General features: G+C 41.0%; 4 protein-coding genes across 21 annotated transcripts in view; 2 read left to right on the forward strand and 2 right to left on the reverse strand.

Annotated features, from left to right (window-relative positions):
* ranbp3b (RAN binding protein 3b) overlaps positions 1 to 9,505 on the forward strand; it is a 30,203-nt gene extending 20,698 nt beyond the window's left edge. For 2 of the 3 annotated variants that reach the window (XM_054764619.1, XM_054764632.1), the window contains exons 10-17: positions 1,904 to 1,992; positions 2,075 to 2,150; positions 2,251 to 2,347; positions 2,658 to 2,782; positions 2,872 to 2,992; positions 3,722 to 3,864; positions 4,379 to 4,568; positions 4,646 to 9,505. In XM_054764619.1, coding sequence (XP_054620594.1) covers positions 1,904 to 1,992; positions 2,075 to 2,150; positions 2,251 to 2,347; positions 2,658 to 2,782; positions 2,872 to 2,992; positions 3,722 to 3,864; positions 4,379 to 4,568; positions 4,646 to 4,689 — 885 coding nt within the window. In that variant the 3' untranslated portion in view covers positions 4,690 to 9,505. The remainder of the gene's footprint in view (positions 1 to 1,903; positions 1,993 to 2,074; positions 2,151 to 2,250; positions 2,348 to 2,657; positions 2,783 to 2,871; positions 2,993 to 3,721; positions 3,865 to 4,378; positions 4,569 to 4,645) is intronic. The other variant, XR_008567255.1, reaches the window with a different exon arrangement.
* A 7,947-nt stretch (positions 9,506 to 17,452) lies between these two features.
* LOC129173588 (neurturin) lies at positions 17,453 to 36,546 on the reverse strand. 3 transcript variants are annotated; one of them, XM_054764643.1, is made up of 4 exons: positions 36,054 to 36,546; positions 26,176 to 26,331; positions 24,637 to 24,946; positions 17,453 to 22,494 (listed from the first exon to the last, which is right to left on the reverse strand). In XM_054764643.1, exons 3-4 carry the CDS (start codon positions 24,917 to 24,919, stop codon positions 22,064 to 22,066), a joined length of 714 nt encoding a protein of 237 aa, XP_054620618.1. In that variant the 5' UTR covers positions 24,920 to 24,946; positions 26,176 to 26,331; positions 36,054 to 36,546; the 3' UTR covers positions 17,453 to 22,063. The 3 variants fall into 3 exon arrangements, with proteins under 3 accessions (XP_054620618.1, XP_054620629.1, XP_054620625.1); XM_054764654.1 differs by lacking the exon at positions 36,054 to 36,546 and adding an exon at positions 26,432 to 35,151; XM_054764650.1 differs by lacking the exon at positions 26,176 to 26,331.
* A 7,316-nt stretch (positions 36,547 to 43,862) lies between these two features.
* LOC129177840 (receptor-type tyrosine-protein phosphatase F) lies at positions 43,863 to 287,817 on the reverse strand. 14 transcript variants are annotated; one of them, XM_054769377.1, is made up of 35 exons: positions 287,415 to 287,817; positions 182,599 to 182,764; positions 161,077 to 161,222; positions 158,623 to 158,764; positions 132,564 to 132,752; positions 129,073 to 129,090; positions 124,658 to 124,768; positions 114,147 to 114,416; positions 112,485 to 113,066; positions 112,271 to 112,404; positions 110,957 to 111,101; positions 107,000 to 107,305; positions 106,095 to 106,288; positions 98,441 to 98,467; positions 92,777 to 92,894; positions 92,134 to 92,706; positions 90,792 to 90,892; positions 88,585 to 88,838; positions 87,061 to 87,139; positions 85,625 to 85,855; positions 74,125 to 74,282; positions 69,217 to 69,329; positions 65,935 to 65,967; positions 64,109 to 64,206; positions 59,478 to 59,601; positions 59,103 to 59,278; positions 53,593 to 53,712; positions 52,465 to 52,619; positions 51,009 to 51,294; positions 49,699 to 49,877; positions 46,167 to 46,293; positions 45,911 to 46,036; positions 45,621 to 45,775; positions 45,394 to 45,529; positions 43,863 to 44,354 (listed from the first exon to the last, which is right to left on the reverse strand). In XM_054769377.1, exons 2-35 carry the CDS (start codon positions 182,675 to 182,677, stop codon positions 44,286 to 44,288), a joined length of 5,754 nt encoding a protein of 1,917 aa, XP_054625352.1. In that variant the 5' UTR covers positions 182,678 to 182,764; positions 287,415 to 287,817; the 3' UTR covers positions 43,863 to 44,285. The 14 variants fall into 14 exon arrangements, with proteins under 14 accessions (XP_054625352.1, XP_054625353.1, XP_054625354.1 ...); XM_054769378.1 differs by lacking the exon at positions 287,415 to 287,817 and adding an exon at positions 212,992 to 213,370; XM_054769379.1 differs by lacking the exon at positions 129,073 to 129,090.
* A 274,881-nt stretch (positions 287,818 to 562,698) lies between these two features.
* The window catches only part of cdcp2 (CUB domain containing protein 2), a 19,878-nt gene continuing 5,860 nt past the window's right edge, over positions 562,699 to 576,716 (forward strand). The window contains exons 1-6 of the mRNA XM_054769020.1: positions 562,699 to 562,797; positions 562,915 to 563,048; positions 566,524 to 566,575; positions 566,646 to 566,721; positions 574,464 to 574,811; positions 574,877 to 575,218. Of these exons, the coding sequence (XP_054624995.1) occupies positions 562,699 to 562,797; positions 562,915 to 563,048; positions 566,524 to 566,575; positions 566,646 to 566,721; positions 574,464 to 574,811; positions 574,877 to 575,218 (1,051 nt within the window). The remainder of the gene's footprint in view (positions 562,798 to 562,914; positions 563,049 to 566,523; positions 566,576 to 566,645; positions 566,722 to 574,463; positions 574,812 to 574,876; positions 575,219 to 576,716) is intronic.

Here is a 576,716-nt window from a genome sequence, read left to right on the forward strand (position 1 = left end):
GAGTGTGTTGTGTGGGTTGAGAAGGTCCCTTGACTGTTGCTAATAGAGACATACTGTGCAAATAATTAAACTTGCCTAGCTATACCAGTAGCTCCCTTTTTTTTTTTTTATTTACACCGAGCTTCCACATCAGCTACCATCCTGAAACCCTGGGTTACATTGGCATGAGACAGACACAATTTATTGTTGGACTTCCCTGATTCTGACTGCTTAGAGAAAAGGATGGGTCCTTCGTCGTGATGATGCGCTTAACAGACATTGAACAGGATAACGTTGGGTGGTGGGTTTATGTTAAGTTTTGATTATGATGAGACCAAACGGGGAGAGCAAACATACTTTGCATGTGAAGTGATGGCAGATGGCGTGAAGCAGTGTAAGGAAACATGGTAATGCCAAAGAAGAATACATAAGAAACGCGAGTGTAAATGTGTGACAAAAGGAATAAACGGTCAACAAAAATTACAGTTTCCCAGCCTTTCCTCTCTCCTCCTTCCTCCTCGGCACAAGCAAGTGCGCACCATTTATTGCTTCCACGTACATAAGAATATGGTTTGACCTGGACACGCCACCCTGGATGATGACGTCTGTAAACTGTCTATAGGCGTGCAAAACGTCCTTACTTTGCATATTGTCCTCATAAATGTCACTTAAAAGGAGTTTCAAATAAGGACAGATGAGTTAAATATGAATATTGAATGAAGTGAATCAACTGATATGACCAAAAGAAGAAAAAGTGAATCAACTGCATTTCACAGGTCCACTACAACTTCCATGACCACCACATACCCGGAAGACAGTGATGTCACTGACAGGCAGACTGTGACGTTTAACGTCTTTATCATTAAAAGTGCTAAAAAAAAATTAAAAATCCAATGCTTCATTTCCTAATATCGATTCAATCGATATATTACCTTTTAAAGAAAGTTAGATTGATATTTATGTTGTCCTGAATGGAAACTTGAGAACCCAGACTGGTGTAGTTGAATCGTAGGAATATAAATCAATGTATCGATGATGATGATGAATGAATCGTTACACCCCTAGAATTTACGGTAATTGGTTCCAGACCCGACTGCGATAAGTGAATTTCCACCAAATAGGATTCCTAACTGGAATATTTTTGTAGTTGGAGCATTGTAACCCTGTTTAAGACCTTGTAAATATATTTTTTTAGCATTATTACAGCTATCTAGACATGAAATAACACTCATAGTCAATTTTACACTTGTATTACCCAATATAGTTGCCATAATAATAGAAAATAAGACATCTTAGACATAAATAGGACATTAAATACACTCACAAGTTAGCATTGACGTGATACTTGGTGGCTATTGCCTCATCAGTGTAATATTCCTTACACCCAGTGGCTGGTGTAGCAGAATACTACTGCGATGGTACAGTGAACATTTACACAGGACCTGCTGTCAGCCACAACTCTTGCCACTTGTCACTGGCATTCTCCACACTGCTAACCATGCCATACCAAACACTCAGCAACTCTTCAGTAGCTTGCTGACGTCGCGCATGTTACTTCGCAGGCACCTCCTCTTAAAGGCGCACACAACATCACAGATTTTATACTAGATTTAATCTTTTAAATGTCTTATTTGTATTTGTGTTCATTTAGTAATTTTTATGATTGAAAATTCTTCTTGCTTATACACTCCCATCAGGTGTTCCCAAACGTTTGGAGGGGAGTTTATGTGAATATGTTTTACTAATTATAGGCCATATTCAACCACAAAACAGTGATCATTTGTTAATTAATTTTTCGAAAAACCAGGAGAGTGAGGGAACAATGTTCAAACCACAATGTAGCAAGGGATAACCATGTGTCAGCTTCATCAAACATGGATTTGTAAAGATGTGGTGGTGCGTGATTGCTGAGTTTTCTCTCCAGTTGGACCAGAACAGTACAGAAGAGAAGACAAACGCTTCACTGGACTCAGAGGGCACTAATTATTTCCTACAGTACATCTCTACCCCAAGGTAATTTCACAGTGATGTTACTGTATGGCCTCTAGTGTTGCTACCTCTTGCTAACAGGAATTTGTTTCTCCTTTTCGGTCAGTTCAAAAAAGGCCACAAACAGTACAGACAGTGGGGCGAAATTTGTTTTTGGGCAGAACATGTCTGAACGTGTTTTGGTGAGTGCGGACATCTTTGTTTGCCTCAATGGCCATGTTGGACAAATGATCCCGTGTTTGAGGAAATTCCCATGTATGTGCCCTTATTTTTCTCTCCCAGAGTCCTCCCAAGGGCGAGACCTCCAGCGAAGACAGTAAAGAGGTTCCAGCTGCCCCTGCTTCAGAAACCCCTTCACAAGAGAACACCCCTGAGAAGGGTAACCACGCTGAAATATGTCTTTTCATAAGGGACAATTTATGTCTTAACCTGAAGATAAGATATTGAAAATGAAGATTTGTGGTTCCGCAAAATGCATGTGAAAAAGGAAAAACTCCATGACTGTCCCTTGAGGGGGCATTAAATTTACAAGCAATGTCTAGGGAATGTGTCCTGCAACTAGTCCAAATTTCCGTGCTTTTTGGTGCAAGACCTACTGCTGCCCCACCTCACCTAATGCTGCAAACACACAAGCTCACATGTGAACTTTGTCAATCACTGAAAAACTGATTTCTCTGTACTCTCATTAGTGAATAGCGTGTCAGAGTCTTTGGAGGAGTCTGCAGCAGCCTACACCAAAGCCACAGCCAAGAAGTGCATCTTAGAGAGAGTGGAAGTGAAAACTGGAGAAGAATCAGAAAGCAACGTTTTACAAGTAAGTGTAGAGGCTTTGTTAGTAGTTTGGAGGCCCGCCCAAAACGTGCAAGGGATCAGACGGAACGGTTCCTTTGTTTCCTGCTTCAGATGCAATGCAAGTTATACGTCTTTGAGAAGACGGCTCAGTCGTGGATAGAGAGGGGTCGGGGTCTACTGAGGCTCAATGACATGGCATCCACGGAAGACGGCACGCTACAGTCACGTCTAGGTAAATGTGCACAATCCCTTCTTCTAGACCAGGGGTAGGGAACCTATGGCTCGGGAGCCAGATGTGGCTCTTTTGATGCCTGCATCTGGCTCTCAAACATGTCTTAACACGATAAAAATGTATTTTTGTTTTTTTGTTCGCTGACCTTTTAATGTACATTACAGAAATCACAGTGTTAAAAATAACACTCAAAATATAAAACTTTGTTATGCATTTTAGTCCATCCATCCATTTTCTACCACAATGCGGGTGGCCAGAGCCAGTGCCAGCTGTCCTTCCAATATTTTCCGGGTCAAACACCAAAATTCAATTATCACTGGATAATGCGGTAGCCTATTCGCATGAACTTCCCTTCCTTAAATCAAATAGTCAGATCGCTAATTCTGGAAAAAGAAAAAGATACGGAGTACGGTGCAAAAGCACGCAGCACCAGAAGTCGTATTTATGGTAAGAAGTAATTTATTTATTATTGGATAGCTTCAGTGTAACAATGTTAATAAAAAGAATAACTTTAGAGGTCCTCCTTAAAAATGCCCACATTTACTTGTATTCAATGTTAAAAAATATTATATGGCTCTCAAGGAAATCCTTTTTAAAATATGTGGCTTTTATGGCTCTCTTAGCCAAAAAGGTTCCCGACCCCTGTTCTAGACTATTGCTTCACCACAATCAGACACTGAAGCCACCCACACATACAATGTTGATGTGCGATTGTTTTGCCTCCATCAGTGATGAGGACCCAGGGCAGCCTCCGGTTGATCCTCAACACTAAGCTATGGCCCCAGATGCAGGTGGACAAGGCCAGCGACAAGAGCGTACGCATCACTGCCATGGACACAGAGGACCAGGGGGTCAAGGTCTTCCTAATAGTGGTATGTTTTACCAAACACTTACTACTGCTTTGTAGACAAGGAAGCAATTTCTTTTACCTGGCGACAGGAGACAGGCTTTAGTGTTAGTTGTATTCAGTGCATTGTGGCTTGTGATTGATTAAAATCCCTAAAAATGCCTATTATTTGATTGCAGTTCTTGCTTGTAAGGGTGGCCCAGCCAGTTATTAGGTTTAGGGGGCAATCACTTATTCACACATGGCCATGCATGTTTGTTTGTTTGTTTTTTTTCTTCCTTAATAATAAACATTTTCATTTAAAACTGCAATTTGTGTTGAGTTGTCTTGCCGTTGAGTACTAATTAAATTTGTTTGATGACAAACATTTAATGATGACCTGAAACATTTAAGTGTGACAAACATGCAAAAAAAAAATCAGGAAAGGGGCAAACACTTTATCACACCAGGGGAACACTATTTGGACTGCTTTTACTACCAGGTATCATCTGTCAGTGGACTGTCGCACATTTGAAAGCCGTCCTGTCTGTGGTCCTCAGGGTAGCTCAAAGGACATTGGTCAGCTGGCGGCGGCATTGCATCACCGGATCTTGGCCCTCAAGAGCCGGGCAGATCAGGAGCCCGAAACCCCCACTACAACCATCCCCGAGGCCGAGGTGCCGCAGTCCAACGAGGACGACAGCGACGAGGACAACGCCTCTGCTTCGGCCACTGCCTCCACTCCTGCCAGTAAGTGCTTCTAATTTGTTGTTGACATTTTGTCACTACTACTCTTAAACTTTGCCGCCACGTTTGTCCACCTGCAGCTATCTCAGAAGGAGGAGACAACCAGGCCGCAGGAAGCACATAGCGCCACCCTGTGTGACAGCCTGCACAGATGCTGCTTTGAAGGCATTTTTTTCCTGCAGGCATCTTCACGGACACCCCTTGACCAACGTGGTCCTCCAGACCAGTACTTTTGGATATTAGAAGTCTAGCTCCAGGAAATAACATCCCCGCCCTCCGAACCCCCCACTCCCCAAAGTGCCGGAGTGTCGTCATCCCCTCCCAACCTGTGCAGTTCATTCTTCCTGCCATCCGTGTTGTTGATGGAGTCATTTCCTCTACTCCTCCTCCTCTTCCTTTTGTCTGTTGGTTTTTCTCCGCTTCGTTTTCCCACTCTCCCAAATAGCAAAAATAAAGACTTCAAAGCTTTGGTTTGGGACTTTTCTGCTCATCATATTGATGAGCGTAAGGGTGTTTTCCTCTACATTTTAAAGTAAGGCACATGTTAAGACTGCAGTTTCTACTTTGGGACCTTTCTACTCACTGTACAGTCGCTCCTCTGGACACCACACATCCAGAAAGGGGCTTCATCACACCGGTGTATTTGACCAGTCATCGACTTCAGCTGTTCAGCATCGAGTCCCACCCAACTCCTCACTCCCCGTGCCCTAAACACCTCAACCTTGTCGGTGCGTTAGGTTTTGGCAACTGTAATTTATTATTTTGGCCATCAAGAGGCATCTCGACACATTTGTGCTATTTGTAACGACTAGAAGAGACCACTCAACTTGTCATCAATAGCAGTTTCTCTGATTTCCTATTGATCTATATTCTAGTGAATAAAGGACTGAAACAATGGACATTCTGTTAATGTGAGTCAATGTGATGCCTTTTAAGAATTCTCAAGACTTTCCTCCAGATGACCCATACAGTTAATTTTCTTTTTTGTACTTTTAATTTGACATATTCAGCTCTCAGTCTTCATCTTGCATGTAAACATTTTTATTTCATTGAACATCCCAGGGCTTTCTAGTGTTTTTTTTGTTCTGTTTGAAAATATTTTTTTATTTGCATTGGAAAATGTGTTGCATTGACATTTTGTGTGTGGAAACATTGGAGTGATAACTGTTAATACGTTTTTGACCCACATGTACGTTTTTGAATATATCATTTAGTGGTGCACCGTCACCCAGCCCTCCACCTCCAGCTACCCCCTGCTCGCCACCCCCCCCCCCCCCCCCCCCTTACGAAATAAACTTCTGCCATAAATGTTGCTTTCACAATGTGAGTTAATGCAATGTAACGTGTGTGACACCAGTATCGCCTCTGATTTAATTACACAAGGAGTAATATTTGTATGCTTTCCATGTTTTCAGCTTGCTGAGCAATTTTTCACCTTGTGGCAACTACTGGCCCCTTTTACAGGGACAAGGGTAAGTGGGGTTGCGCATTTTGTACTTCACCACTTGCTTTGACCCTGGCAACTAATTCACCTACTGTTGACTGTGTTCAGCCTCTTGCTTGAGGACACTTCCACACGGCCACCAGGCCTCTGTGTCTCAAACCCGCAATCTTTCAGGATGAAACTTCACCATCTGAATGAAGGTACCCCTCCCTGCTGACACAGGTATGCACTCAACACTAACACAGACAGAAATGACGCTGTATTGTCAGACTAAGACACCCTTTGTTGATTTGATTTGGAACAGTCTACGCGCATGAACAATGTGATTGTGACGGGGCTCCACATAAGAAGTAGGTCTTTTCCCAGCATAGCTGTTAACTGGGAAGAACGAGATTATGTTTTTACAAAGCAACAGTTATAAAATCACTCAAGTCAAAGTTCACCAAAAAAACAAGGAGGCATTGCAGAGGCAAGCTGAAAGGTACAAATGTCTGTCTGCGATGACCATGTGACAGATCGCAACTTAAGGAAGTAGGGTAAAATTCAAGGCACTTGGAGCGCAAACTGCAAACTCTAAGTTAAATGGTGGAGCGGAGCAAGCCTAAGTACTTGATGTCATGAAGGATCTGGACAAGTATTGCAAATGACATCTTCAGTTAAAGACAGCTCACAAAGACTTGATGGAAGGCAACAAAACTATACAAAATTCAACAATATTAAATATTAAATTTTTTGATTATCCCAAATCAACTTGCCAAATTTATATACAGAAATTACTTAAATTGTTGGATTCAGACAACAGTTTTACTCTAGTATTCATATATTTACCCTCAATGTTTTTGATTTTTTTGTTTCATGTACGGTAATCATGTAAACATTTCTGTTTATTATTAAGAATGTATTCCTATTTTATCACTTATATTTCAATCTGATTTTATTCGTATTTTAACACTCTTCCCCATTATTTCTTCTTTTTCCTTTATATTTAACATCTTCCTTTCTTCTCACACAGGAAGAGGCCAAATGTGAATGGGAAAATGCATGCAAGTGAAATATTATGTCAGCATGTAAAAGAGATGGTGTGAATGATTGATCAGTAATAGACATTGAGAAGGGGAAGGATTAAATCAATCCAATGTAGGTCGATATAGCTGAGTGAGCAAAACATCCACATCACAAATTAGTGTCATATCCAATAATATATCATTAATAATGAATTCATTTTAGTTTTACATTATGCCAAGGGACAATAAAAAATAAGCTCTGAGCGACAATGCCCCCGGGGCTGCACTTTGGACCGTGCTGTTATACTGCACTTGCAAGTGAATCTCTTTGGATGACGCTGTAACACTTTGTGGCCGCTAGGTGCAAGTGTGGTGCATGAGATTCAGTACAAGAGAGCGCTGGCTGGCCACCAGGTGGATGTTGTAACATGAAGCCTTGAAGTTGCAGCAGCTCTTGAAAGTTCAGTAAACTTCAACCACATTCAAGTGTCTTCAGGTCATGATGTAATCGCGCCAAGCATATATATGGATCGGGGTCACAACGTGTTGCGCCGGCAGCACAGTTGGAACAAAAAGCAGCAATTACCACACGGCTCCTTCGTCTGAGTGCAGTGAGCTCTGATGAAGTTCACACGGGATAATACCTGAGATACGCTACCAAGTTTCTGTGGACACACGTCATTGACATGTCTCAGACAATAATTCCGAGGAAAAAGTACGGCAAGGCTGCCACAGAGAAGAAGGCGGGGGAGTATCGTGTTTGTGTTCGCAAGTCAGTCGCACTCCCGAGCGGTTTTACCAGCAGGTGCTGTGTAGGAATGGAAATGAAATAAAATGATGAAAAGTGGAACGTGAGCTCCCATAAAGACTACGAAGAGTCATTTTGCTTCCTTAAAAGGAGTCGAGACCTTTTCCTGACCACTGTCTCCGCTTTGGAGAAGCGCTGGGAATGTTGACTCCCACATTCCCGGAGAGTAAGTAAATCCGATGTCACCCATGAATATGGAGGAATACCATGATGTCACACATTAGACTGTCTAAACATCAATTAGCAGGTTTATCTTGAACCTATTTATCTGAACTTTTCCCCCAGTGATTGGAATTTAAGCATGATGTCTGAGATCAAAGGTAAAGCACTCACACTACTGATCTTCCTTCAAACCTTCAGCTTGACCATTAGTCAAACCTACATCACTATTGATCTTAAAGGTCAACTGGAGTCAAAGGCCAGAGCAGTCGTTTATTGCTCAGCTTCAGCCGTCTGCCAGGTGCCATTTCTGAAAATTTACAATGTCAGTGCTCATTGTTAAAAAATCAAATCAAGAACCCTGTTGATTTTTAGCATAACCAAGAGGCGGAGGTAGCCAGTACAGGGACACTTCGGTTTTTGTGACTGATGTTTTGAGCAGTCGCACTCAATAAAAAAATGCACGCACTGTGAGTCAGCAACGCGTAGGGTGCTTTGTTTGGGCACTTGATTTCACCGAGCCATACAGCACTTGTTTCGTGCAATGTTGTATGAACACTGAGACGGTGCATGATAGCCGGATCATATGAAAAGTGGGGTGTATGAAAACCAAAGTTTCAACTGGACCTTATTATTGTTGAGCTTCAACAGTGCAATTTTCAAACAACATTTTTGAAACTTCCACATCAAGTCAAGAAACATACTGTATTAAAGGGATAGTTCGGATTTTTTGACATGAAGTTGTATGACATCCCCATCAGCATTGTAGTCCAATAACAGTGACTTACCCCCCACTTGGTCTCCTAAGTCCAGTTGTGGTCAGCTTTCCATGATGAAGAATGTAATTCCACTTAATTGCTGGGGACAATTAAGTAAAGACTTTGGCTACTCAAAAGATTTGCATTTGCATCACAAAATGCCTTCTCAAAAACTCAAACCTCACAAAACGCTCGACATTATATCTGTCCCCCGCCGTGTCCCTGAGCACCGTCGCCTATGTGTTAATGTGAATGTGACGAAGACACTTGCATCTTCAAGTTTATTGATTTGAAATACTAAGTGCTTGCTCTGGTCATACTGGTAGCCAGGCTAGCGTTTCAGTTTCAGCGTTGTGCTGTGCTTTTACCTTAACTCTTCCAAAGCAAGAACCCTACTGATTCAGAACATATGTGGCCTATTGGTTTTGGATGTACAGGATATGTATCTTAGACTTAAGACAGGGGTGTCCAAATTGCGGCCCGGAGGCCATTAGCGAAAAGAGTCGCACTTTTATGAGAATAAACTCATAACATGAGGAAAAAATAATGTCATTTTAGCAGCATCAAGTTGAAATATTAAAGAAGTGGTAATATGAGAAACAAAACAAAATAAAGTTGGAATTGTAGCTTGGGGAAAGAGCTATAACGTTATGAGAATGAAGTCAAAATATTTTGAGAAGAACATTTACAAAGATTAAGAAGAAAGTTTAAATATTTTGAATATTTAAAAAAACAGCAAAAATTGGGAAACAAATAAGTTCATACTAATAAATGCTTTTTCACCTATATTACAAAGCTAAGAAGATGCAGTTTAGTCTTTGAAATATATATATATATATATATATATATATATATGTATGTATGTATATATATATATATATATATGTATGTATATATATGTATGTGTATATATGTATATATATATATATGTATGTGTATATAACTTGATAGCATATCAAATTACAAAATGAGGCACTTGCATCCTTTCATTTTTCACTATGTAGCCCTTGCTGGAAAGTTTGGATTTCAGAGGAAAGCTAAAATTGACTGTCTTGTCATTCCTTCATTATTACACAAGGGGGAGCTGTCATGTCAAAAACAGAACCAGTGTGCTAGATTGATTTAAGGCTTATCACGAGACACAATAGAAAAATCCAAATCATGTGTTTTTTATAATGATCATGTAGAAATGTACTGTGTGTGTGTTGTGTGTTTTTACTGAGGTCACGTACCTCAATTGTTCCCCATCAACTTGTCCCCAGTCCTCCTTACATTGACAGCAGCGATCTGGAACAAATTAGCACCAAAACCAACATTTGTTGTTTTTGCGATGTTCTGGAGACATTGCAGGACACAGTAGGGTGAGTAGAAGGACAGGAAATGGACGCGGACATGAAGCGGAACAATGAATGTTGACTGGCAGACGATGAACTCAAACAGTTGTTACAGTCCACAAAGTTTTACAAAGAGACGACTATCAACCACCGCATCCGTTTACTGGAAGGACCTCGAAGATGAGAGGACATCAAAACCAGAACACAGGCTGGTCTGTCCCTCTGGATCACGCAAGCCTGTCGCAGAATGGACGCCATTCTTTTCTACGAGCAACTCTGACCAGCAGCGCTATGGCTGTCATTGTGCAGCTGCTGTAGTAATGGAGTGTCAACGTCATGCTCAACCAACGAACCCCAATGATTTTAAAAGACAGCCAAACCCAAGGTGCTAAAGCAAGACACTTGTTAGCTCACTTGAGATGTTGGAGAGCTGGCATGCCACCATTTTTCCCAAGCGATCACGCTGTGCTTCACAATATCACTGTACATGTTGGAACTCATTGAGCCGCAGCCTCTCAGTGCCGACAGCACTCGTGCAGCCCCGGACTATGGTGCTACCACCACTTCTTCATCTTCATCTTGTGGCTCGTTGGCGTTGACTCATTTTCAGGGGATAGTAAATCTATATTGTTATAGAAGCTATACACTGACTACATACATTGGAACCTTTTTTTTTTATCTGTTCCAAAAGGACCCACCAATACTGAAAATCCAATACATTTTTCTGTACGAAATAATGCAAAGCCTATTTATCAGCTCCAGTACTTTATGGGAGGGAGAAAGGAGACAAAAATCAAGTTGTTCATCGTTCTGTGTGGGTTCTATGAACAAATAAACCACACACATATGAGAGGTGATTAAAGGATTTCCTGTTTGGAATCCTGCTATAGTGTCCCAACTCTAAAAGAACCACTATCCGTTCTTAAGACATTGAGTCACCAACACGTGAATGCTTTGTTTGGGCTCTCCATTCCGCTGACTAGTTTGTTAGGTGTGCTGTTTGGCCATAAGGTAACCGAGGCAGTACGAAAACCGAGTCATATTTTTTGCAAAATCTCTCGTTGAAAACCTAGGTACCACTATATTGTTCCCTGACAAGATGCTGTACTCAGATACTGTATCAGCCACATTTGTCAGGGTTTTTAAGTGTGTAGGTTGACAAGTGTGATGCACGAGCAGGAGATTGCAAGCTGTGTGGGGGGAGGGAGGACAAATTTGGGGAGTGACCGAGTAAAATGTCTCCCAAAGTGATGTGTTTGCAAAACGACGCCTTCTCCCTAAAAGTCAGGGCTATAAATCCCACATATGTAATTACGCACCAAAGCCGTGTGTGACACCACCCTGCCATTATTATTACTATTATTATAAAAGATTTTTATTATTATTTTAACAGTCATGCTTAGCAGAGCTGAGAAGGAACACCTGCTCATCACCACGGGACTGTGATCACCCCCTTGGTGAAGGATGAATGAGGTTCTGCAGTGTTTATTGTAGATCTTGTCAGCACCGTTTGTAACAAATGCCTTGTTTACACAGACGCCATTATGTCCCGTCCTCAATACCCAGCACCTTCCCTCTGCAATCTGCAACCCAATAAACCTTCTACAAATGCCCACAAAGTATACTATTAACTTCTTGTTTGGTTCTGCGCACGTGTTGTTTTCACATTTACGACACACAGTGGTAGCGGAAATATCTGTTTATCTCCCAAGCAAAAAAAACAAAAGAAAGTCACAGCTGTTATAAACATTTTATGCATTTTTGGGGTGCGCGGAGACCCACACAGAATCTGGAAATGACATCAAACACACACATTGAGTCCATACTTCCTGTAAGTCAAAGAAGGCGAAATTCTTCACATGCTTACATTTTATTGCATCCAAAAAGGCTGGCAGTGACGTGCTTGTTGACCCGCCAACATGTGTAAAAACAAAAAACAACAAACCCCCCCCCCGACCAAACACAGCTCACAATTCTGCGGCCCGTGTCACCGTTGACATGTTTGTAACACACTTGGTTCAGCCAGCCCCTCACTCAGCCCTGGGCTCAAAACCAAGGTCCACAGAATCAGAGTTGAGTGCGCTAGCCGTTGAGCTAAAACCCCAGACTGTCAACTTGACGTCCAGCACGAATCTTAAGGTGTCAGGTAGTGAGGTTTACCAACATACAGTACATCTGCACAGTCACACTGGCTGGCACCCGGACTAGTTTGTTACGTGCAATATTGTACGAAATCCCAGGCAAAATTTCTGTGAATTTTTTTTACAAAAATTGGGGCATACACTGTACAGTAATCCCGCGTTTATCACGGTTAATTGATTTCAGACCCAACAGCGATAAATGGATTTTCACAAAGCAGGATTTCCTATTTCTAATTCGAATACAGTTCTTCTTTTGTAGTTAAAGCATAGGAAAACCTGTTTACAACTGTCTAAATACTGTTTTAAACATTATTAGAGCCTCTAGTCATGATGTAACACCCCTTTAGTCAACTTTACACTCCTAATAGCCAATGTAGTACACATAATAAGAGTAAATAAGACTCATACTCGTGTGTGTGTGTGTTGCTGTAAATGTGTTACAGTGTTGGACAGGAAGTTACGTCGAGAGTTCAGAGTTGAGTTTTAGTTTGCCATGAGTTACAGCTCCAACAGTAGCCCGTGTTAGGGATTATTGTGCTTGATCATTCAAACCTGTAACATTACTGACGCCTAATGACCAGTGTAGAATACTGCATATCACGACGACTTTGAATGCCTCATCTGAATGCCTTATATGGATGCCTTTTATTTGTATTTTACTTAATGTAACTATTTTAATGTTTGCTTAATTAATAAACAAAAATAAAATAAACAAAATACATAACATTTGCATAAATATGCATATTTTTTGCTAATATGTCGCATTCAACCACGAAACAGCATGATTTATTCATTAATATATTTTTGAAAAAAAGTGAGAGTGAAACCGCAAAATTTGAAGTGCCAAAGGGGTGAATGTATTTTTGGGGGTACTTTTTTTACTCCTAAAATGGCTTCAGGTTTGGCAGGTCTGAGAGGGGCTGTAATTGTAGTTGAAGATTTGAAACCTGTTAAGAAGGCTAGGAAAAAGCGGCCCACATCTGTAGTGAGAACACGCCGTCGGTGGAACATGACAGATGGGCTCCACGTTGAGCCCCCGAGGGGATCATTTCTTCCCTCACCTGGAACAATCGATCAGACATGTCACCCAGCGTGATCCACCCTCCCTCCCGCTTCACCTGCACACGCTCAGGTAGAGCGAGCTGACCCATTTTGGTGCAAATCTGGATGAAAGTACAGCCACAGATTGCAGTTTACTTGTTAATAAACAACAATTTTATTTCCACTTTCTCATGCACTCTGCCTCATTAATAAAGTATGGAAACGGTGTTTTGTCAAATTTTGTAAATAACAGCATCTCTTCAGATATTGCTTGCTTCCTATTAATGTCCCGCCCTCTTTGCGCTTTCGGTAATTGAATGGTGCTTCTAATTGCAGCATTTGCAGTAATCAACATTACATTATTACCTATGGGGGAAAAAAATGAAAGTCTTCTAACGCATGCAAAAACAAACAAATGGTTTGTCGCCACGGTAACTGGAATGACAGCTCCTATCTTTCAGCATCTTAGGGATTTCTACATCAACAAGTCATGGGCACAGCACGTCACTTGCGATGACACACTTTCATGGACGCTTCCATGGAATGTGTCAGGAATTGTTGATTGTAATTACATTTGTGCTTTTCCTGTTATGACAAGTCCAAATATCTGCAGAGGGGAAAGTCAGGATGAGAGATTTTTGCTGCTTTCAGCACTGCTCGGCATTTGAACGCTCAACAACACGCAAAAGGTCGCTCTTGGAAGGTAGAAGTCTTTTATTTCAACAGCATCTTTTATCACACTGTTTTATTTGGTCATTGCATGTTTTATGTGTTTAGAAAAGCATTTGAACTCTCAACGTGGGCCAAAAATGTTATCTCTTTTTGTTCATTTTGACACATTTATGACAAAAAACAAAAAAACAAACATAAAACTATAATTTGCCAACTAGGTAGAGCAGCTTACCCTCTGTAATGAACTATGTGCTTGTTTGGGGAAAAAACTAATCCAAAATATGTTATGTAGGATACATGATGGTGATTCGTGCATCCGTGCATTTCATTGCATTTATTTGAACCCCTCATAGAAATGCTTGGATATTTTATATTTGACGAAAAAATAATAATTGTTGTATATTACAATACTAAATAAAATAATCTAAATTAAAATATATACACTTTTTGGGAAAAAATAATTATATTTAATATTAATATTACTATGATTTGGTCTTTCATATTGAAATATCTGTAAAAATGGAAGAATAGTATAGGACTGATTACTTTATTTCAATAGATTTCGATTTTTTTCCTATATTGAAATATTTTTGGAAGGGTTTTTTTAGACATTAATAGTATATGACCATGATTACTTAATTTTTTTTATTTGATTTGGATTTATTTTGTATATTACATTTTTTTAGTTACATTAGTTACCATCCATTTTCTATACCGCTTGTCCTCTTTTAGGGTCGCGGGGGCATGCGACCCCAAAAAGAGGTACACCCTGGACTGGTCGCCAGCCAATCGCCAGCCAATCGCAGGGCACATATAGACAAACAACCATTCACACTCACATTCATACCTATGGACAATTTAGAGTCTCCAATTAACCTAACATGCATGTTTTTGGAATGTGGGAGGAAACCGGATGAGGAGAACATGCAAACTCCACACAGAAATGCCCAACGGAGAATCGAACCCAAGTCTTCCCGATCTCCAGACTAGGGCAGGGGTCGGGAACCTTTTTAGCAAAGAGAGCCATCAAAGCCACATATTTTAAAATGTATTTCTGTGAGAGCCATATCATATTTTTTAACACTGAATACAACTAGATGTAAATGTAAATGTATAGATAGATTCAAATGCATGAGAATGTTTTATATTTTGAATGTTTTACTTTGAAATGTCAGTGGGAAAAAAATGTTTTAAAAATGGTATTGGGTTAAGAAATATCTGAGAGCCAGATGCCGTCTCAAAAGAACCATATCTGGTTTCCCATCCCTGTGATAGGGGTTTTATTAAAACATGACGAGATTTCTCATTTGGAGAAAAACTGTCTTGTGAGAACAGGGCAGCCAGAAGCCAATCAGACTGTGAACTATGGCATTGCTACTATGAATGATGATTAACCTAATATGAAAGTGGAAGTGTGCTAGCACATTAAGTGCTTTACACACACCTGCCTTGGTGTTCCCAGCGTCAGCGAGTGACGTGTGGATGTTGTGGAAGCTGTAGTAAGTCTAAATTTGATGAATGTTATTTAATATTTATCAGATCGAAACACCTAGATGTACAGACTTGTCTGCAACCTTAATCACCGTTCTCATTAATCACCATCAACATTAACAATGGCAGCACCGGGTCTGCATGTGTCCGACTGCAGTGCACCTTAGCGGTCACAGCAGGTGGTTCCCTGGTTCTCCTGACCTTTGGAGCGGCATCGGGGCAGCCAGAGAGTGTGTCTGACTTGACAGCGTACTGTGGTGACCATAACACACACATAGAGGAGATTCGCGCATTAAAAGTGAAAGACAGCAAGTGTTTCTTGCGTGATGCATTTATTTGGTAATTAAATACAAGCGGTCAACAAAGGTGAAGTATCCGCAGCGCAGGATCTCCACCTCTGATTGTGCAGCAGCCCCGAATGCCGGTCCGGAAGCTCTAAAACCACCACAATGCAACCTCACAGAGACAGACAGACACACTCTTTCACCTGGCAGCATCCGGCAAAACACATGGCCGTCCAAAGTGTGGCGCGGGGGCCATCTGTAGACTGTGGCTTTTTGCCTGTGAGAAAATAGACGTCACAAACACCAATTTCACATGTTTACAGAGTGAAAGAGGGCATATTAAATAACATATTGCATTATAATGATACACTGTACTGTGTGTGTCATATATTGTCATAACAGTGGTTTATTTGGTCTCAAAAAATGTAGACAACAAAATCGTTTAGCCTCAATTTGTGGGACAATAAACATTTCAAAACGCACCTGCATGGTTTTCTGACTCAATGAAATAATATTTTTTCATTGTACTTAACTTTAAAATCTCGTATATCGTCTCTTCTCGTGAGTCGGGTGTCTCCTGACACCCCTAGTACACTAAGCCCCCAACTTACGAACATCCAACATGCGAACATTCGGAGATATGAACGCAAGCTGACTGGTCTATATTTTCATGTATTTTGCCTTTTGGAACTCCATATTTATACTGCTACATGCTTGACCAGTAGAGGGCACTGTGACACTGCTAATGGGACCAACAGGTCGAGGAAAAAGAGGAAGAGGAGAGAGGAAGGCTAAGTTGTAGTTGTATGATACAACCCGGACAGAGCGTGTGATTAAAGTTTATGAAGAGTTAATAGGCCTGCTTAATTCTACACCACCCACAGAACACTACCTCTTTTAGAAGAGTCTAACGACCACGACGATTTGTCCTTTTTTTTAATAACTACTCCTCCACAACGACGTATGCTCAACCACTCCTCTTCAAAGGTAAATACATTTATCATTACGTATTATTATATCACTTTTATTATTGTTTTTTTCATTAATTATCCTCGTTTAATATTACTACTGCATCCAAACTCATATTTACATACATACACATATACTGTATATGTATACACGTACATCTAGTGCCCATATCATTGGTAATATTACCTTTTCCCCTACTTAAGAACAATTCGACTTAAGAACGGTCGTCTAGAACCAATTGTGTTCATAAGTTGGGGACTTAGTGTATTTGACTATGTTTACTTTATTTCAAAATATATCTATAATTGGATTTCTTACATGTGTATGAATTATGACTACTTTTTGTAGAATGCTTTGCTAGCATAAATCACTAGCTTTTGCCTTGTAGCACCGCATAAGTTTATGGCCTTATAAAAGACTACATATAGTTTGATTAATGCAACTTTACCGTCCTAAAATTGTTCACTCTGGGAGAAATGATGACCAATGGTACCTGTGAAATGGTGTTTATTCAGCAGTCGTTATAGAACGTTGACAGAATAATAAACATAGTTAACATAGTTCTTTGGCACAGTTGCTTAATGAAAACAAGCTGTCTGTGTGTAATGTCAACTAAATAAATATGCACAACCATAATTTACTTCCCAAATAAATACGATACAAACTACAATAACGATGCACTGCATCCTCACAACCCTCCCACCCCCCCCAAACACACACACACACACAAAATACACACAATGAGCGGCAGCCCACCCCACCCCACCCTGCCTGCCCCCCACTAAAAGGTCAAGCGCGACAGTGATGGGCCGTTGTATGCATGCAGGAATTTAGAGGATGATGAGTGCAAACGGCGGCTTCGAATTACCGCAAGAGCTCCGCGAGTGTAAACGTCCACAAATTACATCAGGTTTGTAATCAGGTGGAACTCGAGAAGTCAATTCATTATGTGTTTTGGCAATTGTGTGACTATTTGGGGAATTTTGTGGGTGTGGCTTGCTCCGTGTAGCAGGGTGGCCCCCCACTTAAACAAGACATCAGGTATTTCCATAATATGCAATTGCTATGATAAGTGGGTAAAATAGCATTGTGCTTCATTACCAATGGAGGTTGAAGTCATGTCTGCACAACATGGAGATACAGTACAATAAATAAAGGCGGACCTATAGAAATGGTTTCATCAATAATACATTTTTCTTGACTATGTAATAACACTGCAGTCAGTAACATGAATGAATGAATGCATGCATGCAACAAAGCCCTAAACAATACATTAAGCACAGTTAAGATGTTTGCATTCCTTGATATACAGCTTTAATTATATGTACTTTCGGGGGGGTTATTTGGTGTCCACCCTGTGATTATATAAGCTATGGGAAGTGAGGATGCGGAATGTGGACAATTAAAGAAAGAGAATGTGTGGCAAATTCAGACAACACAAACAACGTTGACGCTTGAATAAGTTTGCACACGGAAGCATTTCTTTCTGTTTTCTTTCCTGCACGTGACGTGACTCTTTAAAATGTTGCCAAGCAGAATGAGTCATGCGCTTAGCGGGGCGGCTTGAATTGTTTTAATTGTTTCTGCAGTGCATTCCTAGCCATTCCCGTCTGTGTCAAGCATCTCGTCTCACAAATTGCTCAAAATCCATAGGGTGCTTGCTGTGATGATGTAATAATTAGTGGAAGTTGAGGACGATTGTTTGGAAAACGTGACCATCAAAGGAAGGAGCATCTTGGAGCAGAAGTCATCTAAAAATCAATAGGGCGTATGCAATTAATGTAAGTACTTTACACAATACTCCATGAAGGCTTGGAGAAGCTTGCACATGCTACATTCATTTCATGCTACATGTAATGCATTTAAATCTTTGACCTTACACTATGATAATGTTTTGGTATCATTCAAAATAAATAGGGTTCACGCCGCCTTGACAGTGAGCAATGATTTGTGGTCGAAATGGGGGTCTTGAAATGGTCTTGAAAGTGAAACAGGAGTTGAGGTTTGAGCTCAGCTACTTGGGTAGCTTACATGATGTCAAGATATGCATAAAAAATCAATTGGATTCTGGGTTTGACAAAAAAAAAAAAAAAAAGTAGAATACCGGTTTAAAAGTTCTTGAACTTTAAACTCAACCACCGCAACTCATGTGGATAATGCTCAAAATATCCATGTCAGATAGCCATAAAAAAAACCCCAAAAAACAATAGGGTTCTTCTTAAAAAAAAAAAATCCTCAATGTTTTGAGAAGACTTGACGAAAATTGCTCATGATAGATTCACAGCATCATTGACCTTGATTAGGGTTCTTGCTCAGACATCAAAATATGTAAAGGTTTGTGTAAGATGGCTGGGAAGGAAAATGATGGAACATGATGTTTGGGGTCAGATACAGCGGGGTGAAAAAGTGTTTGCCCCCTTCCCGATTTTTTATTCTTTTGCATGTTTGTCACACTTCAATGTTTCAGATTATTAACCAAATTTAAATATGAGTCAATGACAACACAACTGAACACAAATGCAGTTTTTAAATGAGTCTCTTACAGCGCTGTGGAGGAATTGTGGCCCACTCATCTTTGCAGAATTGTTGTAATTCAGCCACATTGGAGGGTTTTCCAGCATGAAGCGCCTTTTTAAGGTCATGCCACAGCATCTCAATAGGATTCAGGTCAGGACTTTGACTAGGCCACTCCAAAGGCTTAATTTTGTTTTTCTTCAGCCATTCAGAGGTGGACTTGCTTGTTGTTTGGATCATTGTCCTGCTGCAGAACCCAAGTTTGTTTCAGCTTGAGGTCCCGAACAGATGGCCGGACATTCTCCTTTAGGATTTTTTGGTAGACAGCAGAATTCATGGTTCCATTCATCGCAGCACATCTTCCAGGTCCTGAAGCAACAAAACAGCTCCAGACCATCACACTACCACCACCATGTTTTACTGTTGGTATGATGTTTTTTTTCTGAAATGCAGCGTTACTTGTATACCAGATGTAATGGACACACGCCTTCCAAAAAGTTCAACTTTTGTCTTGTCAGACTACAGAGTACTTTCCCAAAGGTTTTGGCATCATCAAAAGGTTTTCTGGCATAACTGAGTCGAGCCTTAATGTTCTTTTTTTCAGCAGTGGTTTTCGTCTTGGAACTGTTCCATTCAGTCCATTTTTGCCCGGTGTCTTTCTTATGGTGGAGTCATGAACACTGACCTTAACTGAGGCAAGTGAGACCTGCAGTTCTTTGGATGTTATTGTGGGATCTGGATGAATCGTCGCTGCACTCTTGGGGTAATTTTGGGGCAATCACTTTTTCACACAGGGCTTGGATTTTTTTCTCTCCCTTAGTAATAAAAAGTTTCATTTAAAAACTGCATTTGTGTTCAGTTGTGTTGTCATTGACTAATATTTCAATTTGTTTCATGATCTGAAACATTTAAGTGTGTCAAACGTGAAAAAAAAAAAGAAATCAGGAGGGGGGGCAAACACTTTTTTGCACCATTGTCTATTAAAATCAATAGGACTCTTGCTTTGACCATTTTTGGGGGGAGAAGACTGGAGACAAATTTCTTATGGTAGAGAACAAATCTACAACTGAAAAGTACTGCAGTGAACTTGGACCTCATCTTTTACCATCCATCCATCCATCCATCCAGGGAAGCAGGGAAGCCCAGACGTCCCTCACCCTGGCTATGTCATCCAGCTCCTCCTGGTGGATCCCGAGGCGTTCCAAGGCCAGTTGACAGACATAGTCTCTCCAATGTGTCTTGGGTCTTCCCCAAGTCTTCATATCGGTCGGACATGCCCTGAACACTTCCCCAGGGAGGCGTCCGGGAGTCATACTGACCACATGCCTGACCCACCTCATCTGGCATCTGGTTTCTCTCAATGCGGAGGAGCAGCGGTTCTACTCTTGAGTTTTTTTGGGATGACAGTGCTTCTCACCTTATCTCGAAACGTATTTTGGCCACATTTACCCGCGATGTTGTCCTTTCGGTCAGCACCTAAAGCTCCAGACCATCTATTACAACCCTCAAAACACTCTCAGGGCAACTTGATCTGGATCGATTGAATGCCCTGAGGATAGAAAGACCTGGATGAATGAGAATACTCACAGGCACAACCCTCAAAATAAATAGTGTTCTTACTAAGACACCAAAATCTTTCAAGATTTACAGCAGATTTCTTGAACGTTGCAGAAAATTAAAGTGCTGAAAAGGGAGACTCTCTTCTAGACTACCTGAGCATTTTTAGGCATATCCATAAAAATAATGACGATTCTTCTTCTGATAAGTATAATAACACCTTTAAGTCTGGACTATAAACAGGGGCGTTGATATCACTCAAAACAAACAGGGAAATAAAGTTCTTGGTCTGACACAGTAATGTCTAAACCAGGAATATTAAACCCCATTTTTATCGGGGCCACATTTTCAGAAAGCTAAGGACCGACTTCTTCCTTGACTACTCTTATTTTGTACACAAGTAATGTAAGACCTTCATATTTTTACCTCAACTAACGGATAAAATACAGCAAAAACTTGGGTTTTGTCTCCCACAGTTTTGTATGATCGGTTTTCGCTCTAATTTTGTCTCGGGTTTTGTACAATATTACATACAACAAGCTAGTCTGTTTGCCCTGTACTGTATCACTCTGCTAGATCGAGTTTGGATTCATTGAATTTGGGACAAATGGAAAAAATTGCTTCAGTTTTTATACGATTTGGTTTTCGTCTGACCTTTTGGAACAAATTAATGGCAAAAACCAAGGTACCACTGTAGTCATTAAGTCATATTTTACGATTATCGAAGATTCTCTATGTGACAGGAGTGTTCTGATGTTTTTAAGGACCTACTGCAAAAAACACTAGTCAAAGATTGTCTATATGACAAGAGTGCACTGGGAATTTGCCGCAAAAATGTGAGCAAGTAAGATCTGAACTGCATTTGCGGGCCAAATTTGGCCAGTTGGGTATCCTGGTCTAAACGTTTGCATGGCATGTTGTCTGAATTTGCTTTGTTTTTTGTAGTCCAGTTGGCAATACATTTTGGTTGTGCTGTTGAAATGTTTAACGGATTTTTAGTCGTCTGTCCTCTGTAGAGATTTTTTGTCTTGAGCTCGGTGGCCATGACTCACTGGTGTTACTCATACAGTCACATGACACTACAAGAAGACACCACGCGTGTCATGTTGCTACATTGCTGTGACACCATCCTTTACAGTGTTACGACACAGATAGAAAAGATCATAGAAAAAGAACAGTCACTCTCTGCACGCAAATCCTTCTGATTCATTCCCACATGATGTCGGGCCGGGTCCAACATATTCCTGATCTGGAGCTGATATCCCGATTGTTCCATGTTGGGGAGCTTACAGCAGCACAAAGTAGCGAGTCGCCTCCATGGGTCATACACAGCCACAGTTCTTGGCTGAGATGTTCTGTATGGTGTGGTAGCGACTCCGGTTGTCCAGGAAGGAAAAGTCCTTCTCGAAGGCCGTGGGCCGGCAGCAGGGACCGTTGCTGACCTTGTCCTTGCGGCCCTTCTTCCTGAAGCCTGTCCGCATCATGTGCTCCATGGTGATGTCGTAGTTGCGGCGCTGCGCTGTGCACTTGCCGCTGCAGTAACGCAGCATGACGGTCTCGTCGCTGTCGTAGCCCAGGCCCAGCTCGCTCACCGTCAGCTCGAGTTCCCTCAGGGAGCACGGCTTGGCCCGGCGGGCTCTTTTAGTCCTTCGGGTCTGGCCTTGGCCTCGGCTCTTCTGCTGCTTCCCGTTCATCAGGGTTCCCACCACATGCTGAAGCTCGCCTTCTGTGAAGCTCTGGAACATCATGGACACTGGGAGAGGAAAAACAGGTTAGGGTTTGAGTTGGAACTAGATTAGAGTTAGGGTTAGGGTTTGATCTTGTGCTCGGGTTAGGGTTTGGATTACAACTGGGGTTAGGGGTAGAACTAGGGTTAGATTTAGGATTTTAACTCAGGTTTGGGTTACGGTTGTGGTGATGGTTTAATTTGTTTCAAACATGCATACAGGTTACATTGGAATACTTCATGTTCCGATTCATAGTTCTACATGTCCGAAAAGGAGTAGGAAGAAGCTGAGTTTATTTAATCCTACCCCCTCTCTTTCACATCAATTACTAATACATTTGTTCACTTCCTGTATTCAACATGCACTATTTACATTATTCTTCCATATAATAAAAGCAATAAAAAAAAACGGTTTCCTTTTTCTTTTGTTGTTGTCCAGATCTATACCATTCTTCAGCCCAATTGTTTGTAGTCCTTTCCTGCCGTCTTCTGTGTTGTACTGTGAGTGTCACTGAATGTAGATAGCTGGGTTCCTAATTCCAGTACTTCTTGATGAGCAGGCCCTTACAACGTGGTAGTGATGTCAAATGTTATTGTTATTGTTAAATGTTATGTTACTGGGGTTACAACTCTGCTTTGGGTTGGGGTGGGGATAGGGTTGGAATTAGGGTTTGGGTGAGAACTAGGGTTTAGGTTACATTTTGGGCTAGCATTAGAAGTAGGTTTTAGGTTAGGGTTTGAGTTTGGGCTAGGGTTTGGATTAGAACTGGGGTTAGATTTAGGGCTAAGGTCAGGATTTGGGTTTGGCTTGGAGCTAGGGTTGGAATTAGGGTTTGGGTTACAACTAGGGTTTCAGGAAGGGTTAGCATTAGGGTTTGGCCTTGGGCTAGGGTTATGGTTAAGAGGCGCGCCGGTCGATCGGCCACCGATCAGTATCGGCCGATTTCTGTGAAAAAGCATGCTATCGGCATATGCCGATACTTGCTTTTCAACACCGATCACCTTCACTAATCAGCTTCGCCCCCACTGCAGCACCCAGCCTATAGCGACCGTCTCCTGCCCACTTTCCCTTCACAAAGCCAAAACGAGCGTGGCTGCCATGTGGGACTTCCTGTCGTTGTGAGAGTGATATTTTTTTATTTTTTGCACCCTGCAAAACACGCCATGAAAAATACATCTTGCCGCAGTGGCGCCTTAAAAAGCTTTAGTTTGGTGTAGCATTTGGGGGACGAGCACCTGGCAGGGTGTGGTGAGTTTTCACGGCTCGCGATGTGATCATCGGGACACACGCTCTGAAGCGGGTCGCCCAAAAAGTCGTTGGATTCGTCGGACTGGATTGCTGGCCGTCACCGGCGGTGCAGGACACCAGGTTTGCCAACTTCCTGGGGTCCTGCTGGAGCGCCATCAAGCTGCTCTCGCGTCCAAAGAAGAAGGTACCTACTCCTCTAAATTTCACCAGTGATTTTGAAACAGTAAGTCAAAATATGTTTTTGTATACATTTTATGGTTCCCCTTTCATATCATATGGTTATGGTTATGGTTTAATTCATTTCGGACATGCATACAGTTTACATTGAATGCTTCATGTTACAATTCACAATTGCACATGTCCGAAAAAGAGTAGGAAGAAGCAGAGCTTATTGAGAGCTACTTCATTTTATCAAAGTAGCTCTCACAAGAAAAAACGTTGGTGACCCCTAGCCAGTAGTAAATAAAAAAATGTACACTTAATCTGTGTGATCGGTATCGGTCGATTTCACTCATGAACGATCAGCATCGGCTGCATAAAAACCTGATCGGAGCGTTCGTAGTGAAGACCACTACACTGCCGTTCGGGTGGAATAACACCATTGTTGAAGATGATTTTATTTTTCACCCTGGAGTGAGGGAAATGTAATTAAATAAAACACTTTGGTGCAAGTGAGGCTAACATAAGAAGAGAAGCATGAGGCGGTAATTGCCTGCAGATGATTGGAAGACATTAAAACCGGCTCTAACGTGCTGCTAGCATGATGTCATGCTGCATCTTTTACACTTGAGACTCACACCTCACACACCTGTTCTAGGAGTAATCATCCTGTGGACAGTTGGGGTAGGGGTAGGGAATAGGGGCTCAGGTTCGGGTTAAGAGGGACAGGGTTAGGGGTTCGGGCATGCTGTAAAACTTACGCTCAGACAGGAGAGAGTTCATGTTGTCGGCCGAGCGCGTCCGCCGATGAAGACCAATGCTCCAGGTGGATGAAGAAGACGATGATGATGATGACGATGAGGACTCTGATACTGAGGTCGAAGGATACCACGAGGAGGAGGTGGATGTTGGCAATGAAGAGGAAGCGTGTTTAGTCTTTGCTTTGGGTTGTCCCACGGTGGTGGCCATGTTTCTAACGAGGATGACTGACAGGGCAGCGCCACAGAGCACGAAGGCAAAAGTAGCACTTTTCCATAACTTCATCTTAGAACGTGGAGGAGCATTGAAACTCTGGCAAGGAGGAGAAGAAGAAGAAATGTTCAAACTGTCCATTCTCACTTCTACTTCTGCAGCGAGAGCATCTCACAGCATTTGAGGAGAAAGATTGACGTGAAGGAGGGCTTTGGCAGACTGAGATTTTGCAGCCCTTCTTCAAGCCCTGAGGCTGACTGTAGTTCATACGTAAATATGGAAATGAGATTTTTTTTGTCTTATTTTCTACTCCAGGATTTTTTGTTTTTGTATGTGGTTTGACAAAAATGTGCCCTAAAGCGGCACACGTTTGAGTGCACATGCAGACCCTCCCTTTTATAAAAAGGTGGAAAAGGTTGCTGGATGCCTCCTGGACACTTCCCTGGTAAAATGTGTCGGGCATGCCTAGCCGGGAGGAGGCCCAGGGGGCAGACCGAGGACACACTGGAGAGATCATGTCTTATAGCTGGCCTAGGAACATTTGATGTCCTCCCGGTGGAACTAGAAGAGGGGGCCGCAGACTGGGAAGTTTAGACGGACTTCCCTACTGAGGTGGCTGCCCCCACGGCCCAGATCCGGAAAAGCAGAAGAAGATAGATGGATGGAATATGTTGCCTTGTTTCATTAATGTCCCACCCTTAACCCTATACCTATACCAACCCTTAAAGGAAAACTGCACTTTTTAAAAACATCATCCACAATCCTTTTGTGAAACATGAACACATTTCTTTCCCTTTTCTGTGCATTCCAAAGACAGAAAACGAGTTAGTATGAGTGAGCTAACAATGGACGTCATGGGACACAACTATGTCGATGACAAAGCTCTAAAAAAACAAAAACAGCAACAGTGTTCCATTTACATAACTGACCTGTATATTAACCAAGCTAAGCGATGTTGTTATTGTAGCAGCTAACGCTAGGTGATAAATCATGCCTCGCATGTGTATTGTAGAAGGTTGTGGCAATAAGCCGAAAAGTTGGTCAACTTTGAGGGTCCACATGCTACCAACTAAACCCCAAGACAGACTGCAGAGTGGATACTACTGGCTCTCAACCTTGCTACGGAGACTCGACAACATGCTAGGTCGCTCTCAGCATTTTTACCTGAGGACTATTTTGTGTTTACAAGCTCTACGGGGACCACAAGGCTTGTGCTGAAAGACACAGCCATCCCAGTGAGAGCGGACATTGTAAGTGACTGTTTCCATTATGCTGTTGTCCATGGAACGTTTAGCACTCGCACTACGAGGGGTAAGGGGGAGTCTTACCTGATAACCTGTAGCTCATCCTGCATGTATTCAGGCTTAAAAGATAAGGTTCTGCTTCCTCATATGTCCAAAAGTAGTCATCCATCATTAGTAATAGCACAGACACGCTGTTTGTACGCTGCGGTTGTTGATGGAAGTAGCTTTAGTTCCTGTTGGCTGTGTGAAATCAATACACATAGGAAAGAAGTTAGGGTAATGGTTAAATGATCAAAATAAGGCAAAATACTGTAAGTATTACATGTTATCATGGATGTACCTGTTAATGCAGGATCACAGCATGCATATAAAACCATAAAATGTTGTTAGAGGGTTTTTTTTCGCTCGTACTAACTCGTTTTCTGTCTTTAGAACGCACAGAAAAGGGAAAGAAGTATGTGTTCATGTTTCACATAAGGATTGTGGATAATTTTCCTTTAACCCTAACCCTAAACCCACAGCCTAATCCCAGTCCTAACCGTTAAGTGCCTTAAAGCACTACATGTTTGCGTGCATATGCAGACTCTCCCGCTCTAAAAGGAGGAAGGAAGGTTGCTTATTTTATCCCTCCTTTCATGATTGCCCAAGCCCATACCCTAACCCCTACCCTAAGCCCTAACCCTTAAGTGCTACAAAGCACTGCATGTTTGAGTGCACATGCAGACCCTCCCTTTTTAAAACGGGGAGGCGGTTGCTTCATTTATTCCTCGTTTCATTATCATCATGCTGCACATACTTTTCAAGCACTCTTGATCCTCCTGCATCTCTTATGTCACTTGCAAAAAAATATGTATATAATAATTTTTTTTCCCCCCCTGAGCCGGAAATAAGTAAGTGTCTGCCAGTGTCTAACAGCAAATCCAGACTGGCCTTAAAGTGTTTTGCCAGACTGGATTGTGTTCACACACGTCTGTGGAGCTCACACTGAAACATACATAAAGCTACACTATGTGATAATCACATAGACTCAAAGTCACAATAATGATAAAAATGCTATACTGGCTTGTAATAAGGCATGTCAGTTAGGATCCCCAGGTCACCAAGTTTAACATTCTATAACAATGGTGGACCAGCCAGGACACTTCTTGTGGTATGTTAGCACTAGCATAGATGCTAAAGTTACTGTTCAGGCATGTATGTAGTGTTTTTGTTATCACTTCAGTTGGCCTTTTATCTTTTATGGGCTTTTTTTCATGTATTCTTTGTACAATCTCCTTGAGTATGCAGGGAGATGTTGATAAATAATTGTTTAAATGTAAATATTAACTGGCAAATGTATTACAATTATTTCAAATGATAACATTTTATATTTATTTAATTATTTTTATGTTAAATTTGATAAAATTGTTGTAAATTTAAAAAGTAAATATAAGAAAAAAAAAGTAAAAAGTAAAAAAAGTAAATTGGCAGCTATTTTCATGAGCTTAGCTACTAGCGTGAACATAAATTACACTTTTCACCTGTAGGGGGTGCTTGGGAGCTGTTATTTGCAGATTGCGCTGCACCCCAGATGGTAAACATATGGGCGCTGCACACATGACATCCAAACGCAACATAAACAGGAACAAGTGGTCCTGTTAGCCAAACAAAGCTGGACCTGCTGGACTCGTGGACTCGCTATTCCTCGCTATTGTGTTGTTGAAGCAGAATGTCATGCTTCATGTACCGTGTTTGCCTCTGCAGCCAGCCGCCATGACTGTCCACCCCTTCCTGCAAACATTCTGTTGCTCCTGACACGGTAAATGTGACAAATGCCTGGTTTTCACTGTTTGTTTAGCCACTATTGTTAGCTCAGTGCAACGTATGTATAAAGGTACTGTATGGGTTGCTGGTACCAGCATCGTTCAAGCATGAACAAATACATTAACAGACCACAACCTTGAAGAAATTTTATGATTAGGCCTCTCATGCCCCCTCCTCAGACACCTCACCGCATCCCCCCAAAGGGGGACTCGCCCCACCATTTGCACTGGATGAAATGATGAAACATTCATTATGTTATGCTACTTCTCTTGAACATAAATGACACTGTCCACCTATAGGGGGCACTAGGGAACCACAATTCTGCATGCGGTTGCAGTTTTGCCTTAATATATATTTTTTTATTGAATTATTTAATTTTGTGATTGCAGTTGTACTTTGCAATCATCTCGGGCTGTTGTTAATATTTTGGTTACCCCCAAGCCTCCCCTATTGCAGGTGTACCTAATAAATAAAATGAATATAACCACATCAGTCATCATTGCTCCACATTAGGCCAATCTGCAGCCAATAAGGAGCGTCCTGCCACTCGTTGGGGTCGTCGCAGGCGAGTAATTGGCCTCCATTAAACATCGAGCGAGGAAGAAGCGCGACACGGATGAGCGCTTGGCTTCGTGAGAGGACAAACGCTTATGTTTGCCAGCAAACACCGGCGAGGACGGAGGAGGATGAGGAGGACGGAGGAAGACGAGGGGAGACAAAGTCCCGGGAGAAGGAGAGGAAGCAGCAGGAAAAGTCATAATCAGAGAGGCCCAAAAACAAACACAGGAAAACGTGAAGAAAAGGAGAAGATACGTGAGGTAAACACGATGTTCACACATGTGTCGCCCCCAACCAGAAAACCAAATTCTCTGAGGATGGTTAGCATGTTTGAGGGCAGCCGTGGAAACCCATCAAGAATCATCAGAATGCTGACAGACTCCAACTTCTTTTTTTTTTTTTTTTTACCATGGACTGTAACGGCAAATCATTCCAAGACAGCGGACATTTTACAGGCAATGCCTGTAACATAAAGTTACGAGTTTTTTTCTCATAAATTTGCGACTTTATTGTCATAATATTATACGTTTTTCTCGTAAATTTACGACTTTATTCTTAAAATCTCAGAATATTTCAATACCGCTTTGTAACGTGCATTGCCTGAGACAGCTGTGGAAAGGTGGGACTTATGTGACCTTCGGCCATCGACAAAGTTAATATTCTGACTTTTTTTCTCTGAAATGTATGACTTTATTCTCGGAAATTTACAACTTTTTTTCTTGTAAATTTAAGACTTTTTTCTCGGAAATGTATGACTTTATTCCCGTAAATTAACAACCTTTATTCTCGTCAATTAAACTCTTTTATTCTCGGAAATTTTTTTCTCAAAAATGTTTATTCTGCAAAGCATTCAGGAAATGTCCAATCCCCTATGCTACACACAGCCACTAGGGGGCATATTTACACTTTACACTCAGGGGATCACACTCAGGGCATTGGGACGTCATAGTGTCGTAGTTCTGTATTCATGCATCATCTCTGAGGAAAATTACAATTTAGAGTGTGATTCGGTGACACAAAAGATGCTCATGCTAACATTTAAGAAAAGAAAGATCAAAACAGTCAGTAAGCATCCAAACACACACAGCCACTAGGGGCAGATTTGCATTAGCATCTAGGGAGCTTGTACTTTGACCTCACGCTGTTTTCAAACACCACAGTTTACGTATGCCTCGGTTTTCTTACACTACCTTGGTTTTCGTACAATATTGCACCTAACAAACTAGTCTGTTAGCCCTCTACTGGGTCGGTCCGCGGAATCGAGTGTCCAAACAAAGCACCCTACATGTTACTGCCTCACCGACCGTGCTACTAAATAAAGAGGCCAAAGAAAGTTGCGAGTGCCAGCAATTGGATGAAGAAGGTGAGAAACACGATTGAATCTGAGACCGAACTCATTGCAAAACAAAAAAGTGGCGTCCGTTTTCTTTGGAAAAATTGCTTTGTTTTTTTTGTACGTTTCACTTTTTGTCATACCTTTTGGAAGGAATTAATAATGAAAACTGAGCTATCACCGCATTTAAGTACTTTTTTTTGCAAGTAGATCAAAGCACTCACATGCAATTTTTGAGGAAACAATCATTTTGCCATTGAACGTTTTAATGCCAATAATGACATTCAAAGGCATAAACGTTTGGGATTTTTGTGTCATTCAAAATCCCCAAAATAGGTAACTTTCCAATTGGATATGCCCCCAAAAAGTTATTTTTTGCATTAAAATCATAGCACTAACTCAGGGTCTAATCCTTACTCACAGGGGTGTTCAAAGTGTGGCCCGGGGGTCATTTGCATCCGGCAGCACATAGCAGAAATGAAATTAAACAAACTCAAACGGGGAAAAAAATGGTAAAAAGACAGCAGAAAACGTAAAGAGGAAAAACTGAAATGTTGACCATAATAACTAATACCAACAGGCTTTGTCTTGAAATATCTATATAACATTTTTTCGGCTTTTTACAAAATAAATTGTTGTGGCCCACTGCACCTTTTGAGTTTTCAGTATGTGGCCCTGTGTGGGAAAGTTTGGACCCCCCTTGGCAAAGTATCTGGGGATTGCTATGATGAGAAGTCACATGTCATTTTTGAGGGAACCACAATTCTATTCCTTCATCCATCTTCTATGCCGCTTATCCTCACTAGGGTCATGGGTACGCTGGAGCCTATCCCAGCTGACTTTGGGCAAGAGGCGGGGTACACCCCCTGCATACCTATGGACAATTTAGAGTCACCAATTAACTTAACATGCATGTTTTCGGAATGTGGGAGGAGTACCCCTCCTTGTCCATCAAAATGCACTGAAGTGTATACAAGTGAGTCATTTCCAAACGTAAATAGTTCTTTCCTCACTATTTTGGCTCTGCGACAGCATCTCCGCACTCACACGCGATTCCCTCGATAGTTTACGATTTGTCGCTGCCGCCCTGAAAGCCATTCCTGACTCATGAAGTGTTTGCGGGAGCGTCCTCCACTAACTGGCCTCTTGTTGCCTCGCTCAAAGATGCTTTTATCTGCCTGGATACAATACGAGGAATAATGGGGTCAGTGGCGATCCGCCTGGAGGAAGGATGGAGGAAGAAGACACTGTGTGAAATCGTCACGCTGTGACAGAAGATCACAGAAAGGTCGTGCATGAAGCGCGTCTTTGTCGGAAGGATATTTTATGACTCACTCATCATGTAATGTGCGCACGGATCTTGTAGGGCACACTCATCACATCACATAACACCTGATAATCCGCTTTACATAACGCTGCTTGATATCTTCTACCAGAAGCCTTTGTGCACTTTGAGCGTGGCCCATAAAGACAAAGATGGAGATAGCACCGCGAGCACACAAGACAGTAAAAGGCACCTACTGTGTCGCTGCTCTTTAAAAAAATGAAAGAAAAAGGGGTAGCTGGAGAGGTGGTCCTGGGCCTGGTCTTGTCTTTGCCCAACCTGAGTGAGCGCCAGGCGGGCCCAGGGCCAGAACCAGGGTGCTCGGAGAGGTAACAGGGACATATTCCAAAGATCAGGGCGGGATTACCACTAATTCCTGCAGTCAGCTTTATCTGCTGTCACGTGGGTTAACACCTGGTTGCACTGCCTTTCCTTTATGTGCCCTATATACACTACCGGGCAAAAGTTTTAGAACCCTCCAATTTCTCTGGAGGAAAAACCTACATTGTTAAGTGTTAAGATGGTCTGTCTGTCTTCCATTGTTAATTCCCTTTTTTCTTGCCATTTTTGTAGCAACAAATGACTTTCTCCAGTTCAAGGCTGTTCAACTGATGTTCATGAGGGTATACTGTAATACCACAGTGTGTTCTGAACACTGTTTTTATGCAGACAGAGGAGGTAGTAAGTACTCCAGAACTTGGAACACCTGTAGGAATTAGTTGCACCAACTGCTGAGGCTTTATCAACCTCCATTTCTGCAGAACACCTTTAAATTACACTTAAATTGTTGACCCATTTTGTGGTCCTTGAAACAGGCCTTTTTCTATCATACTGAAATACAAACAATATACATTTTTTAACCTCTGGAACTTCACCACTTACCTTTGTACCATTTCAAGCTAGTCATTGGACTTGAGTGACTTGAATTTCAATAAATAACTGAAAAAAGTGGCGTGTGTGTGTGTTCATCCATAATTCCTTAAACTCCAGGGTTAGTCTGGCGAACTACGGCTCATCACCTTCCTTCTATTAAGAAGAACACAAGGAATCAAACGCCTCGCTGGGTCTGGAGGCGCTAGCTTGAACTGTGGATATTCCCAGCCGGGATTGGCCGCTCTAAATTAAGCCTCGCTTTCCAAACCAAGCACTCCAGTCAGCTCAGCTCAGACAATAATTAGAACAAGGCTGGTGCTCGTTAGCGGGGGAAAGTGCCTACCGTTAAGAGACCAAACGAGGGGGAACTTGTGTTTTTATTGCCAAACCGAAAAGGAAAAGTGCATTTGACACAAATCCTGCAGACACTTACTGTCCTTGTTTGAATCTAGTCGATTTCTGAAACCTGCCAGTGTGCTGTTGGGAGGTGGCATGCACTCATACGGGCCTGATGACACCTAAGGGGTCTCAAATTCTTAATGTTGTGGCCCCTTTCCTGATGTGAATGTCCCACAAGCGATGGTCAGAGGCACTTTAGTTTGGTGAAGAATTGACGCACATCACCCAACTGTAGCGATATCGTGTCGCTGTGTTGCTCAATACTGACACCTGCTGGATATTAAAGGGTGCGCATCGCTGCCGTGACACATCAGACATTGAATTTGTTGACAGTCTCTGCTGGTGTAATGGTACAGTACATGTACCAGGGGGGGCGGACTTTCAATTCCAACCCTGGCCATCTCCTTTATAAAAATCAAAGGAGGTTTGTAATCGGGGATGGGGCGGACCCAGTCTGAACCACCATGTCCGTAGTCCAATTTTTGTCCCAGTCCAACCCTGATTGCAGGTAATAAGGTTGACAGACTCAACTGACACATTGATTCATTGACTATACACAATAATATTGAAATTATTGCATTATTTTATATTTTAATCCAAGTTAATTTGATATCTTTTAAAAAATTATATAGTCAATAAATAATGAGAAGGCGTGTCATAACATGGAGCTCAAAATGAAAGTGTTGTGAATGTGATGTCGCCTATTGTCTTTAATGCAGGAAAGTTGTTTTTATATGTCAGGTTTTTATTCAAGAAAATAAGTTTTTCCAGTGTCTTGGCATTCAAACCAAGTAAAACCAAAAGCAAACCGATACTGTAAGGTGAAATCAAGTATTAAATGGATTTAATACCAGCTATTTCTGAGGAAGTAGGACAATCCAGTAAAACAAACACATTGTTAAATACATTTAACCTGCCCAAAATAAAAGAAATGTTTTCAACTAAGAGTCACTGAAATGCAGATGAATTCTGATAGCTCAAGGGAAGAACTGCTTCAGAGGAACAGGATGAAAAAAGTAAATAAATGGCTTATTTGCCGGTATAAATTCAAAATGGTCCTACACGGAAATCTTTATTTTCTTTCAGTGTCCATGTCACACAGGATTAAGGGGAAGAATTGTGCTTCAAAAGATTTGTTCTTATTGCACAGAGGTGGCACCCGGATGACAGACGTCAGACTCGCTTTTTTATAAACACAGTTTGGTGCCTCAGTGACAGGCGAAACAGCGACTACATCGATCACGTGACTTTTCTTAAAGCGATAAGCGCACCGACACGGGGCTTCGCCCTATGAGCTCGGCATGTTCCCGGACCCATCACCCATCACATAGGCAACGGTGACAGAACACTAACTTCAAATCCCGGTGTAAACACGGTGGCAGCACAACATGTAACAGGGAAGTAAGGGAACTACTTCTACTAGGGGGAATGTTAAGCAACAACTATGTGAACACAAAACACGGAACTTTTGCAACTTTTTACACGACAAGCAACTGTTTGCAAAAAGTTGCCGCAAGGCATGCTTTTATGCTTCCCAGCATGCCATGCGGCACTTTTTGGTAACTATTTGCTCAGGATACGTGTTTAGAGTTAACGTACAGTATGTTAAAGTTATCGACCTACTTCTATTTTAAAGAGTAAGCTTTTTGTACATTTATGTATATTTTTGACCTGCTCTTGCCCAGGCTGGTGACAGCTTCCGGACGTGTTTGTTGACAACTTGGTTGGAATGTGATTCTGGAGTGAATACTTGATGTGGGGCAGCCTCATCCAGACTCTACCCCCAATGATCCCCAGGTAAGTTGAGGTTGAGACCCCTGGTTGAGAGGAAGTGCCCAAAACTTCCCACTGTGTCCCAAGTGTCCCACTTCTGTGTTCTTTATCACTAGTTTAGTCAGGCACAACATGGGGTGTCCAAAATACGGCACAGGTGTGTGTGTTATTTGCTTTGTCACCTATGGTGCAAAGTTGTAGGCTTGTTAAAGGGACTGAAAAACATCTCCTGCAAAGATGAGCAAACACTTCCGTTTCGCTATGCACGTCTTCTTCTTCTGTGCTAACACATAAGGGGCGGGCTCACCTGTCCACACCCCCGTTTTTTTTTTGCATTTTATAAGCGACTGCCGCTCAAGCAGTTGAACGTGTTGCCACTGCAACACCTCCATCTGGCACGCGGCGCTGTATGCCGCTTCCAAACAACGTGTGCAAGCACAGGCAAGTGCAAGCATTGAAAATATGATGACATTTTGCCACTGTTGGTTGGTTTAGAGAGCTTTCAACCGGCAGGCAGAGAGGGTAGAATTCACAGGAGGTCACACTGACGACACCTCCTCTGGGGTTTTCATCAGCAGTGTCAACTTTTGGCGGGTTGTCACACTCGATCTTGTCAAAATGGCCTAAGGTGTAATTTACTGTAAGTGTCCAATTAGTCAGGATGAGTGATGGCAAACTATTGAGACGCTTGAAAATGTCAACCCTGTGTGATTAGAGCAAGTTTACGCCACTTGTTTTATTTTAATTCAATTGAATTGAATTTAATTAACTTACTGTATTTGATTTCATTTCCTCATTTTCCAGTATTGCAAAATGTCCTTTTTTGTGGTGCTGGCAGACTCCTTTTATTCAAATGAGTTAAATTTGTGTCGTGGGTTTTCTCCGGGTACTCCGGTTTCCTCCCACATTCCAAAAACATGCATGTTAGGTTAATTGGAGACTCTAAATTGTCCATAGGTATGAATGTGAGTGTGAATGGTTGTTTGTCTATATGTGCCCTGCGATTGGCTGGCGACCAGTCCAGGGTGTACCCCGCCTGTCGCCCGAAATCAGCTGGGATAGGCTCCAGCATACCCGTGACCGTAGTGGGGATAAGCGTAAAGAAGATGGATGGATAATTTCTTCATTTTTTAGATATGTACTTCATTTACTGTAAAAAAGATATTATTCATTATAACTATTTTTACATTGAATTCATTGATTGTATTTCATGAAATAAATGAAATAATTTTATTCTTATTTTAGATTTATTTTACAATATTTATGTTTTAATTATATTTACTAAAAATATATATAATTCATGTACCTATTTTTACATTGAATTAATTAGCTGCATATCACGAAATAACTGTCAGAATTTGTATTTTTATTTTAGATGTATTTTTATTGTAATACTGTATATTTATTTTTTAGATCCATTTTAAATATTTATTTAATTATTTTATGTATTTAAAAATATATTAGTAATATTAATAATAATATATTTATTGTTTAGTTTTATTTTATATTTTTTGAATTGATAATTTATTTTTGTGGCTACACATACAGGATGTCGTTGAGGTCCACTTGCGTTACCAAAAATGGTTCCGCGATGAAGAACTAAGCAATGTTTTTTTTAAGCATGACAATATCTTGGCTGCAGGAGCTAAAATTCAATGGGATGCACCAAAGAGGAAGTCAAGTTTCGGCGGGGGACATTAGAAAGCGGAGAAAAAAATCGAGAGCGTTTGATGTGCAAACATTCCGTGACAGGCGGTGGTCCGTGCGCTGACATGAGCTTCCAGGGAGGCCTCGCTTGCTGAATTAATCCGCCGTGCGCTGCGTGGCGAGGCGGCACACCTAACGCCTCGGCCATAAGCTGAGGGCTTAGAGCAACAAAAGGAGATGTGTTGTCCTTACCGTTCGGGCCGGCTAATCCTGACTTAGCTGTGTGGCGTTTGTCTTCTGCTGACCTCCACGAGGCAAGTCCACGGCGACCATCATCGTTCCCAAGAAGACGTGCGCCCTCCAGTGAGGGAGCTACCCTGACTTGATTCAGGTCCTCAAACCTTCTAGTCTGCACTCACATGTGCTCCTTCCTCCTTCATGTGAAGCTCAGAGTTGACATTCCTGCCCGCATCAGCTCCACGGCTCTCTCGAGTGGATCCATCCAAGAAAGGGAAAAGAAAAACAAGGAGGAAAAGTTTGCAGCTCAGAAAGCTCCTGTCACTGTCAATACGTTCTCCACTGCAGCTCCTCTCACAGAAGATGAGGTGAGGGCGAGGAAAGTAGGGAGAGCTTCTCCGCCTGCTCGCCTGCCTTCCCCCACTCCAACTGTTGCTCCTCCTCCGTGGTTCCCGAGTCGGATTACCCCTGACATGATAATCTCCCCGAGGGCTGTGGCTGCTAAAGGATGCTTTGGGCTTTGCATTCACCTTCTGCTGTCATCTTAAGGAGAGGGACATGGGCCTGGGGGGGTCTGTGGCTGCGAGCACCCTCCAATCTTTTAAGGGGGAATTAAGAAAGTTGACAATTGGTTTAAACGCCGCTAAGACACTTAAATGAAATTATCACAGCGGAGGTATTCCCTGATAATGGAATCTACGGATGAAAGCGGCATTTTGGGCTCCTGCGGCAAACGAGGAGCAGATGGTTGTGTGTTTTTGGGCTATCAAGTAGGCCTGGAGACAGCAATTGAAATAAACAGGCCATCAGGCGTCAGGTGCAGAAGGCCAAATGAAAATAAAGAAGATCCAGAAAGCTGGCAGGTGTTTTGAGGAAGCACGTAAACAACATGCGTGATGATCCGTGTAGCCTCCGGCCAAGCCGTCACCGCAACTCTGGCAGCATCACACTCTTGGAATTCCTCGCAAAAACTGAAAAGGTTACGAGAGTCTCACCAAAAAATGTGCGCTGGCAGACGTTTTGTTACGTTTCAGCCTGCAGCCCTTGTAAATCACCGCATGACAAAGTCAAGATGGGAATGTTTGGCTGGCGCTCATTAAGCAGGTCTACTGCTCAAGAGAAGCGAATAGACGGGTATGATCCTATGGACAGTCACACTTCCTGGATGGACTACGTGGAATATGAACAATGAATCCATTCACAAAAATCACATTCCCCCATATCCCCCCCCCCAGTTAGATGCATGCTTTGAAGTAATACAAATACATGGGAAACAAACTGTTCAATAAATTATTTAGATTTATATTTATTTTTAGTAATATATTATTATATATATACAATATATATTATTTTAATATTTGTTTTTTAATTTTTATTTTAATAATGATTTTAGTGCAAAATTAGAATAAAAAAAAAAGCTATGATATGTGATGTTACACACATCGGTATTGGTTGATATCGGAATCGCAAAGTGCGAGTTGGACATTGGTTATCGGCAAAAAAGCCAATATCAGGCATCCCTAATAAATATAAATACAACAACAAATAGTATACTTAACATGTAATACAATGTAATAAAATAATACAAAATATGTCATAATCCATCCATCCATCTTCTTCCGCTTGTCCGAGGTCAGGTTGTGGGGGCAGCAGCCTCAGCTGGGAAGCCCAGACTTCCCTCTCCCCAGCTACTTCGTCCAGTTCCTCCTGGCGGATCCTGAGGCGTTCCCAGTCCAATTGAGAGACATAGTCTCTCCAACGTGTCCTGGGTCTTCCCCGAGGCCTCCTACCAGTTGGACGTGCCCTGAACACCTCCCCTGGGAGGCATCCGGGAGGTATCCTGACCAGATGCCCGAACCACCTCATCCTGCTCCTCTCAATGCGGAGGAGCAGTGGTTCTCCTCGGAGTTTCTCCTGGATGACACTGCTTCTCACCTTATCTCTTAGGGAGAGTCCAGCCACCCTATGGAGAAAACTCTTTTTGGCCGCTTGTACCTGTGATCTTGTCTTTTTGGTCACTACCCAAAGGTCATGACCACAGGTGAGGGTAGGAACATAGATCCACCAGTAAATTGAGAGCTTTGCCTTTTGGCTCAGCTCCTTCTTCACCACAACGGACCGATGCAGTGTCCGTATCACTGCAGACGCCGCACCAATCCGCTCGTCGTTCTCGCATTCCATCCTTCCCTCACTTGTGAACAAGACCCCGAGGTACTTAAACTCCTCCACTTGGGGAAGGAACTCACTCCCGACCTGGAGGTGGCACACTACCCTTTTCCGGGTGAGAACCATGGACTCGGACTTGGAGGTGCTGATTCTCATCCCAGCTGCTTCACACTCAAACCGATCCAGCGAGGCTGAGAAGTGTGATTCCACGATAGTTGGAACACACCCTCCAGTCCCCCTTCTTTTCTGCCAGTCCAGAGGCACCACCCCTATGTTCACGCGATGCTGCAATAATATAATGACAATATAATAAAATAATACAAAATATGTCATAAATGTAAATTAATTATATGTACACGCCACAAAAAAGAATGCAGACTCACCAAAACCCAATTTTTGGATGTTGCTAAATGCATGAGCACATAAAAAAGAATGAAAGAGAATGATTTGCATGTAATGTCCATGCAAGTCCTGAAAATAAACTAGAAAAATGAACGTGGAAATTTTTATGGGCCTGCAACCTGTTGCTAAGCTAAAAAATGCTAACAATGTACAGTATGTGTCTATGTATCTGCACCGATCCTTGCAAAATGCAACTGTGTTGCGGACGGAGTGTCCCATGGTGGGGGTGGGACTATGGTATGGGCAGGCGTATATTATTGATGGCATTTTCAATGCACAGAGATACAGTGGCGAGATCCTGAGGCCACTTGTTGTTGCGTTCATCCTCATGTTGCAGCACGATAATGCACGGGCCCGTGTTGTAAAAATCTGTACACAATTATGAAGTTCCCGGATGCTGAAAACAGCCCAGTTCTTGCATGGCCAACATACTCACCGGACATGTCAGTCATTGAGCATGTTTGGGCTGCTCTGGATCGACGATATTTGAGACAAATGGTGGTCAACCCAGACACTGACTACTTTTCAAGAATTTTTTTTTTTTAACTTAGGGCCCACAAGCTTCATAATGTGAACATTACATAACATGTGTGACGTGAGGCTCAGTTCCAGGCAGCGGATTGGCGATACCTGTCAACTGGGCCTTCTCCGCCCTTGAAATGTTTCCTGACATCGGACATGAATGTGTCTGCTCTAATCCTGCGTTCGTACTGTTCACAGATGTCCCAGTTGTTTTTTGTTTGCTGGTCAAAAAAAGAGCAGCTGCTGCTAATCCTTTAATCAAGTGGGAGCCAATAATGAGCATGATAGGCCTGATGTGTGTAAACGGCCAGCAGCTTGGGTTACACCAGTGTGACACGCTGCATATACAAAGAGAGGAACAACAACAAAGTGGGAAACCTATGCAAGTGAAATACTTTTTTTGTTTAGGTCTGGGCTGGGTAGTTCAAGGAAGCCCTCAATCAAAGCGCACGTAAACATTCCAGCGGAGGTGTCATTAAAGCAGCCGTATGATGATGCGGGACGAACAATGAGGCCTTTTTTCTTGAACTGTGCAGCTTTTCAAGGTAAAACCAAAAGATAAATACACAAGGCAATTTGAAGCGAGACGGGCCTGATTCAAAGAGGTTCTAATGTTGCTCAAGCTTAAAAAAGAGTTAAGCTCCAGAAATGGTTTCAATAGGAAAAAAGCACCGACACAATTGTTGAACAAGTTAGTTTGACATGCATAAACATGAATGGGCTTCCTTTGTATCGACTTTCAAATAACAGCTAAATGGCTCCCTCTACTGTCTAAACCTGCAATTACGTGCACTGTAAAATCCATCAGCTGACCTTACTTAAAAAAACATGCAAAAGATAGCCTTGAAAAAAACAAGTAAATAGAACTTCGTAGTTATAGCTGACCACAATAGATGTTTACGTTTTACTTGGTACACTCAAGTGAGATGAATTAAAAAAAAAAGAAGCACTTATTTAGCTGAGTTGAGAGTGCTATTTTACGGATTTGCGGATTTTACACAGTGTGGTAGCATTCTTTAAACTTTAAGGAATGATTTCTTTATACAACAGAAGGTTTCACTAATCCAAAGTGGCAGATCAAATTATAAATATGTAAAAAAAATATATGTATTTTCATTTTCATTTTGGCCATCCACTTACATGACATCCCATTGTTAGCACCTAACTGACATGTTTCTAGTCTAGTGGCACATGCAGCATAGTAGAACACATGAAAACAACATGGCAGCAAGCTTTTTATAAATGCATGTTTTATCATGGGGCCGCACGGTGACCGAGTGGTTAGCATGTTGGCCACACAGCCAGGAGATCGGGAAGATGCTGGGGCATTTCTGTGTTTGCATGTTCTCCCCGTGCGTGCGTGGGTTTTCTCCGGGTACTCCGGTTTCCTCCCACATTCCAAAAACATGCATGTTAGGTTAATTGGAGACTCTAAATTGTCCATAGGTATGAATGTGAGTGGGAATGGTTGTTTGTCTATATGTGCCCTGCCATTGGCTGGCGACCAGTCCAGGGTGTACCCCACCTCTCGCTCAGTCAGCCAGGATAGGCTCCAGCATACCCCCGTGACCCTAATGAGGATAAGCGGAATAAAAAATAGATGCATGAATGTTTCATCATGTGTGCTTCTCATCAGGTCCTAATCAATAAGTGACAATATTAAGTTTACTGTAGTGATTCACAGCAAGATCTCCACGGCAACAAGTCAGAGTTAAACTTTATAATTCATTATATTTTTGCATTTAATGTGTATATCCATAAATTTGATAAAAACGTATATGTATTTTGCATATTTTCAATATTTATATATATATTTTTACAAGCTATAAATAATTAACTTTAATGAGAAATAAATAACGGTCGGCATGACCTAGCACAATTAGAGCCTGAGCAAACCTTGTTCGGAATTCCGCATTTTACATATATGTTGTATTTCTGAAACATAATAAAATCGATGTCATTTTTTTTTTGTAGTCATGAAACCAACCTACTTTCCCCCAACCTGGAAGATGAGCATGATCTTTTGCAACATGTAATTTTGGATGAATGAAATTGTGTACAAGTAAAAAAAAAAAATTAAAAATGTATTAATGCAATTTATTAATCTATGCTGCACTTTTTTAGAGCTTTTTTTCCAGTAATATTTTTTTCCCCAACCAATTAACTCTGGTGGGAAATAATGAAAAAAAAAACTTGTTTGAATAAAATTAATAAAATATTTACATGTATTTTTTTCAAGGAGAATTCCCCCCAAAGATATTCTAATTTAATGAGCGCTGACATAATATAAATATATAAATAAAAGAATTAGATTAGCAATTTATGTCTTAAAAATATGAAAGCTACTGCATGCATTCATGAAATTAATTTAAAATATATACTACCGGTGAAAAGTTCTACAACACTTCAATTTCTCTGGAGGAAAGACCTACATTGTTAAGTGTTAAGATGGTCTGTCTCTCTTCCATTGTTAATTCCCTTTTTTCTTGCCATTTTTGGAGCAACAAATGACTTTCTCCAGTACAATGCTGTTCAACTGATGTTCATGAGGGTATACTGTAATACCACAGTGTGTTCTGAACACTGTTTTTATGCAGACAGAGGAGGTAGTAAGTACTCCAGAACTTGGAACACCTGTAGGAATTAGTTGCACCAACTGCCAAGGATTGATCAACCTCCATTTCTGCAGAACACCTTTAAATTGTTGACCCATTTTGTGGTCCCTGAAACAGGCCTTTTTCTATCATTCTGAAGTACACATTATTTTTCAGTTTTGGGTAACCTTACCTTTTTTTTAACCTCTGGAACTTCACCACTTACCTTTGTACCATTTCAAGCTATTCATTGGACTTAAACGACTTGATTTTCTATAAATAAATGGCAAAACCTTTGACTGGTAGTGTATGTAATGCTAAACCCTAAAGATTAGCATTAGATTTCTCATCCATTAGAGAAAATGTACTCAGAGTGTCATAGAACTACTCACCATCAGGAAATAAATCATTTTGCTATCTGGTTGTGATCTTTTTTTTTTTTTAAATATCATCAGAAAACGATGAAAACAATCTCTTGTATTTGATAGTAACAGTTAAATATCCACATTGATCAAAAGTAAACTTCCATATTGACTGAGCACCCCCCTATGTACAGCAGCTACATGAAATGGTTTGGTCCACTGCTGCCTTCCTCTTGCTTCTTAGCTGCAGGTGTTGCCTATCAGCCTGCACTTGCTCAGAGCAGAGTGAAACTACGCAAGTTTCCGTTAGTATATTTCTAACCACTCAATAACTAACGCTACTGAGAAATAAACTAAATAATGGACGGGAATTGTGGAACATAAAGAATATTTTTAATGTATACTGTAGATACAGTATATTTTTTAATTAAACATACTGTATTAATAAAATCACTTAAAAGCTAGAATTGTAATTAGATTTTAAATTAATCAATTTAATTCCCTCCCCAAACCTGTAAACTGAGCGCTATTTTGTTGTCGTTGTTGCTCCCACTGACGAAATGTAACTGTCGTGACTAATAAATGACAACATTTGAGTACTGTATGAATTGCATATTTGAGCTTGAGCAAAAGTATTGATCTCTTTGGGGAAACCCGCTCAAGGACAGAAATAACAAGGTGGGCTGCTGAGGCGTGTATATAAAAATAAAAAGTATAAAAATGGACATATGGAGAGTTTGTACAAAAAACCCCAATTATGTATCTTTATTAACATCAAGGTTTTTTTTTTGTTGTTTTTTTTTGTCAACAGTTCTTTTTGAAACTCCAGTTCTTTATCAACAAATAGAAAACAGACGTGTGCGTACAACAGGTGGAACCCCTACAGCACGAAGCATTCACAAGGTCAACATGGACATGTAATGTAACCCCCCCCCCCCTCCCCCGCCCCCTCCTTGTGGAATCCTCACCTCAACTTGTGTGTGATTTGGGGGGGGTCGGGTGTGCTTGCGTGGGGAGGAGGGCGGGGTGATCGGTGGCGATGACGTGGTATCGGGGGTGGGCTTGTGCTGAGTTTCCTCCCGTGTCAACGATGGTGGGACAGTAGATACGTTGTCATGACTACGCTGGACGACGGCGTCGTCATGGGAACAATATAGAGAAGCCGCGTATACATCTATGTGTCATTGTACATATATATATAATCAATCATATATATATATATATTTATATATATTTATACTTCTATTTCTGTAGAAAATAACATCAGGTGTCAAGTCCAAAAGGGGTGGAGTCTCTCACTCTCGCTGGCTCGCTCTAGGCCCCCTCAGGGAGGAATGGTTGATTCTGTACAGACGCCAGCAGAGGCCCCCACGTGGGCGCTGCTGATGGCTGATGGCTGATGGGCGGGGCTGCTTTGAAAGATGTTCAGAGAGGAGGGTGGGGCTACAGAAGTACAGCCCGCCCCCCTGCTGCTGTGGAGTATGAAAGGCCTCAATGCCGTCGCTGAACACAAAAAGTCGTCTGCTTTGCTCTTCCTGTACACGCGCTCTGCTAGCTAACCGCCGCTAGCTTTGTGCTCTCAAGGTCCTCAAAGTCTTCAAGGAAATAGTTGAGTGAAAAAAGGCAGTTTTTAAACTTTTTTTTGCTTTTTTTTTTTTGCTTTTTAAACTAAATCCCGAGTGTTTAGGACTACAACGCAAACCGGGAGATTAGAATCTAGGATCATGTTCGAAAACGACACGTCCGCTGTGCTAAAGTACCCAAACGAAAGGATGGTGATGAGAATAATAATAATTAAAAAAAGAATAAAACAATTCAAAGTAAAGTGGTTATGAAAAGAAAGAAGACCCATAGCAGTGGGGGCCACATTAAGACACAAGCTGTGTTAAAAAGATGATTCAAAAGCAAAAAAAAAAAGTACACTAAAGGATAACATTAAAAATGGTTCTATGGACTGTCGACTGTACAAGTCCGCTCTGCAGCGCTTTAAAGCAAAATAAAAAAAATGCTTGTATCTCTTGTGTGATATTGGCTCCAACCCGGGGGGGTCCACCGGGCCCTGCAAGCGGCGCACTTCCCCCTTGTCTAGGGGGTCTAGTGTTTTCATATTTTGTTTTCGGGGTAAATGGATGGTGGCTGCGATGGGACACTTGGCACGCTCCTGAGAGGGTCCCATTGGGCAGGTGGCTCGGTCCCTGCGGTTACGTTGCATAGTGGTCGAAGCTCCCCAGGTATTCCAGAGCCGCCCGGTAGCACAGCTGGTACTGGTCCTGAAGGAGACACGGAGAGGGGCGGGACATATTGAGATGTTTTTTCTTTTTATGCTTTTTTTTCTCAACAGGGCCTGACGTAGGGGGAATTAAGATCATAGCGCTTCCATTGTAGACTAAAGCATTTTTGTCTTATTCATGCAAAATATTCTAATATTGTTCAACATCTGAAAAAAACATATTTTAACATTTCTTAAGTTTCGGTAGACTAAATTTACTTATTAATTGTAGTCAACTAAAATATGACAAACTAAAGTACATTTTAGTTTGAACTAATGACAGTTCAGTGCGGTTAACATGACTGTAATACCTCGTGTAACCAGCAGGTGTACTCGTTTCCCCAGTGATGTTGCTGAGGCAGACTGTACCAAGAAGAGACACTTGCCTTCCACTATTAGTGTGTTTGCAGACGCATGGAAATAACGAGCTGCAGACCAATTGTCGTCACTTATGGATGAACAACACACCTATTTACACTTCATATTTGATTTCTCGTTTTTATCCATCTCATCATTTTTGTTATCTTGTTTTTGGACGGGTGAAAAAAAGGTCCTTGACGAAAACTACCACAAAAATTCTTTGGAATTGATTTGGTTTCTGCCACACCACTGGCTCTATAATCTCAGTAAATTAGCTTCATGTAACTTGCCATGGTTTAAAAACGTGACAGTACCTTTCAGTGCGGACAAACTCAAAACCAAACGATCTTTTCGTTGTAACGCATGCTAATCTGACAAGTCATCCATTTTAGCTAAGCAGCTAAACAATAATAAAAAGAAAAAGACAAATGGCATAATTAGTAAAAGAAAAGACATCAACATGATCTTAACTTTCCACTAATAATAATAGAAATAAGTAACGTGCAAAAACATAAGCAGGAAAAACGCACATGTAAATACAAACTATCTTCGTGAAATGGTCAAAGGCCATCAGCTAGCCTTAGCATTAGCATTTCTAGCTCCCCTTACTTCACATAAAAGCCGAGCACTCCCTGCAGTTGAGTAAATAAACGTACAACAAGCGCTATGGTGTCTCTTACCTCGGTCTGCACCATGGCGGGCCGCTGGGTGCGAAGTGTCTTGACCGTCTGGAAGAGGTCGACCACGCCCTCGTACCGCATCCTCTCCAGCACGATGCTGAGCGTGATGAAGACGCCGGTCCGGCCCACCCCGGCACTGAAGGGTTCACACGAAGAAGCGTTCAAGCTCCCCAATGGTAACACCTCAACCGTGATGAGTACATGTTGGATGTGTTGGCCCCGCCTACCTGCAGTGTACAGTGATTGGTCCGTCCTGTCCAAACTGCTCCTTAGTTTTGTGCACTTGTCCAATGAAGTCGATGAAGCCCTCCCCGGTTTTTGGCACTCCCTGCTCGGGCCAGTCGGTAAACTGGAATTGGCGGATGGTTCTGGACTGGCCATCCTGGGGGGGGGGGAGATGAAGGAAAGGCCTTACCGACTGCGTCACCAGCGCTTCTGCTGCCTGCAGCCGAGTACTGTACGCCATTTGGCCTCATGGCTGCAAAATGAATCAACAAAGTGAGTGATTGGGACTGACCCTGGCATCTGTGACCTTGAACTCTCTCAGGATGTACTGAGGCATGTTGTACTCTGCCATGGGGTCCACCACAAAGTACTGGTACCTGGCCGAGCGCTCGGCCGGCCAGTACTGGTGACACTTCTCCTGCAAGACCACCACAACAACTTCATTTAGTGCACACTGACGCAAATTCTGCCTGTACAAGCATCTCTACATCCATAAACATATAGCGGTATTGTATATTTATGATGTGGTGTTCTTCTTTGTTTCTTACCCGTCCCATCTCTCTTAGCTTGGTGAGCATGACCACGATGGTGGAGTTGTGCTCCCACAACATTCTCCAGAAGTCCTCGGTGGTCTCGGCCAGCGGGCCCTGCGTGGCCAGGTAGGCCTTCTGCTGTCTGCACACAAAAACATGAAAATACATTTTCTATGTAATACACATTTGGCTTTTGTGTTCATTCTAAGCATGTGTTGAACCTCCTTATACTGTACAGGTGGTCCTTGGGTTACAAATGCACTCCCATGAATTCATCAAATCAATTTTGGTCAGAAAACACTAGACTCGCTGGAGAACTAGAATATTGAATGCAGCGTGTGCTACTGTGCTTTCCCCTCATTGGCAGAGTGGATATCATCGCTTATTAGTTAACTTACTCTACTTCGTTATGTCTCCAAAGCATAAGGAAGGCTCTTCTGGTGGAAGCGCGCCAAGGAAAAGGAAAGTGAAAATGAACATCAAAGGAGAAACACCCACCAATAGACTGTGGTGACCAAGGATAACGGTGGTATCCTTGAGCATGTTAACATCTGCTCCTATGAAAGCAATAGTGATAACTAAGCAGCGCAATGGTCTTTTATTGGTTGGAACACCAGAATCAATAACCCAGTGAGCTTTGTTGATTCAGGAAAATGTTAAAATATTCTGAAATTTGCGGATGACACTACAGTCATCGGCCTGATCACTGGTGGTGTTGAAACATCATACAGAAGAGAGGTGGCGGACCTCATAGCTTGGTGTCGTGATAACAATCTCCTTCTCAATACAGATAAGACTAAAGAGATGATCATTGACCCAAGAACAAGGGAAAAGGAGCCGCATAGACCCCTGTTTATTGATGAGATTGAGGTGGAGAGGGTGAAAACCTTCAAGTTCCTTGGCACACACATCAGCGAGGACCTCACCTGGTCTCACAACACCCAACAAATTCTGAAGAAGTCCCAAAGGAGACTGTACTTCCTGAGAAGACTGAGGAAATTTGGCATGTCCACCACAATCCTGAGTTGCTTCTACAGATGCTCCATCGAAAGTGTCCTTACCGCCTCCATCACTGTTTGGTACGGTAACTGTACAACACGTGATAGGAAGGCACTCCAGCGGGTGATCAAGACCTCACAGAACATTGTTGGGGCAGCCCTCCCCTCACTGCAAGACATTTATAAATCTAGAGTCCTACGCAGAACACACAACCTCATCAAGGACAGCACACATCCACAACACTCATTATTCACACTCCTACCGTCAGGCAGACGCTACAGGAGTTTGAAGTCCAGGACCACAAGGCTGGCAAACAGCTTTTACCCACAGGCCATCAGGCTTCTCAACGAAGCACTCACACACGCCGCACGCAACACACGCACACACTCATAGCACTTTTATTTATTTATTTATTTATTTATTTATTTGTATTAATTGCTTGTATTAATGTCTCTTCTGTTGTTGTTGCTTAATTTATTGGTATATATGTTTATGTGTTTATGTTTCTTATGTTCTTATTCTTTCTTGTGTTTTCTTTCTTTTCTTGGGAGTATGAACAGAATAAGATTTTCATTGCATAGTATAACTGCTGTTTTACCATGCACATGACAATAAAACTCTTGAATCTTGAATCTTGAATATTACCCACACACCAAATGAACCTCATTGGATTATTAGGCTAAATGATTTGTTCTCCTGCCTCTTTTACTTCCTCCTCCCAATAAGCCACAGAATACAATTTACACCAAAACTCCACTTACATCACAGTGTAGGACCGAAACATGTACTTAACCCCAGCACCACCTGTAGAAGTGTCCTATAATTGCTTGGTGTAAATATGTACGTACAGTAGTAGATTTTTTTAAACAAGTTTTTATTCCTGTGCACTGTTTCTGTCCACTTTGCTGCTGTAAAACTTGAATTTCCACCGTATTGAATTTGTATTCTAACCAGTGAAATGTGTCTCCTGTAATGTTATTAAAAGAACACACAAAAAAAACAACGCAAATAATGGATATGCGCATTTAACCACATATTTATCAATGTAATTTCTGCGTAACTGAACTAAACAAATGATGGAATCCTCCATGGGGGAGGTAATAATAAGCTCCAGCAGCAGTCTGTCAACCCAACGTGTCAGTGGCACGAGCCCAAGACTAAATGATGGGCGTCATTGACATTTCCCGCCCATCCATCCTGACGATGGGTGCACGCAGCACTCGCTGGCACAGTTGGAGATGAGCTCACGCTGCCGACGCTGATGCTGCGATGCTACGTGACCGCGGCGTGCAGTCGCCTGCTCGGTCAGTGGGTGGCAGCAGTGCTCCGGTCAAGATGGAGGACGCACTGCTGCTGTTGCAGGAGCACATGGATGGAGGCTCCACATGCATGTGCACGTGGTGCGTGTTGGGGTCTTGCATGTATATGCGCACACAACACCACACTAGAATAGAATACAACACAGGCAGAGCAGCTAATGAAGGCCCTGCAGGCAAAGCAGTAATGTGGAACCTGGAGATTAGAAGTTGCTGAGGGCCACATAAAATACAACACAAGAGGAGAGGAGACATAAAATACAACACAAGAGGAGAGGAGACTACGTGCAGGCAACAACATGGAGGAGGTGGTGAAAAATGTGAGCACTGGAGGAAAGGATGAATGAGAAGAAGTGATGAGGAGAGGAGGGAAGGCAAGGAGACAAATGAAGACGATGAATAACGTGGGAAGGAGGCGATGAGAAAAGCAAAGCAAAGAAAGATGAAGAGAGGAGATGAGGACGGATGAAGAGTAGAGGACGAAAGGAGCTGGAAAAGAAGATGGTGGAAGAAATGGGGAGATAGAGAGAGGATGCGAGGAAGGAGGACAGAGGAAAAGAATGTTCGGCAGAGGAAAGAAAGAGGAGAGATGATGAGAGGAGGAGATGAAGGGGATGAGGAAAGAAGTGGAGTGAATGAAGGAGGCAGAGATGGAGGGGGTTGACGGAGAGAAGGGATGAAGAGGAGGAAAGAAAGGGAAAAAATAGAGGGGAGGCTACAAGAGAGAAGGCGATGAGGAGAATACAGCAAAGAATGATGAGATGGAAATGAAGGGGAAGGAGACTCGAAGAGGAGGAGGAAAAAAGGTGGCGAGACAAGATCAGAGGGAAGAGGAGGAGGAGGAGGAGAAATGAAAAAATGAGGAGCCAGATGAAGACATCTGAGATGAAGAAATATTCTATCATAGCTTGTTAGCTTAGTATGACGTTGTGGAGGAAGGGCATTGAGGAAGAGTGTGAGGGAAGGATGAAGGAGGTAAGCAAGAGGACAGTGTGAGACAGGAGGGAGGGATGACTGGAAGACATGATGATCTCCTGGTGCAATTATGTTATTTACACAGCAGTGTTGAAAGGGGGCGTTGGCCTCTGTGGAGGCTGCTCATTAAAACCAAGAGCTGAGGGGGCAAGTCAGAACCCCCTTGAGGACTTGATGCCATTTGCTGCTCGGTTTAGACTGGTACGGACGTAAAAACCACAGGGCAGGGAGTCCAGAGGAGGAGGAGGCGTGCTCACCTGTAGCCGTCGATGCAGCTGGCGTTGATGTAGTCGGAACCCTCCACGCCGCGGATGGGCTGCAGGCAGACACGCGTGGACTCGAAAGGCATGATGTTGACCAGGCGGTTCTTGAACTTGTTGCACGGCAAGTTGGCACTGATGAAGCGAGACGTGTGGGCCTTGGAGTTGGCCAGGCGCTGTGGACAAAGGACGATTCGCGTGAAGACGAGCAAAAATGTGAGCTTCAAACGTAAGTGACGAACAAAGTTGAAAACGGGCCACTTGATTAGGACCCCCCACTTCAGCCCATACCGTGCAAAGAAAGAACACCAACACGTTCAGTTCATCACTGGATAGGTCTCAATGAGGGGACGTGTGCTATTTATAGTTTGTAACATTTTGTTACAAACAGGCAGACACCTCCAAATATGACAATTAAATAGACAACTCCACTTGCAGCTGCAATGCAAAAATACTTATAAAAACTAACTTCAAAGGTTCAACCAGAGACAGGACTAGCACATTCAACATCTTAATGGCAGTAGCCTTCTAACAAACATTATTTTCCTTCGTATACGACATGTTTTTGCACAAAACTCAAACAAAAAACAAAGCGACAATGAGCTGGCATGCACATCATGTCTTGCGTGTAAGTCAGTAAGCCTCCAGGCCAACAAGTGGCGGTAGTCTGCACTTTAAATATACATTTACCACTCACTAAAACATTAGAAATAAAAACACACCTCTGCGTTTTCTTTGGGTGCAATTAACCTTTGTGTATTTTAATTAACGCATCTTAAGTCCAATGCACGGCAATGGATGGCTTTGTATTGTCAGCAAAGAGCAAGCGTTAGAAGAACGTTGGCACTTGTTAGACAGCAGATGGACAAGCAGGAGTGTATTTGCACAGTCCAACTATGCCAGCCATGTGTGCGGTCAGGCTGCGCAGGCACGAGGGTTACGACCCTCACACACACTCATTCTCACCATCTTTCTTTGACCGAGGCTATTATCGCTTCAAACACGATGCATCATGGTTACAGGAGGGCGCTGGGAGGGAAAGTGTGTAATGACATCACACTCCATGACTGTGGATATCAGGTGTGTGTGTGTGTGTATGTGTGTGTCACCTTGAACACCAGTCGTGTCTATGTACTGTGTTTTTTGTTGTCATTTCTATGCAATGCCTGAATACATTACAATGCTCCACTCTTACGTACATTACTGTATATCATGTCCCATTATAGCAACACCCCGCCCATTAGGTGACAATGTGCAACTGCAGTTTTGGCGTATTAGATACACAAATCAACGTGTCTTTCCCTCACCTTGAACTCCAGCTCCATGGCAGTGACCGTCTCGCCGGGTGGCGGCTGTGTCAGTTTCTGGATGTGGGCGTAGAGGTTGCGTGCCGGCACCTCCGTGTTCCCGCAGGTGGCTGCCTCCAACAGGGCCTCGTGGATGAAGATGTACTGGTCCTCTGTCTGCACCATGTAGTTGCGCTGGGCCCGCATGCACGTCACGTGGCCGTAGATGTCCACCGACTTCTCGTGCTTCATGCGCTCCAGCATGGCATCGATGACGATGAAGCAACCAGTCCTGCCCACACCGGCGCTGCGCGGAGGATGCAAATATCAATATTGTGTTTTTTTGCTAACTACATCTTTGACCTGATAGTCTTTATGTCTTGCAGGGACAATACAGTGCCCTCCAGAAGTATTGGGACAGTGAGGCCAATTGCATTTGGGTTTGACATCAAAAGATGAATACAAGATCAGAGAGCAATATTTCAGCTTTTATTTCCACGTATTTACATCTGGAACGGTTTGAACCTACACCATTTTTCATGTGTATAGGAACATGGAACTGACAGGTGTGTCCTGAATTGGGTACAGTTGGTTTTGCCTGTGTAGACTGCATTTAGAGGTGAAAAAACAAGAAAACCAGAGTGCTGTAGTGGCTATGGGTGAAAAACAAGCAATATTTCTGGCGGGAACTGTACATGTAGGGCTAGTATCAAGAGCACAACCTCAGATGCAATCACTCTACGGTAATACATGTACACGAGCACCTGACCTGGACGTGTTTTATTATCTATTTAACTGTTTCTCTCGCCAGTTATTAATGATAACCACCACTTTGCATAACAGAAATAGGTAGAATGACTCAAAATAAGCCACAAATGTAGGAAAGTTGTATCATAAATGTGTTAAAAAGTGGATGACTGCAGTGTGAGGAATAAAATGGGTGCCGACATTAGCACAGGAAATGACAACCTGTCTGCCAATAATAATGTCCCTTATTATCACATGACAACAATTAGAACATTTTTAGTCCATATTGTTCATCCGTATCAGAACCAGATAAATGTTATGATTAAGATAAAATTATTATCAATTATATCAAGATAAAATTTGACTTAAAAATGTATTTTTAAAGAATTTTTTTTTTAAAGCTTAAACATTAATTAAAAAAAATAAAGACAAAATAAAGCAACTAAAAACATTTATTATAAACAAAAGTAGCATTTAAAACATTTTTTTGATCATTATTATTTTAGTTTTACATTATTTTAATGACTGGGGATTTGTACCAGTTTTTTGTGTTTTTCAATTTTAATGTCAAAACTGTAACTAGGAAGTTGCACACAGGCTGTCACTTCATTGGTGAAGGTCCAACAGTGCAAATGTCTCCAGACTACTTCAGTTTTATTTTTTCTCCAATATCTGATGTTAGAAAGGGGGTGCATTCTGGTTTTTGTGTGTAGTTTGTTGTGACTCCCACCTGCAGTGAACTACCATGGGCCCAGCATCCGGAGGATTGCAGGCCTTGACGCGCCTCAGGAAGGCCAGGATGGGAGTGGGATACTCAGGCACTCCGTGGTCGGGCCAGGCCATGAATTGGAACTGCCGCATCTCTCGCTTCTCGCTGGAGCCGTTCTGGAAGAGATTTCCTTGGAGTCACTACACGCTGCGTGAAGTGTAATTGCTTGAAAGAGAGATGAATCGTGCTGAACTAATATATTCAAATAGTTAAAGGTCAGAGTGTTTTGATGACACTCGAGCCGTCGTTCATTTGAAAAGCAGCAGTCATTTAATTGTCAGACCTTCTCGCTAATCCGAGCAAAAGGTCTTAATTGGAGTCACGGCCATGAAGCTGTAGGTGGAGATAAGGTGGGCAACATTGGAATGAAAACCCCCGTGCAGTTTCTCAGGGAAAAGGTTTGGCGACATTGTCTTTGTCACTGATTGAATTGGAGAAACTCTCCAGCTCTGGATTGGATTTAATTAGCAAAGTTAATAGCATTTGGAAAGCAGGAATGAAAGGGACATGATCCCTGCACTAAAATACTGTACAGAATTCAAAAAACAAAGAACGGGGCAAACTCTTGGAAGCATCCAATGACCAAAGAAAAGATGAAACACAAACCAAAAAAACCCATCAGCGCCGTTAAAAATATCAATGAATGCATGAAGAGGCTTGATATTTGTGTTGAAAAGTTAAGAGGGGTACCTTGTAGAGCGCAAACGTGTTACATTTCTGTAAATTGCTAAAACGACGAGATTGCACACATTTCTTTGGGACGTTTTCCCTAAATGAATTGAAATCCTGCGATGTACAGTGGAACCTATAAAGGTGAACAACATAACCTACAGGTCGTACAATTTGGATTTTGATAGAAATTTTCATGAAAAACACGCCTCTAAAGTCGCAAAAACATTTGAACAGTTTGTCATTCAAGTAGGTGTCATCATCACTTATTTGTTTCATGTGTCTGGAGCTTTTAATATCACCTAACAGTGGTCGGTGAACAAGTTGAAAGTTAAAAAATATCAATTTGTGCAATAAAACATACTCATAATGAAGGACGATGAGCTTTGATATTTCAAGCTGAAAAGTTCAGTGCAGTACCTTGTAGAGCGCGAAAGTGCGCACGCTGTAAGTGGCCAACTCCACCGTGTCCAGCATGGTGACCTGGATCATCCCGTAGGTCTCGGTTCCTCGCACCGGCCAGTACTGGTCACACTTCACCTGGTGGGTCAACACAAAGAGGAGGCCAGCTGTCAGAGCCAAGCGGAGCTTGCAGAAAGCATGGCGCTGATTAACAAGGAGGGCACGTCGGAAGGGTCGGAGTGGGGTCTCATTAAAAGATGACGAGTCTCTTCACTTCTATGTGAAGCACACTCCAAAAAGGCCACTTTGTCTTCTTGCAACCGCTGAGCATTCCCAACCAGCTCTTTGCCAGGTGGCTCGATAGGAACACCTGGTAATTACTACACAGGAAGTGAAATTGAGCGATTAAAAATACGGACTGGAACTGGGGCTTCTTCGACACCAAACTCATCCAAACATGCCTTATGGACCTTACTTGGAAGCATACAATTGGTCAAAATGTTTTGTTTATATGAAGAATTGTGTCAAATTCATGGGAAACTAAGAGGTTTAGTCCAACCACTCTTACTTAACTAGCAATGCATGTTACAGTAAGTACCCTACCGTGTATCCTGCATTGTTTATGCCAAAAGTAGACACTTAAGTACTGCTACAAACACACAATGAACATGGAGTTATGTACTTTTTTTTTTTTTTACATTTTACAACTCCATGTTCTTTGTATGTTTGTAGCAGTAAACTAAAACACACAAATAAAAATATAACAAATGGCACAAAATCAAATCAATTATATACTGTAAATGTATTAATTATATGAATTTCGTATTCATCTGTCATTATCAATTAATTAAAATGTGAAACATGCATTGAACCTATTGACTTATTTCAGGATCCACTGATTTTTGTATTACCTTTCATGTCTTTATTTATTTTAAAATAAGCTAAATATAATAATTTCAGATTTTTATGAATTCAACAAACAATTTAACAGATTAATTTGCATTTTAAACTATTCATTAAAATGCAATTACTTATTTCAATGACTTTAAATTTGGACAAGTGCAATGCATCTCCCAGTTGGACAGTTAAGAAGTCTTAAAGGGATAGTTTGGATTTTTTGACATGAAGTTGTATGACATCCCTATCAGCAGTGGACGATATCAACAGTGACTTACCCCCTCCCCATTTGGTCCCGCAAGTCCAGCTCTGGTCGTATTTCCGTGGCGAGGAACGTAGTACTGACTAGTTGCTGGGTCATTTAAGTAAAGAGTTTGGCTTCTGAAGACATTTGTATCATAGAAATGCCTCTTTAAAAAAAATCAGACCTCAAAAACTGCTTGGCGTAATTGTCTCCTGCCGTGTCCCTGCGCCTCTTCATTCGTGTGTATGTGATGAAGATGCTCGTATCTTCCTCCGCTGTAGAACACACGTAAACAAGATGGCCGCGGCGCTCCGTTGCGGATGAAGATTGCAAGCGTCTTCATCAAATACACACGAATGGAGAGGCGACAGTGCGCAGGGACTTAAATGACCCAGCAACTAAGCAGAACTACGTTCCTTTGATGGGGATGTCATCCAACTTCATGTCAAAAAATCCAAACTATCCCTGTAAGAATTTTGTCCATACTATTACATTCAAGCTATGTATAAATGAAATGCATATTATCCACGGAACACCTCCAACTGCAAGGAGTCTTGCATCGCTTCCTGCTATCGATTCAGTGAACCTGAGTGGTAAGCGTGGCCTCGCGGGTGGGTCAGCCATATTGATACTGCGGCGCTGAGCTGACATTTGGATGCTCTCTGTTTCTGTCTATCAGTCTCTGCGTTCTGCCCACAAATGGACAAACAACAACATGCAGTGAAATTCTAAACGCCCTTAGATGATTTCATGTTGTCCCTCGGTGACAGGACAGGAAAAAGTCCACACTGAGCGATGGTGACCTGCTCACAGTGCAAACATATGGATTAGCAGTCAGGACTGGAATGAATATCTGCTGTCGGAGCTCGGCCGGCATATGTTGCCGGCATATGCACACACACACACACGCACAGCAGGTTCTAGCATCATCTGTTTCCGCGTCAAACTGGACTGTGACAGTAAACTAAATATAAATATAAATTCCTACATCTAAATATATCACTGTTTACGCCACAATGTTCCAACTTTCCAAATATGTCCTCAAGGTCAAAGTGCAGGCATCAAGTGATGCTGCAGCACCAGTCACGACATTAGGTAAACCTGCACTAATTTACTAATAAATGCAGAACCAGTGAATGAATCACAAATTCTTCTTTTGGAAATATAATAATGCCTCTTTTCGATTGTCTAGTGTTCATTTCACAGTATGTGAACTACAGTTTATTGCATAGAACCGCACTGTATCACACTAATGGTATACTGAGTTGTGCAATTTGGAGGTTCATCTAATTTCTCTGAAAAAATACTCTTCAAAAGTCCGCGAGTCTCGCGAGATGTAACAAAATCTCGTGATATTTCAGTTTAGTGCGCTTCTAAAAAAAGGTTTACTGGTAGAGTTTTGTTCTGTGTTTTTTGGCTTTTTAGCTTGTTTTGTGATGATAAACATAGCACCAGAACTTGCAGTACTAATACCAACAACAACTACATAAACAAATGTATTTTTACCAGAAGAAGAAGAAGCGGGACCAAGGGAAACATAATGATGAAGAAGAAGATGGAAAAGAGGGAACAAGATGAAGGACAAGAAGGAAGAAGAAAAAGAAGAAGACTGAAGAAGGAATAGGAGCATGGAGAATAAGGAAGAAGAAGGGTGAAAAGAAAGAAGGAAGAAAAAGGAAAGAAGAAGAAATAAGGAAGAAAAAGAACAAAAAGGAAGATGGAAAAAGGAAGAAGAAGGACCAAGGAAAAAGGGAGGAAGAAGAAAAAGGAGGAGATCAAGGAAAGAAGAAGGAAGATAAAAAAAGGAGGAAAAGAGTTACGACAGAGTGAGCTGTGCTTGTCATTAATAATTCTAAATGACTAACTTTAGCTGACAGTCCGAAATTAAAACATAGATGTTATGTTATGTTTACACCTCCAAAATACGCTGATGGATGAACGCAACCTTTGCTAATTATTCTTACTTCACTCAAGTTGAGACTTTTACAAAAGAACGTTTGTTACTTCCACTGCGACGGCTCATTTATTGTTTTTTGCGATGATTACATTTAAGAAAAAGAAAACTTTTCCGATATTCTGTATTTTTAGAAGTGCACAAATGTTAGGTGACAATCCTCTTAAGTCAGATTTGTATGTATTTTTTTGTGAAAGCACGGCGTCGTCTCAAGGGCCAAAGGCAGGGAAGCGTAAAGATGAGGTAGCTCGTGGAAGAAATAAATAAATGTATTAGAAGTTGTGGGGCTGAGTGTATCATGTGGTAATGAATGAAATGCAATTCTCGTTATTATGGAAATCCAGCAGACAGGTGCGGCTCAAGTGTAAATATCCCCACCACACATACTTGAGAGTTGAGAGGAAGTTTGCTGAGGAGAAGGGACACCGTCTGCAAGCTTGACTTTGATCAGGATGACAAATCCTGCTTGAGTGGAAGCAGGTGATTAATTGATATATAATAAATAAGTACAGTGGACCCCCGCATTCACAACGCCACAAATTCACTGATTTTGGTAAAAAAAAAAAAAAAATACTGTACAGTATATATATTTTAAATGTATGCATTAAAAAATACCATGCAATAAAAAATAATGAATTATTAAAGATTATTATTAATATTTTGTAAAAATAATGTATCCGAAAATAGGCCACATCTCATTCACCATGAGTGGGTAATAATTGACAAATAGGTGATAACACAGGTAAAATGTACGGCAAACAAGTACCACTGTTTAAAAATAGCCCACAATTTGTATAACTTTATGCTTCACTGACAATGTTTTTTTCTCAAGCGTTGATATATTACACCTTGTTTGGTGGCTCTTGAATGCACCATAGTCGCTGTAAGACACAAAACTGAAACTTATATACAACTTCTACACCGTGAATCTGATGTACACGTGTGTGACAAGTAAAAACTTTAACAAATGTAGCATGAATCACCCTTGCCTTGACCTTTTAGCATTACATTGTATTGTATTGTTGCAATTGTTTACTATTAATAACAATGCTAACCTTCTATTTACACTCAGAATAGCAATTTTAGAGTGTTTGAGTGCTAATAATGTGACAAAAGAATATTGAATATTCTATGCCTTTATTGGTCATTGTTTAAGTGTATCCATAATGTGATGTTCTAATAGTAACAGTTAAACTTCTTTTTACACTTGTAAGACAATTAAGTTAAAAATGTTAGCCAAAACCTTGCATATGCAGCAAATAAATGTTTTAAACTGCTCATGACACCAAAACACATAATCTTATTTTTTCTGGGAAAAATCTCAAAGGCATATTTCCGAGGTTACGTGTGTGCTCGAATGTTGACTTTTCCATTACTAAAAACAGTCTCTTTCCAGAGTCTGTGGCAGAATGTGGAAGTGACGTCACACTCGGAAGTCCCCTACATTGTTTCAATTGTGTTGTGGTGGCGCATTTTTTGTTGAATTTCTGTTGTTATACATATTTTTGATATTATGCCTGAGCATTGTTTGGCAGGCTTTTGCTCAAACACTCGAGCAGAAGGGGTAAGCTTGTTCACCTTTCCACAAGACCTAATTTGCAGCGATAAATGGACCAGGCTAGTGCAACGAACACGAGCAAAACTGACACCGTCAGATTCATTGGCATTGTGCTCGGCACACTTTGAGGACGATTGTTTTGATGCTATTCCTCAGTTAAAGGAAAGTTTCGGACTGAGTGTGTTTTGCCAGAGGGTGCTTCTACCATCAGCTGTCCCGACTCTCTTCCCTTGACCCAGACCGGGTGCGAGTGAAAACACAAGCACCGACGCAGACAGCAATAGAAAAAGTCAGAAGACGCTTGACCGTGGAAAAGCATGCCAAGGTGACAGTGAGTAAATCCACATTTTTGTGCTAGATGTATTCTACCAATCTTAGAATAATATGTGTTTTCATGCCAAATTTCAATGCTAGCATACAAGCTAAACAGTCATCAGTTTTCCTGAATGACTGCTCACTGGGCTTGTAACAACAAAACAACATTCCCATTTATTATTATTATTATTTACCTGTTTGTGCTTTTGTGTGTTATATCAGATGACAGTCTCCCACTGTCAACTGGTGTATACATTCACATTGCCTTGATGATCGTTATTGGCTGCCTGGTCTGCCGTGTCAAAATAACCACTTCACTTCACTACTATTTCAATGTTGTTTATTTATATTGTATATTTATGTTTTATTAAGTGAGTACTTTCATTTTGTGATTGTTTTTTCTGCTAACTTTTTTTGGTTTCATGATCACTTTAAGTGACATTTTGACCCTGAAAAAGATAATTTCCATGTTTTTTTAATGGGGAAAACAGCTAGCACTGTACTCGAGTATCTACTTTGTATTGTATTTAAGCGCCATTCAGAGTGGCAGAGTTTCTTACCCGAGACTTCTCCTCTAATCGCGTCATCATGACGATAGTGCTGGACCTCTGCTCCCACACCATCCTCCAGAAGTCGCTGAGTGTCTCGGGCAGGGGGCCCTGGGTGGCGATGTAGGCGTTCTGCTTCCTGTAGCCGTCAATGTAGTTGCCGTTGAGGTAGTCGCTGCCGGGGACAGCTGAGGCAAGAGCGGGGATGTTACTCTTTGACAACTCATGTTAAAAAAAAACGAGCGCTTGACTTTTTTCTGTGATCATAGTTAGAGTGATGTATAACACGGTGGAAGGCCATGCCGGCTGTGTAGTGTGAAGCAGCTGCAGCTGCAAAGTATGACCATCTCAGAGGAGGAGTGAGTGCAAAAGGAGGCGTTCTCTTACCGTCGACGGAGGTGAGTACCACTCTGGAATGGTCATAGGCGATGACGTTGGCATAGCGGTTCTTTGGTTTGTTCACTTCCATGTTGGAGTTTTCCCAGGTAAACTGCTGGCCCGGATCGATGGACTGTGAGAGGACATGGCAGACACATAAAGAGTTAAAGCAGGAGCAGTGTGGCTTAAGAATGAAAGAGCGGTGCATTCCCTACAATGGCTAACCTTAAAGGACACTTTGATGAGAATGTTCATTTTGTCCAAGCAACGGATGAGTAACGGATTCTCGGAAGCCTACAGGCTCTCCAAACTTCCCTTTATAAGAGCTTTAAATTGAATTATCTTGAGAAGTCTCATGAAGGACAAATAAGCACCAGTCCTCCTTTCATTTCTTCTGTTTTTCGTCTGCCTCACCCCCACACCCTCACAGTGTCATTTGTCTCCAAGATGGCGGCAGACTGCATACGTATTGATCGACCGGGGATGTGCGACGGCGGATCCTCTGTCCCCAGTCCCCTCAGCTCGATAATGTCAGAGAGTCTCTTGTTATTCGATATCGATCGGGCTCACTGCAGAAGCATGTTAGCTAATTCCCCACACCTTGCACCCCTCTCTGCAAAACTCCCTCAAAATTCCTCTGCTTCCTGTTGGGAGCACTTATTTAATCATTTCAGCGAGACATGCATGCAAAGTGAGCTTTCTGGACATGTGATGGACAATAAATGAAGTATTGCGTGAAGCGACACGCGTCTTTAAAGCAATCAATCTCTATTTGTCAAGTCATACACACGGGCAAAGCGCTTTGTTTGCATCTGTTAATCTTCATTTAGTCCCATTACTTGGTGGCACACGTCTTTATCTTATCATTTCCCGGGAAACATCCTGCACGGTACAAGGTCAGAAAACTGCTCACATATACAAGAATCTAACTACCCAGGGTGCCTTTTATGCCAAATTTGCAGTCAAAACATGTCTTACCCTTTTAGGCGACCACAGTAGGGGTGCTTTCAAGCTGTCTTTGTCTGTATAGCGTTTACACTTGAGCTAAGAGGAACCAAACAGCACCTGACATCACCTGTAAGCGGGCTGAGACTACCTCTTCAAGCGGTCTCGTTCTGTTTCTGTTGGGTAGTTAACAACGTGGAAGAAGGAAGGGAAGAAGCTCTTTCATTGGGCAAGCAATTGCCAACACTGAACTCGCAGTGAGCTTATGACATAGTGAAATGAACATGGCGGACACAAGACAGAACACTAACCACAATCAGTGTGTAAAAAATGACAGCAAACATGTAATAGGTAAGTAAACATACTGAGGGCCACTACTGCTATGGGGAATAATAAACAACAACTACGTTAACTCTGACCACATAACTTCAGTAACTTTTTACAAAACAAGACATGCTGGGAAGATGGAAGCACTCCCAGCGACACTACAATATATTATATTTTTATATATTCATGTTTTTTTATTTAGTTTGAGGCTTGAAACCCTTTCTTTGTGGAATACTTGATGCGGCCCAGCCTCACCCAGACTCTCACACCCAGCGGATCTAGAACATCTACGTCTGCAAAGTCTGAGGGCACTGTGAATACTTTCAATCTCCAAACTTGAAAAGTAAGGTTGGGCGATAATTTTTTTTTCCCGTTATAAATTCTTCCAATGATAAGAAATGACTTATGCCGGTATAAATGATAGTTGATGACGTGTATTTCCTGCGAGTGTGCAGCGCAGCGCACTGTATTTGAGCATGGCTGAAGGCAAGGCTGAATGCGGAGGAGAAGCGAAGACGGGGAGGTACCACTGTAATATGGAAGTGGTTTGGTTTCGATAGAGCACACAAGAGACAATAATATGCAAATTTTGCTAAGCAATGGTGACGGCAAAGGTAGCAACACGGCAAATTTGTTCTACCATCTCAAGCACAAACACATAGAATTGTCATGAAGCGTGAGACAGAGTCAGCTAGTCAGCACTTACACAGTCAAAAATACAAAATGCTTTTGCTCATGGCCTTCCTTAAGAGAGCATGAACTGACAGATGCAGTGTCATATTATTTAGCCAAAGACATGATGCCTTTTTACTCTGTTTTGCAGTTGCTACTAAACTGTATTCTTGAATTGTGAATACTTTGCACTGATCTAGTTTGGTAGACACTAAATGCACTTGCTGTATTGCACAGTTTGTCACCAATAAATCAATAAATGTGCTTTACAATTTTAGACAAATGTATTTAATGATATGGGTTAAGGTTTGTAGTTTGTACAAGACTCCACTGAATTTTATTATATCGTGATATATCCCGAAAATATCGGGATACATGCTAAGGTCCACATCGCCCAACCCTATTGAAAAGTCAGGCAGTTAATTGAATGGAGGCAGTAACTGGAGCATTTATAGTATGTTTACACGCTAACACGTACAAGAGCTGCAAAAACACTGTAATATGCCACCGGGCCACTAGTTGGCGATGTAAACAAAACACCAAAACAACGCTTTTTAAAGCCAATTCTGAGTACAAATCGTTCTAAATGGCCCCTGAGGTGTGACGCAAGCGAAGGGCAAATGTGGCGGTGACAAAGTGCCACAAGCTGGTGCAATTGGGCGACCATCTGTTGGGCCTTGGAGGTGGCCGTGAATGACTCGCAGTGGAGGAAGGAAACGGAGCTGGGCCGCTTGCCACATGGTCGTTTATGATAACACCGCATGCCAGGAGGGCACATGATGCAGTCAGTGCAACATCCATCCATCCATTTTCTATACCGCTTCTTCCTCATTAGGGTCGCGGGGGCATGCTGGAGCCTATCCCAGCTGACTTCGGGCGACAGGCGGGGTACACCCTGGACTGGTCGCCAGCCAATCGCAGGGCACATATAGACAAACAACCATTCACACTCACATTCATACCTATGGGCAATTTAGAGTCGCCAATGAACCTCACCTGCATGTTTTTTTGGGAATGTGGGAGGAAGCCGGAGTACCCGGAGAAAACCCACGCGCACACGGGGAGAACATGCAAACTCCACACAGAAATGCCCAGGGGAGAATCGAACCCAGGTCTTCCCGATCTCCAAGCTGTTACTGTGTTGGCCAACGTGCTAACCACTAGACCACCGTGCGGCCCGTCAGTGCAACAATTGCTATTTATTTACTGCTACTACCACCACTACTGGGTAAGGTTTGTTATCGTTTACATATCATCCGATACAACTGCCAAATTGGTACTTTTAAAACAGTGCCTGTGCTTACACGGGGCTCGAACTTGTACTTAAAAAAAGGGAAATAAATTAATTTTGTCCAAAAACAATATCTTTTTCTTTTCAAGGAATTTTGTGACATGCATAGCAACCTTAATATTTAAAAAGACTTTACCTGCACTTTGGTTCTCATCTCTCGCATCCTGGGGTCGTGCCATAACACCAAAATTCCAAGACGTGACACGTGTGAGTCTATCTTACCCTATTTATGTCTAAGATGGTTTATTTTCGATTATTATGTCTCCTATATTTGGTAATGCAAGTGTAAACGTGACTATAGGGGTGTTATTTCATGTCCGCAGGGCTCTAATAATGGTAAATCATGTATTTAGAAGGTCATAAACAAGTTTTCTATGCTCCAACTCCGAAAATATTCAATTTATTAATATTAAATCTTACTTTGCGGAAATTCACTATTCGTGATCGGGTCTGGAACCCATTGACCGCGATAAACTGCATATAGTATACAGTAGCAAACAGCAGCAATACGGAAAAACACGGAAAATGCCAAAACGCTGTTGGGTCTCTGTAATATATAAGGAGTATGGTTCTAAATGGGTGCCATACAAAATATGTCTTGTGACAACCTATGCTGTGATTTGGAACTATGGCAGTGCAGTGCGGTCCGGCTCTTGACCAAAAATGTGCTTGAGCAATTATGTAAAATTGCGAAGTTAAACTGCAGTACGACTCACCTTTGCATTACGCCTTCATTTGTGTCTTTTTAAAAAATGTTTTCCCACGCGCTTAACTTATTTTGACACTTGTATAACCATTAAACATGTTTATGATGGCAACAGTTTGACCCTGGAACACATTATTTTATTCTTGTGGGTTTCCAAATCTGAACAATGGGACACAAATCTTGCCATGGATTGTGTTGGATTTTAACTGTATGCAAATAGCAAGGCATTCAATTAAATTGCACACCAGGTTGTTTATCTGTATTATTATTTCATTCCATCAATCAATTCTACCTGAAACAGCATCCAAACAACCAGTGAATAAATGTTTTTGTCTCGTTTTCCACAGGCTGACATCTGGCCTTGCTTAACTCTACAAACCAATGTGCCACTTTAAATGCTAATTTGCCTTGCTGCTTTTTTTTTTATTGAGGAGGAGCACGATGAGAGGTAAATCCCTTGCTGTGTTGCATCACAGGAAGAGTAGAACATCATGCCACTTGCCTCTGCATCTTCGCGCCACCTGCTAGCACGCTGCTTTCATGTAAGTGATGTTTTCCATGTATCTGATAGCAGTGTTGGTGGGGAAACAAGTCTTGTGTTGAACTGGCATCGAAGGCGGGATTAGAGTCGCGTAAAAACACATATATAGTGGTGGAAGGGGGTCAAAAAGTAAAAGGACATTAGCGGCGGGTTCTTACCTCGTACTCCTGGGAGAAGCGCAGGCCGTCGTTGGCCTTGAGTCGCTCTATGTGGTCGGCCAGGTCCAGAACGGGGATGGGCGGGTGCTCTCGCATTCCTGGGAGAAGCAACAGGAGAAGAAGTCAGGCAGGCCACTGAGTGTCACAAAATTAAAAACAACAGCAATCACGACCATGCACGATGAGTGACACTGGGCGGGACCATGACGTGGCACTGCCTGACATTTGGTGATGCGTTCATGCCGTGTGAGGTGACGGAGGTGTGGTGTGGGGTGGGGGGGGGCATGCTCCTGTGGAAGTAGGCTGGAGGCAGACATTGCTCCCCCGAGTGACGCTCTGGCGAGAGAGGTGGGATCACAGCGAGAACTCACAAGTCTCAACGACACAATCTCATTTCGCAAGGAGGGTGTGTGTTGGGTGGAGGCGTAGTGACTGGTCAACCACCAGAAGTAATGTCTTTGAAAATAGCTGTCCTTACGATGGACTATGCTTACCAACAGCCTGCAGCGCTTGGCCTGGATTACTTTCAAACAACCCTGCAGCCCCCCCGAGCCCTCCCCATCCTGTTTTCTCATTCCTGGGTTATCGGCTGATTTATTGCTAATCTGTTGCACATATTCCCACCCTTGTGCCTTTAATCTTGTTTTAAAACAGACAGCAGAGGAATTGCAGCCCTAAAGTGCATCCTTCTGTCTGTGCCTTTTACACAGGCTGTTCAAGCAAGGATGTAGCTGCCTCTTTTCCACAGAGATCCCACAAAAGTGACGAATCACAGCCCTAACAGCGGATGCGACATTTACCCGCTTGTTCCTTACACAGAACCCAGTAAAGACAAGATATTGCCGTTGCTGTTTGCGCTTCAACACAGCAACAAGGCAGCCCGCAGTCAAACAATGAGATATGTGATGTCAAAAATACTTGTTGGACAATGAACGCATTTCATGTCTTTGATGCTACAATGCTACGGTGGAATATTGCCGGGACGACTGTTAAAACAATGATCTGGAAAAATGGTGGAAAAATCCTCTTCCTGGTAAAACGACACAGAAATGGAATAGTGAGACCACACCGTCCAGCCAATATTCTGCCTAAGCTTTAGCATTAGACTGGGATGGTGCCTGTGTAGAAGGAATTGCCAGAATGGCGGGACAATGCTTTGTGCTGATATTGCCACACATGTCATTGCAGGATGCTGTCTATCTCTGGTTCTGTGTAAAAAGCAAAGATGTCTTAAGTCCAGATCTTTTCCTGTGGCAATTTTGCACAATTCCTGTGTAAAAGGGGCTAAAGAGGCACCAAATGACTTCCGCAGTTTCACCCCTGCGATGATCAGGCTCCTCGTGAGACCAAAGCAATTACCCCGATTAAGAGCCCCACATTAACATGAGTGTTTAAGCACGTGGTCAGACAGCTCTTTTAACGTTACAACAGGTGAGGAAGAAATGGAGGGTGAAGACAGATAGAAAATGCAGCAATGTAGAGCATATGGAACAGTATACATTGCTCAACGAGCCATGAAGTCCAGATAGGACCTTGCTGCACCCTGGGAACGCCGGGTGGGATTGTGATGCCACAGAATGGGATCGAGTGAGTAGGCGGGGGGAAGAGTGTGTGTGGGATACACACGGTAAAAAGCCTGTTTCCACCAAGCAGTACAGTTCGGTTCAGTTCAGTACAGTTTTTTTTCTGCTCTCATGTTGGACCATGTTATATTCTGAATGACGCTTTTTACGCAAGCTTTACCGTTTCAATCTGTGGCAATCTGAGCTAAACTGTACTGCTTTGGTGGGGGGCGTGGCTTTAGTCAGGCGATGCAGTGGACTAACTTGGCGTGTTGGGGCAGCGGTGAGAGCTGGGACCTGTGGAGAGGCAGGAAGCAAGGAAGAAGACTGGATCAATGGCGATGGCTGAAGATCAGAACCACCTTTTCATTTGGAGTGAACAAGTGTGTTTTCTCAAGCTACGTACGTACAAGTGCACTAAAGAGAAATGACTGAGTCAAATTCTTAACATGGGATATTTGCGATGAATGTTTCCGACTAACAAGTTGGCTTATGATTTCAATCAAGCAGCATTTCAACCAGATCTCTTGGTGTGTGTTCACACTAGAGCACTTTCATTCACTGTAATCAAACTCTAGTTCACTTTCCCTCCATCGGCATTGTTTGTTTGCTCAGGTGTGAAATCAGTGGTACTGTACTTGTGGTACTAACAGAATGGATGGACTACTCCCAGCACTGCCTTTTTATTCAGCCATCCACACCACATCATTGTTTTCTGCATGTAAAACTATGATTATTCTTTGTAAAACATATTTTGGGTGTCTGGAATGGATTAATTGGATTTACACTAAGGAAAAAAATGCTTGGATTTTCGTACGTTTTGGTTTGCATCAGACCTTCTGGAGCCAATTAATACCGAAAACTGAGGTACCACTATAGATGAGCCATGTCGTTGATGAGCATGTTGTCATACAGTCAGGGCTGGCTGTACGCTGGGGCAAGGAGGGGCAGCGCCCCACTAAATAAATAGCCAAAACAACACAATTTTGATTAGTTTGTTGTGTAAACAGCTTCTAAAAGACCTCCTAGAGAGAGAGAGCCTCCAGGTGGCTGTGGATCAGGAGGAGCGATCTGTGGGCCCATGCTACTGGGACACAAGCCGGGGAATGATCAACCCTAGGCTGGGTCACCTGAGTGAGGGCGTATGATGTTGAAAGACCCGAAACGCCCGATGAACTCAGGAACATCACTGATGATGTGTCCCAGTGCATCTCACAATGTATCTTTCATTCATTCTGTGTGTGTTTTTGTGCACCTCTTGCCAATTTTTGGCCATATGAAAAGAAAGCAAACCCATCAACTAATTCCATTTGAAAGCACCCTCAAGCCACAGAAGCACTTTGTTGGAGTAGCGGGCATACAACCAAGACAAAACAAACCAACTTGTTGAGCAACGCGGTGCTGCAATTGCACCGCACCACTTAACCACAATCACAATCAGCGCAGGAACGTTCACCTGCTGCTGGACAATCAACAGAAAGAAAGAAGAGAGGGAAGGAGGCGAGTAAATGCTGTCTTACAGAGTTCGGCCTTGTTAGGCACTTCATGCCTTTGCATCAGTGTCTGTGAATATTTCATTGTTAGAGGCAAAGATAAATGAAAGAAAGGGGGCGTCAGAGAGCAAAAAGAGAGATTATTCTACAAGGGAAATGCAAGACAGAAGGGAAAAAGAGGTGGAGAGGGAGGAAGGTAGAACAGGGATCTTTTAGAGCAGCAGCACTGCTTAATTCCTCTGCAGGGGTTCAAAGAGAATGTGCATGTGTTCACTCTAATAACCTGTGAAAGGAATGTGTACACACACACACACACACACACACACACACACACACAGACACACACACACACACACACACATACACAAACGCGCATGTGCGTTCCTGTTCTAGTGTTGACATTTTCTCTCAGCTCCATTGTTCCCTGTACCGACCTCACCTTGACATCAGAGGCAGCAGGACTCATTACCAGTTGGTGGGGGGATGAAAGGAGCTGATGGGGGGGGTGGAAGCAGGCTCACACTACTAGCCCAGTGGTTCTCAATTATTTCCACTCTTACAGGATGTTCACATGGAAATGTTTTCAGGTGAAAATGGCAAAGTATTTTATCATTTCAGCCTTTCATCCACACTGAAATGCCGTTCTGGGTGCGCTGAAAACCATATTTTTTTAAAACAACTTCCAGAGTGAGAAAATCTGAAAACGCCGGCTTGTCGTTACCATGTAGACAAGCAAGTCGCTGCTTTCTAAAAACAATGATGTCAACACCCCGTCGCCGTCACGTGACCAGAAGTGACAAGCCGACAAAATATCTCAATACTTCGACTGGCATGACTCACCCCAGTCGACATTCTCCTGATATTTTTTGTCTTACACTCCAAAGTGACTTGCAGAAGTAATTCCACTTTGTCGCTAGTCTAGACGAGCTTTGGGAAGTGGAAGATGACGGACATGCGTGCATGCGTTTTTCCTTTTTTCTTCTTCTTCTATAGTTTTGGTGTCATGTGGTTCTGTGTGTGTGTCTGTTCACAGCGCCACAGGTAGGTGTACCTTATGTATTACATTGTTTTCACCCATTGATCCGTTTCTGTCTGGATGAAACTATTAATCCGACACAGTGTGGACGCAAATTTATTTCAACCCGTCAAAAAAAAAAACAAAAAAACCCAGGAACGTTTCCGTGTGGATAGGACACAGGCTATTTATTTCGTTGGTTGCAGCTGTCATTGATTGCTTGCGAGATGAGTGATCACATTCATTCAACGGCACACTGTTACTCGGGTCTCGGTTGAGCAAGCGTGCATTGGGTTATGACTTTTGGATCACATCGTTACCTCGGTTTTCAAAAAAAATGTATGCCAAAAATGTCTACATTTTCGTACGGCCAAACATTGCGCTGAACAAACTAGTCTGTTTGCTCCCATATCTTTCCGTGGAATCGAGTGCCCAAACAAAGAGTCCCATGTGGTGATGACTTAGTCCTGTGGTGTTATTAATACACGGTGTGAGTCCAACTGTGTTCATAATTACTGAGTCTTTATTACAAAATGTGCCTGTTAGCATGCGCTAACTTTGCTAGCATGCGCTAAGCCGCTCAATGTCACCCAGGTCTGTCGCCCTTCTAAGATGTCATCACCAGTTCAGTGTGTGAAAAATGTTTTTTGTGCTCTTATTTTTTGAGTGTCTAGAATGATTTGTTTGGGGAAAAATGATTTATTTTTTGTGCGATTCGGTTATCCACGGACCCTTTGGAATAGATTAGTAACAAAAACTGAGGTACGACTGTATTTTCAGTCCTTCTATTTTAGTTCTATTATGAAATGTGTCAGTTTTCATTAAGAACCTGCGATCGCATTACAATGATTCAATGTTGACATCCACATGTACAACTGACATGCACACAATCATACATCCTACTGTGAGTACACCCTTACTTTGCTAGCCTAAGTCAATTGAACACAATGATCCACTGTGTAATGAAAACGTCCACATTTACAGTTGACACCTCCACGTGACCATATGTCGACTACAGAGCACTGCTGTGTTTACTACCTGGCGTCTGGTAGTTGAGTCGTCTCATCTCCACAGGGTCGGAGGAGTTGGCCAGCAGGGAGTCTTTCACCCCGCCAGACTGCTCGTCCTTGGGCAGCGGTGACGCCCGCTTCCTGATGAGATAAACACAAACAACAACATCAACAACATGGCGTTATTGGGGTCCCGCTGTTAGCATGACACACTGATTCATCAAATTAACTGGAAGTGACAAAATGATTACGAGAAACGCTGACATTTTCTCTGAAATGGTAGGAAAACTGGGTTACAAGACCAATCTGGGATCACTTCTTGACTGAATTATCTGCACAGATATTGGTTTGATATGACTTCATATAAGAATCTGTGCTAGGTGATGAGACCTCCTGGATAGATTTAAGTACCAACCTGTTCTGTTCTTTACTGAACTTTCAGGTTGGTTTGATTTATGACGTTGGAAGAATCTGTTCTTTACTATACATCCAAGAGGAATCAAGATTTGACTGGATTTCCTGGTTGGGCAGTGGTTTGATTGAACTTCCTGTAAGGGTCTATTCTTGACTGCATTTCCTGGCTAGATACTGTAAATCTTCGACTGAACTTTCTGTGAGGATCTGTTAGTGATTGGTCTACCTGGATGGATTATACATAATTTGATTGAACTTCCTTCAAGGATCTGCTCTTAACTAAACTTTTAGCGTCTTTGTTGTATTTAACTTCTGAGAACAACCTGTTCTTGACAGATCTTCATGGATGGATTATATTTTCACTGAACTTCCTAAGAGAACCTGCTTTTGACTGCACCTCCAGGATAGATCTGTTTTTGACGTAACTTGGGGGTCACTGTCCAATTGCACCCTCTGGATAGATTAGTGTTTGAACTTCCTAGAAGAATCTGTAATTGACTGTTCTTCCTGGATTAATTTTAGTTTAAAGATCTGTTTTTGACTGAACTTCCCATCTTGACCTCTGTTCTTCAATTTCAGGATGGATTGGTGTTTGAACTAACTCCCTGAAATTGCCTGTTCGTGGGTGATCTTGGTTTGATTAAACGTCCAAGTGTAATCTGTTCTTTGACTCAGTTTCTTTCTTTTCTCCTTTGATGGACTAGTGTTTGGTGTTATCTGTTATTGACTGATCTTCCTGGATGGACTCTAAGGGTTTCTTCCCCAACTCCTAGACTACAAGGAGATGTCTGTTCAAGACTCCTCGTTACAATTACCAGTTGTAAGTTCCAGGACATCACCCTTATTAGTCCCACAAGTGTTGAATTGCTATAAAGTCCATAATTTTCCTGGAGTGGACTAAGGCTTGGTTTGTTTGTTGCTGGATATATGACAGCTGCTGTGTGGGTATGTGTGTGCATATGTATGTGTTTGGATGTTTGTGTACAGGGATTCAATGTGTGATTTTGTCAGTTGTGTGTTTGTGCATGCCAACAACACGTTTGTGTATACAGGCTTTCCAGATTGAGAGGAAAACAGGCGGCTGCTGTAATTAGCTCATCAGCTGGGTGGCACAACACCGGGTAATTAAGACTGGTTCTGTAGCACCTGTGCCGCCTAGCCCATCCCAGTGAATCTTAGCTCAGCACAACGCAGCTCAGTTCAGTCAAGCGTAACTTTGTCCGTTTGGTGGACAGAGGAGACAGGCCGCGTGTATTACAAAGTTCAGGCAGCCGGCATCTGTTGGCATGCACACTCATACGAGCCCTCTGACTGCAAATGGAGACAGGAAGGAGGGCAGCATGAGGGGGTGCGCTGTGGAAATTTCACATCTCATTGCGCTCCATTTGCAAGTGGCAAGCCCTGGCTTTTAGGCCTTCTGCTGCCGCCTGATGTGCAGAGAAGATGTGCAGCTGGTGGTGGCATGAACTCCGTCCATGACTTCAGGCCTTTGCGCCACCTGTTATGTTATATGACAGGGGTTTAAGATAATGCTAGCGGCGTGACGGCTAATGTATGACAAGAATCTCTTCCTCTCCGGCCGTGATTTGAGCCAGACCAGGTCCGGCTTTCTCTTGAGGGAAGAGGAGTGCAGTTGGTGACTTGGGCATGTGTGCTCTGCAGCTGTCAATCAGGATCCAAGCTACATGACACTTAAAGAAAACCTTCACTTTTTTTTTATTTTGCCCATCTTTGACAATCCTTATGTGAGACATAAACACGTCTTTCTCTTTTCTGTGCATTCTAAAGATATAAAAACAGATAAAAAGACACAGCTAAGAATGCAGCACTTATTGCACCTATAAAGCCTTCTGACAAAAAAGTGCCAACAACACAACAGTGATATGAAAAGGTGTTTGTCACACTAAAATGTTTCAGATCATCAAGCAAATTGAAATATTATTCAATGACAACACAACTGAACACAAAATGCAGTTTTTAAATGAAACTTTCTATTATTAAGTGAGAAAAAAATCAAAACCTACATGGCCTGTGTGAAGAAGTCGTTTCCCCCTTAACCTAATAACTGGTTGGGCCACCCATACCAGCGACAACTACAATCAAGCGTTTGCGATAACTTGCAATTAATCTCTTACAGCGCTGTGGAGGAATTTTGGCCCACTAATCTTTGCAGAATTGTTGTAATTCAGCCACATTGGAGGGTTTTCAAGCATGAACCGCCTTTTTAAGGTCATGCCACAGCATCTCAATAGGATTCAGGTCAGGACTTTGACTAGGCCACTCCAAAGTTTTTATTTTGTTTTTCTTCAGCCATTCAGAGGTGGACTTGCTGGTGTGTTTTGGATCATTGTCCTGCTGCAGAACCCAAGTTTGATTCAGCTTAAAGTCACAAACAGATGGCTGGACGTTCTCCTTCCCGATTTTTTCGTAGACAGCAGAATTTATAATTTAGATTTATTTAACTGAGGCAAGTGAGGCCTGCAGTTCTTTGGATGTTGTTGTGGGGTCTTTTGTTACCTCTTGGATGAGTCGTTGCTGCGCTCTTGGGGTAATTTTGGTTGGCCGGCCACTCCTGGGAAGGTTCACCACTGTTCCATGTTGTCACCATTTGTGGATAATGGCTCTCACTGTAGTTTGCTGGAGTCCCAAACTTTATAAATGGCTTTAGAACCCTTTCCAGACTGATAGATCTCAATTAATCTCAGTTATGTTTTAACAGGAGGGGGGGGGGCAATCACTTTTTCACACAGGGCCATGTAGGTTTGTATTTATTATGGGTTTATATTTATTTTATTAGATTTATTTGTCCCTTAAATATAAAAAGTTTCATCAAAAACTGCATTTTGTGTTCAGTTGTGTTGCCATTGACTAATGTTTAAATTTGTTTGATGATCTGAAACATTTAAGTGTGAAAAACAAATCAGGAAGGGTGCAAACACTTTTTCAAATCACGGTATATATAAAATATATATTAAAAAAACAATCTAAAGAATATACTGTAAGTGCATGTTGGTGTGTATATGTGTGTGCAGTAGGTGGCATGCTTAATGAGGTGCCCTTTGTTAAGAATCCTGCCAGGTGAAAGCTAAAAGCGGAGGAACGGAGGTCTATGTGGAAAATGTCAGCTTCAAAGATGGGAACATTTCTTTCTCCTGCCTGGCCTGGCCTTTACTTCACAATGGGTCATTCTGCTGCATGTGCTGCCTTGGCATATAGTCACACAGGAGGGAGGGCGGTCATGAGGTTGCATGCTGACACTGGACGGATAATGAAACACAGCACGGCGAACATGACGATGTGATGAGAAACACGGTCACCATGTGGAACATGCAAAAGGTAACCCACTCTCCCAGAAATCCCACCAATACCTCCCCGTGACCCGAGACTTCCTTTGACCTGTGGTGGGAGTCTGCTGCTTCTCGATTCTGAGCAAATATGACTTGACACACCAATTTGTTCTCTCCTAGAGGAGGTTTGGTTGCATTTTGTACAAGGGGGAGAGGAAGCAGACTCTCTAAGCACAGTGAATATTGGGTTAATGTCACAATACGAATGGGAAGGACATGACCGAGGATGAGTGACAGTACCCACCTTTCCTGTTTGCTGCGTTCATATTAAGCAAAAAAAAGAGGCGATTATTTTAACCACCTCATATGGAATCACAGCACACAAGAACCTCATCAGCGTTTTGCAAATGCGCCAGGTACCAATCACTACAATTGCCCATCTAGAATGCAATTATTCTTTTCGCATGCTTATTGGCAGCACACCGTAGGAAATAAAAAAGATCACAGCTTCCTGCCCGCACTCCCTCCTGTCAATCTGTCTACATGGAAGGGGAAAAAAATGCTTCAGAGGTGCTCAACAGTGGGTCGTCATAAGACCTGGAGAGGGCAGCCATGCAGCGTTCTGCTTTAAAATAGCACTACTGAGCAAAAATGACCATATGAATGTTCTACAGAGCTGGTAGAAAGTCAGTGCTTTGCGAGTCTCAAGTCTTTATTCTCAAGTCTTCATTGAAGTCTCAAGTAAAGACGTGCAAGTCCAAGTAAAGTCTCTAGTCAAGACAAGATAGGTCAAGTCAATGCTGAAGTCATATGCTTACAAGCCATAAGTACTGTTTAGTGTTTAACACATAAAATGACATTTTAATAATGTAACACTCGATTAAATTTAACATTTAGTACATTTAGAATTGTTTTATTTTTTAAATAAGACCAGTGTGAGAATACTTAAGTCACAGAAAAAGAGTGCTGACATAGAATTCAGGATTTCGTCAGTGTACAGAAATGTAATCCACACACTCGTTTATTCTTAAACCTGATTGGACGTTAATAGATGCATTCAAGGAGGCAGATTCTGTGACAAAATTTGTTGTCATGCTGGAAAAAAGTCCCGTACAAAGGCAAGTTTTGATCTATACTGTGCTTAGCAGTTTCACTCACTAGCCTTCTTCCTGTTCACATTCTTGGGACCAATACGGGACGAGAAGCAAAAAAAAATAAAGAAACACAGAACTTACTTCTTGAAGAGCAGGATGGCAATGACGATGCTTATGATGAGGACGACAGCAAATACTGGGCCCATCACCCACAGCATTTCAGTTTGCTCCGGTCCCTGAGCCAGAGACTGCGTGGTGACCTGGATCAGGTCTGAATAGGGACTAGCCGAATACGTCATCTGTGTGTGGGGCGAGGAAAAAAAACATGAATTATGAACAGTTGGACAACAGTGGCTATTCAGAAGTGATTTTAAAAAGTATTGGAACATGTGACTGACAGGTGTGGTTTGTTGCCCAGGTGTGTCCTGTTGCATGGCTTCTTCAATCACTAAATAGCACTGAATGTCTATGCTCACTTTCATATTGGCTAGACTGCATTTAGAGGTAAAAACAATATCAAAACCAGAGCGCTGTCTATAAGTGAAAAAAAAGGAATTGTGAATCTGAGAGAAGATAGAAAATCAATCAGAACCATTGCACAAACATTGACCATAGCCAGTACGACCATTTGGAACATCCTGAAGAAGAAGGTGTACGAAGTAACAGATGTTCAACAGGTAGGCCGAGGAAAACATCAGCAGGTGATGACAGAAACATTGTGAGAGATGTAAAGAAAGACCACGTGGTCGTTTTGTATATTATATTTTGTATAGTATATTATACAACACAACAGTAACTGAACCAGTGTTGTAACGGCAGTATGGAGCAAACTGCTCAGTCAGCATTAATAACGCTGATGAGTGACTATAGGGGTGTTAGTTCATGTCTAGAGGGCTCTAATAATGTTAAAAAGCGTATTTGGAAGGTTGTAAACAGGTTTTCCATGCTCTAACTACCAAAATATGCCATTTATAAGGAGGAATCCTATTTTCATTTATCACAGTCGGGTCTGGAAATAATTAACTGCAATAAACGAGGGATTGCAGTACAGTGCAATACATTTGTATGTATTATACTATACAGCGATGTTCTGCTTTTCCATAGTGGGTCTAAGAACTGTTTCGAGGCTTTCATCATGTATTTCTTTTTTTAACGAATCCATCCACCAAATCTGTCACAGCTGTTTGTTTTTATCGAAGCCCTGCATCACGTCAGTCAGGGTCAAAGCATCTGATGAGACTGAGAAAGGTGAGGTAGCAAAGGATGGGGAAGGGGGGGTGGGGGGATGTGCTTGGCAGACAACTCATCTCTTCTTCATTAATGTGCATGCCGTGACGGACGAGGAGGGTGGGTGCGGAGTGTGGGGTGACGGCGAGGGTGTGCCTCCACCTTGGTTGTAAATGAGACATCTCCCCTGCTGCTTCATCTTCAAATGAAGGTGAAGAAGAAGAAAGAGGAGGAGGTGTGAGTCTGAGGGGAGCCAGTTATGGGGTCTGGGAAAAAAAAGAAAAGAAATGGAACCGAGGGAGAGCAAGGTGACAGATGAAGAAGAGGAAGAGAGAACAGCAAAGCGTGTTGTCATTAGAGCTCAGCGTGCTCCTCGCTGCACAATGATGCAGTTTGGAGGAGAGGAGAGGGAGGTCCATGGGTGACAGATCGCAGTCCTCGTGGGGAATTGGGGTCCCAGCATGCGACAAAAGGGGGCGGGCGGACGGGCGGGTTGGCGGTAATCCGGATCATTAGTGGCATAGCTGCCCGCTCTTGGGCACAAAGACAGATATTAATTGGAAAGATAAACGGAGATGAGCTCAGAGAGTGCGGCTGCTGCTTTTCTCCGTCTTCCATACTTCTCTTATCTTGGCTCCTTCTTCGGGAACTGGCAGGGAAAATGTGCATGGCTGGGTGTGTGAGCGTTATACTGTGTGTATGTGTGTGTGTGTGTGTGTGTGTGTGTGTATTGTGAGAGAGTGCTTGTGGACACACACCAGGTAAGTCAAGTAGGAATGCTGACAAAATGATGATTCCACGTTGTCCAAGTCAACAAGTACATTGCGATTGTTGCAGTTCCACTCAAGTCCAGCAGATGGTGGTAATGTGTGCCAAAAGCATTGAAAGCAAGTGATTACCTTTACTATCTGATACCAACATGTGGCATCTGTCAGCCTTTTATAATTATTAGACAAATGGTCAATGACTTATAAACAATGAGCTGCAACAAAGTCCCACCCGTGTCTAGTTTTACTTCATGTTTTTCAATCTATCTTTCAAAAATTTGATCTCAAAGGTAGACCAAATCCAGTGCACACAACGTACTGTAAATGTTCATGAATTCCAAAAAAGGACAAAGAAGCCACTATGGTAAACAAAAATGGACTACCATAGGTGTGTACGTGCTGATTGGAAGGTCACTTCTCTGGGGTGTCACGAGACACCCAACTCACAAGAGACTCACACAAGTTTGGGTCCATGAAAACGAGACGAGATTTTAAGAAAAGTACAATGAAAAAATATGATGGGACAAAATTTTTTTATTTAACCGAGTCACAAAATCATGCAGGTGTCCCACAAATTGGCGCCAAACGATATCGTCTATATTTTTTGAGACCAAATAGACCACTTTTATGGTAATATAATAATAATAAGAAATAATAATATATCATAATAATGCAATATTTCCTTTAATAAGTCATCGTTCACTCGGTCAAGTTGCGGAATTGGCATTTGTGACATGTATTTTCCCACAGGCAATTCGTCTGTTATTATGATTTTATTTTAGTTCTGCTATGAGCCATGTTCCACAGATGGCGTTTGCGCCATGCTTTGGACACCCATGCGTGTTTTGCCAGCAAGGCGAGGTGCTGCGAGTCGAGTCGAGTCTGTCGGGTGGCACTGTGGAGGTTTTAAAGCTTTCAGACTGGCACTGCGGTGCTACTGCACAATCAGAGGTGGAGATCCTGCGCACCGGATACTTCACCTTGGCTGACTGCCTGTATTTAATTACCAAATAAATGCACGACACAAGAAGCAATTCCTTTCTTTCACTTTTAATGCGCACCCCTACTCCCTAAATACTGTATAGCGACCATTCTGCTAAATTGTCAACACAGGACTCCTCTATGTGATGTGATATGAAGCAGAGGTCGCCACAGTACGCCCTCATATCGGACACACGCTCCAATATGAGGAGGATAAAGCGGAGGGAGCCACCTGATGTGGCTGCCATGGTGACACCTGCTCCGAGCAGACCTTATTAATGTTCATGGTGATTATGGTAACAGTGATTGACAGTGATCGTGTTTTGATCTGATAAATATTAAGTAACTTTGATCTAATGTAGAATTACTACAGCTTCTGCTTGGATATTAACGCACGCCACAGCTGCTCAACTCCGATGGAAAAAACATCCACATATCACTCGCTGACGCTGATGTTGGCATCACGAAGGTAGGTTGGATTGCAGGGTTTAAAGTGTGTGTAAAGCACTTAATGTGCTCTTCCAATAATGCCTCACACACTGCTACTTCCATATTACGTTTATAGTCATTCATACTTGTAGTAGCAATGCCATAGCTCACAGTCAGATGGGTTTCCGGCTGTCCTGTTCTCGCGAGACAGCTTTTCTCCAAATGAGAAATCTTGTCACTTGTAATCTCAAGAGATGAGATCTCGTGACACCTCTTCAGTTCTCTATGGGGTTCTACCACAGACCAATCAACAGACTGCAGCGTCTTGTTGGCACATAAGGTACCATGACAACCATTTTTCTAAGCATCGACTCTCTTTCAAACGACAGCAGAATGAGAGGTAAAGCAAGTTCATCTTTCAAGTAGTTTCCACACACTCAAAGATACTGTACGTTGTCAAGGTCCAGTGGTGTGCCTGGATGCAGAGACAACAGATGCATGAGAGAATTCTGTGTCCTGTCTGGAGGTAGCCATTATCTAAGACACAGCGGTGGGACAATACCAACATGGGGCTTCCTTTTCCTACTGTAGGGGGCTAAACAGGCTGCAGGATGTGTCCCTGCAGGGGATCCTGGGAAAAACTTGTCTTCCTTCCCCGTGGCGTAACAAATGACTGCAGCTGGGGAGAAGAAGGGCCGTGCGGAAAAAAGGGAGCTTTTTGTCTGTTGGTCACGGCGAAGGACTCGGCCCATCCATTTGAATGGCACTAAAATCTGATAAAAAGCTCAGTCACGCAGCTCCACTGACACCGCCCCGCCTTCTCGGACCTCGCTGGCAGATTTCCTTATCATTCTCTACGCATTCTACATCATCACGGCTTGTAAACAACAAGGCTGCAGCAGGGTCGACTAAACTTTTCTATCGGAGTCAGTCGCACAAATCCAATCAACATGTCGCGGCCATTAAGTGCTCTGATCTAATTAAACTGTATGGTTAGAATTGCAAATGCCTGATGGCAATTACGCTGCCACTCAACACGCTAAAGTGCCTTTTCAATCACATTCCTACATTTTTTTTCTTCTATAGAATAGCACATTTCCTCATACTAGGGGCATTTTTTTACCGTATTTTCACGATCATAGGGTGCACTTAAAAGTCTTACACTTTCTCCAAAATGGACAGGACGCCTTATGTGTGCACCGAGTTCCAAAATCTGTAAATGTTGTTGTGTGACTTTGATGAGTGCTCCGCTTGATATACTATAGGTATATCGTGCCGGTTTGGCTAAGGACCCCCGAAAATGGCACCTACAAAGAGACACGCTTACGAAGCACAGTTTAAACTGCAACCTATCAGTTACACACACGAACATGGGAATCGATCAGCCGCAAGGGAATTCAAGATCAACGAATCCATGGTTCGCAAGTGGAGGAAGCAGGAAAACGAGCTTCGCCAAGTCAAGAAGACGAAGCTGGAGCACGGCAACGCCGTGTTTGATGGAGAGCTTGCCCAGCTGTTAATTTCGGATACAGAAAATGAGGACTTTGATGGATTTGAGGACGAGGATCGATTAAAAAAATAACGTGCGTACATTGTTAAATACTTCAATAAAGTACAACTGAACAAATTTTTTTTTTAAACATATGTTTTAGCGGGCATGCATGCTACGGTATGTTTTAAGCTAGCATATGCTTTACCACGCCTGTGCCCAATAATACAGTGCACCTTATGTATGTCTTAAATTACAAAAATATCACTCATCAACTGAGACTGCGCCTTTTAATACGGTGCGCCTTATGGTCGCAAAAATACGGTAGTCAACTGTAGGGAAGCGTGTATTAGGGGCAAGGCATTTAGTATGGAGAAGCTGCAATTTTTTTCCCCCATAATAATTAACAATGCTTAATATCAAAATCAATTTTTGAAGTTTAATTATTAAATATTATATTATATATCGTTTTACATTTTTTTGCAATATAGTTTTATTTTGAAATGGAATACATATATTTTCCTGGAAAACAAATCTTTAAAAAAAATGTACATGTATTTAAAAAATAAAATTAAGAAATCAAATGTACATATGTATTCACACCCTTTGCCATGAAACTCAAAAATAAAGGAAAACTGCTTTTTTGGGGGAATTTTGCCCATCATCCACAATCCTTATGTGAGACACGAACACATACGTTTTTCTCGTTTCTGAGTGTTCTAACTATATAAAAAAAAGATAAAAAAAGACATAGCTCATTACTGCACGTACAGGACAAACTTATTCCACTTATAAATCATCTGAAAAAGTCTCCAAAAAGCACCAACAATGAGCCATTTACATATAATGTGACGTGCATATTAACAAATGCAATGTAATGCATGTAGCCTTGGCAGCGACGTGTGTGTAAGAGCATGTGTGCAACATCGGATTTATCAACCTTTCCTGGCGCTCCCGTGAGCCTCCCTAAGAGTTTGCAGCCGCGGAGTGTTTGCGAACAAGCAGGTGATGAGAGATGGCAGAGAGCAAAAGGAGATGACGAGAGCAAGAGACTGAGGCAGAGTTGTTCTCCTCGTCGCACTATATCCAGTCTGCTATCTGGCCCGTGGGCTACACATCCCTCCCCAATCAGCAGCCTCCGCCGCCACTGCACCACCGTCCCCCGAGCTCTTAATACGCTGCGCGCAGCAAAAATAAGGCATATTTGTTTCGACTCGCTGTTGAACCTTCAAGCATCTTGTCTCTCCCAAAATGGTTGAAATAAGCCGCAGGGGAGTGCATGCTACGGACAAAAACAAACACACATGCAAAGACAGCCATTGTCTACTTGCTGCCCCCGGGAAGGAAGCCAACACTCTCGTCCTCATCTGAGCATCATGGAATAAGGAGATGCAGCCAAGAGCGAGGCCAGAGCAAGTCATCAAAAACTGGAAGGTGGGAATGGGTGTTACAGTATGTAAATTAGTCGCGAAGCCCGCCTGTGCCCCTGCAGACTTTTTGCTTGGCATGGCAAAAAAAATATGGCAGCCATGTTTTTCAACTAATCTTTCTCAAAGTTTGCACACGTGTTTGTCAGTCCCCTATAAGTGCGGACCAAATTCGGTGGCGATTCGGCTGAAGTCAATCAGACTTATTGGGTTTAATAACTGTGCCATCATGTGGTGTATTTGTCGGAAAAATAAAATAGTGGGGTACGTGCTTTGTCACATTTTCAGCCTTTTGGGTGCATCGGTTCAAAAGCAGAAGGGCGACACCTTAGTGTGACCTCATTTTTCCACATGACTGTAGGTGCATATACAGTACTGGTCAAAAGCTCATGCTACTGAATGAGAAAGTGTCTCCAAACTTTTGACACACTTTTCAAAACTGACTCCTTCATTTTCTCTTGTTATTCCCCACTCATTTTCCACTTTTTTACAACACCAAGCATCCCAATTTCTGGAGGGGCCGCTGGAGGTTGGAAGCCTCCAGGAAGGGGGGTTGTGACGTCACCGTTATTGCCTCAATTTCTAGCGCTCCTATTGAAAATCTTGAACAAAGGCAAAAAAAAGAAAGACGCCCCCTTGTGGCTCATCATTCCCTCCTGATACAGTTTTGTCAAAGCATTTTCTGGCGTTCAAACGCGCATTCAAACGTCATTCAGAGGTTAATTGATCACCACAAAGACGATTCTTGTTAGGAAGGGATACCCTAAATTGAGGGAACATTTTTCTCACCTTTCCCAACAATCTTCCACCAAATCGCCTTCCCCTTCTCATCTGAGGAAGACAGGCCGGGCAGGACACCCCACCCCCTTTGTGTGTGCGGCACATCACACTCTATTTCATGCTCGCTCCCTCCCTCGCTTTAAATAATACTGTTTATACACAGCGGCATCTATCATCCCATTTCACACTTCCCCCGGCTTGTTTATCCGCCTCGGGTTGTGGGGCGACGTCAAGGCACATTCACCCTTCCTTCCTTCCTTCCCTTGCCTCTGAGCGTTTCTGGTTGAAAGACGGTGGTTTATTAAAGTGTTTGATCTGCGTGCCGTGAAGTCGCTTAATGTCCAGCAGGACTTGTTTGCTGTCTCTCCACAGGGCCGTGGCGAGGATCCCGCTTGAAGCGTCATGGTGCCAACTTGCTAATATAGTCAAACCTTGGTTTTCAATTCAATTCAATTGAATTTACTTATATAGCGCCATATTACAACAAGTTATCTCATGGCACTTTACACATAAAGGTCACACTCAGAAATGAAAACAGAGAACCAACTGAAACGCCACATGAGCAAGCACTTGGCGACGGAGGCAAGGAAAAAACTCTCTCTGGGGAAGAAACCTTCAACAGAATCCAGGCTTTGTGGGGCGGCTGTCTGTCTCGAACGGTTAGGTTGAGATAGAAAAATAGAGTAGAGAGATAGGTAGTAGACTAAGCCAGAAAACAGGAGAACATTTATCTTAGTCCAAGGAACATAGAGTCTGTGATACATATCAGCATATCAGGGGTCAGTTCTAACTATACGCTTTAGAAAAAAGGTGGGTTTTAAGTTTACTTTTAAATAGAGAGAGGGTGTCTACCCCCTAGATTGAGTGGGGGATATGGTTCCATAACAGAAGAGCCTGATAACTAAATGCTCTACCTGCCATTCTATTTCTAAAAATTCTAGGAGTGGCAAGTACGTGTAAATTCTGGGAGCGCAGTGTTTTACTGGGTTGATAGGGTACCAGCGTTCCAACACCCCCGTTTTCATATAATTTGGTTTTCGCAAAAACTTTGCCTTGGTTCTTGTACATTGTCTAGGTTATTGTACAATATTGTTCGTAAGAAACTTGTATTTTACCTTTGGTACATTGAATCACGTGGTATTAAAATAAAAAAAAACTATAAAAAATCTATATATTAAAAATAAATAAATACAAACCTATTTTTTATTTTATATGATTATTATATTTATACTATTATTTATACTGTATATATTATTTATCTTATTATTATTTATTTTATATAACAATTTTATTTACATTTTTGTTTCTGAGGTGAAAAACTTCGGTTCGGTTTTTGCACATTTTTGTTTTCGTCTGACCTTTTGGAACAAGTCAAAAAACAAGGTACGAAAGTAAATGTCTGCGGCACATCACGGTGAGGAAAACAAATGCACCTTGAGGGCTTGAAATCGTCACAATGTCAGAGCAGACCGACATTAGCAAAATTACCACCAGGGCAGGTTATAAGATTCCGTTCACATGTCCTTCCACTCTCTCCAAGAAACCAAGAAAAGCAAATTCCATGTGAATTTTGGCGCAGTATGATGCGGCTGCAACCCTGGAGAGGATTTTTTTGGACTGATGGTTCAGTGAGAGGACAAGTGCTGTAGTTTTTTTCCCCTTCTCTTCTTGCAGGAAAAAATAATCAAATTTTCAATGCCAGTTCCAGTCCGACTTGAGATATAATTAACTTAAACATGGAGCTGCTATGAGTAATGACTATTTCCCTAATCTCAAGACACGGTGTTGCAAGAGCCGTGTGCACTCATATGTGGAAACTGGCGGCGGGATTTGCAGAGTAACAAGCCCCTTTCACACCTGGATCACTTTTTCCTTCTCCTTGTTCTGTGTGAACAGCACCAAACGGGTCCTTCAAGTTATATCATAGAGGCGGACAGCGGCTGCGTCAAAGCAAGAAGTCTGGTGGTTAGCATGTTGGCCACACAGTCAGATCTGACTCCTGGAGATGTGACTTCTGGAAAATTGTGGGTTCGTGTCTCCAGTTCTCTCCGTGCGTGCACAGGTTTTCCCCAGGTACACCAAGCACTTCCTCCTACATTCCAAAAATATGCACCGAGATGAACCGAGGCAACATGGTGGCAAAAATGTTCGTCGAAAATCGAATCATACAAAAACTGGGGCTTGACTGTATCACAATATCGACATTCTGTCCCGCACCATGTTTAAACTGCAGGGGTTTCTATGTGACAAAAAAACCCTGCTTGCTTTGTGATTGAACACATAAGTTAAGTGCAAAAAGGCTGTCAATAAACAGTCTGCTGGATTTGTGCCTGTGAGTGAAGCCTGATTAAAGCCAGCATTTAGATCGGAAAGGTGGAAAGATGCTGCAACGTTTAGGAGAGTCCACACAGAAAGAGACAAAAATTGAATCCCATTAAATCCAGCCAAGTGTGTCTGACAGGTGCGGGGAGAGTGTTTTGCAGTGAGAGTGAGCGTCTCCTTCCAAGTGAAGTGTATCGCAGCTGCCCACTATACCCTTGATCATGCCTCTCTCCCCTTCTCACAGTGGTGGGATTATAGGGCAGGAGGGCCTTAGGGATATTTAAAGCAGCATTTCAAGGGAATCAGGCCTGCCTTACAGCCGTCCCTACGCTCTGTGACTGGGCCCTAGTCTCCTTCTTAACGCCGGCTGCGCTAATCAATCTCTGCTCTCTTCATGCTGGAGAAAGAAAGCGAGGAAGAGGAGATAAAAGAGAAAGAGCCCCAGAAGAGAAAGGAATAGGTGAAAAGTCTGGGATTTTCTTTTTGCACGCTGAATATGCATGCGTGGGGTCGTGCGGGGAGCCCAAAGCAATCGCCGACTCTCGTTCTTTGAGTGAAGTTTACTCCTAACCGTCACGTCGGCTGGAGAGTCAGGCCCCGTGTGTTTAGCGCTCTTGTGTCCAAGTGTCCACTTAAAAAGCCAAGAGTCTTGTACAAAGACGGCCGCCGCAGATGCGAGCAAAGCCGCATCTCAGGAGGGCTCGGCGGCGGCCTGATGGGGGGACTTAGCAGGGACAAGCGGCAATGACTTTTAAAGGCGGCTGTATTAAAGGCTAAGTGGCAATAAAAACAAGCGCGATTTGGCTCACCAGCCGCCATTCTGGACACGCTTTAGCAGCAGCGTAGTTAGAGCCTGGGGATGGGCGATAAACTTAAATAGTTTGTCAGACAAAGAAATGGGAATGGGAACGCCGAGCGGGGGCTGAGGATGATTCACTTTTAATTTGGCAAGTTCAGGAGAGGCTTTAGGTTTGAAATTGAAAAACTATTTCTTGTTGCACCGTTAGAAATGTCATCAACAGCTCGTGTTTGCGTGGATGGAGCCTCGCCACAAAGCATTTGGAGTGAGGATTTATTTGTTGCGGCGTCATGGTTCTGCATTTCCTTCCCTTCCTGTACCAAAAATACACCCAATAGTGACCTTGGAATAGAGCTACTCACTAAACCGTGATTATGGCATAGCTTTATACCGCTCCACTTTATCATCAAGGTACAGTAATCCCTTGTTTATCACGATTATTGGTTCCAGATCTGACTGTGATAAGTGAATGTCTGTAAAGTAGGATTCATTTTTTATAAATGGAATATTTTCGTAGGTAGCGCATAGAAAACCTGTTTATGACCTTCTAAATATGTTTTTTAACATTATTAGAGCCCTCTAGACATGAAATAACACCCCTAGTCACTTTTACACTCATGTTACCCAATATAGTAGACATAATAGAAAATAAGACATCTTAGACATACTGTAAATAAGAGTCACACGTTAGCAGTTACAGCATACTTCCTGCGGTGGTACAGACACCTAGTGACCAGTGTAGAATACTACTGTAAGGCCGCTGTTTGTGGTTAAGGGGAGACTCACGATGCACTTCAATTGCTTTATTAACAAGCAGAGAACACATATGCAGTGAACATGCAAACAGGAGCTGCTGTCGGCCACAACACATGCCAGTCACGCACATTTTCCACTCTGCTAACACTCAGCCAAACACAGCTCTAGCTAGCTGACACATAATTTCCCAGGCACCGCTGCTTAAAGGCACCGACGAGTCACCGATATTACACTAAATATCACGTCTTGCCTTATACATGCTTTTTGTTCTTTTACCTATTTTTATGCTTGAAAATGCTTAATTTTTAGGGCAAAAATGAAGAGAATTTGCTAAAATGTGCATATTTTGCTTTCCTAATAACAGGCCATATTCAACTACAAAACAGTGATCATTTATTAACTGATTAATTTTTGACAAACCGCGATAGAGTGAGGGTGTGAAGTTTGAACAGTGATGTAGCGAGGGTTGACTGTATTATACAGTAAGTCAAACCTCTGTCTTAGTATGATCACGTTTTTTGTAAAAAATGGTAACCAAAAATTGCCTTGTTTTTCACACATTTCCGTTTTTGTCATAACTTTTGGAATAAATTAATAACACGAGTCAAGGTACCACTGTACTTGATAATCTACAAGTTTTTGAACGTGTGTGTGTATGTCTTACATAATTTGCAGCGCTGTCGTCCCCATCGTCTCGCAGCTCAGCCACGACGAAGCACACATACTCCTGCTGGCTGGTGAGCGGCTTGTTGTAGAAGCCGTCGTACCACTTCTCGTCGCCAAGGGTGAAGGTGGGCGGCAGTGAGGGCAGCTTGGCGGCTATGTAAGGCTTGGACGAGTCCAGGTGGCTGCGCCGCCGCCGCCTCAGGGCGGGACCCTTGCTTGACTTCACCAGCTATGGATGACATCGTCGTTTGGTTAGTACAGAAAAAAAGTGTCTGAGGAATTTTTTTTTTGTCCAATAATTCAGAGGAACATTTGTTAGAAAACCAATACGACGCCTTTGAATATTAATATCAATACGATGGCTCCAGATAAAAAGGTTTCTTCTGCTCTTGTGATATTATAAGATAACGATAAGGGGTGGTAATGTGATGATGTATCGCCTCTATTCATGTTCTCTAATTATCGTCGGGTCAAAAAAAATTACATACAGCATTAACAACTGTGGCTGTAGGCACCCTCCCGATGTAGTAGATGGCAGTGGCTGCATTTGAAGTAATTTTCCCTGGAATATTAAGGGATTTATTTATTTTTTAAAACATTTAATTTCACATTTAGTTAACATTTTAACATTTAATCACATTTTATTTTTTTTTTATTTAGATAGAATGTAATTGTAATTAATGCAGAAGCTTTACAACTATACAAGACTACTTCCCAGTATATTTATGCCTTACATAGCATAGCAAAGCCTTTATCGCTGACTGAGTCGCTCCACAGAAAGCACCATATGTTACACCAAACGAGAGCAGATGACGCCACAAAGAAAGATGTGTGTAAACAAAGTGGCCGAGCAAAGAAAAGAGAGACAATTAGCTCCAGCGTGGCTGCAGCCTGGCTAATAAACGAGCGGCGGCAGCGTGTCTTCAGTGGCATTTTGTTGGCTGTCAAGCGACGTCTCCTGCTCCGCTCCAGACGTGGCTTTATTAAATCATTATGTCAAGAGTATGTGTGTGTGGGGGGAGAAGAGGGGCAATAGCCTGCTGCTTGGTACTGAATGGCTCGGGAAGGCCTGTCTCTTTGCCTCTCTGGTGTCTTCTTCCTACCAGGAGGCTGAAGGATAGCATGCTGACACAGCCTGGTGCTATCTTTAAAAAGACTGCTATTATTAATATTATGCGTGTCATCATGCATAAATTCCCTCGTAGGATGGGAATATCTTTACTAAAGAGTGGTAAAGTAATCATCTGGGCACTTGATGTTAAACTATTTGGCATTTCTGAATAAACATCCAAGATTTTGGATGATTCAGCAGATGGCGGCCGTCAAATTAGTAACCCTGCCTACCCCGTTCCCGTGAGAGTGGAGATAATTGGTAACTAGGAGGCACTTTCTGCCCCATCGCTCTTTCACTCGGCACGTGAATCACGTAGTCACCTCATCCAGGTCCATCTCGTCTGGATTCTTCCAGCGCCGGCTCGACTGGGACACAGGCAACACCCCGATGTAGTACCAGCTGCCAAAATCACACACACACGCACACACACACACACACACACACACAGTGATGCTGAGATGAAATCACACTGAGGCAGGCTGAATGCAAAACTAGTAGACTGACTGGCAGAGTATCCTCAAATTTTTTTGTTCATATTTTTGGCTGTCTGGAATGGATGAAATGGATTTACATTATTTCCTAGGGGAAAAAATGTTTCTCGGTTTTCATAAGTTTCCGTTGTTGTCCTTTTGGAAAAAAATAATAAGGATATCGAGGTTCCACTGTAGTATGTAGTAGGGGATTTTTCACCTTTAATCCAAAAGGCTTCTTCTTTTGTCACAATGACAATATTAACATTTTGCCAATTATAATCACAATACAGCGACAATGCAACATATTGCATCTATGACACACTGGAATATCTATGTAATTTCAGCAGCAAAAAACTCTTGCACTTGAAAATGCACATATATTTTTTTCAGTGGCAAGGAAACCGATTCAATAATGACATGCAAATCCACAATAATGCAGAATGAATAAAGTGAAATGTATCCCATTGGGTAATGGGTTTATGTACTGTAAATGCTTCAGTTAAAGCCTCTACCCAAGTTGTATTGTCACCTGGTGCGTGGTCTACAAAATAACCCCCGGGCTGTAATTTGCCCACCCCTGTTTTAGACTCACACATGTTAGCACTGAGGGTTTGTTGCTGTTGTTCTTTTTTTACTTTGTGTTCTGTACAGTACTTCCAGCGGTGGCTATTGTCTCATCAATGTAACATTACTGACATCTAGTGACCATCATCATGTCTTTTAATGCATCTTCTGAATGTCTTATATTTGTATTTTACTTCATTTAGCCATTTTTATGCTTAAAAATACTTAATTTAGGCCCAAAATACATACAATTAGCTTAAATATGCATATTTTGCAATTACTAATAGGCCGTATTAAACCACAAAACGGCAATGATTTATTAATATACTGTATTTTTGAAAACTCGTGATCTAGTGAAGCCATGGAATTTGAAGTGCAAAATGGCGAGGGATTACTGTAATTGGATTTACATTATTTCCAAAAATTGCTTTGGTTTTTGTACGTTTCAGTTAATTTATACGGAAAAGCGAGGTATGACTGTATTTGGGTTCTGGACTGTAATGATTGCTACCAGTATATTAGAGTCTGTAAGCTTTGTGTAAAGTGCTGGGCTGTCTTGTCTCGTCTTATTTTCTCAGCAACATCAAAGTTCTTCCTCGCCCCCCCGCTGTGGCGTTCAAGCACTTTTAGTGCTGTCAGCTGCTGACAGCGAAGGCGTTTGCTTCCCCCTCTCGCTATTTGTGATCCAACAGTCAGTCAAGTCTAGGAGAGCTGAAGTATAACAAGACCTCCTCATCACTCCCTCACAAACACCGTCCCCTCTGCCGTCTAGCAGCTGTCAAGTCGGGTCTGGTCCTGTCTACTGACCTGACGCGCGTGGTGGTGAGCACTTTGGGCAGGTCAATGGTCATTTTGCCACCCTGCGCCTGATGCGTGGTGTAGACAGGCTTGGTCTTGATGAGGTCGGGGGCGGTGCGGATGGACACTTGCTGCTGCAAACCCCCTGCGATGTTGCCCCGGCTGGTTAGCACAAAGGAGTAATCGGTGTCAGGCTGCAGCTGTGTGATCAGCTTCCGCTTCAGGTTGCCCTGCACCTCCACGCTTTGCTGGTTGTACAGGATCTGGAAGGCGGAGATACGCGTTAACAAGTTGCTAATGGTAAAGACAACAAGTCCAATATATACACCGCCAATTCCTTCTCGTCACACCAGCCCCCATGTGTGCAATGCTCATCCAATAACACTCGGCCTCAAAAGGTCGACACAAGATGATTATTACACCTTGTAATTTCATCGCAACCTGCTGTTAGTGTTGCACACAGGTATAATTACTGTTTCAATTGTACCGTTTTTACACTAAAACACCTTAAAAATAAGCCAGTGGTATTTCTCGCCTTTTTTTACCTCCAAGTGTGTGTGTTTGCATATACATATGTGTGTGTGTGTGTGTGTGTGTGTGTGAATGTGTATACTGTATATATATGTGTGTGTGTGAATATATATATATGTATATATAAATATGCATATGCATATACTGTATATGCATATATATATAGGTATATATATATATATATATATATATATATATACATACACACACACACACAAACATATATGTACTGTATATATACATATACAAACACACACATATACAGTATAAACATTATATATATCAAACAAATTTAAATATTAGTCAATGACAACACAACTGAACAATTATTTAGGGAGAAAAAAAATCCAAACCTAAACGGCCCTGTGTGGAAAAGTGATTGCCCCCAAACCTAATAACTGGTTGGGCCCCCCTTAGCAACAACAACTGCAATCAAGCATTTGCGATAACTTGCAATGAGTCTCTTACAACGCTGTGGAGGAATTTTGGCCCACTCATTTTTGCAGAATTGTTGTACTTGAGCCACATTGGAGGGTTTTCGAGCATGAATCACCTTTTTAAAGGTCATGCCACAGCATCTCAATAGGATTCAGGTCAGGACTTTGACTAGACCACTCCAAAGTCTTCATTTTTTCAGTTTTTCTTCAGCCATTCGGAGGTGGACTTGCTGGTGTGTTTTGGATCATTGTCCTGCTGCAGAACCTAAGTTGGTTTCAGCTTGAGGTCACAAACAGATGGACGGACATTCTCCTTCAGGTTTTTTTGGTAGACAGCAGAATTCATGGTTCCATTTATCAGAGCAAGTCTTCCAGGTCCTGAAGCAGCAAAGCAGCCCCAGACCATCACACTACCACCACCATATTGTACTGTTGGTATGGTGTTCTTTTTCTGAAATGCGGCTTTACTTTTATGCCGGATGTAATGGGACACACACCTTCCAATAAGTTCAACTTTTTGATTTTCCTAAAGGTCTTGCGGATCATCAAGATGTTTTCTGGCAAAACTGAGATGGGCCTTAATGTTCTTTTTGTTCAGCAGTGGTTTTCGTCTTGGAGCTCTGCCATGCAGGCCGTTTTTGCCAGTGTCTTTTTATGGTGGAGTTATGAACACTGACCTTAACTGAGGCAAGTGAGGCCTGCAGTTGCTGCTTTATAACCTTTTCCAGACTGATAGATCTGGATTTTTTTCCTCCCTTAATAATAAAAAGTTTCATTTAAAAACTGCATTGTTGTCATTGATTAATATCTAAATTAGTTTGATGACCTGAAACATTTCAGTGTGACAAACATGCAAAAAAAAAAAAGAAATCAGGAAGGGGGAAAACAATTTTTCATATCACTGTGCATATATAATTATTAAATAATAACAATAACAGTAATAATAGTTTTATAAACATATAAATATAACAAACAATATGTTGTACACATATACATAAAATAATAATATAATATTGGTATAAATATTAATAAAATATGTATTCTTATTATTACAAAATATTAAATACTAATATTACTACTATAATAATTATAATTATTATAATTACGGGTTATTTTTGGCTTTTTTTGCGCATGTTGTGTCATAACAAAAATATAAGGTTTGTAATAAAACTGAGCCATGTATTACAGATGGAAAAATAATCAGTGATAGCAGATCAATGCTTTTGCTACATGGTTAATGGCACTCACCTTGAAAGGCACTTGGGACTTGTAATTCGGAGGCAAATCCCATGTGAGGAGGACCGACGTCTTCATGACGGCTTTCACGCCAAAGTTCAAGGTGGGAAAATCTGCGTGCAAGGAAAAAAATACTTGGATTTACATGTGGAGTGAGACATCTGCAGTGATAAATGTACTGTAATGTGTGGTGTGTAGTGTCATTTCACAGCGCTGTACAGCAACTACACTTTGAAAGCATTCTGCGGTGGAACCAAACATGACAAGCCACGGGGGGTGGAAGAAGAATAGGCGCCCTCACATTCACGCTTTGTTCTTTAGATAACATAAAAATAACCATGATTACCCTAGAAAAGAAGGCGCTCGCTGCCTATGTGACAAGGTGAAGGATGGAGGATGATGATGGTGGTGGTGGTGATGATGAGGAGGCACGGTGAGTGTGCCTGCAGCGTGTAATGAGATTAGTCCTCCATAAATCAATAAACACACACAGAGAATGTACAGCGCATTCGCTGATAACGACGGCAGAGGACGTGTGGTGGCATTCCAAACACAAACAGGTGACACGCTATTCAGGCGCCGCCTGAGTGCTTTTAGATGGGGAGGGGCCCCTTAATGTCAATTTGTTAAAATGTTTATTTACATTTTGTTTTCATACATTAATATTAGTAATAGAATGTATATTATATTTTAATTCAATTTCGATTAAAAAAATACATTAATTATATTCATGTCGGTATATTTTCATTAAAATTGTGTGTTTATTTAATATGCATTAATAATGATCATGCCCATCGCTACGAAAATATACAGTTGCACAAATATTATAAAAAATAATAATTTAATATTGAAATTAATAAATTTCTGCCCCATTACTTTTAAAAACATATATCACATTTTAAAGTAAATATTTTGAATTAATTTTGTATATATTATTAAATATATTATTACTAATATTATTGCTGATCTCTACTAAAGCAGGTGAGCGAATATACTCCCCATCAGGAACAGAACAGCAGCACCCGATGCTTGTTGAGAAGAGCGACGCGTGCGTTCATGTCAGACGACTAAATCTGTTGCTAATCGCTTTTTTGAAAATGGAGATTTAGAGGGGTCTTAATACTCGCTAAATATACAGTTGCCAACACTGATTCGTTGTGATACACCTTCATATTCCGTGGCAGACCAAATGCGTATGAGATGTGCTAAGAAGCAGAGTTGTGACAAAAAGCCACATTCACAGACCAGTCCCGTTATAATGTGTTCATGAGTGAGGGAGCGGTGAGTAGCACCAAATATATTTATGGCTGTCCAACTTTCTCCCAACTTTTGACTGGTACTGTAGGTCACGTACCATTAGACATGGTCCTGCTCTGGATGCTGGGACTAAGGGGTCCCCCGCCCTTGCTGGTGAAGGCCTGCACCCTGATGTCATAGGTGGTGTCAGGGTTGAGGCCCTGGATGGTCATGCGGGTGTCGCCCGTGCGGTTGGTGCTGTTCTGCTGGCTGTTGATGTCCCTGTAGACCACCATGTAGGACACGATCTTGCCGTTCCTTTCGGCCAGCAGCGGAGGGTCCCACGTCAACTGGGTGCTGGACTGGGTCAAGCCCGTGACCTGGAGGTTCAGCGGGAATCCGGACGGCGTGTCTTCGGGGGTGCTGATCTCTTTGGTGTAGGGCTCGCCAATTCCGGCGCGGTTGCGGGCGCTGAGGTGGAAGACATAGGTGGCGCCCTTGTGCAGCCCTGTGGCCGTGAAGTGGTCGTCGGTCTTCCTTAGCTCACGCGAGGTATACGAGTCATCGTCGATGCGCTTGTACTGCAGGTGGTAGCCCACCAGCTCCCCCACCATGTCCTTGGGCGGCTGCCACTGGATGAGAGCAGTGTTGCCCATAGTGGTGCTGATCATCATGGTGGGCTTGCCTGGCACTGGAAAACATGACATCATTAGCTTCAACTCATGTGGCTAACACTCAAAAACTGTCAACGTGTCTTTTACCTGCACCGGGGGTGGTGAAAACTTTAGCTTTGCTACGGGGGCCATCTCCCTTAGTAGTGTACGCCGCCACAGTGACAGAGTAGGTGGTCTCAGAATGCAGACTGCTAATAATGGCCTCCTGCATCATGGTGACACGACAGAGCCCAAATTAAACAACTATTCTTGCTAAGCAACACCAAGTTCCAAGCTCCCATGCCATCAACACCCTCAGCTCCATGGTCCGTCTGATTACAACCAAAAAAAAAACATTTTCAATCAAAAAAGGCACACAGCATTTTGGCAAAACCCCAACAAACCAACCAAATTAGCGAGAATGTCACCAGTGTGTCAGTGCTCGTGTCTGCAGCAGGGGAGAAGAACCTAGCATGCATTTGCGTCCACTTCAGTATCGGGATGAGCATTTTGTTATACAAAAAAGTAGAATTCTGTGGAATTTCTTATGATTTAAGGAGACGAAATGGAGTGTACAACTTGGCTGTCACCACCGAAGGTGCTGCTAATGTCTGTCTTGACTGGTTTGCTGTCTGAAGAACATAAACTGTGAGATTCTCTGGGCAGCGATATTCTGCTCAATACAATACTGAAACAGGAGCTCAGAACATTCAGAGAGTCTCCCATCTTATTAAAAATGTTTTGATTTAAAATTCATAATTCAATTATTTGTAAATGTATTTTCATTTTGTTTTCCTACAGTAACTTTAATAACAGATATTTCAATAAAATGTGGATGTTTTAAAATGTATTATTCATTATATTAATGTAAATCTCTTCTAAAGTACATATATGCAGTTGTAAAAAAAAGTAATTAAAAATAACAAAAATAATAATTGATTAAGTAATGACAATGTCTTTACATTTTAATTTTTATCATTTTTATCTTTATCATGGCAATTATTTTGTATATGTATTTTAATTTTGTTTTCATACATAAATAATATTGATAAAAATTTACATTATATTTTAATTTTAAAAATATTACTTATATTATGGTCCATCTCTACTAAAGCACATAAAGTACATTTATGTACGCCAATTTACGTTAATTTTTTTAAATATAATATTTGAATTTAATGAGAATATTTATTTAATATATATCATTAATAATAGTAATGTCCATCTCTACTAAAGTACAGGCAGGTGTACATTTTTTAATATAAAACAACCCCATCACTTTAGGGAAAATTATTTTTCTGAATGTATTACTTTTTAATTATTTTGTTAAAAAAACATTTTAAATATAATATTACTAATATTAACTCATTCTACTACAATACACAATTAGTTGTAAAAATACATTAAATCAATTAATTATCAGTGAATTCATGGTAAATAATTAAAATGTATATTTACATTTTATATTTCATTATTATGCATTAATACTTTTTATTATACATTTTAATTTTTAGTTAAATAAACATACATATTACTACTAATATCAATGCCCATCTCTAAGTATGTACAGTCAATTAAAAAAAAACATTATTTAAAAAATAAAACTAATGAATCTATTTATTTTATGGTAAATATATATATATTTCTCTATGATTTGTAGGTAGCAGCAATACTATGAATGCCCATCCCCACTAAAGCACACAGTCAGTTGTAGGATGTGTTGTATAACATCGATGCATGTTCCCATGTGACAAGAACACAGACACACTCAGGTGAGCAAATACACTTACGAACAGGAACAGGACAGAAACACTGCACACACACACAATATTTGCTAACAGTGCCGGCGCTCACTTCACCAGCGTAGGGAAAAGAAAGAGCACTCAGAAAAAATAAAAATAAAAAAAATATGTATACTGTACATAATCACACATAAACACACATGAATACTCACCAGTTGCTCACATATTTTATACTACGTGTTGCGTATAAACACAAGCATGCATGCACACACAAACACTAAGAGCAAACCAATGCCCGCGGGTTGTTCACACACGTACACACACGCACAAACACACACGCATGCAGAAAAAGTGGTCTTGTGACTGGAGCCATCGAGAGGACAAACACACTCCTGCCTGCAGGCTTCCCTGCTGGGCCTCCTTACACTCTTGGAAGGATGCCCTACTTTTTCTGCCACACTCTGCCCTTCCTCATAGCGCTTCTCCAACTAACAGACTTTTAATTACATTATCATAGCAAGGAAAAAGAAAATGTTCCCAGTATATAGGCCAACTTCCCTTTAATGGCAGCCTTTTTAAGGCACATTTGCTGCTCCTGTACTTTGTCATTAGAGAGCTAGGATAGGATGGTAAATGACTATATCATAAACACGTTTTAACTTTATGGAGGGCATTCAATTACTTTAATCACATAAAATGGCTTTAACAGGCTCAGTGGTGGCAGTCACTCTGGAGATTTTCCCCCCGCTTATTCCAACAAGGTCAAATTAGCTCTGCTGACACTTTACTCCATTTTTTACCCCTCAGAGCGCATGAAGAAGAACAGATAATGGCAGGATGGAGGGATGGATTCTTCTAAACAAGGTGTCCATTGCACTGTTGCAAGGGTAGAAACGTGCATTGAAAGCACATTATTTATCATTGTTATTATTATTTGTTATTATTATTCTAATTTCTATTGCTATTATAGTTATTTTTGCCGGGGAATTTTGGAAATATTGTTCTTTTAAAAATAATCAACGCTAATATAACAAATTCACACATACTACTACTTACAGTAGTAGTAATCATGATAATTTAATGGAAATATAATTTCAAAAGACAACTGGAAATACAGTTAACATTGGACAATTATATATTCATAAATATTATGACAATAACTGGTCATTTGGAGTAATAAATACTAACAAATTACATTTTTATTTGATTGAAGACATATGTACGCAAATGGTTATAAATCACGGGTCATTGTATCAACCACTGTTTTGCACCGCAGGACGACAAAAATGACAGTTGTTAAACTACAATGTGGTGCAAATGACAGTCGTTAAGGTCTCATTTTGCAGCACAATACTGTTCCTGTTTGATCTATGTGGTATTGTGGTCACTAGGCGTCAGTAATGACTAACCGTCACACTGCATGAAGTCAGCCATGGAATGCCCAACATGATGGAGTAAAAAGACATTCTCTTCCCATTCAGTGTGGAAGTGGTAGGTTTTTGGCTTTTTTTGTCCTTCCTCCCACTCCATTTTAAACTCTTTCTAAGTTTAGAATACAGTAAATAAATTGGAGGCTAACTAGTTAGCTCGCAAGCTTGCTAATGGTTAAAGCCATGGCCGCCTCTTGTGTCCCTACAGTGATTCCATAGCCTGCATACTACAGTTGGACAATGTGGTGTAAACAAAGAATAATAGGAGTGTAAAGGTGACTATATTGGTGTCATTTCATGTCTGCATGGCTCTTATTATGGGAAAGATTGTAGAAAAATGATTTTTAAAAACTTAAAAGTCATAAACAGGTTTTCTATGCTCTGACTACAAACATTTCCCCTTTATCAATGTTGAATACTACTTTGCAAAAATTCACTTATTGCTGTCGTGTCTGGAGTCAATTAAACGCGATAAACGGGGGTGACTGTAGTAACATCTTAGTAATAAAAAAAGTCATTAATTTAAATCAGGATCTATTTATATAAATGTACTTAATAAAAATTCTGAAATATAATCAGAAAAAATACTGTATTTATGACACTTTTGATGCATTTATGTATTCATTTATTATAGCTCCGTTGCACCATGTGGTATATTATCAGACAATTCAATTCTATTCGCATCTCGCTGAGTCATTCCTTTGTCATAATCATGTCAGGGACGGTCAGTGCAGGTGGTTCAAACATGTTTCCTGTCAACATCAACGCAGAAAGGTGCAAATTAATTCTTCATCTGATTTTTGTTTTTTTGTTTTTTTTTTTTAAACAAAAGTCTTTTCCTCAGTTTGATGGCTGAACACTCTATTCGTGATTGTGACAGCTTCCTATTGAATTTCTGACATGGAACAGTAAAGTGGATGCTAATGTGCGGTGATGACAGAGCGGTAGTAAAGCATAACAGAGCCGTGTGACAGCAGTCAGCTGCCATCCAGGCGGGCGAAGTCGCGGTCGACATGAAAGCTGGTGGCATTCTTGGAAGATGCGCTGATAAAAACACTGCGCCAACGGCACCCTGATAGACACACCATATGGAACAGCGTGTTGAGGTGGGCCAACAGGTTAGCCTAGCTTAATTTATGTCTTGCAGCTTTAAACAGTCCACGCTCTGTGCAGTTAATGCCATACATCACTCCAAATGCTCACTGAGAAGTATTAGACAGGCAATCATCAAAGAGCTTTATCTTCACGCTTCAAGGCTCCGCCGGCGATAAATATTTAGACCTCAGGGAGGGTTCTCCAGCATGAGAAATGGAATTGATGTCGATAAATCAATCTAATGCTTGAACTAATGAGCTTTTGTTGTCTCGTTGGTGATTATCAGTCGATCATTGGCAGCGACCAGCAGCAGAGGGTGCTGTCAGTTTAGTCAGGTCAGGCCGGAAAAAAGCGAAAAAAAGTTTGGCGTAAATATCACTGTATATACAGTATTTTGATTGGTTGAATGGCTGTAGTTCATGTTTTTTGAGTGTATTCATCATTTTGGGCTTAAATTTAGCCACAACTGCTGGGAACTGAATGGAGCGATGTTCCCCAAGAGGACAAAGTTACACTTTACTTAAATTTCGATACTTTTGGAGCGGATGTTGTAGTCTGACGGACTGACTGTCACGACATGTTACATTTTAGCACCAACCCAGTGGAGTGAGGTTCCCAAGGAGGACAAATTTAGTGCATCAGCACATTCACTTACCATAGTTCCTAAATTGCAATACAATCGTTTCAGACTGGTTGCCAAGGAAATATTCAAACTTTATTTTTTTTTAAGTGTATGAATTATTTTGGGCTTAACTCCAGTGAGTGACGTTCCCCTAAAGGCTAAAGTCAACACATTTACCTAAATTTCTCTACTTTTGGAGAGGGTGTTGTCTTCTGCTGGACTGCCAGTCTCGACAATTTTAGTGGCAACCGAATGGAGTGAGGTTCCACAGGAGAGCAAACTTGGTGCATCAACACGTTTATAAATGATCCTAAATTTAAATGCAACTATGCAGAGCTGGTGAACAAGAAAATACTACAACTTAACTTGATTTTTTTGGAGCATATCAATAATGTTGAGCTTTACTTTAGCTATAACTGGTGGGACGTGAAAGGAGTGAGGTCCCCCAGGAGGGCATAGTTAGCGCATGAACACATTTACCTAATTTCTCTACTTTTGGAGCGTGTGTTGTCATCTACTTGACTGACTGACTTTCATGTCCTCAAATGTGTCGACAATTGTTTTAGCTCTGAGCCTCAAGCTGTGTTTACCTTTCTGTTTTCTTTTTCCTTAAGCAGTTAATGTTTGAAACGTTCTCCAAGCTTCTTTAGTGTTTCTGACCACCATAAAATATCATTAAGAATAAAAATACAAATTGATTGAAGGGAAATATGTCTCTGGCTGTGGCTATAATGTGTTATTGAACGCATTCAAGGCATGGCACGCACACACAATCATACATTTAATCCAAACTCACACACAAACACAACAGAACACACCCCAAACTGTGAATCGGGACACTGTAATAAGACAAAACCCAGCAGCACACATGAGGACTACTCACATGCTCGGTGGACTCCTGAATATTCCACTGATGGAGACAAGACAGACACAGGACAGGGCGTGGTGGATGAGGAGGGGGAGAATGAGTCAGAGGCAAAACAACAGGCATGGAAAAAAAGCACAGAGACTTTTTTTCACTGTGAGACAGATGGATGTAGGTGTCATGCAGTAGAGGAGCGTGATGGAAGCGAGGCAGTAAAAAGTTGAATGAACAAAGTGTGTCGTCAAGGTCAGGAGTGCTCGCAAAACTTTGTGTTGTGATGATGCACTGCCTTGTTTCCACGTCAGCTGATCAATCTTAAACATGTCCATTAGGGAGACATTTCCTCTCCCTTTGCCTCACCCTTTTATTCATTACATTTCAATATGTTTTCCAAATGCTTGCCTCTTGCTTTTGCCCCAAAGATTCCCGGAGGACGCGAAAGCCCATTTCCCGCCGCCGGCTCCGACGTGGAGCATGAAATCTTATTACTGAGAGCCTGCACTGTACTAGCGCCGGGACATCAAACCTGTCCATGCGGAATGCCACCGCTGCCATTTACCGGCAACTAGCTGCATAGTTCAGCAACTGCGGCTGAGAAGACCACTGATGGGGTGGTCACGCAGAGGACTCACGGGAGAGAGAATGTTGCCTTAACAAGGTTGAGTGGAGCACTAAGAAGGAGGCCAAGACATGACTGGACATCACAAGGAACGCCATCATTCCTTCATTTTGTACCACTTAGCCTACCTGTGAATATTTTCTTTCAACCAGAGCATTGTATTGTCAGGGCATTCAATCCATCGCAACTGGACTCTTATCCATCTTCATCAGTTCATGCTCAAAGACTAGACAGAATGGCTCTAGTCTGAGAGGATGGTGCAGGACCCATAGTATTTATTCTCTACAGCAGAGGCACACCCAAGCAAGAATAGTATTGTGGTGCAAAACTAACAACTGTCATTTTTGTCATTCTGCGGCGCAAAACAGCAGTTGATACAATGACCCATCGCACCGTAACTGTCGTTTTGTACCACACAATGACAAAACGGCAGTTGTTAAGACACAATGGTCATCTGGTGGTCATCTGGTGGTCAACGACTGTCTTTTTGTACCACAAAAGATAGAGACATACACCAAAAAAGAATGGCATTGTTCTTCTGTAGTGCAAAACAAAAGTCGTTGACGCAAGATACTACATTACATCTTAACGACTGCCGTTTTGCGCCACACAAGAGTTATACCATTCTTTTTTGGGCATGCCTCTACCTTAGAGGATAAATACTGTTGATCTGGCACCATTCTATAATGAAAATAATAAATTAGAAGAAAAAAATCAGTGTTACAAGAAGAAAATAATAATAATAATAATAATAATAATAATAATAATATAATGATAATAGTACATTAAATTAAAAATAAAAACATCAAAACAAAAAGTTACAATATAATGAGTTTTTTCTTGTAATGTTTTATACTTTTTTTCTTCATAGTATTATGACTTTATTCCTGTGGTATTCCGATGTTTCCTTTACATTTTTTTTCTTTAATCACATGACTATATCTTGTATTATTTGGTTTTTCCCTTTATACTTTCGACTGCTATACTTTTTATGAATAAATTGCCTTTGCAAAATAATTATGCTCACTTTTTTATTTTCTATGAATTTAAAAGTATGACGATTATTGTGGTTGCAATGTTGTACAACTGCACTGCATCACACAGAGCTACTTGCAATGCTCCTGTTGCTAAATAGGCAAAAAAAAAAAACTATTTGCAGAGACTTCAAATCAGTGTGGATCAACATGGGTAATTACTTCATTTATCTACGCTTGGCTTCCACTTATGCTTCATCTTGAATCTCTTTCACTCAGAAACTCTCTCTCGCCTAAACTGGAGGTAGACCTACAAGTATAAATGACCCACACCCAAATTTATATTCCAAAAGCCACCGCAAGCCGATAAGCGTCATGGCTGCAAACCGAGCGGTATAATTTGTTGCAGCCGCTATGCAATGTGACGACATGGGCAGAGATTTGTGCCGATCAAAAATGAGAAGGAGCTGGAGGAGAAGGAGCCATCACGATTGATGGAGTGAAACGGGCTGAGGTGCTCTTTTCTTTCCATTTCTATTCATGCCCGCTATCAGAGGCAGTGAAGCATCAGCTCGCTTGCTCACGTACACAAACACACACACACACAAGCATGAGAGCCAGCGCCGATACGCATGAATTGTGAAACGAATCAGCGGTCAAACAAAATAAACCTAAGAAAGTGGTTGTGAATGTGCGCAAACATGGGCAGACAATATACTGACTGTATAGAAGCACAGACACTCGCTGATATGTTCAACTACACCACCGATAACACCCCTTTCTGATGCCTGCTGATGATAAATGTACAAGTCTTCATCAGCATATTTGATCAAAATTTCATAGAATATTAAGTATATTGTAGAAAAATAACCTATTCGACCTGCAATCCTGGCACTGAAACAACACTTAATGTTTTTTTCCTTGGCCCAGAGCCCACCTGAGACCTAAAATGTGGGAAACAGTCCAAATCCTGTTTGTCGTTTATCAATTTGTCACATTTGTGGGTAGCTACTTTAGAAGTGCAAGCAATAAATACATTTTTTTAATCAGACACTTGGGCTGAATCCCAATTCTACCCCTTACCAATCACTTGCTACTCCATGTAAATATTCGCCATGTTTTTAATTGTTGGTTGTCGCTAGTCATAACTAGCTGGTTAACACCGATATCTAACTTCACTGCAGTCTTTATAAATGATTAGACAAGGATTAGATAGCGACCACATTAGCCCTTAATTGGAAGTTGTATTTTAACTTATTCAATCCCAGCCATTTTTCAAAAGACAACACGTTCAGTACCGGTCATTTTAGACAATTTTGACAGATCTTTCAAGCCACACAGAATATTGTGTTCTATGGCTATATAAACATGGAACCTGCCAAAAGAAAGATTAGACTCCCTTCTTATATCAGGAAAAAAAAAAAAATTTTTTTTCTGTTCTTTAGTAATTAGAAGAACATAGGTAAGTTTCACGAAAATATCTGTTCCCGACTAAAAAAGGGAACATATATTTCCTAAACTAAAAACAACTTCTAATGAAAAGATACATTTCAAGTATAACTTTCACTTTGACACAAATATTTTTTGCTTTTGTGACAGCTGAAATATCTAAACAACTACACCAACATAAACAACACAAAAAGGGGTTGTTTTACATCAAAATAACAATTTATTTACAAATATAACACCATGAACTAGTGCATTAGTGCAGAGTTGCATCATTACCTCTTTTTGCCTCTCACGCAAATAAGCGTAAAATACGTATAAATACGTTGTTGGGATCGGGCGTTTGGGATTATAAAAACATATGAATACATCTTTGGTATTGAAAGAGTTAAAATCGCTCGCTAGCGAGGTGAATCTACATTACTGAAGTGTACTGCGATGTTCGCATTTTACATTATCACTCATGTAACACAGCACGTCATAGTGAAGTCTGTGCTAATAGTTGTAGCCCATCAATCATGCATATGTGTCATTCCTGCAGAAGACGCTGAGCCAACTGAAGTCAGCCCTCTGCTACACCACACAGCATTCCAGGACCATTCAAAAGCTGCAATCCCAGTATGGAAAAGTCAAATGCAACAAAATGCCATTCGGCACTTTCTTACAAAAGAATCCGAGGAAGAACATCAACGACAGGAGGAGAGCGAGACCAAAACAGGGAGGTTTTAAACCTTAAAATAATAGTCAAGATGTTCATAACATTTGTTATATTGTTATTTCTATTTCATATGTATATTTGATACATTTTACAAATGTTGCTACTGTGCTGGTTGTAAGCTGTTATTTATCAGAGTTGTTTTGCAATAAATGTCAGTGTTTGTAAAAATGTGTGCCTTTGGTGTTCTGAGGTATGCTATACAACATTAAAATAATGTAGAAATGTATGCACCTTACTTTATCGTAGCAAACATTTATTATGAACAGTGTAATTAATTAATTATCTCGTCTGCCTGTGTCACAGCCAGAAAGCACTGAAGGGTGATGATGTAATGAGAATGCCCATTTCGTAGTGGCTTCTTCACTGAAGAAGCATTTGAGACTGAAGTTGCATTTGTTTTAACATTCATTTACAATGGATAATCTCAACGACTGTCGTTTTGCACCACAAAAGGTAGAGGCACGCTCAAACAAGAACGGTATCATTCTTTTGTGGTGCAAAAAGTCAGTTATGTACATTTTAAAGACCTTTCACGATTGTAACTGGCTCTTAGTACTGGATTTTCTCAGTAGTGAGTCAAGCTGTGCTGTGGTAATAATGTCCTAAAGGTTACCAGAAGTGCAAAGCGGCAAAAGTGGTGGATGTGCTCGCTGAAGTTTCGCCTTGTTATGCAAAATGCTTCAAAAAAACAGGGGTTGATAACATTGCGCAGTTGGTACTGGACTGGAGTTTAAAATTAGCACAGAAAATGAGGGTGTTGTGTGAGCTCGGGCTGGAAAAGAGGTGCTTGAAGCGCCCACACACAGGCGCCCTGCTCTACTTGTAGCATTGCGGCTAACCCTGGGAGAATGTGAGGAGGCGAGCAGCAGCTGAAGCTGAGAGAAGTTCGATGGGGGAGGAGGTGATAGCAACACAGACACAATCCACCGTCCAATCAGTCGGCTCTGATAAGTCGGAATGTTTTTAACATTGTTGGTGTGGCAGGAATTTAGCCTATGAATGAGGAACTGATTTGTGCAGAGATAATTGCTTTTTAATTCATTACTAATTACAGTTGTGTGAGTTCGGGCTGCGTCATGAGCTGACACTTGAGGGGAAAGACATGTCGGAGACAACAACAAAAAAGTCCAGTGACTGTGTGGTCCTTGCCGACGTCCCGGGCAGGCCCATGCAGGTTGCAGACTCTCTGAGAAAGTAATCTGTTGAGATGACTCAATCAAGGGTAACCGACTTGCACGCAAGCCTCCTGGAATTACTCAACCGGCGTCCCGGGGCTGCGGGAGCGCAAAGCCAGGGAAGAAAAACAGACGGTGGTTAGCCAGAGGCGGGAACGACAAACAGGTTTTTGAGAGGCGTCATGGAGACTGGCTCCGGCGCCAGTTTTTGCGAGATGTGTTAATTGGGTTGTGCTGTCAGGGAGGGCTGTTTGCACGACAGGTTCGGGTCACGGCGAGTTCAACGAGGCAGAGTCCGGCTGGTTCTGTCAACATGGAGCTGAATTCAAGTCTTGCAAGATTTGAAAAGGGGTAGATATTACCAGATTTACTTTTGGTTGCATTCCAAGTTTTTAAGGGTACCCGGTCATGTAAAAAACCGTCAGTTAACTCAAAAGATGAAAAGATGCAGTCAGCGAGGCAAAGTTGTGCTTGTTGCACCAACATGAAAACAACACCTGACTGAGGACAAAATCCACCATGTTTGTTATTATGTTCTGTGCACATAGCCTGCTAACAATGAACGGCAGGTGAAAACAGCTAATGTAACAGGAATAGGCCAAAATATGCAAATCTCAATGTATCATATTGATTATTCTTACAACACAGTGTCAATACACAAGCATCAAATACCAATAAAGTGGAGCCTTCAAAGAAAAACACCACAGAAGTTGTTTTTATGGTGATGCTTCTGCAGGAGGCTACCAGTGATGCCTAAGAGGACAAGCGAGATGCTAACCATTAAACATTAATTCTTTCAAAGGACTAGTAGTTTTACTTCATTTGAGTTTTTTATACTGTGACTGACTTCTGGTATTAAATCCATCTAATTAGGTAGTTTTGTGCTAAGATATTAAACTTTTGAGGCTTTCCTCCCCATAAAACTATTATTGTCAATAATTACCTTGATTTATCAAGAAGACTGTTTGCACTGTTTTGTCGAAATGCTGTGTATGTAATTATAATTGGCAATCATTGTGGAGAGAAACTGAAAAAACATTATATACTGTATATATAAAAATGAACAACAAATAATGATTTGGAGTGCATGAAAAAGTGGAAAAAACTGCTCTCTTTAGGAACATGTATATTTGCACATCACAGCAGCAACAGAAACAACGTTAGCGGTAATAGCGGTAAGGAACATACTGCTCAGCCCGCATTAATCGCACTGATGAGTTCATTGTAAACAACAGTATAAAAAGTGTATTACCAACATTTTAAAGCACATGCACAGGTAGATAAGGCTGCTAGATGCTGTCTACTTGTGATACTGCAAATGCAGCTACAGCCATTGTGTGTAGATGATTAAAAAAATGACAGCATGAGGATACCTACAGCCACAGTGCTGATATGAGACCCTGGAGGTTAGTTGCTTACGTAGATGGGCAACTATGGGAAACTTGCTTTATGGTAATATTATTGGTATCGTTCCTTCAAGGTGATACCAGCCAGGTGGTTTATTGCGAAAATTCATGATAATTTGATGCTTTCAGCTGTTGTGTGTAGGAGTTGACATCCACACAAACAATCCTCATTATGCTTTGAGAAGAACAGGACGTCCTGTGACCACAGCAGCAGGAAGATTCTATTCGGAGTTGGGCACACAGTGACCTTGACAGTGTACTTGCCATCGAAATGATAAAGAGTGAAGACGCGGGATATTTACAAATGCTAATGCGGGTTAATAGCCCAGCACTCGAGGGCAGAGATGTGTGTATTTGTAAGTGGAAGTAGACCAGGAGCCTGCTGCTGGACGCTCCTCCAACAGACAAATGGAGCTGATATGAAAAATGAGATGTTTTTCCAGAGGCGGTCAAGGGCGGCTGGTGAATGCGTGTTTCCATTAATGTTACTGCTGTTTTGATTTTTGTTTGTATGATACGGTGGGGTGACCAAGTTTTCATTACCACAAACCAGGACACACATGCCCGGCAACAAGAAACTCAAATGATAAACAAAGTTTACTCAATGACGCCATATCATTTCAATACATTAAAGTATGCCTTCTCTATATGGATAGAACACTGTTATGCTGTATTACAAAATACTATCTACAACCAAAGACACACTTTCCAAAGAAAGAATGTTCAAAAACGTTTAAAACGACACAGGAACCTGAGGTCTAATGCTTCCTAAGGTTTGGAATGTGAGCAATATTTCTGTGAAAAACGTGCCCTCTAAAGCCGCAAAAACTTGGGCATTTGAACCGATGCTGTGCATGATGTCACCAATTTTACAACACTTTAACTCGGCAAGCATCAGGGGATTAACTGTGTATATAATTTGCCTTTTCTTTGGCTTTTTGGCAACACTAATTCAAAATATTGCCCATACATATATTTATATATATGTATGTACTGTATATCATCCACTCTTCCCTTAATTTTGAACGTGGTAACAGCGCAGTGCATGTGAAGAACTTGTGTAAGAACCCAACTAATCCACAACAGAATGTAACATGGATTGTGTCTGCAGACTGGATCCAATTTCCAGTCCAATGTCACATGTGTGGGGAGATAAAATGAAGACAAAGTGATGAAGGCAGTTGACTGCAGTGGTTGGGGGGGAAGTGTGAACTCATACAGTGTGTGGACAAGGAGGAGTGGAGATTGAACACAAGAGGGAAATGGACATCACACAGCTGGAGATGTATGAAGAGAGATAAATAAAGAGTTGGAGAATACACATCTCTCCGTACCTGCGCCTCCGGCAAGGTCACGTCCAGCATGTCGGGCTGTCCCCGCGGCTCGCCGTTCTCCAGGCGGGAGAAGATGACCTGGTAACCTCTAATTTGGCCGTGCTGCTTGCCCTGCAGGGGTGGCTTCCAGGTGACCCGGATGGTGGTGGAGTTCACCACATCCACCTCCAGCTTCCTAGGGGGCGCTCCCGGCACTGGGAGGCAGAAGGGAGGGAGGGAGGGTGGAAAGTCAAGAAAAAAATAAAATGCTGATCTTACGGTTTTCTTCTGTGCTTTGATGAGAGATGACTACTGTGTTATTTATGGACCTGGCTGGTCTTGATAAAAAGAAGTGCGCTCAATTGCGGCGCTGGCAATGAATCAACATGCCAACTCGCTCTGGGGCGGCCATGTCAGTTAAAGAGGGCCTTATGTGGGGTAGCATGTGGTCTAGTGATGTCTGTAATGGCCTTCATTTCGCCGTGAAATTAGCTACGTTGTGGCAAACTTAAAAAAAAAAAAAACATTAATTAGAGGCTAATTTCTCTGAGGAGTAGCTGCTCTCTTTCACACGGCAAACAAACCAACACGAGAGGGGAGGGAAGAGAGGGAGGAGAGCTCCACTTCTCGAAGACCTGGATGCTGTGCAAACAGTGAAAGCAGGGAGGAAAGCCACACACACACACACACACACACACACACACACACACACACACACACACACACACACACACACATACAGAGGGAAGTCCCGAGGTGATGAGACATAACCTGCAATAGTCAAAGCCAAGTTGAAAGAAAAAAGATGACATCCCTTGTGGCTACAAGGGAGCCTCATTAGCTTGTTATTGATCAATAAAGACAACAAAGGAGAGAGGACAAAGAGACACAATTGACGAGTCTTGCGGCTTTTTGCGTCAACCTACCATCCTCTTTGGTTTTCATCCTCACCGGAGCACTCTCGGGGCCCGGCCCTACGTCCGTGTGAGCCCTCACCCACACCTGATACTCAGTCCACTTCTCCAGGTCCTCCATGATATAGTCGGTGGCTCCGGAGCCGATACCCGTGGCCTCGTGACGCTCCGTGTCGTCGCCGGCCAGTGCTTGGTAGCTGACCGTGTAGCGCACGATGGCGCCGTGACGGCTGGCGGCGGGCGGGGCTGCCCAACTCACCTTGAGGCTGGTGGAACTCAGGCTGTACAGGCGGACCTCCTGGGGGGGTGCGGAGGGGGCTGCACAACCACACGGGAGGGGGAGGGGGGAGCACGGATCAAGCAAACATAAAAATAAAACTACAACACAAGCAAACTGAAAGCAAGGATGGAAGCTTTTTGTTGCATGTTTATATAATTAAAAGGGGTGTAATCACTTTTTACGGTAGGCAATATCTGGTACGGTACATATACACATTCATTGAGGGACAGGAAGTGCAAATGTCCACTGTCACGCGTCTACACCATAAAGAAAGACTTTGGCTAGTGGGAGTAGGGATCCATATTGGTGCGTCATTTGGGTGCTAAATGAATGCATGCTCAGCCACCTGCAACAAGTGCTTGGAGGTGATGTTGTATAAATATTGTCTTGTAAGTAATGTAGCGTCCTGACATACACACACAGAATCTGACGTGCTTTAAAACTTTACTGCCAACCTGAAAGTGCTCATGACACAAAAATACATGTTAATCTTGGTATTTCCGCCATGAAAAATAACATTGAAATGCATATATCCTGTGTTACAGGTGGTCTTGAATGTTTAACTTCTGTTTCATAACAACACATTCTCTGATGCATGCTCCACCCAATTTTATTCACTTTACCTATTTTATTGCCGAATTACCTGCTAGCAGTTTACAGTTTTTTGTTTCATCACCACAAAAGCCAAGCAGTTTTATGTTTTGCATTTTACTGCCTTACTGTACCCAAAATAAACTCAAGTGTGACCTTAAAACCGAGGTACGTACCGAACCGTGATCACAGCATAGTTACACCCCCATTTTATTCATGCTTGGCTCCAAAAGTCTGCCAGATTCCAATTCTGTACCAGTGTGCTGGCAAAAGTTCCAAGAAGGAAGACGGAGAATGTTTCCATCAAACATAATGTTCAAATGGACAAAAGTAATGCGGTACATAGTCGTACGGGAAAATATAGTGTCCCATTTATAAGGTTCTAGCTTATGGTTATCGTTTAGTTTATGTGGAAGATGACAGTGGAATAAAAGTGTTACACATTTGCTCTTGTACAATTCAGCATGTCCGAAAAGGAGTAGGAAGAAGCAGATCTTATTTAATCCTACCCCTTCTCCATGTGTCAGCAAGAAGATTAAGGGCTCTAGTCATGAATTAAGAGGTGTTCCCCAAGACTTGTATCCATGTATGTTCAGTAAGTATGTCAATTTCATCAATTTACCGCAAAAAGCTTCCACAGAAAACAAAAAGATGCTACCTTTGGACTGAGAGTTTAGCTGTGTTGGTGTCGTGATTGGCACTCTAATATAAAGGGTTCCAAGAATTTTACAGGTGAGTGTTTTCATAAAGACCCTTAACTGCAATCCCCACTGCGCCTCACGAGAGAGTAATAAACGGCACGCGGGTGTGAACAAACGCTTAGCGGCCCTCAGTGATGTTCACACGATGTTGCAGAAACTCTGGCTATCATAAGAGACGAGCGCCAGGTGCCTGTCACTGCGTTTTTGCAGCCACGAAGACGCAAAGCTTTACTTACGGCTGGAAACACAATTAAATGTGCCCAGACGGTGCTGATACTACTATCATAATTAACATCATCACAAGTAATTAGTAAACTTTGTTTTATTTACATTACATTAATTACAATTATTATTTTATCTTTGTTTGTAAATGTAAATCTAGGATAGTTTTTTAAATATTATTATATTTTATGTTTATAATGTCTTCATAACCATTATTATATAATATTATATATAATAATAATAATTATTATTATTATAAAAAATACTAAACACTTCAAATATGTCAATTAAAATAGCATTATCAACTAAATAATACATAATAATAATAATAATCAAGTGTGAAATAAGTATACAATTGCCAATCAGTACAGTAAATTAATAGTCACATACACACATACAATACATTCCAAGACCACTTGGGCCTATTTTTAGAGAAAAAAAAATATACAATAATTTTTAAAGCAAAAATCTGCAAATTTGCAGGGACGCGAATGCTGAATTGTGAATGTGCGGGGGTCCAGTGTACGTTAAATTACTAAAATACTTTGTTTGAATGTTTGTTTGTTTTTTCACAAAGCTATTTTGTTTTTAACTAATCCATTGGTAAGGTATATCCATTCTGAGCACTCTTACTTCACTTTCATTTTGTTTGATGTAATCTTTTCGTTTTTGTAATAGGTTTTGTTTTTGATAACTGTGAAGCACTTTGAGTTCTCCTATTCTTATTTGGAAGGTGCTATAAATAAAGTCTGACTCAATTTATAAAACTCTCCAGTCCAGCGGTACACATCCAAACAACTACAAATGATCACACCAAACAAAACACAAAAGCATTCTTGCACTGCATGCATCTGTCTTCATCACAAATGTGTTAAACACCACAAAGGGAAAATAAAATAGAATTGAAAGCGAGGCGCTTGCACGCAGCATGCTTATTAAATGTCTTTCATAGGAAGCGTGGAAATGACCTCAAATGGGAATCCAAAAAACACTAACACGCAGAAGCTACTTTCATGTCTGTTTGACAAAAGAGACGTCGGTCTCATCAGGTGACGCGGTGGAGAGAGTGGCCACACGGCCCTGATATCAGCCGACTAAATCAAAGCAGATAGATTTTCAAATTCTGCTGAAATACTGTATCTGCTTGCGTCTGTGTAGGCTCTCAGTCGTACAGGAGTTGTCCATCGAGGGAAAGGCTTCCTGAGACGTCATCTGTACTTCTGTGAAGAATGTGTTGGACGTTTCGCTCCTCATCCGAAGAGCCTCGTCAGCAAACTAATAAGTGCTGGTAGCCTAGGCCTTAAACACAGCACCTCGGAGGTGCTTATGGCAGGAGAGGATTAGACCACAACTCCGCCCAGGCTTAGTGTAAGGAACCAATAGGAGGAGGGTGTTGGCACACCAATTCCGCCCACTCTTACTGTATTTAAGGCCTAGGCTACCAGCACTTATTAGTTCGCTGACGAAGCTCTTCGCATGAGGAGAGAAACGTCCGACACCTTCTTCACAGAAGTACAGATGACGTCTCAAGAAGCCTTTCCCTCGATTTATCTGCTTGATTAAAGCCAAATTTCTACAGTGGAAACAGCATTTGAGACAAAACGCAGGAGCTGTCACAGCTGTAGCGTCAAGTTAAAATCCATCCTCGGCATTATTCTCTTTACAAAGTCAAAGTGGAACACAGCAAATACATGCGCCTCGGGCCAGAACGACAGCCAGATAAAGATTAGGCATAAAAGTGAGATCAAATTAAAGATAAAGTAGCTCTTTTCTCTTTCAAATGTAAAAAGCCTAATACATTTTTCACACATTTAAGCGCACATATTATTCAGTTTCTTAACTTAAAAGGTATGTAAGAGACGCATGCCATCCATGCATGGCGAGGACTCCAAATGAGTGGAGGGGTGGGGGGTGGGATGATGACATAAAACCTACCTTTTACATTGAACACGGCGCCTGTCCTCAGTGTTAGTGTTGACTGACAACAGTTTGATGCCGTGCTGAAATTGACTTGACACCCAGGTAACCCGCACCCTCTCAAACTTAAGTAACTTTGGATGGTAAAATGACGACCTCGGCCCGGCTGGCGGTTGATGTTTATTTATTTGATTAGCAAGGAGTGTGAGAGAGCAAGAAGACAAAACGGATCAAAAAGGAGAAAGATGATTGACTTACTGGACTGGGCAGTGCGAGCTTCGATGGGCTGGGTGTAGACGCCTAAACCGTTTTCAGAGCGGGCCGCCAGTGAGAAGCGGTACAGCGTGTTGGGCTTCAGACCATCCACGGCGTACGAGCCCGCTGGGTCGAAAGTGACGTGTATCTGCAAGGTTCACAATTGGGAATGATACACACAATTACACACACACACACACACACACTGTTTATTCACGTAGTGGAACTGCTGCTGTCAAACACAATCTGGTTTCAACGCAGGAATGAATGAAAACTGTAAAAGTAATCAGTTCCAGGGTCCAAATGCCGCCTTGCCACTGTCACACAAGTGTAAAAATAAGCTAACCACTGCTATATAAACAACAAAACTAAACTTTAATAAGCTAAATCGTAATGAGGCATGTTGACAATAATCCATTGATTACATTCTTGCAATACAAGTGTAAAAATAGGTTAAATAAAAACTTAACTGAATATTAGGGGTGTCCTGATCCGACATTGATATCGGGTAGCAGCAAAAAATCAGATCGGATTATATCAGCCTGCATCTAAAATCTCAGATATTGGCACTCCGATACAAGGAGACAATTCCAGACTCCGCCCCAGCACGTCTATCCGGCCGCCCACGTGATCACAACAGTGTGTGCTAATGTGTTGATGTTGATGTGTTATAATGAGTAGCAGAGGAGTAGGAGTGTGTATTTTTCATTAATACAACCAAACTCATTGCCTATTTAAAGCAACGTCAAACAGGAAACTCCCACGGGCCGATATGAGGTCATTAGCTATAATGGAAAAGATGACCAGGCCCTGTCCGTGGTGAAAATAGGGTTTAAACACTTAATTCTGCACCTCAAATCTTGCTATATTATGCCTAGCTGCCACTACATTGTGGATACAACTATACCCCAGATGTTTAAAGTCTCATACCTACTGTTGCTGATTATTGTTCTCTCTTTGAGAAATATCACGTCATAAAGCCTTTTCCAACATTCCAAAATAAGTATCATTCATACAAGAATGAATGATTCGTGGCTGCTATATCAGTATGGGATCTGATGTGAGAATGTTGCATAAGCAATCCTACTGAATACCTTCTTGGTTGAAGAATTGAAGAAGCTAACAAGCTAGCTAGACAGAAACAATGGAAATAGAAACAATGTGTTCCAGGATGAAGTTGTACCATCCAAGTGTAAAAAGAAGATAACCATCCATCCATCCATCCATTTAGAAGATAACCACTGCTATATAAATCGGTAATCTAAGTTGGTAGCAAGCTAGCTAGAATGCAGGCAGGTAGTGTGATGTGATGCTAACCTTGTTGTCCGCGTCGGCTTCCCAGTATTGCAGCTCATACTTTATAATGGGATCCTGCACGGGCCACAGCCATGACAGTGCAATGCGGGTGTCCAATTCTGCTTCAGCCTCAAAGCTGGATGGCTGGGAAGGCACTGACGACATCAAGACAAAAGTTAATAGAATTTTACCAAGATACTGCAAAGTGATAATAACTGGCTGGTTGGATACTCACCTCCTTGCTGAGTCTTGACTTGAAGGATTTCTGAGGGCGGACCGTCACCCACGGAGGTAAACCCTAACACCCTGAGGCTGTAGGTGATATCGGGCGTCAGGCCAGAGATGGTGGTCAGGCTGCTGTCATCTGTGTTGTGTTTCTGCCAGGCGCTGAGTGGAGCGCTGTGATCTGAGCTGTAGTACACCCGGAAGCCGCGGATATGCCCGTTGGGCTCCTCAGGCGGCTCCCACTGGACCAGCATGGTAGTGGCACTCAGCATTCGAGCTTGGACGTGCAGGGGCGGTGAGGAGGGGGCCTGTTCACCGGTACGCGTCTCCACAGTTTCACTGGGTGGTCCGCGGCCGATGTTGTTGACGGCCATCACACGGAACTCGTATTCTGAGTAGGGGCTAAGTCCACCGATGCTGTAGCGGGTGGTGGCGACGCCTTCCACTTCCTGGAAGCCATTGTCTGACGTCTTGGCTCGGTACTGGATCATGTAGTAGGACACGGGTTCTGGGTTGCCTGAGTCCCAAGTCAGTGTTACACTGGTGGCTGTGGTCTCAGTCACAATGAGAGAAGTGGGGGGCTTTGGCAGGGCTGAAGGAGGAGACTGCTGTTAGCTTTAATTCCAAGAGCTGAAAAATGTTTTTAGTCCATCTTGAAAGGTTCTTTCATGAGATCACCCTTGAAGTGATGTGAGAAGCCATTATCCCCCAATGCACACAACATAAAAAAATCTGACTCTCATAACAGAGCTGGGTATTACTACTAAATTGCAAGAGTGCTCTCCTTTTGTACTTAAATACCAGCAGAAGAGACCTTCAGCAGGGGTTTCTTGGCCAACTATGAGCATTCATCAGACAGGGGTAAGCTAATATTTAGCTTTGCTCGGACAAGGGGCCTTTTGGCTGTGACTTTCTTAGCATTGATTTGGACATTTTTGGACTACACAGTACCAAGTGGTATTCACCTGGTCAGTTTGAACTTAAAATAGTACCACAGGCCTGTAAAAGCAATTTAGTAAGTAAAGTAAAGTAAGTCAGAGCGAGACGTGCAAACAAACAAGAGCAGCGGTCTCTTGCATTGGAGAGGAGACTGAGGGCAACAAGAAAACGGGCTGCTGCAGCAAAGTGGAGATTGTGGAGTACAAAGATAGGGATTCCAGTTGGATAAGTTGGAATGAAAAATGCTAACAAACAAAACCAACGGAAGATGGTCTCTTGTATTGGAGAGAAGAATGAGTGCAACAAGAAAACGGGATGCTGCAGCAAAGTGGAGACTGTGGAGTATAAGACTGCAAATACCAGTCGTATAAGTTGAATTGTGACAAACTAACATAGCAACAATGGACGAGGGTCTCTTGTGTTCGAGAGGAAACTGAGGGCAGCAATAAAACGGAGAGCTGCGGCAAAGTGGAAACTCTGGAACAAAATACTGCAGCAGGGATGAGGCAATGTTAGCGTGTGTGCTTATTTTTGTTGTTTTTAGCTTTGTATTGTCAAATTTACCCAATTTATCAGAGGTTCACGTCTGATGAGGTTTACGCTTGGAATTCTGGCTAACCAGGTAGGAGAAAGTAACTCTAGTACCTGTTTTTGCCTGTGGAAAATCAGGAGTAGGGCCATGTACTGTATATTCAAATGCAGTTGAAGAGAAACAATCAGGTAGAACCCTTACCTTTGACGGTGACCTGAGCTGTGGCTTCAATCAAGCCCAGCGAGGACATGGCCACGCAGGTGTAGTTTCCCGACTCTCGGATGTTGGTCACCTCCAGCACGTTGCGCCCCATTGGCATCTCCTCCTCCTTAGTCAGCTCCGTCAGGCCCATCATCCACTTGACGTAGGGCATCGGCGAGCCCACCGCGACGCACGTCAGGTTGACGCTGCCACCTGGCATCACTTCCTGGTTGGTGGGCGGGATGGAGAATCTGGGCGGGACTCTTCGTACTAATTGAGCAGGGACGGGACAAGGACATAAGTAGTTAGGGTTTGATCTGTTAAATCAATAGCTTAAGGAGGGCTTTTGTCAACCTGTGTACACAATGGGGATCTGTCACAAGATGGCCTGAGAAGGGGGGTATTTGATTCTCTCATCCACAAAAGGGAATGGAATCAAAAAAATTGTTTTGCGAAAGACTGCAACTGGACCTCTTTTGTCAGCATGTCAAACGGTGGCAAGAGTTGCATCACTGAGGGACCCTACGGAGAAGGCATTGTTGAATTTCTCCTCCCTCTCTCTCTTGCTCTCTGGCTTTCTCTTTCTGGCTTTCTCGCTCCGGCTTTGTGCAGTTGTGATATGCAGATGGGCTGACATTAAAAAAGGGGTTCCCATGGAGACGAGAAGGCCCGCTGATGTCGCCAAGGGACAAGGCAAACACTGATGCATAATGCTCAATGTGCCATCCTGAGAAAAGCTAACCCCAGAATAAACAGACAGGCAGCATTTTCCTTTTTTGGATAACAATAAATTCCCTGTGTTTTCAATACCTCCAAGTAAGTTTGTGGCACGCGTAACATTGGAAAATCAAATTTGGAGTCTATAACATAATGAACATCACCATATGAGTTGAATACAAAGAGGCGGACTTCTTTGATTATGAAGAAAAGGAAGCCAAGCCAAACGTTTGGCTCCCCAGTGGGAGGCCATTACTGCTATCCCAACACTGCTAGGTTGAATGTATTCAAAAGACGCTGGCATTAGGCTATGCCTGCAGACTTTACACTGCTATACCACTGCAGCATCTGCTTTTCTCTGGGAAAAAGCCCTTGACTGTAATTGCTCTTTTTTGCACAGGGGTCCATGAAAATGCAATTTCAAATTCAAAGCCCCCTCCCAACCTTTCACACACCCTCCCTCCATATCTAATTCAAACTGGAATGTTGTTACACCCATGCTTATCATTGTGTTTGGTGAATAACAGGAAAGTAGTTATTTAGATTCTAGTCAGCTTCTTATATAAAAAAAAATAATGAGGTCTGGTTCTCTGGTCCATCTGAAATTTACCCAAGTAATAGAGGTGACACATATAAAAAACTGCAGTCGGGAAAAAAATAGGGCACTGTTTGTGTAAGCTAACGCTTCTAGTCCTGAACTGCTGCTGCAAAAAAAGAGTGAAAACTAGTACAAACAATTTGTCCTTTCCTGACAAATACACCACATGGCAGCGCTGTTATTAAAAACGCCATTGGTCGAATTGACTTCCTCACACAGCTCAATACAACACCCTCTGCGACTTCAAGGTGTTTAGCCGAATCGTCACAAAATTTGGCACACGTCTTTAGGGAACTGACAAGAATATATAAGTAAAATTTGAGCAAGGTTGTTTGTAAAACATGGCCGCCATCAGGCAAACATCTTTGCAGGGGCAGAGCCTTGGATGTAGCAAGTAATTGTCGATAAGCCATTGAGCATGTGTCTAATGATTATACAACTTTTAGGATATCTGTATCATATGTATGCTATCATGTCTAGCGTTTTGACGACAACACATAAAGGGCACCACAAATGTCATCCACCCCATGAGCTATCCTAATTTTGTTCACATGACAGGTGTTTTTGGTCATAAACCACCTGTCAAAACAGAGGTCAAAGTAGGAATTTTGTCCTTTAAAAAGGACAGCGACAAACTCAATATTGAACAAACAAAGACAGACATAAGGGGAAGATTCATGGCATGAGGCTGATTCTGACATGCAAGGACTGGAAAGACTAAGACTTGCTAAGTCTGGGAAGGAGATGGGAATGACATTCTCAGGCATAGCATGCATAGAAGCTGAGGAAAAGACACGTAAAGGATTCACAATTACACTCGGGGAAATTTTCTCATCTAAATGCCCACATCCAAAACTGCAGGCACGCATGACGAGCTGGTCCTGTGACAGTTCACTGTGAGTTTTCACAACATGCACTTAGGAATGAGGCTGTAGAGGAGAGGGCCCTAACGTTAGAACATTATGCTCAAAAGTGTCTGTTATTCCTCCATGATAGCGCAGACTTAACAGCGCTAAGAGTAGACAGTCAATGGGGCCCTGCGTATTTTCAACACTTAATGTCATGAATAATTCATGGCGTACGGTTAAGTTTGGAGAGCTGTTGCGGAACAACATGACTAGAGGGCAGGTAATTGTTATCGATCCCCCCCAACCGCCGAGGCCTCTATCCTGTTGAGATGCAAGGTGGGAGAGACAGGGCTGTGGGGCTATCAAAAATAAGCCTGCTTGCCTTGCTGCCGGATATCAAATAAATGTAACAGCCTCGACAAAGTGTCTGAGGATAGCGGAATGCGTTCAGTCAATCTACAATCTGAGAGAACTGGCACAGTCAGTGGGCTCCCAAGGAATCCTGGCAGAAAGGCCAGCCATGATGGCCAATCAACCAACTGTTGGCAACAATGCCAGCTCAATCTTAAATATTCTAACGGCTGGCAGTGTTTCGCAGCGGAAAAGATGACTTCCCAAGCTTTAGTTGTCAGTAAAGTATATTTCCGTTAGTTTGCTTCTTTTGCGTGAATGTCAAGCTTCTCAATAGGCCAGCGAGTGCTGATGATGGCTGCCTTTTATCTCTCCACAGAGGACGCTCATGGCTGGAAGACTGATGCAAACCCATGCGAGGAGTTTCTGATAATGACGTCGCTCTGTGGAGGAGCACCAGAGTTACCGCCTGAATACCTGACCAACTGGTTGTCCCCCAGAATACTGAGGTAATCCATCATACACAGTAAGCGTATCTTTTTAATATTTTAATATCATATTTATTATTTTTTTAACGTGTGAATGTTCTAAGGCTTCAGATGGGAATGGGCAGGATGTTGTTGACAAGTGACAATAACAGTGTTGCTAACGAGGAACAGTACAGCACATATCTAACAATGCCTTAAGCAAACTGCACAAAAGCTCATTGTGTGTTCTGGCAAGGCCGACAAAAACCTGGTTTTAAGGGAGTGACTTTGGACAGCATGCAAGAACTCTGCAGGGACTCATGCAAATGAGGAGATAATCAATAAAAAAAACAGCAATTACAGACCAAGATTTCCATTTATTGCAGGGAAGGGATTTCGGGGGAGTACTCATCGGGATCTCACCTACAATCTGCGTCAAATTAAAAGAGGTGGAGCTGAAGGGGTAGGGTTAAAAGTGAAAACGACCAACCTTCGCGCTGATCTGTGCGCGGATGAAGTGATTTGGATGGAGGTGAGCAATGGAATGGCAGAGTGGAGAGGAACACACCACAGTGAAAGACAACAGTGTTCTGGAAACAGGTGACATGGCATGCACGCGCACACACACACAAACACACACACACGCACACATGCACGCATACACACACGCACACATGTGCACACACGTGCACACAAACACACATACATACTGTACATACAGTGCAATGCGTACATATAATGTCAGGAAAGACAAGGTTATTATCTCAGATTAGGGGTAATTTTTCCACATTTTACCTATTTTCCCACTGAATAATGCATCAATATAGGCATACACAAGAGGATCTATAAGTGGGACAATCATTTGGTGCTGAATTCAATTAAAAATCCTGTGGACAGTTATCAGTCTAATCTGTTTGCTGTTTACTTCCGAGTGACTAATACGTGATATCTCTGTGTTTAAATTTACAAAACACCTGACACTACAAATACGACGATATCTGTTTCCAAGCCTTTGTTTTCCTGCCACGAACCATCTATGACAGTGGATCCTAAACTTTTTACAGTCGCGTACCCCTTCAGACTTTTCACCTGACGCCATGTAACCCCACTCCTACACACTTAAAAAACAAAAACCTTTTTATCTGACCTAACCCTAACCCTAATTAACTTGAAATATTGAACATATTTAATTGGTTAATTAATTTGATAGTAATTCCAGGTCAAAAATGTGGATTTTGCATGGTTACATTTTGATAAAAGTTTCACATGAGTACTGATAAATAGATAAGTAATCATCCTACACATCTTTTATTCCAGTCTGATGTTGGCATCCTTCTGTTTGAATGGGTTGAATTTGAGCTTCACTTTTTTGTCCACTCACGATGGCTATGGTGTAAGTCTGCTTTTTAATTTAATACCAAATTGAAGGGGAATGTTTAACAATCACGATAAAGCAGTTTCCGAAGTACAAAAACACACACTGTGCCATGCGGGGATTGGAACATCAATTTAAATGAAACTCGAAATTGTGAGTGTTCAGCGCTAATTGTTTTTCATTTTTATTCACGTGACAATTGGTGTACCCCTGGGGGTATGTGTACTCCACTTTGGGAACCTAGCCTCTATGACAAATGACAATCAGTGAATCTCAACTAAAGTGTCGCAGACCTAGTATGAGTGTTGTTGCAAAAAATGTAGGACTGTCAAAAGTAAGGTGTTAATGGCGGTAATGAAATTATTGAAATAATTAATTACATTCTTGTATAACTTCATTCCAACCTCAGCACATCAACAGCAATGCCACTCCAAGACCATACAGTATACTGTATGCAACTCCAACTCGCAACACGTCTCTCCGTACAGCCTCGGAATAACGCTTCGTCATTATTTACCACACTCACATGTGGTGCATTCACAGACACTCTGAACATCACAACAACATCTTTATTATGGGTGTGTATGTGGTCTAAATAAACAGAACACATAATGATGACAATATTCTTATCAGCATTTAAGTGTGCTCGCAGATCCCGGAAAGTACACTCACATACAAATGTGAATTCAAGTTAAATAGCACAGTGTCTTTGAATGCAACCCCTCATTGCTAATAATAACACGGTTAGTGTGATTCAAATGTTCAGCTACTTTTTAAGGAGATAGATTTTCAGATGTGTGGCATCTTTTAGCTTGATTTACATTTTCAGTTAATTTGGAGCTCTTAATACACACAAATAAATATAATCCTGTATTCTCATTTATCTTTCTGTTAAAAAAAATACAGTAAAAATGGGCATATTTCAGACATGCAAATGAATTTTACAAACGGTGACTAATTATATTTAATTAATTTGAAAACTTGTGATTAATCCGATTAAAATTTGTAATCAATTGACAATGCATATGAATCTTTTTCATTTTTCACCCACCACTCTGAAATATCTGCCATAACGTATTTCTCAGAAATACTGTATTCAGCATTGAAGCCATATTGAATAGAAATAATTTAGGATTCTAAGTCTCTTTGTAAGATGTTTATGGACCTCAGGGTCAAACACCAGCACCTTTCCCCACCCCCACATAAAAAAACCCAAATTCATGTTTTTGTTACATTTTCCATCCTGACACACAGGCACACATAAAAACGACATTTTGAGTGGGAGGGAAAGCGTGACAGCAGCACTTCATCCCTGTGACATATGGACACGTCACATGGATATATGAAGCAGCGCCAGCAGACAGAAGCTATATTCCACAGCGGACAAATGAAGCCCACAGTGAACGATTCCGTGAGCGCTTGTCATTCTGCCCACGCTGATAAAGTCCTCCGCTGGAAGAGGGTCACTGGGAGTGACACACCTGCACACCTACAAAATCTACCATGCTCTTCACGGACAAAGGAGTGCAAGGACAGGAGTGAGGCGAGCAGCAAAAAAAAAATCCGACGCCTCCTTTCCTTCCCTCCCTGCACTGAAATATGAAGACATCATTCTGCGTTGGCTGTAAAATGTAAAGACAAGGGTGGCAGCAGCTCTGCGGGCAGTAGAACCCCAATCCAGCCAGCTGCCGAATCAGGTAGCGGTGCTGAGTGATGGTGAATAAACACGTTGGCAGACGATAACAAGCACATTTAACACGTCGGACAAAGGGGAGGAGGAGAGGTGTTGGGACCAATCTCGGCCAAGAATAATAACATTAATCATTCTCACATTGTTGGATGTCGCTTTGGAGAAAGCGGCAACGTTATTGATGATTCACGGAGACAAATTCCTGCTATACTCAGACAACGGATTTTCATCATGACGGAGAAAATATATAACAGCATTACTTCTGTCAATAATAGCGGTACCTATAAAGCCTAACACCCCTGAGTTTAAATACAATTGGACTTTAAACAACGTTTTAGGGAAAGAGATACCTCTGAAGACACAAATGTCATCAGAGGACAGCTTTGCACATATATCTGTTTAACCCCACAAGTGTTCTTTTTGTGGTACAAAAAGTGGTGCACGTGTCTCTGGCTGCTCCTGGCTGCTAAGTCGACAATAATAATACAAATAAGAAAAGAAAGAAATGTGACATAATCGCCTTTTGTGCATTTGCCACTGTGTGTCACTCATCATTTTCAAAGTTTTATAAGAGCGGTTAACGAACGAGTGGACAACCACACTAATGAACTAACCAACAAACAACTGAAGGTGCGAATGAATGAAGGAGCGATGGTAAATGGTCTTTCACTTGTATAGTGCTTTTCCAACTCCTCATCAAAAGCTGTGACATTGAGAAGACATTCTGTCGTTTTTATTTCATCAGTGGTTAACTTTATTTTATGCTTACTATGCCAAATGTTTACAGTTTTTAGTACAGATATGCTAATCCCCTAAATCTTCCCTTTGGAATGCCCCCACAGAAAAAGCAAAAGGACAGACTAGACTTAACGTCATACCTCATGTTTTGGACCCAATCAAACCACACAGAAAGCTGAGCCCGCGGGTCCTCTCCCCCGTTCTTGCCACGGTAACAAAGATGAAGTGAAAACAAGACTAATGTTTTTGTTCGCCGACGCAGACAACTACACTTTTAAAAGGTTACGCTCAGTTTGATTTCTATCTCTACCGCTGGTGTGTGGCGGATGGGGGGGGTGCAAAGGGTTGACAGCTACCTGGGTGGTGTTAGAGACCCGCCGAGCCCGGGGGCCCTGCTGGTGCCACGCCACACAACTACTGTAATTACCCGGGAAGAGGAAGAAAAGGTGGCGTCTGCACCTGTGACAGACGCGCTCTGATTAATAGGCGAGCCCTCCTTGCGACTGCCCTCGTTTGATTGAAGATTGAAGAGCAAAACCTTCTGGAGCCTTTTGCAGTGTTCAATCTACGTAACTGATGGCACTACTGTCCTTGAAAAGATCCAGGAGGGTATTTTTTTGTTGCTATTCCACTTTTCTTCGACAGTATCCCACATTTCAGCAAGCACTTTTTAAAATATATCTTCTACTGGGCCGATACTACAGAACGCAAACTTGGATGTACCTTAGACTGGCCATCACCAAATGGCGGACCTCAGTCTGAATACAAACCAAGTGATGGCACTTTATGGACCTGTGACCAATTAAAGTAATAGGAAATATAATAATGACATATAGTTCTCGCGAACCGCTTGCAGCGGCAGTTTGCAGGTGTAATTACTTCAGTTATTACAGTGACAGCCAACGGGGTGACGTCTCTCAAAATACGCCAGTGAAATCGTTTGTGTACTTGCCGAGAAGTGAATGAGAGAACAAAGGCTTACTCAAAAGTAGGAAAAGTTGATAAAGAAAACCGGACATTTACAAGTGAATGGGCGGACCAATATAGGTTCATTCTTCCAGAATCCTGTGTCTATATGCTCTGAAACTGTAGCGTTGGTCAAAAGTGCAAAAGTGTGATGGCACATTATCAGCCAAAGACACAGATCATTCGAGCGGAAGTATCCACCTGAGTCTGTTGTGAGAGCGCGGAAAATAACGCTGCTTAGAGCCCAGTATGAAAAATGTAGTCATAACACATTCATTAAAAGCACAGCCATGTGCAAATGACGGTTCACTAAAGACTGTTTGGATTTTGAAGCAAAACAAAGGTTAAAAGGTTAAAAAAAAGGTAAGGTTACCCAAAATTGAAAAATTGTGTGTACTTCAGAATGATAGAAAAAGCCCTGTTTCAGGGACCACAAAATGGGTCAACAATTTAAAGGTGTTCTGCAGAAATGGAGGTTGATAAAGCCTCAGCAGTTGGTGCAACTAATTCCTACAGGTGTTCCAAGTTCTGGAGTACTTACTACCTCCTCTGTCTGCATAAAAACAGTGTTCGGAACACACTGTGGTATTACAGTATACCCTCATGAACATCAGTTGAACAGCATTGTACTGGAGAAACTAATTTGTTGCTACAAAAATGGCAAGAAAAAAGGGAATTAACAATGGAAGAGAGACAGACCGTCTTAACACTTAACAATGTAGGATTTTCCTCCAGAGAAATTGGAGTGTTTTAACCGGTAGTGTAAGCTAGTCTGTTTGATGCAATTTAAGGCAAAATAAGGTTAAAATGCGTAAACTGACCTTACTCAATTTTAATTGAAGACGCCTGCTTTAGACGGAGCTATATAGAGTTGCCCTATCTAGCCTTTGAGCATCAACGCCTGATTGGATACATGTCTTCTAAGAACCTGAACAGTCCAGTTGCGATCGATTCAATGCCCTGAGAGTATATGGCCTGGATGAATGACAATATTCATATTGCGCTGCCGAGCTGTGGTTCATGGAGGCAAACATGAATTCAACATTTACTGTGGTGGATGTTAGACACCTCGCGCTCCTCCACTTCCAACCGCTTCAGAATGCTCCACTGGTACCCAGTTGGATTCAGGTCTGATGGAGACATACTTCATCACCTTCATCTTCATCTTCCTCAGCTCGGCACGTGTCATCTTGCATGTGTGTGTGGGATCCGTATGTTGGAACACTGCCATGCAGCTGAGTTTTTGCTTCACACAGTACATGCTGGAATTCATCTCGCCCCTCAATGAACCACAGCTCCCCAGTGCAGGCGTCACTCGTGCAGCCCCACACTGTGTCGCTTCCACCGCCATGCTTGACTGTATAAGACACAAGTATCTTTCAATTCACTTTTGCTGCCAGATATTTAGAAAAACAATAGCTGTGTGTTGTCCCATCTTCAGTAGACAGTAAATATATACTGCTATACAAGCTGTACACTGACTACTCTAAAGTTATACATACTGTGATAAAAAATTAGGGATGTCCAATAATATTGGACGACTGATATTATCGGACGATACTGCCATGAAAATTAGATATCGGTTCATATTCGTGCAGATTTTTCTGCCGATAATGATATCAATGTCTTTCTTTAATACTTTGAATCTAAGTTTAGTGATTGTATTAGTCCAGAGTTTCATATTTTGCACTTTACTTTGTTCTTCTACAGATGTTTGTGCCACATAGAAATGTACAGCTTTTGAAAGTGTGCCGTTGGCAGCATTGTTTTATTAGATTCTTATTTGTTAATGAACTAACTTGTCTTACTTGTTGTTTTAATTGACTATTGCTCATCATTTTTAATGACTATTTTGTTGAGACAAAATGATTTAAATAAATATGGCACTTTTTCTACATGTATTGCATATTGCAGTATTTGTCTTATTTTGTGTTTATTTGTAACATGCATTCGGTGGCATCACTGTAAAGCAAGCATCATGTGCTCATTTGACGACAGATTGAGGGAAGAGCTGCTGCCTATATCGGTATTGGAAATGAAGTGCTGGACAATATCGGTATCTCCGATATCAGTAAGAAAGCCAATATCGAGCATCTCTAATAAAAATGCTTGCTGAAATGTGAGGAGTGTGCTCACTTTACCTGTGATGCAGCTAATTTGCAGCAAAAAACCGCCGCATGACACTGGGAATACATTTACTTCAGGGTAGGGCATGCTTTTATATTTGCTTTTAACAAAGTTTTGAAATGTTAAAAGCATGCATCTCCCCTCTCCTTCTCCCCCTCAACACTAACAACTCGAGCTGGTATTCCGTTTCATGTACATCAGACATGGTGGTGTATCCACTGGGGCTGACCTACACGACTCTCTCTGCTGTACCAGCTTTTTTTTTTTCTTCTTTCCTCTACAGCGTTGCCCTTGCCTGCCCTGCATTAGTCTGCTCACGGAGGCGCCAGGAACCCCCCCAAAAAACAACAAAACCCCCGAAACGTCACAAGCTGCCATGCCTATCAGAGCTAAAGGGAATAATGGAGCTTTGCCACACCGTCAAAACAAGGAGTGTAAGAAGCCTTTCAGTGTCAGCTGAGGAAATGTTTGCCATGCAGCTTTGCATTCGGTCCAGTTCTCATCCCAACAGGAAGCCGAAAAGTCAGAAAGAGGTTGAAAAAAGCACAATTGCAATTTAGACATCATGAATAGGAGAAAAGATGGATGGTGACTTCAGTGGAAAACATAAAAAGTTGTGATCTTTTGACTTTACCTCGAACATAGAGGTTGGCAGGAGCCGAGTAGCGGGTTCCAGCGCTGTTGGTGGCGACGCATTCGTATTTCCCCTGGTCTGACTCCTCGCTGTTCTCAATTTGCAGAGCTCCTGCATGGGAGAAGGGATGAATAACTTTAGCTGCAAATAAAACTTGGCATGGCAGCAGATATCTATTCAGTAACCAGCAAGGAAAGACCTGTGACTAAAATGTGTGAGTTTAGCTGAGCTTTCGCATAATAGTGCTAAGAAAGCCTTCTAGAAACAACAGACACATGTTCAGTTGTCTCAAAGGGCTGCGTTGCCAGGTATTAGCATCAATTTACGCTAAACACAGACGTGACATTGCGGAGAAGGAATGCCACACCAAAACTACAAGCTGCCATATGGCCTTCATTTCAGGTGTTAGCAGTAGCGAGAGAGCTAGTGTGTTGTTCCTAACAGTGGATGAAAAGCCTCAGAGACATGTGACTCATGCTGTGGTCATTTTGACACATGTGCAAACAGTACATGGCAATCATGGAGAGGAAGTAAATCTCAAATGACGAGAGACAACATCATCCAAAATAAAAACAAACTGACAAGAGCAAACTTACCTGCTAAACGTGAAAAAAAAAGTTTGGACATTTGTGTTTTGCTGGATTATTTTTCAGTTGTCAGTACGTTTTAAGACAAATCAAAGCCAAATCTTCACTTCCGATGACAAACTGCTTATTCTGCTGTTGCTACCGACACTCGTTTTTGCTGTGTTGAATATTCAACATTTTGGAGTCTGAGTAGCACCCGGTAGGCCGCATATACAAACAAAACAGCGTGGTCACACACTGCTGTGGGAGTTCCCCTCCTCAACCTGGTTATGTTGGTCATTCCAGCACAAACAGGAAAGACGCGTAAGCTGATCCAACAACCGTTCAACTGGATTGGCAAGCCGATGCATTCTTTCTACTCCAAGCTTCAGGTAAACACCACCCTGTGGGGTGAGCGCTATTACTCTAGAAGATAGAGCAAACACTTCAATTCACACCTCTATTCAATTATACACCAGATGCATAGTCTACAAAAGGAAATATAACGACCGGAGTCTAATTAGCATGGGTAAAAAAAAAACGTTAACATCAACAGTGGTGGCTGTAGGCCAGGTGTGTCCAAAGTGCAGCCCGGGGGCCATTTGTGGCCCACAACACATTCTAAAAATATAATTTAACAAGAAAACTAAAAAAACAAAACAGAAAAAAAACCTAAAAATCAGCAGAACAAAGTCAAAATATTAGAGAAAAAAACGTTATTTTTTCAAGAATAACTAAATGTTATGAGGAAAAATAATGTCATTTTAGTAGCATAAAGTTGAAATATTAATGAAAGACTTTTTAGCTGTAATATTATAACTATTTAAAACAACAAATAAAATTGTAATTTTTTTGAAAAATTAGGTCGTGGAAAAAGTTATAATATTATGAGAATAACGTCAAAATATTATGGGAATAAAGTCATAATTACGAGAATAATTTGACTTTATGACTTTTGAAATTAGTCCAAATATCATGGGCTATTATATTATTTAATTATTTAATTATTTAAATATTTGGAATTTAAACAAAGCTGAGATGCAGTTTTTGTTTTTTAAATATATATCACTTCTTAGCATATCTGCATGTGTTGCTTTACAAAATATCAAAGTGGCCCTTGCATCCTTTCATTTTTCACAGTGTGGCCCTTGCTGGAAAGGGTTTGGACACCCCTTCTGTAGGCAACCTGATGATGTACTTTTTGGCTACATTTGAAGTATTATGAGTGGTAGGCATCGAGTAGCTTTATCTAGCTCTGCGTGTGCTTTAAAATGTTGGTTGCGCTACTCACAGTCATGATGTTCACGTGCCTTATTGTTATTTAAAATCAACTCATCAGCGCTATTAACGCTGACTCCGCAGTTTGCTCCTTACTGCCATTACAACAGTGGTTCTGTTGCTGCTGTGTTGTGCAATAAGCTTATCAATACATGATCATGTGGTCAAACACAGCTATGTTTTCCTTTCCATGTTTTCATGCTCTCCAAATCACTAACAAGTAAACAAATGAGTTGTCAAATTTGAGAAAAGAGGCTCTCTCTTATTATTGCCAGCTTCTAATCATCGCTCCGTCCTCTTTGCAGTTTAGGTAAATAACGCACAGACTATAAATTACAGCGCCAAATGACCGCTTTCTAAAGTCCATGCTCACAGGTGCTGCTACCTGGGGGTACCTGAAGTTGAAAACAGCAGAATAAGTTGTTTGGCACATCCTCAGTTGTGCTGCAAGGAAACAACGTCACACATTTCCAAACTTTAAGTTTCATGGTTATGTTTAAAAACTTGTGTGTTTGAGCGGTACATATGTTGGTGACAAGCGAGGGAGAACAAACATGACGCCTCGGAAAACAGCATGGCACTAGCGTGAAGTCAGCCAGCTGCCATGCGGTTGCAACATGACAGAATACTCCAGGTGTAAGATGACGTTGGGGTACATTTTTCCACACCATGCAGCATGAGATGAATGCGACAAACAAGGCTCACCACCGACCCGACTGACTCCACACCAAGGCGAAGGTAAAAAAAAATCCAAATAAAACGCGAGGGGTGGGGACACTCCGATCACCTCAGATCTCATGACAGCACTTCCTTTTCTGAGGTGTTTGCTCTGCACGCTGAACTCATTGCCGTGTGATTCAGCACTCGCACGCACCTGCATGCTAATGCGGCTGTCACCAAGCTGTCAATCTGCCCGCGCTCACCCCGGAGAAAACAGTGTGAGCCCTGCAGGAATGCAGGTGGTTAAGTTGACAGACCTGCGACACTTAAAAAAAAAAAAACGCCGTCACTTCCTTCCAACTCTTTGAACACAGGTGGATACGCTGCAAGGTCACTGTTTTTTTTTTTTGTTGCACAGGAAGAAAAAATCAAATTAGCTGAGTTGTGCTAGGAGCCTGCCTCGACTGCCAAAGATCTCATTTAATACGATGCACATCGGGACAGCTGCCCCTGCAGACGTCCACTATTTACCGCCACATTCTTTCAAAGGAAGTAAAGTCAACAATCTTCACAAGGCATTTGCATTGGGGTGGGTGTGGGGGGAGCTGGCTCGCTGTACAGGGTTTCTATGCTAATACATTTTGTCTGCGTGGAGGAAAGCAGGTAGGAGCCTCCTGAGGCAGAGCTGACCCTCAGTTACAAATGCAACTCCTCACCGCTTGGCCCCCAGAGTGGGAGGTCGAGACACGGACGCGCAAAGTGGGTGTGGTATACCGTGGAGCCTCTACAGTCTAATGCCATCTGAGGCAGCACGATTTTGCAAAATATTTCCTGTGTACATGCGAGACCACGGCAAGTCTGGTGAGATTTGTGATTCCACCACAGTCATGGCAGTAGCAAGGGAAAGTGTAACGATAACCATAGAGCCAGCAAGAGCGCTTACGCGACAAAAACGACAAAAAATAAAGTTACACGTCTTTGTGCTAGCTGCTCAGTACAATATGGTAAGTGGTCAGTAGGGTTGTCACGAGACACCCAACTCACAAGACGAGATGACAAGATTGGGTGCACCAGCACAAAACAAGACGAGGTTTTAACTTTAATCTTCAGAAAAATACAATGAAAAAAGATGACTTTTATTTGATCTTGTCACCAAACAATGCAGGTGCGTTTTGAAATGTTTATTTCTAAACAATATTGTCAACAATTTTGGAGATCAAATAAACCACTGTTATGATAATATATAAAAATAATAATAATAATAATGCAATTTTTCCTTTAATACGACATCTTTCACTATGTCAAGTTGTGGAACTGGTGTTGGTGAAATGTATTTTCTCACAGACGAATACTGTCTGTCAAATGTTTGCAGCATGTCTTGAAATGCTGGCTTTCAACTGTACTGAAGAGCAGCATTTCTTTTGCAATTACTTTTTGTGAGCATTGCTGCAAATAAGCCCCACTATCTCCGTACAGTAGGGCTGAGTCAAAACACAATGTACACTGGAAAATAAGCAATGTTTTTACACTGTAAGGGATGTGCAGACGTAAACTGGACCGCCCGCCTCGGTCATCTCGGTACAGCTGTCTCAGTCCAGGTTAAGTACATACAGCAATTAAAATGTTGATGAAAACGTAGCCTGTACTGTTAATAAAGTTTATATGGTGGTGACTGTCCACACTGGAGGTTCCGGTGTTTCTGACGTACATCGTCAGAGTAGCACCTAATGACAAGCAGACCATGGGTTTGCTCCACAACAGAACAACGAGGAAAAGTGGAACAGGCGTAGATGAACCTGGAGATGTGGCGGGGGGAAAGGCTTGTGCAGGGGGTGGGGTCTGGATTGATTGTGTGAGAAGATGGTATAGATGTGGATGTTTGCCCAACACATTTTTCATCACGGTGCTTACCTCTAATTGGTGTACCACCTAGGTAGGAGTCATTTTAATGCAAGAGAGATTTAGTTAGTAATCCACTTCATCATCAGTGGGAGTGAAAAACAAAATTAAAAAAAACACATCTTCTGATATGAACGTGACAAAGATTAGAAGTGATAAAGTGCAATCGAGCATTTCCAGAAAGTGTGAAAGTTGGTTAGTAGCCTGGCTTCACGGATCACTCGTCATGCATGCAGGTTGTTTTTCCTGCAGACTCACAATGCGGCCACATCCGCCTTTGCTTGACAGTGCCATTATAACTAATGGTGGCTATTTCGCTTGCCTTTTTTTGAACTGCATCTTTTGCGTACGGGTAGCAGCAAAGTAAATAGATTGCAATTGACAGGAAGTTAGTACCGCAGCACAATGGGGGGTTTGGATGGTGGGAATACAGTTCATGGCTGTGAATTCATATTTTCTGGGACAATTTTCCCATTGAAAATTAATGGGCAATTTATTTACGTTTAACATTACATGCAACATTCGGCTTATTCTGTCCATGTGGCATTGCTCAGGTCGTAAAGCGGTCATCTCCCAGCCTGGCGGTTGATGGTTCAATCCTCAGTCGCTGACAACACATTGCTAGGATATTTTAACATTTCAGCTTGAGCATTCACACGCAGTTTCTACTGAAATTGCTTCAGCTAGCAAGATTGCTTTGTCACCTGAAACACATGTTTTCCTCAAATAGCTTAGCATATCCTGACCTACATTGGATTTGCTTTTATGTATTCGATGCAAAACAGTTGAAGAATATTAACGTGCCGCCACACATCTTTCAAATGTCTATATGCTGCCCTTTGTAAAGAAAGCCATTTTAATAGTCACACTTTTCAGTTTTGAAAAATGAGGCTACACCTTTTACCCCTACGCCCCAAAACGGTTTTCTCGTAAAAAGTGTACTACAACTCATATATCTCATATATCGATATATATATCGATATATATTTTCAGTTACACTGCCTCAAATGTTTTTAACAACTTCAGACCTAACCATAGCTATAGATTGTTTTAAATGAATTATTTATTGTTTTTTTTTAAATAACACACTTATTCCGGACATCTTATTCACTTTGTAATCAGCTATTTTTTTTTTGTTTTTTTTTTATCCATTTTTGTACTGCTGCTATTGGTTCTTATTTCTTGTTTGTATGATGTCCTTGAGTGCCCAGGAAGGTGACTATAAATAAAAGGAATTGTTATTATTTAAGAAACCCAGGTTTTTTTCCCCAACGGGAAAAACACAAAAACACATCTAAAATCTGTTTTCCCCACCATTTTGAAGAAATATATTTTTAAATATAAAGTATTTATTCGGTATTCAGGGAGGATTAGAGTATATGAAAAAAAAATGTGGTTATAATGGGAGTCAATGGAACCAGATCGGTCCAGAGGGTAAACAATGTAGGCATTTATGGAAATCTCATTTTCTCTCCAAGAAGGCATCTTGGAATATTACAATAATAAAAACAAATATTTATTTCCTACATTTAGCCTTAAAACCAGTATATTGAGAATCAAAACACATTTCATCCACCTAAGAAATGTGACTTCTAAATGTGACTGTAAAGTGTTTCCCCCCCCCCATTTTTCTGGTGTCAAGAGTTTAAAGTCATATGCAGTAATGTAAACCCTGATGCAACAGCAGATGTCGCGAAAAAGTGGGGGCGGGGGCGGATAAAAAGAGCTGTTAGTCCGAGGGCAACACATGCATATCAGTGCTTTTCCAGGCTCCCCCTCACGACTATAACACGGAAAGAAAACTAATTAAAAGTTTTGTTTGGTGACCTAATAGTTAAAAAAAAAAAACTTTCACACAAAATCATAGCAATTTTTCCATTTGCAAATAAATAAAAAACACTAGCATGCTGTTTGATTGTCTTACTTTGCTACTTTGGTTTTGTTTGTGCTGCCGACCTGCTTTTGACAGCAGCAGACAGCACTCTGCCTGACATCCTCCGAATTAAAGCTAATCTTTAATCTCTGCGTGGGATTAATTCACTCAGGATAAAAGAAGGAAAAAGAAAAAAGTAAAGGAAATCAAAGAAAAAAAACGGAAAAAAGAAGACAAAGGAGAGTAAACCTGGCCACGTGACACACTTTCTTCCATCTCATTTAGCTTATTATGGGCTTTTGTTGCCTCCGCCAAAGAGGATGTTTCTGTTGCATCGTTAGAGAACAGGGTTTTGCAAGAAGGTTTCAACGAAATAAATAGGGATGGTCACAATAATAGACTAGATCAGGGGTCGGCAACCCCCAGCTCTGGAGCTGCATGCGGCTCTTCATCTCCTCGTTGCAGCGCCCTTTGCTAAGCTCTGTGATTTTTTTTAACACTGAAGTAGGGGAAAGTGCATTTTGGGAAATAATTTGAAACATCTGACTCACCGCAAGTCTGTGAATGCATCTAGACTGCGTTCTGACTGCTGATTGGATGATCAAGGGAAGGGGAGGTAGGCTAGTGTATGGGGTGAGTCTCACTGGAGAGAAAAAAGTTGACCGCGTTTGGAGTTGAGTCTGAAGCAAAGTTATTGCACAGTGAAATAAAACTGTGCATCTATTACAGCATCTATTCTTCGAATTAAAAAATAAACAAGAAATGATTCAGAAAATGAAAGAATGCCCCCCTCTGCAAAAACAGTCAAGGACAGGCTCAATAGAAAGGTTATTAATAGCAATTCAGCACAGGCATAAACGCTACTGAGCAAACGACACTCATATGCAAAAATGTGAACTCTGATGAGCTTTTTTACGTTAAAGCTGTCTACATTTTGTTTTCATTTTAAAACAAATACGGGAACAACTGAAAAAGGCGTTTAAATGATTTCAGAGTAGGCCTGCACATGCTTGCAGCACTTTTATTTGTTGGATTTTGTTCCTGAAACATGTAACAATTAAAAAAGATTACAACTTTGACATGTTTATAAGCTGCGTAATGTTTTGCAACTACAGACTATGTTTTTTTTATTGGAAGAGGAGGCAAAATGGTTCTTTTGATGCTGAAGGTTGCCGACCCCCGGACTCGTTCTTATGTGAAAAGATGACTGGATTGGTGACTAATAAAAAAAAAAAAAAAACAGAAGAAGTTTAAAACCTTGCTAAACTCCTTCAAATAAATATGAATGCATACAACATTTTGAATTTAATATAAACATTAAATAAACATGTAAAAAAACTCATTTTCATCTTAAATCATGGGAATTTTTGTCAAATGCCCATCCCTCGTTTTCAGGCGGAAATAAATTGGTTCAATCAGTCCAAACGTTGTAGCATACTTTTTTTCAGAAATTTTTAATATACTGTATATTTCCTTAAATTCCCTAATTAATTATGCATGACTTTTAAAGACACAAGAGATTGGTATCACTATTTTAGGAGGACTATTATTATTTTTATGATCATTCACTATTATCATTATCGTATCAGTGTTATTAATAATAATAATAACAGCCATGGTCAAAGTGTACCTGAGTGAAGCTGTCTGATGCGTCCATTACTACTGCTGATGTCCACGGGAAGCATGTCCTTGAACCAAGAGATCTCCGGGTCGGGGTTTCCGCTGGCCGCGCACAACATAATGGCGGTTCTGGTCCGTTCCACCACTTTCAGCTGGGGGCCCATGTCAATGGTGGGGAAGCCGTGGGGGATCTGGTTCTCTGCAAATGAAAATATATACATACTTTTCAGCACAATTAGTGAAACATGTCGTTAACAAAAGGACACATTGTGTGCTTAGAAGAGGACTAAAGTTGAGCGCCTTCTGGAGCATCGAGGTTGGAGGGTGAGGAGCAATTCACAGTACATGAATAAAAACATATCTGCACACAAACAGAACATGTGATCTTATTTCTGTGTCTCATGCTGTTGAGTCACACATATTGTACAAGGTAGTGGTTATCATGAATAACTAGCAGGAGGAAACAATTGCAGTGATGCACAAATACATTGCACACATGCTCGTGCATGAGCAAGTGCCCCTTGGGCTTTGACTTGTGGATCATTTTGAGTCTCTCCTGTTGTTTCTGTTAAGGAAGGTGGTGGTTATCATGAATACCTGGCAGGAGGAAACAATTACAATTATAATTATAATTATAATTATAATTATAATTATAATTATAATTATATGGCAGGTGGTTAGCATGTTGGCCACACAGTCAGGGGATCTGGAACATATGGGTTCGAATCTCTGTTTGGGCATCTCTCTGTGGCTTCCTCCCACTTTCCAAAAATATGCATTAGGGTTTAATTTGACACTCTAAGTTGTCTACAGGTAATGTTTATGGTAATGGTTTAATTTATTTTAAAAATGTATACAAGTTACATTGGAATACATCACATAGTATAATTTACAGTTCCACATGTCCAAAAAGGAGTCGGAAGAAGCACATTTTATTTAATCCTACCCCTTCTCTGTTTCACATCAATTACAATATGATTTGTTCACTTCCTGTATTCCAAATGTACTCTTTGCCAATTTTAAATACATGGGAAAATAATGAGGCAGTGTAACAATGTGGTACAATAGGAGTCAAGGTATATAATCACTGTAAATAAATTATATAACATCATAATACACAATAATAAATACTGTATAATATTAACTGATGAAAAGGTTAGCAGTTGACAGAAACATAGTGGGATGATGAGTGAGTACAGATAATGTACTCACAAGAAATGAAGAGTTAGTAGGCATAGAAAATGAATGAATGATTATATTGCACAAATACATTCCACATAAGTGTCCCTTGGGGTTCGACTTTTTGAATCATTTTGACTCTTGTTGTTACTGTTAGGGAAGGCCGAGGTTATCATGTATAACTGGCATGAGGAAACAACTGCATTGACTATATTGAACACATTCCTTAGGCTTTGACTGTATGTATAATTTTGAATCTCTCCTGTTACTTCTATTAGGGAAGGTGGTGGTTATCATCAATAACTATATTGCACAAATATACATATATTGTATACATTGCTCCTGTAACCAGCCTGGTTCAGCCAGCCCCGCGTTCCGCCTGGGTTCAAACCACGGTCGGCTGGATGAGAGTCCGGAGCGTTAGCCATTGAGCAAAAAGCCCAGCAGGACTCTTAAGTTTTCAGGGAGCGAGGTTTACATTTGCACAGCTGCACTGGCTGACATCCGTTACCACTTGTGCACGAGCACGAGCAAACGTCCCTTGGGCTTTGACTTTGTGGATCGTTTTGAGTATCTGCTATTGTTTCTGTGATGCAATGTGACAAAATTATCAAAGATAACTAATGGAAAGAGCAATTGCATTGATGATACCACACATCCATTTTGGGCCCATGCACATGTGCTCCAGCCTGAGCCCTTAAATATATCATTAATGACTTCCTCTCTAACTTGTGGTAGCTTTAATTTCTCCTTACCCTCCTTGGCATCCTTCCTCTTCTTTTTGCGCGCCATGTTTTATTCACTCGGCAGACAATATTGACATTAAGATTAAAGGAAATCAATACAAACTGAGGCAAGCACATATTCTAAGACATTATTCCCCTGCCCTTTTCCCTTGTCTAAATCTAGATTTAAACTGCTTGCAATGAAGTGTTGGGCCGATGTGGAGTTTAATAGTTTATTTCTTTCCAGAGCCCAAATTTTCTCGTTTCCCACAGCTGATGTCGGCAAACTAGTAGAGCCTGAATCAACAGCACCTCTGCTGGCTGCAGGCAAGTACTACACTCCATTTTGCTTCTATTCAAGATGCAATTAATTCCACAAAACTGACCAAATTTTCACATGTGATGCGAGGCCAACATCCCATGGACCAGTGACTGAATTACAGATGGAAAGCAATTTTCTCAGTATTCATGCTGCACCGTTTGCCAAACAACAAAGTGCGTTGCTGCAGTGTCAAATGGGGATATTTTACAGCAAACATTTTTGAATGGGTGCCCATAGAATATTTATGGTTAGGATTATTAGCAAGTGTGTATCCAGGCTTGTGGGAAAAAAAAGCAACACAGACGGTGAATGAAAAAGCCCAAAAGAGAGATAATATTACATGAGTCAGCGGTTCAGTCCCATGGAGAGAGCACAAACAAGGACTAAATCAAATGCCGAGCGGCGTGGACTACAAAGATTATACATGAACGTCCAATTCTTTTACATGGCAGGTGAGGTGTGAAATCTGGGGGTTTTGTTTTGCAACCCACTAGAGCAGGGGTCACCAACGTTTTTCCTTGTCAGAGCTACTTTTACAAACTGAAAATGGCCAAGAGCTACTCATTTTTGTAACATTTATTTTCAGAGCTTATTTTAAACCCAAACAAAGCGAATATGCTTGTTTTACCAGAACATTAACAAAATGCTGGTGTCCACAACTCACATTTTGTATTTCAGAATGCATTTCTTTCTACTGTTCTTTCATTATTAACTGAAAACCTGAATGAAAAGCAGGCTTGCGGGCACCTCATGTGGTCGTGGGGGGCTACCTGGTGCCCGCGGGCACCATGTTGGTGACCCCTGCACTAGAGTTTAGTGGGTTTGGGAATATGCAAAGGTGAAAGTGCATGACAGACTATGGTAGCAAGTGTCGCTCAATGTAACATTGCTATTCAGCCAATACATGTTCAGTTTCATTATATTCTAACAAGTTTTTATGTAGATTAGATTAGTGATTCTAAAAATGGTGGGTCGTGGCCCAAAAGTAGGTGGCGAAGCGGGAGGGAAAGGACATGAAAGATACGAAGTGGGGGACGTGCCATCCGTCCGACACACAGCTGCAGATATCTCAGGAGACAAATAAAAAAAAAAAAAGATTATTCCATCTGTGCCCTCCCCTCCCGGATAATGACCAACAAGCGCCATTTTGACCACTGAGCACGTCCATACGCGTCACAAGGCATGCAACACACAAGCTCCCGCCAGGAGCCCAGTCCCCAAATCCCGACCGGAGGTATCAGCGTGTATATTATGTGTATATACTGTTGCTGTGATTGGAATTGTCACGGGCTACGTCGTCAACTTGCCAGAGAGAAGCGGGAAAGTACTGAAGCGCTGACGGTATTTTTTAAATTGACATTCATACAGTGGTACGGCATACGAGTGTCCCAACTTAAGAGTGTTTTTTTTTTTTTTTTTTAGAAGCAATCCGTCTATGGGCTTATTTTTTGCTTAGAACTGTGAGCTAAAATTTGGGTACGAGTTGCGAGGTGCCGGCAGGCATAGCTGAGGACAGCTATGTTGGGCTTCTGCTAGTGCTGATTATGCTGGGGGGAGTAAGGCGTCTTCCTTTAATACTTCTAAGCTAATATGTTTCCTTCATGCTGCGTTCATGCGTGACGTGCTGAATGAGGCCAGTTTATAGTTTCACTGACTGTATTAGTCCAGGGTTTCATGCTTCACAATTTGTTCTTATATAGATGTTTGTGCACATAGAAATGGGTAGCTTTCCAAACGGTATTGTTGCCATTGTGAATTTATTAAGACTAACCTGTCTTAGTTGTAATACTATTAAGTGAACATGTTATTTTACTTGATGATTACTCATGATTTTTTTAATGACTATTTTGTTGGGACAAATTGTTTCAAATAAATATGCCACCTTTTCTATAACTTACATTGAATAGTGTAGCATTTGTCTTATTTTGCACAAACGCTGTTTATTTGTGAAACAGTAATCTATGTTATTATTGTGATTATGATTATTGTGTTATTACCTGCAATAAAAGCCTGTTTTTCAGGTGAACAAGTCTGGTGCTTGTCTCACCAAACATTAAAGTAACATTACTGACACATAGTGACCAGTATAGATTACTACATAGGGGGGCTCAGGTGGTAGAGTGGTCGTCTCCCAACCTGAAGATTGTGGGTTTGATCCTCCGTCCTGCCGCTAGCAGTGTCAAAGCGCTTTGAGTGCCTTGCAGGTGGAAAAGCACTATACAAGTGAAAGACCATTTACAATTTCCATCCACAATTTGAATGTGTCTTCTTGATATATAATTTGTATTTATAGTCATTTAGGGCCATTTTTATGCTTGAAAATGCTTAATTTGTCACGCTTTGCTTGTCGCTCTGCTGCCGCCTGTCTGCCATTTGTCCGCAGTGCACCTCAGCCGGCGTGGGCGGAGACGCCGGAGCGCACCTGCTGGCAATCAGCAATCTGGACTCCTCTTAAGCAAGGCAGCAGCATCTGATCCTTGCCAGATTGTACTCCCTGACCTCCTGTCCCTTGCTCCCGCTCAGTCCGGCTCCACTACCCTTGCCCTGCTCTCTGGCTCATTACCTTTGCTTGCATTTACCTGCTCTGTACTATCTTAGTGTTTTCCTGTTGGTTTGCCTTCAGTGTTTTTTGTTGTTACGTCTAGTTTTTTCCTGACAGCCTTCTGCTGTCAGTGTTTTGTGTTTCTTACCCGTAGTGGATTTTCCTTTGTTTGTACTTTGCCTGTTTGGACACCTTTAGTTATTAAAACTTATTTTTTTGTTAAGAAGTTGCCCTCGTCTTGCGTTGGGATCCTATTTTTCTTGTTGTGGCATCCGCCACTCCTGACATAATTTAGGCAAAAACAATGCAAAATGTGCTTAAATATGCAATTTTTTGACCGTACTCAACCACAAAACAGTATGATTTATTAATTAGTTTATTTTTGAAAAACCGTGATAGATTGAAGCCGCAAAATGCAACGAGGGACAACTGTATATCGGATATGATTAAAAGAGCCAATGTGGATCACCTCTTGTTAAAAGAATGATTCATTCCAGCTAGATGATAATTGCAATATCGTACACATCTTGTCTTCACATTTGCATACCCTCCCTCATTTTGTTGTAAAAAGTTATCTCAATGCGAAGCACTTGACAAAGCTTTTGTGGAAGATGTCGACACCTGCCTGGTGATTCTTGCTGCTGGTTGTGTCTGCCGAATCAATTGGTGAAGACAAAGACGAGCCATTGGCGAAGAGAGACAAGGAAGAGAACGTTAGGAGGGAACCCTTTGAATGAATGAATAAATTGGCATCAGGCAGGCATTTCTTAATGAAAAATTGAAAAAAACGTCATCAGCAAAGATGTGTCCATCTGTCAAAAGGAGACACAATCTAGCTATCAAAGTGTAATTTATGTCTGTGTGTGCTACTGATGCAATAAAGCACAGCAGATGTCTATTAATCCAACAATGCCTGATACCAGTGACACTGAGCAGAAGAGGACCAGAGCGGCGCCCGAGAACATTGGACGCAGATATAACAACATTTGAAGTGCTTGTGCGATATGAGCAGCGTTAATGTGCTTTTGTGGTAGTACTGCATTCAAAAAACAACATTGGGGGAGGGGTGAGGGGCAATAAAAAAGAAGCCTTTTATGGTAATTAGTCCAATTAAGAAGGCATGATGCAGTGCTAAACGACTGCGGCAAAAAGGTGACCAGGCAGGTGCAAGGAGATGAGCGAGGAAAGAAGTAAGAAAGGAGAAGCAGAGGAGAGCAGGGGAATGGAGGGTAAGCACTGGGGAGGGGTTGCATGCCAACCTCCTGCCAGCTCCAATTACCAGTGTGAGTGGAGCGTGGCAGCAAGGGCGATGGCTCTAATCAGAGCCCCGCTGAAATAGACCCGTCCTCGTCCTACTGTCCCACTGGGAGGCGGCTGGATCTCAATACTGCGCTAATGTCACCCCCCCTCCCCCACAAACCCCTCCACACAAAACCCAAACATCTCCACGGGGGGAAACACTTGAGGCAACCCGGTTCCTCCTCATAACAAGGCAGGCCTGACACGCGCCGCCCTCAAGACGCAAGACACTTCTTGCCACGTTCTCAATTTGCCGGCTTTCTCATTACTGTCTTCAATCTGGAGAGTGCGGGGGGACAAAAATGACATGTGCTGCTATGAATGTCTAAAGCACCAGACGCCTCCTATGGAGAGTATGTACACTTATGAAACGTATGGCATATGCCAGGGAATATTCATGAGGATAATTTGCTGCAGCATGGCCAGCGGTTATGTGTGTGTGTGTGTGTGTGTGCTTGTGTGTGTTTACCTTACCTTCAACATATACACTCCTCTAACACTAACTGCCTGCAAATCATCTTCTACAATCCTTATGTGAAACATGAACACGTCTTTCCTTTTTCTGTGAGTTCTAATGAGAGAAAAAAACTCTAGCATGTACGTAATGGGACAAACCACCTATAAAGCCTTCTAAAAAAAAAAAAAAGTGTTCCATTTACATTACATAATGTGACCTGCATATTAACCAAGCTATGGTGACATTGTACATTGTAGGAGATAACACCAAAGAACTACTTTTCTGGGGTAGTGACACAGCACCTCTTGTCCCTGCGCACTGTCGCCTCTCCATTTGTGTGTATGTGATGAAGACGCTCGTACTTTCTTCCGCTGTGCACTCTGTGTACGTGTGTCAGGATGCTAAGTTACTTACAAGACGTGGTTTGCGCAAGTCTGCATTTATCCATCCATCCATCTTCGATACCGCTTATCCTCCCTAGGGTTGCAGGTATGCTGGAGCCTATCCCAGCTGACTTCGGGCAAGAGGCGGGGTACACCCTGGACTGGTCGCCAGCCAATGGCAGGGCACATATAGACAAACAACCATTCACACTCACATTCATACCTATGGACAATTTAGAGTCTCCAATTAACCTAACATGCATGTTTTTGGAATGTGGGAGAAAACCCACGCAAATGTCTCCACTGTGAGATATTCCAGTCTTGTGAAAACAGCCGCAGGCATCGCAGGCATTTGTGGAGGACTTGTGACGATCACTGAAATGAATAAATAAATTAGAATTCTCCCAAATGACACATTGCCCTGATGTATGTTTATATGCGGTTTTGTATAGTAAGACATATGGCAATTGGTTGGCGCCTAGGTGGTCCTTTGCCCCAGTCACCGCTACCCCCAAGGCCCCCTTGCTATCAAAGGAGACATCATCTTTAATTGTCGTCATCCGTCACTTGGCAACAAGTGCAGGTATTCACACTGCCTTTTTATTCTTCCACAACACTCAGTAGTAGAACAATGAGGCTCCCTCGACTTCTAATGGTAGTAGTATTTCCTCATATAATGGCTCCGGGGCGTTTATTTACTCAACTGCTGCTTACTAGAAAGGAGGCCTTTTTAAAATAAATGTGTAGTTCTTGTCTGAGCAAAGTGACATCGCCATTGGCTGGCCTGGCTCGCATATTACTGCATGTTTTGTATTTATTTACCCAAACAAAGCATCAACAGGCATTTATTAGAGAGGAGGCCTGGTTATAATAAATGGAACACATTATTATTTGACATCCTTACAAAGTGACATCGTCATTTGCGTGTTTGTAGTTGTATAAAAACACAATGGCAGTCGTGGGAGGGTGGAGCAGCATAACATGCGTTTATTAGAGAGGAGGCCTTGCTATAACACATAACAAACATATTTATCTGACATCATAACAAAGTGAAATCACCAACAACTGGCCTGTCTGGCATATTACTGCGTTTTTGTCGTAGTATAAAATGCACCGGGACGTGGGGGGCGGGGTCTTTATTTATTCAACTGCAGCAAAAACATGCGTTTATTAGAGAGGAGGACTTATAATAAATGGGACACATTTTTATTTGACATCATAACAAAGTGAAATCACCAACCACTGAACTGTGGGGTATATTACTGCTTTTTGTCGTAGTATAAAGTACAGGGGTGGAGGTGTGTGTGTGTGTGTGTTTACTCAACTGCAGCAAAACAGGTGTTTATCAGAGAAGAGGCTTTGTTACGATAAATGGAACACATTTTTAATGGATGAATAACAACTGTGAATAACCAGTGAACTCCTGGCCGAGCATGGATTTGCTGGTTGTGAATGGGAATTGCGTTAACAAAGTTGTCGCCTGCTTGCGAGACATTTGGAAAATAAATGCAAACAACCGAACTTTCCTGTTTTTAGTATGTTGCTGCAGCCCGCAGACTCTGCACATTTCACACGCAAAACGTTGTATGGTATACGCACACGTTCCGCCACGAAGGCCATGTGCAATTTGGAGAACAAAGGTCTTCCCTTTGTGAGCGCAGAACCATTCATGTAGCGAATCTCCATGGAGGGAAAAAAAGGTGATGAAAAAGATAAACAACATCCAAATTCTTCCCCACCTCCTTTGGCATGAAAGCCCCCATTCACCACGTTCTATGAGGCAGATAAAGTGTGTTTACAACGGGTCGGGATGGGGGTGGTAATGGATGTAAGTAGGGCACTATACGTGACTCCTGAGCGTCCTGGCAAGCCCTGCGACGATATCGCCGGGTGTTGTGAAAGTCGCTATGGCGATGGAAGAACATCAAACAAAACATTCCGTGCACGCAGTCGACACACCTCGACGCAATGGAGCGTCACGAAAACAAAGTCACTGCAAAAAAAAAACGCAACAAGACAGGACAAGACATGGTGGATGTTTGTCTGCTGTTTATCCCACTACTCTTGGAGTAAAACGGGTGTAATGAATGCTATGACCTTTGTAACAATCTACTTTTTTGTCTGGCTGAGCAGAACATTCGCTCTTATTTCCTCGCCAACAGGCCCATAATCAATAACGGTCATCTAATTCTCCAACCCTCCCCTCGACGTCCAAGTCCTTCCTCCTTTTTCTTTCAGTTTTATCAACTCCATCTCTCCACTTTCCTTTTTCTCTCTTTCGGGCAATCTGATATCATACTTCCACTGTCAGGGGTATGATGTACGGCCCTGCCACAATCCACGCGTCTCTTATTTATGCCTCTTTAGTACGTAACCCCGGCCTCTGACCTGCCGCAGCAACCCCCCCAAGGGTGGTTCTCTGAATGCACCTGCTGACCAAGTCACCTTGCCTGGTGACGAGCTCAGCTGCACAGCTTCCTGTCCCCCATTAAGCGAGACGCACTACAGCGGGATGCAACTGTACATTTCTGTGGTCCTGCATTCATTCATACATCACACAATCAAAGTTTTTTAAGCAGGCATGTATTTTAATAAGATTTTATACACTTTAGATAATTTTACTTATTACTAATTACTACTTATTTATTTATACATTTACATTTATATACATTACATTTATTTATAATTTATTTATTATGATTTTAAAATTAGAAGAACTGATTAAATTTTGGGGGTGATCCAAATTTTCCCCAAATTCACCCTTTTCCCTACAAGTAATTACTACCTGCTACTGCTGCCACTTTTCTCAACCGATTCAAGCCATTCCAACATCAAACTGTTCAACATTCAGTCTACCTATATTTATACTGAAAACATTTTCAAAATGTTCCCAAAATTCACACTTTTCTGTAAAACTGCTATTATCTACTACAGCTACTTCCACATTTCTCAACCGATCCACATAACCTCATTCAACAAAGTCAGGACATTCATGCTATTAGCCCTAGCACAAAAATTCACACATTTTTTTCTAACAGGATGCAAAGTGCCTTTGATCTAAAGAGTTCTATCTACTTCCACATTTCTCAACCGAGTCAGACCGTTCCAAAGTCAAAATTCTCAACTCATTCGGGACATTTAGCCTTCCCGGTACATTGTGCTATCATGCTAGGTGTTAGAATGCTAGCGTTAGCATTACTAGCATGTTAACATTAGCATTTTTAGCCATTTTCATAGCCAGACACATATATAAACACTTAGCAATACTATGCTACATGTTAGCATGCAAATATTAGCATGTTAGCATTGCTAGCATGCCAACATTAGCATAGTAGCCTTTTTAGCCATTTTCATAGCTAGACACTTATAGAAACACCACTATTATGCTAGGCGTTAACATGCTAACATTAGCATGTTATTAGCAATCTAAATATGTAGCTAAAATACATGTAGGACTAATATTTATGGTGCAAATCACAATATGAGGGGAACTATGGCGCTTGGCGGAGGTCTGTGCTCTCCCAGTGCTTTTCTAGTTTTATTTATTTAACTTAATTTTCAGTTTATTTATTTTTATGATTTTTTTTTAATAATTAAGTTTTCGTAACAGTTTCATAACTGTTGAGACACGGAGAAGGGGTAGGATTCAATAAGCTCTGCTTCTTCATTCTCCCTGTTGTACATGCTGAATCGTGCATGTGTAATCATGTGATGTTCCTTGACATAACTTTAAGCATGTCTGACACAACTGCAGGACTTTGATGGAAGACCGTTATGTTTATGGTGTACACAGTTTGTGGTTTAGTTTTCACTTTAATGCCATCGCCTCGGAGATAGAAGTTAAAAAAAACAAAACAAAACAAAGCAAAACACAAGTCTCCGGGTGAATTCCTGTAGTAACGCGATGCGGCTAATAAGACAGATTGTTCCTCCTGGAGACGCCGGATAAAAAGAACATGGATGGGGTCCAAAATCAGGAGAGCATACAGATGTTTTAACTGTAATTTTTCCCTGAGGTCCTATTTCTCCTGTCTTGCTGAAAAACACTGTTGTACTTTAGCGAGGAGCAGGTTATTTGCTTTGTGCGTGTTTTAGCTCTTTGAAAATGTTGGTGAAAGAAGTACAGGACATATGACATACAGTATATATCCTAAACCATACAAAACAATACCTTGTCAACACTATATCAGACCTTTTTCATTGAATTATGTCTTTCGCTCTAGTGTTCACATTTTTGTTGTCAATTGTTTATTTGGTTACTTTAATTGTTTCATTTTATTTCGACATTGTGCCGCAGGCCAGTGAAAAACCAGGCATGGGCCACAAAGGCCCCTTGGGCCACACTTTGAACATCCCTGCTTTTAGACCTCCTCATCAGGGGTGAGGGTGCGAAAATAATGCACTACAAGCCGATGAATCACAGCCTTCACGGTCATTGTCGCCTCAACTCATGGATTTTTTTGGATGGTGCACATCACGCTAAACGCAGAGACTGAACCGGGAAACTGAAACTGGTGAATACAAGTGTATTCAAAGGGGGGTGTGTAAACAAACGTGTTCAATTGAAATGTTCTCCAAAAAGAAGCAGAGCGTCAAGTTTGTAAATAAAAGTATTAATTATTCACCGCCACACCTCGAATGAATCGCCGGTGCTTTAGGGTGTCATGCTTCGTGTAATTAGGGCCCGATTGGAACAGCTTTTATGAGTTTCCTGGAGTGGATGGTGGCAGGTCGGCTTAATTAAAATCCCCATTTCCTTGACAGTTTTGATTCTTTCCCTCTGTCAGAAATCGTTAACAACACACAGAGGCAACGTCAACAACTTTGGTGGTATGTGGGCACCAGTGGGGCATAACCTGCCAAAGCGGTTGTTTCATCAAAGCTGGACACGGCAGCTCACAGGGGGCTGCGGGGGGAAGGTGAAAACATGACCTTCAAAGTAAAAGGCTCAGCTGCAGAGAGGTATTTTGTCTGAAGGAATGATGATATCAGATGTGAGTAAATAACAGATATGGCATGACATAAGTGACAGTGTGGAAGATATCTTGCTTATCTCCTCAGTAAGTAGACAAAAAAGGGTTAGGATTAGGATTGGGGTTGAGGTTAGCGTGTGGGTGTGTGCGTGGCGGTTAGGGCTGGGGTTAGAGTGTGGGTGTAAAGCAGGTCCAACTTGACAAAGCTCATGTTTGTTTGCTTAGTCATCCATCCTTGTAGGACTGAAAATATTGATGCAATGCATGCAAAAGAAACAGTGCCTTTATCACAGTTGAAAAAAAAAACAAAAAACAAACAAGAGCAAACGTCAACCTGTTCCATCTTAGGAGGTCCGAGCTCGCATACGTGCATGCTTGGCCTGTAAACGTGCGAGGAAAGAGGGGTGAAAGCCTGGCGCCCCTCCATTAGCCAGGTCATTGAGAGCAGGCATGAGAATCCCCCGACGTGCGCCGGACCCATCCATCCATAGCAAGTCAGGGCCTGGGGAGCCGTTGACTCATTGGCCCGCAAAGCCGTAAGGTGGACCTTGCTCTTTACTGCCGGCTTACGGGCTCAGGGTGCCATTATTAACAAATTGGAAAAGTGAAACATGGTCCGGCTATGTTCTATCATAATGTAACTTGACCACATGTAAGTCAAATGTTTCCAGTTGCTCACATTTCAGCCACCATTTTTGCTGTAGTCTATCTTGTCAGTACTAGAGAAAGTCATCTTGGATGTACTTTTGAGTAGACAGCTTGTATTGTATGTTTATTGTGTTTGTATCCAAAATATCCACACCGTCCTACTTTTCATAGTCCTTCTTTGGGGTCACCATCCCGCCTACAGGAAGACAATCTAGTCAGGGTGCACCTGATTTGAACCATACCATGAAGAAGTGAACAGTACCACTTGGTGGAAACATAGTTACCCTTCACATTGTTGAACTACAAGAAGAGAAGACAAAGCATAGTCAAAGCTGCCAAATCTGGCCCCAAACAACAGCTGACAGTCATGTTCTCCAGTCACAGAGGAGGAAAAAACCTCCACAAAGTGCAAACTTGCAACATATCCGATGACTCCGCAGAAGAGCCTCATGTCCACCGTCTTAATTATCACAAAGAACGCCTCGCAAAGGACCCTCCTTTAAATTAAGTGGCAAAAATCATTTAGGCTTTGATTTGGTTTGCATGACTCGCCCCCCTAAAAAAATCCCCTGAGCAGAGGTGCTAAAGTTCAAAGCCAGCACAAGTGAGAAGAGAGTCGCGTTATTGAAGAACAACAACAGGCCACGATAACCTGCATCTAATTTTCAATAAAGTCACATCTGCACGGCAAAGCGCTCCCAATAATGAAATCAGTCACGCTCTCACAAGCCTTCAATACATTTCTTATTAATAATAACCAAAAGCTGGTTGCTATGGCCTCTGTGGAGGATATTTAACAGCCCACGTCAATTTGCGGATGTCCCCCTGTCTTGTTCGCTGACAATTGGCAGATATGAAGCAATGTGCATGTCTTGTCACATCTTCAATATCTTCTGCAGGCCCCGGTCGACAACATCCAGACAAGGTGTTCAATATATCCCGAGAATGAGCTGTGGCAACAACCAATAAGTGCAATTGCCCTGCACTCTCAATCAAAGTATGGTAGCAACACTTTGACGTGCACACCATGCACTATGATACAATGACATGCTTGAAGACTGATGATACTGTTTGCGTTCAATCCTCTATTTGGATCCGCTAAGCACCTGGTCCAGAGTATGTTCACAGCTGCGCTGAATTTTAGCATGAATACCAGTTTCAGTTAGATCAGCTGTCTTACCGATATCTGACATACCGTTACTGTCCAGCACTTCATTCAACCCCCCGTAAGTCAATTATTTAATAAGGTTAAAAGCATGGGATCATGCCACATATTTCTTATGACACAAGCCAAAAAGCTTCATTTTACCCTGTAACCCCCGGAACCCACTGTTACAATTAAACAGCTGACCTGCGGGAAACACTGTTGGGCCTCTGCCAACTATCTAAGTCATACGTAAACTACAGCATCAAAGTGATAAGTGGGATGGCTGTGCTCTGTCAATAAATGGTAGCAAGGTGTTGACATAGTTAAAGACTGATGATTTTACAATATTGTTTGTGTTTGGTCCTCTTTTCGCATTAAATAAGCAGCTGGTCCAAAGTCTAAGTAATTGTCCACAGCTGCACTGAATTTTAGTGGGAATAAAGAGCTTCAATGCCTCCCCCAAAATAATGTAAATTGCCTAAAATTTTCGAGGCTTGTACACACAAAAAATGACTTTTCATGTGTCTTTGCAAAGACCACTTGGCATCTGAGCATGAGCCGTTTCCGAAACGCCTCTCAGGCTTTTTCAGGGATTTGTCCAAAACGAAATGGGAAATCCGTTCTTGAAGCTGCAGATGTTTTTCGGGGTGGATTCTAATACCCCAAAATTACACGGAATCTTATGAGAGAGAGAGCACTATAATCTCATTCACCACACATACTAAAAACAAAACAAGATTTCTCAGCTCCAAACTCCAAATTGCATGTCTGCCGTGTGGTTTTGCTCATGCTGGCTCGCTCCGCAACTTTCTTTTATTTTTAGTCATTGATTGAGGTTTCTACTCCTTTTCTGCCCATTTTCTCCCTCCCGTCCTTCCTCGGCTCCCCGAGGCCATAGACGTGATGATCATCGCTGACAGTGCAGCGTTTGCTCTTTACAGATACAGCTCGCCAAAAGCACACAGCAAATTGATGGACAAGCAGAGATGATAAAAATGTTGCCTGAGAGCATCCGTGTGTCTGAAATATGACACTAGAAAACCCAATTTAAACTTTTGGAAGACATTTATCAGTCACTTCTTTTAAACGCACTTTGTCACGTGAGGTAGAAGTATCATTGACCGAACGTACGCAGGAAGATGAGAGGGAAAAAAAAGGTCATAGGCAAATGAATTTGGCAGGGATTCTATTGAAGGACACCTCAAGGTTGCCCCCTGCAAACATTCAATTTTTTAAGATACCACATCCTCAAGTCTAGTCGATTGAAAGCAGAAAGTAGGCGTAAGTAAGTGTTTAAAGGAATTTAGTCTTCACTATGGTACAGTAAATGGTCTTTCACTTGTATAGAGCTTTTCCACTTCCAAGGTACTCAAAGTGCTTTGACACTGCTAGCACATTTACTTACTGATGTAGCATCATCAGGAGCAACTGGGGATTCAGTATCTGCCCAAGGACACTTTGACACAATCACGGGAGGACGGAGGATCGAACCCGCAACCGTCAGACGACCACTCTACCACCTGAGCCAGGCCGCCCCATTATCAACCAAATGCACTGACAGAAAAGGAATGACGTGCCAAATATACCCCGACATTGCTTCAAATAACTTTGGGAACATACCCTATTCTGCTCACAAACACTAAGAAGCATAACTCCATCCCAGGATTGTCATGTAACGCTGTGGTGTATTAACCAGTGTTATAACACGTGGTCTTGATATTGTTTGAGGTTTTTCCTAACATCTGTCGCTTACCCTTGTGGGGCGCTATGTCAATCAAACTGACTTGACTTAAACCTTCAGTTATTTCAGCAACAGTGTTATTTTAGCTTTTTTATGAGGGAACCGTCTTAAAGGTGTCCTATTTGGCAAAAGTGACTTTTTAATGATGTTCTAACCGTAATGTGTATCGCTACACTCGCTTTTGAAGTTGCGTCTTTTTATTATGTCATGAAGAAAAATGATACTGCCTCTCACCCGCCCCTAGCTGTATACGACCAGCACTTAGTGCAATAAAAAGCAGGCTTCGCAACACATCTTAAAATGCAGCAGGAGCTTTGCCAACTATCTATCAGTCAGCAACAGACGTGCGTTGTAAGTTTGATTTTTCTTCTGCGAACATGGCATGAAGTTGCTGTTAAAATCTGAGTGTAATGTTAGTACTTTAGCAAACATAGCTATGCTAGTGTCGCTAACATTTGTGTCCTTATGTCTGTAATGTTAAATTGTTGTATGCTATATATGGCATCTGTTGGGTTGGACAAGTGCAGAGTTACAGGGTATATGTTAAAAGTGAATAAAAGAATAGTGGGCGTGGACAAACACAGATCGTTAGCATTAAAGCTACACACACAAAACGGCGGAAGTGCTTATTAAAAACACCTTTAAGCTGTCTACATTCCAGCATCAAGGCTGACACACTTCTTATACACTATTGTGGCATCTTTTGAGACTTAATTGGTGAAAAATACTCAAATATGGGGCGGTTAAGTGATTAAGTGGGACAACAATACAGCAAACAAAAGACGTCCTCCCGTCCTTGGTAGTATGAGGATGCAGACCGAGCCGTCCACCCTGCCATATTGTCTAAGTCTTTGGGAGAGGCACGCAAAGACAGATGCAGTTTGTAACTGTCAGCCTGGATATGATCTACGACGCCGGGCCTCCAGCCAGCAGATGGTGGGCGATATTAAATCTCGGACACAGAGGAGCTCGCAAACACACCTGAAGACGTAAAAGCCTGAGTGCGTGTGTGTGTGTGTGCGTGTGTGTGTGTACGCACACATGTTGTGACAACAAACACCAGCACAACCTGCTCTGACCGACCGTTTAACGACAAGCCCGCCAACACGCCAGGCCATTCAGTTTGCATTTAAACACACAAAGACACGGGGAGCCTACTGTGGGAGACTATCTGTTACACAACATACCTTATTTTTGCTCATTGTCACCCATTTGAATAGCGGCGAGCAAAGGAAGGGATTAAGTTGTCGGAGGAGCGCGGCTGGGTGTTAAATCATTCCACTATAGCTCGTGTACGTATTCATCTTCGCCCGTTGAAGAGGCGCAATGAGATTTCCCAGCTATTTATCCCGCCAGTTGTGTTGTCCACACTCGCCAGGCTGCTCAGATATTTATTACGGCATTGTGCTGCAGTGCTTCCCTGCCTCTGCACCCTGGGACTGCGATGGCGGACGAGCAAATAAAGGAAGCGGCAAGGCTGTAATTTGTTTACTGCCACCAAACACAGCGCCGCTAAATACAGTCAAGCTGCAAATTGAGTCCAAAAACCAGTGAGGGTTTCACAAAGCTATACATCTCTTTTTAGAGCCCAAATTGCACATATGTCAGCGCTATTAATATTCCGAGGAGCAGCATCGTCCCGATGTTTTTTGTGTTTTCTTTTTTCTTCTTCAATAAGAGAGGAGAGCTGGGGGTACTCGCTTGGTGCTTTGCGTGACCTTTACAAACACCAAAACTTTCTGAGATTACAAGTTCAAAGTAAGTTGACAGGCGGGTTCACTTCAAAAAGTTTGTGCAGCCGCCGTCTGGGGGGGAAAAAAAATCTAATTTACACTCTGGCAGGGGAGGACTTTGGTAATGATGGGGCTTTTGATCTGTTAGCATTAGATAACGTTTCGCCTTTCGAGAGATACGTCTGCAGTCTTCCTGAGGACGAGACAACGCTCTCCAAAAAGAAAGCACCTCTACTTTATAAATACTGAAGATATTAGAGTAGAGAAGATAGCTGCTTTTTGTTTCAGTTGTCCATTTATGGCACTTTTCAACTGCATGGTAACTAGTCGGGTACTTGGCTCTACTGTATAGTGAAGGTTTCCAACCAAGTACTGGCAGGTACAGTACTGTTTCTAGTACCTCTTTACCTGGCGTCCCAACATTACTCTGTCTCCTATAGCTGCTGAGTGCATGGTCTACGAAAGCAAATAACCACCAAGGTTTCTAATCAGCACCTTTGGCATTAACAGCTGTGGCTGTAGGCAACCTCCCGATGTAGTTTTTTTTTTTTTAACTCCACAAAATCACAAGTAATCAGCATCCAGCAGCATTATCTATCTCTGTGTGCACTTTACAATACTGTTGCGCTACCCAGCTGTTAAAATTACCTCATCAGCAGCAATAATCTAAAAATAATAATACTTTTTAACTGTCATGCAATTGTAAAAAGAAGTTAGCCACTGTATAAATGAACACAATTCAATTATGATGAAATAAAATGAATTAAAAGATAAACAATCTTAACTCTCATAACAATGTAAAAAGCATTAGCCACTGTATAAATGATACAATTATATTATGATTAATAACAGATTAAAAAGAAGTTAATCACATTCAATAAGTATAAGAAAATAAGTATATACAAAATAAAACAATAACATTTAATGTAAATAAGTCAATTATGAATTGCCATAGAAGTGTAAAAAGAAGCCAACCACTGGATGAATTAGACATAATGACACTATAATTAACAATAAATAAATACAAACTGTAATTTAAAACAAATGTTATTCTTAAGTCATACAATTTGAAAAAGAAGTGCATGTGGTCTCATGTGATGTTGTGCATGTTGCCGCTTTGACTTTAGAGGCTTTGGTTAAAACTTAAGATTTCTGTACTTTGACTTTCTGTCGGGACGTTCATATTCCCACAGGCTAACGGGTGAAAGGTCAAATAAGGAAGTTGGGGGATGATGAACGGAGGTTTGTGGGGACGGAGGGAGGCTGTTAAAGCAGGTTAGCAACCTCCAGCTGAGTTGTACTTTAGCAGTCATGAGTCTCAAGTCACTCTGTAGTTCTGTCACGCTGTCAAAGTCCCACTTGTGGACGTTCATATGCCCCCCCAATATTATTGGCAAAATGGCAATATTATCATCAGTTTTATAAGCTCCATCCTTTGAAAGTGTCTGTGTTGGATACAGTGGAAACTCTGGGCAATGACCAGAGGGAACAATGAGTCGTTAAACGGGTAACGATGCCTGTGCTCTGACCTGCAGCACCCCCACTTGAATTGAAGCGCCTCAGTAAATGTCCTGCTAAATGATGCTTGTCTGGCCAATGTATGAAATAGGCTGCCTGCCCGCCTTCCAGACAACACAATCACAGGCTGCATAACACCGGCTTTAAATGTGGCGCACTCGGTACTCGTTTTGAGGATTTTCCATCCTTTCATTGTTCATTTACATGAAAATACAAAAACTTGCATTCAAGTGGTTGCTTTGTTAGGATGATATTGCTGCCGAGGTGACTGAAGCTAGAAGCAAACAGCAACTGTTTGGCTGTCAAGTAGTTTGAATCTTATTATCTGATCTCATTATTGTTAATTAAATGTATTATTTTATTATTGTATTATTATCCATCCATCTTCCTCCTCTTATCTAAGATCGGTTCGCAGGGGCAGCAGCCTAAGCAGGGAGGCCCAGACTTCCCCTCTCTGGCCACTTCGTCCAGCTCCTCCCGACGGATTCCTAGGCGTTCCCAGGCCAGTTGAGAGACATTGTCTCTCCAACGTTTCCTGGGTCTTCCCCGAGGCCTTCTACCGGTTGGACTTGCCCTGAACACCTCCCTCGGGAGGCATCTTGACCAGATGCCCAAGCCACCTCATCTGGCTCCTCTCAATGCGGAGGAGTAGCGGTTCTACTCCCAAGTTTCTCCCGGATGACAGTGCTTCTCACCTTATCTCTAAGGGAGAGCCCAGCCATCCTACCGCGAAAACTCATTTCGGCCGCTTGTACCCGCAATCTTGTCCTTTCAGTCACTACCCAAAGCTCATGACCATAGGTGAGGGTAGGAACGTAGATTGGCCAGTAAATTGAGAGCTTTGCCTTATTATTTGTACTACTATTATTTAATTAGTTTTTTAAATGTAATTTTATGTATTTTTTATTATATGTATTTTCATGTCATTATAATTATTTAGTTATCACAATGCTTCGAGATTCAAGAGTTTTATTGTCATATGCATAGTAAAACAGCAGTTACACTATGCAATGAAATTCTTATTCTGTTCATTCTCCCAAGAAAAGAAAGAAAACACAAGAAAGAATAAGAACATAAGAAACATAAACATATATACCAATAAATTAAGCAACAACAACAGAAGAGACATTAATACAAATAAATAAATCAATAAATCAATAAATAAATAAAAGTGCTATGAGTGTGTGCGTGTGTTGCGTGCGGCGTGTGTGAGTGCTTCGTTGAGAAGCCTGATGGCCTGTGGGTAAAAGCTGTTTGCCAGCCTTGTGGTCCTGGACTTCAAACTCCTGTAGCGTCTGCCTGACGGTAGGAGTGTGAATAATGAGTGTTGTGGATGTGTGCTGTCCTTGATGAGGTTGTGTGTTCTGCGTAGGACTCTAGTTTTATAAATGTCTTGCAGTGAGGGGAGGGCTGCCCCAACAATGTTCTGTGAGGTCTTCATACTATGCACATGACAATGAAACTCTCTTGTATCTTGTATCTTGTATCACCCGCTGGAGTGCCTTCCTATCACGTGTTGTACAGTTACCGTACCAAACAGTGATGGAGGCGGTAAGGACACTTTCCATAGTGCATCTGTAGAAGCAACTCAAGATTGTGGTGGACATGCCAAATTTCCTCAGTCTTCTCAGGAAGTACAGTCTCCTTTGGGACTTCTTCATAATTTGTTGGGTGTTGAGACCAGGTGAGGTCCTCGCTGATGTGTGTGCCAAGGAACTTGAAGGTTTTCACCCTCTCCACCTCAGTCTCATCAATAAACAGGGGTCTATGCGGCTCCTTTTCCCTTGTTCTTGGGTCGATGATCATCTCTTTAGTCTTATCTGTATTGAGAAGGAGATTGTTATCACGACACCAAGCTATGAGGTCCGCCACCTCTCTTCTGTATGATGTTTCAACACCACCAGTGATCAGGCCGATGACTGTAGTGTCATCCGCAAATTTAATGATGCTGGTGTTGTTCTGGGAGGCCACGCAATCGTAGGTGAAGAGCGTGTAGAGGAGCGGACTCGGCACACACCCCTGTGGGGTCCCAGTGCTCACAATTCTTGAGCTGGATATGCGATTGTGGACTCTGACTGACTGGGGCCTGCCTGTTAGAAAGTTAAACACCCAGTTACAGAGGGAGGGTGACAGGCCAAGTGTGAGGAGCTTATTTGTGAGTTTGTGGGGGCTGACTGTGTTAAAAGCAGAGCTATAGTCTATAAATAGCATTCTGACATATGTGTCCTGGCCCTGTAGGTGAGAAAGGGCTGTGTGGATGGCAGTGTTGACTGCATCATCCGTGGACCGGTTCTGGCGATATGCAAACTGTAGAGGGTCCACAGTTACCGCCGGGATGCTCTTTTTGATGTGGGTCATGACTAATCTTTCAAAGCACTTCATAACAATAGGAGTGAGTGCTATAGGGCGATAGTCATTCAAGCAGGTCACGTTGCTGTTCTTGGGTACGGGCACTATGGTGGTGGACTTAAAGCAGGTCGGTACAGATGCTTGTGCAAGCGACAGGTTAAATATGTCAGCAAGCACATCAGCTAGCTCTGATGAGCAAACCCAAAGTGCACGTCCTGAGATGTTGTCTGGGCCTGCTGCTTTTCGTGGGTTTGTTTTGGTCAGAACCCTGCGCACATCAGCTGATGTCACCATTAGAGGTGAGTCCTGTGTGCTCCTCAAGTCCAGCCACCCTCTCTGCTCATCAGGAGTTTGGGTGTCAAAGCGGGCATAGAACTCATTCAGCTCATCTGGAAGTGTGGTTTGGCTGGACGTGGCTACGCTACTCTGCTGTCGATAGTCTGTGATGTGCTGGAGCCCCGCCCACATGCGCCGAGGGTCTGAGGTGGAATAGTAGCCCTCCAGCTTCTGTCTGTACTGTCTTTTGGCCTCTCGTATGGACCTCCTCAGGTCATATCTGGCCTTTTTGTAGTCATCAGCGGTGCCCATGACAAATGCAGTCGAACGAGCACGTAGCTTAGCCCTTACATCACAGTTCATCCACGTTTTTTTATTTACGGGTTGCTTGTATTAGCAGTTAAACTTAACATTTGATTTCTTTCAATTTGTATTTTTATTCAATTATAATTTCATGATACACAATTCACAGAGTGGTTAACTTGCCGTCACAGTTAAGAATGTTAAAATGCTACAGTACTAAAAACATTGCCTGGATAGTTCATAAAGCTTTTATAATGGCAACTAATTGACCCTAGAATGGATTCATTCAATTTCCATATTATATTTTATTAAAAATATATTTTAATTTTATTTTAAATCCAAACAAATCGTCACTCAACCAGCTTGTAAAAACACCCTAAGCACAAACCACAAACATGACATTATACTATTAGTTGCAACCTCAAAAGACCCCTGAAAGGGCTGTCTCAAAGTCTCTTTGAGCGTACAAAACGCCACGTCAAGACTGATGCAAAGGCACAGCGGTCTAATTAGGTTGGCCAGCACAAATCAGGCGACCCAAAGAGTGCAATGCACTCGGACACAGTTCCCTTTTATGCATAGTCGCCTTTGAGCCCTGTGGAAAAGCACGTGTCATTCAGCTGAACTGGAATGACGTCCATAAAGCATAATCCATATTTCTGAAGATTGTCCTGAGAAAAATATAAGAGCTGGTGTGGGAAATAATTAATGGTCGACCTTCCTTTGCTGTAATCCACATGGACTTAGCGGTGGAATGACTCACTGACTCTATTCATGATGAATTATGAATTGGAATGCAAAATCACATGGACTTACAGGACTGTAAATGCACGTTTATTTACTCCACTAAAAGTCTATCACTGCTCACCTTGTCTTTGTTGTTCAAGGTCACTACAGTTACTGTTTACTGCCTTTTTTTTTACCCATTAGTTTTCATCAAAGCTGCTATAATACTCTGTTGTCGCGACACCAACTCCTCAAAGCTTCAGGCTAGCGGCGGTCCATTAAGGCACCTGATCATTAATCTCCGTCTGCTTGGAGCTGCCCCCTTGTTTTTCGCACCCGGTTTCACCACTGTGAACTTGATGCATTGCTCGGCCACAAAACAATAGCCTAAATATAGTCGGGTCCAGATGAGGGAGTCGTTCTTTTGAAGTGTGTTACGCACTGTTTTGGTTATGTTTTTATGTAATCTATGATGCATGCTCTATACAGTGCAATTGTTTCAAGTTATTTTGACCAAGTTGTCACTTGTGTTAAGGCTGCAAGGTTAGTTTTCAGTAAATAGTACAGGAATCTGTAAGCCCCTTAAACTGTTAATACATACGCACTGTCATTTATCTGTCTTTCAATAAAATACAGTAAAAATGGGCAGAAAATGGCCAATGGCATATGATAATGCCATTGGTAATGGTTTAATTCATTTTGAACATGCATACATGTTACATTGGAATACATCACATAGTACGATTCACTGTTCTACATGTCCAAGAACTGAATTGTGACATTGTGATTAATCATGATTAATTAATTTGAAAACTGTGATTAATCTGATGAAAACATTTAATCATTTGATAGCCCTACAAAATATCAAAGTGACCCCCCCCCCATATCCTTTGATTTTTCAGTATATGCCATCCGGTGGAAAGTGTTCGGAAACCTTTGCGTGATGAGAGAGGATTTCCAATGCAAATCACTGGTCTGTGCATTTCGTTTGTGCATACATTTGTTAGCATATTGGCCAGAAATGTTGCGAGAAAGCTACACAAAGGCAAGTAAATCCCTGTTGTGCAGGCTAAATTGCATGCGTTTTTGCACGTAGAGTATAATCTAATAATAGACTGGAATATATATAAGAAAAGCATGTTGCCATGTAGTGTATTTACCGCAGACAAAAAACAATGTGTCCATTGTGAAATATTTGTCTTCTTTCAAACAAAAACATCTGTCTATCTTTGCTTCAGACGCTCAATGAAGTCTTCACCTTCACTAAGCGCCAGTTTGCTTTGGCCGTGTGCCATTGTGCTTGAGGCAGGTAGAGCAGGACGGGCTTGCTTGCCTGCCTCGGCTTGTGGGCTGAGAGCAAAGCTTTCCATGAAGATTCATGAGCTTGCCTTGTTTTGCTTTGTGACATCAAAAACAGCATCTTATTCATCGCTATGCTGCTTAAATTGATGATGGAAGACAGCAAGAAATGTCTTCTGAAACTTATTTGGATCAATCCCCACGGCAAACAATGCTACCATTCACTAAAGATATGTCTCGCCTTTGCTTGTGACTGCAGGGCTGCATGCCCACAAAAGTGCTGCAAAAAGCTCTGTACAAACATTACAGCACTGACACACAACAACGCAGGAACATCCTACCAGCCATTACATTGGAAAGAACAGCAAAGCACCCCGGTCATGCAGACCATTTTTTTTGCAGTAGGTTCTTAAATACAGCAAAGTCATATAGTTGATTTTTTTGTTTTCAATTTTGCAGTAAGTTCTTGAGAGCAGCAAAGCACTCCTGTCATACAAAGGGGATCTGTGACAAGCGTTTTTGCAGTAAGTCGCTAAAAGCAGCGCAGAGCTTCTGTCATATCGACAATCTTTGACTAGCTTTTTTCCAGTAGGTTCACAAAAACAGCAGAGCTTTCCTGTTATATTGAGGATCTTTGACTTGTGTTTTTGCCGTAGGTCCCTACAAACGGCAGAGTGCTCCTTTCATACAGAAGATCCTTAAATAGTGCTTTTGCAGTAGGTTCTTAAAAACAGCAAAGCGTGCCTAGAAGATCTTTGATTAGTGTTTTTGCAGTACATTCTTAAAAAACAGCAGAGCTCTCCTGTCATAGAGACATTCTTTGATTAGCCTTTTTGCAGTAGGTGCTTAAAAACAGCAGAGCACTCCTGACATATAGGCAATCTTTGACTGGTGTTTTTGCAGTAGGTTCTTAAAAATAGCAGAGTGCTTTCATCATATAGAGGATCTTTGACAAGCATTTTTGCAGTAGGTCGTCATTAACAGCAGAGCATTCCTGTCATATAGACAATCTTTGAGTGATGTTTTTGCAGTAGGTTCTTATAAATAGCAAAGCGCTCCTGTTAATTACATGATCTTTGAATAGCATAAACAAATTGCTTCTGATTTAATTTATGATGTTCTAACTTTCCTCATAGCTACAATGTATAATAGCTGTGCAAGTGTTAAGGTACAGGATAAGAATATGATTAAGAGAGAAATAACCTTCACCTGGCCCTTCACTTTCCGAAATGTGGCCTCCAGAATTTATTTGCAAAGCTCTGAACTAGAACATCAACATCATCATCCCAGAGACACGCTCCAAAGTTTTGTGGAGCGTCTTCTCAGTACAGTGGAGGATGCGGTCCACAATAACTTCCATAATAACTAGGGGGACGGTACACTCATATCCCCGCCCTAATCTTATCTGACTCATGTGCACCTCATGCCACGTTAGCGCTGCTGCTACACCGGCAAAGCACAATCCCTCACAATGCCAAAAGACGAGGGGAGAGAGGAAACATTTCTTTGCGTAGCAGGAAAAAGTCCCTTTGGGAAGATTACGCAAGCCTCGGCCGATGATATCATCAAATCAGCGTGGACGGAAGCGAGAACCAAGGAGTGGGCGTTAAGAGAGATGGGAAGGCTGAGTTTGAACAAGCGAGAGGGGGGATCTTCTGTAAGTCCAGTGTAATGGCGGGGGATGACCCTAATCCTCCCACTGGCAAGCTCTCAGGCTGTTTTTGTCCCCCGCTTTGGAAGTTTCTATCATGAAATAAACCCCTGCAGTGACAAGCATCAGCATGACAAAATTACAATCAATTAGGGAGGAAATGCATGCTCACGACCCACTGATATGGAAGGCTGAGCAGGGGAGGTGCAGAACCTCTGTCCACATAAATCATGTACATTAATGCTACCGATGAGGAGTGGGTGGGAAGGGGAGGGCGGCGGAGGTCAAGCTCGGCCTGCAATATGTGGAAAACACTCCAAATGCTGTTTATTTGACAATGCAAACGCTTCCGTTGGGTTCATTTGCATATTCAGGAAACCTAGCTACTTGTCGCTAAACTATTCGCAGGGTTATCATTTTATTCAGAGATGCGCCATATTGGCTACTTACTGCAAAGCAACTTAACAGGGTTGTGGTGGCGTTATTTACAACAAAAGAAAGAATTTGAGTGCCTCTTCTTTCAAAAGTGGAGCAGAAAAACCAGAAAGATCATAGATTTTTTTTCAAATTTGTCGCTCATAAACAACCTCTGGTTATGCAAATTACTGTTAGAACATCATGAAAGCAGGAGACCTTTGCCTTTGTGGTTGTCCCGTTAATTTAAAATATCACCACTGCCAATACCAGCAAACATCAGAGTTTATGAAAATGAATAATGAATGTTGTGTGGGAATAAAAGCAAGATGGCAACAGAAAGGAGAGGTTTTTCAGATAAGCGTGTGGAGGTGCTCATCTTACCTTCAAACACAGTCAGCTTGGCGCTGGTGTTGATCTCACCCGCGCTGTTGGCGGCCGTGCACTCATAAATGGCCTCATCTCGGTGTGTACGCAGGGGCTGGATGCGCAGAACCGATCCCGAACCGTCGTCAAACTCAATCACCTGGGAAAAAAGAAAAAGGTCAGCTGAGTTTTTTTTTTTTTTTTCCTTCATTTCCAGGGTATTTCACTTGATTGCACCATGCAAACAACGCCATTCCTCTTTTCAGCTTTTTTGAATGTTGTACTTTCTGATATGCGTATTCATTCAGTCGGCATGAAAGGACTCGGCGGGCGCTTTCACACTAGCAGCCGTCAAGTCTGTTTTAACCTAAGATTTGTTTGTTTGTTTCTCTTCTGTCTGCAGCCATCCAGTTCTGGGTTGTCCATAGAATGATTCACGTTAAAGGCAGTTGATTATGTTGTGTTTTTAAAAATATTATTTTCATTTGAAATGAACAAAGGGCATAAAATTTTGGTAAATGAAATATAATTTATTACAGCTCTTAATTTCTACAGTAACATTGTTGCATGTAATTGTCATACACTCATTTATTATTATTATTATTATTATGATTATTATTATTATTATTATTATTATTATTATTATTATTATTCGTATGATTATTACTATTTAATATATTATTATTATTAAATATTTGGATGAAGTATTCTGAAAAGTGAAGTGTTTTTACATCATTTCCCATCAATTAGACGTGATAATACATAAAATTAAATGGTCTGTTTTACAGAAGATGCTTTTACTCTGAATAGCCGATGAAAAGCCTTTTCTCTAATTACATACATGTGTACAAGAGGTTCATAGTAATAATATTTCAATGAAATATGTAAAAGGGTCATGTATGGAAGATACTGTACAGCAGTGGTCCCCAACCTTTTTTGACCCACGGACCGGCTTGTGTTCCCACAAATCACCTGCCTGGAGTTTTTCCATAGAGATGATTACATCGCTGTTTGACATGTATGGTAAAAGGCAGTGTGCTAGCATGAATGAACAATGAGACAAATGTGTACATTAGCACTCAATAAGTCATCAAAACTTACCTTTATGCATTCCCACATAGTATCAGCATTTGACACCAAATATGAGGTGAAAGAAAAATGGTAAAAATACAGTAGTAGTCTATCTGTGCAGCATGAGATAAAGTTAGCACACGCACAATGGACATGCGCCAAGTGAGACGGATGTGACAGAGAGAATCCGGCCACTCATCAAAATAAAACATCATGGAAATTATTTTTTCTTTCTGTGCCGCCCGGTACCAAATGACCCGGGGGTTGGGGATCACTGCTGTAAAGCATGACACTCTGGAATACATTCATCCATCCATCCATTTTCTATGCCGTTTCTCCTCATTAGGGTCACGGGGGCATGCTTGAGCCTATACTAGCTGACTTCGGGCGAGAGGCGGGGTACACCCTGGACTGGTCGCCAGCCAATGGCAGGGCACATATAGACAAACAACCATTCACACTCACATTCATACCTATGGACAATTTAGAGTCTCCAATTAACCTAACATGCATGTTTTTGGAATGTGGGAGGAAACCGGAGTACGCACGGGGAGAACATGCAAACTCCACACAGAGATGCCCAACGGAGATTCGAACCCAGGCCTTCCCGAACTCTGGAACACACCAAAATTTAATGTCATGGAATTTCAATTCTACTTCCATCAATTCAAATATGAATTGCAATTCTACTTCCTGTTTGCCACCTCAGTTCAAAATCAGGGAAACTGAATTGGAATTTGGGAGACATTCTCAATTGCATTCGGAATTTTACACAAGCCTGTTACTAATACATGTACTGTTCCGTAGTGTCACTCATATGGTAGCACCTGATAGTTCTCGATCATGCCAATTTAATAGCGAGTTAATTTGCTTATTATTTTCTGCTTGTACAGGATCAGGACTAGGAAAACCCCATCATCCATAAAGTTTAAAGGACATTATTGTGAGAGGTTCTTTCCACCAGTACGACAGGACTGAACATACGTTATTAGAAAACGCCAGCCCAGAGCATAACCCAATAGAACCCCTGTCAGTATAGCTGTATTAGGTTACAGGATGGTCAGAAAACAGTGTGTGTTCACATCTTTTTGTTCATGTGTTCAAAGAAGCAGGGAGAGAGTAAGTAATACATCAACGGGGGGGGTATATAGGTGGAGATGATAGGCGAGGAACAGCGTGCGAGAGATGCGGGTGTGAGAAGACAGAAAGATGAAGTGGACTATATAAACCAAGATGGAGGAAGATTAAAGCCAAGGCAAGCCTGCCTGGGCTTGCGGGGGGAAAGCGAGTGAGAAGATGTGCTTTGTTTCCGAGGGAATTATTGCTAATGGGAGATGCCACACGTTCACGTTATGCTGTTTGTCTGCACAAATGAGTCACATTCATTGCGTGCGTGCTCACCTCAAAGCGCTGCGAGCTGACTTTTTTGCCCTTTTTCATCCAGGTGATTCGGGGCTTTGGCTCCCCAGTGGCCTGACACACAAACGACGCAACCCCGCCCGAGATGCCCGTCTGGTCCTCGGGGGATTTGATGAAAGTTGGCAGGCCTGAGGAGGACAGAGCATACGTGGTGTTAGATGAGAAGAGGAACCTGGGTCCTGAATGCTCACAAAGATAACAATACGCATTGTGCAGCGCACACCTGCAGACCCGTCATGGCAGCGGCACCAAAACACTGCATTTCACATGTTCTGTCTTAACCACTTATTGTCACTCACAGGCCAATAAAACTGGAGTTGTGACGTTTTAAAACGAGGAATTGATCAGGATAAGAAAAGGAAGTCTTAAATATCTCCGTACATACGTGAATATTTGTCATAAAAACAATCATTTCCCATTGTGGAGTCAAATTAAAAGGTATTAGCGGGTGTGCCCTTGTAGGGTGTGGTCTCTTGCCGGTCTCGGGTGTTGGCTGTCGTCCGGCCTGCCGGTGCCCTGTTGCTAGTCGGGGTTGCCTCTCTGCGGCACCTTCCCGGCAAAGCGGGGGGGGGCTTTGTAGGCTGGCTCTTGGGGGGCTGGTCTTGGTTCTGTCTGGCTCTGGTGGTGGGGGCCCGGGCTGGCTGTGTGGGGCGGGGCTTACTGAAAGGTGGGAGGCAGCCCCTCTCCTTTCATGCATTCTCAGTGACAATTACACAGACACACATATGTGCATATTTACATACATGTAGACATGCACACGTACACGCGCACATGTACATACGTACTTCCTCATAATAATAACCAGGGTGTTATTATGTTGGTTTTAGTACAGTAATGGTGATGCCGGCAATATGATTATAATTATTAGAATTGTGTGCATTACATTGTATTTGTATTGCACCTTATTGTATTTTGTATTGTATTGTATGATGTGAGGACTGCAGATGGAAATTAGCTCTGAGCTAAATCTGGTGCAGACATCTTTTTAATGAAACTGCACATTGTCCTTAATAAACTAAACTAAACTAAACAGTTATCGTCATTCTGTTCACTATCATGGTTAATAATTACATTACTACTATTACTACTAATATATATTATGTATGATGGTTCCAATGCAGTATTATCACTGCGGTTGTTAATTTGTCCTTTCCATCATGGTCTTTATGGCCGTCACAAACATTTGCTGATGTTGTCCTGCTTGTTTCTGTTGTTTTGTTATTGTCGTTGCAATTGTTGTTGTTGCTGTTGTCCTTTTCTCTCACTGTGTGTCCCCCTCTCGTCCCTGCACTCCCCACTTTGTTTTCTTTTCTCTTGTCTATCCCCTCCCGCTCCGGTCCGGCCGCTCCAAATTTGCATAACAACAAAACATCAAATAAGGTCAAATAAATTCTGTATAACGGGGGAAGAGTATTTCACATTTTTCCCTGGCAGAGCAAATCTGCTGAGCACGTAAGGGCATTTAGATCAACAATACTATCTGCCCTAATGGCTGGACAGGACAAAAAAAAAAAAGGTATTAGCGGGTTCCAAGTGCATGCCAAAGCAACAGGATGAGCTATAAACCTGGATAGATAACGGGATACAAGAAAGTCACTTCTGGAAAAAGCACAATCATCACAATGTTGAAAACAAAAACAAAAACATTTAATGACAAAAAATAATAAATACATGTATTGTATTAAATAATACATTAATCAATACAAATATTTAATTCAATACAGAAAACAATACAATACTAAATAAAGTTAGCTTACATAAGGAGTTATATAGTTAGATATAGTTAACAAAAGTATTTGTATAAATATATTTCAAAATATGTCAATATAAAACAATAAAAAAACACACATTATGTAAAATACCAAAAACAAATAACAAAACAAACACTAAAAATAATACAATTAAAAAATATTCCATAAATGTAGCTTACATAAGGACATAAAAACAGCTCAAAGAGTTCAAACAAAAAAGTTGTTTTCCCCTCTGATGTTAAGTTTTGGGAAAGTCCCTGGCTGGCAGTCTGCTTGCGGACGATAGGCCAAAACAAACAGAAAAAACATATGTTTTTAAAAATACCTGTGTTGGTGTAAACGTCCCACCCTGTTGTCATTGCAGAGGGTGCCAGTGTTTACAACAACACTCAACTCTTGCTTTGGCCTTGTTTACCTTCATTGAGCACCACGCCCGTCACCATCGCGTGCGTTTCTAAGTTGGCACAACAATGTGACACACCTCGCCTTTATTTATAGCCATAGTAATACGACTCTGGCTTCAATAACTCTCGCTACCTGCTCGCTTTACATCTCCAGAGTCATTACAGAGAGAGGGTGGGGAACACTTAAAGCACAGTGGCAAGGACAAGACCGCCATGTGGAGAGACACACACACGGGGGTAGAATTATTGCGCTGTGTACACAGAGGAGACGCCAGCTTTCCAGCACTGGTTGGACACCAGGGAAAACTCTGGCAATGGCTGCCACCACTTTGTTCTCTGACGACACTGGTGAGAGTCATTGGGGTGAGGAAGAGAATGACTAATTAGCTTAGTCATCCATTTTGCAATACTGCGATACCTTTGCAAACCTATTAATGTAAATTCCAATGTATAAACCGCACCCACTAAATTTAGAGGAAAACCAGATTTGTTCTAATATAAGCCGCACCAGTGTATAAGCCGTGGGTATTGAACGTCATAAAATGGGATATTTAGTACACAAAGTCGTTACATGGAAAGGTCTTTTAAACGTTTAATAAAATTTTTTTAAAAATCCAAACAGTGCCTCCCAGACAGTACAGAACAATACTAGCTAGCTAAACAGTGCCAAATAGTGCATGATGTAACTAGATACATAGATAGATACATACTTTACTTATCTCCAAGAGAAATTCAGATAACATTAGCCTACCAGAAAAGTCGTTAATCACTGTCCTCTTGGGAACTAAAACCACTAAAGTCTTCCTCTTTTGTGTCAGAAATGAACAGCGTTATAATTCCTTCATCACACACTTTGTCTGTCTCTCTCTTTCGGTGTGGTCTCTGTGTACTCCTGGCATTAGTGTTTTTTTCTGGAAGGAACTATGTGCAAGACTTGTGCAAAAGTCGCGCATAGTTCCTTCTCTGACAGCCAAATCCATCGCCTTTAACTTGAACGTACCCATTTCTTTGCATCCGTTCTATGATGGAAGATTGGGACTACCAGGCATATGTGCACAATGCGTCTACATTCCGGTACAGTAGGTGGTGGTAGGCGCCTAAACGTTGGTTGCGACCCGTCATAATCAAAAAGAAGAAGAACGCGTCTATATTCAGGCACCACGCCTACATTCTGATACAGTAGGTGGTGGTATACGCCTAAACGTTGGTTGCGACCCGCCATGAACACAAAGAAGAGGTCTACATCCGGTTGTCAGAATAGCTACTTGAAGCTATCCAAGTGCCACTGTCACTGACATCACAAAACTGCCACCTGAGGAACTGGCAAAACACCAAGAGGGAAACATTTGGTTGGTCATGTGGGTGCAGTGGATGTCAGAAAGCAACAGTTTGAAACCGTAAAAAAGACTTTCATTAACTATTTGAGAGTCTTGTTAAAGTGGCAATACCAATGTTCGTCAGTGGACCTCTCACAAATATTGACAGGAGGATGAACAAATTCATCTGGCTGCTTCAGTTGAACACATGGCTGTCCAAAGTCTGAGTGCAGAGGAATGCACTTCATTGAGAATTTCAATCTCTTCTGGAAAGAGAGGATCTGTTTAAAGGAAAAGGCTCACACCTGAACAGAGGTGGAGTGAGACGACTACGGATAACCTCTCCACGCTTTGAAGCATCACAATGGGCCTGGATCAGATCCTGTGCTGCCACCAAGAGATGAGAAGAAGAGAAGAAGAAGAGCGAGAGAAGAACTCCTGCCTTGCCACCCAAGGACCCAGCAAAGGATTCAGCCTACTCCACCAACCAAAGCTCCCCCAGCTTGGCCTCCACCATTGGCACCCTTAGCTGTTATTCCCAACAGCATCAATGCTGTTGTGTAGGACATGAAGGGCCTCTGCATTGCTAAATCTCATATCAACCAGAGGCCAAGGGAGGGGGTGTTGTCGCCTAAAACAATAACTACTGTCAAACCACATCGATTAGTTAAGAGACAGAAAGTTAGACTGTCCGATCACAGCAATATGATCCACATCCCTTGCAAGAACACAACACCCAGTTCAACATTCGCTAATCTTGGACATGCTGCACTCAATGTCAGGTCTTTAAGTAATACATCATTTTTTATTAATAATTTTATTTTCTTTTACAGTCTTGATTGTATGTTTTTAACTGAGACATGGCTCGACAGACACAGAGCTAATGATGCCCTCATTGAGTCTAGTCCTCCTCATTTCACCTTTGTTTCTGAAACGCAACAAAACCAGACGGGTGGGGGTGTTTGTGCCATATTCAGGGACAATATACTCACCCAAAAAGAGTCATTTGGGCCTTTTTCTTTTGAGTATGTGTCATTCAAAATGGTGTTAAAACTGACTTTCATTGCTGATTTAACTGAAGTTGTGTGCACTGATTTTGACCGTTTGGTCACTGAGGGGACTTGAATGTGTACGTAGAAACCTAACCATAGCAGAGGGCACACTCTTGGTTTGATCATCGCTACAGGTGTTGCTATTTCAAATGTGAATGTTGTGGATGTTGCTTTATCTGATCACTTTTGTGTTTTCTTTACAGTCCGTTACACCCAAACCAGCAGTTGGCTCCGCAGCTGTTCAGGGAAGACTCAAACATGCACAACATAACACAACAGGACACAACACAATATAATAATAATAAATGAATAAATAAATATTATTATTATTACCGTAAATTCCGGTGTAGAAGGCACTACTTTTTTTCTAAAACGTTGAACCCTGCAGCTTATATGGCTAAAAACTACATTTCCCATGATGCTTGGTGTGGTGATGTTCTAATCTCGTGACATCTCCTATACTTCACAACTACTACTAATTGTTTAAATATGTATTTCAGAAAACGCCATTACGAACAGTCCATCATAAAAAAAAAGTTCAGGAAACAAAAACGCTGAGAAGCCTGGCATTTGCGAATGTCGGTCTAGTTGAGCGGAGCCGGGTATGCACACGCGACAGTGAGCAACGTCAAGCCTGATCATTTTCCTATGTGTCTTGGCAAAGAGTACATTTAAAGTACTGCAGCTGTTTTGCTGCACGTTTAGAGAGCCCAATGAGCCCCGTATTACCTTAATTTTGGCAATGTGTTTTAGGTGGTAAAAAGCTGATGATGTCATTGATTTAATGTGGCTGTTAAAGTTCAGATCTGAGTCCTTTAATACCCCTAGATTCCTAACCTGATGTTTAGTTTTAAAGAAAGCGTCTTGAGGTGACTGATAACACTTTCTCTTTGTTTCTGTGTGCCAAAAACAAAGATTTTTGCCTACTTTTAACCATTGTAACCTTCACAGGAACAATGGTATCCAAAACATTTACAACACTTGATGTATAAGAGCTCAACAGATCATCAACGTTAGAACACGGAGTGTTTTCAAACCTAATCCTTGCCATAAACTGTATCGCGGTGCTGTCATTACTTTTTACTTTTTTTTTTTTTTTACTTTTTCTTTTGTATTTTGTATATATATCTTTTATATTTTGTACAAAATGAAAAATTGCTCTCAGCACAATGCAATATATAAGTCACTGCAACCTACAGCCACTATAATAAACATATTGTTATATAAATATTAGCATTATTAGTTTTGTAAAGGCAGACTTTTTCATCCTGGATTAAAATGTGCACTCAACATACAAACGTAAGTATGTATGAATGCCAAAATATATTATATATATATATACATATATAAAAGTCTTGTAAGCTTGCAAGATGCAAATCCAAGTTGTTCGAGGCGCCGGAATAAATGTGACAACTTTTCTGCTTAAAAGTCCAAGCGGGATAATCCGCCATAAACGGGATGTCACTTAGCGTAAATTGCTATGAGGTGTTTTACTTTGGTGTGTGTAATAATAAAAACGCCAACTGGAATTAAACACGGGCTGTTTTCCACAACACTTGCACAGCAATTTAAAGTAAGTAAGAAGAAGTGTCATCGCGCTCGGGTTGTTATGCGTGCTTGACGATACATAAACCCCCCCCCACCATCCGCACTTTTGTGACCTGTGCCTCCCTTTCATTGTTCCCAAACCTGGCTGACATTTGGGTGATATTTTGGTCCTGGCAGTCACAGTGAAAATATTTACAGTGCAAGCACACAATCACTCAATCCTTTTCTGCGGCATCCGACTGTGACTGCAGCGCTAATGATTCTAACCTGATAAGCTCTTAAGAACGTATGCAAGAGCATGCATCCGTGCGTGCGAAGGGTGCTGGCTCGGCATCCTAAAGACCTGATTATCACTGTTCTAACCTGACTTGGAGAGTCCGTCCGCTAACATCTGTGTGTGGCGGTTCCGGTGAAGATAATGCATGCTAGGCTTTTTGCTTTGTTGCTATGACAGTGGATCAGACGGCATTAAACAAGAGTCCTCTGCCTCAAATTAAAGAAGCAGCCTCGTTTCCATTGTGTTTAAAAATGTTTAGAAGCTGAATCTTAGAAATGACAAGAGTTTGGAGGATAAGTAGATGAGCTTTAACACTCCTAAGCCCTGGGCCATGTTTCTGGAAAATGACCAAAATACAGTGCTACCTCGGTTTTCAACAAAAACCAAAAACATGTTTCTAATAGGAAATACATAGGAAATAATGTAAATCCCATTAATCTGTTCCTGGCACACAAAAACGTGAACAAAACTATATTTTACACAGAACAGGTATAGTTTTATATGCAGAACAGTAGACCACATACTTACTAATACCACAAGATTCAACGTACCAAAGAGAGAAATCACACACTCTGGCATCAATAGGCTTAGACTGTTACAAGCTGTCGTCGATTGACTACACACTTTATAGACTATTTTTCCCACAGTAGTAAGGGATATAGTGCGTCCTTTGTCCATGGGCATACTTTTATCTGGTCACAGATGCACGAGTAAATGAAAAATTTACTTGCGATGTCTCATATTTTAGTCGCAAAGTGCGACCATTTAGTTGCAGTCTGGAGCCCTGACTTGGAACCAAAAACTTTGGGCTCTCAACGGATAAAGGCTGATCCAGATCATTCACGAAATGTCAAAACTGTGTGTGGTCAACCCAAACACACACACATACAAACACAATGTAAAGAGGGTGATAGCGCTCTAACAAAAGGCTAGAAGGTTCTATTTGGACAAGAACTGGGTGTTCCTCCATCAGCGACAGTTGATGTTATTGCACGGTTAGGTTTTGTCACTTCTTTTCTTAAAGTCTTTTTGCCACTGCCTTGTGTCCCATTTCCCCGGCTGTCAGACACTTGTCACATGAAAACAACGGCAGGGATGAGGTGAAGAACACACAAGCCTACCTATGCAAATCCTTCCGAGATGTGCACTCTCTCTCTTTCTTGCTTTCCGGGGTTTTTTTTCCACATCTAAATAATGCTCCAAAGTCACTATCTTGACACACGTGTCTTTAACACATGCACTTTTCCAGGTGGTGTTTGCCAGAACTGTCAGCACAGGTGCTTGCCAGACATGTCAGGATGCGGAGGCTGAGGTTACAGAGATGGGAATATATTGCTTGTGTTCGTCAAGAGACAAAATGACGGATTAGATGATGAGATTAGATCAACTTGCTGGAGAAATACTCTTAGATATCCAAACTTCCTGTCTGGTCTGACAGTAGCATCATTAGGTAGACTTTCCAGTCACTGTTTGTACGTTCATTGGCTGCTCTAACATGCCATTGCTATATGACCAATGATGAGGCATGATTGTGATTAAGTAATAAAGTAACAAAAAAATAGAAAGTGGTCCACGCAAATATGGATATTTGTAATAAAAACATATTTCTCACTGCGGGGTCAAATGAAAATGCAGTAGCAGGTGTCAAGTAGCATGCCAAAGCAACAGGTAGCGCTTTAACCCTAACTGTACGGCTATGTGGAAGAAAGTCAATTCCGGAAAAGGCTCAATAACTCAATAAAATAGAAAAATACTAACTAAAATTAGCCTACAAAAGGAGGCAAAGTGAAGTTATACAAAGCAGTTGTTAGCATGTCAAAGCAGCAGGTGGCTCTTGAACCCTGGAAGAGAGTCACTTCCGGAAAAGGCTCAATAACTACAATGTTGGGGAAAAAATGCTCCTCTCCAAAACAAAATCATGCTTTAAACATTGCCAACCAATTAATATAAAAAATAAACAAATAATTGTAATAATACATTTTTTTAATTAAATATTTATAAAATTAGCCTACATAAGGAGATACGTAGCGGTGCAAATTGAAATTGCACAAAAGTGTTTTTAGCATTAAAATACATAAGCGAGCGTCAAGTAGCATGCCAAAGCAACAAGTGGTGCGTTAACCCTAATTAACTACCATGTGACACAAATGTGTCTGCAGCAAATTTGCTGGATTTATATTCTTTCCTATGGGAAAAATTGCTTCGGTTTAGTATGTTTCAGTTTTCTTCTGAGATTATGTAATTTAGGTATATCTTTTGTGACAGCAATCCTGCAACTTTTCTGACAAACCTCACACATCAGGTTGTGCAAAGTTGCCTATTAAACGTGGCCCTGACAATTACCACAACGAGTATTTAACACTTCCTCAGGGTTCCTTCGCTGTCAATGCAAGAGCTCGTCAACCGAAGCAAAGAGGCTTTAACTGTCAAAATAAGAGCAGCGAACAGCTATTTTATGTGGTTTTGAATGTGCCAAATTGCTGAACGCAGAGAAAGCAGGAAGGCTCTCATAAATGGCACAGACAATTAGCACATTTCCAAACCTGCTCCTCTCTGCGGTGTCGAGTATCAGGGATCGATGTGCGTGCGGTAGAGTGAAAACCATTAATTCTTATGAATAATAGATTAGCAAGTTATCATTTTGCGAGGCGACACTTAGTGGGGGATACATCTGATGCCATCAGAGCGCTTCGTTTTAATGGAACGCTTCCATTTATGCCTTTGCCGACAATTAGCGGGCGGCTTGTTTGCAATGAAGTACAAATAAAGCTGCCCCCCCCCCCCTTAAGTTATTTACCTCAATGAGATTGAGGCACTCTGGGCTGTTTAAGCCAATAAACATTATGTCTGCATTTGTGTTTTGGAGCTGAAAATTGAGAAGTATTGTGGTGATTTTGGTATTACTGTCAATGACTTATAAAAACACGATGCTGTGGTAGACTCCTCTCTTTTGGGTGTCTAAAATAAATAACTGATAATGTGATGGAAAGAACAACATAATTATCAATTTTGTGGAATTAGTAATTGTTGGTTACCATAATTGCTGTAATTATAGTGTATAGTTTATAGTGTATTCAACAAAAGAGCAAAGACGAGGGGACTTTAACTTTCGTTAATTGTTATTTGGGTAACTTCAAAATAGACAGCATACAACAAGTTGATTTTTTTTAACTTTTAGAATGATCTGGAGTGCCTGAGAGAGTGGAAAGGGAAACCTAGCTCTCTTTGACCATGTGGTCATTTATGAATAAATATGTCAGCACAACACAGACGCAACAGAACCACTGTTGTAGTAGCAGTAAGGAGCACATTGCTCAGTCAGCATTCATAGCACTGGTGAGTTGATTGTCAACAACAATGTGAAGAGTGCAACACACAGGACTTTCACACCAGCAGAGTAACAACATTTTAAAGTGCATGCAGAGCTGGATAAAGCTGCTGGATGCTGACTAGAGCTGCAACTGTCAATTCACTGATCTTTGATTGTGACCATGGAATCAATCATCATAATCAAAGAAAAGTCATTCCCAGTCAAACCAGACTAAATTCACCCATGACAACACAACACGACACAACACCAATCTTCTTTTTCAAGTCACGGCGTGCAAGTGATGTGACTCATCACTGCTGTCCGAACAGAAATGCTGTCTAAAGCTATAGCGGCCAGAGAGAAAAAAAACATCAAACTTTCAATACCCCAGTGTCCCATGAAGGGGCGATGGTGGGGGCTGGGGCGCGGGTAGATGGTTCTATCAAAGCCTTGCAGCTTTCTGTGAATTATTCAAGACAGCACAGAAAGAACAAGAACTCTAAGTGCAATTACCCTTCGCTCCTCTCCTTCCCAGTGTGAGCCTTGGTTATGTAGCAGCTTTCATCTTCTCCAGCTCCGATTATGACTTAGGGAGGCTAACGTCTACGCACACTCTTCTCCTCTCTTTAGATGGCCAATAAGCACCATGTGACATTTGGGAAAGGAAGACAAATCGCACCGTGATTTGAGCAGAGAGCGACGCCTGGAGTGGGCATTTAAAACAAATGTTTTAAGAATAACCACTTTACTTTTTAATAGAGACCATGTGGGATGGGTTGTACTTTATTCAGACAGACATCAAACCTACATTTAGGTGAACATGACTCACTCCCCCTTCATGGATCACGGATGAAATCAGGAGTACACTTCACTCGCTAAATGTACTGCAAAAAAGATGAGTTAGGATAATCCATAACGCCGCGGATGGAGAACATACAAACCCTCTGTTTCTAAAATTACAATTATTAAAATTTGATGATCTGGCAAATTTTCAAACGGCTAAAATTATGCATAAAGCAAACCATAACCTGCTGAGGAAAATACGATCTCAGGGAAAAACTCAACTTAAAACGCTGACAGTATATGCGAGAACAACGCTAACACTTTTCAGCATTTCAGTATGTGGACTCACATTATGGAACGGATTGAGCAAGGAACTCAAACAATGCACAAATATGAGCGATTTCAAGAAACAGTATAAGAAGTTGATGTTTGCAAAATACAAGGAAGAAGAGTCCTGAACCATTGTGTACAAAATGCTATGTCTAACCACTACAACACTATGTTCTGTTGTGTCTATTTTATACTTAGTATTTATTGTTACTGTTATATGAATTATTTACGGTGACAATATCTTTGACAGCTATTTTACCACTTTGTTACAGTACCTTATCCTTTTGCGATGTGGCGAAGAGTGCATTTGGAATACAGGAAGTGAACAAATGTATTGCAATTGATGTGAAACGGATGGGGGGTTGGACTAAGCTTTGCTTCTTTCGACTCCTTTTGGACATGTGGAACTGCGAATTGTATGACGTGATGCATTCCAGCGTAACTTGTATGCATTTTTAATTAATCAAACCATTACCATTATGGATGTCACATGGCAGAGTTTTAGCCTGCGTTAGAACAACACAAAGAGCTCACCTATTTCTCGAAAACCCTGTATCTCCACTTCATAATGAGCATGTGCTGTTAAATGTGTAAAGGTAAGCACACAATAAAAATGTGTCATTTATGTTATGTTTTTTTAACAAGTATCTCAACTCGCTGCCAGAACTGTCCTGTCAGCCTATTAGTGTGCTAACAAAATGGAAACCGGAACCAGAAGTCACTGCCTCCGTTGCCCGTCTATGATGCCATCAGAGGTTGACTCTGTAGTTCTTTGCTAACTGACACAGTTACGCCACAAGTCTCTGCTTTGTTTTGATCACGGCTGCGAAATAACCCAAAACAGAGCCAAAGAAAGCTGCAAGTGCCAGCATTTTGATAAAGAAGTTGAGACACACTGTTGGATTCCAGGAAATAAGTCATAACAAAACACAAAGGTGGATCTCGCTGTGTCATAGCCGTCTTTATCAACAACCACATTTTCAATGATGGAAAAAGTGACATTAAAGGAAAACTGCACTTTTTGGGGAATTTTGCCCATCATGTGACATGTCTTTCTCTTATATGTGCGTTCTAAAGATCAAAAAACAGAAAAAAATAGTAAGTTGCAAGTAATGGGACACACCTATGCCGGCAACAAAGGCCGCGATCAAAACACCTCTAAAAACCTCCAACCAGGTTTTACGGTTTTATATACATGCTGCAACCATGTAGGCACATTCATGATCACATGTAATACTTACAGTATTTTGCCGTATTTTGGTCCTTTAGCGGATAGTAGCGAGCCGGTGTGGTGAGGCGAGGTGTCAATACGCCAGTAACGTAGTTTGATCGGCGTAACAACTTCAATAATAATATATTAACATAATAATTAATAACATAATACCAATGTTTCTGTAGCTTGGTTAATATGCACGTCACATTATATGTCAATGGAGCGTTGTTGTTTTTTTGTAGGCGGTGTTTCCGATTATGTGCATTCTTAGCTAAGTCTCTTTAGCTGCTTTTATATCTTCAGAACTTCACAGAAAGACATGTGTTCATGTCTCACATAAGGATTGTAGATGATGGACAAAATAAAAATTTAAAAATGCAGTTTTCCCTTCAATATTCATTTATCTCTTTCACTCATTTATATATTTTTATATGCATTTCAAATTGTTTTCTGCATGTAAAACTATAAAAAAAGGGTCTTGTGTTAATATTTTTGAGCCTCCAGAATGGATTAATTGGATTTTATTATTTCTTATAGGAAAAACTGATTTGTTTAGGGTATGTTTCAGTTAGAGTCGGCCCTTCTGAAAGGGATTAATGGCCCAAACCGAGGTTCCACTGTATAATCATTAGACAAATGCTCAATGACTTACGGACATTAGTTGCTAAGTCCCACCTGTGCCCTTGCAGAGATGTTTTGCTGGATGACGCCCATGTTTTTCAACCAATCTTGCTCAACTTTTAAACGCGTGTGCTTGTTAGCCCCCTAAAGCTGTATACCAAATTTTGTGGTGATTCAGCTAAACATACTAAAGTTGCAGTGTGTTTTGTAGCTCTCTGAGACGTCAATCCAACCTGTGGGGGAGCTCAAACTTTAAGGATTAGTAAAAGTACCACCAAGTGGTGTATATTCCGAACAATAGTACCACAGGCAACACAGTAGGCATGCGTATTTTGACACATTTTCACCCTATTTCATATTTCGATACTGGGGGCTGAAAAAAGCTGATAACCGTTATATAGGCCAATATATGAAAAAAGAGCATTGATCTACACAGGATATGCACCATACAAAACTAGAATGTTCTCCTTGACGGGCCCAGACAGCATCACACTAAAGTGTAGTGTTATATTGGTTTACAAAGTGGTGTAGAGAAAATGCAGTTTCTTTTCGCGTTTCAATTGTCTCTTCCTACTGCGGACTGCGTGAGACAGAGCGGCAGAGGAAGAGCGCTGCTCGGTGTGTGAGGAGGAGGGGACAAGTACAGGGAGCAGGCAAACAGACGCTGGGAGGGAGTGACTGAATCATTTCGACTTAAGAACGGTCGTCTGGAACCAATTGTGTTCATTAGTTGGGGACTTAGTGTGTTACCAATGATATAGGTACAACATGTACGTGTATATATATACAGTATATGTGTATGTATGTAAATATGAGTTTGGATGCAGTAGTAATATTAAACGAGGATAATTAATGAAAAAAACAATAATAAAAGTGATATAATAATACGTAATGATAAATGTTATTTACCTTTGAAGAGGAGTGGTCGAGCATACGTCGTTGTGGTGGAGGAGGAGGAAGAGTTATTGAAAAAAAGGACAAATCGTCGTCGTCGTTAGACTCTTCTAAAAGAGGTAGTGTTCTGTGGGTGATGTAGAATTAAGCAGGCCTATTAACTCTTCATAAACTTTAATCACACGCTCTGTCCGGGTTGTATAATTTAGCTTTCCATTTAGCTTTATCTCCCCAGCCTAACTCTTCCTCTGTTGGTCCCATTAGCTCTAAGGCTGCATTAGCAGTGTCACAGTGCCCTCTACTGGTCAAGCATGTACAGTAGCAGTATAAATACTGAATGAGCGACTACAAGGCAAAATAAAATAAAATATAGACCAGTCGGATTGTGTTCGTATCCGCGAGTGTTCACTAGTCGGGTGTTCGTAAGTTGGGGACCTAGTGTACTTGAAATTGATGCCATACATATTTGTTCTATGTATATGTTTACTTTTGTCTAAATTAAAAAAAAGGAATAAAAAATTGGCTTTGCGACACATTTTTCAGAGCAGCCGTTTCTCATTCAAAAAAGAAAAAATGGCACCCAGATTCACCTCTTCCAGTCCACATTAAAAGAACTGCTTCGGCTTGGTGTGTGAATGTGGTACTGCTTGTTTATGTCGCCATAACACGGGTTAGCAAGCAGCCCGCAGCTTTCTTAACTTGGCTGCCTCATTAGCTATACGCTAAGCTGGAAAACAGCAGCATATACTACGCAACGAGCTGTTAATGCATTGATGGGCTGCGTAAGTAAAAATTAATCTTATCATTGGCTGGACAGTGTTCGTCGTTGTGTTATACGTTGTTACCGCTTGTTGTCGCCTGTCACTCACAGAGTTGCACTGCAAAATGGTACAGGATAAATTATGTGTTTATTTTATTTCCAGTTCATGTTGGATTTTATTTGTGCACTGCATAAATTTGCTGTGTGCTGACAACGCTGGAGCGGTGCACGACTGCACAGGCACGCAGCTTAAAGGGAACAAAAACACAAGCATAAACTAACAACTAACAGCAAACTGAAAAGATGCAAGTCTGTGGTGCTGAAAGCAGTTTAGCTTTGGTATCAGGAAGACATAGAATGTGTACAATGCTGGCACACTGGTTTATGGCTCTTTGCATGCAACAACTTCTGTGCAAATGAAAAATTCAAAGTGGGACATTTTGAATAACATGTGACACCATTGTGATGGAAATGCAAACTACTCTGCTAAGTGGATACTGGGAGGAAGGGGGGATTGCCTTAGCACTAAAAATTAATAGATCAATGTGGGCTAAATGTTAAGTGTATTAAATGATCCCGAGAGGTGCTGGGGCTCAGCTGGCGAGAGGACTCCCAACTTTTTCAGCGATCCCATTTTGAGGTTAGGTCATCATCCATAAACCCCCCCACGCCCCCGCCCACTCAACCCCACTCACCTAATTAATGTGCCTCCTCTGGATTAGCCCTCCCTTGGAGACCACAAAGCCATGCTACCATTGTTCCGATGGTCTTGACCGACCACACCACTCTCCAGTCTTTAGCTAATTTAACTCCCCGCTAGCTCCAGTTGCATGAGTGCAGTAATAAAAAACAAGAAAGACATTCAGGTTTTCACAAGCTTTCTTTCTTGACTTGTGAAGAAGCCAGCATTGAACATTTCACCAGTAAGCGCTCCAACAAGTTGCGTCATGTTCACATAATCTTTGGGTTGAGACTTGCCTACTGTACATCCACAACAACAATTATTTTTGGTCCTTAAAAAGTGAACTTTTGAAACACTTCGGCCATGGTGAAGACTTCCCAAAACTGTATCATCTGTGTTTGTGTGTAGACATGGAAAAGGGCTTGTGTAACATAATCTCAGGCGTCTGATTGGCCCTCGTAGGCGGATTCACACCAGGATGTGCTGGACTTGGGGGGTGAAGTAGGCCGTGCTTGGGTGCACGAGCCAAACGTGTTGGACGTGGGCCCAAGCACAGTACGATTTGTCTCATGGGTAGGACTGGGTATTGTTTACATGTTATCAGATCCCGATGCTAAAGTCTACTGTGATAGAATTGAGTACTGCTGTTGGTGTGTCAAGGACGGCAATAGAGTTTAAAAAGAGCGTCAGACTGTGTGTGTTTTACTCACACAACGTTACTAGCACAATAGTGCCTTCGAGCACTTGCTTCAGGTGGCATTCATTTAGCACCCAAATGAGGCACTGATAGCCACTTAGTTTTTCGGTCCAGTTAGTACTACTTACATTGGCACTGGTGCCAATGTAAATGGCGTCCCCACAGACCATGGAGGTAGGAAACCGTTAGACACACCTAAGGAATTGCTAAAGATCAAACATTTCCCCGGTGTGTAGCAACATACCTATCCAATTAGCCTTCCCTGGAGTGGGAGAGTAAAGAATCCCAAAAGACAAGCAGACAGGGGGTGTCCATTGTCAACAAAGCTATTGATATAAGCGCAAGTTAAAATGCTCTTTTCTGGAAGGACACTGGCGGCGGATCTTGTCGTCCTGTGGCACTGATGAATCTAGGGCACAGCTGAGGGTTTGTGTGACTGCTTACAGCCCTGCTATCGAGCTCCCTAATTAAACTATTCATCTCACATCATTAACCTCCGCAGACCCTGTCCACCCTCCACTCTGACATTGCTGCACTGTCTTATGAAAAAACTCTGCTTCAAATGTGTCCACCCTCTAAACTGCGCTCTTCAGCAAATAAGGTGTATTAGTTTTTTTTTCCTGGATGGTTTTCCTCCGTCGAAGCGGTGCTCCGGCTGCCGGGGTGATGCGCATGGAGCGCAGCTGCGCGCTAACCACATTACTCTCTCAGAAGTGGCTCTCCAAGGTGGATATGGTTACCTTTAATTAAAAGATAATCAGTTTCTGTCACTGTTTGATTTTGAACAGGGCGACCACATGGACAGTTAAAAACACAATCCAATTTGCAGCTGCCCAGCTGCCCGTCTGGCCACCCCTGCGCAAAGCACTTTGGCACATTCATTACATCACCGCATTGTGAGAGCTTCTTGAGTTTGCCAATTTAATCTAAGCCTGTTCGTCTAACATGGCGGGGTGCAGGAACTCTGGAGCTGTTGCTCTGCTCGTGAAGTTAGCGTCGTAAACTGCAGGCTCCTTGGCGAAATTGACATCTTTGCCATTTGTCCACTTGAAACTGTTTAAAGGGCCCCTTTTATGTATACACACAGCTTGGCCGAGGACAGTTTTGTAAGAAAACGCCCCCAACACAGGCTTCGCTACAAATCTTAAAATAAAGCCTGCCAACTACCCATCAGACGTGGGACCTGTAAATTTAGTTACTTTGTTTTTCTTCAGTGAATATGCTAACCCAGCATAATGTTGCCATCAACAATTTTTAATGTACATATTGCTGCTATGTTAATTTAGTCCTTTGTGGTATTTTCTATTTGTGTATATGTAAATACTAGCTAATGCCGAAACAAAAACAGAAGCGGGACATACATGGTTATCGGACAGTCAAATCGGGGGTTTCATATGATTCCGAAAATTTTTGCCAAAATTTTGCCTTGGTTTTCTGCATGGAAAACTATCATTATTCTCTCAAAAATGTGTTTTGTGTTAACATTTGTGGGTGTCTGGAACAAATTCATTGAATTTACATTTCTTATAGAAAAATCGGTTTTAGTCTGATTTTTGGAACCAATCAATAACAAAAACAACGGTACGACTGTATTCGTATTTGTACAAACTAGTGAACTATTTGTTTGTTATATGTTATAGATATGAGCACATGACACTATTCAAAATGATGGTTTGGTGTAAAAAGAGTCACTTTAAAAGATACTCAGTTCATTAAGGTGGCATTGTCATCCTCCTGTTAATGTGATTGAACAGGGGGTGCACCCAAAGGAGGCCTTTGTGGTCCTGGCACGGAAAGATGATAACATGAGAGGCGCGGCCACAGCGACACATACATCAAAAGCTTATTAAAGCCGGAGGTATAACTCACGACGACACCATGGCAAAAAGATAGCTTGAACACAGGAGCTGGCTATGTGCGACTTTGAGGCTGACCTTGCAGGCCCCGGTGGCCTATTGTGTACAAGTATGGTGGAGGTGGTGGTGCAGAGCCGCTTGATTAGGCTCAGCTCCCGGGGGTGCGGGGGGGGTTGCTGGGGGGGGATCGATGGGATGTCTGCGATCAGCACTTGCTGTAATAACACTACATTGTGCTTGCCTATTCAATGACAAAACAAGACGCAACAATGTCACAGACCTGATAGCACTGCCGCAGGACTTATTTGAGCTGCGACATCACAACCAGCCTTAATTGCGCATCAGCGTGAACACAATGACACAATGAATCGGCGCATAGGTAAACAAACACACGCAAATGTCTGCATCTTTTGGTGGAGGACACTCAACGCACTCTTCCATGCTCCTTGCCATCGTGCATCTGCTTCAACGCATTTAGGGCCAAGCTAGCAACAAACAACATAGCAACAAAACAACATTTCTGCATCTCTTGTATAATTATATTTGGATTTTAGGTCACTGACGTTTTGGAAAGCTCATTTTTAGTTTTATATGCTTCTCCATGTGAGTTTTAGGTCAGTGGCATTTTGGAAAACCGTCCACAGGGGAATTTTTTCCATTATTTGAACCATCAATTCATTGTTTAATGGTTAAATAAAGGTTTATATATTGATATTATAATAGCAATTGTTGTAACCCTAAATAACCTTAGATTCTACATTAAGGATGGGATTTAGCTACCTTTTTTCCCCAAATAATATTTCTATATTAATCTCAACACCAAGAAAATATTACAGAAAGAATTATAACAATCCATAACTTTTCCGTAAATTACCTTCTTCCATCGGTAAATCATCGGATTTGGCACAAAAACCTGACATTAAGGTTTATATAGTGCCACTTGTTGTTTCTGCATGTGGTTTGGCTCCCAATGCTACTGGAAACGGGAGAAAACATGTTTTTGACTTGTTAATGCGCAAATGTACGCCCCTGTTACACAGCCATGATTTATCTGAATTTTTTCCATGTTGCCATTCTACAAGGCAGTGATGCAGAATGCTGGGGAAACAAGTCACCCCGGCAATCGTCAGCCTTCAAAGGTAGTTTCCAATCCGTAATACAGCCAGGATGACACCTGCGTAAAAGGGGAATGTCAAAATGGCAGTTTGTACATGTGAAACTCACTGCTCGCTGCCTGTTGTGCTGAAAGCAATGGTCGCTGTCCTACAAGGTGACATTGTCACATATACAATTATATGATTACAGGACGTTAGTATGGAAAAGCTGAAGAAATAGCCCTCCTTTTATGGTTTCTGTGTGAAAAGCTAACGCTAAATTGTGTATTACGTTCTCATGCTGTAACTTTGTGGGATCTCTGTGTAAAAGGGGCTGTAGTCATGCTGCTACTTGTGTTTAAATGTACAGCCAAACCTTGGTTTTTGAAGGTACCAGTTTTCGTATGATTTGATTTTTGTTGAAAATCTCGGTTGTCAAACATACAAACTGTTGTATTTTACCATTCAGCACGTACAATCACACATGATGTTGCCGTCAATGATTAGAATTTTGAATTCACATGTTTCCGGTATGTAATTTAGTCGTTTATGCATGTTTTGTACAAAATACTTGCTAAACAGAAGCGGGACATACAGTACAGTACAGTACATGGTTATTGGAAAGTACCGATGCACGTGCAGTCAAACGCCCCAGTTTTTGAACGCCCCAGTTTTCACCAAAATTTTGCCTGTGTTCTCATATACATGTCTTGGTTATCATTCATTCCTCATTTAGAATTATTTCACATTGTTTTCTGAATGTAAAACGATAATTATTCTCTATAAAATGTATTCTTTATATTTTCGGATGTCTGGAACAGATTTGCTGGATTTACATGATTTTCTATGGAAAAAAACGGCTTTACTTTTCGCACATTTCGGGGTTTTTTTATTGCACCTTTTCGAATGAATAACGAAAACAGAGTTTCTCTGTTTGTTTTTATGTTGTTTCTGAGCTCCTCACTTGGATAACTTTCTATCACAAAGTGACAGACAATTGATGTGTTTTTTCTTTTTGTTTGTTTTTTTCCGAAGACTAAACCTGGGAATCTTGACAAGACAAACTCAGGCCATTCAATTGTAAATCTGTCATGCATTCTCCTGATCAGATCTGTCTGGTGTCTGCGTTACAACAGGAAATCCAAAGCGGCGCTATCAAGTTCACATAACTAAGTTGCAGCAAAATTACAGGCACCAAATTTACACAACCCTGCTATTAGTGGTAGCTGTTATTTTCGCCCCCCAACAGTCTTATTTTAATTCTACGTCTGCGCTGCACTCAGGGTAATAACAGGTCTCAGCCTTTACTTTTTGTCCCTGAGCATGCATGCACACTAAAATACTAAAATACAAGCAATGTTTAACCTCAGACCAGAAGCACGCCTTTACTGAGTTCCTTCTGTTTTTTTTCCAGTGGGAAGTCTTCCTTGTCCACATATCACTTATTCACTACTAACATCTGAGACAAGGAAAACATTGATAAAGATATATCTGGAGCCTAAATTGGTTGAATTCTACTATGCAAAGACCACAAACGCAGAAGAGAAATTTTCCTGTAAGGTCACAAAAGAATCACAACATGCCACAAGAGACAGTAAGTGAGTTTGAGGAGGCAAAGAGTTCACAACAACAAATCCTGCTGGAGCCGAACATGATAGAATGGGCCAACTGTCATGGCTGGCTGGGGGGGGAGTGATGTTGGGGGTATAATTGAATTACAGTGACCCTCTGACAGCACTATAGGTGAGGTCATGTGCTGAATTAATTCTGTCCCTGACCCTTTTCTTGGCGTCAGGGCAGAGGCTCACAGTCCCCCTCACCCGCCCACCCCAAGCCCCAAAAGGTGAAGCAACAGTGCCTCAGCGTCTCTTGCTCCATTTTGCAGCCTGTCATTCACAGTCACCGCCGACGGAGCAGAAACGAACAGATGGATGTTCGACATTGCAACCTCCTAAGGCCGAGTCACATTTGGAAAACATGTAAAATCTTGATATAGTCGTATACACTAAAATACAAGTAATATGTTTACATTGGTCAAAAATCCTTTATATCACAGGAGCACCTTGCTTTTTGAGGACTTATTGCAAATCCTTGGGATATTTTTGTTGTTGTTGCAATAACAAGTAGTTTTGCAGTAGGTCCTCAAAAACAGCAGAGCTATCCTGTCATATAGAGGATCGTTGACTTGGAATTTTTTTTGTTCAACGGGCGGCATTTTTTCCAATAGATCCTCAAAAACAGCAGTGCTATTCTGTCATATAGACTATCTTTGACTACAATTTTTGCAGTTTTTGAGGACTTACTGCAAGAGAAAACACAAGTCAGTGATCTCTATTTGACAACAGGATCTTTGACTTGGAATTTGTTGTTTTACAATGACCAGCATTTTTGCAATAGATCCTCAAAAACAGCAGAGATATGCTCTCATATTGAGGATCTTGGACTTGAGTTTTCTTTTTGTTGCAATGACCAACAATTTTGCAATACTGTAGATCCTCAAAAACAGCATAGCTATCCTGTCATGCACAGGATCTTTGACCAGTGTAAAAATGTATTGTGTTTTAATGTATGATTATATTAGCCATTTGGTGACGATAGTAAGTGGAATATTATTTGTTGTTTTTATTTTAGTAGTAAGAAATGATTACGTGTGACATTTAAACTTTAAATTCCCAGTGTAGTTTTATTTCTAAAGCTTTCATCCTTGCAGAAAACCGACGGCAGTTATTTAAAGACTATCACTTCTTTCACAAGAAGATCAAGACTGCACAGCTTGAGAGCGTTTTCTTGATGTGCGACAACAGTGACGCTCCAGCTCGGCATAATAATGTCAGCGTAGTCTCCAAAAGTACACAATCCATCATTAGATGACCATTATTAACATTTTTTTGAGACTGAGTGAATGTAGCGTCTTACTGTCTGCCGCTGAGAACATCACCACGCAGCTGAGCAGAGGCAGGACGAGCCACGCCCCTCTGGGTGAGTGGGGCGCCATGTCTCGAGTCCGCACTGCTGCCTCGTCCTCCTCCTCCTTGGTCCCCTGCTAGACGCGTCCCACTCTGACACAATCAAAGGCTAAAACCTGCCAGAGAGACACAACATTAGTATTCACACTTCAAGCACACATTTGCATGCACTTGAATGAGCACAGTCGTCATAATAAGGAGGCAAAGGAGGAATATAAAAAGTCAGACATCAAGTGAGTGGGGAACGCATGGAGGATATCTCTGGGATCAACAAGGCATCCCATACCCGCCACAAAATCCTGCTCCGGGGCAGGCGACAATGAACAAGCAAAACACCACGGCATAGCAGAGCAGTCAGGAAAAACAAATGTGGCTCAGTGTCGCAGTTATAATTCATGGGGAGAAGTGGCAGCAACAAAAGGAAGGTCACAGCGGAGATGACTTGAAAGCTCCCTGAGGAACGAAGGCCACTTTGTGCTCCTCATTAAGAGATTGCGGCCCCAGGTGACCTCAAATCAACAAAGGTGCCATGATCTCATTTAACAACAGCACATATGCATACATAAACATTCAACAGGCACACACACACACACAAAAACACACACACACCCTGAGGGGACACCTCAAGCAGCAGGTTAGACACAAATCAAACAGAATTGAGCAAACTATAAAAGAGAGCGAGAGCGTTGTTCTGTGGGGTTACAGTGAGAGGGAAAGTACGAGAACACCAAGGTCTATATGGATATGACTGCTGATTTGAAGAACTTACCGCCACAATTGTTAGTTAAAGATCCTCTGTATGACAGGACCGCTCCTTTTAAGAAGCTACTGCCAAAAATGCTTGTCAAAGATCCTTTATGCGGCATCGGTGTCTGTTTTATTTAAGTAACTACTGCAAAAAACACCAAAGATCATTTATATGCCAAGAGCAACTGCTGTTTATAAGGACATACCGCAAAAACACGAGGCAGAGTGCCCCTGTCAAGTACAGCAGCTTTGACAAGCATTTTTGCAGTAGGTCCTTAAAAACAGCAAAGCGCTCGTGTCATACAGATGATCTTTGACTAGCGGTTTCCCCCCTCCCCCTATATCAGTGGTTCCCAAACATTTTACAGTTGCGTACCCCTTCAGATATTTGACCTGAAGCCATGTACCCCCTACTCCTGCACACTTAAAAACATAAACATTTTTATCTGAATGAACTTGAATACTGAACAGAATTAATTGTTTCATTATTTTATAGTAATTTCGGGTCAAAAATGTGCATTTTGCATGGCCACATGTTGATAAAGTTTCACGTGAGCACTGAGAAATAGATAAATAATCATCCTACATACCTTTTATCCCAGTCTGATATTGGCATCCTTCCATTTGAATGGGTTGAATTTGAATTGTTTTTTTTTTTTTTCCCATTCGCGATGGCTATGGTTTAAGTCTGCATATTAATTTAATACCAAATTGAAGGGAAAAGTCTAACAGTCACGATAAAGTATTATCCGAAGTACAAAAAATACATACAACCAACAATAAAGCCTCATTTTCGGGGGAATTCCGACTCACCTCTGCGCCGTGCGGGGACTGGAACACCAATATAAATGAAATTGCCAAGATTAAACACTCTTAATGCACAAAATAATCATCAAATTGACTTATTAGTTCATATAATGCACACACCACAATGAACAACTTCATGAATTGTCTACTTTCTGCTCCGTTCTCCTCGCCCCGTGAGGTGCTCAGGCGCATTCGTAATTGTGAGTGTTACGCGCTAATTCTTTTTCTTTTTTGTTTTTTTATTCACGTACCCCCAGTCACAATTGGTGTACCCCTAGGGGTACGCATACCCCGCTTTGGGAGCATATGCTCTATATTAATCTATGTTTTTGCTGTTTCTTTTTTAGTTAATTGCTCGGCCGTTTAGCAGCGCTACATACTTTTTTTCCTCGCGTCGTAGTTTCTACGAAGCCAGAGTGGGGTGTAAATAAGCAGCAGAAATAAATAATGATAAAACATCACTTCAGGAATTTGTCTCATTGAAGATGAAGAGCATCTGCCCGACTCTGGCATCTGCTGCGAAAGATATCCCGTGCAGCGCCAAGGGTTTGGATCACGGCGAGCAGCCAACTCTATCAGCCTTGCTCACATGAAGCTACATTAAAAACCAAATAAATAAAAAAAGGTGAACGTCAAAACAAATTTGTCAGCCAGCAAACTTGATGGGAGCTAGCTTTTTTTTTCTTTGGAAAGCTGGCTGCAGGCATTGGAAAAAAAATTGGGTTCAAATGTGTTGATTGCAGAGTAGGGCGAGCCTTCTTCTCTGGCATCCATACTTTTAGGCTCCTTTTTTTTTTCCATCACACTAAAGTTAACAATGAGCTGCTTTCTCGTGATTAGCAAAAGTGAAAGCAGTGATGGTTCCCTTCTGGCTTCTCAATCATTTAAGCTGCCCTTGAAGATGATTGACTTCTTCCTCAGTCGGAAAGTCTTATTTTACTTTGAGTTGGCACGAAAGACCCGGAAGCGCTCAAACTTTATCGCTATGTTTTCACTGGCACAATTTGTGTTGGGTAAACCGTGTCAGCTATGTAAACACTTTAGTATAATTGATGTCGCTAATTGTTACCACATTATTGTGATATTGTCTTTATCACTGGCTAAATATCGTGATAATATTGCATGGTGACTTACTTACTTTGCAATTCCCACCCCTAGCATGAACTCCATCCATCCATCTTCTTTCGCTTATCTGAGTTCGGGTAACGGGGGCAGCAGCCTCAGCTGGGAAGCCCAGACTTCCCTCTCCCCAGCTACTTCGTCCAGCTCCTCCTGGCAGATCCTGAGGCATTCCCAGGCCAGTTGAGAGACATAGTCTCTCCAACGTGTCCTGGGTCTTCCCCGAGGCCTTCTACCAGTCGGACATGCCCTGAACACCTACCCAGGAAGGCGTCCGAGAGGCATCCTGACCAGATGCCCAAGCCACCTCATCTGGCTCCTCTCAATGCGGAGGAGCAGCGGTTCTATTCCGAGTTTCTCCTGCATAACAGTGCTTGTCATTTTATCTCTAAGGGAGAGCCAAGCCACGCTATGGAGAAAACTCTTTTTGGCCGCTTGTACCCATGACCTTTTCTTTTCGGTCACTACCCAAAGCTCATGACCACAGGTGAGGGTAGGAACTTACGCATACCGGTAAATTGAGAGCTTCGCGTCTTGGCTCAGCTCCCTCTTCACTACAACGGGCCGATGCATAGTCCGCATCACTACAGACGCCTCACCGATCCACTTGTCACTCTCGCGTTCCATCCTTCCCTCACTCGTGAACAAGACCTTGAGGTACTTAAACTCCTCCACTTGGGGTCTGGATTTCCTCCCTGATCCCAGATATGGCACTCCAGCCTTTTCCAGGCGAGAACCATGGACTCGGAGCATGAAATAGAATACTATAGTAGCACAACGCCTGTAGCGCACCCAAAAATGCTAACACAGTCGTGCTAAATAGCTAAATAAAGTTAAATAAACAGAGGTCTGTTGTAATTCAAAGTACTACTACTACTACTACTACTACTACTACTACTACTACTACTACATGCAACCAGCAGAGGCACCCTTAGTTTCTTACCGAGCTTGCTGTCTAAAGACGTAAACATCTGATTACCATCCATGCTGTTGCAACATTATTCTGCCCAGTACAACACAGGCATTGAAACAGGAGTTTAGAACATTCCGATTATCCTTTCAGATTATCCTTTAAAAAAAAAATCAACGCTTGTAAATTTTCAAAGGATTTTTTTGTCAAATGTCCATTCCAGATGAAATGTGCACCGTACCGAACAGTACCGCTTGGTGTAAACGAGGCTAACAGTGGCACCTGCTAGCAGTATTCCTTGGCATTTCAAACAGTTCCAACTGAACAAGCAGGAACTCTTGACACTCGTCTTTTGTCCCCTTGTCATTGCAAATATGCGGAAGCCCCTTAACACCTTAATACGCCACTCAACACCTTCCGACGCTAAGGAATGGAAGGTTTTTCACTGCAGGCTTTGTGTGTTGCTAACGTATTTATCTGAAATGAAGCGACAAAAGCTGACTGGCCACCCAGTGAGTGTGAAGATAGTCCTCATTGTGAGCCGTCCTCCTTTCAAAGCTTTTTGTCATCAAGACACATGTAAGCTGACTTGAAAACTTTGCAAACTTTTCTCATTTAATTTGAGCTGTAATTCCATGAAAAGAGAGATATCTATCCCAACCACATTGTGGGCCGCTTCATAGCGTTGCTGTTGCTCATCAAAGATGGCCGTGGGCGAGAGTGTAAGGATAAGAAATTTTGTTAGTGCAATTTATGACGTTGTTTGTAATCGTGTTTGGCACAAACTGCAGGCTATATGAGGGGAAAGAAGTTAAGGTCATATATCTTCTTGATCTCGGTCTTTTCCTGCACTTTAAATCTAATTCCTAAAAAGACATAAGAATCCCTGCAGACTTTGCTCTTCTTCTACATATCTGCTGACTCTTTTAGAAACAGCACAGTGGTCCTGTTAGATAGGAGATCTTTGACTATTGTGTTTGCAGTAGGTGCCGAAAAACAGCTGGGAAAACGTATCTTTGACTAGTGGTTTCACAGTAGGTCATCAATAGGCATGTGCGTCGAGGTGAGTCCGACTATATCTAGCCGGAACTTCTCCACCTCACGCATCAGCTCAGGCTCCTTCCCCACCAGAGAGGTGACATTCCACGTAGCAAGAGCTTTACCCCTCTGCTGTTTTTAGGGACCTACTGCAAAAACACGAGTAAAATATCATCTAGCTAACATGGGTGTGCCACTGTTTTTGGAGGACTTACTACAAAAAGTCAAAGTCAGTCAAATCAGTGGTCCTCGACTGTGGGACCCATCATCACTCCCCAATGACAAGTGGTGACCCTAACTCAAATTTGTCAAATATCTTATATTTAAAAGGACTGTAACACACATGAGCTGCTTGTCTGTTTAGGGCCGGCCCTTTTTCAGCATATATCGGCAGCTGTGTGTCGGACAGCTGACACGTTCAGCCCCCACTCGATGTCCTTCCCCTCCTGCCAGGTGCCTTCACGGACAGCGGGTCATTACGTTATTATAATTTTTTTGCCCAGGCCAAGACCCGTGACCCACTGAAAACGGCTCTCACACCCACCCTTGCTGTTTTTAAGAACCTACTGCAAAACACTAGTCAAAGATCCTCTATAAGACATGGGCATCTGCTGTTTTTGGGGCCCTATTGCAAAACACAATCAAATCAAAGATTCCCTACACCAGGGGTCACCGTGAACTGTCGGGGGGCGTGAGGCAGGGAGGACTTTCAATATTAGTGCAGACCTGCCAACATGTCTGAATTTGTTGTACTCAGCATGCAATTTCAGTATGCTTGTACTGTATGCTTCACTGCTCTCCATTTTGTGGCATTTTGCTGGTTTCAGTCTGTACAGTGCAGATAAATAAATAGATATTATCAGTTTCTCAATGCTATTTCAAATTGGGTGCGTGCGAATATAATATTTCTGTCCCCGAGTGGGGGCATGACAGAAAATAATCGAGAACCACTGTCCTACAACACACTTATTTTGGCACCTAAATTGCATTTAAAAGAAAACAGGACCCGATTTCACATAAATAATAAAAAGTTTGACTGTGCAAACAATGCATGAACACAAGAGGCTTATTTTTAAGTTAAACAAAACTGGAGCGGTTTCGCTGAAAAAATAATATTAAATAATTATTTAATAAGTGTCTCACAGAAAAGCTGCAACAGTACATTGTTTACCCTTGACCAAGATCTCTGCAGCAGAAGCACTCCACCACTCTCCCGTCAGTGAAAGATGTTGTTGTTTTGCTCCAATATCCATGTTATTATAGTTCCCGTTCACATTAATTGGTCACGGGTCCGTAACGGGCCATCACTGGGTCCGAATACGGATAAAGCATTACGTTGTGATATAGAGTGAGGACTGCATGTTTATATCTTGAATGACCATGTAGATCATGCCTCCAGTAATAAAAAGAAAAATGTATCAGGTCAGGAAAAGCTGGATTTATGAGCAAAATTAATTTAGTTTTGTAAACTATCCAAACTACAAGAGAGTCAAAGTCTAATAAGGACTACATCAGGCTGACTAAGGATAACCTGACCTTTTTAAATCACATGTAGAAGGTCATTGCAATTTTTCATGGTGCAGAACTATTTGTTTTGTATTTATTATTATTGACATCCACATGCACACACAAACAAAAAGCATCTATTAGGACATGCAGCAGCCTTGCATAAAGACTTCTTTAGGAAGGAGCTTTTAGGAAGTGTGTGGAGTTCCCCCGTAATGCAGCTAGCGTGACATATGTGCTACACGTAAACAGTGCGACAGACACAAGACCACTAAGAGGTTTAGGGAAGTAATTAGCCGGGCCTACAATGGGACGGGAAAATCTCAAACTGTCGCCAGAGGAGGACAAAAGAGCAAGGGGAAGCAAATGCGTTATGTGTGTGGTTGTAATGGTCCTCCTATCAAGATTATATTCAACAGGCAAGATAATGGTGCTAAAATGGATTGACTGACATGACAATCACATAAATTACAGGCAGCATTTACTGTAAATCATCCCATGGTTTGTCCCGAAGGATGCTCTTTGTTAATCTCCCTTAAATGGTCCATCGCTCTACTTCGAACCTCTACTTGCACCTGAAGATGCAACAGGGTAAAATGTAAATTCTTGCAATTTTCCAACTGGTCTTAAAATGAAACAGGAAACAGGAATTCAGAGTATTCAAAAGAGAGATTGCCCTATCCCCCCTGCAAAAATGGACAGTTAATCGATTAATCGACCATTTTCCCGATAGTCAATCAAAGATATTAAGTCAAATGGCCACCCCGAGCGTAAAGTTCCCAAAAGATATGCAGCGCTAACAGCATGTGCTGCTATTGATGGCCTTCTGTGGAGGTGATAAGAGGTTTGTGTTGGCACAGCCTGCAACAGCTCCACAAACAAGCACAGTTTCAACATGGCCGTTGTGTTTGTTTTCCCCGCCCTCTCAAAAAGACCTCCAGAGAATTACAGTCAGTCGCACGGCTCCTCTGTGTTGTGAAATACAAAGTAATCATATTACTATTTTTTTTTAAGTGGGCTTGCCGCAAGCACAGAGTTGGTGGTGCATTTCTTTTACGCACACACTGCTGCAACAAAGGAGGGCTAACGTCCTGTGACCTATCAAGTGTTGCAGCATTCTGTTTACAAGCCAATTCTGGGGTTAATTGTTAACAAAGACGACTGAAAGACACCACGGAAAGCCAGCTGACCCACATGCAAGGCTCTTGTCATAAACCACACCGGTCAGATGTGCGGATGACGCAAGCCAACCCTATCAGGTGTGGACTTTCACAGCAGACGCTGAGAAATTAACATTTACGACGCACAGCGCTCATTTCCGTGACGCCTCGTGAAACAAAGTGTGACGCACGAGGATGGGATTTAAAGGGTGCCGATAAAGTGGGGACACAAGGCGGTAACTTGTCCTGTCGCGGGATGCAAAAGACTACCGCAGGTTGGCTTCGATGTCGTTTGGCGTTTAGTGTGGATGAGTGAGCGTTTAACTAAACTCCAGGACCTCCATAAATTGCTACTAAACAGGGGGGGATTTACAATCACCTCTGGGGAGGTTGTAGAAGGGGGTGGGGTGTACCAATCGTTCCTTGCTGCAAATCAATCTGGGAATGAGAGGTGATGGCTATTATGCTGATGTGTATTACATGCAGGAGAAGATACACGGCAGGGCCAATTGGATTTATTGGACAGTGATTATTGGTTGTTGTCACCAGTGAAAATGGCTTGCACTGCAAAGCACGGTGCAAAAGGCCAGCAATAAATCAAAAGGCAGGCTCCGTGTAAAACACGCATTCATCAACTAAAAGCCACGGTTGTACTGCACATACTGTAGCGTATAAGTATCATTGTAAACACTTACTGGAATACAAACTGCTTTAATGTTAGAATGTCAGTGCATTTTCCAATTCAGCACCTGTAGGGATTTTGTAGCTATATGTATACTCAAGTTTTTGATCTTCAATTTCCGTTTGATACCCTTATTGTTATTTTTACCTTTACTGACATTTGTGTGCAGTAAATCCCGTCTCTGCTGTAAACATGCACATTAGGGTTGTCCATAATAATCACTTTTTCAGGATTTGGTCGATCGAGTGGAATTAATTGTCGCATCTTGAAGCTGTTGCGGCACAACGGATTGCAGTACTTGGTTGCAACCAGAAGGGGCACTGCAGTGGTAAGTCAAATTGAAGTGTCCTATTTTTTTCAGCAGGATTGTATGTATTTCTATAAGGTTCCTTTTCTACTCTTGAACCGCAGCACAAAAAGGGGTGAACATTTGTCAAAACATGTACCCCCACTGTGCTATTATTTTTCACACAAACACACCACATCGAGGCGCTGTTATTATAACTCAATTTGACGCCTCATAAACTGGACTGCTCGATGCACTCTACAAAACACCTACCATCAGCGTTAGGGTGTTTTTAGGGTGCCTGATTGCCACGAAATTTGATACACACCTTTAGAGGACTGACAAGCACGTGTGTAAAATTTGAGGAAGATTGGTTGAAAAACATGGCCGCCATCAAGAGAACAATCTTTGCAGGGGTACGAGCAGGACGTAGTAAGTAATTGCCCATAAGACATTGACTATTTGTCTAATGATTATACCATTTTTAGGACATCTGGATTACATTTATCTGAGCATGTCGTCCAAAGCATTTTGATCACAACCCATAGGGGGTGCCACATTTTTGCACATGTTTACATTAGAATGCTTGTTCATACTTTTGCATTCCAGCTAGTGTGCAACAAATTGTCAGAGCAGCGCATACGTCTTTAAAAAACATTCTGACAAAAATATGTACCTAAAATGATAACCTATGACATATTTCTGACACCAGATGTGCATAAACATCAACAATGAATCCACCCTGTTGAGCAAAAACAGTCTGAATCCTCGCCACTTGACACTTTGGTTGAGGACAGATGGCACCATAAAATGACTAAGCAGGCAGCACAGAAGGAAAAGACACACAGACACACACACATGCACACACCCCTCCCACCTCACACACACTGTGCAAAGGACTCGGCTCCGACCCCCCTAGCTACCACCACCACCCTGGACGGTAAGCCTCTTCTGCACCAGTTAAAGACAAACAGTGTGAAGGCATGTGAGCACAGGCACGGGGCACAAATACATTCAGAGATCAATAGCTGGCTAAAAAAGACAAGCAGCTGTTGAGGCTGAGCTCCATCAACATATTCAACAGCAGGGAGGGGGAGGATTTTAATCTTAAAACATGTGCATGGCTTGCAATGCAGTGTAAAAGTATGTTTACTCACCACCATGGATCCTCTCACTGTGCGTCCTTTCTCAGGTGACAGCATTACTACGTATAGTCCCAGCTATGCATAATTGCATAGAAGGGGGTATTTGAGGGCTTCATACTATTCAGCAGGTGTCTCCACTGTTCTAAATCAATTACCTCCAGTCAGCCAGCGCTTAGGGTTTGGGGGGGGGTAATGTAAATCAGCTTGGTGTCAGGCCAGATTAGCGACTGTAACGGCCTGGGAGCGAGGCTCTTTGGCCAGCGGGGACCCTCCCGACGCGCAACGTGACAGCCAAGCAGCACTCTGTGAAACTGCGAGTTTTCTAATTGTTTGGCAAGACTTGCGGAACGAAAATGAAGATGTAAACCACGGGGACGGATAATGATTGTACTGTACAATTTCCAGGCTCTGAGAGTCATATTGGTGAAATGAATAAGCAAAGTTAGAGCCCCTGCCGTATGCAAGCTGCTACTTCTGCTGTTCTCCAATATTGTTTCTGTATCTTTAAAATGTCAGAACGTTTGGAAAATGATGCAAGATCAATTAAAGGGAATGCTGGAGGGCAATATTGGATTTGAGGAGTTTTGAGAAATCGTGGTGTGCAACTATTATCAATTTCTGTCTGATTCTTTGGCGATGCAATGCATTCAAAGCATTAATGACATACTGTACAGTCATGTAAAACAATTAGGAGACCCCGCAGTGGTGTCATTTTTTAACTGTATGACTTATGGGCATTTAGTCCCGCCCCCCGTGCCCCTGCACTAACATTTTGCTTTAATGGCGGCTGTGGTTTTCAACCAATCTTACTCAAATTTTACATGCATGTGCTTGTCAGTCCCCTAAAGGTGTGTATCAACTTTCCCAGTGATTGGCATCCTAACATTACCGTGGGTGTTTCGTAGAGCTCCACTGAGCCGTGTGAGGAGTCAACCTGACTTATGGGGTCAAACGTTAGAGTTTAATAATGTGGTGTATTTGTCAGAAAAATAATAACACAGGCAACACACTTGGAGTGCATGTTTGGACAAGTTTTCACCCTTTTGTGTGTGGAGGTTCAGGAGTAGAAGAGTCAATTTTGTTCATTTTTTGCAATTTTTTTTCACATAAATGACAGTTGGGTCCTATTGGTTGCGGTCAAAATGCTTTGGAAGACATGTTAGCATACATGTAATACAGATACCCTCAAAGTTTAGCATTACAAAGATGCTCAATGACATATGGACAATCAGTAGCTCAGTCCCGCCCGTGCCCCTGGAAAGACACGCTTGATGGCGGCCATGTTTTTTAATCCATCTTGCTCAAATTTTACACACGTGCTTCTTCAGGTCCCTAAAGAGTTGTGCCAAATTTCGCAATGATTCGACTAAACACCCTAAAGTTACAGTGGGTGATTTGTTGAGTCAATCTGACTTTTGCGGGTCACACCTTGGAGTTTAATAACAGCGCCACCATGTGGTCTATTTGTCAGAATAATAACAGCCCAGGCAACACAGTAGGGGAGAATGTTTTGACAAACTGTCCCTCTTTTGTGTGTTCACATGGGGTTTTTCTACTGCCAGATGCCACTTAGAGGAATTTTGTCATTCCAACACAATTCAACTCTAAAATTACATTTGCTGACAATAAAGACAAGGACATGAAATTGTAGCTTAGAATACGCACATTCTTTCACATTGTGCTTACTTGGTTCAAAGCCTGATTGTCTTCAGTCTTGTTATTTGAACTTACAAGAGATATTATATACAAGATCATATGTGGTCAAGGGCAGGGTCCAAGAAAAGTGGAAGACTAAACCCTCGTTTACACTAAGTGTGATTACTTGGTTCGATGTGAACAGGCTCATTGCCGCATCAGTCCTTTGGCAAATGTAAGTGGACTTTTATTCTTGCGCTTTTGTACTTTCAAGGTACTCCAAACGCTTTGTCACTGTCACCACATTTACCTACTGATGACGAAGCATCAGGAGCAACTGGGGGCTCAGTATCTTGCCCAAGGATACCTTAACATGGTCACAGAAGGGTTGAGGATTGAACCAGCAATTTTCAGGTTGAGAGACAACCATCACCTGTAACTATCCCCTGAGTGATAGGGTGCCGATTGAGGGCAGTAGAGCTAGAGCACTACTGTCCTTTGATGTGATGTCCGCTATGACTGCCTTCCTCCGTTCACACTATTTACCGTACATCGTCTCTCAGTGGAAATGCCAGCTTGAGCAAGACTGACTTGACCTGAACTGGACTGTGGCCAACCAGTTGCTGTTCTGGGACAAACAAGGACCCCATTAGACTACCTGAAACTGCAAACAGTCAACCATTTCAACAATGGGTAAGGGTCTTTTTTTTCTCTGGTGAAGAGAGTGAAGAGAGGCATATTCCTAACAAGCACTTCTGTCTTTCTGTCAGTGGTTGTTACTCTCCAACCCCCCCGTTCCACTCTCTAGGGCAATGTCTCCCATCCCGCGCTTGTCTTTTTCTGTCTGTCTGAGCCCTGAAGCCAGCCTGCTGGAGCAGATGGGGCCATATATCCACATCGCTCTCCAGAGGGACCTGCGGATTTAAAATGTAAAAAGGGACCAGTGTGGTAGGATGGCGGGGCCGGTGATAAAGGGCAAGAGATGTAGAGCCTCAAACAAGGTCTAGTTCAGTGTGCCTTCAAAGTATTAATGTGACACGGATCAATTACCTTCAAAGAGGACAACTTTATTCCTAATCCGAATCAATTTAGAAGGGGAAAAACTCACTTAAGTGTAAACCACTCGACATACAGATTTCATTCATTTCCGGTATAAGTTTAATTAAGGAAAGTTTCTTCATGTTTAATTACTGTATTGACACATAAGAGGCATTTTTTCCCTCTGGAAGTCGGCTGACCCAGACTTGTCTTATAATATTAGAAAAAGGTTGTCTTATAATATCCATATCAATCCATTTTCTATAGCGCTTCTCCTCTTTAGGGTTGCGGGGGTATGCTGGCGCCTATCCCAGCTGATTTCGGCCGACAGGCGGGGTACACCCTGGACTGGTCGCCAGCCAATGGCAGGGCACATATAGACAAACAACCATTCACACTCACATTCATACCTATGGACAATTTAGAGTCTCCAATTAACCTCACATGCATGTTTTTGGAATGTGGGAGGAAACCGGAGTACCCGGAGAAAACTCTGCACGGGGAGAACATGCAAACTCCACACAGAAATGCCCAGGGGAGAATCGAACCCAGGTCGTCCCGATCTCCAGACTGGCCAACATGCTAACCACTAGACCACCGTTCGGCCCATCTTATAATATTAGCATGAAAATGAGATACCCTTTATATTGGTATAGTTTTTTCTGCAGATAATGATCACTCTGTTTATACATGCAAACTAACAGGCCTACAGTGCTTGTGGCACCAGTGTTCTTTAAAAGTACATTTAAGAAGCTTTTGGTCGTGTTCACGCTTGACCAAATGAATCGCACTTGCAGAGCAAATGCACCAGAGTTCATTAAACTGAATTAACACACTCACGTTGGGGTCTGTTACTTCTCCCGTCCAGAATTGTGCCTTGCATTCCGCCACACATCACCTCAGTCCACCTCTCAGATAATGACGACACAGAGCCTGCCGTCCGGGAGCAGATTACACTTCATCCTCCCCTCTCTTGGTGGCAGCCTGACAGACAGGAACAGTGAAGAACAACCAGGTCGCGTGCGCGCCAATCGATTGCCAGCTGACTAGCAAGGTCCATTATAGTGACAAGCCGGAGCCTCAGCGAGATGACCCACACGCTGCCGATTGCCTCGTTACAACCTCCAGATCTCTCACTGGGACCAGTCGTTCTTGCTCTCCCTTCGCATTCTGTCTTAGGACTTTTTCTATATAATCTCCCTGCGTAAAATCACTAGACTGGATTGAACTCCCAAGTCTCTCAAAAGCAGCAGAACAACACCTAAATCACAGGCGATGGACGCAGGCCTTAAATGCAAACCAAATGTTACATTTAAGTGTGTGCTATCAGTTGTGATAAAGTAAACAGACGGGGGGGGGGGGGTTTCACATCTGCCACGTGAAATATTGCCCACGCTTCACCCCCATCTATCAACAGATATGCTATCTGCTCCGCTTACCCCCTACTTTCTACAGGCTATTTTCAGATCCTCAGACCTTAGAGAACTTATTTATACCCCTCACCCGGATACAGCAGCAGATAGGATTTTACCTGCAGCTGAGACCACTTCCAGACTATCAATTACCAGCCCCACCGTTGTTAAGAATCACTGTTGTGCAGCTCATCTAACAAGAAACAGGAGACAGGCACAACTGCAGCTCTCAAAACATTCCTTCCTAGATCAATTATTAGGGGGGTAACGATTGAACCACTACATCGATGCATCAACTTATATTCCTATAATCCAATTACATCGATCTGTGTTCAGCAAGTTTCCATTCCGGACGACATATATCGATTGTTTAAAAGGTAATCAATCGATTGAATCGATACTAGGAAATATAGGGTTGGCATTGGGTTTAAGCACGGCAGGTTATATATGGATGTGTGTTTGTTTAGCACTATTAATGATAAAGATGCTAAACGTTACTCGATTTAGTCTACCTTTCTGTGACGTCATCGTCTTCCGGGTATGTGGGGGTCATGGGAGTTGTAGTGGACCTGTGAAATATAGTTGGTTTGCTTCTTCTACTTTTGGTCAGTTGATTCACTTCATTCAGTATCCATATTTAACTCATCTGTCCTTATTTGAAACTCCTTTTAAGTGACATTTACGGGGACAATATGCAAAGTAAGGACGTTTTGTACACTTCTAGAAGGTAGTTTACGGTCCAGTAGCAGTGATGCATAGTGACCTCATCATCCAGCGCGGCAAATCCAGATCAAAACGCATATGTGCGTTGCAAAACGTTTGTCATTTGTGTATTCTTGCTAGTTGCTGCACCGTTCTTTAAAATGGCAAATCAGCACAAAAAAGCCCCTGCTGCTTTATTTCACAGTCAGAGTGGTTGCATTTTTGGCTAAAAAGTAACTGAATCGTTTCGGATGGTATCCTTCTAAATGAACCAATATCGTCCTTAAATCGTATCGGCAACCACAAATCGTGATACGAACCGAATCGTTATTAAAAGGAATTGTTACACCCATATTCATTATGCATTGGTGGCCAGACTAACTGAATCTGAATTGTGTTCAAATCCGACACCAATTACAATAGTTTGTTATCAAAGACATTTAAAGTCACTAGGCATTTTTGGGACCATTTTTTAATTAATTGTATGGCACAATCATGAAAGTACATCATATAAAAAGCAATAAACTTGAATTTCTCAAGAGTATTTAACATTGTAATTGGAATGTCAAGAGCTTTTAAATAAATTAAACAAAAAATGACCAAAAAAACTCAATGAAAATAAAATGGACTCTCAGTCACTTAGCACAAATTGACCGTGTCTCTGTTAAACAAAAACATTCCAATAAAACCTACACACACGCAGTTATGTAGTGTATTGTTAAACTAATGTAGAATGTAGAGGGTCATATTTGAGCTGGACCACATATCTGTGGTGGCGGAATAAAATGCAATGTTTCTGGTGTCGTTCAACACGTCTTCTTTCAACCGGTTATACAGTTGCTGTTTCTGACATGTGTGTGTACAGTACGTTCTCCCAGGCAGTTCGTACTGTCCGTCAAACATTTCTAATATTGCCCAAAATGTTGGCTTTTCAACCGTATTGAAAGGTTGCATTTCTTTTGTATGTAGCGAGCGACACTGTCTGTGAGCACGCACCATTTTGTGCTGTTTGTTTATATTTACTTTGCCGACCAAACGCCTCAGTAAGTGTTGGTCGTTTCGCCCTTCTTCCTCGTCACTACTTTTGAACAAATGCGACATATCGGTTCATCTGTGTTCATGTGCTCACCTTGTTCATTCTGTTTAAAAACGAAATATTCCCAGACTGGGGCATTCGCCTTAGAAACCATCGCTTCTGTGCTTTCATTCATGTTAGCGCATGCTGGCTCACAAGGCTAACTTGCTGTTAGCACTCACGAACATGTGTATCCACTCACTAGTGGCCCGCCTCCACGTAAAGTCTGAGATGAGGGTTCACTCTGTCCGTTCATTCTAATGGGGCACCAACGCGCACAGACCGATGCAGAGTGAACCCTCATACAGCCTGTGTGGTAAAGCGAGACAAAACAAACACGCATGCATGCACATGTCAATTTATCAAGGCCGGCAAAATTATTGACTTTATCATTTGTTTATAGTTCAATTTACTGATGGATGTGACAGGCCTAGTAATCACTGAATCGAAGCCAAACTGAAATTAGCTAAAAAAAAAAACAAAAAAACTGCTCGGACGGTTGGTGAGGTGCTAAAACGATACGCCATCTCACCAAATCCTTCCTGACAAGTCATCTTCGCTCTCTTGACAATTATTGGCCCAAATGCCACGCACATAATCACGCGGGGCGAATAAGAACCCGTCATTCACATCCGGCAGATCCACCCTGACACCTAAAGTGCCTCTTGCCGGGTCAGCAAACCAAACACCATCACAGTCAATGCTGCAGTCATCAAGCTGGAGTCGTTCCAGCGACTGGTTAAACGCCTGTTGGAGGTATTTGGGTTGAAGGTTTCGCTTTTGATTCTTGAGTTTAGCTCTGCTTTGTAAAAGCCACACAGCAGACAGACATCAGACACTAAACCCACTCGCAGTGGATGTGGGGTACATACGTATGGGACATATAAAAGTACACTAACCGTGCTACAAAAAAGATCAGTTAAGATAATCCATAATGCTGCCTATTGAGAACACAAACACATTTGGTGATCTGGTAAACCTTCAAACAGCTAAAATTACAGTATGCATGAAGCAAACAATAACCTGCTACCCAAAAAACTTAATTCATTGGAAGCAGGCGATAATTGGGGAGGGGCTTCTATATGTGACATTTTTAAAAGTCATTATATATATATATATATATATATATATATATATATATATATATATATATATATATATATATATATATATATATATATATATATATATATAACAAGTCTGTGGGCCGCGGTCGTCACATTCTTGAGGCTGATTCAGCAGTGCCTCAGCTGTGGCTGCAGCCAAGTCGTGCAGTTGTTTTTGCATCAGTCGCTTCAATATGTGATTAATCATCACTTCCACACAATTACTGTCATTCTCATGCTTTTATTTATTTATTTTTACTTATTATTTGTCTATTTATTTATTTGTACATATGTATTTGTACCATACTGTATATTCTTCTTAATCATTTATCTATTGATTTTTTTTTAATGGTGGGGGGGGGGGGGGGGGGGTACACAGGGGCCGGCTACGTGGGGGTAGGGGCTGGGTGTTCCACTCTTTATTTCTTGTGAGTTCATTGTCTGTACGCGCTCATCATCCAACAACGTTTCTGTCAACTTTTCATCAGTTATTATTATATATTTATTCTTATTTATTATGACTGTTATATAATGTATTTACTGATTGCTCTGCTTCTTCCTTCTGCTTTGTGGAAATGTGGAACTGAATTGTACTACGTGATGTATTCCAATGTAACTTGTATGCATGATCAAAATAAATTAAACCTTTACCTTGACATGTTTCAACTGCCATCTGCCGAATACAGTCAAACTTCATTTTTTGTACATACCAGTTTTCGTATGATTCAGTTTTCATCCAAATTTTGCCTCTGTTTTTGTACACCGTATCCGTTTTTTGTACAATATTGCAAACTAGTCGGTTTCCCTGTACTATATCTGTTTGTCCAAAACACAATTCTTTTTTTCTTTTTACAGAATTTTCCGACACACAAGTTGAACAAAATTGTATTTTATTAAAATACTTCAATAATATAAATAAATGATAACTAAGTCATAATACAGTATATATGAAATAACGAATTGTCATAATACCCACAGAAAACTCAGCAGTACAGATCACAGATATTGCACAAAAAATTGCAAGATTTTACAATAGAGTCAAACTTTGGTTTGTGTATGCCCCAGTTTTCTACGATTCATTTTTTTGTCGAAAATCTTTGCCAAGATTTCACCTTAGTTGTCGTACACTGTCTCCGTTTTTGCACAATATTTCATAAAACAAACTTGTCTATCTGCCCTGGACTGTATTGTTCCAGCAAATCGAGTGTCCAAACATCCATCCATCCATTTTCTATGCCACTCATCCTAATTGGGGTCGCTGGGGTATGCTGGAGCCTATCCCAGGCGGGGTACTCCCTGGACTGGTCGCCAGCCAATCACAGGGCACATATAGACAAATAATCATTCACACTCACATTCATACCTATGGACAATTTAGTCGCCAATCATCCATGTTTTTTTTGGAATGCGGGAGATGCCCAAGCAGAGATTCGAACCCAAGTCTTCCCAATCTCCTGGCCAACATGCTAACCACTCAGAAAGATGAATGGCTCAAACTCTTCACCTGAGCTCATGAATGGATGGACAGAGGAATCACACTGATGAATGCCTTGCCACCTCCCTGAATACCAACCATGACTATGAGTGAAGTAGGGGAAGTGCAAAGCACTGATGAAAAAATGCAACTCCTACACAGAAGACAAATGTAGCTGTGGAGCAGTACCGACCATGACCCACATACTGGATTGTGACAACACCCCTTAGTGTGAGCCCCAAGAACAGGCCGAAACGACTCCATCAACTGTGACCTGCACTGAATACTGGATAGGATTGCAAAGCACTTGACCATGACACTTTTCTGTTCTAAAGAACTCAGCAACAAAAGTGTTTTTACGTGACTGCAATCGATAACATCAAAATGTTCCATCTTGAGCTCATGTATAAGCAATAAACAGTTCGACCACATGCACAACAAGGAAATGGAGATTCTAACCCAGGTCTTCCCGATCTCCTGACTGAGTGACTGTGTGACTGTGTGCTAACCACTCAGCCACCGTGCGGCCGAGTGTGCAAACAAAGCACCCTAAAGCGCTGCTCACTGTTTTTTTTTTTTATTGCGGCTGCTCAATAACCTGTCATATTCAGATAAACAATACATTCCATCCATCCATCTATCCATCTTCTATGCCGCTTAAACTCACTAGGGTCACGGGTACGCTGAAGCCTATCCCTGCTGACTTCGGGCGAGAGGCGGGGTACACCCTGGCCTGGTTGCCAGCCAATGGCAGGGCACATATAGACAAACAACCATTCACTCTCACATTCATACCTATGGACAATTTCGCCAATTAACCTAACCTAGTGTTTTGAATGTGGGAGGAAACCGGAGTACCCGTAGAAAACCAGGCACAGGGAGAAAATGCAAAATCCTTCACAGAGATGCCCAACAGAGATTTGAACCGAGGTCTTCCCAATCTGCTGATTGTGTGGCCAACATGCTAACTGCTAGGTCACCGTGCGGCCCACGTTCCATCCCTTTTATTATATGTTATTATCCATTTATAATTATTTTGTATTGTTTTTTGCATGTAAAACTATAATTATTCTCCATAAAATGTAATTTGAGAAAATATTTTTGGGTGTCTGGAATGGATTCATTGGATTGACATTGTTTCCTATTGGAAAAATTGACTCGCTATTGCCTTCCGGTTTTTGTCTGACCTTCTAGAACAAATTAATTATGATCAAGGTATCAAGGTACCACTGGATATACTTTTATGTGAGTCACTGATGTCCTGAGATGCGGTAATGGTCAAAAAGCCATGGCCTGATGTTAACATGCATTACAAATGCAAATATGGGAATTGCAAAGCAATTACAACCACTTAAATCAAGAATTCCTTAAGCATTCACCAACACACTAACAAGACATAATGCATAATTTAAAACATATATACAATGAGACTCCCGTGCCAGCAGAGCTTGAATGCATCGCTTCGGTTTGAATGTACATGTTTGACCCTTTCGATGAGTTTCCTTGCACACCATGCAAATGATGGAGGCGCGAGTTATCCCTCTATTTCCTAGCAGTGCTTGTTAGCACTGCCAGAGCAGCCCCGTCTCCCATGTTTACTAATGTAGAAGAAACGCCTTTATCAGGGAAGAGATTTGTAGGGAAGAGGCAAGGGGATTAGCCGTCAAATTGCCAGGCAGACTGCATCCCTCCTTCCGGGGTTGTGAAGCTCTAATCTCTGGGGCTGCAAGGGGTGGTGGGGGGGAGATCCCCATAAAGATTTGATGCTAGGTTTGGAGTGTTTAAATAAAACTCAAATTTTTGTACTGGAGTTCTTGGGTCCTGTGTGTTTTTAAGAAACAAATGACTGAAAATGATGATTTAGGACCAGAAACAATGCTGAGTGCATGTTGGACTGTACAATACGTCCCCAAAGTGAGTGCAACTCTCACATTTTTAACATTTACATCATAGTACATCATGTTTTCTTTGTATGGTATTGTCTCTTGACGTGGATATACTTTAGAGTAGTCAGTGTACACTTTGTATAGCAGTATATTTGAGCTGCAACAATTAATCAATGAAACTATGATTAATTCCTTATCCAATTAATCAACAACTATTTTGGTATTCGAGCAATCGTTTTTGATTTCGCAATGTTTTGGTTTGGTTTAATTTTATTTGAACATGCATGAAGGTTACAATGGAGTACATCTCAGGAATCATTTCACAGTTCCACGTGTCCAAAAGGAGTAGGAAGAAGCAAATCTTATTTAATCCTACCCCCCATCCATTCCACATCTTGTGCAGTACATGTTATTCACTTGCTGCATTCCATGTAATATTTTCATGTAAATATCCTCTGAATTTAGCCTCTCAAATGTGAATATTTTTAATTTCCTTCATTATTCATGAAATCAGACATATTAACTTTGTGTTTTAAACAAAACAAGATATTCACACACATCAGCCTTGACTTTGGAAAACAGTGATCACTAATTTTGCCTATATTTGATATGTCGCACACCAAACCACTAACTATTTGTGTTTGGTTCATATTGATTTGGTCCATGTAGGGCCTAAATGATTATTCCATGAATCGAAACAACAAGCTTCAGATTAATCTACGAAGAAAAGAACCGTTAGTTATAGCCCTACAGTATATACTTGCTATCCACTGAAAATGACACACAGCACACGTTATGGTTGAAAAAGCTGGCACTGTTAGTAAGTAGCAAGATAATTGTACATGGTGGTGTTAGCATCATGGTCTGGGGGCTGCATGAGTGCTGCCGACAACTGTGGAGTTATAACATTGTTAGGCAGAGTATGATCTTCTTTATTGTCAATTGTATGCCGACAACATTACATGGATTATTCAAGGTTGTTGGAAAAGTCCAAACGGCCGTAGAGTGGACATAAATGGTTTTCATCTAAACAGCTTTCAGACTAGAATTCCGCAGGTTGTCAGAACCATGGTTTCCTGCAATGTCGCCTCCGTAGAGAATAGCTCCAGGACACAGGAATGTCTCATCAACCTCCAGCACCCTTACAGGGCCAAAGCCCCCCCCAAAAAAAAACCCAACACATACACACCAGGCTATAAATAAGTCAGGCGCTATAATGAAACCAACATCCATCCATCTTGCCAAAACAAGCAAGGGACCTCATAGTGGAGCAGAAAAGGGAGCCCACACTGAGAGATGGAAAAAAGCAAAACATCTCACATGCTACTACAAATGACTTCCCATATGCAAGCCTGAAAATGGGGTCGCTATTATATACAGTAACATTTTAATGATAGCCAGACTGTCATTTTGTCTGCGGCATGAAATGAGCAGCAGTGGGCTGTTGAAAATGAGGTCGTAACTTCTTGCCAGCGCTGACAAGCGAGGGCTGATAAAGTAATCAAGCAGAACGCCGAGTCCACACCCGGCATTTGAAGAAATTGGGAGGCCGAGGCAAACAAGGGATGGTGTCGGAAGTGGCGGAATAGATAAATCTGTCAAAAAAAAAAGAAAATGACTCTTCTGGAACCAAAACACAGAATAAATCAAGCTTGCGTTCAATTTATGTTTTTGGTTTGCTGCAGTTTAGCAACATAGTTATGCCTTCTACTTTTGAGCAAGGTCAGTCTGCACCAAGTATCTAAACTAATCTCACTATGAAAAACACCACACATGTAACAGTAATTCATAGGGATCAATATTATCGGGCAATATGCTTGCTAGCTCAGTATGTCCACGGGTCTGAAATTAATTTCAATTTTGGATTGTAAATATGAAAGTAAAAGAAGCATCATGCGTTTTAGTTTGAGGGAAGAGCTGCTGCCTATATTGGTATTGGTTGGTATCGGTAATGAAATGCTGACCAATACCAGTATAGGGGATCAGTAAAAAAAAAACAATATTGAACATCTCTTATGATCTATCATAACAAAAGTATTTATTAGACCGACTTTGGATAAAATTAACAATCAATGTTAAATCTCTTGGAATGTTCTGAATTCCTTTTTTCACACCAGGAGTAGTTCGCCATTGCGGAGCTCAACTTCCCATTGCTAACATCTTTCAAGGAGTTAATAAGTCTATTAACCAGTAACAAGATAACTATGTCAAGCATGATGGTGGTAGCGGCATGACTGCACGAGTGCGGCCGGCAACTGGGGAGCTGCGGTGCACTGAGAGGGAAACATGAATTCCAAAATTTACTGAGCATGAGCCCCTTTATTGTCAATTACAATATCTTCTCTAAATATTATTCAAGGTTTTGGGAATGGTTATTATAACAAATACAAATTTCTTGTTATGAAGGTCTTAGGTCATACTACTTGAGCATGAATCAACAGCCTCAATCTTTCAACCTCTGTATGCATGGAACTTATTCAACCACAATCTCAAACGATCAATTCATCAATGACCAGTATGAACAATCACTATGTCCATCCATGATGAAATTGTGAAAGAAATGGGACACTCATGCAACACCAACGCTTGCAAGTCGCATAAAGATGGCTCTTTCAGTCTCCAACTTACGTCAATCCTCGTTTCACATAGCGAGTCCAAGAAAAACCTACGATGAATGCAAGCTGAAAATGCCCCTGAAAATGGGAGGCAGTTTCAATCGACATGGCAGCGTAATGGGATGATGCGGAATTGAAATGAGTTCTGTGCAAAAGGAAGGCAAATGTCCACACTGACAAAGTGGATTTGTGTTCCTAGCGAGAAAAATCCAACAGCTCTGCACTGGCACAAAGCAAAGGTTTGGATTAGGAAAGGTGCAAGGCTGGACGCACAAAACAGGTGAGCGGGAAGAAATGCAAAGATTTGACGTCAAATTGCTGAAAAATAATAGCTCATGGCCATAGTCTTATTTGTTGAGAACATGCTTATTAACAAGCTACATTAACTCTTTCACTGCCAAAGATGTCCATTGACGTCTTTTCAAAAGGTAATGTTGACTGCCAAAGACGTCTATTGATGTCTTTTTCTTTTTTTTGCGGGAGCTACAGATCAAAGTCTTATTCATCTTGTGTGTGAATTTCTGACTTGTAGGCAATGTATTTCTGTACCAGTAAGGGGCAACAGTTCTCTTCTCCTCCAACCGGCAGCGACAGATTGTCTATGAAGAAGACGGATTGTGGGTTGAAAGAGGAAAATGGCGGAACACATGCAAAAATTGAGCAGAGACAAAAAAAACAGGCAGCTAACACTGTCACAGAGCTTGTCTGGCGGTGGATGTGCCTTTAGTAGTGACGCGATCGCGAAAAAGAGAGGTGACCTGGGTGATGTAGGTGACGTAGACACAAATGCAGTTGACAATGGCAGCTGAAGCAACAAGCTAGTGGTTAGCGTTGCTGAGCCACATGGCGCAACACCGGAGCCTGACACTGGAAGTAGTTGAGAGTCGGGTGACTCAGAACCCGACCCTGATTCTTCTGACGAGTGGCTGCCGTCTGTATCGGCCAGCAGCAGGGATTCAGCCCCACATCCAGCAGACCCCACCATCACTCTGCTTGAATTTGCTTCTCTGCAGAAAAAGCTAGTTTTCTCTGTTATTTGGTCAAAATCAGGTGTTTTTGCTGAAACTACCTTATGTTCTACCGCCAATATCTAAAGACCCAAAAAGGCTACAAACAAACTTGATGAAATAAGAGAGTCTAATGTTTCTTCAGATAGTTTAAATGTTTATGTAGTCCTAAAACTCAATATTCTGTGAGTCCTGAAAGTTCAGCAAAAATGCCCAAAAACTGCCGTATGGAGCTCTCTGCTCTGAACATGGCTGGCAGTCAATGAGTTAAGGACGACACTTGCACAAAACTGTTACACGCTCAAGTTCGGCACGATTGGAAGAGGTGGGTCAGGGCACGGCACGACTGCGTGCACATAACCGAGTCAGTGAATCACTGCCATGCAACAGCAGTTTTTAAATGAAAACTGACACTTTTTGTAATGGAAATAAAATACAAAGACTCAAAATAATCCACAAGTCAAAATCCTGGACACTCGCTACGACAATAAAAATGTTTAATTTAATGAATACAATCACTCCTTTTAGATGTAATTAATGATAGCCACTAAAATAAAACCAAAAATAATCCACATGGAAATTGCAGTAACATAACAGAAGTGATGGCACAAGCAAAGCAACTAAAGGTTTGTTTGGACAAATATAATGATGATAACAAATATAGCTCATAAGAGTTGAATTTAAGAGCTGATATCTAGCAACTTGCATGGTTTAATAACCAAAATAATAACCAAAATCACTTAAGTTCTTACATGAATAGCTATAGCATTGTACTGCCAAAAAATGTAACTCTTATGGGCTATTTTTGTTGTCATTGTTATATTTGTCCAAACAAAGGTACCTTTAGTTGTATCAGGCATTAAAATGAACAAGAAACTGAAGAAACAAAGGTAATCATTTTTTCCATGACTGTATGTTATAATATAACATGCGATCTAATTGGAGAGCAAAGAGCCAGAGTGTACATTTATCCAGCTCTCTGATTGGCTGTGCCTACCTGAACCCGAACAGAGTAGGTATCTGAGGGGTGTAGAAAAAAAAACTTGAGCAAGCAGAATGTACTGGTTGAGCGAGAGATTGAGAGCGTGCAACATTAATTATTGCACGTTAATATGGATAATTACAAGCACACAAATACATTTATTGAGCACAAAATATATTTATATTCGCTCAAAAATTGTATTTTTCACTTCAGTTTCATTTCTGTGCTGAAAATGTTCCTTTGCTACCTTAAAATTATGGCACAAATATAACGCCATAGTTTACTACATCGGGTAATAGGAGTGTAATGTTTCATGTCAAGACGGCTCTAACAATGTTAAAAACCATATTTAGAATGTTTGGAAACAGGTTTTCTATGCTCTAACTACAAAAATATTCAATGTACTGTATAAATAAGGATTCCTACTTTGTGGAAATTCACTGATCACAGTCGGTTCTGGAAGCAATTAACCACATTTAATGAGAGATTACTGTAATATTATATTTTGTATATAAAGTTTATCTGGTGGGATATAATGAACAGAAGCCCTGAGTGCTTCTTTGCAGGGAATCCTCAAGTCTTCATGTGCAGTACAGTTCGGAGTGCACTGTGCTCCTACAGTAAAGTTCCTATAAGCTGTCAAAAACACTCTTTGCCTTGCTTTAAATAAATCTGTCTCATTATTTTCCTGTCAAACGTACATTTCTCCCAGCAAATGCCTAGATGTCAAAGCCTATAGGAACAGACCTCCATTGGTCTGTGCTATTGTACTGCTGGGGGCTGCTGAAAGGTTGTTAAAAAAAGTTGTGATTTTTGCAGCGAGGAAGCACCCCCCCCCCCCCATATAGTACATATCCTCAGCACCTGTCACAAAGAATGAGAGGCTACACACTAGAAAGAAGTGTCACAAGCGTGCCCAGAAAGTGACTATCAGCAGCACAACTAACACATCGCACAGTTGGTGGCGGCTGACTGAAGACGCATATTATGCGTGACTATCTCGCCCGTTTCAGCCCTTGCCGCATAAACATGTTATTTAGCGCAGCACAGAGACTGACAATTACGCCTTGTCATCACAAAGCAGCTTCGCCTCTGACCTTATCACCACCGGGCTGCTATTCCTCGCACACAAAGACCAAAGTAGGACAGTTGGCTTTTTGAAGGCGGATCACAAAACAAATCTGTTCAACATCAGAGCTTTGGACTTTATTAGCCTTATGAAAAAAAAAAACAAAGGGAGGACACAGCAGGTCAACTGGACCGTGCTTGGGCCCACTTCACAGCTAGTGCGAGCACTCTGATCCACGCTCAAGTTCGGCACGATTGGAAGAGGTGGGTCAGGGCACGGCACTACTGCGTGCACATGACCGAGTCATAGAATCACTGCCATGCAACCGCAGTTTTTTTTAATGATAACTGACACTTTTCGGAATGGAAATGAAATACAAAGGCTCAAAATAAGTCAAAACTCTGGGCGCTCGCGACTACAATATAATGTTTCATTTAATGAATACAATCACTACTTTCAGAAGTAATTAATGACAGCCACCAAAATAAAACCAAAGAAATTGCAATAACACGGTAGTATCAATGTGACAGCACAAGCAAACAGGCCCGAGCACCAATGCCAAGACACAAAGGAGGGAATCGTGCCTGAGTCCAGCACGGTACTTGCGCAAAAAATCATCGGAACGACTCAAAACAAGAACAGAAATAATCCACAAAGTTAAGGAGCTTGCAATAATACAGCAGTATAGAAGTGACAGCACAAGTGTAGCTAACTTGATTACGGATCAGTGCGCTCACACAAGCTAAATGTGCCGGACTTTTGGTCCGACTGACTAAAAGGGTTTCGGTCTACTGTATACTACATAACATCATGCATCTGCATGGACATGTTGGCCTTCACAAACATCGATCTGTGATTCAAAGCAAGCGCTTTCATATCCCAACTGGGATGAGAGCATTTAGGTAAATCCATCATGCCTTAATAGGCCATTAAACATCACCCATGATGAGAAATCAAGTCCTATGGAAAAATCCATGGGCTCCATCCATAATTACTTAGTAGGAATCCTAAGGGGGTGGGAGAGCGGGGGGCTGATAGATTGACTTGTATGGAGGATGATTCTTTAAAAAGGAGGGATCTTCTAAAAGAAAAGGATATTTTTCTAATAAAAGATAAGAAGTCACTTCCTCAGGTCCCATCCTGGACGTCTAAATGGTGCTGGGCAACATGACTAACGACCTTAGGTATAGTCGTAAATGTGACCAGCATGGTAAAAAAGGGGGAAGTGAGGGGATGACCTCCGTGTCACCCAGGGCGGACAGGAATTGGCTTGTTGAAATGAAAATGAATGACCGTGGCTTTTTGTCTTCTTTGTTGAAGCCAAACTGTGGCGGCTCCACAGAATTCTAACGGACATCTCAGGGTGGGGGTGGGGGTGGGGAGTGGGGGGTGGGGGGGGTTGCCTCAAGGTCACATCAGAGCAACAGAACAGGACTGTGTTGTTTGTTGCTGCCGAGAATTGCACTCTTGAATAATTGACTGAGAGGAAAGAATATGAAAAATAAATAAAGCTTACGATTTGGCGGCGAGGCAGATCCGAGGGGAAGCGGAACATTTTCAAATGCCAAAACAAGGGAGCGTCTACATTGCGAGGCTTGTCGAACCACAACACAGCATTTCAGATGCACCGTGTCCCATCAACACATGCACTTCAACCTGAAATTATTTTTCAATTATTTCAAACGACAAGGCTTACGCCATACAAAATATTCTGATGCAAATATGTTATGCTTTAACTTGTTGGGGACGTTCTTAACAAGTAACATAAAAGAACATCACATGCTTACATTTGCACAATAAAACATGCCAAAAAAGAAACAGGAAGAAGCAGAGTTGATTTAATCCTATTACTTCTCCATATCTCAGCAAATACTGATAGTTTGTTTACTTCCTGGGTTTAAATGTTACCGTTTTGTCTCAAAAATATGCAACAACAAGTAGCTTTTTCAACCAAAAGCTTCATAAAAGAGTGGGGTGGCCATCTGTCTTGACCGGTTGGGTTAACATAGAAAATACTGTAGAGTAGAGGGGTAGATGGTAGATCAAGCCGGAAGTCTTAGTCTTAGCTCAAGGCGTGTCTGTGATACATATCAGCGTATCAGGGTTCAGTTGTAACTATATGCTTTAGCAAAGAGGTAAGTTTTGAGTTGACTTTTAAATAGAGAGAGGGTGTGTGGACCCCGGATTGAGTGGGGGAGATGGTTCCACAACAGAGGAGCCTGATAACTAAATGCTCTGCCTCCCATTCTACTTCTAAAAATTCTTGGAGTGGCAAGTAATTGTAAATTCTGGGAGCGCAGTGTTCTTCTGGGTTGATAGGGTTCTAGGAGCTCTTTAAGATATACTGGTGCCTGACCATGTAGTGCTTCATATGTAAAGAAGGACAATTTTAAACTCAATTCTAAATTTGACAAGTAACCAGTGCAGTGAAGCTAATACGGTTGAGATATGATCTCTTCAGGTTCCGGTTAAGAAAAAGACAGTGTTAAAAATATTTTTTAATTAAAACTAAAATTACAAATATATATAATTAGAAATGAAAAAATATAAAGAAATAAATAAAAGACGGAACAAAATTAAAGATACATTAATAAATTAATGTGTACAAAAGTAAAAAAAAACATTGTATAATGTATACATAAATGCGGGCCGCACGGTGGCCTAGTGGTTAGCATGTTGGCCACACAGTCAGGAGATCGGGAAGACCATGGTTCAAATCTGCGTTGGGCATCTCTGTGTGGAGTGTGTGTGTGGGTTTTCTCCGGTTTCCTCCCACATTCCAAAAACATGCATGTTAGGTTAACTGGACACTCTAAATTGTCCATAGGTATGAATGTGAGTGTGAATGGTTGTTTGTCTGATGTACCCCACCTCTCACCCGAAGTCAGCTGGGATGGGCTCCAGCATACCCCTGCGACCCTAATGAGGATAAGCGGCATAGAAAATGGATGGATAAATAAATGCAGGATACACTGTAAATAAGGGGTCTTCAATTAAAAATGAGTATGTTTATGCAATGTTTTTCACACCTTATTTTGCTTAAATTGCATCAACCAGCTTCAATGAATATCAAAAGTAATGAAACCCTGCACACCACGTTGCAATACAACACAGTTATCTTGGCATCTACATTACATTTAAAAGAAAACAAGACCAAATTTTACATAATAAATAATCAAAGGCTTACACTGTACAAACAATAGGTGAACACCAGAGGCTTAATTTTTAAGTTAAATAAAACTGCACTGGTTTCTCTGAAAAATTATATCAAATAATAACAACGTAATACGTGTCTGTTTAACAGAAAAGCTACATCCTCTTAAACTTTCAGATGTTCTTATTGCTGTAGCTGACATTGGGATTTTCCTGAATTTGTCACACAATTCCTCTTTTTGTTTACCTTTGAGTAAGATCTCTGCAGCAGAAGCACAACTCTCCTGTCAGTGAAAAAGGTTTTGTTTTGCTCCAATATCCATACAATCTTTAATGAACCGTCATTTGCACGTTCCTGTACTAGAAATGGATGTTGTGACTCGTAGTTTTATTCATACTGGGCTCTAAGCAAAGTTATTTTCCGCGCTCTCACATCAGACTTCGGTGAATACTTCTCCTCGAATGATCTGCGTTTCATCAAGTAATGTTTCAGAGCATGACGGCGAATAACATAAACTGGTCCATCCATTGACTTTTAAATGTTTAGTTTTCTCTATCAACTTTTCTTACTTTTAAGCAAGCCTCGGCTCTCTCTCACCTCGGCAAGTAAACAAGCTATTTCATTGGCTCATTTTGAGCGACGTCCCCGCATTTTCTGTTATGTAACCGTAATAACTGAAGTAATTACACCCGCAAACTTCCGCTGCGATCGGTCCACGAGCATGATTATATGTTATATGTTATTATATGTTTTCCCGTTCACTTTAATTGTCCATGGGTCCGTAAAGTGCCATCACTGGGTCCGTATCCGGACCGAGGTCCACCATTTGGTGATGGCTGCTGTAGATGTAGCAATAACTTAGTAAATAATGATAATAGAATAAAATCAGGATAAATGATATCAGACACTGTGGTTTTCAGCATTGTTCTTCCTCCATACACCTTGTAAACACAATATTCTTAAACACTCATACTAATACATTGTTTGACTTTCTTGTAAAGGTTCAAAGGAAAGTTTGAAAAAAATTCCCATGTTTTGAGCAGGTTATTAGATCTCATTGTGCTTAAAATATAATAAAAAGAGACGTAAAGGAAAAGGTTTAAGAACAAGTTCATAAAAAGAGGTGTAAGGGACAAAGGTTTCAGCAAAAGTTTGGGAATGTTCTAGTTTGAGTCTCCCAAAAGAACACAAATCATAATTTGTGGCTTTCAAGCATCTACCCTCTACAATTATCTGTCATTTCAAAGACTTCCAGTGTCTCCCCTCTGCCTGGAATTCTTGCCGTTGAAATTCTACCCTCCAGATTGCCCAGGGTGATAAAGACAACTAGAAAAACAGGTTGTTTGGCCCCAGCGTAGGCCGGCGCAGTCGGAACGGCAGGGTGCCTCACCTTAGCAGCGGTAGCTAAGGGACATTCTATGGCCCTTCTATTCAAAGTCTTCTGAATAAGTTGGGGAGGGCTCACGGCAGACAGGGCAATTTGCCAGAGAGCCGGCCAATAGAGCTAAACCAGGACGAGGTTAAACTATTGTTTTGGCGTAACAAGCAAGAGTGAGCAAGGACAAAAAGAGGAAGAGCACAAAAGATGGGGTAAGAAAATACCTGACCGCTGGAGTGCGACACATAGACTTATTTTTATGATACAAAGATGTCATCAAGAAAATAACTTTTCCGATCCCGGAGACAGTGGTGGAAAAGTAAACCACTCAGCAACATTTTCTTTCAATTCACCTGCACCCCATCTTTTACCTCAGTGACAGAGATATATCATGGCACAGTCACACTTACCCATCCATGTCCATAAGGAATAAATCTCTCTTAATTCCTTTCCACCTTTTAGGCACTTATTCCAAACAAAGTCCAAATCCTGGGAAAGGCAATCCAAATTGTATCCAGGAAAGATTATCCCTTAAATGAAGAAAATAATCATTAAGGGGCTCTTCTGGTATTCCATTTGTTCAGAAAGGCATAAAAAAATAGTAGCTTTCGGATCCCCTGTGTTAAAATTCCAGCAGAGAGAGCAGAGATCCTTCAGGAGCAGCCCTTGTTCACACACTAAAGGGTGTTCGGCAACGAGCATGTTGAAGCCAAACCCACTGCGTGATGTCACTGGTGTCAAATTTCACTCTGGAGAAAGGAGGAGGAGGATGCTGCAGCCTTACCTTCTTCATCCTCCGCCAATGGGAGATAGTGGTCCTGTACTGTACTGTATGGACCAACACATTAAAAAAAAAAAAAGTTAATTTGTGTGCACTTTGGTTTTCTGTCATGGAACCTGGGCAGTATAGAACTGTGGTGTGTGTTACTGGACCAAGGTGAGCAAATCAGGTGCTCCTTTTCTATGACGTGCTACAGCTGCAAGCGGCCTGTCGTAACTTCCCCACCTCCACAATCCAAAACGTCAATGGTGTGGAACTCCTTTACCGTTTCAGAGAAAGACATTATGCGTGCTATTTACATCAAAGGTTCTGCACACATTCCGCAAAGAGGAAAACAAACTTCAACCTTCAACACATCAAACTTTATCAAGCCACCTGAAACGCCAGCGTCGATGCAACAGTGTTTTGAAAGCCTACAAAGACACCTGCGCTGCTAAAGAAGCGGCCACAAAGTTAACCACAAAGAAAGGGCTCAGGCTTCTTCTGGAGTTTGAAAAGTGCAAAAATTTTGCCAGAGATGACCCAAGGGCTAAAGCTACCTGTGATTTAATCGTGGATATGATGCCACTGGACGACCAACCCTTTATCATCGTTGAAGACACCGGCTTTTGTTACTTACTAAACTACTTAGAGCCACGGTTTGTACTTCTTTTGTTTGGAAAAAAATAAATGTCAATTTCTAGAAACAGAACTGTTCTCCATTTTTGTTACTGTTATATTTTGTTTAATAGTAGTGATGTCATATTTGGTTCGGACTGTGGTTCCCAATCTTTTTACAGTGGTGTACCACTTACTCCTGTGCACTTAAAAACACACATCTTTTGATATTAATTAATTTGAAATATTGAACACAACTAATTTGTATGAATTTTATAGTAAATTCGTATCTTTGCAAATTTTGTATTTTGCATGGTCACATTTTGGATAACGTTTCACATGAGCACCAATAAATAGATAAGTCATTTTTACAAATATTGAACATAGTTAATGGGTTAATTAATTTTAAAGAAATCCTGGGTCAAAATGTGTATTTTGTTCATGGTTACATATTGATGAAGCTTGAATACTGATAAATAGATCAGTAATCATCCTACATACTGTATCTTTCATTCCAGTTTGATGTTGGCATTCTTCTGTTTGAATGGCTTGAATTTAACCATCACTTTTTGTGTCCATTGACGACGGCTATGGTTTAAATCTGCATAATAATTTATTACCAAATTGAAGAGGAAAGTTTTACAATCACGATAAAGCAGTAGCTGAAGTACAAAAATACATACAACCAACGATAAAGCCCGACTCACAGTGACAGGTTTTCACCGATGCACCGTGCGGGGTGTTGTTGTTTTTATTGTTTTTAATTGTTTTTCATTTTTATTGACGTATCCCATATTACATTATGCGTACCCCTGGGGGTACGTGAACCCCACTTTGGGAACATAGGCATTAGGACAAATCTACAGGAACAGTTTGTCTAATCCATTCCTTTGATGCACACCAAGGTTAATGCAGGAACGCATCCTAAAACACAGGCTATGGAATGATGACACATGCTAGTTTTTGTTCTGTTTTGTTTTTTTTTTTAAATTCATTTTACTCGTGAGAAACTGTTCCGTCTTATCTCTTGGCCTGCTTCCAGGGAGAAAAACTGATAAAATCTCTCCAATACACAGGCTTGAGATGATAAAAGTGACCATAAAAATACCTTTTTGTGCGCCACAAGCCATCTCAGTATGTTGTTACTGCGACAAAGTATGACCTTGACAGTCCTACTGGGCATGTGCCAATTTGACACAATAGTAACTGCAATCTCTCTGGCTTTCAAAAAAAATATGCAAAATAATATTAATAAGTAATTCAGCAGTGTGTTGAGTGCGCTTGCGCGCGTGCGTGCGTACACACACACACACACACACACACACACACACACACACACACACACGCACACACACACACTCCCTGTGGTCAAACTCTCCTAGCCATGGAGCTAATCATCCACAACAGATGTTCAAAAATGTTCAGTCGGATTTATGACGGGGCTCAAAGGAACAGCCAAGTCAGCCTCTGGTGCTCGTTTTTTCCTTGCTTCGGTCCGACAAGGACGAGGGATTGCACTGAGAGAGGATGTCAGCACAACCCCCCTCCCCGAAAAAAAAAACCCCTCGCTCTGTGAGCTTCGCCATCCGAGACGACAGCGCCTTAATAGATCACAGGGCCTCGGGACCTTGGGGAAGTTTGCTCATTTATCCCGCTAATACTGTGTAGACTGGAACTTGGGCTCATCCAGCAATGCTTCAACTATGTTCTGCCGTCCATGTAATGATTTTTTTTTTTTTTTTTTTAATCAGTGACATTGCTGACGCTGCAAGCCACCCCCAAGACAAATGCTTTTAGATGATGCCATTCATAATATCACGCAGCACAGGGGAATTAAATTATGCATTAAAAGACTATAATCACACAATTTGAGGACTTCATAAAAGGGGAAATACAGTGGACTACCACAGTTGAATGAGCGCAATGTTATTTAGAATAGACACACATTTTCGCAGGAAAAATACACCTCTAAAGTTGCAAAGAATCAAAATGACTAAATCAGCAAGTTTCTCCATTTTGGCTTTGTTTCTGATGCTAACAGTGATGACAACCATAGAACAGGGAATGGAGATTGTTGCAGCTTAGACATCTTAGACACAAGTCTCTGTCTTGGCAGTTCATAAACATAACGTGATGAGACTCTATCTCAAAAGAGGTACACATCTCTGTCCTGGCTGCCCAGTACAACATGGCTCACGCAGCAACGCAACATGACGCCACAGAAGGGCAAAAAGTGTGATGAAGAACCACAAATTTAGCTTTTTCATGTAAAAGTGGTACAATTGTCTCTGTCCCGGCTGCTCAGTATAGTACGGCTAATACAACAATAAACCAACATCAATAAGATAAGATAATAAGCTCTCTCTTTCTTTTCAAACAGACCTTAACACGCCAACAGCAGTGCTCGCTTCCAACATCGTGTTCTTAAACTCGCACACACACGTTTCTCTGTTGCCCTCCACACTAGTGACGCAACAATTCCTCATTATCCACCAATCACAGTCACAGCGAGGTGCATTCGCAAGCACCGGAATTCTGAACATCAATGTGTCATCAAAACGAAGCATGTCGTCAATTTTTTTGTATTTTTTAAAACGTTTTTACGCGACTATTCTGATCAACTTGCCCGTCAAAATTATGGAAAAAATATAAAGGCATTGTTTTTGGACAAAATGTGTATGTTTTTCTTCTTTAAAGTATTTATTTGTCACCAGTATGGAACAACATGTAAACATTACCCAACCCTAAATCCCACGTTAGTGCTGCTACCATGAAACGGTGCACATCCGTGGTAAAAGCACCTGTTGATGTGCTTTAAGTCTGCCTCTCACAGGTGGGATTGGTTCACTGATTTGATTGCGAGCGAATGTGACATTTGACTTCAGTTGGCACGCCTACGCTGTTTACATCCACAGCAGACGTTCTTTTTTCGTCTTTCCTCGGGGAGGGGTGTGTGTGTGGGTGTAATTGTTCTACAGAAGATTCCTTTTTTTCTAAGCCATGACAGCTTTCCCAAAATTCTGCACGGGTTGTCTTTGCGGATAGCTGTGATGTATGATTTGGGCATTTAAATGAGCAGGATTATTGCGGCTCCTCTGCATAGGAACAGAATTATACTTTAATCAGATGACCCACATCCCGTTTGAGTAAAAGTTTGAGATAAAACAATTGCTGCTCTTGCTGCATGCACACATCCCAGCCTCCAGTGGAATGAAGCTGTCTCTCATTGTTAGCCACAAAGACAAATGTAGAACACGTTGCACTTCGCCATTTCCTGCAGTGGAGTTTAAGCCTGCGAGACATCTCAACATGACTGCTGAGTGGAATGCACCATAAGCACTTTCAAGCGTTTTACTTTTTTTTTTTTTTAACGCTGTATTTTGTCAGGAGTACTATACTGCTACCGCCATTGATAGGCAACAAGCAACAATGGCGGCCTGTCCTGGCTATTCAGTGCAATATGCATATTTAAGCACATTTTACGTATTTTTTGTCTAATTAAACTTTTTCAAGCATAAAATACATAAAATACAAAATAGAAAGCATTCAGAAGACATACTGTACTCACACATTCAAAGACAAAAGCCTGTGTGTGTGTATCTCGCGAGTTAAACAAGCGACAGGCTCTCTGAAAACAAGCACAAAACAACGGGGAACTTGGGACCAAAGTCGCTTACAATAAGCAGTAACACTGGCAACACTGGTGTGTGTGTGTGTGTTCTCTTATTATGTCTACTATATATAATGGTGACTATAGGGGTGTTATTTCATGTCTAGAAGGCTCTAATAATGTTAAAAACATATTTAGAAGGTCGTAAACAGGTTTTCGACGCTCTAACTACAAAAATATTCCATTTATAAATAAGGAATCCTTCTTGCGGAAGTTCACTCAGCGTGGTTAGTTCTGGAACTAATATATTATATATAATTATTTATTTATTTATTTATTTATTTTTATTGAAATTCAAGTCGTTCAAGTCCAATGAATAGCTTGAAATGGTACAAAGGTAAGTGGTGAAGGGTATAGAAATTTGGTCCACACCTTTAGGCGAGTGACAAACCCATAGGGGACGCCACCATTGTCATTTACATAACGGAATGTGTTGCATTTTATTGCAAAAGTAAAACTCAAAACATAGATGGACATCAATCACTTCTAATGCTAAATCAAAACAGTTGCCTCGGGTGAGAACGTTTTAGCACTTCCCCCGCCTCCCCACAAATGTGAATGGGCTTGCAAAGACCACCACCACCAACACCCCCCCTCTTCAAAGTGTGTGAATTTATAACATAGTGACAAGCACCCATCCCCCTCTGTTCATTTGACTGAAAAAGGGGTGACAACCTCTTCGGTGTGAAGGAGCTGGGCCTCAGTGTGATTCAGGCAACAATGCCGCATTTGAAGGATTGCCTTTGCGGAGTCGGCCGTGCTTGATGAACACCTGGATGCTGGCAGACAGCTCGGCTCTGTGGTGGAAGCTCCAGTTATCATCTGATGAAGAAGAGTGCGCTGGAGGCAGATATAGTACGGGGTGAATCTTTATCAATATCGCTGTCTGCACAAACTTAACAAGTCCAGTCTGCAGACACGCTCGCGTTTCAAACAATAAAGCTCCAACTGTCTGCTAGGTGGGGTCAGACAAGGACGCGGCTGACAGAAGGAGAGCTTTACATCATTCATTTGATACTGCTTTGAAACATCTGCACTTCATCCATCACCTCTCTGTTGGAACAATAACATTACAACTCCTCCTGTAAACACACAACTGTGGCTGCGTGCCAGGAGCAAAAAAAATATAAAAATGCTGACCTGTCATAAACAAGGAACTGTGAAAATTAGTGTTGTGCTGCTGAGAGCCTCCAAAGACCAGTCATGCCATCGTGGCCAAAGTGCACAGCTGGGCAACACCTGTTAGCTCCTGACTCACTATTTACCGACACTTAGCTACTGCTCTTGTCAAGTTGCTTCCTAATTTCCCCCTCTCCTTCTGACTGCCACAGAAGCAGCATGTAGCTCACATATTGGCATTTATAACAAGTGTCAGGGGGAGTGTACAAGTTAGAGGAATGTACCAATTCACAATTACCTTGAGTATTCACGGTGGTGTTTTTATGATGGGCAATTAAAGATGGGCATATTATCGTACTGACCCGAACATGAGATGACCCCGAATTTACAATAACCCCTTAATTACCCCTCAATGTATCAGCTCAACAATATGAATGTAAAGTAAATGCTTCAATTAGCACCTCACTTCAATTAAATGCAGAGTCTTCTATTGTCGCTGGAGGCATGGTTAACAAAAGCAAATAACCATCAGGGTGTCTAATTAGCCCCAGGTCAAAAACTCTAGATGGCCATGGCTGCGTTTGACTATTATGAGTGGTCAGCGTGCACAATCTTTTTTCAGACCTGTTTATTTGGAAAAATACATTTCAAGAGTTCTTTTCCATGAGAGTGTGAGAGCAATAATGTCAAATTGATCATACCTGCTCCCCAATCACACCTGAGATCTTGTCACACTAACGAGTCACATCACCCCGGGGAGAAAAAATGTTTTAAATGAGGATGTCCTCACTTTTGTTGCTAGCGGTGTAGACATTAATGAGCGTGTGTTGCTGCTTTACATTGTATCAAAGTGCCGTTTCTTTAGTGTTGTCCGATGAAAAGATATAAACCAGGCTATGTTCACACTTATTTTGCTCATGTGGACTGTATCTGATTTTTGCATGTCAGTGTGAACAGCACAGTTCAGATTTTTTCAAATGCGACTCAGGCCTCATTCTTATGTTGATATAAATCCAATATGTATGCGATGCGACTATATCCGACCTACACGTCATCGAGAGGCGTGTATTGCCGTGCTTACAGAGACTTTAAAGGTACTCCATGTAGGCAGTCAACAAAAGGCAGGGTTTATCATGCAAGACTACTCAACGATGTCAACCACACACACCTTGGAAGAGACGTGGCAGCAGGATCGTTTACAAACGGCCATAGCCAAAATCCTTGCCCTCTTTCTTCTTAATCTCCTACACAGAATCATTTGGTTGAAGAAATCTTGACTCCCGTTGCACAAAATCCTTGAAATTGCCACAAACGTGTTACGGACAATATACTAGTAATGTGAGGCTCGATACTGAAATATCAATACTTCATGCGCTAAAATTGATTCTGATATCAAAATATTTTGATATTTTGATACTTCAGCTATATGATTTTGTCCTTTGTTTTTTCTGATGTTGCTATATTGTATTTGGGGGGGTTGCTATATTATATTGGGGGAGGGTTGCAGGGTTTACAGGGGTTTGCTCCGTGGGGTCGGGTGCTGGGTGATACATCTCTGCCGCCCGTGCCTCCACCGGGTGGGTGGAGGGTGTGCCTCCTGCATCCCTGGGTGGGGCGGTCCTGTGTCGGGGGTTGAGCGGGGGCTGGCCCAGGGTGGGCCGGGCTCCGCTCCCTGGGGGTGGGGGTGGCGGGGGATTGGCGGTTCCGGCGTGGGCGGGCTTCTTTCCGGTTGTGGGGGCGTCTCTGGGCCTGCCGGTGTGTGGCCCCCGGTACTCGTCTGCCTTTGTGGGGTGTGATCTCTCGCTGGTCTCAGGGGTTGGCTCTCCTCCGACCCGCCGGCGCGCTGTCTTTGGCTGGGATTACCTCTCTGCGGCCCCTTGCTGGTCTTCCCGGGGGGAGGGCTCTCTGGGCTGGCTCTGGGGGCCTTCTGGCGGCGGGGGCTCGGCCTGGCTATTTGGGGCGGGGCTCTTTGGGAGGTGGAGGGCGGCCCCTTTCCTTTCATGCATTCTCAGTGACAATTACACGCCCACACATTCTTGCACCTTTATATATATGAAGTCTTCCCCACATACAGAGATACCTGTACATATGCACACTCACAGTACATACGTACTTCCCCACATTACTCATACTTATGTTGTTGGTTTTATTACAGCGACGGTGATGTAGTTCTGTATGTTTCTGTTGTTCTGTTCTTGTTGTCACAATTGTTGTTGTTGCTGCTGTTGTCTTTGTCTCTTGGCTCTCTTTTTTTTTTGTTCCCCTCTCACCCCCCCGGTCCGGTCTCTCCAATTGCTTAATAACAAGCATCTAAGTCAAATAAATTCTGTTTAACAGGGAAAGTGTATATCACACTTCTCCCTGGCAGAGTAAATCTGTTGAGCACTTAACGGCATTTAGATCTACAATTCTATCTGCTTTAAAGGCTGACCAGCCTGAATTTTACCAGGTATCCACTCAGAAAGGAAATCAGTGGCATCACACATCACTTGAGCACACACTGCACCGATCTTTACTTTCGTAAACACAGGGAAATGCGAGTGATGTCGTGCTTTTTTCCATGCATGTCACTTTCCAGGCGCTTTGCGTTCACATTAACAAGTTGCATCGGTTTGCATTTTTTTGGCTAGCTAACTATACTCTACAACACTGAATATATATTGCCTATCAGCTGAACAATTATGGATAAAAAACAGTAAACACACAGTCCCAAAAGACCAATGGTGCACTTTGAACCCAAAATTTTCCTGTGGACTGTTTGCTGATAACACCGTCCCTGGCGTCATGCGGGGGGTTGAGGGGACAGGAAGTGAGAAAGACAAGGACAGCTGTTTAAAAAAAGAAGAAAAACCTGATAACTCTGGCTTTACTGTGCTGACCTTCAAGCCAGTACAAAAATGCATATGTATGTGGAGGGAGGCTGTGAATTTGTGCATGTGTCAATGTCACCCACCACCCACTGCGAGGTGGGCGTGCCTCGTTTGCTTATGTTGACTCATGGGTTACAGGCAGAAATGAGACAAGGAGAGGGGACGGAGGGGCGAACCTCTTTACCCCGCTACTCATTGAAAATCAAACGCAACGAGCACTCTAAATTACACTCTGCCGCTGACAACCGGCTGGGTGGTGGGTTGTGGGGTCTCAGGGCTCTCCGAGGGGAACAGCAGAAGCATGCCACCGAATGCGTGAGACAAATCATTTTTATCAGGCACCCAAGCGGCTATTGACAAACTGGGGATGCATTTAAATAGCCCAATTAAACGGAGGAAATGAAGCACTGTCGAGTCGCTCGGCAACCATCATGCCCCCCTTCCTGCCCTCTGGACCCTCTGCTCCTCCGGTCCTTTCCTGGGAGAGAGGCTGGCTCGCATTCACCACACAGAAGCAGTCCACAACGGCACATGGCGCGACGGTACGGTATGTATACACACCTCGACGTTTGCACAGCTGCATTGCTGAGATAATGGCTGCTCTGGCTTTAAGGACGCTCCCGACGGGTGGCGAGACATTCAGCCAGCGTGCAAGACAAAGGCTCTGGACAAAACACGATACAACTTCAAAGGCTAAGTTAGCGATCGATGGTATGGATGGCAGGTGCATTTATCCAAACATGTCTTAGCAGGTGACCTTCAGTGGCATCTACCTTCTATTCCCAACACTAGCGGAGTTCAATTTCTTTCTTGTGCTCAACGTCACGACTTGGTCTCAATTACAGACCATACGGTGTGCAACCTTAGCACTGATACACAACAGTCATTGCTACACGGACAATAACTAATTAAGTGCCTATGTCTCATTTACAGCTACAACGACAACACAGAAGTAGCATAACATAAAAACAACAGAAGTAGCATAAGTAGTTTCAATGCTAGTGTAGCATTGAGCAGAATAATGCTACCCAGAGGAGTAGGGACGTAGAGTGGGTGTACAGTTGTTAAACTTTTCATAGTTGACTTTAGGCCTGTCACGATAATCAAAAAATCGATTAATCAAACAAAAACAAAAAAAAAAATGAAGCTGATCATTTTTGCCATGACATGTACATGCATGCGTGTTGGTTTTCGTCATCTCTCTTTCAGGCTGGATGACAAAAGGGTTCACTCTGCAGCTGTCTGGGCACATTGGTGCTACAGTGGAATGAACGGAGAGAGTGAACCCTCCTCTCGTTCAGTCTCTTTTTCCCAGTACGTGGAGGCAGGGCTACCTTGGCTAGCAGCAAGTTAGCCTCAAGCATACACTAACATGAATGATGGCACAAAAGCGATGTTTTCAAAGGTGAATGCCACAGCCCCAGTTAGCAGAGCCTCTCAACAGTCACTGTCGCTCACTACATTGCAAAAGAAATGCAACATTTTTGGGAAAAAGCTAGAAATGTTTGACAGACAGTATGAATTGCCTGGGAGAACGTACATGTCACAAACAGCAATTCCATAACTATATAACTGAGTGAAAGAAGAAAGAAGACAGACAAGACAGATCAGAAACATTGCATTTTATTCAGCCACCACAGATATGTGGTCCAACTCAAATATGACCCCCTACAATAGTTTAACAATACACTACATACTGCGTGTGTGTGTTTTTACTGGAGTTTTTTTTTCTTAACAGAGATAAAGCTTTTTTGTCTTTTTTTGTTTGTCTAATGTATTACCGTAAATCACGGTGTATAAACCGCACTTTTTTTCCACCTCTAAGAAGCAAAAAATCAGGGTGCGGTTTATACACGATGACAGGTCTGTGACCAGACTCGGACTGAAAAATAATATCAGACAACGCTTCTACAACGCCTCAGCGGAAGATCACTCGTACTACAAGCCCGGTCACACCGCCTGAACTTTGCTGTAGCATTCCTGGAGCGGTGAAAAAAATTCATCACTGCTCGTTCACCACCGTTTAACAGAAGTTGGCCCCCGTTAAGGCAACGCCGTATCCGCTCGGCCACCGCTGATGGTCCCTCCTACCGCTCCAAAAGCTTTGAGCTGCACAAAATATTACGAGCGGACAATTTTCCACCACGGCAAAGTTCATCACCGCTCCAACAACGCCCAGTCAAAGTTTGGCGCCGCTAGACGCAAGTTCGTGGACACTTGGGTCCGCTAGGCTAGAATTTGGCTATAAATACGGGGAGAAATTGACCAGAAGCCCATTTGGGAATAGCCGTCTGTGGGTCAGACAGTTGCTTTGACTTTAGCGCTCTCTGCTGTACAGTTTCTGAAAATGCTTGTGTATGCTTGAATAAACGTTGGAGTTTATTCAAATTCACACTGAAGCAATGCAGCATTATGTAATTCCATTGCAGATGAATTAATGGACAGCAGATTTCTCCTTTCTTCTTCTTTTTGAAATTGCTTAGTACCTTTACGCATGTTGATTTGAGATGAAAGAGTTGGCAAGCATTTATGAACTAAAAAAATGTTTTTCCCCGCCGTGAGCCTGAAAATGGGGGTGCGGTTAATACACCGTGCTTTACGGTATGTTGTTTGTTTAATTTATTTATTACATTTTTAATTAAAAGCTCTTGACATTCCATTTACAATGTTAAATACTCTTGTGAAATTAAAGTTTATTGCTTTTGATTAAGGATGCCCCGATCCGATCTTCAGGATCGGGATCGGATGCCGATCAGCCGTATTTGTGAAGATCGGATCGCTACGAGATCGGGCCGATCACGTTCAACTCTGAGTGCAGTAATGCGCCTCAAAGCTTGATGACACTCGACTCGTGCCACCCGCAAGAAGAACAAAACACAACACCACCATGCAGACATGTCCGTGGTGTGAAGTGAGTTTCACGCTGGACGTTGGATATTCGGCTCCGTGGCTACAGCGCTAGTTCCCTCTCACTGCTGCGTCACGGTGAAGGGAGCTCGCACGGGAAAAAACTGAATTCTAAAAAATTTAGCTCTCTTTGGCCATTAGGTCATTTATAGGTGTGTCCTAATATAACTTTCTTATTTCCGATACGATACTGGTATTGCAGCCTTGAGTATCGGCCCATACCAATATCAGCAGAAATCATACATACTTTAATGACTTATTTTGTAGTGTGGAATGTTAGAAAAGGTTTGATCAAATAATATTACTCAGCAGGGAACAAAAGTAACAGTAGTTATGAGAAAAACTGACCCATTTACTTGCAGTGTAGTACAGTACATCCACAATGAAGTGGCGGCTAGGCATAATGTAGCAACGCTCGAGGTGCTCGATGAAGCATTTAAACCCGACATTACTCAGCACCGCCGATATAATCCGATTTTTGCTGATATCAGACCGATATCAATATCGGATCAAGACACCCCTACTCATTTATCAACAAGTATATTGCACAACACAGCAGCAAAAGAACCAATGTTGTAATAGCTGTAAGGAGCAACCTGCTCAGCCTGCATTAGCTGACTTCAGCTACAACTGCAAATGCTTTTTGACCTGGACAGTTCTTTGCGTTTGGAGCCCACGCACCAGGCAACTATATGAGAATCAAATACAAAGATGCAAATATTTATAGCAGGCAGCTTCGTTGTAATGTGTTTCCTGCATTTCCTCTGGGCAAATGCCCCCACTGGGATGAAAAATGAAGCTGGCATGTGAACAAAAGCAGCAGCAGCACAATACACCATGATGAGTCTAAAATGCAAACAGGGGTCACCGCCTTGTGATGCCATCCCAGCTGTACACGGAAGAGAAATGAGAAGCCTTTTAGTGGTAGGTTGGAGTCCCGGGGGAGCCGTCTCACTGTCTCTGACAGGACCGCCTTCCAGATGCTTCCCCTCAGTACAGTACATTTCTGCCTCGCGCCGACAATAAGATGCTGGCGCTGTAGAAGTCGCCTGACTGGATGCAGTGGGAAGCGTCAACTGCTACTTGGGAACTCTCAAGCTTCACGCCTTCATGCCTGTCACTTTTGTATTCCACTTCAACCCAGCGAAGACACAGCAAGCATCATAAAACTCTCTCTGAGGCCGTGTTCTGACGATACTTTGAATTTGTTTAATATGTATTTTTCATTAGCATGCACAACAAGTTAAGAACACAAATTAGGTCCAGCATTCGAGACTCTTTAAAAAGCCTTGCATCACCGTGCATATTTTTGTTCGGCTTATTATTATTCCCCACACCCGAGAAGGCAGCTTTCATTTTTTAAACAAGCTGTCAATTCATAGCAGGCAGTTACTCTAGAGATTTCCAAATTTTAACTAATAATAATTTGAAGTGCATGAGAAAGTGGAAAGGAAACTGTGTCTGGACAGGGGGAAGAACAGTGTTCTCAATACTGACAGCGATACTGTCATATGGTGGCCTCTTATTAATTAGTGGAATGTTGTGTATCATAATGTTAGAATTTATTTCGTAAAATTAACTTGTGCATATAATTGTTATTTAATTCACTGTATTGTCTTTTCTTAGGTCGCTGTGAGTTGCATGTCCTGTTATCATCACACTTACCCTCTTTTCCAACACTAATATTACTAAATTAGTCTTTCTCACCACAAATAGATTCGGTGCTACCTGTTCACCCTTCCACATATACTGTACATTCAAACACGCTTGGTCTGCCAGAGAATAAGAAGATGGAGCAGGAGGGATCATTGTTGCCAATATAGCACTTTGTCACTATATTTAGCGCGTAATCAGACCCCTCTAGATAGATTTGGCGACATGAAAGCCGCGTGTCGCTGTTCTCAACCATTTGTGGGCCCCTCCCACTCAGTCTTGTTTGTGACATTGAAAAAAAAAAATGACACAAAGAAGTGATAGAAGAAAGTTCCTTTGCAGTTCCAAACATATTCGTTGTTGACACTCACTTTCTGCAATTGTTTCATGGCCAACTATGCAAATTAGACGAACCCAAAACCCACCACTGCCACAAATAGATCAAATTCCTGTTGGAAAACGCAAATTATACGACTTTTTGGTTGTTCCACGGTGCCTGATAGAAGATTAAAAAACTCTCATATAGAACACTCATCCCTGCTATCTAAACAGACCTGGCGTACAAAATGACACATTTCCCGACTTGAGTCCAAAGCAAGTACAAAAAAAATACATTCCTAATACCCAACTAATCCTCACACAGTAGTGAACACGCACGTGACGAGTGCGCACACACACACGAGAGGCCGGCCAAGTGAAGAAGTAATCCATCACTCATGCCATTTGGCTTCAACAGGGTGCCTTTCTTCAACTACGGCTTGACTGACTCCAAGATAATAGCCTACTGTGGGCAAAAAATGGTGCCTACGCAAAAAGAAAAAGAAAACAAGTTCTGTCTCAGTGGCAGGGATAAACATTTGCGACAATGTGGCTGCTTTTGGAGAGCTACAAAACCCTTGTGTGCAGACTTAATGGCACAAACGCGGAGGCGCTAATTGCATACACACATAATGTGTTCCTAAATATACATAACACTCCACAACTAACGTGATGAACAGTCGGCATGTAACGGTCCATGTACAGGGGATCCCCGCACATTTGCATTTTTTTTTTCTCCGTAAATTGGCTTTTTTTTTTCTCCAGAAGACGCATCTCATTCACCCCAAGTGTGTAACAATGTATAAAAACTAAATAATACAGATAAAATGCACAGTATACATGTACAATTTGTATATGTTCCTGTCTTTATCCTTCGCTGATAATTTTTACATTTTTTCACCAAGCATTGAGATCTTTGTTCAGTGGCCCTTGAGCACACCACGGTTACATGCTGCTCAGCAGCAAGTGAAACTATAACGTTGGTGAAAGTTAGATAACCTAACCCAACTCCTAACCCCTAACTCAGTGATGTCCAAAGTGCGACGCGGGTGCCATTTGCAGCCCGCCACTGTTTCTTTTTAATTGGCCTGCAGCACATTCTAAAGATATCATTTAACAAGAAAAAAAAATACAGAAAAAAATGAAAAATCAGCAGTCATTTTACAAGAATAACGTAAAAATATTAAGAGGAAAAAGTTTTAATCGAACGAGAAAAAGTCCTAGTTTTACAAAAATATAAATCAATTGTAATATTATGAAGAAAAATTACATCATTTTAGTAACATAAAGTTGAAATATTACAGAAATAAAAGACTTTGAACTTTTTTTAAAAGTCGTAAAATTATTTTAAAAAAACAACAACAAAACAACAAATAAAAGTTGTATTTTTTTTTTTTACTAGGTTGCGGAAAAAGTTATAATATTACAAGAATAAAGTTAAAATTACAAGACAAAAACTGAAAAGAAGAAAGTTTAAATAGTTGGAAACTATTTTAAAAAAGCAGCAGAAATGGACAGCTACAATTTTACGAGAATAAAGTCAAAATATTAAGAGAAAAAAGTTGCATTCTAACGGGAAAAAACTCACAATTTTATAAGAATAAACTTGTCATAATATGAGGGAAAAAATATTTTAGTAGCATAAAGTTGAAATATTAAAGACATGTTTATTTTTTTTAAAGTCCTAATATTATAAGAAACAAACTAAACAGAATAGTTGTACATTTTGGAAAATTAAGTTGGGCAAAATAATATGGGAATGAAGTCAAAATATGCTGCACAGTGGCCGAGTGGTTAGCATGTTGGCCACACAGTCAGGAGATCGGGAACATCTGGGTTCGAATCTCCACTTGGGAATCTCTGTGTGGAGTTTGCATGTTCTCCCCGTGCGTGTGTGGGTTTTCTCCGGGTACTCCGGTTTCCTCCCACATTCCAAAAACATGCATGTTAGCTGAATTGGCAACTCTGCATTTTGAGTGTAAATGTGAGTGTCAGTGGTTGTTTGTCTATATGTGCCCTGCGACTGGCTGGCGAACAGTCCAAGAGTGTAAATAAAAATGGGGTGCGGGGGGAGAGCAAAGAGAGTTGATACTTGTTGTTGATACTTGATGTTGATACTAATAAGTTGATACTAATAATAGTTTTTTTTTTACATAGACCACAAAGCTGAGATAAAGTTCGTTCTTGAAATTTATATGAAGTAGCCCTTGCATCCTTTCATCCTTGCATCCTTCATTTTTCAGTATGTGGCCCTCGGTGGGAAAAGTTTGGACACCCCTGCCCCAACCCCTAACCCTAACCATAAGGGTTTTGTAACTTTCTTCGATGCTGCCACAGCTTATTGATACACACATCTGTTCATGGATCATCTTACTTTATGATTGATTAGCGGTGAGTGTGTACTGTATAAATTTCATGCTTTAAATGTGTTTATTAATAAGTGTGTGAGGCATATTTAGGGCTTAAACCTGGATTGTGTTACGAGTATACAATAGCAGGAGGGTTTGGGTGTCCAAAATAGTCACTTTTATGGGCGTATCAATTACTCGTACATTTTCACCAATTGTTTCAGTATGGTATAGAGGCGTACAGACTTCCCACATAGAACACATGAAGTGAGGGACAGAAAGCGTAACCCTCAAACTGATGTACGTATGGAACTGAGATTATGGCGTACCGTGACTCCCCTATGTAGCAGTAATGTAAGTCTAACACGTTCTCGCAAGAGCTCTCACATTAACAATTCACAGCGGGAAATAACAAATGGACTTCAACTGACTGTCGGGGAGGCGAGCCCAAAAATAATTAAGGGCATGAAAAATTCAACACAAAGCCTCTTATTATAGCATCACTGCCTCATACATTCATCGGGAAATGATGAGTGGATTCATGTCTGTGCTAATGGGGGGAAAGAAAGACGTTTCCCGCCTCCCATTTGAGTTCATTTAGTCTTTTTTTTTTTTTTTTTTTCCCAACAGTTGCACCTTCTAGTACTTACCTCTGGAGTTTCTGACACATTGCTAGCAAGAAAAAAATAAAAAATAAAATAAATCCACATTTAGAGCTCCGTTCTTTAGGAAAGACACATCCGGTACTGCATGAACAAGGTAATACAGATCTGGGCTTAACAGAGCAGAGAGGAACATCCAAAGCCTGCTGTGGCTCATCACGGGTAAATCTTGCTATGTATCTTCAAGTAGAAAGAGCTCTTTGAGGAGTGAATAAAAAGGGAGAAAAAAAAAACACAATTCCTACGAGAAACCTGCACATTCAATTCTGACCACCAAGCTCCACAATTCATCTTCTCTTTCTATGGTGTATTTTACATAATATGTTGGCCAAAGTTGGCCTATAAAGTTAAAAGTGTCTTTCTTCCTTCGACTGCTGCAAGAAGACTAGACTTGCTTGAACTGCAAAGCATTGCAATCAGAAGGTCAAATGTCAGGTCAAGCAGTGACTTCAGGGTCATAATCAGAAAGAGTGCAAATACAAAATAAAAACATTATATGATGGCAATAATGAGTTTTGTGTAACATTTACCATCCTAAAGTAGCTAAAAGTAACAATTGGGGGGTGTTGGCTACTCCGTTGTGGGGAGACACGTACAGTTTGGTTCATACCCACATTACCACTTTCAACATACATTCTGGGAGCCATATGATCATTTTTAGTGAAGTTATGACAGTTTAATGATCAATGGTGGCACCCAAACCTCCACCGCTATGCCCCGACCACCGCGTGTAATGAACTCACATACGCTTTGCTATTAGACACTGTCAATCTGTCCTAAATACTCACGCCAAATTTGAAAGCGATGCGCAAAATCCCCTAGGAGGAGTAGATTATGATGTACAATGAGTGCAATTCTTGGTGTATTTGCCGTAACCAGTAGGTGGCGCTGCGACTAATCGACGGAAGTGACACATCAACGTGTTCAGGGCGGGATTCCACGCTATGTTTTAATATGATTAGTTGTCATAAAGAAACAAACATCCCAAAGGGAAAAACTGACCAAAATGTTAGGGTAAAATACATTTTTTAAATACATTTTAGATTAAAGTAAGCCTAAAAAGTCATACAACTTGGGAGATCCTTTAACTGTTGATTCATCTGAGATTAACCCTCTTTGATTGAGTTTTGTAATGGAAAAAATACACGGTCTAACACAACAAGACTTTGCTGGGCATAGAAAAGGGATCAGCATTCCCAGAGTTATAAAATTCTATAAAGCACCCTGCTGTCTAACACACTGATGGCTGACAGTCGAGCTACAGTAAATCCCTCCTTGGGCTGAGGGTTAAATCTCCAGTTTAGGGTTTGGTGTGATCGCACATCAGACTTTTCAAGAGGTGGATGTTAGAGCTTGCAAAGTGGTCAAACATCGGCTCATTCCACGCATCCATCTCGCCATGCAGCTGATCCCATCAGACATCCCCAAACTGGAAAGGGAGGTGGAGCATAAAGTCATTTACTCTGGCATCTCCTGATAGGTTTCACCTGAGGCTTGCCTTGGACGAGGCTTCCCACCAGGAGAAATGTTCATATTGCATCTTGTCTTCTCTTCTCCAATGTCAGGTTGTGTTGTTGACAGCTTTTAAAGTACAGAGTAGAACTAACTAGCAATTAACCAACACTGGTCATCAGTGTCCTCCTGTTTCATAGAGAAAATATGAAACGCATACGTAGACACGTCTACAGAACACACCCACGGTGGATATTATCTGTGTTTGAAACTTTACGTTTTATATGATTTTATATTCATTTTTAATGGATGGATGGATTTTGTTCTGTAGCTTAGAGCACGTGACAAAGGTACTGGAAACCACTTTATATAAGTAGTATTATTCTAACAGTAATAGTTTTTGGTCAGGTTGGTTCTCTGTTGGAATCAACAGAGAGCATGGACCCTCCTCTCAGCTATTCTCCCTCTTTGTCCCAGTAGGTGGAGGCAGGGCTGCTAGTGAGTTGATACACAGAGTTCAAGTCCGCCAGGTTAGCATTAACACAAGTTAGCGTCGTGAGCGAACAAACGCAAATATGAATGAAGGCACAACGGCGATGGTTTCTAAACCAAATGCCACAGCCCCAATGTGGGAATATTTCGGTTTTAAACAGAATGAACAGGATGAGCGCATGAAGACAGACGAACCAATATGTGGCATTTGTTGCAAAGTAGTAACGATGAAAAAGGGGAATACGAGCAATTTGCATGTGCACCTCAAACACAACCACATGTCCAGTGTTCCCAACTTGGAAAAAAAAAAACTACCTAGAGCCTTCGTCCTGACGGTCAGCGCTTACTGAGGCGTTTGGTGGGCAAAGTAAATATAAACACAACAGCACAAAATGGTGCACACACACAGTGTTGTTCACGACATGTTAGGCCTTCCTGTTAATGAATAACACCCAGTGTTATTTATTATTTAGTCAAGTGCAATTTTCTTTCCAGAGACTTGATACTCCATTTTATGTGTTTTTATTGCTGTGTGTGCTTTTCATGGTAGTGTTTTTTTTTCTTAATAGAGACGTAGAGACAGGGTTTATTTTTTATTGTTTGTGGTTATGATTATGATTTTTATTTAAGTGCAAGTTTTGCAAAAAGAGACAGTGTCCATTTTATTTTCATTGGGGTTTTTTGTCATCTTTTTTTGTTTGTTTAATTTATTATGTTTGCTTGTTTAATTTATTGTATTTAATAGCCCTTGACATTCCAATTACAATGTTAAATACTCTTGAGAAACTAAAATGTATTACTTTTGATATTATTATTATTATGCCATATAATTAATGAAAAAATTGTCTCAAAAATGTTGTCAATAATATCAATTATTGACAATAATTTGAAAGACAATTATCATCCAGCAAAATTTGTATTCATGAAAGGCCTAGTCACCAGCCAAACACAGGACACCTACAGTATATACAAACAGTCATTCACACCCATGGCCCATTTATAGTCTCCATTTAACAAAACATGCATGTTTTTGGGAGGCGGAAGGAAGAACCCGGAGAACCCCCCACCCACCCACACCCACACACACCCACTGGGGAGAACATGAAAATTTGACACAGATGTTCCAAAGTCAATTCAAAATCTCCTGACTGTGAACCAGACGTGCTAACCACTACTCCACCGTGCTGTCAAGCCAAATTTTGATACTGCTAATTCATAGAGACCATCTTTGTCCTCTTTGTTTTAATGCACATTTAGGATTTAGACCTACATTGGAAGATTTACAACCCATCGGGGAAATGGCAAATGAGACTACAGCCACTATAAAATACTAAATACCTTTGTCTCATTTGTCTGACAGCATGATTTATGACGTGAAATATCATCCAGGCCACGTTTATGCTGGAGGTCTTAGCCAATAAAACAGTGGCAAACTTTGCTCTTAATGTGCTATAATTGCTATCACTGAGTTTATTTGTCGCCATTATAAACACAGTGGCTATAAAATGAAATCTTTAATCATTCAGCTGTGTCACATTCTACTGCACTCTATTGATGAATCCCATCAAAAAAAGATGACTACTGAAATTATGCCACCACATGGCCAACACTTACATATAGCAAAATATACTCAGAGCAGAATTAAAACCACCCCGTGCCCCTTAAACAGCAATGCAAATTAGTCTGCATGTCACACAGCCCGAGTTTAATTGGCAATTTAAATGAAGTAAGTAAGGAGTGACTAAATAAAACAAGTGCAGGAACGGGGAAAGATTCTCCGGGGCAAAAATATGCAGCGCAAACTTGGCCCCAATTGCGGTTATTAAAAGTGACTCGGTTGTCGCATTAATTTAATCCTTAAGTAAACTAATTTTTAAAAGGCCTTTCTGTCAGCCACTTGGTCACGCACAACATTAACAACTATTATCATATATTTCATCACAATGACCGGACTGTTTTCTTCATTTGTTGTCAACCAAAAATGTCCATGGCTTTTTAGGCATAAAATTAATTACACTGGAACCTTAACGGTCCAAACACAACCTATCCCCAGACCACTTGTCCAAATTTTGAAACGCTTTTTCCCAATAGGACAGTGCATCTTAAATATGGGGGGGTGAGGTGTCAGGGTGGTGTGAGGGGTGAGGGCACTATACAATATATTACTGTACATACTATACTTACCGGAATTTCAGGATAATAAGCCGCTACATTTTTCTTCAACTTTGAACCCTGCGGCTTATACAGCGGTGCGGCTAATTTATGGCTATGTGCTAACTCGTGACATCTCATTTACCTTCAGAACTACTACTAATCTTTGAAATACCGTGCCATTCGCGAGTCAATGAGGAAATGGTGGGTTTTTCTTCGGCAGGTGCCAATCACGAGCTAAAAGTGAACTCACAAGGAACTTGTCAACCCACTGGAAATCGCAGGAGGTCATTACTCAATATAACAGTCTGACTCAAGGTGTCATCTTACAAATAATGCTAAAGTCATCCTACAGCAACTTAACACTCAAAAGCTAGGTAAGAAATATACAAACCAAGTACCGATACGAGTTTAAATTAAAAAACAACAGCTATTTTAACTTCATCCCATAATGTATTTCGTCCCAGCAAAGCATTTCATTGGTTATTGCTGCCGGGGTGCTGCAATGCTGCCTCTGTCCACCAGAGAGAGCCAGAGGAGCCCAGAGGGAGGCTGATATCAATCCAGCGCCCCAGCACCGATTAAATTTAGGGGCAAAAACAGATTTGTATCTATAAGCCACACCGGACTATAAGTCGCACATGTCCACATCATAAAAATACATATTGTGGCGTGCATGAATCCATGAGACCCAGGCAGCTCTTTATTTGACAGGAGCCAATAATGAGCTATGAGAAAACTCACAACGAGCTTGTCAACCCATCGGAAATCACAGGTCATTGCTCAATGTAACAGTTTGACTCACGGTGTCATCTTAGATAAAAGGCTAAAATCATCACACAGCAACTTAACACTCCTGATCAAAATCTTAAGAGCAGTTGAAAAATTGCTAGCATTTGCATTTTGCACATTTGGTTCTTAATGAGGTTTTAAGAAGAGCTACAATGTGCGAAAGCAAGAAGGGGGAGTGAGACAAAAAGCATTTTGAAAAAGTAATTTATTGAAAACAACAATTAAACTGAAATAGGCTGTTTATCAGCTGATCAAAATTTTAAGACCATCGCTCAAAAAATAACAAAAAAAACTCTCCAAACCAGAACAAAAAATGTTCTCAGTAGGACTCAGTAATGAGTAGCTCCACCGTTCTTGTTAATCACTTGAAAATTGGTTTGGCCATGCTTGATGCGAGTGTTTCCAGGAGGCTAGTGGGAACATTGCTCCGAGTGGTGAAGATGGCTTCACGAAGGGCATCAACTGTCTGGAACTGATGGCCATTTTTAGAAATATAATATATTCCCTTGCCATCCATATGGCAAAATAAAATAGCTCACCTCTCCTTTCTTTTTGTCAAAGTAATGCTGCAAGGTCTGTGCCAGGGGTCACCAAGGTTTTTCCTTGTGAGAGCTACTTTTACAAAATGAAAATGGCCAAGAGCTACTCATTTTTGTAACATTTATTTTCAGAGCTTATTTTAAACCCAAACAAAGCGAATATGCTTGTTTTACCAGAACATTAACAAAATGCTGGTGTCCACAACTCACATTTTGTATTTCAGAATGCATTTCTTTCTACTGTTCTTTCATTATTAACTGAAAACCTGAATGAAAAGCAGGCTTGCGGGCACCTCATGTGGTCGTGGGGGGCTACCTGGCTACCCGCGGGCACCACATTGGTGACCCCTGGTCTATGCTATCATAACCCTGGACTCTCAATTTATACTCTTTGCACAGGACACATTTCTATTACAAAAATATTTAAATTATTTTGTTTTGTTAATTATTGGCTGGCGACCAGTCCAGGGTGTACCCCGCCTGTCGCCCGAAGTCAGCTGGGATAGGCTCCAGCATACCCCCGCGATCCTAATGAGGAGAAGCAGCATAGAAAATGGACGGATGGAAGTTTTAATTGTGTTATTTTGAACAAAAAAATATATTATTGAACAATTCATTTCCCATGTATTAGTTTTACTCTAAAACAGGCATCAAATTAAATTTAGGTTTGTGTCAAATAGTACAAAATGTTGTACTTTTGAACTAATAATGTGACAAAAAGAGGCATCAACATTTTAAACTCTCACTTAATTGCTCTCAGCAACTTTGCCATTAAATTAAAAGTTTTGCAATGTTCTCAGTTCATGTTCTGCTGGTTGTTGAAAACCGTTAAATAAATAAGGTAATAACTAAAGTCATAAAAATGTTTTTATTTGTCATAATAATAAAAAAATACAGACGCAGCAGCGCCACGATACAGCAGCGGCATTCCTATGCAGCCCACCACCACAGCTTCAAAAAAATCCTAGGGGAAATGAGATTAGAACATCGTCATAAATTAGCTGCACCGCTGTATAAGCCGCAGAGTTCAAAGTTTAAGGAAAAAGTAGTGGCTTATACACCGGAAAATAACAATAGTGACTATACACTGTAGCATCATGAAGCCTTAATTGTGTTGCTGTAGACTTATTGTAGGACGTTTGTTTCTAAAATGAGGAAATATATTATTAATGATGACCTTTTACTAGTAGGCATTGTGAAATGAAGTTGGCGCTTTCCAAGCTATAGTTGACGCAAAATGATTGAATGGTACTTTTCCAAATGCAAAAGGCAAGATCAATGTAAACAAAGGAACAATAAACGACTAAAACACACTGACATTGCACGTTTTAAGGCGCGTGTCAAACCCATGCCATAGAGGGCTCAGACACTGCAGGTTTTCTCTCTAACCAGTTTCTCTAAGCAGGTGATCATGAGCTCCTTCCCTCAAATTGAAGGTGATGTTGATCATTAAAATCACCTGCTGTAGTTACCGCCTGGAAGGAAAACCTGCAGTGTCTCGGCCCTCCAAGGCATGAGTTTGACACCTCTATTTTAAGGGAAAAGGCTATGTGTGTGTTAGTGTGTGTGTTACTACAAAATATGAGGGGCCAATGAAAACCAATGGGTGGCTAAAGATGTGATCCCCTAACCTGATATCAGAAACAAGGTAGGACAAGTCCCCATGGCCACTTGAGTAGAGCTGTGCGAGGGGGCTGACAAGGGGAATGTAGGACCACCTACACACCCCGCAGAGCCCGCTCTGTGCTGGCACCACCATTTGTTAGGCCTCGGATTCCCATTACATGAGAACTAGCCGCTTGCCTGGGAAATCCATCTCCCGGTGTCATGCAAAAGACGGACCAGGAGAAGGCCAAGCGGCACTCATGCAAATACAAACTACTGTACAGCTTCACTTTGGGCTGGACGGAAGACAGCGTACCCAAGCTCATAGACTTTGATAAAAAAAGCAATCATGTTTCATTTTTGGGTGGAAATATTGGATCATGATATGATTTGGGGATAAGATGAGACACAGGATGCAAACCTGAGAGGCGGCGCTGCGTGCATACAAATCAGACCGAGCAGACAGTAAAAAGACATGGTAAAAAAGTTCCATTAAAGGGCAACACCACCTTGTCTTTCTTTTTGAAAGACTCTTAAGCCCTCATCTGAAATGTCATTTGTCAGCGGTGAAAGAAAACGATCCAGTGCTGCATTGCTTTATTATTATTGATCAGCCACAACAAAGTTTGAAGGTATCCAAACTATCGATTTCTCACCGACTCTAAACAGAGTTAAGGTATCAAAAAGGACATCAGAAGTTAAAAAAAAGTCTTAAAATGTTTGAAAACTGGACCAAAAGACATGATTCCGCCCCTCTCTCCCCCGCACAGAACGACAGACATCCTTGAGGCCTGCTGCGCTTCTACATGCTTCCCTGCATCAATAATACAGACTGACGTGCACAAGATACTTTCAAGGAGAGACCGTCAGTTTGCGTCACCAGTGTGCTCGCCGTGAAAGCAACAGATGAGAACTGACAATGCTTGTGATCGTCTGGGATCCACACTGGAAGGCTCTGGCCAGGCCCTACGGATACAGATGGGGGTGGGCTTTGTTTTGGAGCTAAAGCAGGAAAAAAACACTACCATGATCAACAAAACTCTTTCAGAAATAACACAAATCTTTTTGTGTTTAGAAAAGAACAATCTTAGGGTACTATAAACACATTTTTATGTAGGTTGGCAGGTCTGTTAGTGTCTTCATTCACGCTTGAACAATGCTTGTGCCATCAACTCATACAGTGGTTTGTACAGATAAACAAATGAGTATTATCAATTTCTCAATAGTATTTCAAAATGGGAGGGGGGTGTGTGAAAAAAAATGTCTGTTCCCAAGGGGTGCATGACACAAAATGATTTAGAAACACTTTCGTATGAAATAAAGCAAATAAAAATGAGCTGCTTTTAATAACCATAAAAATTATGCTATGAATGTGAGTGTGAATGCTTGTTTGTCTCTATGTGCCCTGTGATTGGCCAGCGACCAGTCCAGGGTTTACCCCGCCTCTCGCCCAAAATCAGCTGGGATAGGCTCCAGCATACCCCTGCGATCCTAGTGAGGATAAGCGGGATAGAAAATAGATGGATGTATGCCACTTCTTTCAGATTAGAAAACGGTAACATTTGATGATGTTAAATTTTATTTGCAATGATGCTTTATTGCCGTTTGTTGTTTATGAGCAGGATTACACACACACAAAAAAAAACAATTAAAACCATTTCTACATAACTTTGTGAAGGGATAGGACAGAGGGTCAAGGGAAAATCTGTGAAATTCCTGTTTAGATTTCTTTTCGACAATAATGTTATTTTTTGGGCGGACGGAGACTCAACGTGGTCGAGCTGTTTGCCACCGAGGGCAGGGCCCGGAACCTGTGGATGGAAGGGGAGGTTGTGCGGCACAACCAGAACCTGACTGAGGCCCTGCTGAAGTATTGCCATAAAAATGAGATATCGGATCGGAGTTTTTTTTTATATCAACGTGCGAGTGAGACCTTACCAAAACAAGGTTGAGAGCTCAGTATGTATGCACTATAAATGAATAACTCTCAATCAGAAGTCATATTTTTATCTTTGTAAAGGCAGAATTTGTGATGCAGCTCTTATCTTGGATGTCATTACAGCATATCTGAAACAAACAAAACCATGGCCATGACAAATCAAAGTATTGAGAACAGATTAAACATTTTTGAATGAACACATAAGTCATATATGAACCATTTCTACAGCTTTGCTCCAAAGCCTCTAATTAGCGGAGACATTTTGCTTAGTGGCTTAGCATCTTAGCCATGGGGGATGGGGGGGTGCTCCAGTGGATTATACTGTACTGGACACGGCCTGCCCAGGGACACGACCTAATATGCTGATTCAAGAATCTATGTACAAAAACTTCCAGCATACAACAAAGCATTAAAACCCAAAGTTGAATAAACTTCATGGAAATTCATTGCAAATTTACAGAATAAAGTGGAATATAATGGAAAGTAAATACAGTGCATCTCGGCACATTTGCGATTCGGCATTCACGGCCCCTCAAATTGATATGCCACACCTGTGAGGTGGATGGATTATTTTGGCAACGGAGAAGTGCTCACAAACACAGATTTTGACGGATTTGTCAACAATATTTGAGAGAAATATGTCTTTTGTGTTCATAGAAAAAAAATGTCCTTTCAGTTCAGCTCATGAAAAATGGGAGCAGAAAAAGGTTTTGTGTTTATATTTTGGAGTGTACGAATTGCTGTAGTCATTATAATCCAGGGGGTATCACACACAAGATTAATATTTGACAATATTTCTCGTTTAAAGAAAAGCTGTCTCACGCGAACAGGGCAGCCAGGAGCCCGAATGAACTATGCCATCGCTACGATGAATGATAGTAAACGTAATATCAAAGTGGGAATGTGCGAGGACTTATTGGAACCGCATATTAAGTGCTTTACACATACTATTTACCTTGCAATCCAACCTACCTCGGTGTTCCCAATGTCAGCGAGTGACGTGTGGTTGTGTGGCTGTTTTTTTGTTGTTGTTTTCTTTCCATCGGAGTTGAACAGCTGTGGCGCTGTGTTCATGTCCAAGCAGAAGCTGTAGTTATTCTACGTTTGATCAAAGTTAAGATTTGTCAGATCAATCACGTAGATGTTTGGGCTTGTCTGCAGCCTTAATCACTGAGTGGTTCTATTTACGCTTGTCACATTTGGTTGGGTGTCAATTTTATAAGCACCGGCAGGCAATCACCAGTGGAATTTAGTTACTAATGCTCCAAGTTACGAGTAGAAATCAAATTCAGGCGTATCAGTGACAATGCATTGGAGATGCAGGATTAAACGTGTGTCTTGCTTCATTAATAATGGTACTGTGATGACCAACTTTGCTTCATAACACATTTCATACGCAGAAAAGATCCATGTTGGCAGTTTAGTGACATTTGGTGTGCATTAAAAGTGAAAGAAAAAGTGTTTCTTACGTCATGCATTTATTCACCAATTAAATGCAAGCAGTCAACAAAGGTGAAGTATCCGCTGCCGATGGTGTAGGAGTATCGCCGTGCAAGGCTGGTCTGAAAGCAGCATAAAACCCCTCCAACCTCTGACCAGCGACAGCCAAGAAGGCAGAGCTTGGACACTCACGTCCATCGCCTAGCAACACCTCGCCTTCCTGGCAAAATATGCACGGGTGTCGACCAGGGTCCATCTGTGGAACGTGGCTCGTTGCAGAAATAAAATGGAAAAACAGAGCAAAAAGGCATAATGTAACTAGAAAAAGCTAAAAATGTTGATACTAATACAGTACCTACTAAAAACACAACTATTGTCTTTAAATATACGTATAACATTGATATTTGGTTTTATTATAAATATCAAAGGACAGCTGGACAGCCCTGTAGTAAATAGACAAAGACTAGTAGATAAGACAAAAGCAGCACCTGGCACAGGGGAGTGCGGTTTGAATCCTATTCAGTGTAAATGGCAACGTATGACAATATATATATACTGTATATATATATATATATATATATATATATATATATATATATATATATATATATATATATATATATATATATATATATTTTTTTCCCCTCAATACTAGCCCTCAGTGTCCACCAAGACAAACTTCTGGTTGGTCAAGGTACCAGGTACCGAATGCACAGCACACCACTGATAACTACTATGATTAGTAGAAGCAGCTCCAACTGCCATCATTATATTAACTTTTATCATTTTTACTTTTTGTTTTAATGTGTGGAGTCAAATTAATGTTTTTGTGAACACAACGTTGTGTATTGTCTCGTCTCATGAGCTGAGGGTATCGTGACACCCCAATTCTAATCATCTATTTAAGCATAGAATAGGTATGGTGTTTGATCTGATAAATGATATTAGTAGTGTATTATTTATTTTCTCTTAACTGTTGCCATGTACAAGTCCGACCGGTAGAAGGCCTCGGGGAAGACCCAGGACACGTTGGAGAGACTATGTTTCCCAACTGGCCTGGGAACGCCTCGGGATCCGCCGGGAGGAGCTGGACCAAGTGGCCGGGGAGAGGAAAATCTGGGCCTCCCTGCTTAGGCTGCTGACCCCGCGACCCGATCTCGGAGAAGCGGTAGAAGATGGATGGATGGATGTTGCCATGTATCGGAAACGGTGTCGCCAAAACCTGGTATTGTAACAGTATGAAAATCTGGAGTACCACCAATCACTAATGCCAAGCGGCTTCCAACGTAAAATGTAACTTAAAATATCGCCTGTAGAGTTGATAAAGGTGTTTTTATCCTGATAGTTTGACCCAGGAATTAACTACATGATTCCAACTGTTGATGCTTTACTGTAAATTCTGAATCCCTGGAGTACTTACAATATGAGTGGAGTGATCCAAGTGCAGGGAGAGGAGGCCTGGATAGACATTTTCATTAGCCGATTGCTGTGACAAACACATATGATGATTAAACAGTGAAACATTACAAGATGCTTGAACCGCTGTCCTGCTCAGGGAGATCAAAGCGGGGCCCTGAGGGTTCTGGGTACGTACAGTTGGAGCAGGATCGGTTTGAGCACGGCTCCAAAAGAACGAGTGCTGGACCGAGAAGATACAACATCAGACACCCGCGTGTTTGAGAGTGTGTGTGCTGCATTCCCTTAGGCCTATTGCTTTACAACTGTCAGCCTGCCTTGTACAAAAATGAGCTGCATTGATGAGGGGATGGGAGGTGGAGGACGAAAGGGGGTGAGTGCCAACATTCTTTCAGAGAGACCTTCTCATCCAACAATAAGCATAAGCCTCATTTGGTAATGCGCCATACATACAAAATCATTTGGTGATTAGAAAAGATGCCACGCTCCTGCAAACTGACCCATTCAAGGTCCTACGAAGTCGGGCCTCCGCCAACGCAGACTGAAGTCAGGAACTGTTAAAAGTTGCTTAAATTTGAAAAGGCATTGTTGCAGGAATGTACCCTCCTGACAGCCAAGCAATGCTGCAAACAGGGGCATGAAATATTCTCTTAGCCTTACTGTACTGAGCAGCCAGGACAGCGTCTTTTCAGCCAGGGTTTTTGTGACATTTCAGCAATAAAATATGCCCTTTTTTTCCTCCAGCTCAAATTTGATGAATAAAGTCAGGGTCCGTGTTTATTTTTATTAGTAGTTTTTTTTGGTTTTTTTTTTATCTGTTAAAGGTCAGGTGATTCTCTGAATGAAGTCCCGGTCTGACATTCTGTAAGCTGTTGAAGGTTTTCACTTTATAGAAATAAATACCAAGTAGGATCTGTGCTGACAACAATGTCATGCCAGGTTAGAAAAATACTTAAATTCACCCCTTAACTGAAAGAAGAACAATGGGGGATCAACAAAAGATGAGTCAATTATTGCAAGAAACAATATAAAACATTACATCAGGGTGATTGAGCCGGTGGCCCACAGGCCAAATGCTGCCCAGGATTGACATCAGACCCGTTCAAGACTTGGGAGCAACTAACATGGGTCTGTTGCCAACCTCTGGCCTGGCATTAGAGACCTTTTTTATCCTTTTTACACTTTTTTAACCTGGGCCTATGCCAGTAAAACGGAAATGCAAACAATGCTGATAGCTAGCATGCTAAAAAGTAGCAAATCTATCAAAGTAGCAAAAACTTGTTCTTTTTTGCATTTTGAAACTCTACTTAACAGGTAATCTAACAACTACCATTATACCAACCGGTGTGGATGCATTCTGATAACATGGCAACGTCTCTTGCTTCAACAGATAGTTGCTAAAGTAGTCAATCTCAATGTAAAATGCTAAAATGATAAAGCTAGCACATACCAACAAAGTGCCCAAAAGTACCCAAAGGGTAATTCTACAATGATTTTGCCAACATGCTAACCTTTAGCATGCTAGCAACTAAGAAGATAGCACTTTGTACATATTTGCATTTTGACATGAGAAAAATAGCTAAAATGCGTACATGCTAACAGATAGCAAGCTAGCACCTAGCTAGATAGTGCAGAATGTGCTAAGGCTGTTCTATAATGACTTTACTTCTTGCTATGTAGGTACATATGATTTCAATTGAATGGCTAAAATGCTACCATGCTAACAGTAAGCATAGTCCTACCTAGACAGACATAATTAAGTACAGAAAATGCGAAGCTAGTTCTATGGTGTTCTTACATCATGCCATTTAAACATATACAATTTGACAGCTTGCAGATATGGTCTGAATCGCGGTAGAAGAATAATAAATAATAAGTGTGAGCAATATGAAGGCCCATCATAATAGTGAAGCAACCCCTGGTCCACTGAAAACTATTAAGTTGACGAGCCCATGTTTTAAATTTAGCTTAGCTGTGCAGCATCAAGACATCACTTGCTATGACTCCATTTTGACTACCTTCAAGAACCCAGCCTCCGATTGGTCAGTAAGTCAAGAAGACTGATTCTGATTGGTCTACAGGTGAAGCACACAGAATCTAATTGGTCAGCTAGCATTTGACTGGTCACCAATGCTACTATAAGCTAACTAGCTCAAGGTAGCATCTGTTTTTACTTATTTGAAGTAAAATGGCAGGCGATCAACTGCTCACACATGAGCAGGCCAGATGGAACAACTTTGGACAAGGCATGTCTCTCCAACACTCATTAGCCCATCATACAAAATGGCTGTTTTTCCAATGAGCTATCAGGCCAAGACAGGCCATGCTGGCTTTGATGGGGAAACATTTTTGAGTGTGAAATTGTTTAATCCACTTCAGCGGGCATCATGAAGTGGAGAGGTAATAACATGACACCGCTACACCAAAAACACAAAATGAAATATTCACTGAGTTGCCGCTCAATTCTGCGCTGTAGGCTCATTTTTTTTTTTTTTTTTTTTTTTTTTTTTAGAATGGCCACTCTCAAACATTGGAGGCGATAAAGCAGCGGTGGGTCTCATTTCAAATTAAACCACTAATAGAACCCGTTCACGGACTCTGACCTTTTCCCTCAATAAATCTTGCTCAGGTAATAGAAATTGTACATCAAAACGCATGACTTCCTCAGTCTTGTACTCCAAGTCGTACACGGTAATTGCTGTTGTATACCTTTTGATTATAATATCTACTTAATGAAAAATGCAGTTGCCATAGTAACACCTGTGATTGATGGCTTTGTTAAGAGGAATTGTTTCACATCATTAAACTAGAGTAATAGTGCATAGCAGTCCTCAATAACATGGGACAAAGCAATTACTGATCTGGTTTAAAAAAAAAAAACAACAAAAAAAACAAAACACATTGCATGAGTAAGAGTGACAGCACTCCATGATAAGACACCGACTGCAGAGCACCTGAACACCATTTTTATTCCTGCAGCAAAAAATGATCGATTGGGAGGATCTTTTACTAGTGTTTTTGCAGTAGGCATGTCCTGTCATACAGGATTTCTTTTTTGTCCTGCATTGACATTATATACAAAATAGGTATATAAAACAGGTCTTGGCCTTTCCAGACCTCAGCTTTGTGAAAATGTGGACCCCCACACTAGGCATGGGCTGGTATGAGATTCTATACGGTATGATAACCTTGGGTAAAAATATCACAGTGTGACTGTTGCACGGTATTATAATTACAGCTCTAAAATGTGTTATTTTGGAATATCTTTATTGAAAAGAAGAGGAAAAAATCTTAAAAATCTGTTGAACAGTCATTTTTAAACAGTATAATAAAAAATGACAGAAGTGGAACATTAGTATTTAAAATAAATAAAAAATGACTGAACTATTTCTAAAACACAATAATAAAATGCAGTCTACGGTGGGTAATCCTTTGACTCATATATTTTCTTACTAAAAAAAACAAAAAACAAACAAAGCAAAATGCAAATAAATGCAATCAATGGCTCAATCAGTGGCTCAAAAAGGTCACAACAAAAATAATAACTTAACTTGGTTAACGTACAAATCACAACTTGTCCACAAGTGTTATTGAATTGTTGGAGTTTTTATTAAATTGCTTGTGTTACCATGTTTCACTTCTGTTTCCGGGTCCTGTGATTGTTCTTAGCAACTGATGCTAAGTGGTTGTTGCTTGCTGTTCAGTGGAAAGTAAACAAAACTCTACGAGAGCACACGTCTTGTCACACCGGCGCTGCTTGATGCTAATGAGGCAGCTAACACCACCGCTAGCTATGCCGCGATGGTTAAGTTGCCGACTTTTGGCAACACATCTCCCAGTAATTTCTGCACATCAAAGCCCAGTTCCAACCGCGAGGAATAACACAGGACATGACAAAGTATTTCCACACAGTGGCCGGACAATTTACGTGGTTTTAAACCTGACGTTTTCATACCGTGGTATACTCTGAAACTGGTGCCTAACCCCCACAGCGCTGCCAGTAAGCAAGTAAAATGGAGCAATATTTTTGTCTTATATGTTCATTGCACAGTGAAATATATGATTTGTTGGTCTTTTTCATATTTAATTTTAAGTTATGTATAACAACAGTATCTTGATGTATGTTGGTCCTTTTAAGCATTACCCGAACTTCCTTCCTGGGCACATTGATTTCATATAGCAACAGAGAAATGAACCCCTACACCTAGCGTTAACTTTTCCAAACTCAAAAACAACAAAACAGCAGCAGTAGTGGCAGCTCCAATATGTAGCGTTACCATTCGGTAGTTTCGGTAGTGGCCTGAGGCATTGCGAGCATGTGTGTGGTGAAGCTAGCCGCGAGCCGGTGTGGTGTGGCAAGGTCTCATGTAGTTCTTCAGCGTAACAATGTTGCTGTAGCTTGGTTAATATGCATGTCACATTATACAGTATGTAAATGGAGCGTTGTTGGCATTTCTTGGAGTTTTTTTCAGAAGGCTTTATGGGTGGAATACGTGACTCCCATTATGTGCATTCTTAGCTGCGTCTTTTTCAGATGTTTTTTGTATCTTTAGAATGCACAGAAAAGAGAAAGACATACAGTATGTGTTCATGTCTCACATAAGGATTGTGAATGATGGGCATTTCATTATCGAATGAGAAAGAGATGCTCTAAAAAACACGCTGCAAAGGTAAAGTAGAAAGTGTGGACTGAATAGTGTGTGGTTTGATCACGCATGAAGTACTAGCGTGCTTTTATTTTGATGGCCAGATTTACCAGATACAATAAGTTTTCCAGAGTGCTGCCGATGGGACCCGAAGATGGTCCTTTTCTTCGGTTTTTCACACCACTGTACAAATAAGTAACAAAATAAATGGTAAAGAAAAACATGAAAAATGATCCTACAGGATTCAGATAATGAATTGTATGAGATACCTCTACGGCTTGTTTTGCGTGAACTTGACAATAAAGAATGCTACATTGTGAATGTCCTTTTGATACCACTCATTTACAAAATACCACAGAATGGAATTTGGACTACCTCAAGTTCTCAGCTTTTGGACAGGTCTGATACTACAGTGTGCACATCTGATGGCACTCACAGACGTCCAAGGAATGTTCAGGTTGTTTGTATGTATGCTCAGACACTTGAAAAATTAGGGGGAACATTGGTTACAGTGCACGACCATGTCAGGTGTGGAATGTGCATATGCAACGGATACCAGCTAGCTTAGCTGTGCAATTAGTACAAAACTAATTTTAGCCTCAGCGTTTAGCCTACCTGTTACCGCGCTCAACTCTATTAGTAGAGATGTGTGAAAGCACAGTTACAATGCCATCTACCGTACAGAGTTGCAACGACAACCTACACAGACAGTCCCACTATAATGTGTGTATGAGTGAGAGAGAACAAACGGCACCAAATCTAAAAAAAAATTTAAAAAAAAATTAAGAGATAGCGCCTAATCTATTTGTGGTGGTCCAAATGTATTTGTGGCAGACCGCCACATAAATTAATGTATGGGAAAAACACTGCACTGACAAGGTTGTTGTAATGTATTTCCTGTTATTGTGGATATGAGGCTTTATTTACTCAACTGTAGGGAAGGGGTGTACAAAATTTTCCTAGCGAGGGCCACATAGTGAAAAATGAAAGGATGCAAGGGCCACTTTAACATTTTGTAGATATGCTAAGAAGTTATATATATAAAAAAAAGTGAAAATGAAAAAATTGCATTAAGATCAACAGCCTCCCTCTAACATCCACCATCTGTGTTTTCAAGCTGAATGAATAATAACCACATTCATTTTCACATTACTTATTTTGCCGTTTTGTGCACATTTCTTTAAGGAATCCAGCAAAAAAGCCTTTAGGGAAACTCCTTGGGAAAATCCCTCAGCGCTCCTTTAACTGAATGAATAATTCAAAGCTACAAGAAAATGTTGTTTTCAACTACGCCATAATATTAAAATGCCCTTGCAGGCTAATTTGTATTCATGAGTAAATCCTGTAACATCCTACTGCAAGTGTAATCAGCGGCAACATCAAAACTGACAGAGAATGTCTATTCATGAGGTTTTGTTAGAGTCCGCATCCGTTCTTTCAAAACGTCATTGGGATAGTTTCGTGGTGCTGGCTCGAGTCGCAATACAACCATTTTGTGTCTGTCCAACGTCCGACGTCTGCCAGACGTGGCTCAGCTAGCAAGTAAACGGCGACGTGGGGCGACATGCTCATTATTTACAACCTTTTATCAGTTTTTTAGCGCCACGCAAATATCATGCATTATTTATTGTGTGAAAATGCTCGGTGGCAGAATGTCATATCTGAGCCAATTTCCAACTGATTAACTATGACGGGGGACCCGGTAGAGCTGTCACAACAAATGCTCACACTGAATTTGTTTTACCGCAACCTGAAAATAAATAAACACATGAAAACACAAAACAAATTTGATGTATTTGCTATCCTTAAAAGCACCAATGTATCTGACACTCTCTGGAAAGTCTATTTCTACAAAGAAACATACTAAATATCAGCCCTTAGCTGTTCTTCGTGATGTCAAAGCCACTTTTTAAAGATGTTCTAACAATAAATTGTGTCACACGAGCCTGTTCATGAGCACCAAACATGAGATAACTTTGCTCCACATCTTTAAAAAAGCATGAAGCTCAGCCAACTATTGTAATATGTGTCCAAAGAGCCTGTTTGTGACCACTGTGCAAAAAATGTATCGTCACTTCACTGATGTTGGGACCGGCCCTTTTACAGGGTGAAAGTCCCCCCACATTCTTTTATTCTAACAGCTGTGAAATGAGTCTAGGAGTCTCGAAGACAGTTTACAATTGATTTCAAACAGGGGTAAATACAAGCAATTGTAATGCCAGCGCTGGAGAGAGAAATTAGTGGCCAACAAAGGTGTAGCCAAGTCCAATAGATCTCCAAAGAGGAATCCAGTTCTGCTTTCTTTTGTGACTTCTGACAGAAAGGTGGTACAATGGGTCTCAACTTCTTTTTTTATTGTTTTTAGTAGGCCTGTCACGATAATCAATAAATAAATTGATCACACAATAAATAAATATAAAGTTGATAATGTTGCTGGTCTCGATATACTGTAGTAGCATGTGCATGTGTGTTTGATTTCCTCCTCTCTCTCTACCAAATGGGCTGGATGACAAGAGGTTTCACTCTGTGCATCTGTCTCAACACCTGGGTGCGTTGGTTCTATAGCAGAATGAATGGAGTGAGTGAACCCTCCTGTCAGTCATTCAGTCTCTTTGTCCCAGTGGGGAGAGGTGGGGCGCTAGTAAGTGTGCACTCACTTGCTGTGTGTTTCGTGTGCTACACAATTGAATACTTTCTTCGTCCCTGTTGTGCAAAAAACACGATTTGATGTCCATTTCAGCCAGTTCGTGCACCGTCATTTTGTGACATGAAAAAGTTGCCAGCTGCCGTGATTCCCGAAGTGTAACACCTCATTGTGCACCAAACACATGCATCCAAAACATGTACTTTGACCAAACTCCAACAAAACGTTACACCCCATTAAACACAAACAGCGTATTCCACACACAACGCAGCTGAAAGTCAGTTAAGGAAGAGCACGTGCAAATGAGCTGACATCACTGACTTCAGAGTATTTACGGGGTATTTCTGTTTTTTTTTTTGTTTTTTTCCAATATCCAGACAACAATGAAAGTGACACTGATTCAAAATCAGAAATATTGTGATTGTGATCGATTGCTAAAAGAGACAGAGAATCCATTTTATTTTCATTGGGGGTTTTCTGTCTTTTTTTGTTTAATGTATTATGTTGTTTGTTTAATGCATTTTATTTTATTTTATTTAAAAAGCTCTTGACAGTCCAGTTACAATGTTAAATACGCTTGTGAAATTAAAGGCAAGACAAGGCGAGTTTATTTATAGAACGCAATTCATACACAAGGTGCTGTAATTTACAGAAAAGAAGGGTAAAATCACTTAATACAAACATTCCATAAAATCATTCTAAAATGATTACATAAAATTCCATAAAGCATTCCATAAAACAAAAAAAGTTTAAAATGAGTGCAGATAAAATACCGTGTTTAGTCCTGACTCCCTGAGCTTCTCAGAGGCCGAGATGGTTCATGTTGCTCTAACATGTCAGAGATGTACTTTGGCACAAGACCATGAAAAGGCCTGTACACAAGCACAGCTGTTTTAAAGTCTATTCTCTGAGCAACAGGAAGCATGTGCAGAGACCTGGACAGAGTATTGGATATGATATGGTAATATGATCATATTTCCTGGTTCTAGTCAGGACTCGAGCAGCAGCATTCTGGATGTATTGCAGCTGTTTTACAGCTCGTTTAGAGAGCCCGGTGAGAAGGCCATTACAGTAGTCTAGCCTGCTGGAAACAAATCTGGCTGAATACTATTCCCTTGATTTTGGCAATGTGTTTTAGGTGGTGCAAAGGTGACGGTGTTATTGGTTTAATGTGGCTGTTAAAAGTTCAGATCTGAGTCCATTGTTACCCCTAGATTTCTAACCTGATGATTAGGTTTTAGAGAAAGCGTCCTAAGGTGGCTAATGATTTCAGTTTTGTCTGAGTTCAGCTGGAGAAAGTTGTTTTGCATCCACACACTGATCTGTTTGATGCAGTGACAAAGTAAATCTGCAGGACCGTGTTCACCGTCCATCAGTGACACGTACATCTGAGTGTCATATGCATAGTTGTGGTAGGACACATTGCAGCTGCCTATTAGTTGGCCTCAGGGAAGCATGTACAGATTGAACAATAGTGGTCCCAGGATTGACCCCTGGGGCACCCTACAGGTCATAGCCATTTGCTCTGAGACAGAGTTACAAATTCCAACAAAGTACTTCCTGTCCTCCAGATAGGACTTGAACCAGTTTAGAGCAATACTACAGATTCCCACCCAGTTTTCTAACCTCTGTAATAAGATCACATGGTCAACTGTGTCGAAGGCAGCACTCAGGTCTAGCAAAAGTAAAAGTGATACTTTTACTGCATCTGTGTTCAGACGGATATCATTTGCCACCTTGATCAGAGCTGTCTCAGTCCTGTGTTGGGGCCTAAAGCCTGATTGGAAAGTATCAAACACATTGTTAGAGAGGAGAAAGTCAGTAAGCTGTTGTTATACAACCTTTTCTAAGACTTTTCCTAAGGATGGCAAGTTTGATATGGACCGATAGTTGTTCAGTACTGTGGCATCAAGACTGCTCTTCTTCAGAAGAGGCTTTAAGGGCCTTTGGAAATGTTCCAGTCTGAAGTGAGATGTTAGCCCTAGATGCGTGAGTTGTAGTAGCAAACTGCTTAGACTTTAGAAATGTAGTGGGCAACTCATCCAGGCAGCATGTTGATGGACTTAGACTGCAGATGATCATTTTGACTGTTTTGTCAATGACAGTTGTGAAATGCAGTATATCAGCTCGAGGTGTCAAGCTGGCTGCAGAATAGTTATTTGTGTTGTGGAAATGATTACAATTTTTATACCTTGAACTTTGTCATGAAAGAATATTGCAAAGTCATTGCACTTTGATGTAGAAATGAGTTGTTAGGGTACTGAAACTGAAGGGTTTATTTAATCTGTTAACTGTAGCAAACAGTACACGAGAGTTGGTAGTACAATTGGTGGTGATAACTTTTCCTTGTTCTACGCAGGGGTTGGTTGAAAGCATGTAGCTTTTCTTTGTAAACCTCATAATGAAGCTGGAGCTTTGACTTGCACCATTTCCATTCAGCTCTCCGGCACTCCCTTTTCTGTGTCCTGAGTGTGTCTTCTTTTCTCCATGGCGCCTTTTGCCTACTTTTAACCATTCTAACCTTGACAGGAACAATGGTATCCAAAACATTTACAAACGTTGATGTATCGGAGCTCAACAGATCATCAACGTTACAACATCGGGTGTTTACAAACGTAATCCTTGCCATAAAGTGTGTCCCTGTGCTGTCATTAATGAGTCTTCCCTGAACAACTGCAGACCCAACTGCTGGTTTGGGTGTAACAGACAAATCAAAGAAAACAAAAAAGTGATCAGATAAATCAACATCCACAACATTCACATTTGAAAGAGCAACACCCTTAAATAATGATCAAATCAAGAGTGTGCCCTCGGCTATGGGTAGGTTCAATTACATGCTGAGTTAGACCAAACATTTCAAGGACAGCAGTGAGTTCTTTAGGATGCCTGTCATTAGCTACAGCCACATGCACTTTCACGTCCCCTGTAATGATCAAACAGTCAAAAATCAGTGCACACAACTGAAAATGGTTGATAAATGGTAATATAAAGTATGGAAATATGTTTTAACACAATTTTGAATTACATATACAGGAAGTCCTCGAGTTACGAGCGAGTTCTGTTCCTATGCTGGTGACGTAACCCGAATTACCGCGTAAGTCGCAGTTCACCGTTAAAGTCAAAATACTTTGTATAAAAAAAAAAACAAACATACATTACAATTAAAAAAATAAGATGCTGTACTTACCATTACTGTTGAGAGGTGGCTGGAGAAGAAGGAGGGAAGGCTGTGAGAGCTATTGCTGAGGAAGCGTAGGAGGAAAACTTGCTCCGCAAGACACCCGCCCATAAACCAGCCCTTGCTAGCGGAAAATTCCTCCTTCTCAGCGTCCTTGCCTTTCTGCTCTTCCAAAGTTTGAAAAATACGTCGTGCCTTTTCCTGAATGAGCATTAGGCTGATATTAAGCCTGCGTTGATTCTGATTTTCGATTCATAAGGTAAGTAATCTTTCCATCTCAGCAAGGAACGAAGAACGTGATTACTGTATCCCTGATAGGGGCGAAACCCTTCACGTGCTTTAAATACAGACTTTGTCCTTAATAATGGTTGCCACGGTCGACCGACTGAAGCCCAAGTCTTTTCCGATGTTCGTCGGTGTCTCTCCTTTCTCCGATCTTTTTATGATGTTAAGCTTCGTTTCCATGGTAATTGCTTTTCTTTTTGGACCATTATCACTAGAAGACCCAGCTTTCTTCTTTGGGGTCATAATGTGAAAAAGGAGGACGAAAAAAAGCAAAGATACTTCCGGCGCACAAGCACGATGCACTAGCTAAGCAGAAACACTATGGTGCTGGGGACAAAATGGCGGACGAGGCACGGACATCGTAAAGTCGAAACGTCATACGTCGAGTACATCGTAACTTGAGGACTTCCTGAACTCAAAAGAACAAAAAAGCCTAAATGCAAATTTTTGGGTGAGTATATTGTCCCTGAATATACCCTCACCCCTCTGGTTTTGTCGTGTTTCAGATACAATGTTGAAATGAGGACTACACTCAATCAGGATAGCATTAGTTGTGTTTTTGTCGAGCCATCCATCCATCAATCCATTTTCATCCGCTTATCCGGATCCGGGTCACAGGGGCAGCAGTCTCAGTAGGGAAGCCCAGACTTTCCCGTCCCCAGGCACCTCTTCCAGCCCCACCGGGAGGACACCAAGGCTTTTCCAGGCCAGGCCAGCTGTGAGACATAATCCCGCCAGCGTCTCCAGGTCCTTTTCCCGGCTGGGCATGCCCGGAACACCTCACCAGGGAGGCGTAAGAGCCATGTCGAGCCAAGTCTCAGTTAAAACATAAAATCAAGATTGTAAAAGGAAATAAAAGGATTAATTCAAAATTATTTATTATTTAAAGATCTGACATTGAGTGCAGCATGTCCAAGATTAGCGAATGTTGAACTGGGTGTTGTGTTCTTGCAAGGGATGTGGATCATATTGCTTTGATTGGACAGTCTAACTTTCCGTCTCTTAACTAATCGATGTGGTTTGACAGTAGTTATTGTTTTAGGCGACAACACTCCCTCCCTTGGCCTCTGGTTGATATGAGATTTAGCAATGCAGAGGCCCTTCATGTCCTAGACAACAGCATTGATGCTGTTGGGAATAACAGCTATGGGCACCGATGGTGGGGGCCAAGCTGAGGGAGCTTTGGTTGGTGGAGTAGGCTGAGGAGGGAGAGGGGCCCATTTCTTTTTTGAGGATAGAATCCTTGATCTTGCCATGTCTGGAGTGAGAGGAACCATTTTAATCCCTGACTTCACTAAGCTTCAAAGACATGTCAGGAAATGTCATGGGTGATGGTGGAGACAGGAAGAGTATTGAAGCATCTTTGGAGGTGGTAGGTGCAGCAGGTGGGTCCCATGCCTGTGGCAAAGGTGAGGGAGGAGCTGCTGCATTTGAAACCAGAGGTCTAGATTCTGGAGGAGCGGCTGTGGTTGCTGTGGCTGAATCCTTTGCTAAGTCCTTGGGTGGCGAGGCAGAAATTATTCTCTCGCTCTTCTTCTCATCTCTCAGTGGCAGCACAGGATCTGATCCAGGCCCATTGTGATGCTTCAAAGCGTGGAGAGGTTATCCGTAGTCGTCTCACTCCACCTCTGTTCAGGTGTGAGCCTTTTCCTTTAAACAGATCCTCTCTTTCCAGAAGAGATTGAAATTCTCAATGAAGTGCATTCCTCTGCACTCAGACTTTGGACAGCCATGTGTTCAACTGAAGCAGCCAGATGAATTTGTTCATCCTCCTGTCAATATTTGTGAGAGGTCCACTGACGAACATTGGTATTGCCACTTTAACAAGACTCTCAAATAGTTAATGAAAGTCTTTTTTACGGTTTCAAACTGTTGCTTTCTGACATCCACTGCACCCACATGACCAATCAGATGTTTCCCCCTTGGTGTTTTGCCAGTGCCTCAGGTGGCAGTTTTGTGATGTCAGTGACAGTGGCACTTGGATAGCTTCAAGTAGCTATTCTGTTTATGTTTATGTTTGATATAGCTCTGTCTCCAAGCACCAGAGTATATTTGACCTTGACACTTGGCACAGTTTTTCTGTCTGTCTGCCGCTTTGTGCTGACTTCATGGTGATAGTTTTCTTTCTGTTATAAACAGTCACATTTGGCTTTGACGTGGTAAAAATATGTTTGCTGTTTTTGATACGGTGTACTCGCATTGTTATGCCATATATTATCATTAGATTGATCAAAATAATCTCAAAATAATCTTGACAATAATATTGTTTATCTGCAATAATTTGTGGAAGAATTATCGTCCAGCAAAATTTGTTATCGTGACAGGCCTAGTTGTTTGGCTGTTCGGCACTCAGTTGGACAGCTAATCACTCCTCAGACATACATTAAAATGGTGACATATCTAGAAACTCTGTGTATGTGTGTGTGTGTGTTTGTGTGTGCGTGTGTGTGTGCACGTGTGTGTGCAAGATAGCTATGAGAACAGTGTATCAGACAAGATAGCCTTGTGATCGTGTGTCATGTGTCTGCTATCAACAAGCCTTCAACATGTCTTGTTCAAAGCAGAGGGACAATATTCCATTCCTAAAACTGAGGACAGCATTGTAAAAAAAAATATTGCTTTGCTACACATCTTAAACTTGCACTCTGCCAAATGCCCGTCCGTCAGCTACAGACGTGGGAGTTTTAAGTTTGATCCTTTTGCTTGTTCTTCAGCGAATATGCTAACCTAGCATGATGTTGATGTTAAAATGTGAGCATAATGTTAGCACTTTAGCTCACTAACGTTTGTGCCCTGCTGTCCCTGCCCCCACAGCATTAAAGCTACATGCGTATTCCCAGTAGGGCTTACTAAAAGCACTTTTAAACCATCTAAATTCCAACAGCAAGAATAGATTTTGGCCAACACATTCCATTACACTATTGTGGTACCTCTGACCCCTCTTAAAATTGCTGAAAAATGCTGACATGGTGCTCTTAAGTAGCTGTATAAAAACTGTGGACAATCATAAGGGAATTCACTGGTACTGTAGTGGTACACATGGTGCAGAGAGAACCTATATGAGAGTGTTGGTAATCTAGTAGTTCACATACAGTAGCAAGCGTATGAGCAATTACTCGCTATTCATAATCGGCATGTGATTGACTGGCATCCATTTCAGGGTGGAATAGCATCTACTATGACCCTGAACAGAGTAGAGGTACTAAACGTGTGTTGTACAGCAGAAGCCTACGCAGTTTGCGTGTGAGGAGGTGAGAACTACAGTACAGGTTTATCAACTTATGTCAGCTGAGTCACAACTGGTGGGCTCTAATCCTTAATGTCAAATAGCAGCAGCAGCAACACACTCAAGGAAGTCGCACACTCAAGGAAGTCATAAACCAAACCGCCATCTATTCCAACAAACCCCCCCCCCCCCCCCCCCCCCCCCCCCCCCAAGTGTCAGGAAACATAATAATCCCCGTCCTTCCTGTCAGCTTTATTGACACGTGCTGCAGGATCAAGTCCCGTGCAGTGATGCTCGCTTCTCTTGCAGCAGCAGCAAGCCTCCTGCACTGCAAAGATGCTCGCATTGTACCAGTGAGTCCGAGGGGAGAAGTCTGTCCAGACCCTGCTGAGTTCCAATCCTGTTGCTGCAACCACTCACTTAATGCAAAGATGCTGGTTATTATTACATGATGGATGGGATATTGTAATGTGAGGAGGAACTCATTCATTTAACGGCTTTTCATGGATTTGTGCAGTGTTAAGTAGAAGGTAACTCAAGCGTTTCTAACAAGACTGCAATCTACTAGTTGCAGTGGTAGGTTTGGGGGGGCGGGGGGGCACACTTTGCCAATAAGTATACAGGCATATTTAAAAAAAACTGGCCTTTAATGTTTACTCACTCTGACCTTACACTGTGGTTTCTATTAGACATTGCAGTTTGCTTCATTTACTAGAAAATGAAAAGTGGGCCAACAAGTAGGTGTTAGAAAAAGTAATTCCTGCCAAAACAATAACAACAAAACTATGTGGTGTATGTGTATTTCCCAACAACACAGCACAGATTAAATTAGATAATATGATAATCAATACCAGTATTGCAGGGGTGTCCAAACTTTTTTCAGCGAGGCCCACATAGTGAAAAATGAAAAGATGCAAGGGTCACTTTGATATTTTGTAAAGCAACACATGATATGCTAACAAGTTATATTTCAAGAAAAAAGCTGCATCTCAGCTTTTTTATTATTAGTAGTATGAACTTCGCTCTTTACTCTTTTTTTCCCCCCATTTTTTTAAATTTCAACTTTCAGCTTCAATAATCTTAAATATTATGGTAATAATAATATTGTCCCGTAATATTGTCACCTTCTTCCCATCATATTTTGACTTTATTCCCATAATATTATAACTTTTTGTCCACCCTAATTTTCCATAAGTGACAACTTTATTTTGTTTAGTTTTTTCTTATATTACAACTTAAAAAAAAAACATTTCTTTACGACTTCAACTGATTGCGACTAAAATGACATTATTTTTCCTCATAATATTATGAGTTTATTCTCGTAAAATTGCAACTTTTCTTCTCATTAGGTTCTCACTTTTTTCTCCTAATATTTTGACTTTATTGTTGTAAAATTACAGCTGTTTTTTTTCATTTCTCCTCTTGGTATTTTTCCTACTATTTCAACTTTCTTCTTGTAAATGTTCTTCTCTATGACGTTATTATTTTGCTTTGTTCCCGTAACATTTTCATAGGCCACACTTTGGACACCACTCCAGTATCAGAAACCTTGGTATTGGTAGTATCCATATTTTGGTATGGACCTGCCCATCACTAGCTGTCTCAGCTGTGGTCTAAATAATGACTTTAGTTATGGGAAGCTGAGGCAGCGTCATTCTGACAAGTGGCATTGAAACAGGAGTAAAGAACATTCAGACACAGCTACTCCCATCCCATTAACAATTAATCGATTCTTTGTTCCATGCATCTTCCCCATCCCTCCGCCAATGCTTTAAAGATAACTCTGTAACCAGGCCTGTCATTATAACAAATGTTGCCGGCTGATAATTGTCGTACAAATTATTGCCGATAAACGATATTGCTGTCAACATTATTACCGTATTTTCCTGTGTATAAGCTGCTAATTTTTCCTTAATCTTTGGACCCTGCATCTTATACAGCGGGGCGGCTAATCTCGTAACATCTCCTTTACTTCAGAACAACTACAAATTCTTTAAATACTGTACCGCTCGCAAGTCAGTGAGGAAACTTTCTTTGGCAGGAGTCAATCACGAGCGATAAGTGAACTCACAACAAGCTTGTCAACCCATTGGTAAACACAGGAGGTCATTACTCAATATAACAGTCTGACTGTTCCAACGGGTTGACAAGCCCGTCGTGAGTTTTGTCATAGCTCATGATTGGGTCCTGTCAAATAAAGAGCTACCTGGTTCTCATGGACTCATGCGCACAACGATATGCCATTTTATCACGTGGACATGTGCTGCTTACAGTCTGGTGTGGGTTATATACTGTTGGTACAAATCTGTTTTCCTCTCTAAATTTAGTGGGCGTGGCTTATACACCGGAATTAACGGTATACGAGACCATTTTTTCATTAATGTAATGATATATGTATGGAATATTGTCCACATTATTTTGAGACCATCTTTTCATTAATGTAATATTTAGGGCTGTCAAAAATGCCGTGTTAACAGCGGTAAAACATTTATTTAATGAATTACGCTAAATTTTTCAGCGTAATAAACACGTACGCATCATGGCAAGCCACGGCTCTCTGTTATGACGACAAACGGCGGCACAATGTAGCTCTCCCCAGAGTCACACAGAGTGCGACACCATCCTTTTATAACGTTCTTCTTACCTGAACACATCGAAAGCAGTGCAATTGCAACAACATATATGCATATATGTATTTTCTACTCTAAATAAACACGTCTTTAGTCCATTCGTCATTGCAATATCCGTATTTCAACGTCCCCGCCATATTTGATGTGTGAAGGCTGCGCTGAATACAAGTACTCAACGAAGCACTCACACACGCCACACGCAACACAAGCACACACTCATAGCACTTTATTTATTTATTTGTATTAATGTCTCTTCTGTTTTTGTTGCTTAATTTATTGGTATATATGTTTATGTGTTTATGTTTCTTATGTTCTTATTCTTTCTTATGTTTTCTTTCTTTTCTTGGGAGAATGAACAGAATAAGATTTTCATTGCATAGTATAACTGCTGTTTTACTATGCATATGACAATAAAACTCTCTTGAATCTTGAATCTTGAAGTAAATGTACTTGCTCTCATAAAGCGCCTTTCTACAAAGAAATTAAATTTCTTTCTTAAATTCTTAATTTAGTGTTTCCCAAATATATGAGTGCGTGTGTGAATGTAGAAATGAGAGGCATTAACTTAAATTTCTGCGTAGAAAGGAAATTAAGTTAATTTACGTGTATTCATTTACAGCGCAGTCTTGACACATCCAATATGGCGGCGACGTTGACGTATTGTCGCAGTGGACAAACCCACTCGATGCGGTGTCTATCTATGTCTATGGTAACATAGACATGCTTTTGCACCATGTTGTAATATTGTATGTGTTGTGTGCTTTAAGCATCCAACCGCTGAGCTAAGTTAGCCTAGTTAGCATTGTCACTAATTCATCATATTGTTAGCATGCTATTTCAATGTGCTTAGTGTACTACTGAGAGATAAGATGTTATGTTTCTGTGCATTTGTGTTCATGTTGCTAACTGTAGCTTTATAGGCATTGCAGTAGGGTGAATATCACTAATTATTAGTAATAACATATAGTTAAAGGTAAGTTGAGCAAATTGGCTATTCAACTGGTAGGCCTTCGCATTAATCAGTACCCAAGAAGTAGCTCTCAGTTTCAAAAAGGTTGGCGACCCCTGGTCTAAATAAACAGAAGTATAAATAAAAACAATAAGTTCACATTGTGTGTGAATGCAGACATCAGCTCATTTGCATATCCGCTTTCTTGATTGACTTTTAACAGCATTGTGTGTGGAATACAATGTTTACGTTTAATGAGGTTGTTGTGATGTTCGGAGTGTCCGTGAACGCATCTCGCGCCCTGTCTCGTGACAATGAAGTGTTGTTGCAATGAATGTACTAGAGACGTGTTTGTTTGGAGTACAAGATACATATATGGTGTTGGAATTGCACTGCTGTTGATGTGTTCAGGTAAGAAGAAAGTTATAAAAGGGCGTCAGACACAGTGACTCTGTGGGGAGTGCCGCCGTCTAGCGTCATAATACAGAGCCTTGGCTTGCCATGATGTGTGTGTTAATTACACTACAAAATGGACGTAATTACTGAAATATATTAGTAACCGCCATTAATGTGCTATTTTTTACAGCCCTAATATAAACTCATCAAAGAGCAAATAGTATCACAAGTTTTTCCAGTAGTACAAACAGGCACCACACGCTGTAGCGTCAGCCCCTCACACTGATGAATTAATTTAGCTGCTGTGGTACATGGCGGAGAGCAGCACACACCAATGCAGCCATGCTTATAAAAGATGCAACAGCAAGAAGGAAGCAACAAAGAATTGAACATTCTGTAGCCCAGGGTGTTTGGCAGCATCAGAGAGTCAATATGAACACTGCGCCAACAGAGGATGCTCTCACACAAACATCATTTAGTACCAAATTCATTCTGATCAATTCCTACCCAGCCCGCTAAATTAATTGTGTCAAACGTCTCGCTGTAATTACCCATCGCTTGAAATGCCATTACTGGTAATAACTTCATAATGATAAGAACTAGGAGCGTCACGAGATCTCGTGTGACGAGATCACACGAGACTAAAACGTGACAATATTTCCCATTTAGGGAAAAGCTGTCTTGCAAGAACAGAGCAGCCAGTCAGACTGTGCTATGGTATGGCTACTATGAATGATAATACACGTAATATGGAAGTGCAGGCAGGATTAGAAGTGCTCTACGCACACACACTGTACACCGTGTAGTGCAACCTACCTCAGTGTTCCCAGTGTCACTCTGCGGGTGCTTTTTTTCCCCCATCAGAGTTCTACAGCTGTGGCGGTGTAACGTCCACGCAGAAGCTGTAGTAATTCTACATTTCATTAAACTTACTTAAATTTGATTAAATATTAAATCATATGCAGCTCAAAACTAGCGCCTATTTTGGACTACTTCGGACTTACTCACTTCCTGGTTTGGCTCTCTAAGCATCATGGCTGTATTTCTTTCAGTGTGAACATAAAAATAATCTGCTAATCTGCAATCTCTGTTACATGTCTTTACATAACTACACGTCATCATAAATGATTAGTAGTAGTAGCTAGAAAAGCCATCATTATTTTAACTTTTTTTGGTTCAATTTGTGGAAAAAAACAGTTAAAAGCATCATGTAAGCATCATCATGCAAAGTTATAAAACATTTAATAAAATAAATAAAAAAGTCTGTTTGTTCACTCCTATATTTTGTAAATGTAGTTTTCTTAAAAGTAATGTTAAAATAGTGTCTCGTCTCGTTCTCATGAACCAAATATTGTGTATCGTCTCGTCTCGTAAATTGAGTGTATCGTGACAAGTAAGAATCAGTCAAAACAAGGGCGCCCCCCATATCCTCTGTGTTTTGGACACCAGATGACATCAGAAGTGTGTAAAACCTACCCACTCTGCATTCAACTGGCCTCCAGCCAAAGGAAAGGCTGCTCTTACAAGCAATCTTTAAAACGTGTAGCACTGGCACGTTTGCATGTGCCTTGACTGGCATCCAACGCGACTTGGCAAATATTTACTCATATTTAACCAGCAGGCTGCATGGTTAAAGCGGGCCACATCACAGTCATGGTCGCTTTCATACGCTTTTACTGTGGAAGTTTCCCAGCTTTGACATGATGTTGAAAAGCAACAAGTGGAAGGAGAAGGCCAATGGCGATCCAGATGTTTTGCTTGCATCCAACAAAATGAATCCAGGTGGTCCTCGGGTTACGTACGAGCTCCGTTAACAGACTGTGATATATTGTAAGTCGAGGTTTTTGTGAAAATCAGACCTTAATGGCAATTAACTCCTACGTCACTCACACTGTACACAGAACAAATGAAGGCCATAAAATAATGTCATAAAACACGACATACAAGAATTCAATGGAACAGTAGTAAAAAAAAAAAAAATTATAATAATAAAGCAGAGGTTTGTGATTTCAGACCGTTTGTGAATGTGACACGTGGAGAGGACAATTGAGTTTGCTGATGTTTTGGTGTGGTTCGACTGAACGTAGCCTGTTTTGTTTTTGCAATAAAGAGATTGCTGATCGACCACCTTCTCGTCATCCTTACAATGTCCGGGTAGACGTTACAATTTATCCCAAATGTTGGTCTCATTGGGAATAGAATATTTTCCACTGTGTCTGAGACAAAGGACGGAAACGTGTTTGTCTACCACATAAAACATAACACATTCAGAAGACTTTTCACCTGGAAAAGATGCACCTTGTTGTTTTTATCTGCTCGCACACACATGTAGTTTCTAGTTATGCCACTTTTTTGATCTCTTGCTGAGGAGCGATTAGCTGGCCAACTGAGACGGGCTGGTGCCAAACATCCCAACAACAAATAAGGGGAAGTCTACATCCTTTGTACCACCTCTCTGACAGAAGTTATAAAAGAAGGCGGGACAGGATTTTCTTCGGAGAACCTTCATTGGCCACTAATTGCTCTCTCCGGCGCTGGCATTGCAATTGCTTGTCTTTACTCCTGTTTGAATTAAATTGGAAACTGTCCTTGAGACTCCTAGAGTCATTTTACAGCTGTTAAAATAAAAGAATGTGAGGGGACTTTCGCCCTATAAAAGGGCCGGTCCCAAAAGTCGCGAGAGTTAAGGAAATGAGAAGCAAAACAAGCAAAATCGTAGTTCAGTTTTAACAGCACACTGCAGCAGCTCCCAGCGTGAAAATGTCCATATTCAACAAAGAGGTCAATAGAGTATTGGAAGTGTGTTAGGCAAAATAGCCTCTCGACACAAACGTTAGCATCACTCGCATAGCTTTGTGAGCTACAATGCTAACATTACACTCACATTTTAACAGCAGCATCATGCTAGCCTATTCACTGAATAAACACAAAATGATCACACTCACAGTCGGTAGCTGACTGACAGTTGATAAAGCCCAAGGCTTTGATTTACGATGTGTAGCGAAGCCTCGTTTTGTTTTTGTTTTTAACCTGTTCTCCATGAATTCCTGATTCCTTTTAACGCTGATGGTCATAAACAGACACACATTACTGTTATAACCTTCATAAAAAAACTGCACAAGCATGAACCTTTAAGGAGGAGTGACTGCTCATATACTTGGAGTGCAAATCTGATTCTCTTTTCTTTTCTTTTTTTTTTTTTTTAATGAAGTTCCATCTCCTTCCCTCAAAGTGGGACCTCATTGGAATGCTCCAAAGCCTCGTGCTAGGAAGTACAAACAGTCCTTGACCACAATACGCTGCTTTAAATGTAAATGAGCCTCAGTGTTCCGGGACAAGTTTGCCATGAATATGCATACAAGCACAAATTAGCTTTGCTTATCTAATAAATAACATTGTATTCTCTTGTGCAAAAGTGAAGACAACTTATTCCGATACCCACGAGGTATGATTATCTACATGTTTTTGTCAGTATGGTTTGTTTTTTATATAGTTTAGTATTTTTATATGCATGTGCAGCAACATGAATACGATGGTATCTCGTTTTAGAACAAACCTAAATGAAACACATGCTGCATTATGTTGCTGCCCCACTACACAATGAAAAAAAGTTGGAAAACACTTGTACAGATTTTTGAAGTACAGCATTGAGACTCCAAAAAAAATCTCACTTTTAGATTTTATTCAAATGCCTTAGGGTCAGATTCTCAGCAGGTCCTTTGCTTTGCTTCACTTCACACCCAATCTCCTATGCTTTCTGTATGGATGGGCAAGTCCTTACTTTGTCCCTTCACTTCTGAGAGACATTTGCCTTCAACATTCAAATCTAAAATACAAAAAGATGGCTGGTGAATGCACTCTTTATCAATGCAGCTTTTTCTATTCCTGGTGAAAGTGCTCCTTGAAATGGGTTTCCACAGGTCACTTGCGACTAAATGGCGAGTTGCACTGCCATCAATAGTTTTGTCAACCCGACACTACACAGCTAAAAAGGGTAAATAGTGGCATTCCTTTAGTTTATTCAAGCAGCTTTTTTCTCAAGTGGAGCATTCATAGAAAACAGATTATTGTATTATTTCCTGTTGTTATTGAATTAGAAAACTCAAGACTTTGATACTACTCCAATCACATTGAGGCGTGTTAGTACAAAATACGGCACAGCAAAGCAAAGAACGAAAGCTGACCTTCTTACAAAGACATGGACGGTCCATAATTTTGATGTTAGGTTATGCCATTTCCTGGTCGGGGATAGGATCCTGCCCCAAGTGGAGGAGCTTAAGTACCTCGGGGTCTTGTTCACGAGTGAGGGAAGGATGGAAGGTGAGATCGACTGGCGGATTAGTGCGTCGGTCCATTGTGGTGAAGAAGGAGCTGAGCCAAAAGGCAAGGCTCTCAATTTACTGATCAATCTACTTTGCTACCCTCGCTTATGGTTAGTGACCAAAAGGACAAAAATCACAGGTACAAGCAGCCAAAATGAGTTTTCCCCATAGGGTGGCTGGGCTCTCCCTTACCGATAAGGTGAGAAGCACTGTCATCCGGGAGAAGCTCTGAGTAGAACCACTGCTCCGCCACATTGAGAGGAGCCAGATGTGGCTCAGGCATCTGGTCAGGGCGCCTCCCTGGGAAAGTGTTCAGGGCACATCCGACAGGTAGAAGGCCCAGGACACGTTGGAAAGACTGTTTCTCAACTGGCCTGGGAACGTGTTGCAATTCTCTGGGAGGAGCTAGACTAAGAAGCTGGGGAGAGGCAAGTCTGGGCTTCTCTGCTTAGGCTGCTGTCCCCGTGACCCAACCTTGGATAAGTGGAAGAAGATGGATGGATGATTGATTTTAACGCAGAGAGAGACTGAATCAACAAAAAAAATCCAGAAAAAACATGACTTATAGGTTATAAATTTTGTATTTGACTGAGGGAAATACTGTAAGTACTTGATCCTCATGACTTAACACTTATGTGGAAAAAAACAATTTTGGTCCACTCCTCTGTACTGATCCTGAGGGTTACAAGGCGGTCGCGGTCATATTTTCTATTTTATTAAGGCCATGTCCACACAAACATGGATATTTTCAAAAACGCACATTTGCCCCTGTCCGGTGTGCATGCAGGTTTTAGATGTAACTCATTGAAACCCAAAGCTACAGGTGCTGAACCTCCAGAGGCTCCATGCAGGAGGAGGAGGAAGGAAGACGTGAGCTCCTGTAACATTGGTGAGACTAGACTACAAGGTAGGGGCTTTGCTGGACTTCAGCACAAGAAACAGGTGATGTCGGCTAAAAACACACACTGTCGCTTTGCATTGTAAACGCATGACAAAGTCAGTCCAATTCGGTTTGTGCAAGCCTCGTTTGCGGCCAGACTTCCCTGCCCCGCAGCCGTGCACGGGAGGGAGGAGGACACGCTGCATGTGAAAACACAAGCTGCTTTCGCACATGCACCGCGGCCCGCAACATGCGTAGACACAACCCGCAGCAGGAGGGCAGTGGGGTGGGTGTGTGTATGTAACAACGCAAACATGCGAGTCACCCCGACCAAAACATCTCAAAGCGTCTTGAGACAATCCCTTTATCCCCCAATCCTGCTCCGTGTCTGGAAAGTGGTCGGCGAGTAAGGCAATAAAAACCTCTCACAGGAGAAATTCAGGAAATTCTGTATGCCTCGGCCAAACACTAAAATCAGTAGAACATGTCAGGGTGCAGCAAAGAGCCAATTTCACCCCCTCACCAAGCATTTATTCAGGATTAACTCAACTTGACCAAATGATGTTTCCATTAAGTGAGAGCACTTCATGTAAGAGAAATCTCTAATTGCTCTGAGTGTTAAATACAAGAAAATGTTAAATAGAATTGATTGTTAAGCAGATGTTCAAATAATGATTGCGTCGTATTAGTCTGATCAAATAATTTTGTTCTTGTTTTTAATTAGTGTCAAGCAGTAGCGCTTATGACCGTCTGTAATCGTTGCTGTAATGGATGCTACCCACAGAAGCTAATTGTTTTTGACATAATTACAGACCTGATAAGTGGTCAATGGGGAGGATGGCGTGAGGTGCTTGCGAGTACCTTTAGGGCAGTGATTCTCAACTGGTTTGGCTGCGGGGACCCCATGATGACAAGCGGCGACACAAATTGTGTGAATTTTTCAACTCACATTTCTCAAATATCTTATATTTGATGAAAAGACAGTAAGTAAGGTAGTGCAAAATAACACAATGTGCACATCAACAAAAGCACTTAAATGCGCTAGCTCAATGCAAATTTACATAGAAAATTCCATATATGTGCTAGTGATTAGCATTAGTGATTTCAGATGATGATTTCAAACTCCTCCAAATATGGCAAATTATATAGACAACTACACTTAAACAGATGATATGTAATAAGAATAAAATACTACAGTCAAACACTTCCTAAGGCTCTACAAGACACAAGAATGGCACATTCAACATCTTAAGGGCAGTAGAGTTTGTCTTCTTCTATGAGAGCAGGCTTCAAATAGCACTACAGCCACAAACAGGAGTATTCATAGACGATACCCCGCTGCAAAAAAAAAAATCCCCTTCAGAATAAAAGTGCAAGATAAACCAGTTGAGAATGACTGCTTAAGACAGTATTTCTGACTGGAAAAGGGGCTAGAGGCTCAGTAAATTTGACAATTAAATATAACATGTGACACTTGAAGCCTGTTCAAATATTTGACTTTTATGCCGTCAATTAATCCTGTCTAATATTGTGGGAGACTTTCAACGGCTGAGCGTAAAATTGTAAATACTACCACTGACGTGGATACTAAAAAGAAAAAGCAATTTTATTTTTTCTTCTTTACACTAAGGGGCCACTTTAAACTTTGAACAGTTGTTTTTGGACTGTCTATTTACACAACAAAAACGACCACTATCACTTCCACTATCACTTCTGCGTTTGCACGAGGAGGTACCATCAAAACACATCACATGCTTCTTTTGTGTGTGTCCCACAACATAGTAATCATTTGAAGTGTACATATTTGTACTCGTGGAATTTAACTCTTCTACTCCAAAACCGCTGCACACAAAATGGTGCAAATGTGTCAGAACACGCACCCCTGCTGTGTTGCCTATGCTATCTGCCTCTGAAAAATACACCATTGCCGGCGCAAATTTGGACTGACTTGCAATTTCACAAACGCGCTCTGCAAAACGGCCACCGCAACTTTAGCTGAATCACCATGAAATTTGGTACACACCTTCAGGGAACTCATAAGCGCATGTGTGCAAAATCTGAGCAAGACTGGTTGAAAAACTATAGGCCGCCGTCCAGCAAAACATCTTTGTAGGGGCACGGAGGCGGGACTTAGCAACTAAATGTATATAAGTCATTGAGCATTTGTCTGATGATGATAAAACTTTGAGGATATCTGTTTTACATGTATGCTCGCATAGGGGGCGCCACAAAAGTCATTTACAGTGATGTGAAAAGTTGGTGTAAAGTAACGCTTATACTCCTGAACCGCTGCACATAAAATCGTATCAAAATATGCACCCCAACTGTGTTGCCTGTGCTATTATTTTTCTGACAAATACACCACGTGGCAGTGCTGTTATTAAAGTTTGACCCCATAAGTCGATGACTTCAGGGGTGACCTCTCACCTCAATGGGGCTCTACAAAAACTCACTTTAGGGTGTTTAGTAATTTGGTACCCACCTTTCGAGGACTGATAAGCACAAACATTGGTCCAGGTATGAATGTGAGTGTGAATGATTGTCTATATGTGCCCTGAGACTGACTGGCAACCAGTCCAGCGTGTACCCCGCCTTCCGCCTAAAGTCAGCTGGGATAGGCTTCAGCATACGACCCTAGGAAGGATGGCATAGAAGATGGATGAAAGGATTATGGTATTACAAGTATGTGTATGCCAGCATGCCCGCTACAGCACAACCCATACAAAAAATGACCCTATTGGATGTTGTTTTTTTTTCCACATGACCAGCAGAGACACAACTCAAAATTCCAACACAAATCTACGCTGAAAGAAGCAAAAACTCATCCACATGTGCCCTAAATCCCAAACTTCACTATTTCAGGGGAAAATTGTTTTCTCTTTAGGTTGGAGATAAAAGGAAAGCATTCGAAGTTGAAGCAGCAAAGGATAAGGCTCACATCTATATATAGAAACAAAAAATTGCACGTTCCTCAGCTTGATGTATTACGAAAAATGGTCTACTTCTATCAGGCAACAACTTCAGCATCATAAATGAGGTTCTTTCTATCTTCTGTTGTTCCAAATACCTCACAGAAGGAAGCTTAAATTGAAGATACATAGATTGTGAGCATTGTGGTATAGGTGGCTGTAAGTACACACTATATGTTGAGTTTGTGTACATAAGAGAAGGGTGAGGGTGGGGGCGGGAAGCAATACGTAAAGAAAACCTAAGTGACCAGCAGCATCATCTCCAGCTATAAATCAGTGCCTTGGTCAACGTTGCTGGAAGCATTTTGAAAGCTATTTGCAGACGATAATGCCAGCTATTCCTTTCAGCCCCAGGGATGGGGAGGGGAGGGGCAGTCTCATGAATCATTAGCCTTTTAGAGCAGCATGGATCGCACCTTGCTATGTCTGTAAGGTCCCTCTGGTTCTTTTTGGTAGGCAGACGAATACGTCAGAACAATGACTCAAAACTAAAGAAAATAAGGCTGCTTAACACAGTCACTCAGTGGACATAAAAAAGGAGAATACTGCACGGCTTTAACACAGTGAAAAGTAGACCAAGGCTGCGTACATTCATTTACACATGTGCATTAAGTGATGAAGATGCAAAAAGGCAAGCTGAAAGACACCATTGCTCTAAATAGCACTGTCTTGTTCTTAGTGTGTCTACTTTTAAATGCAAAGGGAGACACTTTGTTGCATCTTTTATACAGAAACGCAAACCTCAACATTCAAATTCACCCCAAGGCCTAAATTCTCCATTTTTAAAATAATAATCCAAAAATATGCCTCTAAATCCACGCCAAAACGCCAAATTATGAGATTTCAACTCTGTGAGCATCTAAAAGATTAATTACTGAGCTTAGCTTTTTCTTTGCTTTTTTTGTGACGCCTCTACCACCATGTGGGTGGTGGTCATGGGAGTTGTAGTGTTTTCCTATTTTTCTTTTCTTATCTTGCCTGTTTTGCCTTGATTGTTTATTAAGACTTTCTTATGATTATTGGAGAGCTGCTCGATTACGGTAATGAAGTATGTATGTATCTACCTTCTTTTGGTCAGTTGAATCACGTCATACAGTATTCATATTTAACTCACCTGTCCTTATTTGAAAATCCTTTTAAGTGACATTTATGGGGACAATATGCAAAGTAAGGACATTTTGTACGCCTCGAGACGGTACATTACGGTCCTGTAGCAGTGACGCTTAGTGACGTCATCATCTAGCGTGGCATGCCCAGGTCAAAACACATACTGTATGTGTGCTGCAAAATTTCTGTCATTTGTGTATTCTTGCTAAATGGCTGCTCTGATCATGAGGATTATCGGCACAAAAAAAGCCTGTGCTGCCATTGGTGAGAAAGTTTCAACTCCTAATTGAAGATACCATGTCACATTCATTTGCTGAGGAATTTGCATAATGTACCTCATATTTGGGTTCAAAGTGTAGGTTTGGATTTGCACTATTTAAAGTAAATAATTAATCATGGCAAGCTATACCACCATCTGTTCATCCTGATTTAGTATTGTCTGTTTAAATATTGTTTTGTACTCATTGATCATTTATTCCCTTACAAAAACAAGGGGAATCTAGGAAACTTGACTTGTACCGTCCACTATCCAAGTATTTACATCGCAGTCACACAGCTTTGATTTTTGGCTAAAAAGTTACTGAATCGTGATATGAATCGAATAGTTATTAAAATGAATCGTGACACCCCTATCCATCAGCATCCCAGAACGGGTTGACTGAAACTGCAACACTGTGCAAGTCCGCAGCCCTCCAACATGTAAAAAGGTGTGATAAACTAACATCTAAAATGGCCACAAATGTGTAAGTGCAGGGCTCCACACTAACTTGTTCTTAGTAGGAACACAGTGGCCCCTGATTTAAAATTTGAGGAGTGCAAGCAGAAAAATCACCAAAATCGACTTACAAAGTAAATATTCGCATTTCATTTCATTTTCACTGTATTACTGATCAATACTCTATAAATGCCAACTGTTACTGTCAACTATATCACGTTCAGTAGCTGTGTTGCTGCCCCCTCTCTGCTTTATGTTGCAGCGCACCGCTCCTGCCACCCACGAGCTAATTGACGCACCTGCAACCCATCTGGCGACTCTTCATAAGCAGCAAGCTCACCTCCACTCGTCGCCAGATTGTTGCCAGACTTCCGTCATTCCCGGCTCACTCCAGCATTCTCTTCTGCTTGTGCTTACGTAGCTTTGTCTCAGCTGTATGCTGTTTGCTGTACCCCTGCTTAGCGTTTTTTTCCAGCAGTGTGCGTACGTAGCTTTGTCTCAGCCGTATGTTGTTTACTGTACCCCTGCTTAGCGTTTTTTCCAGCAGTGTGCGTACTTTCCTGATTTTGCCTCGCCTGCTTAGTTCTCAGCAGTGCTTTTGAGTTTTGTCTTTTGCTTGTTTCTCTGCCGTGTTTTTGGTAGCTCCCTAAGTTTGTGCCTTTGTCCCCGTGAGTATTCCGGGTGGTTTTGTGTTGGACTTTTTCCTTGCCTTTTGCTTTGTATCTTTTGCCACCATATCACTGTGTGTAATAAATACTGTTACACCTACTCGACTCACGCATGTTGGGGTCCTAGTTCCGGCATTCGCCGAAAGCCTAACAAACTACTGGGCTGAAGTTTGTCAGCAACAAAAGATATTCAATGATAATACAATAAAACCTGTAAATGAACTTGTAGGGTTGCCAACTTCTGTAAAAAATAAACCTTGTAGGCAAAGCCAAACAACCCGCCTTTCTTTTTTTTTTGCCTTTATTTGTGTGAAACAAATGTATTATTTGACACAAACCTTAATTTAATTTGATGCCTGTTTTTAAGAGTAATACTAATACATGGGACATTAATTGTTTAATAATATTGTATATATTTTTGTTAAAAATAACACAATTAACAAAATAAAATAATTGTAATATCTTTTTTGTACAAATCTGTTCTGCTTAATATAAAACAGTATAAACTTCAGTGTACTTCAAAGATGCCTGTGCTACACAAACAGTACAAGGGTATTCCAGTGTATTACGTACTTATGAGGAAGCTTGCATATTAGTGATGTCCATATTGGTATAATGTGCAGACAACAAATAGAACCCAAGACGTTTGCTCAGAGAAAGGTAGAAATAGAAGTGCGCCAAACTGGAAGCTCAGTATGAATGTCATGAAGAAATGTCGCCAAGTAGGGTAGATACCTACACACACTTTGTCAAATCAAATTTCATGCGTTTTGACACCCCAGCAGCCAAAAATTACATTCCATGTTCAAGGCATAAAAGCGCATTAGTACGGGGTGAAGATATGTTTGACACCAATCACCATATTTATGAGTACAGGGAATCTATACCAGCCTGACTCTGGGGGACAGCTGACCAAAATTTTATGAGGAAATGTTGACTTAACTACTTTCAAGGATCAAACCCTAACCCTAACCCTATGTCCCTGATGATTAATGGAATTGGAATGGAATCACCATTTGGTACATACCTCATGTTTATTTTGGATACAAAATACAAAACATAAACCTAGGGATAAAGATTGGCATTAAAATGAGATATCGGTTTATATAGTGACATACGTCTGCCAATAAGATATGATATTGGTAATAAAGTGCTGTAAAGTATAGGTATATCGGACATCGGTAAGACAGCCAATACTGTATATCATAAAACTGGTTAAGGTTTTCACGTAATAGACGCTTGACTATATCACAAGGCAGTTATCTAACCCTAACCCCTACTGAAAAAAATCCAATTTTGAAAGCGTGTACCATATATTTTGTTTCAAAACAACATGTTAGCTTTGGCTGTAAATGTTATATGTGGTGCTCGCCATGGAAAACAACAAAGACAAGACGTAACACAACAGAACTGAAGTGGTTAAGCCAGGGTGTATAAATGTTAACAATACTATAAATTCAATTTATAACTGCCCCGTAATGCCATGCTGTGATACTCCAGTAACTGTTCATTTTAATTTATTTTTTTTTTAGCTCCATAAGGATCGTTCCACAATATTCCAGCTTCCCGCTTGTGTGTCGCGTCACCTTGTACCATCAAGTCCAAAGAATACGCTAGTAATGTGCCAACTGTGTGTCATTTGTAGTAGAGAAGGCAGTATTTAAAATGATATAAGAGAAAAAAAAGACTTCAGTCACTGCGTGGCCCCTCTATTCAAAGCCAGTTCAGTGGCTTATTATTACTTCATGCTGTGAAAAGATAAGAATGGGAGAGAAAAGCCAGGTCACTGAAAAGTGTTTTGAATTTCTGCCTTATCTGTTGACAATGATTAATAAGTCATGGAAAAACAGGCAGCACATAACAATTGTAGTTTTTTCATAGAAAACTGTATTTTATTTTTTTAGATGGTACTTTGCAGGTAGAGTGCTATTGAAGTTGTAGCTTTTCATGACATCATGAAGGAAAAACCTCCTCCTTCATAAGCAAGATACGGCCTCTGACCAGCCCCTAGCTAGATAAGCCCACCACTTTGTGTAAAAAAACAAACAAACCAAAAAACAGGCTTCATTACATTTCATTACATCTTAATGTACCAACTATCCATCCGTCAGCTACAGACATGGAAGCTGTAAGTTTGATAATTTTGTTTTTCTTCAGCGACCAGGCTAACCTAGCATGATGTTGCTGTTAAAATGTAATGTTAGCATCAAGGCTAGATTTTAGACGGCACACTTCCAATACCCTATCTCTCTGAGACATATTTACATTTGTGAAAACTACTGTAACATGGCATGGCACCTTTTAAGGACAACTTTAACGGGTTCTCCCTGAGGACATGCCTATAACGTTGCAGGGATTTGCCTAAGCAGTTTTTGTGTAATCCTGCTGACAAACAAACAGCAAATTGATGTCAACATACATTCTTATGCACAAAAGTTCTCACAACTACTTGAAAAGTGCAGCTCATCCCCTAATTAAGTCAGTGAATTATTGCATGATACACCTTTTATGAGAGTCACTCGTCTTCACTTGTGTCAGTCTTTGGGGTTTAAGTAAATCATGTGCGCTTGAAAAACATCTCAAGTAGCTGTAGAAGATTTTTAGTCTGGTATTCATGACAGCCACAATGCATGTAGAAAAATCAACAATATAGGTGAGCTTATGTGTAGAAATCATGGGGGGCTCGACTGACGTAAACAAGCTCGTCTCTACTGGTCTGATTCATCGCTCGACCGTGAGCTGCAGTGTGACATGACGTGATGCTGTCAGCGGTAATGATCTCTGACGGCATCACAACGCTGTCAGGAGGGACACACTAAGGTGCTCAGAGCCAAGGCCCTCGGTGCGAGGAGCTGTCATCCTGCCTCCTCGCTGCCAAGCACTCCCACTCCCCTAAAAAATCCTTTTCATCTGCTGCATCAGCGGGGCCAGATAAGACTGCAAGGTGCGCACTTTTGCCTATGGTGATTCACTCTGGGCAATCAACACCACCGGCGTCAATTCTCGCTTATGTGCCGAACGTTAAAATGATCATCACGATGGTCGACTGCTCGGACGACGTTGGTTTCAGCTGCCAGTCAGGAAAGCCCTGACAAAGTTCTGTGATACTCCAATCTAATTCCTCACTGTCAGAATGATTTGTACACTTGACGGAGCACAAAAAGTGAGCCTCCCATTATCTGCCTTCTTGATATTGTAAAATATAACTGTCGACGGCCAGGACTAGAGGTGGGAACAGAAAAGGGCAGAGTTAAATAAAGGCTAGTATACTGACAAATGCTGCAATATACCCTCTATTCATTTCTCCACAGAGTGTACAAAAGCAACTACCGTATTTTCCGGAACATAATTCGCTCCGGAGTATCAGTTGTATCAGTCATGTTGATTTATGATGGAACTATCATCAGAATTTTCTTTTAGGAGTGCCAGCATTAAATTCACAGAAGAAGACCAAGCCAGAGGGAGGGGGCAATGTTTATAATGTTTACACCAACAAGGACACAAACTAAAGAAACACAAGCTGAAATTAGTCAAATTTTAAAGGTAAAACTGCACTTTTTTTGGAATCATCCACAATCCTTATGCGAGACATGAACACTTCTTTCTTTTCTGTGCATTCTAAAGTTATAAAAACAGCTAAAAAGATTCAGCTAAGAATGCACCTAATGGAAAACACATATTCATCTAACGCTCCAAAAAGCGCCAAGAACACTCCATTTACATATAATGTGACATGCATATTAACCAAGCTACAGCGACATTGTTATCATTATTATTAACATTTTTACGTCGAACTACATTACTGGCATACTGACACCTTGTCACACTACACCGGCTAGCAACTAGCTGGCTAGCGACTAGCTTCACCACACAATCGCCCAAAGCGCATCAGCGCCACACTCATAGTGCCACTGGTATAATCTATGCGCGCAGGAAGGAAGTTCTGGTAATGCTTAAAAGGACCAAAATACAACAAAATATTGTAAGTATTCCATTTTGTCATGAATGTACCTGTTACTACTTGGTTACAGCATGTATATAAAACCATAAAAAACATTTTAAAAAACACGCAGAAAGACAAAAACCTGTGTTCATGTCTCACATAAGGATTGTGGATTTAAAAAGTAAATGTATATGGATACAATAAAAACGTATCTGTTTAATAAATGTCAGAATGTTCTGGAAGAAGACACTTAATATGTGACATGACGCCTGGACGCAATCTTGGTAGGTGGACACATATCAAAAAGACGTATTTTAACACCAAAACCTCATTTTGGATTCACAAATAAATGAAAATCATATGTGTGTATTTTGTTAGTCAGTGGCTGACACAGCAGCTACCAGATAGACATAATTAGTGTCGTAATGAAAGAACACTGCTAAAATACATAGGCCTGTCACAATAACAAATTCTGCTGGATCATAATTGTCCCACAAATTATTGCCGATAAACGATGTTTTTGTCAACATTATTATATTATTAAACAAACACGCATGCACATGTCAATATATCAAGGCCAGCAAAATTATCAATTTCATTTTTATTTAATGCAATTAATTGGTTACCGTGACAGGCCTACAAATAAATTTCTCAATCGACACAGGTATAATATCATTATAGTTGCACATTACTTACAGACACATAGTCGCCAAAGTAGAATCGTAGAAAGTATTTCGTAACAAAACGTGTACACTATGCTCTGTATCATTCAAATTGTGTACCTAACAACAGCCTAACACAACAAGCTCAACTGAATTCATTATTGTGGCTAGTCATCACCAAAAAAAACACCCAAGCATTTACGGAAGGGATGTCCAAACCTTTTTATTTACGGCATATTTTACAAATATTTCAACTTCCTTCTTAAATAACCTTAGTAAATTTTCTTTTTGTAATATTATGACTTTATTCCCATAATATTATAATTTTCTCCCCAACCTAATTTTCTAAAAATTACAACTTTATTTTGTTTTGTTTGTTTCTCATGGTATTACCACTTCTAAAAAATGTTTATGTTTTCATTAATGTTTCGACTGTATGCAACTAAAATGACATTATTTTCTGCATAATATTCCGAGTTTATTCTCATAATATTCAACTTTATTCATTGTTTTGTTTGACATTATGCTACCAATGATATAATAATATTATGACTTCTTCTTGTTATATAACAAGTTTCCTTAATATTTAGATTTTATTCTTGTCAAATGATTGATTTATAAATAGTTATAAATTGGGTTCTTGTTAAATCATATTTCTGGAATGTGCCGCGGGCTAATAAAAAAAACAGCGATTTACGGTATGAAATGTATTCATGAGCTAACCTCTGCAGCCTAGGGAACCTCAGCCCAATCACTTTCCACCAGTCTGTGCTGGAGTCATGTACGGTAATGGAGTATTTGTCTTTGTTTACTTCCTATCTTGACTTTGAACGGCAGTCTGTTTGGGCAGCCTGTTTTGCTGAATGTTCTGAACTCCGGTTTTGATGCCAGCGCGGTAATAACGCTGCTCGGAGGAGTTTGTGCCATAGCACCAATATGTTGAACTCATGGAACCTGAATCAACAGCACCTCTGCTGGTAGCACAGGCATTACAAGTATTACATTTCACATTTTGACTCCATTGCATCCACACGCAACTAGTCATTGTTACAATCATCAGCTCAATGAAATTCCACATTATTTACAAAATCATCAACAAAGCAGTTTTTGGATGAAACTGAAAGGCAGAGGCAGGACGCTACGTGCGTGACTGCGACGCTGCAAGTGTAAGCACAGAGATTATGGGTCATTTTATCTGTCAGAAAAGTGGCAAATGATGAAAGGAAACGCTGGAAAGACACATCTCAACGCATTGATTCGCTGCGAGGTGTGGCTAATGTAGCGTGCCACTAATGAAAATGGAGAATCCGGGCCTGAGCGTCGTGTGACAATCGGCTCATTGCTCACCACAGACAACATTTAATCTGCATCGCTTGTGTGTGTGCGCGCATGTGTCGTTGTTCCCTTTCCTCTTGCATGTTTGATGAAGGTTGAGCGTGGCATTTAAGCCCAGCCTGATAAAGACGGCGGCCTGTTTGACCTTATGTGATATTCAGCATCCATCCAGGTGTGTGTGTGTGTGTGTGTGTGTGTGTGTGTGTGCGCGCGTGTGTGTGCAGCGTCTAATTAGGCGGCAACTTAAAAAGAGCTGGTTGACGCCGAGCAACGGAACCAACGATATTCACCAGTGTGCTGTCTGAAAAATGAGCGCTCCTTTTTACTGACTCAGCAATTCACAGGGACACAAGGGTGTCTGCCCTTTAATGAGTCATAAAATTCACAGTTATGCATTACTGTGCACATTTTTTTCATTTAATATCATTATTTTATAAGCTCTGTCAAAAAAACAATTTTCAATGAATCCTTAATACGTTTTACTCTTCGTGAAAAGAGTTTAAAAACTATAAATATACAGTAAAGTATGTAGGAGAGCCAACAGATTCGCACTGCATATTCTGTCTCATCACAAGTGGTTTCTCTGCGGGGTAGCGCAAAACAAAAGAGGCTCTTTTAACAGCGTGGCAAAAAAGAAGCAATTACGTTTGGTATCAAAAACAAGCGGGATCACTCAAGGTAAACAAGCGCACCAGTGTTCAAAAGACACCGAGTAAATAGTTTGGATTCATTCGCATTTATCAGACCGAGCACTCCCAGTTGAAGGCTACTGAATGGAAATGTGTTTTTGTGCTGCGAGAACACAAAAGCAGGCGTCATTAATTGTATTTGTTAGTAGTGTTTCACAGGAGACTGTGAATGCTATCTCCAATTATACAAAAGTGACTCTTTATTCATGTTCTAACAGTATTTATGAACACCAAACCTAAGAAAAAATCTTGTATGCTCCACCTTTGAGAGAACAGGTGAGCTGCTTTTAAAGTTGAGTTAAAAAAAGCAGGCATCGCTGCACATCTTAAAATAAAAACCTGGAGCTCTGCCGACTATCTGTCAGTCAGCTACAGACGTGGGAGCTGTAAGTTTGATCAATTAGTTTTTCTTCAGTGAATAGGCTAACCTAGCATTGCTGTTAAAATATGTAATGTTAGCACTAACATTGCTAATCTTGCTAACGTTTGTGTCCACCTGTCCCACTCCTCAATGTTACTATGTTGTATGTGTAATAGATGGCATCTATTACGTTGGACAAGTGCAAAGTTATCTTCGTTTTTTGAACGCCCCAGTTTTTGTACGATTTGGCTTTAGAGGAAAATGTTTGCTCGGTTCTCAAAAACTTTCTTGGCTATTGTACAATACTGCGCAAAACAATGTTGCATTTTACCCTTCGTCAATCCCCACCAACAAGAGTCTTCAATCACGGTAAACGTGAGGTTAAATTTTCATTTATTTCCTTTCACATGTTTTTTGCATGTAAAACTATAATTACTTTTGATAAAATGTATCGTATTTAACATTTTTAGGTGATAACTGGATATATATGTTTCCTATTGGAAAAATGGATGCATTTTTCATGCGATTTGGTTTAATCACGAAAACTGAGGCACCACTTATGTAAAAAGTGGATAAAGGTGCATAATAATACATAATACCAATTATTCATGATAAGGGAGTAAGTCCAGTCCTGGTTATGTTTTTATCGCTCCCCCTCTGTTGTGTTGAAAAGCCGCATGGTGTGGGGGAGGAATGGTAAATGGTCTTTCACTTGTATAGCCCTTTTCCACCTCCAAGGCACTCAAAGCGCTTTGACACTGTTAGCACATTTACCTACTGATGACGCAGCATCAGGGGCAACTGGGAGTTCAGTATCTTCAATATCTTGGAGGCGACCACTCTACCACCTGTGCCATGCCGCCCCTGAATGATCTGCTCAGTCTTTCGGTTGAGCAGGGCAGTGATAGTAATCTGCCACTGAAACTGCTCTTCTGTCGGGAGATGATGATGTGTGTTGGATGATGCTGGTTGTCCATGATGGAAAGAAGCATCCTCAATCTCCTTTGCGCTGCCACAGATGTCAGGCTGTCCCGCCAATGACAGATCCTGCCACCCTCACCAGTTTGTCCAGGTGTGTGGCGTCCTTCTTCTTGAGGCTGCTCCCCCAGCACACTACTGCATACAGGAGGGCACTAGCTACCACAGTCTAGTAGAAGATCTGTAGCAGCTTCTCGCATACGTTGAAGGATGCCAGCCTTCTGAAGAAGTAGAGACAGCTCTGCCCTTTCCTGCACAGAGCATCTATGTTGGCAGTCCAGTCCAGTCCAGTCCACTTTATCATCCAGGTGCACTCCCAGGTATTTATAGGTGTGAACAACCTCCAAAAGGTCACCTTTAATGAGAACAGGTTCTGGGCAGCAAGGCTAACACACTTTCAATATATTATTCCGGAACCTCTGAGATTATTTAAAACTGGTGAAAAATGCTTAATAAAAAGTAATAACGATGCAATATGAAACACTATGCACAATTTTGCCCAAACAGTAGTTATTTCGATGTTAGGAGATAGTCTTTATTGTCAATTCACCATATATCAAGGAAACACAGAGCATTGAAATTGAGTTTTTTCTCTTCAGGGAGTTTGAAAATGTAAAAAGGTATATATATACAGGGAATTTTAAAATATATATAGTATAAGTTAAGTCTTAAAAGTTAAGACTTAAAACCTGAATCTATGCTTTCCTGCTGGCATGCCATTGCCTCCATTTTCTTTATTTACAATCCAGTTCAGGTAATTCCTGAGAGGCACCAGGTTAATACCTCCCACAACAATGCCAAAATGACTCACCCTTTTCCTAATTCACTACGACACCCTGATCATCAGCACATTAATCCATAAATGACTGGATTCTGCTGGCAAGTGTAACGAGCAAACTTGATTACACGTAGAACAAAACGTCCATTCCGTAACTCCTAGATGAATTGTGCTGGTTGAAAGTTCAGTGCTCTGAGTAGTGACGATATGCATGTTGTCTTTCAAAACAAACACACTGGTTCCATGGGGGGGTAGCTACCATGCAGACAGAAAACTAGGCTTTAATGAGAAACAGACAGAATTGATTAACACTTAACCTTTCAATGTCACCCTCATTCACCTCTGCACTCAGCAGAAACAACACACGCTAGGAAGTCAGAAACATCCAATCACACTCGCTGTGGTTTAAAATGATGCCTCTCGCAGCAGCGCAGGACATTTTTAGGATGCACGTCTGTTTCCACTTTCCCCCTTCACTGCAGGGGTATCCTATAAAGAAGCCCCGTGTAAACGGTTTATAATGCCACCAGTGGAGTCTGTGAAGTGGTCGAGCTGGTTTCAATCAGAAGTCAAATTGCTCCTACATTATCCTCGCAGACGGACGTAGTAAATCACTGAACCGCTACACTGCTGACGCTAAGGAACGAGCATTGTTAAAAATCCAGTGTATGTATGGCGATGCTAAACGGGAGAATATCGTGTGGCGTCCCTATCGATATAACATATTCTGATGTCTGCAGAAAATCTGAATAGCTTTTAATCGCTATCTGAATCTGCAAGACATGATTGAAAGATGAAAGTCTTGGAAGATCATTGCAAAATACAAAGGTGGTAAACAAGTCTTCAATAAAGTTAAAAGTGATATAAAATGTCCATTTCATGTCCATGGTATTTGTATTTTCCATTATTTTCTCCATCCACAACTATAATAACTCTCTACAAATAGTATTTTGTTATTATTTTTCAGTATTTGGAACAGATGAATTGGATTTACATTATACTAGGGCTGCAACTAATTATTATTTTCTTAATCTGAAGCTATTAATATGAAGCTTGTAACTGGTAACTGGTTATACCCTAGACCAGGGGTGTCCAAAATGTTTCCACCTGCAGAAGCAGCAGTGCGCCAGGCAGAATTGGAACCGCACATTAAGTGCTTTACTCCTACCCGCACTCGGCGTTCCCAGCGTCACTCGCTCGCAACGTGTGACTTTTTCATCATAGTTCAACAGCTACAGAAGCTGCAGTAATTCTACATTTGATCAAAGTTACTTAAAGTTGTCAGATCAACATAACTGCTGCATGACTTTCATCAAAATGTATTGTAGTAGAGTGTAATTCGGACCTACTTCCTGCACTCTAAGCTTACATCATGAGAACTGTAGTCTTTTTAGCGTAAACATAAAGCTAATCTACTGCAATCTGCGATCTATTGTACATGTGTCTTTGCTAGGGATTTCGTAAGATCTTGCGAATGAAAACATGGCAAGATTTCTCATTTGGAGAAAAGCTGTATCATGAGAACAGGGCAGCCAGAAGCCAATCAGACTTTTATCTATGGCATCGCTACTACGAATTATAATACAATAATATGGAAGTTGCAGTATGCAAGGCATTATTGGAAGTGTACATTAAGTGATTGAGGCACACCTGGCAATCCAACCTAACTTGAGTGACGTGTGTGTTTTTTCCCATCGGAGTTACACAGCTGCTTGCTACTTGTTGATGTCCAGGCAAAAGCTGCAGTAATTCTACATTTGATCATTTTTACTAAAAGATTTGTCATATCAGCCCACGTAGATGTTCATACTTCATACCACCCTTAACAACCGAGTGATTCCATAGACGCTCAGTTCATTTGGCTAAGCAACAACTTTCACGTACCGGCGAACACCGGTTCTGTTTCGTAGCACACCTCATACATAGAAGAGACCCGTGCTGATCATTTAGCGACATTGTCGCTATATTTAGCAAGGGTGCGCGTATAAGTGTTTCTTGCATCATGCATTTATTCGGAAATTAAATACAAGCCATCAACAAAGGTGATCCGCCGAACGAGGGGCGCTCCACTTCTGTAACGCTGTGCAATGCACATCTGAAACCTGTGAAAATTATCCCCCAACAATGTAACACAGCCCTCGACCAACAGCGCCAAGGAGGCAGAGTTTGGACACGCTCGCCTTCCTGGCAAAACATGCATGTGTGTCCAAAGTGTGCCTTAGTCGCCATCTGTGGAATGTGGCTCATTGCAGAAATAAAGTCTTTAGTATTTACTGTATTTATGAATAATTGCAGATACTTTTATGTTGGTTATTCAAAATATGCTGAAGTTTGTGTTCATTTTATACATGCTGCTACTGGTGCACTTTACTTTTCCTGCCGGTTCTGTGCAATGGGAAATATGTTAGTCGATGTAACCTTCCAATTATTAAAAAAATTGAAGTAAATTCATCTGTTTTTTTCTTCTGTTTCATGTTTATTTTAATTGTGGATCATTACAGTGGTACACAGTGAGTAAAAAGAAATTATATATAGAAAAAGTTACGCATAACATTTTTTTTTATAAACTATTGATCACAAAAAAAGATGCATCGAGACGCCTCGATAATCGTTTCATCATCGGACCGCAGGCCTCTGAAATGTAATTGCACCGAATCGTGAGGTGGCCAGAGATTCCCACCCCTAGTAACTGCTGACAGTGGATCTAATGTGAAAGCGGCTGCCCTCAACAATTGGAATAGACTTGCTTTGGACACTCTACACAGTGCCATAGGTACGCTTACTTAATTTAATTATATGGATTAAGGTTTGGAGCTTTTTATATAAGACTCCACTGAATTTTATTATATTGTCATATCATGATACATCTAAAAAATATTGTGATTCATGCTAAGGTCCATATCGCCCAACCCTAATAATAACAATCAATAAAAACACAAAGACTTGTCTTTAAATATTATATTTTTTATTATTATATATGTTTTTTAATTATAAATATCAAAAGACAGCTGGACAACCCTGACGTAAATAGACAAAGACAGGTCGATGAGAAAAACAGTGAGTATATTATTATTATTATTATTATTATTATTATTATTATTATAAATTATAACTAGCTTATTTGGTCTAAAAAAATGTTGGCAATATCTTTGAGTATCAATTTGTGGCACAATAAACATTTCAAAACACACCTGCATTGCTTTGCTTTGCTCAGTTAAATAAAGTTTGTTTGCCCAGTCATATTTTGTCATTAATGTTAAAATCTCGTCTCGTTGTCGTGAACCCAATTTTGACCCAATTTTTTTACATAACTACACATCAACGTAAATGCCATCCATCCAATTTTCATTTCCATTGTCTATACCGCTTCTTCCTCATTAGGGTCGCGGGGGCATGCCAGCCAATCACAGGGCACACATATAGACAAACAACCATTCACACGGACAATTTAGAGTCACCAATTAACCTCACCTGCATGTTTTTGGAATGTAGGAGGAAGCCGGAGTACCCGGAGAAAACCCACGCGCACACGGTGAGAACATGCAAAGTCCACACAGAAATGCCCAGGGGAGAATCGAACCCAGGTGTTCCCGATCTCCAAGCTGTTACTGTGTTGGCCAACGTGCTAACCACTAGACCACCGTGCGGCCTCAACGTAAATGATTAGTAGTAATATCCGTAGTAGTAATAATGCCTTGTATTTGTACTTTAGTTCATTTAGTCATTTTTATGCTTGAAAATGCTTAATTTAGGCCAAAAATACATGAATTTTGGTCAAACATGCATATTTTTGACTAATAATAGGTCATAGTCAACCACAAAACAGCGATGATTTAATAATTAATATATTTTGAAAAACTGTGATAGAATGAAGCGTGTGGTGAGGGATGACCGCATACCAGTTTTCTCTTCCACTTTTACTCTCTCTAGCTAGTTTGAACCAGTTTATGTGGTTAGGAAGAGTCCTCGGTTTCTCTTCGCCAACGCCCTGACAATGGCCGAATGAGGCCCCTCCCACCCACCACAAACCAGCACACTGGCAAAACCTCTCATTAGAGGGCTGGAGGCTTAAAATTACCCAGAATTTACCAGGATGGCCAAGAAGAAAGCAAGTCCGCTGGGAGTTGGTCGCGCCTGGTGGTTTCTCAGCGTGTGGCCAGCTGAGTAGCTGGACCTCATAAATAGCCCGACTCAGTCCCGCCCCTGACAGAAATCGCCAGCCCGGATGAGGAGGCTGAGGCAGATGCTCTGGCGTCCGGCCCCAGACCGAGCCTTCTAGGAAATACCCTTCACAAAGCAGCAGGCGAGGATTCAGGTCAACAAGCAACACATGCAGGAGCAGCCATGTCTTTCATTTCAAAGCAAACAAAAGATGAACGCGGCAAAAAACTCAAAGATTCTTCCAACAAGATAGTTTGACCTAAATAACACAAATACCATCAAAGAATCAGGATCGTACAAAAGCTTCCATCGATGAGTACGCAAATAGGAGAAGCAAAACGATTAAAAATTTACTTTTGCAACACTCAACACATACAGTACAAGGAGAGCCCTTTCAACTGAAGTGCTAGGGCCACACTAAAAATAATAAAATTAGACGATGACAAACAAGTCGGAACGTGACAAGAAAACAAAATATGACTTTTGCGAGACCTTTTGATAGAAGATTCTCAGACACTATATTCAGTATGAGAATGAAATTTGAAACTGTTCAATCTGTAATAACGTGTCAAAATAATGTCTTAAGATCAGTGCATTTTCACGGACACCACAGATCCATAACATCACATAGATTTCATGTTTCCCCATTGATTCATCTGTTTGTGGCGACCCGCCGCTGATTCATTTTGACCGCCACAGATCAATTTGGTGCTACCTATTACAAATTCTTCATTAAAGTGTCATTTCCACTTCCGGTTTGTGTGTGTGTGTGTGTGTGTGTGTGTGTGTGTGTGTGTGTGTGTGTGCGTGTGCGTGTGCGTGTGTGTGTGATCTCTGACTGGAACCCCAGAGTGGTGAACAATTCCATACACCATTTGTCTCATAAACCCAGTATTATGGGACTAGTCTGGAGGGTGGAGGGAGGGAGGAAAACTGCATGCACATGCCTCATGGCCAATTATGCAAATTAGACAATGATGTAATCACCCCCCCCCCACACCACCACCACCACAGTTAGAATGCAGCCCTGTGGGAACACAGGATTTGCATGCATGTTTGCTTAAAGTTCATGGTCTCTTCCTGTTGCTGTCTGTTGCTGTCATTGTTTACACCATAACAAACATTCATGCGGCTGCCAAGCAGGGTTGTCGTCAAACTAGTAACCTCCTGATCACCAGACAGCTTCTATCCCGCCATCCTCAGCTTGCAACACCCACTTTTGGCCAACTATTAACAGCCCACAAACAGTCTAGACCAGGGGTCGGGAACCTTTTTGGCTAAGAGAGCCATAAAAGCCACATATTTTAAAATGTATTTCCGGGAGAGCCACATAATATTTTTTAACATTGAATACAACTAAATGTGGGCATTTTTAAGCAAGACCTCTAAAGTCTCTAAAGTTATTCTTTTTATTAACATTGTTATACTGAAGCTATCCAATAATAAATAAAATACTTCTTACCATTAATGCGACTTCGGGTGCTGCGTGGTTTTGCACCGTACTCCGTATCTTTTTCTTTTCACCATCTTCTTCGTCAAAAGGGTCGGCTCTACAGAATTAGCTACTTCTTGACATCTCAATGATGCGCGTAGGCTACCGCATTATCCAGTCATAATCAAATTTTGGTGTCTGACCCGGAAAATATCGGAAGGACAGCTGGCACTGGCCACCCCACATTGAGGTAGAAAATGGATGGATGGACTAAAACGCATAAGAAAGTTTTATATTTTGAGCATTATTTTTAACACTGTAATGTACATTAAATGTACTTTAAAGGTGAGCGTACAAAAAAAAAACTAAAATACATTTTTATCATGTTAAGACATGTTTGAGAGCCAGATGCAGTCATCAAAAGAGCCACATCTGGCTCCCGAGCCATAGGTTCCCTACCCCTGGTCTAGACCAACGCTGCGTGGGAACATTAAAGCAGAACAACATCAGAAAAATCACAATTGCAAACACAATTGAGGATCGCATGCCGAAATATTCCACCGCTGAATAACAACATCCAAATAGCCAGTGTGTCTTCCTTCTAACTACTTGACTGAGTGACTAGTGGGGGGCCATCGTCATGCAGCCGAGGCCTTGTGCAGTCAACAACAACAAACATGAGAAATTATGTGTGTTAACAAAGAAGCCTGAATTGAAATCAGTGAAGGTTGGAAGAAACACATGAAACCTCTGATGCAATTGCCAGAAAGTAAAGTGCACGCTCTTTTATCCTTTCGGCAAGGGAGGACTATCGGAAAGATGGGAGTATTGACCGTGCATTGTTCAGCATGTCCTTCAACCAGCAACCCTTGAAATAAAGACTGCCATCGTCATTCATGCATGCATGCAAGAGCATCTTTTACTATAGCAGTAGCTTGTTAAACAGGGTAGAACACTCCTGTCATACCGAGGATCTTTGACGAGCGTTTTTGCAGCAGAGCTTCTGTCATGTAGATCATCTTTGATGAGCGTTTGTGCAGTAAGTGCTTAAAAACAGCAGAGCAATCCTGTGATTATAAAGGATCTTTTACTGGCGTTTTTGAAGTAGGTGCTCCTGTCATATGGAGGATCTTTGACTTGTGGTTTTGCAGTACAGTCGTCCCTCGTTTCTAGCGGTAAATTGGCTTCAGACCCAACCATGATAAATTAATTGCCATGATACAGGATTCAATGTTAATAAATTTAATATTTTGATAGTTAGAGCATAGAAGACTTTTTTAACATTATTAGAGAAGACATGAAATTACACCCCTATGGTCACCATTACACTCCTATTATTCATTGTTTACGGCGGATTGCGCAACTATTATGCTACAGGGACTCACGACGGCTGCTAGCTAGCAAGCTAGCAAGCTAACTAGATAGCGTCAGATTTGTTTCTTTTAAACTTAAGAAAGGGTTTCAAACAGAGTGGGGAAGAAGGACATCGTAAGGAACCACAAACTTACCTCTTCCACATAGAATGGAAGGAGAACCTTTTTTCACTCTGCATCCATAGCTGGCTATATCAGGTGCAAGCTAGGGTTATTGTTCATGATGCATTATTGCACTACAAATTTGACGTGATCTGTCTCATATTTATTTGTTTATTTACTCTTATTCTATTTCTTATTTTTATTGCCTCTCATGTCTTGTTTGGGTTGTTTAATTTTTTTTTGTTTCAGTGCTTGCATTTCAATATGTTTTGACTAATAATAGACCACAGTCTACCACAAAAGAGCCATCATTAATTCATTAATTTCCAAAAAAAAACAATATAGCGAGGGTGCAATAATCGAACCATGGTATTACGAGAGAAGACTGTAGATGTTTAAAAACTGTAGCGCAATCCTGTCATATAGAGCATCTTTAATGAGCGTTTTTGCATTAGATCCTTAAAAACAAATGTTCCGGATTTTGATTTGTGCTTTTTAAGTTGGTGCTTAAAAACAGCGAAGCTCTCCTGTCATATAGATTGTCTATATCTGTATCTTTGACTAGCGTTTTTGCAGTAGATGCTTAAAATCAACAGAACAATCCTGTCATACAAAGGATCTTTGACTAGCATTTTTGCAGCACTGCTTAAAAACAGCAGAGCAATCCTGTGATATAAATGATCTTTGACTACTGTTTTTTAAGTAGGTCCACAAAAACAGCAATGCGCTCCTGTCATATAGAGGATCTTTTACTAGCCATTTTGCAGTAGGTGCTTAAAAACAGCAGAGAAGTCCTGTCACATAGCGGATATTTGACTCACGTTTTTGTAGTAGATGCTTAAAAACAGCAGAGCAATCCTGTCACACAGAGGATCTTTGACTCACGTTTTTGCAGTAGATGCTTAAAAACAGCAGAGCAATGGTGTCAAATAGAGTGCTGTGCTGCTTTAGCTGCATGATGCAATGCTTAAAATCAGCCAGTGTGCATCCTTCCTCCCACCCTCCCTTCTTTTTTCCCAGATTGGATGAAGCCTTGGGGAAGGCTGCAGGATATCGTTTAAAAAAAAAATCTATAAATGCATACAAATCACAATTAAATTCATTTTAAAATAATAATTCTACTAGTAATAATGATTGGCAGGTGCAGCCTGTTGTCATTGGCAGCTACAATGACGTCATGGCAGGTGAATGACATCAAGGTGACAAACATGCATGTTTTCAGAGGCATCAAGGATGAGATGAGGAGGCAAAACTATAACAATCACTGCAGAAACGCAAACCCTTCAACAGCAAAGCCTTGCAGCTTTAAAGCGACGCTAATAACTCCTTCTCGTCCCTCGTTGCAACAGAGTTGATTCAGAACTCGCAGTTCCCCGAGAGAGAGAGTAGCACAATAACGCCAGGAAGTGACTTTTTCAAGTAGTTGGCGTGCAAAAACAAGCAAGGGGGCGACGGTGGGTGCGAGGCGAGGTGAGGAGCGCCATTAGCCGGCGAATGCCTCGGTCATGCAGGGCTGACCTCCAGCGTGGTATCCGCTCATTCTTACACTTCCACCCTCCCCAGGAACTCATTGCAACCCACACATTAATAAAGCACGAGTTGTCTACAAAAGACAGGAGATCCAGCAAGTTCAATCAGGAAAAAAGCACTTACTGAGTCTCCTCTTTGTCGCTGCCTTTGGCATTTCTGTGCCCCGAAGCCCTCCGAATTCACTTGGGAACCAGCCGGAAAATCCACTTCACAAGGCAAAACAAGACACAAGTCCAGGGTGTTGGAATAAAAGAAGGGGTGCACACAAAAAAACGATCCAGGAAGTCCGGGGAGACTGCGTGGATCTATTCGTGGCAGCGCGATGCGCCCCTATCTCCGTCCACGTTTGGGCACAAATAAAGCCAGCAGAAACAAAACTAAAATGATTCTTCTTATCTCCGGCCTTGAGAAGATATCTTCTTGTTTGACTGGAAGGAGCAGCAGCACGGGGCAAGAAGGGAATCCAATCCGTCCTCTTCCCCCCCCCCACCACTTCTCGGTCACGCTCCTCGGAGGAGACGACACACTCTGCTCTGTCAGAAGGAGGGGGAGGGCGAGGGAGAGGGCGGGTTCGGCTTTACTCGGTAAACTTCGGCAGCCTCCTGCAGCCGGGAAAACAAACTAGCTCACTTTTGCTCAATTTTTTGTGACGCTGTTGTATGATGTATGTATGGCAGGGCAATGTGCTCTGCTGTTACTGACGACTTATTCCCAAAATAACACGAGTCAAAGATCCTCTATGTGAGAGGAGCCAATTTTTACGGACCGACTGCAAATGCAATAGTCAAAGATGATTTATACCACAGGAGTCTGCAGGAGTCAGAATCTGCGGCTGCTGCAAAAAAAAAAACAAAAAAAAACGCTTGTCAAAGATCCTCTATGCAACAGGAGTGCTCTCCTGTTTTAGCTCTTTAGTGATGATGTGATGATCTTACAGTTTATTTTCAATGTATGGCAGGGCGATGAGCTCTGCTGTTTAACACCAACAGCAAAAGCGCTAGTCAAAGATTGTATCTATGATCGGATTATACGCTGTTTTTAAAAGGACCTACTGAAAAACACAAGTCAAAGATCCTCCTGCAGGTCAGTGATGGCTGATATTACAGGATTGCGTTGCTGTTTTTAGAGAGCTGCTGCAAAAACACTCATCAGAACTCCTCTACATGACAGAAGTGATCTGCTGTTTTTAGGGATCTGCTGCAAATACACTTGTCAAAGATGATCGACAGTATATGACAGGGGCACTCTGCTGTTTTCAGGGATGAACTGCAAAAAGCCTTGTCAAAGAGCCTCTATAGAGGGACTACTCTGCTGTTTTAAGCAACGGCTGCAAAAAACACAAGTCAAAGATCTTGTGTGTCAGGGGTTCCCAACCACCAGTCCACCCGAGGTTTGCTGAAACGCAAACCGGTCAGGTTGGGGACCACTACTGCATATTTTGTTTTTTTTGACAGTTTGTTTTCAGGGATCAGCGGCAAAAACGCTTGTCAAAGATCCACTCCAGGAGTGGTCTGCTTTTTTTAAGCACCTCCTGCAAAAACACAAGTCGAAGATTCTCTCTATATGATATCGGGCTCGCTCTGCTGTTTTAAGGACCTACTGTAAAAAAATGCTAGTCAAAGATGATCTATATGATTGAAGTGCTCCGTTATTTTTTGTGTTAGACGCTAGTCAAACATCCTCTTTATGGTGGGATTTCTCTGCTGTTTTTAAGGACCGACTGCAAAAGTGCAAGTCAAAGATCCTCCTGCAAGTCACTGCTGTTTTTACCGTTTTTATGGATCTGCTGCAAAAACACACATCAAAGATCCTTTCAATGACAGAAGTGCTCTGTAGTTTTTCGGGATTTTGTCACGCCCTGCGTGTCAGCCTGAGCAACAGTTTGTTCATTTTTGTCAGTTTATGTCTTCATTTCCGGTTCCATGCTCATATTTTGTATTTCCTTCCTGTTTTGTCCGTTCTATTTTCGGCCGCCTTTTCTGCTCTTGCACACCTGGCGCTAATGTGTGTTATTTAATTCAGCAGGTGGCGTCTTGCCTTCATTTGTTGGATGCTTGCTTGTTGCTGTCTCGTGCCTTTGGTGTGTGTTTTTGCCAGGAGTTCTGCAAGTTTACCTTTTTTCTGCTCTCCTTTTGAGTTAAATAAAATACATTTACCTGCACTGGGTTCCCGTCCCTGCATCTTGGGGTCATTGCCACAGCTGTTTGTGACAGAATGCTCCTACTACAAGATGGCCTCACGGACTACGTTCACTGGACCCAGCTGATCTTCAAGACAATGGAAGTCAAGACAGCACGGTATACGCTGGAGGAGCTGGAGATGATAGTGTGGGGACCTGACGGCAGGCTTGTGCCCATGGAGTCGGTATACGCAGGATCCACTGCTGACACACCAGCACGCCCATGACGTAGATGTACGTCATATACATCAAAGATGATGTATATGACAGGAATGCTCTGCTATCTTCAGGGATCAGCTACAAAAACACTTGTCAAAAGATCCTCTATATGACAAGCCATCTGCTATTTTTAAGCACCGACTGCAAATATACTTGTCAAAGATCCTCTTGCAGGTCAAAGATGATCTATATGACAGGGGCGCTCTGCTGTTTTTAAGCACCTACTACAAAAAACGCTACTCAAAGATCCTCCTTATGACGGGATTTATCTGATATTTTTCAGGATCTGCTGAAAAAAAACACTCAGAGAGCCTTTCTGTGACAGAAGCACTTCACTGTTTTTAGGGATTTGCCGCAAAAACATAAATCTGCTTTTGCAGGTCAAAGATGACCTACACTGGTGTGAAAAAGTGTTTGAAAATATTGAAATGAAAATATTAGTCAACTGAACGCAAAATGCAGTTTTTAAATGAAACATTTTATTATTAAGGGAGAAAAAAATCCAAACTTACTTGGCCCTGTGTGAAAAAGTGATTGCCCCCCTTTAAAACATAACTTAACTGAGATTAATTGAGATCTATAAGTCTGGAAAAGGTTATAAAGCCATTTCTAAAGCTTTGGGACTCCAGCAAACCACAGTGAGAGCCAGTATCCAAAATTACCCCAAAAGCACAGCGATGACTCATCCGAGAGTTCACAAACGACCCCACAACAAAATCCAAAGAACTGCAGGCCTCACTTGCCTCAGTTATGATCAGTGTTGGTGACTCCACCATAAGAAAGACACTGGGCAAAAACGGCCTGCGTGGCAGAGTTCCAAGACGAAAACCACTGCTGAACAAAAAGAGCATTAAGGCTTGTCTCAATTTTGCCAGAAAAAAACTTGAAAATCCCCAAGACCTGTACGCTGTAGTCTGACGAGACAAAAGTTGAACTTTTGGAAGGTGTGTCCCATTACATACATTTCAGAAAAAGAACATCATACCAAGAGTAAAATATGGTGGTGGTGTGATGGTCTGGGGTTTTGCTGCTTCAGGACCTGGAAGACTTGCTGTGATAAATGGAACCATGAATTCTGCTGTCTACCAAAAAATCCTGAAGGAGAATGTCTGGCCATGTTTTCGTGACCTCAAACTGAAACCAACTTGGGTTCTGCAGCAGAACAATGACTCAGAACACACCAGCAAGTCCACCTCTGAATGGCTGAAGAAAGACAAAATGAAGACTTTGGAGTGGCCTAGTCATAGTCCTGACCTGAATCTTATTGAGATGCTGTGGCATGACCTTAAAAAGGTGGTTCATGCTGGAAAACCCTCCAATGTGGCTGAATTACAACAATTCTGCAAAGATGAGTGGGCCAAAATTCCTCCACAGCGCTGTAAGAGATTCATTGCAAGTTATCACAAACGCTTGATTGCAGTTGTTGCAGGGTGGCCCAACCAGTTATTAGGTTTAGGGGAAAATCACTTTTTCCACACATATAGGTTTGGCTTTTTTTCCCCTTAAAAATAAAAGGTTTCATTTAAAAACTGCATTTTGTGTTCAGTTGTGTTGTCATTGACTAATATTTAAATTAGTTTGATGATCTGAAACAATTAAGTGTGACAAACATGCAAAAAAATAAGAAATCAGGAAGGAGGCAAACACTTTTTCATACCACTGTATATGATGGGGGCACTGCTGTTTTTAAGGCCACACAAAGATCCTGAAAAAACATTCATGAAAGATCATGTCAAAGGTGACCTGCTTGTGAAAGATCCTCTTTATGACAGGAGCGTTCTGCTGTTTTTAGGGATCTGCTGAAAAAATACTCAGATCCTCAGGTGAAAGATACTATATTATGACAGGAGCGATTCTCTATTATAAAAGGAGCGCTCTGCTGTTTTTTGGGATCTGCGGCAAAAACACTCATCAAAGATCCTCTAGTATGACTATTATGAGAGGGGCACTCTGCTGTTTTTAAGGACTCACTGCAAAAATGCAAATCAAAGATCCTCCAACAGGTCATCGATGATTGATATGACAAGATTGCTGTGCTGTTTTTAGCAATCTGCTAAAAAAAAAAAAAAACACTCCAAGATGATCTATATGACAGGCGCACTCTGCTTTTTTCAGGGATCAGAGCAGGAGTGCTCCTGCTGCAAAAAACGCAAGTCAAAGATCATCTACGTAGGTGCAGTCTACTGCAAAAACACAAGTTGAAGATCCCGTATATGACAGGAGTGCTCTGCTGTCGTTAAGACCTAATGCAAACGTGCAAACCAGAGATAAGCTATATGACAAAAGCACTCTGCTATTTTTTGGGATCTGCTGCAGAAACTCAAGTCAAATATCCTCCATATAACAGGATTGTTTTGCTGTTTTTGACAACCTGCTAAAATTCTAGTCAAAGATCCTGTATATGACAGGTGTGCTGAGCTGTTTTTATGGAAAAATGATAGTGCTTCTGCGGCCTCATGTCATTCATGGACCAGAGTTGGCTCGCGGGCCTCCAGTTGACTATCCCTGCTTTTGGAGGTTGAAATATTGCAGTTGCTAAACCAGTTGTAAACCAGCCAGCAATTGAGCACAAACATGGCCGACTTGTTGTCCTGGTGGTGTGCAGGGGTGGCCCGGTAGCGCTTGAGCACTCAAGCATCTTGGCGTGGACACGAGTGACCTGCTGTAACGAGGACGCCACCGTCAGGATTGCCACATCCCACAGCCCGCCTTGTCAGCCTCCTCTCACCTTAGCCTGATCAATCTTTAGCGGGGCGACCCCCCCCCCCGACCCGCCCACAGCATACCTTACCAGTCACAGGCTAAAAGGGATTTTATCGTCCATTACAGCGCACAAATGCTCACCTTGAGCAGCACGCCGTGTTCCAGGGGAGATTTCTTGTGCTTTCAGACAATTAAGAGCATGATTACATGGACAAGGGAGGCCATTATGCAGGAAGGTAGCAAAAAACATGCAGTTACTGCCTGAAACACCATTGGCCACATTATTGGCTCTTCTTCTTCCACATGTACAGTCAAGAAAAGACTTCACATATGTAGTTACTTTTGTACAAATGTTTTTGACACTCCTGCCTGGCACTCCTTTGGCAACGCGGCCGCCAAACGGGCTTCTAAGCGTAACACCCTGAGAATGAAACTTGGATCCCCTTTTTATTGGCTGTGCCCACTTGTTAATATTATACTCTTCCCTGTGGGGAAATAAGGCAGAAATTAATGTAAAAAGCTTCATTTCTATCCTGGAGCCTCCGCTTCTTGACTGGAAGTGATAGTTGGAATACTAACTTGTCGCCTGTGCGGCTGGTTACTTCACTGAAGACATCAAAGAATATGACCTGTGTATTTAATAGGGCTGTCAATCGATTAAAATATTTAATCACAATTAATCACACTTTGTCCACAGTTAACTCATGATTAATCGCAATTCCGATTTTTAAAAATCTATAATAAGTGTACCTTAGAAAGTTCATTTTTAAGTCTTTAATACTCCTATCAACATGGGACTATGCTTGTTATGATCAATGTTGGCTTTATGCAAAAGTTGACTAAACTTTCCGTTAATTTTAAACAACTCAACACAAAATGGACCTCAATGTATCAAAAACAGACACAATGTGCAACAAGTAGACATTGGACATTGGTCCATCGCTCAAATAGCATTCTCTCCAAGCAAATAATAATAATTATAATTGTGACTAACATCACAAATTAAGGTTAACAAAAACACGCAACAACTAAGTGAAATGAGAACGGAGAGAATGTATAGCTAATCAATGCACTTCCTTTCGATTACCAGTACTCAAAATGATGTGTTTCTAGCAGCACTAGCTCAAACCGGATGTTTGCATTTTTTAAAAAGACGAGCCAAATAATTGAAAACTTGTTCCTATAGTTAAGGCATGACTTTATACCTCGACATTTGTGTAGTAAGGGATGCACATATGCTGAAGACGGAAATTAGATGATGCATTTCCACCAAGATTTTCGCTATATGGAGGCAAGCTATGACCGAAGTGTGACCTGTAGCTTCACATAGTTTCTCGCGAAACAAGTTTTGCGAGATCTCGCAAAAGTATTGCAAGGTCTCGCATAAGTATTGTGTTATCTTGCAAAAGTTTTGCAAGTTCTCGCAAAAATCCATGTTTTTTTCTTTTTTTTTACCCATCATTTTTTTTCCCTCCATTTCCCCTCAGGGGATCTGTAGGTAGAAGCGTAAGTATTGAAGTATTGATTTGTATGTAGGTCATAAGTATTGATTTATTTGTGCAAGCAGACAGTTTAATGTGCGCAGCCTTTGGATGTAACGTCTTAAATCTTTCTACGGCATGAGAACGTTCACTTTGATCTTACTACCGTGATTATATAAAGACATAAGACTTCATACTACGTACACAAAAGGAACAAGATTAAATAATTATTTGTGTTTGTGTACATATTTTATAGGAACATTCTGTGTGTAAACTTTTATGAACGTTTGCACTTGTAACTTGTAATTAACTTGTACCGTTAATGTGATGTTATGTTTCTGCTGCTTCCGTCTTTAGAGCAGTCTCGGAGGAAATGCATGGGCTCACAAGCACATACAGTAAACGGACAATAAAAAAAAAAGAAAAAAAAAAGAGTATGTACAAGTTCAGATGACAATTACAAGGCAAAATGATGTTTTTCGTGTTTAACATGTAAGTGAATAAATATTGTGCTGAAACTACTACCGGACCATGGCTAGCTGTCCAGCTTCCGGTTTGGTAGGGGGATGGTTAGGCTGTTTCTGTCCCTCTCAAACGATTGTTGGCACAGAGATGGAATTGGTCGCTATGAGGGGCAAGGAGTTGATGGCGTTCCTCTTGCTCTCAAGGGCTGCTACCATTAATCACATGTTAACAGGAACAAAAGACAATGGACACTACCAAAACAGTCTTTTGTACCATTTTTTGTAAGTGTTTTTTAAAAAGTATATTGCCATTTCCAGTTTATAAGTGTGATTTAAACATGAATCGCAACCAAAAAACATTTAAATGCAGCTCACAAGTGTTACTATTTGAGCTACATATCTTTAGAACAGGCTGGTGGGCGACTCATGTGATCCTTAGGGGCCACCTGGTGCCTGCGGGCACCGTGTTGGTGACCCGATTTAGACCGCACATACACGCATAATAAAGACATTGACGTGATGTTCGGTGTGAAGTGTCGTTGCAACAACGAGTGGACTCGAGACATTTATTTATTTAGTTTAAAGTTGGAAATACATATATGGTGTTTGAATTGCACTGCTGTTGATGTGTTCAGGCCAGAATAAAGTTAAAAAGGAGCGACAGACTGTGGGGAGCTACACTGTGCCCCTGTTTGTCGTCATAACAGAGCAGTGGCTTGCCATGATGCGTACGCGTTAAATACGCTAAAAAATTGAATGTAATTAATGAAATAAATGAGTTGCCGCCGTTAATGTGCTATTTTTGACAGCCCTAAAAGTCTTACAGATCACTTATACACATACACAGTACACATACAGCTGAATAATAAACAATAAATATAGCAACTTCTGAGCAATCCATGTACATTTCAGACGTAAAATAATGTAGCAGTATAAGCCCCACCCATTTCCGGTGAAACTATTCCAACTTCTGGTCTATACCCCGCCCATTCCGAGTACAGATACAGATCATCCCTAGTAGATTCTCTCTAAATATCTTTTTTTTTTTTTTTTTACAAAAAATGTTAATGCAATCTATCTTTTTATTGTTCCATGTAAGAAATGTAAAGGTAGCAGATATTGTTACAGAAAGTTTTAATGATTTTAATGATTTTATACGTTTTTGTTCCATGTTATAAATTTAAAAAAGGTAGTGGATATGGTTAGCCTGTTATTTATCAGCTAACTAGTGATGTTATGAGAGGTGCCGGGGCTTCAAAGCAAGTAATGGAGTGGGCGCCTCCGCGAAGCGTGTGCCAAGGCTTGATTCATCAGCGGCCGGAAATGATGACGTCTGAAGCCTCACGACCTGGCTGTACCACGAGACGGATTTGGAAAGTGGTTCAGAATTTGCCACGATGTTTGATAGCAGGCTTAGACATTAAAATGTGGGGTTTGGTGGAGAGTCAGTCATTTGAGCGTTTGATAGTTTGGTTAACGTTACTTTGGAGAGTTCAGAGAGAAGATCGAAGACTAGATATACGTATCGAGGATGGATCCTACGTGCCATGTGAAAGGATATTTTCAAAGCCTGGAGAAGTTGTGTCAAAGAGGAATCGCCTGAAACCAAAAATAGTTGAAACCATTTGAATAAAAAAAAATCAATAAAATCTCCCCTGTTCTGTACATCATGGTCCAAGTTACACAGGCATGCATCTTCAGTGGCCTCTTCCTAGTTACACAAGCACTGTCACTGTCCTCTGCCTGCATAAGCCCATGCCAGGTGACATAAACCATGATGCAACTAGCCATATCACATGATACTGGAAGCATTTATCGACAACAAAACATTCACAATTTATGTATATATATTTGATCATATACTTTGTCGATTATTTGGTAATACATTTTTGTAGTTCACAGTCATTTCCAAGAGTCAAAACAGATGTCAGAATTCAATGCATGACACGTGAAGATACAGCTGCCTGTCATTGTATCCAAGGCCAGCAGGTGGTTTCGTGTGCACATGAAGCTTCAAGAACCCTTTCTCCAACCAACTGACTGAAATGTTTCAAATCCTCGTGAGGCATCATCTCAGCATCACTACAGCCAACAAGATGCTATTTCCATCCTCAAATACAAATAGTTTCTGCTTTAAAAAAAAAGTGAAACAAGTTGTCATTCAACATTAGACAAACAAATTGTACACAAAATGCTAATGATTTTATGTTTGTATTGCTCCATGTTAAACATTTTCAGATGGCAGATACGGCTAGCCTGTTATTTGTCAGCCAACAATGTGTTGCAAATGATAGCTTTCGCTATGTAACATTATTTTTCCAAATACTAGTTTGCAAATAAATACTGCAAATACAGGGTCAGGCAAAATGATCTGACACGTTTGTAGGTTAAATAAAAGGCAAATAAAGTAGAGAATCAAAAAAGTGTTTTTATTTTCGAAAAATACATAAAAAGTCATTTTTTTCATATATTGCCATTTTGCGTTGTTTCTTGATTGTTTTTCGTTTCTTTTTCAGTTGCTGCCATGAATTGGAATGGTGAGCATCGCGCTTTCATTGTGATATTGTTTATCAAAACAAACAAATCTGTAACTGCAACACAACGAGCGTTCCGTTTGCACTTCAATCTTGGTAGACATGATCCCGTACCAGCTCCAAACACCATCTTGTTATGGGTTACCAACTTCACAGCTACTGGATCTGCATTGGGTGTGTGGACAATAATAGATCCCATTTGACTGATTTAATTTTTAAAACATAATGAAACAGAATGGCATTATATGTACTTTTCCAAAATAAAAACACTTTCTTGTTTCTTTACTTTATTTGCCTTTTATTTAACCTTCAAATGTGTCAGATCATTTTGCCTGACCTTGTATATATCTTTTTAGCAAAATACCGCAGGTTACTTCACCACTATTTAGTATTAATGGTGGGTGTACGATCCAAATACAGTGTTCCCTTGTCTATCGCTGGGGATAGGTTCCCAAAATAGCCCGCAATAAGTGAAATCCGTGAAGTAGCCAACTTCATTTTTTTTTACAATGATTATATGTTTTAAGGCTGTAAAACTCCTCACCATACGCTTCATACACTCTTTTCAGACATGCATTAACATTCTATTACATTTCTCTCTTGTTTGAACACTCAAAGAAGTTCAAACCTTTGTTTGAATTTTAATGACCAACCTAAATGTAGGATACAAGAAATTATTAAGTCACTCATGCATATTTTTTCTCCTGTGACCGTACCTTTTTGTCCTAGAGCCGTTCATTTACAAGCTAGCAAACAAGCAAGCTAGCGATGACACAGGAGACACGCAGGGCGGCACGAATGAGATTGATTGACAATGGTCTACAGCCAATCAGGAAAACAATGGGCGGTGCAGACAGACGAGCGAGGGAAGAGAGACACTCAACTTCCAACAATGCAAATGTTCTCTTAAAGGACTAGGCTCGACCTGCAACAGCATTCACATGCTGTAATAATAAAAAAAATTTAAAAAAGAAGCGCTAAAAAAAATTCAGCGAAACAGCGAATCTGCAAAAGGTGAACTGCGATAGAACGAGGGAACACTGTAATCATACCATTGTCACGGCCACCACACCAGCTTTGTAAAAATAATAATTAGGAAAAGCAGGCTTCGCCACACATCTTAAAGCAACACCTGACCTGCTCAGCTACAAACGTGGAAGCTGTAAGTTTCATCAGTTTGGTTTTCTTTATCGAATAGGCTGACCTAGAATGATGTTGCTGTTAAAATGTGAGGATAATGTTAGCGCTTTAGCATCACAAAGCTATGCTTGTGTTTGTGTCCCCCTATCCCACTCTTTTGTATGTGATATACGGCATGTAGTACGTTGGACAAGTTCAGAGTTACAGTGTATAGTATATCAAAAGTGCACTATAGTGTTCAGACCAGCCCCTTTACCAGGGCACAGCCCACATACTGTAAACCCACCCGCACTGATATTTTCCTGAAACTTACCTATGTTCTACTGCGGATTACTAAAGAACAGACAAAGGGAGAAACAAACTTTATTTTTCTGATGAAAGACGACAGTCTAATCTTTCTTTTGGTAGGTTCCATGTTTATATAGCCATAGAACACTATATCTGTGTGCCTTGAAAAATCAGTCAAAATTGTCTAAAATGGCCGGTATTGAAGGGGTTGTCTGTTGAAAAATGGCTGTGATTGAATGCGTTAACAATGCTAATAGGTGTTATTACTAAACACTTAACTGATTTGGAGGGGGAAGAAAGGACATGTTCAAGGGTGTCAGCAATTGTACCAGGATTGGACATGAAAAGATATTTAAATGTCAAGAAAGTGTGACCTATTGCCAAACGAGGCAAAGGGGAATTGTAAACTAAAGCTTCTTGCTTGCACTCGTGTCAGAAGTTGCCGCTAATTCACATCACATGACACCAATGAGGACGCGGACAGTAGTCCTCGCTCACTGGCTCTCTGGAGCTGCCGAGCTAAAACAAATTTCCATGTGTTATACGAGATAACAGTTCCTGTTACTCCTGTTTTTAAATGCCAGTCGACGACTAATTTGGGCAACATCATTTCACTTTCCGAAAAGGAAATCAAAACCAATTGCACAGCCTGACAAAAAAATTTACTCTTTTTTTTTTAAGTAGAACCTGAAGCACAGCAGGACACCGTTGTCACGACATGGAAACTATTGCTGTTATTACACATTCTGTGCATAAACCAGTAATTGTAGGCTAGTGAGGATTTCAGTCAAGTCATTAACTTTTCAGATTTGCCAGTTACCATCTGATTATGTCTTACGTGACGTGGCTTCACTGCTAACTTCCAGGAAAAATTCCCTCCATGGGTTTTTATGATAGGGCCGCACGGTGGCCTAGTGGTTAGCATGTTGGCCACAGTCACAGTCAGGAGATCAGGAAGACCTGGGTTTGAATCTCTGTTGGGCATTTCTGTGTGGAGTTTGCATGTTCTCCCCGTGTGTGTGTGGGTTTTCTCCTGGTACTCCGGTTTCCTCCCACATTCCAAAAACATGCATGTTAGGTTAATTGGAGACTCTAAATTGTCCATAGGTATGAATGTGAGTGTGAATGGTTGTTTGTCTATATGTGCCCTGCCATTGGCTGGCGACCAGTCCAGGGTGTACCCCGCCTCTCGCCCGAAGTCAGCTGGGATAGGCTCCAGCATACCCCCGCGACTCTGATGAGGATCAGTGGCATAGAAGATGGATGGATAGATGTCATGATCTGTATGCTGTGCGCTGCCACCTGTCTGCCATATCTTGCAGCACATTGCTGAGCTGCCTGGGAGGAGTTGACGATACACACCTGCTGGCAATTATCACCTGATTCCTTCTTAAACTGTGTTGTGAGCGTCACTCCTTGCCAGCTTGTTCCCTGATGTCTGCCTATGACCTGCTCCTCCCAGCATTTCGTTTTGCTCAGTGTTCTCTGCTTTGTGGTCATTTTTGCCTCAGTCTGTGAGTACCTAGTTTCCCTGCTTGGCTTCTTCCAGCAGCGGTTCTTTATGTTAGCCTATTGTTCCTGCTCAGTTTTCTGCAGTGTTTTGTGTTGTATTTTCTCTGCTAGTTTTTATGGGCAGCTCCCTTAGTTTAGTATTTTTTGTAGTTCTCTCTCTGCTATTTCCGTTCTGTGGATAGCAGCCCCTTTAGTTCTAGTTTTCTTTTTTCCCCCTGATGGTGTCCGGGTGACTTTGTGTTGTACTTTTTATTTATTTTTTCATCTGGGTATTTTGCTACTTGTGTGGACACTTTTTGTAATACATTTTTGTAACACGACCTGTCTCGTCTCTGCGTTTGGGATCCAGCTTTTCAGCCTGTGGCCAAGCCCAACAGAAGCGTTTGGATTGCAAAAGAAACTACAGGGTCAGGCAAAATGATCTGACACATTTGAAGGTTAAATAAAAGGCAAATAAAGTAAAGAAACAAGAAAGTGTTTTTATTTTGGAACAGTACATATAATGCCATTCTGTTTCATTATGTTTTACAAATTAAATCAGTCAAATGGGATCTATTATTGTCCACACACCCAATGCAGATCCAGTAGCTGTGAAGTTGGTAACCCATAACAAGATGGTGTTTGGAGCTGGTACGGGATCATGTCTACCAAGATTGAAGTGCAAACGGAACGCTCGTTGTGTTGCAGTTACAGATTTGTTTGTTTTGATAAACGTTTCCACAATGAAAGCGCGACGCTCACCAGTCCAATTCATGGCAGCAACTGAAAAAGAAACAAAAAACAATCAAGAAACAACGCAAAATGGCATTATATGAAAAAAATGGCATTTTATGTACTTTTCGAAAATAAAAGCACTTTTTTGTTTCTTTACTTTATTTGCCTTTTATTTAACCTACAAATGTGTCAGATCATTTTGCCTGACCCTGTATAATATCATGATAAAGCGATAATCCGCATATTGGAAGAAAACCATCTTAAATTATGTAACTAAAGAGGGAATATTTGATTAAATATGACATGTTTAGCTAGTATATATTTTTATTAGGGTGGTCAAAAATAGCATGTTAACGGCAGTAACTAATTAATTTAATTAACTACATAAATTTTTTTGCGTAATTAACACAGGCACAGTGTAGCATTCCCATAGTCACACAAAGTCTTTTTAGAACTCTTTTTAACATCATTCTGACCTGAACTCATCAACAGCAGTGCAATTCCAATGCAATATACGTATCTCCAACTCACAAACACATTTCTAACCCCTTTGTCATCAGAACGCCATTTCCTCATTGTCTGTAGACGACCACGAGATGCAGTCAACACTCCAAACATCACATCTACGTCTTTATTATGCATGTATGTGTAGTCTAAATAAACAGAAAGACAAAAAAAAGTGGCTATTCTTACTATTCACTTTGTAATTGTTAATGCGGGAGAAAGATTTGCTGCAATTTAGAATAGTAAATAGATTTTCAGACGTGTGCTGTTCAATTTTCTGTTAATTTGCAGCTGTTAATACGGTTAATATCGTCCTGTCCTGCCATTTATCTTTCTTTCAAATAAATACAGTAAAACTGGCCATATTTCAGATATAGTTGCAAATGGTGATTAATCATGATTAATAATTTGAAAACCATTATTAATTTCATTAAAAATTTAAAACACTTTACAGCCCTAATTTTGAATCATTGATTTTATCAGGGTTCAAGTCTTGGTATATAAATAATGTATCGAGCCGAAGGTGCAAGGCTTAAAAAAAACGCTAACCAGCATTAAGAGATAATAATGTGGACCCTGCATGTTCAGGGGAGCGCAGCGAGACGCTTTCATCAACTCTTGAAGAATTAGCGTGTGATGCAGCCAGGCAGTTAATGGAAGTTAATGATGAGAACACGCGCGGCTCTTTGTATCATTAACCAACCTGCAGCCAAACATGCTAATGACTGCGCTAACTCCTCCTCCTCCAGTCATCCTTCGGACACATTGAATTCTTCATTTTGAAGTCTGACAAGCTGCTGCACCTCGTGGGAACTCTCCGGTGGAGCAAGTTGCATTTAACGGGTTGTGCAGCGCATTGTGACAATACTGCACGTGTCCCTACACGTATCTTTCTGTAATGTCTCGTTAAACCAATGAAAGCTGTGAATTAGGCCAGCGGCGTAAGTCTCACTTCTCCAGAGTGAAATAGCTTGGGCTGCAAATAAACATATTTCTCTCAGTATTACATAAATTCCTCAGTGACAGTAAACCAGAGATCTGTTCAAAACTTTTTTTGGGATGGGGGCTTCAGAGTAGTTGATATACTGTACTTTGTCATCACAGACAACTTGAAATGACCTCCGCCAAGGTGGAAAGATTGCGGTCTGCATGTCAACACAATGCATTTAAATCCTTTGTATTAACAGTTTTACATGTTTAAAAGTATATGTCGACTTGACAATAAATGAGAATAAAGCTTTCATACATATGCAAATCTTTCCTCTGGTGGCTAATAATCCAAATATTTATATAAATAGCTGTAAAGTGCAGGATAACACTGCCATTATTTCATTTTTAAGCCTACAGTGCAATGAACAGGAATTGACTGGGTGTTTTAATGCTGTTTAACAAAACAGTAGTTGCTGTTGTCGTTTGACGCTGATTAGCGATAATGATGAAGTTAACAGTACGACAACACCTGCCGACATTAACACGACGGACTTGGACTTGATGAGTCGGTCGACATAGATGGGTGGTCGACAGACAGTAAGCTGGGCCGACTCAGTGGGTTTAACTATGACACATTTGCATTTCTTAAACTTTATTTTATTTTATTTTTGATGACATTTTAAAGCAAAACATTATACAAATCACAGTCTTAAAGATAACGTACAAAATCTGAAACTTTCTTATACGTTTTAATCCATCCGTCCATTGTGTACTGCAATGCAGGTGGCCAGAGCCAATGCCAGCTGTCCTTTCAACATTTTGTGCCAAAACATTGAGAGGTCAAGAAGTACACTTCCCTCCTCTAATCAAATACTCAGCTAGCTAATGCTGCAGAGAAAACCCTTTTGATGAAGATGTCAAAAAAAAAAGAGTACTGTCAGGAACTTTGGAGCTGTCGAGTGCTTGGCCCCCAGTATGCAGAAAAATAAAAATACTTTCATAAAGCAGGTGCATGAAAATAAACAGAAAGCCACAAAGGTAAAAGGTTCTGTGAACACACACTCGGAAGACCCAGGCTGTAGCAACAGGTAAGGGAACCGTCTTAGGTGACAGCACAGGCGAGGCACACATACGCAGTGAGCACAGATACAATGAACCAGTGGCGTACTTGAGACGCCGTTGGGCTTATAAACCCCACTAATTGCAATTGCTGCCAGCTGCGCAACAAACCACTGGGGTGAAGCGGCTGCAGCTTCCTTCCAGCAGGAAGTTCAGCACACTAAAATAAGAGCACAGGACAGGAAGTTTCATGGCTCTCTTAGCCAAAAAGGTTCCCGACCCCTGGTTTAGGAGTACAGTCAAACCTCAGTTTTGAAAAGCCCCTGTTTTTGTATATTAGCTTTTCAATGAAAATTGAAAACCGCTCTTGTACACTGTCTCGTACAATATTGCGTGTAACAAACTGTTGCATTTTACGCTTTGGTTTGTTGAATCTTGTGGTGTTAATAAAGCTTTGGAGGATAATCCCAGCATTGCTTGTTTATTCAGCCATCTTAGATCACACACCCAACACCAAATATGGCTATACTTAATGTACACAATACCAGAGGTGTGGAGTTGAGTCAAGCGACTTGGACTCCACAGTTTTAATGATTTGGACTCGATAGTTTCATCAAAGACTTGCAACCTGACATGCACTTTGACATCAGATACTCAGGACTTGACTCAGACTGTAGTCTGATGACTTGAAAATACTAAAAACCTCAAATAAGAATGCGACACAAACTAGTCAGTTTGCTGCATCAACAAGATGTTCCATCTTGGCCAAGAAAGAAGAAATCAAGGGAGTGAATGTTGCTTCGGTTTTCGTACGTTTGAGTTTTCGTCTAACCGTTTGAAATGAATGAATAACAAACCAAAGTTCCACTGTACTGTCACAAGTGTTTTCTTTGTAATGAGACTGGGATTGCAAAACACCAACACCTTGTAGTTGCTGAGAAACTCAATTATTTGTAGAGATCCATTTTCGTCCCAGAGTTTAGAAAAAACGATATGCCAAGTCTCAAGGGGGATTATGAAATAAGCAAACAGGCTTCGTACCAAAATCTAAGGTGTGCAACAACAATCCAAAAACTAAAGTAAGGGGTCCAAAAAGGACCTTTTGCAAGGGTTTTTGCATGCCTAATCCTACACACAAACCAACAGAGTATAACATACTTTTGCGCTTGGTAAAAATGTATCATGTTCTGCAAAGGCCTGGTTTGTCTCTTGGTGACATTTGCAATGAAAGCCTCTTCCTAATGAGCCCTTCATGCCAAACACAATAATCTAATAAATACAATGACGTGATCAAGTATCAAACATTGCAGCTGTGAAAGACGTGAAGTAGTTAAGACAGTGGACATTAGCTCGGCGACACATTTGTGGGGACTTTATTCTTAAAAAATACAAGAAAAACAAAAGACCGACGGAAGGATATGATGGTGGGTTGGGATTAGAAGGACACATGAGCGCCCATTGAGCTGGCAACAGTGAAAAGAGCCCTTGGTTATTGAATAAGAGAGGAGGGGGGGAAAGGAGGAAATCAAAGGCAGAAAATTCCTGCAGAGGTATGAGGACAATGAAACAAGGCTGCTGTCCTCCTTGGCTTTGTGTTTTTTATTTCTTATTTTCTGCCATGGTTACAGAGTGCTTTGCCGCACAGCAACAGCAGGTTGGTGAGGCCCTTGAGCATTAGGATGTCAGACGTAATAAGAGCCCCATCCCAAACTTTGGGGTTTAATAACAGTGCACCCATGTAGTTTATGTACAGAAAAATAATAGCACAGGCAAAAGCGTAGTTAGCTGTGGCCGTTTTGACCAATTTTCAATATTGTGTTATGTTGATAATTCCTAGGTTATTGGCTAAATTAGTCATTTAAGTTCAGATTTGTGCAGAGAAGTTATATCACTGTGTTCGATACTCAGGGTTGTCAACATTATAACAAGGCAATCAACTCCACCCCTGGAAAGCAATAATTCCATTCCAATTGCTTATGTTAAAAAAACAGAACAAAATGGAAGGTTGTACGGCCTAGTATGGTTAATGATGAACTTTCAAGGGGTCCCATTTGCCTTACAGGCCAGGCTACTCCATTATATGACGTTATCTATAAGTGTGTCATGTTTGTAAATGCAGTATGTGAGACGTGCAAGGCGGTAATGCCGCAGCAGCGGTAATGTCTGCTTGGTGACAGCTTGGGAATAGATTCTGGCTTTATCAAGAGGGGGTCATCTCTAGGTAAGCCCGATGTTAGTCGACGCCAGTCGGTGGTGATGGATGCGATGGACAGGCATTATGCCTGTGTTTCTTCCTGCCATCCCTGTCAGCAGATTGGATTCCACCAGGCATCCCTCACGGGCCATCGCTGGGGGAATCTGCTGTTTCAACCGCGTGCCGCCTCCCATCAGACAAATGGATATTAGCTGGTTAATTTTTAATTCCTGAGATGCAAGGGAGAACCGTGCTCTTTCATGGCTGGGAGGAGTGCTAATGGGGCCCCGATTAGGTATCATGGGCGGATATCTGGGAACAGCCCCCAGGGGTTGTTGTGTGGATCTTTGCATTGAACACCATTAAGAGTGCTGGAGTAAACCAGAAAGCCTCTCAAAGCCTCTGTCCAGCTATTAACCTCTTGGAGGTACAATGCAGGTCTTTGGTGAAAAGATATTGAGTGGATACTGACAGCGGTTCATTAAGCCATGGGGGAAGTAAAGAAAATGGTGGTCAATAAGGCAACTGGACTGTTCAGGTAGTCTTAGAAGACCAGTTAGACTAGATAGGACAACCTAATATCTGTCCCAGCGCTAGAGCTGTCTTATCGAGTCAGACTATAGCTGACCTACCTAGTCGTTGAGCATAAACTGATGAAGACTGCTCAGATCAGAAGCAAAATGTTATCTAAGACAACCTGACCAGCCGAGTTGTGATCAATTCGATGCCTGCGAATACAATGACTTGGATGAATGAGAATATTCCCAAGCACGATGGTCAGTAAGGGTTTGTATCCCATCCAGCACTGCCAGACGTGAATAATGAAGTTGTTTTTTTTTGTTTTTTGTTTGTTTGTTTACTTGACAGGGGCAGTGTACATTAAATAGCATTGCTGCAAATGCACCAGAATTAGCTAAAAGACTATTTTTCATCTGTTGTCCCTGGACAGATGTTAAAAATTGTCTCTCTAAAACAACAGTGAAAGGTTTATAAATAGAACAATGCAAATAAAAAAGATAACTTAAAAAATAGATGCAACTATACAAACCCTGATAAAAGATACAGTGTACATACAAAATTGACCACAGTGCAGACATTAAACATAAATCAAGTCGATGGAGACACAAGTGACAGCACAGTTGGGTGAGTTCCCCACCAAAGAAACAAAAACAATTGCCTGTTCTTTGTGAGGTTGCAATCATTACCAAACAGTTGGAGAGAATGGAGATTGTCTGCCTTAAGTCCACATCAGCTCGCTCCTGGGATGCATCCAAACACCCTGGACATATATTTTTTTTTCATCCACCTCAAATAATTCCCTTGCTTTCAGTAAGACTGACAGTGATGATTGTTTTCATCGCCATTAGGCGACGAGCTCTTTGGAGTAAATGGCTCCTGACAGCAGCACGACACCGCCTGATGATGCCGCACATCACCGAGGCTTCACACCAGTGTTATTAACTGGCTGCCCAGCGCCGACGCTGATGTCTGACTGTGACACATGCACGGACCCCCATATAACGCCCTTCTCCATTTTTTCACTTCTACTTGCAGGGAATCCAGAGAGAAAATTATATGTACGACTTAGTGGACATACTTGTAGTGTTTATTATTGTGTCCATTTGTTATCTGTCAGTCTGTTTGTTCTCTATGTCTACCTTTAGCTTCCCTACCTACTGTATCTGTCCAATCATCCCTTTGTCTACCTACCCATCGAGTATACTCATAGTTTTTACATCCTTACAGGGAGTGAGCCTCTAAGAGGCGTCAAGACATAAGTCAATATGTATGACTTTGTAGACATAATGTTTAATACTGTGGTTGCAGTGGTGTAGAATTGCACCGTGTCTTATTTAGGAACACTACTGCAACTACAACCACATTACTAAGCATGTTGTTAAATCAATACCTCTCTGACAGCGTCATTAAAAACCGACCATTCATTTCCTAGTAAACTTACATTTTTGACATAACTACAAATCACATGACACATACCATATGGTTTTCATAATGAAAATCTATTACCCCACTGTTTTGGAAAGCCTGTTGAGTGATGGATTGGAGCAACTAATTGATTGTGATGCTGGCTGAAATGAATGAACAGGCAACAACAAATGCATCACAATATCTAAAAAAAACCTGGTACACATACAGTATGGTTTGTAGGCGACCATGGAAAATGAAAACTAACCCACACGTTTACTCAATTAATATACTTGACAAAATGATAAATGAGCTGATTGATTCCTATCTGTCTTGCTCCAGGGATGTTTGCATGAGGATGTCCATCCCTCTCTGTACATTTTCTATGCTGCTTGTCCTCACTGGGATTGTAGGTGAACTGGAGCCTATACAAGGCTGACTTTGGGGGCAAGAGGTGGGATACACCCTGGACTGGTCATCATGACAGGACACATGTAGACAAACAACCATTGGCACTGACAATTACACCTTAGCCCAACATACAGTTTATGTTTTGGATGTGGGATCACACATAGAACATGCAAACTCCACACAGAGTTGTTGTAATGGAGATTCGAACTCAGATCCCCACACTGCGAGGCTGTCATCCTGGAACCTACACCACTGCATGCCACCATTGGAGGGCTTTTTCACATTGGGCTGTCAAGCTTAAATCAAAGTGCTGAATAGTGTGTTTGTTATGATTCACCTCTCGCTGTCAGCTCGGCTTCCCTTGAGACAACAGAAATGCAAGTGGAATCCAGTGAGAGGTGAGGCACACGGTCGCTCAAATTGTGTTGCACGCTCAAGGGAGTACTTGCTTGGTCAGCACTGGGCTTGCTCACAAACACATTGTCACCCCCAATAATGAGGTCAAATAAAGCTAAGGTTACACCAGGCGTGTTAGTGAAAATGCAGTCATGGGCAGTCATATGCATGCCAGAGCAACAGGTGGCACTGTCATCCTTAATCATAAGGAATGAAAGTGAAGTGGCGTTACTCAAGAATGTCACTACTGTTAACCGTAGAGCATGTACAGTACTTCTGTGTGTTTGTCCATGTTTTGTATTTAGTATACTACTTCCTGGTTGGCAGACATTTTTTTATTCTTGGGGGTGAACCACCAAAATATGATGCGTCTTTACTACATTGGGGGGTTGCCTCCAGCCACAGCTGTTAATGCTAATGTCTTTCGACCCAGCAGTAATGAGAAACTACGACTGGGAAACTCACGATACAATACGAATTGCAATACATGGCTCACGATAACGATAATATCTCGATACGGTGATAGGGTCTCATTTGTAAAACAGAGAAATAACTTTGGAAAATTATAAGCTCCTGAAGACAGTTTTTATTTAAATTCATACAATTTTCCTCAGATTTTGTAGAATTTATCATGCAAGCCTGAATCTGGTCTTGGTCCTGACTTCCGGTCTTGAATTAGTCTCACATTGCGTTTGTCTAAATGCTTGTTTTTTTTTCTCCACGTGCCAAACCCCATAGATGAATATCTGTATTTAAGAAAAAGTCATATTGGTATGGAAATGGCGTCGGTTTGGATGTCACTCCATCTGTGTGTGGCAGCATGACCGCCTGTGCCACCACCAGCTAAAGAAATTTTGTCACAGGGGGTGGGGGCAGGAGCGATTAGAGGTCCTGTTTATAATCTCCGCACTCTGTCCTTTCTCCACACATCATTACAGTAATACGACAGGCTCTATTACCCCTCAGCAGCCTTCCAATGGACCAGGCCGACCCTCCTCCCCTCCTTCCATTGATGAGGATGCTGGGCTTGAGTCGGGGCCCAGAGCGTTTTGCAGCATGGCGGCTTTAATTTCACGCTTTGTTAATGCCCCCTTCACAAATGCTTGTCCTGTCCTGATGCCCTGCCCTCCAAGCGCGGCCGGGGTCACGTCCATCCCGGTTGCACCAGTGAGGCCCTCCTTCCCTTCACCATCTGTTTGAAAACTCTACCTGCGCACCCCCACCACTCACCTCGATCTTATTCTCCGCCCGTCTTGCACTCTGTCACTGTCTGTTTCACTCTCTGCCGACGCCCGCTCTCACTATTCCCTCTCATCCACGTCGATTATCTGTCTCGCTTCCATTGCTGTTTTTTTTCATGCCGCTGTAAACAGCTTTCTCTGTCCCCTCACTCCCTCGTCCTCCCTCACTTCCACCTTGATTACTGCACTCTGTCTTATTCCTGCCCCCTCCCTTTTAATTCCGACATCTCACTTCGGATGAGCATGTCTCATTGCATCCTCCCTACTTGCTTGTTCGTCCTCCACCTCCCATTTCCATTCTTAAAGCCCTATGTTTACACACGATGGCATCTGTATTTGCTAAGGAGCAAAAGAGGCTAGGAACCATCATCATTCTGTCAACCTGCTTCTTCTGCATGAGTCGGCACACAGCCTCCAAAAATGGCACAGTAAGCGCAAAGTTGTTGAACTGCACTTTTTTTTAGAGCGAGTCTGCTAACACAAGCCTTACTTTGGCAGTGATAGTGCTGTAAATTCATTGTGGTCATAGCATATTAATTCAGAATCTATCCATCTATCGATATATCTATAGACATTCCAACCTATTGGAGTCATGGCTTAAACATCTGTCTGTCCATCTGTCATTGTGTCAATTCACCAACCTGGCTGTAACATCTGCTTGTCCAACCATCCCTTTGTTTATCTACCTCCTATCCCCACCTAGTACCCACCTATTGCAGACATGGTTTCAACATCTGACTGTCACAATGTCTGATTGTCAGTCTCTTTGGCTACCAACCCACCCAGTACCCGCTTATGGTGTGTTTTACCATCCATCCCTTTGTCCATCTCCACAAGTGCCTGCCTATTATAGTCATGTCATTAACATCCCACCTTCTACCTTCTAGCGTATCTTTATCTACCTACGAGTCTGTATCCAACCATTCATTTGTTTACATTCCTACCCAGTACTTCCTGAACATCAGTCTGTCCATCGCTTAACCTACCAATGGAGTACTCACCGTCATGGTTTTAGTATCAATCAGTTCGTCTATCTGTCCGTCACTTTCTCAAAAACTAGTATCTAGTTACTGTAGTCATGGCTGTCAATCCGTTCATTCCTTGGTCTGTCTCCCTTTCCACTTAGTACCTACAAATTTTAGTCATTGTTTTAACTTCAGTCCTTCCATCCTTCCACACATCTGTATCTTGGTCTACCTATCATAGTCATGACTTCAACATTGGTCTGTCCTTTCGTTTGTCCCTCTGTCTACCTACCAGCCTATTGTAGTTATGGATTTAACAATCTGTCCATCCAGTCATCCTCATTACCTACCTACAAAGCTATCGAGTACCTACTATACTTGGCACAGCTTTAACATGTGTCCTTCAGTCAAGTTTTTTACCTACGTAGTACCTACCTACAGTGGTTATGGTTTTAACATCAGTCTATCATTTTTTCTACCAACCAACATTTAACATCAGTGTCTTTTTGTCCATCCATCCTTTTATACCTATTTGCTCAGTATCTATCTCTTGCCTAGAGGTCATCATCTACCCCAGATAAACAAACAAGGCTAACCTGATTAAAGACTAATACAGAATAATGCACCAAAACAAGGTCTTTTCTTGCATTTTTTGTATGACCATGTAACCAAAGAGCGGCCAATGAAAAGCCAACTGGAGGTGGTCTGTGGGGGGTTATCTTTTGTTTGACGAGGTTCTTGTTTCTTCGACAAGGGGGGGAAAGGTAACTAAATCTCTCTTTGAGTGAAGTCATGTCTTCTCTAGTGGGAGGGAATTGATCCGGGGGTGAGGCACTGCACAAATTGGGACCACCTTTCAGTTTCTAACCTCACACACATCTTGTTTACTGTATTTCCATCCTTTTAAAGGACTTGTATTGACTAACACTCAATTCCTGGACTAAGCCTGATCCGAACCGTGGCGTCTCTAATCCTCAAGTTTTTTTCCCTCCTAAAATGTAGCTGTCCTAACAGATACTCCTATTAGTATTCAGGTCCACTAAACACAGCTTTCACATAAACTGGATGCACATATTCCAGTGCGAGCTGATCAATGTTGAAGTCATTAGGCAAATTATCTCCTCATTAGACCCATATGCTGAAACATTCATCTTTCGCCGAAGGCTAACATTTGGACAAACCAGTGGCGGCCATTTATGAGAGATTTTTTTCTAAATGTCTTCCGGGAAGGGCTCTGAAAGGTTTGAACCTAGCAAGCTGTTTGGAAAAGGGCAGAAAAAAATGTGACTGGATGACTGCTGGCAGTTCTGATAAAACTGCTACCATGGCAGGTTCATCTTTTTGGGTTGTGCCATTGTTTAGAAGAGGGGCCAGACCATATTTATTTGCCTCATATTTGACATCAAAATCCAGTGTAAGTGCACTCTGTGTACGCTAAATCTCTACAAGAGATGGTCAAAGGCACTTCAGCTTTCTTAAAGGAAGGGGCTCTTTAATTGGGCAAACAACAGCCAACACTGAAGTCACTGAGCTGACATGAACAGGGGGATTACTAGCCAAAACACTGGCTACAATGACAGTGTGAACACAAAAAACGCAGCACAACATGTAGCAGGTAAGTAAACACACATAGGACAACTACTATTACTGTGGAGAATAATAAACTACATTAACTCTAAACACATAACTTTCGGTTTTTACAAAACAAGTGCTGCAAGGCATGCTAGGAATGTCCATTGGGAGTATCACCATTGACAAAAAAGCTGGAAAAATCCCTGCTTGAACAGGCTGTGCAAAAGCGCTGATTATTAGATGATCATGATCTGATTGATGACAGCATTCAGACATATGCAGGAAGGTGGGTATTTCTGCAGATGTACAGGTCTTGCCTCCACCTCTTAAACAAAACAACACTGCCCATCAAAAAAAAAGATGCATTTTGAGTAAATACCCAGACACACTTGTTGCTAGGTAACCGGCATTTATCAGGACAGACTCTAATCTCTTTATATTGCGTTTTTTTTACTTTACTTAAGTTGCTCGCTTACCAGGCGTTCTACATTTGGGGGAAAGTGTCTTTTGTATTTACTGTAATGGATACCAGATGCGCTTTCATACCGGGGGCTATGTTGCTGTGACGCATCAATACTTAATCTTGCATGTCTATTTGTACTCCTGGCTTCTTGCATATGCTTGTGTGGACACAGGCAGATTTGATGTGAAACGCAGCAGAAGGCACTTTTTTTCTGCACAACAACTGAAGAAAATATGTCCTTTTTAGGGGAGAAACCACTAGCATCTGAGTTTATCACTTTTCTACTATTTATATAGCAATATCCAGGGATGTAGTGCTGCTAGGTAAGATATATGGCAGGGTGAAGCATGGCCTTGTCCACAGCGAGAAGCTACTGAATGCTATTTTGTGATGAGAGAGGAGCGGGCCAAGGTGACCCTTCAGTAATACGTTAGCACCGGCTGCCAAGGCCTCCCAGGAAGGTATTTGTCATCTGTGTCTCCGATGTGTAAGGTTACGGGCAAATCAGGTTATCAGTCTACTGTGTTTGGCGTGAGTGGCACAAAAACACGGATTATGTACCTGCAAGAGACACAAATGAACACACTAACTGACCAACTGTTGTACAGCGGTACCTCGGTTTTTGTTTTGTTAGTAATCCATCCAATCCAAAGGTTAGACGAAAGGTGAAACGTTTTTCCCATATGAAAGTTTATTAGCACTTTCAGCCCTTTTGCAACATTAGTTTCCTCGATTTCTAATTTCTTGGCCAGAATGGAAGTTATTTTTGATGCGGCAAATAAACACAGAATAAACAAGCAACGCTGGGAGTATCATCTGTCCACATCTTTATTAATACCATTATTAATGTCAACATACCATAAGGTATAAGGTAATACGCAGAATACTGTACAATGCATAGCACCATCATTTTTGTCAAAACTGGGGAATTGGAAAACCGAGGTTTTACTGTATATGTATTCCTTCACCCTTAACCTGGACCACTAAGTGCTGAACCATAACGTTTTCCTTCACTCTCCCAACAGTATCTAGTTCCAGTCCTGATAGTGTTTTTTATTTTTATGTAATCCTTCACAAACAATTACTGCGACAGTGACCTGAATGTGTTCTAGTGTGTTACGTGCGCAAAAGTTGATGCTCTCAGCATTTCTGCTGCTGATTTTTTTCCTTAAAAGCACAGCAAAATACAAGGTCATACAAATGCTCAAATCCGCAAACATGGAAACAAACGGTTTTCTTGGCTGATTGGCTGGGAGACGTGCCATGGTTCTACTCCCTTATAGGGAGGCCTGTGGGACCATTTTGACCCATGTACAATCTATAAAGTATAAAGTAGTAGTCTTCATCTTGGCTTTCTTACCAATATCCAATATACTGATACTGTCCACCATTGACATCAACCAATATCGATATAGGCAGCAGCTTTTTCCTCAAACTAAAGTCAGGACACATCTCATCACATCTCATGAAGAATCCAATCAAATAATTCTGCCAATGATACAACTTGGAAAGCTGCACATGTGGCACAAACATCCATATCAGAACAAAGTGCAAAGTATGAATCTGGACGAAGACAATCAGTGAAATGTTAAACTGGGCTCATTCAGCATATCATGCATGAAAGACACATATTAGATTAGAAGTATTAAAGCAGGGGTTGCCAAAGTGCAGCCTGAGGGCCATTTGGCCCACGGCACATTCTAAAAATAGAATTTAACAAGAAAACAACACAACAAACACAGCAACAAAAAAAATCTATACATTTTACAAGAATGAAGTCAAAATAGTAAGAGAAAAAGGTTGTAATCTAAAGAGGAAAGAGTGTACTTTTACATAATGTTGTTATATTAGGAGGAAATATAAAAGAAATAATCATAAAGTTGAAGAAAAAAGACAATATTTTTTTAAGTCATAACATTATGAGAAACAAACAAAAAAAAACAAATAAAGTTAGCTTGCGAAAAGAATCTATAATGTTACGAGAATAAAGTGAAAATATTATGAGAATAAAGTCATAACTATGAGAAGAAAATTTACAAAAGGTAAAATAGTTGAAAAATTATAAAATACAGCAGAAATTGAAAAAAAAAAGCTGTAATTTTAGAAGAATATACCATCGGTGTGTTCGATGAAGAACTTGCTCAGTTGTTCATTTCGGACACAGAAGATGAGGACTTTGATGGCTTTGTCGATGACGCTTGATAAAATGTGAGCACTGTTACATAATATATTTTCAATAAAGTACCATCGCACTCAGTTTTGCTCCTGCTGCCTTTTTTCTAAACATACAATAGCATGCATGCTAGCGTATTGTAGCATCGCTGGGAGCACTTCCTGTTCCCCAGCGTGCTTTGCGGTAGTGTTTTGGTGCAAACGCTCTTAAAGTTACATATTTAGACTACATGTACCAAATAGTTGTTAGTTATTGTTCTGCAAAAATAAAGGTAATGTCTTGACTGTGTTTGCGTTGCTGTGTGATGTTTTTTAGCTGTGCACCATGACTTAGACTGTTGTGTTGAGTGATGACCATCCTGATTTCAAGTGGGTTAGTCAAGTCTGTATGTGTTAATGTGCATACCTGCGCCCAATAGTACGGTGCGCCTTGTGTATGTGTAAAACCTAAAAATAGCACCTCCAACTCAGACTGCGCCTTTTAGTACGGTGCGCTTTGTGGTCGTGAAAATACGGTAGTCAACATATTGAGAAAAAAGCTGTATTCCAATAAGAAGAATAGTCGCAATTTTCCGTGAATAAACTTGTGATATTATGAGAAAAAATCTGGTCATTTTAGTAGGCTAGATTTGAAATATTAAAGACAGTAAAAAACAAAACAAAAAAAAAACTAATGGAATTTTAGGAAAACTGGGTTGGCAAAAAGTTTATATTATGGGAATACAGTCAAAATATTATGGGAATAAAGTCATAATATTACAAAAATAAAATTTACGAAGATTATTTAAGAAAAAAGCATTTGGAAAATTAAAAAAAACAACAGCAAAAAAAAAGGGCTAAGAGTGAAGTTGATACTAATAGGCTTTTTCACCTATCACAAAGTTGAGATTCAGTAGTACAACTTCTTAGCATATCTACATGTGTTGCCTTACAAAATATCAAAGAGGCCCTTGCATCCTTTCATTTTCAGTATGTGGCCCTTGGTAGAAAACGTTTAGACACCCCTGTAAAACACCTTACTCCACCCTTGCATAACACTTTCATTGTAAATTGCATATTTATAATCCAAAGGCCAAACTTGTAAATAATTGCACACTGTAGACACACTGACCTCGCTGAGCAATCATTATCAGCATAAATAACCGATATGAACCGATCTAATTTGTATGCCAATATCGGACGATATTATCATACATCCCCACTATAAAGAAGTACAGTACTGATTCCCAGAAAAATACAGATTATCACACAGAGACACAATTCTACTTTCATAACTAAATCATTTGATTGAATAATTAATGTTTTTGCTAGTGAGCGCGTGAGAGCGTGAACCCTCCATTACATCAGCAATGGAGTGTTAGAGTGGGAGGTTTTGTAGGGGTGAGGAAAGGTGGTGGGGGTTGACATATATGTAGCATTATGTGAGAAGAGGAGGCAGGAAGCTGAGCAACGTGTCAGGATGCAGTCCACTCTTTGCATCGCTGCCTGCAACGTTTCAACCCACAGCTTTAATTGTGTTTGCCAGTGTTGGCGGAGCAGGGGTTAATGTAAAGGGTCAGACGGCTTGACGCTGAGAGTGCTGTATGGAGATGCTCTGTACCTATTAGGTTACATGATTACTGTGCTAGCACATACTCCATGTCTAGTTCACTGCTGCATACCACAATTAGCTTTAGTTGGACAAGTGCTAGCGTAATTTGGCTGTATCGATCCAATGGATGGACATTTTACAGCATTTTTTATAAACACACTGTAAAATCAAAAGGCCCTTTATGAAGCACAGACTTACGACAGGGATAACAAACGGAAATAAGTAGTACGGAAAAAACATTTTGCTTAGGAATTTGCTCACCAAAACATAAAAGGCTTGTATGTGCTTTTTGGGGCTTTTTTGCAGCACATATTCCAAAAGAAGAAGCAGCCTCATGAGGGTTAACAGAAAAACATATTGATCGTTAAAATTATGGATGGGAGATGTGGCCTAAAATTAGGGTTTTATGCTGCTGATTCTGATACCGATCATTAATGAGTGACATCGTCCGATACAGATACTGATCACATGGACTAACCGTGCATTTTTATATTTATTTATGATGAGTGGTATTGGCCAGGGGCGCCGTTAGGCAATTCCAAGGGCCCCTGGCAAATCGGTAATTATTAAAAAATAAACATTTGGGCAGTTTTTTTTTGCCTTTATTTGTGTGCTATTTGACGCAAACCTGAGTTTAATTTTATGCATGTTTTGGAGTAATGACAACAAGTGGGTAAAGTTGTTCCGTGACACATGAAAAAGTTAGTACATACCACATGAACGTGATATCCAATGGTGGCTTCCTCGTGGGACATAAACGAGCTGCGACCTAACCACATTGTTTGTTTGTTTTAAAAACAAAATGTCACTGTCACATTTGGAGTCCGAAGACCAGAAGCTGGGTGGATAAGTAGCTAACATGTCGGATTTGTCGCCGCATTCCAATCGTTTTTTGTGATAGGCTTTGAAAGGCGTTTATCGGCAAACGCCGATCACATGTTTTTCACAGAAATCGGCTGATATTGATCGGTGGCCTACCATAAAGTAATATACATTGCAGATATATATCATGATTTACAGTATTCTTTGGCTTATAAATGATTATTGAACCATTTGTGGTTATGTAATTTATGCAACATCTTTGTAACTAACTAACCAACAAAAGTCTTTCAAAAGGTAATCACATATAGAAAAAGGCTGACACACTAAGATAGCTCGTAGATGGTTGTTTTATTCAAAAGATTGCGGTAAGTTAAACAAATAGAAATCCTTCAACCTTGATGAAAATCTATAAAATCCAAGACAGCTCTCCATAAAAGATACCAGGCCAAGCTCGCACCTGCCTGCGTCATTCTCATTCCCCTCACACGGCGGCGTCATAATGAAAGCACGAGGCAATCAATCTTCCCATCTGACACTCCGACACAGCGAAGGTGATGACAATAGAACAACAAAAGTTTCTAATCTCTCTCAGATATTGAAGCAAGGACTACCTGTTGGTTCCATTAGATCGGCACACAACAACGAGTACGCCAAGATGGAGATGACAGGACCACGATGCTAATGACGATGCATATCAAATGGATTTAGAAAAGAAATAAAGAGGGAAAAAGCATCTTGTTGATGGGGCAACATCCATCCATACATCCATCCATTTTCTATACCGGTTCTCCTCTTTAGGGTCGTGGGGGTAACCTGGAGCCTATCCCAGCTGACTTCGGGCGACAGACGGGGTACACCCTGGACTGGTCACCAACCAATGGCAGGGCACATATAGACAAACAACCATTCACACTCACATTCATACCTATGGACAATTTAGAGTCTCCAATTAACCTAACATGCATGTTTTTGGAATGTGGGAGAAACCGAGTACCCGGAGAAAACCCATAACAACATATTTTGTCATATTTTGTCACAAGAATTTAATGAGACAACGTCCTGTAAAAATATGGTGGACATGCTATTCTAAAAACATATAGTGAAATAATTTCACAGTTTTTTTTTTTTTGCATAATATCACTTTTTTCTAGTTCTTCACACCTCAAACACCCCAAAATGCATACTCCCTACTTTTTGCACAACATCCTACTAAATTCTTGTCAGACCTGGCTAACCTGTGACATTTATTGTTCCTGCACATGTTGCAACGCTGTTCCGTATGTACATTGAGCTGCTTTACCAGATTATCGAAAGTTGTTGATAGGACTTTGTTGTGTTTTTTGGATAAAAAAAATACTGTTCACTGTTTCAGTTGGATCCCCTAATAGAAAACAAATCTACATGTTTTTATGGGTTAATTACACAATGCAAAACAAACTTTTCATTGCCTGGTGACTGATTACTGTTGACCATTCATCAAGCCTGGGAATGCCTTGGTGTCCTCCCGGTGGAACTGGAAGAGGTGGCCAGAGACCGGGAAGTCTGGACTTCCCTACTGAGACTGCTGCCCCTGCGACTCGGACATGGATAGATGGATGGAAAAAAATGGATGGATGGCTAGGTGACTGTTGTACAAGGTTTTTATCAAATAGCCATAGGATACAATACAAGCATACCGTAGATGGTTTACTTAGTGTAGTTATACTTAGTGTAGTGTCACAAACATATGTATAGTTTTTACTGGATAGCGATGCAACGCTATCAAGATTCAAGAGTTTTATTGTCATATGCACAGTAAAACAGGTAGTTATACTATGCAATGAAATTCTTATTCTGTTCATTCTCCCAAAAAAGAAAGAAAACACAAGAAAATGAATAAGAACATAAGAAACATTAATACCAATAAATTAAGCAACATAAGTATCATAAACATACATGGTTTTCATCATGTAGTGACATAATTCAAAACAAATCTTCATGTTTTTCATGGAATCAGGACACAATGCAAAACAATTGTACATGGTTTTAATTGGCAAGCAACACGATATTTACAAACGTATGTTTTTCATTGGATGGTGACATCATACTTAACGAACTTTCAAAGTTTTCATTGGATAGTGACAAAAAAAACAAGGTTTTCATCGGGTAGCAACGCAATACAAAAGGATAGTGAAACAAACAAACCAATCGTATGTTTTTTTATGAGATACCAAAACAAACGCATGGTTTTCATCGGAAAGTGGTGCGATGCAAAACAAACATCAGCATCAGGAAGCAGCAGAATACAAAACAGTTGTACAAAATTTGAATCAAATAGTAATTGGATAAAATAGAAGTACAATACTTGGACGGAATATAACATAAATGTATATGGTCTTCATCATATAGCGACATCATTTTAAAAGAATGATTTTCATGGAATAAAGACGCAACACGTATTTGGTTTTCATCAGATAACCATGCAAACAAAACAAGCTTACATGGTTTTCATCATATAGCGATAGAATTTTTAAAAACATTCATGTTTTTCATGGAATGTAGAATGGTGAAACGCACTGAACAATTGTACATGTTTTTCATTGGATAACAAAACAAACATATATGATCGTTATCTGTTATTTGGATTTGGATAAAAACACTCCAGTTTTCTCATTTGATCTTCCATCTGTCCCGCTAGTCTATCTTTCTATCCCAACCCAACCGGTCGAGACAGACGGCCCCTCCACAGAGCCTGGGTTCTGTTCAAGGTTTCTTTCCCAGAGGGAGTTTTTCCTTGCATCGTCACCAAGTGCTTGCTCATTTGGGTTTTAATTTAATGTGTGGTTAAAGATCTACTTCAAATGTAAAGTGTTTTGAGATGAATGATGAACTTTGTTGTGATTTGGTGCTATAGAAATAAAATGTAATTGAATTTAACAGAATTCATCCAAATGTGGTGCAGTACAAAATAAACCTACGAGCTTTTCATTGGTTAGCAACACTACAAAGAAGTAAGAGAAGGTTTTGACTGGATAATGCTGCAGCACAAACAAACGCACATGTTTTTCATTCAGTGGTGAAACAAATGTACATAGTTTTGATCGGAAAGTAACGCAATACAAACGTACGATTTTTCATTAGTTAGTAACATAATTACAAAACAGTTGTACAAAATTTTAATTGGATAGCGAAACAAACATATATGGTTATCATTGAATAGCGATATAATACAAAATAAAAACAAACATACAAGCATCTCATAGAGAAGCCACACTATGCAAAACAAACATTAGTTTAACCGTTTTCATCGGGTAGGGACACAATACCAAACAAACATATGTTGTTTGCATGAGGAAGAGACAGCATACATTAATAGTGAATCACAAGTCTGACTGAGAGTGTTGAGAGCATCCAAAAGTGTGAAACAGCAGCAGTGCAACACACTGAATGACAAAAGACACCACGTCCACTGTGGCCTTTGTTGGCTATGCTTGCTGTGGCGCCCCGTGTAAGAAAATAAGCTGGGGCTGAGCGGCAGCCCGCTAAGTGACGGAACTAAATAAAGACAAAAGCTGTCAAGAGGCTTTGTGACGAGCAGCTGAGCATACAGTCGGCAGAAGGCTCGCTGTGCCAGGCGGCCCGTACGCGGGTCACGAGGCGGCCAGACATGTCTGCGCTCAGTCTGTCATGTTTGCACAAAGCGCTGTTGCCTTCACATGGTCTCCACCTTTAATTAAATACATCACACATGACACAATTAACAAGAACATTCAGAATAAGTAAAAAGAAGTTTAATTAAAAAACGACACGTGACCTCTCTTGTTCCCTCTCTTTTGTATTTTCATCAAGAGGAAGCAAAAATGTCAAAGGAAAGGAAGAGGAAGCAATGTGTTTGTGAAAGTGGGCCACCAGCTCTGGAGTCATGGAAGACGTCTAAGAGGCTTGAGGAGATCCTATTAAACGCCTCCTCCGTGACACCTGCTCCTCTCGGCTCTGCTGACCTGTATCTTTGTGTCACACCATCCTCAGACGCCCTCGTCAGCCCTGAAAAAGAAGATTGGCTTCAAAGAAGAAAAAAATCAATTGATAATTGAACCACAACGACCATATTTGGTTTGCCAGACTTTTCCCAACGTTTGAGATGTAATCACACCATCCAAGTGGAATTCTTAGCTTTATTTGAGTGCTGCTTAGAGAGCCATGCTGAGTTATTCACTGCGAAGTGACTTATTGACAGGAGCCTTGTACAACACCAATAACCTGTCTTCCCAAATCAACAAACCATCGATACACGTCCCTGTTAGCAGACGACGTCGCGCTCTCGCAACGCTCTCTCTTGCATTATGATTCTTTGTGGGATTTTGCAGAACGAACCACTCAAAATCACCGTCTTCTCGCGTGTGCTTTGTCTTCATTAACCCAAAGATCAATATGTCATTGGCTCAATTACGTTAGACACTGATGATATTGAGCCCGCCATCTTATTTGTTCCGCGTCGCTTCCTCTTAGAGCCTCAAACCCGTCGTAGGCTTCTCATGGAGCGACCTTGCCCTACAAATTCTATTCATTCTATTCCAACTGCTGGAAAGTCCATTTTTATCATGTGTGTCACGTTTGTCACGTGTGCAAAGTTTCCCCTATGGGAGGATCAACTACAAAATAGAACTACAGGTATAACAGTACAGTCAACCCTCGGTTTTCGAACACTTCAGTATTTGTATGACTTGGTTTTCAACAAAATGTTTTATCTGGAACAGATTAATTGGATTTACATGACTTCCTTTGGGAAACGCTTCCGTTTTCGCACGTTTTTGTAAGTTTCAGTTTTTGTCTGACCTTTTGGAACAAATCAATAACAAAAACCGAGGAATCACTGGACATGTATTCGTAATCAGATTTTTTTGGTATGGTACAGAGGTGTACAGAGTTCCCACACGCTTCACATTAATGAGAGGAATGACAGGAAGTATAGTCACGTGTCTGCTCCGTAAACGAATACAGTGCAGCTCAACCTTTGGCCAGGGATAGTACCAGGGGCAGAGCTTGAAAACCCATTTTTGTCATTAAAGTCTCCTGTTTGGGAGCACTTGGCCTGACAAAGACATGAGGAAAGCAGTGTGCTGCCATTGTTCAGTAGACGGGGCTACAAGCTGGAACTATTAATGTTGCACTTCAGTGTTTTGCATTTTGTTTGTGTACTGTACTCAAAATGGACCTAACTGTCACCTTAAAACCCAGGTACGTACGGAACCACTACAATTTTCACAAATATTACGTTATATAATTGTAGACCAAGTATTAGTACAATACAATATTAGTACTTAATATTAGAATTTGTCTAATTTCCATGTGTGTCCTATAACCCGTTATGTGTTCCTAAGATTGTCCGACTGTGTGCCTCCGTCTCATCCAAATGCCATCACATGGTTGGCATTGGCGAGGAACACGGTGTCACACAGTGTGGTCGCCTTTGGGCGCTCCTAGCAGCCGCCTCGGCGTGGGAGACAGAGATAAATGGCGACAATTCCGTTGCTGCAGCTTTCAGATGGGATCGTCCCACCACTCATTCCCGTTCCTTGAGTGGGGGCGCAACCCTCAAAGATCACAAATCTCTCTGGCGTCACCAGTCATTAAGCAAAGTGTCGTGTTGCTCCGCCGCGGATCCTCCATCAAGGCGCACTGTTGTTCTTGTGCGGAATCTTAGACTAGTGCCATATGCCAGCGAGCCACTGGGGAGGCAATATCCAAACTGAAATATATCACATATGTCGACGTGCTTCATCGTATGGGAATGAAGGAGGCGTGGCCTATTTTAAAATACAGGGAACCCTCACAGTTTCATGCAATGTAAAACTTTACGACCGTCCATTTGTTCCACTATGCAAGTCTCCAAATCTCAAGCCTGAAAACACACAATGATTTTGGTTTGACGTGGCTGAGTTCCATGTGTCCTTTAAATGCAAACTCGTCCTTGAGATTTGGTCCAATTGCTACCAAAACCAAACCAGCAAACAGACGGTTGGTGTTAAAATATGAAAAGTTTGCGTTTCCATGATGGCGTGTGAGCGAAGCATAGCAGTAAAGTTTGGCAAAGTCCATAGATGCCACCATACTGACAGAAATGTCATGATGGAAAGAACTCTGCTCCTGACGCTCAATTTTCTCTCAACTCTGTCAACTCTTTTGTGTAGTGCACAAACTTTTGCACGACCTCGAGTACACACCCAGGTATGCAGGGGTGAGGGAGCAATAGTTTGAGGGGGATGATAGGTGTCTGGGGAGGTGGGGGGGTGAAATAGTTGTTGACAGCTTAATCCCATTAAATGTGCATAGAAAAGCCCACCACTTCACACACACACACACACACACACACACAAAACAACAGCAGGCTTTCTACACGTTTCAGAATAAATATTTTAGTACAGTATTTTGGGTAGTAATGGGTGTAGTCTAGGATCTAGTGTGCATAATGAGTGCAAAGAGAAGTCAATGCCTCGTCCTCGATGACATATTTGTACTCGCAGCGAGTTTGCTCGTCTAAGCACTTTTTTTTACGACCTCTCAAATATTATGACTCCGCTACATGTGTCGCATTAATAATTCAGCCTGCACAGTCCTAATCGCGTCATTCCGACGCTGAGCACATGTGAGGCGATGCTTACAGTGCATGCATTATTAAATAAAAAGACCGAGTTGAACTTTGTCAGTCTCGTTTGGAATGCTGACACCTTCAGCTTTGTGGTCCATTTCCAAGCTGAGGCGACACATTTTGTGAGAACATACCGTGGAGTTGTGCAGCATGAAACAAAACCCAGCTAACGTTTGGTCCGCCAGAAGCTACCATGAGTCCTATTGTCTCTCCACCAACAAGCTCAAGCCATCTGTCCTCATGTTACCACCTGTTTCGTGCTGAATGAAGCGCCACTCCATTGTCTCCATTGCCTGTCTTGCTTCTTTTGCCCCTGTCCGGTCCACCTTTCAGCACTTACCCCCCCCCAAACAATAAAAATAAATAAATAAGTGGAGACATTAAGACAGGTAAATCAAAAAACATTGAGGATAAATATATAAATACTGGAGTAACATTTTAACAAAATTGCACAATTTTGTAAGTAATTTCTGTGTTTAAAATCAGCAATAACTTAAACAATAAAAAATATGTGTCTTAGTATTGTTGAATTGGGCATAATCTATGCTGTCGTTGGTGAGTGTTTCCAGCTGCATCAAGTTTTAGTGAGTTGTGTCTTTAACTTCCTTGTCCTCGAGATGATGTCATCTTCAATATTTGTTACTTGACGTCTTTAAAAACATGTACTTGGGCTTCCTTCGATCCTCTGTTTAACTTTTTTTTTATCTGATTTTTTTTAACTTGTGAAAATTTTGCAGTTGGTGCTTAAGCCTGGTTGCTGAAGTTGCATGCTTTCTTGGCGACAGCATTGCATTTTGTCCTTACTTTTTACTTAATAACAAAATTTGTTTACAACAACCAAAAATACCCTCAAGGTAATATTAGCTAATCAGAAGCCTGGAGAATGATCTGTCTTTATGTTGGTTACAGCACAGACTTCTGTTACGATAGGCAAAGCTAACATGATATAAAACTAATATAACTAATATAAACTAATAAAGTATACTGCCATACTGTATATCCCCCCTGTGGGACCCATTGTTTGCACCTGCTGCAAAAACTGTTATTAAAAAAAGATTTATGCTTTAATTGGTCGTCACGTTAAAGCAGACTTTTGATTTTGCCTGGTAGGACGCAAGGCTTTTGCGGTTTTGTTTATATTTTGTGCTTTCCTTGCAGCCAATCGATCAATTTCAAACACTCAAACTGAGGGAATAATTGTAAAGTTGCAGTAAAGCAGTTTAGTCCAGAAAGCCTGTAGGTGCAGGTGACTGAAAACAGTTTGTGTAAGTGGTAAAAGATCAAAGCATATGCAGTAAAATCTACAATGTTTTCAATGGAGCCTTTAACAATGAGTACTCCTGACGACATTATACTGTTTTTTTGAAATTACCAAAATACCGTAAATAAATATGCCTCTGAAGTCTCAAAGACCACTGTGTATTTCAGCAAAGATCAAAGGATTAAGACTATCAAAGGATTGCGCATTTACTTGCTTTTTGCGTCTTTTTTGCAGACTCACATTCAAGGCAGTATGATGTCTCGCTAGGCAGTCTAGACCAGGTGTGTGCAAAGTGTGGCCCGCAGCTTGTTATTTAATGACCTGCAACGTATTCTCAAAACAAAATTAAGATTAGGGCAACACTGAAAATGAAAAAAATCAAGTATTCATGGAGAAAAGTTGTAATGTTATATCAAACCGATGCTATTTGTTTTTAAATTTTTAATCCACAAAGCTGAAATGTAAGCCATAATAAAGATATTTCACCCCTTAGCATATCTTGTCTTACATTAGAGATTATTATGGACATATGAATATTTCATATCATAATTACTGTGACCAAAATTTGATCGCAATACTGTTCAAATTTGATGAAAATATCCTCTTTGTACATAATAAAAATAAATCCAAATAAATAAAACAAAAGAAAAATGAATCAGGATTTATCAACACAGCGGTATCTCGTTTTTTGTTATTCATTTGTTCATAGAGGTCACATGAAAACTGAAGCAATTTTTCCCTTAATTTCCATTCCTTTCTATGGGAAAAGGGGATTCTAAATTCAAACAAATGAAAGGTTGACCAGCTTCCCCAAACAGATTGTGTTCAATTTGAGAGGTTGCATTGTCCTTATGTTTGTGTGGACGTGGCTTACAAAAGGCAGTGTAAGTCATTGACTGGCCAGTGGTTCCACCCGACAAAAGGAATTAGGAGCAGAAAGGGTGTTTTTTTCTTCCCTCGCTTACCTGACAAACAGAAAGCAGTTTTCGTGTGTGAAAAGATGAGCTGATATGTGAGGCGTTGCACATCCCAACAGGCCTCCTTGGCCTGCTGTTTGTGATGAAGACAGAGCAAGCAGGGGCTGAGATGAAGTCACCAGTTTCCTGCGAACAAACGCCATTGATCGCTATGTTGTTGCACTCTGCCGCTGTGTGCCGCATTATTAGAGCGAGGCGCCCCCCTGCAACCCGAAATTTAACTGGTGCGTGTACTGTGTATGAAAATGCAGCCTCTCGTGTTGGTTTTACACACAGGGAAAATGTGTTTGCACACATTCATCCATCTTGAATTTGAATTTGCGTGTTGACTTGACACGGCATTACCCTAGTGGACACATTCTATTATTGCCTGAAGCGTGCTACAAATACTGAACACAAAGCATTTCATACCATGCATTGTTCAAGTAGGCCATTCAGCCGAAAGAAAGTCACTTGCAGGCTGTTAAGTGCATGACAGTCCAACACTCCTGCCCATTTAGCCAATCAGCAACCTGAAGAAATCCATTTCCATTGAATCGTTCGCAACTGGACTGTTCAGGTTGTCTTAGAAGACGTTTCACCTCTCATTCGAGCAGGCTTCATCAGTTCATGCTCAAAGGCTAGGTGGGACACACACCAGTCAGACTAGATAGGACAGCTTTAGTCTGAGAACTTGGTGCAAGATCCAATCTCTTTACCCTCTAAAGAAGGAGGCATGTCCAGACAGGAATGGTTGGCTCTTAAGTGGTGTCAAATTCGCTATGATTGCTAGGATACAATGCAGTGGGGCCTCTACCTTGTTTATTTATTAGAGGCTAAACCAGCCATCACCAAATGGTGGAACTCGGTCTGGATCCGGACCCAGTGATGGCCCTTTTTGGACCCGTGACCAGTTAAAGTGAATGGAAAATATAATAACATATAATCATGCTCGCGGACCGATCAGTGGCAGTTTGCAGGTGTAATTACTTCAGTCATTATGGTTACGTGACAGCAAACGCGTTGACATCACTCAAAATGAGCCAATGAAATCGTTTGTTTACTTGCAGAGCGAATGAGAACCATGACTTGCTCAAAAGTAAGAAGAGTTGATGGACAAATTTTCACATTTGAAAGTGAATGGACGGACCAATATATGTTCACTCTTCCAGAATCCAGTGCCAAACCGCTGGGTCTCATTTGCTCTGAAACTGTAGCCTGGTCAAAAGGGTAAATGTGACGCGACAACCTGACAAAACACACATCATTCGAGGGGAAGTATCCACTGAAGTCTGATATGAGAGCGCGGAAAATAATGGCGCTTGGAGCCCAGTATGAAAAATTGAGGGTCATAGCACATTAATTTAAGTACAGCAACGTGCAAATGGGTGTTCACTAAGGATTGTATGGATATTGGAGCAAAACAAAACAGCTTTCACTGACGGGAGAGTTGTGAAGGAGTACTTCTAGAGATCTTGCTCAAACGTAAAAAGAAGAATTGTGTGCCAAATGCAGGCAAATTCCAATGTCAGCTACAACAATAAGGAGAAAATGTGAAACTTTAAGAGGATGTACTGTTGCACCTTTTATGTTAAAGAGAAACTTATTAAATTGTTATTATTTAATATTACTTTTTCAGAGAACGTTTTGTATAGTTTTATTGAACTTAAAAATAAGCCTCTTGTGTTCGTTCATTGTTTGTACAGTCAAACTTTGTATTATTTATGGGAAATTTGGTCCTGTTTTCTTTTAAATGCAATTTAGGTGTCAAAATAATTGTGTTGCAGGGTGATGTGCAGGGTTTCATTACATTTGATGTTCATATGAGCTAATCTGTTTGATGCAATTTAAGGCAAAAAAGGTTTGGACCTTCGCTGTGAAAAAAATTGCATAAATGGACCTTACTCGATTTTAATTGAAGACCCCTGGGCTAAACGATTTAATCTTTTAGGAAGGGATGAAAGGACAGCCTTGTATGTGGGATATGTCTTCAAAGACAGCCTTAACAGTCCAGTTGTGATCAAGAATAAATCAACCGAACAATGTCAAAAGTTGAGTAAATGAATCAGACCCTTAATAATTGCTTGTTTAAATTATGTAAATTCAAGTACCGCACAAAAATAATTAACCAAAACCTGAGCAAAAATATGAACTAGATATCAATAAGAGTATTCTCAAATAAGTAAAAGGTACTGATAAATATATATTTAATGAAATATATCAATTCTATACAATTGAGTAATACTAATCTTGGTATTCAATACATTTGTAAATTTCCTTTAGATTTGGAATTGGTTAACAAATTAGAAATTTATGGAAATAGAGGGACTATGAAAGTTACTTAAACAATTGCCACAAAATCACGGACACATTTATATTTAATATATTTGATATTCAAATATATTTGGTAAAATATACATCACTACAGAATCATTTATTACAGTATAATTCCATATTTCACATTTTTTTTTGTACAAAATTCAACAGCCTTAAATGAGTTTTAGATAGGGTGAAATCTATTTTATTTTTTTTTTCCCAAATTCTGTTTTATTTTTTTTTCAAAATTCCATTTTTTCTGTTTGAATTGAATTGAATTGAATTGAATGTTATTTTATTTTATTTTATTTATTGACCATTGAGATATGTTTTTGTGTCAAATGCAAAAACCATTGCATTTATTGATGCAATACATCATTGGACATTTTTTTCCAAGTGCATTCTAAATATTCACTCTTGTGGCTGGTCTGAATGCTAAAACCTTTCGAGTTGCATTCGAAGCGGAAAAATATTCAACGGCATTCGGAAGGTATACTAACTGCAGTCTGACTGAATTCTTAAATATTCTTATGGTATTCCAACCGCATTCCAAACATTCTGATCAAATTCAAGGGAGACATGGCAAGCCACTGAAAATCCTGCCAGAATCTTGCCAAATGTGCCTTGAATTAGCCGGAATGCAGCCCAAATGCATCTCAGCTGCTGCTGGAATATACTTTATTTCGATATTAAAAGAATTTAGTTGGAATGCACCTCAAGTGCCATCATAATCTTTTGATTGCTGCTTGAGTGTGCCATGAATGCAGTCGAAATTTCCCAATTGTCTCTCGAATGAGTCCAGATAAGTTAAGGAAGACTTAGTCGCAAATGCAATTGCAATCGCTTTATTAATATTAATGTAAGCTATTTTTTTATGTCACCCTTTTTTATTATCACTATTAGACAGGATGTGAGCCTTTTAAAATGTATTGCTAAGTGAGATAGCGAGCTGGGTGCAGCAGTAGCTCTTTATTTCACACACAACTTGCACGAAGTCAGTGGGCATCCTAAAACGCGGCACACACACAGCTGCACTGGCATGCTCCGCGAAACTAAGCTAACCCAGCCAGATTACGCTCTGTGACAAGTAAGAGTTTCAAACTCTTTTCGCCATCTTAACCGTTGTTTTAGGTTGCCACCTCGACATGTTTAGTTCAGGAGGGGGCTGGTTAGTGCTTGTGAGGAATATGCCGCTAGGGAGAAAAGTTTCCCCACACAAACGTTCCGTCGTCTCACGACAGCATTTTATTCACACTGTCCGCAAGATTCCGCGCTTATAGTAACAGTAGATTCCGTTTTTTTCGCCAATTCCGCAATTCTGTCCATGATTACAGGCCCCTAATTTTAGACTGATTAAAATGATTCAACATACTTTTAAATAAAGTTTATTGAGGTTTTTTGTGTGTTCAATGCATAACCGTAACATGGCATGCATCTACAGTATCATTCAGTTTGCCTTGAAGGTTTTACTAGAGGTGGGAGGATCGATCCAAATATTGATATTACCAATACTTGGGTCAAGTTGGTGTCAGACCGATACTAGAGTGATTATTTTCATTTCTCTTCTATGTTTATTGTACAAATTATCTGTGTTTTATTGTGTTATTGTGTTTTTATAATATATTATGTATAGATTTACATTGTTACATTGTTTACACACTCAGGGAATAAGTGATTGGACACAGGAGGGCAAAAAGCCAAAATACTTGAACGAGAACAAATAGTAGGTTTTGCTTTTTTTTTCCTTATTTTGCATGAAACAATTGTATGCAATAAAAGGGAATCATTTTATTATTTTGTTGATATCGTTACATTGTCTTATATTGTTGTATGAAGTATTGTTAATCAGGATCAATAAATTAAAGTAAATACATCACCAAATCTTTCAAGTTATCTTGAAAATGCCGAAGTAAATAGTATCAGGATAGGTATCGCTCGGCCTGTATTTACTTGGATATTGGATTGATATCACAATTTGTTAATGCATAATGCAGTGATGTTTTTAATTTAAATATGTACAGTATATATACAGACCCTTTCCAAAAAAATTGAATCTGGGTCTGTATATATATATATATATATATATGTAAATGCATAAAGGGTGTATAAAAGCAGATTTGTATAATATATATATTTATTATGGTACTGCACTGGGATTCAAATAGAATACTCCCATGTGCACTTTGTACTTGTGAAAGGCTGTCATTACTTGACTAAAGCTCCCATTCCAGTATTGCTTTCACAAAGCCACATTTGAGGTGTTTGCGCCACAATGGCAACTAATCACACACTCTCCTTTCCTGGGGCCATATCCTCTCAATTCCCATTAGTGACTCTCACAATTACAGTACTTTTACATTGCAGCAATTCCGTAATTACCATGTGTAGCCGCACGCTCACGACTCATTGTACATTTCACGGAGGGACTTTTTCAGCCGTACATTGCGACAGCAAATCACTTCCTCAGCTTTCCTGACCTAAAAGAAGCCGAGACATTTGTGTCGAGGAGAAACCAAAAGGAGAGCAGAGACCAAAGGAAAGTGTTTTCAAGTGTGACACATGCTGCGTTTGTGCTGATGTGAGATCAGTCAGGGCACCAGCTGCTTCCTCTCTGGATAGGACAGGTCTGTTTCCATGGAAACACATTTGTCTCCTCCATGGAGTGCGGCCAAAAGGACGGAGGCGCAGCGGCCAATGAGATTTGTTGGACCGCGGGGAAAATTAGACACACTAATGATGATTAGAGATGACAATAAGCACACAGTCAATGATTTTGCTTCCGCTCAACTCTCCTTCAGGGTCATGGGGGGCTGGAGTCTATCCCAGCTTGTCAAAAATCTTCGATGTGACAGGAGCACTCTGTTTTTGATGGCCTGCTATAAAAATGCCTGTCAAAGATCCTCAAACCAGTACAGTCCAGCCACAAACTGTTGCGTAAGGTCACAATTACATATGGTTGCTTAATTTTATGATGTTACCTTCAAGTCTTATTGTAACATACTGTATTGTTGTTGATGTTAAGAAGGGGGACCACCACCACAAACGTGGCCTGTTAGAGGGGAGGATTATTGAATGAAGCAGAGATTGGACTAGAAGCTCCTGTCAGTGCGAGACACATCGACAGGTTGTCGCCGTGGGCCCTCCTGGTCTGGCTAGTGGTGGGCGACAGTTTGAATGGCTTTTTGTTTTTTAAATACATGGATGTCCCGTGCTGGTCCCGGCACAAAGATGCACACAACTCAAGCGGAGGCTCCCAGTTAAATCCGTGAGCGGTCAGACAAAACAAAAGGAGGCAAAGGGAACCCTTTCAGTTTTAATTAGTCGCCGCAGCAGTGTTTGTGGGGGAGTGGGGGTGGGGGGGTCAACAGTAATTTGCTTGTTTTCATATTGATGCTTTCAGAGTGGAACGGAGGGATGCGGGTCAAAGCAGAATGATCCCAATATATCCGACTGCCGCTTTTTCTTCCTGCTCCTCCCCCTCCTCCTCCATGTGCATCCTGGCAGGTTCTCCTTGGCTGGAGGCCGGCCACATCTCCACCACCTGAAACAGCGAGAGGGAATATGGCGTCATCCCAGGCTTCTTGGGGGTGGTGGCAGAGGTTGCAGGGATGGCAGTGCCAGCGTTCTTCTCAGCAGCAGAAAACCTGCAGCGCCAAAAGTGCCAAAGCAAACAAGAGCAAGGAGAGAGAGAGACGGTCCAGGGATGGAGACGCGGCATCCAGACGGTCAGCTCACTTGACTGTCAGCTGACTCTCCATCATTTTTTCATTTGATACCCCCCACCCGCACCCCCAGGACATAAAACTTCATCTTTACTGTATTCCGTATTCATGAGCTCTACTTCACACTTGTTGTTTTTGGACAATTGTATGGGATTAGTGTAAATGACACACAAGGACGTGATGATTGCGCTCCGAGCAGTGAAGTGGGATCATCATGTAGTTTAACACAATGGCGGCGCTATTGTGATGATGTACGCCACCATGAAGGAGCACTTTATGGACATTATGAAATGACCTTGAAGGAGTGTGTTATTGCAAGATGAATTATGAAAGCACTGCAGCCTGGAACATGTTTCATTATCTCTTTTATAAAAAATTTAATGTATCAGTGGATGGCTAGATAGCTAGCACGGGTTTGATTTTATCTTCTAAAGTGGCAATAGTGGGAAGATGGATGTACTTTAGAGTAGTCAGTATGCATCTTGTATAGCAGTATAGCTTTACTGTCCACTGAAAATGAGTCAACACAATAGCTGGGAACACAGTCAAGGAGTGTGCATGAGTGCTACTGGCACTGGGGGGAACTGTGGTCCACTGAGGAGAAACATGAACTCCAACGTATGCTGTGACATTGTGAAGCAGAAGCTGGGACACATTGCAGTTTTCCAACAAAAGCAGCCAACACACACACGCACACACACACACACACACCTTTAAGACGATCAGGTACCTTGCTGAGGACAAGGAAGGTAAAGGTGACGGAGTGGCCAAGTATGTTGAACACCTGTGAGACATCCTCAAGCAGAAGATGAAGGAACGCAAGCTGGTGGAAGAGGATTCCAATAACAACCTGTGCAGTGCGATTACGGCAGTGCTAGATAACAATGGTGCTCACACCATTTGGGCATACTCACTGTGAGGTGGACTCACTTGTGTTGCCAGATATTTACACAATAATGGCTGTGTGTATATCTATACCGCTATACAAGCTGGACACTGACTACTCTAAAGTATGTCATTTCTGTTATTAGTAAGTAGTATTGTCCCTTGTGAAACTTTTGTCAAATACAGCAAAGGTATTCACAGTATTTCAGTTTTTATTGCAGGTGCAAGAAAGACTGCAAGTAATTAGCAAGTTTCCAAAACTCAGGCAGCAATTTTAAGAAAAGTAATAACCATTCAGGAACTTTGCAAAGCTCTAATTGAAACCCTGGGTGCAACACAGGACACGCTTTATATTGCAAATTGTTCACCATTTAGTGCTCAAGCCCAACTTTTTTTGTTCTTTTGCTGCATAATAACTTTTACAACAGGAATACTTCCTTAATATTCTCCCAGTGCCAGTAAGTTCCTGGATCAGCAATTGGAGAAAAAGTGACGCCAGCGTGGGCCTCTATAATAAAGTCTCATGTGTTCATATCCAAGCACGTGAGGCGTTTGCCAAAAAGCTGAGCTTTGCCGCTTTCCATCTTGCAGCGAGTCAGGTCGACGCCAGCATTTAACGTCCTTCTAATTACTGCTCTTCCTCTACTTTCTCGCCAAAACATCTCATCCTCCTTCTCCTCCTGCTCTCTTCTTGCACTTTACATTAATAATACTTTCACTATATATGCTCACCCATACATATTCTATACTGTTCAGGTCAAGGGGAAGCTGGAGCCTATTACAGTGGGGACCTCATTTACCAAGGTTATCCAACTGGTGACCTGCGGGCCACATCTGGCCTGTGAATGACATCAGACTTCAAAAGTTCACTTTGAAAGCAAGGAACAAACATTTTCAGCAGTAAGCATTCTCCAGTCACATAGAGGATCTTTGACTAGGGTTTTTGCAGTGAGTGCTAAAAAACAGCAGAGCACTCCTGTCATTTAGATAGTCTTTGACTCACATTTTTGCAGGAGGTGCTTAAAAACAGCAGAGCACTCCTGCCATATAGAGGAACTTTGACTAGCTTTTTTGCAGGAGTGCTCCAGTCATATAGAGGATCTTTGACTCGCGTTTTTGCAGGAGGTGCTTAAAAACAGCGGAGCATTCCTGTCATATGGAGGATCTTTGACTAGCATTTTTGCCAGTAAGTGCTTAAAGACAGCAGAGCGAGGACACAATCTTTGACTAGCGTTTTTGCGGCAGATTCCTAACAACAGCCAAGCACGTTGTCGTATGAAGGATCTTTGACTAGCGTTTTTGCAGAAGTGAATATTTGTTAACTTGTTTTTGTATTATACTTACTTTCTGCTTCTTTAGTTTTTTAATAAAACCCTTACATTATGTGTTTTTCTTTTTACAAGCATTTTGCAATCCCTTTGTCATCCTTGGCTGATTTCTCCTTGTTTTCTTATTGGACAATTCCCTCAATGGACAGTGCTTATCGTAGAACTTCATATAAATATTTAGAAAGTGTTTGTGTGTTTCATCCACATCATTTTCACAATAGACGCACTCCCAACTTTGTTCTTCCAGATCTTTCTTAAAAGCGTTAACACTTTCTTCTGTCCGTCGTCTTTGAAATGTCTTTTTGTATTCCACCATTCTCTTCCCATAGTTTTCATTGTAAATTATAAACATTGGAAGATGGTCACTGATCTCATCAATTAGAAGACCACTAGTCGTGTTATTATCAAAACCATTAGTGACTATATTATCAATTAGTGTAATGGTCTGTTATTCTGCTTGGCCTGCTGATTTCAGAATATAGACTCAAACTGTGCCTTGAATCTATGAAGTCATCTACAGTATTATCTTGTGCTTATTTGGATTCTGAAGATCAACATTGAAGTCACCACGTACAAAGATCATTTTTTATTCCTGTTTATATAGTTAATTTTGTATCCTTGTAGTTCAAAATCTATGCCATTCTCAGCATCAATCCAAGTTTCCGAGATTGCAGTAACCTTGAAGGGTTCCTTGAATTGACTCAGATATTGTCTTATGTTAATGCAGTTTGCATACATGCTTCTACTGTTAATATGAATAATAACTCATCTGGTATAATATTACTGTTGTATTGTTCTTCTGTATAGTAAAAGCACTCATGTCTAATGTGTTTGAAGAAATCTGTACCCGGATATATATCGTTATCCCAGATGTGTGTGGTAAGGCCTATTGTTATTTATTTGTCGAGGATCAGTTAGGCTAGTATTTTTTATGTATTTTATGTATTAAGTATTTACTAGGGATGAACCGGATACTCGTTTTAGATGAGTATCCATTACCGATAATGCATTTTTGCCGAGTACAAGCATGAAACGAGTACAGCTCGTCATTATCTGTAATCTTGATGTAGGAAAATCCTCATTGGGGAACTACTTATGTATTCACTCTTCACGCTCTGTGATTGGCCAGTCACACAAAGCAACCGCCCCTCCCCAGACGGACCCCCTACAGCCAGAGAGAGGAGTATGCGGTGCATTTGACAAGACAAAGCTGGGAACCGCTCGTGTTGCGGCGGACACTGCCGGTGTTCTTTTTTTCTTTTTCGTCTGCTTGCTTCCAATTTGGCTGGTGATATAAAGTCACTTGGAAAACTTTGCTCGTATTACTGAACGTGGTGCTTTTGAGAAAACTACAGTGAACAAGGCTGATTATACTGTCGATTATTTCCCTGTTGGCCATCACTGGATGTTTGCATGAATCACCAACTTCACACAGATCATTAAAATATAGTTAAATAATAAAGTCTTACAGATGACTTGCACACATACACAGTACACATATAGCTTCTTCTGATCAATTCTTGTCAATTTCAGACTTAAAATAATGTACAGATTTAAGCCCCACCCATTTCTGGTTAAACTACGCCCACTTCCGCTGTATGCCCCGCCCACCCCGAGTACACTTACGCATACAGATAATTTAGATGGGTGAACAGATACAAATACAGATAGTGGTGTACTCGCTCATCCCTAGTATTTACTGATCTGTTGTGGGTTGGTTCCTCTGGTGCTTTTGGAGGTCGGTAATGTCCTTTATGTTCAGTAGTCTAGCCTCTTCTGGAGGTCCGTTCAGCTTTATGAAGACTTTACAGTTATTTGTCCATGCAGATTGTACCAAGCCTTGTTTTCTCATTAGTCTACTTTTTGTTTGATGCTCGTTGAGGTAGACGTTCGTTCGGTAGACGTTCGCACCTGTCATATAGAGGATCTTCAATCAGTGTTTAAGTAATAGCGTCGCTACTGTCATATAGGAGGATCTTTGATAAGCATTTTTGCCAGTAAGTCCTTAAAAACAGCAGAGCAATCCTGCAACGGAAACAGTCTTTGACGAGAGTTTTTGCAGCAGATTCCTAAAAACAGCAGAGCACTGTTGTCATTTTGAGGATATTTGACTAGCATTTTTTCAGTAGGTGTGCTCCTATCATTTTGATTATCTTTGAACTGTGTGTTTGCAGGAGATGCTAAAAAACAGCAGCGCTTTTGTCATGTAGAGAATCTTTGACTAGCATTTTTGCAGTAAGTGCTTAAAAACAGCAGAACCATTCTGTCACATAGATGATCTCTGACTCGAATTTATGCAGTAGGTGCTTAAACACAGCAGGGCGCTCCTGTCATCTAGAGGATCTTTGAGTCATGTTTTTGCAGTAGGATCTCTTCTGTCATCTAGAGCATGTGTCAGTGCGTGGCTGGGGGCCAAATTCGGCTGAATCCAAACTGTTAGGAAAATAGCACTGACTTGGCCCGCCTCACGGACCACATCAAACAAAGTGCGTACAGTGATCTAAGTAAGCCATTTCTCCGGTATAAACTACTCTGGCATTTTGATTTAAAAAATGGAAACAATACTGTACATAGCACAAAATTCACAACCATTCTTAATAAGGGTGTCAGATTCAGACCAAAAGTCCAAATAAGTTAACTGTACATAACTAAAAATGGTGCCACTTTAACTATTACACCCTGTCTGTAGAAAATAACACCTTACAGAGACATAAGACAGTCAAAAGTTATCGTTTTAACTACAGTAAAGCATGCTGGGGAATGCACAATCTGTCCATTCCAAAGATGCAAACTCTTCCGGGTTACACATCTCACAGTTTGTGATGTTTCTGTGCTGATATAAAATACTGTGGCTTTTGCTGGACATTGAGAGAATGATGAAGAAGTGGTCGATCAACAACCACTTCATTGAAACAAACAAGGGAAAGTAGACATTTCAAGCAGGAATGAATGGACCCAAAAAAATGCACATTTCCCCCACTCCGATGTAAGAAAATGTCCATGTGGGTGGGAGGTAATATCCCGTTCGGCTCACAACCTAAAGCAGGCTTTGAGTTTTGGCCCCCTGTGCAATTGAGTTTGACACCCCTGATCTAGAGGATCTTTGACTAGCAGTACACATCATGCACGTTTTTCTTTATCTGTGTTGGAGTTAATGTTTCACACTTGATGAACTTGGCAAGAAAAGCATGCTGTTGATTTAAATTGACCACACTGACCTAGAAGTAACATCTCTCAACAGTAAAATGGATCCATGATAGATTTTATGATGACTGCTATGGTACACATTACACACGTCCAAGACAGCCTCCTGCGACTACACAAAGAAAAAGCGTCTCCATTATTCAGATTATTTGCCGCCTGCACTTTTCTTGGCAAGCTTTTACACCCGAATGAATCCAGTGGAGTTGCTAAATAGTTTTTAACACAAAAACGTGTCCTCTTTTGTCTGTCCCAGTGGCGTCCCGGCAACTGAGAAGTTGCCTACATATTCATTGTCAGATGTCCAAAGACTTGTTTCCTCCCTTTTCTTATTCTTGGCCCAGATTCACAACATAAATCTCAAAAAACAACGAGAGCTTCAAAAGTGCAACTTATTTGCATGCTATTTTTGTTATGTTAGGGTTCATGTCCAATCCTGTCAGTAAAAGCAGTATCGTGGATGTAGAAAGTAGTGATCAGTGGCTCTTCGAGTTTTCTCTTGGAAGTGAGCGAACCATTGTTTTTTTCTCCTGTTTTTTCTGTTAAAGCTGCACATGATTGGTCAAAATGTGTGGCGTGCATGTCTCAACACTAAGCAGTACAGAATACTGGTCTTTGCCATGTAAGAAACAGACATTTCATTTAATTAGATTGTTATATTACAAATTCATTTTACACATATTTTGGCAAGAAATACAGGACCACTCGCCTTATGAGTCAGAGCTTTTTTTCCTGTTACTCACACACACACAGGCACACACACACCAGTGACCTGGAGAGAGATGCAGTGGCAACACAGTTGGGAAAATGTAGCTCAAAGGTTGTTAGCATTTTAGCAAAAAACAGCATGAAAATCATTTGTTTTTTTATATTGTTTCAAGATAATTCAAGGGTCGTCTTTTATTCAGAGTCGTCTTATATTTGGGTCTGTACAATAATAACATTTCTGTTACGGTGTGCGCGTGCGTGGTGGACCACAGAATGCAGAGGCAAGAGGAGCGACTGACAGTCTTTAATAGCAAAAACTAAACTGAGGCAACCACAAAAAGAGAACTAAAGGCGCTGGGATCCGCAGCTACCGGCGCCCCAGGGAGAAAAGGTCAAAAACACAAAAACCCGCAAGTAAGGAGGATTGGGATAACTAGAGTAACCCAGAAGTGGAGACGCCGGCTCGGGAAGTGCAGAAGAAGCTCGTGAGGAACTGGTGTCTCACAGCTGCCCCTACTCAGCCTAAGTAGAAGGCAGCCTGATTAGGTGCAGCTGTGTCCAGTTGTCCCGGCTCCTGCCGCACACCCAACTGTAGGAGCAAGAGAGAGCGAGCACAACAAGGCACAGCAGCAGGTGATCATAACAATTTTGGTAGCAAACTCTTGAGGTAGTCCAACATCTTTGGCTCTTTGGTAAACACATACCTCGCGACGAATCTAACCTGATGTGGACTTCGACTGGCATCATCGTCCGCACAAACATGGCGGAAAATTTGACAGGAGCACATCGCCAAATGGGGGAATAACGCAGTTGGAAGGAAGAGTGGGAGAAATGGGAATGCCGTTTGATGAGGAAGGACTTGCCCACTTTCCATGGACAAGTGTTGCAGTGTGCTTCTCCAGCAAATGTTTGGATGTTTTTTAGCAGGGATAAAGGTGAGTACAGAATTGGTTAAAGTCTGACCAACACCCAACTATTCAACCTGAGAAGGGTAGTTCTGTGGTGCTTCATACTTCGGTTATTGGTTAATTTTAAGCATCTTTCACAGAGTTGCTACAAAATTGCTGCATAAGAGCCCGTCCATCTTCTATGCCACTTATCCTCAATAGAGTCGCGGGTATCAAGCCTATCCCAGCTGACTTTGGGCGAGAGGCGGGCTGGTCGCCAGCCAATGGCAGGGCACATATAGACAAACAACCATTCACACTCACATTCATACCTATGGACAATTTAGAGTCTCCAATTAACCTAACATGCATGTTTTTGGAATGTGGGAGGAAACCGGAGTACCCGGAGAAAACCCACACACGCACGGGGAGAACATGCAAACTCTACACAGAGATGCCCAACGGAGATTTGAACCCAGATCTTTCCGATCTCTGTGTGGCCTTTGCATCACAGCCGGAAAAGTGGAAAAAAAAAAGATCCTGGGCCAGCATTTTATGGATAAATCCCTTTTTGAGTCATGTCATTTTCATTAAAATCTCATGTGTTATGTTATATGAACTATATGTATTCATGTTATGGTGATACATGGTGTGTTTGTACCTCCATTAAGCATAAAAGCATGGACACATATGATTGGTGTTTGTTTTAGTGTTTTAGTTTGCAGAATAATGCAAAAACTTTGTAGACAGATGTGCCTAGCAAGAGCATTTTTGGATGGGTGGGAATAAAAATATGGGTCTGATTATGTGCTTAATATAACAACAAAGTTGTTAAGTCGGTAGCACTGATGGCTCCTGCTATGTCTTATTCTTCTCTGCGTATGAGGTGTGTTACCAAGCAGAGTTACACAAACAGTCCCATTATAATGTGTTTATGAGCGAGGGAAAACAGGTAGTGCCAAATCAATTTGTGTTGGTCCAAGTTTATTTCTGGTGGGCTGCCACAGTGTTGTCAGATTGCGGGTTTTGTGCTAAAAAAAAGTTATGGGAAAAGCTTGCTTTTGCTTGCAGGCGATAACTGTAGCACATGTCCAGTCAGGTGTATGTTCTCCCTGCACACACACGCACACACACACACACACACGCACACATACAGAGCGCTGTAGGCTGGAACATACTTTCAGTGACCTTTCATTTGCACACTTTCATTTGTGTGTGTGCGTTCGTTCACACAAATATTCACGGTCCTTATGTCGTCACCCACTAAGTGACCTCAACTCAGCAGCGTGTGCGTGTGTGGGAAGTTGCTGTCGTGAGTAATACAAGCCAGGCCGAGGGTGCTAACCAGAAATGACGTGCGGCGTTTAAATGACGTTGTGCAATAAACTGAGTTAATTATTGTTGTCTGGAGAGGCTGGTCAGTTGAGCCGCGAGGTCGGGCGGCCTGGTGGTGGGTAATGAAAAGGTCAGCGCTCTCCCCAGACGACAAGGCTTTATGTGCGCTTCAGAGGAGAAGCCGACCGGGGCTGGACGCTCCCATGCGGGCCTAAGGAACATGCTAACAATCAAATAAATACTGTACATAAATGACAATGAACCTTGTAAAAATGATGGTGCTATAGATAATCTGTTCCATGGTCAAACTGTGGCCTTTGATTGCAGAGATGTATTAACTCCAGTATCATTTTAACCGTCATGCAAGTGTAAAAAGAAGTGAAAGCAATAAAACCTGCACCTTTATCGTAGACAAGGGAATTCCTGTTAGGCGCCCTTCACTTTTTAACTTTGACTCTCCTTGAGACTCTCTGTAAAACCTAATCATCAAGTTAGAAATCAAGTGCAAAAAGAAGATAACCTCGTTTAACTAACTAAACCTGTACAAAACCTTTATCGCTCAAAGAGAAGGTTCCTGCCGAGAAGGCAAGTTGCCTTGCGTAAACGCTTGACAAACGTAGCTTTTTAATGTTTTTAACTGTCATGTAAGTGTAAATAGAAGTTAACCGCTCTTAAAACCATAAAACCTGCATTCAACCTTTATTGTACAAGGAGAGGATTACTGCCAAGAAGGCAAGTCGCCTTAAGTAAACACTTGACAAACTTCACTCTTTAATGTTTTTATCTGTCGTGCAGGTGTAAAACGAAGTTAATCGCTGTCAAAATCATAAAACCTGTGTTCAACTTTTAGCGTGCAAAGGGAGATGACCTCTTAAAAGGAAAGTCGCCTCACATAAAGATGCCTCCAATTTTGCTTTTGCAAACCTTTTTAACTGTCATGCAAATGTAAAAAAAATAAAGTTAACCCCATTCAAACAACAAAACCTTTACCGTTCACGAAAAAGAGGATTACTGCCAAGAAGGCAAGTGGCCTCCGGGAAATACTCAACAAACTTTGCTTGTTAATGTTTTGAACTTGGACATCCAACCCTATGATTGTAGCAGCAAAATCATCTTGATAACTTCCTCTAATGTGGAGCCCCCGTCACAATGGCATTGTTCATGCATGCGGCCTGTTCCAAATCAACCCTGCATTGACCCAAGAACAAGGGAAAAGGAGCCGCATAGACCCCTGTTTATTGATGAGACTGAGGTGGAGAGGGTGAAAACCTTCAAGTTCCTTGGCACACACATCAGCGAGGACCTCACCTGGTCTCACAACACCCAACAAATTATGAAGAAGTCCCAAAGGAGGCTGTACTTCCTGAGAAGACTGAGGAAATTTGGCATGTCCACCACAATCCTGAGTTGCTTCTACAGATGCTCCATCGAAAGTGTCCTTACCGCCTCCATCACTGTTTGGTACGGTAACTGTACAACACGTGATAGGAAGGCACTCCAGCGGGTGATCAAGACCTCACAGAACATTGTTGGGGCAGCCCTCCCCTCACTGCAAGACATTTATAAATCTAGAGTCCTACGCAGAACACAGACCTCATCAAGGACAGCACACATCCACAACACTCATTATTCACACTCCTACCGTCAGGCAGACGCTACAGGAGTTTGAAGTCCAGGACCACAAGGCTGGCAAACAGCTTTTACCCACAGGCCATCAGGCTTCTCAACGAAGCACTCACACACGCCGCACGCAACACACGCACACACTCATAGCACTTTATTTATTTATTTATTTGTATTATTTATTTGTATTAATGTCTCTTCTGTTGTTGTTGCTTAATTTATTGGTACATATGTTTATGTTTCCTATGTTCTTATTCTTTCTTGTGTTTTCTTTCTTTTCTTGGGAGAATGAACAGAATAAGATTTTCATTGCATGGTATAACTGCTGTTTTACTATGCATATGACAATAAAACTCTCTTGAATGTTGAATCTCTTGAATCTTGCATATCATTTGCAATGTAATGTGATCTTTTAAGCATTCACCTTTCCTTCCAAGCCATCCATTTCTTTATAAAGTGTTGCAGTCGCATGACAGCTGACCATCAACAGCAATCTGACAAAGAACTGAAAGGGAAAACACCAACTTTGCCCTCCAGGTAAGTCAAGAGAGTCGTGTCCACTCCGAAAGTGCTGTAGTGTTGGTTGTGTCATAGCGTGTGACCCCAGGTAGGGTCTATTCCGGTTTAGGAGGGGGTGGTCTACGCGCCACTTCTCATGCAGCCGCCCAGCAGCAACATCAATTACTCCGCCGCCATCACCACAGGGATCATGTGCCCCCGCTAACGACTTCCAATTCCCTGCCAGTCAGCAGCTATGTTTCCCAGTCTGTCCTCAACTGATCCATGGTAAATGTTCCATTACAGCCCGCTGCTTCTCCACGACCACATTGGAGATTGAAGAACAGTCCCAGCGATCAACCGGGAGATATTTATGTACCGCACACGCCATGTATGCTTTCAGCCCTAAGTCACCCCCCAGGTTATACTAGTTGGACTTTGGCCATGAGTACCTGGGTAGTCATGAGCTAGGACAGAAAATGGAACTTGCAATGTATTAAAGCCGCATCTGTCCTGGCTCCTCAGTCTAAATTGGCCACTTTGATAATACAAGGTAGGACTATACAAAGATGGTTCCTGTCACATAGAGGATCTTTGAATAGCTTTATTGCATTAAGTCCTTAAAAACAGCAGAGCTTATCATGAGTAATATGTTGCTAGTATATTGCCAAGCAGCTAGAGGAGTCTCACCCTCCGCCAGCTTGTGTGGCTGTGCAAAAGTACAATGGTAAACTTCACTCCCCGATGCCTTAAGAGACACAATGAGCTGACAGCTGGACTTTTAGCTCGTTTTCTAGTGCTGCTCAACCTAACTCTCATTTAGCAGCTATTTGTGGACCCTTCGATCCCCGGTCAGGGTGCAGGGCTGAACTGCGTTACACTCACATTGCCCAGGCAACCAGCCCATCGCTGCATCCCGCACATGGCATTTTGAATTTGTTTTGGTTTTGAGGTTTTCGCTATTTGATAGCCAAGCTGCTGTACTGGAGCAGCTGTTGGGTTGCAGAGCGTATGTGTGCGAGCCAAACTACAAGCGCAGGAATTACTCATCCTCATTTGCATTTTATGAAGAAGGAAGGAGGGCCGCACTGTTGAGAAAACACACTTTCTTTGAACAACTCCTCCTGAATGAACGGCTCTTAATTAGCTTGTGATTCATGCAGGAGCTAATAATGAATCCATCCTTCTTTGTATCATTAGTAAAAGTGTTTTTGATGGATTTAAATGAAAAGGCTCAGTCGGATCTCCGTCAGGTTCAGGAGTGTCGACACATATGAAAGAGTTTTAACGACAGTAAAAGCAGAATAAATTTAAAAAATAAAACAGTTCGCCAGGACAGTAACTAAATGGTCTTTGATGAGGAAATGAACCATAGTTAAAAGAATCAGCAGGAGTTCATTACGACGCCAGACAAACAGACACAGGAAGACGTCACCCGGCCTTTGGGTTAATTAACAAATGGTCGATTCATCAGAGAAACAATTAAGTGTCGTCATTTATTTGTGTGCTAACTTAAAAACTATTACAATCATGAATTTTGGTTGAAAAGGTAGCAAATCTGTGTCTAAATTAGCATTCCAGTAGCAAATGGACCTGAGGAAATCTTTGTTTCAGTCAACAAGAAAACATGGCCGACATTTCACTATTAGCTAGCTATACAGAGTAGTAAGGCAACATTTTAAATAACTTATAGAACAGGTTGTCTGTTTAACTTCCGGTAACCAACAGATAAACAGTTTATTTGCACCTGTTTTTTTAAAGGCACGCAGCACATTCTAAAATGGAAAAATCTGCATTAATTTTATAAGAATAAAGTCACAGTTTTAAGATAAGAAAGTTATAGGGGAAAAAATAACGTCATTTTAGTAGCATAAAATTGAAATAATAAACATGCCCCCCTCCCCATTATGAGAGACCAACAAAACAACAAATAAAGTTGTACTTTTTGGAAAATTAGACGGGGGAAAAGTTATAATATTATGGAAATAAAGTAAAATATGATGGGAATAAAGCCATAATATTACAAAAACTACATTTACAAAGATTAAGTGGAAATAGTTGGAAAAATCATATTTTATATATATTTTTTATATACTGTACATTTTACCAGAATAAAGTGAAAATATTAAAAGGAGCAAAGAGTGAAGTTGATATTAATAAGGCTTTTTCACCCATATCACAAAGCTGAGATGCAGTTTTTTCTAGAAATACACTACCGGCCAAAAGTTTTACAACACTCCAATTTCTCTGGAGGAAAAACCTACATTGTTAAGTGTTAAGATGGTCTGCATTGTTAATTCCCTTTTGTCTTACCATTTTTGTAGCAACAAATGACTTTCTCCAGTTCAAGGCTGTTCGACTGATGTTCATGAGGGTATACTGTAATACCACAGTGTGTTCCCAACACTGTTTTTATGCAGACAGAGGAGGTAGTAAGTACTCCAGAACTTGGAACACCTGTAGGAATTAGTTGCACCAACTGCCAAGGATTGATCAACCTCCATTTCTGCAGAACACCTTTAAATTGTTGACCCATTTTGTGGTCCTTGAAACAGGCCTTTTTCTATCATTCTGAAGTACACATTCTTTTTCTTTTTCTTTTTTTTTTTTTTTTTAGTTTTTTCATCCTATTCATTGGAATTGAATGACTTGACTTTCACTAAATAACTGGAAAACTTTTGATCAGTAGTGTATATACAGTATGTATATAACTTCTTAGCACAGTGACAAAATATCAAAGTGGCCCTTGCATCCTTTCATTCACTATATGGCCCTCACTGGAAAAAGTCATCAGACTAACTTAAAAAGTTACTTTGTCTGGATCAAAGTTGCGATTAGCCCCAGCAAATGAACAAATAGTGTGACTACATCCAAGAATTGTCATTTATTAAATATTGTCATTTATTTGCTAGCTAGCTAAAAAAAAAAAGAGCTTCACCAACTTGAATTATATATTTTAGATTCAAAGTTGTTATTTTTGGCTAAATTCACATTCAAGTATGAAACACAAGGAAACCATGAAACCCTGATGGAGTGTACGGACAGGATTCCAGGATCTTTATGCAAGGCAAGTAATTAAATAATGTCAGTTCAAAGAAAATTATTTAAGGAATATTTTTCAAAATTAAACTTTAATGACTTTCTTCTTTTTTGAAAACTTCAGGTGGATGCTGATTTTCTAGTGAAGCCACCTGTCGTCAGTTTCTTTGAAGTAATTGATTCTTGGAGATAAAAACAAATAATTGTGGGATTACATATATTTTCAAGTTCTTTAGAAGATGATGTATTAGCTGTGGTACTGCTTAAACTATGTGTTTTTTAAATCATCAACGCAATTGTAATACTTACTTACATACTTTGTGTTTCTACATCAAAAATGTAAGTAATTTGAAAAGCCCTTTAGTGTTGCAATTGATGATTGTTTTCTCAGTTAGTGAATCTGAAGATTCAATCAAAAACCAAATTAAATGAAGCAATCAAAACCCAAAATGTTGTTGGATAATCAATCTATAATTGATTCGTGAATTGTTGCAGCTCTGACGTCCTTATTGACAAGTCATACTTTTAATAGGCCTTAAAATTAACTTGGCTAACAATGCTTTCCTAACACTTTTTCCCAGCAGAAGATGAAAACAACAGAGAAGACATGCCTGAAGAGACCATGGGTGTAGATTAAAATGTTGACGAGGCAGAACAGAAAAATGACATGCATATTAATTTTGGCAAGTTTTGCCAGTGGCTGATCGCCTCCTCAGCGAAAGGGAATTCGTAGCCGCAGTCTCCCAATCAACGTCTGGCTTTTGAAGGTCCGATAAATGTATCAAAAGCCAGTATTTCAGTGTACACAAGACACAACACGATTTAATGTGCATTCAATCCTTCTGTTGTGATTGTTTTTTAAATTCAGAAACCTGCTATACTGTAGTGAAAACACTGATTGCAATGGTCTCAGAATAGAAATTGCTGTTGTTTAGCATCAGTCCAGTTCTCCACATCTGTATCGGACTCCGGTTTCCTGCAGTGTGGCGTGGATTGTGGTTCCAGCCTTCTGTGAAGATCTCCAAGGTTTTTTTTGTTTTGTTTTGGTACCCAGTAAGAATTGTCAATATAGAGAAATGTGCATAATAATCTTAATTTTGTGTAAATTTCTTGAAAGTCTCCTTTTCTAGTTAAAACAGTAATCCCTTGTTTATTACGATTAATTGTTCGACCTTGATAAGTGAATTTCCACATAATGGGATTCCTTATTTATAAATAGAATATTTTCGTAGTTGGGAATATAGAAAACCTGTTTTTAAATATGACTTTTAACATTATCAGAGCCCTCTAGACATGAAATAATACCATAAATCCATATAGTCACTTTTGCACTTGTATTATCCAATATATTAGATATAATCAGGAAAAATATACATTTTAAGACATAAACCTAGTGCTGGAATGAATGTGTGGTGTAAAGGAAGTGACGTCAGGGGTACAGAGTTGAGCTGTCGCTTGGCCGCAATGTTGACCAGCCCTACCCTGCCTCGGATTGGAGACATTAGGCGTTTCAAGTGACCAATCCGAAAAAAGGGGTGTTGCCGGGCCGTCTATTCAATGCCCGCCCCCGAGTGCCAAATCTCAACAATTTGAAGCGCGTGGACAGCTCAGGTAGCGATCGAGAGCATTGAGTGAGCAGCCCATTTAGACATCGTGAGCGCGAGTGGTCATTATGCTACTTGCAGTAAACTAGCGGTTGTAGTTGGGGGTGGCCGAGGGCCCAAGGTTACTTTTTTCCATGGGTCCTACAATTCCTGGCGGCGCCCCTGATCCCACTTAGAGGTTATGAAATGTACTTATAGTTGAACATAAACAAAAAAAAACACATGGCTGACAACTGCAATAAGATAGTAACTAGGTATATAGGAATATAGGAGTAGTAACCTAACATTTTACCTAAGAACTTAGCAGAACTGTTTATCTGCTATATGAGCAATAAATATAGTCAACATAGTTGTCCTAGTTGTAGTAGAAGTTTTAGAACGTAGTTCCAATGAAGCATAGACTGCCAGTGCTAATCGCTACAACATCATTATTTCTGCATACATCAAGACTCTCCCCTTACTCTTTAGCCACTGAGTGGTTGACAACAGCGACTTGTTTGATCCTCATGTGTCACCAACATTCAATGTTCTCACCCAGCTTTTTCCCCACCCCAAAGTGCTGATAGCTGCGAGAATCCGCATGGATAAGGTCACGCCGGTCGCCCCGTGTGTCCGTCAAGTGCTGATCACACGACCATCGGTGACATGTCGTCGCCGCCGCTACCTCTCGCCGCGTGACCAAGATGCGGAATGACATTTCGCCGTGTTTGTCCTTCACGGCGTAAACAACCCTTGCGAGGCGGGATTACATCATGTCAGCTTGCTAGAGATAAACTCAAGTGGGGTGCTCATTTCTGGGGAAGATTATTTCCTGGAATTTCATTTTAATTGCTCAGAGACAAGCCCGTAAATGTTATTTTGTCCAAAGAAGACCCTCCTTTCCACATCACATTCACCCATATTTTTCAATGTAACACAAAAAACATGACCAACAACAGTGTTACACTACAGTAGTATTTAATTGGTTTGTCTGACAACAAACCAAAAAACATTTAGTTGGTGTGGAATTCGTACCGAATGTCAGTCCCAGTTTCTTCATGCATTGCAACGCTGTCGTCTCTCTTTCCCTGCGGCAAGTTCAGAGTAGAACAAGGTCCAGCTCCCCTTGAGGAGTTTGGTTCCAGAACCCAAACTGTAGGTCAAGGTGAGTCCGACTTTGTCTAGTTGTCTCTCGCACAAGCTTGGGCTCCTTCTCCACCAGAGAAGTGATGTCCCGAGAACCAGTTTTGGCCGCTGCCCAATGCGCAATGCAATATGCTTGCCCCCGCAGGTGGTGGGTCTACAGGGGCAGCTCCCGTGTGGTGTCTTTGGGATGGGTCCGGCCAGACCTCACAAGTGAAGGCCCAACCACAAGATGAGCCCCTGCAAGCCCCTCACCTGGGCCTGGCTCTAGGGTGAGGCCCTGGTGTCCCACTTCCAGATGAGGTGCGGTCCCTCCTTCCATTCTTTCTCATAGGGTCTTCTGAATCACTCTTTGTCTGGTCCGTCACCAAGGAGGTACCAAGGAGGCACACTCCTTGGACGGGCACCTCCTGGCGGTGGTTACTCACCAGACTGATTTACTCTCGCTTCGCCTTTTGGGTAATCACCATGAGACCATCCGTTTTATCATAATTCCGTCTCATTGGCTCCCATAGTGCTGAGTCTGACCTGGCTAAAATTGCACAATCCTATTGTGGATTGGGGGAGGGCACGGGCTTGTACTTAGTGCCTTCTGACATGTCCTCTGCAGTACTGGATACTCTGGTTACCAAGGTCATGACAGAGAACATAGATTTGTCAAGTGTACCGGTTGATTATCATGACCTCCGCCAGGTGTTTAGTAAGGACCGAGCGCAGTCCCTGCTCCCTCATTGGCCTTACGATTGCGCTATAAAATTACTTCCGGACATGCCGTTACCTAGTGCCAAACTGTACAATGTGTCTAGCCTGGAACAGGATGCACTGAAGGAGTACATCTCTCTCTGGCCGCTGGCCTCATATGTTCTTCTTCTTCGCCGCTGGGGGCAGGATTCTTTTTTGTTGAGAAGAATGATAAGTCCTTATGGCCCTGTATTGATTGTCGGGGCCTTCACGAGATTACTGTCAGGAACCGTTATCCACTTCCGCTCATGGACTCAGTGTTCTCCTCCTTACAGTCGGCTAGATTTTTTCTTAATTGGACCATCTCAAACTATATCATTTGGTTCGTATTAGGGAGAGGGATTTAATACTCCACTGGGACATTTTGAATACCTGCTTATGCCATTTGGGCTCAAAAATGCCCTGGCAGTTTTTCAGAATCTCATTAACAATGTCCTCAGAGACATGATTAATCAATTTTGTTTTGTCTACCTTCACGATATTCAGATTTTTTCCCGAGATCTACAGGAACATGTCCACCACGTCTGTGTAGTGCTTCAGCGTCTGCTGGAGAACCGCCTTTACAGGCTTTAAGGCGGAGATGTGTGAATTCCATTCGTCTTTCGTATTGTTTCTGGGGTATATCGTGGAGAAGGGTAAACTAAGAGCCGATCCATCTAAGATCCAGGCGGTGGTTGAGTGGCCTTCTCCTACATCAAGGAAGCACTTGCAGAGGTTCCTGGGATTCCTGCAAATTTAGTTGTTTACATTGACTTCCTGGCTGTCCCGCTTCTGTATCCTCAACCCATCCCTCATCCGCGTCTTCCACTGCCACCATCCAAACAAGCCAGGTATGCCGCCAGAGGGCGTATTATAGGCAGGAGGGTACTATCATATTCTGCGTGAGCTGCTCTGGTGTCACCTGTCTATTTGTTGCAGTGCACTGCTGGTCCTGCTGGGGCAGAGCCACCTGTGCACACCTGAGAACAGTTAATCATCAGGCCTTCGTAAGCCATGCTGTGAGACTCACTCGTTGCCAGATTGTTTCCTTAGACTTCACTCTCTCCCTGCTCAACCTCTACCTCGTGTTGTGCCTTCTCGTGTGTTGTACTTTTGTTCATTTGCTCTACTAGCATTCTGTGAGTACTTGTTTCTGCTTGGCTTATTCCAGCAGCATTTTCCAGCCGTGTTTTCCAGCAGCGTTTTCTTTTCGTTTTCGTGACATGTATTATTTTTGTACATTTTCACCTGCTAGTGTTTTTCAACAGCAGTTTTTGTTCCGTCAGGGTTTCCACTATATGGAATGGATTGTGGCGGGGTGCCATGGCTCATCAAAAGCCGCCACACCTTGGAAATTTGTTGGGTTTTTTTACGTGAAAACGTTAAGTAATACAGTGTATGAATGGACATATATGCTATATCAGGGGTACCCATTACGGAGATCGTGAAGGTCGTGTTGGTCGCATGTCACCTACATCATAACTGTTACTTCGTAAACATCATATGACATCTGTCAGCTGATATTAAGCTCCCTCCTGATTCGCTCCTGTGCCGCGGCATAAAAAATGTGGAGAACAGATGCCGACAGCTACACACGGATGATGCAACTTTCATCTATATTATTCCGATTACGGATAAACTAAATCAGCGGTAAATAATTTATTTTGAAAATACAATCTAACAATAATATTCATAAAAATATTTATCACAAGTTTACAATGAGGCATATTTCGATTTGTTTATTTGTGAATGCATGAATAGCTATGCATTGTTCGGATGTCTAAAGTAGTTGAGCATTTACTTTTGATGCTGCATAGACTTCTTTTGTTTTCATACATTTACATTTTTATTCAAAGTAGGATGTCTCCATTATTACATTTCCTATCCTCCCATCATGACAGCTTGAAGGGTAAAGACAGTAAAATAAAAAGCTGACAGACAGCAAGACAAACAGTAGAAGCATCTGAACAAAAACCTGCAGAACCACGCAATGCGACACAGCTGGGAAGCACACAAGGGCAGGGAAGGAATTGACTCAGCTGTATGAAAAGCTGAGCAGTAAACAGTAGTCCAAACATCTCTATAAAAGCTTGTATTTTTCTCCTTCCGCTACTAACAAGTCATGATCCTGACCACTGGGCCAGTGGAGGCCAACTTCTCCCTTAGTCATCACACCTTTTTGGCTGCATGGTTCTGCTCAGATGAACACCTGCTCTGCATGTTGCTGACAGCTTTACCTCGCAGACCAGACGATCACCTGAATTGTCTCCTTGCCACCAATCATTTTGGAGCTTTAGTGTCACGCTGCACACAGGTGTAGTAACGTATACAACCAGGCAGCAAAGATCAGCAGGTGATGTGTTGAAAGAATGTTGAACAACAAGAGCATCCTCTCAAGTTGTCATAGCTTTTATTGTTTTTTTAATGTTATTGTTGTTATAACGCTACATGTACACATTTTTGATGGGATTTTTATTTTTTTCTTTTCTTTTTTTGCTTTACACCTACCAACCATTGATCAACGTGCTGAACCAGCATTACTTTATTTCCATCCCATATGAAGAATGCAAAAAGAGGAGGTGCTCAAGGAACTACACGGTACCAGACCCCCCCGGCCTCTTTGACAGCCACGTCTGGCCCATGTACTTGAAACATAAGAACATCAATATATTTCATGTTATATTTATTTATTGAGACATATTTTTGATTATTTGTATTAATTTGATTTTGTACACATTTTATTTTTATTTGTATTGATTTTAATGATTTTTAAATATTTTATTTGCTCTTTAAGTAAAGCTAAAAAAAATATTTAATTGATTCTTTTTTATAATTATTAAATTATCTATTTTATTATTGCCATACTCCAGGTTAAACAATTTCTCAATCCAAACGGTTGGCGTCAAAATTGTAAAAAATATAAATTAATAAAATAAAAATAAAAAAAAATTCACTTAAACATTAACACAAAAATAAGTACATTTTTGCATTAATTAATACATTGTAATCCCTAACAGTGAGGTCATTTTAGCAAATTACCGTAGAAGCATTTGCAGAAAAGGAAACTTAATAACAAAATAAAACAAGACTCTTGAATGTTGGTAAAATGGGAATTATACATGAGGACAAGGAATAAATTGAAGTTAATTGTGATTTTAACACTTGGAATATTAGGCTCAAAAGACAATAAACAAATAATAGAAAATGTTGCTCATAAGAAATGCTAAAACCTGGTACTTGAATGCATCTTCTCAATCCACTGCCTTGGGCCTCGCATCTCCCAAATCCTCTGCTTCCAAAAACTAATGCTCCCTCAAGGGTGAATGTTGTAGTCAGACAGCTTGTTGCCTGGGAAACCAAAGAAGAAGAAGAAGAAGACTGTGGTTCGAATACCAAAGCAACCAAATTCTCAGCTCTCATTTTGGATACGACAAATCCTCCCTCCCCACACACAAATTAATTATCTATTTTACACAAGTATTGTGTAAAAAAAAAAAAAGCGATATGTTCTCTTCCTGCTGTTTCCACACTTGCTAGTGTGACGTTTAGCAAAAAAAATTAAGATAAAAAAATAAGATTCCCACCTGCTGTTGACACACTGGAGCAAAAAAAGTCCGTCATTACAAATGAGCAATACTTCTGCAATAAAGGAAATTGATTCCCCAAACTGATTCTGAAATATTGGAATTTATCGATGATAAAACTACATTGAAGTGCTTTTATTATACCTAGCAACACAAAAGCCATGACCACTGGATTTTATTGATCGTGTTATAAAGCAGTGGTCCCCAACCTTTTTTGACGGACGGGTAAAAAAGAGCTTTTTGGTTTGTCATAAGAAATGTGTGACTTTATCAAATTTTTCTAAATCATGTTTAATGACAGAACATGAAGTTACTAACTTATTATTCAATTTAATGCTGCAGTAGATGTACGTGCGTGCACCTTATAACATGCAAGGGTGATTAAAAAAACATTCACGTTGTTTCCTTTCTGATTTTAAAGATAATGTACAGGTCATTGTATGTCTAATATATCACAATATTGATGAACAGATGCGTTAGTAAGGGTGACAGTGTCAGTTGTGGTTGATTTTTCAGGCTTCCGATTGGCCAAAAAGCGCATAACACCAGAGTGGGGGAAATGTCTGTTTTTGAAAGTACTTCTGTTGGTGTGGCAGCTGCTGGTATTTGACAGGGGAATCTAATTTGGGTTTGACATATATTTAATATGATTTTAGCAGCGCTTGTCAAGATCTCCCCAGGTCCCTCCTTCCCCTACTCTCCTTCCAGATCCCTCGTCCCCCTCGTCCCTTTGCCTACCGTTCATTCTTTTATGGCATCACCCTATTGTATAACATCTTTCATGGCTCTGATGTGGACTCATCCCTGCATCATCCTTGACAGCATCCCTTAAAAGCCCACCGAGAGCAGGAAACATCACCAGATTGTTACCCACTGTAGTGGTAACACCGTCTGTCTTCAATGTTCAAGTGAGATTATTTTATTTTTGACCACCTGTTTTTTGTGTACTTGTTGCAGTGGGATTCATCTTCTTCCCTGCTGCTGCATTCTCTGCCCAGCCGCCCCTGCACTGCCCTCTCACATGCGTGGAATCCACATGCGCATTTTTAACTCTGACCATCAATAAATTCTCACATTTACTCATACTAGGTGTCTGCATTTTGGAGTTCAGCCCACAACTCCCAACTCTTCCCTGACAGAACAATCTGGTCAATTGACGCCCGGGAAGTGTTGAGTGCTCACGACGAACTCCTTGGACATCATTCAGATAATCCTTGAAAGTCTAACCCATTTCTACAAAACCCTTCTCTCTCAAATTACGGAATTAACTAGCAAACTGTCTTGAGATTACTGCCAGCTCAGCGATGGGCAATGCCGACACGCCCTCCAGAGTAGTAGCCATGCCAGCATCGAGGGAATCGTATGCCACCCTTTGCGGGTGAGTTCAGTAAGTGAAGAGGATTTTTGCTGCAATGTGAACTTGTTTTTCAACAGAGACCCAATACCTTTTTTATGAGCAAAGCAAGGTCAATTATATCATGGGCTTGTTACGGGAATGAGCACTGGCATGGGCAGAGGCATTGTCTTTGTCCCAAGGTACCCCTATCACCATCGCTGAGTTTTCCCAAAAGGTGAAAACAGTGTTCTACCATCCTGAATGCTCGGGTCAGACTGCAAGCCTACATCTGGCCCTTTGCCAAGGCCCCCGAGGCGTTGCCGACTATTTCATTGACTTCTGGACATTAGCAGCATAGTTGGGATGGAATGAGGAAGCCCTCAAACGGTATTCATCAATAGGCTAACCGAGACCCTGAAGGATGAGTTAGCAGCCACAGATGAACCCGACAGCCTCAATGCCCTGTATGAGCATCCGCATAGACAACCGACTCCGGAAACAAAGTCGAAGCCGAGCATCACGACCACATGTTCCTCTCAGTTCAAGAGTACAGCTCATGGCCTCCCACGACAGCCACCACCCACCCAGCTTTGGTCCACGCATCGATCAGTATGCGTCCAGTATGCGGCTAATGCAGCTAGGATGAGCAAAATTAACCCCTGAAGAACAGAAACGACCACAACAGGCTGGTGAGTGACTATATTGTTCCAGTCACGAACATTTCCAAAGAGATTTTCTTAAGCGTAAACTCGCATACCCAGAAGTGAAGGTGGGGTACCTGACGGAAGAAGCTAGCTCAAAGAAGACCACAACTAACCGTCTGACTTTGGTCGCCCAACTCCTGTGTAATTTTCAGTCCCTATTGGAGTCATGACAGAAAATAATTGAGAACCACTGCTCTAGAGACTAGCTTCGCCCCGAAAGCACTCGTTGGCCATCATCTGGTCACAGTGACCCCCTAGACTAAAACCATAACTTTCATGCTCTCGGGAAAACCATCATGAAAGATTTATTTTTTGGTATGGCAAAACCCCGAGGATCCCTTGGTCCTTGGTTTTCCGTGGCTCAGGCGGCACAGCCGCCACATTAATTGGACTGGGGGTGAGATACTCAGCTGTTGAAACTTCTGCCTCTCTCATTGTCTGAAATCAGTTGTTCCTCCATCCACAAAGAAAATCACACTTCTTGAGGCTCCAGCAGACTTGTCCCATGTCCCCCTGAAATACATGTAACTGAAGGAAATTTTCAGCAAGAGTTATGCACTTTTCCTTCCTCCTCAAAGGCCCTATCATTGTTGTATCAATTTCCTTCGGGGGGCCCTTTTCCCTGTTGGAAAGTTGTACAACATCCTACATTTCGAAAGCGAAGCTATGGAGATATTAGGGAATCCCGAGCTACAGGGATAATTTAACTCTCTTCTTCTCCAGTGGGAGCTCCGTTTTTCTTTATGGGAAAGAAAGGTGGCACCCTTAAACTCTGCATAGACTACCAAGGGCTAAACAACATCACCATCCAAAATAAATACCCCTTTCCCTTGCTCACCTGCACCTTTTATGCTCTACAAGGAGCTGAAGTCTTCACTAAACTTGACCTGCAAAATGCCTACCATCTAGTCTGTATTAGAGCCAGAAGTGGAAGACAACATTCAACACACCCTTGAGGCATTTTGAATATCCTGTTACGCCATTCAGCCTGGCCAACGCCCCAGGCATTTTCCAGGCTCTGATAAATGATGTGCTGAGGAACTTCTTGGGAAGATTTGCCTTTGTTTAACAAGACGACATTTTGATTTACTTGAAGAACATTAACAAGCACATTTAAAATATTCGCCAGGTTCTCCAGTGCTTGTTGGAGAACTGACTATTTGTCAAACCAGAGAGGTGTCTCTTCCATGCAGAATCTCTGTCATTCCTGGACTACATTCTGGGAAAAGGCAGTGTGGAGGCCGACCCGGAGAAAATAAAGGCGGGAGCAGAGTGGCCAGCACTTCAGAACAGAAAGGAGCTGCAGCCTTTTCTGGGGTTGACTGACTTTTATCGCAGATTTATTTAAAATTTCAATCGTGTTGCGGCACCACTGCATTGTTGACTGAGACAAGTTTCAGTTGGAACCACCATGCAGAAAAAGCCTTCTTGGAGCTTACGCAGTTGTTTACCACCGCCCCAATCCTGATCCAACCAGGCAGTACATTGTCAAGGTGGACATCTTGGACGCTGGGGTCGGAGCAGTGTTGTCCCAAGGGGCTGAAGTTCAAAAGCTGCACCCATGTGCTTTTTACTGCAGGCGCCTTTCTTCAGCAGAGAGGAATTACGACATGAGTGACAAGGAGCTGCTGCCGGTAAAACTGGCTCTGGAGGAGTGGCGCCACCTATTGGAGGAGACTGACCAACCATTTTTGGTATGGACAGACCACACGAATCTCTCATACATATAGTCAGCTAAAAGGCTAATTTCCCGTCAAGCACGATGGGCCTTTTTTTTTTTCCAGTTCCAACTTACCTACAGACCAGGCTCTAGCAATATCAAGCCCGTCGCCCTCTCTCGTCAGCTCAGTGGCCTCACTGATGAAATGTCAGAACACACAATCCTACTAGCACCCTCATGGATAATTGGATCGATAGAGTGGGAGATTAAATGGGAGGTCAAGCGTGCCCAAGTCGAGGAACCCGGCCCTGGTACAGGACCCGAACTGACTATTCTTTCCAGACTCTTGTTTGTACCCAAGTGCTGAAGTGGGGCCATGGGTCACACATGGCCTGCCACCCAGGAATAAATAGAATTAGCTCCTTTATCAAGAGCCGTTTTTGGTGGCCCACCTTGGACAAAGATGTGAGGAGCTTTGTGTAGCCTGTGAAATGTGCGCCAGAAACAAGTCCATCCATCAATCACCCTCAGGATTTCTGCAACCACTAACCCTTCCTGGATGACCCTGGTCGCACATTGCAGTAGATTTTGTTTCTGGACTTGCACGCTCTATTGGCAAAACTATTGCCATGACCGTTGTAGCTCGGTTTTCCAGATGTGTACTCTTCCTCTCCTGAGAGAAGCTCCCCTCTGTCTTAGAGACAGCCCAACTTCTTGTAGATCATGTCCTCAGACTTCATGGAATACTCACAGACATAGTCTCAGATTGGGGACCCCAATTCATATCCCGCGTGTGGAAGGAGTTTTGTAAGGAGCTGGGAGCTAATTCCAGCCTCAAGTTGGGGTGCCATCCCCAGTCAAATGGACAATGTGAGAGTCCCTTTTGAGACCACACAAGTCTTTCAACCGCCTATTTTTCCTGCCCAGGAGTCCAAACTTCATGTACCATCTGTGCAGGCCCATCTTGAACGAGCCGGGTGGGTCTGGAAATAAGCTTGTGCAGCCATGCATTGGAGGAAAATAAGAGGCTGACAGACAGACACCGACTCCTGGGTCCAAAATATGCTCTCGGGCAGCATGTTTGGCTCTCATCCAAAAATATACCCAACAAGACTGATGCCCGCAAACTCTCACCCCGGTTTCTAGGTCCATTTCCCAAAAACAATGGTCACTTTCTCGGCAGTGAAACTCAAAAAGTTGCCTACAGATACACCTTGTATTTCAAGTTTCCCAAATCCGTCCTATGTCTTCCAGCCCTCTGTCCTTTCCTTCAAGACACCCACCGCCTGTCCGACTCATTGATGACCATTTGGTCATCCTTGACATTCATTGGAGAGGGAGGAGCTACCAGTACCTAGTGGAGGGTTACGGCCCTGAAGAACGTTGTTGGATACCTTGCTCTTTCGTCTTAGACCCTGACCTTTTCCAGAATTTTCATTGCTTCTATCCAGACAAGCCTGGTAGGTCGCCTGGGGGCGCCCATTAAGAGGGGGGTGCTGTCAAGATCCCACAGGCTCCCTCCTCCCCTTCCAGATCTCTTGTCCCCCTCCTCCCCTTGCCTACCTTTCATTCCTTTAGGGCAGCACCATGTTGTATAACATCTTTGATGGCTCTGATGTGGAAACATCACTGCATCATACTTGAGGAAACGTCATCAGAAACTACACTCCAGTGGTAACACCCGCTCTCTTAAATGTTAAAATGTCTTGCCTGTCACGCCTGTTGCCCATCCTTCATCTTGGAGCTCCCGCCTCCTGCCTTATTCTGCACAGGTGTTCATTGTCAACCTATGATTACCAGCTCCCTATTCATACCCTCTGGTTCCTCCTGTTAGTTGCAAGTTCGTTGTACTACCAAGTCAAGTTCTAGCATTCCTAATTTTTGCCCTGCCTGGTTTTGACTCTTGCCTGTTTTTCAAACACCTCTTCTGCCTGCCGTTTTTGGCTTTGCCTTGCTGGACTGACTTCTTGTGTACCAACCCCTGCTCACGTATTTTACCTTACCTTGAGAAGTGCCTGCCAACTCTGCCTTTGAGTCCTCCTCCTCACGTCAAGCCATGACAGAATGAACTTGCCATTATGGACTCAGCGGAGTTGGAGACCATTCGCCAGGCACTCTGGAAGCAAGGGAAGCACCAGAGCCAGCAAGAGGAATAGCTTGCCACTCTTGGCACGGCTTTTCAGTCCTTCAGAGCAGCAGGATTCCATGGCCGAGAATTTAAGCTCCCAATTTAATGCCTCGCTGTTTGAACCCACCCTTGGCATTTCAACCCACTGCACAACTGGCCGGTGCGCCTCCTCCACCCATCCTGGCTTCCTTGTCACCGGCTGACACATGTCCAGAGTTGTCACGACAGCGGCGTAAACACACGCGGCAGGTTTGCTAGTACCTCCCGATATGTCTCTAATCACTTGACACAATGCTGTTAGTAATATCAATGTGGAAACAGTCTGTGATTGTGAGAGAAAAAGAAATTCAATTGAGTCTTGTTTTGTTGCAGGGAAGTACGCTAAGATGAAGGCTGACTAGCTTTTGGCATAACATTAGCTCGCCTGTTAAATATATGTAAATAGTACTTTATTTACTGTGGAAAATGTTCAGGGAGCTATTTATTGAAGTTTTTATTCAACTTCTAAGAGATGCTTCTGAGTTTAGGAGCTATTTTCTATTTGTTTCGTTAAACATGCTTTAAGCAGTTAAACCAAGTTAAGTGTTTGTATTATTCAACATTTTTACGCCAATTTTTACACCTTTACTGCAAATGAATATCGGCTCCAAATATCGGTTATCGGACTCCTTAACGACAGTAAAGTCCTGAAAAACCCATATCGGAGGATCTCTAATATTTACCAAGCTGGACTTGTGCAATGTGTATCAACTCGTCAGGATACAGGAGGGGTATGAGTGGAAAACAGCGTTCAACACCCTTACTGGACATCATGAGTATTTAATGATGCCCTTTGGACTGACCAACGCCCCATCAGTGTTTCAGGGTATTGTTAATGACATTTTGAGTGATATGTTAAATATTTTTGTGTTTGTATATCTTGATCACATTCTAACCCTGCGGTTGGGGCTGTTCTGTCCCAGATCAGTGCCAAGGAAGGTAAATTGCATCCTTGTGCTTATCTGTCTAATAAATTGTTTTTGGCACAGTGCAACTAAAACATTGGGGATTGCAAATTGTTGGTGGTCAAAACGGCTCTTGAGGAGTAGAGACACTGGTTGGTGGGGGCTACAAATTTTGAATATCTCAAATCCTCCAAGAGGTTAAACTCCGGACAGACTAGATGGTCACTATTTTTCAGTCATTTTAATTTCACGTTCTCATACTGTCCGGGTTCCAAGAACACCAAGTCTGATGCCTTGTCCCATAACTTTTGCTCTGAAAAGGATACTCTGGAAGTTAAAACAATCTTGCCAAGCTTAATTTTTGTCTCTGCCTTGAATGGGGCGATAGAAGACAAAGTCAGGGAGGCAGGACTTCAAGCCCCTCAATCCCCTAACTGCCACCCGGATAAGTTACTGTATTTGTTGTGGAAACCATGAGGGGTCCGGTCATTCATTGGGCTCACACTAATAAGGCCTCCTGTCACCTCGGGGTGAAAAAGACTTCATTTTTGATTCGGCAACACTTTTGGTGGCCCAAAATGCTGAATGATGTATCTGAATATGTCTCTGCCTGTTCTGTTTGTGCGGCTAACAAATCATCGTCACACAGACTCATGGGGGAACTCAGGCCCTTATCTAGTACCCACCGGCCCTGGTCCCACATCTCACAAATGGCCGCGACTCTGCTCAAGAATAGTTTTTGCATTTTTGGTTTCCCTTAGGACATAGTGTCCGATCGTGGTCCTCACTTAGTCTCCTTGTTTTGAAAGGAATTTTGTGGCTTGCTGGAGTGCATCGTCAGCCTCTCTTCTGGATTTCACCCCAGTCTAATGGACAAGCAGAGAGGCTTAACAAAGTGCAGAAGACCAAGTTGCGATGCCTAGCCTCTCAAAATCCGTCTTCTTGGGTTAAGCAGCTCTTGTGAATGGAGTTGGCCTTCTTACCCTGTCTTCTTCATCCACCGGTATATCTTCAAATCACGTGGTATTTGGTCACCAACCCTCTTTGTTCTCTTCGCCTGTCAAGGATTCCTCAGTTCCCTCCGACTTGGCCTTGGTGGGACGTGTAAAAAGAGTCTGGGAGCTCGCCCGCAAGAGTCTTCAGCGACGGTCGGACATTCATAAAGCGGTGGCTGACCGTAAAAAACACCCGCTTCTGCCTAGGTGATTAGCCAGAGAGTTTGGTTGTCCTCCAGGAGCATTCCTCTGTGAGTGAGGTTCGTGGGCCCATTCCCAATTTCCAAAGTTATTAATCCTATCTCTGTCCGTCTGAAATTACCCAGGTCCATGCGAGTCTATCCATCATTTCACGTAAAACAGATCAACCAGTCCCCAGATTCCCTGGAAGTGATGTTTTTTTGGCCAGTTTATCCAATCATCGTGAGCTTCCATAAAATGTAACTGGAGCTTCAATTGAGATTTACAACAGCGAGCAAACTCCTTCAACAACAGATTAATGCTCAACATACCCATGAAATTAAGAGCATTCTAGTGCACGTTTCATGCGCTTTTAAGTCTACACCTTTAAATTTAACAATGCATATTTTATTAAATTTAAATGGGAAATTCAGCTTTGGACCGATGAAGAGTCTGCATCACTGCACATGCTGCACCAATCTGCCTCTCGATCTGTCGTTCCATGCCAAAACAACATCAGCAAACTCAACTGTCCTCTCTGCATGCAGCCAAACACACACACGCATACAGTCAGGACATGTGTCATGTTTATAGCAGAGTGTTGGAAATGTGGTGTATTTGTCAGAAAAATAGTAGTATAGGAATGTGAAGCCAGTGAGTGTAGGCTATACTAGTGGCACCACCATTTGACTCATTCATGGCTTTAAAGCAGTAAAGAACCCCAACAGAACTCCACATTGGAATTGCCTCCACTTCATTAGTGGTCCAATTGGTTCTCCACAGGAAACCCAATTGCAAAGAATTACACACCTGTAAAATAAACCATTTCTTTCCAATTCAAAGTCAGAAATGTTCCGCCTCCCTGCAGGCAGTGATAGCATTTAAAAGTTGTGCAAACAACTGCAAGACGAAAACAAAAAGAAGAGTAAAGTTTTCAGCTTGATACAGTAAAGCCCCCTCAGGTGAAATGAGAACTTTTGCTTGTACCTCTATATAAGTGACGATAAAGGCCATTGTGATTCTGATTTTAGCTGCAGAATGTGGCATCCTTGCTTGGCAGCGCCGGCAAAATATTCAAGGCGGAGGTGGAGCAGATGAAAACAAACACAACATCAAATCCACAACACAACCCATGAATGACAAAGACCAGATGGCAATGATGGACGAACAGTTTCCATGGATTTGTCATTCATGTGGAATTTAACAGCAATTCAGACTTTTTCCACCGAGGGCCGCATAGTAAAAAAAAATCAAAGGATGCGAGGGACACTATTACACTAACCCATGTAAATATGCGAAGACATTTTTATATTTAAAAAAAAGTATGCATCAAAGCATATTGTTAGTATGGATGATCTTTTTCTCCTTACATTATGCTTTTTTAAGTTGTTTTTCCATTTTTGCAGTTTTTTACTACAAATATGTCAACTTTCTTCTTGTTCAGTATTTTCCTCTTAATATTATGTTTTTATCACAATATTTTGACTTTATTATTGTAATATAACTTTAACCCAACCTAAATGTCCTCCAATTGCAACTTTATTCTTTGGTGTTCATATTAGGACTGTTAAAAAAATTGATTTTTCGTCTTTAGAATTTCAACTTTATCCTATTTTTTCTCTTAATATGACTTTATTCACTGAATATTTCATCTTTATTCTCATAAAATAACTGCTCTTTTTTCCAATTTTGGTGTTGTTTTTTCTTAGGTTTCTTGTATAATTGTATTTCTAGAAGGGCCGTGCTTTCGACCCCCCTGTTTTACAGCTATAACATGGCATTTAATCTGTTATTTTATATAATAATATAATTTAATACAATTACTATTATTTATATTTTATAAATGTAACACGGCAAGTAGGATCTAATGTCTTCTAATGATAAAGAAATGTATTACTGAAAAATACCTGTCGTCCTTTATTGTTCTATGCCATTTGAAAAATACATAAAAAATTATTAGAATAACAAGTACATCATTAAATGCAGGAATACAAAATATTGAAATATATGAATGTTCCCAGTTGTGATGAAATAAATGTGTTTAAATTATGTTTTCTTACTGCTGTAGGAAAAATATTTGTTAAAGACATTTTTTTAAATATACATTATATATAAAATACATTTAATTTGTTTAAAAATAATAATAAATGCAGTAAAATAATCACATGTAGAAAATAAAATTATCTTTGTGAATTATGAAGGAAATGTGTTTGCAAGCCCATCATAGCTGCAGCGTCTCTGAGCTCCACACATTGGCTGTGTTGATACATTAATGTTCTGTATTCTGATGTTGAGAGGTCGGTCGGTCTACTGTTCCAACATGGCTTCCACTCTCGGCGCTGCACTTGTGCGGGGTGCATTGGGGTCAGGCGCTTGCTACTCTGACCTCACTGTGACTTTCTGCTGCAACAAAGAGCTTGTGTACATTCTACCAGCTAAAAATAAAACTCTGTAAAGCCTCTTGAGGATGGAGGCTATATGCTTTGGATGCTTTTGTTGAACAGGATTCTCTTGGTTGCAGATTAGACTCCCACACACTTTAGGGAAGTGTGTTAAACATGCATGGACGTGCACGGATTCATGTGCGTGTTCAATGAGGAGCACCAGTCTGGGTGTCTCTGCTTTGTAATTACAGCATGTACAGAAGAAGATGTGCTGTATTATTATTATTCTTATTATGAATAAGAATAATGTGTTTGTGCTTATGTGGGTGTGTGTGTGCATTGCTTGGTGAAGCTGAAAGAGGAGAAAGATGACATGCTGTCAAGTCCCAGTTGATGGTCACCACTCAGCGCTTTAGTGCCTCCTGACACGTTCTATTCAGATGGGCTGCGCGGCGCCCCCGGCATGCCGAGGGAGGCCCTACCCCCCCAATCCCCTTTCTAATCGTGCATTTACCCAAGATTCATTTCACCGTACACCTTTGGGCCTTGTCTGCCGGCAAGACAAAGCCCTGAGAGTGACAAAAGTGGGACTTGGGATTGTTTTGAGGCTTAGAGGTTGTCATCACATGACCTCGTTTCCACACTGTAGAACCTCCATGAGCCGTGGAGCCGGGGGGGGGGGGGGGGGGGGGGGGGGGGGGTCTAATAGACAATAATGGTCAGTTTTGTCAGAGAGGTATTCGGGTCCCATATTAGTTTTAAAAACAATAGTGTAATTGAAGTGTGTTGCCTTGATGTTGGAATTTAGACTGTTTAAAAGTGTTTTTAGTCATCCTTATGGGAACACACCATTTTACGTGTCTGGGGCTTTAACGCTAATGATCTGTGTTTTTCCGCATGACAATGGTATTGTAATGGATGGTCCATCAACAATCTCTTTATTGCAGAAACAAAAGAGACCAAAGCCATCCATCCATCTTCTTCCACTTATCCTAGGTTGTGTAATGGGGGCGGAGGCCTAAGCAGGGAAGCCCAGACTTCCCTCTCCTTTGCTACTTCGTCCAGCTCCTCTTGGTGGATCCTGAGGCGTTCCCAGGCCAGTTGAGAGACATGCTGTAGTAGGGCTGGGTGATATATCCATATTTTTAAAATACAGTCAAACTTGTCTATAGCGGCCACTAGAGGGAGTCTGCAAAAGTGGCCGCTATAGACAGGTGGCCTATATATATAGGTTGGCGTCCAGTTTGAATGTTGACCAGTAGAGGAAAAAAAAATAATAATAATGTTGACCAGTAGAGAGCAACGCGGACTGCGGATAAAAGTTGTACAGCACTACTAGGCTTGTTATTATCAAGGTTCATGGTTTTAATTCATCCTGAACATGCATATGAGTCAAACAGTAGCACATCACATAGTACAATTCACAATTTTGCATGGCCAAAAAGGAGTAGGAAGAAGCAAAGCTTATTTAATCCTACCCCTCATCAGTTTCACATCAGTTGCAATACATTTATTCACCTCTTGTTCTTCCAAGTGTACTTTGTAGGTCTACATGACAATGTAGTGCAATCATAGCCAAGGTTTTTACTTACTAAAAGGAAGCTAGAGGCTTAATAATAACTGATAATAACAGGACAAAGCTGTGCTAGTAATGTCTTACGCTTGTTTTTAATATTTTACTTTTTATACGGCAGTGTCATTACAGCTTTAGTTTATCGGGATGTGACGGTGGGCGTCCCGAGCAGGAGAGCTAGGCTCAGTGCTAGCTGTGAGTTTCGAGAGAGTTGGGAAGTGTGTTTATGTTGGCGTGGATGTAAAGTCCTGCAGTGTTCTCCGCTGTTAATAAAGCCATTAAAGTGCATCGGCGACGTGAGTCTCTCCTTCCCCACAACAAGCGGCATTACAGTATTGACCAGTGCACACCAGGAAATAAATGGTGTCACTTGTTACAGGCATTGCCTGGACAGCTATGCAGTGGGGCTTGTTTAACCTTTGCCTTGTGGGCAAGCAGGAAGGAGAGACGATGCTGAGAGATGTGTGTGTGTTCTGAGCTGCTGTCTGGTGGCCGCGTTCAATAAATAAAGTTGGCAGAAGCAACAGGAGAAGTTTCCTTCTTTGCTTCAGAGTTGAATAACACTGACAAGTTAACAAACTAGTAGCGAACGGAAAAGAAGACGGCTTTTTTTGTGTCGAATACAGAAGATGAGGACTTTGATGGATTTGTGGATGAGGATTGATGAAAAATAACGTGAGTACATTCTAAAATACTTCAATTAAGTACAACCAAACTCAGTTTAGCTCCCGCTGCCGCACGCATGCTAGCGTATGTTTTTTTTTTTTTATTGTAGCGTCGCTGGGAGCACGTCCTGTTCCCAGCTTACTTTGCGGTAACGTTTTGGTTCAAATGCTCTTAAAGTTACATGTTTGACCAGGAAATAGCAAGCTCAAAAGAGAACAACTGACAGTTTGTGTGGATCTTGTGAATGATTGTGACTGAGCTAGGACTCAGTAATTAAAGTCTACACATGACGGCTTCATTGATTGAAAAACGAAACTTTTTCGTGCATGAAGTTTCTACTTGAGTTGGTAATTTGGCCGCTATATGCGGTCAGATATTGACCAAGGGAGACAAAATGGGTGGCCGCTGGCTGCGTTGGACAGGTGACTGCTATACACAGGGTCTATAACATGTAAATTTGCTGCGGGGGATTTTTCAGTGGCTGCTATAGGCAGGTGGCCATTCTATAAAGGTGGCCGCTGTACTGTACTGATATTTCTTTTAAGTAAGTAAATATCAAAAACAAACAAATCATTCGTATCGATATAAACTGGATTTGTGTTGTGTATTGTATCTTGACACGGAGGTCTGTCTCACTCATCACTGCTGTGTGTGTCAGCGCTCAAGCAGGGCAACCCCCCTCCAGGCTCCGTGCTAGCTATTTTTTCTGGTGTTGTTGGAGAGTTGACCAGAGATGACCAATTTTAAATGAACAAACTAAGAATTAAGTTTATTTGTAGTTCTAAATGTACTTTTATTCACTTTTTTGTCTCTCCTACGAGGTTCTGCTTTCTAAAAAAAACAAAAAAAACTGTTTAAAGTAAAGTATTTTTGATTTGCTGCTGACATTTAAGAATGTCCTCTTAAACAGGACACTTTATTTCATGTTGTTCTCTAGTGCTTTTGGTTTTAGCTGAGGATTTTAGTGCAGCTAAAGGTTTGGTATAAAGAAGACTGATGATTATATTTTACTTTTTCTATATTTATTACAAAAAGAGAATGGACAATTTTATTTTAGCGGCTATTTTTCTATAATTTTTAAAACAATTTTAATGAAACATCACACATATTTGACTTTGACTTTGTCTAAAGTCACTTTGTAGAAAAAAATATTGGGATATATATCGTATATCGCTATTCAATATAAATATATCAGGATATGAGTTTCATTTGGCCCAGCCCTTTACTGTAGTCTCTCCAACGAGTCCTGGGACTTCCCTGAGGCCTCCTACCGGTCCCCAGGGAGGCATCCAGGAGGCATCCTCACCAGATGCCTAAGCCACCTCATCTAGCTCATCTCAATGCGGAGGAACAGTAGTTCTACTCCGAGGTTCTCCAGGATGACAGCGCTTTTCACCTTATCTCTAAGGGAGAGCCCAGCCACCATACGGCGAAAACTAATTTTGGCCGCTTGTACTCATGATCTTGTCCTTTCGGTCACTACCTAAAGTTCATGACCATAGGTAAAGGTAGCAACATAGACTGACCGGTAAATTGAGAGCTTTGCCTTTCAGCTCAGCTCCCTCCTCACCACAATGGACCGATGCAGAGTCTGGGACCAATCTGCCTGTTGAGCTCGCGTTCGATGCCAAAACAGCATCAACAAACTCAACTGTCCTCTGTGCACACAGTTACACACACACAGGACTCGTGTCACGTTCACAGCTCTTGAACAAAACTCTTGAACACCACACATAACTGCTAGGTCTCTACAGTATCCTTGAGCATGTTAAAGGGTTTGTTCTTTGAAGAGATCTTGTTCATTTAATTATTAGTATTTTTACTACTGTATTTTATGTCCTCCTTGTGATCTGTGTTCAGTGTGAGTGAATTAGCGTAATTTCAGGTCTCTGCAACTGTTCTTCAGGACCAGTCAACTCTTTATTTGACAGGAGCCAATCATGAGCTATGAATAAACTCACAACAAGCTTGTCAACCCATTGGAAATTTCAGGTCATTAATTAGTATAACAGTCTGACTCGAGGTGTCATCTTGCAAACAACATTAAACTTATCACACAGCAGCTACACTCAAATGTTTTACCTCAGAAATAAAGACACATGTAAAATGTAAAATGAGATATTTAGTGCAATGTCTATTTGGTGAATCTTTGTCAGAATTGAATAGCGTCCTAATTCCATTAAAACGTTGTCTCTCTTTCGGCGAACTGTGTTCTTCAATGGCAGTAGTCCTACGTGAAGCAGACATGTTTCCTTGTCTTGACAGCCAAATCCATTGCCATCCATCCATTCATCTTCTATGCCGCTTATCCTCAAATCCATTGCCTTAACTTGAAAGCGGCATCATATCAATTTCTTTGTGTGTTTTGTATGATGGAAGCTTGTTACTACCGCATCCCCTGCAAATACTTATTTTGTGATTGCCTTCCAGTACAGTAGGTGGCGGTATGCACCTAAACGTTGGTTGCGACCCGCCATAAACAAGAAGAGGAAGAAGAACGTCAGAGGATATGACATGTACACCTGTGGCACTAGGTATATTGCGTAAGGTTTACGTAGGGCCACTTGTGAATTTCAGATGGATAGATACTTTATTCATCTCCAAGACAACAACATGGCATTTTATGTTAAGTTTTATATTTTACATGTACGGTATATTTACTGTATCTGTATTTCTGTTTAATTACGTCAGCGGATATGACGTGTACGCCTGTGGCGCTATGTACGTTATCGTACATAAGGTTTACGTGGGATTACTTGTGAAATTGCTGGATATTACTCATTATTTGTGCTGGATTTAATCTCTGGACTTCATGAGAACCACGGTACAGTGGCACATTTGTGGCCGCTTTTGAGTCATCATAGCGCGTGGATCCCTGAGTGGATTCTCCTGGATCCAGGTACGTCTCCGCTTTTATATGTTACATTTCCTTTTTTTTTCATTCATTAATTCATTCAGCATAACAGGCTTTGCAATCTTGGCGGTATATTTATAGTGTTTATGGAATAATTCCAAATCCAACAATGTTTACATTTGGTTATAGTATAAACTGTGATTGATGTTGCGCACTCAAGTGTGTGCAATGACAGCGTCAGGGTTAGCAAACACCAACAATGGGGGCTTCTCAGCGGGTTTTGGTTGTCTCCTGAACTTTTGTTTGCCCTTATGATGGCTTGTCTTAGTAATTTTTTTTTTCGAATTACATATTTAAATGATTAGTAGTTGTTCTGAAGTATAGGAGATGCCACAAGATTAGAACATGACCACAGCAAGCATCATGGCAAATGTAGTTTTTAGCCACATATTAGCCCACCAGTGTATAAGCCGCAGGGTTCAAAGTTTGACAAAGAAGTAGCTGCTTCTACACCGGAATTTAAGGTCAGTGTTTGAACTTACGCTAAAATTGGACTTACAAGGTAAATCTGTAAACCGAAGACCATCTGTATAGCATAACATTAAGGAGTGGGACAGGAGGATGCAAGTGTAACACTAAGTGATGATAAAGTGCTAAGATTCCACTCACATTTTAACAGCAATATGATGCTAGATTAGCATATTCGCTAAAGAAAGACGAAATGATCAAACTCACAGCTTCCACGTCTGTAGCTGACTGACGGATAGTTGTCAGACTCCAGGCTTAATTTTGAGATGTGTACTGCTTTTTTTTTTTTTTTACAAAGTAGTGGGTGTTTAAAGTGTGCAGTCTTGAAATGTGGTTTTATCAGGTTTGTGCATGGTTGCTGTTCTGTAACAGATGTGTTGACAGGAGTCACCATCCCGATCCTTTGCGATCCTTCTGAATTTTTGGGTTTCAAGCACGAGGTGTCACAAAAGTTACCACAGGGATAACTGGCTTGTGGCAGCCAAGCGTTCATAGCGCATAGTCGCTTTTTGATCCTTTGATGTTGGCTCTTCCTATCACTGTGAAGCAGAATTCACCAAGCGTTGGATTGTTCACCCACTAATAGGGAACGTGAGCTGGGTTAGACCATCGTGAGACAGGCTAGTTTTACCGTACGGATGATGTAGTAATAATAGTGTCCTGTTTTTTCATTCATAAGAGGAGTGGCCGCTACCTGAGCAAATACAATAAGATTAATTAGGAAATTGGTGATATTTCACAAACATACTTGCGGACCACTCAGGGTCGCTGGCGGGCCAGAGGTGGTCCTCATTATGAAGCTAATGAATGCTAATTATCATCAACACTCCAGTCCATTTCACACTTTTCAATACGAGACGCAGAGATGTGTTTGACAGCGTCTTCTTACATAACTTCACTTGACAAAAGAGGAGTGGATCTCAGGAGTCCTCCCAGGCTTCATTAGCTCCAGCTGGAGGACAAGAAGAGAGGAGGTCCTCACCTGCTGTGACGGACCACCTCTCGCCACAAACAATGCGATTCATTATTCTCTGCTGCTCCACTGCGATGATCGGCGGCGGTGGAGTGTGCACAATTACAGCAAATGAGAGGAGGAGGGGGGATTGAACAAGGTGATGCCATGCATAAAAGACTCCCCAATTAATTCAGCCGCATTTACATACACCAACATTCAATTAGCGTCAAAATTGCAGCTCCTATCTTTGACACACCGCCGAGCAAATTTGTCTCAATACACTTAATTTGGAAAGGAGCCAAAAAAAAAAGTATCTGAGATGAAGTTTACATTTCTTATTAACTTTAAATTAGAAATAGTAAAGTTGCGAGTCCCTACTCCAGTTCTCCTGATCTATTATGTATGATTGGCAGATGGACCACATCCACAATAACATACATATTGTTCAATGAATATGATCCAAAGTGTTTTTTCACATTTTCAAGGACTTATTTAACTTAATTAGCAGGCAGTCAGCTGGCCGCATGAGACGCTGCGCTAAGTAGCTAGCATGTTGAGCTAAATGCAAAGTGACAAGGTGTTAATGTGCTAAAATGCAAGCAAGCTGTTAAAGCCACCACAGTTGGCTCCACGCCCACTCACAGTTACCAACATTCCAGCAAATGCTGCTCACTAAGAGAATCACACTTAAAAAAACAACTTTTTACCTCCGCCAAGTGTGAAAGTTCAAAGGCAAACTACTTAGCTAGCTAGTTAGCAGGACCATAGTTTTTGGTCCAACTCAAATTTGGCAAAGGGCTCCAAATTCAGAAAATCTAAAATTTCAAGGAAAATACAGTGTAGAGTGATCCCTTGCTACTTGATTCTTCGAATTTTGAAGCTTCACTCTATCACGGTTTTTAAAAAATATATTAATTAATAAATCATTGTTTTGTAGTTGAATACAGCCTGTTATTAGTCAGATGATATGCATACTTAAGCAAATTTCATGTATTTTTTGCCAAAATGAACTATTTTCAAGCACAGGAATGGCTAAATGAAGTAAAATACAACTATAAGGCATTCAGAAGATGTATTGAAAGACATGATGATACATAGTATTCTACACTGGTCACTAGGTGTCTTAGTTACCTAGTGTCTTAGTTACATGTACATAGCAAACTATCAAGAAGCATTTCACTTTTAAACAAAGCAAAACCGATTCTGGAATATAATTCTCTCTGCATCCTGTACTCTTCCATAGTTTTACCATATTTTAGTTAGAGATCTGAGGCAATAATGACATAAAGTCCGTCAACTCACTAACAACTCTACAGAAAAGAGCAATACGGATCATTCACAAAGTCGGCCATTTTGATCACACCCACTCACTATTTTCACAGTGAAAGTTATTCAAATTTGCAGGTACAGTGAAATGCCAAACAACACAAATCATGTACAAAGGTAATAATCTTCTGCCACAAAATATATGTTTAGAAAGAGAGAAGGAGGTTTAAACAATTTAAAACTAAATATAAATATTTTCATGAGATATGCAGGTATGACAGTCACCGGGCATTAATAGGAAAATGATATTTCTTTTTTATTTATTCTTAATTATTATTATTTTGCCCTTTATCTGGCTGTGTTGTGTTTGGTTTGGTTCTGAAGTTTTGTTTTGTTTGGTTCTATATGGAATTGGAGGAAAACGTTTTTCATCATTTTTATCATGTCGGACATGCAGTGTGAAAGTCATGTAATGTAACCTCATTTCTCATCAATGTGACATTATTGACGTCTAGTGACCAGAATACAGAATACATAAAACTTGTCTTTCAATATTTTTTGAGTAATCATAGGCCATAGACAACCGCAAAACAGCAACCATTTATTAATTAACACATTTTTGAAAAAGACGCGATAGAGCAATGTTCGAACTGCAATGTAGCGATGGACGACCGTAACTATCCCATGTTATGACGTGGACACCCGCAGTTTATAGACAAGTGTGGCCTATATACTTGTATACTGCTCAAAAAAATTAAAGGAACACTTCCAAAACACATCAGATCTAAACTGGGGGGGAAAATGATCTTGAATATCTTTCCTGATAATAAGTGGGTGATGTATTAGTAACAAAATGATGCCACATAATTTGATAGAAATGAAAATGATCACCCTATAGAGGGGGGAAATCAAAGACACCCCAAAAATGAAAGTGAAAAAATGATGCAGCAGACCGGTCCATTTTGCCAAAATGTCACTGTAGCAACTCAAAATGATTCTCAGTAGTTTGTGTGGCCCCCACCTGCTTGTACGCATGCCTGACAACGTCGGGGCATGCTCCTAATGAGACTACGGATGGTGTCCTGGGGGATCTCCTCCCAGATCTGGACCAGGGCATCAATGAGCTCCTGGACAGTCTGAGGAGCAACGTGGAGGCGCCAGATGGACCTAAACATAATGTCCCAGAGGTGTTCTATTGGGTTTAGGTCAGGTGAACGTGGGGGCCAGTCAATGGTATCAATTCCTTCATCCTCCAGGAACTACCTGCATACACTAGCCACATGAGGTCGGGCATTGTCGTGGACCAGGAGGAACTCAAGTCCCACTGCACCAGCGTAGGTTCTGACAATGGGTCCAAGGATTTCATCCCAGTACGTAATAGCAGTCAGGGTGCCATTATCTAACCTGTAGAGGTCTGTGCGTCCTTCCAGGGATATGCCTCCCCAGACCATCACTGACCCACCACCAAACCGGTCATGCTGAATGATGTTGCAGGCAGCATAATGTTCTCCACGGCATCTCCAGACCCTTTCACATCTGTCGCATGTGCTCAGGTTGAACTTGCTCTCATCAGGGAAGAGCACAGGGCACCAGTGGTGTAGTTGCCAATTCTGGTGGTCTATGGCAAATGCCAATTGAGCTCTATGGTGCTAGGCAGTGAGCACAGGGCCCACTACAGGACGTCGGGCCCTCAGGCCACCCTCATGGAGCCTGTTTCTGATTGTTTGGTCAGAAACATTCACACCAGTGGCCTGCTGGAGGTCATTTTGTAGGGCTCTGGCAGTGCTCATCCTGTTCCTCCTTGCACAGAGGAGCTGATACCGATCCTGCTGAGGGTTGAAGGGCCTTCTACGGCCCTGTCCAGCTCTACTGGAGTAACTACCTGTCTCCTGGAATCTCCTCCATGCGTCCAGGTACCACAGTGATGCCCTGGTCCAGATCTGGGAGGAGATCCCCCAGGACACCATCCGTAGTCTCATTAGGAGCATGCCCCGACGTTGTCAGGCATGCGTACAAGCACGTGGGGGCCACACAAACTATTGAGAATCATTTTGAGTTGCTACAATGACATTTTAGCCAAATGGACCAGTGTGCTGCATCATTTTTTCACTTTCATTTTTGGGGTGTTTTTGATTTCCCCCCTCTATAGGGTGATCATTTTCATTTCTATCAAATTATGTGGCATCATTTTGTTACTAATACATCACCCACTTATTATAAGGAAAGATATTCAAGATCATTTTTCCCCAAGTTTAGATCTGATGTGTTTTCAAAGTGTTCCTTTAATTTTTTTGAGCAGTGACATTATGGGTTGGTAGGTGTGGCTTATATTCCTGTGCAGTCAATAGTGCGGAATTTACGGTGTGTCTTCTATGTCTTACTGTATCTACCATATTGGGTAATAGGAGTGTAAAAATGACTATAGGAGTGTTATTTAATGTCTAGATGGGTCTAATAATGTTAAAAATAATATTTAGAAGATTGTAAACAGGTCTTTGATGCTCTAACTCCCAATATATTGTATTTATAAATACGGAATCCTACTTTATGGAAATTCACTGATCACAGTCGGGTCTGGATCCAAAATAACTGCAAAAAACGAGGCATTACTGTGCAAGAATCCACGAACCTAAACAAAAAACTTGACACTATTGGTAAGCATCCAAGGTACAGTTCTAACATGTTGTATTGCTTTTAGTGTAATGGTTATCAACCCTTAAGATGCTTATATACTCTTCCTGCACACACAAGATGGTTTACCAAACGTAAATGTTTTCAAAAGTGAGTCTCAAGTCCGGATAACTTTTTCATTAACTACGTGAAAATGTTACTTTAAGTATTAGCAGTAAAATATTCCAAAGTCGATGTCCGAGGACATTACAAACATCTATAAAACAAGACAACATTGTGATGACATGGTCGTGTTTCCTTGAGCACACAGTGACGACATGCAGCTGTCCAGCTCACAGAAGCTCTTGTTTTTATAAATATACTTGTGTCCGATGCTTAGCAGTGATTCAATTGACAAAAGGCATAAATAAATCACCAACTGTGCACCTATAAGTGTTTTTAAATTGAAGTTTAATATCCTGTGGTCCTGGCAATTTCCTACATCCGAGTGCTTGCCAAGACAGGCGAGCGGGGAGGCAAGTGGGGCCTTGTGCGCCTTGCCCAAATCTTTCCCATCGCTGCCACCTCTGAGGGAAGAGATTATGAAGATTAGATTTGCTTTAAATAGATTTTTTTTATTTTTATGGCAGGCAGAAACAATGCTATCTCACACTGAGTCAATGCGCGAGTCACTCGGCTGAATGGCGGCAAAAAAAGCACTGGGCTCTCATTGTGCGTGAGGCACGGCTTTGTGTGCTGCTGATTCAATCTCGCAGGGAGGCGGGAGAGTAATGGCCGATGTTATTAGTGCTGACGTAAGGGCAGAGAGACTAATACTGCTCACCGACAACGTCAGCCAACCAAATGTCTCTGCCACTGTAAAACACCGTTGTTAGACGTGCGGTAAGTATCATGTTTGTTCAATCATTTTGCCCTCTGATAATTAAAAAAATCAACCAAATATACGATCATGCAGCGACTGCCATCTTATGGAGTTAATACAGAAGGAAGCTGCCGACAGCCACAGACGTTAATGCCAATTGACACAGTTAGAGACCATGGTGTTATTGTTGCTTTTGTGGGAGCCACTGCATTTACAGTAATTAAGATGGTGCTTTTTTTTTTTTTTACAGAAAGACCTTGGTTCATTGAATATATATTTTGCTAACAACAACATACATTTTGTCTTTGTGTATACTCGCTTACTACAAATGCAACCATTAAGGCCTTGATTCAATTAGTCGCCAGGTGCGTGGTTTTAAAAAGCAAATAACTGCTAAGGTGTCTAATAGCGTCAGTTGAAAAAACATTGGCATTAGCCTACCTCTGCATGCATTTTAAAATGCGTATATGGCTACTCAGCTGTTGGTGTGAAAGCTGTGCGTGTTAGACTTGTTTACAATCAACTCATGCGTAACATTAATGCTGACTCAGGGGTCCATACTGGGACCAAAACTGTTTAACTTGTACATTAACGACATTTGCAAAGTAACTAACAACTTAAAATTGGTCTTATTCGCCGATGATACCACTGCTTTCTGTTCTGGTGAAAGCACACAAGAACTCATTAAAAAGGTCAAGGATGAAATGGTCATATTAAAGTCATGGTTTGACAAGAATAGATTATCTCTGAATTTAAGTAAAACTAAAATAATGTTATTTGGTAATAGTAGAAAGGACACGTACGACCAAATACAAATTAATGGAACGGATATTGAAAAAGTGGAAGAATATAAATTCCTTGGGGTTATAATAGATGAAAAAATGAGTTGGAAATCTCATATTAAATATATACAACAAAAGGTGGCGAGAAATATCTCTATATTGAATAAAGCAAAATATCTTCTTGATCAAAAATCACTCCACACTCTGTACTGTTCCTTAGTATTACCATATCTAACGTATTGTGTGGAGATATGGGGAAATAATTACAAAAGCAATCTTCACTCACTCACTGTACTGCAAAAAAGATCTGTGAGGATAATTCATAATGCCAAGTATAGAGAACATACAAACCCTCTATTTTTAAAATCACAGATATTAAAATTCGCAGATTTAGTACACTTTCAAACCGCTAGAATAATGTATAAAGTTAATAATAACTCGTTACCCAAAAATCTAATCAAGTATTTCTCAATCAGAGAGGAGAAATATGATCTTAGAGGAAAATTAAACCTAAAACATTTATATGCGAGAACAACGCTGAAAACCCACAGCATTTCCGTGTGTGGAATTAAATTATGGAACGGATTGAGTAAAGAACTCAAACAATGTACCGAGATGAGCAAATTCAAAAAACAATACAAGCAGTTGATGTTTACTAAATACAAGGCAGAAGAGTCCTGATTGTTCTGTCAGGTTTGTTATTTTATTTTATTTATTTTTTTATTTTCTATTTTATTTTATTTTATTTTATTTTATTTTATTTTTTATTTATTTAATTAAATTTTATTTTTTATTTATTTATTTTTATTTATTTATTTATTTTTTTTTTTTTATAATTTTCTTCGTTGTGTTTAAAAAAAAAAAAAAAAAAGGAAAGGGGAAAAAAAAAAAAGAAAAAAAAAAAGCTTTGTTCTTATTTATTTATTTATTTATTTATTTAGTATTGTCATCATTATTATCATTATTATGAATGTTCTCTCTTTTTTTGGGGGGGGAGGGTTATCTCACCGTTATCTATTATGTGTTATCCTGACTATCACTGAAAACATGACATGGAATCCAGGAAGTGAACTACATGTACTGTACTAGATGTAGAATGGATGGGGGGTAGGATTAAATAAGCTTTGCTTCTTCCTACTCCTTTTGGACATGTGGAACTGTCAAAGAATGATTCATGAGATGTATTCCATTGTAACCTTCATGTTCAAATAAACTAAACCAAACCAAACCAAACCAAAAACCAGTAGTTTGCTCAATAATACGCTGAACAATGAAAACAATATCCCTCGCCACTTTGTAGTTAGAATTTTGCGGCTTCACTTTATCACAAGTTTTCAAAATAAATTAATAAATGATCTCTGTTTTGCAAAAAAAATGCATAGTTAAGCAAATTTGACATATTATTGGCCTGAATTCAATAGTTTCAAGCATAAAATTAAGTAAAATGCAAATTATAAGGCATTCAGAAGACGCATTCAAAGACGACACCGGCCACCAAGTGTCAGTAATGTTGCATTGATGAGACAATAGCCACCGCAGGAAGTATGCTATCTAAAAAAAAAAAAAACAAGGAACTCTGCTGAAGAGTGAGTCTACCATGAATTCTGGACTATTGAGCATACATGAATAGAAGCCGCACCCACCAAATTTAAAGAGAAGACAATTGTACATACTGTATATAAGCCATACTTGTTTATAAGTCACACGTGTCCACGTTGGAATATGGGATATTTACACAAAAAGACACACTATAAACCTTGCAATCCTACCTACAAATGGTGTTCCCAGCGTCACTCGTTAGCTCCGATGTGTGAGACGTGAGACGCATTTTTCATCAGATTTCAACAGCTGCCGCGGTCCAAGCAGGAGCTGTACTAATTGTACACTTGATCAAATTTACTTAAGATTTGTTATATCAAAACGCTAATTAAATGCACTTTCTCTTTCGGCATTCTAAGCATCATGGGAACTGTACTTCTTTTAGCCATAAATTAGCCTCCTTGTTTAAGCCACAGGGTTCAAAGCATGAGTAAAAAGTAGCGGTTTGTAGTCCGAAAATTACGGTATATTATGTCTACTATATTGTACTATACTGTGTAATAGGAGTGTCAAGGGGACTATAGGGTTGTTATTTCATGTCTAGAGGGCTCTAATATTGTTAAAAAATGGTATTTAGAAGGTTGTAAGCGGGTTTTCTATGCTCTAACTATGAAAATGTTGCATTTATAAAGAAGGAATCCTACTTAACGGAAATTCACTTATCACGGTCGGGTATGGACCAATTAATGCCATAAATGAGGGATTACTGTACTCAATGCACAGTTTCCCCAACACACCTATCCCAGTAAAAATAAATTTAAAAAAAGAATGTCAGACTGTAACAAAAGTAAAACATTGGTTCAAAAACCTGGTCCCTAAGGTTGGTTTCTGGTTAAAGAGTCTGAAGATTCGATTCCCCGGCACCCCTGATAGCAAACAAATGTTTGAATCATGAAAAGTTCAAGCAAAGAATGTTAAAAGTCATTGCCGACGAACGTGGAAGCACCTGTAAGCTCTTGATTATCCTAAACCCGGAAAGTTCATTACTTCAAAGCGGAACCTCATTAGTTAAGATTTGACTTTTAACTTGTGCTTTTTTTCCCTCCGACTTTATGTTTTAATTACTGTTCAATTAGTTAACCAAACACTACCTCAGAGGCAGGTGCTGATACCACGTCAAATTGTTTCTATCATTGGCCGTCGCAACGGGAAATGGGAAAAGCTATTGACCCGCCATCAACTTGAGAGCGAATATTCCCGCAGCATTCCCGCTGTTTGATGTAAAGCTTGATTAAACATCAGTTTTTCATTTCAAGCCTGGGCCAGGCTTGATAGTCAATTAAGAGACCGCCCTTCGCTCGTTGTTAATCACCATAAACACTTTACGATGACTTCCCCAAGAATTGACCGCCATCAAGTACAGGGTTTATTTGACGACGGGTGGGGGAGTGTGGGCAGCACACATTCTCCACTCAATTGTTGCGAATGCGATGTAATCTCAGCCTCAGCTAGCAGGAATGGACCGGGATAGAATGTGATCGTTTGGAAAAAAGATGTGGATCATTTGGGAAAGAAAATGGAAGAATGCAGGAGGTTACTGCAACTATCACACAAACACTCACACACCCGACGAGGCGGCAAGTTGTCATGGCGATTTTACCACCTCGTGTTTCATGTACAGTACCGTGTCTCCATGGTGGGTGGGAGGAGAGCCGCGACATGCAAATATTAGAGAGAAATGTCGGAATAATCATGTGCATTACAAGCAGAAAAAGTATGGAGCGGCAAACCCTCGGCTTGACCACGCAGAGGCTCTGAGTCTCTGCTAAGATCATTCTCTGATGTTTCAGTGTTATTTTTTGTAGGTTGAAGGGTGAACACGAGGTCAGGCAGCCTAGCTCGAGCTGCAACACACTTGATGCGTCTGCAGCATCTCTCAAATTCTAAAGGCTTTTATCACATTTTACATTCTGTTAAAATTACAAAGAAATACAGTAAGAAATGTAAGAAATATGTCAAAACATGCAATGTTTGCAGCAGCAGCAGCAGCCTTTGCTACTGTAGCACCAAGCAATTTAGCATTTGGTCAGTTTGGCACTCTAGTACTTAAATATCTAAGCACTTGAGTACTCAAGCGCTTTTTGTTTCCTCAAACTTATTGTTTTGTCATGTGCAAACAATTTTATGCCTATTGTTGATCTGTATGATTGCTGTTTTTCTTAATAGCGCCGATGAGTTGATTGTAAACAACAGTATGACAAATGCAACACGCACAACTTTCTGAGGAGCGTAACCAACAGTTTAAAGCACATGCAAAGGTTGATAAATTTGCTAGATGCTGACCACTTCAAATGTATCTGCTTCCAACTTGTGGAGTTAATAAAAAACTACAAGAGGTTGCCACAGCCACAGCTGGTAAGGACAATCTTTTTTGACCCGGCACTAACTGGAGACCCCTGCAATTATTTGCTTTTGTAGACCACCATCAGGCAACTATAGGAGACTCAGCAGTTAACTGAATAGTAGTGTTTATTAGAGCAGTTACTATACCTTAAAGAAAAACTGCACTTAAAAAAAAAAATTTGCCCATCCAAATTTTTTAAAAAGTGCAGTTTTCCTTTAAGTCTGCAGTGTCCAATATGCTGGCCGGGGGCCATGTGCGGCTCGTGGCTGTTTTTTATAGGCCCATGACACAAGAAAACTAAAAAAAAATCTTGTCATGTTCCAGGACAGGAGTGATCACTTCTTGTACTGCGCTCTTAATTTGGAGTGTTGCACTTCCTGCTGGGGGAAGCTGCAGCCGCTTTATCCTAGTGGTGTTATGCACAGCTGTTCTCGATCTCAATTTGTGGAGTTTAAAAGCCCAGCGTCGTAACAGGTACGAGTCTGGTTCATTACCTTTGTGTACTTGTGTACGACCTGTTGCTACTGCCTAGTCTTCCATGTATGTTTTTCACAGAGCTGTTTTCCTCTGTCACTTTCTGTTGTTTTTCGGCACCTGATTTATTAATTTCTTTTTCCCACCACCCAGGCCTGTCTCTTCATACTCGACAGCTCCTCGACTCATCACACAACAGCAGCAAAAATGGAAAAATTTTGTGAAGATATTTTTTAAAAAGTAATCTAGTAAGAAAAATAATTATACAAAAATAATATTATAATATCATGAGGAAAAATAACACAAAATATGGTTTAAATAAAAAAAAAAACTTTTAAAAAAGTTGTAATATTATATACATATATATATATATATATATATGTATATAATATTACAACTTAGAAATAACGCCATTTTAGTAGAAACCGTTTAGTCGAAAATTTAGTTGAACTATTAAGAAAAAATACATTCTTATTCTTTTAAATCGTAATATTATGAGAAACAAACTAAAGTAGCATCCATCAATCCATCTATTTTCCTCCGCTTATCCGGTTCCGGGTCGCGGGAGCAGCAGTCTCAGTTGGGAAGCCCAGACTTCCCGGTCCCCGGCCAACTCCTCCAAGTCCACCGGGAGGACACCAAGGCGTTCTCAGGCCAGCTGTGAGACATAATCCCTCCAGCTTGTCTTAGGTTTTCCCCGAGGCCTTCTCTCGACTGGGCATGCCCAGAACACGGCGTCCAGAAGGCATCCGGACTAGATGTTCAAGCCACATTAGCTGGCTCCTCTCGATGTGAGGGAGCAGCTGCTCTACTTTGAGCCCCTCCCACATGAGTCCAGCCACCCTACGGAGGAAACTCATTTCAGAAGCTAGTATCCGCGATCTCGTTCTTTCGATCATGACCCAATACTCATGACCATAGGTGACGGTGGGAACATAGATTGTCGTTAAATTGAGAGTTTTGCCTTCCGGATCAGCTCTCTCTTCACCACGATGGTCCGGTACAGTGACCGAATTACTCCGCTTATCGACCTCACGCTCCAACCTTCCCTCACTCATGAACAAGACCCCGAGATACTTGAACTCCTCCACCTGGGGAAGGACCTCACTCCAAACCGGGAGGGTGAGAACCATAGCCTTGGATTTGGAGGTGCTGATTCTCATCACAAAAGCTTCACACTCGGATGCAAACTTCCCCAGTAAACGCTGAAGGTCACAGCCCGATGAGGCCATCAGGTCCACATTGTCTGCAAATAGCAGAGATGAGATCCAAAGGCCCCCGAACTGGAGTTCCTCCCGGAGCACCCTCCACAGGACATGGTTGAATGCCTTTTCCAAGTCCACAAAGCACATAGAGGCCGGTTGGGCAAACTCCCATGTACCCCCAGTACCCTTGCAAGGGTGTAAAGCTGGTCCAGTGTTCCATGACCGAGACGAAAACCACATTGCACCTCCTGTAGTCAAGGTTCGACTAACAGTACCCTTCTCTCCAGCACCCTGGAATAGACTTTCCTACGGAGGCTGAGGAGTGTGATCCCCCTATAGTTGGAACACACTCTCCGGTCACCCTTTTTGAAAAGGGGGACCACCACCCCGGTCTGCCAATCTGGAGGTACTGTTCCTGACTTCCACGCAATGTTGAAGAGACGCGTCAGCCAAGACAGTCCCTCTACGGAATAGAGAAGTGACATTCCATGTCCCAAGAACCAGATTTGGCTGCTGAAGACCAGGTCGCCCGCCCTCGACCGCCACCCCAAAACACATTGCACCGCACCCTTATGCTTGCCCCCGCAGGTGGTGGGTCTAAAAGTATGAAGTGCAGTACTAATATCTGAAGAAAATGAGCTTGAAATAATGTTTTCTACATTGGATCTCATGTATTGCAATCATACCTGCATTTGAAAATAAGGGAACATTTCTGGGAAATAAGGGAAATTCTGCTTTTTCAGAGGATTTTTTTTTTCTTTTGATGAAAGTAAAAAAAATAAATAATTTACAGGTAAATATTTGAATGGGAGGGTGGCGAGAATAGAGGAGTTTCTTGGGAAAAACGAGAGGTTCAAAATAAACTTGAAATAAACTCTAGGACTTCATTAAGAAAGAATAATTATATTTTTTTGCACCACAATATTTTTGTAATTTACATACCAAGCAAGCAAAGAAAACCGGCGAATGAAGAAGAAGGTGCGAGACTTTCTTTACTTCCCATCATTTCATCTCTCTCGCGGCGCCAAAAAGCAAAATAATCTTCTGAAACATTCTCAGCAATCACGACCGCCTGACATTTCAAATGGTCCCCGCTCAGTCAAAACCCCCCATTAGTCTCATCGGCACAAACGCATTAAAACGACTTCTCTTGTTGAAGTCGCCTTAGCATGTGACAGGTCGCTTTGTTAATTTGATTCTTCTCGCCACCTGCTGGAATTGCGTTCAGCTACCGGGTATGTAACCAAATGTAACCCAGGTCTCATGTAGTTAATTTATAAATACTGGAGTGATTAATAAAATAAGACTAGGCCTGAGTTTGTGTGTTTTGTACACTATAATTTGCAATGTATATTTCTATTCAATTGTAATAAAGACCTCCACAACTGTATTTTAAATATAACAGATGAACATAAATTTATTTACAATATTTACACCAAAATTCAAAATGACCCTTTCTGATGAAAAAAATTAATTCAAATAAAATATGTCCAAAATATCAAATAAAATTTCCCAAATAAAATACCAGATCTCGTTTGTGTGTTCTGAGTCTTTCCAAATGACCTCTTGGTCATAATGTATGTTTTAAAAAGATTGTTTAAAAAGAAAGTTGAAATATTTGGAAAGTGAGCAAAAATAGAGAACAATAATAACTCAAAGTGTCCAAACAGTACCACTATTTAGTTTCACAGTTTAAACCCAGTTCAAACTTAGTTGCAGGCCTGTGTTGTTGCTTGTGTGCGGTGAGGCCTACAAACCAAAATGGCCACTTCACTCAAGAAGAGCACAAAATAAAAGCAGTGCACAATAAGTCATGCTCTCTTTGATGTTAGCACACTTAGCATCCAACAGCAAGGCAAGGCAGTACAGCATCACTCAGCAGGCACAGCCCAGAAACATATCCGAAATACAGCAACAACAGGGCAAGAACACAGTACAACCAGAACAGCAGCACAGCAGGAACAGCAGGGCCCATCCATCGGGAAAGCATCATCTCCTTTAAGCACATAAACTCCATTGAGCTACCATGAAACACTACATGATGTCGAATTAGCGTTAGCTTTAGCTAGATACACATCACAATGCTAAATTCTGATACCATGGCCTAATCACATATGCGATGCTAGGCTAACTAGCGATTGCTAAATGGCATTACATTTCCATACTTCTACAGCTACAACAAGTAGTTACAGCATATATTCACCTTTTGCAATTCACAAAAGGTTAATATCAGGATCACGGATAGTCGACCTTTGATGATAAACTTATTTGTACTACTACTACTTAACGATGTCTCTCTGCCTCCCGTGCTCTCTGTCTAACTGCACTTGCTCTTAGTCCCGTCCCCAACACTTTGGATTGGCTGTCACATTTACAGAGACCCAATGACAATACAGACATGAAATGACTGACAGACTGCTACTAACAGTTAGATTGACAACTAATACGTGTTGCATCAACCACACTTTCAAATAACAGATATTGCAAACGACCATAAAATGTTATTTATTCAACTATTAAACTGTAAATAATTTAACTTATTAAACATATTGTAAATATGAGATTTATATCTTTTAACCAATTTGAATATTATGAACTTTTTTTTAAATGCATTATCACATTAAGTAACTTCCTATTATGCACTGAATGCTGAATAATTTTATACAGGGCTACACAAAGCTTTTATGCGTTGACGACGTGGTGCTACAATGACAGGCTTGATTATTCTTCTCTGATCAGCTGCATTAGTCAGGAGTGTCGGATATATTATTCCCTTTGAGGTCAGGCTTTAACTCTGGCTTTTAATGAGTATTGTGTATATGAATGCATCTGTCAGACACTGCAAATTGTTGTGCTATTACGGCATCGTGCACTGACAGTGATCTTCTTCATAAACAACATCAGTTCTGACAAACGAGCTGTAAATTCAAACATTCTTTACTCATGTTAGATACACCCAGGTTTTTATTGACACAGGTCTTTAGTTCACTTATGGTTCATTACTTTCAATAAAACTGAAACACTATCCTGGAGTTAAGATAAAAAAAAAAATAAAAAAAAACAAGTGCTGTTTTTTCATGAAGACTGTTACGTTTGTTGCATTTTTTGTTGCTTGATCTTTTTGGTCTGCAGGAAGCAGCTGATTGGCCCCACCCCTTTTTTTTGGAGCCTATAAATGGGTGCAGGTGTGCTCTGCACTTTCTCTCTGACTCTCGCTCTCACCTCCCTCCTTCCACGCTGCGTGCTGCCTCCATTTGTGGCAGACTTGGTTCCATCTCGGCATACTCACTCCCACTCAGCTGCTTCATGCTTGCTGCTGGCTTAATAACGAGCGGCAGGCTGGTTTTTGTGTTTTTCTATTAGTATTTTTTAGTTCTTGTTTGTTCTGGTGTAACTGGCTGTCCTGTTTTCGGTTTTGTTTTGGTTTGGGGACTTAGTTGCCTTTTTCCTTGTTTAGGGGTAGCGGTGAGGCGCCCTGTGTAGGGTTGACCTGTTTATTTCACCGTCCTTTTGTTTGTTTGGGCCGGCGCATCAGGACTTTTCTTTGGGCACGGGAGAGGTTTTTCTAAGAACTAACATTAATTACAGCCTGCATTGATTATCGTGGTCTCAGTGAACGATCAAGAATAAGTATCCGCTTCCACTTATGGACTCTTCTCCTCTTTACATTCAGCCAATTTCTATAAGCGCTTCATTTGCAACTTCAGCAGCAAGGCCGCACCTCTGACAAGGCTTACATCCACTAAAATACCGTTTGTGTGGACTTGCTTAAAAGATTATTTACCAGTGCTGCTATTCTTACTCATCCTAATCCCGCTATGCAATTTTTTGTTGAGGTTGATGCATCGGATACAGGAGTGGGAGCGGTCCTTTCCCAGCGTTCCGCAGTCGACCGGAAGTTTCACCCATGTGCGTTCTTCTCGCCTCACCTCACCTCTGCAGAAGGGAATGATGATGTGGGAAACAGGGAGCTTTGCTACAGGGGTGGAAGCATTGGCTGGAGGCACGGCTGTTCCGTTTCTGGTGGTTACAGATCACAAGAATCTCATCTACACCAGAACTGTCCAGAGACTGACCTCCCTCCAGGCAGGTTGGTCCCTGTTCCTGACTCACTTTAACTTTTCTATCACTTACAGACCCGGTACTCTGCTTTCTAGGAACCATTTCTAATGATACTGTTTATGATGCTCCATGTTGCTCTCATGTTGTTTTTATTCTTGTCTAATAATGACGATAATATTCTTCCTTACATACTCTTAAAATATTTGTTAACTTGTTTTTATACGTCTTGTACTTATTTTGTGCTTCTTTGTTTTTCTGTATTATAAATCTCCTATACATAGTATTTTTCTTCTTATAAGCATTTTGCAGACACTTTGTCATCCACGGCTGATTTCTCTTCTTTTGCTTATTAGACAATTCCCTTAATGGGCAGTGCTGATCAAAGAGCTTATCAAAGAGCTTCATATAGATATTTAGAAAGTGTTCATATGCTTCATCCACATCATTTTCACAATAGACACACTCCCAACTTTGTTCTGCCAGATCTTTCTTAAAAGCATTAATACTTTTCTTTGTTCATTGTCTTTGAAATGTCTTTTTAGCCTGCATTTTGCTCTTCCTGTAGTTTTTGTTGTAAATTGTAAACACTGGAGGATGGTCACTGATATAATTAATTTGCAGACCACTTATAGTGATACAAAATCATTGGTGAATATATTATCAATTAGCATGTCACAATGATCTGTTATTCTGCTTGGTCTGGTGGTCAGGTAGTCCAGTACCCCATATTCCCGGAGTACTCCCCACAGAATTCCTTGATGAACATGGTCGAATGCCTTCCCTAAGTCCACAAAACACATGTAGGGTTGGGCAAACTCCCATGTACCCTCAAGGACCCTGCTCAGAGTGTAGAGTTGGTCCACAGTTCCACGACCAGGAAGAAAACCACACTGCTCATCCTGAATTCGAGATTCAACTATCCATCGGATCCTCCTCTCCAGGACCCCTGAATAGACCTTATCAGGAAGGCTGAGAAGTGTGATCCCATGATAGTTGGAACACACTCTCCGTTGGCAGACCATTTTCTCGTAAATTTCCGGTGGCAGACCAGGGTAGTTAAAAAGGAGGCCCACCCCGCAGACCATTGTGGTGGTCTGCCAATCCAGAGGCACCAGCCCCGACGTCCATGTAATGCTGCAGAGTTGTGTCAACCAAGACATGCCTACAGCATCCAGGGCCTTAAGGAAATCCAGACAGATCTCATCCACACCCGGGGCCCTGCCACCGAGGAGCTTTTTGACCACATCGGCAATCTCAATCCTGGAGATAGGACAGCCCCTACAGAGTCCCCAGGCACTGTTTCCTCATTGGAAGGAATGAGGTGATCTTTGAAGTATTCCATCCACTGGTCCTCAGCATGTATTGCGGCCACGACAGGCACTGACCACCTTACGGCCACAACTCCGATCAGCTGCCTCGACAAAGGAGGCACAGAACATGGCCTACTCGGACTCAGTGTCCGCCGCCTCTCCCAGAACATGATCGAAGCTCTAGCGGAGGTGGGAGTTGAAACTCCTTCTGACAGGGGACTCTGCCAGATGTTTCCAGCAGACCCTCACAATACATTTGGGCCTGCCAGGTCTGACCGGTATCCTCCCCCTCCCTGGTGGTGAGCCAACCCACTGCGTCTTAGCGTGTCTTGGTGCCATGTGGACACCCAGGTCAGGGGGGCCGTTCCTCCCAATCACGCAATTCCAGATCTAACTGTCGCTGCTAACATGAGCTTTGAAGTCCCCCAGCAGAACAACGGAATCCCCCTTAGGGAGCACTCTCCAGTACTCCCTCTAAGGACTATTCTGAAGTATTCTGAACTGCTGTTTGGTGCATACGTGCAAACAACAGTCAGGACCCGTCCCCCCACCCGAAGGAGGAGGGAAACTACCATCTCGTTCACCGGGTTAAACACCAACAAACAGGCCCTGAGCGCGGGAGCAATAAGAATTGCCACCCATACCCGTCGCCTCTCACTGCTGGCAACATCAGAGTGGAATAAAGCCCAGCCCCTCTTGAGAGGACTGGTTCCAGAGCTCTTGCTGTGCGTCGAGGTAAGTCTGACTATATCTAGATCTAGCTGGTACTTCTCCACCTCACGCACCAGCTCAGGCTGCTTTACGACCAGAGAGGTGACATTCCACGTACAAAGAGCTAGCGGATTAATGGTATTTAGATTATTTCCTATGGAGAAATTGCCTCGGTTTTTATGCGTTTCGGTTTGGTATTGCGTAAAAATATCTAGCGATTTCTGCAAAACTGTGTGTCAGGTTCGTCGTAGCCCTTAATTACTGATGCAAATGTGGATGTCGAGGAATTGAATCTTACTGTTGTTATTATAGTCTGCATGCATTGGGGCCAGGAGAGGTGATTTTGTAACTTCTTTCAACATTTTCTTTCATTTCTCAGTACTTTATACATGAATACTGATGGTTATATATGTCTCTGATGGCGCTGTACTTGTAGTTTTTGAAATTAGTATTTGTGGGAAATGTTTGTTCTTTGAGCCACAGTTACTTTTTATGAGACAATTTACATTCCAGTGACTGTGAAAAGATGATAGCTGCAGTCTACAGCCCTCCTACTCTACCTTTTTAGTCCAAAATGTCCTCCACCTCTTTGACCAGGCTCTGTTTGGACCAAGCGGTGCGTAACCAGGAGCACCTTGAGCAATGACCTCATCAGTGTACGGCACAAAGGAACAGGAATGACAGGCCTTTCATTATTGCCCAGCCATTGTGCTGCGGGGACAAATCAATTATAAAAACACGACGACCAGCAAAGATAACAGCAATGTCCGCTATTGTGTTGGAACTTTTTTTTTTCCTCGAGGATCTCTTGACCGGTCCAGCATCACCTTCGTGCAATTTGCTCCCCCATCTCAAATCCCATTGCCTTTTGGAATTGGATTTCCCTGACTCATTCACACAGCGAATAGACACACAAAAAAGATTCAGTGTGAAATTGCCTGAAGAGTCAGGAGGCTCCGGATCTATGCGGGCACTGTTAGCCTTCTAGCAGGAAAAAATGTCCACATTACCACAGAACAGACTTTGGAAGCAATGAATTAATAGCAAATCATTGTAGCATATGATGGAACTGATTTATAACAAGGTATTTTCATACAAACATACAACAAATGACTGTTACTAATTTAGCACCAGAAATTAGAATTACACTACATGTATGTTAAATGTTGTTCCTCTCAGCTGTAAATGTGTGCTACATGTATGTTTACACAAAGATCATAACACTGTCAAAGTGTGTTATTTTACTTTGAGATTGGCGTATTTTATTGTTTTTGTACGTAATTAATGGTCTGATTTAGACCCTCATGCATCAGTCAGACTAATATAATGCCAAATATGCTTAATCACCTATTACAATCATTACGTTTTTGAGTAATTAAGAAAAAAAACAAGTAACGTCAGCTGGCATCATCCAGCGTTTTCCATGCTCTATGATCGGTTACATTTCTGGTTTGTCTGAAATTTGGTTTGTTGAAGAGGAGTTATGACAAACTTAGATTATTTTTCAGCTAAAAGCTAAAGTTGTTGCACAAATACGCTTACTCGTCTTTTAGAATCATTACGTTCTTGATTAATTAAGAGAAAAAACAAGCAACGTCAATCAGCTTTTGTGTTTTCCATCCTCAATGATCTCCTAAATTTCAGGTGTGTCCGACATTTGGTTCGTTGAAGACAAGTTATGAATAAACTCCTACTTTTTTTCAGCTAAAATCGTATTATGACACATGTGTTGCTTTTTGTTAGTGTTATTTTAAGCATCAGCATTACAAGTACACAGAGACTGAACAACTTGGACACAGCTAGATTTTTTTTATGCTAAAATCAAATTATGATGGCTGTCGTTGAGTAAATATACTCACGATACAATCAGAATCATTACATTTTTGATTCATTAAGAGAAAAAACAAGTCAACCGACGCTTGTGTTTTCCACGCTCTACGATCGGTTACATTTCGGGTGATTCCGACATTTGGTTTGTTGGAGACGAGTTATGACAAACTACGATTTTTTTTCTCAGCTAAAATCATTTTATGATAGCTGTCATTGCATAAATATGCTTACTCATCTATCAGAATTAATACGTTCTGGAATAATTAAGAGAAAAAACAAGTAACGTCAATCAGCTTTAGTTTTTTCCGCCCTCCATGGTCGGCTAAATTCCGTGTGTGTCCGACATTTGGTTTGTTGAAGACCATTTACAAATAAACTCCCACATTTTTTCAGCTAAAATTGTTTTATGACCAATGTGTCACTTTGCTTACTCTTCTATTAGAATCATTACGTTTTTCATTAAATAAGAGAAAAAATAAGTAACATCAGTCATCTCTTCTGTTTTCCACGTTCTACGATCGGCTACATTTCAGGTGTGTCCGACATTTGGTTCATGGAAGTCGAGCTACGAATAAACTCAGACTTTTTTTCAGCTAAAATCGTGTTATGGCCCATGTGTCTATTTCCCGTTTTTCTTAGCATTAGCATTAATAGTACAAACACAGTTAGCTTTTTGCGTGTGCTACCGACATCTACTGCAGTTACGCGGAACAGCAGCTACAAAATCGTACAGCATGAACGCACCAATTATTTGATACAAGTTTTACATTGGACCCAATTTATTCGCATAGTACACCACCTCAAAATCGCGCGACCGTCGGCTTGCTATGTTAAACATGGCGTCATAAAACACGCTTTCATTGGTCGTTTAGCTACACGCTTCTAACAATGCATGCGACGGAGATACAAGGTTTCCATCGGACACTAGTGACAATATCTGAAAACAGGAACATGTCCTCCGAGGCCGCATTTGAGCAGACTTAAGACAGAATAAGACAACAACGACGGCAGCTGTGATATGGGGGAAAGCAGCATGACGTCTTCAGGGAGCCTACTTTCTTAACATGAATGAAAAAGTAAGTCATTGTGAGTGAGGCCATAAAGCTCAGTGAAAAGTAGCGTACAACAATCACAGCGTCATGCTGCAGTCCTATTAAACACAAAGTATTAACCATTAAAGCTGTGAGGCTTTGCTTAGTCTCACTAGTTGGAATTTACAACTCCACATAATGGAGTGCAAAGCCATTATATTTTATTGTACACCTCAACACAAACTAATGCAGCCATGTTGAAGATTTACAGTAGCGCCTCACCCATGCTTTAGTCTTACTGTCAGGTCTCAATAAATATGTAATAAACCTCACAGTAAGCAGGCATTTATTTGCAAACAGTATGTGTTAATTTGTGTTTCTCTCGTCCAATCAGAGGTGGGCCTACAAATCAGTTTTGCACTCATGTACATGCATAATAAATACATTTACTGTTGATCTTTTAAATGGTAAATGTCACTTGTATAGCCCTTTTCTACCTTCAAGGTAGAAAGTAGGCACCTACTGATGATACAGCATCCAACATTCACCTGGGGGTTTGGTATCTTGTCCAAGGATACTTTAACATGGTCACAGGAGGACTGAGGATAGAACCAGCAGACGACCACTCTACCACTTGAGCCATGCCGCCTCATACTATACTATAATGCAGGGGTCACCCATGCCCATGGGCACCAGGGAGCCCCCCATGACCACATGTCCTGTTAGCCAGTTTTTCTTTCAGGTGTTTAGTTCGTGCGAGATACACTAGAAATAAATGCATTTTTAAATACATAATGCAGATGGCCAAATTTGTATGTTGTTTTAATACAAAATGTGAGTTGTGGATACTAAAAACAAAACAAGCATCTTCAATTTGTTTGGGTTGAAATAAGCTATAAAAATAAATGTTACAAAAATGAGTTGCTTTCGGCCATTTTAATTTTGTAAAAGTAACTCTCACAAGAAAAAAGACTGGATAGACCTGCTATAAATACTGAAATGACATCCCAATAAATAAACAAAAATAAACATATAGACTGTCTTGTGTGTGTATATGGAATTTAATTGGATTTTGTGATCAAAATGAAGAAATTATTGTCACAAAAGACAAGACTTTGGAACTTTTGTTAAATTAATAACATAAAAACCTTTGAATATATTAAACAAAATTGAAATAATATCCTTTTAAAAGAAAAAAAAATGTTTTATTTATTATTTATTTATTATTTATTTATTTATTCTACATGTGTACATATTATTGTTAAACATTTGAATTATTTTTTTGTTTAGATGTCTAATGCTGAGGAGTGTGGAATCAGTTGTACACTTGTTACCAAATATGGTTTCCTGCCTGACACATTTATTTTAAAAACAAAATTTTAAAATTTACAAAAAAAAATTTGGTTCTTTGGTTCTAGTGCCTGATTGGCATTTCTGTGTGGAGTTTGCATGTTCTCCCGTGCGTGTGTGGGTTTTCTCCGGCCTAGTGAGGAGAAGCGGGATGGAAAATGGATGGATGGATAGTGCCTGATTGCAAAACTTTCAATAATATTCCTTTCTTTTATTGTAATTATTTACTTTTTTAAAAACTATGATTTTTTTTTTTTAAATTTTCAGGTATAACAAAATTCTACAGTTTTGTACTACTTCTTAAATATGGTTCCTCACTGTATAAATATTCTAACCTTAATAACTTTACAAAATTTATTTTTAAATTATGACAAAAAATATATTTTAAAATTTATTTTAAATGAGGACTTATTATTTTTGATATTTTGGGGGGTTTTGCAGTCTTATAATGAGTGTGGAATCAGTGGTATGCTTAAGTTACCAAGTATGGTTCCTTGCCTTCTAAAATTTTTAAAAATAAAACAAAATACAATAAAAATGTATATATTAAAAAAAGAAAAACAACATTTTTTGCCTTAGTGGCTGATAGTGAGGAGTTTGACTTATGTTACCAAATACAGTACAGGTCTCATGAATGCCATATGAAGGATGATCACATTTGCTCAGGGGCAGAAAGTTCTATAGTGTACCTTGTCTGTATATTTTATTTATATTCTATGTACACGAAAACAAGGCCTACTATTCTCCATTACTGTCAGCGTTTCTGTGCTGCTCTCTTAAAATATTCAACAAGACGCCAGATTTTCCTTTTTTTTGGTGATTTGAGCTGAAAGCTGAGAGCTTAGCAGTGATGATAGCCATCACTGTCTTGCACTGATAATTGCCCTATATTATTGTGTTACGTGCCCTCATTGGATAGATATTGATTCTTAGCCTCTGGGGGGGAGGGGAGTTGTTCAGATAACAATGTAGCAGCAGCATCAGTGTCAATGTTTCTACTCCATTCAAGTCACAGTTAAAAAGTTCGAAGCTGCAAAAGACACCGTTACAGTATGCTCGGCATCAATGGCATTTCGGGCACAAATGTCAAAGCTTTAATTCAATGTGTGTCAACAGGCTTCACTTACAGTAAGGTCAGCTCGCAATTAGGTTAGCGCATAAAACTTTAATGCTCGGTTGAGTTGCCTACGCTAAAAGGAGAATAAAAGGGCCTGAAATTACGCTTTCATCTTTCCTCTCGCAGTGGGATGCTGTCTATGGTGTTGATGCTGCTGAGGGTCGTTCATTCAAATGTGAGAGTCTTCGCCTCCGCTCCTCCACTGGGCAGATTAGAATATCAAATTAATCCGACAGCGAGTTTCTCTTCGTCTCTGCAGGACCTTGTGAAGACATGGCAGTGATTTATCATAGCAAACTTTGTCTCTATAATGCGTAATTTGCTAGCACGCGTCATGATAACCACCAGAGACATTTTGAGGCATTCAGCTCTTATTTTCTAGCCATTTAGGCTGTGCTCAATCAATATACATAGAATTTGCCAGAGGATAGTCATTTTTAAAGCATTTTAGAATGGTCTATTTTTCTTAAATTTGTTTAAAATGTCATAGCAACACAAAAAGTGATACATTTGTTTCTAAAGGCCAAAAATTTCCCTTTGAAAACTGTTGAAAATGCCATTTTTTTAATCTTACATTCATCTTAACATAAACTAACACGGTTCTATGTTTTGTTATGTTATATTAGGTTATGTAAATGTGGACTTTTGTAATTTTGATATTTGTCCACCAGATTGTGCAACTTTTTACCAATCAAAGCATGCAGCAAAATTTCAGTTTGTTATTATCAATAAAAATGTTTAAAAAAGCAGTGGCGTTATAAAGTTAGTCAGTAATAAATATTTGATATGTGTATTTCAGGCCGAAGTAGTTTTGAAATATGAACGCATTTAAAGTAGAAAAAATGAATATATAATATTTTGACAGCTGTTTTTGTATAATAATATAAATATAAATTAAACCCATTTCAGGTTGAAATGAGGATTTTTTTTCAATTAAAAAATGTGGAGTTGTAAACGTACTTGACTTTGAACCGGTTAAAATCCACAAAATAGAACTCATATTTGATGTGTATATTTCAGGCTGATGCATCAAAAGGCATACTCAATGAAAGTGAGAAAAAATATCAAGGTGATATATTTTTACAGCTGTTTTTGGGAAGCTGTCATTTTTTGTTTTTGTTTTAAATCAGATACTTTTGAAAAATGCACATTTCTGGGCCTAATAATAATAACTAGCAAATACTCTTTGGAATTTATTTTTTATGGGCCATGGGCCGCCGGGCCTGAGCTTTGGACACCCCTGATTTAGCTTGTTAGCTTCCTTTGTCACGAGTGAACAATAGCAGCATAAGAGAGAAAAGACGGGTACTGGTGCGAAATGTCATCTAATAATTACAACAGCCACTTTTATTTCAAATGTTAAGCCGAAATCGGAGAATGTCAACATCAAGCTAGCAGGTGGATTTGGAGGGAAAGGAGCGACCCGTGTGTCAATTGTACGTGTTTTTTCATCATTTGTAGGGATCTACTGTATTTGATTTGTAGTTATATATGTACAGTATATTTATATTAAGTAGTTTAAAAGATTGACCCATTTAAAATGGATTTATTTTTACAGCAGTTTGTGTGTTTTTTTAACCATTAAAATATATCAAAGTGCCAGTTGGCAACACATGAACTAAACATTTGAAGCACTGGCATTGACGGTGTGCTGCTGACCTTGACTTTTCTCATCACTGTTGCAAAGGATACTGTATGCTTAGTTTCGACTCGCCCTTAATTAGCGACTACATGTTGTTTTGTAGCTGCCACGAAACATCAGAGCCACCTTGTAAGTTTTAATATGTGTGTACCTGTAGACCGCGTGTATAAACAAAAGGCCGACTGCTCAGCTGAGTGCAGCCAAACACAAAAAGACCAGAAAAAAAGAAGAAAAGTAATTTCAACACACAAAACCGTCCAAAAACCATGATCAGTGGTATATTAGACTAATGAGTTCAAAGAAATTAAGAAAAAGTCTAATGAACATAAAAGGGTGGAACTCTCAGGAGCTACTGTCACCTGATGCCACCCTCTCAGGAGCTCAGGCTCTAGTGAGGTGTTCTGGGCATGCTTATCCAGGAAGAGGCCCAGGGGCTGACCTAGGACATGCTGGAGGGATTATGTCTCCCAGTTGGCCTGGGAACACCTTGGTGTCCTCCCAGTGGAACGGGAAGAGACCAGGAAGGAGACCAGGAAGTCTGGACTTCCTTACTGAGACTGCTGCCCCTGCGACTCGTACCCAGATAAGCGGAAGAAAATAGAGGGCTGGATGGACATACTGTATGTAAGCCGCCCTGTTTCGCACCTGCCAGCACCGGGGTCGAACACAGGACCTTCGTAAAGGGAGGCGAGGGCGCTGACCACACGACTAAAAGCCCGGACTGTCGGCCGCGTGTTCAGCGCAGCTCTTGGAGTGAGGTTTACCACAGGCTGGCATTCGTTACACATATTCATAAATCTAAAATAAAATCATGACCTTTTTCTATATCAATGTAACACATTTGACCTGGCAATTCCACTATCCATAGTTCTCTTTTCCACTTGCTCTTTTGCACACGTCTGGCAGCCATGATGGTTGAAGCTAACATATGCTCTCTGCCACCAAGACTTGAAGACAGAAATGAAAATGTTACTTTTCAGGGGATGGGATGGTGGTGGGTTGGGTTTAACATTCGACAGACTCCACCTGCCAGACGAAGATTGATTGCCGGCGAGATTGAGTTGGAGAGGAAGTTCTCACCGCAGATGAAGAAGATTTGGTTTAAAAAAAAAAAAAAAGATGTGCAGATGCTTTTGGCGCCCGGAAGGCTCATTTTGGACCTTGTCCTCCTCCCTCAAGTGTGAAACATCTCAGTTTGCCATGAATTTCACGCTTGCGTGATTTTGTTTATTAAATGCCAGACTTGGTCAAGGCTGAGGCGGGGAGGTAAATCTCTCAAACTTGAAGCAATCTCTCGATTTCACTCTCTGATTCACTCTGCGAGACCACGCTAAACGAGGCGGAGGACATGCGGATGCGTTGTGACAACTGCCGGGATGTCAGGACAAGACCAACGGGCTTATTAAATTGATCATAGATTAATAGCTCGGCCTGCGTGGGGAAGTCGAGTAATTAACGAGGAGCTTAACAGCAAATTAAATAGGCGATAATGCAATTATGGAGGTGAGTGTTGATCAATAACGAGTGTTGTGGCAAGTGCAGTAGTGACGGAACTTTCCAGGCGAGATGCAGTGACTCGGAAGTGCATAATTAGGTTACATATAGATCTATAGATACAGTACATATACATGAATTGTCATTGATTAGCCATTGGCTGCCATTTGTATTCACTGGGAGGCGTTGGCCTTGTTACCGTGTGATGTTGTTTGTTTTTAAAGGAGAAGTTTAGCTCTCATTGCTGGCAAAAAAATATTTTAAAAGCGATAATTAGCAGGTTTTAAGCCCGCTATGGAGCCAGAACACTGTCATAAAATTTTGGCATGGTTTGTAAAAGGTGCATTGGCGCCGAAAAACGCTTCCATTGAAAGACAAAACATGGATGTTTTTATTTGGATATTTTTTCATTATTATGATGTGTTTTTCAGTCTTCAGATTTCCCCATTTCTTTTTTCATTTTTTCCCTCTTTTCACATTGAAAAAGAAACATTTTTAATTTTGTTTAAAAAAGTAAAAAAAAACCCAATAACAATTCTAAAAATATATATATATTAAAAAGTCATACAAAATGTTACATATAAATAAAAATGATATGTTCAGGATGCCCCCCGGACGCCTGGACAAAATGGCCGGGGAGAGGGAAGTCTGGGCTTCCCTGCTTAGGCTGCTGCCCCCGCGACCCGACCTTGGATAAAGGGTAGAAGATGGATGGCTAGAAAAATTATATGTAGTATAATAACAAATAAAATAATTATATATTTATTTAGATTTTTTTTGCCACTTTTCTAATTAAAAAGTAATACCAGGAAGTTAAAATTGGAAAAATAATGATGCAAAACCATCACAACAGATTAACGGTGCTAGCTAGTTAATGCCGCACGATGCACAATGTTGTGGTGTTAAAAATTCTGATGATTAACATTATAAAATTCTTAATAAACAATTCTAAAAATATACATTAAAATATTATACAAAAATATTAATGCCACACGATGGCCTAGTGGTTAGCATGTTGGCCACACAGTCAGAATATCGGGAAGATTTGGGTTTGAATCTCAGTTTGGCCATCTTTGTGTGAAGTTAGCATGTTCTCCTTGTGTGTGTGTGGGTTTTCTCCGGGTAGTCTGGTTTCCTCCCACATTCCAAAAACATGTATGTTAGGTTAATTGGAGACTCTAAATTGTCCATAGGTATGAATGTGAGTGTGAATGGTTGTTTGTCTATATGTGCCCTGTGATTGGCTGGCGACCAGTCCAGGGTGTACCCTGCCTCTCGCCAGCTGGGATAGGCTCCAGTATACCTCCTAGTGAGGATAAGCAGCATAGAAAATGGATGGATGGATAAATTTGAATTATATGTGATATGATAAGAACATAACATATTTTTTCTGTGTAATCAGTAATTTAATTGTATTTTTTTACACTTAAAAAAGTAAAAACCAGAAAGCAGAAAAAGGAAAAACAATGACACAAAACTGTCAAGAAAGATGGACATGAGGGATTCTCTGAAGACTGATATTGGAAAACATCATAATATTAAAAAATCCAAATGGATGTAGTATGTTGTGTCATTTTTGTTCATACCGTCCGTACCCCAATAATATTTTTAGTCTTTTTCTGCGGTAAACTTTCTAATAGGTCGCATATATGGGATGCTACAAATATAGACATTTAGTCCTGTTTACTTGTGGCAGTCCTTCCTGACGATCCACAGAATCCCAGCGTACGGAGACAAGGAGAAAAGCAACAAGCGTTGCTGGTGTGACATCCAGGAGCTCTTTTCAGCTCCACTGGTGTGCGTGACCGCCGAGAATGTGAGCAGCAGCCACAGCTCGGCCCCGCAGCGACACGGCGAGGAGACGAATGTAGACTAAATTTAGAGGCGATGCGCTGTAACATCAATCCTGATTAAGCTAGCCAAAGTGGAATCTGTCTTATGTAAGGTGCGGATGCGAAGCACCATGTGTTTGAGTGTACCTGTCAGCGTGAACCACTTAGCTATTTTTGGTAATTGTCACATATTTTTAGTCTGTTGGCTGAACAGTCATCATAGCAGCCAGGCTTTAGCATGCATAGTTAGCACGTGTTCAACAAGCATATTGATATTGATGATATTTTCAGGGCTATGTAAGGTAACAATCTATTAATCCAAAGATTGTCAATGGAGAGCTAACCAGAATGGTTAGCTGCTGTAGACAGTGAGCACCAAATATAACCATAACTTAGCTTGCTAGCCTCCAGTACTAGCTTGATGACCAGGCTAAAGGCGACACCGTGACTGTGATTACCTGTGTTCATAGATTATCTTCAATCATCAGTGGTGAGTAGCTATACATTTCTTACTTAAAATGCGTTTAATAAGTGTGTGAGGCATATTTAGAGCATAAATCTAGATTGTGTTGCAAGTGAACAATGGCAATTGAAGGAATAAGGTTAGGGTTTTGGAGTAGAACAGTCACTTATATTGCAAACGTTGAGCCAAAATTGGAGGAGAACGTCCATATCAAGTTCGCAGGAGGGTTTGGAGCAGGGAGGAGCGAGCCGTGTTTCAAAAGTAGACATTTTTAGGGGCTTATCAATTATTCATGGGTTTTTTACATTTGCTGGAGTTCCCGGAATATTACCTTGCTTTTATCATATCGACATAATTTTGCATTTCTAAAAGCTGTTTTAGAAAAATGCTTCCAAAAGACCACAACAACAAAAACAATTTTTTTTTTTCCCAAATAAGTATGATAGTACACGTACAATTTTGAAAATTGTGATTTTTGGGCACAAATTGCTGCAAACTTTTAGTTTTTTATGTGTTGTACTTCCACTTTTTGTATGATATTGTACACAATTTTAGTACAAGTATATGGTATATATATTCCAATATTTTTTAAGCAAAGTGAGTTTACACAAAATCTAAACCAAATATGCGTGTCAAGTTGTTTTATTAAATTGGAATATTGAAATGTTAAAGCTTCATGCAAGATACATACAAAAAAAAAACTTCTAAAAAAATAGCTTTTAAAATAAAGTAGGCCATTCTCTTTTTGACATAAATATATAAAAAGTCAAATATAATCATTTTTATAACAAACCTTTAGCTATGCACAAATCCTCACCTAATAACAAAAGAACAAAACATGAAGGAGTGTCCGGTTTAAAAGGAAATTCTAAAATGTCAGCAACTCAAAAATACTTTAAATTGAACAGTAGCATTTTTTGGTAAACATTTTTAGAAGACACAAGCATGTCCTTATTTTGTGCCAGGAACACCAACCTGTCAAGTGCATCAGGGTAAGCAACTGTCTGTCTAACTTCCTTGTACGTTTGTGGTAGAGCTTGTCGTGCTAAATAATGGTGACTGCGAAGCTCGCAGGACATCACAAGTCCATCGTTTTCGGCAGGTTTTAAAACTGTTTTTTCCACTGTTGCAACGAGGACCATATCTTAGCAATGTGACAGGACACCACTTCATAATAGCACACCACTTTGCTATTCCTTTCATGAGGAACGCAACAGGAGCGCGGCAGACAGCGTGCAGCTTCACAAATTCCTCGTATTGGAGTTTGTGCCAAGTTTTAAGGCGGTGAAAAATATTTTTTTATGCTCTGAATTCGAAGTACCTCCACATTACTGAGCTACTGCTTATTCCTTGCTGACTAATTCTTCCACCGCAGATGCTTTCGCTTTGACTGGAGCCGCCGGGCTTCTGCTCCGCCCCTCCTCCCTCCTCCTGCATGCAGGGATGAGGAAGATGCAGTGAAAGTCCAGTCTATGTCGATATCAATGATACTGTATATATTTTTAAAATATCGATATATCGCCCAGCCCTATATACAGGTATACAGTATAATATATATACCGCACCGGTGTATATGCCGGTGTGCACATCATAAAATGGGATATTCAGTGCACAGAAAGACATTACACAGAAAGATTTTTTAAACTTTGAATAAACAAAATGTTTTTTTTTCCCCCAAACGGTGCAAAACAGCGTTAAACAGTGCAAAACACGGCAAAGTACAAGTACACGGCTAATTAAACACTGTGGCTAGAAACATTTCAAAACAGTACACGGCTACGGTAGTTAAACAGTGCCTAGTGCGTGTTACATAAATAAATTAAGCCTACCAGAAAAGTCATTCATCGCCGTCGTCTTGGGAACTAAAACCACTGAAGTCTTCCTCTTCCGTGTCAGAATTGAACAGCGTCATAATTCCTTTGTCACACAAGTAGCCTCTCTCTCTCTCGGTAGCTCTCTCTCTTTGGGTGCCGCTCTCCATGTTGCTCTTGGCATCCTCCTCTTTGTTTGAGTGTATAAGTTTGTAGCCGTTTCCTCATAGTTGTTGACACAATGTCATGCGTGCCCTGACGGACAGTCCTTTTCGTCTCATAAATCTGAGACACCACAATGGTCCACCTATAAAATTTTCAATCTTCTGTTCGTGGCAATTGCTTTGGCTTTTAGTCTGATCTTCACAGTGGAAACACCTCGGCCGTCTGCTCTCTGTGTATTTATCCAGTCTTCAAGCATGTCCTCTATTTCAGGCCATTTGCTTTTCTTTTTTGTCTTTTCTATTATTACCATTTTTGCTGTTTTTTCAATTTTATTTTGTTTCTGCAGTGATGCAATGATGAATGAGCCGCGGATGGCCCCTGGGCCGCACTTAGGACACCCTTACTTTTGTGGATCTTCGTTGGGGTCGGGCTTGTGGCGTCGGCTCTATGAGCAAACCACAACTCTGTCTGGCTTGTTGGCTTTGTGTCGTGGGCGAGCGATGGTGGTTGAGGAGAGATGGTCGATGCGTCAACAGTCAGCCCTAATGAGCCGCATTGCCACAGCCCTAAGGTTTTTTTGAAGGTGCATGTCCATGGAGTTATATTTGTGCCTTAACTTTGAGGCAGATTTTGTGCCATATTAACATGCACTCAACGGTGGTGGTAGTGTGGTGGTCTGGGGATGTTTTGCTGAGACCTGGAAGACTTGCTGTGATAAATGGAACCATGAAATCTGCTGTCTCCCAAAAAATCCTGGAGGAGAATGTCCGGCCATCTGTTTGTGATCAAAGCTATCCATCTCTGAATGGCTGAAGAAAAAGACTTTGGAGTGGCCGAGTCAAAGTCCTAACCTAAATCTATTGAGGTGCTGTGGCATGACCTTAAAAAGGAGATTGGGAAGACCTGGGTTCGAATCTTCGCTTGGGATATAATAATTGTATAATAGGGTCCGCACGGTGGTCTAGTGGTTAGCACGTTGGCCACACAGTCACAGTCTGGAGATCAGGTTCGATTCTCCCCTGGGGCATTTCTGTGTGGAGTTTGCATGTTCTCCCCGTGCGTGTGTGGGTTTTCTCCAGGTACTCCAGTTTCCTCCCACATTCCAAAAACATGCATGTTAGGTTAATTGGTGACTCTAAATTGTCCATAGGTATGAATGTGAGTGTGCATGGTTGTTTGTCTATATGTGCCCTGGCTGGCAACCAGTCCAGGGTGTGCCCCGCATCTCGCCCGCAGTCAGCTGGGATAGGCCCAAGCATGCCCCCGCGACCCTAATGAGGAGAAGCGGCATAGAAAATGGATGGATGTACAGTATAATATCGGCCTGCATCTAAAATCTCCAATATTGGCACTCGAATACAAACAGTCACCCCACGCGATCACAACAGCTTGTGCTAATGTGTTAATCATGGAGTAGGGGCGATGTCGGCTGTGTGTATTTTTCTGTTAAAGTCCGAAAAGATGTTGCAACTGAGTGCAACACTTGTCATGCACAAGTTTGCCATGGCTGCACAGAACCACAACTCAGGCAACTTACGACCGAACTCATTACACATTTGAAGCAGCATTGTACAGGAATCTCCCACCAACAAGTCATTAGCAGAAAAGATGACCAGCCCCTGCAGATGGTAAGTAAAGTCGGGTTTACACGCTTAATTCAGCTCCTCAAACCTCTCTATATTATGCCAAGCCACCACTACATTGTGGATAAAACCTTGCCTCAGATGCTTAAAAAAGTAAATGGGTCAGTTTTTGTCATACCCACTGTTGCTGACTATTGTTCTCTGAGTAATGTCACTTGATGAAGTCTGTTCCAACATTCCACTGTACAAAGTAAGTTGGGATGTCCCGATATTAGCATAAGAATGTAATATCGGTATGTTTTATTTTCCCTATGTGCATGGCAGATCAAGGGTACCCTTTGCTGTCTTCAACTTCACTTGAGTAGTATTTGAAATTGTTGTTCTAACAATGTGTACTATCCCTATCACTCTGACGTTTATAGAGTGAGGAAGCTTACCAAACCATACATTAAGCCTGTTCATGTTTTTATTTTGCGCTAGCATGGCTATGTTGTAAAAAAGTGTCTATATTTGGACATTGAAATGTTACATGTAAAGCATGTCTACTTTTGTTGTGAAATTAATATTTTCTCTGATAATTTGGTCATGATTTCTACTTAGAATTAAAGAATGATGTCTGAAATTGGTTTCTAATGTGTTTTATTCAAATATTCTCAGTGTAAAAAAAAAGAAACTGTCGTGTAATCATTAGTGAAAAGTACATCACCTTCGTGTCCGCCTGCCGATGAAAATTTTGAAGAACATAATTCCATGGAAAAACAAACCCCCGTGATGACTACAATGGTATATATTCATGGAATAATTACTCAACTCTGCAACTAAAGTGATTTTTTTGTGTATAAAAGAGTAAAATAAGATTATTTGAATAAAAGTCTAACACCGAGTGGACACGGAGTTATGTACTTTACTTTTATGAAAGAGTGAACTTCGGAGGGTTGCTATGGGCAATGGAAGATGTCTCGAGCTCTGGTATGTTGGGTGTGTGTTTTGCAATGTTTGAAGTTTGTGTTGATAACATTACCAAGGTCTATCCACGAGTTTGAAATTTTAAATGTAACACTTGGGTACCCTTGATCTGAGCCATGCACCTATAATAAAAGCCGATATAGCCTTGTAAGTGCCAAAGTCGCACCATTGCTGAATTTGCTGCTATGGTGCCTCATATAGTTAATACTTTACACCAGGAGATGGCGGACATCTCTGTAACTTCAATCTGAGCAGCATTTGTGTGCGTGTTTCTGTGCAGAGTTTGGGAGTTTGTGGACTTTGTGTCCAAACAGTGCCATGCAAGTAAAAGACCATTCCAAGTTTGAGTGCTTCGTAAAGGCGACGGCTTGTGTTCCGCTCGAGGCAAGTTGTAAACGTACTATAGTGCATCCTCTTTTGTATGATTTAGCAGTAAACGCTAATGGGAACAGTTGAATGTGTTTGTGTTACGATGAAGGATCCTAACTGGCCTTCTGAAGGCCTTGTTTCCATGGCAGCAAGCAGTAGATGGATTAGTCCTTGTTTTCTATTCCGTATGGTCATTATGACATGCTGTTTCTCATCTTATATATTGTGTAATCCATACACCTCGTCTGAGCGTCTCTCAGCAGTGTGTTCTGCTTCCTTCATCACATGGTCGCAAGCTCATCTTCTGGAAGGAGTTCTGACGTTTTTGTGACGTCACCACGACGCAAGCCTGTTTTGCTGCACTGATATCTGAAAGAAAGCCTCTTTGGATTTACTGCGGGCTGAGATATCGAACACTTTAATGAGAGTCTGCTGGGTTTTGTTTTTTTTAGAAGTCTGTTGTGTTAAGGTGTGCATCGGTCGCTTCAGTGGTGTCACCACTTAGATGTAATGGCTGCTCTTTGCTTGTCCACTTCAGCTGTTCAATATAATGGCTGCACTCCGAATTGTGCTTGAAATTGCCCTCAGCTTTACAGCCAAAACACCAGACTTCAAAAGAACTCACAGTTGAAATATCTGCTGCTCCAAACTGCAAGCCCAATTTACTGATGGACTTTGTGTGTCTTACACACCTGCATTAGAACCACCTAAGGTTTTTTCTTCATAATGTTTTGCAAAAGGCTTCATGGACTTGCAAAAATGACTGAAAATGCTGTAATGTGTACACCAGGCCACCAGTTGCAATGAAACATGAACACTACTTGCTGTGCCATGTTGTTTTGGCTCAGTGATTGCTGTCTGACAAATTCATGCCGCCAGCTGCAGTCAACCATGATCACTAGTGAAGTTAGACTCACCTGGCCTTGTTAAAAGATTTTCTAGAACAGGGGCGTCAAAATCCTCGCCACCGTGGGCCACATTACAGTATATGGTTACCCTCAGAGGGCCACCTGTAACTGTAAAACCATATTAATAAAAATCGCCTCATGATATTATAACACATTTGATTATTAGCATTTTCATGTTCTATTGTTTTATCAACAAACTTACATTGAAAGAAAATTAAAATATATATACACATTTTTTAAAATAATATCAAAATAATTAAACAAATAAGTCTCTTTTTGGAGTGCTTTTGCGGGCCACATAAAATTATAAGGCGGGCCGGCCCCTGGGCCTTCAGAACTAGTTATTAAAAAAAGTAGGTGACTGTATGTACAATGGTATTTCAGTTTTCGTCATTAATTTGTTGCAAAGAGTCAGTCGGGAACTGAATCGTGTGAAAAACAAATACATTTTTTCCATAAAAAGTCATGTAAATCCAACTAATCTGTTCCAGGAACCCAAAATTAAGCAACAATTATAATATAGAAAAATATCATAAACAACTTGTAAAAATATATAAAAAATCATACAAAAGTATTACATCTAAATACAAATTATAAGTAATATAACAAGAATATAAATTTATTTTAAATTTGGGCTTTTTTTGCTGCTTTTCAAATTGAAAAAGGAAAGACTGGGATGTTGGAATTGGAAAAACAATGACACAAAACCGTGATACAAGATGGACATGAGGGAAACTCCAAAGACTAACAATAAAAAACACATCACAATATAAAACAGGGGTCTTCAATTAAAATTGAGTAAGGTCTGTTTCCGTCACCCTATTATTATTACAATACAACACAGTTAACTTGCCACCTACATTACGTTTAAAAGAAAACAGGACCACATTTTACATAAATAATAAAAGGTTTGACTGTATAAACAATGAAAAGAACACAAGAGGTTTATATTTAAGTTTAATAAAACTGCACCGGTTTCTCTCAAAAAAAAAAAAATAGTAATAATAACAATTTCATAAGTCTCTCTTTAAAAGAAAAGCTGCAACAGTACACCCTCTTAAAGTTTCAGATTTTCCTGTTGTTTTTGGAGTTGACGTTGGGATTTGCTTGATTTTGTCACACAATTCCTCTTATTGTTAACTTTGGGTAGGGTCTCTGCAACAGAAGCACGCCTTCATAACTCACTTGTCAGTGAAGGATATTTTGTTTTGCCCCAATAACCATACAGTCCTTAGTGAAAACTCATTTGCACGTTGCTGTGCTGTAAATGAATGTGTTATGACTCTCGTAGTTTTTTCATACTGGACTCCAAGCTACATTATTTTCCGTGCTCTCACATCATACTTCCCCTGAGATGATCTATTTTGTCAGGTAATGTTGCAGCATAAATCCGCTTTTGACCAGCGCTACAGTTTCAGAGCATATGAGACACAGTATTCTGGAAGAATGGACATTTTTTGTTCCATCCATTCACTTTTAAATGTTCGGTTTTCTCTATCAACTTTTCTTACTTTTGAGCAAGTGGTGTAGTGGTGTAAAACATACCCAAATAAAATATGGTATTTTTGTGAGTGTTTTGTTTATTTCAGTGCCAATACTTGTTTCAGTGTCAATAAAACTTTTTTCTTCAACGTGTATTTTCAATGTTAAAACTTAATGTCAGTGCCCCGCATCCTAGAAGTTTTTTTTGTAAACTTATAAAGAGCTAGCATATCTGGAGATGCCACATTATGCCCTCATTAACCTAAAAGTGGTGATGGATTCCCCCCGTCAAACACCTGTGTAATCGCTTTACGTTTAATCAAGTAAGGATTCAAATGACGTCCATCCCTGCACTGTGCCGATACACTTAAAGCTGTACAGAATTCCTAAACACTCTATTTGCATGTGTGTTATGGGGGAGCTGGGGGGTGGTTGGATGATTGATCATGTAAATCAATGCATCCGCCTTGTTGTCATGCGGGACGCTGTCATTGTTGTTTGCTTGTCAAATTAGCGCACATTCATCCACACGTAGTCACATTGCAGGCCGACAGGGGCTCCCATTATCAGCAGTACTGCCTCCCCCCAGTGATATGGAGATGTGAGCACCGGTAAGACCTCCATCCTTGTCCCTTGATGATTGATGGATGCTCAGGTCGCAACCATCAGTCACACTGAGGCCTGCACCTGAGCCGGAGGGTCACCGTCAGTTAGTCTTATTGTCCTGCAGGCGGTAGCCTCTTTGGCTCAGCATTTTAACAACAAAAAATGGTTGGCATCTAATCTTTATCTTTAAGTAAAGTCAACCGTCATGCACACTCACAGGATACTTCATTAGGGACACCTGCACCATCTAATGCAATGTTTTGCAATGTACAAAACACAGTTATGTCTTGGAAATGAACAAAATCTGAATAAGAATTGAATAGATTTCACCTGGGCCCCTGGACCCTTCCTCCACAAATGTAGAAATGTGTGTAGAAATTGCTTAAGTTGTTTTTTGTGTAATTCTACTTTTAATTCTACTTTTAACTTTTGTAATTCTACAAACTGTCAGTAAAAAAAAAATTGTAGATGTGTCATATACAGTATGCATAAAGAGAAAAAGCAAAACAGAGAATCATCATCGGGCTGTTTCCAAATGTGGATGCAAGTCTGATATGAATCTGATCGGGTAGGAAAAGTAGGCAACACCCTGTCAATGGGAGCTTAACTTTATCGAAATATGCCAACTAATGTATGTCTACCTAAACAATGCACCCAGTGAATAAAAAACACCCATGGTAAATCAAAACTACAGTGAAAGCATAGAATTTCATACAGCTCATGTATTGGATGCTAATATGCACAAATTGTGTGTTTTTTTGCCCAGGGATGCTCCAGTCGCTCGGCCACCAATTACTGTCGCCCAATTTCTGTAAAAACATGTGATTGGCATATGCCGATAACTGCCTTTCAAAGCCGATCACAAAAACTTATCGGTGTGCGGGGGCAAGCCTTACATACAGTATGTGCTGTTTCACTTCGGGTTGCCAACACCCATACTTAGCCGACAAGGGTCACACTTTGTGGCGTATTGCCGTGAGAATCAACACTAGTCTGTGAAATCTCAATGGCTTCAGTTTGACAACTTTGCACAGCTACGCCAATCAATGCCAGCATGTGTGATCATTCCCTTATCAGGCCTTTTGCTGTTCAACTTTTCTTGCATCTTTGTTTACACGCTTTGCCTAGCTGTCACTGGCGGCAGCTAGCTAGTTAGCTGGCTAGAGTTGTCCACATGGCTTCTCGTATTTGGACTCCAAATGTGAATTTGTACCACAGTGACATTTTGTTTTTAAACTAACAAGCAATTCAGTTAGTTCTGAACTTGTTTTTGTCCCACGGGGAAGTGGCTATCACCTTAAAGGGGTACTTTTTCAAGTGTCACTGAACAATTTTGCTCTCTTGTTGTCATTATACTTATTATGATGGTGATACTATCACAGGGGTCTCATAGCTCGCCAGGGGATTTTGAGTTGCTCACCAAAGGGTCAAAGAATATGGTTCAACTCTTACTAGTGTTTTATTGTAACTGTTGAATCCAGACTTTAGGCTTTTTATATAATGACAAATGACCACAAAATAGCATAAAAACGATGGCCACACCGTTTAAGTGGAGATCTACTTGGTAAATACAGCAGTGTACAATTTAAATGTTGCCAGTCATAAATAAATGAATTGGAATTGAATTTATCTATATAGCACCAAATCACAACAGCAGTTATCTCATGGCATCAAACATGCATCAAATAAAGTAAAACAATATATAAATACAGCATACAGGGCGTTACAGTAATCAATGCGAGAACTAATGAACGCATGCATGGCCATTTCAAAACAAGCAATTGTGAATCTAAAAGAAGATGGAAAATAAGTACAAAGATGAGCCTTAAAAATTTAATCAGCCCGTAAAGATTTGTTGTCAGAATTTTTGAGGCTCCATACTTTTTGGCAAATGTTCATTCATCTTATTTCAGTGTGTGTGAAAACTTTTTCACCCAACAGGTGCCGATGATCCATGAGAAGATTTACTGAAATGATCGACCTTCTTCCAGCTAGCATTTGAATGGCAAGAGATCCTGTCAAGACTTGTTTACTTATTTACCGACAGTGTTTGTCAGTCAACATGTGCTGTTTGTCTCTTCCAGCACATTCCGTTGACATCCTGCAGGAATTGGGGCCACATTTGTGCACGTAGCGGGGCAAGCCCCGTGTTAGATTGATGGAGGTGTGAATAATGGCTGCCAGTCGGAACCCGAGCCGGACGGCGGCGCAACCTCGCCCAAGGACGCTTGAATAGTGGTCGGCCATAAAGTATGGCAGCGTCACATATCTCAATCAAAAGCTACCACGCACACACATGCATATAAACACACACATGCACACACACAGAGGCAAAGAGGGGAAAAAAAACTATTGTGTACATTTCAGAGAGAAGCAAATCAAACAGTAAATCTCCTGGGATGTGTTCTGCAGGTTAAACGTTAATCTCCCTCATGTTTGAGGGTGATAAAGTCGCGTATCAAAAGGCGAGAAAATGGCGACGAAGCAAAGTGGACAGCGACCGCGAGAGGCTTTTGCTGCTCTGTGATTTGCACCAGGCCCGTGTGGCTGGTCCAGATGGAGCTGTCAGGACGAGGCCTGCCCACACATGTCCTCAGCGTCTTTGGGATCCTTCACTTTAGACTAAACGGGGACGGAGCCAGGAGGGGATGAAAAACCCCCAACGTAACCTTGAGTCAAATGATATGCTCACAGTGAAAGATGACTTATTGCACAAAACAGTGTCCTTGACAAATGTGGAAATGAGCAGAGGACAGCACCGTCCCCTACCTTTTTTTATGGAATGAGGATATTATGCAAATAATAGCTACGGCTGATAAAATGTACAGGAGAGCCTCAAATTTCCAAGCATGTCTGAGTCGTTTGATTGGAAAAATCCTGATGTGCTTGGCAATACTGTTACACTCCTGTCCTGCAGGTGGCAGTACCGCAGCTTACAACGACCATCACAACTCCATCTGCTGTGGGGGGGGGGTTCACCGCCCCCGCCCAGAACCAAATGCAAGCAGACTTTAACAATAAAAAAGGAAATAAATTCTGCACTTTTATCCAGATTTCATCAAAATGTCGTGATTTATTCTTTGGTACATGCCCCACCCCTCTGCTAAGTTTAGTGGATAATCCTGGTAACTATTACTGACTTTTTAAACAACACATGCGAATCAAATAATAACCTCCAGCATCAGCAGTTTGTGTTAGGACGAGACACCAGTTTCCAGAAATATTTAAAACTGTCTGTATTGCAAATGGAAAAATATAAAAAAACCAACACAAAAATAAACAAATTAAAAAGTAAATTAAATTTAAATAAAACGGATTTAAAATCCAATAATGTATAAAAGTGCCTGTAGTGTAAAAAAAACACACAAAAATAATTAATTAGAAACTAAATTTAATTGAAATAGTACTGATTTTAAAATATTAAAATTATTTGTAAAAAAAAAAAAAAATAAAAAATAAATACAAATTGAATTATTGAATTTTAGACTTAGGGACTTCTGCACCGGTACTACAGTATAACTGTACACATTGTTGCCACGTGCTTCAGCCAGTGCTTCATCACCTGCATTTTCCCGTGCTGGCCAAAAGTCAAGTTTGGCATACAAAATAAGTCAAACAAATCACGCAGGTTACAAAAACAACCATGAAAACACATCTATATACATCATGAATGCTTTGTGTTCTTCTTACTCCAGTGACCATTCAGTGTCAACCAATCAGCAGACTGCAGTGTGTCAGGCTCGACCCTTTAGGTAACCTAGCAGCACTCCTGCAGCACGAAGAGCTTCTACAGTCAGCTTTTTTAGAATCCAGCCCCAAAACTTGCAGCGTGGTGAACACAGGTATGATCGTAAGTCGTTACTGGAATTACTGGAACTCAACAGGCAAGCAGTCGTAAGCGCGGTTGCAGCGCTAGTCTGACGACCAATCTGCTGCAAAGCTTAGCTAAGCATGCTAGCATAGTCTGCTACTAACCACTTCTACACATCTACTGGGTTTCAACGTCTCTCCTTTGCCTTGGAGCTTCTACAAATTCCCAGAAGATTTTTCTTTGCAGCGGTCCCTTTCTCTGGGCCCCTGTCGGTAAGTTTCCCTGCTTTATTTGCTTCATGCTGACTACTACTGATTGGTAACGCTATGCCATCGACCACACCTGGATCAAGCGGTGGCAAAACCTAAGTCCCTGGCCACATACACTCCAGCTAAATGGCCATTGTGTCCCAGGGCTTCTCACCGCCTCTCTATCCACAGCGCTGCCCTGCCCCGTCTGTGCACCTCCACCTACTGCGTCGCCGCCCCTCGAATCTTCATCGGCGCCCTCTCCTCATTAGCAGCATCTCCTCGCCCTCTTTTTCCACCAACCACCCTGATAATTAGAGACTCAATGATGCAGAATGTCCACTTTTCAATGCTATAACTCACTGTTTTCCAGGATCCACCATCCCCGTCATTTATTCAAAACTTTCTGGCATACTTCTGTCACTCCCACCATCCATTCAAAGAACAATTATGCAGATAGGATGTGAAGACACCTCCTGCCGAAAATCTGAAACCAGCAAAACACAACTTAACAGACTTTTTCAGCTCCTCCACACCACTGGAAAATCCATATATATCAGCAGCCCACTCTCACCTCATAACCGCGGTTGTGGAATATTGAGCAGAATCCTCTCCCTCCACACCTGCCTCCAGTCCACCTCTTCCACACTCTCCATGAACTTTATAGACAATTTGAGCCTGTTTTGGGGCCGAAAAAGCTTTTTTAAAACGGACGGCTTCCACTCCAACTATTTGGGAAGCTGACTTTTAACAGCCAACTTGCAGCACGCTGTAGACACCCAGCCATGACTGACTGATTACATCCTCCGCACCACCTCCCCCTCCTTCCTCCATCACTACCACTACCCACAGCTCCCCCTACAGGCCACAGCAGCCACTGCACCCTCCTGGTGCTCCTTTCCACAGAACTAAAACTAACTTCATCCATCAGAAGATTCCAGAATTCAATTTGTTCCTATCCCTAAAGTGGATGCGTTGTGATACCCGATGCTCTTAGTGGACTACACTTCCCGGCGTCCCAGAGTGGCCAAACGGGTGATATTGGAAGAATTTTCACCCACTGCCATTCATTCATTCATTTTACACGGACATTTATGTAAATTTATCTTCATCTTTATCCAGTACTAGCAAGAGTACTCGATGAACTCCGCCCGCTTTTCCTTCTCTGAACTACTTTGATTCCCCCGAAATTCCCTCCACATCTGACAGCCAATCAAACCTGTGGGAGACTTGTACAATTCGTTCTGGATGTGAACGCGTCGCCCACGGGTGTCGCTGGTCACAGCCGCTCGTCACCTCCCTTGTGAATGGTTTGCTATGCGTTGCCGATGAGTTTCGCCAATCGCGGTCCTTTGTCGCCTCCCGTGTGTGGCACCTGTAAAGGTACATTTGCTTGGACAAATATAATGATGACAACAAAAATAGTTTCATTTTGTGGCAGTATAAAGGCATAGCTCGTGATGTAAGAACTTAAATGATTTTGGTTGTTACCAAGAAAACCATGGAAATGGATAGATATGAGCTCTTAAATTAAACTCTGATGAGCTATTTTTGGGGACACAGCCCTGAGTGACATCAACAGTGCCTTAGGTCCCCTTTCGTCTTATTGCCACCCCTGTGTAAAAAAACCTTGTTGTTTTGACAGCTCTTTTAATCTTGACAACCAAATAAGTTCAGTGATCAAAGCAAGTTTGTTTCAGCTCAGGAGTCTTGCTCAGGTGAAGCCATACCTACCCATAAAACAATTTGAAAGGGTCTTACATACAGTATGCACATTTCCTCACGTCTGGACTATTGTAACTCCCTCTACTGTGGCCTTGCCCATTCTTCCATTCATAGACTTGTCCAAAATGCAGCTGCATGTTCTTATTGCTTTTATTTTATTTTAATACGTGTTACGTGTTGCCTATTTTGTCTATTTTATTTACATTTTCTAGCATTTTTTCTTGATCTGTACAACACTTTGGGGCAACATGATCTGTTTTTAAATTTCCTTAATAAATAAACCTTAACATTGACCCTTAAATGTTTTTGTGTGGAAAAACATATTTATTGTATTCATTGTACTGTCCTGATTGATGGACTACAACATCCAATTTGCATTTCCTCACTTTTTAATGCCCATGAGTATGTACTGATGCAGTTCAAGGGGAGTATTTTATATTTTCCAGAAATGACAGCGCCTCTGCACTCGGCCACTCTCAGCTGCTCTGCCGAGATTTCAACCTTTTGTTGGGATCAATAAAGAGCCTGCGGGGACGCTGTGATGGTCTTGTCATGCCTTTGTGTGGTACAATATCGTTGTTGGTCGAGCACAACACATCTAGAACATCTAGCATTCATTGCAGGGAGCACCATTACGGCCTTGTTAGCGCCGTTAGCGCCTCGTTCTTCCTTGATGCATTGTGTCAACAATCCAATATTATTGCTTGGCTGAGGCTCCACCACATCAAGTGTTCCACAAAAAATATAAAACATAAAAATATCATGTATAGTAGCATCGCTGGGAGTTCTTCTGGCTCTCCAGCATGCATTGCCTTGTTTTATAAAAAAAAAAGTTGCTAAAGTTACGTGTTTAGTTGTTGTTTATTATGCCCGTACTTTGAATTAGTTGTCCTTAGTTGTGTGTGTTTACTTACCCGTTACATGTTGTGCTGTCATTTATGTCCTTGCGCCACGATTGTAGTTAGTGATCTGTCTAGTAGTGCAGGGATGACTAAAGTTTTTCCAGTGAGGGCCACATAGTGAAAAATGATAGGATGCAAGGGTCACTTTGATATTTTGTAAACATGTAAACATGCATTGTCCAACCTTTTTTCACCCACCGACCGGCTCGTGTTCCCACAAATCTCAGGCAGAACGAGACGAGAGAAGATGATTACTTCGCTGTTTGATGTGTGTGGTAAAAGGCAGTGTGCTGGCATGAATTAACTTGAGGTTGTGCACTAACAAATATGCTCATTAGCACTCAATAACATCATTAAAACTTACCCTAATTTCCGCTGTGAAAGACAAACTGGTGTTTATAAAGAAAAACAGATTTGTACATATGTAAGCCGTACCGGACTATAAACCGCACATATCCACTTCATAAAATGTCATATTGTGGCGTGCAAAAGACCGTGAGGACCATGTACAGTAGCTCTTTATTCACTGGAGCCAATCATGAGCTAAGAAAAAATTCACAACGAGCTTGTCAACCCATTGGAAATCACAGGAGGTCATTACTCAGTGTAACAATGTGACTCAGTCTCTGTTGTTCATAGGTGTGGCCAAAACTGTATTTTCAACCCCTTGGTTGCCTCACGACGTACTAGGAATTAAACATGTTTTGAGATGTAAGTATGTCCTTACATGTTGTATTAAACAGTTGTTGTGCAATGTTCATACTTAATGATACACAAATTTAAATGGATTTTGTGAAAAAGTGGTTACAAAAATGTGCTGTAGAGAATTTTAAAGAGTATTAATGTTAAAGAGTGTTAACAATGGAGGCTAATAAGAACACCTCTTCTATTCAGACTAACGGCACACTTTTATCATCACACTATGTATTGGGGCACGTTATGTGGGAAGCCACGTTTGTTCACGTGTAGGAGCCATTTGTGTCTATCAGCAGGTGTTATACCTGTTTATGAATGTACATTAATGTGTTATTAAGATATTTAGTGACAATATGGTTATGTGATTTCTTTTAAGCGGTAAAATACTGTGGAACATTAAAAGGAATACGCATCTGCACCGCTTGAATTAATAAATGAGCTCAGGCATGAGAAGACGCTAATTTTGGATCTCTCTCTATTGTTCACTGTCATTCTCTTGGCTACACAGCGCTCTCTAGCCTGTGTAACCTTTGCTACTGGTCCAGACTCCCCTAGACCTGCTGCTGGTAACACATTCCCCACATAATATCAGCATTTGAGACTAAATATGAGGTGAAATAAAAACGATAAAAATACAGTATAGTAGTCTATCTGTGCATCGTGGGAGAAAGTTAGCACATGCACAATGGTACATTCAAGGACCTTCGAACAAAGTGGAACGGGTCGCCACTTGCAACAAACAACATAAACATGCAAAAACTATGGGATTTGTAACTGAATATTATTTTTTCAAACATTTTTTTAAAATAATGGCCCATATTTCTCAAATTCATTCGGCCCCGCCCACGCACCGGTAGCAGGCTGAAAGATTATTTCCCTGTTTGCCATCACTGGATGCTTTCATGAATCACCAACTTCACACAGATCATTAAGAAATACAGATGACTTCCACACATACACAGTACACATATATCTGAAGAGTAAACAATAAATATAGCAACTTCTGATCAATCCATGTTAATTTCAGACTTAAAAGAATGTACCGATTTAAGCCCCACCCACTTCCGGTGTATGCCCCTCCCACTCAGAATACAGAGATGGATACAGATAATTTGGATGGGTGAACAGATACAGCTAGTGATGTACTCACTCATCCCTACTCATATTACAAGTTTAATCACGTGAAGTTGCAACTTTTTTTCTCGTTAGAGTAACACTTTATTATTTTCTTCTCATAACTCTGACTTTAGTCCCACAATATTCTGACTTTATTCTCAAAATATTATAACTTTTCCGCAACCTAATTCAACAATTACATCTTTATTTGTTATTTTGTTTTGTTTTTCATAATATTGCGACCTTAAAAAAATGTATTTTTTAAAAAATATTTCAACTTCTTCAAATATTATTTTATAATATTATAACATTATTTTCGTAAAATTACTTTGTTTATTTATGTACTTTGTTTATTCATATTTTGACTTCATTCTGGTAAAGTTGCTGTTGATTTTTCCATTTTTGCTGTTGTAGTTTTAGAATGTTTCACAGGCCACTAAAAAAACAGCCGCGGGGTAAAAAAATGGCCCCCGGGCCCCCCCCATTTCACTGTGTGACAAGCACACTGCAAGCTCTTCTTTTTAGCAAGCTTAAAATATGGTGCTGCGAATTTGAGTCTATATAAAAGAGTATGTAAAAGAATATATAAACAGGGTATATGAAACCTCCACCAAGGCAACCCAGTTTGTCTATATTGATGCATCAACAGGAAGTTATGGTGCACAGAGGTGTCCACATGTGTGAAGTGCTCGCAAATGGAACCATAAATCACGGCATCATCAGACATCTTCCCATCGCTGCAATTTCCTCGGGCACACCAGCTGTGTTCTTCCACTGTTAAACGGTTAAATATGACTTTGCTGGACAAGAAGCAAGTGGGTGATATTTATTTACTCCATTCACGCTGGAGAAGCACAAGCGACAGCAATGGCAATTTTAAATATGTAATTATGTTTAAATGTTAAATGTAAATTTCTATTCCCTGTCACAGCAAGTGCTTTTGGCGGTGCTCACCTGTGAGGCGTAAACCTGCAATGGCTCGCAGTCTGGACCGGTGTCCTATCTTACCGCCCTCACGGGGTGCTAACAAGACGGCAAAAAAATGAATGACCAAAAAATGAACATGGCATGTTTCTTCCTCCACTGAGAAAATGTGATCATCGACTGGCTTGCTGCCATTCAGGGGGCTTTTTTTGTCCACGTTGCATCGCAAAGACCGCAGTGAACACAAGCCCCCGTCCGGTAATTACTCGCAGGATGAGGTTCGCATTGGCTGTGATAGAAGTCGTTTATCACCTCAGAGACAACGACTTCATAAGAAGTGGCAAGCAAGTCTGTGGGACGGCTTGCTGCATGTGGAAATGAGTCTCAGAGGAGGCTGACAGGTTTTCTCCTGCAAACAGAATGTTTTTTTTTTTTTTTGTATAATTGTTCTTCTTTTAGACGTGCATGTTCTGCATGTACCCTGGGTGATAATGGAGCTTTTAAGTCATGTAACAGAACACCTTCAAATAGCCTCTGTACAGTACATTACCATTAATAGACTAAGACTAGAAGATAAATGACTATGAATGCAACACTGAATCGATCGCAACTGGACTGTTGTCTTATAAAACGTTTTGCCTCTCATCTCAGCAGGCTTCATCAGTTCATGCTCAAAGACTAGATAGGACAGCTCTAATCCAGGATGCAAGCATTTATTCTCTTGGGTAGTGGCACACCCCAACCACAAATGGTCCGGGATGCAAAACATAAGTCGCTTAGCTGCAATGGAATGAGGCCTCTGCCTGCCAAAGACATTCATTTGAGTAGAATAACACTTGTTAGTATTCCATTCATTGTAACAGTGGTCTGAAAACCAAAGGTGGATGTGTCTTGTGTCTTTGTTTATTTGTTAGAAGCTTAATGATTAATCTTTTAGGAAGCGATGGTGTTGTTCTCATCCTTGACGTAGATAGCTCCCCTCACTCCTCTTTTTTCACTTCTCTTTCAAACGGTCTCTCTTCTTTGTTCAGAATATGTACATTTTTGTTCTCAAAAGCGTGCTGTTTGTCTTTGTGGTACAGGTAACTCAATCCACATAGATGGTGGAAATGCTGTGTCAGTACACTCCTGATCAAAATGTTAAGACCAGTTGAAAAATTGCAAGAATTTACATTTTGCACTGTTGGATCTTAAGGAGGTTCTAAGTAGTAAATGCACAACAAAAATGCAAAAAGAAGAAATGGGAGTGAGACAAAAAATGTTTAGCATAAGCAATTTATTGCAAAAAGGCATTAAAGCCTTTAAAATGCAAAATCTTGGCAAAACTGTGGATTGAATGTGATTTTGTATCAGGTATTCACACTGTCATGATCTCTTGATGGCAAAGGAATTTGCAAAAGAGGACCAAACATGGGACAATGAAAGGTGGAAGAAAGGCATCCCTCATGACTGGAGGCCCTCGTCTGTGTGGTAATGACTGGCTTTTTTTCAACAGGACAACGCTGCAGATTACAATGCCCGCCTGCCAAAGGACTTCTTCCAGAGGAATAACCTCACTCTTTTGGACCATCCTGCATGTTCCCCTGATCTAAATCAAATTGAGAACATTTGAGGATGGATGTCAAGGGATGTTTACAGTAATGGACATCATTTCCAGGCAGGGGATGCCCTCCGTGAAGCCATCTTCACCACCTGCAGCAACATTCCCACTAGCCTCCTGGAAACACTGGCATCAAGCATGCCCAAACCAAGTTTACAGCTGATTAACAAGATGGCACAGTTACTCATTCCTTTTTCAACATTTTATTTCTATTTTGGTGGGGAGGGGGTTCAGCTATGGCCTTAACGTTTTGATCAGGTGATGAACAGCCAATTTCACTTTGATGCTTGTTTCCAAAAAAAAAAATTCGAAAAAATGTTTTGTCTCACTCCCATTTTTCTTTTTGCACTTTGAAGCTCTACTTAGAACCTGCTATGCTGTATGTTTTCTATACTTGTTGTCATAGTAGTGTAGTGTCTATATTGTATTCATAACATCACAGCCTGAATAAGGTAGGCTATAGGCTCTTCAAACTAAATGTTTTCAAGAGGTTTTTAGTAGGACGTCATACAAATCAAAACGTTATACACAATAATATTGGCCTTTGGTTTTAGCAGTATAAAACCAATATATATTTTGTCGGAGTTATTAGAGTTAGTCAACTTTGTTGTTGTGAAATTCCAAAAAGTGAATTTGTTCTTTCAAAAAAACCTTTGAGGATGCATCTCATTATGTTTTGTAATCACGCCAGCGTGATTAGATTCAGGGATTCTGGGTGAGAAGAAATTGCTTATATTATAAAAGCTTTTTTACGTCAACCCCCAACTTTTTTATTGTAAATGTTGGAATTATAGCCGGGGTGTTTATTTACCTAAAGCACAGATAGGATGGGGCGTTAATTGGACATAGGCGATAACTGAAGAGAGGCTGTTATTTCCGAATTTGAAAACTCATTTCATTTAACAAATTCATTTTGTAACTTTAATAATGCTTTGGACTGCATGACAAAGTGGAAACTCTCTGACCACATGGTCATTTATGGCCAAGTATGTTGCACAGCTCAGCAGCAACAGAACCAATGTTAATTGCAGAAAGGAGCAACTGCTCGGTCAGCATTAATAGCACCGATGAGTTAACTGTAAACAACAATATGAGTAATAACTGCAAATGGATATAATATAATATAATATAATATAATATAATATAATATAATATAATATAATATAATATAATATAATATAATATAATATAATATAATATAATATAATATAGCTGCTGTTAATGCTAATGTTTTTTTTTACCCAGTGTTAAATGCAGACTACGCACCCAGCAACTATAGAAGACATAACTGAATAGAGGCATGAATCAGAGCATTGACGACAGTGCAACCTCAGTTGTTGAACAACCCAGTTTTTGGACCTCATTGGATTTACAATGATTCCTATTGAAACAATAGTTTCAGTTTTTGCACAATTCGGTTTTAGACTGACCCTTTGGAACGGTTCATAACAAAAACCGAGGTACCACTGTATTTGATTCTTATTATGTATGTACAGACTGGTTTTCGTGGAGAGAGAGCACTCACTTAGAGATGATGTAGAGATGTGGACGAAATGGGTCAGGGTCGTATAAGACCCGCTGGGCCGTGAGAGGTCCTGCAGCGTGTGAGCTTGCATGTATGTTCATGGATTTATGTTTGAAATGTGCACCGTGCTTTTTTACCTTCCTATGAAACGAAGGAGTGACCCAGCTTTGGCTCAGCTCGTTGATCATCGGTGTGTGATTTATGACCGCTGTCCTCTGACCCGCGCCATTAAGGCCAAATGCTTTCAAGCCCCCTCCGGACAGGACGGTTAACCTCTGACGTTTAACGCGGCACGGGCACACTCCAGCTAGGCGGCGCTCCACGAGCGCTGCCTCCGTTACCAATTGGGCAATTCAATCCAGGAATAATTTTGGCGCTCTCTCGCTACAGAAATCCAGAGTGGTGTTAGTAACAGCCGAAGTAAAGACAAGCTTTTCCAGTCCGCCTGCGCCCTAAAAAGGTTCTTGTTTCGGCGTGATGGAGGACTTTCACTGCGCTGGGACAACAATTAAATTGTGAATCGCAGCTGCTACTAATCTAAGCATGTTTAGTGATGTAGACCAGTCTTTTAATAGACTCCCGCCACCTTTTGTCCACGCCCTCCAGCTGTGCAGGAGTAAGTCAAATGAGGGCTTATCTTAGACTTGTGTGTCATGTAATCTCTCATGAATGCAGAGGGGGCTTTTTTGTGTGTGTGTTTTTTTTGGAGAGGAGTGTGACTCATTGCAGCCAGCAATGTTTTAATTAAAGATAAAAAGAAAAGAAAATTTCACCTCTTTGAAGTGACGACTGTCAGACTGCAGCGCGGTGTCAGCTTGCACGCGCTCCGCACGCAGTTTAAATAATGCACACTGACTGAGCTCTGTCTTGATCTGGGTCATTTGGGTCTTTTGGGGGCACATGCCTCCACATTTTTATTTTAACATCCACAGCTGCAAAAAGCACTTAAGAAGAGCGGAATTGTGGGGAGACTGTTTGTGTACAGTCATGGCCAAAAGTTTTGAGAATGACACACATATTCATTTTCAAAAATCTGCTGACTCGGTTTTTATGATGGCAATTTGCATATAGTCTAGAGTGTTATGAAGCAAGATAAGATGAATGGCAATTAATTGCAAAGTCCCTCTTTGTAATGAAAATGAACTTAATGCCTAAAAAACATTTCTACTGCATTTCAGTCCTGCCGCAAAAGGAGCAGCTGTCATATTCGTTTTTTAGCTTAAGATAACAAAATTAAAAGAATAAATACTATAATACGAATAAATATCTTTATTAAATAGAAATCTGTCCTGCTCAACTTAAAACAGAATCAATTCAGTGTTCAGGTTGCAGGGGTCTCCAATGTTCATCACTATTAGAGCTGTCTGTTACGCGTGGTAGGCGTTGGACCCCAGATGCAGGTGTGCAGGTAAGCAAGTCTTTTAATAATGTCTTTTAAATAGAACAGAAGGCGATGGTGCGTGAAGAAAAGGCAGAACATAAAAGCACCATGAAGACCTGACTTGGAGGAGACCTGGGGTTTCCTACTGGAGAGCCAGGAGCACTGGGCGCACACTCTGGGAGAAGCCGGGAACAGTTTAGTCCACTTAACTGCAAAGAGGGTGTAATGGATGAAAGCCAGAACAAGGCAGTCCGTAGGTGCGGCACAAACCAGAGAGAGTAATCCAGCGTCTCCCAGGTGCAATCCCTCATCTTAAATGAGGTCGGCGATCATCAGGGGCAGGTGCACCCAGTAGTCCCGCCTCCAGCCGGAGAAAGGGCTCCTGCAACAAAGGACACACCCGGGAGAAGGCAGGGAAGTGCAGAGGGCACGGACAGAGAGTAAACTGTGACACTGTCAACTATTTGTGTTTTATTTATGACTGGCAACATTTAAATTGTTCACTTTATTTATGTGTCTGTGTAGGCTCTCAGTCGTACAGGAGTTGTCCATCGAGGGAAAGGCTTCTTGAGACGTCATCTGTACTTCTATGAAGAAGGTGTCGGATGTTTCGCTCCTCATCCGAAGAGTTTTGTCAGCGAACTTTATTTACTTTATTTACTAAGCAGGTCTGCACTCAAACAGTGTGGCCGTTTATCTTTATGCTATTTTGTGGTCAGAAGAAAAATAACCCACTGTCTTTTGCCGACCTACTTCTTCTGCTGCGAATGGCGTAAGATCGTGAAGCTACAAAAACACTTAGAATGAAGCAACTTTTGAGGAATCTTGGTTCCTCAAAACCCAAGTTCCAAGTCACGCCCAGTATGCCTGCTCCAACAGCAAAGACATAGGATCCTGTGATGCTCTTGCTACCATAGCACACACTCACTCACTCAGCAATTGGCAACTAGTACACCAAGTAATGGTCATAAGGCTGGGAAGGCTGTCACTTAATTTTCATAGAAACCCCCACCTTGCGCACCCAAGCCAGGTTACTGTTATCACTGTGGATAACAAGATGGTCATATCAACACACACAGCGACAATGCAAGAAAACACAGTTTACAGCAAAACAGGTCAAGCAGTGTTAAAACACAGCCAGCTCCAGTTGCGGGGTGAACCGGAACTATTGTTGACCAACAATGTCCCACCAAAGGAGTCATTATGTGCCAAGAACTAAGTAAGAACTAAGAACTAAGTAAGAACAGAACAAATTAAAGTGCTCATGACACCAAAAAAAACCCCTCTAAAGTTTGCAAAAAACAATAACAAAATGAAAGTACTCACTAAATAAAACATTTTTGTCATACAGCTTTCTAGGAGTACTGCTGTCTTGGCTGTGACGTCACCCTTGGAGCAGTCAGTCCAGCCAAGAGCGAGGAAACAACAACAGAGCGATGGAAGAGAGCTATTTTCGGACATTTCAGACTGTTCTTCAATAACAGAAGACTTTTTTTGAAGTAGAAGAAAATGAAGGAGTATTTGAGAGAGCGTTGGGCCATATATATTTGATAGGGATGAGCGAGTACATCACTATCTGTATCTGTTCATCCATCTAAATTGTCTGTATCCGTATCTGTACTTGGAGTGGGCAGGGCATTAACTGGAAGTGGGTGTGGTTTAACTAGAAATGGGCGTAGCCTGAAATGGATACGCATTAATCAGAAGTTGCTATATTTATTGTTTATTATTCAGATATACTGTATGTGGACTGTGTATGTGTGTAAGTGATCTATAAGACTTTGTTATTTAATTATTTTTTAATGATCTGTGTGAAGTTGGTGATTCATGCAAACATCCAGTGATGGCAAACAGGGAAATAATCTGTCAAATTAGAAGCAAGCAGACGAAAAAAAAAAAAAAAAAAAACACCGGTAGTGACCGACACACAACAAGTCTATCAACTAACTTTAAGTATCATACAAACCAATAAGCAGCAGCGAGCGCTTGTTCAGGCACCTCTCTTATAATCTGTGTGCTGTTTGCTGCCGCCTGTCTGCTGTGTCTTGCAGCACATTGCTGAGCCGCCTGGGAGGAGCTAATCTTACACACCTGCTGACAATTATCACCTGACTCCTTTTAATTGTTCCCTGATTCTCGCCTGCGACCTGCTCCTCCCAGCACCTCGTTTGCTCAGTGTTACTACTTTTTTTGCCTTGTGCTCTGAGTACTTAGTTTCCCTGCTTGGCTTCTTTCAGCAGTGGCTTCAGCTAACGTTTAGCTTTTCGTCCTGCTCAGTTATCAGCAGTGGTTTTTTGTTTGTACTTTCTCTGCTACTTTTTTTCAGCAGCTCCTTCAGTTAGTGTTTTGTAGATTTTTCCTTACACAAGATCAGGCAAAATGATCTGACACATTTGTAGGTTAAATAAAAGGCAAATAAAGTAAAGAAACAACAAAGTGTTTTTATTTTCGAAAAGTACATATAATGCCATTTAGCTTTGTTTCTTTATGATGCCATTGTTTTTCGTTTCTTTTTCAGTTGCTGCCATGAATTGGACTGGTGAGCATCGCGCTTTCATTGTGGAAACGTTTATCAAAACAAACAAATCTGTAACTGCAACACAACGAGCGTTCCGTTTGCACTTCAATCTTGGTAGACATGATCCCGTACCAGCTCCAAACACCATCTTGTTATGGGTTACCAACTTCACAGCTACTGGATCTGCATTGGGTGTGTGGACAATAATAGATCCCATTTGACTGATTTAATTTTTAAAACATAATGAAACAGAATGGCCTGTATTTCTGCTCCCTGTATAGCAGCACCTTTAGTTCTAGTTTTCAGCTTCCCGTGACGGTGTCCGGGTCACTTTGTGTTGCACTTTGTATTATTTTTTTTCATCTTTATATTTTTCTACTTTTGTGGACTTTTTCTGTAATAAATATTTGTTACACAGACTGTCTCGTCTCTGCGTTTGGGATCCAATATTTCGGCTGTGGCCAATCCTAACAACCTCGAGAAAGCAGCGAACGAGCATTGAGCGAGCATTGAGTGAGTGCATACAGGAAGCGGCAAATCCAGACATCATGAGCATGAGAAGAGTGTTCTTTAAGCGCACTGAGTATGTTTTTATGTGTGCCAATTTTGACGCCAGGCGAGTCTGTCTAGGGAGGGGCGGTCGCTGTGTGTCACAGAGCGTGAAGAGTGAATACATTCTAGTTACCCAATGAGATTTTTTCTTCATCACGATTACGGATAATGACGAGCTGTACTCGTACTTGGAAAAAATGCATTATCCGTAATGGATGCTCGTCTACAACGAGTATCCGGCTCATCCCTGGTAACGACAAGACACTCAAACAAGAACGCCTCCTCATAGACCCCAAACCAGAAGTCAGAAACCCGAACAAACAGACTTGAATACAGACCCAGATGAAGATGATGATAGTTGGGATTTTCCCCATGTAGTATTCCCATCAACCGTATTCGAACCAGGAATGCAGTTTCAATAGACCATGCTTGTCAGCCTCAACCCCAGGCTGACCTTATTCTTCCATCTACTGATTGCATTCCTACAGAGCAAGCACATCCAACTTTGGTGACTAACTCATCTGATGATGGGGAATCCTCTGCTGTGTCGTCTAAATGCCGTGTACCCAACAACGTGGAGTTCCCTGTTGTTGTGGAAGTGGAAGAACCCATGGAGTCTACAAGCTTCCAACCGCCTAACCGCCTCCAGCAGTTGGCTTTAGGCAACCGCTAATTTCTGCTGAACAGACGTTGTTCCATCGTTTGGCCGACCAGTCCAGGCTGTACCTTGCCTCTCACCTTAAATCAGCTGGGATAGGTTCCAACATACCCTCGCGACCCTATTGAGGATAAGCGGCATAGAAAATGGATGGACGATGGATAAATATATAAATCACCATAAGTGACCAGAGGCTCAGTCAAAAAAAATGCAAGTGAATGAAGTGACGTAGGCCTCACACATGCGCAGAACGGATCGTATTTCCGGTATAGACTGAGAAGTAAGTTTTTATTTCATTACAGCATGTCCCCTCAATGTTAAAACACCACCGACACAAAACAGCATCAAGCTGTGGAAACGTGGGTTTATTTACAATGAAGCTCGTCTCTCGTGATTAGTGTATCACATTCACAGTTTCAAAGTTTACAGGTCATCAAAATAGTTGGATATCATTCAGTAATTCACGATTCAAACCAGTCTGGCAATAAAGATAATGACACATAATTCCTCAATAGCTGTATACATAAACTGAGTAATATGTCAGTGAAAATAGCTAAGTAGTGTTCTTGTTGTATTACGTACGTCCAGTTAGCATTTGCTATACAACATTACAGATACTGTATACGAGAAATTAAAAGGATTATGCAAAAGACAATGCAGCTGTAGTCAAGTCAACATATTAAAAAGCTTTTAGCAACGGGCACATTTTCCAATTCATCGTGAAATAGTAGTTTAACAAACAAACTTGTAGAAAACACACATTTCTATAGTAGAGTTCATAACGTGAAGCAACTGACTTTTTTTCCTAATAAGCAGCCGCAACAAGTGAACGGATAACTTTTGTTATAGGTGTAGGCATCTTACCGTTGAGTTAGTTTATCCGTAATGGCAATAATAAAGATGAAAGTTGCATTATCCGTGTGTAGCTGCCGGCATCTCTTCTCCATATTTTTTATGCCGCCACCGCGGCACAGGAGCAAATCGGGAGGGGCTTAATATCAGCAGACTGATGTCATATGACATCTACGAAGTGACGGTTATGATGTTGGTGACACGCGACCAACACGACCTTCGCGATCGCCGTAATGGGTACCCCTGATATAGCATATATGTCCATTCATACACTGTATTACTTAACATTGTTTTTAACAAACCCTCAAAACTACTAAGACATGTAATGGAGAAGGAAGAGGAAGTGGTGTTTTATAGATATTGCTAGAATGAATAAGTGTTACTTGTTAAACAAAAACAGCTATAGCAAAAACCAAATGGGGTGTGTGTATAATTGTATTTTTTTTAGAACAAACCAGGGGCCAATACTTGCTGTGGATGGCCAACGAGCTGAAGTTCCATGAGATTTGTTGACGTCTTGCATGCTGATGGTTTGACTTCCAAGTTTATTTTCCAGAAAATGTTGATTGAAATCCAAATTGCAACACTTTTAATGCTGTTCATTGAAGTGAACTAGCAACAAGATCAGACCAAGTTTTGGTACACTTTGACCCGGAGCAAAGCAGAGAAGCAGCCACTCTTTGATCGCCAAGCCTCCGTTCCAAAGAATGTGAGCTACTGCAAGTAAAGAGTAGGTCAAATATCCCAGGTGAATAAATAATAAACATATAGTGCAATGAATATCTCAATACAATGACAGAATGACAGTGCCACATAAAAGTGAGCATTATTATATTTGAGCAGAGGGAAGTTTTGAGGGACAGAGCAGACTGTGGATGTAAAAACTGGCCGCACTGCCTCATTAGTCTGAGGCTTCCAGCGGTGCAGAAGAAAAATGTGCTGAGCTGATGTCATGAATGTCATCTTCCTCTCGGGGAGGCACAAACAAATCTTCCAAATCAGGACAGAAACAAAAAAAACAAAAAAACAAGATAAAACCCACAGTGACGTGACTGCACGGCTGACATCAGGGTGACAGTTTGAAGACGTACGTCTGGGTGCATCTGCTGCTGAGTAATTGACACCGCATGAATGATACCTTCTGGGACGGGCATCTTACTCGAGAACATTGTTACAAATGCATGCAGGCACCTCAAACATCTCTTTGTGAGGTTCGACGGTGCCACTGACGGTGTTATTTGTTGCGCCTTTTCCTCTGCATGGAGCATAAATACAATTCGATCCTCGTCTTCTGTCACAAGCGTCAGAGACTTGGATGATGAGAAAGTCCAGGTTAACTACTTTCCTTTATCACTCTCCCTTTTAATATGCAAATCATCCCTTCCTGCCCAGTTATTTACTGTTCAGGTATTCAGACAGGATCTCAGAACTGAGCCAGACGGCACCGGCATGGTACTGGAAATAGGTTTGATTAGGTAGCACACGCCTTTGAGCTGGCGTTTGTTAGTGAATACCAAAGAAGGATGCCAGGGATTCTGCGAGCGTTTCCAAAATAATCAACACTCTTAAGTATGCAGGACCGTGTTCATTTGCGTGGGTCCAGTTTGGTTCTGAGAGAAAAGCTTTAAGGTGACAAACAAGCATGCAGTCCTAAGTATCACATGTGGGACATATCCATCCAAGACTGCTCCTTGCATAGCATCTGACTGCGCACACTCTATAGTAGAGGTGTCCAAAGTGCGGCCCACGCCTGTTTTTTTATTGGCCCGTGGCACATTGTAAAAACACAATTTTTCAAGAAAATTTTGAAAACCCAGCAAAAGTGGAAAAGCAGTAATTTTTTTAGAATAAATGTGAAGTATTAGGAGAATGAAGTCACAAGATTACAAGAAAACAGTTGTAATTTTACGAGAATAAAGTAATATTATGAAAAAAAAACAATTATTGAAATAAAAATTAAATACTAAATAAAAATACAGTTGAAATATTAAAGAAAAAATATGCCAAAGACTAAAATTGCAATTCTGGGAAAATTAGGTGGGGAAAAAGTTATAATATTAGAAGAATAAAGTCACAATATTGTGGAAATAACATCAGAACCTTACAAGAAAATGTAAATGTTGAAATATTTGTAAAGTTTATACTAATAATATGTTTTTTCAACTATATCACCAAGGAGATGCAAGCTGTTTTTCCTTAAAATATATATATATAAGGGTGGTTCTCTTGAAAGGGGTACCAGAGAGGCTGCAGTCATTTCAAGAGACATGATTGACAGACTACAGTGATTTGAACCTTTAACGATATAAAAATATACTGCCAACACATTGAATAAACAGGTCTGTTGTGTATAAACACGATCTGATGCATCACCATTTTGTCACATGCAACACCTCATTGTGCATTGTGTAAAACTCATTACTTTACTCATACAAAGTGCAAATCAACCATTCATCAAAAATATAACTACGTAAATAAAACTAGAGCACTTTTTATGTACATGTTACAATTGACATTTCAGTAAACAGTGTCCTGTTGTCATAAAATATACCATCCATCTATTTTCTATGCCGCTTATCCTCACTAGGGGGGGATGTGCTGGAGCCTTCTGTTTCTTGATAAACTGAAACAGAACAAGTGATCTTTTATTTTAATATGCAAATTGGTTAGAAAATAACTGGTGTTGGTGTACAAAATGTAAAATATGAAAGTGGCCTGTCCATCCTTTGATTTTTCAGCATTTGGCCCTTAGTCATTGGTCGGTCTACGTGTCAATTACCTACAACTGGCGTATTTTGTTGAGTGTGTCACTCACTCTTCACCGGTCAGTCTACATGTCATTGATCAGTCCATTATCAAGTTATTAATCAAGTAATCAAGTTACTACTTGCAAATGGAGTAGTTAGTTGATTAGATAGCTCACTCTTCATTGGTGAGTCTACATGTCAATCATTACCTGCAGAAGTAAGGCTATTGCAATGTTGCAAAATGTTTTTCTTTTTTTTTTGGCCGGCAGTGTCAAAGTGTCCAATTTTTGGTCAACCCAAATACCTGTATAGGGATGTTTCCGAACATGCTAAGCTCACGCTAAATGCCATGGTCCCCATGTTTGCTTTACGTGTGAAGTGTAAATAATGCAAAATACTTGATGCGGCTTTAAAGAGCCAGCCGACGGATACTTTTGAGTGTTTTTATTTAGCATCCTCATTTATGGCCGGAAGGTCTTTGTAAGTGTGTCAGTGTGACCTCTTCATCAGCAGATGACTAGTATGAGCGTCAGCATGCCAGGGCCGACATCTCCAGGCAAGGTTCAATGTCAAGTTCGACTCACGCCCACTCGAGGGACATCTGGCGGCCGCTGAAGGGTGAGGCGGTGAGCACCATCACCCTTGAGGACTTGAAGTGCTTCTTGGAGAAACCGAGAAGGGTACACATCTCACGGGTCTCGTTATGAAACAGCGGTAACCTCGGGTGACTCCGCACGCCATCATTACCTGTAAAAGGAAATCTTTTTATTCCGCCACACGTGGTCCGGTCCAGTCTGATGCATGGCGTCATCTCTTTGCCCACGACGTGACCTTGACGACCAACCGGTTTCTGCAGCTGCAGTGAGTCCGTCAGCATCTCTCTGAGGGGGGCCACTGGTCCAAATCAGTCAAGGCGGTCATTGATCGGCGTGTCAGATGGCTTGATTTCTTTGTGTAATAGGCTGCTCAATGCAAATATGTCCTTTTAATGTATTAATGACAAGTGAGTGGATTGACAGAGTTATCCTTCAGGATCAGACGCAGGATGTGGACTGATCCTATTATCGTCCGTTAAACTGCGTCATAGTTCTTGTGGAAATGTCGACAGGATCATCTGATTAATCCGTGTGGCATTCAGAATGGGAAAATGATGTTGTCGTCCCGCAGAAGAAGACAATCTTCCGCCTGAGCTGCAAATGCCAAGCAATTGTTCGGCATCCATTTAGTGGGCGGCGGTGGATTAGCACGTTTTGGTTTCCTCCGTTGTGGTCAGTGTGCTGCTGGGCCAGTCAGAGACAGGCCGACATGTGTTGGCCATTGATAATGCCTGCTGAGGCACAATGGGCCCCGTGCAGGGAAATAAAAGCGCACGGCCGTATCAGACCTGAGCACGGCGCCGACGGTTCACAACAAAGAGCTAAGCTGCTGGCTTTTTATATTCAAATAGTAAGCACAGGGAGGAATAGCAATAGCGTTAGACTATCTGGAGCAGTCATGTACTCCCTTACAGTCATGTTGTTGGCTTGTCCTTGCTTCTCAATGATAATCTGTTTGTTTTCACAATGCCAACACTTAAAGCCGCAAGGAAGGTAAAAGCAGCGTTTAAAAAGTAAACGTATAGCATGCAATCAATAGCTTGCTGGTTTGAATGATGGGAAAGTGTACCTCAAACAGCAAATACCAACATTAGAACTGAATGAAGGATTTCGAGTGTATGAGAAAAACAGTATATTGTATAGTGCACAACACAGCAGCAACAGAACCAATGTTGTAATGGCGCTGAGGAGCAAGGACATGTGGGAGATACCCAAAGACATTGGGGTTTTGCACAGCTTTTTGTTACGGAATACTTTCATGTGCGTCGTCTTGTCTGTAAGTAATGTGCAGCTATAACAAGTGTGGATTGAGAAATGTGTTATTTTAGACAACAGAGTTGTTTCATTAGTTCGTAAATGATGTCCATCTTGGAGATGGTAGCTGCTGTATCAGCCACTGACTAACTAAATATGCAGTCTATATATATATTTCCAGTCTATTTAAATTAATAATAAAAAATTGTGAATACAAAAATGAAGTTTTTGTGAGGATTGGCAGGTTACTTGTCTGGATCCCAGAATGCAGAGGCGTACTCCAGTGGTGTGAGAGTAACAGTCTTTAATATCATTGGCACACAAATCAAGAACAAAAAACTACGATGCCCGGAAAACAAAAGGGCATCGCGGTATAAAATATAATAGAAACAAATACCAAGGTCGGTCAGGCGCAGCTACACAAGTCAGTGGAGAAAAATCAACCAGGTAGGACTGGATGGCTGACGGCTGCAGGAAACGACACGTGGCATGGAGGTTTCAACAAGAAGGAAACACCGAGTGCCATCCAGTCGCCACAGGTGAGCTAATAAGGGGTGACAGACAATGAGGCACAGCTGTGTCTGTTCTGTAGCTCCGCCCAACTAGAGATCCCTAGGGCTTGTTTGATAACACAAAAGCAGATAATGAGCAAGGGAAAGGAAATATGACACAAATAGTAACCTGAACCCAAAATGTAAAGCTGGTGTCGACGCCAGGCGTGACAGTATTCCCCCCCTCATTCAATGGACGCCCCCTGGTGGACCACCTGGTTTGTCTGTGAACCTACGGTAAAAATCAGAAATGAGGTTATTGCCGAGAATAAGCGAACGGGATATCCAGGAACGGTCTTCGGGACCATAACCCTCCTAGTCCACCAGAAACTGCACACCTCTGCCTCGTCTCCTGACGTCCAGGATCTCCTTGACGGTGTAAGTGACCGTCAAGGAGGTGTAAGCGCTACCAGCACTTATTAGTTCGCTGACGAAGCTCTTCGGATGAGGAGCAAAACGTCCGACACCTTCTTCACAGAAGTACAGATGACGTCTCAAGAAGCCTTTCCCTTAATGAGTAGAGTAGTTACTGAAGAACTAATGAGTAACTAATGAGTAGTGGTTAGGGTTAGGTAGGTTCATTCCTCATTAACTATTATAATTTTCTGTGCCTTATTGTAAAGTGTTACCATGTGGAATTATTTTTCCACATAATGATTCCATTTCAACTTTATTTTCTTGGTGGCAGATTTAAAAGTTAATGTACTGTATCAGTAGTTTTTTAATAAGTCTTTCATAAATGATGAAGAAAGCAGAGTACCCTCATTATTTTCCATCCATCCATCCATTTTCTATGCCGCTTCTCATTAGGGTTGCGGGGGCATGCTGGAGCCTATCCCAGCTTACTTTGGGCAACAGGCGGGGTACACCCTGGACTGGTCGCCAGCCATGGAAATACGAATGATGATGATATGAATGAGGTAGTTGAAAAGTCTAATAATAATAATAACTTTGTAAATATTGGACCAAAACTGCAAGAAGCGATTCCAAAATTCTGGACAGTGGAGGAAAGGAAAATAAACAATAGACAGGATAGGAAATCCCTGATATTGTCAAGAATTGTAAAGCAAAAACATCAACTGATTGTAATAGAATAGAAATGGAAACGATAAAAAGGGTTATCAACGAGATCGTAGAACCGCTGACGTACATCAGTAATTTATCATTCCAGGTAAATTTCCTAATAAAATCAAAACGGCTAAAGTAGTCCTAATCTTAAAAAACTACGGACGAGTTTCCTTATTACCACAATTTCCTAAAATAATCGAGAAGCTATTCACAATAACAGGTTGGACAAATGTATTAATAAGAATGAATTACTCGCCGATAGCCAATAGGGATAAAGAGCTAACATTTCAATCTCCATAGCACTGATTGAAATGACAAAGGAAATTACCGACGCTAGAGACCACAGAAAGTGTGCAGCTGCAGTATTTATGGATCTGACAAAAGCTTTAGATACTAGGGATGAGCGAGTACACCACTATCTGTATCTGTATCTGTTCACCCATCTAAATTATCCGAATAATTATATAACTGGGTGGTTTAATTGAAAATGGGCGGGGGCTTGAATCAGTACATTATTTAAAGTCTGACATGGATTGATCAGAAGTTGCTATATTTATTGTTTATTATTCAGCTATATGTGTACTGTGTATGTGTGGAAGTCATCTGTAAGACTATCATTTATTTCTTAATGATCTGTGTGAAGTTGGTGACTCATGCAAACATCCATTGATGTCAAAGAGGTAAATAATCTGTCAGCCTTGTTTCTCTATAGCTTTCTCAAAAGCAGCGCGTTCAGTACTACAAGCAACATTTTCCAACTTTGTATCACCAGCAAAATTATAACCAAGCAGACGAAAAAAAAACAAAAAACGCCAGTGACTGACGCACGAGCTGTCTTGTGTAATGCACCGCATACATTACGAAACAAGTTTAAGATTGCAACGTGCATACTGCAACGTACTGAGAGGGGTGTAATATTTGACCACCATTATGTATAAAATGTAGTATGACAGCTATGCAGGTGTACCTAATGTTGTGACCCGTCAATGCACGTTACTGTTACCACTGTCTGTGTACTGCCAACTGAAAATTAACAAAATTCTTATATTGTAGGTAGCACGCCTGTTTTATGGAATAATATGGAATAATAACAAAATACATTTCAAGAAAAAAAAGTGGTCATGCTCCCCTGATTGAGTTGCATAAATGACTGATGCAACACAAGCCTGCACAGCGTACTTTATAAAATAAGTTTACCAAGTAACTTTAGATACAAACCAAAATAGGGGCAAGCTGATGAAAACCTAATAAAGCGGAGGCAACTCCACATGAGACATTTTCAACTTGCCAATTGCACCGTGTACATGAATGAGGCACCGATCAACTCCTCTGTGGCTCCAGCCTGCACAGTGTGTTGTCTCAGGAGGGGCGGTCGCTGTGTGTGACTGGCCAATCACAGAGCGTGAAGAGTGAATACATAATAAGGATTTTCTTTCATCACGATAACGGATAATGCAAGATGTACTCGTTACATGCGCGTCTTCGGCAAAAATGCATTATCCATAACGGATACTCTTTTATAAGGATTATCTGGCTCATCCCTATTGGATACAATTAATCACAACATCCTAATTACAAAAATATACAACATAAGGTGGCGAGAAATACCTCAATATTGAATAACACAAAATTTGTCCTTGATCAAAAATCACTCCATACCCTATACTGCTCTGTGGTATGACCATATCTAACTTATTGTGGGGTGATATCTAAAAGAAATCTAAATGTACTACAAAAAAAATGAGTTAGGATAATCCATAATACCGTGTATAGAGAACATACAAAATCTTTTATTTTTAAAATCACAAATATTGAAATTCGCTCATTTGGTAAATTTTCAAACCGCTAAAATTATTCGTAAAGAAAACAATAACCTGATACCCAAAAAATGTCATACAATATTTTTCTACAAGAGAGGAGAAATATGATCTCAGGGAAAAACTAAACGTAAAACACTTATGAGTGAGAACAACGCTAAAAACCCACAGCGTTTCAGTATGTGGAATCAAATTATGGAACGGATTGAGTAAGGAACTCAAACAAAGCACTAAGATGAGTGATTTCAAGACAAAAATACAAGCAGTTGATGTTTGCAAAATACAAGGAAAAAGGGTCTTGAACTTGTTCTGTTATGTCTATTTGTATTTATGATTATTTATTTATTATTATGCTCATTATTATATCTGATTATTATTTGTTATTATTCTGGAAAAAATCTGACATTTATATGACCACATTGATACATTACTTATCACTTTTGTATGTATGAAAAAGATCACATGAAATACAGGAAGTGAATAAATGTACAGCAACAGATGTAAAACGGATGGGGGGTAGGATTAAATAAATTTTGCTTCTTCCTACTCCTTTTGGACATGTGGAACTGCAAATTGTACTATGTGATGTATTCCACTGTAACTTGTATGCATGTTGAAATAAAATTAAACCATTACCATTACCCAAAACATTTTGGAATTTTACAATTAAAAATACAGTGAGACTGTCAATGATGGCCTTTAGCACATTTGTTATGTTCTCTTGCATCAAATAGTGAATTGCATACTACAGTATACTTATGCAGACTGTTGCACGGACAACTCACTAGCAGTAAATGTTATACTGGTAGTATTGAACAGTAAGAAGCAAGACAGTGGCACAACTTCAGAGTTGGAGTTATGTCAAACTCTTGTTAGGTCAGTTAAGGTTCTAGAGACAACCCTAACTGCCATGTGGAGGGATGTGGGGGTGCAAGGTGATTTTTTTTCATGAGGCCCAGAATTCCTGGCGGCACCCGTGCTGGTAACTTTCTTGCTCGGAAAGAGGGGAGAAAATTAAGTCTTTTTATTGAATTGAAGCAGAAGAAGGTTGCCGGTTTTTTCTCCTCATTCTCCAAACAGAAAATAGATGCACTCATCAGCATCATAGCCCTTCAGAGAGTCTTTGCGTGTTATGGTTCCCCACAATGTCTTTATCTGCTTAAATGTGAGCGCCCAAAGAGCAATAACTCCATCCTTCAGAAGGGAACAAACATATACCCCAGCATTTGAAGCAGTGGGCTTTGATTTATGATTAATTAGGATTTGTTTTCTCAGCTGGAGAGGAGCTGCTGTGGAGCACGGAGGATGCAAGGACTTAATAAAAGTGTCAGAAGGCAAGGGAGAGTGAGTCTAAATAAACAAGCATTAACGTTAAAGCGGGAAAAAGCTTTACATTGAGAAAGAGAAACTCTTGTAGAACTTCCCAGTCCTTGGATTGTTTCAAAGTGTATTTAGGATTTAAGTTTTGCTGCTTTTCTTCCTTCTGGGACCCTGCGCTACAATTACAATGCAGCAACGAGGTCAGCAAGAGGACAGGAGTGGCTGTCATATCCCAAACCGTCATCATTTTCTTCTGACGGCCAAACAGGGGGAAGACGAATGACGGCTGCGAGGATGCCATCCATCTCCGTCCACATCATTCCAGCACCGTACACGTTTGAATGCGGTCGCAGACGCAATAGAAGCAGCTTCGTGTCGCCAATCAATGCAGCAAATGCTGGTGGGTCAGTTCTACGCCTAGATGGTATTGCCACTGCTGAGCTGGCATCTAATCTACAATACACTGCCTTTAATGTTATTTCCTTCCATATACCACAGACATATTCCAATACACTCCATCTCACGTATACAAGTGCTACATATCCCCTAAAGCTCTTTTCGCCTGCTTGCTTGCAACAAATCGATTACAAACTACAGGACTGAATGTACAGCTTTTAAACCCCTGACATGTATAGTATTTGTTGCCATAAATAGCACAAATTGTTACCTTGAACTTCATTTAATGAGATAATAATGATAATTAGGCTACAAGAAGGTCACATTTTGACAAGCATGCCATTGTTTATTTAATTTTATCAGAATTATGCAAAAAATACTCAACGGATTTCCTGAAAAAGGGGTAGGGCGTGTGACAAAAAACACTCATTATGTGGCGAACACTCGGGCATATCTCTCACCCAGTCAGCTGTTGGGCTGGGGGCATGGTTTGTGTACAATGCACAAGAAGTTCCTGCTTTGGCATTCAGGACTTTATTTTTACAATTATTCGTGTTTCTTCCAACTGCTACATTGGTGAACCCGGCGTGATGCCTCTAAAGTGGCCTGGAACCACAAAACCGGGTCGCTCTTCCAGAAATCTGAGAGCTTTGCAGCCACGGCGACAACAGCAGGCTACAGGAGGAGTTGGAGCGACATGGCCAAAGGGGAGTCACAATCATCTGCTGCTTGAAACACGTCCAGTGGGGTCACCAATGTGGTAGTTGCAAGGAACATGCAGTGGTTGAATATCTGCCCATTTATTCATTATATTACAAACATACATCCATTTTACATCATTTGTAATACATTTATTCACTTCCTGTATTCCGATGTGGTCTTTACCAGTTGATACATGGGAAAATGATACGATGGAAAAATAATAAGGTAATGTAACAGTGTAAACATATAATTGTCAGGGTTTTTCTTCAATCATAATAAATAATACTGACATAATTAATATAATAGTAAATAAATAATCAGTTTAAAGACATAACTGAACTTAGCTGTAAGAATAGGTGAGCACTGACAATGAACTCACAAGAACAAAGAGTGATGAGTGATTAGACATAGCATTTTGTCCACAGTGGTTCAAAATTCTGCTTCCTTGTATTTTGCAAACATTAATCTTGGTGTTTTGTTTCTTACTCAATCTGTTCCATAATTGGATTCCACATACTGAAATGCTGTGGGTTCTTAATGTTGTTCTTACATGGAAGTGTTTTAAGTTTAGTTTTTCCCTGAGATCAGATTTCTCCTCTCTTGTTGAAAAGTATTGTATGACTGCATAATTTTAGCGAATTTTATTCACACCGTCAATTTGTATTTGTGCATTTGTATCCTTTCTGCTATTACCAAATAGCATTATTTTAGTTTTACTTCAAGGATAATCTATTTTGTTACCTAAGTTGAACAGTTTTGGTCCCAGTATTGACCCCTGGGGTACTCCGCACATAATATTTAAACTTGCAGATGTGTATTCGCCTAGCTTCACATATTGCTATGTAGCTTTTGACCCAATTCAAAACTAACCCTCTGACTCCGTACTGTTCTAATTTTGTAATTAGAATATTGTCATTAATTGTATCGAAAGCTTTTGTCAAATCCATAAAAACACTTTCTCTGGTCTATAGCGTTGGTAATTTCCTTGGTAATTTTGATCAGTGCCATGTAGGTTGAAATGTTGGCATTAATATCCGTATTGGCTATCTGCGCCCAATTCATTCTTACTAATAAATTTGTCCAACCTGTTCTTAAATAGCTTTTCGATCATTTGGGGAAATTATTGTAATAAGGAGACTGGTCGATTGTTTGTAAATTGATGTTTGTCTCCGTTTTTGAAAATTTAAATTACTTTAGCTGTTTTAATTTTGTTTATAAATTTACCAGTCTGATATGATAACTTACTGATGTACGTTAGCTGTGTTTTTGTCACATCAGTAGGGAACATGGAATTAGGATTCCCGTCAATAGTTTCATTTCATTCCTCCACTGACCAGAACTGGAATCTCTTCTTCCAGTTTTGGTCCAATATTTACAAAGTAGTTGTTCAACTTTTCCACTCCGTCATTCATATCAGTGTTTCCAATCATAAAATAGTGAGGGTAATCTGCTTTTTTAGTGCTGTTCCTTATGATACTGTTTAGAATGCCCCAAGTTGCTCTAATGTTGTTTTTATTCTTGTGTAATAATTGACTATAATAGTCTTACACACTCTCAAGATTGTTGTCAACTTATTTTTATATGTCTTATACGTTTTTCTGCCTCTTTAGTTTGTTGAATGATAAATTTCCTATATAATGTGTTTTTCTTCTTACAGGTATTTTTCAGTCCTTTTGTCATCCATGGCCTATTATTTTTCTTTTGCTGCTTGGACATTTCTCTCAACGGACAGTTCTTATCATAGAGCTCCATAGAAGTGTTTAGAAAGTGTTCATATGCTTCATCCACATTGTTTTCGCTGTACACCGTCTCACATCTATGTTCTTGTATATCTTTCTTAAAAGCATTGACACTGTCCTCTGTGCGTAGTCTTCGGAAAGTCTTTTTGTCCTCCAGCTTTCTTTTATTTTAGTTTTCATTTTAAATGGTAAACACTGGAAGATGGTCACTGATGTCGTTGATTAGTAGACCACTAGTTGTGTTGTTATGAAAGTCATTGGTGAATATATTATCAATTGAGTAGCACAGCGGTCTGTTATTTTGCTTGGTCTGGTGGTTTTAGGATATAAACTTAAGCTGTACATTGTATCTATGAAGCCATCTATTATCTTGTTCTTGTGTGGATTCAGCAGAAGATCAATATCGAAGTCTCCACATACGAAGATGTTTTTTTTGACCGATGTCTGTGAAGGTTGTTGAGTTCTATATAAAGAACTTAGTAATACATTTTTGCCTTTTTCTTTACAGATTTAAATCATTATGCATTCTAAAATGTTGTCAATAGCAAATGATCTTTAAGGTTCTTTATTTTGAAGTTCAGATGTTAGTCCACGTACACAGCCACTCCTCCACTTTCGTTATTCCTACTGATGCAGTTCATCTCATAACCTTTCTGCTCTAAATCCATGCCCTTGTCAGCACTAATCCAAGTTTCCAAGATTGCAATTACTTTGAAAGGTTCTTTGAAGTCATTCAAATATTGTCTGATGTTGTTCTAATTTGCATACATACTCCTGCCGTTTATGTAGATACTTGAAAACTTATTGGCAATATTAATGTTGCTGAAGTATCGTTCTTTCGTATAGTAACAGCAATCGTTCCTGATATGAGAACAAATCTGTATCCGGATGTATATCTTTTTTCAATTCCAGTTGTTTGTGACCTGTAAGGCAAAAGGTATCCAATTGTAGATCTTCCTGTCCTGCAGGCTGTAGTGTTTTGTTTAGAATATCATTAAATGTAGATGAATAGGTTCTGAGATCCAGTGCTTCTTGTTGATGAGTTCCCTGTGGCTGATGATGTTGTCCTTTTCCATGCTGTCGTGTTCATATGATTCTTAGTATTTTTCCAGATCATTGAAGTCCTTGACAAAAAGAACTCTAGCATCTGTTCCTCCATTTAACTTTATGAACATTTTGCAGTTGGCACTCGAAGTACCTTGGATCTTTCCTTGCCTCCTCAGATCATGTGCGTTCTTGGCGATTTCAGCGTTGCGTTTTGTCAGATGCTCATTCTTACAGACGTTTGTGCCTTTCAGCTTCTTTCCCTGTTTCAGAAGTGAGGTTGTGAATTTCCTGTTGTTGAACTTGACGATGATGATGGGTGTGGTGTTGTTCCTGCCATACAGTGGGATGTAAGTATCGATGGTTTGGATGTCTTTGTCCACATCCTTTAAGTGTAGAAAACTTGTTGCTCCTCTTCACCTGGTTCATCCTTACCCCCGACTGATCTGGGATAAGACCTCGATTTGATCCGAAGCCCCGTCACAATCATATCATTCATTCATGTATTCTGGTCCATGTGATCAATGGTGATCTTCAGACGCTTAATCAATTGATCTTTTTCCTCATTATCTTGTTTAAAAGCGGCATTCAAGGCAGTATCACTGTCCTCTAATATCTTATTCTCCTCTCTCAGGCTTTGAACTTCACCCTTCAAGACTTGAACTTCCTCCCTCAGGTGATGAACGTCCTCTTTTATGGATCCGATGTAACGTTCCATGTCCTTCAGCCTCTGTAGTTTCAGTAGGATTAGATCCGTATTATTTGTATTCTTTTCCAGGATTTCATGTTGCTTTTCCATCAAATCGTTTAGATGCCTTGACGACTGCACCGTCCTTTATTGGTTCTGCATGCTTGGTCAGCTGGCACTTCCTGCTGCTTATGTGCTCTCCAGCCGGCTTCTGTGGTGGAGATGGCACAAATGCAGCCCCCTCTCCCATCCCGCGAACCTCCTTGTTTTCTATAGTCGAGTCTGGGGTACTTTGACCGGAGCTGCTCTAACCTCCATCAGATTTTCTTTTTGGCATTCTTGCTGTTGCTAAGCAACACCATGTGGCGATTAGCCTATTAGCTTGCCATACAACGGCCGGTATTTAATATTCATTTGTTTTAGCGAGTCTGTGCCTCTCACCAGTCCGAGTTGAAGCCAGAGATATCTCTTCTATTTTGTGATGAAGAAGATTTTCACTTGGCCTTCCAAAGCAGCTGCCGTTCAAAGCCACGGCTAGCCAGTTAGCTTGCCCTGTCGGCACCTATTTGTCCTTTTGTTTTGGTGAGTTTGTTCCTCTTGCTAGACCGATTTGAAGGCAGTGATGTCAGCACACAGGAGAACAAGTTGATACTAATAATATTCTTTTTCATTATATCACAAAGCTGAGATGAAGGCTGTTTTTCCTTGAAATATAAGAAAAATAGAAAAAAAAATAATAATTAAAATACAAATTATACAACTTCATATATGCATTAAGGATTGTTTTATGCATGTAAAAATATAGTTGTAAAACTATAAATATGCGCTTCGCGTTTTTTTGACTTGTGGCGTAACGTAACTGTATTAGAAAGAACTATAGTTAACCGCTGATGACATCATAGGCGAGCAACCGAGCTGACTTCCGCTTCCTGTTTCCATGTCTTAGCAAGCTAATGGGGTGCTAACAAGGGCGTTTTGAGATAAAAAATACATTAGGAAGTTGGACTCACACAGTGTATTAATAATGCGACAAGACTAGCGGCAATTTGTACGCTAACTGAAAAATGTACGCAATTTTTGTGTAAATTTTTGGCGTTAACCAAAAAACACACAAACTGGGGCATACACTAAGCAAGGTTCCACTATATATTACTTTAATGATATGAAGTTAAGCCAACATCAGCAGCATTAATGAAATGTTGTATCAAATTAATGTTGTTTACAAAAAAAAAAAAAAAAAAAAAAAAAAAAAAAATTAATGTTGTTTACACAAAAGCTAACGAGGGAAAGGCTTCTTGAGACGTCATCTGTACTTCTGTGAAGGTGTCGGACGTTTCGCTCCTCATCCGAAGAGCTTCGTCAGCGAACTAATAAGTGCTGGTAGCCTAGGCCTTAAATACAGTAAGAGTGGGCGGAATTGGTGTGCCAACACCCTCCTTCTATTGGTTCCTTACACTAAGCCTGGGCGGAGTAGTGGTATAATCCTCTCCTGCCATTAGCACCTCCGATAAAAGGGAAGTGTCGCTCCCTGTAGTTGGGTATGAACGACTCTGATACTGGCTCGTTAGCATCTATTGTTCTGGCTCGGCCCTGGCTCCACCTCATTTGCAAGACTAAGAGCTGTGGGTTTCGGTCTCAGTAACCTGCTGAACACAGGGTCCAAATTAAACCTCAAACCACCATTCCGATTCAATGATGGGTTCTGTTGTTTGACAAAAATAGCTTCCTTTACTCCTCTTTCAAACCATCTGTTTTCTTTGGCCAAAATCTTTACCTCGCTGTCCTAAAAAGAGTGATTGGTTGCTTTAAGGTGTAGATGTACTGCTGATTGAGGCCCACTCGAAAGACTAATTTTTGTCTCAGGGTATTTACTGGTTTGAAATAGGTAGGAATTTTGTGTTACCATAAGATCCTCTGGAGTTTTTCGGAGACCCCCGCTACATAAGGGACTACCACTCCTCTCCTTTTTGCTTCTGTGGGCTTTTGGGTTTCTTTCCCTACTCTCTTCTTTTGACATTTGTTAAAAGCCCACCGCGGGTACCCACAGGTTGAGAGCGCTCTCTGGACATGTTGTGTCTCCTTTTTCCTTCCCTCAACACTAATTGGTATTTGTTCCGCTCTATGTTGGAGGGTCCTAATAACCCCTAGTTTATGTTGTAGTGGATGGTTTGATTCAAAAAGCAGGTATTGGTCAGTGTGTGTGGCCTTTCTAAAGACCTCTGTAAGTAGCTGTCTGTCCTTTCCTATAATTACCTTGCAGTCGAAGAAGGCTAGTTGGTTTTCTTTAGCGTCCTCGCGAGTAAATTTGATATTGGTGTCCACCGCATTGATATGATCTGTGAAAGACGGAATTTCTTGTTTTTTGATTATGACAAAGGTGTCATCCACGTATCTAAACCAGTGCCTTGGCTTTGTCCCTGAGAAGGATGTGAGAGCCTGTTTCTCCATCTCTTCCATGTACAGATTCGCCACTATGGGTGAGACTAGTGAGCCCATAGCACAACCATGAATTTGTCTGTAAAATTTCCCTCTAAACTGAAAATATGTAGTGTTAAGGCAAATTTCCAATAATTGGCAGATGTGGTCAGCACTAAGTTTTGTTCTCCTATGCAGAGTTGAGTCCTCGAGCAGTCTCTTCCTCACCACCGAGACTGCTGCTGAGGTGGGGACAGATGTGAAAAGTGAAGTCACATTATAAGACACCAAAGTTTCCTCTGGCTCCAATCTGAGGTCTTTGATGCTCGCCACAAACCCTTTTAAGTTCTTTATATGATGATCAGTGTTGCCTACCAATGGGGATAAGACTGGTTTATGATAAGCAGGTTTATGTTTTCAAAATGAGCCACAGTATGTACCAAACTGTGATTATGGTGTACTGTTCCATCCCTGGTCCTTATAGTGTAGTTTATAGCAGACATGGGCGCATTACTAAGCTTCTGTGCCAACAACCAAGCAAAACAAAGCCCTCTAAAGTGAGATGGGAATGACACAATGTGTCGGCACAGAAGAGGGCCTGCATTCGCACCACATCGATTTTTCTGCGCCGCCTCTAAAGACGAGGAGCTTGTCGCTTCGGCCAGTGACGAGAAGGCCTTTGTGTTCCTTTCTCCTCGGCGACAAAGAAGACGTCACAAAGCTTTCTTTTCTTTTTCAATCGCTCCCATTTCATCAATAACGCTATCGCTCTCGCTTGTAGAAAAGGACAACGTGGAGGAGCGAGCCTCGACCACTCTCTTAAGACAATGGCAACACAAGCTAACTTTAAAGCAAGCACGTTGGATTTTCTGTGTGTTTTGCCTCTCAGTGATTAATAGAGAACAAAAGAATCTTTGGGATCATTCCAGTGGCGCCCAGAGCAATTGTCCAAGCAGGACAACATCCACAAAAACAACACCAAATTCTTACTATCTGTGTCTTGCAGCACTTTGCTAAAGATGCTTGCAGAGATACAAGCTTGTTCTTGACTTCTACACCAGTTTCCCCATTCATCCATCATTGCTTTGCTATGCCGGCAAAACACACACACATAAACACCCTTTTACCACCTCTTTCCAACCTCTTCATACCACTTTAAAGCAACAATATGTAACAATCATATCTTATTTTAAGAGATTCCTAATAATATTAGATAAAATCTGACACAGTGAGGGCCGGATTTCCTGCCACAGCATTACATTGTTAGCGTTATTGGACAAGCCAGGACAGTTGGTGCTAGCGTTAAGCATTTTTACAACTAGGAAAATGTCTTGGAAATCTCAAGAAGCTTTCCATGTTCACTGTTATAATTATATATATATATATATATAATGTTTACATACAGTTGTAAAGAACATAATGTCATGGCTCTCTTGAGTTTCCAGTTATTTCTACAACTCTGATTTTTCTCTGATAGAGTGACTGGAACAGATACTACTTTGTCACAAAAAACATTCATGAAGTTTGGTTCTTTTTCTTACTTTATTATGGGTCAACTGAAAATGTGAACAAATCTACAGGGTCAAAGATATACATACAGCAATGCTAATATTTGGTGACATGTCCCTTCGCCATTTTTACTTCAATTAGGCGCTTTTGGTAGCCATCCACAAGCTTGTGGCAAGCTTGTGGTTGAATCTTCAACTACACCTCTTGACAGAATTGATGCAGTTAAATTTGCTGCCTTTCTGACCTGGAATTGTTTCTTCAGCATTGTCCACAGTCAGGACTTTGGGAAGGCCATTCTAAAACCTTAATTGTAGCCTGATTTTGTCATTCCATTACTACTTTTGATGTGTGTTTTGAGGTCATTGTCCTGTTGGAACACTCTCAACTGTGACTAAGACCCAACCTTCGGGCTGATGATTTTAGGTTATCTTGAAGAATTTGAAGGTAATCCTCCTTATTCATTATCCCATTTAGTCTCTGTAAAGCACCAGTCCCATTGGCAGCAAAACAGCCCCACAGCATAACACTACCCCCACCGTGCTTGAAGGTAGGCATGGTGTTCTCTGGGTTAAAGGCCTCACCTTTTCAATTTCTGGGTATTGTGGCCAAACAGCTTGATTTTTGTTTCGTCTGACCACAGAACTTTCCTGTAGAGGGTCTTACCTTTGTCCATGTGATCAGCAGGAAACTTCAGTCGAGCCTTAAGGTGCACCCCTGCCTCATAATGTAAGCTATTCTAGAGTGATCGGAGGAGTAAGTTGCTGGCTGTTGATCAAAAACTAGGCAACATTGGTATAAGAACTGTTCGCATGAGTCTCATTCACCCGAAAAACGAGGAGGGTGAGGAATGTTGGGTTCCCGATACTGATTAGGAACAGGTGCAGGCAGGGGAGGCGGACTGGCAGTGATTAAGCCAGCCGGGGAGAATCCGTCCTCCTGCGACAGGTGAGGACAAGCCCTGTCTAGTCGTTGACCAAGTGTCTCCATATTAGCGGACAAGGCAGCAATGGCATGACTTCACGACGAGTCTTTTCATAATTTCCGACCAATTGTCCCTGACGGCACAGGGCAGTACGGAAGTGCTCCATTTCTACGGGATCCATTGGTGGCCAGATTGTTCTGTCACGTTTAGCGTACGCCAACATTAAGTGTGAATCCCAACGCAAAAGAACACAGGCAAAAATGACTAACAAAAGTTATTTAATAAAACTAAGGGTGTCCACAACGGAAAAAGTACAACATTAATCTGAAAAATCCACAACGGTAGAAAAAACAGAAAAGACTGACAGCAGAAGGCTGACAGAGAAAAAACTAGCTCAGGAATAACAAAAAACACTCCAGGCAGGAGTGGAGTAACCTAGGCAGGAAACTAGTAACAATAGTAGCACTTAGCTGAAAGCAGGAGTTGACATCACTAATAGCAAGGACAAAAACACCAGAAAGTAGGGAAAAAGGACAGGAGCCGGACTGAGTGGTTTGCAGGTAGCGAGGAAGCAGGAAGTACAATCTGGTAATGAGACAAATGCAAGCAAAAGGCAGACAGGCGGCAGCAGAACAACAAGCAGAGCGTGAAGCCTATTTCAGTTTAATTGTTGTTTTCAATAAATTACTTTTTCAAAATGCTTTTTTCTCACTCCCCTTCTTGCTTTTGCATATTGTAGCTCTACTTAAAACCTCATTAAGATGCAAATGTGCAAAATGCAAATTCTAGCAAGTTTTCAACTGGTCAAGATTTATATATATATATGTATAGATATATATATATATATATATATATATATATATATATGATAAAAACATGCAACATTGGTGAACCTTCCCAGGAGTGGCCGACCAATCAAAGTCACTCCAAGAGCACAGCGATGACTCATCCAAAACCTCACAAAAAAAAACCCACTACAACAGGGCATTTACGTAGATTGCGAGCTACTGGTCGATCGCCAAGGTAGTTTGGGTCGATCGCGTAAACGTCACTTTGTAATTGTCATATGACATCAGTCAGCTGACATTACGCTCCCCTCCTGATTCGCGCTTGCTCCCCCGTGGCGTTTCAAGCTGCACACGAAGATGCAACTTCCATCTTTATGATTCTGATTATGGAAGAACTAACTCTGCGGTAAGATGTCTATATCTATGACTAACGTTATCTGTTCACTTTTAGCGGCTAGTTCCGTAGAAAAGAAGTGTATTGTTTACTGGCTTTGCTTGGCGACATGAACTCTACTACAGAAATCAGTGTTTTCTACACGTTGGCTTATTTCATGATGAAATTAAAAATGTGCCCATTGGTGAAACCTTTTCAATATGTTGCCTTGACTTCGACTGCATTGTCTTTTGCATAATCATTTTAAATCATTTTAAATTCTTGTATATCGCTAATGTTTGATAGCAAATGCTAACTGGATGTAATACATGAACTGTGTGCCCTAATGAACGTTACGTAGCTAATTTGACTGACACGTTACCAGTACTCAGGTTATGTACACAACTATTTAGGAGTTATGTGTAATTATCTTTATTTCCATATTGAAGTGAATTATGATAGCAACTACTTTGATTACCTGTAACCTTTGAAAATGAATGTGAAATACTAATCATTAATATTTACAATAGAATTTTAGAGTTTACTGGTTACATTTTGTATATGTTTTATAGAAAGAGGTAGATCAATTTGACTTGTACTTGCATGTTGAGAAAGTGCGTCCACTCCTGGTATACATGTATAACGTACATAAATACCTACTCATATTTTTTAAAATAAATATAGGAAATATATATCCTTACTATATTTATAGTAGTAGGTAGATCTTTGGGACTTGTTCATTTTAAAAGTAGCACCCCTGCACAACAACATCCAAAGAACTGCACGCCTCATTTGCCTCAGTTAAGGTCAGTGTTCATGACTCCACCATAAGAAAGACACTGGGCCAAAACGGCCTGCATGGCACAGTTCCAAGACAAAAACCACTGCTGAACAAAAAGAACATTAAGGCTGGTCTCAGTTTTGCCAGAAAACATCTCAATGTTCCCCAAGACCTTTGGGAAAATACTCTTGAAAATACTTGAACTTTTTGGAAGGTGTGTTTCCCATTACATCGGGCGTAAACGTAATGCTGCATTTCATAAAATATATGATATAAATGGAACCATGAATTCTACCAAAAAATCCTGAAAGAGAATGTCCGGCCATCTGTTTGTGACCTCAAGCTGAAATTAATTGGGTTCTGCAGCAGGACAATGATCCAAAACACACCAGCAAGTCCACCTCTGAATGGCTGAAGAAAAAACGAGCTAGTGACTGTGCTGTTTAATAATGAGTCATAAAAGATTTGTGTCTTGTGTGCAGGCTAAATCATTGTTTTGAGGAGATAAATTGATGTTTTTGAATAAAAGTACTTAGACAGTGCTGTTGTTTTTCTGGTGTGTATTCTATCTCATGGTGGCGGCCATGTTTTTTTCAATATGGCAGGTGTTGTCATGTTCTGTGTTGTCGCTCTGCTGTCGCCTGCCTGCTTTCCGCCGTGGTACATGCTGACCTGCGGAGGCGGAGCTGTCTGCACACACCTGCAACCAGTTACTCCGGCACCTTGATAATCTGTTGGGAAACGGCTGTTCATCGCCACATTGTTCCTTTGGACTTCCATGCAACCTGTGCCACCTGCCTCCCATTTAGCTCATTGTTATCACGTTTCTGTTCCTACATACGTAGTGAGTATTACCCTGTCAGCGTATTTCTGCTACTGTTACTCCTGCTCGACTTTCAGCAGCGTTTTCAGTTTCAGCTTTTGCTCGTGTGTTATCCTGCAGCACGTTTTGGCTCGCAGCGACTTTTGTTACTTTTTTTTGTTCATGGACTATACCTTTTTGTACTACTAGTGTTGCCTTTGTCCTCCACGGAGGTCACATTTTGTAATCAACCCTTTTTTGGTACTCAAGCCGTTGTGTCCTTCTCTGCATCTTGGGGTTCAATAGCTTTAGCACGCCTACGCGTGACAGGTGTTCCCATAATTCTTAGATTTGTAGCATAAACCCAGCGTATAAATAAAAATGACTGGTAACACCCCTTGACACTAAGGAGCATGAGGAGTAGTAGGAATACTACTTCCGTGGGGGTCAACAGCTGGCGAGCATTTAGCGGGTGGTGCACCACCTGAGCGCTGCTGGCTAGCAGATGCTAAAAGTTGTCACCTTATAAAGGGAGGGAGGCAGATGTTTGCATATTAATGGCGGCTGTCTGTTGTTTGGCTTTCTACAGTGTGCACGTATGTGCCCCTCTCATCTCATTACATGGTCTTTTCTTACGCTTGCAAGATGTAAAAGTATATCCATAAGCCACCCCTGATTGTTTTCTCCCTACGGGAACTATTTCCGACAGTTCCTCCACGTTAAACTTCTATTTCTGTCCCTTTTGTGAGCTCGACAAGTAGAAGAATGCAGCTTTGATAGTTGAGTGAGTCAGCACACCACAGGGTGTGTGTGTTTGTGTGTGTATGTGTGAGACTGATGTCTCCGTTTGAGCATCAAGCACCAGCAACAAAGACAGCAAGTGAGAGCGTACGACAAAAACTGCACATGACAAAGCTTCTCTATTAGTATTTTTATTATTAATATTAATATTATTAGCCTATTATGGTTGTTATTATTATTAGAGTTACCAGGGAAAGTACGTGACGAGCAGTGTTGGTGTTTATACTATAGGTTGACTACATGACATTATATCAGTAAATAGATCAGTCACACTAAAATTACGTGGAATATTGATACCTTTTTGTCTATTTTACCTACCCTGTTCCTTTTACGTATATCAACCAATCGTCTTGTCCCATGTCCTCCTACCTTTGCTTTTGCTGCTGATGACACACAATTTTGAATTTTAACATCCAGTGATCTCCATGCCCTCATTGCTTTTTCTGTCTCAGCCCTTCACCAGCGACTGCAAGTTTGTTGCTGGTGTATTGCTGTGAACGTTCTCAAAATGACTGTGCCGACGTCGTAGTGTAGCTCGCTGTGAACTTAAGCCACCATATCAGAAGCAAATGTGTCAATTGGCTAAATGTCACTTCACACACACACTGAGCACGCACGCTTGGCAGGCGTTCACGCAATCAGGCTCAGCCTTTGATTGCATGAAAACATGAAAACTGTGATTCAATGTTTTTCTCTACAGTGGTCTGTAGTTTTTTGCACACATGATGATGGCGTGTATGGTGTCCTTTTAAACTGCAATCAGAGCGAATCGATCTGATGTGTTTTTCATGCTCTAAAAGCGTGGAGTAAGAAAGTCAAATAAGTCACTGTCACCCAATAGATGGTATTTAAACCCTCATCAGTTTTTTTGGCTTGTTTTTGAAATCAGGGTGCATGATGAGGGGGCTGTCTCGCTGCCAGAATGCAAGAACGTCTGTGTTGTGTTTAAGTGCACCATCCTGCAGTCCAGGCACATTCTCCTGTAGGCGGAGATGTTTGGCACTTGTCTGGCTTTAGTAAATGTTTACAAAACAACAATATAGCAGGATAAGATAGAATAAAGTTGCTGTTCAGGGAAAACTCATTAATGACAGCACAGGGACACACTTTATGGAAAGGATTAGGTTTGTAAACACCCCGTGTTCTAATGTTCATGATCTCTTGAGATGTTCTTATACATCAAGTGTTGTAAATGTTTTGGATACCATTGCTCCCGTCAAGGTTAGAATGGTTAAAAGTAAGCAAAAGGCGCCATGGAGAAAAGAAGAGTCTGTCACAGCACAGAAAAGGGAGTGCCAGAGACCCGAACGGAAATGGCGCAAATCAAAACTCCAGGTTCATTATGAGGTTCACAAAGAAAAAGCTAGTGAATACGTAATGAGAATTTTCTTTCATCACAATTACGGATAATGATGAGATGTACTTGTTTCATGCTCAACAAATTCAGGAAAAACATGTCACGATTCTGTGTTGCTCTTTACTGCCACTTCTGTCTTTGTGTCCTGTGATGTTGACATCACCTCCACTGCGACCGCTGCTCCTGTGGTTCACCCGCACACACCACATCCCCCACGCTACTCTGGTGATCCCGGCCAGCACTCGCAGTCATCTTTTGCATCAATGTTCTCTAGTCTTTGACCAACAGCCACTAACCTGTTTACTGGAACAGAATGAGGCTGAATCCCAGCTCTACCCCTTAGCCCTTCCCCTTTGTCTTACCCCTTCACTACCCCCTAAAACCTAGGGCCAAGGGGAAGAAGCCACTAAGAAATGGGACAACACTTGATTCTCATTACGTCAGCATCCTTCACCGCTTGATGGCTGTGACATAGGCCAATGAGATAATTAAATTGTTCATAATACTGTAAATGTTTCCTACCAAATACATTTCTACATTATTCCAATGTTACATAGCCTACCACAGAACACCTTTATTAATAAAAGGCACACATTTTTACAAAGTGTAACATTTATTGCAAAACAACAAACAACTGTAATAAACAACAGCTTACATCCAGCACTGTAACAACATTTCTAAAAATAGAAAATGTATGAAATAGACATATGAACTAGAAATAACATAACAAACTTCATCAACAAACCTTATCAAGCATCTTTTCAAGGTTTAACACCTCCCTGTTTTGGCTTCACTCTCCTCCTGCTGTTGATGTTGTCGCTCAGATTCTTTTGTAAGAAAGTCCAGAATGGCATTTTGTTGCATTTGACTTTTCCATACTGGGATTGCAGCTTTCGAATGGTGCTGGAGTGCTGTGTGGTGTAGCAGAGGGCTGACTTCATCTGTCTCAGCATCTCCTGCAGGAATGACACATATGCATGAATGATGGGCTACAAGTACTGTAGTAACTCATTTTAAATACAATAATAATAGTAATAGTAGTATAGCAATAGTTTGTTGAAAACAAATACAGACTGATGGTAAAAAAACAGATGGGACGTTAGAGTCCAAAATTGCAAAAGTTAAATAAACTTTGAATAAACAATGTATTTTCACACTTGTTCCACATGTCCAAAAGGAGTAGGAAGAAGCAAAGCTTAATTTAATCCATCCGTTTCACATCTGTTGCTGTACATTTAGTCACTTTATTCACTTCCTGTATTTGATATGTGATCTTTTTAATACATAGAAAAGTGATAAGGTAACGTAACAATATGGTAATATAATTGTCAAGGTTTTTCCACAATGACTATAAATAATAATCATATATAATAATATAAAAAATTAATATTGTATATTGTATTTTGCAAACATCAACAGCTTGTGCTGTTTCTTGAAATCGCTCATCGTGTTTTGTTTGAGTTCCTCAGTCAATCCGTTCCATAATAATTAATTCCACATATTGAAATGCTGTGGGTTCTTGGTGTTGTTCTCATGTAGTGTGTAGGGTTTTAAGTTTAGTTTTTCCCTGAGATCATATTTATCCTCTCTTGTAGAAAAGTATTGTATGACATTTTTGGATAGCCAAAAATGTTTGCTTTGTGTATAATGTTAGCTGTTAGAAAATTTACTCGCAGCACGGTGGTCTAGTGGTTAGCATGTTGGCCAACACAGCAACAGTCTGGAGATTGGGAAGACCCGGGTTTGATTCTTGGGCATTCCTGTGTGGAGTTTGCATGTTCTCCCCGTACGTGCATCTTTTCTCCAGGTACTCCGGTTTCCTCCCACATTCCAAAAACATGCATGTTAGGTTAATTGGAGACTCTAAATAGTCCATAGGTATGAATGTGAGTGTGAATGGTTGTTTGTCTATATGTGCCCTGCCATTGGCTGGCGACCAGTCCAGGGTGTACCCCGCCCGAAGTCAGCTAGGATAGGCTCCAGCATGCCCCCGTGACCGTAATGTGGAGAAGCGGTATAGAAAATGGATGGGTGGATAAAAATGTACTAAAATCAGCAAATTTTAATAATTGTGATTTTATAAATAAAGGATTTGTATGTTCTCTATACACAGCATTATGGATTATGCTAACTGATCTTTTTTGCAGAACAATTAGCTAGTGAAGATTGCTTTTCTAGTTATTACTCCCATATCTCCACACAATAAGTTAGATATGGTCATACCAGAGAGAAGTAAACAGTATGGAGTGATTTTTGGTCAAATTAGGAAATTAGGCTTAACAATTATTAACAACAATAATTAACAACAAAGGACAAATTTTGCTGGACGCACCTGACTCCTATCACCACCTTTCTATTTAGGCCTAGTGCTGCTAGCTGTCAGATGCCGGATTATTGCACCTACTCACCCACGAACTCTAGAGCTTCATCTCTTTAGCTGTACCTCCTAGTCTTCTCGCATTGTGCCTCCAGCAGCTACCTGCCCCACCAGGTTAACTTTTAGTTTTTCATGGTGTAACCTTTTCGCCATTGCCTTTTGTTAACTTTTGTGGACCATTAAAGACTTTGACTACCTCCACTTCCTCTCGCCCGATGTCGGGCCGACGGCCAGTTGTCTACAACTACCAGGTATGCTATGTAGATGAAGCCTTTATTAAACAGTTTTCTATTCCATTAACTCAATTAAATACCTCTAAGGTAGTTTGCTCCCTCGACGGACGTCTTCTGGCTAACATCACCCTCCAAACTGACTTCCTCTCCCTCAGCTTATCCGGTAATCACCACGAATCCGCAAGATTCTTTGTTATTCCCTCACGCTCTGCTCCCGTCGTGTTAGGGCTCACCGGGCTTCTCAAACATAACCCACATATCAACTGGGCTAAACCCATCATCCTTAACTGGACCGCATTCGCATTTTGCCATACACATTGTCTTAAGGCTGCTCGCCCCGCCTCCATCCGTTCCGCCATTCCTGAAGTTATAGACCTATCCATAGTTCCTTCCGTCTATCATGACCTCCATGAGGTTGTTAGTAAGGACCATGCTCGCTCACTTCACCCCCCACCGCCCTTACGACTGCACCATCGACCTCCTGCCGGGCGCAGCTCTGTCGGCGTCACGCCTCTATGATATTTCCCGGCCAGAGAGGGCTGCGCTCGTAGACTGTATTTCCAACTCACTCGCTTCCGGTCTCATATGCCTATCCTCGTCACCTTTAGTGGCAGGTTTCTTTTTTGTGGAAAAAAAGGACAACTCCCTCCGCCTTTGCATTGACTGCCATACTCTAAATGACATCACTATCAAAATCAAATATCCACTCCTGTTGTTAGACTCCGCCTTTAACTCCCTCCACTCTGCAAATTATTTTACCAAGCTCGACCTGCGTAACGCATACCACCTGGTTCGGATCCGGGAGGGGGATGAATGGAAGACCGCTTTTAACACCCCTCTCCGTCACTTTGAATATCTTGTCATGCCTTTTGGACTCACAAACGCCCCTGCAGTTTTTCAAGTCTTATTAATGACATTCGTTTCGTCGCTTCGTTTTTTGTTTATTTAGATGACATTTGAATTTTTTCTGCCACGCTGGAGGAGCACACTCAACAGGTTCTCCTAGTTCTTCAGAGGCTCCTCATAACCCAGCTATTTGTCAAAGCGGAAAAATGCACTTTTCAGTCCTATTTCCCCTTCCTGGGGTTAATTGTGGAGAAGGGCCAACTCTGAGCCGACCCTGCTAAAATTCAGGCTCCAGAAGGTTCATTCACAATTATGGTAGCAAAGCGGAACCTCTGACAAGGCTCACATCTTCCAAAATACCTTTCGTTTGGACCCCGAAAGCCGAGGCCACATTTTCTAAACTTCACAGTAAGCTCTGCTTCAACGCCTTTTCGGATATGTGGAACTGTGAATTGTAACATGAACCATTCATTTAAAAAAAAAATAAACCAGAACCATCCACCAGGCCTTAAGTTCAACTTCTTCATCTCTCTCAAATGAATATCTCCCCCACTGCGAGCCATTCTCCACCTTCCAGCTCCCAGACCCCCGCTACATCTCAGACCTCATCTGCAACTCCAAACCCTCCACTTGCCAACTCGATCCCCTTCCCACAGCTCTGGTCAAAGCCTGCCTCCCCTCTCTGCTCCCTCTCATCTCTGTCATCATCCACTCCTAACTAACCTCTGGAACTGTTCTCTCTTCATTCAAACCTGCAGCTGTCACCACGATACTCAAAAAAACAGGTTTAGACCCCAACAACTACAATAACCTCCGCCCCATTTCAAACCTCCCATTCATTTCCTAAATATTGGAAAAAAACTGTTGCCGCTCAGCTCCACGCTCATCTAAGCCATAATGCCCTCTATGAACAGTTCCAGACTGGCTTCCGCCCCCAACACAGTGCTGAAACTGTCCTCCTCAAGATCACCAATGACCTCCTCATGGCACCGGATACCGGCCTACTTACCATCCTCATCCTCCTCGATCTGAGTGCGGCCTTTGACACAATCTCTCACTCCATCCTCCTCAATAGACTTTCCTGCATCGGCATCAGCCACACCTTCCTCAGCTGGTTTCATTCTCATCTCTCAGGCCACACTCAGTTCATTCAGCTCAAGTTCCACAGATCCCAGTTCTCCTCTGTTATTTCAGGCGTGCCTCAAAGCTCTGTTCTAGGATGCCTCCTTTTTATAATTTACCTTCTCCCTCTTGGCAGTATCTTCTATAAATACAATGTCCATTTCCAGTGCTTTGCGGATGACGCCCAGCTCTACCTCTCTAGCAAACCAAATTCGATCCTCCCTCCCTCACCACCTGCTTAACTGAAATCAAATCCTGGCTCACCTCAAATTTCCTTAAACTCAACTGTGAAAAAACAGAAGTCCTTCCGTTTCTCCCTCAAAATCGATAACGCCACAGTCTCCCCCTCCCCTCAGATTAAGAGTCTGGGTGTCATCCTCGATAGCTTGCTGTCATTCTATTCCCACATCAATAACATTACCCGTTCTGCATACTTCCATCTACGCAACATCAATCGCCTACACCACTTCCTCAGCCACCATACTACCTCTATTCCTTTTCACAGCCTGGTTACCTCCCGTATCGATGATTGCATCTCTTCTCCATATGCTTCAAATGGTCCAGAATTCATCCACCGGCATCATCACCAGAACCCCCTTCTTTTCATCACATCACCACCATCCCGCTGCACTTCCATTGGCTCCCCGCCACATCTAGAATTGAATTCCAAGTCCTTCTGTATACATTGAAGGCCATCCACAAGCTCCCCCCCCACCTCAATATTGCCACCTTCTCTCACTCCCTCAGATCCTCCTCTTCTGTCCACCTCACCATCCCACCTGCTCGCCTCAGCACCATGGGTTGCTCTGCTCCCAAAGTTTGGAACGCTCTCCCACCGGGTAGCTGCAACATAGACTGTCTTCCTCTCTTCAAATCCACGCTCAAAACCCACTTATTCAGGACACCTTATTCTCTATAATTTATCATGACATTTTTTGTTTTATTTGATTTATTTATGTTTTTTTTTTTTTCGATTTTACTGTATGTGTGCATTGTTTTTAAATGTGTCTATGCATAGTGTCCTTGGGTTCCTTGAAAGGCACTTACAAATATAATGCATTATTCATTATTATTATTATTATTATTATTATTATTATTATTATTATTATAAACTTACTGTTATAAATTTGACATCTGATGTGATGTTTCCAGTACTTGACGGGCAGCAACAATCACTTCCACCACTACAGGGCAAAAAGTGTGACACACACACACATGCACACACACTGGCTACAAAGTTTGGCAAAGAAAGAGAAGGAGAGCTGAAAAAAGAAACCTCACTTTGTCCCAGCAGTGAAAAAAATGGTGGGGGTGAGCGTGAGAACAGTCACGGCAGGGGCTGGAGAACATTGTATATGTCTACAGCATGAAAAGAATGGCGCAATGAGAGGCCTTTTTAGCCTGTTAAAAGCGGGGGGGTAAAGCAAAGTAAAAGAGTTCACCACGTCCCGCTAAATTAGATTAAGTTGGGTATTGATTGAGTAATGAACGCCGGGGGGCCTCTACAGTATACATTGCCTACCATAGAGGTTCTCTCTGCTGCTGGAAATAATGGAGGCGGTAATGAAAGTACAAGGCCGCTATCTTCTTACACTGCATTAACAGTAACGTCAAGGCAACACACGCCAATGAAACTGCAGGCTACAGAAAGTGATAGCTGTGTCATGCCTGAAGACAACAACATCAAAACTGCTCTTAAGGAACAGGATACGTCCTGTATATGTTCTTTAATGCACAGCCTTAAGTCACCTATTGTATGTGACAATACAGGTACATAAAAAATAACCAAGACATTAAGCAGCAACAAGGAACAGGTGGATTTTTGGCCCAATACCATAGTCATACCAAAAACTCGATCTTTACTCCATCTTTACGATAAGTGCAAATGCGTGGTTGAAGGTGACCACAATGGCACATAGACTTCCACTTGTTTAGTGCTTTTCTACCTTCAAGGCCCTCAATGTGCTTAGAGACTGTTTACCCACCACATTTACCTACTGATCATGCAGCATCTGAAGCAAATGGGAGTTCAATATCTTGTCCAAGGGTTCTTCCGCAAGGCTACAGGGGGATGAAGGATCAAAACAACAACCTTCAGGTTGGGACACGACTGCGCTACAATACTATGTGACATCTGTTCCACATGTACACTCGTGATCAAACTTTTAAGACCAGTTGAAAAATTGCAAGAATTTACATTTTGCACTGTTGGATCTTAAGGAGGTTCTAAGCAGAGCTTCAAAATCCAAAAAGAAGAAATGGGAGAGAGACAAAACATTTTTTTCGTTGAGCAATTTATTGCAAACAAGCATTAAAGTGAAATAAGCTGGAACTGATGTTCATTTTGGTAAACTTCCCTTGTCATCCATCCTCAAATGTTCTCAATTAGATTTATAAGGGGAACACACAGGATGGTCTAAAAGAGTGAGGTTACCACACAGACAAGGACCTTCAGTTATGACGGGCGACCCTGCAACATCTCCATATAGCCATCTACCGTTTGACACCCCCACCCCAAATCATGATGGCGCCCCCTCGGCTGTGCCGTGTGGAAAACATCCTGGTGGGATCTCCTTGTCATGCCAGTCATGCTGGAAGCCGTCAGGACCTTCAAGGTTAAATTTTTTCCTCATCAGAGAATAAATCTTTCTTCCACCTTTCTATGTTCCATGACCTTTCAATGGTCTTGTGCACTTTCCAAACGGTCAATTTTGTGGCCTTGAAGGAGACCACGCCTTTGAAGAGCTTTTTCTTCTTAAAGCCTTGTCTCGCAGATGGCGTCTGATGGTTATTGGACTGCACTTGGTACCAGTAACCACCTTCACTTGGGCCGAAGATGGCCCCGTGTCTTGACGGACAGCCACTCAGATCCTTGGGCTCAGGGCCGGTGACATTTTTGGGGTCTACCACTTGACTTTTTTTGTTTCATAACCCTCAGGATCTTTTAAGAAGTTCCCAATGACTGTCTTACTGCACTGAACATCAGTGGCACAGCAATGGCACGCTGCGAGAGGCCTTGCTTATGCAGCTCAACAATCCCACTGCGTTCAAAAAGAAAAAGCTTTTTTGCCATCAAGAGATCATGACCGTGTGAATACCTGACAGAAAATGACATTCAATCCACATTTTTGCCATTTTTTAAATGCTGTGGTCTTAAACTTTTGATCAGCTGATGAACATCTTATTTCACTTGAATTCTTGTTTGCAATATTTTTTTTTACTCAAAATGTTTTTGTCTCACTCCAATTTCTTATTTTTGTATTTTGAAGCTCTACTTAGAACCTCCTTAACAGTGCAAAATGTAAATTGTTGTAATTTTTCAACTGGTCAGGAGTGTAATGCTGTAGTGTGAATCACAACCCAGTCATGTAAATGGCGCTGTTAGGATGGTTTCACGTTACAGCTTGATTTGGTAGTTGTCACTGGTTAGAAAAAACAAAAAGCGGAACAAGGGCTAAAAGATTAAGATGAAAATGAGAGGCTATTTGCAGCCTAATTTCCGAGGATTACTTCTCGCTTCCTGCCTTCTCGATGAAATGCGCATTTAATTGATGGCTGCTTCTCCCATCCAAGTTTTGTTATTGTCCCCAGCTGCGACCAACGCAACGATCTATCATGCAACATATCATGAGGCATCAACAACAGCTGGCGTTTTAACCATGGCGCCTTTCAGCGGCATCGTTCTGAATAAAGAGCAGAGTGACTTCATCTTTGGCAATTACCGGTTATGTGGAAGCTAGGTAGACGCACGTGTGTACAGTGTCTCATTGTTTTTACTCAGTGGAGTTGCCAGTTGTAGCTAGTTGTCAATAGACTGACTTGAAGCAGTCCCCGAAACAAATATGCTGGGTCCATTTTGAACCCCGACAAACAAGAAGTAACCAAAAAGGGTTCATGATTGATAAATGGCTAGCCATCAAACATGAACCACCTAAACTGAGGCAAAAGTTTATTGTGGCACTGCAGTTATGAGAGTAAAGAGCATATTAAGGTTGAAATGTGGCTATTTCAAGCTTCTACTTAGGATACCAAAAAGGGTTCCATGCCTGATAGAGCGCTACATGTGCATATCAACAATTAGCATGAACTGAGGCAAATGTGGGCTGCTTTGCTGCAAATTACAATAGAAAGAATATTTCAAGTCCAAAAATGTGTGCACGTTTTCAGTTACAGTATTTTGTCCTTTCAGCCGCTCATCCACAAGGGAACGGCGTTCTGCGTGACCTAAAATGGGAAAATGGGAAAACGCTGGCTTTTTGTTGCCGTGTAGACGGCTCTACACGAGAATGATGATGTCATCGACCCACCACCACCCAGTCACGGACATGACTCACGTCAGTTGATACTCTCCTGAGATTTTGTTGTCTCCAAAATGATTCACAGAAGTAATTCCACTTCTCATTAATCTAGACGAGCCTCGGAAAGTGGAAGACGACGAACTTTTGCGCATGCGTTCTTTCTTCTTCTATGGTTTGATGTGTCACGTCATTCCGTCCGTATACACGTTCACAGCACCACATGAAGGTGTGTCCTGTATATGACATTGTTTTCATTAAGTGATCCGTTCCCGTCTGGGTGCAGCTATTTGCTAATCCGGCAGAGTGTGGTTGCAACTTTTTCTCAAACTGCCCCCAAAAAAAACAATCCCAAAAACGTTCATGTGTGGACAGGGCCTAAATAGCAAAAAATGGTCCAAGCCTGCTGACTTTTACTCCGGAGCGCCTTATACTTCATAAATATGGCACTTTAGTGACCAGAACTGGTTCCATGCTCATTTATGACGGCCTACCTGTGCATGCCAACAACCAGCAGCTATAGAGCTGTGTTAAAACTGTATGGGTGCAAATGAGAAAGTAAAGAACATTTCAAGGTCAAAAGGAGTTTGTTAGAGGGATTTATCATTGATATATTTGGTATGCTCTCCAGTTTGCTCATTTTGTTGCCAGTAGCTGCCTCGGGAAAGGCAATCTATGCAGCTCATGTGATAACGTGTGGGTCATATGACACGTGTAGCAGGCCTAATCAATAGACGCGCGCTTTCCTCTTGAGTGCATTGTTAATAATTCACACACTGTATATATAGATGCGTATTATACCGAATATCCCGTGTGATAAAATGTCTTGATGTAATGAAATAATCATCCAAATCCGCCCTCTTCATTTTTTTTTTTTTGCTTTATCATCAGGTTGCTTATCCTGATTGAGTGTATTGTGCACCACAGTTATTGTAAGCATTTGCATTTTATGTTCCTCCTCCCCTTAGTGATGAGTAGCCCAGGCTGCTGCTTAATGGTGCGAGACAGCATCCCATGATAAGCGACCCGCGCCTGCTCGGCGGCTGCATGATGTTTGTGCGGGCACGCGGCATCAGCATTCAACAATATGTTGTCCCTGTCTGCCCGTGTGCTGTTGTGCTGGTGACCCGCAGCATTTAATAAACAGTGAATAAAAAATGATGGCGGTCACAATGCTGCAGGCAGAGCTGCTAAATCCCAGCTAAGCATATTCAAATCCACCCGCGCGCTCGCCTGCCTTATCAAGAAAACAACATTATGTCCGGCCGTTGCATTTTTATGATGAGGCATAATAACACAGTTGGCAGATAGGAATGTGCGGCAACAGACAGCAAACCCAATTACTGCGAGTAGAGCGCTAAGTTTGTTTGCTGTAATTTATTAGCCTGTCTGGAAGGATTGCGCTCAAGTGACACGAGAGGTTTTAAGCTGATTTATGTAATCATGTTTGTTGGAGTGGGCAGTGGATCAGTGTTGAACACTGGCGCCTCACAGCAAGTTTTGGGTGTGAATCTGTGATGCCTTTGGCCTTTCTGTGCTGTCTTTATTTCTCACTGTTGCTCTGTTTGTCCATCCTGGCTTTCCATCGTTATTTTTGCTTCCTGTGGAATCCAGGTAGGCAATACTCCAAGTAGGCAGTACGGTGGTGCCTTGGTAATGTCATTAATCCGTTCCAGAAGGGAAATCAGCTGTAGTCTGCAAGTGACCTCTGAACCACACTTCGGACACCTGCGGTTTGAATCCCCAATCAGGTCAACTTTAGATTTTTCTTAAATGTGTACCTAGTTTGTTGCAACTTTTAAGTGTCATCTTCTTACAAATGACCTGACCTACCTCACACATGCAAAACATGCATGATTTTCGATGCGAGAGTAAACCAAACACACCGCACCCCCCCCCCCCCCCCCCCAGGCCCACATTCTAAGCAATAGGCCATATGTCATTATATACAATAGATAATATTTAGTCATAAGTCACATACTGTAACTATTACCGACAAACATAAACACACCCACTTAACTGTGATCACTATAATTCCCAGACAACAGACAGACTTAAAAAAAACTGCACTTGCATCTTGGTCTTATTTAACATTCTACCTGACCGAAAAAAACAAATAATTCCCCAAATGTCAAACCCGGCAGCAATTACACATAGCAGGTTTATTTATGGCATTTTGGTGTATGAATGGAATATTTTGTATATGCCAATTGAGGTGCATATTAACTTCAAAATGATTTAAGTATCTGTGTATGTTGTATCTTTGTATACATCAGTGGTGTTAGTAAAGCAAGTGTCCACTTCATTGACAAAGCAGTGTTTTTTTATGTGTGTTCATGTGCTGCCTCTCTGTGCCTCATCCTCTCCAGCCCGAGCACTCATCTCCTCTCGCATGAGGACACCCCTCCTGTCAGTCATTGTATTCCCTATGCGGTCTCTCTCCAGATCTTGGGTGCCTTCTTTCGTTTTTGTTTTTAACTCCCGGTCCCAGTGTCCACGTTGATGGCAAATTAAACAGATGTCACAGCTCCACGTTGATGTAAATGGCGACAAATCTCATCACTCTCTAGTGGGACAGAGTTGAATCCCCATGCTTGACCCTGACATCTGCGGTGCTAGAAGCCACTCTGATCCAGGCAGTGTCTTACAGGAGTGTGTTGACCCAGTGTGTTTCCCAGAGATATTTTGCTGTGTTTGACTGGGTTGATGACCGGTGTGGTGGAATGCTGACAATGGCTCTGTTACCACTTGTTGCGCTGGTGAAGGGAGTCTGTCGGTACAGTATGTAGGGAGGAGGCATCGTTGTGCCGAGGAGAGGGCTGGCTTTCATTCTGTTCTATCAATCTCTCATCACCCCTTGTACAATCAAGCCTGTCCTCTATCTTGTATTGCTTGCAAATCCAAACTCATGACAATTTCCCTAATTGAGCTTTTGGCCTTTGTTCTCCCCCCACCCAAGTCAATTTATGTTGGATCACAAAACCTGTGTCAACCCCACACTCATTTAGCAATATTTTAACCCCCAAATAACCGGTTAAAACTTGTTAAAAGTTGAGACAGAAAATTCAACTCTCACTAGGTGCTTGAAATTGTTTCTGTTCGTAGATTGCAGCAGAGTCACATCTCCATCCCGCAGCACGTTGGGCCTCTCATCTCCAACTATTTTGGTCAAGGTAGAGGTGGAAACGGGTTCCAGAGCGTCCTCCCCAACGTCCTCACGGGACAGCCATGAACCCACGGGTGATGCTCTTCATGACGCCAAACTGTTTTGTATTCAATACATTTTGCTGACAAATGTGAAATAACGTACTAAAAAGTGACGCTAGCAGCCCACATACAGTATCTTGCTCCTGTACATCGCCATGGTTGCTATGGTGCGTTTACGGAAATTACGTCATTGGTGCTTCTGATTGGTTAAAACTGCCTGAACAGCCCATGGTTGCAGCGCCCCCTTTACTTTGGCATGCGCATGACAGCCTGCGAATGCGTATTCGTGTGGCTAGAAATACTTTTAGAATGTAATCGAATGGCAAGATTTTTTGGACACCGGAGAGGGGCAAATCTGCGTTTTTGAAAATATCCGTGTTTCTTGCGGACATGACCTAAAACTACTAAATCACACGTCTGTACAATGGTACAATAAGTATAATGGACATACAGTATTAAGCTAGCATAGAATGCATGTTGAAATAGTTTGCAACGTGTAAATAAAATGATAGTTGTGCTCATTGCGTTAGCATGTCAATGGCGATTTTCATGTTAAGTTAGCATGATGCTAATCGCCAATGCTAATCATTACTGTATTATACATTTGTCTTGCTTGAATGTTTTAATGGCTCAATGTTAATTTGTCATTATTAAGAATCAAACTGAGGCTGACTGAAATGTTTGTTTTTCTGTTTTAAGAAAAGAAGTGAAAAGTCAAATGTACCTGCTTGTCTACCAAGCAAAACTTGTTACTGCAGACAAATTTGGGTTGCTGAATTAGCCATAAATGGTTGATTGATGTTAATTTGGACATAAAATATCAATGCTTTGATCTCAGGGTGAGCTTTTTCTGCCAATTTCAGCTTGGATCAACCCTGACTGCAAACGGATAAGGACTCTCGAAGATGTATTGCATAATGGGCCGCTATTTGTCTGAGAATTACTGCCAGGGTTTTTTGTCCCGCGATAAAGAGTACTTTTGGATGCTTTGCCGTTAAAACACTGCAGGCTTTTAGCTCAGCATGGACATAGTTTGACCTGTTAGATAAGAGTTTGAAGTAGCCTCCCCTGCAGCTGCCTAAGCTTGTCTTTTATCGGGGGAAAATATAACTTGAGCCCCGGGGACAGACTGCTTCTCACCTTCCAGGGCAGAAATGTTTTTTGGTTTGTGGATTAAATTTTACCTGGTATGAGGTAAGAATTTTGTGTCGGGACTTAAATCAGACATCTGTAATTCCAGGCAGTGGTGCAAGGTGTTGATGGCTGCTCCCTGAGGGGGTGGCGAGCAGGATGACGGCTGGTGAGTGGTGGTGAAATAGAATCTTGCACATCCTTTGATACCACCAGCTCGTCATACAAAAGGCCACACAGGTGCGCACTGAACACACATGCACTCAGAGGCTCCCAAGAATGCCAGACCTTGGACCCTGATACTTCCAGACTAAAAAATGCAGACAGTATATCACGTGGCAGCGTGCTGCAGTTAGTCCGACAGAGATGGAGGGACATCGGTAAGGATGCCCAAGGGACCAATGAGACATTCAAAATAAATGTCACAAATGCAAGTGTCACATCTCACTTTTACTTTGTAAAACTCTGTCGTCTAACGTCTATCCATTTTTTTCTGTTCAGGTCTATGGCCGACGCTGGAGCCCATCCCAGCTGACTACGGCAGGGTGAACCGATCTCGGCCTAACTGCATGTAAGTCAACTATGTGAACTTCTACACTACCTTAACCAGACTCTTAACACTACTTGGTTTTCATCACCAAATCAGATTCAGATTATCTTTATTGCCAATAAGAATTTCAAAACACACACACACACACATTTTGCATTAAAGAATAAAATTGCTGGAGTGACAGCTGAGAAGGCTGAAATGTTAATCTTTTTTAAAATTGAAATGTGAATACAATTCTATTAAAACAATAATGGAACATTATGTAATTTTCTATGAGAAACAAACAAAGCAAAATATTTTTTTTTGTCATTTTTGGACGTTGGGGAAAAAGTTCTAATGGAAATAAAGTCACAATATTACGAGAAGGAAATTTACAAGTTAAAATATTTTGAAAAATAAAAAACCTTTCACAAAGCTGAAATATATATAACTCCTTAGCCTACAGTATCTACATGTGTTGCTTTACAAAATATCAAAGTGGTCCTTGTAATCTTTAATTTTTCACTATGTAGCCCTCGGTAGAAAAAGTTTGGACAGCCCAGGACTATTGGTTAGCACAGGGATCGGTAACCTTTACCATAAACACGGAGCAATTTTGCCTCCTCTTCCAGTAAAGAAAAATAGTCTGGAGCTGCAAAACATTACACATCTTATCATAATGGTAATAATAATAATAATAATAATAATAATAATAATAATAATATAAAACACTCTGGGATAAATTGTTGCACATTTTCAATTTGAAAAAGAAGTCCTTCAAGCTGGATGACAGTCCTCCGCTCTACTGTCATAGTGTCTTGTAGAAATGGTGGAACTGTTTGTCAGTATGTGGACAACAATCAGGTATGAATCAGATGTACTCAGGGTAATCTAGGTCAGGAACACATCGAATCACGTAGTAATTACAATGCTGCTGTATTTGTAAACATGTGGATCAAAAATCAGGTATGAATCAGATATCTCTCTGATGTTGCAAACTGTATGTGATCAGTTGGCGTATTCAGATGGAATACACATCCACCCAAATGATATATCTGCAGTAAATCAGGTCCAGAACATGTAGCATCATGTAAGTAACATAGCAACGATGTGTAAATATGTGGATCAAAATCAGGTGTGAATCAGATATCTGACAGTGTCACTGTTGTTGCAAACTAGATACTATCAATTGGCACCTTCACATAGAATTCTACGCATTTACACCCAAACAATACACCCACGGTAAATCAGGTCCGGAACAGCATAGCATCATGTAAGTAACATAGGAACTATGTGTAAATATGTGGACCAAAATCAGGCAAGACTAGCCAATTTCATTCCAACGTATCCATTTCAATTGGCTTGAATGGTGTCAATGTTGGATCATGAGTAACACTCACAGAAGCTGTCAACGACAACATTGTTTTGTTAACTACAGTTTCATTTTTATCTTCAGGCATACAGCAGTGCTGAACTGCATTCTTTCTTTCTTTCTTTCTTATTACACAACCAAAGACACAGATAATAAGCGGACAAAGTCTCTTTCTGTATCAGATCACTTATGACAAAAAAAACAAAACAATGTGCCTCATTAATGCGCCGATGCACCCTTGCAGCTTTTCACAGCTCCTTTGATTTGCAAGCATTATTAGAACTCACAGGTGTGGCATTTTTATCATCTGCTTGGAAGCCACTGAGGACAAGGCAAGATTGCCACACGGGAGTTTGGGTTGAGTTTTGAGTCAAGCCCAAGATTTGGATGATTATCATCAGGCTGACAATATTTGAGGGGTTTGAGATGAGCATATGGTGGAAAATAGATGGCGCCTCGCTTGGACTGATTGGAGAAATTGAGAAATCGGTCTCTTAGAAGTGGTTTGAAAAGTTAAGCACTGTGCTCTATCATGTAATTGAACCTAGCAGTTGCATCCTTTATCAGCCTTGGTTAACGTCCTCCCTGGTTGGCAAGTTTTTTGGTTAACATCCAAAATGTATGCAATAATTTTGCCTTGGTTTGCATTCGCCTGCCTGGTTAGTGTGCTGTTATTTGTTGTCACGATGCGATCCATACTGGAAACGCGATCAGTTCTGCACATGCACGTGACCTGCATCACTTCCTCCTTTCACAAATTTTTACAACAGCGCTTCTGTGACATCACGTGCTGTGGTAGTTATTATTTTTTAACTGTAACCATACTTATACCATACTTATAACCTTATGTATTTTATAACCTTATAACCATACTTCATATATGTAATATATTGGGGGGGTTATTTTGTTAGTGACTCTTATTAAAAGACTTTGCTGGCATTAGAATGTTTCTGTCGTCTTTGTTGCATGTTTGTCACATTTAAATGTTTCAGATCCTAAAACAAATTTAAATATTAGTCAATGACAACACAACTGAACACAAAATGCAGGTTTGAAATGAAACATTTTATTATTGAGGGACAAAAAAAGTCCCGTGTGAAAAAGTGAGATGTGATATCTATCAGTCTGGAAAAGGTTATAAAGCCATTTCTAAAGCTTTGGGACTCCAACAAACCACAGTGAGAGCCATTATCCACAAATGGCGAAAACATGGAACAGTGGTGAACCTTCCCTAGAGTGGCCAGCCAATCAAAATTATCCCAAAAGCGCAGCGCCGACTTTTCCAAGAGGTCAAAAAGGACCCCACAACAACATCCAAAGAACTGCAGGCCTCACTTGCCTCAGTTAAGATCAGTGTTCATGAATCCACCATGAGAAAGACGCAGGGCAAAAACGGCCTGCATGGCAGAATCAGTTTTTCACACTGGGCCATGTAGGTTTCATGTAAAAACTGTATTTTGTGTTCAATTGTGTTGTCATTGACTAATATTTAAATGTGTTTGGTGATCTGAAATATGTAAGTGTGAAAAACATGCAAAAAAAAAAAAAGAAATCAAGAAGGGGCAAACACTTTTTCACCCCACTGTATAATATACATGAATAAATACAAATAGAATAAACTATATAAAACAAAACATAAAAAACTGTGACATTTGAATGTCAACAACCATAGGCAGAGTGCAATGATGGATTAATCCAGAGGATACAAATAGTTTATTTCCTAAATGCAAAAATACCATCCATCCAAACATATGTTGCTAGCAAATGCTTTTATCTGTATTTTTTCAGTGGCAAAAAAAAAACTTAACTTAGGAAAAAATTTCTCCAGTCTTAGTAACGTTTTTTAGGAGGGGGGTGACATGAATTGCACATGCACAGTAGAAATCATGTTGCCTGACGCTTACGATCTGTAACTGCCGTAAAATGGATAGATGAATGACGTAGATTACACATGTGTAGTACAACCTGGCTTGCCTAATAAGTGACTGTAAATGTGCAAATTGCAATTTCTAGCAATTTTTCAACTGGTCTTAAGATTTTGATCAGGAGTGTATGTAAGGCATCCGGAATCAGGTGGTCAAACAATGGACCCTCGGCGCTGATAACTCCTGTCCATGCATTTTTTTCACTGAATGCGACAAACTCTAAATAAGCCGCTATGAGTCCAAAGAAGGTTGCGAGTGACAGCGAGAGAAGATGGTGTCCGTGTTGCCGATCTCGACAGGATGTAATGGAAGCTCTTATCAACAATAAGTACCATCCTGAAGAATAACAAAATAATCAAATGAGCTAACGTTGGAAAAGAAGTAATGGTGTTAACAAAACAGACACCACAAACCATCAAAGATGAGTGAGAAGTTGGTGTGGATCAATGGCTTTCGGGACCTCGGCACTCGTCACTGTTTCAGAGTTGAGGCTGCTGCGTGCGGATCTAACAAAGAAAACGCCTGCGACGAGTGAGTCTGTTGAAGAATTTAAGGCAAGCAGTGGCTGGTTTGAAAATTTAACAAAAAGAAGAGGCATGCACACCGTTGATAGGCATGGTGAGTTTACAAGTGCAGACAAATTTGCCTTCAATCTCCTCCATCCATCCCCTTTCTGGTTGTTCGCCAAAGGTGTCCACTACCGTTAAATGATGTTAAATGTTCACTTCTCCATTTCATATGTTATGTTTATGGCATTGTTTTCTGAATGTAAAACTGTGCATGTTAAAAAGTCATTAACAGACGTCTCTGCATAGATTTTTGTGCCACATGAGCACAGAAACAGTTTAAAAAAAAAGGGGGTTGCCCTCTAAGCATACTGTAAGCCCCTTTTCTCTCTTGATTTTGACACTAACCAAGGCACCACTGTACAGTATATACAGGGTCAGGCAAAATGATCTATCTGACACATTTGTAGGTTAAATAAAAGGCAAATAAAGTAAAGAAACAACAAAGTGTTTTTATTTTCGAAAAGTACATAAAATGCCATTTTTTTCATATAATGCAATTTTGCTTTGTTTCTTCATTGTTTTTCGTTTCTTTTTCAGTTGCTGCCATGAATTGGACTGGTGAGCATCGCGCTTTCATTGTGGGAACGTTTATCAAAACAAACGAATCTGTAACTGCAACACAACGAGCGTTCCGTTTGCACTTCAATCTTGGTAGACATGATCCCGTACCAGCTCCAAACACCATCTTGTTATGGGTTACCAACTTCACAGCTACTGGATCTGCATTGGGTGTGTGGACAATAATAGATCCCATTTGACTGATTTAATTTTTAAAACATAATGAAACAGAATGGCATTATATGTACTTTTCCAAAATAAAAACACTTTCTTGTTTCTTTACTTTATTTGCCTTTTATTCAACCTTCAAATGTGTCAGATCATTTTGCCTGACCCTATATAATAAATATAATTATAGAGTATATTAGTATAGTTACTCTATTAAAAAGTTTTTTTTACAAGAATATACAATAGTTGCAGTATTCAGTATTGTTCAATTTTATGAGAGTAAAGTCACGATATTATGACAATAACGCTATGTTAGCAACAATGCTAGGCTAACACAACCAAAGATGTATCCAGCTACATGGTCGACCGTAAAAGTTCGTTGTGCTGGATTGCCACGGCAACAAAGCATCCTTGTTCCAATCAGCGTGATTGTGATGCTACCATTCAAAGGTCGTATGACAACATATTAAAGCTGTAAGGTAAAAAGTAGGCCGAGTTGATCTGTAAGGATTCTACTTGAGAAGTGATCATGCCTGACCGCTCCCTGGCACCAAATGCTACCCTACGTCTTGCCATTTGTCATGCCAGCTTCATTTGCACAGTTTAATGCATCAACTAGTAATTGGCATCACGGGCAAGGCTCTTGGGTAAGTCACGCAGATATAGTTTACGACCTTCACACTCGCCGCCATAGCTGCAACGTTTGGCTGCCGGCGGCCTCGCTGATGATCAAGAGCGTTACACTTTTACACCCTGAAGGACGCTTGACGTCTTCGTCCCATAGGTGTAATCTGGCATTGCACTGTGCTTCATTACCATTTAAAAAATGCAGAATTACCTGTCAGCGCTCCGCTGGGAAACAGTGTTGCCACAGTAACAATGGTGAACGGCTTTTAACACATAGATTGTCATTAAACCAAACTGGAGCTATTTGTAGGTCCATTAATTACACCCTTTCACACATCACTTCCCTTTCCCAGGAACAAAGGGAAGGTGAATGAGGACTTCCATTTTTGCTTTTACATCAATGTCAGATTACAGCTATCCCGGCTTCAGCTTGCCCCCACCGCCTCGCTATCTCTATGCCCTAGAGATATGCGATTAATTACAATGAGGGGTGGAGGGTGACATTGATGGTGGTGTGTGTACACTGTCGCCTCAAACTTTATGCAAAATTCATAGCCGTGAAATTGGCGGAACACAAAATGGGAAACGACCGTCTTGCTGTTTTGGTGAGCTGTGGGGATGCCGCTGAGAGATGTCCATTTCCCCCCCCATGGCTGAACATTTCCTCCCCCATGGCTGAATGTTTCACTGCAATTAGCTGTGAAGGGCTTGAGTCATCATCGCAGTATTGTTTGACTCTAATGACTGACTGGAACATTGCTGCTTGTTTGCTGCAATGTGATACTCGCTTGGACATGGAGCACTTTCGTGTGATGAAACTGCTGGCTGGTAATGAGTTTGCAAAAGCTTTGCAGTCAGAAGAGAAAGACCATTGTCATAATTATCTCAAATGAGCCCTTGGAAATACTGCTTTGTTTTGGTAATGTAATGTTGGTAATATGGGTCCTGATACATACGTTATAAAAGGTGGTTCCTTATAGATGATTTCTCAAATACGGTTTGATACTTAAGTTTCAAATATGGTACCTCACATATAAAGCATCAAATACGCTTTGTGATAATAACGTGTCACAAATGTTCCTGTGTGGATGGACTGAAAGAAGCGCTGCACCAATCTCAAAAGTTTGAAATATTCTGGCACTTTTCCTGCCCCAAAATCTTGAATATAATTGCAGATCTGTTTACTGACACCAGCAACTTGTGTACTGTCTAGCATGAGGAACTAACTCGTTAAAAAAAGTGAGTGATGACAGTTGCTAACAAGACAAGCTAATTGTTGCTAATTTCTGCTCTTCAGTGGTGTTAATTGCCAACATTAGTAATTCCTAGAAAAAGGGCTTCTGTTTCTGCTTCTGGTTCTGGCCCTGCAACTACAGAGGAGGAGGGCATGGAAGGAAGCCAGGAACCAGGTACTCTACAGGAGGTAATTGAGAAATGGTCTCTGTAAACAAAGTACTGAATGGTTGCAGATACATAAGGTACCAAACATGTTTCCCGATACATAAAAAACTAAAAAAAAAAAAAGGCCCCTGATACCTAGGGTACCAAATATGGTTTCTGATATAACAGGTCCCAGATATGTGTCCTCATACAACAGGTACCAAATATGGTTCAGAATGCATAAGGCACCAAAAATGGGTTCCTGAGACTTAATGTACCAAATATGGTTCCAGATAAATAAGGTATCAAAAATGGTACCTGATACATAAAGTATTACAAGTGGTTTCTGTCGATAGAGTCACAACTCTGCTTCCCAATCTGATACACAGAGAAAGTATCACAACTGGTTCCTGTAGATAGAGTCGCAACTTCGATTTCCAATACATAAGGTACCAAATACGGTTTCTGAGACATGAGGTACTAATATATAGTACTAAAACGTCTCACGATAGCCAAGTACTAGTGGTGTTTGTGTTGTCCCGTGTTGGTAGAATTACAAGGTATTATTGTGCAGTTATCTGTGTTTTGTATGTTTTGTACATGTCCTTGCATGTGTGGGCACGTGGATCTCTATGCATGCACGCATGCATCTCTGTAAGCGATCTGTCCCTTTGAACCTGTGTCCCGATCAACATGTAACTGCCGTGACTAATCTGTCACATTCTGCACCTTAATGAGAGGAATAAATCATAATCTCCACATGTGTCACAAACTGCGTTAGCGCTGGGATGTGCCTCTCATTAGCCAACAAGGAAAATAAAAGTTCACCAAAACTGCATCCGCTTGATGATCAAGACAGATTAGATCAGGAGTCAACGGAATCACTTTTTCCCATAAGAAATAATCCATATCCAATTAATCTATTCCATATACAGTAGTCCATATTGATTAGCATTCAGAAAATCAAATGCAAATGCATACAAATTAACATTTAACGTGAATTTTACGATTGCTGACAACTCTTGGTGGGTTATTTTGCAGCCGTACTCAATAAATAAAAAGCACAGACTGAAATTCTATTCATCTAACACTCAGAAATAAGCAGTGCCTTTTAACGCCTGATCAGTACAGGGTGTACACTGCTTATTAGAAGGGAGAAAGGCAACACATACAAAGTTGTGCATTGTTCACACACACATAATAAAGATGATTAAAGGATTCCCTGGACTGAATCCATCTATAGTGTCCCAACTCTAAAAGATCCACTGTCCATTGATAGGTGGTTCATAAGGTCCCAATTATAGTTCCTTTCCTGACACTAAAGGTATGTCAAACTGATAGGATAGGCCAAATTTTCAATCTAGATAGATAGATAGATAGATTTAACATAAAGAGAAAATTTACACGAAAATGTACCTTTAAATGCATGTCTCGCGCAGTCCTGTATCTCAGAACATAAAGAAATGCACTAAAAGCTTTACATTAAAGAGCTGCAATTAAAAGCGTCTACCTGCACACTTCTTTAATTGCCTCCAATCGTGTTTTGTCTCTTGCTCTCAATTCTCTCTTGTGAGAAACCACCAAGATTTAGAGTCCAGCTCAATTTAATGAGGCCTAAACAATCTTCACAGCACCTTTTATCGTCTAAAACAAACCCATTATGTCTTTGTTGGGCCTCCTCCCTCTCATCTCATCTCATCTCAATTTAGCCTCCCTCCTGTGCTTTATTCCTCCGCTGAAGAATTCGATTGTGTGTCTTGTCATGTAAAATGGAGATGTATGGGCTGGCAGCAGCCTGCTCAGATTGAGCCTTGACATGTTGCAGGGTCTCAGGTGTCAGCAGCCATTTCCCGGCCAGGGTCCCCACCATAACGGAATTAGGTCCATTTATCTGATTCCACATTGCTCTAAACCTATTACGACTGTCATTTAGTCCGAGACTGGGTCATGGTCCAACATCTGTTTTGTTTTGAAGCACGGGGCTGCTGTTCATGGCACATGCCTGCTTGCCGCCCCACCCTTGTGCGAACATTTAATCGGATCGTAGGAACGGAACGTTCACGCCACACTCATTTACTTGTCACATTCCCACCGAGCCAGAACCCAGAGTGACGTAAATTGCAGAATGGTTCAGTGTTAGATGCCATTAAAACAATGCAATTGAAACGCCTTTAGAAACAACATGACAGAGCTCAGGCTGCGAAACCGCTTTCATTTTAAAAGACTAATGAAAGATTTGTATGTTAATGTTCATAGTCAGTGTTGCCCAAATTTTTTATTTATCATAGTTACTAGTTACTTTCCCAAAAAGTAATTGAATTGATAACAGAATGACTCCTTCACAAATGTAATTAGTTCAAATGTGTCAGAGAATTGAGAGATGTTTGATGAGATTAGAGTTTCTCACAACGGATGCGGATGAACACAAAATGCCTGTACTACAATAGTTTTAACTCCACAGACCGCTCCTCGCATTGTGGGGCTTACAGATGTGATGATAGCGAACAAGGGGATTAAGCGAACAGTCAGTACCTTTACATGCACTAAAAAAAGCATATTATTGCATGAATTGGTGTAAAACTAGCTTTTAAACAAGCATGTGAACACCTTAATTACATTGTGTTTGGCTTTTTAAAAGTCAGATTAACATACCTAGATTATGCAACTGGAAACTAGTTCTCTCTCTCTTGCATGTTCGTGCTACTGGAACGGAGCCGTCCTTCCGCGTACATGCCAGTCTCCACAGCGGGATGTAGCCCGGAATTAATTGTGGCCAAAGTGGGACATGATTGTGTAGAAATGGCTAAATGTTCGCTGTAAACACTATTATTGTAGCTGTTCAAGATAGTATGTGTCAATGTTCAGTTATTGTTGCTTGTAGCTAAACTAATATCAATGTTCATCGAATGTAACTTTAGCAATGATTTAAGTTGTTGCCAGCTATCTCCTGACTGTGGAGAAATACAACTGTTTCTATCGTTAGTGGCTATTAAAGACATAAAGTACAGTACATATAAGTGGAGGAAGCCGAACGGTCATACTTTGTGATGTAAAAAAATAGCCATCACACTACGGCGACCTGTATTGCTAGCCATCCAGGTCAAGATGCTTGTCATAACTGTTGTCCTCAATTCAATTTGTGTCTGGCATGTAATTGTTTTTGCTTCATCGCTTCATCAGATAACTCGTACAAATTCCTTCTCAGACACGGAGACAGTGTTGCCAGGTCACGCGAGAGAAACAAGCAACAAGCTCTCTGAAAACAAGCCTAAAACAACAGGCAACTTGGGGAATTTGCAGCGACTTTACAAACACAAGCCCAAAACAACAAGAAAGTTGGGAATTTGCAAGCATCTTTTGGAAAAAAAACAAGCCCAAAGTCTCTTCTGATAGGCGACTCTGACAACGCTCGCTGAGATGTTTTGTTTATATGTGACGTATTAAAAGGAGCCTAAGTGCCATCTAGCGTTATGGGAGGCACACATCATATGGCCAATAATCCCGGTGGAGATAACAGGGATAAACAGGGACGTCATGCTGAGGTGTGAAACCAAATTATTTCAGTAATCTGACTAATTTAGTGCATGGAAATGTGCTGATAGAGAACTGATTTGCAGATATAAGAATATAAATATCGGTCACTCATCATTCACTGAAAGGAGCCGTTCAAAAGACTCAACTTGTTTGCAACTGTATGAGCGAACCTGCGTCTGGATAACAGCTATTAGATATCAGGGCAAAATAATGGGACACATTTCACTGTATGGCATTGTAATATTTGAAATAGTACCGTATTTTCCGGTGTATAAATCATACTGCCTTATCCATCCATCCTTCCATTTTCTATGCCGCTTCTCCTCATTAGGGTCGTGGGGGTATGCTGGAGCCTATCTCAGCTGACTTCGGGCGACAGGCGGGGTACAGCCTGGACTAGTCGCCAGCCAATTGCAGCATACTGGATTATGTTGAATTTATTTTGACATTTTTTTTCACAAAAGTCAAAAACAAGAACAGACATTTAATCTGGAAAGGCAAGTTATTCAAGTACACGATAACACACAGAACTACAGGCTGAATAGGTGTCCGATATTTTAACAGAACTCATTTACAGTTATTCAGCTACACAATAGCATAAACAACATACCTGGAAGGGTGAATAGGTTAAATTAACAGAACAAGGGAATCAACAAGCAAGTTACCGGTTATCAAGTTCACCCAGCTCCTGATCTCATTCCACATCACTCAATCCATTGAATTCTTCATACAAACCTAGAGTGCTTCCCCCGCAGCTGTCGACAGTAATGTTCACTCTTTGGTTCATGACAGTCAGTAAGAATTAACATTTAAAAACGTTAAATTGTAAATATATCTTTTATATTTAAATCGCCCCTAACTAGGGACCAGCTAAACTATGAAAAAAAAAGTGCAACTAGTTGGGAAAATATGATAATTAATTAGATTACCCGTTACTTTTAAAGCCTTAACTGCTAGTAGTTCTCTCTTGAAATAAGCATTTTTAGAGCTGAGCGACATTCATCATCTTAGACATGTCACAAGATCAAGAATGTTCTGGCTTGAATAGGACAAAAAACATCTCCAAAAGCATTAGGAGACCTCCGCCATATCATTCGCAATGAATAGGATTCAAGACAGAATAAATGTCGACCTTTGACCTCAGCTAATTTATTCATATAAATGGCTTGGATTTTTCTTTAGATGAATTTCGATGGTAAAATTTGAAGAAGATTGAAGAAGAATTGTGAGAATTTGCAGAATTAGAGTGGTTGTGAAAGTGACCTGTGATAAATGCTCAAGTGATCCTTTTAGAAGGAAGGAGGTTAAAAGGACGTCCAAAAGAAACTTCCTCTGTGTCGCCATTCTAGCAGAGTGCAATATCATCGCTTGTTCTATTTGGCTGTTCCACTTTTTTCTTTTCTTTAAAAAGATCACAACAGGGGAAACTTTTACAAATACCTGCAGGCGCTTCAAAGTGCCATGGAGTGTCTTTATTTACTCTATTACGTCCTGTCAGCTTGAATAAGCCCGGCAGTCCATGTCGGGTTTCAAACGTGAATGTTACGGTAAGCAGCTATTGTTTTTTTCTTGTTGTTGTTTTTTCCTACGTCAGCCGCTGCTGGTGGGGAACGTTCAGCTTAATCTGACAGGACTCCCCCAGTGGGACATTAGCAAGCTTCCTCTGAAAAGATGATGGCATTGACGACTTTGACCGATAATTACCTTTCCCGTGCCGATGCAATATTGTGAAGCTGCCGGGTGGACTCGTCCCCTCATTCAAAGCCGGCTGGCAAAATTCCTGATGAGGAGCAAACAAGGCAGACAAGTGTGGATGCGGGTCGCAGGGATCAAAGTTGCCGGGATGAAGGAGAGCAGAGGGTGGGCGGTGGCAGGGGTGCAGGGCGGAGTTTAGGGAGGATTGGGATATAGCCAGTGCCCGAGCTGTTAGTGTTAATAAGGGCAACGCACAACATGTTGAATATGGAACGTCATCTCTGTGCATAACAACTAGAAGTTATCATGAGGCTCCTTGCCATGTGGGTCACATGTCAGCCGCCTTTGCTGCCATGATGCATTATGTAAATTGGTACCCCGCAGTTTGGCTGTTTTATTGCTCTGGTAGCATGAATTTAGCGAGTGAGAATTTAAACACAAGCTCAGGGCGCTCAGACTTTCAATTAGATTAGATCTGATCTGACAACAGAACACCAACAGTCCAGTTCATACCCAATTAGCTGCAAATACTGATGCGTAGAATGCCAAATGAGTTTCCTTTCCTGGCATTAACATAGTTTCCCCTACATGATATGTAAGGTACCAAAGATGGTTCCTTTCCTTATATTTAAGGTGCCAAATATGGTTCCTGACACCTAAGATACCAAATGTGGTTAGACTGCTGATACAGAACAGAAAGGTAATGGGGTGCCAAATAGGGAGGCTTTCCTGTTCCTTAAGGTACCAAATGTGGTTCAATACGATACCATATATGGTTCCCTATACATGAATTATAGTTCCTTTCATGTAATTTAATATGCCAAATATTGTTCCTTTCTTCATAGGTGACATCCAAGATACCAAATAGGGTTATTTTCTTGTTACCTAAAGTACCAAATATTTCTTTCCTGAAACAAATCTGGTTTATTCCATGATACATGAGTTACCAAATATTGTTCATATATATTGTCATTCAAAATAAAACCAATGGTTTTCTGCAACAAGGAACAGATTTTTGAAGAATGGTAGATGGTAGAGACAGATGAAAACATTTTCAAACCATGTGACTTTTAATCATAAAGTAATTCAAAATCAGTAGTTATTGCTTTGGCATAATCCCTTATGATTTGTGATGTCATGAACTTCTCTGCACCTCTAGCAGTGGCCACATACAGTAGAGTACACACATTTCAGGGTAAAGTAACACCTTTCAGCTGACACCATACCTTGACATACAGTAATAGTTAAATACACAATTACAGATCTGCTTACCCCATACACAAGTTCCACCAGTCAGTCAGTCAACATGTTCTGCCACCTGTTCTGTTTGAGTTTATGCAAGTGTGTCCTGCAAACCAAAATATTTGTCATTCTCTGCTGTCTGTGTGTATAAATCAATATAAAGTTGTCTGGTACGGTTCCCTTCAATACCATAGTACAATTGCCGTGTCATCAGTTTCAACAAGATTGAGTCAGCCATGTTGTGTCAGATATTTCCTCCAAGATTAGTTTCTTGTTTGGAAAATAGTGTGATCGTAGTTGTTTTCTGTACATGTCCTTGGTCTCTGTTTGGATTACTACCTTGCCTTCATCCTGCTGGCTGTAGTTACCTCATTTGCTGGACTTCCTGGACCCCGGGCTGTTTTATGGACTTTTCTCCCTGCCTGCTCCTCTTTTGTGCTGATGATGCTGATAGCCTTTTACTGCTCTCTGCTTTGCAATTAAAGACACTTCCCTCACACATTAAATTTCCAATTTCCCTGCTTCCAAGAGTCTCTCACTGAGTCCAGTAAGGTCACGTCCTGATTTCCCGCCGAGGCCCGGCATGTCAAATGCAAGAGCTCGGCAATAGCTTTTGCTGCACTGGGAAGCTACCGCTCCGCTGTCCCATTATTTGAGATGTGATTTCAAATTTGCAATTGTTGGTTTTGGTGAAGATAATATCCTCTAAGACAAAAAGCTCAGTGTCAGGTAGATCCTCTGTGACCACAATTACATGGGAAACCACAGCAGACTCCAAGGATGTACTGTATATCACTGGCGTTTTTATGCCTCAAACTATTTATTTTGACATACAATAGAGGCACTTTTCGGAGCGGACAGTGTGGAAACTGAAGACTTTCCAGTGAATAATCGGTTTGATCTGTGGACCTGTTGAAATGGAGGTACTTCTATGATGTGTAATCATGGTCTTGTTCCATTAAATTCATAAATGGCCACCTATTTCATGGCCGCTTGTACTGTAACTCCCTTCTTGACATTCCCCTTGTAAATGACATCTAAGTGGACAGTATCACTCAGCGTGGGGTTGAGATGGCTGATAACTATCTCCAATTTCCACATGAATCCTCACTTGGATTGGCCGTGATTGGATAAGTGGTGGATTGCATGATCAACAGTCTCTCTTTACCAATAATTCCTGGCAGTGAAATAAAATAATTCCAGATGGAGCATCCCTCTCACTCTCCCGTGATGAAACAGGGCCATAAAAAGCCTCTGTCACTGGGTGGTTAATCTAGCAGGGGGCTAAGATTTCACACCAGTGCTTACACTCAAAAGAACAAATCCAGCAAGTTTACTGACTTCAGCAGTTCTCCTGCCGAAGTGAAAGCTGAGCCTGCTCCAATAAAGAGCGGCAACTGACATGGTTCAGTAATAAAGATGGGAAATAAGTTGTTTTGCTGACCCAAAGGCTTCTTCTGTACGGAACAGAGCGAGAGAAGAATGCTTAACTATTCCTCTCTCATCTCCAGTCATTGAACATCATGCTGCGAACCAGTTTGTTGAGCGGCAGACATTTTTCGCACTTGCCTTTCATACATTATTCACCGGTGGTCTAAAAGTGTAAAATTACGACTCGTTTCCGATAACAGCCTCCTCACCCGTTTTCACGCTCTCACACTTCTTCTGTCAACTTTCTGTGACCCGACTTCAATCGGCCTCGCCTGGAAAAACCTGCAGAGGCCGGTTTTGGATGCGGCATTTAGAGGTGTCTGTCACACCTAGGGTTAGGCATCGAGCATCGATGGGAAGCGGGACTAACATTGTGATTCTCCCGGGATCGTTCATTTAAAAAAATTTTGATTCGTACTTTTGCCGACTGACCAGCCCGTCAACTGGAAAAAATGGCTGCATAACATCAATAAAGAAGAACACCGGCGAAGAAGAAGCGTCAGGAAGCGTTTGTGTTCATCCATTTCAACCATGGACAGTGTGCAACGGCGCTCGAAAGTTTGGCTGAAATTCTACAAGAAAAATGAATGGTCGGTGCAGTGCAACGTTTGCAACGCCATCATATCGTGCAAGGAGGGTGCTCCACTAACATGATTAAACACCTCCAGATTCACAGTGTAAAGAGTGCCGTGGTTTTAACGTGCTACACCGGACTTCTTCCAACCAGGCAGGTAAGTAAAACAATAAATTACATTGATGTCATGCCAACATTGAAGCACCAAACAAATTATAATTTATACTGCGAATACAGTGGCCAACTCATATATCCAGTTAACGTAAGGCTATGTACTTTTTACTTTTTCATAGACAAACGACCTGACGTTAATGCTCGCTTTAGCCAGGAAGCTGACCAACCCTGTGAAGTGTTACTCCATTCACCGTACTTGTTTGATATTCTGCACACAGGTTAGTAGGAACTCAGTAACATGGTTAAGTTACACTTTGTCTATTCTGCATCATAGGACACTCTAACACATAAACAACAGGATACTGTATGTATAATTGTCTTTTTCATGAGGATTTCAAAAATAAAAATAATTTGTGAACGTGTACTCCTATGTAAAGAGACTTCAAAACATTTAAGTTAAAGTTTAATGGTTTGATATTTATATACTGGTTGAAAATAGCCCTGTGAGAAATTCATAGTAAAGTAATTCATAAAAATTTCATATAATTTTAAAATATCATGGTGACATTCAGACATTTCATCCACGAACTTTGGTTAGTGCCCTCATTTAAACCATGCAAAATTTTATGACCCTACCTCTGAAAAGAATCGGAATCGAGAATCGTTAGGAACCGGAATTGAAACAAGGGCTCAAAATCGGAACCGGAATCGCTCAAATTCAAATGATCCCCAACCCTGGTCGCACCCTCTGGCAATGTCAAGCAATGTTCTCTCACTCCTGTCGAGTTCACTGCGCACCACAAATCCATGCATCACACAAAATTACAATCCAGCCTGAACTGTTAATGAAATAAATGCATAACAATTTATTCTGTACCATTTTGCAATGCAACTCAGTGAGTGACAGGGAACAACAAGCGGTAACATATAACACCATAATGAACACTGTCCAGCCAATGATAATATCCTGTTTGCACGTATTGACTTCCACATCCAATTCCTCAACAGCGTGTTACGTAGTACATGCTGCTGTTTTGCAGGTTAGCGTATGGCTAATGCTGCTTGCTAACCTTGTATTACTATGGCAAAACAACAGCGACTCACCAAGCCCCAGGACACCATCCATAGTCTCATTAGGAACATGCCTCGACGTTGTCAGGCATGCGTAAGAAACGTGGGGGCCACACAAACTACTGAGAATCATTTTGAGTTGCTACAATGACTTTTAGCAAAATGGACCAGTGTGCTGCATCATTTTTTCACTTTCATTTTTGGGGTGTCTTTGTTTTCCCCCCTCTATAGGGTGATCATTTTCATTTCTATCAAATGATGTGGCATCATTTTGTTACTAATACATCACCCACTTATTATCAGGAAAGATATTCAAGATCATTTTCCCCCCAGTTTAGATCTGATGTGTTTTGGAAGTGTTTCTTTAATTTTTTTGAGCAGTATAGTATTATAGCTTGATGAGGATACTTACTGTATACGCACATGGATTTACACTGGTCCTGTTTTATATAAGCCAGGTTTTGATGGCGAGCTAAGAACTCTGTACCAAGGCAAACAGCCTGAAGCTCTACTCAGCCCGGACTTTCACCTGGAGAACTCTCATCCACCTGCTCTGGTCGGGCCGGTACGGTCCTTTTCCTTTTTTGTCCCTTTGCGACTCGCTACTCATTGGCCCTTCACATGAACTCTCAGTCCCCTCCTTCACTCATAACCTTCTGGACATTCAGTTGACCAATGGACTGTTGCGTTCGCTTTGGGACTCTCAAAATATTGCACTTCCTGGAATAATTGAATAATTTATTGAATGCCTTCAATTGTGAAAACGATTATCATTGAATTGTGAATTGATTTTGTGAATGGCCATTCCAATCCAAATTTGTGCGTATTGTTATATGTTGTCTGTCTTTTCTATATAATATATGGTAAGATATGATAGCATCAGATAAGATATGCCTTTATTAGTCCCACAAGAGGAAATTCCAGGCTTACAGCAGCAAAAGCAGCGTACAAAAAGCACACGAGCATAGAAAGTGCAAAATTAAGGTAATACAAATGAAGAAGTTATATACACTATTTACAGCTGTGTACATGTTGATCAAGCCACAGGTTTATTGCATGGTTATTGCAAGGTTTATCGCACGGTTATTGTTCAAGATTTTTGGAGCAGTCTATATTATGGAGTCTGACAGTTTCATGAAGGAAAGACCTGCGATATCTCTCCTTCACACACTTTGGATGTATGATCCAGTCACTAATGAAGCTCCTTAGTGCAGTGAATGTGGGTTGGAGGGGGTGGGAGTCTTTGTTCATCATGGAGGACAGCTTGGCTTGGCTGTCCTCCTCTTGCCCACCACCTCCACCTGTTCTAAAGGACATCCCAGGACGGAGCTGGCCCTCTTAATCTTAACTCTTCCTGTCAGCTGCTGTAATGCTGCTCCCCCAACAGACCACACCATAGAAGGTGGAAGAGGCCATCACAGAGTCGTAAAAGGTCTTCAGGAGTGCCCCCGGCACCCCAAAGGACCTCAGCCTCCTGAGCAGATAGTCCTCTTTTATAAAGTGCTATTGTGTTGTCAGTACCACCAAAACTTAATTCTGTGTTCCAGCCTTTTTGCTCTCGACTCCTAGAGCCGAACTTACAGTATGTCTTTTGACTCTAGCCCATATCTTAAAAGTGTCGTTGCTTAGTACCTATACTGTACTTTAATAATATAACATAAATGCTACAAAGAGCTTCCGTTTCCTCACTGACTCGCGAACAGCACAATATTTAAACGATTAGTAGTAGTTCTGAAGTAAAGGAGCTGTCACGAGTTAGAACATAGCCATAAATTAGCCGCACCGCTGTACAAGCTGTTCAAAGTTTAAGAAAAAAGTAGCGGCTTACTGTATATACCGGAAATTACGGTAATCATCTTACATGATCATTCATTACAGATGAGTAGCTATACATTTTATATTTGAAATGTGTTTAATAAGTGTGTGAGGCATATTTAGGGCTTAAACCTTGATTGTGCATTTAGCATTTAGCTTGTTAGCTTCCTTCGTCGCAAGTAAACAGAGAGAGAAAGGGAGGGTTCTGGAGCTGAATGTAATCTAATAATAATCAGTCACTTTTATTGCAAATGTTGATGCACAATCAAAGGAGAACGTCAGCGTCAAGCTAGCAAGAGGGCTTGGATGAGGAGGAGTGAGATGTGTGTCAAAAATAGACATTTTTATGTTTGTATAAATTATTCGGTTTTAGAACGTAACACCTTGGATGTACTGTACTACATACAATGTTGCTTCTTTAAGTATACATTCAAATACATCACAGAAAGAAATAGCAAAAGAGAAAGATGTGGATTTCAAAGGGAGCAAAAAAGACATCGAATTGTTGCAGCAGATGATGTTCGGGAGGACATCCAATTCCGGCTAACATAGCACAAAATTGGTCCGGCTTCCCACTGAGGAGAATCTATCCATCTCATGCCATCAAATATTCATTTCGCTCGCTCTCACACGAGCACAATTACCAGGCAAAAAAGGCTTTTCTCTCGCAACTGTGGTGGAATGATGAGTAATAGCTCCTCCTCTCCCCTGCTCAGCTTGCTTTGGAGGTCTGCCTGTGGAACAGACTCTGTTTACCTGTGACGGCGAGAGTCAAGTTGTTAAAAAAAAGTCAATAAAGGTGTGCTTGCAATACCACATGTATCACTAGCGCAGCAGGTTCAACGGGAGCAGTAGCAAGAGACATGAGACTTTCAAATCTGTTAGCGCCGTGGTCATAGATCTATTTTAAACAACGTGAAAGTGGATTGTGGTCTACACAACAGGATACCCGGCAAAGAACATTTTCACTTGTTAGGGGTTTATTAAATAGGGAAATACTCGCTGAAACAGATCCATCCATCCATCCATTTTCCTTTCGCTTATCTGGGTCTGGGTTGCGGGGGCAGCAGTCTCAGTAGGGAAGCCCAGACTTCCCGGTCCCCGGCCACCTCCTCCAGCTGCACCGGGAGGACACCGAGGCGTTCCCAAGCCAGCTGTGAGACATAATCCCGCCAGCGTGTCCTCGGCTGAAACAGATGTGAAGTGGAAAACCAAACAACTACCAGCCATAAAAATAATACCTAATGTACAGTCATGGAAAACCTATGAGACCACCCTTGTTTCTTCCGTTTATTGATCCATTGTAATGCCTGGTACAACTAAAGGTACATTTGTTTGGACAAATATAATGATGATAACAAATATAGCTCATAAGAGTTTAATTTAAGAGCTGATATCTAGAAACTTCCATGGTTTTCTTGATGATAACTAAAATCATTTGGTCATCATCGTTGTCATCGTTATATTTGTCCAAACAAAGGTACCTTTAGTTGTATCAGGCATTAAAATGAACAAAAAACTGAAGAAACAAGGGCGGTCTAATAATTTTTTTCCACGCCGTGTGTAATGATGGACTGTATACAGTGGACCCAACCGATGTTGCAGGTTAGTCTCAATAAATTCACAAATAAGAATCCAATTAAATAATGCTGGCAATGATACCATTTGGAAAGCAGCACTTTTCGATGTGGCACAAACGTCAGTATAAGAACAATTGCAAATTATGAAACTCTTTACTTATACAATCAGTCAAATGATAAACTGGGCTCATTCAGCATCAGTCACTTCTTATTTTGCTGCAGGTACGCAAACTGTGTGTGACTCAGAGTGATTCTTCCTGTGATGTGATATTAGATTAGAAGTATGAAAGAAGGACGCTCTACTCCCCCTCGTCATTGCAAATTGCATATTTAACAATCTGAAGGTGAAACTTGGAAATAATTCCAGACCGCGGACATACTGAGCTAGCAATCTTTGTTGCATAGGTGGAGCACAAAGTCATCACTCGCAATATCATTATCATCAGATAAACTGATCCCAGAATGAACTGATATCTAAATTTTAGGCCAATATTGTCTTATCGGACATCGCTGCTATTTGTGACAATGAAACAGATTCTGTCTATTTCCATTGATTCTTCTAGGGAAAGTACTTCAAAATCTGAACAAATCAACACATTCATTGTCTTCAAGTTTGGAGTGTCCATTTGTTCGTATCTGAAAATAATCAGTCAATTATTGGCTTCCATTCGTCACCACCGGCTGCTTTTCCATTCCCTTCATCATCATCATGATCCAGTCGCCGTCGACATAATTAGCTCAGTCTTGCTGGCTAATCCTTAATTATTCGCCCATGAATTAGATGATACTCAGCTCATTGTTTTTCCCTTTTTGGAGTTGGAGTTTTTTTTCCTTTTCCCTTATGGGGGAGCTGCTGAGACCCATCGTAGGATCAAGACCTCGCTGATAATACGTCTGGCCGGGAAATAAAGTTAATTCCTAATTTAATTGGCGCGTCCTGACAGAGAGGAATTAATCCACATTAGCTTGCTTAAGAACTTTGCAAAGGTTTTTCAAGGTCACTGTCTCCCAGGGATGCGATAAGTACACCTCGGACTTGCTTTCATCATCTTAACTTTGCTTTTTGGTTAAAAACGGACTGTTTATGCTTGATGTAAAGAGAGCACGGTTTGATGTACAATATGTGCTCATTGTCAGCCACTCTGGATACCAAGCTTCTTTAGCCAGCAATGTGAGATATTGTGATCCAATTGTGATCGTCTATTGTCGCCTTTGCTTTGGCCATGCTTCCTTTGCTGTAACCAAGGAGGCCCGCCAAGGTTCGGCTACAACGACAAGCCAAGACAACATGCTTTTGCATCTTGATGTAAACAACCTAGCAACCATAATGACAGAATAATGCTAAAGGTATCCTACCAACGATTATCCATCCTCAGACATTGGCCAGTCTTGCTCTTGGAGTAAGTGTGAGAGAGAATAGAAAATTGCAAAGACTCGCGCACAATACTTCTGTGGTCAATGGATGCCATCAGACCAGTTGGAGGTGTTTGCGTTGGGTGTGTTTACATTGCCTTCACTTACGAGCAGCCATTGTTGACTGCTAACAGCGTCAGTGTGGAAAAATGTGCAGCATATATGCAAAACTATAAATTTGTATTTTTATTAGTATGTCATTTTGGTCACTTCAGGAAAAGTCATAAAATTTCAGGCAAAAATAATTATGTTTAGGATATTTTTATTGCTGTTTAATGTCCTCCCTGTAGCATTGCGCCGGCTTATTATTCCGCCTACGTATCCTTCCGCCACACACACATAACTAGTTTTGGCTTTCTTTTTGTACACTATTTTTAGTTTATGGGAATGCGTCGTAACCATGAAATATCGTAAAACGAGGACCACCTTTATCAGTGGAACATCGGTTAGCATACGCCCTGGTTAGCGTAGTTTTTGGTTAATGTCAAAAAATTACGCCAAAATTTAGCTTCAGTTTACATACATTTTTTGGTTAGCGTACAATATGCCACATGGCTTGTTGTGTTATTAATACACTGCGTGAGTCCAATTGTGTTCTTAATGTATTTTTTTTTTATCACAAAACGTCCATGTTAGCAGCTCGCTAATACTGTACATGGAAACAGGAATCAGAAGTCAGCTCCATCGCCCATCTATGACCTGTAGTTCTTTGCTAACTAACGCAGTTTTGCCACAGGACTCAAAAAACACAAAACATGTTTTCCTAATTTTATAATTATAGTTTTACATGCATAAAGCAATTCAAAATACATTTAAATTATGAATGAAATGCATAAATGAACATTTAAGGTTACTTTTACCTTCATTGAGGACGTGGTTGTTTACAAAGACATGACGTGGCAGCAAGACCAACACGGACACCTGTTTTATCATAAATTATTTCTTGAATTCAGTAGTGTTTCTCACTTTCTTCATCAAAATGCTGACACTTGCAACTTTCTTTGGCTCCATTTTGGGTTATTTTGCAGCCATGATCAATAAGAAAAGCAGAGACTCGAGGTGTGAAACACTATTAAATTGAAGAAATAACTACAATTATTCTCTATAAAATTGATTTTATCGATGAAGGTGGTGTCTTTGTCAACAATCACATCTTCAATGAAGGTAAAAGTAACCTTAAATGTTCTTTATATCTGTAAAAATGTGTTTTGTGTTAACAGGTTTTGGCTTTCTGGAACAGATTAATTGGATTTATATTATTTCTTATGGGAAACATGGATTGGGTTAGAGTACATTTCGGTTAGAGTTGGACCTTCTGAAAGGGATTAATGATGCTAACTAAGGTTTCACTGTACTGTATATAATTTGCGGGCAGTAAGTAGGTTAGACGCCAGCTGTTTTATGTTGTTTTAGGTAGGCTCGGTATCCCACTATGCTTTCTCTAAATGTACCTTCCATCCACTTAAATGTTGGAACACAAGTCTGCTGGGATACATTGCGGCCGTCCATGCGTTCCCTTGTTGTCTAGTAGCTTATATTTGCTTAGGAACGTTAATTCCATTTGATTTACATGCCGTGGGTGCCCATGAACGAGTCACTCCAACACACAACGCGCTGTTGGTTGTGGGACACCGTTTTGGGAAAAAAACCTGTGATATTCCCGCTGAAAGTGTCACTCGATTGCAAGGTGGATGAGCCCCCCTGCCCCACTTCAATTAGTGACTTCTCAGTAAGGGTTTTCTGCTTCTTCGTGGTGATGGAAATGTATGATTTATGCCTGCTTTCCAACCCGGTGAGGGCGATCATCCGGCCATTCTAAGAGACATTAATACTGCTCAAAAATATGTGCCGGAAACACGGCTTGAAGCACTTTATGATACTTGATGCAGCTGTCTTTGCACTCCATATTCATTAGCATGGGGAGGAGGGAGGGCTTCATTAACAACACAGCCAGCTACAGCCAAGCGAATAGGCCCTCAATTCTCAAGGTGCTCTCATAGCACGTTTAAGGCTAATGCATATGAAGATGTTTCGAGGCATGGAAGTAGAATCTGATTTAAATCAAGATGCTTTCATTTGTAAATTAGTCATAAAGAAGCTGTTTGCTGAAGGGTCGCTGATTGCAGATGTCCTCAAGTCTGAGCTGCCCATCACTTGAGGTAATCACACATCTGTGGCCATTGTCTACTGGACTGACATGCTACAAGGACGCCTGTTTATTAAAATGGCCTTGATTATTTCCTCCGAGTAGCAGCCTACTCACATGCGGGATTCACAGGCACTGTTATACTCAGATATGATGAACGTGGGGCAATTCATCAGCGCCTGGCTTTGTTTGCGTCGTGTATCTGGCATACTGACACAAAAGAACAAGAAAAAACTTGGCTCTATCTGCTTTGGGCTCGGCAAGAGATTAGATGACGTTCGATTCGATAACGTCATGGCGCCTCGGGGGGAGATACGCAGCCATAATGGTTTAGCAAAAATATTATCGACCCGACGCTAGGCTGAAGGTGCCCGCTGCTGCTGGGCTAATGACCTTGTAGATGACACACAGCACACTGGAAGTGTAAAGGGAGCGTTTTTGTCAGGTGCACACAATTGAGAAAAAGGGCCCCTCCAAATGATTCCTTTTTTACACAGTAATCCCTCATTTATTGTGGTTAATTGGTTCCACACCCAACCGTGATAAGTGACTTTTTGCGAAGTAGGGTTCCTTATTTATAAATCTAATATTTTCATAGTTAGATCATATAAAACCCGTTTTACGACCTTCTAAATATGATTTTTAACATTATTAGAGCCCTTTAGACATGAAATAACAGCCCTATAGACATCTTTTATTAGCCAATACACTAGGTCCCCAACTTACGAACACAATTGGTTCCAGACGACCGTTCGCAGGGCGAATTGTTCTTAAGTCGGGGAAAAAGTAATATTACCAATGATATACTGTAGGTACTACATGTACGTGTATACATATACAGTATATGTGTATGTATGTAAATATGAGTTTGGATGCAGTAGTAATATTAAACGAGGATAATTAATGAAAAAAACAATAATAAAAATGATATAATAATACGTAATGATAAATGTTATTTACCTTTGAAGAGGAGTGGTCGAGCATACGTTGTTGTGGTGGAGGAGGAGGAGGAGTTATAGAAAAAAAGGACAAATCGTCGTCGTTAGACTCTTCTAAAAGAGGTAGTGTTCTGTGGGTGGTGTAGAATTAAGCAGGCCTATTAACTCTTCATAAACTTCAATCACACGCTCTGTCCGGGTTGTATCATACAACTCTTAGCCTTTCTCTCTCCTCTTCCTTGTCCTCGACCAACCTCCTGTTGGTCCCATTAGCAGTGTCACAGTGCCCTCTACTGGTCAAGCATGTAGCAGTATAAATATGTACTTATAAGGCAAAATACATGAAAATATAGACCAGTCGGCTTGTGTTCGTATCCGCGAATGTTCGCTAGTCGGATGTTCGTAAGTTGGGGACCTAGTGTATAGTAGTTAGCATTGTTGTTGTTTAACTGCTAGTTTCTGTGCAGTACTTTCTGTGGTGGCTCTTGTCTCATCAGTGTAACCTTACTGATATGTCATGACCAGTGCAGAATGCTACATACGATAACGTTTTTGACTATGTGGTCTAATGTCCTCATATTTGTATTTTAGTTTATTTAGCCATTTTTATGCTTGAAAATTAGTAAAACATTATGTAGAATTTTTAAATAATCATATTTTTTGTACTAATAGCCACAAAAACAGAAGTGAATTGTCAATTAATATCCATCTATCCAGCTTCTTCCGCTTGTCCGAGGTTGGGTCGCGGGGGCAGCAGCCTAAGCAGGCAAGCCCAGACTTCCCTCTCCCCGGCTGCTTCGTCCAGCTCCTCCCGACGGATCTCAAGGTGTTCCCAGGCCAGTTGAGAGACATTGTCTCTCCAACATGTCCTGGGTCTTCCCCGAGGCCTCCTACTGGTCAGACGTGCCCTGAACACTTCCCCAGGAAGTCATCCAAATGACCAACTGTCCGAGCCACCTCATCTGGCTCCTCTCAGTGCGGAGGAGCAGTGGTTCTACTCTGAGTTTCTACCAGATGACAGTGCTTCTCATCTTATCTCTAGGAGAGGGCAGCCACCCTATGGAGAAAACCCATTTCGGCCACTTGTACCTGTGATCTTGTCCTTTTGGCCATTACCCAAAGCTCATGACCATAGGTGAGGGTAGGAACGTGGATTGACCGGTATATTGAGAACTGTGCCTTTTGGCTCAGGTCCCTCTTCACCACAACGGATTGATGCAGAGTCTGCATCACTGCCCAAGCCGCACCAATCCGCCTGTCGATCTTGCGTTCCGTACTTCCCTCACTCGTGAACAAGACCCCTAGGTACTTAAACTTCTCCACTTGGGGCAGGATCTCATCTGTGCCCAGTGATGGCACTCCCTTTTCCGGGCAAGAACCATGGACTTAGACTTGGAGGTTCTAATTCTCATCCCAGCCAATTCACGCTTGGTTGCGAACCAATCCAGCGAGAGTTGAAGGTCACGGCTCGATGAAGCCAGCAGAACCACATCATCTACAAAAAGCAGAGACCCCACCCTCACGACTTATTACCAGCAAAGCGAACCAACTCTGACACTGGCCATACAGGGAACGAACAGCCTGAATTAGGTGGTTCCCCACGGTATTCCTCAAGGAACATGAATGCCTTCTCCATGTCCACAAAAAACATTTAGACTGGCTGGGCAAACTCCCATGCACCCTCAAGGACCCTGCCGAGAGGATAGAGTTGGTCCACAATCCACAACCAGGACGAAAAACACACTACTCCTCCTGAATCTGAGATTCAACCACTAAGTCCCCAGGCACAGCTGCCTCGTTGGAAGACGTGTCGGTGGGATTGAGGAGGTCTTCAAAGGATTCCTTCCACCGGTCCACAACATCTCCAGTCGAGGTCAGCAGCACAACATCCCCACCATACACGGTGTTGATTGTGCACTGCTCCCAACCCCCTTAAGACGGCGGATCGTGGTCTGAATCTCTTCCCATCCAGAAGTCATTTTCCATGGCTTTGGAGCTGTTGGATATTGTCCATAAATTAACAGCAATTGCTTATATACAGTACATACACACACATATACTGTGTATATATATGTATATATATATATATATATATATATATAGCAAGTTTATGGTAAGTCAACACAATCGTCAACCTTGTGCTTGAGAGGGAGAGTTGGCGCTGGGGGTGCGTTACGTGTCCTGCAGCCACAGCGTCACTCTCCGCAACACGCTGGTGAAAATTGACTTATTGTTTGCTGACAGTGATAAAATGTTGTTTTCATAGGTGGCCGGGGGGGAAACGCCGGTTCAGCCCCTCTGCTTCAACCCACCACAAACACCTACCTGTTTAACACGCACGACAGTTACACATGCTTTCTATGAACATTACAAATGGAGCACTACGCTGTGATTTGTGCTCATATGACATGAAAAGGTTCATGTAATGCGCCACTGAGGATGCGCACAGCCAATTACTGTACGTACTGTTCAGCAGATGTTAGACATGTCTAATGCATTGTAATGCGATGTGCACTTGTAAAGAGGCAGCAGCATAATACAAAGTGAAAGTGAGTGAAAGCGGCTTGAAAGGATCACTTAACTAAACCTTTTTAGTTAAAGCTTTTTCATTTTCACACTTTTTATTGGGAGTGACTTCATGTTTAGGAGCCTCTTTAATGCCACGAGCCAATCACTGAAAGTCAAGCAGATTTTATTCTTCAGATATCTTCAGGCGCCGCCGAATCCACTTGCCATTCCTCACCCACCTTCTGCATTGATCACTACATTTTATTGTTGACATGAAACAAAACAAAAAAAAAAAGAATTTGAGGGGCGGGGTATTGAGGGCGGCACAGGTGGAATGATGGCAGATCTGTCTTTGTTAAGGAGCTGTGCGTATGAAATTAAGACCTGCTGCTAAGTCACATGCTGTAACAGAAGCAGCATTTATTGTTTTTTACGCCGGCTCGCTTATCGGGGGGAGTCGTAAACACTCTCGGACAAATGCAACAATAATGGAGAATCAACATGAATATTGACTGGGGGCTGTGTTTTACATAGTGCAGCTGAAATGTTTCATTTCAAAGGTTGAGTTGGAAATATTGCTGCTTTTGAGTGACAATAAAGAGGACATATTCTTTATAAAAGGGGTGGCAAATGGAGTGCAGTCAGCAGAGGTGCTGTTGAAGTTTTTTGTCTGACCTTTTGGAATGACGAAAACCAAAACCTCCGAAAATCGAGGCTATTTCTCCCATAGGAAATAATGTAAAGCCAATTCATTCAGTCCAGACACTCAAAAATAAGATTACAAAAAAATCTATTTTATAGAGAATAATTGTAGTTTTACATGCAGAAAAACAATGCAAAAACTGACACGTGGATGTAACTTATTGTTGATTTCAGACTTCCGCGAGGTGGAATTCAATTGTGTTTGTCACCTTCTTGAGCAACGTGTAGGGTGCTTTGTTTGGGCACTTGATTTCTCTGCATATTGTATGATAACCGAGACAGCGTAGGAGAACGACGCAAAATTTTTGCAAAATTTTATCGAATGGGCCATTGCTTTGTGTACAAATACGAAAACTGAGGTTAGACTGTAGTAAAGTAACCGTCTAAAACATTATTCTACTTAATACAGCACAGGTTTAAAGCAGGAATTCAGAACATTGAAAACATTCATCCCAGCCCTCCAAAATACACAAATTATTGTTATAATGCTTTAAATGAAATATTTTTTTTTCAATTGAAATATGTAAAAATGTCCTATATTCATAAATCTTCTCCGTCATGGTCTTTATAGCCGTCACAGACATTTGCTGATGTTGTCCTGCTTTTCTGTTGTTTTGTTATTGTCCCAATTGTTGTTGTTGCTGTTGTCCTCTTCTCTCTCTGTATTGTCCCCCTCTTGTCCCCTGCATTCCCCCCTCTGTTTTATTTTCTCTTCTTCTTTATCCCCATCCTGCTCCGGTCCAGCCACTCCAAATTTGCATAACAAGAAAACATCAAAGTCAAATAAATTCTGTATAACAGGAGAAGAGTATCTCACACTTCTCCCTGGCAGAGCAAATCTGTTGAGCACGTAAGGGCATTTAGATCAACAATACTATCTGCCCTAATGGCTGGACAGGACAAAAAATTAATTAAAAAAATACATAAAATTAATATTATAATAAAAAATATATATATATTTTGTTGATTAAGAAAATTCGGTCAAATTCCCGTCCGTAATTTAATTTTTTATTTTTTTTGTGATTTGAGATTTTTTTCATGCATAGTGGGGTCCTCACACAGCACATACAATGGTTCGCTAAAACTTTTGCACAATATGTATATAGAGAACAACAAAAGAGGTATTAATATAGCACTATGTTTATTATTGTGGTTTGATGTACAAGTGCATTGCATCCCACTGAGCACTGGTTCTAGCATTTAAACACTTTTATGTCGCTAAATAAGGCAAACATACAACAAGCACAATGATAAACATACTGTTAAATGAATACCTCTCTTGACAGTGTCAATCAAAAGTCAGGATTATTATATTTGTAAAAACAGAATATAGTACTGGATTGCACCAGATTGTATAACTAATGCTGTGTATATAATTTTAATAATACACAGTCTATTCTAATATTCGCTGCTTTTCACAGAGATCGCACAAAAAGGCGCACTCGCTGCGGTTTTGACAAGTTCAAGCCCCTGTCACTCCTAAACACATCAAGAGAGAGATATGTATGTGTGATGTTTGCATTTGACGTGCATTCGGATTTTGATTTCTTTTTTGTGTGTGGCAAGGCAGCGCTGTCACCTGACAGAAAACTGCGACATCAACATGTCTGTCATTGCAATGGGGTGTATGTCGTGTCATGCACACATTCTCACAAGGGTAGTAATCCACTTTCTTACGTACAAAGTATATTTTTACTGACTGAGAATAGCTGCAGTGCAGTTCTACACCACTTCTACAATCATAAAACCAAACACATTAGTACTAAAATTAATACTAAAAGACGTACAATTACATGAAAAACGTTACAAAAAAGTTACAGGAATATTGTGGAAAAAACATTTTTTTGTCGTTTTTATGAAAACAAAAGTTTTATAAACCTGTTATACTACCAAAAAAAATTTGAAAGTTACAAGTTTTATTATTACCAGAAAAAAGGTAGTATCGTAATATTACAACATACATTTATGAGAAAAGTCATAATGAGACAAGAATAGTTAACATCACAAGATAAAAAGTCTTATGAGAGAATTATTGAAAATTACTGGAATAATAAATTACTGGAATAAAGTTATAAAATTACCAAGAAAAAAAAGTCTGCAAAAAAAAGCAGCAATATTACCAGCAAAAAAGTTGTAATATTGTAATATTACACCGTAAATATCTGAAAAAGTTGTAATAAGATGAGAATAGTCGTAACATCAAAAGAAAAAAGTTATGAGAGATTTTTTTTTCCAGTTCCTGGCTCCAGCACACCTCTGCGACCATAGTGAGGATAAGCGGAATAGAAAAACATGGATTGATGGGTTCCTGGAATAAAGTCAGAAAATTAACAAAAAATTTTAAAAAGTTACCAGACAACAATAAAGTAGCAATATTACCAGGAAAAAGGTGTAGTATCGTAATATTACACTTTAAAAAGAAAAGTCATCATAAGACAAGACGTTTGAAAGTTACTAGATTTTTTCTAAATTAATAATTATTAATGAAATAAAGTTGGAAAATTACCAAAACCTAATAAAGTTCACAGAAGAAGTTGTAACCATAAAGTAGTAATATCACAGGAAAAATGTGTAGTATTGTAAAATTACTTTGTAAAATTCTAAGAAAAGTCATAATAAGACAAGAATAGCTATAACGTCTCAAGAAAAAAAAGGTTAGTTACTGCAATAGAGTCGTGGGGGGGACATTATAAAGTAACCAGATAAAAAAAGTAGTAATATCACAAGAAGAAATGTTATACTATAATATTATACTGTAAATATACGAGAAAAGTCCTAATAATACAACAAAAGTCAGCAAGTCAGCAGAACAGCCATAACATCAAAAGAAAAGTTCTCAAAGTTATGAGAGGATGTTAAAAAAAAATTGCAGTTGCAGGAGTAAAGTGGGCAAATGACCAAAAAACAGAAAGTTGCCAGGAAAAAAAAAAAAGTAAAGTTACAACAATACAGTACTAATATTACGGGAAAAAATTTAGTATTATATTACACCGTAAAGATCTGAGAACAGTCATAATAAGATGAGAATAGTTATAATGTCACAAGAAAAAAGTCTCAAAGTTACGAAATATTTTTTTTTCAATTTAATTTCCTGGATGAAGATGGAAAATTACTAAAACATGTTGTAAAGTTACCAGAAAAAAGATGTGAAGTGACAACAATAAAGTAGCAATATTACCAGGAAATTGTTGTAGTACACCATGAAAATGTAAGAAAGGTTATAAGACAACAAAAGTCAGAAAATTATGAGAATAGTTACAACATTACAAGAAAAATGTTTCAAAGTTATGAGAGCTTTTTCTTTTTTTACTTTAGTTACTGGAATAAAATTACCAAAAAAACATTCCCAGAAAAGTTACAACCATAAAGTAGTAATATTACTAGAAAAATGTGTAGTATCATAATATTACATTGTGAAGTTCTGAGAAAAGTCGTAATAAGATGAGAATTGTCAAACATCACAAGAAAAAAAGTCTCAACATTATGAGATCAAAAAAAATGTATTACTGTAATAAAGTCGGAACAAAAAAACAAAAACAACGTTACTAAAGTTACCAGAAAAAAAACAGATGTAAAGCTGCATCAATAAAGTAGTGATATTACCAGAAAAAAGTTGCAGTATTGTAATATTACACAGTGAAATTAGGACAAAAGTCATAGTAACAGGAAAAAAGTTTTAATTTGTAAGAAAACATCACATGAAAAAAGTCTCAAAGTTTCGAGAAAAAAATGGTTTAGTTAGGAAGTTGGGAAGTTGTGAGAAAAAAGTTGAATATTACAAGAAAAAATTGAAAAAACTGAAGTTGAAAATATACAAGCATAAAGTTGTTGTTGCTGGACGGGGAGGAGCAAGTCGGCATGGCTTACGCAGTAGCATAATGAAGTCTCAAGACCTAGTGAGTCCAAACAAATTGCTTTCACGTTGTCCACAGTGACACAGATAGCGACAACTAGCTAATATGTTTCAAGTCTTGAGTAGTCGACCTGCACAGCACGTACGTGTTGGTTGTAGAATGTTTGGTGAGTTAACGTGCATACAGAGTCAGCTCTTCACCCAAACCTTCCGTTTTTTATTGAAAGCGTCTTTTCGTGTACGCTCACAGCCAATGATGTTCTTCAAGGGAGAGCTGCATAAAGTCACTTTCCCGCGGTGTCAAACGTTTCATCACTGGTAGCGCGTACTGGGTTTTGTACGTTCAGAGCTGACACTTACGTGCTGACGCCAGCTGTTGCCGAAAGATTAACATCAGAAGCTTCGTCTTTCCAGGATGCGCCGGCTCTTTTGAAGAGCAAACAACTAAAACTAAAATACAACGTCTTCCCCTGCTGTGTCGGCGGAGAGCGGACCGTCCACAGCAACGCGCTGAGATGAAAGATGGGTTTTGATGACGGCTGCATGAGAATTTAATGAGGCAAGATGGGAGCCAGCCTCAAGCTATGGGTGCTTATTGATGGGAGAGGCTTTAAGGGGCAATTCTACCTCCTGTGTGCCTTTTATGAGCTGGCTTCTGAATGTTCTTGTTTTGAGAGTCACATTTCATCATTTGTTTGTATGGTTCTGACCCTGACGTGAACTGTTTCATAGCCATCATGTCATTTTGAACAGTAATCTCACCACCTTTCCATATCAGTCATTGCTGAGACATGGAGAAAGGGTAGGATTAAATTAAATGTTGAATTGTGCAAGCGTGAACGTGACTGACTTGTTCGGAACAAATTAATCCATTACCATGACCTAAGTATCGCACCGTGGCTTGATACGGCGAATAATCTCAAGGCCTGGGGCAACACAGAAAAATTTGCATCTTCTGCTGTTGCATATTTGCGGTCAAACATGCAACAAAATGGACTCCCAAACAGGCTTTCTGTCCATTTCCTCTCTTAATGTTTGTGTCTGTACACAGGCATATCCTCTCCAGCGTTCCAGTAACAGGTCTCAGAGAGGTCAATTAACAGTAATGAGGCAATAATGCAGTTTTCTTCAAGCCTAATTAGATTCCGCGTGGCTGCCGGGCTCTCAGATATTCTGTGTAAGAGGCTGAACTACAGTATGTTTTGTTTCATTCCGCCTCACTCTGACTTTAAGTGGTTTTCATACGCTAACACAGAACCATCAAGGGTACGTCTGTTTGCCTTTTAGGTCCTCTCACTGTTGTATTCCTCTACTTCCTGGGAATGTTCTCAGATCCTTGTGGCGTAACACCCAATTACTGCCTCCTCTTTTTTCACGTTGCAGGCAACATCCAGGAAGATGAAGACCTCTTAATACAGATTAATGTCAATGCAGTGGGTTTTTTTGTTGTTTTTTTTTACACACTTGTGACACCAGCAAAGCCTGTAGGCGAATAAGGGAAAGTCTCGGGAATGACCAGAATTGAGATGAAGGCATGCATGGGTGTTATTATTCAGCATTTGCTCCCGTGAGGGCCAAGGAAGCCTCTCCCGGCTCTCCTGCTGATATAAATAAATGAAGAGGCGGGCAGGAAAGTGTCGTTTTCATGCAAATTCCATGTAGTGAAATATTTCACACTCAATTCCTAAAGTGGCCTTTAAGGTCAATTGAGTGTTTGTTCGGGCGAAACGCAGGTGGGGGTGGCATCTATATTTTTAACACAACACTCTTGCGCACCGAGCTTATCCTACAGCCGGGAATTTAGCCCCGAGCCGGCGAGCTTCGGCGCTGCACGAGGACACCAAGGAGCGACTTTTGTTGCACTTTTACCCTCGGCATCCATTTGGAAACACATTAAACCGCCGTTTCTTGAAGATATTTGTTCTGAAAGCCTTACTCAAGCATTTGCCAATGTTGGGTTCTTACGAACACTCAAGAATGTTTGTGTTGACAAAGTGTGCAGAGATTGATAGATCAGCTGAACCATCTTTCCCCTGCTCCCCTGTTGCCTTGTCACTTGGCGGTATTCCCATCGAGAGGACGAAAGAACCATTTCCATGTTAAGTGGCTCGCCTCCTTCATATCGTTCTTCCTACTGTCTTTATCGCATTATTGGAAGCGCACCGGAACGCAAGAATCAGAATCAAAATCAACTTTTGATTAAAATGCATAAGTATGTTTTGGATTTGTGCTACGGAGTGTCTGCGTATAATTTGATTTGGTTCCTATCAAAAGCGGATGAATGCTGCATCGTCTCGGCAGAGAGACATTTTCAGGGTTTTTTTCCCTAATAGGTTTTTAATGCTGCCTCTGTCAAATCATGGAAGTAGGAACACTTTTAGCTGAAAATATTGTATCTGATGTTTACAGAGAAATGAAACTGAAAGTGAGACTTTTGTAGTTGGAATCTTTGGGTTTATGTTTGTCTCTTTTAGGAAAATGTCTAAAATCAAAGCAGTTTGTTGATTTGAAATGATACACTATTTGATACAAGAGGAATGAAAGGAATGAAAGAACCTGCTGAAGTGTTGGCTAACTTTGACACTGGAAACCTCTTGTGTCCGTTTTTTCCTTGTTTCGATATAGAAACATAATCCTTGATAGTTTCCTTAAAAACGAAAGCACAATGGATCCCCGCACGTTTGCGATTCAGTATTCGTGACCCCTGAAATTTGCGGGTTTGAATGTTATTTTCTCTGAAAACAGGCAGCTTAGTGGGGCGAAAGCTAGTTGTGTGTCAAATATAGACATTTTTATGGACGTCTCAATCAGTCGCGTTTTTTTCGCCATTCACTGTTAAGCCTGGGACAAAAGCCATGGGAAAATTGGGAATCTACCTACTGATCTAACTTGTGATTTTAGTTTCCGTGGTGGCCATTTTGGGTCAGCAAGCCTTTAATATCTATAGAGCTCTAGCTTTGGAATACTAATACAGTGGAACGTTGGTCAGCGTACGACTTTTAGGTTTGCGTTGCAAATGTATACAAACATTTTGCCTGTGTTTGTGTAGATTTCCCAGTTAGTGTACAATATAGTGCGTTGTTAATACATTGTGTGAGTCAAACTATGTTCGTAATGTATTTTTTATCACAAAATGCAGGAACCGGAGGTCATTGTCCCCCAACTCTGTTGCACGTCTATGACGCTATCAGCAGTTGCGTCTGTAGTTCTTTGCTAACGATCAAATTTATGCCACAAGTCTCTCCTTTTCTTATTGATCACAGCTGCAAAATAAGCCACAATCGAGCCAAAGAAAGTAACAAGTCTCAGCATTTTGATAAAGAAGGTTAGGAACACTACTGAATTCAAGGAACTCATAGCAAACTCATCGCAAAACACGAATGTGGTGTCCATGTTGATCTCACTACGACGTAGACATTTTTGTCAACAATTAACTCTTCAATGAAGGTAAAAGTAACCATAAATGTTCATTTATCTTTCATTCATCGTTTTTATGCATTTATATGCCTTTTGAAGTGTTTTCTACATGTAAAACTATAAGCGGAAAAATATAAAGAAGTGTTCTGTGTTAATATTTCGGATTAATTGAACAGATTAATCGGGTTTACATTAGGAGACAAATAATCAGGTGCATGGTGTGCATTTCTTAGAGTAGGACGTGACCACATCAATCACACAGCAACTGTCTCTTTTATTACAACAACACAAAGTAGTCAATGTGATTGGATGCTGCATTATAGTTGTTGGTTTGTTTATGTGCAGATAAGCCCTCACGGCACCGCGTTAGCCTCGGCAACAGCAAGGGATTCGACACGTCTTACAAGTTGAGTTGATCATGAATTCGACAGCGTGCTCCGCTAGCTCGAGTCGTGCATCTCATTAGGATGGAAGACCTCAGTCGATATGCGCCACTCGACTTGCGCTGAATCATAACAAGTGATGATTGTCAGCAATGCGATATTCCACTTTACGCCGTGCACCCAATTAACTTCAAACTCTTCAGGAGAGAGCACTTTGCAAATAACACCGGGGATTCTTCCAAGACTGACGGCCATGTTGACATAGCATCCCTGTTGCCAGTGACAGGAAGTTTTATGTTTGTGTGGAATGGAATAAGGGAAAGAATTTCTTATCATCGTCATGGTATCAAGAGCTGGAGCAAATCTACACACTTATGATAAAATTATGAGATACACTACTCACAAAAGTTTGTAAAATAGATTTGTTTTATGTGATCTGTCATTATTTAGTTATTCAAAGCAACCTCAGATTTTTTACAACAAAAGTGGAGGAGGAGTGGCCGTGTATATGGATAAACATCTGAATTATAAAGTGGTAAAGTACATGTCATTTGCTATTGATAATATCTTAGAATGCATAACTATTGAATTCTGTAAAGAGAAAAGTAAGAATGTATTAATAAGTTGTATATATAGAACACCTAAGTCTAGCATTGAAATATTCGAGAATTGGATCAAAGCACCATTCACAGACCTCAGCCAAAAAATAAACTTTGTATGTGGAGATTTCAATATTGACCTTCTGAATTCAAATAAGCACAACAGAATAGATGACTTTATAGATACAATGCACAGTTCAAGTCTATATTCCAAAATCATCACACCGAGTAGAATTAAAAATCGTTGCGCAACATTAATTGATAATATATTCACCAGTGACTTTGATAACAACAAAACTAGTGGACTGCTAATTAATGATATTACTGACCATCTTCCAGTGTTGACGATTTACAATGAAAACTAAAAAAAAGAGAAAGAGGGATGATATCAGGACATTCAAAAGATCACATACAGAGGAAAGTCTTTGTGAAAGATTTGGAAAAACAAAGATAGGAGGGCGTGTATAGCGAGAATGATGTGAGCGAGGCATATACAAACGTTCTTAACATTTATATGCAGTGCTACGACAGACATTGTCCACTGACAGAAGTATCTGATAAGCCAAATAAGAGAAATCAGCCGTGGATGATGAATAAATGTATTGCAACTGATGTGAAACTGATGAGGGGTAGGATTAAATAAGCTTTGCTTCTTCCTACTCCTTTTTGGACATGCGGAACCCGGTTTAAGAGGAAATTTTTAATGTCAGCAACTCAAAAATACTTTACATTGAACAGTAGTATTGAACAGTAGTATTTTCTAGGTAAAAATTTTTGGAAGACACAAGCATGTCCTTTCTTTGTGCCAGGAACACCAGCCTGTCAACTGCATCAGGCTTAGCAGCTGTCTTGTATATTTGTATTAGAACTTGTCGTGCTAAATAATTGTGAATGCGAAGCTTGCTGGACATCGCGATATATAGTCAAACCTGTCTTAGCGGCCACCTTAATAGATGGCCACCTGCCTATAGCAGCCACTGAAAAATCCCCCGCAGCAAATTTACGTTATAGACCCTGTGTATAGCAGTCACCTGTCCAACGCGGCCAGCGCCCACCCATTTTGTCTCCCTTGGTCAATATCTGACCGCATATAGCGGCCAAATTACCAACTCAAGTAGAAGCTTCATGCATGAAAAAGTTTCGTTTTTCAATCAATGAAGCCGTCGTGTGTAGACTTTAATTACTGAGTCCTAGCTCAGTCACAATCATTCACAAGATCCACACAAACTGTCAGTTGTTCCACATAAAAAAGCCGTCTTCTTTTGAGCTTGATATTTCCTGGTCAAACATGTAACTTTAAGAGCATTTGCACCAAAACATTACCGCAAAGTAGGCTGGGAACAGGACGTGCTCCCAGCGACGCTACAATAAAAAAAAAAAAAACATACACTAGCATGCATGCGGCAGCGGGAGCAAAACTGAGATCGGTTGTACTTAATTGAAGTATTTTAGAATGTACTCACGTTATTTTTCATCAATCCTCATCCACAAATCCATCAAAGTCCTCATCTTCTGTATTCGACACAAACAAAGCCGTTTTCTTTTCCGTTCGCTACTAGTCTGTTAACTTGTCAGTGTTATTCAGCTCCGAAGCAAAGAAGGAAACTTCTCCTGTTGCTTCTGCCAACTTTATTTATTGAACGCGGCCACCAGACAGCAGCTCAGAACACACACACATCTCTCAGCATCGTCTCTCCTTCCTGCTTGCCCACAAGGCAAAGGTTAAACAAGCCCCACTACATAGCTGTCCAGCCAATGCCTGTAAGAAATGACACCGTTTATTTCCTGGTGTGCACTGGTCAATACTGTAATGCCGCTTGTTGTGGGGAAGGAGAGACTCACGTCGCCGATGCACTTTAATGGCTTTATTAACAGCGGAGAACACTGCAGGACTTTACATCCACGCCAACATAAACACACTTCCCAACTCTCTCGAAACTCACAGCTAGCACTGAGCCTAGCTCTCCTGCTCGGGACGCCCACCGTCTCTTCCCGTCACTTCCTGATGAACTAAAGCTGTAATGACACTCTGCCGTATAAAAAGTCAAATATTAAAAACAAGCGTAAGACATTACTAGCACAGCTTTGTTCTGTGGGTCGTGGATATATTCTATCAGTTATTATTAAGCCTCTAGCTTCCTTTTAGTAAGTAAAAACCTTGGCTATGATTGCACTACATTGTCATGTAGACCTACAAAGTACACTTGGAAGAACAAGAGGTGAATAAATGTATTGCAACTGATGTGAAACTGATGAGGGTAGGATTAAATAAGCTTTGCTTCTTCCTACTCCTTTTTGGACATGCAAAATTGTGAATTGTACTATGTGATGTGCTACTGTTTGACTCATGCATGTTCAGGATAAAAATCATGAACCATGATAATAACAAGCCTAGTAGTGCTGTACAAATTTTATCCGCAGTCCGCAGTGCCCTCTACTGGTCAACATTATTATTATTTTTTTTTCCCCTTTTTTTTCTTTTTTTTCCTCTACTGGTCAACATTCAAACTGGACGCCAACCTGTCTATAGAGGCCACCTGCCAAGTTTGACTGTATATATATATAAATATAAAATGCTTCATCCTGAAATTTCACCCAGAAGCCCCATATCCCATTAACGTTTACTGGTGTCCATGACTGCATATTTAACAAAACCCACAGGTTTTGCAGAAGGATCTATCATGTACATTATGTGAGGAGACAAACTTGGGTTTCAAACTTCATTAGGGTCGTCAGGTGGGTACCCTCCTTCATTGGTGTTTCGATGATTGGCCCACTGATAGGCCCATGACACCTCCAGAGAGCTCATCAACAACACCTGGTGTCCCAGGTGTGCCCCCCTCTGCTTTGAGCCCAGCAAGGGTCCTTACGCTTGATCCATAGCCACTGACTGCTTCTTTCAGCCGCTTTAGAGACTGACGTTATTGTCTGTCGCAGAGCCTGTCCATGAATGCCAAGGTCTTTGATAAGCATGATGGTAGAGGAAGCCACAAAGCCTCTGCATCCTACTTCAGCTGGATAGACCTTAGCCTTCCATCCTCGTTGTTGTGCATCTGTTGCCAGATTTGTGTAGCGCAGTTTCTTTCGTTTGTAGGCCTCTTTGGTGGAATCCCCCCAGGGGGCCGTGAGCTCTATGATGTTGACCACCTTTAGTGAAGGGGACCATAGCACCAAGTCTGACCTGAGTGACTTGACCTGGCCTGAGTACTTGAGTGCTAAAGTGCCTAAGTGCTAGGCGCTATAGTATCAGCAACTGCTGATGTTATTATATGTTATTACATGAACTTAAAGGTGTTTAAAGTCACTTTTAGACAGACAAAAACCTGTGATCTTGACTCTCTTTTCATGACGCCATCCTTGCACCACACTCTCCAGGCATGACTAATGAACGTGCGCTCAATCAAGCTGTGACAGCACCATGGCTTGTTTTGAAAGTATACTGTATTTAGATGACAAGTACCTTGAAATACTACTATTTTGGACTACTATCACACTTCTGCCTGCCCCACAGCCATGAGCAAAGTATGAGAACCGCCAATCGCTATCCAAAGCTGGACATCGGAAATTTTGAACATGTCCAAAGTTTGGAACAATGTCTAGATAGGCGTCGAGGGAAAAATGCCAAAAATCGTTTCTCGGTAAGTGCAGCGTAACATCTTGCTTGGAGGAACCTGCCGAATCTTAGTCATCTTTTTCTTCCTCACAATAACACAGTTGTGTGCTGACCTTCAAGCTTCACTTCCAAAAGGTGCATCATTTTCATAGTAATGACTTTGCTCCGTGATGATAAATAATCAGTGCAGGAATTGATTGTGAACGGTTGCTAAGCCAACAAACTGAGGCTGGAAGAAGAAACGCTCAGTGCGGGTTTCCATGGAGGATTTGTACTCACCTTGTCTCCGCCAAGATGTTTCTTTCACACAAGGAGGACAGCAGCCGCAGCTCATTATTTTTAATTAGCTCCACCTTTTTAGTCCCACTGTGGCAGCTGCACGGCGACCGATGATGCCGAAACGGACCCATCCAATGATGTGGATATGTGGGAGAGGTCAAGCCATGTGAGCAGCATTTATATCCAAAACACCATCTCTACTCTGCTGCACATTTGTTACCTTTTCAACCGAAAAAGGCAGCAGAATTCAGAGAATGAAAGGAAAAGTCCTCTTTGTTCTTATAACTACCCTCCCTGAACTTTTACGCATAAATACATAATCTAAACATCAACAATTTCATGCCCGTTGTTGACGACCCTCAAATTGAATGTTGTGAATGTAAGAACTTTATAAACAGATTGATACACTTTGTTCAGATTCTAATGCGCTAATTATAGCCGGGCTGTTTATTAAACAAAACCACAAAGAGGCCAGGATGTGAAATTGGAGCCAGCCTATAATTGTGATAATGTGAAAACTCATTATATATAATAACTTAAATTCATGATTTGGAGTGCATGAGAAAGTGGAAAGGAAAATCTAGCTGTTTTTCATCACATTAATGAACAAGTATATTGCACAACACAGCAGCAACAGAACCAATATTGTAATCTTGGTAAGGAACAAACTGAGCCAGGATTGATATCTCTGACAAGTTGATTGTGAATAACAGTACGCCAAACGTAGCATCCATGACTTTCACACTAACAGCTGAGTAGCAACATTTTAAAGCATATGCAGAGCTAAATAAAGCTGCGGGATACTTCAAATGCAACTACTGCCATCTTGTGGAATTCATTTAAAAAAAAACATCGGAGGTTGCCTACAGCCACAGCTGTTAATGCCAATTAAGGAGGTTCTAAGTAGAGCTTCAAAATGCAAAAAGAAGAAATGGGAGGGAGACAAAAATTTTCAGTAAACAGTTTACTGCAAACAAGCATTAAAGTGAAATAGGCTGTTCATCAGCTGATCAAAAGTTAAAGATCACAGCCTTTAAAAGTAAAAATCTTGGGAAAAAATGTGGATTCAACATCATTGTCAATGTCAGGCATGCACATTGTCATGATCTCTTAATGGCAAAGGCAAAAAGGAGATTGTTGAGCTACATAAGCAAGGCCTCTCGCAGCACGCCATTCCTGCTGAGGTTGGACACAGTAAGAAACTTCTTCAAAGATCCTGAGGGTTATGGAACAAAAAAGTCAAGTGGTAAACCCCAAAAAATGTCACCAGCCCTGAGTCGGAGGACCCCATTGACTGTCCGTGAAGGTTGTTACTGGTGCCGAGTGCAACAACCATCAGACGCCATCGGCGACAGAAGTCTTTTAAGAAGAAAAAAGGTCTTCAAAGGCCTTCAATGCCACAATATTGCCAGTTTGGAATTTGCACAAGGGCACTAAACATGGGACACTGAAAGGTGTAAGAAAGTTTAATTTTCTGATGACAAAAAATGTAACCTTTACGGCCTTGATGGCTTCCAACGTTACTGGCATGACAAGGTTTTTATGCAGTCTGCTATGTCTATAATGGGAAGTATTTGGACATATGTGGTAGGGTCGCCGCATGTTATGTTAATGAGGTTGTTTTTATTGACAGACTTGAGACAGGTCAGTGGATAGTGACATTTGGCAGAAGTGACAGGCTGGATGGCGACGGGAGCGTCTGAAGGGTGCAGCGCCTGTTGTGGCCTGTAGGCGGAGGTGTGAGTGATACTGTGAGTGATAGTGGTCGAGGAAGAAGGGGGTTTAAAAAATGATTTTCGGCCGGTTGGTGGCAGACTGGAGCCATGTGTGGAGGGAGAGGATACAGCTGAATGTTCCGTATCCACAGTTGTGAGGTGAGAGTGGTCCGCCTATAAAGATTGATTTGCCAGCGGTGTGAAGGAACTGAAAAAGTTTGTTAAACTGTGCTATGCAACCAACATGGATAATTATTCTGTGGATGGATGGTGGGAGTGACTTGAGTAAGGTGGAGAGTTTTGAATGAATGACGGGGACTGTGGTAACAGTGTGTTATAGCAGTAAAAAAGCGGGCGTTCCAGATCATGGTGTCTCCGACGATTAGTGTGGTCGGTGGAAAGAGAGGGCAAGGGGGTATTGTCGAAGAGGTGAGAGGGGGTGGTGATACAGCAGCTGGAGGGGCATGGGCGGAGAAAGAAGGTGAGCGCCATGGAGCCGGTGTGAAGTTTGGGATGGACAAGCAGCAAGAAGCCCGGGGCCAAGATGGTAGTTTGGCTAGTGTAGAGGTGGCCAAGGGCTTGGGTTTAGCCCCCTGCTTGATCCATGTGCTGTCGGTGTTGGAGATTGGTGGAATGGCAGCGTAGTAACTGCCAGATTGGGAGTGACGTCTAACACTGGTGGGGATACACTTTCAGCGGAGGCAGCAGAAAAGGCAGGATGGGTGGCTGCTTCAGGCTGTGCAGATGTAGGACAGAAGACAATGGTGTCCATTTGGAGTTCAGCCTCACAGATCTTGCACAGTGTGGAGATGCGTTGCTCCAGTTCATGGATTTTTTTCGTGATAACTGGGCAGACAGCACAGCCGGATGGAGAGGTGAGTGGAGCCATGGTGGGTGCAGGGGAGCCCAAAGAAAGGGTCCACTGCGGAGAATAATCTTCTGGGATTAGTTGAATCTCGAAGGCGAAGAAGAGACATTGTATCCCAGTAGATATATAGAGGCAGTCGCGAGTTGCAGTCTCTAGTACTAGACACAGGTGGTCGGCTTTTGTAATGAAAATGCGTTGAAAGGTATTTAGCGGCATATGCCAATCACACGATTTTTTACGGAAATTGGACGATACTGATCGGTGGACGATGTATTGGAGCATCTCTTTAATGATATTTTTACTTTATTTGAATAGCACACACAAAAACAGCAAGAAGTTGTTTATGCGGTTGTTGCATTTGTGCTTGTAATGTTATTTACTTTACATGTAGCATGTGATTTTTAAATGAGGTCTTTTTCCAAACGCAATTTAGGGACCTTGTTGGCCACTTCCTCGCGGCATCCAATTAAGCTAGCTTGTTCTTGTGCAAGTCCCACAGGAGCACGTGGAGTCAGACAGTCCACTTGCTTATTGCTTTCCATGTGATTGTGAATGACGTGTGTGTGGAAATTGTCAAGCAGCTCATGTTCACAGGCAAAAAAAAAAAAAAGCAGAAATGAGCATTAATTTGCAGTGGTTTCTGACAAGCAGGCGGTTGTTTGGCCAGTCAGTGTCAGTGTGATCCTCCTGTGTGCAATAATGCAATAAGGAAAACAATCTTACAGCAAACTGCCAAAATCTGACCCACAATTCTTTGCTATATAAATTAGAATTGCATCATGCAGAGAGCGTTGGCCGTCCTGTGTGTTCTGGTGATTTCTTAGAATAAGTTCCACTGAAGCACAGCGCCAGAAGCCTGCTTTCTTTATTTTTTCTCTTTGTTCTGCAAGATCAGTCCCCAAACGTGGATAGCTTGTCGCTTTGAAACGGGCCAATAAACCATCTGCAGAGTGCTTCTCACGTCGCCCTCAAGGCTGTTTCACACGTCCACGCTAAGCTGAGAAGGGAAACTATCAAGCTTCTTTTTTCTCTTGTTAACAGTCCAAAAATAATTGGTAATATGCTAAATGAATGCATTATACGAGTTATAAGACAATAACGCTCACATTTGATTGGCTGTCAGAGATCATATCTTTGCAACAGCTCTTTTACGGCATGTTTTGGGGGTTTTGGGACCCCTAAAAGGGAAGAATTATATTGTAGATTGAATCTTTCTGTGAACTCCAATTGCACTAAAGAAGAGGTCATCTTGACTTAAGGTTGTACAACACTTGCTCTTGCACTATTTGTTTTGGTAAATTCCTTTAGTGTGAAGTGTGTCTTTTACTCCCGCCAAAAAGACCCACTTCTTGTCTATGGAAGGATGTCCAAATAAGTAAATTCTAGATATGCCGCATCATTGTTATCATTTAGAACCCAATTTTACTGTGGTTGAATAAACGAGTGGAGCCCTTTCTCCCTCAACCTGCAGTCTTGCTGTCTTGTCTCAATACTCCACGACATGTGATTCCATTATGCAGGTGTACCTTTTGAGGTTAGTGTATAAAGGTGCATCGTCAAGAAACAACTAAAAGTACATTTGTTTGGACAAATATAATGATGATAACAAATATAGCTCATAAGAGTTGAATTTAAGAGCTGATATCTAGAAACTTCCATGGTTTTCTTGATAATAACCAAGTTTTTACATGAATAGCTATAGCATTGTACTGCCAAAAAAAATGATTCTTATGATGTATTTTTGTTGTCATTGTTATATTTGTCCAAGCAAAGGTACCTTTAGTTGTATCAGGCATTAAAATGAACAAGAAACTGAAGAAACACAGGTGGTCTAAGATTTTTTTCCATGACCGTATGTCATCAATCAATCGATTGATGGACCTCATAAAGGGAGGACTTACGGTATATGGTAGAATGAATTATTATGGTCAAGGTAATGGTTTAATTCATTTTGAACATGCAACAAGTCACACCGGAGCACATCACACAGAGCAATTCACAGTTCCACATGTCCAAAAAGGAGTACGAAGTAGCAAAGCTTATTTAATCGTACCCCTCATCCATTTCACATCAATTACAAAACTTCTGTTCACCTGCTGTTTTCCAAATGTACTCTTTACCAATTGTAAACATATAGGCAACAACTTTTTAAAATTAATGATAATAATACATAGATAATAACTTATAAGGGGTTAATAGTTGACAGAAAGATAGTTTTATGATAAGTGAGGCGAGACAATGTGACCTTTCAAACTAGGCCACAAAACTAGATAAGAAGGGACTAACATACGCAGTCAGCATACACTCAAAGCTCAAGAATGTGGTGTTGATGTAGAACTGGTATTATAAATTTTATCAGTTCAGAACCTTATGCACATGAATGTTCGTAAAGTCAGGGCACTCAGTCAATCGCAGATGGACTGTTCAGGTTGTCTTGGAAGACTTTTCGCCTCTCATCCAAGCAGACTTCATCAGTTCATGCTCAAAGAATAGGTGGGACACACACCAGTCAGTTGAGATAGGACAGCTCTAGTCTGAGAGCTTGGTGCAAGATCCAATCTATTTATCCTCTAAATGAGGTGGCAGGTCAAGACAGGAATGGTTGGCTCCTTAGTGGTGTCAAATGACGATCGTTAGGCCACAATGGGGTGCTTTAGCTTAAATCTTTTAGGACGGGATGAAAGGACAGCATTGTATGTGGCAGAGGGATGCAACAGTGTATGAACGCGCATTGTGTTCTGGGTCCTTGTGGTGTATTAGAGCGATCTATCGGTGCTCTGTCGTATGTGTCTGTTATTGTATTTATTACTGTTACCAGTAGAGGGTGTTGTATACTCATTTTGAAGACGTGTGCAGCTCCACTTTGTGTGTTTACGTGCCTGTACAAGCACATTAGGAACCCACAGTAGATAATAGTCGGCTAAATATAGAGCCACAACAGTCCAACAGAACCCGCCCATTGTGTTTTGCATCCTGATTGGCTGTAGACCATTGTCAATCAATCTCCTTAGTGCTGTCTCTAGCAAACTAGCTAACTGCGTGAGCTGCTTGCTAACCACCAATAAACAATAGAAGAAAAAGCAGCAGCTAACTGGCTAACAGAATCTTCAGTTCAAGGAATAGGACGAGGAGGAGGATGACGGCAGGAGCAATATGTTTTAACAAGGATACAAAAACACTGGCGCCAGGACAAAGCATGGTCAGAGGAGTGAATACGCATGAGTGACTTCATAATTTTTTGTATCCAACCTAGTAGATTGATCATTAAAATTCAAACGAAATTTGAACTTTTTAGGATAGGCCTAAGACATATGGGATGGCAATGCGATCTCTTTTCTTCTTCATGCACCTTGCTTTTGTTCTTTCTGGAACGAGATAAAATTTTTACAAAAGACCAGCTGGGGTGCATTGTAAGTGCGGAGTACATGCTTACTCGGTACGGTCCACATGAGTTCTGTGTGTTCATTGGACAGTTCAACTGGGTGCCAAGCAAGCACGAACAGCGCACTTATCACGTGCATTTTGTGCTCATTGGCCGTAGAGGACACGGGGTGAATCCGTAGCCTGACGCAGCCCGAACGCAGCGAAAGTTCCTCCTGCACTTAATGTGCTACGCTGTCTCTGCTCCCAAATCCGTACTGAGGCATTACTCACCACGTACGGATCCCCAAATTTTGCTCATGTTTTTGCAAGTAGACGGCACGCACTTGCAAGTACAGCGGGTTGGGACTGGGGCTTTAGCCTCTAACAAATAAACAAGGCACAGCCACTGTGTTTCAGGTGGGTCCATGACCAACATTACATCTGAATGGGATGCTAACGAATGTGATACCACCCAAACAACCATTGTTGGCGGGCAGAGGCCGTCATTTGACACCACTAAAGAGCCAACCATTCCTGTCTGGACCTGCCTCCTCCTTTAGCGGATATATATATTGGACCAAGCTCTCAGACTAGAGCTGTCCTATCTCATCTGACTGGTGTGTGTCTCACCTAGTCTTTGAGCATGAACAGATGAAGCCTGCTCGGATGAGAGGTGAAACGTCTTCTAAGACAAGCTGAACAGTCCAGTTGCGATCAATTGAGTGCCCTGAGAATACAATGACCTGGTTGAAGGAGAATATTCCCAGGCAATGTTTACAGATGTTCTGTTGGGAAGATATCTGTTGATCCTTGTCATTGCTATGTGGCTGAAGCCTTATATAAGTGAATGTACAAGAAGGTAAGGACCATTCCTCTTCTCTCTCACTGTCAAGCTGTGTCTGAGTACTTTAATATTACTATGAATATTTAATTTTCCACAACGATAAAGTCAAAACACATTTTTTGTCGAAAAGGTTAGCTAAAATGTGTTTTTAATTTAATTTGCATTTCATAAATAAGAATAAAGTAGTCTTTTGCCTTGTACTATGTCAATACACGGAATGGAGTGCCCAGACAAAGCACCCTACGCATTGCTGACTCACTGTCATTCATTTTTCATTGAATGTGACTGCTAAATAACCTGCCATGGGACCAAACAAAGTTGCAAGTGCCAGCAATTTAATAAAGAAGGTGAGAAACACGAATTAATTCAATCTCACCAGGATGTACAGGTCCGCATCAGTAACAAGTTCCAGCTATTCGTCATTTATAATTATTTAGCATGTAAAACTATAATTATTCCCTATAAAATGTATTTTGGTAATATTTTTAGGTATCTGGAACAGACTAATTTGATTTCCATTATATCCCATGGGAAAAATTGCCTCAGTTTTTGTACATTTTTGTTTTTGTTGGACCTTTTTGAACGACTCAATAATGAAAACCGATGTACCGCTGTGCTGCACACGCCGTGTAAGACTGGCAGAATAATGAGTTTATTTTGTTATTTCATGTCAATGAGAAAATAATTAACCCAGTTACTTAACCTCACTAGTCGCAAAAAATAAATTTGCATGGCTCAGAAGAAGTGGATTATATCAAGTGACATTCCCTCTCTTAATCTTGTCACGTCCCACTTGCAAAAAGCCAAGCTGGAAGTCAGGAAGAAAAGTCAGGAAGAGACAAGAGAGAGGGTGCTCCAAATGGTATGTTTACTGATTGGGGCTGTTCAGTGTTTTGCATTGGGGCAGCGCCCCTCCAGATGCAGCAAAGTGTGCAATAGTGAAAAAAAGGCATATCATTTTGCAACATTGATTGAAGTTCCAGAACGAATGTGTTTCCATAAAGGTGCCTCATACTCCTGATGGACTCGTGTTGTGTTGTGTTGTGTTGTGGCATACTGTAGCACATTGTAGCTAACTAATAGTAATAATGCACAGGATATACATGGTGGATCCCTACAAACATTTTTATTTTCTCTGAAAACAGGCAGTTTTTTTTTCCACAGGAAGCACATCTCATTCACACTAAGTCGCTAATAATGTGTAAATATGCGATAATACAGGTAAAGTACACTATACATGTACCACAATTTTTACATGTTCATGTCTTTATGCTTCACTGATCATGTTTTGGTTTAGTGTTCTTTGTACGATGACATCGTGAGTCAGACTGTTATATTGAGCAACGACCTCCTGCAATGTTGCTGCCATCTTGCTGGCTGTGTCTTCTGGATGAAATGTTCTATTTGTTGTTGTGACATTTTTATAACAATTAGCAGATTTATTTTTCGTTTGGGTACTGAAGCCCTAAAAAGCTCATCAAAGAGTCATATAAAGTAGTGTAGTATTTCTGGTAGACGTGGAATTGGATGCATCTGACAAATGTTAAAAGTATGAATGAAACTAAATGGACATCTACAAGCATGTTTCCATGCTGCTAAAGCAAATGTTCTTGTTACATGCTGCAGATCCAAACCATTAACTCCTAATTAGTTGCATTTACTTACTAAAGCGTAGTGAAACCATGGTTGGATTAGAAAGGATAAAACCATCATCGTCATCCTGGGAAAAATGCTTGCCTCAAAACTCCAACAGCACAGAAGTCTGCTCGACAAAATGACTCAGGTTTTGCGTGTTTTTTTTTTTTTTACTATCTTCTCTCTGTCACGAATTGTACAACAACACAAGAACAGACGATCACATTGCTCCCTGTGATACCTCCAGCGCTGCACCACAGCAGCATCATGACTCACACTCCAAAATGGACGCCTTTATTGCCCAGGGTGATCTTTATTTTCTTGTGAGACACTCAGTTTGTCTTGCAAGACGAGGCTGAAAGCCTTTGAATTTATGTCGGGGAATAAACAGGAGGGATGAAAGGAAACAATCTCACAACACTCTTTCTTACTTGCTGATGTATCACAAATTAATTTCAAAAGTTAAAAAAACAACTAAGAACTGAAAGACAGGAAATAGGTCAAAATAAAAAAGAACTACTACTATATATATTACAATATACTGGCACAGGCAATGCTCATAGATGTTCCTATATGGCATCAGTGTAACAGGTGTCAGCAGCTCCTGTGTAGTAGGAGGTGTGCGGACCAAGAGATGAACACTCATGTGGTGGTTTTCAGGTTTATTCTGGAGGACTGAAAGACAAAAGAATAAAATAAATGTCTTCTCTTCTGTACTCTTCTGCACCCATGCCCCCGTGACCCTAATGAGGATAAGCGGCATAGAAAATGGATGGATGGATGGACAAAATACAGGCATTACATTTGAAATATATTACATCACACGGCTTTTCAACCAATTTACATGTAAATTGGAAAGACTGTCGACTAGTGGCCAAAGTAAAAAACTGGGAGGTTGGAGGAGGGATTGAAGAAAATTAACATAAGCAAGTACAGTCAAACCTGTCTTAGCGGCCACTGAAAGACCCTGTGTATAGCGGTCACCTGTCTAACATGGCCAGCGGCCACCCATTTTGTATCCCTTGGTCAATATCTGACCGCATATAGCGGCCAAAATGCAGAATTAAGCAGAAGCTTCATGCACAAAAAAGTTTTGTTTTTTAAGCAATGAAGCCGTCGTGTGTAGACTTTAATTACTGAGTCCTAGCTCAGTCAGAATCATTCACAAGATCCACACAAACTGTCAGTTGTTCCACATAAAAAAAGCCGTCTTCTTTGGAGCTTGTTGCAGACAGTGACACCGTTTATTTCCTGGTGTGAGACAATGTGCACTGGTCAATACTGTAATGCCGCTTGTTGTGGGGAAGGAGAGACTCACGTCGCCGATGCACTTTAATCGCTTTATGAACAGCGGTTTATTACCCTACAGTAGTAGTTCTTTACAACTTTTATCCGCAGTCCCACAGTGCCCTCTACTGGTCAACATTAAAAATGGCCACCGACCTGTCTATAACGGCCACCTGCCTATAGCGGCCACTTTTGCCGTCTCCCTTTAGTGGCCGCTATAGACAGGTTAGTTAAACACATACCAGAAGCACAAAAGAATAAAATAAATGTTCTCTCTTCTGTGCTCTTCTGCACCTACACATACAAAACATTGTTACACTTTGCATTTTAATGGGATAGTTTGGATTTTTTGAACATTTTGGCACAATTTGTGGTGCACTGGGCCACAGCGTGTTACATTAAAGGGATAGTTCGGATTTTTTGACATGAAGTTGTATGATATCCCCATCATCTGTGTACTACCTCAACAGTGAGTTAACCCCCAATTGGTCCCTCGAGGCCAGTTCTGGTCAGATTTCCGTGGCGAGGAACATAGTCCTGCTTAGTTGCTGGGTCATTTAAGTGAAGAGTTTGACTTCTCAAAACAATGGGCCTCATTCACGAACATCTTCTTAAAAGTCTTCTTAACAGTTGGAAACTGCGCCAAACTGCGATGCACGTGCATGTAAGGCCTAATTTGCATAGGTCACTGCCTATTATTTCCTATATAAGGTAAAAAATGTGCCGTGCGCAACAGGCAGCTGGAGGCGGAGATGGCAACGCGCAAGGGCAAGACTGAGGAGCAGCTGGACAACAAACAGAAGAAAAACTTCAATTCTACAGAAATAGAGGTGCTTTTACAAGGAGTGACCGAACACAAGACCACCTTATTTTCACGTGTATCCACCGGTCATCAGGCCATCCAAAAAGAGTCGGCATGGAGCACCATTGCAGGAAACATAAATGCCGTTTCCACGGAGAAACGCGCCACCGCAGAGGTTAAAAAGAAGTGTTTTGACTTAAAATTGACTCAAAAAAAAGATTAGACTACACCGAAGGGATCTGGAGGAAACGGGAGGTGGGCCATCAATCAGAAACCAAACCATTTGGGAAACTCTAGAAATTATTTACACAATCATGATGGAAAAATAAAGTCAAAATACATAGTTTGTGTGTGACAATGTATTTTTTCTGTGGTTACATTTGATTAGACGCTGCCTAATTAATACAGCAGCCCCGTGCTCTGGCTCAAGACGTGGCTGGGGGCGCATGTCGTTATCTGGGGGTGCTCCGTGCGCAATAGGCACACCACGTTTCATTGCGATGTTATTCTGATGATCCTGCACACCTGCAAGAACAGAGAGGGAAGCCTGAAGCCTAAAGCGGGACATCAAATATTCGTCGCTTTCAACAAATAAATCTAATGGTCCCTTTACATTCTCTCTCTGCACAGCACACGTCCAGCCAGCTACTTTTTTTTTTTTTTTGATGAATTGGGATTTGAATATATATTTATTGATGGAGTATATTTTAGTTGTTTTGATGATAAATAATTGTTGGGATATTTTATTTGCACTACATTTTTTGGGATCAGGTTGCAAAATCCATCATGAGGGCGATTGCACATTGAAAGTGCAAGCTTTGCTTGTGCGTAAGAGTCCTCCTGAGCGTTCGTGGAATTTGTTCTTAGATCTAAGAACTGTGAGTTAAGAACACGTTTCGTGAATGCCAAAAATCTTCGTAAGAAGGCTTTAAGAACATATTTGTGCGTAAGAACGTTTCATGAATGACGCCCAATATGCGTTCAAAAGAGTAATACATTTGCATCATAAAAATGCCTACTCGCTTGGCATTATATTTGTCTCCCACCGTATCCCTGCACACTTTCGCCTCACCATTCTTGCGTATGCGATGAGGACGTTCGCATCTTCTACCGCTGTGAACCATTGACGTAAACAAGATGGCTGCGGCGCTCCGTCGCTGAAGAAGATGCGAGCGTCTTCATCATACACAAGAATGGACAGGCAACAATGCGCAGGAATACGGCAGGAGAGAAATATAATGCAGAGCGATTTGTGAGTTCTGGTCTTTTTCGAGTAGGCATTTTTATTTTGCAAAGTATTACTCTTTTGAACGCATATTGTTTTGAGAAGCCAAACTCTTTACTTAAATGACCCAGCAACTAAGCGGAACTACATTCCTTGTCACGGTAATCCGACTAGAACTGGACTCGCGGGATCAAGTGGGGGGTTAAGTTACTGTTGATGTAGTACACTGCTGATGGGGATGTCACACAACTTCATGTCAAAAAATCCAAACTATCCCTTTAATGTAACACGACGTGGCCTAGTGCACCACAAAATGTGCAACAAAAAAGACACTTTTAAAGCTCAAATCAGAAGAACATAAAACTAGTTGATAGTGTTGACATATAAACAATATGCATCAAGTAAAACTACATTATTAGAGAAAACACAACATTATGTCTGCAGCTTTTTCACACATGACTTATCCTCATCATTGCCAAGCAATAAAACCTGAGTAAATAAATTAACAAAAATAAATAACTCATTGAGATAAAATTCACAAATACACAAAACTGAATAATAAAATTCACACATTTACAAAAGGTAAAATAAAAATGCTAAAATAAATTATAAAATAACATATTGTATATTACATGCTGTTTAGGTTGTTTATAAGTAGAATAATAATTATTAATTGTGCGTATATAATAATAAAATAAGTCATTATACTATCAGCCTTCATGTAAAGCCACTTGTATTTCATTGCTCCATCCCTTATAAGTCTATTTTCTCTCTGTCCAGTGTTGTGTTTTGTATTCCTGATGAAATTCTCCATTCTGCTGCTCCTGTGGTAACCATGGCAACCCACTGGAGGAACTTTGCAACAGTTTTCTTAACGCGCATCCTCCCTAATATCTTGACTGCTGAGCCACACTGGAGCGCGGGCAACAATGAATTTGATTAATTAGGAACATTTTCTACTTCGCTTGGGTCTTTCAGTATTTCATTTTTTTTCCGTTGTTCAATCAGTTAAACAATTTAAACAGACATTAAATAAAAAACACATTTTACATCAAAGTATACATAAAATACATACCCAAAAACAACTCTTCTTTGACACTTTTAGCACCATAAAAACGTAAATCAGAATGAGATACTGGTGTGGTGGGCTTACAGGGTTTTCATCTGACAGCAGTGATGAATGTAAGGGGTGTAACGGTCCAACTTGATGTTGTGGGCCCGCCTCCACCTCACTGAAGCCTGTTGTAATTCTGCTAACCACTTACCATCATGTATTAGCTTGTGTTCACCCCGCTGCAAGTTTTTAGGTCAGATTGGTATGTCTAAGTTTCACGTTTGCATCTCCAGCAACGATGATGTGTTCAAGGACTGACGAAGAAAGTGCAAAATCTCAGCACTTGACGAAAAAACAAGACGTAAACAGGTAAAAATCTAGGGCTGATATTTTGCACATTTTGCCTGTATTATCACATATTTAGAAATTATTTCTGATTTATGGTGAATGTGATGTCAGTTTTTCTGAAAAGAGCCTTGTCCAGCTGTCCCTCGCCTCGAATTTTGCGGCTTCACTCAATTTTCAAAATAAACGAATTAATAAATTATTGCTGTTTCATGGTTGACTATGTCCTATTATTTGTTTGAAAAAAATATGCATATTTAAGCAAATGGCCTACATTAAACATTTTCAAACATAAAAATGGTCAAATGAGCAGAAAAAAAAATACAAGGCATTCAGAAGATACTGTACAATCAGAAGACGCATTCAAAGACATGATGATATGTAGCATTCTACACTGGTCACTAGGTGTCAGTAATGTTACATTGATGAGACAATAGTCACTGCAGGAAGTACAAGGCTGAACGGGAAGTAATAAAAGAACGACAAGGAACTCTCCCAATGCTAACATTTCTGATTCTATATTATGTCTTATTTATGTGGAATGTGTCTTATTTTCTCTTATTATGTCTACTATATTGGGTAATAGAGTGTAAAAGTGACTATATTTCAACTCGAGAGGGCACTAATAATTTCAGAAATCGTATTTAGAACATTGTAAACTGGTGTTCTATGCTCTAACTATGAAAATACTCCATTTATAAATAAGGAATCCTACTTCACAGAAACATAACACAGTTGGATCTAGAACCAATTAAACGTGAAACAAGAGATTACTGGCGTACCAAAAATCTGGAAATTAGCCTGTATAACACATGTCAATATATACAGAACAATTTTCATTAAAATGATTTTTTGTCGGGACTTGGTCAGTTGTTCGATATAGGCGGGTTTGCGACATCAGTGGTTTCCACTAAATAAACGTGGATCGTGCTGGAGTGTTGCTGCATCTGGTTACTTAGCGTAGGATGGTCTGTTTCCCTCCCGGATTGGCTGCTGACCATTCCAGGGTGTATGCCACCTCTCGCTCGAAGACAGCTGGGATAGGCTCCAGCATACTTGCGACCCTATTGACGACAAGCGGTAAAGAAAATGGATGGATGGTCTGCTTCCTGTTCTTCAGATTGTCTGACATTGATGCTGCCTTGTTGTGAGTATGTGAGCCGAGTTGCCTCTCCAAGTGAGCTGTGACAGACAGCGAAGTCTTTGCTTTCCACGCGCCTCAGGTCTGTTGTTGACCTGAATGGTGAAATCACAGAGCTTCCGCTTTGTTTTTGTGTTTGTGCGCGATGCTAAGGAATGAGCCTCAGGTATGCACAGCCCAAAATGCACGTCAGTAATTACCTTACTCAAGCAACGCGCTTCATCTGTATGTCACCATTAATCTGTCGCCGTCTATATGCGGATGCACCTGAAGGCACCGCGATTACTGTTTTTGCTTTAAAGTGGGTCATTAAGCACAAGGGAGGGAAGTGTTGCCACACTTTTAGCACTCATCCTCATGAAAATAAATGTTTTAACAAATAAAAAACGTTTTATTTTATTTTACTTTATAATTTGCCGGTTACTGTTTTCAAGGTATACCACAGTATGGAAAAAGTCACAGTTTGAAAACCGCTAAAACTGGCCATCATACCGTTTGCACGGTATGAGAGAAAGTGGAGGTCCAGCATGGCCAAGCTTCAGGTGGTGCAGGGTCGTCACAACGGCGGATGCTTACGTGTAGATGTTGCAGCGGGCATCCGTCATGACTGAGGGCCCTCGTCTGTGTGGTAACAGCTGGGTTTTTCAACATGACAACGCTGCAGTTCACAATGCTCGCTTGACCAAGGACTTCTTCAGGGAGAATAACATCACTCTTTTGGACCATCCTGCATGTTCCCCTCATTTAAATCCCATAGAGAACATTTGGGGATGGATGGCAAGGGAAGTTTATAAAAATGGCCATCAGTTCCAGACAGTTGATGCCCTTCGTGAAGCCATCTTCACCACTTGGAGCAATGTTCCCACTAGCCTCCTGGAAACACTCGCATCAAGCATGGCCAAACAAGAACGGTGGAGCTACTCATTACCGAGTCCTACTGAGAACATTTTTTGTTCTGGTTTGGAGAGTTTTTTTGTTATTTTTTGAACAATGGTCTTAAACTTTTGATCAGCTGATAAACAGCCGATTTCAGTTTAATTGTTGTTTTCGATAAATTACTTTTCCAAAATGTTTTTTGTCTCACTCTCCCTTCTTGCTTTTGCATATTGTAGCTCTACTTAAAACCTCATTAAGATCCAAATGTGCAAAATGCAAATTCTAGCAATTTTTCAACTGGTTTTAAGATTTTGATCAGGAGTGTATTGTTTCAAAATTCAACTGTTTTTTTTTCTCTTCTTTTCAATAAAGATATTTCAAAATATCACATTTTACCAGCCCATACCTAATTACCACAACAGTGGATCCCTGCACCTTCACAGTTTTTTGTTCAAACAATTTTTTTTCTCCGAAAATAGGCCGTTTTTTTCTCAGAAATCACAAATCACATCAAATACAGTTGAAATGTATTGCATACGTGTACCAGCCCGTACTCGTTATAACTGTCTCCGATTGCCACAACTGCAAAAACACATTTGTTCATGGATCATCTTACATCTTACAATGGCAATGGCAGGAGGTTTGGGGGATCCCCTTGACGCCATGGCTGCGCCTTGACATTCTGTCCATAAAAATAATGAACAGAATCTGTGACATTTTTTGGTCTTTCCTGTGTGTCCCTAACACCCTTTGATGTAAACACCACATGTTATTTTATTATCTTTATTATTTCAAGCAGGCACGCAGGGAGTTCCACAGTATATAGATACATTAATTACGCCAATCATGCGTCTCCATCCGAGTGTGTGACGGCGAGTTAATCAGATTTAGAGGTGCTCACATCTCTCGAACCCACCCTGAGCCCCGCCTCCTTTTGTCTTTGACATCACCTCTTTAAAGATTCATAACCTAGCTAGGGTTATTAGCATAGAGCTTATAGCGACTGATTAGTGCCATTACAACTATCTCGGACCGGCACGGGCCCTGCAGGGACCGCAGTGTAGGGCCAAGGTTAGAGATTGTGAATTTTGTTAGAAAAGTAAGGGATCACTCTGCACTACTCCGCTATAACCCTTTTGTTCGGGTGAATTATTAACAGGAGTCGCTGATGATGTGATTACACAGAAAGAAGTCACTAAAGGTGCTTTCGTGTCATTTCATAATTGTGTAAGACTGTGAACACAACACCCCCCCCCCCCCCCCCCCCCCCACCCCCACCGGGATAAAAAACATTGAAATTGCAACTATTCATTGCGATTCAACGGGGGTCATTAAGTCAACATTTGCATTTAAATTGCGGCATTAAAGTGTGACACAGTATTAGCGAATAAGGCGCTCAATCATGCCACGACCGACTAATTAATGGGTGTTTCCAGGGGAACCTGAGGAGCCTAATTGCTCATGGGTGGTCTCATTACGACAGCGCAGTCTGTTTGACCACAAACGGCAACACTTTATTAAAGTTGTGGCACTCGGAATGCAATAACTAATAAGCATGGGACTAATTGGTCATTCTTTGCTTTCTGTATCGATTTGTCAAGTCTTGCTGCCTTTTCAAAATACAAGTATCTCCTGTACTCACTGACTCTCCTGAAGACAAGTTGGATGGAATCAGCACTGATTATATTAATGATAGAAGGAATTTATAAAAGACAACCAGGACTTGGAGTTAGAATGTGAATAATTATGGCAGTCAGTGGAGCGCAGACCTCCGCCAAGGCCGATGAATCCTAACTTGAACTGTAGACAATGAATATGAAGTCATTTTTTTGCTACCTTGGAGGGGGTCAGCATGGCTCAGGTGGTAACACGGTCATCTGCTACCCTGAAGGTTGCTGGTTCGATCCCCCGTCCTCTCGTGACCATGTCGAAGTGTCCTTGGCAAGATGCTGAGCCCCCAGTTGATGCTGCATCATCAGTTGGTAAATGTGGTAACAGTGTCAAAGCGTTTTGAGTCATCATATGCACATATTTTTGCAAAATGATTAGAGATCTAGAAAGCCCTCATCACTGTCTTTAGTTTGAGGTGTGACTCAATGTGTTTAATGAAAACTTATTTTTTCCGAACTAACAGATGAGCCTCCGTTTTCGAAAGTCCCTGTTTGCATATGGTTTGATGAAAATGTTTGCAATAATTTTGCCCCGGTTTTGGTACACTGTCTGGGTTATCACAGAATATTGCGCGTAGCAACGTTTAATACTGTTGGGTACGTTGCTGTTGCTTTTTTATTCAGCCATCTTGAATCACACACCCAACATCAAATCTTGCTTCGGTTTTCATATGATTTGGTTTCCGTCTGACCCTTTGGAATGGATTAATAGCAAATACCAAGGTACCACTATATGTGGATGAAAGATTGAGCATAAGTTTATTTACTTAAGCAGGCATCAATTTGCCTGTCATTGCCCCCATTTACCGGGCGGGGGGCGGGGAATTGCACCCACAGGAGGACAAGATGGACAAGAGGACAAATTGGCACCATTTCACTGGTGCTGACATTTCCTTGCTTGTTTTCCACACTGGTGGAGGAAGTGAAGGAGCATATGGCGAGTATTTATCTGTCGGTGGCCACAGTGATTGAATGTGAGCTGAAGGTGAGGCTGCAGACAGCTGAGCGGGGGAGCGCGGCCCCCCGGCCCCGAGGTCTAGTACCGGGTTGTTCATCATCCCCCCCTTAAAGGAAGGTCAGCGGTCCAATGAATCACATGCCGCAGCCAAACTTACAGCTTATTCTCTGTCAGCTTTACTGCGTTTCACCGCAGAGAGCTGCGGCGTTCAGCACCCAGCTAATCCAACAACGCGCGTCCCACTGGGATCTTTAACCGGGGATTTGCAAAGACCGAGACACCCAAAGTTCTCTGCAAGGCTGCTGACCTCGCTACTCTTCTTCTCTCTGATGTGATGAACGTAATAATGAATCTTCCATGAAAATATCACTAACACTGCCTTTGGAGTTATGTTCAAATGTGACCTTTTTGTGCTTATATATTATTTATTTTACTACAGTCCACCAAGAAAAATCTTTCAACAATTACAATTAATCCTTGTTATGGCACAAAATGCATAGGTGTGCTATTACTATATTGAACCGAATATAAGACCACATAAAAAAAAATAAATTAAATGAAAACCATTGGCATTAGCAGTTGTAGCTTTCGGCAACCTCCTGATGTTTTTTTTAAATTAAAGCCACAAGATGGCAGAAGCTGGCTTTGAAGTATCACAAGTAGTTATCATCCGTCTCTGCATGCGCTTTAAAATGTTGGTAACTTGCGTTACTCAGCTGCTGGTGTGAAAGCTATGTGTGTTACATACTATTACAACTTTGGTTCTGTTGCTGCTGTGTTGTTAATACATTTGGTCAAGGAGAGCTGTGTTTCTCTTTCCACTTCCTCATGCACTCCAAATATTCCTAAAGTTGAAAAAAAAAAAAAATGGAAATATATCTAAATCTCGCCCATGTCCCATCCGTTGAGAAAACCTTTGAGAAACTATTTTTTTTCAAATTTTCATTCTCTGTGTTGCAGCTGCATCAAGTGTGTGGGAGTGAGAGAAGAAAAGCTCTGACTCACACGGGTAGAAGTCGTTTGGCGCCACCGGTTGGTTTGCATGTATAAATCTCGAAACAACCTTTTTCACATTTTTTCTAGGGAAAGAATAGCATCTTTTATTCAGGTTTGGTTTGGTTTGGTTTGGTTTAGTTTATTTGAACATGAAGGTTACAATGGAATACATCTCATGAATCATTCTTTCACAGTTCCACATGTCCAAAAGGAGTAGGAAGAAGCAAAGCTTATTTAATCCTACCCCCCATCCATTCTACATCTAGTACAGTACATGTTGTTCACTTCCTGCATTCTATGTCATGTTTTCTGTGATAGTCAGGATAATACATAATAGATAACGGTAAGACACCCCCCCCCCAAAAATATATATATATATATATATATACATATACATTAATAATAATAATAATAATAATAATAATAATAATAATAATAATAATAATAATAATAATAGGTTCATACATTTTTTTGAAGAATTAAAAATGTGTCTGAACAGCAATGACAAAGATGAGGAAAAGCAAAAGCAGCCTTGGGGGGGAAAAAGCTCCATCAGTGTCGTATTTAATGTGCAAGCACAGATTGATCTGTGCGGTAAAAGAATCTATGCAAGACTCTTTAAAATGAATTCTTTATTTGGCTGCCAATCAATGATGTCAGTGGAGGTTAGCCGAGAGAAGATTAGCTCGCCGTGCCGTCTTTTTAAATATCACTCGTACTCGCTTACCATGTTCTCAGACTTTTACATAATCTCTGCAGCTGGTTAGATGTCGCTTGAAAAAGCATGAATTGATAGCCTATAAGAGAATTGTGTAAACGCATCCATCTGTCTCCTGTATTGCTAAGGAATGCTTAGGACTTTTTACACTGAAAATGCCACAATATCCATGAAAAGAATGAAAGATCTTGGATAAAAGACGGCCAATAGTTGTGTCTGTGTGGAAACCTCTTTATAGATCAGGGTTCATCAACTGGCGGCCGGCGGGCTGAATTGAGCCCATAAACTAAGTTATACAGGTCGCAGCAGATTCCTAAAAAACAGCAAGGCGCTGCTGTCATAGCGAGGATCTTTGACTAGCGGGTTTCAAAAACAGCAAGGTGCTCCTGACATAAAGATCTTTGACTAGCATTTTTGCATTACATCCTCAAAAACACCAAGGCGCTCCTGTCATATAGGGGATGTTTTAGTAGCATTTTTGCAGTAGGTGCCCAAAAACAGCAGAGCATTCCTGTCATAGAGAGGATCTCTGACAGGATCTTTGTCATTGACAGCATCTTTGACTAGCATTTTTGCAATATGTCCTCAAAAACAGCAGAGAGCATTTTTGCAGCAGCTTACTAAAAACAGCAAGGTGCTTCTGTCATAAAGAGGATCGTTGACTAGCATTTTTGTAGTATTACCAAAAAATAAAAGAGCACTGTTGTCATAGAGACAATCTTGACTAGCATTTTTGCAGCAGATTCCTAAAAACAGCAAGGCATCTCAGTCATTAAGAGGATCTTTGACTTGTGTTTTTGCATTAGATTCTCAGCAAGGCACTCGTGTCATAGCAATGATCTTTGACTAGCGTTTTTTGAAGTAGTTGTTGAAAAACAGCAGAGCTCCTATCATTGACAGAATCTTTGACTAGCATTTTTGCAATATGTCCTCAAAAACAGCAGAGAGCTCCTGCCATATAGATAATTTTTGACGAGCACTTTTGCAGTACGTCAGGGGTGTCAAACTCGTGCCATGGAGGGCCGAGACACTGCAGGTTTTCTTTCCAGCCATTTTCTCCAGCAGGTGAATTAATATATGAGCTCCTCACCTCAAATTGAAGGAGGTGTTGATCATTAAAATCACCTGGTGGTGAAAAGCAGCAAAGCAATCCTGTCATAGAGAGGATCTTTGACTAGCATTTTTGTAGTACTTACCAAAAATAAGAAGAGCACTGTTGTCATCGAGAGAATCTTGACTAGCATTTTTGCAGTAGATTCCTAAAAACAGCAAGGCACACATGTCACAGAGAGGATTTTTGAGTACCGTAGCGTTTTTTTTTAAAAAGGGTTCTTAAAAACTGCAGAGCAATCCTGTCATATTTTATCTTTGAATTTTTTTTCTCAAAAATTCAACTTTTTCCTTCCAAAAAATGATTGATTTCTCATAAAATGAAGACTTTCTTTTTTTTTCTATAACGTTGTGTGGTCAAACATCTTTGGGTCACAAAGCAGCTGTGTGTGTGTGTGTGTGTGACACTGTCGTGTGTCACTCACACACACACACGACAGTCTCGGATCCTTTTTTATGCCCACAGCACTTCCTCTTATTCTGCTCTGGCTTCTGTTCTTTAGTCACTTGAACTAGGTACTCGTGCTTCCTGCATTTCTGCATCTTTCCAGGCTGCTTTAGCCATCCCAGCATGATGTGAGCTTGGGAATGGCTGCTGCAGACGTCCTCTGCCGCTCACACCCTGAGGGGCTGACAGCTTCTTGGATGAGGGGTCGCGTGTTGCGTATTTGCCACCTGCTGTGAAACAAGCCTTCTGTGCAAGTGCGATAGTGTCACCTCTCCATATCACTTTTTCCCCCCACTAAAAAATTCCCATAATTATTCCACAGGGTGGGGGGGACCTGAGTGAGGGATACCGGGGAAACAATTGTCATGTTACCTCTTCTTTGACAAGCCGCCTCCTCCTCCCAGGGACGACTTCCAGCTCGCGGACGAGCAGACTCAGCACGTACATAAGCGGGAGACATATTTTTTTCTGTTGCAGGACATGTCAAGCATGAGTGGAGACAGAATGCGCTGGGAAGTACATTGCCAGTGCTTCTACTCTCTCTTCTTGTTATTGTCAATATGGCAACCAGAAGGTGGACTGGAGTCTTTCAGACTGCATTTGAAGATCCTGACATGTTTCACACACACCAGATCACTCCTTCCACATGCGGAACATTTCCTTTTTATGACATACTGCTACTGCTGGCTCAGCAGATCTGAACGGGATGCATTGCACACTCTGTCCCGCTGGGGGATTGCCCAAAAAACACCTGAGGGAGCTTCAACAATTACCAAAAGAAGGGAAATAGATTTTTTTGTTTTGTTCTTTCATGACTTGAGCCAACTTGTAAGATCCCAGAGACAGCTTGTGCAGCACGTTCCCCCACTACCCCCAAACTCATGTACACATTTTACACGGGGGAGGACCATTTCCCTTCGCTGTACACGAGTGCTCCCATTCACTGTCGCAGATTTTTGCAAACCTGGTCCAAAGTGTTGCCTTTACCTGCTCCATTTGAACTTTTCTCCTCTGAATTACAATAGCTAGATAGGAAGTACGGTTGCACACAAATCTAAAAAAAATTGCGAACTCGATTGATGCTAACATACAATTTAAGGCATTTTACCAAGGAGCAAACACTACATTGACGAAGACAGTGATGTGGAATGAGATTGGGAATTTGGTGAACTTGCTCATTGGACTTGCTGGCTTGTTATGTTCATTTAGCTTATTCAGCCTCCCAGGTATGTTCTTTACTTTACCGTTACTGTGTTAGGTTAACATAACAGCAGACATTTATTCAGCCTGTTACTGTGTGTGCTGCTGTGTGTAGTTACAGTAAATAATTTGCCTTTCCAAATTAAATGTCTGTTCTTGGTCTTGATATTTGTGAAATAAATTTCCAAATAAGTGCGACTTCTACATGTTTTTTTCATCTTCATGACACATTTTTTGACTGATGCAACTTATACTACAGAGCGATTTATAGTCTGGAAAATACGATAATTTGTAAATATGGATCATTGAAAAAAAATACAAATTCTACCTAACGAACGGCATCACAAACAAACCAGAGAATCACAATCTCAATTCGAAGCGAAAAATATCGTGATTCACGTTTTGGCTTCAAAGCTCAATATAATAGTATAAAAATTTAAAGATTTAATGTAAAAGTATAGTCATTTTTAAAATTAAAATATAACACATACAGTCGTGCCTTCTTTATCGCGGTTAATTGGTTCCAGACCCAACCGATATGTGAATTTCTGCAAAGTAGGATTCAATATTAATAAATGGAATATGTTCGTAGTTAGAGCATAGAAAACCTGTTCATGACTTTCTAAATATGATTTTTACTATTATTACAGCCCTGTAGACATGAAATAACACATCTACAGTCACCCTCACACTCCTATTTAATTCTAATTAATTACTTCTAATTAATTGTTTAAAAAAACGGGATAGATTGAGGGAGCGATGTTCGAACTGTGAAGTGGCAAGGGACGACTGCCATCCATTTTCTATACCGCTTGTCCTCACTAAGGTCGCAAAAATAAAATTAAAAAAAGCTTCCATGCAAAATCAACCAAAGAAAGTGCATAATAATACAAAAATATGAAAAGATGATACAAATATATAATGTAATATGTGAAAATGTTATTATATTAAATTTATATTTCTTCCATTCTAAAATAATCAAACATAAATAAGACCCCTATATCACAGCATAGTTTACAATGTAATATACCAAAATGGATATTTAACATAAAAATCTCATCTTTATTATATAAAAAATATATAATATAGAGTATTCCTTTGTTTATTGTGAAGCAGAATTCATTCATAAATGAAATATTTTCTCAGTTAGAGCATAGAAAACCTGTTTTTGATCTTCTAAATACATTTTAACATTATTAGAGCCCTCTAGACATGAAATAACACCCCTATACACACCTATACACTCCTGTTACCCAATATAGTACACATAGTCAGAGATAAGCCATTTAAGACATAAATAAGACATGTGTTGCTATAAATGTGTTCCCCAGAAGGCCAGAGTGAGTGACGCTGGGGGTTCATCGTTGAGTTTCAGCTTGCCATTGCTTGCAGCCGCAAAATAGCCTGTTTTTTTATAAGGGGTTATTGGGCCTGTTCTGAGATCTTTAAAACCTGCAATAAAAGCCTGTTGTCCCAGCTATCAAGTCTAGTGCTTGTGTGTCTCACTGAACATTACAATAACATTACTGACACCTAGTGACCAGTGTGGAATACTACATTTCATCACAACATCTTTGAATGTCATCTGAATGCCTTATATTAGTACTTCGCTTCATTTAGGCATTTCATGCTTGAAAATGCTTAATTTTGGCCAAAAATGCATTACATTTGCTTAAATATGCAGATTTTTGTAATAATAATGGACCATATCCAACCATGAAGTAGCAGGATTTATTTAATATATTTTTTAAAAGCCGTGATAGAGTGAGACCACAAAATTCAAGCCGCAATGTGGTGAGGGATGACTGTACAACTAAAAAAATAGTAATAAGGCCACTATTGCACAGCAAGTATTTGCTTTCATTTCTTCAGATGGCAATATTACTTTAAAAAAAAACAGCAAACATCCTTCTGGAACTATTGTTTGTCTCATCTTTTCTTGCCTCCAAAGAGCAGAAACATTGGCGGTTTACACCTGTGGCACATGAAAACTATGTGCATTGCTTGTAGAACTTGTCCACATAGTGCAGTACATCTCTCATCAAGGCGTCCGATCTTTCTCAGCTTCGAGAGGCCCGGGTGGCGACGGCATGCATAGTTAAGTCTCAGCCAGTCACGCATGACGGCGCATCATTTGTGTTGACACGCACGCTCCCACACGCCCACAGGAGAACATGCTATAGGAGGTTCTATAGTGCATGAAAGCTCAGCCATTGTTGGCCACAATGCTGTGAATCCACACACTCTCACTTTGAAGGCAATGCTGCATCCTCTGTACTGCAAAGGAGCCCCAAAAAATAACATCAAATAAAAGGATCGCTCTCTCTCTCTCTCTCTCTCAGAGCTAGGGAAACAGGCAGTGTAGAAATAAGTCGCTTAGGAAAGCTTTAGAATAAGCCAAGAGCAGCCCCAGTTCAAGAGCACGCCACATTTATTTGGAGATTTATGAAATAAACAACTTTCAGGAAACTGTGAAGATAAATCACATTATGACTTAGTGATGAAGCACAATGGCTACTTAGCTGAGAGAATAATGATCACGTGCGCTCATTTCCTTTCTTTCACAAAGGAAAACACTGCATTTCTCACTGGAGCTCGCATCCAAGCCCAGATAAGAACGCGGCGTTCCCAAAAGGAATGGTCTCCCTGGCTTAATTGGGCGTGTGTGGGCGGCCCGGGATGAGTCTCAGGCTAAAGTGGGTGCCAGCCTGCATTGCAGCCCTGCCTTAGGCGGTGTGCAGGCCCACTGACTAACACACAAGTGAGAGAAGCAAATATTACCACTGGGAAACAGTGCAGCAGGTCATCTACTGCCCCCTAGCGGCGGTGCGTCACCACTTAACTGAGCCCAAGTTCACTGTGGGCATCTTTAACATGGATTGGATTCAAGATTCAAGAGATTCAAGATTCAAGAGAGTTTTATTGTCATGTGCATAGTAAAACAGCAGTTATACCATGCAATGAAAATATTCTGTTCATTCTCCCAAGAAAAGAAAGAAAACAAATGAAAGAATAAGAACATAAGAAACATAAACACATAAACATATATACCAATAAATTAAGCAACAACAACAGAAGAGACATTAATACAAGTAAATAATACAAATAAATAAATAGAGTGCTATGAGTGTGTGCGTGTGTTGCGTGCAGCGTGTGCGAGTGCTTCGTTGAGGAGCCTGATGGCCTGTGGGTAAAAGCTGTTTGCCAGCCTTGTGGTCCTGGACTTCAAACTCCTGTAGCGTCTGCCTGACGGTAGGAGTGTGAATAATGAGTGTTGTGGATGTGTGCTGTCCTTGATGACGTTGTGTGTTCTGCGTAGGACTCTAGATTTATAAATGTCTTGCAGTGAGGGGAGGGCTGCCCCAACAATATTCTGTGAGGTGATTATTCTGTGAGGTCTTGATCACCCGCTGGAGTGCCTTCCTATCACGTGTTGTACAGTTACCGTACCAAACAGTGATGGAGGCGGTAAGGACACTTTCGATAGTGCATCTGTAGAAGCAACTCAGGATTGTGGTGGGCATGCCAAATTTCCTCAGTCTTCTCAGGAAGTACAGTCTCCTTTGGGACTTCTTCAGAATTTGTTGGGTGTTGTGAGACCAGGTGAGGTCCTCGCTGATGTGTGTGCCAAGGAACTTGAAGGTTTTCACCCTCTCCACCTCTGTCTCATTTTAGTCTTATCTGTATTGAGAAGGAGATTGTTATCACGACACCAAGCTATGAGGTCCGCCACCTCTCTTCTGTATGATGTTTCAACACCACCAGTGATCAGTCCGATGACTGTAGTGTCATCCGCAAATTTAATGATGCTGGTGTTGTTCTGGGAGGCCACGCAATCGTAGGTGAAGAGCGTGTAGAGGAGTGGACTCAGCACACACCCCTGTGGGGTCCCAGTGCTCACAATTCTTGAGCTGGATGTGCGATTGTGGACTCTGACTGACTGGGGCCTGCCTGTGAGAAAGTTAAACACCCAGTTACAGAGGGAGGGAGACAGGCCAAGTGTGATGCTTTGAGCCACATTATTGCTCATGAATATTTCTATTTATGTGTCAGTGTGTGTGCTGCCCACTCAGCTCTCTATCTTATCTGGTAATAGTAGTTGGAGTGATAATAATAAAATAATGATTTAAAAAAACAATACGGGAAAAATAAATAAAAAAAATATATAATAAACACAATAATATATATTATAATATATAACAAAAATTTAAAATACTCATATTTTGTGTTTAAATTAAAATTAATTCCTAAACTCGCCTCTTGTCTTTTTTCACTCCGAACCTTACATTAAAGCAGTAAAAGACAATACAGTGAAAATATACTCATCCAGCCTGGGTCGCGCACACGCACGCACACACACAGCTGCAGTAGTTAAACTCAGCGAACCCCGCTAGCTTCCATTCACGCTTCGTAACAGAGGAGTTTCCAAGCTTTTTTTGCCACCGTTTCGACATGTTTAGTAGTGGTTGTGCGGTCCCTATTACAACCAGCGGTTAGAGCGGCACTTCCAGTGCGAGTTCCCTACACCATGACTCAGCAGTCCGGGCACAGTGAAAGGGAACTAGCGCTGTAGCTACGGACCCAAATATCCAACGTGAAACTAACTTCACTACGGTACACCGCGGACATGTCTGCATGGTGGTGTTGCGTTTTCCTCTTCTTGTGGGCGGCGCAAGTCCGATGGCGACCAGCTTTGAGGCACGTTACTGCACCTACCATGTTGGAGTGTGGCTCAGAGTGATGAACGTGATACCGCAACTGGATCGGCCCGATCTCGTGGCGGAGGCCGATATTATCCGATCTTCACAAATACAGCGGATCGGCAGCCGATCCCGATCCTGGAGATCGGATCTGGACATCCAACTACTACTAATAATGATAATAATTATAATAATAATGAATTTTAGACCTCAGCCTGCATAAAACAGTTGAGGAAAAATATATAAAAAATATAAATATCATCTATCTATCTGTCTATGGAATAATAATATGTTTAATCATCAGGCACACAGGAATAATAATAATAATAATAATAATAATAATAATAATAATAATAATAATAACATGCTTTAATCAAATTTGGTCGTCATCAAACTGTTCCAAAAAATGTGGTAAAATGTAATATTTGTACAATGTATCAATTTAATAAATAATTACAGTGATTAGTAATTACATTTTATATAATCACTATAATAAAAAAAAATACACATCCTATATCAATCATTTTATTAAATGGCAGGATTATCAGTAACTATGATCAATAACCAAATTAAAACTATAGATATAGATAGATTAAAAGAATATGTATCATGATGAATACATAAAATGATATATATGATATATAAAATATTATCTTAAACACTGTTAATAACTAATAATTCATATTTATTACTTTTTAAATTAATGAACAATATTTTTGTTTTATGTCCAATTTATATATTTCATGACCTTCTTTATCAGCCTCGTATTTTTCATTTTATGTGCTGCTAAACCCTCACTAGGGTCGCCGAGGTATGCTGGAGCCTCTCGCTTTGAGCGAGAGGTGGGGTACACCCTGGACTGGTCGCCAGCCAATGGCAGGGCACATATAGACAAACAAGCATTCACACTCACATTCATACCTATGGACAATTTAGAGTCACCAATTAACCTAACATGCATGTTTTTGGAATGTGGGAGGAAACCGGAGTACCCGGAGAAAACCCACGCACGCACGGGGAGAACATGCAAACTCCACACAGAAATGCCCAACAGAGATTCGAACCCATGTCTTTCATGACCTTTAATTATGTTACTAATTATTTTAATCATAATATTGTAAAATATTGTCATAACACTAACAATAACTATCAATACTATGAATAAGTAATATTAACTATTTAATACTTTCCTAATTCATGAACAATATATTTATTTCATGGCCATATATTATATATTTTGTGTGTAATTATAAATATTGTCAAATATCATCTTGAAAACTAACAATAGCTATTGTTATAACAACAAAATAATTAACAATGTATTTATTTCATGGCCAATTTGTATATTTCATTTTTTATTCAATGATATTTATGACCAAATAAATACAATAAAGAAAATAGAACATACACATATATTCTATTTTACAATTTTTTCATTTATATTGTATAGTTTTAGGCTTACACATAATGATATGCATGCATAATGAATGCTCTTGTAATAATTGTATCAATGTCAAGATCTGAAACTTTGAACTTCATGTACTTCAGTGAGCGCCCTTTTAAGGGGTACAATTCGGTGTGTGTTCCTGCACCAAAATGTAATAATTTTTAGCTTTGCCCATGCCCCATCCATTTTCAAAATGTCATAGGACTCACCGATGTCGTTTTTTTTACATAATCCTGCCTGCTAATAACTAAACAGCATCGAGAAGAAAACAACATACCCCTTATTAATGGACGGAATATTCCTTGAACTTGTGTTTGTTTCTATGCTGATGCCCCGCAACCACCAATAGTAGAGCCTACAGTAACAACATAGCAGCCATCATCTAGATTAACAACACCCATTTCCACAGGATGCAAATAGGATGGGAGTGGCTGGTTATTATGCGATGTAAACAATAACCTGTAATTTAGTGTTTATCATAAAAAGGCAGAATAAATGGTGCATGATAAACAAAGCCTGGTGAATATCAACACTTGACACCTTGACTGGTTCATCCAAGCGAACTTGCGAAGAAAACAAAGAAGGGAATTAATGGTCAGAAAGTACAATTTCCCAGTCCTCTTATCCTCGCAAGTCCTCGCAAAAACCCAGATGGTTCTTGGTTGAGTGATGGATGCCGCGGTGGATGAGTGGAGGACAGACAGAACACGGCGAGAGGTCACCGTCTCTGCGTTGACCTGTGAAGAACTCCATTATTCCTCCATCACGTCTCCTCGCAGCGCTGGCATCATTCCAGAGTTGAGCCGGACCACAGCTTGAGTCCAATTGCTCTCATGCACACATCGATGCTGAGAATCTGATTTATGTTTTCGATAGCCGCTCTGTTATTCGGGATGGAACAAAAAGGACAACGTAATGCCTTTGTTATGCAACGACTTTGGTCGCCAAGCCACCACGTGATTGGACTTTTTTTTCACCCACCCTCTGCTATTCGTCAACAACTCTTCAACAACCTTGTCAAACGTTTTGAACAATCTATGACCACTCACATGCAAATGTACTACGTTATAATGCTGCATTCCAGAAAACTGGGATGATGAAAATATAATATAGCTAGCAGGAGTTCCTAATTGTGTGCTCGGGTCAAATTTAATGAATCCTGACTTCACCAAGAGATACAAATCTTTCCACAAGAATGACACACGCACTAAAAGACTATAACAAAATTAATAGATGTCGTCATTTAACGCAGTCAATTCTGCACAGAAATATTACAGACTAAACCATATGAACATTGTCTATAATTATTTTAACCTTAATTGTCACCATATTGTTGAAATTTGCTGAAAACGTCTGCACTTCGACTGTAGTCCAAAAGTATCTTGATCTGCATCAATTCACTTGTCTTCTATCATGTTTTGGTCCAACAAAATAACTGACGTACCTCCATAACGTGCACCGGATGTCTTCCGTTTACATCTGTTCTACGGCTGTCTGACAACTTTTTCAATACAATATGAGATTTGCTTAATGCCTTCACTCTTTAACCTCGGCACCGTTTTGGTCCGATCGACTTCTATTATAACCACATATTTTGGATTATAACGTAAACATGACATTATTATGATTCTGTTTCCCATGAATAGCAAATAAATCTCATCCTCTACCTGCAAGATAAACAGGTTTTAGGTGCAATGACCCACCTTTACCCAGCTTCTTTTTGAAGGGTTTAAGCCAGGGGTGTCCAAACTTTTTCCATTGAGGGCAACATCCTGAAAAATGAAAGGATGAAAGGGCCACGTTGATATTTTGTGAAAAAAAATGTATCTTTGCTTTGTAATATTAGTGAAAAAGCGCGTATCAACTTCGCTCTTTGCTCGTTTTTTCCCATTTTTTAAAATTGTCCAAATATTTCGGCATTCTTCTCAAATAAACTTTGTACTTTTTTTCTCGTAATATGATGACCTTATTCCCATATTTTTACTTTATTCCCGTAACATTGTAACTTTTTCCCCAACCTAATTTTCCAAAAATTACAACTTTATTTTGTTTTGATTGTTTATCATAATATTATGGCTTTCAAAAGAGAACTTTATTTTATATTTAAACTCTATGCTACTAGAATAACAATATTTTTCCTCATAATATTACGAGTTTATTGTCATGAAACAGACTTTTTTTTCGTAATATTTTGATTTTATTCTGGTAAAATTATGGCTGATTTTTCTATTGCTCCTCGGTTTTTTAAATTTTCCAACTATTTCAACTTTCGTCTTGTAAGTTTTCTTCCTGTAACTATGACTTTATTCCCATAATATTTTGATTTTATTCTTGTTATATCATAACTTTTTTCCGCTACCTAATTCCCCCAAAATTAAAACTTTATTTGCTGTTTCTCATAAAACTATGACTTAAAAAAAAGTATGTTTTCTTTAATACAGTATTTCAGCTTTATGCTACTAAAATGACGTTATTTTTCCTCATAATATTATCATGTAAGTCTAGTAAAATTATGACTTTTTCTTCTTAACTACAACTTTTTTTCCCATAATATTTAAACTTCATGCTACTAAAATGCCATTATTTTCCTCATCATAATATCATGTTATTCTGGTAAAATGATGACTTTTTCTTGTAAATTACAACTTTTTCTCCCATACTATTTAGACTTAATTCTTGTAAAATTACTGCAGATTTTTTAACATTTCTGCTGTTGTTTTTTTTTTGTTTGTTTGTTTTAGTTTTCTTGTTAAATTCTATTTTTAGAATGTGCTGGGGGCCAATAAAAAAACAGCCGCGGGCCGCAAATGGCCTCCAGGCCGTACTTTGGGCACACCTGGTTTAAACAGTGCTCGTGTTCCGTTATTGTTCTTGACCACGTATGCATATTTGTATTACTTTGATTTTTTTCCCCCCACATATAAATAAAGTGGGTAAATGATGCATAATGGATAGCTTTGTTGCATAGACATCGCATCTTACTAATCTGAATGTGATGCCTTTTCACAATTCATTAGACTGGCTGACAATGCATACATAACGGTAATAATCATTCCATAATAATACATCATTCCCGAGTGAGACAATTTGCATAGAGAGTACCTGTGTATTTTACATTAAGGTTATTTTTGCAGATGGCGTGTGTGCACTTAAAGCCATGTCATAATTTCACCCGCTGACATTGACTTTGTGATGCTTTTAGGGGAAGTCCACCATCAATAGTGTAACTGCAGACAGAAAGCAGAGAAATAGTTTGCGTGGGTTTTGTCCAGGTACTTCCTCCCACGTCCCAAAAACATGCATATTCAACACTAAATTGTGCATAGGTGTGAATGTGAGTTGTTATACTGTATGTACCCTGTACAGGGTGTACCCCACCTTGCTTCCCCAAAGGCAGCTGGGATAGGCTCCATCTCACCCAGAACAGGAATGAATAAAGCAGAAGCTTGCCTGTCCTGCATTTATTTACCACATAGCAAACACGTTTTAATATAGTCCTCCTTATGCACGTCAGCGCAATTATCTTTGGCTGAGTCGTTCCTCGGGCGGAAATTACAAACATTAAATGTCCGCGAGGACCGCAGCAAAAACAGTGATTTGCGAGGCATTGCCTTTTTTAGGAGGGCGAGCCTTCTATCATTAATCTTCCCCACGTGGAGTATGGTCACTCTATTAAGGCAACAGAATTGCTTAGGCCTTGTTCAAATCTGCTAAAGAGGCAGCAAATCTACTTTGGTAAGTTTTTTTTGTGGTTCTTAAAGCTCCCCAAAAGTCACTTTTGAATGATGCTCTAACAGGAATATGTGACGCTAGAGCGTGTTTACGAGCAGCAGGTAAAATAAAACTTCCACTTGAAGCAACATAATTACTTTTCATGGTTGTGTAGGTCTTGGTTTGTGTGTGGCCACTTGTTGGTGGACACAATTCATGTGGTGCAATCATTTATGTCCCAAACGTGCTAACTTAATGTTGTTCTAAGCAGAAGGCAAAATAAAACTTCCACATTCATCCAGATAATAAGTTAGCGTGGTTGTGTAGGACTTGGTTTGTTGTGTGTTTCTTGGCAGAATGCATGCCCAATGTGTACAAAATGGTGCTGTTTCATTGGAAACTTGCAAGTGAAAGGACAGGGAGAGTCGGCAAGAGCAAATTCACACACAAAGAACAGGAAAAAAACGAGCTGAAGTATTGATGCATATTCATAATGCACAATGTAACCCCTACTTTGTATTTCCATAACTCTAAAATGCATATTGTGACCATAGCACCCTCTGTTGGATTTGGTATGGCGCTGCCCCACTTGGCTTTATGCTTTTGCTTTTAAGTTTTCTGGTCGATAGATCCTGCTTTTTTTTCTAGTAGTTACTTTTAGAATGTTTGGCCACCATTCAGTCCTGGTTGGCTGGCTTTGCCTTCACAGCTGTCTTTTCGGTTGTCGGTTGTCAGTCAGATGCGGCGTCTGCCTGCTTGCTCCTCGTCTGCCACTCGCTCTGGCTTTTGATGAAATCCATTACTGCGACGAGTTCCTCGCCTCCCGTGGATCACTTCCTGGGTTTGTGTTTTGTGATAAAAGGGATTTGTGCAAAACAAAAGAGTGAACACTAAGAGAAGAAGAAAAAGCCGTGCATGCGGTCCTTTTGTGCACATAATAGAGAGGAGAGCAGCCAGTGTTGGATGACTTTATTGATTGTCTTCCATCCTGGCTGGAACTTTGACACAGCCATCATTAAAATGCTGTGCAGTCATCACAGCTGTGTATGCTCCATGTCTTGTCAAAGCTGGAGTTGCTGTCACGGTGAACACTGTGAATTACAATCCAACTCTGCAGCCCCGCTCTGCTCAGCTCTTTAGGCTTTTTATCAGCCTCGTTTCTGATTTTTTTCTTGCCTTCAGGCGCCAGATGAATGAGAATCCCGTTTTATTCTATTTATAAAAAATGAATAATAATTCCGGAAAAAGCTACAACAAAATTTGGAGATTGGATAGCAACTTGCCATTAATGACACATTTTTATAGTCGGCTTTATTTTGATATGTTGTATTTATTTTATTTACTCATTTAGAACACAACTTGTTCTAAATGTTATTTACGTTCGATAAATAATTTTAATATTTTTATTGCAATAAATGAGCCACAAAGTATTGGTTCATGAATTTTTAATTAATAGTAAGCACTAACAATATTATTGCTATGTTACAATCACTATAATAATAATAATTATATATAGTATATACTAATAGTATTATTAGTAATAGTAGTATTAATTAGAGTAATAATTATAGTATTTGCATTCTTATTTTATTCATAATTATGTGATTATCATTAGTATTATTTCATTATAATATTGGTGATATTTGTATTGTAATTATATAATTACATTATACTTATATAATAATAGTTACTATAATAATAATATTAACATTGTATGATTATTATATCACTATCACTATAATTACCATACTAAAAATATGAACCATGCACGTGAAATACGCATAATTCTTTTTGTGCCTGCTGCAGTTTTCTTCCAGGTCATTTTATTGCTGATATGTGATAAATAGTTGTATATATTATAATAAGTGTCATTTCCTGTGATGAAAAGATGACACTCTCTTTCCTTTCACATTCCCAGTGACGTTTCGATAGACATTAAGCCCAAATCCACAGAGACATCCACTTGAAACCATTTTTTTGTAATAATTACCACTTGGCCAGAGATTATTATGAGTATCAAATACATAATAAGTGAGGAATAACGGCTTGACTTCAATTAATTTCAGCCTCAGAGACTTCACTTTTTATTTCCCCCTTTTAGGATTTTTTTCCCCATTTTTGGTGTAAAACAGGATTGAGCAGGGAGTATCAGCAGGCTCAGGTGGTGATGAGAAAAAAACAATTATTACCTTTTCATGAGATGCTCCTGGCAGGGTAGATCCAACATCTTTTTACCTGTTTTCTAAGCATTTGAATCACTTCTGCCGGAGCTTATAAGTTTATAAGCACTTCATTTATATAAGCACGCAATGCCGCCATTTAAGTCCAATTAGGAAGCACGAATCATATTACTGCTGTTGTTGTAAACACAGACACTGCAGGGTTAGCATTGACGACAGAAACTCGCTATCTTCTCCACTAAAGTTAAGAATCTCACGCAAATGTTCATGAAAAAGGCTTTACATTCCTACCAGGACCTATTTCTTTTTTAAATAGAGCTCTTCTCAAGGTCGGAGGAGCCTAATTGAGAGTTTGATCTCGTCGCTCTCGGGGGTGGACGGAGCGCTCCTGTGCATGCTAACTGTAAAGCTATCTGGGGAAGATAACCGCTACTTGTTTCTTTATTAGTAAATATTATCTGACATGTTTTCGCTAGCATCCGTCACTCCAACTTGTGGCACATTGTTTGGCAGGGCGCAAAATGAGGCAACAAAAGTAAATAAAAACTGTAGTAAAGTAAAAAGGTGAGATGCACACATCATAAATCTGTACATTAGTCTCCATTTTTGAGACAGATGCAATACGCATTTTGATACACTATCAACTGTACAATAAATCTAAGATACGCCTATACTCCAGATGCGTACTGTACATAGTAGGGGTGTTATAAGACACTCAGTTCACGAGACAAGACAATACACATGCTTGGGTCTATGAGACCAGACGAGATTACTTTTAAGAAAAGTATTTAAAAAATGACAATATATTGCAATGTACTAATTTAATTTCTACTACGTTACACTCTTCTGCACTCTGTGTGTATGCGGCCCCCAAACGAGACAAAAAGACTGTATGACTGACAAAACGGCTCACTCCGTTCATGCCGTTATTCTGTGGAACAAACACGCCCGGGTGCTGAAACCAATGCACAACTCTCTTCCTGCTCTTCCTGCCTGTTTGGAGGCAAGAGACGAGGAAAATATATTGAGGCCGGCAACATTTTTGAGTTCATTTTCATTTATTGTATGATTAATTAATTAATGTATTATCGTGCCAGGCCTCGTGCTTGAACGAGAAATCTTATTTAATCTCGCTAGATCTTGTGACACCCCTAGTACTTAACAGTTGCATCTTTGATAATAACAGTGACACGTTCATAGACATGGGTTATTTTTTGTCACCCTTATGTTCAATAGAAGCCAGTAATGTTATATATTTCCAACTTGTGGCACCTCGTATATAGGGGCACAAACTGAGGTAACAAAATTCGTAAAAACAGTTGAGATGCAAAGGTCATAAACTGACAACCTGAACCTTGCTCTCCGTCACTGCAACTGATGCAATACACTACCAACTATACTATAAACCTAAGGTACTGATACATATACATACCAACCACACAGTAGACAATAATGCTGATGCATCAATGCGTAGTGGTAATTTTTCATCATCCTTACGTTCCATTGAAGCTAGTAAACATTTTTTTCCCATCTTGTGGCGCCTCGTTTGTCAAGGCAACAAAAAATTGCTGTAGGATGCGTTGGTAGTTCATTGGCAGTTAGCAGCATGTTGATTCTGTGCAGAGACCTGATTTGTCCCCCAGGTACCAACTATTTTTCTCCACTGCGATCACAGGCTGCTGCCATTCAAATTTTCCTGGAAAAAATTCCAAGTAAACTCGCAAGCATCTTTGAAGTCGAACCTGTGGCGCCTCGTTTGTCACGCAGCAACGAAAACACCCGCAAGTGAAAGCCAAACCCTTGCGGCGTGCTGCTGCTGCTGTTGATGATGTGCTTCATGGCAAGCCTTTCTTACCTGGAGCCCAAACAAAGAAAGCGTCCCAAAATATTCCCCAAGTTTGAAGCGTTGTTGTTGCTCCACTTTTGTGTTTAGTATTCCGACTGAGGACTCGCAAGGAAATTGCTTTGGTTAATGAAAATGAAAAAAAAAACAAATAGCAAAACAAATAGCAAACACAAAGAGTTGCGTGCCTGTTTTGTATTTTGTGCTGAGAGCTGTCAAGATTGAGTAGGCTGAATTTTTTTTTTTTGGACATGGAGGGGAATAAACACCGGAACACTTCAACATGGTCCTTTCCTCCTCTCCTCATCCGCTGATTATACAATTGATTTTTTTCCCCGCTTTTCCCACCAGTGGTCACTGCGACAGGAACAGTAAGAACAATTTATCTTGGCTGCTTGTTCCATTACAGCAGAGCTGAGGCCAAAGCCCAGTAAAAGTGCTGTTTTATGATTGATGGAGGCTATTTGACCCACGCTTATTAGACGGCGCTACGTGACGTACACTTCGGAAATAGACCGTGAGCTTTGCACCGTGATGGAAGTGACTTCTTGGGGAGAGACAGAAAATAAGATGTCGAAATTTGATGTCTAACTTCTTGCTTTTCTGTATTCTTTGAGCGATGATAACATTGTTCAAGCCCATTTTTATGACTTTTTTTGGTTATTCTTGTACCGTAGCTGCTGAAATTGTTTTATAATTATAGTCAGGGCATTTAATTACCTAAAGTGTTCTTGATGAGAAGAACTGTATTACCTTTTTTGGGTATTTTTGGATTTATGCATAATTTTAGCTGTTTGAAAGTGTACAGTACCAGATCAACACATTTTAATAACAGTGATTTTAGGAATAAAGGGTTGGTGTGTTCTCTATAACCGGCGTTATGGATTATCTTTACTGACCTTTTTTGTAGCATGTTTAGTTAGTGAAGTGTACTTCTATAGTTACTTCCCCATATCTCACAATAAGTTAAATATGGTAAAACCAGAGAACAATAGAGAGGGAGTGCATTGTTGCATTATTATGATATATCATTACCGTAATTTCCGGTGGATAAGCCGCTGCTTTTTTCTCCAACTTTGAACCCTGCGGCTTATACATCGGTGCGGCTAATATGTGGTCATGTTCTAATCTCGTGACATCTCGTATACTTCAGAACTACTACTAATTGTTTAAATACGTATTTCGGAAAATGCTATTACTAAGATAGTCCATTATAACGGCACGTAGTGGAATTCGTGCAGCGATCGCCTTGTTGACACATACCTGCATTCACGTGGGGCTCCACGCGCTATGACGACTCAAAGGCGGACCATGGTATCACTGGTCCCATTGTACCGTAGTTCTTATGAAGTCCAGAGCGATAACTCCAGCAGAAATTCCCTAAGTGACCCTACGTCAAACTTACGCAATGTATGTAGCACCACAGGCGTACACGTCACATCCGCTCACGTATACTATACATCAATAAATAGAAATACAGACACAATAAACCATATAAAACAAAACATAAAATGCTGTGTTGTTCTGTTGGAGATGAATAAAGTTGCTATTTATCCATCTAATATGAATGTAGACACAGTGCCCGGATGTAGACGTGTTCTCCTTCTTCTTCTTATTTATACCGGGTCGCAACCAACGTTTAGGTGCATACGGCCACCTACTGTACCGGAATGCGTTGTCCACATACGCAGTGACAAACCGGTAGTCACAATCTTCCATCATAGAAAACACACCTAGAGATGGATATGAGTCCACCTTCAAGCTAAAGGCGATGGATTTGGCTGTCAGAGAAGGAACTGTGCAACGTTTGCACAAGACTGTCGGTGGATTCTTACAGCGTGGAGCAGAAAAAAACACTTTCTTCAATGGATTCAAAAGGCCGGGGCTACTGCCAGATGAAGGGGAGGACACAGAGAGCACACCAAAAGAGAGAGAGAGAGACAGACGACGTGTGTGACGAAGGAATTAGGATGCTGTTCAGTTTTGACACGGAAGAGGAAGACTTTTGTGGTTTTAGTTCCCAAGAGGACGACGATGAAGGACTTTTCTGGTAGGCTACCCTCATCTATGTTTGGTGCACTATTTGGCACTGTTCAGCTAGCTGTGTACTGTTCTGCACTGTTTAAATAGCCATGTTGCACCACTATTTGGCACGCACTGTAAAAATTTAACATAAACATAAAAATCTCGTTAGAATACAACTTTTTTCTCTTAATATTTTGACTTTATACTTGTAAAATTATTGCACAGAGCCTACAGACACAGATAGCTGTCCATAGCAATGTTTTTTGACCCTATAGGAGACTCTGCGTCTGCATATTGTATCAAATCAAGAGCCTTATTGATTTTGAATGACAGCCAGCTCAGGATTGCTGAAGGAGCTTAGCTAAAAGATCAAAGCCGCCTCCTCCGTTCACTGTTTCCATCCATCTTCAAACTTTCAAAAGGTGATTGCGCTACAGTAGAGCAACGATTTTGAAAGTTATCCGAGTTGAAAAACAGCTGAAATACTTGGGATCAGAGTTCAAATGTGGAAGTAACTTGGCAGTGCTCCTGTTTTTAACTTCTTCGAATGTCCAGGGATGAATACCTGATATCTCAGCAAGAACACTGTTTATCTTGCCATTTGTCTTTATACCCGCAAGGACCCTATTGATTTCTGATGACATCCATGAAAAACTGAGGTTAAAGATGAAATGGTCCTTAGAACTTCTCCACGAGCCACAGTTGCATTAAGTCTTCCTCAAACTCTCAAGGTTTTGTTGGTCTGTGCTGGAGCATGAATCCTATTGATTTTGAATAACATCCAACTCCAAATAGAGGGCTAAAGGTCACACGCTGTAAGTAGTAACTTACAGCGTAACTAGTAGTTACTTACTGACCCCAGAAAGGCGTCGTTTTTTTAACTTTAAGCTTACAGGGACCTACAGCTTTACATTAAAAGCAAGAATACTATTTATTTTGATGTTGAAGACAAACCTTGTCACACATTGTAACTGTCATCAAGCTTCCATTATTATGTTGTTTGATGTCAGTGATCCCTGTCGGTTTTGATTGATAACCAAACAATTCCTTGTAAATTAAAGAACACATGAGAACAAGAAACCTATTTATTTTTTCATGGCATCAAAGGCAAGGATGGCTTAAGGTAAATCTTTACATGCATCCTGGGTGTTTGAGCTTCTGTGTTTGAACACTGCAACGTATCCCAACAAGAACGCTATATATTTCGAAGAATTCATGACACAGGACGCGGTATAGGCTGCTGAGGTACATGCCAGGCCTTGTTTTCAGTTGAACGTTTTCAAGATGACAGAGAACATTGCCATGTATCAAGCAAGGGAGGAGAGCCGGCTGGCCCATTAGGCGCTATATGGTGCCATGGCCTAAAAGTTATTAGTAGGGGTGTCACAAGACACTCAGGGGCTACCCACACGGAAACGTTTTCAGGTCGAAACGGTAAAGTATTTTATCATTTCAGCCTCTCATCCATATGGAAATGGCATTCTGGGTGACCTGAAACGGTAGTTTTTGAAAATGGCTTCCAGAGTGGGACAATCTGAATTCGCTGAATCCGCTACAATTTAAAATCGATGTTGTCAAAGCCGCATGACCAGAAGTGAGCTTTGACGACAAGCCTGAATATTTTGAGTGTCATGACTCACCGCAGTTGACATGCTGCCGGTATTTTCTTAATTTATCCTCCCAAAATGACACACATGTAATTCCACTTTGTCATAAGTGTAGATGAGCCTGGAAAGCGGAAAATGATGGACTTATGCACATGTTTTCTTTCTTCTTCTATGGTTTGGTGTGTCACGTGGTTCTGTTCAAAGCGCCACAAGTAGGTGAGCCCTGTGTATTACATCATTTTCGCTCAGTTATCCATTCCGGTCTGGATGCAGCTATTTACTAATCCAGAACAGTGTGAATCCTCTAAAAGAGCACTATGTGTTTTGACTGCTATGACACAGCAAGATGTTGAAGGCTTTTTTTGTGCATCACATCAGGCACCGTATTGATTTTGTGAACAGTATCTGATCCAGCATGCTTGAGGCTCGCTGCGGGGACGCCTCAGATTTAGCTGAAGCCATCTCACTTGTAGACAATGGTGACATGGCAGTGATTTATCTTCAGTTGGCTCCCCTTAATGACATCACCAAGGGAAAGGGGCTCTGCTCTACCTTGTCACGCTTGAAGATGCCCGCCGTGGCTCCTCACGGATGGCCCGCGGTTTCTCACTGAATGATTGGCTCTTATCAGAGTGTGTTAGCATGGCAGCTAGCACCTTCTGCTAACAGCTTCCCGCTCCCTCTCTCGCTCTCCTGTGGCCGGTGATAATATTTAACTGCTGACCTTATCTCGCCTCCGCCAGAGAGCAGCAGCATGGTAATGTCTGACACAGCTCCACGTGCGGCATGCTAATCCATCTGAGGGCCCGGCTGATTAAAGATGAATATCAGAGGGGTGGTAAACACAAGACGTTGCCGCAGGCAGCCGTATTGCGCTAACGCAGACGACATCACAGCAGCGTGTAAACGCTTACACTTCAGCCAGCATGTAATGCGACACACACATCTCCACGCTTGATCAATGCACGCTGGGCTCCCACTCACACTGCATCTTTTAATATCATTTTACAACGGTTATTATTATTATTATTATTATTATTGGATGGTCATCAGGGACTTTGTCAGCTGGAGTGAGCTTAACCAGCTGCAACTCAACACCAGCAAGACAAAGGAGATGATCATTAACTTCCAGAGGAAAACATCTCACTTTACACCGGTGAACATCCAGGGAGCGGATATAGAGTTGGTAGACAGCTACAAATTCCTGGGTGTTCACCTTAACAACAAGCAGGACTGGTCCGTCAACACCCACGCCCTCTACAAGAGGGGCCAGAGTCGCCTCCACCTGCTGAGGAGACTGAGGTCCTTTGGTGTGTGCAGGACTCTTTTACGGACCTTTTATGACTCTGTGGTGGCCTCAGCCATCTTCTATGCTGTGGGCTGCTGGAGAGGGGGCAGCACGGAAAGGGACAGGAGCAGGATCAATAGGCTGATCAGGAGAGCGAGTTCTGTCCTGGACGATCCTCTGGACTCCATGGAGGAAGTGGGGGAGAGAAGGATGTTGGCTAAGCTGACATCCATCATGAACAACACCTCTCACCCGCTACATGACACTGTGGGTTCCCTTAGCAGCTCCTTCAGCAGCAGACTGTTACACCCACGGTGTAAGAAGGAGAGGTTCCGCAGGTCCTTCATACCGACCGCTGTCAGGCTCTACAACACCTGCACCACCTGAACCATGTTGTAGTCAATATGCATTCTTTACACTGTATTCTTTACTTGCGTATCTTGCTTGCTGCTGTAACAAGTGAATTTCCCTGCTGTGGGATAAATAAAGTACTACTATACTATACTATTATTATTAATGCAGTATGTATTAATAGTGATATATTGTGCTGCATATTCATAGATTATTGCCAAAGGTTTTTTATTATTATTATTATTAATGATAATAATTAGTAGAAGAAGAAGAAAACATGTATTATTATCAGTACTTTTATGGATTTTATTTTTTAATTAAAGTTGCTTGTTAACAACACATACCCACAATTTATATTATTCATTAATACAATATTACAGTGCTGTAGTAATATTTTGGCTTCAACTGACCCATGATCCTAATGAGGACAATACTTTAAATATAGTTTCAAAAACTAACATTTACTATTTAACATTGTATGCATTTCTTATATAGTTACCTATATTAAAATTATTATTCAATAATGTAATTGTATGTAGGTTTATGCTTATATGCAGTATTACTGCATTATTTATATTCACATTTTTACATTGACAACATTTTATTTATGTATCACAGTAAAGTGTATTATACATACAGTATAGTATTAAATTCAACAGCATAATAATAAAAATAAAATAGCTATAGACATATACTGTATACTGTATATAACATGTATTTAGGGAAGTGCAATTATAGCTATTTCTACATTATCTATCTATCTTATCTATTGAATTTATTGAATTGCAATCATTATTTTGTGTTATTGTTATTTTGCTCAGGCGCCATTAAAATTAAAGTACATTAATTATGAAATATATGTATGTAAAATATATGTAGAAAAGTAATGTATTTAATTGAATTTAATGTATTTAATTTTCGTGTAAAATAAATTATATAAATTAAAATAAGGCCATCTCCCTAATAAAAATCTTACCCCTAATCGACACTCGGTCCTCTCTGCAGTTCTGGAAGTAAACGTCCCAGCCCCTGTTTGAGGAAATAGTTATTATTAGCATTGTTTGCAATAAGTGTTGTGGTGTTAGTGGTATTACCAGTTGTACTAGTGGTATTTTTTATGAAGTGATGGAAGTAAAATAGGTAAATTGTGTCAGTTGAGGTTGTGAATGTTCTGCCTGCATGAAGAAGTTGCTTGAGAGTTTTAGTGTTGCTGGTGTCACCATAGCAAACGCTATTGGAGTGCTGCTGCCTTTCATTCAAGTCGCTTCCCTGCAGACACTTTTCCTCTGCACCTCTTTTGACTAATCAATGTTGGGCCGCTGCTTGAGAGGCGTGTACCTCTCCCTCCCACACCCCTAACACCAACCCCCACTGTACACAACAGCAAGCTGGGGAGCAAACACACTGAAAAGACAAATACACCTGCCAAGCTGAACGAGGCGTGTTTAAGAGAAAAAGGTACACTTGGCATATGTGTGTGTGTGTGTGTGTGGGTGGTGGCTTTAACATCACACCCAGTCATGCTCGCGAGCAGGTCACACGCTGTGGCTTCCTCCGACCAGCTTCCTTCTCACCCTCACACTAAACACATGCAAACGTTTTCAATCCTTTCTGATTCATCTCTAGTATCGCCAGATGGCATAACTTTATTTTCCCCATTTGTGTCATGTAAGCAATGTAGAGATAAGCTATATACCTGCGGCACAATGCAGAGTAAATAAATAGCTTACTTAATTAGTATTCCTGCAGGACATTTGCTCTCCTAAACATCTTATTTATCTACTGAGTGTGCACATGCTGAGTGGGGGACGGGAGGCGGAGGCGGCTGCTCATCCTCAAACTAACATTCAAGGGCAAAGCATTTTTACGGACGTCTGAAAGCCAGCAAATATGCTCCACTTTGGTATGGCTCTTTGTTTTCAAGCACCAATAGTGAGGGGAAGCACTTTTTTACATTTATTATAATCAGTATCATTTGTACAGCATCCGATATTTCATATCTTTACCTCCACTAAAGTTGTACATTTGGTACCTGAATCATTTAAAAACTATTAAATCAACTTCCCTGAATCTTTGTGAAAGTTTATGATGGAGGAGCACAGATTAAGCGATCTATTCATATTTGTAAGCATTTCCCCCCCCATCATGGAAATCACGGAAATACAATTCATGTGCTCCAGGGTCAAACTGGCACCAACTAGCCATCATAAACCCTCTTATTAACTGTACGCACAGTGTTTTAAGTAAAATTTTAACATTCTTAACTATTTAATAATAACTTTGAAGTATTTTAACTTTCTTAACGGTCCTACAAGTGTAAAAATAAATGTTACGTTTTAAGTAATAATTTAACATTCCTAACAGCCGTACAAGTGTACTGTAAGTACAATTTTAGGATTCTTAACAGTCTAAGAAGTTTTAAATGGCATTTTAATATTCTTAACTGTCATACAGGTGCAAAAAGAGGTTCTGAGTAGCATATTGGCATTCTTAACTGCCGTGTAGGACTAAAAATAACTGACATGCTGGTGTAAAAAGAAGTTTTAAGTAATATTTTAACATTCTGAACAGTATTAATATTTTAACGTTCTTACCGGTCATACTGTACAAGTATAAAATAACAGTCCAAATAACATTTAAACACTCTAAACTGTCATTTAAGTGTAAAAAAGTAACCTTTGATCATTTGTAACAGTCTAATAAGTGTAAAAATAAGTTTTAAGTAACATCTGAACCCTCTTAACAGTGTAAAAACAAGTTTGAAGTAAAATTTTAACATTCTTAAGAGTCATACAAGCATAAAAATATGTTTTAAGTAATAATTTAGCATTCCCAACAGTCATACAAGTGTAAAAAAAAATAATTTACGTAGCATTTTAACTGCTATACAGGTGTAAAAAGAAGTTTGACGTAACATGTTAACATTCTTAACTGTCCTACTTTTTCTTTTTCCTTGTTGACTGGAAAGGATGGCAAAAGCTCTGCTGAAGATTTTGGTGCTTTCCTGACTACACTTCACAAACACAAGACCAGAACTGCTGGATGACCCCCTCAACTTAGCTCGGATAGGCAAAAGGTAAAGATTCCTTGAAATAAACTAGTTACAAGCGCTGATAGCTGATAGCAAGTCAAACTAACTGGCTAACTGCTGAAGCTCAAAGCGGTTGCCTAGCAACAATGCCAAACACAGAGCAAAATTATACTGGCCCTGGAAATATGGATTCAAAATCAGAAAGCGGTTCAGTCTGGCTGTCGGACAGGGAGGATGACGTTCCGAATGAAAAATCTGCTCCAGATTCAGGAAACATTTTCGAATACAAAAAACTGTTATTTTTTCACAACCTAGAGAAAAAGATGAATGACTTAGAAAATATTCTCGACAGCAATAATCTGATATTATTACACGCCTTGAAGAAGGAGATGTATGAGATACACGTACGTACTATGGCACAAACAGAGCGAGAATTTAGGTGTCTGCAAGCACAAACAGCTAATTTTTATGCAATGCATTATGCAATGATGTCAAGGTTCTTCAGGGTGATATCAAGGCATTACTGGAAGACAATGTTGCCTTGCGCGCTGCTCTTAAGGAAGCTAAAACCTCTACGGAAGAAAATAGAGCATTATGCAACGATATCAAGGTTCTACAGGATGATATCAAGGCACTATTAGAGGATAATGCTGCCTTGCGCACCACTCTTGGAGAAGAGAAAGAAGTAAAGGAAAATATCACTGAGCAAATGAAAAATATAATTGATGAGATGGATCAGAATGCACGAATGAATGATGTGATCCTCACAGGGCTCCAAATTACATCCAGGTCAAAAGATAGGGAAGTCCAAAACAGAGGAGAACCAGATGGAATGGATGTTCCTAAATCAAAGCAACAGATACCAACTCCATTATTCACTTGCAGCGCAGCCTTTTCACATCCAATATGGCGGCGACATTGTCGTATGGCTCAGACTCATGCGGCGTCTACGTATATATGTCTATGGTTGTAAAAAGAAAAATAAAGGAAAGCTACGGCACCGTCAGCTGCTTGGAATGCACATTACTGCCAACTATAGGACGGGAGTGGAACATCAACTTGCAACAGCTAAAAAAGGGAGAAATGTACTTCTGATTACTGTCAACAGTATCTTTCCTTTATGATTTGTGGGTGTCTTAAGGGTCACTAAACTGAATTGTCCTGTTTGTCCACCCAAAGTTCAAAGCAAGCAAAGAAATATATTTGCACATTTTAGATCGCCATGATGTAATGGACGTGTCAAACAATGTAGCACATTTATATTGAACCCAGGGATGCTCCCATTCATCAGCCTTTTTTTTATTTCTTCCTTTATCAGCTGCAAAATGTTTCATTTCTGCAACGTCTGAGGCGTCTGTTGCTCTTATTTATGCGTCAGCCGTGCCACGCATTCATCAACATTAGAGTGTAAATGTGCCACGCTCCTTCCCTTTTATCTGCAGCTCCTTTCAGCATTCAGGAACGCTGCAGAGATGAAGAGGCTCACGTATTAATTGGCTGGCGAGGATGCTTGCATGCGGGTATTAAGTTGCAGTAGATAGGTTTACATTATAAGCTGAAAAATATGCGAATGCTGCTTTGTCGGAGCCATAAAACTGTTGGCCTGTTTAAAAAGGGCGCTGGGCCTCCCCTGGACTGTGTGCCCTGCATTAATCAAAAAGCAGCCGCCCACCACAAAGCAGCTGGCTTCTGGAACATTCCCTTCTGTTGGCGTTGGCGGCCACACCAGCGGGCTTTTTGCTGTTAATTAGCCGCACTGCCATTAGACCACCGAGCGGCAACCGTTTACTTTCTCACATTAGCACTGCTTTGCTTTCTAACGCCACCTCCATCCCCAATTTGGCTGAAGAGAAAGGGGTCGAAATGACACAAAACATTTTGAGCATGACTTTTGAGTACTCTTTGTACTCTCATAGTGATGTTTTGATTTATGAAACCAAAATAACCTTGCTTGCTCTTGAGGATCGTTTAAAACAGGGGAATCTAAAGTGCGGCGGGGCTTTTTTTAATGGCCCGTAGCACATTCTAAAAATAGAATTTAACAAGGAAATAAAGCAAATCAACAAAGGCAGACTTTGCATTTATAAATCTAGAGTCCTACGCAGAACACACAACCTCATCAAGGACAGCACACATCCACAACACTCATTATTCACACTCCTACCGTCAGGCAGACGCTACAGGAGTTTGAAGTCCAGGACCACAAGGCTGGCAAACAGCTTTTACCCACAGGCCATCAGGCTTCTCAACGAAGCACTCACACACGCCGCACGCAACACACGCACATGCTCATATTTATTTATTTATTTATTTATTTATTTATTTATTTATTTATTTATTTGTTTATTTATTTATTTATTTATTTATTTATTTATTTATTTATTTATTTGTATTATTTATCTGTATTAATGTCTCTTCTGTTGTTGTTGCTTAATTTATTGGTATTTATGTTTCTTATGTTCTTATTCTTTCTTGTGTTTTCTTTCTTTTCTTGGGAGAATGAACAGAATAAGAATTTCATTGCATAGTATAACTGCTGTTTTACTATGCATATGACAATAAAACTCTTGAATCTCTTTATACAATGACAAATGTTCCTGGACACTGAATTGATTGTGTTAATTTTGTTATCTTGAGCTAAAAAATAATTATTGAAAATAATATGATTTATTTCCCATGTATTCATATCACTCCATCAAATTATGCATCAATTTAAATTCAGGTTTACGTCAAATAGTACAAAATTTGTTTCATAAAGGCAAAAAGAAAAAAAAAAACAATCTGTCCAAATGTTTAATGATAATTACCCATTTTCCAGGGGCCCTTAGAATTGTCTAATGGCGCCCCAGACCAATACCACTCATATTAAATAAATTGAAAAATGTACAGTTAATCCATGTGATCGTATCGGGCAATCTCACTCATGGATGAAAACCCTGATTGAAGCATTCACAAATTTTACGTAAATAATGTTATAATATTATGGGAAAAAAACACCATTTTAGGAGCATTAAATTGAAACATAAAAAAAGACCTTTTTTAACAGTCAGAACAATATGAAAAACAAACAAAACAACGAATAAAGTTGTAATTTTTGTAAAATTAGGTTGGAGGAAAAGCTATAGTTGTAATAGTTGTAATCTACCAAGAAAAAGTTGTAATTTTACGATAATGATGCTGTGATATTATGAGGAAAAATAACATCATTTTAATAGCATAAACTTGAAATATTAAAGAAAAATGCTTTTTTTAAAACACATAATAGGAGAAAAACAAAACAATGAATAAAGTTATAATTGTTGGAAAATTATCTTGGGGAAAAACTTGGAATATTATGAGAATAAAGTCAAAATATTAAGAGAAAAAAGTAAGGAGATAAAGTCAGAATTTTATGAGAATAATGTCATAATATTATGAGCAAGTTGAACTATTAAAGAAAATTAAAAAAAAAAATGTAATGTAATATTATGAGAAAAACAAAACAACAAATAAAGTTGTAATTTTTAGAAAATTAGGTTGCTGAAAAGAAGAAGAAGAATTCTCCGCCCTCCCCGGGGTAGAAGCTTGAGAACCAAGATGGTTCAAGATGGCGCCGTCCTGTGGCGACTCGGTGTAGCTCTTTGTTTGTTTTCTGTTTTTTTGTCACAGTTTGCACTCTGTCTGTGCCCTCTGCACTTCCCTGTCTTCTCCTGGGTGTGTCCTCTGTTGCAGGAGCCCGGTCACCGGCTGGAGGCGGGACTACTGGGCGCACCCCTGATGATCTCTGGCCTCATTTAAGTTGAGGGATTGCACCTGGGAGACGCTGGATTATTCTCTATGGTTTGTGTCACACCTACGGACTGGTTCGCTTTGACTTCTTTTCCATTACACCCTTGTTGCAGTTAGTGGAACTCTCCTTTCCCTCCTGAGGACCAATCTGTTCCCGGCGTCTCCCAGAGTGTGCTCCCGGCTCTCCAGTAGGAAACCCCAGGTCTCCTCCAAGTCAGGTTTTCATGGTGCATTTATGTTCAGCCTTTTTCTCACGCACCATCGCCCTCTGTTTTGTTAAAAGACATTATTAAAGACGTTCTTACCTGCACACCTGCCTCCTGCCTCTGCATCTGGGGTCCAACGCCTACCACACGTAACATTTTTTATGTTTTGTGTTATTCCGGAACCGTGCAACGGACTCATTCGGTACGACAGAACTGAACTCCTTCACATACGAGCCAGCATGCCGGCTTCACAGCCAGCTGTCATGGATTTTACAACCAAATCTCTCGCGAGGGCGATTGAAAGACCGGCCGAGGAAGAGGGGAAAAAGACGAGGGGTGCTTGTCCGGCTGAGACACCGGGGCCACAGACTACCCCTGCCAAGCCCCATCCTTTCCAACGTCCGGCTGACCACTAACATCCCGGACGCAGCGCTCCAACACTTTCCACCGAGCTGACCGCACGCGAGACTCCCAGAAGCAGCGCGGCAGAGGTGTCGGTTTCTACATCAACCAGAACGGATACAAAAACCCTTTCGTCCGGCTGCTCATCTGACCTGGAGCACCTCATGGTGAGGTGTATCCCCTTCTACTCTCCAAGGGAAGTCTCCTGCATCATCTTGTGCGCAGCCTACATCCCTCCCAGTGAAGCAGCAGCGTCAGCCGCACAACAACTAGCTGACCACGTCCTCACCGCGGAAAACTTCTACCCAGACTCGGTTGTTCTGGTACTTGGAGGCTCTCCTCCTCAACCATGTCTCCATGAGGAAAACACTGCCCAGATACAAGCCACAGGTTCACATCTCCACCAGGCTGGACAAAACACTCGACCAGTGTTACTCCTCCATACCGGAGGCGTACCAGGCTCTAGCCAGAGCCCCGATTGGTGAGTCTGATCACAACACTATACTTCTCGTTCCTAAGTATAGACAGAGACCTCTAAACCAAAAATCATGAGGGTCAAGAGGCTCTCTCCGGAGGCTATAGATATGTTACGGGACTGTTTTGATACCACTGACTGGTCTGTGTTTGCTACTGATTCGAACAATATTGACTCTTTCACTGACTGTGTCATGTCTTACATCTGCTTCTGTGAGTCTCTGTGTATCCCATCAAAAACTATTACTATCTATAACAACAACAAACCCTGGTTTAACCGGGAAGTTAAGCGCCTCTGTAAGGAGAAAAATGACGCTTATAAGTATGGGGACAGAGAGCAATACAAACTTCTCAAATTCAGACTACAGAAAGCCATAAACACAGCAAAACACAACCACAGGAACAAACTTGAGAAGAAATTACATGACAACAACATCGAGGGGGTCTGGCGGGGCCTACAGGAAATCACGAACTATAAAATGAATCATCACATCCTTGACTGTGATCCCTCCCTACCAGAGCAGCTTAACGACTTTTTCTGCCGTTTTGATAACACCAGCGTCCAGACCAGAGCCCCCCCTCACCCGTTAGGTGCGGGGAACACTCAACCTCCCCTCTCCATCTTGGAGCACGATGTGCGCAGACTGCTACAGCAGACTGTGACACCAGCTACACTCAGGAACTGTGCTAACGAGCTTACTGCTATTCTCAGTTACATCTTCAAATGGTTTCTCACAGTGCTACTGTGCCTACATGTTTTAAATCAGCTATGATCATCCCAGTGCCCAAAAAACCCAACATCACCTGTCTCAACGACTATAGGCCTGTAGCTCTCACCTCCGTTGTCATGAAAGTATTTGAACGTCTAGTCTGCAGGCTCCTGTCACACATCACATTAGACCCTCACCAATTTGCCTACAGGGCAAACAGGGGAGTTGATGATGCTGTTTCACTCTGCACTCACTTCATTCTGCAACACCTTGACTGTAAGTCCACCTATGCCCGTGTCCTATTCATTGATTTTAGCTCAGCCTTTAATACCATCCTGCCTATCAGACTGTATAATACTCTCCTGTCCATGGGTGTCAACCCCCTCCACTCTGTAACTGGCTGCTCAACTTCCTGTCTAACAGAACAAAGTGTGTTAAAATCTAAAACAATATTTCATCAACCAAAGTCCTGAACACCGGCGTGCCACAAGGTTGTGTGTTATCACCCCTGTTATTCTCCCTATACACCAACAACTGCATATCCAATTCTCCATCTGTCAAACTACTAAAATTCGCAGACGACACCACAGTTATAGGCCTCATACGCGACGAGGATGAAACATCATATCGCGTTGAGGTCAAACACCTAGTACAGTGGTGTGCAGCCAGCAATCTTACACTCAACATATCAAAAACCAAAGAACTCATAGTGGACTTCAGGAAAAAGGCAGGCCAGCACATCCCCATCTGCATTAATGATCAAGTAGTGGAGCGAATTGACTCCTTTCGTTTTTTAGGCACCACCATCCATCAGTCCCTGTCATGGAACCTTAACACCAGTCTCATCATTTCAAAAGCTCACCAAAGATTACACTTTCTCCGACAGCTGAGGAAATTTGGGGTCAGTCAAACAGGCATGATCCATTCCTACCGCGCCACAATAGAAAGCGTGCTCACCTTCTCCAACCTTGTCTGGTATGGCAATACCACCAGCCAAGATAGGCAACAGCTGGAGAGGGTGGTACGCAGGGCCTCTAAAATCATTGGCTACAATCTTCCCACATTAGCCTCACACTACAACACCAGAATTGCCAGGAAAGCCAAGAACATCACCTCCGACCCCACTCACCCAGCACACCATCTATTCACACTCCTACCATCAGGTAGAAGGTACCGGAGCATCACATGCAAAACCACACGTTCTAGGGACAGCACCTACCCACAAGCCATCCGCCACTTGCATATGCGCTAACACTTACTGGACTCCACCACCGACCAACTCTTCTGCCTATTTTGCACGCTGTTACTCCAGCAGCCCTGTACAACCATGCACTTTTACCGTTGCACTTTTTCAATGTTCGTATGCTGTTATTCCTGTCTTCTATGTGCTGTTTTTGACCTCTCCTTAGTTTTGTCTCTCGAGTTGTATTGTCATGATTGTATTGTCAAACTGCGAGCACACCAAATACATTCCTAGCAACTGGATACCTATACTGTTGATATGACTAATAAACTTGAAACTTGAACTTGATTATAATATTACAGGAATAAATTCAAAATATAATCTGAAGATAGTCATAATTTACAAGACAGGAATGTAGATGGACCGGGAAATTCAGAGCTTTGCCTTTCAGCTGAGCTGCCTCTTCACCACAACAGACCGATGCAGAGTCCACATCACTGAAGATGCCGAACCAGTCCACCTGTCGATCTTGCGTTCCATCCTTCCCTCACTCGTGACCAAGACCCCTAGGTACTTAAACTGCTCAACTTGGGGCAGGATCTCATCCGAGACCCGGAGATGGCACGCCACCCTTTTCGGAGCGAGAACCATGGACTTGGACTTGGTTGTGCTGATTCTCATCCCAGCTGCTTCACACTCGGCTGCGAACCAATCTAGTGAGACTTGAAGGTCACGGCTCGATGAAGCCAGCAGGACCACATCATCTGCAAAAAGCAGAGACCCAATTCTGCAGCCATCAAACCAGTAACCCTCAACGTCCTGGCTGCGCCTAGAAATTCTGTCCATAAAAGTAATGAACAGAATCGGTGATAAAGGGCAGCCCTGGTGGAGTCCAACCCCCACAGGAAACAGGTCCAACTTATTGCCGGCAATGCAAACCAAACTTTGACACCGGTCATACAGAGAACAAACCACAGAATTCCTTGAGGAACATGGTCTAATGCCTTTTCCAAGTCCACAAAACACATGTAGACTGGTGGGCAAACTCCCATGCGCCCTCAAAGACCCTGCAAAGAGTGTAGAGTTGGTCCACTGTTCCACGACCAGGATGAAAACCACACTGCTCCTCCTGAATCCAAGGTGGCAGATCCTCCTCTCCAGAACCCCTGAATAGACCTTACCAGAAAGGCTGAGAAGTGTGATCCCATGATAGTTGGAACACACCCTCCAGTCCCCTTTCTTAAAAAGGCAGACCACCACCCCGGTTTACCAATCTAGAGGCACCGCCCCCAATGTCCATGCGATGCTGCAGAGTCATGTCAACCAAGACACGCCCACAGCATCCATGGCCTTAAGGAACTCCGGGCGGATCTCATCCACCCTCGGGGCCCTGCCACTGAGAAGTTTTTTGACCACCTTGGCGACCTCAACCGCAGAGATAGCAGAGCCGACCACTGCGTCCCCAGGCACTGCTTCCTCATTGGAAATGTGTCGGTGGGATTGAGAAAGTCTTCAAAGTATTCCTTCCACCGATCCACAACATCTCCAGTCAAAGTCAGCAGCACACCATCCCCACCATACACGGTGTTGACCGGACACTGCTCCCCCCTCCTGAGACAGCAGATGATGGTCGAGAATCTCTTCGAACCTGTCCAGAAGTTGTTCTCCATGGCTTCTCCGAACTCCTCCCACATCTGAAGTTTTGCCTCAGCGACCGCCACAGCTGCAGACCGCTTGGCCTGCCGGTACCTGTCAGTTGCCTCCGGACTCCCATGGGCCAAAAAGGCCCCGTAGGACTCCTTCTTCAATTGGATGTCATCCCTCGCTGGTGTCCACCAACGGGTTGTGGGATTACCACCACAATCGGCATTGGCTACCTTACGGCCACAGCTCCAATTGGCCGCCTCAACAATGGAGGCACAAAACATGGCCCACTCTGACTCAATGTCTGCTGCCTCACTTGGAACATGGTTGAAGATCTCCTGGAGGTGGGATTTGAAACTTCTTTTGACAGGGGACTCTGCCAAACGTTCCCAGCAGACCCTCACAATGCGTTTGGGCCTGCCAGGTCTGACCGGCATCCTCCTCCACCATCGGAGCCAACTCACCACCAGGTGGTGATTGGTTGACAGCTCCGCCCCTCTCTTCACCCAAGTGTCCAAAACATGTGGCCGCAAGTCTGACGACATGACCACAAAGTCAATCATCAAACTGTGGCCCAGCGTGTCCTGGTGCCAAGTGCAAATGTGGACACCCTTATGATTGAACATGGTGTTTGTTATGAACAATCTGTGACAAGCACAGAAGTCCAATAACAAAGCACTGCTCGGGTTCAGATCATGGGGGCCGTCCCTCCCAATCACGCCTCTCCAGGTCTCACTGTCGTTACCAACGTGAGCGTTGAGTCTCCCAGCAGAACAAGGGAATTCCCCAAGGGAGTACTCTTTGGTACTCCCTCTAAGGACTCCAAAAAGGGCAGGTATTCTGATCTGCTGTTTGGCGCAAACAACAGTCAGGACCCGTCCCCTCACCCAAAGGCGAAGGGAAATTACCCATTCACTGGGTTAAACTCCAACGTACAGGCCCTGAGCTGGGGGGCAACAAAAATTGCCACCCCAGCCCATCGCCTCTCACTGCCGGCAACATCAGAGTGGAATAAAGTCCAGCCCCTCTCAAGAGGACTGGTTCCAGAGCCCTTGCTGTGCATTGAAGTGAGTCCAACTATATCTAGCTGGAACTTCTCCACCACGCACTCATGCACCAGCTCAGTCTCCTTCCCCACCAGATAGGTGATATTACACGTGCCAAGAGCTAGCTTCTGTAGCCGGGGATCGGGCCGCCAATGTTCCCGCCTTCGGCCGCCACCCAGCTTGCTCTGTACCGACCCCTTTAGCCTCTCGCACGAGTGGTGAGCTCATGGGAGGGGAGACCCACAATACCTCTTCGGGCTGTGCCCGACTGGGCTCCATAGGTGTAGGCCCAGCCACTAGACACTCACCATCGTGCCCCACCTCCAGACCTGGCTCCAGAGGGGGGCCCCAATGACCCACGTCTGGGCGAGGGAAAACTAAGTCCATTGTTCTTTATCATAATTGGGGTCTTTTGGGCCACACTTTGTCTAGTCGCTCTCCTAGGACCTGTTTGTCGTGGGTGACCCTACCAGGGGCCTGAAAGCCCCCGACAACTTATCTCCTAGGATCATTGGGACATACAAACTGGTCTAAATATCATACTTCCTCCTCTGAGGTACATTATTCCAAGTGATCGGACACAGTCATTCAAAGGTGGACCACATACGAAAAAAAAGCAAAATTTTGTCATTAACTGGGAGGCGTCTCCAGTTGACGGGTGAAACGTTGAGCGTGAAATGAAACATTCTCACTATTCCTGTCCGTGCAAACAAGACTTAATAAAGGTGATGGTGCTGTAAGTACAGAGCTACCCACCCCCTCTACTTTTTTTTTTCCAATTTCCCGCTTGACTGGACATCCCATGGAAGCCAGGGACCACCTTTTGGCTGTAAAATATAGCCCGAAAGTGACATCAAAGAACACGTGTGTAGGGATATGTGGACACTGACTACAAGTAAATGAAATCATGTCGCAGGGGCGGACACTTGGTGGACTCGGGGGGGAACACGGGCCATCGGCTCTGAGAAAGTTCCATTAAATGAACCGGAATGGACCAAATCATGTCCACCTTCCTGTCTTTGTCCTTAATGGAGGTAATTGGAGTGAAAGGCTCCGCCATCCTTCAGTCCGGTGACCCCGCCAACATCATGGCGGCCCTGACAGGTGGTCCTGCCACAGGGGAGCTGTTGACCCTCCTCGGCTTCCCTCAGTGCCGTCAGTCAACGTGACAAAGGTGACATTAGCGGCATGATGGAAAGGGCACGGGCACAGCATGGACGTCTTTTAATAGCCTCAGCTCGCAATCACGCATGCAGATAGAAACAGGAAGACATAGTCAGAGAGGGCTTCTGTAAGGTGCCCCTTCTAAGGAAAGTACCAAAACACAATGCTTTGCCTTTTTTATTCTTTCTTAGTTCTTGGAAACATGCATCGAGCTGTAGACTGGCAGACCGCAGAAGTTCTTTGCCATGTCAAACACACTCTAAGGGTGCTTATGGTTTTTTCAGGTTGCATGACAAACTTACGCACTTCGTACGTCTTTGTGCTTCGTCCATACGGCCAACATGTGTGTTTTTTACGTTTTGCTGGTGTCAGGTTTGGGCAAAATGTCATTATTTTGGCGCCCAGGAAAGAAGTTTCGGTAATGCTTAAAAATCACTAAATTACGACAAAATACTGTAAGTATTAAGTATGTAGTACTGTTACTACATGGTCACAGCGACTACATGGTCTGGTTTTATATACCTGCTGTTTATTAACGATTTATTAGTGTTTGTGCTTAAACTGCTGTGTTTGTCAAAGATGACAGGATAAACGTTGTATATTGAAAGACTCGTGCCATGTCATTGAAGTCCCCAGCCTGAGAAAAGTATGATAAAGTGTGTGTAAAAGAGTGTTTGTGTGTGTATGTCTCTGTAAAAGAGATTTTGGAAGTGAAGTATAAGCTATAACATGACTGCACTACAGTATATGGGCGCAGACCTAATTCTGTAAACTACTGTTCTTGAGCACTCCATTATTTCTAAGTTGCCAATATTTATTGTTCTAACACCCTGTTTTCATTTCACTTAGTTTGTGGGTGTTTTTGCAAATCTTTATTTGTAATGTTAGTTATATTTTGTGAGATTATTTGCTTGAAGAGAATGACATGTGAGTGACGGGCAGTTTACCTTACCAATGTTTAATTGTTGTACATCGTGTTTGTTTTTTATACGTTCAGCTCCATTTTGTGTTGAGCTGTTTAAAAAAAACAGAATGTTTAATAAGCAAAAATGTGCATGAAGCAAACATATTCTCCAGTCTCATGTTGATAGTAGTATGAACAATTTAAAAATGATCTTTCAAAGGTACACGTATTATAGATAAACGCTTCTTTCTATCTGCAATTAATTATGTTAAATTCTGAGGCAACTATGGACAAAATGCGATTGATTTCTATTAAATATTTTAATCAATTGATGGCCTTAATAACAATAATATAATAAATTATAATAACATGATAAATAAGACATATTTTTTTACCAAAAATACTCAAATTTGCGGGTATGTGAATGCTGAATCGTGAATGTAATAATACAAAATAATCTTAATAATAATACAAATATTTTTTTCATCAAAAATCCACAAATTTGCAGGGATGTCAATGTTGAATCATAGATATAATAATATAATAAATCATATTAGTAATTAAAAATAACAATAATAATGATACAAATATTATTATTAATAAAATATGTACAAATTTGCAGCGAGGTGAATGCTGAATTTCAAATTTAATAATAATAATATAATAAATAATAATAACAGTAATAATAAAAACAGAATATTTTTAAACAAAAAGTCACAAATTTGCAGGGTGGTGATTTCTGAATTGTGAATGTGCAGGGATCCACAGTATTATTTTCCTGTGTACCAGGATTCATTGCTTTGGTTTTCATTCGTTTCGGTTTTACTCTGACCTTTTGGAACGAATTAATAACAAAAATGGAGGTAGCACTGTACTTGCAACTGTAGTCCGGGTCTGCTTGCTATAACAACTTTCTAATGAAATGTGCACAGAGACGATCCAAAGTGTGAATGTCCCCTTTCGGCTCAAGAAAAACATAATTTTTGTCTGTAAATCTGCTACAATTATAGCAAAATATACTTTTAACAGCTCCCATTATTAAAATGTGATAATGGGAAAGTGCAGCCCTGGAGGGCCTTTTCTTTTTTTCTTTCCTATAATACAGCAAAGCCCCCACAATGAATAAATTATAGCCGCTGTCATGTATAAAAGATTATTTGTACATTATTCACCACTAATAATAGTTTATTCCGGGTGTCCAGTGTACGAGCAGCGCAAATAACAAATCTATGTGGTACATTTCCATGAATATTTTATGCACGCTGAGCTGTGTCAATTATTCATGTTTACTGTAACAACTTGTTGACACACAGGGCAGCCGTTTCCATGACGATAAGAAAGCACAAAACTTACAGAATTGAACATTGTTCTGCCAGCAAATATTGGCTGTAGTCATATTTTCCTCCATTCCTAAGCATAATCATATCAATTTATAATAATTTATTATCAGATCAATCAATCACCTTTGAAGATTCCCTGTCGCAAAGAATCCAAAGAAAAAGCAAAACACCACTGAGGTCTAGCGTGCTAAACTGACCCCTGGCAACGTTTTGTCTGAATTCTGAGGTATAGCTTTGTTCTACTTGAGTGGTTAACTACTTTTTACACTTGTATGATGATTGAAAAAGATTAAAATGTCACTTCAAACACGGCCTATACAGTTCATAAAAGGATTTTACAGTATTTGAACTCAACCAGGAATAAATGTTTATGTTTATTATAAATGTTGCAAAAAAGCTAAAGAAAAACAAAACATACAATCCTTTGATGAAATGACGTATTATTCTCATTTTGAGCCTGGAACAAATTATATAATTTTACATTCCTTCCTATAGAATAAAACTATGTTTTACAGGACAGTGATAGCTCGTTACCTCATTAACTCTTTCAATACCAAAGAAGTAGTTAGACATTTTTATAAACCCGAACGCCCGATCCCAACAACTTATTTATACATCTTTTACATTTTTTTGCGCGAGAGGCTAAAAGAGTTGATGACGCAACTCTTTGACTTCAGAGCAATTTTAAGCTACAAAAACGGCCACTAGGTGGCAGAAGTGTCATGTGGACGAAAAAAACACATGACAGGAAGGAGGAAGTGGGAGAGCGTGGAGCAGTGTAGCGTGTAGAAAGTTACGCATTGTCGGGAAATTTTAACCCATGAAACAGGATCATTGGCTGGATAGTGTTTGCCATTGTGTTGTTACCGCTTGTTGTCGCCTGTCACTCACTGAGTGCCGGTACGCTCACACAAAAGGAGGGGTTTATTTTGCACTAAACTCACAGGTCTAAAGGATGTCCAACAGCTTTACTACCATTAAGGGCAGTTGAACACATTGGTAATCACTCAGCCAAGGTGACAAGACAAACAAAAGGACAAAAAAACATTTCTATTGCTATGTCCTGATGAGGTAATCGAAGATTATTAAGACCCATTAAAAACAACTTTTCCACCAAATTCAGAGACATAGTAGAACGCCATAGAGTTCTGCTGTAATAACACAGAGGACAGTGACCTCCACGAATGCATGCTGATGTTGTCTGTGCATAAGTCAGCCAGGTTTGCACATGGTTTTACAAAAGAGCCCAATCGTTACATTGTTCACAAGTTGGTGTTGCTATGGCAACATGAGATTTAGCAATTTGGAATTTTGTACATCTCCTCTTGAGTTGAAGACAGATTTACTCTCAATGTATCAAACTTGACAATTCTAGCATGAAATCAATCCCATAAATCATTATTAATTTGCAAAAATGTTGTTTTTGTACTTTTCAGCACCCTCGATCATTTATTCTGAGACCTTTGTGATACAGGGAATCATTTTCAATTCCATACAAAATTCTAAAACCCAATCCAAGAACCAAAAAAGTATTGCATTATTGACTTTTATAATGCTCTTTGGCCAATAAAAAAAATCAACTATAGTCTACAAGTGGCACACTTTGGACACACATAGTTTGAATCCCCAATCAAGCCAACTTCTGATTTCTCTTAAACGTGTACCAAGTTGATGCAACTTTTAATAAGTCTCACCTTGTTACAAATGACCTGATCTCTCACATGCAAAACATGCATGATTTTGGACGCGAGAGTACCCCCCCCCCCTGAAAAGACACACGCAAACGACACTCCACGCAGCATTGCACACACTCAGAAATATTTGCAGAAATACTGTATTTGTTCAACTCAACTGGCTAAAATATAACATTTCCATCACAGGTTCTGTTTGTGAACATTCATAATTCATCCACCCCAAAATGCTGATTAGACAGCATGACTATTGCACAGGTGTGCCTTTGGCTTGCCACAATAAAAGGCCACCCCGAAATGTGCAGTTTAACTGTATTGGTGGTGGAAGTGTTGTATTTATATTTTTGTTGAGTATAAATGTGGGGTTTTTTTATGACCAGTCAGGAGTGGTGTGTATTACCTCTGCCAAGGCAGCACAGTTGATTCACTTCTTGTACGAGATTGCACACATCACTGAAGCACAATTTAGCCAGCGAGCGAAAGCGAACGCCGGCAAGCCAAGGGCAGCCAGGAAGTTGATGAAATGCTTGTGTGATACAGTGAAACATCAGCCGCGCATTTCCATAGTGCATTTGTGGAGACAAAACACTCGGCAATGCAGCAGAGAGGCATGGAGATGTAGAGCAGCGAATGGAATCATCTAAGCCGCGTGACCACGCAACCTTTTGGAGAAATAATAAGGTGACTGCAGCAGGCTGAGAGATTGGCAAGATTTTATCACCGGAGAGCAAAGGCGTATTCATCACCGCTTGGGTATTCATCATCGCCTGGCAACGTATGGAAAGAACTGGCGCAAAGGTTAATGCGTGGTAATAACACGGCGGCATGGCGGCATGCTGCAATCACTGCACTTTGTCACATGTCATTGTCGTCTCACACAAGGTGATGCCACGCATAAACCCTTGTCGGGAGAACGGGCGGGAGATGCATGCCGTCTGCCAAACAGAATGGATTTAACAAGCGTGTGTGGGGGCAGGGTGGTGTGCGTGTGCGTGCGTGCGTATGTGTGCATACGCCTGTCATTTTAAATCTCACTCAGCCTTTCCTGCATATTCCACTCATACTCCTCATCATCCAAATCCACACTTTAGGAAAAGAATCCCTCCCAAAAAAAAAAACTTGACACAAATCACAGCGCTGACTCCTTTATGACCTTGAAGAAGAAAACTCAAGTAGACGCAATGAAACATCAAAAATAAACCCTGCAGTAGCAGCGGCAGCAGCAGCAGCAGCGGCAGCAGCGGCGGCAGCAGCGGCAGGAGCAGCGGCGGCAGCAGCGGCAGCAGCAGCGGCAGCAGCAGCAGGGTTCCTATTTGGCCATTCCAGCTGCATACAAGCAAGCAATCAAATGCAGCGGCGATACGCCTGTTTGTCTTGGTTTTATTGTCACCGCAAAGCAGACGTGGCATCTGTAAAGCTGAAGTTAGGTTGGGTATATTAAGACATCCAAAGCCATATGCAATGTAGTTGTTCATGTAGCTGAGAGTAACTGGTGGTGTCGCTCTAATAATAATAATAATAATAATACAATTTATTTGTATAGCGCTCTAGTATTATATTATATATATAAGTATATATATTATTACTATATAGTATATATATTAATTATATCAGCATGTGTCACCTACACAGCAGAGCAGACATGGCACACAAAACTATTCGTAATTTAATTGTTCACGTAGCTGAGAGCTGGTGCTGGTGAGAGCTGGTGGTGTCACTATTGTGGCTCTGGTATTATCATAACTTATCATAACTGATACCACTATGTGTCGTTGTCCACACAGCAGAGCAGACATGGTATCTGTAAAGCTGAAGGGGGTTTTTGGGGCTGTTTTGTTCTGTCCAGCCAATGGGGTAAAATAATATTGTTGATCGAGATGCCCTTACATGCTAAACAGATTTGCTCCGTCAAGGAAATGTGTCAGATGCTCTTCTCCTGTTACATAGATTTTATTTGACTTAATTTGATGTTTGTTGTTATGCAAGTTTGGAGTGGCCAGACCTTGAGCAGGAGGGGATAGAAAAGAAGAGAAAAGAAGACAGAAAAGGGAGCTGGCACAAGCGGGGGTCAAATGTTTGTTCTTTAAATGCCTTAGTAAATTAAAGCTTTTTAACGTGTAACCCAGTCAACATGTTTTTCATGGCATGTTTTGCAAGGTGCAAACTTTATGTCACTCTCACAAGTTCTCCACGGCAGACATGTTTCTTTTGGGTTTTGGCACGCCTGCACAGTGTGAAGAAAAGTGGGCGGGGGACTCTCGCTACGGGCTGCATGCTGCAATAGTACGAGCCAGATGTGATCGGCTTTTGCGATCAGCGCTGAAAAGAATTGATCTGCATAGCCAATCACGTGCTTTTTCACAGAAATTGGCTGACAATGATTGGTAGCCGATCAATTGGAACATACCTAGAAATAACAAAATATCAACAACCACAGTGACAATACTGTATTGAGACAGTTCTAATTATTAGTGGTAACAGTAATAATAAAAATATTAACCATGATAATGCTAAAATTGACAATAACAGTTAGTAATCTTATTACCGATATCATCACCGTTATAATAAAAATAACAACATGACAACAAAATGACAACACCATGAATAAATCTATGTGAGTTATGTGGGGAAGTATGTACAGTATGTACTATGAGCGTGTATATGTACAGTATATGTGTACAGTTATCTCCGTATGTGTGCATGTCTGCATGTAAATATATGTGCATATATGTACGTGCATATGTGTACGTGTAATTGCCACTGAGAATGTATGAAAGGTGAGGGACTGCTTCGTACCACCCAGCAAGCCCCACCCCAAACAGCCAGTACGGGCCCCCACCACGTGTGAGCCACCGGCCCCACGGGGGCGGGCAGAACCAAGACCGGCCCCCCCAAGACCCAGCCCGGGAACCCCCCGTGGGGAGACCAGCAAGGGGCCACGGAGAGCCAACCCCTACCAGAAACCAGAAAGGAGGCCGGAAGACAATTAGCCCCCGATACCAGTGAGAGACCACACCCCACAAGGGCAGATGGGAACCGGGGGCCATACACCAGTGGGCCCAGAGCCGCCCCCTACCAACAGGAAAGAAACACAACCAAGAGTGCCACCCGGTAACGGGTGGTGTCTCATGTTATTCTAAATCTTATTATAAAACCACCATGTGTCGTTGTCCACACATCAGAACAGACATGATGTGTGGAGCTGATGTTTGCCTTCCTTCTTGGTGGTACTTCTGGTTTGTTTGGCCAATATTGTGACATTTTATTATAAACTGCCACTTTATTCTTTGATATTAGTTCAGGAGCATGTGGGACACATGACAAAGAAGAAAACCTGTCCACTATCCAAGGGACAGCCAGAAAACGGAGCACTGCAGCTACAAGGAGACTGGGGAGTGGAACGCTGCAGCAATAAGGTAAGCTAATGTCTTGCTTATTTGTGGTTGTATCTTCATACGTTACAATCTGCTTGACCAATGAGCAACCGGTCTAGGGTTCCTAATACTAAAAGTGGAACCTGGTTGTTTTGCCAGTGGAAAAGCACCATTAGCAAGTCGTGTCAAGCTGAGGAGGCACCATTAGAGGAGTATCCTTTAGTACATGTAGTGGTTCTTCTTTCCAGAGTAAGCACACCAAAGATGCGAGCTGCACGGCTCGCCTCCGTCAGGTATCTCCTCCAACACGCGAGCTGCGTCGTCACCACTTAGCACTTCTGACTCATTTCCGTCTTTGTGCCACTCATTCAAGCGAGGCGCCATCGTCTCAGCGGCTGCGTTCAAAAAAACATTATTCCTAACACGGAGCTGCTGTTTGCAAACAACAAACACACAGGAGCAGCTACAAATCACAGCAGACCTTTTGCTGAGGTCACCATTGATGCAAATCCCACCCCAGCAAACATCTTGTCTTGTGCGTCTTGCCGGCACACAGAAACACTTGTGTCTTTCCAGCATGTTATTGTTGTTGTTGTGTAACATCAATCACAGCTCACGGGCAAATACTAGAATCAATCCACACCAATCGTTTTTAAATGTCTTTCTATTTTTAACATTGCCATTGGAAAATAAATATTATTCAATGTAAAACCAAAAAATGCAACATTTTGTTGAGTTCTTTCATCCATCCGTTTTCTATACCGCTTCATCCTCATTAGGGTCGCGGGGGCATGCTGGAGCCTATCCCAACTGACTTCAGGCGCCCAGGGGAGAATCGAACCCAGGTCCTCCCGATCTCCAGGCTGTTCCTGTATTGGCCAACATGCTAACCGCTAGACCACTAATAAAATAACCCCTAGACCACTAATAAAATATAAATATAAAATAAAATGAATTTAAAAAATAGTATATATGTGATATAATATTATTTAAATTTCTTAACATTTTTATATATATATATATATATATATATACACGTGTGTGTGTGTATGTTTGTGTGTATGTTTATAAATATTTACATAAGTATTATAAAATATATCTAATATATAATTATTTTTTGTTTTTATTTTCCGTAATTAATTATGAATGATATGTATTGTTTGTGCAATCTTTAACACAATAAAATTATATTTTTCAAAAATCTATTAAAAAAGATATAGGTATACTGTATAGATACAGTATAAAATACTGTACAGATACAGATTTTCAGCATAAATATTTACATAAATATTTAATGGTATTTATTGTAGTAGTATTTTTTGTAATTATTTTTTGTTGCCTTTCAACGTTAAGGGGAAGAGTATAAAAAATAAGAAACAAAAGCCAATTTATCAAAGTTTACAGACTAAGTTTGGTGATAGTGACTAATTGTTAAAAGAGAACACCATTAATCACGCTGATTGGTCATTCTGCATCCCAGGAGTGTAAGTGACCAATAGCCACTAACCTCTGCCCCCTCTTGATCCTATGTCCTATTAATAAACTGCTGAGCATCATTTACAAACCACTCCCAGGAAGCTTCCTGACGAGGGCTTGATGATCTCCAGCTGTTTGTTGGTGCACCAGGTGGATTAGTCCTCGGGACCACGTTGAACGGGTGCAACGTGCAAACACACGTTTTGTTTCAGGCTGGCAAATATCTGCCAGATTACACGTCGCCTGTTCTCGACAAAACCTTGTCTAATGGGGAAGGAAATGTCACAGAATAATAAAGCCTGTCTGTGTTTGTTCGTCATGTTTGCTGAGATTACTGTAGAGGGGATGAAACATGAGGAGCGTAAAACTCCCTGGTGGAATTGCTTATATATACACCATACATATACATACTGTAAATACACATATACATATTCTGTATGGAGAGTGGTGCAATATGTTGGTGTGTGCACACATGAAGCTGGCGGCTCCCTTGAGACATAAACAAGTGTCCATCTGTCCGCAAGCAACAAGCACGTACACAATAAAAGGCCAGAAAGTACAACACACACTAAACCAGGGGTGTTCAAAAACTGTCCTCTGGGCCATTTGCAACCCACAGCTCATTTTTTATTGTCCATCTACCTATTGTAAAAATAATTAATGAATTAATAATATAATAGTAATATGTATTATTATCCTATTTCTCTCCAATAATGTTCACAAATCTGTCTAGATCTGTGTTAGTGAGCATTCATAATTCACTGATCATCCACCTCACAGGTGTGGCATAGCATTATTATTGTTGTTTCTTAGTCTGGCCACAATAAAAGGCCGCTAATGAAAAATCAAAGGCCAGTTTTTCATTTAGAAAATGTAAAAGCCATGTAGAAATGCCAAGTTTTTATATTTAAAGGAAAAAACAGCCTGCATCTCAGCTCTGTTTTATCAGTGACAAAGAGTATTATGATATATAACTTTTTCTCATTCCATTATTGTTTTTACTTTTTAAAAAAAATATATTTTTACAAATGTTTAAACTTTCTTCTCGTATATTTTTCTTATATTCTTATATTAATATTATAAGTTTTACCCAGTATAAAATTGCAACTTTACGCTGTGTTTTGTTTGTTTGTCATGGTATTACGACTAAAAAACAAACATTTTTTAATATTTCAACTTGATATTATTTTTCTCTTAATATTATGACTTTACCCTCTTAATATTTTTTCTTTATTCTTGTAAAATTACTGCTCTTTTTTAAAATGTGTTTGTTTTGTTTTCTTGTTCAAATGTTAGGATGTTCCGAGGGCCAATAAAAAAACAGTGGCGGGCCGTAAATGGACACCCCTGCATTAATGTCTCACTGACTTACTATGATTATCTGCTCGAGGCTAGAGACCTTTCTAAAACAAGTCGTCCACATGCTGATCACCTGATTCAAATAGCCTTGGGTGTCTAGGGCATGTGAGTCTGCCCTTCGTCATCTCTGGAGGAGGAGCTCACCCCTTCCCTCGCATATGTGGTTTTCTTATATTAACTACCATTTTAGCATGAATAATCAGACATTTTCACTAGAAGCCGCTTCTCCAGGTTGTATTGATTTGTATTCTTGCATGTAACTTTTATTAAAATGTACCTCTCGTTATTCTCAAGAACTTGTCGTGTGTCTCGTGTATTTTGGAGCAGATCTTCCCGTGACATATATCGTGAGTTTTCACATTTAGGCAATAACGGCCTGGCTTCATCTATCACCTGCTTCCAATGAACGCCTGCGTCTTCTTTGCGCTTCAGGTAAATAAATGCTGGGGCTTGAATTAGCGCATTTTTGTCCTGTCACGGGAGGAACGACAAGCGTTTACCAGGAGCACCATCAGCATTCATGTGCGCACGTGTAAGCATTTGGGAGGTATTTAGTCAAATGTCATCCGCCAGCAGAAGCTATTTGTTATCAGCTCTCTTGTTATTCTAATCAAATGCCAAAGCTGCTGTGCACACGCATGACGACCAGCCCTTATGACTTTAATAATGCATCAGTTGCGCTGCAGGATATAAAGCATCAGGAGTATTTTTCCAGCAGTAATACTTCAGTATATTCAATTAGGCTTCAAGTGATACTCCGAGAAGAAGCTCCCCTTTCAGTCATTTTGCCGCCATTTCAAGCCTATTTGTTTCTGGAGTATTTACTTGAGGTGACTGAATTGCCCTGAACAGGACGTATCTTTCTGCAACACATTTCAACACTGCTCGCCATCCGCATCCTTGAACAATGACGAGCTTTTTCTCCGCCACCAGGACGGAATTAGGACTCAACGGCAGGAGTCAGTTCCAGGAATTTCTGCTCTCTGTGTGTGCGTGGGAGGAGGGAGAGAAAAAAAACACTTGACTGATTTTAATCACATTCTTATTTATTTCAGCTTGGAGCTTGGCATGACTTGGAAGGAGCTGAGGGAGCTGTCACGGCGGTGCAACAGCGCCCTCCAGCCGGCCGAGGTGGGTATTGCTTTGAACTGGAAATAATAAAGACATTTTTTTTTTAAGTCGTAATTTTATGAGAAACAAACAAACAAAATAAAGAATGTGGTTGTAATTTTTTGGAAAATTAAATTGGGGAAATTATATGGTGTAATATTACAAGTATAAAGTCAAAATATTGTAGGAATAAATATATAATATCTCAATGTCATAATAATACAAGAAAATTTACAAGAATAAAGTTGAAATATTTGTAAAATTATACGAAGAAATCAACAGCAGAAATGGAAAAAACAATAGAAATTTTACAACAATAAAATAAAAATATTAAAAGAATAAAATGGTATTTAACAAGAAAAAGTCACAATTTTACGAGAATAAACTCACAATATAATGAGGAAAAATTATGTCATTTTCGTTGCAGGGTTGAAATATTTAATAAAAGTTGTCATTTTTTAATTTTGGGAAAATTAGGTTGGAGAAAAAGTTAGAATATTATGAGAATAAAGTCCAAATATTATGGGAATAAAGTCATAATTATGTAAAGAAAATTTCCAAGAGTTAAATTGAAATAGTTTAAAAATTAGGCCGTACGGTGGCCGAGTGGTTAGCATGTTGGCTACACAGTTCGGTTCGAATCTCCATTGGGGAGTTTGCATGTTCTCCCTGTGTGCGTGGGTTTTCTCCCACATTCCAAAAACATGCATGTTAGGTTAATTGTCCATTGATGTGAGTGTGAGTGCTTGTTTGTCTATCCGTGCCCTGCGATTGACTGGCGACCAGTCCAGGGTGTACCCTGCCTCTCGCCCAAAGTCAGCTGGGATTGGCTCCAGCATACCCCCTCGACCCTAGTGAGAACAAAAAAATGGATGGATGGATCGTAGGAAAACTAGTTGTTCCCAAACATGAACAGTTTGCATTTATATTGCTGACATACCTTCTGTCTTGCTGTGACCGACATTAAAAATGAGCGCCAGCTCTCCAAAAGGGCGTCCCGACAAGCCCCTCATAGTATTGCACTCATTAAAATTTAGTGAAGCAGGAGGAGGAAGAAGAAGAGGAGGAGGCAAAAGCCGGGCCCAGGTGGGGATCAGGTTGGTTTGAATTTTTTAGCAGTGTCCGTCAACAACCTGAGCCTGGTGTCTTCCTGTGTACCATCATGCTGCTGCCACGGCCGCCTTTTTATACGTTTTCCAGCTAAATCAGCAATAACATGAGTCTCAGGGTTGCCTCTCTTCTTCATTTCCTGCTACTGGTCGACAAGGCCGTGGCGAGAAGAGGTGAGTTGTCGTTTGTTATCTTAACAGAGACAAGCCGGCAGCTTGATGACGCTGCTCTGTCTTGTATTTAGGGACAAGGTTGGACAGATTTTTGAGATAAAAGATGACCCTTGATTCTGCTGGGGAAAAGATTACATTCACAAAGCAAAGAAATACATTGTACAGTTTGTATCAATGAAATTGTATTTAAGGATAATTTTATGCTGACAAATATACTGTACATACATATACTGTACAGCAGGGGTCACCAACGTGGTGCCCACGGGCACCAGGTAGCCCCCCACGACCACATGAGGTGCCCGCAAGCCTGCTTTTCATTCAGGTTTTCAGTTAATAATGAAAGAACAGTAGAAAGAAATGCATTCTGAAATACAAAATGTGAGTTGTGGACACCAGCATTTTGTTAATGTTCTAGTAGAACAAGCATATTCGCTTTGTTTGGGTTTAAAATAAGCTCTGAAAATAAATGTTACAAAAATGAGTAGCTCTTGACCATTTTCATTTTGTAAAAGTAGCTCTCACAAGGAAAAACGTTGTTGACCCCTGCTGTACAGTAATCCCTCATTCATCATGGTTAATTGTGGTTAAAAGTAGGAGTCCTTCATTATAAAAGCAATATTTTCTTAGTTAGAGCATAGAAAAGTTGTTTACGACCTTCTAAATGCGGTTTGTAATATTATTAGAACCCTCTAGACATAAAATAACCCCCCTACAGTTACCTTTACCCTCCTATTACTCAATATAGTAGACATAATAGAAAATCAGACATAAATAAGACATAATGTAGATTCACACGTGTAAGCATTGGGAGGGGGTGTCCAAACTTTTTCTAGCGAGGGCCACATAGTGAAAAAAGGATGTAAGGGCCATGTTGATATTTTGTAAAGCAACATATGTAAATATGCTAAGAAGTTATATATATTTCAAGAAAAAAATGCATCTCAGCCTATTATTAGTATGATCTTCGGTTTGTGCTTTTTGGTAATAATTTGACTTTATTCCTATAATATTATAACTTTTCTAATATTTCAAAAATTACAACTTTGGTTCCTAAACTTTTCACAGTCACGTACCCCTTCAGACATGTGACTGGAAGTCATGTACCCCTTACACCTGCACACTTAAAAAACAAACCACACAATGAAGCATCTTTGAAATATTATTAAATATATTACATATTATGACATATTAAAAAATCATGTGTCTTATTTTCCAACTGCAGACATAGGCTACTAATTTAAAACAAAGACGGTTTTAGAGGGGGTAAGATATCTCCTGGCAGGTTTGTCTTCTGTTTGGTGGATTTATTTATAGCAAGGGTGACAAGCGATGGTAAGATGTGGTGAACTGTGATCTTTATGCTCTTTTGCTGTGCTTTGGTTTGCAACAGTATGGAAATAATCAGCAACTAATGTTACATGTAAACGTAATAATTATAACAACAAAGGCACATAACGTACAGAAATCCATAAGTACATGAATTCAATACGAGGCTTATTACTGAGTCCAATAGACATATGAGCACATATATCATGAGATTATGCACCAAGCAAAAATGCACAGCAGCACAGCGCTAAACATTAGTAAACCTCACCTCACCTTTCCTCTGCACTGTACTACTTACCTGCTGTGGCTGTTCACATGAGGCATTCGGCGCTAATGTAGTCAAGCCGTTTTTAATTTTTATTCACGTACACCACTTTAGGAACCTAGGTTTTATGACATACTGCAGTGGTTCCTAAACTTTTCACAGTCACGTACCCCTTCAGACATTTGACTTGAAACCATGTACCCCCTACTCCTGCACACTTAAAAAAAACATAAGCCATTTTTAATTTTCATTACATTGAAATATTAAGCATGATTAATTGGTTAATTAATTGAATAGTCATTCTGGTTCAAACATTTGTATTATGCATGGTAAGATATTGATAAAAGTTTTACATGAGCACTGATAAATAGATAAGATGCCAATATCTCTTGGAGATGAATAAAGTATCTAACTATTTGTCCTACATATCTTTTATTTCAGACGGATTGCTAGGATTTAAATCAGCATATCAATTGCATATCAATTTGACACCAATTTTAAAGGGAAAGTTGAACAAACATGATAAAGCAGCATCCAAAGTACAAAAATGCATACAAGGAGCAATAAAGCCTTCTTTTCGGGCTCTCATCCTGACACACACATACACTGACAGGTTTTCATAGTATGGGGATTGGAACACTTATATAAATTAAACCTTTAAGATTAAACACTCCTAATACACAACATAATCATCAAACTTACTTATTCATATAACTCACACAGCACAATGAAGAACTTTTTTCCCTTTCTTTTAAAAAACAAACTTTATTGATAACAACAAGTGTACAAAACAGTATACAAACAAAGCCAGGGGTTACATTAAATAAAAACCTTCAAAGACAAGCCTTTTTGTTTTCAGATTGGACCATAAGCTGAATATACTGTAGTGTTGAACGTCTTTAAAAAAAAAAAAAAATGTTTTTTTGCTACAGAATTTGCATTTATGAATGAAAAATGTGTCCAAAATGATCAATAGATTTTTTTTTCTTCGTTCTTATAGTTTTTGTAAAAGCAAAAAGCAACATTTTCCCACATCAAAAAAAGGTCCTTGAAGATATAATCGATAATAAATCTGCTGAGGTGCTTCCGCAGCTTTTTGGAGTGTGAACAGTGGCCAGAAAAGATGTAAGACAGTCTCTGGGCCATCCCCACATGAATTTGTTCATGTAGTGATTAGTAGGATAGTATTTGGGAATAATTCTGAAAGATACTTCCTTCACCCTGTTAGTGATGACGTACTTGTGAGGAATGTCATTCACAAACGATTCCAGTAAAATATTACAGGTACAGACGACATCTTTTCGAAATAAGGCACGTAAGTGGCTATTATTACGAGAAGGTGAAAAACATATCCTTCTGATAGGTGAGTCAGTCGGGTCATGTGGTGAGACTGAAGGGAGTGAAAGGTCAGAAAGGTTTCTAAAAAGCATTAAAGTACCTGAAGGGATAGCATCAAAAACTATATGGCAAATTACTTGGGTGGTACTGGAAAATGATAGGTAGATAGGAATTGTTTATAAGCAAACAGGAGTCCCTCTGCATCAAACAGCTGGCCCACCCAAGTACTGTTGTTATAAACCCATCTTTCCAAAAAAGTGACTTATTCGTATATACAATGTTTCTATTATTCCAAATAAGGTACCTACAGTATGGGGTGAGAAGTTGTGTTTGTAAATTAGAGACCAAGATAAAAGAACTTGCCTAAGGAAAGCTGCTACTTTAACAGAAAGGTTGTCTCACCATAAATTCTAAACCACCAAAATGAAAGAAAACGTAATGAGGTACGAAATTCCACATTTTTTAGGAAGTGCTGAGCCCAATTAATTTTAAAAGTATTATTAAGGTTGGCAAAGTCTAGAAAATTAAGCCCCCCCTCGTTCTCATAGTCATTCATAACAACTCCTTTCTTAATATAATGTGTATGATTTTTCCAAACGAAATGAAAAAGTATACGGTCAATGTTTTTAGTAGTTTTACTGTCAAGATGCAAGGAGAGAGAGCTGCATAAGTGAGCTGAGATATTCCTTCAGCTTTAGTAATAAGAACTCTTTTAGGGACAAGTCCTTCTGTAACCAATGATTTAGTTTGCTTTTGTTTTTTTTAGTAATATTGCATCTCAAGTTTTGATTTTGGGAAATTAAGAGACCAAAGTAGGTGACATCTTCACTATAAACCTATAAGCCTATAAACAAAGAATATTACATATGGAATTTACACGTTTTTACATGTTGTTACTGTTTTTAACAACTAATAGCTCACATTTACTGTGTGTAAATTAAGGCACAGGCCCGAGGCCTTGGAAAAATTGTTAATTACATGGAGAGCAACAGGAACATGGGCAGCATTTTTTTAGAAAAAGAGTTGCCAGCTGGCCTATAATGACCTCTCCACCAGCTATAGAAATTCTCTGCACAGCACTGTTAGTAATATAGTTCATAAGAATTTGAGTACAGATTAGAAAGGCGAGATGCCTCGTTTCAAGTTAAATCTTGGAATCGTGCCATTTTTCATTTTGACGGAGCTATTACCGTTGGCATATACAGTATAGAATCTTAATAGCTTTACAAAAAAAGTCACTAAAGCCTAATTTCTTAAAGCAGTGAAAAATGAATTGGTGTTCAATTGTACCAAAGGCCTTATAGAATCAAGGAAGAGAATAAACTTTCTTCAGAAATGAGGTCAGAATAGTCAAGAATGTCCAAGACAAGTCTAATATTGTTAGATATACTGTATGCTTGTGTCTCATAAAACTTGACTGAGTCTCCTCTATTATTGTGTCTAAGACCTCTTTGATTCTTTTGGCAAAAATTTGTGCAATTATTTTATAGTCATTAAGTACACAAAGTGGTCTCCAATTATCAAGACATCTTTTTTAGGTTTTGGAATTGAAGTTATGAGGCCATGCGTGAGACTAGGAGGAAGAGCATTCTTCTCTATACTTTCTTTAAAAACCTGTAAAAGAAAGGGGGCTAACTGAGTTGAGAAAGATTTGTAAAGCAATGAAGAACTTCATGCCGTGACTTCCTTCTGCTGTGACTGTGCGCTCTGTGCTATGAGGCGTTCAGGTGCTCTCGTAGTTGTATTAGGTGGTAATTCATTTTTACTTGGTATCCCCGACTCTAAATATACGGATTGCCATTACAACACAAATAAACTTACTGGTAGGTCACTCTGGTGTAATTTTATTAATAAAACAATAAAATTAACAAAATAAATAAAATGCATAAATAAAAATGTAAAAAAATGAATTGTGATTTTATTTAATATACGTACTGTAAACAGTCCTGGTCACCATTATTGGCACCCTTTGCACAACCTGTACAATGTCTTCAGAAATAAATGAAAATGTACCAAATTAATATCATCAGAGTTTTATAAATGGATTTCCAAAGTAATTTAACAAGAAAAAAAACTTACATGTTCCAATTTCAAAGAGAAAACATAAACAATGACATGGACAGTAATAAAGGCACCCCTCCTTAAACACCAAAGGGTGTGCAACCAGATATTGTAGCCATCTGGAAGCTTCTTGCACTTCTCAGCTGGTATTTCTCCCACTCTTTCTTTGCAATTTCTTCAAGCTCTTGAGTGTTTGCAGGATTCCTTTTCTGAACGGCAGATTTCAGCTCACACCATAGATTTTCAATGGGATTAGTATCAGGACTCATCGTAGGCCAGTTTAAAACAGTCAATTTGTTCCTTTTCAACCATTCCTGTGTGCTTTTGGATGTGTGCTTTGGGTCTTTATCATGCTGGAGAGCCCATGAGGGGTGCCAAGCAGCCCCAAAACATTATAGATCCTCCACCATGCTTAACTGTTAGGAGGGTGTTCTTTTCCCTGTGAGCTTCATTTCGCCGCCTATAAATAAAGTGTTGGTGTGCATTGCCAAAAGTTGTATTTTTGTTTCGTCTGTCCACAGAATATTTTCCTACAAGGATTGTGGTTTGTTCAGGTATTCTCTGGCAAAGATTAGTCATTCCTTTTTATGTCTTTTTTTCAGCAATGGGGTATTCTTCGGCCTTCGCCCATAGAGTTCTGCTTGGTTTGGTGCACGGCGTGTCATGCCAGTTGAAACCATTAGCCCAGATTGTTCCAGGTTCACTTGCAGGTCTTTGGATGTTTTACGTGGTGTTTTTTTCCACAGTTCGCACTAACCTTTGAAGACTTCTTTCTTTGATTTTCCTCTTCCCGCCACGTCCAGGGAGGTTCTTGACAGTTTCATACTTTGACAACTTCCTAATAACATTACGCACTGTTGAAACAGGGATACCAAGGTCCTTGGAGTTGGCCTTATATCCTTTAGAGGTCCTGTGTTTTCTAATAATAGCACTTCTGAGGTTTGAGATAGCTCCTTTGTCTTCACCGTTGTGACCAACAAACAAAAAATAATGTGATTTTTAAAAACATTTAGGTCATAATTAATTGCTTAATTCACTTGATGTGGGCGCCGACAGCTTAGCACAGGTGATTCCAAATTTCTGATTTGTCACAGAAATTTTTTTTTTTTCCCACACTGATTTAAAGGGTGCCAATACCTCTGTCACAGCAATCTTTCATTTTTTCTATTTTTTTCTCCTATTGTTTTGCTTTAAATTTTTCTTTTATCATTTGCTGTTCTTTATCAAACGTGAGTTGTCTATAGCCCAGAGCTGTTTCACTAGATTCATTTTTTTCAAGAGATATTGTACATTATGCACTTAAATTTCATGGGTGCCAATAATCATGACCAGGACTGTACATATGTATATGTTCTGTGTGTCTGTATTGAAAAGTATTTTTGTAAATAGTGCTGCAGAACAAAATGGTTAAATTGGTTAAAATGGTATACTAACATGCATTCAAGTGTAATTAATAAAAATAAAAACTGTTTTATTTTGTCACCTTTAAGACGTGAAATGTGGCGGCATCCTTTCTGCAGCGTCTGGCAACCTCTCCAGTCCAAACTTCCCAGGCCTCTACCCGTACAACATCAACTGTTCCTGGCTCATCGTGGTTCCGGAAGGTTCTGCTGTGCTGCTCACCTTCCACCACTTTGAGCTGGAGTACCACGCCAACTGCGCCTACGACCACGTCAAGATCTACAACGGTGTGCCCGGAGATGAGGGCAACCTCCTGGGCACTTTCTGCGGAGATGGCACCCCGCCCCCGTTTACTTCGTCCTGGAACGTTATGTCGGTCATCTTCCATTCGGACCGCCACGTGGTCCACAGAGGCTTCAGTGTTGGCTATAGGAAAGGTTAGCATGTACTAGCATACAAGCGAACTAAAATGAGTCAACAAAGATGGTCCATCTCTCCACAGACATGTGCGGCGGTGTCCTCACCGGCCTATCAGGTGTGATCTCCAGTCCAGGCTACCCTCAGGACTACAGCAACAATGCAGATTGCACGTGGTCTATCCAGGTGTCCAACAGCACCGTGGTCACCTTGGTCTTCTTGGACTTCCAGATGGAAAACAACGAGGGCTGTAATTTTGACTACCTGGCCATGTTTGACGGACCCAGCATCGGCAACCGCCACCTGGGCACGTACTGTGGGGCCGACAAACCCCCCACCACTGTCACCACCTCAAGTCAGCTGCTGGTGATCTTCAAGTCAGACTTCAACATTGGGGGGCGAGGCTTTAAAGCCTATTACTACTCAGGTAACTCCTCCTGGATGTCAAATGATTCATAATATTGCAACAAAACTAACCTCTAAAACCACCAAGGGTCAGTGTGTGGTGGCCATCTGCCTCAACCGACAAGGTTGAGAGAGAGAGGGGATAGAGGAAGGGATAGATGTGTCAGCAATTGTGGGACATGATGGTGTACTTGAGATGATAGATGGAGGGTGGACTGGGAGACAAATAGATAGATGGATGGAAATACAGAGCTGATTGAAGAATAGATTGACTGAGAGATGGACAGAAGAAAATTAGATAGACTCTGTGACAGACAAATGAAAGGATGGACAGATGGACAAACAGATCTATGGATGAATGGATGTGAAGAAGGACAGGCAGATAGATATAGATGCATGGACGGAGAAAAGTGGATAAACCGAAGGGCATGGTGGGATGGATAAAAAAGGACGACTGAAAGACAAACAAATGGTTCGATAGGTGGACAGGTGAATAGATCATGGGCGAATGGATGGATGGACAGAACGGCAAAAAAGATGGATGGATGGATAGAAATTGATGGAGATAATTGATGATTGATGGACAAAAAATCAGAAAGATGGATGGACAGGTAAAAATGGGCAAATGGATGGATGGACAAAAAAGATGGACCGATGGATAGTGAGTGATTGATTGATTAACAGACAAAAACAAGGGTGAAAGACAGAAAGTTGGATGATGAATGGACACACAAACTGATGAATGGATGCTTGAAAGACAAATGTGGATTGATGAGTTGATGAATAATAAAGATAGATGGATGGACGGACAGAAAGACAGATGGAAAGACAGATAAAAATGGGCAATTGGATAGATGGACAGAATGGCAGAAAGATGGATGATGAATGGACATACACAAAAATGAATGGTTGAAAGACAGAAATATACAGTCATGGAAAAAATGATTAGACTCCTCTGGTTTCTTCAGTTTCCTACCTTTGTTTGGACAAATATAACAATGACAACAAAAATGGCTCATAAGAGTTATTTTTTGGCAGTACAATGCTATAGCTATTCATGAAAGAACTTAAGTGATTTTGGTTATCATCAAGAAAACCACAGAAGTTGGTAGATATCAACTCTTATGAGCTATATTTGTTATCATCATTATATTTGTCCAAACAAATGTACCTTTAATTGTACCAGGCATTAAAATGGATCAATAAACTGAAGAAACAAGGGTGGTCTAATCATTTTTTCCATGACTGTAGGTAGATGGATAGACAGAGGTAGATGGATGGATGGACAAAAAGACTAGAAAAATGAATGATCAATGGAGAGGCCAACTGACTGACGGATAGCAGAGAAGGTGTGCACAATGTGCAGACAGGAATTAGGACGAAGATGACATAATGTGTCATGAAAGACATTGTCCTCTGATGGAATGAAAATGGAACACCTTCTGCTGAAAAGGCGACAATGGCATGCAGCACATTGCTGATCTATATCACTAATCTCACATCAGCGCTCAGTGAACTGA

The sequence above is a fragment of the Dunckerocampus dactyliophorus genome, chromosome 2 (assembly GCF_027744805.1).
Source record: "Dunckerocampus dactyliophorus isolate RoL2022-P2 chromosome 2, RoL_Ddac_1.1, whole genome shotgun sequence".
Taxonomy (NCBI): Eukaryota; Metazoa; Chordata; class Actinopteri; order Syngnathiformes; family Syngnathidae; genus Dunckerocampus; species Dunckerocampus dactyliophorus.

Bases quoted from the DNA above. Each gene is read 5' to 3' on its own strand.
- LOC129173588 (XM_054764650.1), bottom strand. From the start codon at position 24,919: ATGAAGTTATGGAAAAGTGCTACTTTTGCCTTCGTGCTCTGTGGCGCT. The intron at 22,495-24,636 runs GTAAGTTTTACA...TTCCTCTCCCAG, and splicing joins GAACTCTCTCCTGTCTGAGC to TGTCCATGATGTTCCAGAGC.
- LOC129177840 (XM_054769377.1), bottom strand. From the start codon at position 182,677: ATGGCGCCCCACTCACCCAGAGGGGCGTGGCTCGTCCTGCCTCTGCTC. The intron at 74,283-85,624 runs GTAAGACATACA...CCCCACACACAG, and splicing joins ACGACAGCGCTGCAAATTAT to ATGACGTATTCGGCTAGTCC. The intron at 64,207-65,934 runs GTTAGTCCACTG...TGCTTCTCCCAG, and splicing joins CCGCTGCCCCAACACGCCAA to GAATGCGAGAGCACCCGCCC.